This window comes from Triturus cristatus, chromosome 1_2 (assembly GCF_964204655.1).
Source record: "Triturus cristatus chromosome 1_2, aTriCri1.1, whole genome shotgun sequence".
In the NCBI taxonomy this organism is placed as follows: domain Eukaryota; kingdom Metazoa; phylum Chordata; class Amphibia; order Caudata; family Salamandridae; genus Triturus; species Triturus cristatus.
In genome coordinates this window covers 174,313,564-174,890,279 of record NC_140580.1, presented here as the reverse complement: position 1 = coordinate 174,890,279, position 576,716 = coordinate 174,313,564, and the positions used below count along the sequence as shown (strand labels likewise).

The window sequence follows — 576,716 nt, the reverse complement described above, 5'->3', positions numbered from 1 at the left end:
ATAAACTTAAATGGGCAAAGGGTGGATGCCCAGATCCCCCACAGAACAATGTTTCCCAGGAGCAGTGGGTGGAGTACTTTAAACCCCAGTATGCATTACCACCAGACGAAGTAGATAGTAGACCCTTAAATGACAAACCCTTCATTAAGTGGGTATTTACTCTGGGCGATGTGACTAGAGCACTAGATACAGTGACACCTGGTAGAGCCGCGGGGTCTGATTGTGTACCCGCTGATGTGTTTTTGAACAATAAATCGCTGTGGTGTAGTTACATACAAATAATCGCTAATACAGTCGCATGCGGTGCTCCAATCCCGCCCTCATGGAAGGGAGCGGAAATAATACCTGTCTACAAAAAGGGCGATAAATCGGTGTCAGGCAATTACAGGCCGATCAGCCTTATAGATTCCATTCAAAAGGTCGTAGGGCGGTTGATTCTGCAGAAAGTCCAGTTATGCATAGACGAACACCATATACTTACCCCTTTGCAGGCAGGGTTCCGCCCCCTTACAAGTACAATAGATCAGGTATTCCGTTTTGTGACAATTTATTGGAAGACTGTTTTATTGGGCAGGGGAGCATTATATGCAGTATTCGTAGACCTGAAGGCAGCGTTCGATACTGTGCCACGCTGTAAGTTGTGGCAGGTACTAGGTGAATTGGGCATGCCTTTGGAGCTGTTGTCCTTAATCGTCCGCTTACATGAGGACAACCACGCTTGGGTGCGGTGGGGAGCAAGGGGCGAGGTCACGGAGATCTTTCCCGTTGCCAGGGGAGTGAGGCAGGGCTGTGTGTTGGCACCCACCCTGTTCTCGCTCTTCGTCAACGGGGTGGCCGATTACCTGGCCCAGGTCCCCTCCGACGCCCCAGTATTATCAGGAGTTCATATTCCTGTCCTCATGTTTGCGGACGATACCCTATTAATCTCAAAGACACCCAGTGGTCTACAGAAAACTCTAGAGAGGTTTGAAGAGTTCTGTAGAATCCGTGGCCTAGAAATAAATACGGGGAAGACTAAATTCATGTCATTCAACGAACATAGATCATTCAGGGGCAAAATTGCATGAACAACGTTATGCTTGAGCAAGTTAATACCTTCACATATCTGGGCGTATCTTTACAGAAGGACATGGGCTGGAAATATCAACTCAATTTGATAACTCTTAAATTCAAACAACAGGTGGGGGTAACTTCTAGGGAAGTTTAAAACCTCTTGCACGAAGCCCGTTGCTCCGGTGTTAGAAATCTATGGGCTAAAGTTTTTGAGCTCTGTTCTTTATGGAGCAGAGCTATGGGGATTCGCAAATCTGAACCAACTGACTGTGGTAGAGAATTTATTTCTACGTAAAGTGGTTGGAGTCCCAGTGAGTACCCCAATGCACCCTCTTCGGTTGGATTTGGGTAGGAAGGCCGTAAATGATTTTGCAAAGCTACGACCACTATTATATTGGCGAAGACTTTGGTGCACGGAAGAACTAGAACATTACACCAACGGTCTCAAGGATGTAATGGTAGCCGACACCTTCCACAAAATCCCTTGGCTAAAAGAGATTAGATTGCTTCTTGAGAGGATGGGTCTGAGCAAACTGTGTAATGATCCCCAAAATGCAGTTTTCCCATAAAAAAAAAAACACTGAAGAATTTGTATTGGGATTGGGTAATGGCAGAGGCTTGTATGAGCAGATCCACAAGGCACCTAACAGGCCAATTTTTAGAATTTAAGCAAAGACCGGCACTAGAAAAATACTGGGATGTGATTATGAAACCCCACGATAGAAAATTATATTTCCAGCTGAGGGCTGGCACCCTCCCACTAAGGTCGTTTACAAGCAGTTGGGCTGGATCTTCAAAAGAAGAATGCCCATGGTGCCCAGACAACAAGGAATCTTTAAGTCATCTCCTGTTTTTCTGCCCTATCTATACTGGACCTCGAAGGGCATGGATTATCCCTATATGTAGATTACTGGGTTTCAGAAAGTACGAGGAAGCACTTAGAGTTCTTCGATCAGACACGTCCCCCCATATTGCTATAGCTTTGGCCAAGTTTTTAGGTTGGGCATGGTCCATTCGAGCCAAGGTGTTAAAACAACATCTACCCACATCCTAAGAGATAGCTGTTTTCAGCTGGGAATATTGGGGATGCGGAGGCATTTTATAGCATGTATTTTATATCATAGTATTGGTCTGAAGGTTTGTATCCAGACCTTTTTAAGTATCATTCGACAAATGTCTCTCATTTAATATCTTTTTACAAGTTTTATTATTATGTAAATAATTGTATTTATTGTCTAATTTTTTACTATATTCATACTGTAAAATTGGTGTAAGGTGTTTTTTACAAGCTTTTATGACAGAATTGTCGAATAAAGTTGAAACATGTAAAAGAAATCACGTTTACTGCCTTGTGCCAGCTGGACCCCCGGTATCACACCCCCACCCGCTCGACTCCTCTGTGAAGTTTCTCAGCACCGGCCCCGTGCCCCCGCCGCAGCGGAGCACGTACTCACGAGGCGGTGACTACAGGCAGCCTTCCCATCACATGAACGCAGCCGCAGAGCACACCGAAGAAGCCAAGACCTTCTCGCGACGCTATAAAATAAAATACTACTCATAGGACTAGTTAGCTTTAGAAGCCTATTCTAAAACAATGTGAATACTGCCCTATACTTGAGCCCTATAAATGCTGCCCTTTTCTAGAACATAGCAAATTCTAACCCGTTCTTGAGCAGGCTGGCCTTGAGTAGTATATGAACATGATAGGTAGGCAGTACCGGGATATCTTTTAAAAAATCCCATCTTTCTTTATACATTAATGAGTATAAATGATAGCAATACACGTCTCAGCCTGAGGCTCGGACCACTCCTGCCTCAGACAGACTCACTCACCTGTGGCCTGGCCTGCAGCTTCAGAGACAGGCACGAGCAGGCAGCAGAAGACAGCCCAAGGCTAGCCAGGCAGGGTCTAGTACTAGTAAGAATTAAATTATGCCCGGAGGCTGCACGGTGACGGTCCCTCAGTACAGTAGTCGCTGGCAGGGTCCTGGGATGGGATACCTCACGTCACACGCACTTTTAATTGCGCCGCGCAATGGGCATGACTGACAATGGCATTGTGCACAGGTCACCATAGCTGCCAAGGTTTCAGATTGCTATGAGTGACTTTTTCATATTTTCAGTGTAATTATGAGTGACATTCCCACAAATATGAGTGACACTTTTTCACAAGCAAAATCAGGGAATAAAGTGAAGTACTGGGTATTTTAAGCCCAGCGGTGCAGGGGAACACACCCTATGACTTCGGGGTTCTTCCTGTTTCAGACCTACAGAAACACAGAGTCTTCTGGGTGAAGTCAAAGATCAGTTTATTGGCTGCAGACCAATTACAGGCGTCCTAGAAGTACAACAGCGTGCATGTTCTCAGGAGACTGCTGAAAATCACAGAAACGGGCTTCTCCTTAAATACAGAATTTCCTGCCTCAGGCATACATTCTTAAGTTTACGATATGGCTATTACATATATACATTACAAACGAAAAGGCAGAGTAATGATGACCATCCCACATTCCAGTTAAACAAGCCCGTAATTATTTACCCAGCAAGGCTCAGATCCCACATCAGATATCGATAGGCCCCAATAAACATGAGCATCTCCTGTTTTGGGAAACAAGCAATAAAGCAGGAACAGTCAGGTGTGAAAGAGATTAGCTGGAGGCTTGTGTAGGATGAAAAGACTTTATGGTGTGTCAAGCCCTGATGCTAATCACAGGTGGCCAGAGGACGGGGAACTCGTGAGACCAGTTTGACCTGGGGCGGCGGAGCCAAGCTGCCCAGGTCACAGAAAAGTCAAATGAAGCCACATGTGCTCTGAAAGGCCCGTTTTCGCTTCATACTATATAGCCTATGTGAGGGCAACCATGAGATGGCCACCGATACAAAATGGAACCCACGCAGTGATGTAAAATAGCGTATACACAGTGCATTCATAGCTAAAACATTACAAAAAGCACTTGTACATACCGCATTAACCATTCGCGGTTCACTATTACCGAGATAGACAGGGGTAGGGCCCTGCCTCCTACGCGGTCCCAAATTCTAAAGTACGACAGACCCTCCTTTTGCCCTTACATAGGCAATAACTATGCTCATTTCAATCCGAGTCTAGGTCAATATTCACGAAGTCATGGAGATGTTGCTGTAGCATCATCCTATTACTTAGCTCGTCCCTCGATACAGGTTTCCTTATACATAATGTAGCACAGAGGCCACATATCGCAGGAGCACACTGTATGCACAGACAGAACAGGAAAAGGATGGCTAAGATCATTCCAATGACCATCAGAACTTTCCAACCCCAGGCAGATATCAGTTCCCAGAACCACCCCACCAGTGACCAATCTCCTTTATCCACGTGTATGGACTCAGATATTTTATGCAGTTTGGAGATGGCTTGATAAACTGTTGGAGCGTTGTCTGGTATGAAAATGCAACAACTGGATTGGATAACCTTACATACCCCACCACGGTCTGCAAGTATGACGTCTAGAACCATGCGGTTCTGCAAAGTCATGAGGCGATCCGCTTGGAGCTCAGCTGTCAAATTACCAAGGGCACCAGCCGTAACATTAACAGTGGATTCAACCACACGAGTCAGCTGTCTCAGGTTCCTACTATTAACCATAGGTCCCCAAAACGGCAGGAAACCCAAAAAGAAATCTCCCGCTTCCTGACCGGCAGTATCCTCTTTACTAATCACGCCTCTCACGACTCTGGTCTTGTGATAGTCGGAGGTGGCAGTAAATGTTGGCGGTAGCAGATTTGCAATATAACATGTGCCCGAGACATCAGGGGGCAACCATGTATATGCTCGGTCATTGCAGATAAAATATGTACCCTTGGCAGCCAAAAACGCAGGGGAAAACTGTGATGGGAAAGTGTACGTTTCAGTACAGTCACTTCTCCCCAATTGAGCTCTAGGATTCTGACCATTACCTTGAAAACAGAACCGACCTATGTGGGGTACGACCCAGATTGGGGATGAGATTTTCCGCTGTCTTTCACCTAGACTAATACTATACCCCGTCGCGTTCCACCCTACATAAGCTCTCAGCTCTTCTTTGGGAATGGATGAGTATGCATCGATATCTCTACTCATATCGGCAACTCCTTTCATTAAAGCTTTGTTATTGGTGCTAGGTCTGATGGAATGCGGTTGTCGCGGGGAGTATACTTCTAGTGCATAGAGAAACATAGTCTAGAATGCCCATGACGATCCATTGTAACTATACGGCAGCACCAGATAAGGAATACCCTTATTAATGGTATGTGGCATTAAACCACACACCCAGCAATTGGTTGTATTCATGACTAGCTGGTGCTGGTGCAGGAGCTGAATAAACGAGTTGTTTACAAATTCTGATCGTCTGGCTTGTTCGTGTTCAGGCAGAGGGTGAAAAGAGTGTGAGGAGATAGTAGGAGGAGGTATAGGCTGTACAGTGGGGGCAATGGGCTCTTGAGAGGAGAAGAATACAAATCCTACAGTAAATATTACCATACTACATAATGCAAACAGGCATAAAAATACAAAACGTTTGCTTTTCATTATTTTACACATTCTTGCTTTAAAGTTCATTTCCTCAGTGAGTCTCTCCATCTTACAAAACTCCATCCTCTAATCGTGCCGCTCGCGGCGGGTGAGTTTCTTCTGCTAAGGAGTACGCCTGTCAGTCCAGGAAACGCCCTAGACCAACCAGAACCGTTGACCTAACGTCTCCGGCCTGTACCCCAAAGTCTTGGCACCGCGACCCTGCGGCTGAACCCGGATGGTGGTTCGAAAAACAAAAATCAAGAAAGTCCTTCAGATGGGAGAGCTCTGGTTATCAAAAAATAAAAAGGTAAAAGAAAAAGAATATTTATTTGTCCATGGGCCTTGGCCTTAGATTGTAGTGGAGACGGCCAGGTACTGTTTGATCTTGAAACAAAAGTTCAGGCTCGGTAGTGTCCAATCGAATTGACGGAGGCACAGCTTCTTGCAAAATATCGTCACTTTCCTGCGCTGAAGCTGTGCCTTTTATGCGTGCATCACTGAACGGCACAAAACGAGGTACAGTGTTTGTTTCAGAGTCTGCGATACCCTCCTGGACCCACTGGTCATACGGCAGAGGCAAAGGGATCCTTTTGATGTGGGCGCCGTGGATCCAGTTTTTCTTCCCCTTCACTCGAACAGCTGATCTTGTTGACAACAGCACGAGGTGAGGGCCAATCCAGCAGGGCCCCTCATTGGTTTTCCGCTGAAAGTTTTTCACAAGGATCCACGTGCCTGGTTTGATAGGGTGTCCAGGAGCTTCAGAAGCCGGGGGAAGAGTATCGTGCACCTGTTGATGTAAAACATGTAATTTAGCCGTCAATTCATACAAGTAATCAAGCAGTACTGGATGTTCAATTTCGCTGAATTTCGTCGGTCTTGGCACACCCCATACATTGGCCGGGCGGCCAAAAACAACCTCATAAGGACTAAGTCCCACTCGTGAGTGCACAGTCATTCTGGTGGACAGGAGTGCTAGAGGCAGAGCGTCAGGCCATTTAAGACCTAAGCTCGCTTGGATTTTGGCCAGTTTAAGTTTTAGAGCGCCGTTGTAGCGCTCTACTAATCCAGCTGATTGGGGGTGATTTGCAGCGTGAAACTTCTGCCTTATACCTAGTCCCTCACACACATTCTTCATCACTTGGCCCACAAACTCACTTCCATTATCACTCCACACCATTCTTGGCATTCCAAACCTGGGGAAAAATTCTTTCACAAGGGCTTTAGCTGTGGATAGAGCAGTATTATCCTTTAGGGGATAGGCCTCAATCCATTTTGAAAAAGCGCAAACAACCACCAATACATATTTCAGGTTGTTGCACCTTTCCATGAGAATAAAATCTAGCTGCAAAACTTCAAATGGGTATGATGGAGGCGCAAAATGACCAGCTGGAGTTGGGGTTCCCCTACCAGGGTTGTACTTCAAGCATACCATACAATTCTTGACCACGTTCTCTGCACACTTAGGAATTCCAGCATTCTGCCATACTGGAGCTAACAACTTACAGATTCCTTTCGTACTGATATGTGCCATTCCATGTGCCATAGTAACCACTGGAAGCACATATGCATCAGGTAACAACCATCGCCTATGTTCTGACAAATCAACCCAACAACCATTCTCATCCAACTTACCCATACTTTCTCTCCACTTGCTTAACTCTTTCTCTGTGGCTTCAGCTTGAAGGGACTTTACACTCTCTATTGTGTTTTCACACATTCCAACATCACCAACCCATCTGGCAGGGCCTGCAACATACATTCGAGTCTTCACATCTTTTGCTGTTTCTTTCGCGACTTCATCAGCAAACGCATTACCACGACCAACATCATCAGTGACTTTCTTGTGCGCACTGCATTTCATAATCGCAACTTGCAACGGTAGGGTCAGTGACTCAAGGAGGTCATTCACCAACTTGCCATTCTGAATCTTAGCTCCATGCGAAGTCAGGAACCCACGTTCTTTCCACAATCGCCCAAAACTATGAGCCACGCCAAAGGCGTACTGGCTATCTGTGTATATATTCACTTTCATTCCTTCAGACAACACGCATGCTCTCGTAAGGGCAATCAATTCTGCTGCTTGAGCCGAATTCTGTGGCACACGCGCAGTTTCAACAATCGTGTGCAGAGTCGTAATAGCATATGCAGCAGTCGTATCACCATTCGGAAGCTTGAAACACGAACCATCCACCCATAAAGTACCATCACACTCAGTCAGGGGAGTATCTTTGAGATCTACTCTCCCTTTCGTCTCTTCTTCTGTTCTGAACAGACAATCATGTTGCTCAATCTCATCTAGGTCTGCTGGAATTGGTAATAGTGTAGCTGGGTTCAATGTGTTGCATCTCTTTATGTGTATATGATTTGCTAACAGTGTCAGCTCATAACCAGATAATCGCGCACTAGTTAAGTGTTGTGTCTTGGTCCTGTTTAACAATGTGTCCACAGCATGTGGAACCATAACAATCAATGTATTATCCATCACTAGTCCAGCAGACTGTCGAATAGACATAGCTGCGGCGGCTGTGACTCTCAGACAACTTGGCAACGCCCTCGCTACAGGGTCCAAGGTTGATGAAAAGTACGCGCATGGACGCGGTCTGTCGCCAAAAGGCTGTGTTAACACTGATAATGCGCAACCATCTTTCTCGTGAACATACAATGTAAAAGGCTTGCTGTAGTCAGGGGTACCCAACACAGGAGCTGAACACAATGCCTTACGCAATTCCAAAAAACTTTTCTGACACTCTTCAGACCATGGAATAGGATTCGGTGTGTCCTTGCATGTTAATGCTAACAAAGGTTTTGCCAACAAGGAAAAATTAGGAATCCAATGCCTACAGTATGAAGTAATGCCCAAGAAAGCACGCACTTCTCTCTGTGTTCTTGGCACACTCAACTGTGCAATGGCTTGAATTCGTTCTGGGGTCAGTTTCCTTCCCTCCTTCGATAAGAGATGACCTAAGTAGGTCATTTCTTGTCGACAATATTGCAGCTTTGAGAGAGACACTTTGTGATGGGAGGCAGACAAATGAAGCAACAATGACAAGGTAGCGTTTTTGCAAATCTTTTCAGTATCCGCGGCGATCAGTAAATCGTCGACGTACTGAATGAGGATAGCGCCATTAGGTAAAACAAGTGCATCAAGCTGCGCTTTTAAAGCCTGACTGTATATTGATGGACTCTCACAGTAGCCCTGGGGAGTGCGTTTAAAGCGGAAGCTGCGACCTCCTAAACTGAAGCCAAAAATGTCTCTGCTCTCCTCTGCAATTGGGATGCTAAAGAAAGCATTCTTTAAATCGATCACTGAGAACCATGCAGCGGAGGCTGGAATCATGGTTAACAAGGCAGTTATATCAGGGACAACTGGAAACTGTGGTACAACAATCTTATTAACCTCTCTAAGATCAATCACAAATCTGTAAACAGGTGGCTGTGAAGGGTCCGTTCGTTTTAAGACAGGTAAAACAGGACTATTGCAAACGTTGCCTCTTGTCTCTTCAATTACACCCTTTTTAATCAAATCACTGACAATTGCTAACAATGCTTTCTGACCTTCATTGGAGATCTTGTACTGGGGAATGCGTGGCAATCTGACATTGGCTTTTAAAGTGACCACATATGGTGGTATTTCCAAGAGACCCACATCATTGGGACCAGTAGCCCAAAGGACATCCGGAAGGGATGACAATTCAGGTGGCATTGCATTCTTAGACAAATACATTGGGGAAATCACTTTCTTACCTAATGTAAGTTGTACTCCTGAGGGAGAACAATATAGCGTTGCATGCAATCTTTTTAGCAAATCTAAGCCTAGCAAATTTTCACCACAACCTGTCGTTAGAATGAGGGGTGCTTTTAGCTCACAAGGTCCAACAGAAAGTGACATAGGACTAGAAATCGGGTTCCTAACTGGGGCGCCAGAAAAACCTACTGAGACATTCATTTCGCCAGACAAAGGCGCGCCAGGGAGTTTTGAATGCATGATTGAACTCTTTGCAGCACCAGTATCCAGCAGAAAGGGCTCCGTTACATTTGCTGTAGTTACTTTAACATAAGGTCCGCTCTGATCCACTGGCACTGAAACAACTCCCTCTCTCTGTCTACGGCTGTCCTAGTAATCATCATCTTCTACATTGTCATCTTCTGCATAATAATCATTATTGTAATACTGAGCTGTATTACCAGTCGCGTTGGCTTGCTGATCAAAGCGATTTATGGTATTTTGAGGCGGAAGAGGACGCGCGTTCTGGGTAATATTTCCACGCCCTCTACCCCTAGGAGCTTGCTGACCACCTCTACCCCTTGCGCCATACGCATTACTGTTACGCTGCATCAATTTAGGGCAACTATATTTAAAATGACCTTCCTCTTTGCAATATGAACATTGGTTGGGACCTACAGGAATTCGTGGTTGATAATACCCATTCATTTGCTGACTATTCTGAAACTGTTGGGGCTGCTGATAGATACCTTGTGTTTGCCTATAATTATTCTGTCCTCCACGTGGCGGATAGGCCTGCTGCAAGAGGACCTTTGTCTTTAGTTCTTTCGTTTTCTTATCTGTTCTATCCTTCTCATCTTTGTCTCTATTCTCATAATACTGTGCAGTAGCCAGTATTTGCGCTGAAGAGGAAACAGCCCAAGAACTTTCTGAATCTTTTAATTTTTTACTCGGGAAGTAGATTCTGCACAAATTTATCAACGAATAACCGTTGGCCACCTTCAGTACTCATGTCTTGACCACTGTGGTCGATAAACGTTTCTTCAAACCTGGTGAAGAAGTCAGACACTGTCTCATCTTTCTTCTGCTTGCATGCGGATAGTTTGTCCCAATTTACGCGCATCGCGGGCATTATAGTTTTCATGTAGGTAATAATTCGACCAGGGAGTTCTGCCACTAAAGGCTCAGGTTTTGCGCCACCAACTTGTCTAGCGTCTGCAGCAACGATATTAACCCATGTATCACCCAATTCTACAGCGTGATCTATATTACGAATGGATCCCCATAAAGGCTGTGGAACCACATTCCCAAACAGCATATCTATGTCGGCCAAATTCATGACACACGACTCTGCAGTTTGCGACAACTCCTTATAATAACCTGCAGGGTTTTTACGGGGATCAGGCAATGTCTGTTTAAGTGCTAACACCTCAGATCGCTTCCATGGAACATGTACCCAAAGACGCTGAAAATGTGCTAAGACAGGTGGATTAGCATTCGGATCAGCAGGTCTTCAAACTGGGGGAACCTCACGCATCGGATATTGGCGCGCTTTTACCTCCTTCCCCACATTGAAATCCTGGTAAAACAATGATTGCTGACAATCGCCATTTCTGAGGGACAGTAAATTCGCAACTGCTTTATCTACATTGGGGCCCACAATTACACCGGTTTCGAAATCAAATCGCACTCGACACAATTCCTGTGGGTTTGGGTTTGCACCCTTATCCTCCAATTCCTCACAGAGGAATTCACACATTTTATCAAAGACATACCTCTGTTTTGGGGCATCCCATTGGTGAAAAACGTTAACAACCGATTCCACATCATAGAGTGAAGGGAAACCAATCCACCTACGCGCCAAATGATCTAACACCTCTTTCTCTTCGGGACCAGGTAGCTGACTGCGCACTTGCTTACGCTGTAAACCAGGTGTCGCACTAGATGACCCAAAGAGAGGCGACATTAAACTAGTAACTACATTAGCCAGTCGTTGTCGTGCTGAAGGAGAAGTTGAGGCGAAAACAGGGGGATAGACAGAGGGAAGAAAAACAGATTCAGATACAGGTACCTGAGTAGTGTAAGAAGGAGCGCCAGGGGAAGCCGCTGGCGTGCTAGGCAAAGTCACAGGAAGCGCGGGGGTAACAGGTAGCAAAACTGGTGGCCCTTGAGAGGGCTGCACTACAGGGATAGGAGCCAGCTGAAGAGGAGCTGGCGCCTGTGGGAAGGCTTGCGGGATATTTACTGGAGGTTGCGCATTTACAAGCTGTGGAGGTGCTGTGGCATTTTGCGCATATGGGGGTGGCGAACTTAACAAATGGGACATTAGGGAATCTTTCTCATTCTCTTTTGTCTCATCTTGCACAAGGGGTGACAAAACAGGGTAACATTTATTAATCCCTAGTTTGCGCTGTCTATGTAACTGTTCCTTCATTTGTTCCTCCTCATTATCTTTAAATTGCACAGCTGCTTGCATCACTGACATACCTCTCTCTCTCTTATCCCTTTTCGCTAGCTTAATTTCCTTCTGTTTGGCTTCCTTTCGCCAGAGGCGGAAAGAATCAAACATCGCCGGCCGGGCTTTCTTTTTAAACAATTTAACTTCCAAATTATCTAAGATATCTGTATCGAAACTACCATTTTGGGGCCATTGTAGAACACCGTCCTTTCTGGTGTATCGGATCCATATTTCATTATATGCAATGGGGCCCACGCCATGTTTTACATAAAGCTCATAAGTTGGAGTACACTAGAACCAGGCATCTTCGCTCACTAGTCTAGTTTCAAACGTCAAAGGATTATCGAATACGATAGTCTCGTGAATACACGAGTCCTCTGGCTTTGGGACTTGCAAGCACCAAATCGAAATGATCCCGAAGGATACCAAATTCAAACTGGGAGACGCTCCACTTATACTTAACTGAATATTGATGATCGATGGCGTCACCAGAAGACTCTCTCGATTGTTTCGCTCTACCAAAATCGTCAAGGGTCCAAAACAGGGCGATTAATCAGGGCAGCAGTCCTTCGTAGCCGTCGGTATGCGGAGAACCTCGCAGAAAAGACTTTCGGACCACGTCGACATGCAGGGGTCGATGAAGTGGCGGCCTTCCTCCAGAATTTCCACACGAAGCTCCTCACGAACCTCTGGCTTGGACCGGTACCGCTGAAATCGCGCCGAGTTGGGCGCCAACTGAAGTACTGGGTATTTTAAGCCCAGCGGTGCAGGGGAACACACCCTATGACTTCGGGGTTCTTCCTGTTTCAGACCTACAGAAACACAGAGTCTTCTGGGTGAAGTCAAAGATCAGTTTATTGGCTGCAGACCAATTACAGGCGTCCTAGAAGTACAACAGCGTGTATGTTCTCAGGAGACTGCTGAAAATCACAGAAACGGGCTTCTCCTTAAATACAGAATTTCCTGCCTCAGGCATACATTCTTAAGTTACGATATGGCTATTACATATATACATTACAAACGAAAAGGCAGAGTCATGATGACCATCCCACATTCCAGTTAAACAAGCCCGTAATTATTTACCCAGCAAGGCTCAGATCCCACATCAGATATCGATAGGCCCCAATAAACATGAGCATCTCCTGTTTTGGGAAACAAGCAATAAAGCAGGAACAGTCAGGTGTGAAAGAGATTAGCTGGAGGCTTGTGTAGGATGAAAAGACTTTATGGTGTGTCAAGCCCTGATGCTAATCACAGGTGGCCAGAGGACGGGGAACTTGTGAGACCAGTTTGACCTGGGGCGGCGGAGCCAAGCTGCCCAGGTCACAGAAAAGTCAAATGAAGCCACATGTGCTCTGAAAGGCCCGTTTTCGCTTCATACTATATAGCCTATGTGAGGGCAACCATGAGATGGCCACCGATACAAAATGGAACCCACGCAGTGATGTAAAATAGCGTATACACAGTGCATTCATAGCTAAAACGTTACAAAAAGCACTTGTACATACCGCATTAACCATTCGCGGTTCACTATTACCGAGATAGACAGGGGTAGGGCCCTGCCTCCTACGCGGTCCCAAATTCTAAAGTACGACAAAAGACGAGGAAAACACAAATAGCAGAAATAACACCCATCTGAGCAATTAGAAACTCATAACTTAGCTGCTGCAAAGTACTAGAAATGGAAGGGCAATAACGTAGTGCCCTTCACGACTAGGCCGCCCTAACAGGATGTGTGAGGCTCCAACAAACTCTTACCCTGAAGCAAGTGGTCCACGGCCCAATCCAAACTCTTCCTTTTCATAGGTAAATACCAAATTACACCTCTCCAAAGAGACATCACTCTCTAACCAGTGGTTGCCCCTTTTGGCCTGGCTACTTACCTACTGATTGTAAACGTTGGATGCTACACCGCATGTGCCTCAATGCTGCGCAGGGCTTGACTCTTTGGCCCTGCTGGCATCGCACAGGTAGGCAGGTTCCAAGCCTCTGTCTCTGGACTGAGGGAGTGGCTCAGATGGTGCTGCAGTCAACGGTGAGCTGAGTCTGTTAAACTTGTCAGCTATGTCTTTTAAAGACAGGGGCAGGGCTCATCCCCAGACACAAGCCTGTGCCCCCACTGCCCTTCAAACACACTTGGAGGGCAGATGAGTTGTTAAACGTGGCCCTGCCCGAGCAGCAGAGATTTCTGCCTGGGGGCCATGGCTGCTGATCCAGGGAGCCAGTGGAGCCAAATTCACAGAAGATCTGGCAGAATACTCTCTTCTGCTTTTCAGTCTCAGGTAGCTCCTGCATTGACATTTAAGGTCACCTTTCCCTTAATGGCCATATGCCTAAGACCATTCAGAATCCTGGAATCAGGCCTGGTGTCAACTATTGTGCTTCCCGCCCGTGCACCCTGATGCGGTACATTTCAACATGAACAACTTCGTGCCCTCTCTCTTACTCTCCTTGTCTGGAAAGTGTACTTCCTATCACCATGCTGTTTATTCCAAGATTGAGTCAGTCACACACAACTCTACAAATTCCCCTCAGTTCTGAGTATTTCACACAACTTTTGCAATGCACATTAACTTTTACCTGCAGCACCCGCTGCAATTACAATACCGGGGTCATGTAGCTGCAAAGTAAGGAGTACTGAAGCCACTCTGTGTTATCAATTTGAATACTCTGTTCTCCCTTCCTGCACATATAACACAGACAGGTCACTGCCCTTACATGTAGGTGCTACTGCTTGCAACATCTAGCTTCTCTCACCTTAAGGGTTTGCAGAGGGATGCTGGTGTTAGGGGCCTATAGATGCACACGGACCGGCACAGAGCTCTGTGACAGCTTCAGTCAGGGGGAGCGAGGCAGCGACGGATCCAGGCCTCCACAGCAGTGGTTTTCGCCTCTCAGAGGCGAGCAAGGATTCCTTCAGACCACCGGATGGGCACCAGAAGAGGTTACAAGATCATGCACTCTGCCCCCACAGCACCTACCTCGATGGGATGAGGGGGTGCTGCTTTACACCGGATGGAGATTGGCCGCTGCGCCCCCTCCCAAAGATCTCCTACCACTGACTGACTCCTCCTTCTTCTGGGCTCACCCCGAGGCGTCCGCAGTTTATTGTGCTCACATCAGGGAGCCATATCCAAAAGAACACTGTGGCTTTACTAAAGCCACAGGAGCTCGTACCTCGATATCGGTGGAGAGACGTGAATTACCTGTAAAAGCAGTGACATTACAGAAAGCTGTGGAAAGAACATACTTGAGAGCCAGGCTGCAGTGCCACGACACCAGACCACTACTCCCGCTGCCATAATGAGCCAACATACTTGAAAGTCGTTGACTAACGGCTGCCACGGCAGAGTGCACCGGTGCAGGTATTCATTCGGGAGAAGAGGCTGCGAGGTGCGCGTGCACACACACACACACACACACACACACACACACACAGTGCAGCAGCTGAGTGAGCCAGGGCACCGTATTATTTAAAGTGTCTTGCAGCAAGCCACGCTATAAGTTACATAAAGCACATTTTACCTGCATCATAATTAACGCGCTCCATAGGCGCACTGTGATGGGAAATTACTGTTGAATAAAAGTACTTACATTGCGAGGTGAGCACTTACTTTTTGTCGGGCCAGCTCAGCCGCGACATCCAGGGGCAGCAACTTGACTCGAGACGCATATTAATCACCGGCCCCACCCTATTATGCCCCACCCTGAAGACCGCACAAACGCGGCCATAAACAGCAGAGCGCATGCTGTGCACCATTTAATTATGAAGAGCCTACGGGGCTCGAGCGTGCGCACCAACCATTTAAATTAATGTAGAGGCCACCTGGCCGTGGCGTGCGCAGCTGCGCGCACAATTTAATTTCTGGGGAGGCCGGGCGTGCGCAACTACGCACCATTTAAATCCTCAAAAACATGAGGCTTGCTGGCTGGCTCTGATGAGTAAGGGGGCCCCTAGAGCGTGGGGCCCCCCTTGCCCCGTGGGGGCTGCGGGGGCATGTGTTACGCCCCTGTGCAAATTACCATAAATTTGAACTTGATGGTAATTTGCAAAAACTTTGAAAAATGCACTAAAGTGCATTTTTCAAAATTCCATGTTACACACACACATGCCCTTGGGGCATGTTTATGCGCAACATCTGCACGCATGCATATTTCAGGGGTGCAACAGTGCATCCTTTTGGTACCCTTGCACCCTTGAAATTGCATGCGCAACTTGCGAGTACCTATTGGGTACTCGCAAATTGCGCATGCAATTCCAATTCATTCCTATGGGCCTGTAGGAATGAATGTGAAGCCATTCCTTAATTGTGACTCGCAATTTGCGAGTCGCAATTAAGGAATGTGTAGGAATCGCAATTTTTTTTGCAATTCCTACATGCATAGGCTTTTGCGATTCCATAATTGCGATTCCTTAATAATCGCAATTAAGGAATCGCAAAAGCCTACCTTGATGCATGCCCCATAGTGTTTTCTATGTGTCAGAACCATGCGGACACTGAAACACCCAAGCCTTGCAAGCATAAGAAATAAAATTTAGAAAGACCTTGAAACTTTTCCCCAATTGCTTCCAACTCTCTCATGGTATACTGAGCTAGAATGAAAGCCTTAGCCACATTAAAAGAGCTATTGTTATGGATATAGCCCTCAACATCTGAATTCAAAGTTCATTAGAATGTACGAATGTTAACCAGCAAGGCCGCCCTGGAACTAAACAGCTTGTCTATTTGTTAGAACCGCAATTTGTTGAGCTATCACAAAGCTGCCTCCATGCCCCGAGTTGGTCCATGTCAAAGAAAAAGACTTTGGTCACTTTTGGGAAGCCCTAGAAGTGTTCAAATGCATGTTAATCAAATGATTCAAATAATTATTGAAATGGTCATTGACATAGGACCCTACCAAGGCAGGTAAAAAAAGCAATCGTAATGCCTTTTAGCCACAACCTTTCCACTTAAATCATACTTGCACGGCTCAAGGAAGACGAGACTACTAACCAACCATCTAACCTGACCACAGATGCATCTTCTACAATTAAATCCAAAACTCTTTGTACCAAACGGCTCATCGGTCATTAAATATTCTGGACTAGAACACAATTCCCAAGACACATTATCATATTCATCATATGATGATGTGTCTTGGGAATTGTGTTCTAGTCAGAGTCTCGTCTTCAAGAATGACTCAAATCCCTAAACAGACACACATCCTAGGATGCCCACAATGCTGTAAAGCCACACTACGAAATGTTGTGCTATACAAATGCTTATAACATGACAAATACATGACAAAATAAAGTCAGTGATGTACAGGGGGTCAGCTCCTCTCCATATTGGACAGTGGAAGTTCCTCTTCTTCCAAGGATGGTGTCATCAACAGGACTTGCTTCAGAATCCTAAGTCCTGTTCCTGGCCAGGTGCAGCAGAGCTTCTTCGGAGCTTGATATGAATACAATATACTGACTGGGGAAGAGGGAAAGCATTGTTTATTACAATTAAGGGCCACTGGCTGGAAGCCAGAGTCTATAAAGTTGGGGTTCCAGCTTCAAAAATCAAAACTGTAAGCAACCAATGTAGACAGCATCATTCTGGACTTTCTTACTATGCTTTCATAAACCCAACTATTTAAGGAAATGCGGATTTGCAGTAGGACGGTGCAGACTCCCTGAGTGGGATTCTGGTAGAGAATATCATTGACAGAATGCCGAATGGTCTCAATAATGTGACCAAAATATCAGAAACCAGAATATTGGGGAGGTAAATGCACAAAGGAGGTATGGGTTTACTATTCGTAATTATACATCTATGTACCTTGAAGATCTATATATAACCAAGATATGCTAATGCCAAGTTAGGTAAAGAAAATCTAGACAAATTTATATTATAAGATATTTTGGTCCATGATATTCGTGTCATGATAGTGTAACCATATGAAATTCTGTTCGCAATATTCTTGACCCACACCCTTAGTGGGATGTATTTGGTATGCAGTCACCGACTGAACCCATGGGTAGAAGTCACACAGGGAAACAGCTTCTGAAGTGGGTCCCACAAACATCAAACACCTTGATCAGGTAAGCCACTTTCCACCTTTCTTTAAAAAAAATATTCTGGAAAGGTGATTACGATACAACCATATGTGATGAATTTATGGAGCTGGTCAAAGCAAGCAGGCCTGCCGGCAGCCCTTCTGACTCCTGTCCACCACAAACTTTCAAGACAATTCTTTTAACAACCTCTGCTGCCACTCCAGTAAGAAGAATCATCAACGATTCCTTAAATAGCGGAATATTTCCAGAACTAAAAAAATCAAACATACGCCCTTTACTGAAGAAAACAAACTTGGACCAGCTGAACCCTGACAACTACAGACCCATTACAAATGGACCTTTCCTGGTCAAACTGATAAAAAGAGCAGCGTTCGCCCAGATGTCACAATTCATTGAAGAGAATGACATACTCTAAGGATTCCGTCCGGGAAGAGGCACTGAATCTGCCCTCTTTGCCATCTGGGATGACCTGAAGAATACAGTTGACTGCAGCGGGGTTCCTGCGCTACTCCTCTTGGACCTCTCAGCTGCCTTTGACACGGTTAACCATGACACTCTGAAACAAAGACTCTATGAAGCCGGCATAGAGGTAAGTGCTCTAGACTGGATCGCGTCCTACCTTCGAAACAGAACTAAAGTCATCCATACCCCACCTTTCTCGTCCAAACCGTACTCCACAAAAGCAGGGGTCCCTCAAGGTTCTATCATCTCGCCCATGCTTTTCAACATCTACATGAAGTCATTACCGGTACTGATCAATCAATTTCACCTCACGTGCTATAACTATGCAGATGACAAGCAAATACTCCTTCAACTGGAATGCCCCAAAGACATTGAAAAATGCCCAATTGTCAGTTGTCTCAGAGCCGTGGATCAGTGGATGCCTTGGAGCAATCTCAAATTGAATGCTTCAAAAACGGAAATACTCAAGTGTGGCGATTGGAAACATTACAACCCGCTTGCCGCCTGGCCTGATGAACTAGGATCACCACCTAAATTATCGAAGGAAGTAAGAAACCTCAGAATAACCATGGACTCCAAGCTGTCAATGAATGCCCAAGTGGACAAACTAGAAAAATCAAGCTTTGTCACTATAAAAAGGCTGCGACGAATTTTCCCTCATTTGGGATTTCCACACAAGGTCCAAGCTACCATCTCCCTGTCCAAACTCGATTACGCCAATAGCCTCTACCACGGATCACCTTTAACGACCATGAAAAGACTACAACGTATTCAGAACTCGGCTGCCAGACTACTCTTCCATATCAAACCGCGAGACCACATCTCACCTGCCTTGAAAGCTCTGCATTGGTTACTGGTTGCCAGAAGATCCACGTTCAAACTACTTTGTATCACCCACAAAGCAATACATGGGATGAGACCGCTCTTCATCAGGGTTAAAATCACCAAGCACGTTCAACAAAGGAACCTACGCTCTAAAGGGGCATTTCACCTCGAAATCCCAGGATACAAGAAAAAAACCATGGGTGGCACATCTTTCTCTGTTCAAGCAGCCAAACTATGGAACTCTTTACCCCCAACACAAGATCCACCGACAACCACCTTATCTACATACAGAAAACGACTCAAGAGTTGGCTCTTCCCCACATAAGCACCATACGGAAACAGAAATTTACAGCATATTCCTCTGTATATAAGCATTTATTTTCACTATAGATATGTACCTATCTTTGTGTATTGCTTTGTATAAACATGTAGAATAATTATGTTGTTGTAAATAAATAAATACATAAAAAATCATCTATGGTCTACATGTACTTACTTTCATTGTGCATCTATGTACTTTCCATGCACTTGGATCTGTGTGTCTGTTACCTTTCTCCTGAAAAAGAATATCTAATGCACTACCCTATTTCTCATCCTGTACCTCTATCAATATCTTTAATCTATATATACTTACCTCCTTTATGCATCTAAATACTTTCAATGTACTTATGGATCTATATATTTATCACTTTCTTCTAATTTAGCATTTCAAATGCACTACCGTATTTCTAAGCCTATACTTCTCTTAATATATCCTCTGGCCCAACCTTCTGACTCATCTCAAACGTCTTTCTACTACTCTTTCCAATGCACTACCCTATCTCTCACCCTATACATCTATCAATATATCCTCTACATCCACTCTCTCATTTATCCCAAACCCCATACCACTACTATGATCCCAAAATAACCCTTTCTGGACTCTCTCCTACTCTACCCCTCCTTGCATCATCTGACACCTCTTTTTACTATACCGATCCCCCAAAACAAACCTTTATAAACTCTCCCCTCTGACTCTTCTCCTCAAAAACCCCTTTTTACTCATCCAAAAGCCTCCTCCTACTGCTTTGACCTAAAAAAAAAAACTTTTAAAAAAACTCACTCTTCTGTCCCTCCACTATCCTTTTCAATCAAAATAACAGACTAACATGTTGACTTCTCAATTTCCATATTCCACTATACTAATTCACCACTAATCCTTTATGGGTTCCAGAGTAGCGTGCTACTCGCCAATGAAGCGTTTCAACACCCCATCAGGGTTACCAGTACTATATAACGCAAACCTTTTTCCCTTTTCTACCCCTCCCCAACCCTTCTCAATCCAAATAACTGACTAATATATCCACCACTCAAATTACTTTCATGTTTCGCCATACTAATTCAACAGTAATCCTTATGGGTTCCTGAGTAGCATGCTACTCGCCAATAAAGCGCTTCAAAACCCCCTCAAGGGGTAGCAAGCGCTATATAAATACAAACCTCTTTCCCTCTTCTATCCCGCAACCTACCCTTCTTCTATCCAAATAACTGAATAACATATCCACCACTCAAATTACTTCATACTTCACTATACTAATTTTCAACACTAATTCTTTATGGGTTCCAGAGTAGCGTCCTATTCGCCAGAAAAGCGCTTCAACACCCATCAGGGGTAACAGGTGCTACATGAATGCAAACCTTTCTTCCCTTTCATCCCACTGCTACCCTTCTCACTCCAAATAACTGACTAATATCCACCAATCAAATTACTTTCATATTTAACCATACTAATTCAGCACTAATCCTTTATGGGTTTCCAGAGTAGCGTGCTTCAATATCCCATCAGGGGTAACAAGTCTATATAAATACAAACCTTTTTTTTCCCTCTTCTATCCTTCTGCTATCCTTCCGAATCCAAATAACTGACTAACCTATCCACCACTTAAAATGTACTTGCATGTTTCACTATACTAATTCAACACTAATCCTCTATGGGTCCCGGAGTTGCGTGCTACTCGCCGAAAAAGTGCTTCGACGCTTCGTCAGGGGTAGTAAGCTATATAATGCAATTACAATACAATACAATACAATCTGTCAGTATATGCACACAAAAATGCATTGCACATAAACTACAATCAGAAAAATAATGAAATCATTCAGCATTCGAGCTTCATGATCTTGTTCAGAAACATCCACGAAACCCAAAGCAAAAAAACCTCTGTCAGACCTCTCCATGCCCCACATACCTAGTCCCTTCTCTGAAGTGGCCATGACCAAAAAAAGAAAAGGAAAGAAATATAAACTCCACCCCTATCCTATAACATGGACCCTCTGCCCTCCTTCCCCACCTAAGGAACAATAATCTTTTCTAAAACCTTGTTACACTTACCAATAAAGGGGAAACATAGTTTACATGGCATGCGATACATCGCATGCCATTACAACGCGGTCGTTACAACGACCGCGCTGTTACATCGCTAACCATTACAACGCAAGTCGTTACAGCGACTTGCTGTAGGGGGCAAAAGGTGTTGGATTTAAAATCCAACACCTTCCCTATTGTTGCACAGACTGGAGTTGGAATAGTAAATTATACTATTCCAACATCCAGTGCCCCTTACAGTAAATCATTCTAATGACTTGCGTTGTAATGGTATGCGATGTAACAACGCGGTCGTTGTAACAACCGCTTTGTAATGGCATGCAATGTATCGCATGCGGTGTAATGTGGCCTATTCCCATTAAAGTGTCAGTGCATACCCTCTAACCACCTACCTCCTGCAGGCCCAGTGTCTCAAGTTCCTGTTGTATATGATTGCCGTTGACTAACGTTTCTCATTTTCGTAACCTACTCTTCAAAACTGGGGATAAGAGTAGACTTGCAGAAGGTGGTGAATAATGATCGCACAATTACCATTGCAATAAAAACTAAATTCCCAAACTGCTGTTTTCTTGGTGTGGGGAATCTACCAGACCCAGAAGAGCTATTCTCAATGAGGGGAGAACTATCTCTTGCTCTGTTCTTCTAACCGCTTGAAATATCCCTGCCCTAAAGGTCTGTAGGGAACTACAGGACCAGAACATGGGTAACCAGTCACCCTCCAGTCCACAGTTTGGACAATTCCTAGGGACTGATGGAAACATATTGTTCAAAGCCCGTGCCGGTAAGTATCACATCCAACTACTAAAAAACTCCATGCATTGGAAATTCACGACCCCAAAAACAAGTATGGCTAAAGTCGGAGTATTGCTCCCAGTGACGATCATCTAGACCTATCCCTACACACTGCTTCCGTTTAATTCTCATTTCTACTGTCAACTTCTCAGGGTTGAGACTAAGCTCCTGGTACCAAAAACCAGTGGAAAGATTCACTCTCTCCTCTCTGAACAAGTTCTTTACCACCTTCTTGGTGGAGTTGATATTGTCCCCAATAATATTTGGACATACATAAAGAAATGATACGGACTATGAAGTGCCTTGGGGTGGCTTAAGACTGGAACCCTCATAAAAATCACCTATCTTTGATATATTCAAATCTAACCACTTCAGTATTATCCCCTTGGTCAAACCAGGAGTCAGAGAACTGCAACAGCATAATAGTATTTCGGCATTAATAGTAGGTATGTCCTGCCTTGAAAAGATCTTCTGCCACTGAGCCCACATTTCTGTCAGCATCTCATATCTCACTTTTTTAAAGAGATTTGGGGATTGTCACACTAGGGGAGGGCTGACATACTACTCAACTGATACAGTGTCAAACTCAAAACTCAAAACGGAATTATCAAATCTATAAGTTGTTACTGACAGGCGGTGCTGCAAGACTGAGGATGCCGTATAATAATGCTCTTGTTTTTTGGAATTTTTAAAATATTCTGCTCAATCCGCGTGCGCTTTTGGTTCCTCCCAAAGATAGATACAATCTGATTCAGCTTGGTAAAAAAATAATCGCCCACTTAATAAGAAACGGCAAATAAGAACAACAAAAAACAGTGGGAGGCTCAACATGTTAATAAGATGGTTGATTACCTTCCTAAAAACTAGTTTATAACTATCCATGAAAACTCCCTCTACCTTTCTGAAAAGTATATCTCTAAATATCTGTTTGGGACAGCTCTGTAGTTTCATTTCAAAACAACTTCATGGGAGGCATTAAGAAGCGGACATTCGGTCTTGGCCTCATATATCTTATACGCCCCTACCCCACCAGAACCAAAAAAACATTTTTGTTTGCATTGGTGCCTTAATATTATCCAGCATTGGGCTTAAAAACAGCGCTACATCATCTGCATACAACTTTGTTTTGGAAACCCTCGGTAAGTGTGTTGAGCTATGTGTACTTTGGCACAGGAGCTGAACCAATGGTTCACAAAAAGTAAAAGGGAGGGGGTCACCCCTGTCAGGTCCCCCGTTCCAAAGCTAATAACCCTGCCTGTGAGTTGTTAATAATCAGCTGATCCTCAGCGCCCTAGTATAAGGCTTGGATTGACCTTGTGACCTGTGAAGGATCTCAAAACGTACCCATAAGTTGGAATAAACACTTTCAGCACACGAGGTCAAAGGCCTTTTTAGCATCTAGCAGCATAATAGCAGCTGGTATACCATATGCCAACAACAAGTCGATAAATTGGTCCATAAAATGAGTGTTCACCCTGTGATGCCCATGGACATTATGTAATCTTAAAGGGGTTTCTGGAGAGTGCCACCTTTAAGGTGATCTGTATTTACATTCCCCGGCAGTGGCCCCTTCTACACTGGTCAGCCATGATAGGGGACTTATACTAGCCCTGTAACACAGGATAATAATCATTCGGGGGTCTTCAACAATATTATGAATGACTATGACTGGCTGGGGCACACTGACTGGGAGAGGCCTGTCCATTTGGGTGACTGAGCTAGGACTTACTGATGCATGGAGAATATGGCACCCTGCATAGCAGGAATACACTTTCACTTCAACAGCTCACGGCTCGATGTCCATTATTGACTACCTATTTTTCCCAGAATACTATTTTTCCCATTATTGACTACCTATTTTTCCCAGAATACCACATTGTACACAATTGTCAAAACGTGATTGGATATCCCACGGGGATATCCAATCACGCTCAAGTTACACTGCACCTGGGTGCCCCGTCCTCCCCCCGAGCGGGACAGGCCCGTATGGCGTCTAAATACCTGGTCCCTCATGGATGAGTTATTCTCCTACCTGTCTGACGAACTCCAGGCATTTCTGACCACGTACAAAGGTACCGTGGAATCTCTGGGTGTGCTGTGGGGGGGCCTGCAAAATGTCCATTCGGGGACTCGCCTGCTCTTATGGTTGGGACCAAGAGCGCTAGCGACTTTCGAATATTGTAGAACTCGAGACTTCCCTATTGGCCCTGGAGCACTGTGCGCAGGGCCAGCAGACGGAAGACATGCAAAGTCACCTGCCGATGGCCCGGGCCACTTTGCACCAGATATGTCTAGATGAGGCCTGCAGTTGCTGGATGGCCTCTGCCCAGTGAGTGTATGAATGGGGAAACAAATCAGGCAAATTACTTTACTGGTCAGACACGGAAATTTAGGATAGTTCCCAGAGTTCAGAATGTGAACAGGGTGGTGCTGGAGACAGCTACAGTAATTGCCTCCTTCTTTCCTAACTTTTATGAGAACCTAATGCGGAACGTCCAAGTGAAGCCAATACTCCACTAGTAGATGATATCCCGCAACCCTGTCTGACTAGGGTGGACAGGGCCGACCTTGATCGACCACTCTCTCTTGAGGAGGTGGGGGAAGCACTGTCTGATCTCAACTTGGGCAGGACCCCGGGACCAGACGGCATTCCAAAGAAGTACTAACGTAAACTCCACTCTGAGCTACTCCCCCCTATCCTGGAAATGTTTGTGAGGATGGTCACTAGGGTATGCTTCCCATCAGAGAATGAATTAGATACACTAGTGGTCTTGCCCAAACCGGGCTGCCCTCCGGACCAGAGTGCATCGTACTGCCCGAACTCCCTCATTAATACGAAGGTCAGTATCTACACTAAAATACTGGCTAGCAGACTCTTGAGAGTGCTGTCCTACTAGGGCAACACAAACCAATGTGGTTTTATACCACATCTTAGCATGAAACATTCCATTCAGAGAGATCACCTGGCCCTGACCTGCATTCGTTTCTTAGGTTGGCAGTACTGCTCATTGACTTCGAGAAAGCATTTGACACCCTGCACTGCTCGTTTCTGGAAGAAACTCTTACCAAGATGGGTTCAGACCGCAGTTCTGAGCCTATGTTAAGGTGCTGTATGCAGCACCACAGGCCGAGGTGAGAATAAATGGAGTGGTTTCCCCCAGATTTCCCATCCAGAGGGGAACTCGGCAAGGCTCTCTCCTGTCCCTCCTCCTTTTCGCGCTAGCTATTGAGCCACTGGCAGCCTGGGTTTGTTGTGATGCGCAGTTGTGGGACTTAGACTAGGGAGTGGTGACGGAGGATAGGATTGCCTTGTATGCAGATGGCATCCTTCTGTTCCTCCTGCAGCCTGCTGAGATGGAGCCTCGGTTGATTCACATCTTAACCCCCTTTGGCTCTGTCTACGGACTGCGGGTGAATTGGGACAAAACCTCCTGGTTCCCCTGAGGAGGGGGAGGGATTCCCAGATGCCGCCTTAGCTTCCTGTACCTGCGGTTACATATATTGTGGGAGCAGAAGCTCACTTGGAGTCTGAATCTTCTCCCCTTGCTGCACAGGGCCCTGAAGGACTTGACTCAGTGGAGCACATTGCCCTTTAACTTCATGGGCAGGATTGCCCTGTTTAAGATGATGAAGTTCCCTTGGTTGCTTTATGCACTCCAAAATTTCCCCCTTCATATTCCGCGGACCTGGTTTAACACGCTCGCATCACTCGTGAGACAGGTTCTATGGGCTCCACCTGGGCTGCATTCAACAAATGTGCCTGGGCCACCTATGATGGGGACTTGCTATGGTGAACATCCATCTATATTATTAGGCGGCGCAACTCCTGATTGTCAATGATTGGCTACAAGGGGGTTGGAAGAAACCGTCGTACCAATGGAAAATATAACTAATTGGGCTGGAGAACATAACACATATTCTATATGGGTTGCCAATCCCAGCACACTTACCCGAACTGGCCAGGGTAGACTTCTGGGTTTGGAGGGTGACACTGCGCTGAACGGGCTGGGACCTCAGACTTACACTGGAGACACCCCTGTGGGTGAGCCGATGGCTGGAATGAGTGGTAAATTTCATGGGGTTCAGAGGATGGGACTGGGTTGGCATCTCGCATTGTGGCTATGTATAGGCCAAATACCATATGCGCTCCTTTCACATGCTGCAGACTGACTTCCACATGCACAATTCCCAGTTTCTCTGTTACCTACAGCTCAGACATGCCCTCACCAAATATCAGGATGCTCTTGGGGATGTCCTGGAGTATGGCCCACTTGAGGCCCGGTCGCTGATGGGTCTTTTGGGGAATGGAGGGATCTCACAAATCTACAGGGCCCTGGTAACACACTCACCTGTCCAGCTGGACGTCTTGAGGGGACAATAGAAGGAGCAGGTGGGTCTACTGGATGAAGTGGACTGTGCACCATGGCAATTTCTGCACAACTCCTCCTCATTCAATTTAAGTACCTACATCAGGGAGGTCCCGGGTGTGCCCATCACCTGCATGCCTATGCTGGTCGGAGCCCAGGACGGCCTTCTAGCATGTGGTATGGGGCTGCCTGGTTATAAGCAATACGGGGCATGTGTCCTCTCTGCACAGTCTAAGGTAGTGGGACAGCAAATTGAAACAAACCCTAGACTTGTACTACTGGACATCCTTGAGGACATGGGTGGACAGGATACTGGTGGGGATCGGGACGCTGTTGTCCAAAAGAGACATAGTCAAATACTAGAGGTCCTATATTGCACTCTCTGTGGCATCCTGGAGGAAAGGTATGGACTGGTGGACAAAGCTAGAGGAGGCAATTTATACTGCATGTGGATCCCCCGCAAGTATGAGAAAGATTGGGACAAATTATGGGCATACTATGATCTACAAGGACATGACAGTGTGGAGCAACAATAATCATGCAAGGTGTGGCGCATGGTAGTCTATTCGGGGAGGAGGGCCTACTGGAAAAGTTTTGAACCAAACTGCTTGCTGGCGAGAGGAATGTTTGCGGTGTTGAAAATCAATTTTAAAAAAAAGAGTGTTCACAAACAAACTCCGGCCTCTGATAAAACCTGTTTGGGCCTGGAAAATCAAAGCTGTGGCCATTACGTTGATCCGATTGGCTAAAATCTTAACAAGTAACAAGTTAAAGTCCAACCCACCCCCCCACACACACAATAACCTCCCCTGGTAAGGTGCAAAGAGACCATCTCATCCTTTGAATTTGACTGGCATCATCAATAACCGGGCCGTAATAAGATTTCAAATGAATTCTATGGGTCTCTAACTCTATCTGAAAAATAGTCCACTGCCCTGCCTGATCCTTATAAAAAAAGAAACAGTCACATTTATAGAGCGCAAACAGCTACCTCAAACAGAGGTGTCCCGGCGCTGTGCGGAAGTCAGGTGTGGAAACTGAAACCTAGGAGCAATCCTTGTCTAAAGAGCCAGGTCTTCAAGATCTTCCTGAACTCGGGTTCTGTTTCCACCATGGTAAGGAATTCCATAGCATGGCGGTCCTTACTGTGAAGAACTGTGAGAAGTTGGCCTGGTATATGATGTTCACTAGTTAAAGTGACCACCTTGTACCATGCCAAGCAACCCTTATGGTGTGGTTGTAAGTCAACCTTTTCGGACCAGCTGCCCTAGTGGTAGCGTAGGCTAAGCAGTCTTTGAGGCTAAACTCGTGAAACGTGTTAAGCAGGCTGTTTTACCAAATGTAACCCCCTTTTATACCAATGAAAGGACACCACACAGATATATATTGAAAATATATATGTATTTATTTCTCAAAGTATCCCCTAGACTCTTTATGAGCCCAGGAGCACAAATCGTTAAACAAGAATACGTTAGAATACACAGAAGTTGCACTTTATATGGATAGGCCCTGGTGGCCGCTCAAACCATATACTAAAATAGTGGTATAAGTACCACGAACAGAAAAGGGAAAAGGCCTAGGGCCTCTAGAATCGCTGGGCCTACAAGGAGCTAACTTTAGTTAGTGACCAGGAGGTCCACGGGTTGCGTGTGCAGAGCAAATAGTCACACGCGGGCTCCCATAGGTTTTCAATGGGTGCGTAAAAGTTACAAAGTTACTGCAAAAAGGATCTTCCGGATGGACTATGAACTCAGGATTGGAAACACAGACACTAGAGATGATTCTCTACACTTGGGCACCGGAGTGCCAGCTTTACCTCACCCACAGGAAGCGGGTGCATAGGTCTCGAAGTGCGTCGGGTTTCTTCTCTCTGTTCAATGGAGCCTGGAGACAAAGATGCTGCAGGCGGTCGGTCCAGAAGAGATGCGGTGGATACAAGAGTGGATCGGAGTTGTAGAAGACCTGTAAGCAGAGGGGACAGTGTTCACAGTCACTAGCCAGTGACCAGCGTGGCACCAGGTGGGTACCAGGCGATGTCGGGTGCAAACAGGAAGAAAGGTGCAGCTTGTCTCTGCAGCCACGTGGTCCCTGAAGGTCGACGACGTCCAGAAGTCAATTCACAAGCTGTCCCACGCAGGCTCTCGCTGTCGGCGGTGTCGGCGACTTGATCGAAGCAAACAAGCCTTGGCAAAAGCAATTGTTGTGGAAAACAAAATAAGCTGATGGTTCTGACCAGCAAGGTCAGAGGGACTGCTCCTTTGGAGGGGAGCAAGGGCCAGTCTGGAGCAACCAGACCAGCGGTGTAGTTCTTGAAGTTCATAGCCAAGATGGCCACTAGCCAGCGGGCCAGCAACCGGTTAAGCGCGTCGAGTGGCAAAATGCAGAAGGGCTCCACGCAGATCGTGGAGATGCTGGAGGGCTCACCTTTGGTGCAGATGCTGCTCGGGGGTTGGGCTTCTCAGATCCCAAAGCACAACTTGGAGGGAGCCTCGGTTGTTGCGCTTGCAGCTTGTCGTGGTCTTTTCAAGATGGCTGGCTCCACGTGTCTCGGTGCCTCAACGGGTCTCCTCTTTTCAGGGACTGTGGATCGGGCAGTGAGAGGTCTGGAGGTCCAAGTCTTGTTGGTCTCTGGGCTCGGGCTCCGGCGGGAGGCGGCGGCAAAGCAGACGTTGATTCGCTTGATGGTGCTTGCGTTAGCAAGGTGGTCACTCCCTGACCACAGGGGAGATTTCCTTCAGTCTTCTGTGCAGCAGAATGTCGAAGTTCCCGTCTTCTTCTTAGTTTCAAGTTGATTCCAGGATGTCTGAAGTCTTAGGACACAGCTCTACCTTTAAGTGGATTCTAGGGGCCGGACTACCTGCTAGGTCCCTCCCTATGGGTGGGACCAGGAAGGGGGGTGGTTACACCCCCAATCCTTTGTCCAGCTCGCCCCAGGTCCAGGGCTGGTGTGCCCCAGGACCGGTTTGAACTGGCATATGCACCGAGGCTCCTTGTGAGCCTCAGGCATGTCTGGTTCCTTTCAAGCCCTACCTGACCAATACACAAAATCCTGTCTGGGGTGGTGCTCGCACCTCCCCTGGCAGGAAACCCTTTGTCCACACCTCCCAAGCTGGAAGGACTCCCAGCAGCAGGAGGGCAGACTTGTGTCTGTGGTGGCAGCATCCATTTTGTGGAGCTGAGGCTATGTCTGATTTTACCCGGGTTTCAGGTACTGTACATGTCGTGTCCCTCTAGAAGGGTGGAATGCTAACCCCGTCGCCAGAATTGGCGAGGGGTTAGTATTCCAATTCGTATGACACCTTACTCGACATGTTTTGATAAAGCCAAACCAAAGATAGCATTTAACCGCGAGGTTCATAATGCACTTAAGAGTATATGGTATGACGATATCTGGAAACAGTAGAAGGAAGTGGTTCCGACCACTGCAGACAGGCTCAGCTCATGCCAGAGCACCATCTCACATGAAACCAAGCACTCTGCCTTCAGGATTGTTAAGGCCTGCCATAGGAGTGACTTATAGGTTAACATGTGTCCCATTTAAGGTTAGGTATAGGTATACTACACCTAAGTAAGAGGTGATTACACCAACTTACCCCAGCTGAGTGATCAGCCAGTTGTGTCAAATTGTTAGGCCAGGCCTGGGGTGGCATAATACATGCTGCAGCCCCTGGCAGGCCTTAGATACACCAATGCCCTGGGTACCTAGTGTACACTGGTACAGGGGCTCACAGGGTGATCCAATCAATTGGGTATGTACCTAGGGTACATGGAGTCCATTTTAAAGAGAGAACAGCCAGGCTGAGATCCTGAATGGCAGGATCTCAGGCCAACTAAGTCGAAAAACCAGCTAGACACTAGGCAAAAATTTGGGGGTAACCATAGTCAGATATCCACCTTCCTACAAGAACCTTCCTCCCATTCGGGCTTTAGCAAAGCGAGGTACACAAAGTTGATCCTTAATCAACTAATGGTATTTTGCCTGCAGATAATTTCTAACCAAAATAGCTAACCCCCTCTGTGTACATGTAGTGGAAGAGAAAAATTAACCCCAACCTCCAGCTACTTCAATTCCTGCTTCTCCTTCCCAGTTATCCAATGTGTTTCCTGCAATAAAATAATATCAAGACTAAAATGTTTCAGCCAAGCAATCATACTGGGTCTGTTTACCCTGTTTAAGATGGTGAGCATTAATGCTCACTAGTGCTAAATGTGTCATTGCTCAGGGTAAATAATCCAGCCTCTCTGGCATGACCCAGTCTGGACCATCAACGGCAGGGTTTGCACAATCGTCTCAGAGCCTCATGATCCATAACCTCATTATTCCTCAGCCCTTTTACCATTAAATCACCTTTACATTTTTTCATTTTCTTCCCCAGCCCCCCTATTTTATCCCCCTCCCCCCACGAGAGCCTGCCTGATAGGCCCTCCCGATCAGATTCCTCACAGTAAGGAGGCTTGGCAGTGCCTCTCATGCTGGGTCCTAGATGCACCATCCTTTGCTGCCATGGTGCTTGTTTCTAGCTGCACCAGAATTGCTGTGGAGGAGGCGGGATGGATTTCCAGAGATGCAGCAAGTTTGAGGAGGCAGTGAACATCAGGAATGTTTACCTGAGGGGTTCCTTGTAGTACCAGCAACTCTTCTCCATCCTTCCCTCCATCCATACTTGATAGACTTGGTGGATAGGCCGATGAGCTCTTCACTTCGTAAGATGATTTATGGTTGGAGCGAAGCTTCAGGAGCTGGTAAGCGCTTCATTACCCCTCTAGCCTGACGAAGGCGCTCTGGCTAGTTCTGTAAGGTGGCGAGCTTCTCTGCTAGAGGACTTCCCTAGTGAGTGTTGGAGTCTAGCTGGGAAGCAGATGCAGAGGAGATTGTCTGGAGCCTATGTGGACAGAAAAGGCTGGGAGGTTTAAAGAATCCTCAAGCATTGAGGCTGGGTCTACTCCCTTGACCCCCCTGACACCCTGCTCTTGGTTTTGAGGGTGGGGAGTCTTTTTGGAAGTTGAGGCACAGAACCATAATTGTATTTCTGTTTGCGAGTTTTCTCTAGCTCTGGGAAATAAGTAGAGACTCTACAACACCGCAAAAGGATGGTTGCAAAGTTTAATTCCAGGAGAGAGCAAATAGGATGATCCGTATCCAAGGTAGCAATGAGAACAAGCTGCAGGACTGATTTTGACCAGGATGCGAGAGGGAAAGGAAGAGGTCAGATGGAGCTACCAGTGGTTACACCAGGAATCTGGAGTTCTACCTCCCTTGGGAACATACTTGAATGGAAAAAGAGAAACCCAACCTCTTGTGCTCCAGAGAATGATATGGCCCTCTTATGCCACGATGGTTACTCCACACAACATTCGGGGACAAAGACAGAGAATCTGGAGTCTCAAGCAAGCCTGGCGGATAAGGGAATATTGCCCACTAGGGAGGAGAGCTCGGGAGCTTTAAGGAGCCCACAAGAGGAGGAAATAGGGGTACCCCCACTAGCGGTTCTGGCCGGTCAAGAGAAGAGGTCCGGTGGTCTAGTCCGCCCAAGTTCAATCAATAATGTGCTTGTTCCCCCTCATTACTACGGCTAAGAAGTGGGGCCGACTGGGGCCAATAGCTCCATCACCCAGCTGTTGAGGGGAACAATCTTTACAACGCAACTGTTACAACGCACTACACTTACAACGCATTTTTTACAACGCATAATCCATTACAACGCACTACACTTACAACGCATGACACTACAACGCATTTTTAAAAACTACCTTTACAACGCATTCCATTACAACGCCTACCATTACAACGCATAATATTACACTACACTATCCAACACTTACCCTACTGTTGCACCCCCTGGAGTTAGAATAGTAATTTTTACCCCTATACTATCCAACACTTACCCTACTGTTGCACCCCCTGGAGTTAGAATAGTAATTTTTACCCCTATACTATCCAACACTTACCCTACTGTTGCACCCCCTGGAGTTAGAATAGCAATTTTTACCCCTATACTATCCAACACTTACCCTACTGTTGCACCCCCTGGAGTTAGAATAGTAATTTTTACCCCTATACTATCCAACACTTACCCTACTGTTGCACCCCCTGGAGTTAGAATAGTAATTTTTACCCCTATACTATCCAACACTTACCCTACTGTTGCACCCCCTGGAGTTAGAATAGTAATTTTTACCCCTATACTATCCAACACTTACCCTACTGTTGCACCCCCTGGAGTTAGAATAGTAATTTTTACCCCTATACTATCCAACACTTACCCTACTGTTGCACCCCCTGGAGTTAGAATAGCAATTTTTACCCCTATACTATCCAACACTTACCCTACTGTTGCACCCCCTGGAGTTAGAATAGTAATTTTTACCCCTATACTATCCAACACTTACCCTACTGTTGCACCCCCTGGAGTTAGAATAGTAATTTTTACCCCTATACTATCCAACACTTACCCTACTGTTGCACCCCCTGGAGTTAGAATAGTAATTTTTACCCCTATACTATCCAACACTTACCCTACTGTTGCACCCCCTGGAGTTAGAATAGTAATTTTTACCCCTATACTATCCAACACTTACCCTACTGTTGCACCCCCTGGAGTTAGAATAGCAATTTTTACCCCTATACTATCCAACACTGTTGCACCCCCTGGAGTTAGAATAGTAATTTTTACCCCTACACTATCCAACACTTACCCTACTGTTGCACCCCCTGGAGTTAGAAAAGTAATTTTTACCCCTATACTATCTAATACTTACCTTAAATGCAATGTAATATTATGCGTTGTAATGGTATGCGTTGTAAAGGTAGTTTTTAGAAATGCGTTGTAGTGTCATGCGTTGTAAGTGTAGTGCGTTGTAATGGATTATGCGTTGTAAAAAATGCGTTGTAAGTGCATGCGTTGTAAAAGTGTGCGTTGTAACGTCATACATCCAGCTGTTGATATTAAGGCTAGAACCCACCCAGGGGGCCAGCTCAACTATGCACACTGTACTTTAAAGATCTCTAAGGACATTGGCCCACGCCGGGCACAAATTCCAATTTCAAATCAATTTCCCGTACTGGTAGAGACCACTGAAGTCATCGTGGAATCTGGCTCAGTAGAAGGGTTGGTCCGGACAAGAAAACAAATACAACTAAATGTCCTTCTGCTAGCGCTTTTTTATCCTGTGCTTTGCTGCTTGGCCTGGGGGCAAGGGTTTCCACTTACCTGCACTTAAAGTGTTGATGCACCGCCGTTTTGGCGGGTCCGGGTCCCGAGGGGGCATATCTCATCAACTTTGGCCGCCATTTTGGATTGGGGCTGTTGGCGCTTTTGCGGGCGCCATCTTAGAGCGTCTTGACGCTCGCTTCAGTCCAGGGGACGCCTATTTAAGGCGGACTCGTGGGGTTTGACGGCGGTCAGGCTCTGCAGTTACCTCTGTCACCTCTGTCCTAGCTTTTTAGCGCGTCGCTGTTTAGCGCTGCTTTTTAACTAAATGTCCTTCTGCTAGCGCTTTTTTATCCTGTGCTTTGCTGCTTGGCCTGGGGGCAAGGGTTTCCACTTACCTGCACTTAAAGTGTTGATGCACCGCCGTTTTGGCGGGTCCGGGTCCCGAGGGGGCATATCTCATCAACTTTGGCCGCCATTTTGGATTGGGGCTGTTGGCGCTTTTGCGGGCGCCATCTTAGAGCGTCTTGACGCTCGCTTCAGTCCAGGGGACGCCTATTTAAAGTCGTCCTCTCCGCGCAGCGGGAACGCGCAGCTGGGACGCCGTCGCGTGGCCGGAGTCGTGCCAGAGTCCTGCCCGTCTGCGCCCGTCCGCGCTAAGGACGCGCGGGACTCTGGCCAGGCCCTGCTGGTACGAGGAGCGGTTGGTTATTTCCAGCCATGTTGACATACTCTTGTGATACCCTGCGTGACCTGGGGCGCCGGACTGCTGGCTGTAGCTTACCCCTCCTACATCCATTGGACGGTCCCTATCATTGTGCTGGATGTCAGTGGTTTTTGGAGCAAGCTACCTCTATTGCCCCCACACGTCCGGTGGCAGCCGTTTGCTATACCTGCCCGGAGCATGTTCTCCGCATTTTTAGTTTTAATGCTAGGTCTCTGGTGTCACATTATCAGGCAGTATTTGACCTGTTGCAGGATGCAAGTCCGGACATCGTGGCTATCACCGAGACATGGCTGAAAGACGAGGACGCAGCCATTATTAATCTGGCATTCCCCCCTGACTATACAGTCCGTACCCTTAATCGATCTTCTAGGGGAGGGGGAATTGCCCTGGCTATTCGTTCTAGTCTTACTTGCTCCTGGACCGCACTGACCATTGCGGGATGTGAAAGTGCGCTGTTTAAGATTCTGGTCACTCCACACTTTTCACTCTCGGGGATGGTGGTCTATCGTCCCCCAGGGAGCGAGGCGGCGTTTCGCGCCGCTTTCCCGGATGTGGTCAGCTCCTTGGTGGTGGGGTGTCCCAATTTTTCGATTCTGGGGGACCTTAATCTCCATTTCGATAGACCTAACCTACCCGCGGTCAGTGGCATTCTCACGGATCTGGAGGCCTTACAGTTGTTGCAGCTTGTTCAGCAGCCCACCCACATCGGTGGCCACACGCTAGATCCCTTCTTCACTAATTTGCCTAATGCTTCTATCACTGCCGTCTCGCCCCTGGGTTGGACTGATCACTCTTTGGTCGCCATTAGTACCCCTTTGTCAGGTAGGACTGTCATCCCTCCTGCAAAGCTGATCGTAAGGCGGCACTGGGGCAAGTTACGGTTGGAAGATCTGCACCGTGTCCTCGCTGCAGAGCCATTAGATCCGTTTGTAACTGTTGATTCAGGTTACGATGGGTTCTGCGCGTGGATCTCCAAAGCACTAGATGCGCTCATTCCACTCACCGCCTGTAAGACCAGTGCCAGAGAATCTAGCCCATGGTACGATGGCGCCCTACGTGCGCTCAAGGGCAGTTGCAGGCGTGCAGAGAGGGCTTGGCGGAAGGCGTACGATTCGGGGAAAAAAGCTATCTATCTCGCCTCCGTCAAAGTATACCATCGGGCTGTGTGCCGTGCTCGGGCATTGTATTATACTGCCGAAGTCGGCAACAGCTCTAACCCCTCGAAAACTATTTTCAAATTGATGAAGGATCTTCTAGCTAAGCGCCCCGATGCCCCGACGACGGGCTCTACTGCTCATTGTGAGGCTCTCGCGGTGTTCTTTCAGGAAAAGGTCCAAAACATCTATATGACCTTTCCATCCACAGGACCCCCAGTTGAGTCTCCGATTTCCATCTGTGGAGACACAGCCCTGCACTCGCTTCCCCTGTTGACATTGGAAGGGTTTAACATCTTGGCAAAGCAGGTGAAATCTGGGTCCCCCGCCGACCCTCTCAGTTCGGCTCTCTTTAGAGATGAGTCGTTCGTGGGTCGGACCGTGATACACTCCCTGATTAACATCTCGTTGGAGTCGGGCACGGTCCCCCGTAGCTGGAAGCGGGCGATGGTTTCCCCCATCCTTAAGAAGCCCTCATTGGACCCAGACAAGCCTGAAAACTATCGGCCTATCTCTTTGCTTCCCTGGCCTACCAAAGTAATGGAGGCCCATGTCAACAAAGTTCTCTCGGCCCACCTCATCCAGTTTAACATCTTGGATCCCACCCAAAATGGCTTCCGTGCTGGTCACAGCACGGAGTCTGCCCTTCTCTCCATGGCTGAACACCTACGCACAGTGATGGATGTGGGGCAGACAGCGGCGCTCGTTTTATTAGATCTGAGCGCCGCGTTCGACACCGTGTCCCATCCTATCCTGTTGCATCGCCTGGAGGAGGTCGGGCTGGGTGGCTCTGCCCTCCAGTGGTTTCGCTCTTTCCTAAACGATCGTTTCTTTAGCGTTGCGCTGCCACCGTACCAGTCCCAGTTCCTTCCTCTGAGACAGGGGGTCCCGCAAGGCTCCTCGCTGAGCCCCACGCTCTTCAATCTGTATGTGAGACCGCTGGCTGAGATCGTCAAGCAATGGGACATGACTATGGTCTCGTATGCTGACGATACTCAGCTAGCGGTGACTATCAGCGGGGATGCGGATCGGGATGCCCCCAGGTTTCAGAGTGGACTCAGGGCGGTGGCAAGCTGGATGAAGAACAACTGTCTCCAGCTCAACGCGAAGAAAACCGAGATCATGATCGTTGGCAGGAAGGCGGAACTGTGGGGGGACAAGTGGTGGCCCATTGAACTGGGGCCGGCCCCTCTCCCGGTCACTGAACTTAGGAATCTGGGAGTGTGGATGGATCCCGCTCTCAGCTATGAGGTCCACTCGAAGAAAATCGCGGCCGGTTGTTTTGGCATCCTGCGGTCGCTGAGGCCCATTCTTAAGTTCTTTGACCGTGGTACCAGGCAGCTGATAGTCCAGGCCACGGTATTATCTCGCCTGGACTATGCCAGCTCGCTTTTGGTAGGGACCAATATGGCGGAGACTACCCGCCTTCAACGAGTGCAGAATGCTGCGGCTAGAGCCATTGTAGGCTTACCCCGAAGGAGCTCTGTCTCAGGTGTCTTGAGATCCTTGCATTGGCTCCCCATTAAATCACGCATCCAGTTTAAGGTGTTGTGTTTGGCGTTTAAGATCTTGAGGGGAGCAGGTCCGCCAATTCTTGCTGACCTCCTGTCGTGGTATGTTCCTCCCCGCGCTTTGAGATCGGGAGGCCAAGCGCTCGCGGTGGTCCCCCGATACAGGTTGTGTCGGGCTGGTGGTCGCTCTTTTAGGGTGAGGGCGGCTGAACTCTGGAATTCCCTCCCAGTGGACTTGCGGCTACTGACTGACCTCCTGGCCTTTCGCAAAGCTCTGAAAACGTTTCTTTTTTAAATAGATCTTTTATCTGTGTTGTGTTTCTGTTTTCTGTTGCACATTGCCTGCCATGCGCCAGGACGCCCCTTAGCTGGGGCAGCTGTGCGCAATACAAAAGTGCATAACATAACATAACATAACATAACATGGCATCCCGGCGGCCTCAGGATGAGGCAGTATGGATTCAGTGTACCCTGCTAATTCGGCCAGTTCACTTGCCTCACTTTCTTCCAGCCACTCCTCCAATCAAATGATCAAATGTATTTTGCAGAAACTTAGGAAAGTTAAGAAAAGCCAAATTGAGCAAGCACCTAATCTGGAGAAATTATCTGAAAGAGTGGTTGCCTTAGATGAGAAAATGACAATCTTCATAAATGGCCAGCAGGAGATGGAGAGTTGCCTGGTACTCCTGGAGGAACAATCAAAGGCCAATATGAGCAGAATAGATCAGCAAATGAAACCTCTGTCAAGAAAATGTGAAGATCTAGAGAACTGGTCCTTAAGGCCCAATATATGTATAGTCGGAGTTCCTGAAGGCTCTGTGTCAGCACAACCAGACATGGGGAAATGGTTGGCTCAGCTGTTAAGAAAGTCGATGGGAAAGGAAATTTCTGAGTTAACCACTCAGGAAAAGTGAATCATGAGGGTACAGCCTGTCCTGCAGGTACCCCCAAAGTGGATGGGAGGCTACTTACTATCATCACTTATTTCCAAGACTGTAGGAGCAACAAATCAATTCTGAGTTTTGCCAGATTGCCAAGACATATAACTTCTGACAGAGGGTTTCCTTTCTCTATTTTTCCAGACTTGGCATGGCAGAGAGATTTTAGAGCCCTACTCTCAGAATTTAGGACTTTAGCCTACAGGGCATACATGGCACAAATTTAAGGGTCAATTGGAGACTGAACTTTCCGCATTTTATTTTGGACCTAAATGAGGCAGGTTTCTTTATCCTTTACTGCACAGCCTCTCTGGCCATGAAGGGAGGCTAGGCCACGGTGTGAAGGGAACTGAGGGCTAGTATTGGGTGCTTATGCTGACACGAGATAGACCTTTCAGAGAGGATGTGGGGTTTTGCCCTGTTGCGTTTAATTATGAAAGTTGACACAGGACATGTGACATATGAATTTGACTATGACACACAAGAGCCAGGCACGTGTTACAGGAGTTGGAAACATTTGGAAAGTCTAATATATGTCATGTCATTATTTGTGCAATTATCTGTCAGGAGAGGGATGTTGAGGGGGTGAGTCAGGGTTTTTGCTCTATAAAAAGTATGTTTTTCTTTTCTATTCCCCAATTGGTGGAGGTGGCTGTGGGAGGGTGAATGCAGAGGGTGCCACCCATGTTTGGGTATAAATGCACAATCTTACCACATCCTACCTGATCTGGAAGCAGATCTGCCTAAATAGTAAAAGCCTTTAAAGTCAGTTTTTTTTTTTTAACTCCAATGGAGTGTGAGACTGAATGTACATTGCAGACATAAACAGGAGAAGGTGAACCTACTAAGAGGCTTTTCTGGAGTGCCGCTGGTGTGTGCTGCAAGGAAAGAGAAGTAGACATGGCCTTATCCTTCACAAGGAATCACCATGTTCTGCTGTATGCAATATGTCCACACCAAAGGCATCACTCTTCCACACAGAGACTCCATGTGCCCCACACATAAGCCATGTATCACAACTCCCCACTTATTTACAGGGGGTTCTGAGAGAGCCCACTCATAGGAGACGAGATTTGTTTTCCAGGGAGATTGTCAGTTGTCTCATTCAACCAGAGTACAGATACACAATGTGTTCGTTTCATTGTAGTCTCAGCTGCCAACATCCATCAGTCTCTTTAAAGCATATTTCAAGCTGACAGAAGCTACTTTTGAATACAGCTTGGTGGGAGGTCCACTCTTAGCCAGAACAGCTTTCTACTCTGCAGTTATAATGTCAAAAACAAAGGTGAACCTGCAGATTGTTGTGAACAATGGTGAAAAGAGGCAGGTCACCAAAAAGTGAGAAAGGACAGGGTGGCAGAGCTATCCATAACTTGAGCAAGGGGCTTTAGTCACCACCGATGACTGTAAAATGTTTTCTGCTCTACTCATCAAAAATGAGATCTTCTATTTTTCTCATTTCTATGATCTTATGCCCACCCCACTAAAGATATTTTAATCTTCTGACACAGACACACTCTTCTCTTCCCACTACTTGTAAGCTTGGAATACTATTTGTAACAGACTGCTCACAGCCCTTTCAAACAATCCCTTCTATCAACTTGACAATTTGTTGAGTAATTGCCTTAGGGTTAATGTACAACACTTCTGGGAGTAAACCACCACGAAAGAGAAGAGGCGCCTTTCCCTATAGGCAATGTTCCCTCACATGAGTGAGTGAGTGTTAGACCTGGCGTCTTTTGGTGTGGTTTCCCCTGTCTTTTTGCCTCTGACCTCTTGTTTGTGACTGTGTGCTGCTTTTCATTTGTGCTGGCATTAGGACTCTGGGCACTTTAGCACTGCTGACCAGTGCCTAAGTGCAAGTGCTCTATGTCTACAATGTAATGGTATTTGGTTTCTCTATGATTGGCATATTTGATTTACTAGTAAGTCTCTAGTACAGTGCACCAGGTGTGCCCAGGGCCTGTAAATGAAATGCTACTAGTGGGCCTGCAGCACTGATTGTGCCATCCACATGAGTAGCCCTGCAAACATATCTCAGGCCAGTCTCTGTGTGCAGTTGTAAACTGTCATTTCGACCTAGCAAGTGCACCCACTTGCAAGGTCTAAACCTTCCATTTTATTACATGTAAGGCACCCCTAAGAAAGGCCCTAGGTAGCTCCATGGGCAAAGTGCCGTGTATTTAAAATTAAGACATGTACTGGTGAGTTGTACATGTCCTTGGAGTGAAAACTGCAAAATGTGTTTTTCACTACAGTAAGGCCTATCTCTGCCATAGGTTAGCATTGGAACTGCCTTGTAGCATCTTACAAGTGTATCTTCCAATTGTGAGCTGATAGAAAATTTGAGTTTGGTGTCTCTACACTCACAATTTAAAAATACATCTTTTAAAAAAGGTGGTTTTCAAATTGCAAATCTGAACATGCCACTTTTAGAAAGTGTCTTTTCAAACAACAATGGGACCCAAGTAAAGTCAGCCAGGGACCTCGGGAATCAATTATTTTGTGCTACAATGGTCCCTAGGGAGGTAGGGATAGTAAGTAACAAATGAATACAGACCCAATCAGTGCTGTATTGGTTAACTTATCTAGCCGGACAGAGGTTCAATAATTAATTTATCAGCAAGTTTTTTGGATATAAACAAACACAAATACTGAAAAGTGGCTTGTGTCCCACTTTTTAGTATTTGTGTTTGTTTATATCCAAAAAACTTGCTGATAAATTAATTATTGAACCTCTGTCCGGCTGGATAAGTTAACCAATACAGCACTGATTGGGTCTGTATTCATTTGTTACTTCCTATCCCTCCCTTCTCTAGGGACCATTGTAGCTCCAAATACTTTTAGAAAGTGAGCATTTTCTTACTTTAACCATTCTGTGCCTCTGCCAGTCTCTGAATACATATCTGGGTGAGGGTGACAGTTGGGCTCTTGTGCATTCACTCTAGACAGTCACACATAGGGAGCTGAGGTGTTTCCTGATGGCCCATCACCAGGCAGATGGGCCTTCCTGAGCTGGAGTGGTAGGAGGAGTTGACACTAACACCTGCATAGGGCTTTGCCTGTCCTCACACAAATAAGTCTCCACCCCTTGTAGTGTGTCTGGATCAAGGGCAGGGTCTTGCACATTACAAATACTTTTTTACGTTTGCCTACTTCAAAGGCTGAAATTGATATAAGTACTGGACCTATGACACAATATACTCAAAACACTTCTGGATTGAGGACATTTTGCCAGGAAGATGAGCTGTGTTGCTGTCAGGCAGGACACATACTTTGCTGTTTGCTTTGCTGTGCTGCCCAGTTGCTTGCTGATTTTTCCTTGGAGTGAAAGGACATCACCTTTGCGTTCTACATCCTGCTTTCTAAGGTTTTCCAAGGACTTGAGTTGCGCTTGCCTCCTGTTGAAAGTATCAGGGCCATCAAAGACTTCATCGGTCAGCACCTGAGCTTCTATGTTGAGAGCCCTACTATGCCAAGTGGTGCTAAATCCAGTTCCCGGGCCCGTGGAAGTGAGTTCTGGTGCAACAAGAAGAAAAATCAGCACATCGGCTCCAAGCATTGTTCTGGACCAGCACATCATCATCAAAATTCAATGCATAGCTGCTGCCTCCACCAAAACACGGTCCCCACTAGATGCAATGACCATGGCTTACAATGCATGCCCTGACTTTTTGCTGCAGTGCCTCCAAAGAATCGCCAATGCGTGAGTCTCGAGCACCGCATCACCAAAGTCCGTGATGCACTGCTCCAACTCCAACGCAGGGCCTACTATGAAACTGTGGAATCAACACAGCATTGACGCATCGTCACTGCATGCCGATTTCATCTATGACATCAAACTGCAGTAAGCAACTGAGGTATCGCACTTGCAAACAACGCATTACCTCCCCTGTACCACGCATTGTCCCTGGACGTAGACAGCTCAACGACTCTGCACCACCTTAAAGAACCCATGCATCCCTTGCTACAAGCAATTTGTCACCTCCTCTGCGCAATGCGCTGGCCCTGAGCGTCACCGTGCCAACGACCTGCATAGCAGTAAGGAAACAACACATCAACTGCTTTTTCAAAGTCTCACCTCCCCTGCGCCACGTATCGTCTTTGATTTTTAACGCATCTAAGGAACTTTGTCCTGGTCAAGTGCAACCATCCATTTCTAAGAGCTATAACTTTATTTAATCTTGAAAATTCATATCTTGACTTTTGTATGTTGGAATTTTTGTTGTTTTAATTAGATAAATATTGGGTATTTTTCTAAACTGACATAGAGTCCTTTTGTAATGTTTTCCCTGTGGTACTGTGTGTGTGTACAAATACTTTACACATTGCTTCTGTGATAAGCCGGACTGCTCTTGCAAAGCTACAAAGGGGGTGAGCACAGGTTATTCTGCAGCTGTAACTTAATTGCCATGACTAGAGTGAGGGTCCCTACTTGGACAGGGTGAAAACCACTGCCAACTAGAGACCCCATTTCTAACATAATCTATGATTTACATCATAGTCTAAGGATTGGGGTCAAGAGGTGCAATAAATATGTATATATTCTCCAAGAGTGATTGCAGACGTATGCAGAGTTCCAGATGGCTGCAGTTGGACACAGTTATGTTATGCCCTTTAAATAGGTGTGTGACAAAAACCTTCCAGAGTATGCTACCAAGGCTATCTGCATATTTGTGATTATTTTCTGCTAATGCGAGACTCACACTAAGTTTATCCTGGACCCACTGACTGGGATAGAGGCACTATAAATTGCTGTTTATGCTAACACTTTATGTACTTATACTAGCCTTATACTTATATTACACCTGTACCCTGGATCAGGACATGAAAGTGTTCTTGTACAGGTCAGCGTCAGGCCAAGTCACAGTTAGAGGTATACCACACTTAAATGGGCAAACCAGGGCTTTCCAAAAATAACAAAATACATGGCGAATGTGAGTGCATCAACAAACATTCCTAAGGGTGAATTTGGAAGGTGAAGAACATTAGCTTCACCTTCACCTCCAGTTGTCAGATCCCCTGCTATAACTTGACATCTTAAAATCCTAATTTGCCCTAATGTAGCAGGCCTCTACCTGCATCCTCAGTGATAACATAAGCCTATCCTTTGGCATTCCACAAGACCTTTCACGTATCCACACTGTATAGTTAAAATATGTGATTTCAGTTAATATAATAGAGAATTCTTACATTCTGCTTCCTGTTGACCTTGACCCTCTCTGCACTGCAGGGTCACCCCAAAATGTTTTGCCTTCACCCCTCCTGTTTTCAGAATCTGTTTTTGTTGGATTTTAGGGCTCTGTGCACTTTACCACTGCTAGCCAGTGCTATAGGGCTTGTGCTTTTTCCTTTAAACATGGCAAATTGGCTTACACCCAATTGGCACATTTAATTTACTTTAATAAAGTAGTACTACGGTACTCAGGGCCTGTGTATTAAATTCTGCTAGTGGGCCTGTAGCACTTATTGTGCAGCACTTATTGTGCCACCCACTTAAGTAGCCCTATAAAACGTGTCTCAAACCTGCTATTGCAGCCTGTGTGCAGTTTTAAACTGCCATTTCAACTTGGCAAAATCAACAATTTGCTAGGCCTAAACCTTCCTTTTTAATACATATAAGTCACCCGTAAGGTAGGCACTAAACAGCCCATAGGGAAAAGTGTATTAAAAAAGTTAGACATGTACTTTTAAATTTAACATGTTCTGGTAGTGAAAAACTCACAAATTAGTTTTTTACTACTGCAAGGTCTCTCCCATAGGATAACATTGAGTTACCTTATTACATTTAATAAGCGATCACTTTTTATTCATACCAAGTAAAAATGTCATGTTTGAACTCCAAATATATGTAATTTAAAATCTTTTTTAATTGTAAAGTCAGATTTTAGATACCAATTTTGAAAATGCCTCTTTTAGAAAATTGACATTTTCCTCTCCCAAAATTTATGAGGCCGTCTAGGGGTTTCCAGCTTTCTGGGTCTATTAATTGCTTCCCCATCAGGAGTGCATATTTGGCCCAGACTGTGAATAATAGGGCACAACTGGTGCAGCTGGTTGAGGGAGGGCCCTGCAAGAATGGGAGGGGTAGAGCTGTTGACTGCCCCAATTACATTTCAAATTACCTGCCTCAGCACACTCACAAAGTACTTAAAACCAAGCTTTTGTCACCCCAGACATCTTTGGGCCTAGGCAGGGAAGAAGGAAATTCCAGAACCATCTGTGGGAGGAAAACTCCAGATGTTTCTTCCACTTCAAGGCTGGCACTGGGCATACATAGCGGACTCTTAGGCCCACTCTTCAGTACGCTCCTGGACCTACAGAAGAACGTACCTTGTACTCCAGAAAACTGCCCTGCTGCTTTGGTCCTGCCTTGTTTCTCAGAGGACTGGCTTACTGCTACCAGAGGACTGTCCGGCTGCTTGAGGCTTGCCTTGTTCTTCAGAAGACTGCCCTGCTGCTTGAGGTCTGCCTTTCTGCTTGAAGGGGAGAGGACCAACTCCTTGAACCCATACTCTAAGGGTCAATTGACTGACCTCTTGTTCTAACCTACAGGGACACAACAAGCTCCAGAGGGCTCTCTAAAACTGCCCAGCTGACCTGCTGCAACTGGCCATGCTTGGATCTGCAGCTGCACTTGCAGCTTTATCTGCCTGAGACCTGCTGGAGTGAGTTCCTTATCCCTACAGGATGCCTTCACAAGTTCTGGACCCTTGCCTAGCATCAGTGTGGCTCCTCCTATGAAATCTCGAGGTTTTGAACTCCACACACTCAGCTTTGAGAAGGTAACTTTTTCAGGAGGACTAACCTGGTCCCTGTATCTGGCGCACACTCCATCACAATCGACTTGAACTTTGTCCCAGTCTAGCATGACCAGATACCTACAATTTGCAATTTCTGCTTCTTGGTGCTATTTTTATTTAAACCTTTAAAATTGCATATTTCCGGTTCTACTGATTGTATTTTTGCTATTTTGGCCTAATTTTATTGATTACATTTTACGCTATGTTTCAAAAAAATTGTGTGGGATTTTTCTTGAGGTGTGTCTTCACTTTATTATTGTTTGTGTGCTGCATGAATACTTAACACAGTGCCTCTTAGTTAAGTCTAACTGCTTTTGTGCCAAGTTACCAGAGGGTTATGCACAGGTTAATTGAGTGACATCTTTGGTTCACCTTAGCAAGTGTTGTGGTTGTTGCTTGAGAAAGGTTTTAATCAAAAGCCCCAATTACTCACACTTCCCACTGCACGTAAGCAGTAATGAGTCAACTGCCAGGGGAAATGTAGGAGGATGACTTCAAAAACTTCAATCAGAAACTCTATACTTGGCTTTAAGTCCTGTTCACAAAATTGTTTGTGCAATATTGGGCTATTCCCTCAGAATAGGTGCAATTTTCTGTACCCAATAAATTCAGAATCCCAGGAAGTTGTATTTCATCAAGTGTGGCAACTAGCACCAAGCTCTCCAAGCTCTAGTAATCAGGGTCTTAGAATCATAAAACCTGAAAAATGGCTGATCTGAGAAAGGTGGCAAACCTAGTATCTATTCAAGACCAATGCTCTTCTTCTACCGCCATGAATACAGATGTGAAAGGGGCAGCTGCTGCGCAAGGTAAACAGGGGGAGAACCACCCATAGTGCCACCTAATTTGTAATGAATTTGCAATTAAACAGGGATCTGTGGAGGTGAGCAGGGGTCTGGACACTCTGGTGGGAAACAAGTCTACCTGCTTAGGCTGTCTTTTCCAGAGCAGGAGACCTGTCAATGGTGTCTAGCAGCAGCGGCTGGCACAGGTAAGTGTGGTGGGGCAGGGCAGGGCATGGCATGGCAGGGGGAAAGCCAACAGAAACGGAATAGGTCTTATTTATTTAATTATAGCTATTCCGTCATCCATTGACCTATTCCCTCCCACCCCGCTCCCACCCAACCTCACCCCCTCACCATGTTTACCTGTGCCGGCCGCCGCTGGTGTCTAGACTCACCCTCACACTTGCAGGATACGAAGCTAGCCTCTGACCACTGCAGGTGCTTATGTGCATTATGATAACATGAGTTCACTACAAATCTAAATCTGTATTGCAAGGTTCCTCAAAAACACTACACAGGTACAATTATAAAATCAACACAACAGAGTTTCCGCTTAACGGCCACCCAACAGAAGCTAAAAACAATTACCAATAATCACTGGGAAACCAGAATTTCTGCAGTTACATGCTCTAGATGCAACACTAAGTAGCAGAGGTTGGAGTCACAACTAATTGCATTAGAAGAAATTCTAATTTGTTTAATGCATGGTTAGATTCTGGGCTTTAAGTGGGATGGGTCCACCTGGGTCTGAGACCAGGCAGTAATTCAAAATGGATATTGGAACGGGTCACTATTGGGTCCATAATTCATGTCCTAAACATTAATGACAAAAATAGTGATCGATTTCTGAACAATGAACTTAAAAACACTCAACCATGTCAGTGATTTAGTTCCTGTTTATATTTCACATAATTTAGTTCATCTTCATTCCGTAAGAGTGTTAGCTATTTCCGAGATGTTTCTGTATTTTTTTGGTGTAACATATTACTGTTGTACAGTGCATACTTCAAACTGGGTCACCTCCAGGAGTTTTTAACTGCCATGATTGACAGATCTATAGTTCAGGCAGAAGGCCATTTCAGTTCCCCACAGTGCCTGGCAGCCGGTCAAAAAGGTGTACAGAATACATGGTCATCCAATCCTTGACTTCTCTGCAGAGTACAAACAGCAATGGTCATGCATTCCAAATGTGTGTAGGAGGTATACAGTTGTCAAAATATTGACAAGGTGAAAGTAAAAGAAAACGCAGTGGTTACAGATGAGTGGGAATCATAGCAAATGTGTTATCTTGTTCAATCTATACCCTTAAATACATAGGGCATGCCCATTTTAGAGACCTCCACCCACCTCTAGGTATATTGCAAAACATCCACAATCGAAAATTACTGGTTTAGAAATGATATAGTGCTTATTACTGCTGATGAGGCACCGAAACGCTTTCTGGACGAGTGGCAAGCTTCTCGTGTTGCCAGTGCTAGTTACTGATATACAGATTTAGGGTTATTCATGCTATTCTAGTTAAGAGGCTTGCAATTTAAATAGATTTCTTGGACATGTGTATAATTAGTGTAATTCCTATATGGTTGTTGATTGTGTGTACATACAGCTTAATCCTAGGGTCGACAACATTTTGACAAGTACCCTGGGCAAGTAACCCATACATGGCTACCAAGTATTAGCTACTAGCTACAACACGAGATAAGGATTGTTTATGATATTCCTGGGAATGGTCATTTCAGAGATTTCTCGTACAAGTTTGAACAGTTAATATTCTGCATATATTGAGTTATGTGTGCAGACTGCTAGACACGTTGCTATAAGAAAGTATATACATTGAAGCTGTTTTTATTGAGGTTATTATGCAGAACCATGCAAAATCCTAACACAATATCAAGTTACTTTACAGTACCACAATAGTGGATCTTCATTTTAAGAGATATAGTGATCACTTGATTGAACGTGTATGATACAGTGTAGTTAGAAGATTGAGGTTTGTACCCGACATGCAGTAGCCATGCTTGTGTATATTATGCAACAGTGATCTGATAATTCTTGAACAGAAAGGGGTGGGAGCACACTGCTGACCTCCCAGCACAGTTCGCCCCTTAGCATTATGGTAAATGCAGTTTGCAATGCACGCTTACTTGGTATTTTGCAGGAGTGTTCCACCAAAGTTGGTGCAGATTAGTGCTGTCATCTCTAGACACAAATGTTTCTGGATTTTATCTGTCATCAGTAGAGATCAAAAAACGATTTTCATCTGGGGTTGCTGAGCAGGTTCCCAAAATTCTTCCAGGTCTCAGTACCTCTCACAGGTGCACAGGTGCATCTCCACTAGCTCGTCAGCTCAGTGGCTCAAGGGAGCCTTTTTAAACAGGAAGGGGTGGTAGCACACTGCTGACCTCCCAGCTTTTAAAAGAAAAACTAAAGCCTGACACCGAAGTAAGTGTTATCATGCACTGCATTTATTTTTGATGCAGCAGGGCAAACTGAGTGCTGGGATGTGAGGCAGTGTGCGCCCACCCTCCTTCTGTTTGAAAAGGCTCCCTTGAGCTAATGAGCTGACGAGTTCTGGTTGAGTGGTACAGAGACCTGAGAAGACTTTGGGCAGCATTTCCAGCACCCCCAAAGAATGTGTTGCTCTCTACTGAAGAAGGACAACTATCCTGAAACAAGTGTCTAGAGATACACAGCACTGGCTGCACCAACAAGGGTGAAAAAGTAAAGCCTGACACCGAAGTAAGTGTTATCATGCACTGCATTTACTTTGATGCATCGGGCAAACTGAGTGCTGGGATGTGAGGCAGTGTGCGCCCACCCTCCTTCAGTGATCTGATAAGTCTTATTTAGTTTTAATTTTTTATTAGCGATTTATACCTCGTCATCATCTAGTTCCACAAGACACTACCACTAGTGATTACCACTAGTGATTCTTTTTACGCTTGACTTTTTGAGAGATTAGTAAAATGTCTCTAACTGGACATTCAGCGGGGAAAGAGCCATAATGTCACAATCTTTCTAACTTTTTAAAGTGATTCTCTGTGGCTCATGTCTTTGCCAGACATAAATTATTCAAACCTGTCCCTCTATATTTGTTGCTAGTAGAGAGGAAAAAAGAAGAGGAGGAAGCAGATCTTTTGGCAACTGAAGGCCAGTGGAGGGCCTTCAGTGCAGAATAGATGTAATTTTGAAGGTGCATGTGTAGAAATGGTCTTGCCACTGCATCTGAATTCCTTGGAGGCATCTCATAACTGAAAGTGACACTCCATGTATAAACTATTGGCATAGTCCAGCCATGACAATAGTAGGAAAAGTCCATCCAGAAAAATAGTAGCCTGGACTTGCTGAGGGAATCACAGATATAGGAAAATACAATGCAATATCCTTATGGTGTGGCAGAATGTTAATTTGGTTACTCGGGTCACCCAGCTTTTTACTTCTCTTGAGGTTGCTGGTGCCATTCCTAATCCTTCAGGCCAGGATGTCAGAGGGTCACAGGATTTCCAGTCTCCAAATTTTAGGATTTCGGTTTTGAGGTGTTGAATTTAAGGTGGTTTGTTAACCTCCAAAGACTTTCAGGCAGTTATGTAGTTTTCATGCTCCAGGCTTCTTTGGGTTCTCCATTTTAGGGACTAGCTCGGTGACATTTGATTAGATATAACATGAGAGTTGGTGAGTTCCAAGAGGAAACCGATGTAGCTGGTAAGAAGCAGTGGGAAATGATGCCGCATGGAGCTACTCCAGACACTAAAAGTGCAGGGAGCCATAGAAGCAGCAGAACGGATCAATTTTCTTTATTAATCGAGCTTTGTAATAAAGTAGAGCACCAACACAAAGCCATGTTTGTATAAAATTAAACAAGGGGATTAGACAACCTCTGCACAATTTAAATTGTGACTAAATATTTTTGTAAACTCATATGTCCTACCCATTTAATAAATAATGTTCAAGACCATTTGGTCATTGTATATTGTAATACACGTTTGTTTAATAAATCACGATTTAAAACAAACAAGCATAGGCAAAACCAATAGTTCTGACCTTGGCAACTGGTGTGATGGTTATTTCTTTTAAATGCAAACATATGCCACAAAATTAAAAGGAAAATATATAGCTATCTAAATGTTACCTTCATAGGATTCCAATAAAAATGTCAAAATTAAAAAACATTCACTGATGTGGATGTTTTACTGGTGATGAAGCATTTTAGTTGTCCCACGAATTTTATTATAAATGTAAAGGAGACCAGAATATATCACCACATAACGAAGTACTCAAGTTGCAGGTAGCTACCATGTTACAGTGTTACAGCCTCCCTTAAAAACTTCACAACAGAAACTTTTACAAGCATTCCCAAAGCCAACCGGTCTCGCCATAGAAGACTACTGGCTTTGTCAATTGTTTTAGGTATGCTGCAGCATCCCCGATGCTGTGTAGAATGGGTCAATAAGAAATAAAAGCCTATGATAGGACGGACCAGCTGCATCATTTTGTAGGCGCACATACTGCACATGCATTTGCCAACAAAATGACGTAGCCATTTAGTTGGAATAGCAAACAAAAAGAAAAAATGGGTGAAAACACTTTTTTAAGAGCATGGGAGCAAAATAGAGGGTACAAGAAGGGGAAGCAAGTTGGAGGGCATAGGCTGGGGGGGGCGTGGGAAGAAGCAGCAATGGTGACAGAGAATGAGAGAGTGTGTGAGCCTAGCAATACGAAGGGCCTGAGGCGCAACTAGAGCCAAATTTCGGGGGTGAGGGGGAGCTACAAAAAATGTTGTGGGGGCTTAATCTTCCAACAATGTGCAGAGTGGAGATGAAGGGGTGAAAAATCAACAAAGCCTCATTAACACGTAAATGGTCTTTTAAAAACGTGTAAAGTACTCTGGTGTGGCTGCGATAAGCTCCAAAACTGTGTGTGTGTGCCCGGGAAGCTGTCTCAGCCCGGGCTGACACGCATGACGGGGGGGCTGAAGCCCTTTGAGACCAATGGGCGTTGCACGCCTGCGCAGGGCATGGGGGACAGAAACAACATGGAGGGCCAGTGTGGATAGAAAAAACAGACGAGATGGTGAGACAGAATTGTGGAGCAGTGGGAACAAGCAGACGGGCAAGAAAGCAATGGTGGCGACACAAGAGTGAGCACATCGTGGAAGAGGGCAGGGAGAAGCACACGTGCGACAGTGAGCAACACGGAGTGCAGGACAAGAGAAGAACACGAAGGAGACAGCTGGGAAAAAAGGCGCTTGGAAAGATAGCAGTGAAAGTGTGGAAACCATCAAAAGGGATGGTAAAGAAGCTTTGCTTCATGGGATGGTCAAACACAAGACTGACAAGATGGGACACGAATAAGAAGCAGGCAAATGAGAGTAACAAGAAAGCCAACCAATTGTAAACAATGTGCGTGGCTCTATGTTCTTGGTGAGCCCACAATATGTCTTTCGCAATCGGACAGAAAATAAATTACCGTCTTAGTGGGCATCCTAGGTGCATACAAAATAACTAGCCGATATTTAATGTTGATACAGAAATTAAATGAAATAAATCATACTTTGACCCAGATTTAGTCACTGAAGAGAAAGAACTATTTTGGGTGGATGTGAACAATGCCTATAGACTTGGTGCAGTCACTCAAAATCAAGGGTGCCGATTGGTGAAGGGGGCTGACCCACTGCCCCATGCAGCATGCGGTGGTGGATGGAAGCAAAATGTGAATGACAACTGAACAGATCAATGGATGAAGCCCACCGACCCGAAGACCCTCTACGTATGTTTTTATTGTATGATTTTTGGGGGAACAACAATTGTCTGGCGAGAGAGTTGAAGCTTCTTCAAAGGACAGACATAACAAAAAATCTAACCACTGTCCACCCCGTCTAAGCACTCCACAGCTGATACTAGCCGTCAGGGCTAAAAGCAAACTGACCTCGATGTACAACAAAGTCAAGCAAAGCAGGATTGTGATTTACATTCTGCACAGTCTTCCCCAACATTCAGGGCCGGACTGCGTACCGGGCGTTTTTGCCATGCTGCCGAGCTGGGGGCTGATGTCACTGCGGTGGGGGCTAATTTCGTTGATGGAGACCAGTGTGTGCTTCGAAATAAACAAAGCAAAACGAATTTCGTTCATCACACGCAGGTCCCCATCAACGAAATCAGCCCCCAGCTCGGCAGCATGCCAAAACGCCCGGTAGGCAGTCCGGCCCTGCCAACATTTAGCAGAAATACCTACCATTATGAATGTTCGATGCCATGGCAAAACACATCTTCATTCTTGGACCCAATGGCCATCCTTTTAAAAATTCCAACAAGTGACACGCTTAAAAAACAGTTATGGGGAGGAGTAAACAACATTCTAATTGCCGCCTCCATAAACTTTATGCCACTACTAAATGACTGAAGGTGATCACTGTCCATCCACCATAATACTGCTTCATGGCAGGAGAGCAGGCCAAATCTGAGAAATAACAGATACAACCATACTCTTTGTTCCCTGTCTAAGATGTCCTAGTGTTTCTTTTTTACAATAATGGCAAAAGCCTAGTGGGGGGTTAGGTGCAGAGTTCCAGTCAAAGTGCTATTCACCGAAGGAAAAAAGGCCCAACTGCAATCTCATGAATCCGATTGTCGCTTCCATAGACAAGGATTCACACCCATAAATGTGGCTGTTAGTGGCCAAGCCAACAAGAGTGCAGGACTAGCCAATCTTGGCTCTTCCCTGGAAATAGTTGAAATTCTTCCACAAAGAATTTTGCTTTGATTTGTTTGGCTCAAATATCTTTGAAAGTCAGATAAGAAATGCAGCATGATGTTTTTTCCTGAACATTAAAGGTTATCAGGGCTCGGTTTCAAAACTCAGGCTGAGGGTGGTTGTGGGTATCAGAGTAAGAGTCCTGCGTGGAAGTGGCCGCTAAGCCCTTGAGGAGCATCATAGGATGCTAAGCAAGAAAACATATTACACTGCTTGGCCTCCCACAAGTGTCATTGCTTGACACGCCTGGGTCACACAGAGCGCGCTAAGAGTCGGAGGACAGAGATGTAAAGTTCCAAAGTAAGAGGTAGAGTAATGGGAGGACTGACTGACTGTGCTTGTCGTTTGCATGGAGTATGCTTCCCCTTGTGGGATTTGTAGTTCATCTCGTAAAACACGATTTCATGCTGATAAAACTCTTATTATTCTTTTTTGTATGTCTATGTTTTGGTTGTTCATTATAAAATTTCAATAAAATATTTTGAACACAAAACTATCATGTACTTGCATGCTCTGTTTGTGACATAATCTACTTCTGGTCTAAATATTTTGTGTAATAAGGTCTAATAGTCTTTGTAATAAACAAAAAAAATTCAAATACCGAGGTAATAGACTTTAAAAATATTAACGGATAACTTTTCTGGGTGCTGCTTTTATGTTAGAGCACTTAGGATAAGATGGAAGGGTAAGGAGTTTACTTGGACGGAAGGTGGATATATTCTTCTCGGCTTTAAGTGTATTTTCTGTGCGACTGCCGTGGTATAACTTATTACGGGAAAAGTAAAATTACAAAAATACAGATTTAAATTAGAGATACGTCAGTATTGCTAGGAATACTCGAGCGATTAGGATTCCGACAAAAGCGGAGTTATGCCAGCAGAGTGTAGCACAGGGCAAACAGTTTGCTACTCAACAGTTAAAGCCAGCTTTGGTTTTCTTCTCGGGCAAAATACTTTGGGCGGATGTCAGATTTTTCGCAGAGGAGTTCGTGCAGCATAGGACTGAAACTGCAACAAATCACCCAAAGTAAGAAGAATCCAAGCCGAGCACTGCTGAAAGAGGAGACAGAAGGTCCGGCGTCCTACTTACTGTTGGAATAAACAAGTTAGAGGGTTTACAGGCGGCACAGCGTGCCTCCCTGAAGGGCTGGGGCATGGGGGACACCCCAGAAATAAAACAATGGCGGTAGAACTCGAACGCTGAGAAGAGCAAACATGGCGCATTGATATGCAGGTGCCGCGGGGTTTTAACCATGTCACACAGCACGGTGGGAGAATACACTGTGGCGGTCAAATCTATTCACCAATACACAGCCTGAATTATCTTTCATCTGACAGCATGTGGGGTCCTGCTGTAAACAAGGTCAGCTCGGGGTTGAGATGGTTTTAGATGCCGACTCTGTTTACTGCTCACTTGAGGGTACCACATAGTGAAACTTGTACATTGAAAACCGTATCTACTGAAGAAAGTCTGCCAACATCAGGATGGGATGTAACACAAGCAGAGATGGGTGCTGGAGGAAAGGGGGGTGCGGTTTGGAAAACGGCTTCCCTCAAAAATATTAATTATTTATATAATTATATAGAATTATTTGTTTCTAGGGTTTGTGGCCCTCATTACAAATTCAGGGCTAACTTCCAAACCCTGTACCGATAGGTGCTTGCACAGGGAACAGAGTGGCAAGTTGTGTGATAATTATCACACCCTGACACAGTTGCATAGGGACCCCATCCCCTCGTCCCCCACCCCCACACTTAAACAGTTAAAGGAGGGTACTGCCACTGGGCCTCATGCTGCTGTCCTGTCAGTTTTACTCTGCGGCAGCTGCCCACTCGCAGGTGGGTCTTGGCGCACGCCGCACTCCGCACTCGGAGCACAGCACAGCACACAGTGGCCTCACGGCCTCGCATCTTCCCGCCGCTGTAGGAAGCAACGCACCCTACACCCTACCCAGGGCCGGACTGGGAACTGAAAGCAGCCCTGGCCAATTTTTCCAGACCAGCTCCTGTCCGGCGCGTTGCGAGCGAGCGCAGCGAGCGACCCCGATCACTGCTATGGGGGTTTGGAAAAAGACAGACCAAAATGGTGCATTTTACAGCACATTTTTCATTACATATTTAATTGTATCAACTTTCAAAAGCACAGTAAATAGTAGATGATGACCTTAAAGAGCACCAGGTTACATATGTGTACCCATAGACATTCTTTCAGAGAGCACCAAAAATAGACACGAGTAGTGAATCAGAGAGATGTAAAAGTGAGACCAGCCCCCATATGGTGTGTAGCAAGCAAGCGCAGTGAGCAACCACTAGTAGGTTAAAACATGGTTATTGTAAATACTTCAACGATGAGTAAGCCATGCATCTCAAAATAACAGATGGATGCTGGTCTGACTCATTTAGGAGGCAAATGCTTAATTACACTGAATCTAGAGAAGATGCTAGCAGCTACCAGGGCAGAGGAGAGAGCGGGGCACCAGGTGACTGCCATGAAAGCAGGATCAACATGTCGTGAGACAGCATCTGCTGCGAGAAGCACTCAGGATGGCTCACGACAGATGCATATATACAACCCCACAAGGAACAGTCATGTTATCGGTATGGTTTTCGGTTTCCCAATAAAGGAAAGGGCCCTACATGCCAAAACTGCAGAAAGGAAAATAATTTCAAATCCATCTGTCGGTCGCAAGAAAAAAAGGGAGAAGTCTGACCACAAACCATGGAGAGAACAGAAGGCTGGCACGAGGTGACACTGCCTCAGGTCGGAAGACACCATCAGGAAGCACCAAGTCAAATCCAAGTGGATTAGCAGATCACCCAGATCTACTTCTAGTGAGTCAATACCTGTATTCCTTCGAGCAAGAGTGAAGAATGAAGAATATGGTTACCTGCTGATGTCGTCTAAAGGTTACCCCCGGCACCTGCATGGTGTTAGTCAAGGGTAGGGGACTAGACGGTTGACATTATCGTGGACAGTGGGGCCTCAGTAAACTTAGTGGGGCAGCAAGAACTAACTTGTCTATTCCCTGAGCCATACATTCACACAACCAGGAGAAGGATTTACACATGAACAGGAGGTGATCCACTGAACTGCGCTAAAAGATTCAAGTCAGTCTTGCAATATCAAGGGTAAGAAACAAGTGCATATATCCACATCAAAGGACATCCGTCAGCATACAACAGCATGAGTCTAAACACCGCGGCGCACTTGGGAACAGCCAGTAGCCACCAGCCAGAAAAGAGGTCTGGCACATGAAGTCAGAGGGTGCACAAAATAAGTGCCCCATGGTTCAACAGTGAGTCAATGACCACCCCATACCTTTCCTCACCGATAGAGTATCCATCAACATGTCATTGGACCATTTACAATACAAGAACTGCATCCGCCACCAGCCCTCACACCTTCTGACTTGCGTGCGTACACATGGGCTACATCTTAGCCACTCTACAGTTGTGGGTCAGTCACAGCGACGACAGAACAAGACGAAGTCTGTGTAAATGACCATCCATGTGTTGAATGGCAAAGCATTGGGCGTTTGCCTTCTCAGCTTTGCAACAGCTCTGGACATTGAATTAATATCCATCAACTACCAGAGTACAGCCTCGTCCCACCATTGAGCCACTTGTGGAACCTGCAGGGATTTTCAGGGTTTCGTTATTAGCCTCTTTTCCAGCAATAAGGCTAAATCAGTAAAGCGTGTTACCACTTTAGAGCTCTTCAGCTGGGGATGTAGTGCTAAAATACAGAGTTCTGGTGTATTTCAACAATCAAAGCCAGTCAATTCCAACAATGCTGCAGAAACACCTTACTAATAGGTAGATAAGGAGGGACATGTCCTTAATGTATGCCTGAGGTCGGCATCGAAAGCATGACAACAGGGGCACGCAGAGGAGGCCGTGGGGAACATCTGGTTAATTCTATGCTGCGTTAGATATGCTCTATGTAATATTGAGAATTGGACAAATTACAATCTCGAATTGTGTGAGACATTACTTGGGATATTTCAATAAACAATTCCATTATTTATCCGATATCTTCTAAGTTAAATCAGTCTCACATTAGTTTTTTTAGGAAATGAGGGATGTCATGAGATGTGCCTGAAGTCTGCCATAGAGCCAGCGTATTAGGTGCTTGCCGTGTCCCATAGTATGTAGTGCTTGAAGCACCTCATGCGTTACGGGTTCCCTCCCATCCTGTGCCCAGTGCTGTCAAACATAACACAGGATCCTGGCGTGTGTTAAAAAAAAGTGTATCTGGCAACACAAAAAAACCAAACATCGGTATGCTACAGTGTGCCGTACACACAAACTGGGAACTCACTGTCAGTAACCCCTCCATTTCCTAAGTGCCCAGCCTACGTGTTATCAGGATGCCTGAAGACATGGCGTGACTGCATAGTGGGACATTTGGTGCATAAGGCACCATGGAAGCAGTATATCATTGCTTTCTTCCAATAGGTCAGGCCTATGCTCAGTAAAAGTGAACTTGTTTGGAGTAAGGCTGCACCCAGACACTAGTCTATGAAGTTGACCCCGGCAGATCAGTAATGCTCTGTAACCTATTTCTAGAAGATTATGCCCAGCCAACAACAAACAGGATAGCCATTCTAGTTGTCTGGCTAAACAATAGGCTTCAAAGTCAGTGGCCCACATGCTACCCTACCCCTCCTGTCCTTCAGCAGTTGTAGTTTAGTTACGCTTTCTCTAAGATGCAACTCACCCCTGCCAAGCTCCACCAGCAATATGCATAGTGTTTAACAATCGGAACACCCATGACCACCACTGCGCGCGAGTCGCGACACCCACTGCCCACCATGAATGATCAATTCATTGCCGACGAGGAGTGGACGGAAAAACTCACCTGCTGCTGGCGGCAGACAGGTTGGGGCACCGGGGCTGGCTAGAAATAATTAAATTATGGCCGCGCGGTCAGTCCTGCCCACGGTGCCTCTGCCTCTCTGTCTCAGTCGCAGGCAGTCACGCGCACTTTTAATTGCGCGAGGCCCAATGCGCATGCGGTCACCCATCAGCCCCACCCAAAGGCAGACGCGGCGGAGGAGGAGACAATGCATCTCTGCGCGCTGCGCATAGGCACCTCCTCCTCCTCCTGAATATTAAATCCACTGCCTGCCTGCACGGTCTGCACCGGGTCAATGCAGACAGTTGTGCTTTTTTCCCTGCAGGTTGCGCACACACTGCAGAGCAGCGGAGACACAGACAGAGAGGAGTAGCAGTCTCACTCTGTCAGAGACAGACAGTAAGTCTACTGTGACTCTCTCGTCACGGACCGAAAATCGGCCCCAGCCACAAAACCGGCCCCTGTCAGAAAACCGGCCCCTACCCCATCCAGCCTACTGGGGGATTGCCCGGTGCCCGGAATTGCCAGTCCGGCCCTGACCGTACCCTAAGCCTCACAGCTTGGCAGGCTTGGTCACAAGTGAAAACTAATGACCCCATTTATAAGCAGCCTCTTTTGTTTGTTATTTCTGATGAAGCTCAAATTACATTTCACCAGCCTGACGAGTCAGAACTAAAAGTTGGGGGTCTATGTGTTCCATTGTAGCAAGAGTGATGAAGGCAGGGAAATAGAAATGATGGAAACTGGGGGAGGTGAAATAGTGGTAAAGAGGGAGACGCAGACTGAGAGAGTGAGGAAGAGACAGAAAAAACACAAAAAGGATGTTGATGAGAAAAAAAGCAGGGAAAAATGAAAGCAGAAAAACTAGAAAACGGGAGAAGAAAATTGGAAAAACGCTAACAATCTCAGTGCAGGTCAGCCTCAGCACATTGGTAGTACATTTTGTCATTTGGATTATTTCATGGGCATCCTTTCAAAAAGATTTGAAAGAAATGTTGTTTTTTCGGGAAATTCGTAAAAATAAAAATCACACTGTTAAATGCACATTTTGGACTTTAAAAAAAAGATGTAAAACTTTTTAGGCGCAGAACACTCACTCCTGAAAACTTCTAAGGAGGGTCGGACTCCCTTGCTTTGTTTACTTGTGCAAAGTGTACATGGGTGAGCCACTGAAAGCTCGAGCGGTGCTCGAGCCAAATGCATGGCTCTTGATCAGCTTGAGGACCCCTTGGGCCCTTGAGCGCAGCTTTCATGTGGCTTCTGCCTGGCACTCACGCTATTCATGTGCCAAGTATTAAAGGCAAGGCAAAGCTGTAACCTTTGATGCAAAAATAGAGAGAGAAAGAGATACTCATCTAATGGCTGAATTGCACAACGTGGAACCAGAAAATGTAGGATTAATTCCAGCTTGACCAAACTGCATGATCCTGGGTACATATTTTATTTCACCAGCCATCCTTTATCTTCATTATCACATATCAGAGCACCTTCAGATATGGGAGGTCAGGATGTGCGCTAAACAAAAATCTCTTGAGTTTGATTTAATAGACTAGAATGTTTTCTCTATAATAAGAATATAGGCCACATATAGCATACACATAACAATAGACTTGCGTCTTAGTTCACTAACAGCATTGTCATCAGGGCGACGGGGGAAGGGTTATCAGGAATGTTTCTAATTTCATATTTAAAAATGTTTGACACATACCTTTCAATGCAGTGATGTAATCTGATGTATTAAATTGAAATACTTCTGCATGTTAAAGCAATATACTTTATTTTTTATTTTTAAGAGATTTTTATCATATTTTTGCAAGACGTTTGCACGATTAAGATGCTAAATGTTGTCATGGCCCGTCCACAGGCTCTTAGAGCCTGGAAAAGAGGCAAGACATGCAGAATTCGGTGTGATTCTGCAAGTTTTGCCTAAATGTCTAGCTGAAAACTTGAAATGGCAGGCCTTTCCAACACCTGGGGTAATGGTAAATACACCACCCTAGACCTCCCAACTTGAAACGAGTACCTACAACAGAGAAAAGAGCATCATTTTAGAAACAGTTCGAAAGCAGAGATGAACAGAAATGCAATTTGAATGTGATATTTTATCAATTGGAATTTTTTTGGGGAGTGATGGCTGGAACAGTAGGCTTTTTTGAGCTCACGGTTAGTGTGAAGCACCACAGAGAAAAGGTACCTGTGAAAGACACATACTCCTGCCTCGATTAATAAACAAGTGAACACAGCTCGAGCAGTGTATTGACATTAAAAAACTGAGAACCAGAGAACCCAGAAACATAAAGGAGCAGCATCACTTCCAACAAGCGCTGACACTGAGTGGGTGAACTCATAGCTATATTCTCAGAATGCAGAAATTATGTCTAGATTTATCACACTTGATAACTGTTTTGAATGCAAGTATATATGATTTCTGAATCATTAATATATAGCTACAATTTATGAATTCTGAGCCCTGAACTCTACAGTATATGTAATGTTTCGGCATCAAATCCAAAAGCGGTTTAGACAACTTTATAAAAAATATAGACAAATGGATAAAATATATTTTGCAATACCAATAACAAGCATCAAAATTGCATCTTTTTTCTATAGGTACTTTCCTCTAGGCACCCTAATACCAGTAAATGAAAATATCTAAAACGCCTGAACACTCTGGGGTAAACGCAGTACCTTTGCTCACAACCTATGCTGCCTGCTTCCTGACAGGCAATTCCTTGGTGGAAGTAGGTGGGAGACGTGCAACGAGTCCCTACTAGGGGTTGCTGACCCTATGCGAATGTTATGGGGAATAAGGGAGACTTAAGTCCCAAAAAGGCTTCTTCCCATTAGTATTGGCATGCATCAATCGGCAGACGACATGCACTTCCCTGCTACAAATCACAGGCAGAACCCAATAAGTGATCTGGAAAAGGACATTTGGCAAGAAGACCTTGAGTCAGCTCACACGTTTCATTATTGGTTCACCACTTATTGAGCAACCACTCATAGTATATGAACTACACTTCTGGGAATTATACCATTTATCAGGAAGGTATAAGAGTCCCCTGCCAAGGCTAGAGTGGAAGTAGGGATGGTAACTCATCAGTGCGTGTGTGTGAGTAGGAATCACAAGGGCTGCAAGAGTAGAGGACAGGATGAGTCTCTATCTGTGAGACACATGTTTGCTGAAGCTGACTTTCTGGAGAGCTGTGATCGTCTTGCATTTTTCCAATGCCGAACCAGGGGCGCTGTACATAAACTTACTGGAGTATGGCACAAAGCCAGCTTCAGAGTGGGGTTCTTGTTGAGAGAATTGACCCTAACCCAACGACAATCGAGGCCATTAGATATTTGTATGTAACAGTGGTCGAAGTGGGGGAAAAAAAGGAGGGGAACTGTGGACAGAGAATCAGAGGGAGGGATTAACTTGAGGATTGGATCAGTGGGCAGAGTTAGAGGTGTGGCCAGGATTAGCAAAACATCCCAATCTTTATTATTTGTTTGGCATTTCACTGACCAGTTACAGCTTATTATGTTATGTAATTCAACCAATGGATACACATGATTATTTAACGAATAATATGAGTTATTGACATTAAAATAAATTCACAAAGTGGGATATGTTTCTAATCACAGAATGTCCCAAAGATGCTTAAAAGTGGAAGCACAAGCCATTTGTTTCCGAGCCATGGATTTTCTGTCGTCAGCAATATACACAGAGACAATCAATTTTACGTCTGTAAATCACTGTATGGGAAATGTTACATAAGACAAAGGACTACAAGGTGTAAGAGTCACATGACAACCATATTAGTAGGCAGTATAGTTTAATAGTGATTGATCTGGAGAAACACAAACTCAGAATTTAAAACTTAATACCATGTTTGGGGGTTCACTTTAATAATCATTATTGATTTCTATCCAAATGAACATTTTTTGCAACATTAGGATAATCAAAGGCTTAGGGAAAAAACCCATAAAGCTCTTGTTTATACCTTGCAGTTTGTATGCAGCTCTAAGATGAAAATTAATAGCTCACTGTTCTTTGTTAGGATTTTAACTTATAAACTGCAAGTAGCAAAAGGATCTCACTGACAAAAGCAATAACCCACTGACCTATTTACAATATGTGCACTTTGTGATGGGCATGGTACATGTTCTTAGCAGCAGGCTCCGATCTCGCTCTAGGAAGACGTTTATTCACCGGAGTTATCATGACATTTTTATTATTGCCGAAAATTGCTGTAGGCGGGGAAGGAGGCAGCAAGTGCTTTTAAACCCATAATATACAACGCCCCCACTCAAAGTCAGCACCCGTTGCGGGCACACCGGTCGCACTGCCCTAGAGCCAGCTCTTCTCAGGAGTCCTGTGACCTCAGTGACAGAGTCACTGTTGCTCTAGGGTCAGCTACTTCATAGGCCTGCCTGCAAGACTGGAGGTGAACTTCAGCATAGATTGTGGTGGGCAAGCCTTCAAGGTGAACCTACACTTGCCCCTGCTAGGGTCCACCTGCTGGTGTTAAGACACCAAGGCTTTTCCGGATTTGCAAGGCCTTCTAAGGTCTAGCATGGGAATGTGCTCCCTCAGGAGAATGGTCTGGGGGACTGGTCATAAAGGCTGAACCTAGTTCCCCAGTTCTAAATTCGGCAGCTCTGCCCCAGTGCTACATCCGCTCCCTCACTGAACACCATACCGCCCCACTGAGAGAAATTCACACTGCCTTCAACTACAATCCAATTTGACCTGCTATAAACAACTGGATGCGACTCAATTCAAATTACGCACTAGGCAAGAGCAATATGCTGCCTAAAGGAAAAAGTAACAACATCCTGGAAAAAGCAAACACTCAGAGGAAATGAAAGATTAAATAAAGCATGTGAAACGTAAGCAGAAACAACATGATGAACTTAACGCTTTTACACTCACTATTCAGAAATCAGTGAGTGCTTCTGCCTGAAAACTACAGGGCCCAGAAAGGACCCATTTCAATGTCCACTGCTTATATGCTTACAAAACGTAAGCAGTATGGTTTAAAAAGACCACATTTGTGAACACAAAGCCACCCTACACATTTTTTTTTGCAATCCACCCATCAACCAGGTATTGCAGTACCTCCAGGTTTGGCACACTTCCCCACCGGGGAAAAAACAGCGCTTCACTGGCAAACTCAGTAAAGTGACGCTAATGTTTTTGGGTTTTGAATAAAACCGATCTGGTCACTTTAAGAACACTCCATCTTGCTTTATTTAGTTATTGATTTTTCATATTTTGAACCTTTTATTTCCGAGGCTGCACTTTGGAATAGAAAAATGGCTAAACGGCATTTCCAGCAAAAGTGGTTTTCTTTCTTGCATCCATTTCACAGGGGAACAAATGAACGACAGGAAGAAAGAGAGGGTGAGAACCATTTCTTGAGTCACGGTTTTCGGTATGTGAGGAAGAGTTAGACAGACAGAGAGGGAATTAGAGTAAGAAAGAGGGGGGGCAGCTGCCAGCAGCAGAGCAGAAGCGGACACCTTCCTTGACTTGTCTGGGCGGGAAGCAAGAGACGAGACCTTTTCCTTCTTTGCTCCCCGCGCGTCCCCGAACAGCCACAAATGCCGAGCCTTCTCTGCAGGTCTTGGATGTTTATTATGTCCAGGGACGCATGTTCAAAATAAAAAAGTAGGGGAACAGAATCTATAGAATTAAAGAAGTAGGGGCACGCCGTGCCCTGCCGTTCCCGCCCACTTCGACCACTGGTATGTAACATGACCTATCCTTGTAGCACATCTAACAAGAAAACTAGGAAGAGTGTTTATTCTTCTGCAAGTTATCACCAGCCATACCCGTATGTATGAGTACCACCAGAGGGGGAATCGTGCACTGGGGGGAGGGGCGCAGGGCTACTTCTGAAAGCCACAGTGGACTGTGTGTCACTAATAAAGATACATCTGCAGAAATTACCAATGAAGGCTACAGTGGTGGAGGTAGAAGTTTACACCTACTCTACACCTTTCAAGCACAAGCGAAGGAGATGACACAAAAGAAGCATAAACCTGAACTACAAGCCAAACATGTGGAGAGTTAATCCGGATGCAAAATACTTTTCTGCATGATAGGATTTCTACGGGGTGAATAAACCACGAGTACAAAATACTTCCATAGAGACTTCCTAGAGACACCTTTGTTTGGCCGAAAGAAGCTCTGTAAATGTTTAAGATTAAAAGAGTGCATAGGACACATACAAGAAATCAACTGTCTGGGTTCAGCGCTATCAAACCAGGGCCACAAACTGAAAAAAGACAGCTATGTCAGCTTAAAAGAAAACACAAATTTATAAAATACCATAATGTTCACATTCCTAGAGTTCCAGGAAAATGAAAAGGAAGTAGAGATCTATCAGGTCCTATTATGCTATTAAGAAGAGCCGATCCTCCATTAAGTTAAAATATAAACAAAGTTAACCAGCTCAACTGAAAGAGCTGTGCATCTAGTGAGCCTGGATCTGTGACCATCCTATAGATGCCAGGTCCTGAACTAAGCAGAGAGTGGACAAGGCTTAAAAAACAGTTAAGTGGTGAAAATTCACCACCAATGTCCGGGGGCGACTTCTCTCCAGAGGGTGGCTGACTGGGAACAGATCTGGATTGGTGCTGGCGAGCTGAACATACAGTTTACACGAGTAGAGGATGCCCACGTAAATGGGAGAAGGTATGGGGGACTGGCAGTAATGCCGGGGTCTGTAGATAGGGACACCAGGATATAGAAAAGAGAACGTAGTATAACTGTGTTAAGCTGATTTTGAATGGCAATAGTTGATGTGACCATTGTACTTCTGGCCTACTTATTCATGATATACTGTACAACATACCTTCAATGTACTGTTGATTGAGCACTGTGAAATAAAAAGAGTATTAAAAAACATGTTGGCTACAAGAAATTGTAAGAATGCAAGCAAATATAAATGGAATTAATAAAGGATGATTTATAACACTAAATCTGGATTTCTATGCACTGTCTGTCATTACGTGGACTGCTTTTATGGACTCACAAATCATCTTTTAAGAGTGTGCTTAGCAAAATTGTGTTATGGATCTTTTAAAGTAAGCAAAAAAGCTGCAAAGTGCATATGTAATGAAAGGTTTGTGTATAGAATTGACAGGCATGAAATGACAGCTAGTTTGCAAACACATTCTAACTGTATCAGAGTCAAGCCCATTTTAATTGAATACATTAAGGTTGTTTAACAGAAGTTGCCTGACACCAGAATGCACATGTAGATTTGAACATCAAAATGCCCTGCATGTAGCAGAGGTCCTGCAGATTTTGGTATATTCTTTTTGGCATCCCCACATCTACACAGTTTGTAACAAATATTAGTGCACAATAAGTAATAGACTTTGCAGCATGGAATGAATAATCGCACCCAAAGTGTGGTTGCCGAGGATTTTGGCTTGCACAAAGAAAGAAAAAATGATGTAGGAAAATTCCTAACATAGTGATGTTAGGACGTGGATTTGAATATAATTCAACCATACGATGTATAGAGTTGCAAAACCTAACAAAAGAAAGACAACTCAAGTTTAATGCTGAGTACAATTTAACAAACGTAGGAGCTATGCCTGAGTATAATGTATGGCCGTGATTATTGAAATCATTGAACCCGGAGGGAATGGGAATGGACATGGAGCATGGGGAGGGGTGAAGTGTCAGGAACAGGTTGGCCAGCGGGAGGAAAGGTGAAAAAGAAGATATGAAATTGAGATACAATAATAGGGTAACTAAACGAAAAGTATGTATTTTGTGGTATGATAGAATTAGATTGAAATGTAATGGCATTAATGGGAAAGCAAAGTGATCGATTATGAGAAAATATAAGTTTTTTGTTTTTAAATGTTTACTTTTGATTAACGTATATGTGATTGTGTTGATAAGAAAAGTGAAAATAATGTTTTAAAAATATAGTATTTTTCATGATTCACACATTCAGGATTGATCAAATATTATTTATAACGCTACCATTACATGTGTACATTTTAAATTTAATTTGCTGCGTTCAAAACAGCAACACAATGTGAACTATATAGATATGATACACCCAGCCACTTATACCTAGGAGATCATAGTGCAAAGAAAGGCAGCCACCCAACACTGCTCAGTCATGGCCACGTCACGCTAAGCAATCATTAATTCATTAGCAGAAACAGGACAGGTAGTATGTATGTATGTATGTATTAAGTTCTTATTAAGCGCTCCAATAGATATCCTAATAAGTGCTAATGCTCAAAGGTCACCATACAACGACCACCCCACGTTGTAAACTGTAGACAAAAGCCCACATGAAATATAGACTAAACAATTGGCAGCCCGAGCAGATAGCACGCAAATAGAAGCAGCAAATAAAGTCCAAATGTCAATCCTTGGTATGTCCTTCTTGTTTTATTCCAAGTTTATAAGGTATCTTTCCATGATATCCATCTTCCTAACAAAATACGTTCAAGCCACAGACCATGCCAACACGGGTTTCGTCCATACGGCTGTGAGCCATGGACTTCATCAGGGCAAGATAGCAAGTAATCATAAGCATCGAGATTCTGAAAATTGCGTCAAGCAGATTCCTTAATAGTCCTCTTTCTATACACGACAATAGGACTCTCTCCAAGACAGCTACAATGCCAGAATGAGGACTATTAAGGAATCTGCTTGACAGAGTTAAGGCAGACAGGGGGGCGGAGGACTTTATGTCCGTCACCCAGCCTTTACTCTACCTGCCAAATTTACAGATGTTTGCCGGTCTGCAGACATCTCTTTACTTTGGCAGAAGCAGTTATCATGGTGGTTACCTTCAATGCAGGAAAGGTTTGATGGACGGCTCCTTCAAACATGAAGGATGGCCATCAAATCTTTTCAAAGTTTTGTATTTTTCGAAAACAAACTCCCAAAGCAAGGGCTTGTTTTAGAAAAATAAAAAAATGAATGACGCCCCCCCCCACACACACACAGCATGGGAGCTTTCTCTAATGGTGTGGGAGTAATTTATTTTCTTTTTTTTTTTTACTGTCCTGTCGTAAATAAATTATTACGAGTTCAGAATTTCTAGATATTAATATGATTATGCATGAAGCAAGAGGATGAGTCCGTGGTATCAGGTTCAAAAGGGCTTTATTCAAATAAATAACTCGAGTTATAGGGAGAATAGTTCCATCACCACAAGGGATCAGGACCAGGATTCTCAAAAGGGTATTCTCAAACATTATTCACAGAGTAAAGTATATATATGTTTGTAATAATATACGTAAGCAAGAGTGCTTCAGGCGGAGCAAGAGAGAATGAGATAAGAGCATGTGGGTGTGTAAGTAGGCGTGAAGGTGGGCGTCCACTCGATGATAATAGGTAAGTGTCATAGGTGGGTGGATGCCTGGAGGGGGTTGCGTGATCAGCTGGAACTTTACTGGAACTTTGCCTTACATGTGCTCAACTCGAGCATGACGTATAACTGACGCGTGAAAGGGTTGCTATGCAACCGGGGAGTCTGGAGTCTGAAAATGAGGCCTTCAGTGTCAGGGCGACCAGCACATCTTGTATTATCTGGTATCTAAAGTTTGGAGCAGGGACTGATTCGTGACATAGGTTGCCCATCACCAAGGGCCAATGTGGCATTTATTTCTTCGTTTACTGCTGAAGTCTTGCACGGGGGCTATGGGCTTTTCACTGACGTGAGCTTTGTAATCACACAAAAAGAGACAGAAAGGCTAGGCTTTCTCCTTTGCAGATGGGTCATGTTTATCCCTCCTTCTCCAGGCAGGAATGTGGTTTCGGTAGGAGTAAGCAGATAACCGTGCTCAATACTGTCTCGGACAGGGCCCCTTTGGCTGAGGCCCAAGTGTGCAAGGCCAAGGATACGCAGCTACAGCTTTCAGAGCGTTCTGAGGCCTGAAACCTCTTTTCGGCTCTGGCTGGGCCACAATAATGGAAATGCGGGAAAACATGATGCAAAACGTGTAGGCCTCAGAGCAGATTTGTCGTTTCTCTCATGGGAGACTGGATTATGGCAGGCCACGTTATAGCATAAGCATCATGATAGACAGGCCATGGAGGGGAAATACATAGGTGACATGTATGCGCACATGAGTGTGGGGGAACACACGGGGACACATAGGCCTCATGATATTTTATTTTCCTCATTCCCTCCTTGTCCCCTAGTGGACCCTCATGTCATATCTATTCTCATTAGACAGTCAATCTGTTCTTGCAACATTATTTTACCATTTTCAATGCTTTGTAAATGGGGATGTGGGACACATGCAGTAGCGCACAGGCCGCAAATGGCCGGGCCGCACTGCAGACATAGGCAACAACTGAATATCATCAGTAGTATTAGTCCACAGACCGTCAACACTTTCCATCCCCATGCTGATATTATTTCCCAGAGCCAACTGGACCAAGTCCACGTGCCTGGGTCTTGGTGTATGCTTTGGGCAATCTTGTGGAGCCTTGTTATTGCTTTGAATACAGACGGTGCGTTATTAGGTATGAAAACGCAGCAGCTGGAACCGATGACCCTACAGGCCTCGCCCCTATCCGCTAGGATGACGTCAAGAACAAGACGATTCTGAAGAACGACCATTCTCATAGCAGACTGTTCCTGGGTCAAGTTCCCCAGGGCTGATGCAGTCTCATTAGCAACTGTTTCTAGAATCCTTGTTAGTCTGCGGATAAGTTTACTATTCTGGACGGGACCTATGAAGAAAAATAATCCTTTGTTGAAATCTGCATATTGCTCCCAAGCTGTTTCAGTCTGGTCAATGCCAGAGGCATCGAGCCCTCGTCTGTGTCTGATAACTGCTAGTTGGAGATTTTGATGATAGTCCGATGGGGCCAAGAAAACGGGTGGTAGGAGAAATTATATATAGCACGTCCCACCCCAGTCAAAGGGCAGTTGTACATAGGCTGTCTGGCCACAAATAAAGTAGGTGTGTCGTGATGCTCTGAAGTAAGACTTTCCTTTGTCTTTGAACACTAGTATAGTGTTACACTCGCTGTGCCCCAAATGTACAGAGCCTTCTTTTCTTACACACAAGTTCCCTTTTACTGGCAGGACTGTGATTGAGGATGGACCTAAATTGTGTATGGGCTTGACATTCAACACTATAAAGTCAAGGGTCGCATTTCCTTGCAGATACTCTTCATTTTCTAGATCGGTACCTTTCCTTTGGGGAAGACCTTCTTCATCTGGGAAACATGCTTTATTCATGACTTTGTTCAAGTTACCCCATACCCAGTCGCCCCTACACTCCTTGTCTTGACATTCTTTGGCATCACCGTTGATGGATGTCATTAAGGCAAACCATGCTCCGCAAGAACCATTATGGGAGAATGGAAAAGGGAAAAGAGGCAACACTCCCTTCACCTTCTGATACGGGGGAAGTCGGCCACAGACCCAGCAGTCTGTAGCATTGCTAGTCTGATGTGAATGGTGCAGCATCTGAATAAAAGTGTTGTTGCGTAAGGCAAGTCGATATGATAGCTCATGGGATGGCAGATCACTAAATGTGTGCTTTATGGTATCATTGGTAGAGTGTAAGAGTGAGGCAATAGGAGGAAAAATAGCATGTAGTATTAAGCTGATACATATCATCGTGATGCACAGAAGAAATAAAAATATCAGAGTCACTATACATCTACCACGTAATATTTTACAGTATTTGCTTTTCATCTTGCTCTTTTTCTCATCCGCGGTATCCAAGATCTTATGCAAGCCAGAATACATGTTCAACCGCTTCACCACCTAGTGGACTTAATTGATCAAACGGGTTCTGACTTGTTAGATCTAAGTTTGGTTTTGTACTCCTGCTGGGGAGTCTCCTCTAGTAAAGGGGGCTCAAAGTCTGAAGTCTTTATGTCTGTTTTAAACGAATCGTTATTTCCAAAATAGCGTTTACAATGATGAAGATGAACCCATCCTTTCCGTCCTTCGACTTTAACAGCGGTCCTCGTAGTTAATAATACCAATTTAGGCGTCTTCCACCTTGGCTCAAGAGGGCTCGTTCTGTCAAAGTTCCTTATGAGAACATAGTCCCCAGGAGCGAGGGAATGTTCCTTGACCTGGGAGTTGTCAGGGAAGGCGGCAGCAACCTGCGAACGACAAGAGAGTAGTGCAGACATCAAGGAAGCCAGGTAATCTGTCAGCATGTTACTATCAACATCAGTGATCTTTTTAGGCATTGGAGTGCCCCACATATTCGGTGGTCTACCAAAGACCACTTCATAGGGAGATAAGCCTGTTCTAGAATGGGCTACCATTCGCATGTAAAAGAGGGCAACCGGCAGGGCTACCATCCAATCCACACCTTTGTCTGCACAAATCTTTGCTATTTTTATCTTTAGGGTCTGATTATGTCTTTCTACAAGGCCTGCTGCCTCAGGATGTCGTACACAATGGAACTTCCAGGTATATCCTAACAGAAGGGACACTTGTTTCATGAGTTCAGAGGAGAAAGGCTGACCGTTGTCGGAATATACGACACGCGGTAATCCATAACGTGGGAAAAACTCTCGCACCAGTTGTCTGGCGGTAGTTACAGCAGTATAATCAGGGACTGGATAGGCCTCTGTCCATCTTGATAGGGAACATACTACTACTAGGACATATTTGTAACCTCTGCATCTGTCCATTGGATATAATCCATTTGAAGGACTTCAAAAGGATGGCCAGGTGGATGGAAACCACCTTGTTCCATTGGAATGCCTTGACCTGGATTGAATTGGCAACAGATCATACATGTTCTGACCTTTTGTTTCGCTGCTGCACGCAGGTGCTTGTTGAACCATATATTCTGTAAGTTGTCTAGCATTGCTCTCTCTCCTAAGTGTGCAGGACTATGTGCGGTATTTATGATCACTTGTACCATTGAATCAGGAAGAAACCATGTTTCTTTGCCCTTAGTCATCCAACCCTGATCAGTCAGTACCCCTTCTTGTTCCGACCATTTCTTTAATTCGTCTAGAGTAGCATGTGTCTGAATGTCTTGTACGTCCTTGGAAGGATCCCTAACTATCATGGCTTTGGACCTTAATGGTACCTGTGATTTCGTCATGTCTAGTGGGGTCTGAGCTGTCTGTTTAGCTGTTCGGTCTGCCAGATCATTGCCTTGAGAAATGGTATCTGTGGCTTTAGTATGTGCTTTGCATTTCAGGATAGCTATGGCTGTTGGTAAGTGTATCGCTGCTAGAAGGGCTTGAATAAGGGGGCCATGCTGTATCTTGGCCCCGTGAGAAGTCAAGAAACCTCTTTCCCTCCATAGGACGCCGAAGTCATGAACTACCCCATATGCGTATTGTGAGTCAGTGTAAATGTTTACTCTCAGGTGCTTAGCTCTTATGCACGCTTGGGTCAGAGCGATGAGCTCTGCTGCTTGTGCTGACAGTATGTCTATTCTTTTAGTCTCTATGATTTCAGTAGCAGTGGTCACTGCATATGCTGCCACTAATTCTCCCGCCCCCGTCCTCATACATGAGCCATCAACATATAGTGTTAGGTCAGGGTCTGGGAGTGCAACATCTGTCAAGTCTTGTCTTGGTTTTGTCACGGTATGTATTACTTCAACACAGTCATGTGGGGAAACGTTTTCTGTACTGGAGGGCAAAAGAGTAGCAGGATTCAGTATGTTGCATCGTCTGATCTCTATGTGTGGTTGAAATAACGTCAGCTCATAACCTGTCAGTCTCGCTACAGTCAGGTGTTGTGTTTGTGTTCGGTTCAAGAGAACCTCTACTGCGTGTGGTACTTGTACTGTCAGGGGGTGGCCCAGCACTATCGAGTCACTTTGTCTTATGGCTAAGGCTGTTGCTGCAACAGATTTTAGGCACGCAGACAAAGCCTGTGCTACTGGGTCCAATGTACTAGAAAAATAAGCACAGGGCTTGTGTTTTCCTGCATGATCTTGTGTTAGGACAGATAGTGCTGTTCCATCCCGCTCTGTCACAAAAAGCATAAAAGATTTGTTGTAATCAGGGATTGCTAAAACTGGTGCTTGACATAGAGCTCTTTTTAATTCTTCAAATGTCACAGTGTGTTCTTGTGTCCAAGGGAGGACTTTAGTAGAAGCTACCTCCTGTGTCGTTAACTGTATTAGGGGCTTGGCTATATGAGCATACTGGGGAATCCACTGCCTGCAATATGAAGTGAGGCCAATGAATGCACGTACCTCCTTTTGTGTCTTGGGCTGTGAAAGGCCAGAAATCAATTGAATACGTTCTGGTGTTAGTCGCCTACCCTCCTTGGATAGCAAGTGCCCAAGGTACGCCACTTGCTGTTCACAGAATTGTAACTTCGAAGGGGACACCTTGTGCCCCTTGTCAGCCAGGAAATGTAAAACAGTGAGTGATGCATTTTCACAGTCAGTTTCCGATCGTGCGGTAATGAGAATGTCATCTACATACTGTATCAGTGCTGTAGTGGTAGGCATATGAATACTGTCTAGTTGTCTTTTGAGCGCCTGACTGTAGATGCTAGGACTTTCCGTGAAGCCCTGTGGTGCTCTTGTGAATCTGAAGCTGCGGCCTTTTAAACTGAAACCGAAAAGATATTGGCTGTCCGGATGTATTGGGATACTGAAAAAGGCGTTCTTCAGATCGATAACTGTAAAGAACGTAGCCTTCGCCTCAATGGCAGTCAATAATGAAGAAATGTCCGGGACCACAGGGTACTGTGGCACCACACATTTGTTTAATTCTCGCAGGTCTACAACTAATCTATAGACAGGTGATGCATTGGAATCAGTTCTTTTAAGAATAGGAAGAACAGGTGAATTGCATATGTTTGACTCTGTCTCTATCACCACCCCTGGTGCAATGAGTTCATCGATAATTTTCAGCAACCCTACTTCAGCTTCAGGTGGAATTTTATATTGTCGAATCCGTGGCAGCACCACTCCTTCCTTGAGGGTGACCTGGTATGGTGTAATGTTCATGAAACCTACGTCAGTCGGGCCTTGTGCCCATAGGCGCTGTGGTACATTTTGGAGCCTGATGTCAATATCTTTCATAACAAAATGTCCCTTGAAATCACGTAAATACAGTCGCACTCCTTCTGGCGAACAACATATAACTGCTCCCAGTTCCTTTAATGTTTTTATGCCAAGTAAGTTTTCTGGACATGATTTAGTAAGCTGTAAGTCTGTTGTATGTATTAGTGGACCAACTCCTAAAGAGACTGGTTCTGAAACCTCATTGATAATAGGCTTTCCTGAAAAGCCCAGGGATATACTCTTTGAGCCCGAGAGGGGTGCCCCTGGAACCTGAGAATGACTGATGGTAGTTCTACTTGCCCCGGTGTCAATCAAAAACTTTTTATTCTTTCCTAGTAAACGTGCATGCACATAGGGACCCGCTTGGTCCACAGGAACTGGAATAAGGGGCAAGTCGAATTCCCTCTCTGGGCTTCTTCACGAATATGCTTGGTATTCTGGGTAGTTAGTCTGAGCGTGCTCATACATTTGTGCTGTGGCGTGGGCTGGTGCAGGTGCATGGACAGGCGGCGGCGGCGGTGGAAATGTATCTGATGTCTGATGTGTGTTATTTTCTTTGGGAGGATAAGATCGTGGCTTTGTTTTACCTATCGCTATATTGTGCTTCAGGACCGCACATTCATTTACGAAGTGGCCTGGCTTCTTGCAATAATTACAGGTCCCAGTATTTTGTTTCGTGCTATTCTTGTTCGTGTTTGTGCTTGCCGGTGTCGATTGGGCCACCAGCATCTTCATTTTTGTGTCTCTCATGCGTCTCTTATCCTGTTCGTGTTCCTCTCTAATTCTGTTCTGGTGGTATTGTAACATCTGTAACATTTGTGAAGGGCTGTTTGCTTGCCAAGTACTCTCAACCTTTAGTACCCTATACTTTACTTCTGGTAGGGAATTTTCTACTAGTTTGCTCACGAAAAGATGGGGATATGAATCACTACCGGGCTTAAGACCACTATTGATAGTGAAACATTTCTCGAACCTAGAGTAAAAATCGCTAGTGTCTTCGTCTGGTTTCTGTTTACAGGCCGAAATAGCATCCCAGTCTTCCTTCTTGGTAATTAGTAATCTGGGCAAAACTTGTACAAGGAGTTCAGGTAGGTCTTTAGCTCGGGGACCCAGACCAACCCCCGGGCCTCTTCCCACTTCCTCTCTTTCCAACAGATCCCAACTGAGCCTTTTCTCTCCCACCTCCCAGTCCTGTCCTTTCAGTTTCTCGTAAATACCAGCAGGCAATAGTACTTTTAATAACTTTAGAATGTCAGCATATGTATATTCTCCTAAGCGAAGAATGTCCTTTAGTTCTCGATGAAAACCCCCCGGGTCTTTATCATGGGATGGTAACATTTTCTTCATTTCCAGTATCTCTAATTTCGACAAGGGGGTGTAGACATACACCCGTTGCAGGTCATTGTTTGCATCCTTTACAGGATGAACCTCTCGTAGGGGGTTCAGCTTGTCGTACGACTGTTCCTTAATCTGGGGTGGAGCGGGAAGCAGGGATCTAGTCACGTATACTATATACTTATGTCGCTGATCCAGAATGACATTAATCAGTTCAGTACCCATGTTCATCCACCTGTCTAGTATTATGTTGTCCAGCAACTTATACAATAGACCAGGACCAGAATATTGACTCTCATATAACGTGATCAAATGTTGGACCATGTAAACACCAGCTATGCGCTGTTCGTTTGGTGGGAGGCTCAAGAACGTTTGGGCTACGATATCATTATTATATATATCATATTGGGATATCCACAGGGTGGCTGATCGTGCTAATTCATTTTCGGTCGGGGTGAGGGGCTGGTCGTTACCCAGCCATTTATTCACCGCTTTTTCGGTGATCTGGAACAAACTTTCAAGGGAATATCTTTCCTTTATGGCAGTTCCCTGTTTACGGTGATTGAGGCCCTTGGGCCTTTCGAATCGCCGGGCACGGCCCACATAATGTATTCTGTCTTTGTCCCCTGCTTCGTCATCAGATGATAACTCAGCTGTTTCGTTTGGGCTTCCTTCGTGTGATGCTATTATTGCCTTTCGGATTTTGGTCAACATGTTGTCTGTTTGGCCTGATTTATCATGCTGACCGGCATCTATGCGATCACTCCAACCAATATAACAACGGTCTACATCACCATCACCTTCGTCTTTTTCCCTGATCAGACAATTAATTAGGAAGCGAAGGATATAGTTCTTAATAATTACCTTTCTATTTTGTACGGCTTCTGCTATACACTCAGGACCTTCCCCTGTTCTTATGAATGTGTAAATTTTCTTTAGATGTTTATCCATATCTGGTAATTTTTCCAAATCTGCGACTGCTCGTCTAAGCCGTAATGAAAACACGAGCATTCTGCCCTTTCCTGGATCTGGGTCATATATACATTCGGAGATGTCTACTTTTACTGTCGGCCCCCCTCCTGATGTTGCCCCGGATCCTCCCTCCCCGCCGTCCTCGAGCTCCTGGAGCTGTTCTTGCGTTGGGGGTGCAGGGAAAATTCCGTCCACGTATGATGGTGGGGGTTCCTCTAGGTAGTTGTTAATGAACGTGTCGGATGCTGTTTGTTTTCTTTTTCGGGGTACTGACGGTGGCACCCTAACTAGTTTTTCTACTGGGGCCACTTTTGCTAATTCCTCTGAAAGGACGGGATAAATACCAGCAATGGCAGTATTTCTTTCTCTTTCAGCCTGCTCTCTTTTTATCCGCTCCCCTTCTTCCTGTAATTTTTCTTCTTTGGCTTTTTCGGACTCCTGTCTACTTCTCTCTGCTTTGTGGAACTCTTTCTCTGTTCTTCTATGTGATTCCTTGCGCCATAACTCAATGGCATCCTTCTGAGCAGGTCTAGATTTTCTCTTCCATATCTCTTCCTCTACCTTCATGATGCATTCCGCATCCCACGTTCCCGTAATGGGCCATTTATACTTTGTCTCTAAATCCTTCGTGTAATCCACCCAAAGTTCTAAAAACAACACGGCATCTAAACCATGCTTACAGTACATGAAATGTCCAGGTGTGTCTCTAGGCGGAATGTTAACTGGTTCCTCTAGTACACCTTTCCTGGTACCTATCTTACGCAGTTTTGAAAATAACGGCATGTTGGAATGTAACCGAAAACAAAAAATCACAATGAACAAAAAAAAAAAAAAAATCACAATGCAACAAACTTACACACAAACCTGACACATTCAAACCTAACTGAACCTAACTTAACACGATAACATTCATACAGTTATATCGGTGCACCTGAAAACTTGGCCTCTAAATCTTGAAACATTAATTCTTGAATGCATGCTCTTGAACATACCGGTCTCACAAGTGAGACACGTCTTTACCGTGTTCATTAAATGAACCCGTCATTATTGCAACCCCCATGAAAAACTCACCGGGAAGCAGAACTTGAACTTGAACTTGAAGGCCTCGGACACTTGACGCTGCGCAGGGAATGGCGTATCTTAGGTGGATCTCTAGAAACCTCGGACACAGCTCTCTCGCAGGTGGGCTCTGGGTTGGGACGATCCGCAATCCTCACCGCCTCGTATGGATGCCTGGTCGCAGTCCGTCTCCTTCGTCGGCCTGAGGGAGTTGGCGGGAAAACCCGCGTCGTGTACACTCGAAGTCCGTCACGGCTGTGGAAGGGGGCAAAACTGGACCTTCATCTCCGGCGCATGGGGAAGGAGATTAGTCCCTGTTCGGGCGCCATTATGTCGTAAATAAATTATTACGAGTTCAGAATTTCTAGATATTAATATGATTATGCATGAAGCAAGAGGCTGAGTCCGTGGTATCAGGTTCAAAAGGGCTTTATTCAAATAACTCGAGTTATAGGGAGAATAGTTCCATCACCACAAGGGATCAGGACCAGGATTCTCAAAAGGGTATTCTCAAACTTTATTCACAGAGTACAGTATATATATGTTTGTAATAATATACGTAAGCAAGAGTGCTTCAGGCGGAGCAAGAGAGAATGAGATAAGAGCATGTGGGTGTGTAAGTAGGCGTGAAGGTGGGCGTCCACTCGATGATAATAGGTAAGTGTCATAGGTGGGTGGATGCCTGGAGGGGGTTGCGTGATCAGCTGGAACTTTACTTACTTGTGCTCAACTCGAGCATGACGTATAACTGACGCGTGAAAGGGTTGCTATGCAACCGGGGAGTCTGGAGTCTGAAAATGAGGCCTTCAGTGTCAGGGCGACCAGCACATCTTGTATTATCTGGTATCTAAAGTCTGGAGCAGGGACTGATTCGTGACATAGGTTGCCCATCACCAAGGGCCAATGTGGCATTTATTTCTTCGTTTACTGCTGAAGTCTTGCACGGGGGCTATGGGCTTTTCACTGACGTGAGCTTTGTAATCACACAAAAAGAGACAGAAAGGCTAGGCTTTCTCCTTTGCAGATGGGTCATGTTTATCCCTCCTTCTCCAGGCAGGAATGTGGTTTCGGTAGGAGTAAGCAGATAACCGTGCTCAATACTGTCTCGGACAGGGCCCCTTTGGCTGAGGCCCAAGTGTGCAAGGCCAAGGATACGCAGCTACAGCTTTCAGAGCGTTCTGAGGCCTGAAACCTCTTTTCGGCTCTGGCTGGGCCACAATAATGGAAATGCGGGAAAACATGATGCAAAACGTGTAGGCCTCAGAGCAGATTTGTCGTTTCTCTCATGGGAGACTGGATTATGGCAGGCCACGTTATAGCATAAGCATCATGATAGACAGGCCATGGAGGGGAAATACATAGGTGACATGTATGTGCACATGAGTGTGGGGGAACACACGGGCACACATAGGCCTCATGATATTTTATTTTCCTCAGTCCCTTACTGTCAATATATAGTTGGCAGTGAAAGAGTAAAAAAAAAAACATCTGATGATCCACTCTAAATAGGACGGAATGTTGGATGGCTTACCTCCTACGGCATCAACTCCATCAGAGAAAAGGCTGTCCAATTCAAAATCACATGGGCAGACCTTGAGTTTGGCAGAAAAGGTACCTCGTTGCTGTTTCAATGGAACACCTCTCCACTAAACTCTAAACCAGTCCTGGAGGCCCACCAAATGCAAATCAGTACTGACAGTGCGCCTCACAGGAGCAGTCAATCCCGAATCTTGGTCATCTCACCCATTCTCTCTGCGGCCCTGCGCTTTTTAGGTCTCGCCTGCGAATGCAGCGCGTGCGCTGCATTCGCCTCGGCAAGATCTATTGTCGTTGCTTCTGTGTCTGGGGCCTGTGGAAGCGGGGTTGGTGTCCGCCCTGTCAGCATTAGACCCCGCCCACCCGGACTGGAGATTTCGCTCGCGCACGCTCTCGCACGGCGTCTCTAGTAAGGTATCACCTCCACCAGTGTTAACTCATAGCTAGGCGCGAGTGCATATATGTATTGTACTTACAATCCAGAAAGCCATCATCCATGTCTCGCAGCTGTGAACCTCGGTTTTAACAGCCATTCCTCTTTCACACTCCCACTCTGTTGCACACCTTGCAGCTGGAGATTTCACGTCATTTACTGCAGCAGCACTGCAGGTTTCCAAAGCACATGTTCTCATGCTGAATCAGTTATGGTCATTGTGCTATTCTTCACTTTTTACAACAATGAACCTCCTCGTGGGTATTTTACTCTGTTCAGAGTGCTTCGCAGTATTGTAGCAAAGCGAGTTTGCAGGGAGTTAAATATTCATACAGCATAACACTTTAGGCAAGTAACAGTGGCTGCTGCATAGCACCATTTCCCCTAGCGTTAAATCCGAGCTGCTAGAAGTGAAGAACTGAAGGCACACAGACAAACTACGGTGGCCTGTTTATTTAAAAAAAAAAATATGCAGAATTCACCAAGGGGATTAACCAATTATGTTTTTGTTAAATACACAAGGTTATCAAATTGGTCGAAACCGCAAGTAGAAAAAAAAAATATCAGGATGTTTTTCAATAACCTTACAAACTTTACATTTGCCTTTTCAATAACGTTACAAACTTTACATTTGCCGTTTCTAGGCGCTGTAAAAACACTGGTCGTTGTTATCCAATTTAGCAGGACTAATTACACAATGCCTGTTATTTCTGAAGCAACACAATGAAACCCTCTCGGAGGCCCACACACACCGTCATCCATTTTTACCGGCTGGAAAGCTGGCTAACCCAGCGCAAGTGTAGGAGCCAACACAAGGGCTTGCGCCACTTGCGCCAGCGCAACCATTTATCCACGCATGTCCTGCGCGTAAGCTCACCTCCCATGCTGCACGCGGTGCAGTCTTTAAGAAACAGTCACTGTTAATGGAAACGCCACAAAATCATTTAACGTAAAGTATGATTCACCTCTCTTCACCATTGTCAGGTCATGTGGAGTCGAGTGCCGCATAACGCGGCACTAAATTCAGTAAAATGGCACCCATAGAGTGCTTGAAGGCGGCCTGAAGGTCTGCTGGAAACGCCCGCAGCTGGTTCGATGAATGCAATTTCGAGTCCTTGCAGGACTAGGGACCCGGGCGACGCGATGAGTGGAATGAATATGAAAAATGTAGAAGTATTTATTTCTAGCTTGAGTAAAATGTTTGAGGGCAGGGAGCAGCAGTCTGAAGAAGCTCAACATGTGAGGGCTGGGAGGAGTAATATCTTTAATATCGGGTGAAAGAGATTATAGCATGGCAAGGCCCAAGAAACCCCTATTAATACATTTTAAAAAGCCCTCCTGATTTAATTTTGTGTGTTTTATTTACCTGTTCCATTTTGCTGAACTCCCTAACACTCTGTGCTTTTTCGCTCAGATAATTAAGCAGACCAAACAGGCATGACAAGTACTCCGTGAGCTAATACCGCAATAACCTAAATGCACAGGGATCCCGCCCTTGCACACAATTTTCCTTCCTACGCACAGCGGCAAGCCTGGCCTTCGCGCTTGCGTATCACCCACCCCTACGATATATATTTTTCACCCGTGCGTAATTTCACACCCATCAGTCTGAACACAGCCATAAGAAACAGAAACAGAGCCGGGGCGTTCCCTTTCGTGAATTCTTTCTCTTCTCCCATTGGTGATCTGTTGCCTTCTTGTGTTACTCAGTACTCAGGGCTCGAGTCGGGGTACCACGCGGGTGGACGGCGTCCCCCCACTTATTTTACTGGGAGCTCGATAACTGGAGCAAATGCAGCCACACATTCACTCTTTGGCCTGTCTGGGGCGAGATCGGAGGTCATTCAGAACGCTGCTCACGCGCTGGCTTCTTTGATGCAATCGCATCTAAGGGGTGAGCGAGGGGAGGCAATGAGTCTGATGGTGCAAGCCACCTTTCGTGACGTCAGCATCCCCCCACTTCTTTTTTTAGGATTTGTGCCTTGTCAGTACTACAACCTGCCTTGGGATAAGCCCGCCCCCCTGTTTAACCATGCATGACCTGTGCCGAGGAAACAAACAAGCATTTGCAATGCAATAGGTCTCGCAGTTACGCGAGTTTGAGCTATTGACATTGCAAATAACAATACCTTTTATTCTTGTTTTCGGTTTAAAAACATAAATAAAAGTCATTGTCATTTACAATGCCAATAGCTTATAGTATCGTCATTGGCATTCTTTTCCACCCCTCAAACATAATATACATTTCCCATAAATAAACACACAACGCAATTTTTTGTTTGGGTAAAGTTGCTGCAGGTTTATTACATACACCGTTATGTAATAGGTGGGTTATCTTATGGGCGATCCAAGGGCAGGCAACCAACTGGGCCACCTGCCCACCTGATGAGCCAGGCAGCACTGGGGCGAACCCCGCCTCTGCTGCCCTTACTAGTGATCCTCTTCGCGGATCACATGACCGTTGACACCTTCTTACTCATGCCCCTTTCAGGGCGGAGCGTCGCATAGCAAACCCCCGGTTGTTCAGGCCCACAACCGCCCAAAGGACTAGCGGGGCGCCGACACGGTTTCAAGGACCCTCTCATGAGGCTCCTCGGCTTTGGCTCTGGCACCCCCTATGGTGCCACGCAGAGGTACCCTTGGTACCGGCCTGCTTCCAGAGCGCCCTGTAACTCCGCCACAGCTCTGGAGGCGGCCACCGTCGCCGCCAGAGCCCCCCACCAAAACAGCTATAGTCTTAACCGCAACCTCTCCTGTCTAGAGCCTCCTGCAAATCTAGATGAAAGAGACCCAACCCTACTGGTTATAGATGTTCCGAAATACCTAGTAAGCCGCCTCCAGTTGGTGCAAAATGCGGCTGCCAGGGCTATCTTGATGGTTGGGCCTAGAACCCATCTGGCAAGTCACCTAAAAACTCTACACTGGCTACAAGTGAAAAACAGAATTAACTTTAAGGCGTTGGTATTAGCTTTCAAGGCCTTGCATGAAAGCGGGGCCCTGTATCTTAGAAAGAGAATCACTCCCTACTGTCCGGGTAGGACTTTAAGATCTTCGACCCAACATCTGTTAGCGGTGCCAAAATTTCTTCTAGTAAGGAAGGGAGGACCTTCCTTTCAGGTGATCGTAGGCAGATTATGGAATTCACTGCCTCCTTCCCTCAGACTTGAACATGAACTCCTTAGTTTTAGACGCCAACTTAAGACCTGGTTGTTCCATCAATAATTTCGCCGGGTAGGAATGGAAGCTTGCAGGATTTCTCTTCTCTCGAGGTACTTCCTTAGCGCCGGGACACTCTTTTTGAGTAGCCGCGCGCTATACAAATCCCCCATAACATAACATAACAGATGGCCCCATCTATATCCCAATAGCCCTTGACGTTAGCCTGGTTCAGCTAGTGTCTGATGAAACAAAAGGCCCTTTTGGCCTGTGAAGTTGTGCCAAGAACTATTCACCCTCATGCAGGAAAGTTCCACTGCATCACATGCCTCAGCCCCGTGCCAACTCTGGGCGGGATGAATGCAGACACAATGGCTCACATTGCCCCATCTATTTGCTGATCTCACCTAGCTGCCGTTCTTCTAGCACCGTGTGAGCCTGAACACCTGCATGCCCCATCTATGGGACAGCAGCCCACTTGCTAGGTGACCACTCCCCACCCGCCTGCCTACTTTGGCTACTATGGCGAGAAGGATTATACTTAACCTTTGAACGGTCCCTATGCTTGCTAAATCGTGACGCACAGGAGTGTTCATAACTAGAAGTGTGTGACAATGGGCAAGGGGCCCTCCTGCCCTTGCCATGTATCCCTTATTCCTTATGGGAATTTTGCTCGTTCAGTTCCGTCTGTGGTGGAACCCCCTAGGCATACAAGCTAGAGAATCTGTCTGATTTAAGCAGTACGCCCTTGACGTTGGTTTGGATCAGCTAGTGTCAGATGAAATAAAAAGTCCTATTGGCCTGTGAAGTATTCACCCCACGACAGTTTCAGACACCCTGGCTCACAATGCCCCACCTATTTGTTGATCACACTAGATGCCGCCCTTCTAGCACTGTGTGCGTCTGAACACGTGTCTCCCATCTCTAGGACAGCAGCTCACTAGTTAGGAGACCGCTCATACCCCGATTGCCTACTTCGGATACTAGGGCGAGAAGGATATACTTAACCTTGGCACAGTCCCTTGCTTGCTAAATCAAGGTGCACAGGAATGTCTATAACTAGTCGTATGAGACAATGAGCAAGGCTGCCCTCCAGCACCTGCCCTGCATCCCTTATTCCTTATGGGAATTTCGCCCGCTCAGCTCCCTCTGGTGAAGCCCCTAGGCATAACCACTTAGAGAATCTGTCTGATTCGATACAGGGCGCACTGTCTGTAATATGGTGCCTAACATTTGATGTGGAAGATGCCACACACCGCCTAGGTCATGGGAACCAGAAGGAGCACACAATTTTCACCCAGGCGTACCTCTAAATGGGACTGAGCAATACCAAAGGGGATGTTGGACCGGGCGTTTGACCAAATCAAACACTCACCCCCAGTCAACTGATCTGGGTTTAATCCATCATCCTTCTTAGCTCACTCCACCACCCCAGTTCAGACATGGCCATATGCAAATCAGTCTGACCCTGTGCCTCATGGGAGCAGTCCAGCCCGAACTGCCAAGCCATGTCTTCCCTGGACTGGAAACAAGCATCCTGGGACCTGTTTCGGGTTCATAACCCTCATCAGACAGGCTATCTTGAATCCAGTGGCAAAGTGAGCAAGGGACCCACGTCTTGGCATACCCTGCCTACTTAGGGCGAACAAAGCGATACCAAAGGGGATGTTGGACGGAGTGTTGACATAGCAAGCACTCACCCCCAGTCAACTGATCTGGGTTTAATCAATCATCATTCTTTAGCTCTCTCCGCCCCCCCCCCCAGGTTCAGACATGGCCATATGCAAATTAGTCTGACCCTGTGCCTCTTTTTGCATCTAAATGGGACTGGCTCCACCCAGCTGTACGCCAGAGACATACATATCTTAAACCTCTTTACTGTCTTTAGACACTTGGCACCCTTCTGGTTGCAGCTCTGTGTATTTGTGAAGCGCACATGCCCCCGGGGCACGATGTCGCTGAATGGCCAGTGTATGTTACCCACTCGCTGATACTTATCTATCGCTAACTGCCCTACTTGGATTGAAGGGTTGCTGGATGCTACCTAAGGACTGAAGACTTGATGCTCCAACCCCGTTTGACCCCAGAACCTGGGGACATCTACCTCAGTGCTTGACTATCAATGTGTTAGGGTCCCCAGTCCCAAAAGATGCCCCTTCTATTGTCTGGTTCTAGCCCGCAGAAGGATAACCTAGGGGGCAGACAAGTCTGTGGAAAGAGGGGAAAGTTATGTGCAAATACCTGCCCTTTCCTGAATATTGGGAATGCCCACTGGTCTATAATACCCAGTCGCCATTTGGCTCTAACACTGTGTTTACCAAACTTTTATGCACTGCAGCAAACTTGTTATATGACAACTACCACAACCCGCCTGCGGCCCTGGCCAAAGCGCGGGTGAATATGTCTTTAAATGAAGCGACCTGTAACCTGCCCCTGTTTGCAGAGAGCACATTTAGCTGCATTCCTGATGCACCACGCCACATGCTCCGCACAGCCCCCAGCATCGAGGTGTGGGCATACCCTGTGCTCCAAGAGGGGCCATTGGCAACCGAACTAGCTGCTCCTGTTACAGATTTGAAAGCGCGTCACCGTCCCCACATATTGGATGTAAACATTCGTAATTTGGACAAGTGTGTCTGTGCCCGACCTCAAAGGGGGCATGGAAGAACGGACTGCATCAATTAAAAGCCGTTCGAAACAGGTGCTCCCAATAATTTTTGCCCGGGGCGGCTGGTAGTACTACAGCCTGTGCTGTTGATTACAAGTAAATGCACTTTTGACCTCAAACCTTCAAAATGCCGTTTTTAAATGAGTCAGCGCCCCCCAAGCGTGCTGAAAAGGCCGTGCCTTGCCCTTGCCTGGTATTTTGCCGCTATGTCATTGCATCCCTATATTTAATACTAAAGGAATACTACACCTACAACAAATCCTTCTTTTGGCTTAGTCAATGCTTCTATTTGCATCAGATAAATAAGCCGCAATTCTAGCTCAGTTGCAAAGCCAACCAAGAGACCCCATCCATAGCTGCCAAGGTTTCAGTTTGCTATGAGTGACATTTTCCTCATTACAGTGCAACTATGAGTGACATTTAAAGGACTGTGACTGACACTTTCTTGCGAGCAAAATCAAACAATGAAGATGAGGGAGACATATCGATATCAGTAATTACACCCATTAGACCAACACGAAACTCTAAGCATCGAGACCGCCTTAAAAGTATTGCTTAGCCAGTGAGATGTGACTACGTCTCCATCCAGTAACGGCCCGTAATGTGATTGAACTTGCAACATAGTTGTTCTCGACCCCTTTTGTCTATATTGGGACAAAAGATGAACCATGATATTATCACTGATCAAGTCTGTGATGTCATATTCGCTACCTCTGGCATATTTCTCATAATTCACCATATATGACTGACACCGCACTCTCATCCTGTGCTTTGTGTGATCTTGGCCCACTTTGGTGTGAGCAGAGCCCCGTGAAGTATACTTGGCTTCTAGGCCGATAATGCACAAGTATTAGGTGAGAAAGATGAAACCATACTTGCCGAGCCCTGGCCAAAGCCGACAACCATTTTACCATTTGTCATCAGTAGCACATTCATCAAGAGACAATGAGAAGGGCCACATGCATAACTCCTGGTGGCCAAAGGACCTTGTTGGCCAAGCAGCGAAATTGTATTGTATTGTATTGTATTAGTATTTATAAAGCGCAGCTGCGACCCTACGGGTATCCAGGCGCTCTGACAGAACAGGATCACTTGTGCTGAGGGGGGGAAAGGTCAGGGGTCATCAGGCTGCTGGAAAGAGCCAGGTCTTAAGGCCCTTTCTGAATTCCATTAACAAATTCGTCTGTCTAAGCCCCTGTGGGAGCTCGTTCCACATCCGGGCTCCAGCCACACTGAAAGCCCTCCCGCCTAACCTTGAGCGTTTAAACCTAGGTTGTGTCAGCAAGCTAGCATTAGACGATCGCAGCTGCCTTGTGGGGGAATAGCGTATAAATCTTTCTTGGAGCGGGACCGGGCCCCTCCCATGAATTGCTTTATGAACTAAGCAGAGGGACTTAAAAAGAACCCTTTCTCTAACTGGCAGCCAGTGGAGTTCACGCAGCGCCTGAGTAGAGGAAGAGTCGTACTTGCGATTTAACGCCAGCTTTGCTGCAGCTGACTGAACTCTCTGTAGCCCCTGCATAATGTATTGGGGGGCTCCAAGATACAGGGAATTGCAATAATCCATTCTGCTTAACACCGTACTCCTTACAACCGTGCTTCGAGAGTCTTCGGGCATCAGTGGAAGAATTCGGCGTAAAAGCCGTAGTAACCCAAAGCATATGCTGGCTGTCTTATTAGCCTGCGAGTCCAACTGGAGATTGCTGTCAAATAAGAAACCGAGATTCCGTACCATGCTGACTGGAACCAGTGGAACCTCGTCCGGAACAAGCCTGAGGTCCACTGGTAGGTGTTGAATCTGCCTTATCGGCGCATAGTACAGCAGCTCGGTTTTATCTCCATTAAACTGCAGGCCATTTCTCAGTAGCCAGTCGAAGGTCAGCCTCATGCAACTATGGAATTGCTCAAGGGGAACTGTCTGTTTTCCTTCCAATGAGAAGACCAATTGTGTATCATCTGCATAGTTAATTAGCTCCACCCCGAACGCCTTGATGATTGGGAGCAGCGGCTGTAAATATATATTAAATAGGATGGGGCTAATGCTAGAGCCCTGCGGTACTCCAAAAGCCACTGGGGTTTTTTCTGAAGAGAAAGGTCCCAGAGTCACCATTTGATGTCTTCCCGCCAAATAGGAGCGGAGCCACTGTAGTGCCCGGCCCCTCACCCTAAACTCCTCCAGATGCTCCAACAAGATTGTATGACTCACTGTGTCGAATGCGGCTGACAAATCCAGGAGCACCAGGACTGCGGTGCTCCCGTTGTCAGCCCGCATTCGCATGTTATCCAGCATGGTGACCAGGGCTGACTCCGTTCCGTGACCGGGACGAAAGCCAAACTGGTCCTTGTCCAGCAGATGGTTTTCCTCTAAGTAGTCCAAGAGGGACCTGCTCACGACCTTTTCTAAGATTTTAATAGGAAAAGGAAGGAGAGAGATAGGCCGGAAATTAGCTGGAATAGTTGGATCCAAAGTTGGTTTTTTGATAAGGGGGGAGACCACTGCCTGTTTCCAACTCTCTGGAACCAGACCCACTTCCAGAGACTGGTTGCAAATCTGGCGCAGCCAGGGGAAGGTCAGGTGACCATAGAGCTTCCATGCCCTATGGGGCAGGGGGTCAAGAGGTGAACCAGAAGAGATACTGTGAGCCGTTGTAGCAAACGACACATCCGTGAAAGAGGGGAAAGTGGTCAGGGAACAGTGGCGGCTCGATCTCTCGTTGGCCATCTCCTTTTCTGACTCCTGACCAGCTACATCATTGTCCTTGAAAAGATCAATTATCTTAGCCACTTTATCCTTAAAGTGGGTAGCGATCTCATCACTCAGCTTTTGTGATGCTACTGCTTTATTCTCAAGGCAGCGCGGGGCCGAGATGGATCTAACAATTTTGAACAGTTCCTTAGCCCCATTTGAGGCTTGCACTATAGAGTCGGCATAAAAATTAGCTTTACGCTCCATAATGAGCTGCTTATACCTGCTCTGTGCTGATTTTAACGTCAGCTTGTCCATGTCCAGGTATCCCTTCCTCCATTTCCTTTCAGCCCGTCTACAGTGTTGTCTTAACGTTCTCAGGTCTTCATTGTACCAGGGAGCAGACGGTTTATTCCTAATTCTTATCTGTTTCATCGGGACTAGATGATCTAGGTCGGCAGTGATAAACTCACGGTAGGCGTTATAATTCGCCTCCACCGTATTGGAGGCCTGAAAAAGGCTAACTGTGGGAGGAGTTAGAAGGGCGCCCGTTCTAGCCAGTTTGGACCAGTTTCTGCCTTCCCGATACAATAGTGCGGTTTTAACTTGGGCTGAAGTATCAGCTAACAGTAAATTAAAATGAATAAAGTAATGGTCAGTCCAGATTTAAGGCTGGATGTTTAAAAGTTCAACCTCGGACTCATTTGCGAAGAGGAGATCAAGTATGTGACCTCCCCGATGAGTAGGGGAGGTGACTAATTGTTGAAGGCCAAGACTATTACAAGTATACATCAAGTCCCTTAACTGGTTCTTCATGCTGACATTCTCCCACCAGTTAAAATCGCCCAGAATAACCATTTTGGAGTGTGATAATGTCAGGTTGGTAATAGTGTTCAAAAGAGGCTGCAGTGGGGTATTGCTCCCAGGGGGGCGATAGCAGAACAGACCTGTTAGTAGATTGCCTCTGACTCCATGAAGCGAGAAGCCCATTACTTCAATTCCCTCCAACTCGTCCATCTGTAACAGGATGGGCCGAAGATCCTCCCTGTAGATTAATCCCACCCCACCTCCTTTGCCCCCCTTTCTGGGTTTATGTAAAATTTTGAAACCTCGGGGCAGGCAAGGCCAACCTCCACTACTGATTCTGCCCTGATCCAGGTTTCCGTAAGGAATAGTGCGTCAAGCTTCAGATCTTCAATCAGTAGTGCGATTTCTGTGTGGTGCTTGACTAAAGATCTACTATTAAGCAGCCCACAGTTGAGATTATTCAGCGCCTTCGTGCACCTTTCGCCTACACTCACTCCGAGGTGGGTGGCCTTTTTTGCCCACTTAGTCTGGGTAGTTACAACATTATTCGCCCTGCTACCTATCTCTAGTAGCTCTAGTAGCTGTGTTCTGGAATACGAATGGCGTACCTTAGTAACGTTATGTGAGTCATCAGTCGTCCTGTACTCGTCCGGGACGCAGACGGGCTTGCCTCTGGCGCACCAGCGGCGCGCCGGTGGCGCGCTAGCATTTGGCCTATTTTATAGCCTGTCCCCTTGTGGTCCTGGTGCCCCTATCAATATGGCGCCTGACTACAGCCTTCAAGCCTGCCCCAAGATGGCGCTGGCACAGCGTGAGGCGGAGGGGGTCCCGCTCGAACAGCAGGTGAGAGAGTTTAGATTATTATGGTGCGGGTATGCGGAGGGAAATCTTCGCTCAATGCAATAATACGAGACAGACTTCTCACGGTGCACGCCACCCAGGCGCCAAACAGGACAAGGTTTACACCGAACATCCCAACTCCAAAGGAAAGGCACCATAAACCCAACCCCCTGCGCAAGTCACTCACCAAGGAACAGCTGAAGGATCCACCCATGAAAAACACCCCCTGCATGAAGCTTGAGTGCCCCCTGAGAATTATGTAGGCTGAGGTTCGTCAGACACTGCGCTTGACCATGCCCTGTAACAGCCGGGTCCTTCCCAGACCCCATTGCTGGCACTGAGCAGGGGTGCACAATCCTACATATCCTCCACAACTGCCACTGCTCCACCGATGCAGCGAAAATAAGAAGGGGGGGAGCCCTGGCTATCCATGCCGCTCTTTGTAACCTGGATGATCCCCAGTACAAGGTACAGACTGATGACCAAGTGCTGCGCCAGCCAATAGACATGTAGTGAATTTACGCTAACTCATGCCCTACAAGGCGGCTCGGTGTGCCACCTCGCCTAAACCAAGACAAGGGTGGATCACCAAGTCCTTATCCTACAAACCCATCAGTCATCTGCCTGAGAGATGCTGTGTCGTCATGCTGGCATCCCTATCTGCCATCAAGTTCCTTACTTTGTTTTGGCTTTGTGAAACTTGTGCTCACGCCACACTTCAGGCATATGGAAATTGTGTCAAAACACTTGCCTACTACACCGCTGAGAGATCCCACACAGCCAAATAAACCTTCCATAAAGGGATACGGCCTGTCTTTGCACTCTGTGGTGAGAATGTACTGCAAAGACAAAGCGCAAATGCGGCCTTACGTTCACGTGTGTCCGTTAATCTAGTGCCACACCATCGCTGTGAAACTAATATGTGAAACTGATATGTTCTTTCTGTTGACAGGTGTTGGGCATCAGATAACTGTTACACAATGTGAGGTTGTTGTCCCATGTGGTGAACTGATAGTACAACTACTCTCCTATTATTGCACATGGGTTAAATTAGTACAAGTGCCTGGTAGGGTTTAAGTCAACACATCTGCCATACACCTGGCGCACCAGCTGCACACCCCCGTGAAGCACGTACATTTTAGGCGTTGTAATGCTGTGTGGCACAAAAGCCAAGCCGCAGATTCTGCAAGCAGCTGAGTGGGAGGCCCTCAGCAGGCAGGGCTGGAATGCCCTTAAAAATGCGAGTAATTCTAGGTTCCGCCCGAGATCAAGCCGGCGCCCGCAGAAATCCAGCAGGAATCCTGCTCCCCGTTTCAGATCTGGCATGAAATGCACTATGTCTAAATCGTCCCTACCAGATCTCCCTTTCTCTCTAATCCCAAGCATTAACATTTTTGAGGTGTTACTCCTGTGCGCACATGCTGCCCAAGGTAATAAAGCATGGCACATGACACCAGGTGTGTTGCAGATGGACCCATTCATATGGTTGGCACGGGGGGATTGGGTGCCCGAATGTAAAACGAAACAAGGGGCAGTGCCGCCCGGTGGCAGGAACACTCTCTGGAGGAAGACCGCAGCATCTGTTTGGGCACTTCCTGCCTGCATATAAAGCTCAAACCACCAACTAAGAACTAGCTGACCGCCATCTAGCCAGTTCCCGCTCAGAGCCCCCCCTATGCCTTGGAGCCCCAGAAACCCAGACCTTCCTTACACCACCAACGAAGATCTGGCCCAGCTGGCCTTTACTGCACCACCTAGCCCGCAGCGACGAGAAAACGAGCCGGCCAGCATAACCTTTGAAGAGTCACAAAAGATGCACTTTCAATATTCATGGAAGGTGAAAGGGTACTCAAATGTGTATTAGCGGAACTAGGGACCACTCGCAGCCCCACAGGCACAACAGAAAAACAGCAAATACCGCAAGCAGCTGAGTTAGGAAGAGCCTCAGGAGGCAGAGAAGGCCAGCCCCTTAACAGGATTTATGATCCAATTTCAGCTCTTTCATGCCCTCTTTGGCCCGGTTCTTGACAGTGCACAGGCACACTGGTCCGAATCCTACATGGGTTAGATCTAATAATAAGGAAGATACCCATTTCAATATTAGATTATACAGCAGCAGCTCACTAATATTATTGTCATTTTTGTTACCCCCCACCCATTTTTCGCTTGTGAGGTCCTGTATGATAACGAAACTTGTTTTATCGATGTTGCTGGTAACATATCTCTACAAAATTTCTTTAATAGACTCCCAGACATCACCTATAATATTAAATTAAAGGAAACACGGGAACACTCTGAATTCCCTCTCAAGGACCCATCCTAGACCGCAACTTCACTGTAGTGACTACAGCGCACGGCCCAAATACCTGAGAAATGTTCACCGGGAAAAGCACAAGACCAGCTGACTCTCTTTCACCACTACAATTTCCCCCAAGCAGCACCCAGCCAGAACCGAACTTGGAAGAAAAACCGGTGCCACCGGCACTTCAATGCCCCGTCCGGTACAACCAGCAAACTTCACCCACAGCTGGTATTTAAACCACGCCTCTGCACTGTCTTCCAACTTCACACCAAACAGTAAAGACTCCGTGACATGGAGCGGGAGGCCGCACACAGCCCAGCACGCGCCCGCCCCCCTCGGCCTCGTGAGTCCCGAGTAAACCTCCGCGTGGAAAATCCAACCCAGAGAGCAGCAGCAAGGAGATTCCCGCTGCACCACCCCATTCCACCATCCGCTACATATGAAATACTGGGAGCAATGGGCCCCACCGCGCACACCACAAGCACGGACACCCGACACCAGTGATGAACCATGGTGCACCGCGTCAATCTTTGCACCCACGTCAGATCTGAAATCGGTGAAAAATACCCCATCAGACGTAAAAGAGGCGCCTTCAGAGAAGTGTTACATTCAGCTAATATCGGTCGCAATGGACAATTACATCTGCATTTGGCTCCTTACGCCAGACAAGCATTTTTTTAAATGGTGAGGTTCACAGGACGTTTCACTCTGACCGCATGTTGAAGGGCAACTGTACAGACTAATCCAAATTGGAGATAAAACGAGTGCGCTGCACAGAAGTACACCAGCGGGGACCACTGCTGGTTATGATAGAAAGTAAGGTAAGCCAATAGGGGGCCTAAGGGCAGGCCGTCTAGGGGAGACTGGAGGCCTCGCAAACTACCAACTGTACCTTCATCCCCAGCTGACCCTGGGCAGGCCACTCAGGCATCCGACAAACACGTCGGGCCCTGGCCTGACGAGGCTGCGGGCCACTACAAACCCCTCGCCATCTGGGAAACCTGCCTCAATCAGGCGGCAGCCACCGCCGGCACCAACTCCCGCACATAGTTGTAAAAGGGAACCCTGGACACCCTCTGCCCTCAGTCCTCCAACTACAAGGAGGTTTGTCTGCCTGGGCAAAGGCCCGTCCCGGCACGCACCAACATTCGACGCCCTCCCGACGACGACCCCGTGAGGCTGGACAGCGTGTCCAGGCAGTCCGGGGTCTGTACGGGACAAACCTGTCCCCAGTCGATACCCAACAACACCTCACGAAGTGTTCGTCTGGCCCGCCTCATTTGCTATTTGCAGACTGATCTTCGGAGCACTGTCACACGGCCAATACCACTCTGTAACCGCTCCCTCCCAAGGTTTGCAAGAAGCTGAGCCTGACCAGGCCGCGGGCCCATGCTGCTTCCCCTGCACACAACACACCACCAGACCAGGGGGCTGGGGGACCTCACGAGTCCCAAACCCCTGCCCAGCACGACCCGGCTCAAACATGCTGTCGGGGCCAGAGCAGCATGGGAAATACTTGGATGGGGGGGCGACAATGCCCACACACTCACCGGACAAAACCGACGCCAGACCCAGATACGACAACGTCACCAGGACGAACCAAACGATGGCGTGTGCGGCGATCGAAAGAGGTCACCAAAATGGTGGAGGAGGGATATATACCCTCCCCCAAGTCCTGGGCGCCCAGGAAGTGTCGCCCCTTGTGCGCCGCAACCAGGCTGTAGATGGGGGGGCTCCAACCAGAGGCCCTTCCCCTGAAGGGGGCGGGAGGTTTTGAGTGCCCAGGCAACACTAGAGTGCTGACCTCTCTAGTGGCCCCCTGTGGGTGCCTCGGCCAGCAGCAAACTCGCATAACTGCGAGACCTATTGCATTGCAAATGATTGTTTAGTTGGGAGATGTGAGATTCACGTCCCCCAAATCTCACGGGCTAAGCTAAACCCCTGCTAAGAACTCTGTCGTAAAGTGAGCACGTGGGTCGCCATCGCCGAGCCAGAGAAAGGGAGAATTCCAGTTTTAAAGCAGAAAAGGACCGCGCCTGCTGCACTGTTTGTTGTCTATGAAAACGATTCTGTCTGGAGAATTAGAGCAAATAATAACGTGAAAATGTGCGAACCATTAGCAAGGATCTGCTGTCTGTGTTATTCCCACTACAAAGTCCGTCGTCTCCTCTACATAGAGAACGCCTCCTACTTCAGATCGTTCAATCTCTCTGTTGACAAACAACTGCACTGAAGGAGCAGTTTTGCTTTGCGTTGGCCATTGATGTCCGGGCTGGCACCGAGCGCGGGCCCTTTCTTCGCTAATTCCTATTTACCAGGCTTCAAAGAAAGGAAGCGCGAGGCCCTCCGGCTTTGAAGTGCGCACCGGGAAAGAGCCCTGCGTCCGCCATGCCGCCATTTCCGCAAAAAAGTTGGTCAGGCATATTCGTCGAATCTTATTTTTTTTTCTTTCGTGCCTCGCACGAGGGCACGGTCCGATGTCTTCATCTTCTGACTGGCAGACGGCTGTTGTAAAAGACTGCTAGGTCCCCGTCTATTCCCACTGCTCGATCTATACAATATTGTACAGGAAGTGGGCTTTTTTTTCAAGGATTTGCTTTAAGGAATCTGTACGATCTTTTTCAAAGACTTCGGCTACGAAGCAGACTCTGCTTGAGAAGTTACTCCAGGTTTACGTTGTCTTTTTCTTTGGATACTGTTTGTCATCTCTGACTTGCTTGCTTCAAGGGTATTCCTCGAGGCCAGGTCATCTCCCCACAAGCTGTTCCTAATTACACACAAGTTGGAATAACTCAGTAGTGAATGCTAAGTGGCTACGGAGTAACCAGCACCCACTTGAAGTTGAGCAACAGGAATTAGATGACACTTTATAGTATATAATTTCACAGGGCCGTGTCCCTTCCCTTCCAGCAATGGCTAATGTTCAATATCAACTAAGTGGAAGAGAACTCAGAGAAGTTGGAGGGATTTGAATCAGGGTTTGTCAAACTTTGCATTGGCATAACTCTTCTAGAATTAGTGTTCCAACTCTCTTGACTTCTAAACCACCGTTATCACCATTACTCTGTTGACTCAGGAGGGACAGGTTGTTCTGGCCTAAGTGGCAGTATCTTAGCTTCCTGACAATGCCAAACAGGTCAAGACCCACAGGTTTTCTAATATCTGATTATAGTGAAGCCAGATAGGTGCATAGGAAATGCAAGGGTATAGCAGCAATCTGTTCAGATAACACAAGCCCAAAGCAGTTTCTCTTTTTACTGTTTACATGTAAAAAAAACTCAGTTATTTAGTCTCTCCTGCACCAGGATTTGTTATCTAGGGACCGAAGATGCTGGAAGGGAGAGGCCGAATGTGAATGAATGTTATTTTGTGGTGCCTGTCACTCCAGGATCCCTTTCTGTGGGAGATGACTAGGGCTTCCAAGTCCCATTCTATACTGCCAGGTTGTTTTAGATCAAGCAGTGCTTTAGAAAGCTTGAGTTTCTGTCTAGAAAGCCCCCCTCTCAATGGTATTCACATAAATTGCTGCTACAAATGTGTAACCCATGATGGCCATCTCAAGTGGATCAAAGATCATCGATGGCACACGTCCATTCTTCACAAGGAGTGCGCCCATTTATTCCCAACGAGGAGCATGTGGCAGAGGTTTGTGCCCTGGCACTCTGTAGGTTCCATGTTCAAAATGTAATTTAGATAGGCTCAATTCAGGGCAGCAACTGAAATGTTGAGAGAGTACACAGAAAGCAGCTTTACCATACCTATTTAGTCACAAGAAGTTTCGTCCAGTTTCGCCCTTCCTAAAATCCACTCTCTAGCTGCTTTCTAGAAATGGCTGTAAATTACTTGTAAGGGATTGGCTGGCAGGGAATCAGATACAGCTTACTTGGCAAAATGTTTAATGGAATGTGTAGCCAACTGACTAATCGATCCAGATCAGTGATTTAAGCGCCCGATTCTGAGATCTGTTTGTAGCCTGAGAGTTGCATGTTTGAACCCAGCAGGTCTTACTCAGCTTTTCATCTTTCAAAGGTTCCTAAATGAGCATCGTTGTATTGGGTAAATCAGGGAGGTTCTGCGCCCATGTATGTGTGTGATAGAATTCACAAAGCAAGAGGGGAGAGGAGGCGGCCTAACGGCTAGGGCGGTCGACCTCGAATATGGGGAACCGGGTTTGAGTTTTATGGCAATGACGATGAACATCCTGTGATTCTGAGCAAATCTCCTAATCTCCCCGTGCCTAACAAAAATTATGAATGTGTCCTCATGTAACACAACTGGTGCTATGGAAAGCGCTCTGAGACCCGATACCGGGTCAAGTTCGCGCTATATAAAACTGCGTAAAAAAACAAAAGCATTTTCATTCAATTATTTTATTGGCGTTATGGAACATTATAGGAAACATAGAATCAATGTGGGCGAAGAAGAGAAGAAGTGAAGACCCCTTCCATTTAGAGTGGTCCCACCCTTAAAGTTCTGGGGTCGTTCGAAGATAGGGCAGGTAACAAGCCATGGCCAAGGATGTAACACTGACCCCTGCATCCTTTGCAGCACAAGAAGTGGGGCACACCCTTCAAGGTGCCCCATTCAGTTTAAATTCTACCGATAGATGTGATATGTGGGAATCTTGGGGCCCCTTCAACTATCGCTGGTAGGGCACCCACCTCACAGTCCCAAGATGCACTAAAATGCGATCCGTAGGGTCATCAGTTTTTTGATAATTAATTGAAAGAAGATATGCCAACGAATTATATGCTGTTGATAATACTTTTAATGATGATAACATTGCATATTGTACTTCTCCATTAATAGTGTGATGTATCTCATATCTCCATGAGATGACCATTAATACCAGTTGAATCCAATTATACCATCCAGTGGTTTCAAAGACCCAATGCATTTCGGGCCAAAAGACCCTTCATCGGAGGAAGTGAAATGATATATATTGAGTTATATATATGACAAGTTTGCTCGCAACGCATACTCGAGCCTCTAACTCACAGTAACTCCAAAATCTTGGCGTCCCCTCATCTACGTCTTCAAGAGGGGGACATCCTTTTGTGTTACACCACTGCTCATGACCACTAAGATGGAGGGTATGTTTCAAAATGGCTTCTGCGCCATGAGTGCTTTAAATAAGAAGTACTTTTTTAAATCAACAATAGTAAGGAATATAATGACTAATTCAGTCATGCTAAAGTTCTTCAAGGTTAGTGAAAACGTGGCATGGAACCAAAGTCTCTCAGTCGCCCCATCTCCCCCGCCCTGTGGCAAGTAATGATGCCTGGTTCTCTATAGCCTGGCATTGGGTGTGTCCTCGCATTCACCTACTGTATTCTCTGTTTTCATACTTCCTGAAAGTGCCACTTTTGTTTACGGAAGGACTGCAAGGCTCTCATCAGTGGAATCAAATTTAAAGCTGGTTTGGTTTTGAACGTGTGTTTTGTAGAGGTTGTTATTTTTCTCATTCCTCTTTTAGAACAGTGTTATTTCAACTTCAAACAGAAGCTTTATTGTTTAGTTTTCTTTCGTTATTGTTTTTTTTTTTGTTTTGGGGTGGGGAAGAGGAAAGCTGCTCATACAAAACTGCATAAAGACAGCTACGCCTCTGAGTGGTTGGGCAAAATCTGAAACTGAAAATCTGAATGAGACACGTGTTATGCTGAACGCAAGATACATGGGAACAAGCACAGGTTGGTGTTGCGTGGCATGAGCACAAAGCTTCTGGAGTCTCCATTTAGCAGGTGGAGCAGTTGTACTATTTCTTATGAATAAGGAGGGCTCTGTCTAAATTGGCACAGTGGATGAAAACAATGGGTTGGAGTGATGCCAAGAGTGATTTCCAGGTTTTAGACTATTTGCAAGCATTCCTCCCATCACCTTTTGTGCATTTGCTGTAACACCCTGGGTGGCATGGGTTACACCCCAAGGTAAGACCTTTACTTGCTGTGCCAAAGGACAAGACCAGCCAGGGGTTATTTGTGCTCCCCCCTAGATGGCCTTGACTGTCAACTCGGGATGGACTGTTCCCATGAGGAGTAGGGTCAGTAATGATCTGCCTAAGGAGACCTCTGCCTAGAGTGGCACAGTGGGTGAAAAGCAATAGGTTAGAATACTACCCAGAGCATTTGCCAAGAGTTAAGACTATTCACAAGTATTTTCTCACCACCTTTTATGTGTTCAAACTATCGCTCTTTCTATTTTGCTGATGTACAGGTTATGCAAAAAGAACAATTGATGGACAGAATGCAGAACAATGTCATACATTCACCCCAATACAGAGATCTGGGCCTAAATCCATAATTTTTTTGCTCACCATGCCATTCCAGTTTGGACCCAGCCATATGCAAATCAGTCTTGACCCTGCGCCCAATGGGAACAGTCCAGCCCGAACTGCAAGGTCAGGTCCTCCCTGGACTGGAAACAAGCATCCTAGGACCGGTTTGGGGCTTTCAGCCCTCATCAGCCAGGATAGCTTGACTCCAGTTGCATGGAGAGCACGGGACCCACGTCTGGGCATTCCTGTCCCACTCGGGGTGACAAATGCAAAAAGAACTATTGAATGCAGAACAATGTAATACATTCACCCCAGTACAGAGATCTGGGCCTAAATCCATCGTTTTATTGTCACCATGCCAATCCAGTTTGGACCCAGCCATATGCAAATCAGTCTTTACCCTGCGCCCAATGGGAACAGTCCAGCCTAAACTGCCAGGCCAGGTCCTCAGCGTAGCACTTTTCACCCTAAGTGGGATGGTTATGCCTTGACGTGGGTCCCTTGCTCACTGTGCCACGGGATTCAAGCTAGCCTGGCTGATGAAGGGTAATACCCAGAAACCGGTCCCAGGGTGCTTTTTTCCGGTCCAGGGAGGACCTGGCTTGGCAGTTCAGGCTGGACTGTTCCCATGAGGCACAGGGTCAAGACTGATTTGCATATGGCTGGGTCTAAACTGGGGTGGCATGGTGAGCAAAAGAACGATGGATTTAACCCAGATCTCTTGACTGGGGATGAATGTATGATTTATTCAGCATTCTGTCCATTATTTGTTTGCATAGCACGATGTACAGGTTATGTCCACGAGGCGGATAGCAGCCTCATGTGCAGAAGTTCAAGGTGTTCCCCTGTATGAGATGTGTAAAAACTGACACTGCCTCATCCTTGCCCACTTTTGTACTCCATTACAGACTGCACATGTCACCTGCTGTGATTTTTCTTGTTTTTCAAAGGCTGGTTATTTGCCTTATAAGTAATGACTGTGACAAGTGGAGATCCGTCAGCTGCCTTGCCACTATTTTCTCGATGGCAAGGGGCACTGTCAATTTACTGCCTTTCCCAAGCAGCCTTTACATTTACAGATTAACCGACATTTTTTTTCATGCAGCCGGCACCCCGGTGAGAAGGCTTGCTTCTTGTTTGTGTGTCTGCCCCTTCCTCAGGATCACAGCACAGGAGAACTGGGTTTTGAAGCACAAAGGCTAAAATTACGGACAAAAGTGATCCATTGAAATCTTCATCGCGGACAACAGACATAAGGGTTAATTCACGGACAGTCCGTGAAAATTACAATCGGTTGGTCACCCTAATGGGGAAGGCATAGAGCTGATTGAAGTGTAGCCCCGAATGTTGTAGGGCTTGAGCTTAAAACGCCCGGATGTTACCTTTAATGGTGACTCTTCTGTATGTCATTGATGAGGCCTGGCAGGCAAGGGCTTTTTCTTCACCTTGAACAATCCCTGTGATGGTCGGCACAGGTGCTTTCAAAATTGTGCGCTCAGCCATTATACAGATTGAGTGACTTGCCACTGAGGGCTGCCCAATTCCCGGAAAGGGTCAGTGTAATTTTACTTACTAGTAGACACTTTTAATTTTAAAAAAATAGGGTGGGAGGAGCTCCCACATCCATGATGGACAACTGCCCCTGCAACAGACATTGCCAAATTTTTTGAAGAGCCCAACACATGTACAGAGAAGATGGAAAATGTAGAAAGTAAAAAAAAACGGGACAAGCATCAATAGCTGGAGAGATATCTAGTCAACAACATCATATATCGGAAACCTTTTTCTGAATTGAGGAGAGATGGTAACAAGTCCAATACTGGGACAGGAAAGGGGTGGTCACAAGTGTTGCAGCAGGTGTGGTAGCAGTTATCATAATTCCTTAAATATGACAAGAAATGTGTGAAAAGCTGTCAATTTGCCAAGATGTGCAAGGAGAGGTGGACAGACGGCGCGCTACTTTGTGTTCAAAAGCAGAAGTCACGCAAGTGATGAGTGGAGGGATGATGAAGAGAAACAGGGAAGAAGATGCAAATCTAAGGTGACGTTTGTAATTAATGATACACAAGTGGATTTGATGGGAGATTCTCCATCAATGTTTAGCATCATAGTAGTACATTTATTGGAGAAAATGTGGGGGGAATTTGCTTTGGAGCCAAGGACCATAATCACAGTGGACATCAAGGTAGTATAATAGATGTGTTAGGTTACACGTGGGCAGACATAACCTTTGGGGTGAAGAGGATCATGGGTAAGGTGTATGAGGCAAAGTTGAGACCACCAATCTTGGGGTGGGTGTATTATTATGACCTGCATATCATAAACAACCCATAGGCTTAAGGCCAAAATATGGTAGTGGAGGACTTAAACATAGTCAAGGTTATAAGGGATGCCAAAGCAGGGTTTGGAGAGAGACTGGGGCTATTAAAGGGCTACGATGACAAAATATGGCAGAGAGATGGAGCAATGCCCACTTCACTTAAGGCCAGGATATTACCTATGGTAGTGAGACAAGAGAAGGAGATGGTTTGTGAGTGAGTGATAGAATGGTAGAATCTGCACTTGGGTCTAGCCTATAGTCATCAGACAGAAAAGAGATTTTGTATACATCTTCACAACTGAATCATAACATAGTGGATCACAGCTTTCCTCAACCTCATATAAGTGAGATGGGGCTGAAGTTAAAGGGGGGAAACGTCTTCAAATTATATCTACACAATGCTTACCGGGTTACTAAGTGGTGTCATGAATCAAAAGCTATGACTGCTTTTATAACCACAGAAGCAGTTTTCCAATCCATCAGGCTGCTTTTTGGTCTCCCTTCCGTAGCGAGTACATTCCAGCACATAATGTCAGATATCGTTCAACACCAAAGCTATGTAGTGTTCTTTCACAATAATATTCTTGATTTGGCACAACTTGGCTTTGAATCAAGTTTTAGATAGGTTGGGAAAATATGGATGACACTGTCCAAAGGTGGCCAAAGACTCACATGAGTTTCAGGTACATTTCTTTAATTCACTCTTTGCGTATTGGATATATCTTCATATCTATTAAGAACATAAACTTCATAACCAGAGTTCTCTCTCTCTATCTCTCTCACTCTCTAGATGGTGTATGAGGTTCTGGATATGTACATATATTTTCCTTTCCCTTGGCGTTAGGTTAAAATATCACAACGTGTCTCACTCTCTCCGTACCATAAGTCCTCTTGACAAAGTTGGGGCGCCTAGAAGGTAGAGAGAACAGGAGGAATCAATGGAGACCCTCTGACTTCCATCTCATCCAGTTCCCCTCTTGATCTAAATGGTAACTATTACTGCCAGTAATTTTCTTGATATCCCTCACTTGTCGGGAAGGTAGGTAGAAGAAAAAGTATCCCTCAATTGAGATGCTCTCACTCCCATCTCATCCCTCTGACTGGCCACTCTTTCCCATTATATACCATAGGGGGTGTGGTTGTCCCACCCTTTCTGTATTCCTTGGACAGGATAGGTGCCCAACCGTATACTCCTTCGCCAGTCTTGCCCTTTCTCTCCTGGATTGGCTAAGGAGTGCCTCTTTCCTACCTGGCCCCTTCCCTTTTAAAAACAAGCTTGTTCCGCCTCTGCCAGGAAATCCTCCATGGCATTCATGGGAAATCTTACACTGTCTGGTCTGGGTATGGGGCTCCCTCCCTGATCTGAAACTGCTACCACACCTGTAGCTGGAAGCTCCAGAGTGAACAGAGTAACACCAAACTCAGTTTTTGAGTCTTGTAGAGCAGGTAGCGAATTGCACCAATGTTTCTTCTAATGACATGCCCACAGTTTGTCACAGATGTGTATGCTGACATGTTCCTCCCTCCACTTTCTATTGGCCCCTTTTGACAGGGGGTCTGTTCTGGTGGTCTCAACAATGCCCCTTTACTGACACTCTGAGGGAAGAAATTTAAATTACTTGAAGATGAGGTGGAATCCTTGGGTAATCCTATCTCCATCAAAGACAGACGTAGTGAGAGCAATAAAAGAAGCTGATATACAGTGAGACAATGACCAATAAAAATGTGTGTGGGCTTAGTAAACATTATACAAAATTTATGAAAACATTTATGCAGACGACCTTTGATAGTGATATTATGCAAAGGAAGGTCGAGCGCACAAAGTGAAGTGTTTGGCAAAGTAAAGATGAAACACGGTGATGCTAAGATATTGACACAATATGACGTACAGAAAAAACACCTTTACCATGGGTGTGAGTGTCGAGGGAATTGGTGCCGTGATATCTCAAATGCATGGAGGTGTGAAGAAAACTTCTATGTCTCACTCTTTGATTGATGCTTGAGAAACAATTCTGTCTTTAAGAGGGAGGCATTTGAAGCTGCTATTTTAGAACATATGTGTGCAAAAATGATGTGAAATTATAAACGTATCATAAGCCCTTATTTAAGGAGTTACAGCATGGACATACCATGTATGTCTCAGCCAAGTTGGCTAGATTAGCCACTAGGCTGCAAGGGTAACAGTATAAGGTAAAATACATCTCAGGTTGGAGAAATAAATAGGCAGGTTGCCTTTCTCATCTGCAGCTGGCCCTACAAAAGGGAAGACAGATATTGTGGCTGAAGAGTTGCAAATGTGCAGAATGCCTTGGCAGATTGGGGGGGGGGTGATAATCATCGGGTAGTGGATGGCTGCAGATGAGGCAGTGCACAGCTGAGGGAGGTGAGAGATCTAATCAGAAAGGGGCAAAAGACAGTGGTGTGAGTGTTGGCGTAAAACCATTTTTTTGCACTGAGGGATTGTAACGCCCTGAACGTCTCAGGATCGTTTAACAGACACGACAATGAGGACGCAACCACTTGTGAAGGGTTAGTTCTTTTAATGAAGGCAAATAAAATACAAAGAACAAACAAAAGTTATAGTCACTGGAATCCTCCAGGCTAAGTACGTTACCAGCCCACAGCACGGATGGTCCTAACCGTCCTCTGCATATACGCCGATCCCGGCGTATGCCAACAGAGGGCAGAAATGAAATGGCCGACAATGCCAATCGGTAGGCTGTGAGGGGCACGAAGAGTGTTGGGGAGAATCGAGGAGTCAGGGAAACACCCAGCCGGGGTCTCTACCTGAAGGGAGCAGCCGCTCAACCTCTTCCTCAGACTGCACCGGGACGCGGAGTCACCTCCTGGTGATGCGTCACCGATACCCCAATCACAAGCAAGAAGACTGAACCGAGAGCAGCCGCTCGATCGATCCTGTGGACTTCCGAGTCTGTAACGCGGCAAACACCTCCTGGTGTGCGTTACAGCTGGCAGTCCCTGTGTCTCTGGTCGGGCTGGGAGTTACGACTCCAACCAGCAAAAGCGCCACTGCGCTTGGACTCAGCCGAGTCAAAAAGCGAAGCTCAATGGTTGACCGGTAGAGCTTCCGGGTCCTTCACAGGTGACGATGGGGCAAGACACGGCCCAGGGAGTAACGACTCGACCTACCTCCGTTCTTGCCTTACTGGAGCACCACTCCGGAACACTGCTCTTCACGAAGCAGGTACGTCGGTGTAAACACAATATCCGACAGCCTTGTACCTCCCGGTTCCTCCCTTTATAGGGCGTGTTTTCCTTGAGTTATGTAACAGCTCTCCTGTTTACATAAGGGCGTGTTTCCCTTGAGTTATGTAACAGCTCTCCTGTTTACATAAGGGCGTGTTTCCCTTGAGTTATGTAACAGCTCTCCTGTTTACATAAGGGCGTGTTTCCCTTGAGTTATGTAACAGCTCTCCTGTTTACATAACCTCTCAAGCGCTAAGCATCCTGGGAGATGTAGTCCGTTTTCGCTGGTTACCGTTTTCCTTCCCTCGTATGACAGGAATTCTTGACAGGGATAAACAGACTTTTGGAGGTCAGGTGGAATAATGCATGTAGAGACATTTATATCCTCAGAGAGTTTGCAGCACACTAGGGGTGCCATGTTTGATGACCGTGGATATATAATTACATTATTCGAAGGTTAAGGGAGTATAGGATATGCAAAAAAGGTGAAACAGCTGAAAATCAGTAAAGTTGAACCTGAGTATACAGAGGTGTTGAGAGTTTATTGGTGCTATGGTGAACCTGCCTGAAGCACTGGAGGATTTACATACCAGGTGGTTAAACGTTTGTCTGAGAAATAACTGTGGTGTTTACCATTGATTTACCAAAGCGGATATTTAGTTGAGAAGGTATGTTTCAGTGTTTAGTGACAAACTATGGCATCCAATTGCCTTCTAGAGAGATGAATAAACTTTTGGAATAGCCTGGGGGAGAGTCACTACATGGTAGCCCTCAAGACAATGTTACTGTGGAAAAAGCAAATTGCATTGTATTGAAGCATTTATATAGCGCTTATTACCCCTATGTTGGGCACTGTTGCGTTTGTCTACATGAGTAGCATGCTGGACCATGTAGGGAGACGGGTTGGAAGGATGTTGTTTTTGTTGTGATCCTATGTGGAAAGTGTTTTCATGTCGTGAGTGGTGACCACCGAGGTGCGGTTATCACGTTATGGATGGCATGGTGTAGCAGTGTGTTGGTTGATTAAGTGTAAGAGGCAGGCACCCAGTTTTATGGTGTCGAGCATGCTGGTAGCTGTAGCTTTGAACAGCTCTGCAAGTTCCTTGATGGTGTTTCATATGATATACTCTGCTTATCTGGTTACTGCACTAGATTGTCCAATCTGAGATTTTGTGTATAGGTGTGGTCCTGAGCTGGCATGGTTGAAGAGCGAGAGAGAAGTGGAGAGATCTGCTGGGATGAATTTGTTTTTTAATCATCATCCCCCATATCGGACTGTCTATATAAAGAGGTGATAAGATTTCATAGGTGCCAATTGTAGAAAGTTTTGCAACCACCAGCAGCACTGCAGCTGAACAACAGTTGTGACCAATGCTACTGGCATTGTGTGTTTTAAAATAATTACCCACAACATTTACAAAATGTCCCTTAATGAAGATGTGACCCACAGCCTCCTTTAAAAAGTCATTTTTAGCCATATCAGTTGTCACCAGTATTTATACCCAATAATCTTTAGAACAAACTATACCCAATATTCTTGAGAACAAATTATTTCTTAGAATTTACAAAATAAATCTTTTGAGTCCACCAATCTCCTTTCCCACCCCAAGTGTCTCTGCGGACGCTGACTGTGCTTCCAGCACCGAACACCCTTAACCCTTATTTTGATCTTGAAATGTTCACAGGTATGGAAAGAAGGCAACCTTGGCATCCCATCTTCCACCTTACCTTCATTTTCTGTTTCCTCTGCATGGTCAAGGGTGTGATGGAAAAGACTTAGAAAAGTAGGTTGGATGTGGGAAGGGCTTTAAAGGAAATGGTGTGATTACTCCATACTTGTGCTAATGAGGAGACAGGGCACGGGTCTTTTTTCAGAATGAGATGTAAAGAAGAGAGTAGTAAGCTAGTGCCATTTTGGATTAAGGTGTTGGAAGTAGAGTTGGTATTAAAATGTATGGAGGATTAGATGCTGCTGGAAAATGGAAAAGGAGTCGTGATTGGGTCAAGGTAAGGCATGGCCTTGTAGGTCTGGATTTGTCAAAATCCAGAAAGCCATACATAATGGGTGTCAAGGAAGAAGGGGAATTTATATGAAGCTTGAGAATGGACAGGAAAGGAAAAGAAGAGGAGTAGTGTTATAACAGAAGGATGGCGGGAGAGAGGATGTTGGAATGGAGCGAGAATCATGTAGTGGGTTGATGTTAATGATTGACAGTGGGTGCAGGAGGGTTTCAAGTACTATGAGTGGGGAAGGAAGTGAGATGTCTAAGGAGGGGGGGGAAATGGAAGGGATGGCAAGACCATGGCATGGGCTGGTGATGATGGAATAGCCAATTAATAAATTAGAAATGTATATGACATCATTTTGTAGTTGCAAACTTGCTGCATTTCCGCTTGCTGCTCCACTCACCACGCCCTCGCACAGAGACCACGCATCCGCCGCTGACGCACCGGAGGATGCTCCTTCTCCCACCTCGCCATCAAGTCTTGAAACACCCTTCCCCTCCACCACCGTATGTCACTGTCACTGACAGACTTCAGGAAGGTACTCAAGACCTGGCTCTTCAACTAATACCCGCAACACAGCGCCTAGATACCCTTATGGGTGATAAGCCGTGCTTTTACAAGTACTGTTTGACTGTTTGATTGATTGATTACCACAGTAGGTCTTAAATGTGCAAGACAAATAAAAGTGCACGTTTCTTTCTCTGTAAACTAGAAAAATATTATGAATTGTTCAACTGCCTGGCTTGCTGATCTGTTGTATCTTTCCATGACTAACAGATGTAAAATTAAGGATGAAGTCTGCAGCATGTTTTGGCAGAAGTGCAAAGGTTCTCATAATGTTATATTTTGTGATGCATCCTTCCAACATGAAGTACATACAGGAAAATGTTGTGCAAACAAATTAATTAATGCAGAATATTTTGGAGTTGTTATTTTCCGTCAAGTGGAAAGTTACATGAATGTAATGAAGGCTCTCACAGAAAATCATATTGTATTTGAAGTTACTAGTTTCCTGGTGGAAAGCAAGACCATTTTTTTTTATTTTTAAGTACCATTTAGTTTCTGTTGCTGAGAGAATGTTATGTATTAAATGTGTCACAAGTATTTTTAGTTCTATTTTCATGAATTGTTAATATAACATGACATTTCTATTTGTAAAGCGCACGTTCATCCAATGGTATCTTGGCGCTGAATAACGGATGTTTATTGTTACCCAACTCAATGGCACTCATTTTATTGACCTCAGAAGGGTGAAAGGCTGAGTGGACCTGCAGGATTTGAACCTGTGACCATGAGGTCAAACACAGGCCCCTACAGTGCGCGCATTAGTCCACTAAGTCACCAGACGTGAACATATTGTTCAAACCTTAATAAGAAGACAGAAATATTTGCAACCAGAATATTTTAGAATGTGCTTTTTGGAACACAAATTTTATTTACTTTGGTCTTGTCTTATGGAGCACTCTGTTCTTCAAGCTTTGATTTGACTGTTTGACTTGGCTTGCATATTGTTTCTTTACACATTTTATGTGTTGTGAGCATAATATGTTACTGACGGTTGGTACTATTTGCTAGTTGCATGATATTACTACTGTAATGTTAATTATACTTACTGAATACATGTAATAAATTGAACAGACCAAGTGAGCGCCTTTGATGGAATTCTTTGCAGCGGTACTTTTGGGTCTACTTTGCCTACTGCTGAGCTTCCATAAGGACACTTCCTGGTAGAATAGAAGTGTCCACAATGACAGGGTGAAAGCTACCAGATGCAAGAGTTCTGCCCAGAGAAGGGTAGGGAGACCACAGCCAGATGTGATGATCATGTGTGGTAATAGTGTGCATTATCCTTCTGTGCTCTTAGGCTGTGGTGTTACCTAAAGATGATTGTAGCTCGTGGACAATTTTACGGGCGTGTCCGGCAAATATTTGCAAGTTTTATGTTAACAGTTATTTGTATTATCATTACAAAGGGAAGAAAACGTGTTGTAGTGTGTATATCTTTATGGAATGGAGACATCTCAGTGGGTTCTAATGTATGTTGTAAACTGTTGGTGATGGGTCTGAAGTGAATGTGTCATCAGCTGTCTGGCTTGCAGGAGGGACACCTACCCAATGACAAGTTGTCGCAATAACATTGAAGTGGGTTAGGGTAGCTTTAGTCCAAGCACCTTGCAGGCAACACAGCACTTTCATTGTGGCAAACATCTCTCAAACATGAGAGGCTGTACATAAAACAATATTGAAGGTGTGGTGTCCTGTTGAAACCAGAATACAGAGACCAGAAGGTAGGCAAGAGAGTAGAGGGTGGGCTCATATGTATAACCTGAGGAACAGAAAAACAAAATAATTTCCTCAGAATCATAATCGCTGGTCAAGTGACCATGCCAGGATTAGAACCCAGGTCTCAGAAATTAAAGGCATACAACCAAAGCCTAGCCAAATATGCCCTGCTTTTCCACAGCAGGTTCTTCTGTTTCTTGTGCATTGTGTACTCTAGGCCCTTCTTTCTTAGAGCGACTGAAGCCTCATCCAAAACTTCAAAGTCCTCCACCTAATACGAGAATTCAGTAAAATGGCTCTGCCACAGGTTTACATCAAGCTCAGGGTTTTTCAGCTGTCATTAATTTATGTGTGTGTTAATGTAAATAACACATAGTGCTGCCTTACTGAAAAAGTACACGGACTCTACACTTTTTACTTAATATAGATTTAGCCATATCCAAAACTGATAAGCAAGGTTTTACATGAAAAGTAAACTCCCACCTGGTTGTAGCCATATCATTGACACCTTTTGTGATAATCATTTGTTATTTTGAGCTATGTGTCCTTCCAATAATGCACCAAAACCGAAGATGTGAATGCTGGTCTGATAAATCACCTGGAAATCCAAGCAGCTTTTGATACAGCATACTGTGCATTTTTATTAACATCCAGGAGGTCTTTGGGGCATAGCCCATGTTTGGTACTCCTCCTACTAGTAGGAAAGTTCCCAGCAAGTCAGGATGGAGAGGCAGCATCAGATACTCACCCGGGTCCGTATTACACAATGCAGCGCATTTTTCTTGTTAGCGCCGGACGCACCTTTCAAGAGGTGCCCCCGCTGCTATCAAGGAGAGTGCACCATATTACATTGGATGTGCTGCCCCCAGGGCAGCCACAAACTAAAGCTGCCCTGGGGGCAGTGCATTCAAGTGAAATACAGAGTGGCTGCTTCAAAACCGCTCTGTGTTTCACTGTGCAGGTGGAAAACTGTCTGCACTTTTAAGGAGGATTAGGCATCCCCTTGCAGACAGGTGCAGTGAGTGACTGTACCTGCCTGCAAGGAGATGTCTGTGGGGTCCTTAGGACCCCCTTCACCCCTTCAAGAGGGCTGCTATAAGGAGACACACTGACAGTAAGCCAGCTTTTGAGTGGCACACTTTCTGGGTGCATCCTTATGCCTTCTTTGCCTATGCACCCGCGTCTATAATACGGTGTGGGTGCAGAGGCAAAGGGATTCCCTTATTTGCATGGGGGCAAGCCCCGTGCAAAAGAGCGGACATCCCTTGGTGATAGGGCTGGTGCTATATGTTCACTAGTGCTATCTGTATTACAGAAAGGGCTGCACAAGCGTCTGAGGCCCTTTCTGTAATATCAAAGACCCCGGGGGCATGCAAAGCGGGTGCGCATGCCCGTTGCATCCCCCCGGGCACATTCCATAATACGCCCTGGTGCTCTTTTATGTACTTCATGGGTCCATTCAGTCTGCAGATACAGCTGTTTAGAGTCTTTGTGGGCTAGCAGGATATTTCTCTGCATCTCACTGGCATGCAACTCTATCTTGGCATGTCATCAACTAGAGATATCCAGCAATTGACCTACAGATATGAGGTTATTGGGCCTAGTATTGCCTCATGTTAAATCCCTCCAAAGACCCAAACTCACCTTATCTCTGGATGTTTTCTTATCAGCTGACAATGTAATCTTTCAGGGAGGATCTGATCCTATGTGGAAAGGTGAGTACATTATTCTTTATTTAAGTCTAAGGGGTAACCTTGAAATTCCAGGTCAAGTATCAAGTTTCCCTACTGTGGAAATTATGACCTCTTAGCCCGGCTACTCATTTACGCATGGTGGTCCAAGCCCTAGTCCTGGTCCAACAGAATTCTGGCAAGGCTATTTTGACTTGCTGTCTGTTGTAGTCTATGCATACTCATGTTTTCTGTGGGGAAAATGTAATGTGCCATATTGCTTTAGGGAGCGGAACCTTCATCGCGATGGAATGTTGTTCTCCGAAAATGTTAGGTTTCTCTCCCTGGCAGTTGCAATGTCAGGTTCCTCATTGCGTCTTGTTAACCTCAGCAATACATTTCCTGTTTTCATCACTGAAGCAGTAGTTTCTGTTTTTGGTGATGAAGACGACCTGAGTTGTCAGTCATTGATAGAGTTTTTTCAGAAGGGATAAGTTAGTGGTGCCAGTTTCTTTGTAACGAAGGATGATAGTTTTGCTTCATGGATATGGTGGCATGGCTGCTATGAAAAGAAAGGCAAGACTGGCTTTTTGATGACAACAGCTGGGTTGTGACTTGGAAAGATGCACGAGAGACTGCTTTGCATGCACATGATAAGTAACTCTCTGTGAGAAAATCCCCTAATATTTCAATTTCCAGACCAGCCATGGCAAAGGTTGTTGTTGACGTTTGTGGCCGGTTCAACCATGGTAATGAGAAAGGGAAGTTTGCGTTATTAGTCATGGGTGACCAGAAGTGAGATTGGTAGATAAGGTTATGTCCAATATTTTAATCTTTTTTCTCAGAGATGTGTTCATGAGGAAGGGTTTTCCCAAAAATATGGCCACTAACATTGGTCCTCAGCTTGGTTCTGGAAAATGAACTGAGGGTTTGAAGATGCATGATATATGCTTATTTATGTTTTCCTTGTGAGAAAATGCAGCCTTCCATATAGCTGTAAAGAATGGCACGTACATTGACATAGATTGTTGTTCCCTGAGAGTGATTATTTTCCTGGATTATGCACTGTTGAGGTTCCTCAATTCTAGTTGTCAACTTAAATATCTGCAATACGTTTCCTGTTTTTTAACAATGAAGCAGTGATTTGTTCATTTACTCTGATTCTTGCATTTAAACAAGGGAATAGTACAGTGTGTTTCTCGGTTTATGGAAAAGGTCATAATGGCCAAAATTATTATTCCAATGCAGACTCTGTAGTAGCTCCCCTTGCCACAAGACCTTACTTCAAGATTATTGCCTTGCATTCAAGAAAAGTCTCAGGGTATATGCCTATCTTGTCCAGAAATTCACTATTTCTGGATTTTATGTCAGGACACGGAGGATAACATTATTCAAATCTCCTTTTATTGCCCACTCACAGCAGCAAAATTAGAAAGAATTTAGAACTTTTAAAACATTCCAGTAAAATATATAGTCCATCAACATGCAGCCATCTTCCTTCTTTTGTTGCTGCTGCTCACAAGATAAGTACTGTTTATTTTACTTTAGATGTAGAGCTTTTGCTCAGTGGTTGTGTTTTACCAACACCCCCCTTACGGGGGCGCAAATGTATTCCTCTACATTTGCCCTATTGGAAACTTTTCCTGTGGCTTCATATCCGTGGTTTATTTTTGCTTTTTGTTCAGAGTTTTGTATTCTAAATTCTGTTACATACACCTCTATATCGGTAAACCCACTAACCTGGCGGCAAAAACCAACTGACTGTATCCTCCTTCGCCCTACTTCGGTGCAGGACACTCTTGTGACGTGCCTGCACCACTCGCACAGTTGTTCTCCCTAGAGAGCCGGGGAATAAAGAAGATATCTTAGCGGCTGGCGACACACAGAGCGTACGCATCGGCTGCCATTTTAGGTCTTTGGCCTATGAATAATGGCACACAATAGGAGCAGCCATTTTTAAATGCTGGGAACAAATGAATAACGGTCGCTGAGACCTTATGCAGTTGTAGTCCCTTCAGACACGTCATCTGTCTTTTAATGCACAGCTGCCCATTTTTTGACTCCTTCTCATCTGGTTAGTCAAGCTACCTTAATTTAACAGTTGCTTTACTGTCTTACCTAGTTAAGCCCTATTATCCCTAATATCTTAAATATTCTGATGTGACAAAATATCTTAAGAACAGCTAGATGACAGTATTGACGGGAAATTGGAGGATATGATGAATAGGACAATTGGGAAATTGAAGGGGTCGCTAGATTACACCATCAATAGGAAGTTAGAGGCATTCTCCTAAAAAGGAAAGGGTTTTAATCTTGGTGACCAGTCGGAATGGTCTGGATTGGTAGGTAAGACCCAAAGAAAAAGAGCTTCAGACGACAATACTACTAAGAAAGCAAAGAAAACAAAAATGACAGGGGAGGATTTGGCACTGGAGAGAGCTGGTGATGGAAACAGTGCTTCTGGCGTTACGGATGGGCAAGCAAAAGGACCAAATGTCCCTATATGTCTTGATAGCGATGAGGGTTTTGAACCTGAGGTTGACCTCTCTTATTCTCTGAATTTGACTCTGACCATGAGGACATCGAGGTCAGAGGAAAAGGGAATTCAGAAGAGGCATCCAAGGCGTTGAGATCAAAGATGGGCATTGTTGATCTGTTAGGGTAGGATATGTTCGATTCCCTTCTAACTAAACACTCCTTGTCCCCTAAATGGGGACCTTCACAGCATGTCACTGGGTACATTGCGTTCCGGTTAAGAAGGGAGATCCCCCAAGGAAGTAAGATCCCACCTCAAATCTGAGTGCCCCAAACAAAGTCACAATGACCCCAGAATCGGATTCTAAGGTGGTAGCTGTAGTGTTCTTATTGCAGAATGTTATGAGTCTTCTGGGGTTCCAGGTTCTACTCTGGACGGGCGGTTAGATTTTCAATGTACTGCCTGGAAGTGGTTGTCTAAGCTGTTCTCTCCCAGATTGAATAAACATACGTGGAGATCTCATTTGGCTTCTTCTCTACTTACTTCATATTGGCGACGAGGATGGGATACGAGGAGAGGACAGCGTAGTCAGTAGCATTTACTAACGAAGGGGCCAAAGCCCCCAGAAAAGGGCTTGACAGAGGCTTGAAGTCCTGCAAGATCACCTGCTAGACGTTATTTGCCTTTTGACCAAGATGTTCGAAATAGCAGAGGTTGTCTACTTCAGTGAACCTCTGGTTGATTTCAAAGAGTTGCGCCAGTGGTTCCAAAGAGCTGTCTGTATCCTGGGGAATACTAACACTTCCCTCTCTCATGAGAAGAGAAAATGCATCCTCCTTAAAATTGATCTGAAGTTGATTGAATTGGTGAACAAGGAAGCGGGCCCCTCCTCTCAAGGGTATCTCTTTGGAGATTAATTTATGTAGGGGTTTTCAGCTACATACAAAAATCACATAAAGATTTAAAGCGGTTATTCCAGGACAACGTTTTTGGTGGGGCTTGGAGAATGAGGGGTTGGTTCCTCGACAGAGGTCAGGGTTCATCCAGACCCTTCATGGGACGTGGCAACAGGATCACCCAGACGAGCTTTGGGTCCCACAAAGGCTTCTACCCCAAAAGGCAAAGGTTTCACTGCAGAGACAAAGAGGATGTTTCTCAGGTAAGAGTTTTGATAGACCCTTCAGACAGGTTGTGCCAGTTTTGTGGGAATTGGAGAATGGTTACTCAGGAGCAATGGGTCCGGGACACTCTGAGGGAATGCAAGTTGTAGTTTATAGACACTCTGGTTCAGGTGAAACTCCCTGGGAAATAAAATTCTCACTAGAAGACTCAACATTGGTTAGTCAAGAGGCAGAGGACCTGCTGGCAAAAAGGGGTATCCAGAAGACCTCAGTCTCTGGGGAAGGTTTGTCAGCAATATTTTCCAGATATAAAAGAAAGACAAAGGAAGGAGACCCGTGATAGATTTGAAGGAGCTAAACGAATGGGTGGCCTATCGCCACTTCAAAATGGAGGGGATTAACTTGTTAAGGGGCATCCTAAGGAAGGGGGACTGGCTAACAAGACCGGATCTCAAGGATGCATATTTGACTGTCCCGATTTGGCCTCCCCATCAGAGGTGCATCTGGTTTACCTGGAAGGACAAGCTTTGGGAATTTTGCAGTCTCCCCTTCAGCCCCTCCTCTGTACCCTGTTGCTTTAGCAAAGATCTTTGCCTTGTAGCGGCTTGGCACCTGACAAGGGGAGTGAGGTTAATATTTTACCTGGACAATATTCTAATAATGGGTCAATCCAGGGAGATAGTGTTGAAACACACCAAAATGACAATTCAGTTACTAGAGAAGTAAGGCTTTATAATAAATTAGAAGAAGTCTTGCTTAGTACCAGGCCAAAACATGCAGTTTATAGGTTTTATTGACACAGTTCAGGCAGAGCTGCGGATCCCAAAGGAAAGGTTTTTTAAAAACTATGCAAGGAATTGAGGAAAATGTTAGAAAAAGAGAAGATATCCCTGAGGGTTTTAGCAACAATTCTGGGCCTGTTATCTTCCATAATTAAGGCAATATTCCCAGGCCCCCTATACTACTGGGCCCTCCAAAGACTCAAAACCAGGTGCTTATGAAACCAATCAATCGTACTCACAAATGTTGTTCAGGAACGGAGAATGTTTCAGAAGTTCTAAATTCTTTCTATTGTTATGTCTGTGAGTGGGCAATAAAAGGAGATTTACATAATCTTAACCTCCGTGTCAATAATAAAATCCAGATTTTATGCCCACCGGGCTGTGAAGAATCTACATTTTCCAGGTCTACCAGAAGCCAGTCCATTTATTGGCTAGAAATTCCCTAATTCAAAGAGGCCAAAGAAGTAACCACTCTTCTTGTTTACATTTGATTTGACTATTTCTTTGATTTTGATAGAGCCTTAAAGCTTCCATGTTCCTTTTGGCATATCAAGAGTGATTTTTCTGGTTTAGGATTTTGCATTTTATGTCTACTTCACGTGATTAGGGTTTTTCTATTTTCTGTTACAATAGCTATACTTTTTCCATTGGGTATTATTATCATTTTATATATTAATAAACTCATAAAGACACCTAGGTTTTGAGCCCACCTCATTCTTTATAAGAACTGTAACAAAATAAAATAATCCAGAATGCTATCCCAACAAATTTCTCCACTTCTCTTTCCCCCCAACCATGTAGGCTCAGGACCACAACTATACACACGATATCAAATTGGACATCCCAGTGCATTTACCAGCTAAGCAGACTATAGCATATAAAATAACATAACAGCGCTGTTCAATGCTACCAACACACTGAAAAACATAAAAATACGTGGCTGTCACTCTCACTTCATTGCCCAACACACTGCTTTGCGTTTGCGCTGCATCCCATAACACGATAACCATACCTCGCAGGGCATCATGCATGACATAGAAACACTTCCCACACAGGGCCAAACAAAGACATTCTTCCAAACACACACCCTACATGGTGTAGCGTGCTACTCGTGTAGACAAGCGATTCTGTGCCACACATGGGGGGTGTATATAAATACAGCAAAACAATACAGTACAAATGCCTCTTGGGAACAATGCCAGATGGGATTCCAGATAGGACACTGGAGACGAGGGACCCATGTACACTTATAGCACAGTGCCTAAATGCATTGGTGGCAGAAAAATTTAAAGTAACTGCAGGTTTTGATGTGGAGCTAACACCCCCTTTCTTCATACTATGGTCAATAAAAAGAGTACTAATGAGCAAATAGGAGCACCTGGTATGTAGATTGCTGGGAAACAACATGACTGTGGCAACAAGAACTATTTACAAAATACAAATGCTCATATCAATAGCCTACATCTGTACACTGCTATTTTAAACTGCAGCTGACGAAGCCAAAGGAACACAAGACCTGTCCGGGCCAACACATGGTCTCTGTTTCGTGTTAGATCAAGAACAATCACAACACAAAGGGAAATACCTTTTAATTAGTGGCGAGTATTAATAGATATCCATAAATGAATACGCGCGTGCATGGGGACAGGCCTCGTCGCCAGATGGCCTGTGCAGATCTCACTCGTGGAACAGGTTTGCCCTTTGGGAAGGGCAGCGGCAGGCTGCTGGGAGAGGAGGAAATTTGCAAACGGATTAGGAAGGTTTTAGGCTGCAGAGAAAGGCAACAGGTGCTTGGGGCGGGGCTTTTGGACAATGTATGTGAACCGTATGGGATTCGAAAGATCACTTTTGCATCTTCCAGTGGAGGCGGTTCATCAAACGTTTGCAAGAGGCAAAACGTTTGTTGACATCTTATTGCATCAATAAGGCAAGGGAAAAACAACACAAGGATGTTCTAAAGCAGTTTTATAGCGAGCACGCTGAAGCAAAACGCACATTACATACTTAGTTATTTAAGGTTTTACGTTTATTTCGCCCAGGGCAGTTAAGGCACCAGGGCGCTGCACAGTTGTTACAACGAGCACAATCTATAGTCTTACACAAATACCGTGTGTACATACTTCTGATTGGTGCTGGGATAAGAATGCTCTGATCTCCATTTCGCCATTTGCAGAGCGCGCATTCCTTGGCCTCGCTCCAGTTCCCTTGGTCTTTGAAACAGCGTGATGAGCACTGGCAGAGAACGTAGAGCACCTTATCACCTCTTAGTAAGGTTTAAGGAGTGGATCGTCTTTCCAACAATGTGCTCTTCGCCCTCTGCATAGTGTCGAACTGCAGCTGTTGTTGCGGTTGTTTCTGCATTAGTTGTGTAAACACTAATCTGCAGTTCTGGTGAAGGGAGCCCCTGACATGGTTAGGATTAGGCCTCTTTTGGCAATGCTACTAGAATAATGCACTGTTTTCTTCAGTACTCAATCACAGGGCTAAACAAGCATTGGCAAAGCCAATAGGTCTCGCCTATGCAAGAGCTATTGGCTTTGCCAATGTGTTTTAGCAATGTTGTAGGCGAGAGTGGCTACTGTTCAGCATGGCTAAAAGTTGAGAGGGTAAAGGAGAGTGGCATGGAGTGGAGTGCCATAAAGTGGAGTAGAGTGTTATGGAATGGTATAGAGTGGCATGGAGTGGCATACAACAGGGTTGAGTGGGGTGGAGAGGAGAGGAGAAGAGAGGAGTGAAGTGGAGTGTCATGGATTAACGTAAAGTGTTGTGGAGTGGCATGGAGGGAGTAGTGTCATTGAGTGGAAGGGAATGGAGTTGAGTGGCATAGAGTGGAGCACAGTGTCAGAGTAAAGTAGAGTGTCGAAGAGTGGAGTGTCATAAAGTGTCACGGAGTGGTGTAGAGCAGAGTGGAAGGGCATAGAGGGTGGTGCATACAGTGGAGCAGAGTGTTGTAGAGTAGAGTGGTGCACAACAGAGCAGATTGCCATAGAGTGGAGTAGTTTGTGATAGAATAGAGTGGAGTAAAGTGACATGAAGTGGTATAGAGGGAGTTGCATAGAGCATTGTAAGGTGGAGTAGTGTTGTAGAATGGCAGTGGAGTAGAGTGTCAGTGGAGCAGAGTTAAGTGAAGTACAGCATCATAGAGTGGGGTAACATAGAGTGGAGTAGAGTGGCGTGAAGTACAGTGGTGCAGAGTAGATTGATGTAGTGTGCATTGGTTTTGAGTAAAGTGGTGTAGAGTGCATTGCCGTACTGTGCAGTGACGTAGAGTGCAGTGGCATAGAGTAGAGCGGTGTAGAGTAGATTGCAGTGGCAAAGAGGGCAATGGAGGAAGGTAGAGTGGAAAAAACAAATTATCCCTTGATTCACTCAATCAACAAGAACTCCCTATCAATAGTGGAATTCTTAATTCATATAAAATACATAGAAAAACTCAAATAAGATCTCACTCAAAATCCATGAAACACTCAAACATTGATACTACTATAACATGCAGTGCAAACAAGTCAATTTATTTCTTTAGTACATGTGAATATTATTAAAACACACATTTTATAAAAACACCTATAATAAAACACAATGCATCTTTTCAGCATAATTAAATACAATACAATTCATCAAATCAGGACATAACATAACATCTTATGACACTTGTACCACAGAGAACCCTCAAAAATAGGGAGGACGAACAATGATAGACAGTATGCTTTGTCTTTTAACTCAACAATTCACTGGGAATAATTTTCGCAAGATTAGCCTGGATACATATACTTTATTTTGTATCTACAGGTCCAACTTGTCCTCGGGATAATGTATAGAAATGCGTCATTATGTTCACTTTTCTTTGTGGTATATTTGATTGATATACCCTGTACAAAAAAGTGTATAAAGAAATATGTATTTAAAAACCTTAAAATAATTCTACTATACATGAAATTTACAATGACATTCTACTAACACAACTCATAATTCTATGATTTGTTTTATACATGCTCACATGTGTTACGGCTCAATTTAATCTCCTTATACGATATGCCCATGTTATTTAAATCAAATATATTTCTCCAATTATCTACACTGTATATCAACATTTCATAAGGATATTTACAGCTTGTCCCTTCAGAGCATCACATTACTCCTGCTTACAACCTTCAAAAAAGGAAACAGGGAAGCAGCTTTTTGCTAAAGCACTTCTTAAACTACCCCACATTTGTGTTCAGTTTCTGGGTCCCAAAAAACTCCACAGTCACTCACTGTATAACAAATACGGTATTACACTCACCCTGCTGCAAATAACCCATTTGTCTGGGGGGATATAGACCACTAATGGCACAATGTGCCTACAATGCTGTTCGCATATTTTCATCATCAAACTCAATTTGAGAGATACCTATATAGATCACTAAATTCATTTGTATGCCTCAAAGGCGTTCTCTTTATTCTCACCTGAATGAAAGGGAGTTGATATTTGCACTTATTCTTGTACTTCTTTTGCAGACTCGAAGAATGGTCTATTTACTGGACCCCCTGATAAATAGAGAGTATTTTTTATATTACTATTGCTGTACCAGAGGATCTCTGCCATATGATCTAACTAAACACACTGCAGTACATTTCCTCCTATGTATTTTATGTTGTACCTTCTTAAACGGACTTGAATAATCCCCGTTTTCCAACTGTCGTATATTCTTGAACGGTTCAATCCGGAACCCCAGATTTCTAATTTTGTGTCCAAGGGGTCCGCATACGAGGTCCAAGGTAGAGGGGCTTTTAGTACATACACCTCCTCACCTGCCGATGCGCTTACGTCATGCTCTAAAATAAAAAAACACCCCCATTATATTACACCCATGAATATATGTGCCAGGGAATTCATTTAAATAGGCTGTTCGTATGTCTATCCCATCTATTTCATAGGCTTTCTTTCTCACCTTATTAGCTCAGGGATTCCCCGTCCTGCTTCGTCCTTTTGGAAAATGTGAATGGGAGACTGCTACATTGTCCTCGTTTAAATACTGTCTCGCAGTCTCTTTTTGGTTCCTGCAGACCACATGGCCCGCATGCACTACTTGTGCTGATCTGCCACTCCTAACCCGAAAACAAACAACATGTGCTGATCTGCCACTCCTAACCCGGAAACTAACAACATGGTTTTCATGGGTCTTTAGCAGCAGCTTTTTTTATTTATATGAAATACAACTTTATTGATAGAGTGCAGTAGAGTGGCATAGAGTGGTGCAGAGTGGAGTGCAGTGGCGTAGAGTAAAGTGGTGCAGAGGAGCGTGGCATAGAGTTTAGTGGCACACAGTGCAGTGCTAAAGAGTAGAGTGTTGTAGAGTGCAGTGGTTGTAGAGTAGAGGGGTGAAGAATGTATTGGTGCAGAGTAAAGTGACAGAGTGGCAGAGAGAACAGTGTTGTAGAGTGACGTAGAGTGAAGGGGCATAGAGTACAGAGGTGCAGAGTAGAGTGGAGTGGTTCAGAGTAGAGTGCAGTGGCATAAGAGTGGAGTGGTGCAGAGTAAAGGTGTGTAGAGCGCATTGCCATAGAGTAGAGTGGTGCAGTGGTGTAGAGTGCAGTAGAGTGGAGTGGCGTAGAGTGCAGTAGAGTGGCATAGAGTGCAGTGGCATAAAATGCAGTGGCATAGAGTGGTGCAGAGCAGAGTGGTGCAGAGTAGAGTGGTGCAGAAAGCAGTGACGTAGAGTACAATGGTGCAGAGTAGAATAGAGTGTTGTAGAGTGCAGTGACATAGAGCGCAATGGTGTAGACTGAATGTTGTAGAGTATAGTGGCGTAAACTGCAGTGGTGCAAAGTAGTTGTCATAGGTACAGTGGCATTGGGTGCATTGGTTTTGAGTAAAGCAGTGTAGAGTGAATTTATGTAGACTGCAATGGTTTTCAGAAGAGTGGCATATCATAGAGTGCAGTGGCATAGAGTGGTGCAGCGTAGAGTGCAGTGGCATAAAGTAGAATGGCGCACAGTGGCATAGAGTGTGGTGGCTTGGAGTAGACTGTTTCAGAGTACAGTGAAGTGGAGTGGAGTGGTGCAGGGTAGAGTATAGTGCTGCAGGGTAGACTTCACTGGCATAGAGTAGTGGCATAGAGCACAGTGGCCTAGAGTAGAGTGGCGTAAAGTAGAGTGGGGCAACATTGTTTGCAGTGGTGTAGAGTGGAGTGGAGTAGTGTAAAGTGCAGCAGCATAGATTGTAGTGGCGCAGAGTAGATTGTTTCAGAGTAGAGTGAAGTGATTAGAGTGGAGTGGTGCAGGGTAGAGTGGAGTGGTATAGAATAGTGGCGTAGAGTGCAGTGCTGTGGCGTGGAGTGGTGTAGAGTGCAGTGGCAAATAGTGCAGTGGTGTATAGTAGAGACGGGTAGAGTGCACTGGCATAGATTAGAGTGATGCAGATTAGAGTAGAGAGGCGTATAGTGAAGGGGCGTAGAGTGCAGTGTCAGAGTGCAGTGGTGCACAGTAGATTAGAGTGGCGTAGAGTGCATCAGTGTAGAGTACAGGAGAGTGGCATAGATTGGGACAGAGTAGAGTGTAGTGGCATAGAGTAGAGTGGCACAGAGTAGAGTGGCACCGAGTAGAGTGGCGCAGAGGTCAGTGGCACAGATTTCATTGGCAGAGAGTGCAGTGCTGCAAAGTAAAGTGACGTAGAGTGCAATGGTGTCGAGTGCAGTGGCATAGAGTAGAGTATAGTGGCATACAGTGCAGTGGTGTAGAGTAGACTGGCACAGAGTGCAGTGGCATAGGGTGCATTGGTTTTGAGTAAAGTGGTGTTGAGTGCTTTGTCCTAGAGTGCAGTGGATTAGAGTGCATTGGAGTGGTGTGGTGTGCATGGTGTGGAGTAGCACAGAAAGCAATAGTGTGGCATAGCCTGCAGTGGCAGAGTAGAGTGTTTCAGAGTAAAGTGCAGTGGTATGGTGTAGAGCAGGGTTACTCATAGTACGGCCCGCGGGTCGCCAGCAGCCTGGCAAGCCTTCCTCGGTGGCCCGCGGACCTTACAGACATCCTACATGTGTTTTAAAAAAAAAAAAAATTAAATAGTGTTAGCAAACACTGCCAGTTGCAGCAGCCTGTACTCTGAGACTCTGCTCTGTGGGGGCCGGGGGATTCCAGTGATTGTCAAACTGGAGATGCAGGGAACTAAGAGGTGAAATACAACAAAGCTTTATTAACATGTAAATGGTCTTTTAAAGACCTGTGAAGTACTCGGGTGCGGCTGTGTGTGAGTGCTGGGAAGCTTTCTCAGGGCTGACACACACACGGGTGAGATGACAGAGGGTGACGGAGGGAGGGAGAGGGAGACAGAGGGAGAGGGAGGGAGAGGGAGGGAGAGAGACAGGGAGAGAGACAGGGAGAGATAGAGGGAGGGAGACAGAGAGAGAGAGACGGAGGGAGGGAGACAAAGGGAGGGAGACGGAGGGAGGGAGAGGGAGGGAGAGGGAGGGAGAGAGAGGGAGGGAGGGAGACGGAGGGAGGGAGACAGGGAGGGAGGGAGACGGAGGGAGACGGAGGGAGACAAAGGGAGACAAAGGGAGAGGGAGGGAGAGGGAGGGAGAGGGAGGGAGACGGAGGGAGAGGGAGGGAGACGGAGGGAGGGAGGGAGGGAGGGAGACAGGGAGGGAGGGAGACGGAGGGAGGCGGAGGGAGGGAGACGGAGGCAGGGAGAAGTACGGAGGGAGAGGGAGGGAGAGGGAGGGAGAGGGAGACAGAGGGAGAGAGACAGAGGGAGAGGGAGGGAGACAGGGAGAGAGACAGAGGGAGGGAGACAGAGGGAGGGAGAGAGACAGAGGGAGAGAGACAGAGGGAGATGGAGGGAGGGAGACGGAGGGAGGGAGAGGGAGGGAGGGAGACGGAGGGAGGGAGGGAGACGGAGGGAGACAGAGGGAGGGAGGGAGACAGAGGGAGGGAGACTGAGGAAGACGGAGGGAGGGAGATGGAGGGAGGGAGACGGAGGGAGGGAGATGGAGGGAGACAGAGGGAGGGAGGGAGGGAGGGAGACGGAGGGAGGGAGAGAGACGGAGGGAGACAGAGGGAGGGAGGGAGACGGAGGGAGGGAGGGAGAGGGAGGAAGGGAGACGGAGGGAGACGGAGGGAGACGGAGGGAGATGGAGGGAGATGGAGGGAGACAGAGGGAGGGAGGGAGATGGAGGGAGAGGGAGGGAGAGGGAGACAGAGGGAGGGAGACAGAGGGAGGGCGACAGAGGGAGGGCGACAGAGGGAGGGCGACAGCGGGAGGGCGACAGAGGGAGGGGGAGGGAGGGAGGGAGAGGGAGGGAGGGAGAGGGAAGGAGACAGAGGGAGGGAGGGAGACGGAGGGAGGGAGACAGAGGGAGGGAGGGAGACGGAGGGAGGGAGAGGGAGGGAGGGAGAGGGAGGGAGAGGGAGACAGAGGGAGGGAGACAGAGGGAGGGAGACAGAGAGAGGGAGACAGAGAGAGGGAGACAGAGAGGGAGACAGAGAGGGAGGGCGACAGAGGGAGGGTGACAGAGGGAGGGCAACAGAGGGAGGGCGACAGAGGGAGGGCGACAGAGGGAGGGCGACAGAGGGAGGGCGACAGAGGGAGGAGGGCGACAGAGGGAGGGAGACAGAGGGAGGGAGACAGAGGGAGGGAGACAGAGGGAGGGAGACAGAGGGAGGGAGACAGAGGGAGGGAGACAGAGGGGAGGGAGACAGCGGGAGGGAGACAGAGGGAAGGGAGACAGCGGGAGGGAGACAGAGGGAGGGCGACAGGGAGACAGAGGGAGGGCGACAGAGAGGGAGTCAGAGGGAGGAGGGCGACAGAGGGAGGAGGGCGACAGAGGGAGGGCAACAGAGGGAGGGCGACAGAGGGAGGAGGGCGACAGAGGGAGGAGGGCGACAGAGGGAGGAGGGCGACAGAGGGAGGGAGACAGAGGGAGGGAGACAGAGGGAGGGAGACAGAGGGAGGGAGACAGAGGGAGGATGACAGAGGGAGGGAGACAGAGGGAGGAGGGCGACAGAAGGAGGAGGGCGACAGAGGGAGGAGGGCGACAGAGGGAGGAGGGCGACAGAGGGAGGAGGGAGACAGCGGGAGGGAGACAGCGGGAGGGAGACAGAGGGAGGGAGACAGAGTGGGAGACAGAGGGAGAGAGACAGAGGGAGGGAGACAGAGGGAGGGCGACAGAGGGAGGGCGACAGAGGGAGGGCGACAGAGGGAGGGCGACAGAGGGAGGGCGACAGAGGGAGGGCGACAGAGGGAGGAGGGTGACGGAGGGAGGAGGGTGACAGAGGGAGGGCGACAGAGGGAGGGCGACGGAGGGAGAGAGACAGGGGGAGAGACAGGAGGGAGAGACAGGTAGAGGGCGACAGAGGGAGGGCGACAGAGGGAGGAGGGCGACAGAGGGAGGAGGGCGACAGAGGGAGGAGGGCGACAGAGGGAGGGAGACAGAGGGAGGGAGACAGAGGGAGGGAGACAGAGGGAGGGAGACAGAGGGAGGGAGACAGAGGGAGGGAGACAGAGGGAGGGAGACAGAGGGAGGGAGACAGAGGGAGGGCGACAGAGGGAGGAGGGCGACAGAGGGAAGAGGGCGACAGAGGAAGGAGGGTGACGGAGGGAGGAGGGCGACGGTGGGAGGAGGGTGATGGAGGAAGGGAGACGGAGGGAGGGAGATGGAGGGAGACAGAGGGAGGGAGGGAGGGAGGGAGACGGAGGGAGGGAGAGAGACGGAGGGAGACAGAGGGAGGGAGGGAGACGGAGGGAGGGAGGGAGAGGGAGGAAGGGAGACGGAGGGAGACGGAGGGAGACGGAGGGAGATGGAGGGAGATGGAGGGAGACAGAGGGAGGGAGGGAGACGGAGGGAGAGGGAGGGAGAGGGAGACAGAGGGAGGGAGACAGAGGGAGGGCGACAGAGGGAGGGCGACAGAGGGAGGGCGACAGAGGGAGGGGGAGGGAGGGAGGGAGAGGGAGGGAGGGAGAGGGAAGGAGACAGAGGGAGGGAGGGAGACGGAGGGAGGGAGACAGAGGGAGGGAGGGAGACGGAGGGAGGGAGAGGGAGGGAGGGAGAGGGAGGGAGAGGGAGACAGAGGGAGGGAGACAGAGGGAGGGAGACAGAGAGAGGGAGACAGAGAGAGGGAGACAGAGAGGGAGACAGAGAGGGAGGGCGACAGAGGGAGTGTGACAGAGGGAGGGCAACAGAGGGAGGGCGACAGAGGGAGGGCGACAGAGGGAGGGCGACAGAGGGAGGGCGACAGAGGGAGGGCGACAGAGGGAGGGCGACAGAGGGAGGAGGGCGACAGAGGGAGGAGGGCGACAGAGGGAGGGAGACAGAGGGAGGGAGACAGAGGGAGGGAGACAGAGGGAGGGAGACAGAGGGGAGGGAGACAGCGGGAGGGAGACAGAGGGAGGGCGACAGGGAGACAGAGGGAGGGCGACAGAGAGGGAGTCAGAGGGAGGGGGGCGACAGAGGGAGGAGGGCGACAGAGGGAGGGCAACAGAGGGAGGGCGACAGAGGGAGGAGGGCGACAGAGGGAGGAGGGCGACAGAGGGAGGGGACAGAGGGAGGGAGACAGAGGGAGGGAGACAGAGGGAGGGAGACAGAGGGAGGGAGACAGAGGGAGGATGACAGAGGGAGGGAGACAGAGGGAGGAGGGCGACAGAAGGAGGAGGGCGACAGAGGGAGGAGGGCGACAGAGGGAGGAGGGCGACAGAGGGAGGAGGGAGACAGCGGGAGGGAGACAGCGGGAGGGAGACAGAGGGAGGGAGACAGAGTGGGAGACAGAGGGAGAGAGACAGAGGGAGGGAGACAGAGGGAGGGCGACAGAGGGAGGGCGACAGAGGGAGGGCGACAGAGGGAGGGCGACAGAGGGAGGAGGGTGACGGAGGGAGGAGGGTGACGGAGGGAGGAGGGTGACAGAGGGAGGGCGACAGAGGGAGGGCGACGGAGGGAGAGAGACAGGGGGAGAGACAGGAGGGAGAGACAGGTAGAGGGCGACAGAGGGAGGGCGACAGAGGGAGGAGGGCGACAGAGGGAGGAGGGCGACAGAGGGAGGAGGGCGACAGAGGGAGGGAGACAGAGGGAGGGAGACAGAGGGAGGGAGACAGAGGGAGGGAGACAGAGGGAGGGAGACAGAGGGAGGGAGACAGAGGGAGGGCGACAGAGGGAGGAGGGCGACAGAGGGAAGAGGGCGACAGAGGAAGGAGGGTGACGGAGGGAGGAGGGCGACGGTGGGAGGAGGGTGACGGAGGGAGGGTGACGGAGGGAGGGCGACGGAGGGAGGGCGACGGAGGGAGAGAGACAGGGGGAGAGACGGGGAGAGACAGGGGGAGAGAGACAGGGGGAGAGAGAAAGGGGGAGAGAGACAGGGGGAGAGAGGGAGGCAGGGGGAGGGAGGGAGAGGGAGGGAGAGAGAGGGAGGGAGGGGGAGAGGGAGAGAGAGAGAGATCTGTGTATGCTGGGTCTGGTGGCTCAGTGGACGAAGGCGTCTGCTGCAGGGACCTGTGTTCAACCTCATGGTCATTTTTGCTTTAGCCCCGCCCCTCCCCCTCTGAACCCGCCCCCACTGGTGCGGCCCTCGGCCACAAACCACACTGTAAATTTGGCCCCAGAGAGAAAGTTTGTGAGTACCCATGGTGTAGAGTGTAGTAGAGTGCAGTGGTGCAGAGTAGATTTGAGTGGATTAGAGTGGATTGGTGTAAAGGGCAGTGACATACAGTTCAGTGGCTTAGAGTTCAGTAGCGTAGAGTTTAGTGGTGTAGAGTGGCATAAAGTAGAGTGTGAGAGAGTGCAGTGTGCAGAGTATACTGCTGTAGAGTGTAGTGGTGTATAGTAGAGTGGCGTGGAGTGCATTGACGCAGAGAGCAGTGGCACAGAGTAGAGTAGAGGGCCGTGCAGTGCAGGGGCGCAGAGTACAGTGGCATAGAGAGCAGTGGCATAGAGAGCAGTGGCATGGAGTAAAGTTGTGCAGAGTAAAATAGCATATCGTAGAGTGCAGTGAGGCAGAGCTGAACAAAGTGCCTTAAAGTAGAATAGAGTGGCATAGAGTATAGTGGTGTAGAGTAGTTTGGTTCAGAGTAGATTAGCGTAGAGCGCATTGGTTTTGAGTGAAGTGGTGTACAGTACATTGGCATAGAGTGCAGTGGCATAGAGTGCAGTGTTGCAGAGCATGGTGACATAGAGGGGAGTGCTGCAGAGTAGTGTAGAGTGCAGTGGCGAAGAGTGCAGTGGTGCATAGTAGAGTAGTGTGGGAAAGAGTACATTGGCATAGAGTAGCATGGCGTGGTGCAGAGTAGAGAGGCGTAGTGTAGAGTGGTGCAGAGTAGAGTGCAGTGGCGTGGAGTGGTGCAGAGGAGAAGGGAGTGCGGTAACGTGGAGTATGCCTGGTAAAGTAGCGTACTGCCATTACAAACAACACATCTTCAATGGAAATTACCATTACATTACAAGGTAAAGAACGTTACCTGAAACATTGTATGAACATCTGTTTAGAAAAGGCCCAGGCTAAAGAAACAATATTTAAATATGCCTAAGTCAACAACATGCAGTATTGAGTTAGAACCTTATTTAGGGTGGATTATGAACCCCACACATGCTACTGGCTCACACTTTTTAGGCTGAGTATGCTGCACTTTAAATTTGCTTTTCCTATGCCAGGAGCCTGGAAACAGGATTTACCACCATGTGGCTGTGACAACATTTCAATGCAATGCACTAGCCACTTTATCCTTATCTGCACCTTGCATTCAGGGCTGAAAAGTTATTTTTTGGTCCCAATATTGCATAAGTCAAATCTGAGACATCACAAGGAAGACTTAATATTAGGCCTGGGCCAAAATTTCGTTCCGTTCGCGGAAATTGCAATAATTTAGCATTTTCGCATTCCGCGGAAAGCGCGAAAATGTCAAAATTTCCGCATTCCGCAGCTTAGCGATAATTTGTTTCTTGCTCACGCTGTAAAATAATACATTCTCGCGTGCGCGCGATCGCCTTACCTGATTTCCCGCGTTCGCCGACAAGTTTTCCCGATCCGGTCGCATTCTCCACGAGATGTTGGATTGTGGGTAGCCATTTGCGCTGTCTCGCGACAGTTCACGCCCGCAGTAACGTCATGCGTCACACGATCACGTCTTTCTTCTCGCGATCATGCACCGCGAGACAAGTGAAAACAAGATGGCCGCGCCCGCGAGCAACCGCATGGGTAAGTTGGCGAGCCGCGACCACGCAGAAAACACAGCGAACGGGCGGGAAAAAAACTTCCGCATCTTCGCGATATTTCCGCGTGTTTGCGGAGATTTTTAACATTTTCGCGATAATTTGCAAAAGTGAATTTCGCAAATTCCGCCCACCCCTACTTAATTTAATATTCCTGCAGTCTCTAGGATCCCCGGAAATTTGTTATGTGTTACTAGATTTTATAAAATAAGCTTTTTGATATTAGGAGAAAAATATGAATCCCAATAAATACACATGTGCACCTTATGTTAAATGAATAAGCCCTTTTCTTTGCTAAAATTATATCTGTCTGGCCTCCTGGGCTAACAAAGAAAGCTTCGATTTTAACTCTCTTGTGGCAATTAGTTTTTTTTAACTGTACTTTGAGTTAATTAATCCATATTGTTACGTTGATATCGGTGTTGAATTTTAATGTATTATAATTTTATTGGCTTTGATGTGCTTTTATGGCTCCGGCCGAATAAAGACTTGTTTGACTGACTGACTGGCTGAAATGACTGTTACATTCTCACTCACATACAGTTTTACTGATAAAAGTATACAGCGCACAAATGATAATGTGTGGAAATGTATTGATTCGATCATCAGCACTGTTCATTTACAGATATTTAAATGTTGTTGTGTGCTAGAAAACAAACATGTGTAAGCCTTCCTCCAGCAGACACCACTAGCCAGCATGATTGTCACATAAATCCTCTCACTTTGAAGTCAAAGAAAGAAAAATAAACACCAAGCACCCTGGAAAACTAAACCTGACATTTCACCTCTGTCTTTGAATGCACAGCAAATGTGACACGATAAGAACAAGATTTAAAGGCCTGTTGACAGAAAACGAGTTTGTGAAGAATACAGTAAACAAGGTTTAGGCAACGGGAGAAATGAACTCGAGCTGGACAGTCTAAAACAAATAAAGCCAGCAAATAGAAAGTCAGAAAATGTGAGTTACAAAAACCACAAAGCCAATGGTAAGCAATGGGCAGAATGCATTCCTAGGTTAACTTTCTGAATGTCCCCAAGATATCTTTTGTGCTGTTAGGCCGTGACCTAAAAAGAGCCTACGCAAAGAGGGTTAAGTGATACTACTCAAGGAACTAAGGAAACAAGGAGTCTATTGGTCCATTAACTAAAGGTGAATCTGTACTAATAAGATGCAGAATGCAGTTACCCACTCTGTCTGAAGAAGTATAGAGTTGCATAGCACATGCTCACCTAAGAAACGTAAAAAAAATAAAAAAATTCAGAGGTAAGGGATATCGTTAAGATACATTTGAAATTAGTATAATGGAATATTGCAGGAGCATGGAATAACATGGATAGCTGGCATAGGAGGTTTTTTTGAAGGAGAAATAATATCATCATACAGATAGATGTAGAGTTCTTTGGCCATGCATCTTCCATTTCGTGGGAAAGGATATGATAAAATGATTTTGGCTACTTAGTAATTAAGAGGGAGGTGGAGAGGATTGATCTCTCCTACATTCTGCAGGGATCAGGAGTTTCTTGGATCTTGACGTTCCCATCTGAACAAGTGCGCTAAGAGGTGCACCATTAGAGGACAGTGGAGAGAAGCCCATGGGCTTTTCCCAAGTGTCGGTCAATGTTTGTAGAAGACTGTGTGAAAAGCTGAATAAAGGTTGAGCAGGACCAGTACAGAGTGGTTTTTACTGATGCGGGCAGCATCATCACTTACTTCAAGGGTGGTGGTGTAAATATTACAACGTGGTCTGTATATGGGAAGGTGTCCTTGCTGATGTCATCCTGTATTCAAGTTGCTAGTACTTTCTCGATGATTTTTCAGAGGACTTACTAGACAAAGCAATAAAGCATGAAGGGGCAGCATTTGAGAGAGTAAATTAAGAAGTGTGATAAGTTAGTGCAGCACTCCTGACATACAGGCTGGAAAGAAGAATTAAAAAGAGAATGAAGAAGTATTTGACAAATAGAGAAGAGCACGGTGTGCTCCAAAGTAAATGAATGTCTCTCCTTTATAGACATATTTAATGAAAACTGTATAGGAAATATAAAGGAAACTAACAGAAAATAAAAGAATTACTGAAATATTAGGATCTTCTTTTGCAAGTATTATGTAACAGTGTGTGCCCTGAATATCGACCCCAGAATATCGAGGGCACATAATATTGAGGGGACAAAATATTGCAATAAATAGCAACAGGTAAGTAAGCCTAGATTTTCTGTACCTATATCCACATATATGTACCAGTCCAATATACCCAAATCTAATCCACTCCATCTACTCCACTGCACTCCAATCTACCCCACTCCAATCTACCCTACCCTACCCCATCCCAATCTACCAGACACTACTCCAATCAGACCTACTCCCCAATCTACTCAACTCCACACCAATCTACCCTACTCCACTCTACCCCACTTCATCCTAATCTTGTTGTTGTTTTTGTTGTAAAGCTTTATTTCGATAAAGATGTCATGAAAGCGAACAAAATACATTTTTAAAATAGCTAAAAATACAATCACTCAATATCATAAGCAACATGTAAACAGACAGTGCAACATGATAATCTAATTAATCCTGGCCATGTTAAAACAATTATTGTATTCAAATATTTAAAACGTGAGTTCATCAGATAAAAACAAACAGTTAATATAGCAAATGGGGATATACAGTAGCAGCAGGTTAAAAAACCAAAAGCATTTTGTTTAAATTCCAAACCATCCAGATGTTGTTAATGTTTAGTATTATGCTCTGGCATTATAGGTTACCCTACAGTGATGTTAAAATTATACAATAAAGTGCTTGTGTATGGGTGAAGATTATTGACTGGGCCAAGCGGACTTGAGGGTATTGCACATATGTGTTGTGGCCTCAATTGAGTTGTTGCTGTTCTACTCTCGAGAGGACCTTCAACCTATTAAGCCACGCCTGGCCCAAAACCTTTGCTACACAACAGGCAAAGAGAGGTCTGGAATTTGACCTAAAGATACGTAGGGCTGTGTGGTAATCCTGTGTACCTATTTGCTGGCAAATCGATCTTATCCACTTTGCCCACGGATTTTTATAAGCCAGACAGGCAAACAATAAGTGTGCAACACTTTCTATCTGAGCGTTGCAGCATGGACAATCTCCTAAGATCTCATTACCAGAGTGCCACTTAGCAGTAACCTCATGAACAGGAAAATTTCCATACCTAAATTGTGTATACAACTTTCTGTCCCTCTGGACCTGAACTATATCAAGGAAGGGCTCAAGGTATCTAGTTTGTTTATGCATGAGAAACTCTTTTGTTAATCTTCCCACATTAGAATTGCTACTCTCCCGATAATCCACCCATTCCCAATAAAGTCGTTTGAGGTTGTCCCTCCCTAGGGGTTCCTGGCTGTCCCAAAAAGTTTGGAGGCCGATGGATGTTAGCATTTTTTTGACATTTGTGATCCATCCTATCTTGCCGCCAGTATCCAAGCAAGCTATTTCGGTAAAGGCTTCGGCGTAAGGGAGGAGCTCTGGGGTCTGTCTAATGCAGGCCCAGAATAGCAGTGGGCGCAATCTTGCTATATCTTCAATGGACTGCCTACCCATATCCAGCATTAGAAGGAGTAAGGGGAAAATTTTGGGGTAACATCACCAGGTCTCTAAAAAATGTGTGCTCAGTTCTATGGAGGTCTGTCGAATCCCCAGATTTCTGCTCCATAGGGAGCCGCACTACCTGCCTTGGCATCATAAATTTGAAGGGCGGGGGCTACCGGCCTGGTGTGTGAAATGCGATGTTCCTTTCCTATGACTACAGTCGCCCGTTTATGTCCCAGGAGCATCTTTGCTAGGTGAGGCTTCCACGACATTTTGTCTGAAAGTCTAACACCTAAGTAGTCAAAAGTATCGACCCTTTCCAAGGGTACTTCACCCAGCTGTGGGATGCCCCTGTATGACTTGTGACAATTAAAGGTCATAAACTTTGTTTTTGTACTATTTACAACCCCCGATTATCACAAAAAAGTTGGAATCTGTCAAGCAGACGCTGTAGCCCCACTGGTGTCTTAGACATCAGCAGGGTCAGCAAGGTTGGCACCTTGATTCCCCCCAAAATAGGTGAGTCTGAGGGAATCTCCAGAAGAAAGCTGACCAACCCGTTCACATATAGGTAAAATAGGGTCGGAGCTAGAACGCAGCCCTGTCGAACTCCTCCATTGACAGGGATACGTTCTGTAAGTTGTCCTTGCGGCCCCCATCTGACCTGTGCGTAGTTGCCCTCATGTAGTCGTATCAACAGATTGAGGATGAGGTGGGGAATGCCCAGCTCTCCAAGTGTCATCCACAGCTTAGATCTAGGGACCAGGTCAAAGGCAGTCTTCAGGTCGATAAACGCAAGGTAAAGACTTCCCTTGCCTATCACCACTACCTTCCAGTAGATAAGGAGGAGTCTAAACACCTGGTCCATCGTTCCAGTCTTGGATCTAAAACCGGCCTGTAACTGGGAGAGGATAGCTTCATTCTCGGTCCAAGCCTGTATCCTATGCAGAAGAACTCGACCGAAGTCCTTCTGCATAGCATCAATCAGGTTGATTGGTCTATAATTAGAGGGATCATCCCTGGAACCCTTCTTGTATATTGGTACCACCTCTGCAGCCTTCCACAACTCTGGTACAGGTGCGCCATTAGCTATTGCGTTTTCTAAAAGTAAGATATAACGTGCCCAGTTGGCTGGTTCAGCCATAAAAAGGTCATCTGGCAGGCCATTTGGATCCGCTGCTTTAGAGGGTACTACTTTGCTAATTGCAGCTTCTATCTCAGGCAGGTTAAAGCACTCGTTTTCTTCAAGGGTCTCGTGCAAACTATCTAGTTCCACAGACTGGGTGACCTCTGGTGCTAAATAAACCTGTCTAAAGTGGTCATACCACGCCTGTCCAGTGATGTGATTTACTGGTGAGCTTGCACCTGATCTGCTTCCCCAGGTAACCAACTTCCAGAACAAGTTAGAGTTTTTAGATGAGCAGGCATCTTTGAGATCCTAATCTACCCCACTCCAATCTTCTCTTCTTCACTTCTATCTATCCCACTCCACTTTACTCTACCCCACTCCAATCTACCCCACTCCAATATACCCCACTCCAATCTACTGCACTCCAAATTATGCCACTCCACTCCACTTTAATCTACTCCACTCTCCCAATCTCCCCAATTCAATCTACCCCATTCCCTCAGTCCAATCTACCCGACACCACTTCAATCTACCCGACACCACTCCAATCTACCCCACTCCACTCCAATCTACCCCAATCCACCACAATCCGGTCTTCCACAATCTACCCCACTCCAATCTACCTAAATATATCCCACTCCAATCTACCCCACTCTACCTCAATCTAGCCCAATTCAATCTACCCCACCCCCACCCCCACTCCAATCTACCCCAGTCTAATCTACCCCAAACTACTGCACTCCAATCTACTCCACTGCACTCCAATTTACCCTAATCGACCCTAGTAAACCTACTCCACCCCATCCTAATCTACCACACACCCCTCCAATCTACCCAACTCTCCGAATCTACCCCACTCCAAACTATCCCAATCTCCCTCTACTCCATTCCATTCTACTCTACGATAATCCACCAAATCTAATCCTTTCCAATCAGCTCCACTTCACTCCAGGCCAATCTACCCCCTCCAATCTACCCCACTCTTCCTCATTCTACCCCACTCCATCCCAATCTACCCCACTCCAATCTACCAAGATATTCTTCCCAACTCCCCCACTCTAATCTACCCAAATCCATCCCATTTAATTCTACCCCACTCTTCCCCCACTTCACTATATGCCAATCTACCCTACTTGACTCTACCCCAATCTACCCTACTCCACCCGCTCAAATCTACTTCAATACACCCCACTCAATTCTACCCCACTCTACTCCCACTCCACTCTACGCCAATCTACCCACTCCACTCTTCTACCCCAATCTACCCCATTCCACTCTACTCCAATCTACCGCACTCCACTCCATGCTGCTAATGTATAGCCATGCTGAACAGCAGCCACACTGGTGTACATATTGGCTAAAATACATTGCCAAAGCCAATAGCTCTCGCATAACCAAGAGCTATTGGCATTACCAATGCTTGTTCCATTGGTTACAGCCACAGCAACATAGCTCCTGTCGCAATGCCATCCTCTGTGCAACAATAACCAACAACCAGGCTTCAACCAGCACTCTCACCCCAACTTTCTATGCTTCTTCACATTCTCCAGGCTTCCACACACCTTCCACAGCACACCCACTCAGACTATACATACACAGACATGACAAGAAACTGCTTCACTTAGCACTTGGTACTGTTTCCAGATTTCTCATTATGCACCCAAGTCTTGGAATGTATTGCAATCAGACAGAATGCATTCACATGGCAATCACGCACCACAGCCTTACCCAACACTTACATTTTACAACAACACCAGCTTCCAAGTGCAAAGGATCTACTATCTACTCCAGCCCACCAACTGCACTATATTTACATTTACTAATTTATTTACTTATTTTGTAGGTATTTGGCTTGTCACACTTCAGTCACTTGGCAGCTCTAGCAAATTGTTGGAGTAGGAATCCTGCTGATGCCTCCCATCAAATGCTTTGGACAGTGAAGTTTATTGGTTGACAGGCCTTCTTGTGATAGTCTATGGTGGAGGCACGCAAGGTGTCCAACGCTATACTTATAGAGCCACAACCCCTTCTTGAAAAGGGGCAATGCCTTCTAGGTGTGACATAAAAGCATCTTTGAAGAAGCTTGTCTTAAGGCTTTTAGACCTGGTTGATTGCTTGGGTCTGGGCTCAAAGCTTTCCATAGTGGTGAACCCATAACCCCAACCGTTCCGCTCCTTCTTACTTCTGGTTGTAATCTGGTCTGTCTGGGTGAGCAGGTTCTGTTTGACGCACCAAAGGTTGGAACCGGGGGTGCAGTGTGGTGTCACCCCGGGTGATAGTTTCAACTTCTGGATTGTCACCCAGTCAGGTGTAGAGGGGGATATCACCCACATACAAGTGGAACTGCAGTTGGTGCTTACACATGGATGCACCAGTTATTTTGATGGTGATTTTAGTCCACGGGCTCATCATTCCCATTATCAAACTCTACACCCAGAGTAAAACCAGCCGCTAAGATTCACCTTTGTAGCACCCTCCTTTCTTGATCTGTCATCACTTAATAGCCCCGGGTCTCACAGTGAACAACTCATTGCTGGATTGCTGCAATGGCATCTACACCGGATTGCCCAAAAGGATCTTGCTAAACTCTGCAAAGACTTTCGTGGACTTTCCTCCTGCCGTCACGAGAAGCATGGTGCAACCCCTTCTAGAGGACAGCCTGTGGGTAATTTACTGAACACATTTCCAGCCCGGGTGACGACACAAAGTGCAGTTGAGAAATTAAACTTAAAAGGCCTGCTCCTGCAGTGAATTAGTCTGTTCTAAAGAGCACTCCTTGGGAGACAGGGGTGGGTGGTGGAAATATTTGAAACATAGTTTTATGTTAACGAAAGTTCATCTCTACATGTATGTATTTGGATAGTTTAAGCAATGCCAACATACTACCCCACAAGGTTGTTTGAGACGTACTGGAGACTGCAAGATTAGTAATCTGTGGGCAGAGGGGCAACATACTTAGGGGCATATTTACTTCGGCAGCGATTCCTTTCCAGTTAACAGCGCCACATACAGGCTCCCGCACTTCGGCAACAACTTATTTCAAACCACATCGTCGCATCGATATTTACAGACCGTTGGTTTTTTGCTGGTCTTCGGACCCATGGGTTGACCGCCTTTCCTTGATCCACACTTTATATCTTTGTTTTTTCCGGATGACATTGCTCATCGTGCCCTGAAGAGTCACAGTGTTTTAACTGTTGACGAAACACGTGTCGGCTGGAGCCTTATGTACTGATGAAAACTCATCTTTTGAATTAAAACAACATTTCTTCATTCTGTTGAATTTTGTTGTTCTTTCCGTGATCCAATTAACCGAATTGTCACGTGTGCACAGGATTTGTTCATAATTTTGTGGCATGGGCTCTTGCCCACACCTTACACAGGGGTTTTGGGTTTTCCCCTGACCTGTCGCACCGTAAAGCATTTGTTCTTTGTTCTTTCTACTTCATTTACTCATTTACCTGCTTGAGCGCCTTTTTATCCTGTTTCTTAAAACCCTCCCTGGTCTATACTACCCCACAAGGTTGTTTGAGACGTACTGGAGACTGCAAGATTAGTAATCTGTGGGCAGAGGGGCAACATAGTTAGGGGCATATTTACAAGACCTCAGCGCCAAACGAGCGTCACTTTTTTAACGTGGTGGCACAGCGCCTTTTTCCATATTTACAAGGTGGCGCTAAAGCCACTTTGTAAATATGCCCCTTTCCGCTGCAGCCCTCTGCGGCAAAGGGGTGTGCGATGGGTGTTGCTGTGGGCGTTCCACTGCAACACCCATTGCTTATGGACGCTGCAACAGATTTACAAGGCTGAAGCTGTGCCAAAAAAGTATGCCATGGAATACCAGGTGTTAGAATGGCGCAACAAGAAGAAATTATTAATTTCTCCTCGTTTTTTGCTCTTTCCATGTGTGCTGCATTCTGCAGCACACATAGAAGGTACACATCGCCATTATTGATTGTGTGCAGGAAGGGGACCCTTCCTGCACACAAACAATCGTCCCTACACTGCAGGCCCCCTTGCAACATAGCAGCAGGGTGCCTGCGCTATTGCTAGGATGCTTCTTTTGCTCCAGTGCTAGGGGAAACACAGGGGTGTACGGTATTCTTGTGAATATGGCGCATCCCTGCATTTTTATAACGCTTGCATGCGGTGCTGCCAAATTTGGCACAGCTGCACACTCCGACAATTTCTTGTGAATATGCCCCATAGACTGCAAAACACAGACTACAGAATTCTATGCTATCTACAAATATTTATCTTCAAAAATATTTACCTGCACCTAAAAGCCACTAGCAAATAGTCCCATGCTCTGCAATTTAATGGCTTACTTAATGGTTTCTAGATGGCAGCCCTTTAACCAAGTTGTTAACAGTTATTATATTGTAAATGTATATTTTATTGGTGTGTTTGCTTTTATCCTTCTTCCTATTTCTTTGGAACAATCCCCTCGTCGGCCTATCGCACTGGCCACATAAGACTGTTTTCAACGTTTGCTAATTTCATGGCGATCAGACATGGGTGGCTTTAACCCCTTCGCCGCGGCAGGAATTCCGCCGCGGCGCTGGGGGGGGTTTGGGGGCAGCGCGGTGGCGCTGTGCTCGTGACGGAACCGCTCCGTCACGAGCCACGGTTGAGCTGTGCTCATGACGGAGTGGTTCCGTCACGTCTCCGCCCACTGCGCTAATCGCCCGCACAGGCGGGGAATTAGCGCCGCGTGGGCGGAGCGGCGGCCAACGGCCGCAGCATGACGGAACCACTCCGTCATGAGCACAGCGCAACCGTGGCTCATGACGGAGTGGTTCCGTCATGAGCGGGGAAGGGGTCAATGTTACAGGCAATGTCATCATGTGGCACTGGCACCTTTTTCTCTCTTTTTTTTTTGATTGCACGCTTCTTTCTCCACGGGCGATTAAGCAATGTGGGGAGGAATGCAGGTCAGGTGATCACGAAGACGCTATGAGAGACGGCCTCTCGATGATAAGTTAGTGTTTTGTAACACATCGGAATACGATCTGCTATAACATGAGTAGTTAATCCACAACAGTACTGTTGCGCTAATGTAATATGTAATTGAAAACAATGTTTTTTTGACATTCTGTTATGTCATGTACCATGGGAAAATGGAAAAATATGAAAAGACCAATAAAGATATTTAAACAAAAAAAAAAGCCACTAGCAAGCACTTGCCTGAAAATATCTTAGGAGTGGAGCTACAATAATAAATTCATGAGTCCTAAAACATGTAAGAAATAGGTGGCGCTGGATGTATGAACTACATGTTGAAATTTTTGTGGCGAGATATTTATTTAAAAGTTGGATGTTTTACAGTCTATATTTTGGAGTCTATGTTTTTGCAAAAGTTGCTTTGCAGTTTTGGTTTTCACATGGAAGCACACATAATACTGTATTGTATTCTAGCTTTTGTATAGCGCTTACGATCCCTTTTGGGGGGTACTGCGGAGCTTACCCACACGAATAGTAAGCTACACCGTGTAGGGTGTGTGGTTGAGAGAGAGTGTTGTTTTTGTTTTGAGCCCATATGGAAAGCTTTGTCATGGGGTACGTTCTAACCACCAAGATATGGTTATTGCGTTAAAGGACGCAGTGCCTGATGGTGTGATGGGTTCGTGAGAGATACAGACGCACATTATAATTATAATAAGGGAGAGGATGTAGCCTAACGGCTAGAGCGGTCGATCTCAAATCTGAGGAACCGGGTTCGAGTCTCGACAATGATGTTCATCATCCTGTGATTCTGGGCAAACAACTTAATCTCCCCGTGCCTAATAAAAATAAATGTGTCCTTGCGTAAGCAGTTGTTGCTCATGTAAAGCGCTCTGATACCCAATACCTTTGGGTCAAGTTTGCGCTATATAAAACTCTGAAAAAATAAAAATAAATAAGGACTAACCAGCTTAGCCATGGGGCAGCGGGATGCTGTGTGTACGTACACCAAAAAGGGGGGTATTAAGAGAAGGCCTAGTAATGCGTAAAACGCTATGCAAAGGGCAGTAAAGTCGTCAAATGAGTATAAACATATCAAAATGGCAAGCATTGGAATTCGTGACATGAGCAGTAGCCATACACCAGTCTCTTTTAGTTACTTGTTTATTTTCTAAAGGCAGGGGCACTATCCGATTCTGCAAAAATACATCCCACGAAGGAGGAAAGATGTGGACGAGCAATCAAGGGAAACAACCTGAGCAGAATCTATAGTAACTTTAAACAAGCATTTACAATGCAATGGTCTCGGCATTGTTAAAGTTAGAGCAATTGGCATTGCTCATGACATTATTTTTCTTTCCATGACTTTTCTCCTCTCCTGTGTGTCCACCAAATGCTTTTATATAATGTTAAGAAAATTACCCTTTTGGCAAAAACAAAGTCCTTTAGAGAGTTCAATTTCTGTCAAGCACTGCAGATACCTTTATAAACAGATAACTTAATTGCTGATGATCAAATGTTATCCAAGTCCATGTCAAAAGACACCCTCTGTATGCTGCAAACAAGTTCTTGGTCTTAAAATCAAGTGTAGGAATAGAACCAATATTTGTGTGCTTCAGTACCACATTCATCCTTCATGAAAAGATAGGGAACTGGGGAGCAGATACATTCTTGTCATCTTAGGGGAATTATAAACTACCTATGCATCCTGCTGTCACTGCAACACTGTGGTAACTGCTCGAATATCACAGAAAGCATAAGTAGTCTACCAAACAGGAAACACTCTGGAATATTAATTAAAGACAGTGAATATTTGGGAACTTGCCAAAATATTCACTTATGGAGAATATCACCGACAATGTTATTTTTTCACCACCGTTTTCCTCTTACACTGCACTTGTCCAAAATCGACAAGTGCTACCACTGGATACTTAAAATAAATTAGTATGCTTCTGTTTCGAATAATAAACTCTGTCTAATAGACAATTAACAAATCTTGGCAAATACAAGCCCAACTCGAAAGCCATTCAACACACACTTATAAACTTCAGTTTACATGGTTACACTATAGCCATTCATTGAATAAATATGCTACAGATTGACATTTCTTCTGGCTATAGTTAAAGACGTGCATGTCAGTCTGTTGAACACCTCGCTAAGTGAACTGCATTGTTTAAATGCAACGTGTTTTAGAAAAGCACTTTAAAACGCAACGGTACGTTCAGTTTGAATCATCTCTAATGGAATGGTTGTCTTGTTTACTGCAAGTTTCATCAGCTTGAATAATGGTTGGAGGTTACCACATTTATTTACTACAGTAGTTTTACTGAAGGTATCGGAGAGTGCAACGAAGCATCGAAGAAATGCGGGCCTGAATCCGACAGACTATCGAATGAAGTTACAATTCATGGCTATGCCTGTTATTATTACAATATGGTGGCCACTGAACATCAGTATTTAATGTTCCATTTACCTAACCACGAGGACGGGATACTTGAACATCTAAAGGGAAGTCCTGTCCTAGCATTGAGGAGGCAGTTGTTGCCGAGCAGCCCCGAGCTGAAGGAGAAACATTCCAAAACAGCAGCGCCATCTTAAGAGCAGTTACCAAAGCAGGGGCGAGGGGCGCACCGCCGCCCTTGACGGTTTCCATGGCCCTCCTTACAGCGGCCCGGCGAATTGCTACGTGTGGTCACTGTTGTTATGCAAATAGCGCAATTGTAACCGATATTTAGCGGAGACAAATTCGAAGTATTTACTGGAACATATTTATTTGGTACAACAGTATGCATCAAACTCCACGTTCTATTATCGCAGAGCAAGAAATTCAGTGATATCACTACCAATAAATTCCGACTCAGATGTTATCGGGTGCAATAACTTTCACATCAATTACCGGATCACTGTAATAAGGACCACATGTAGGGTAACCTAAAGGAATATGATAGATGGAAGGATTCACGTGTTCTGCTGTCAGGCTATGAACCAAGCCCAGAAATCGGTGTATAGGGGAGATTTAGGCAAGAGGACTACGAACTTGAGGATGAGCGTACATCGAGAATGGAAAACAAGTCTTACGTCCTGCCGCCCTGAACACCACCGCCTTTCTCCGAGGTCAAGCAGAAATGCCTCGGAGAAACGCAGCGGCGTTTTCGGATTCGGGGGCGTGTTTTTCTTTCTCTCCTCTTGCCATTGGCTGGAATGTTTACATTCCAGGGGAGAGAAAGAAAGTTAAAAACACGCCCCCGAATCCGAAAAAGACGGGGCTTCTTTGGAGACACAAAGCTTTTCTCCAATGGCTGACCAGCATTTAAGAGGCCAGCCAATGGAGAAGAGGGAGAAGAGGGGCGGGTTCAAGCCCCACTTCTCAAATTCATTAAATCTCGCGAGCGAGACTGCGCAAGCGCAGCCTTCGCTAGCCGAGACCTAAAAAGCCCAGATCCCACCTACTCATGCTGGGCCAAAGGAAGTCAAACTTGTGAGCAGGGATTTAAGCCAAAGCGTCTTTCAGGCTCTCAAAGGTGGGTGAACATCAGCTGGGCACTCTAGATTTGCACAAGATGAGTTCAACAACAACTTGAACAGCGATCTTGTTGATAACAAGATGAAATATGGAATATTTTACGGGCAAGTTTTACATCTACTGTCGCTTGCCAGGAAGATGATAAAGGGTTTGCACCACACTGCTCTCTGAAGAGACCCAAAGGAAGGCAAGATGAGGGCAGATACTGTCTCATGCCCCAGAGGATACTGTGCTTAGATCAGGCTACACCAGTTTTATCTTCCTTAACCTCACAACAAGTCCAAATCTATTTTTCACCCAAGAAGTTCTTGCTGTGTCTTATGTAACAGAGCAAGGTCACTCGGAGATGTCACTAAAACCTGTAGTCCACTGCATGCATTTTAATTTGCCACTTCAAGGATTAAAGAAACTAAAGGCTGAATCCCAGCACCTGCTGTTTAAGCACCTTTAACCTTCACAGAGCATTGAGACCTGTACGTTTGTCTTCACTCTCTTGTTCTTGTTTGTAGAGACCAATCCATTCGCCCTGTAAAAATCAAACAGTTAATACCAGTGAGGCATGGTGCCAGCCACCCATGCACATGGGGGACAACATTTTATAAAGAGAGTACCACAGAAAGAGATTTTATAAATGTGGATGGAAAGTACTTGCCAAACACTGATAGTTTTAAAATGGGCACGGAGAGCAATGTTAATTAATTTCCAAGTGCCTTTGCGCTCCAAGTGCTGCGTTGTGTCAGCATGTTATGTAACTTTAGTGACATTTGTATAGCGCACAGTCTGTCATTAATTTGTCTGTACTGCACAACCAGCTATTTTTTTGTTTTTTTTGTTTAAACATTTTTTTATTGTTTTCTTACCAACATCCCAATACAATTCCCACAAGAGCACCAGCAACTCACCGGAGAGTAGTACATACGACATTTCAGCCAGTTATGCAGTGGGAAAGTTACACTTCCCGCGTGGGCTCCCCCCTCCCACTCCCTCCCGCGACCCATGTCAGTGTGCCCCCGTCTTCCTGTCCCCCCCTGGAAAGACCCCCCCCATTACCATGACGCATGTAAGGGTATTCAAACCTATCTCTATCAGCTCGGGCGTTCCCCCGGGTTCAGCCGTGTTGAAAGTGTCCACCCACCACCGTGACCCCCTTCCTACTCCCCGCTTATCGCTTCCTCCTGTCGGTCGGGTATGCTCCCCTCTCCTATGTTTTCTGACATCAGCCCCTGAAGTTCAACCATCAGTGACTCCCATGCACGGGCCGTCGCTAACGCCTTTTCGTCGTTCCCCCTATGTGCTAATTGCAAGCGAAGTGTGCCCTCCGCGCCTGCCCATTTCGCGAACGCTGTCCTCCACCTCAGAAAGCTAGGCCCCGCCCTTGACTTCCAGCGCATGGTGAGCTCCCTCTTGGCCATAATCAACCCTAAGTCACAGAACTTGCTAGGAACCCTCGTGCGGCGGGTGTGGGGGAACCAAAGCAACAGGCAGGCCCACATCTCAAATTCGATGTTGCGATCTGTCACTTGGTTCAGGCATTCCGTGACGTCTTCCCAGTAACTACCCAGCGCCGCGCAAGACCAAAACATATGCCGAAAATCAGCCCCATCTCCCACACACCGCGGGCACTGAGAATGCGTGCCCCCAAAATATTGCAATATCTTAACTGGCGTTAGGTATGCTCTGTGCAGTGTAAAGAACTGTACTAGCTGAAACCGGGCATTACGCGTACCCTTCCAGGCCCGCCGCACCAACGCAGGCCATGTCGTCTCGGGGATGGGCTTCCCAAGGTCCGCTTCCCATTTATCTTTCAACGTGACTAGGGGAAGCAAGCGCTCCGTCGACAGCCTTCTATATAGGCAGGTAATAGCCTTGGACGTACCCGCGGCCATAACCACATATTGGCAGCCCGCGGCGACTGGCGGCTCCGAGAGCCCCGCATTCCAGTGCTTCTGGAGGCCCGCTACGAGGGCAGCGTGAAGTAAATAATCTCCCCGTGGGAGCCCATAGGAGTCCTGCAGGTCCTGGAAGGGCAAAAGCACCCCCTCCCTGTATAAGTCGCCTACCACTTGTATGCCAAGATCCTCCCACGCGGCCAGTCCCAACCAATCACCCCCATGAGGGAGCGCCGTGCACATTCCAAGGGGGATCTCCGGGGCATAAGGGTGGACAATGGCTGCCCTCCTCTGACACCGGTTCCAGCACAACCTGAGGGTGAGTTCCTCAAGAGTGAGCTGGGCTAGGTCCATCCGCTGTTGGAGGACGATAAAAGCAAGCACATGGCGAGGAATTAACCTACCCTGCGGGCCCTCTGGGCCTCTATACTCCCGTGCCACCACCTGCGTGAGCCATTGCAATTGTGCTGCCAGATAATACCACTCGAAGTCCGGGACCGCCAGGCCCCCCTCCGCTCTTGGCCGCCGTAGTGTGGACAAAGCTACCCGCCACCTACCCGAGCCCCATATGAAGCCCGCGGACATCGCTCGAAGCCGCTCAAAAAACGATGCCGGTATCCATAGGGGCAATGGACGAAAAAAATACAGTAGGCGCGGCAGCGCCACCATCTTCAGCAGCGCTACTCGCCCAGCACTCGAAAGTGGGAGCGTGCTCCAGAAACCTATGCTGCCACTCAAGCCCCGGATTGCTCTACCCACGTTCCCTTCCAGCAAATCAAGCTGGGTATGATAGATATTGACTCCCAGATAACGCAGACAGCGGTCCTCCCATCGTATCACTCCCAGCGATCGGGGGGGCCTGTCCATTATGCGACAGCGGGAACAAGCATGCCTTGCCCCAGTTTACTTTGAGCCCCGACAGGCGACCAAAGGCATCCAACAAGGCGGTCGCTCCGTGCAGTGCGCCATCTGCGTCTGCCAAAAACATCAGCAGATCATCCGCATAAAGGGATATATAGTGGGCCTCCCCCCGGAGCCATAATCCAGCATATGAGCGCCCCAGTCGGGCTTGGGCCGCCAGTGGCTCAATGGCCAAGGCGAACAACAATGGGGACAGCGAACAGCCCTGTCTCGTCCCTCGTCGCACCCGTTAGGGAGCGGAGATGGTAGTTCCCGTCTTCACGCGGGCTGTGGAGTCAGTATATAGCAAGGTGGTCCAGCGCACAAAGCCCTCCCCTAGGCCAAACACTAGAATCTCCTCCGGCTTTCAACAGGGGCACCACCATCGCCTCTCGTGCGGAGGTGGGCAGGCGCCCAACTCTCCAGACTTCACTATAAAGGGCTTGCAGCTGCGGGGCCAGCAACTCCACATATGCCGCGTAAAACTCGACGGGCAGCCCGTCCGTACCTGGGGTCTTCCTACGAGCCATATGTTTAATCGCGGCGCGGATCTCGCCCAATGATATGGCGTCCCCTAAATCTTTCTCCTGCTCCGGGTCCAAGCGGGGCAGCCGAGCCGCCAATAAAAACTCATCCAACTCTCCAGGCGCATCCTGCATTGTGCTATCATACAGCTCCTCATAGTAACTGAGGAATTGCCTATTAATCTCTTTCTGGGAGTAGACCGGAGTCCCCCCTGCCACGGCCAAGGAAAGTATTGGGGTACCTCGGGCTGTCGGAGTCGCCAACCAGGCCAGGAGGGATCCCACCTTATCTCTCTCCGCATGCGCCCGGGTAAGGTATTCCTTATGATCAAAGCAGCGAAGCCTCTCCACTCGCGCGGCTACTCCCTCACGTGCCGTAACAACCGCAGCTAACATTTCCTCCCCTGCCTGATTCGCGCGTTCGGCCGTACGCAGTTGGGCCTCCGCTCCCTCTATGTCCCTTAGCAACGTCTTCCGAACCCCAGTGGTGGATGCTATGCATACCCCCCTAATGACCGCCTTAAACGCGTCCCATTCCAATGCCCTACTGGACGCTGTTCCTGTGTTAGCCGCAAAATACTGTTCTATGCAACCGCTGACCTCGGTCCAAAACACCTGATCCTCCAGCAGCATGGGGTTTAGACGCCAAGTAGGGATCACCTGCCGCTGCCTGGTCCATTGTAGCGTCACCAGGCAAGGGTTGTGGTCTGAAATAGTTTTCGCCAGATACTCGCTATGCCGCATCAATGCCTGAGCATCCGGAGAACACAATATACTATCCAACCGTACATGCAACTCATGCGGGGCGGAGTAGAAAGAATAATCCCTATCTGTTGGGTGGTGGGTCCGCCAAGTGTCCACCAACCCCCACGTGTCCTGCCAGGCCCGTCTACTGTTGGCCACCCTACGGACAACTGACTGAGCAAGGGGCGGGTGGGACCTATCCAAACCGACGCCAGTTACCGAATTGAAGTCACCACCCACAACAACACTGCACAACCAGCTATGTAGGTGCTTTTTAGGTCGAGCCTAGAGCAGCGCATGCGCTGCTTGTTAGGTCGAGCCTAGAGCAGCACATGCGCTGCTTGCTCGACTTTTAGTACGTGCTACCAGAGGCTTTTACTGGCCTCAAGCTTGCATGCATGTGCGCGTGAACGTGCACAGACCATCTGGCTTTTTGTAATTGCTCATTAAGCCTTACAGCGCATGAATCCCCTCCCCTACCCCCTCCCTTCTCCCACTCCCTCCTCATCAGCTTTATTCTCACTCCTCTCGCGCATCTGTCTCTTTCTTCTGCCTGTTCCTCTCTCTCGTCTCTTATCTTTTTCTCTCTTTCCTTTCACTTTCTCTTTGTGCTTGTTAGCTTCTGTAGTAAGGACTTCCCATTGCGAATTTGGTAACAATACTGTTTTGATGTGCTTTAAACATGTTATTTTTGCGTGTACTGTCAAATTGATAGACAAAGAATATAATGTGCATCTTCATCCAATAAATGCAAGGATTCAAAATAAATTGAATTTCTGAGGACAGATGAGCGAGTGAAGTTCTGAAAAACGAGACACTATTCCCAGGCAGTCTTGCTATAAAAGGTGCAGGAGCTAAACCCGAGCACTGTCATTACGGCAACAAAGTCCTCTTATCAGCCTAACTCTGCTTTGTGATTTGGAGCCTTCCCGGCTCTCTCTGGGCTGGCTTATTTGCTTTCCCAGCAGGACGCGACTTTCACACAGCAGCCTTTCCCAGCAGGACGGGCTCATTCCACAGAACACGTCCCCGCCCTTGAAGTCATCTCCCAGCGGCAGAATTTTTGCCATGGGACAGCAAGTGGCTAAAACTGTCCCCATTAACAAGTTTAACTTTCTGAGTCTAGTCTAATGAATATTAGGCAATTTACTTGTTGAAGCAGGGAGGGCAGGGTGACCGAGCAGTGGGGGGAACTTTGTGTAGGCCCTGCTGTTCTCTACTGAGGCAGCATTCTCAACTGAAGGATTTGGGGCTGGTAATTGGGGCCTCAGATAACAAGCATGTTTGCTCTCGTTTCTTTCTGGTAATGGAGTCCCTGTCTGGTGTGTAATGATCCTTGTTGGCAGTTCGAATGAGGCATCTGTAGGAAAACATTTGGCAAAGAATGTTGGCACCAACCAGCAAGCATTACCACGGTTATCTACTGTCTCGAGAAAATTTTGCTGAGGGCACCGCTCATATCAAAGGGGAAACAAGCATTGGCATAGCCAATAGCTCTCGCCTTTGGGACCTTATAAGTATTTAGTTATGCAGCACAATATCCTTACTGCAACAACATTAACTGTTGCATGGCTAAACACTTATAAGGTGCCAAAGGTGAGACCTATTGCTATTGGCTATGCCAATGCTTGTTCTAATAATTCTGAGGTTTCCGCGCAGATCTGGGTTTAATTGTTCTTTGATGTTGTTTTCAGTATTGTTTTCCTGCCTCTTTCTAGGTCGAGAGTTAAGGGGTTAGTGGCTCAACAGGGCTTGTACGATTTTATCAGTAGAGCGGTCACATTTTCACTGATTTTCTTTTAATTTAAGTAGCATTATAGTTGGGTGAAAATTTCAGTGACATTGTGAAGTTTTAAACGAAACAAAATACTGCGGTTTACCGGTTAATATTTCTTCAAGTAACTAGAACTCGTGCCCTAAGGTAATAATAACTTGCGCCCGCAATGTACAGTCTTGTCATCAATGCTGTCATTTCAGATGTTGCAGTCATGCTATCAATGATGTCTTGGATCATGTCATGAGTGGTGTAATATGTGGGGTAATTAGAAGTTCATGGCGAAGGTGCGAGTTATAGTTATCTTAGGGCACAGGTTTGTGCAACTTCAGATAAACATTTTCATCTTACTAGAATGTTACTTTAACCTTTGTTTTTTTCAGTGAATGTTCAAGGTTTTTTCAAATGTACAGTAAAGAAGGATATAATTACAACTCCTAACTACAATGTCACTAGAACTATTGATTTTTTCAAGGAATTTCTAGAGGGTTTTCTTAACATAAAGTAATATTTTATTACCATATGTAAGGACAGCTCAATGCAGTGGCTTGCGGCCAGGCCCTGCTTCCAACCCCCTGCATGGCCACAGGCATGAGCAGCTCGCAGGTAATCTCGTAGGGCCAGGACGCAACCATGCAGACTTACTGACTTTGTCAAAGAGTCAGAAAACCAAAATAAAAAAAAGTAAGCCTATTGGCTTTATCAAGGAGTGAGCTTATCCACATACATAACGCAGATCTAAAATCGTTCTCCAAAAATCACCAATATTTGTAATTCAATGTTTATTTCAGTAATTCATACAATAAGGTGTTTAATTATGGTGCATATTATAAAAATCGTTTATAAAGTCTTCATAAAAAAGCATGTCTGTGAGTCTTTCTTTTACCATAGGTTTTATTATTGCATTTTGTGAGTTAAAAAACGTTAAAAGAAAGAATCGGAGACGTAATAAAAAAATAAAAATAAAACCAAAATGTCTCGGAGTCTTTCTTTCAACATTTTTAACCCACAAAATTCAAACATAAAAACAAAACAACATGAGTGAATTACACTCCTGCTGAAGAAAATGGAGCTCCAGCTAGGAGTGCTTTAAAATCAAAATATGGTAAGCTTTCCTCGGGTCAAGGATTTAATGACCCAGGAGACTTACTGCATTTTTTAAATATTGCTTCTGAGTTGCTGCTCTCCCTGCAGCCCACAACAACATTACAAAAAGGCTTGGTTGTGCCCCTCCCTATTTTAGGGGGACCACCAAGCTTAAAAATATATATACACAAAAAAAGCTCTTGCAGGGCATTATGGGGCACTCCTTCAAGTAGCAGCTAAAAATAAAAGAGCGGCTCCTGAAGCTCATTTATTATTAATTGTTGTGTGCTGATGCCCATCCAGGACACTCCTTTTTTTTTTAATAAATATTGGGTTTGGGGGAATGTGGCCCCATCGTTGAGCCTTTACAGGCCCCACGGCCCGATCCCCCAGGGCCGTTTTATTTTTTGTATGGGCAGCTGCGCTACCCTCACCCTAACACTTTACAGGCCCTAGGGACCCCATCCCCTGGTGTTCATATTATTTTTAAAAGGAGAGGGGGACATATAGTCCCCTCCCATGGCCTTTACAGGCCCCCAGGCCATTTTCCTTTATTGAGGGGAGGTGGGAAAGCGGCCCCCTCCCCAAACCTTCACAGGTCCAGGAGACCCCATCCACTGGGGCTGTTTGCTTTTATTAAGGGGAGGGGGCGCGCAGCCAGTAGTTGCCACGGGGTTGCCCATCTCCCAGGGTTCTAGGTAGGTGTCCCGGTGCACACCCGGGGCAAACACAAAACACTATGTTGGGGACCGCAAGGTGAGAGGGTCATCCTGGGTGCATCAGAAGCTGCCATTGCTCCCGCCCAGTGGGAGCAGCTGTGTTTGCATGCTCCAGGTGGAAACAATCAGAGCTTTCCTGCCCACAAGTGTGTGGACAGGGAAACAAATGTCTGCTCCCACCCAGCAAGAAAATGTTTAAAGCTCCCACCAGGTGGGAGCATAAAAGTATTTTCTGCCAGCGCGCTCACAGACATAGAACAGTGTCCCGGGGGTGGGCTCCCTGGGACACAGGAAGGGAGCCGCCCCCAGGGGATGGGGCTACCAGGATTTTAAGGGGCTCTGGGAAGTAAGCTGTGTGCCCTCTCCCCTTTAAAAACTGAGCTGGACACCTGGAGATGGGGTCCCGGGTCGTGATCGGTTCAGGGAGGGGGGCGGCATGGACCCGTACACTTTATTCCAAACCCCAAGGGGTGGAGGCCCCTGGGGTCTTATCAGCTCACTGAAGGGGGCCGTGCATCCCCCTACCCTTTAATATTTAATCCGGGCCCTGGGAAGTGGAGTCCCCCGTAGATGTGATTGGCTCTGGGAGGGGGCCTCACCCCCTTCTCCTTTCTTAAAGATCGCTGGCCCAGTGGTATGGGTTCCCTAGGGCAGTAATCGGATCAGGGAGGAGGGCCCTCCATGCACACCACTCTCCCCAAATAATATATTGCATTGACCCCCATGCCTTGGCTCACCCCCTGAAGAAAATAAATGGCTGCCACCATTTTTTTTGTTTTTCTGAAATCAAACGAGAGTACCGCAGGAATGTTTATTTTTATTTTGGCCCAGTTGTCCCTCTTGGACTCCCGCCCCCAGAGGGCTAGGAGGCAGGGTATCCTTACCCTGCCCCCTTATATCATTTTTAAAAACATTTTCAGGAGAGGGTACTAGGCCCCAGAGCCCTGTAATGGCTGCCACAATATTTTTTTTCATGTTGCAGACAGCCAATCAGAGAGCTTGCTCCCACGGGCACCTTACTCATGGGGGAGAAGTGTGTCCCAAAGGAAAAAAAGCCCCGTCTGCCAATCAGAATTGCATTATATTGCAATTGCATTTACATAGCGCTTACTACTCCTGACGAGGCGTCAAGTCGCTTTTTCAACGAGTAGCACGCTACTTCGGAACCCATAAAGGATTAGTGGTGAATTAGTATAGTGGAATATGAAAGTAATTTGAGTGGTGGATATGTTAGTTATTTGGATTGAGAAGGATAGCGGAGGGATAGAAGAAGGAAAAAGTTTGCATTTATATAGTGCTTGCTACCCCTAATGAGGTGTTGAAGCACTTTGTCGGTCAGTAGCATCCTCCTCCGGAACCCATAAAGGATTAGTGGTGAATTAGTATAATGAAATATGAAATTAACTTGAGTGGTGGACATGTTAGTCTGTTATTTGGATTGAAAAGAATAGTGGAGTGATGTTTTGGAGCTCATAGCAGGAGGAGGCCTGGGATGAGTGAAAGGGTAAAAGGGAGGTGGAGGGGGAAGAGTCAGAGGGAAGGGTTTAGAAAGGCTTGTTTGGGCATCGGAATAGTAAAAGAGGTATGAGATGATGCAAGGAGAGGTAGAGCAGGGAAGAGTCTAGAAAAGGTTATTTTGGGGATCACAGTAGTGGTATGGGTTTTGGGATGAATGAGAGAGTGGAGGTAGAGGATATACTGATAGAGGTATAGAATGAGAAATAGGGTAGTGCATTGGAAAGAGTAGCAGAAAGAGGTTTTAGATGAGTCAGAGAGTTGAGGTAGAGGTACAGAATATATTGAGAGTGGTATAGGGTGAGAAATAGGATAGTGCATTGGATATGCTGAATTAGAAAAAAAGTAATACATACGTAGATCCATAAGTACTCAGAAGGTATATAGATGCATTAAGCAAGCAAGGTTTTATATGTACTGTAAAGATGCATTAAATAAACTCCGTCTTTCAAGTGTTGTTGTACTTTAAATACATTTTATTTGTGTATATATATTTATTTGTTTGTAATTCAATAGTGATGCAATTGTAGATAAATAGTTATGATAAAAGATTTACTTATTTATGAAGTCACATATATATGTTAAAAACATAGAATAATGTAACTATCAGCAATATGTAAATTTGTTAAGTAGAACAAACGAATATTTATGTATTTTAAAAACATAATTATTCTACATGTTTATTCAAAGTAATACACATATATAAGTACCTATCTACAGTACAAATAAATGCTTAAATATAGAGGGATAGGATGTATATATCTGTCTGCGTATAGTGGTTATGTGGGGAACAGCCAATTCTTGAGTAGTTTTCTGACAATAAGGTAGTTATCCATGGATCCTATGTTGGGGGGTAAAGAGTTCCACAGTTTGGCTGCTTGAACAGAGAAGGATGTGCCACCCATGGATTTTTTCTTGTATGTTGGGATTTAAAGGTGAGGTGCCACTCTAGAGCGGAGGTTCCTTTGTTGAATGTGTTTGGTCATTTTATTCCTGATGAAGCAGCTTGAACGTGGATCTTCTGGCAACCGGTAACCAATGCAGAACTTTCAAGGCAGGGGAGATGAGGTCTTGCAGTTCTATATGTAAGAGTAGTCTGGCAGCTGAGTTCAGATTCCGTTGTAGTCTTTCATGGTCGTTAAAGGTGATAGAAGCTATTGATGTAATAGAATTTGGACAGAGCAAGAGAGATGGTAGCCTGGACCTTGTGTGGATATCCCAAAAGGGGGAAGATTTGTCGTAGAGTTTTTATAGTAACAAAGCTTGATCTTGCTAATTTGTTCACTTGGGTATTGATTGATAGGTCAGAGTACATGGTCATTCGGAGGTTTCTTACTTCCTTCGATGCTTTAGATGGTGTTCCCAGATCATCAGGCCATGTGGCGAGGGGGTCATAATGTTTCCTATCGCCACATGTGAGTGTTTCTGTTTTTGAAACATTCAATTTAAGATGTCTCCAAGTCATCCATTGATCCACGGCTCTGAGACAACTGAAAATTGGTAAGTTTCCAATGTGTTTGGGGCATTGCAGTTGAAGGAGTATTTGCGTGTTATCTGCATAGTCATAGCACGAGAGGTGAAAATGATTGATCTAGTGCAGGCAATGACTTCATGTAGATGTTGAAAAGTGTGGGCGAGATTGATGCAGCGGACTTTACCAGCTCTAATCACACACATACACACAACTCTCATTTGGGGCCCATTTACATTCATTCCTTCAATTAGCTAGCAAATATCCGCAGGTCATCAATTTTGATTTACCTTAGAGACCTGTTACACCAGTTTCAGTACCATTCCCTGTGTCCTTAAGTAAATGTACTTTTGTAGATAGATCTAGTAGTAGATTAGAATATGGAGGAAATAATAACACTTTTAACCTTTATTTTAAAGAACCACAGACTCAAAGGAGTTTTAAAGATTTATCTAAATTAATAGTTTGTGAGTCAAGTCAGAATACACGTAGATACACCAAAATTCTCCATCAGGAAAAATAGCACAGTTAGCTTAGAATAAATTCACAGTAGTAAATTCTCGTGATGACAGTACCTGAGGAGAGAGAACAGAGAGCAAATACAGAGCATTACCCCACAGAACTATAATTACCTAGAATGGTGTGAGGACCTGGACATCAGAGTATCAAAGATTCAGGACAGGTTCAGGACCGGGAAGGTGACCTCTTCTAATGCAATGCCAGCGTTGCACCCCTCTCTGGTGCTACTCTCTCCGGGTCGGGCTCGTCCGGACCCCTTCCTAGATGTGCCTCCTCGGTTGTTCCGCGATTCTTCCCTAGTGTTAGATTCTTTAATCAGCTTGCAGCGATTCGGGCAGCATCTCAGCATAGCATCAGCATGTACGGCATCAAGTGTGTCTGACTAACTAAACTTACCTCTGTTATATCAATTCAAGTGTATGATCCACCCCCAAATGTTTCAATTCTATGTACACCCCTCAATTTGATTGGGCCACGCAGTGGGGTGAGGACATCACACCATACAAAGTGCAATAACTTTCTTTAGTTCTATTGTCTAATACCCCCCCCCTTAAACTTAATACCCACAAGCTTTATTCCAACAAGCATTTCATATGTGGATCAATAATTTTGAAGTACAATGTTTCGGCTTCTTCTTTTTGCAGGTTCAAGAGTTTAGCTTCCCATGTCCTTGTTGGGCACATGTTCTTGGCAGAAGTTCAATGACATCACTAGTCTCAGGACAAGGATTCAGTGTATAGTTGTTGCAAAGGAATGGGGACGTCAGTCACCCTCCAAGGCCCAAATTCGAACTATTAATAAAGTCAGAGAAAAACATGTTAGAGTACGAAATTAAATGAATTCACTGTATACCACTTACACTTCTACTCTAACCCCATTTACTTAAAATATCTTTTGCATTAATAGCTTAATAAAACTTTATAAACAACTGCAATGGACCGCACTCCGCTAGCTCCTCCTCCGGGTCGCCCCAAGGGAAGTTGGTACATGAAGTTCTTGAGTGGTTCACCCCAGTGGGTGCAAGTAAGTACTTGTTGAACTGATGATCTCTGATGGAGTTCTTGAGTGGTTCACCCCAGTGGGTGCAAGTAAGTACTTGTTGAACTGATGATCTCTAGACCCGATACATGTCCCGGGTTTTAAAATATCGCCCGAGACATGGCTCGGGTTTCGGGATAACTTCCCTCCTCAGTAGAGAAAATAGTTCGGGGTGGAAGAGAGGGCCGCCAAACAACCGTCAAGGGCCTCAGTGCCCGCACAGGCACGCAGGTGCGTCGTCCAGGAGCTCGTCAGCCCAAAGCTCGAAGGAGCCATCTTTATAAACAACTGCAATGGACCGCACTCCGCTAGCTCCTCCTCCGGGTCGCCCCAAGGGAAGTTGGTACATGAAGTTCTTGAGTGGTTCACCCCGGTGGGTGCAAGTAAGTACTTGTTGAACTGATGATCTCTGATGGAGTTCTTGAGTGGTTCACCCCAGTGGGTGCAAGTAAGTACTTGTTGAACTGATGATCTCTAGACCCGATACATGTCCCGGGTTTTAAAATATCGCCCGAGACATGGCTCGGGTTTCGGGATAACTTCCCTCCTCAGTAGAGAAAATAGTTCGGGGTGGAAGAGAGGGCCGCCAAACAACCGTCAAGGGCCTCAGTGCCCGCACAGGCACGCAGGTGCGTCGTCCAGGAGCTCGTCAGCCCAAAGCTCGAAGGAGCCATCTTTATAAACAACTGCAATGGACCGCACTCCGCTAGCTCCTCCTCCGGGTCGCCCCAAGGGAAGTTGGTACATGAAGTTCTTGAGTGGTTCACCCCAGTGGGTGCAAGTAAGTACTTGTTGAACTGATGATCTCTGATGGAGTTCTTGAGTGGTTCACCCCAGTGGGTGCAAGTAAGTACTTGTTGAACTGATGATCTCTAGACCCGATACATGTCCCGGGTTTTAAAATATCGCCCGAGACATGGCTCGGGTTTCGGGATAACTTCCCTCCTCAGTAGAGAAAATAGTTCGGGGTGGAAGAGAGGGCCGCCAAACAACCGTCAAGGGCCTCAGTGCCCGCACAGGCATGCAGGTGCGTCGTCCAGGAGCTCGTCAGCCCAAAGCTCGAAGGAGCCATCTTTATAAACAACTGCAATGGACCGCACTCCGCTAGCTCCTCCTCCGGGTCGCCCCAAGGGAAGTTGGTACATGAAGTTCTTGAGTGGTTCACCCCAGTGGGTGCAAGTAAGTACTTGTTGAACTGATGATCTCTGATGGAGTTCTTGAGTGGTTCACCCCAGTGGGTGCAAGTAAGTACTTGTTGAACTGATGATCTCTAGACCCGATACATGTCCCGGGTTTTAAAATATCGCCCGAGACATGGCTCGGGTTTCGGGATAACTTCCCTCCTCAGTAGAGAAAATAGTTCGGGGTGGAAGAGAGGGCCGCCAAACAACCGTCAAGGGCCTCAGTGCCCGCACAGGCACGCAGGTGCGTCGTCCAGGAGCTCGTCAGCCCAAAGCTCGAAGGAGCCATCTTTATAAACAACTGCAATGGACCGCACTCCGCTAGCTCCTCCTCCGGGTCGCCCCAAGGGAAGTTGGTACATGAAGTTCTTGAGTGGTTCACCCCAGTGGGTGCAAGTAAGTACTTGTTGAACTGATGATCTCTGATGGAGTTCTTGAGTGGTTCACCCCAGTGGGTGCAAGTAAGTACTTGTTGAACTGATGATCTCTAGACCAGATACATGTCCCGGGTTTTAAAATATCGCCCGAGACATGGCTCGGGTTTCGGGATAACTTCCCTCCTCAGTAGAGAAAATAGTTCGGGGTGGAAGAGAGGGCCGCCAAACAACCGTCAAGGGCCTCAGTGCCCGCACAGGCACGCAGGTGCGTCGTCCAGGAGCTCGTCAGCCCAAAGCTCGAAGGAGCCATCTTTATAAACAACTGCAATGGACCGCACTCCGCTAGCTCCTCCTCCGGGTCGCCCCAAGGGAAGTTGGTACATGAAGTTCTTGAGTGGTTCACCCCAGTGGGTGCAAGTAAGTACTTGTTGAACTGATGATCTCTGATGGAGTTCTTGAGTGGTTCACCCCAGTGGGTGCAAGTAAGTACTTGTTGAACTGATGATCTCTAGACCCGATACATGTCCCGGGTTTTAAAATATCGCCCGAGACATGGCTCGGGTTTCGGGATAACTTCCCTCCTCAGTAGAGAAAATAGTTCGGGGTGGAAGAGAGGGCCGCCAAACAACCGTCAAGGGCCTCAGTGCCCGCACAGGCACGCAGGTGCGTCGTCCAGGAGGTCGTCAGCCCAAAGCTCGAAGGAGCCATCTTTATAAACAACTGCAATGGACCGCACTCCGCTAGCTCCTCCTCCGGGTCGCCCCAAGGGAAGTTGGTACATGAAGTTCTTGAGTGGTTCACCCCAGTGGGTGCAAGTAAGTACTTGTTGAACTGATGATCTCTGATGGAGTTCTTGAGTGGTTCACCCCAGTGGGTGCAAGTAAGTACTTGTTGAACTGATGATCTCTAGACCCGATACATGTCCCGGGTTTTAAAATATCGCCCGAGACATGGCTCGGGTTTCGGGATAACTTCCCTCCTCAGTAGAGAAAATAGTTCGGGGTGGAAGAGAGGGCCGCCAAACAACCGTCAAGGGCCTCAGTGCCCGCACAGGCACGCAGGTGCGTCGTCCAGGAGCTCGTCAGCCCAAAGCTCGAAGGAGCCATCTTTATAAACAACTGCAATGGACCGCACTCCGCTAGCTCCTCCTCCGGGTCGCCCCAAGGGAAGTTGGTACATGAAGTTCTTGAGTGGTTCACCCCAGTGGGTGCAAGTAAGTACTTGTTGAACTGATGATCTCTGATGGAGTTCTTGAGTGGTTCACCCCAGTGGGTGCAAGTAAGTACTTGTTGAACTGATGATCTCTAGACCAGATACATGTCCCGGGTTTTAAAATATCGCCCGAGACATGGCTCGGGTTTTGGGATAACTTCCCTCCTCAGTAGAGAAAATAGTTCGGGGTGGAAGAGAGGGCCGCCAAACAACCGTCAAGGGCCTCAGTGCCCGCACAGGCACGCAGGTGCGTCGTCCAGGAGCTCGTCAGCCCAAAGCTCGAAGGAGCCATCTTTATAAACAACTGCAATGGACCGCACTCCGCTAGCTCCTCCTCCGGGTCACCCCAAGGGAAGTTGGTACATGAAGTTCTTGAGTGGTTCACCCCAGTGGGTGCAAGTAAGTACTTGTTGAACTGATGATCTCTGATGGAGTTCTTGAGTGGTTCACCCCAGTGGGTGCAAGTAAGTACTTGTTGAACTGATGATCTCTAGACCCGATACATGTCCCGGGTTTTAAAATATCGCCCGAGACATGGCTCGGGTTTCGGGATAACTTCCCTCCTCAGTAGAGAAAATAGTTCGGGGTGGAAGAGAGGGCCGCCAAACAACCGTCAAGGGCCTCAGTGCCCGCACAGGCACACAGGTGCGTCGTCCAGGAACTCGTCAGCCCAAAGCTCGAAGGAGCCATCTTTATAAACAATTGCAATGGACCGCACTCCGCTAGCTCCTCCTCCGGGTCGCCCCAAGGGAAGTTGGTACATGAAGTTCTTGAGTGGTTCACCCCAGTGGGTGCAAGTAAGTACTTGTTGAACTGATGATCTCTGATGGAGTTCTTGAGTGGTTCACCCCAGTGGGTGCAAGTAAGTACTTGTTGAACTGATGATCTCTAGACCCGATACATGTCCCGGGTTTTAAAATATCGCCCGAGACATGGCTCGGGTTTCGGGATAACTTCCCTCCTCAGTAGAGAAAATAGTTCGGGGTGGAAGAGAGGGCCGCCAAACAACCGTCAAGGGCCTCAGTGCCCGCACAGGCACGCAGGTGCGTCGTCCAGGAGCTCGTCAGCCCAAAGCTCGAAGGAGCCATCTTTATAAACAACTGCAATGGACCGCACTCCGCTAGCTCCTCCTCCGGGTCGCCCCAAGGGAAGTTGGTACATGAAGTTCTTGAGTGGTTCACCCCAGTGGGTGCAAGTAAGTACTTGTTGAACTGATGATCTCTGATGGAGTTCTTGAGTGGTTCACCCCAGTGGGTGCAAGTAAGTACTTGTTGAACTGATGATCTCTAGACCCGATACATGTCCTTTGGGGCAACTTGCTGGTGTGACGAGCAGTGTGCGACCAACCTTTGCTTAATTCATTACGGCTCCCTTGAGCCAACGGGCTAACGAGCCTTGGATCTGCACCTGCGCGCCATGAGAGGTACTTGACCTGTTTTAATTACATTTTGGCAGTCCACGCGGCACCCCTTTACACTGACCTGCTCCCTGCTGACGAGAGGCAACTACCTCGAAACACGTGTCCAGGGATGGCTAACGCAACACATACTGTTCTTTATACATCGTGGCATAGGCGTACCCGCTGTCGCCACTACATCTACCACAGTCCTTTGGGGCAACTTGCTGGTGTGACGAGCAGTGTGCGACCAACCTTTGCTTAATTCATTACGGCTCCCTTGAGCCAACGGGCTGACGAGCCTTGGATCTGCACCTGCGCGCCATGAGAGGTACTTGACCTGTTTTAATTACATTTTGGCAGTCCACGCGGCACCCCTTTACACTGACCTGCTCCCTGCTGACGAGAGGCAACTACCTCGAAACACGTGTCCAGGGATGGCTAACGCAACACATACTGTTCTTTATACATCGTGGCATAGGCGTACCCGCTGTCGCCACTACATCTACCACAGTCCTTTGGGGCAACTTGCTGGTGTGACGAGCAGTGCGCGACCAACCTTTGCTTAATTCATTATGGCTCCCTTGAGCCAACGGGCTGACGAGCCTTGGATCTGCACCTGCGCGCCATGAGAGGTACTTGACCTGTTTTAATTACATTTTGGCAGTCCACGCGGCACCCCTTTACACTGACCTGCTCCCTGCTGACGAGAGGCAACTACCTCGAAACACGTGTCCAGGGATGGCTAACGCAACACATACTGTTCTTTATACATCGTGGCATAGGCGTACCCGCTGTTGCCACTACATCTACCACAGTCCTTTGGGGCAACTTGCTGGTGTGACGAGCAGTGTGCGACCAACCTTTGCTTAATTCATTACGGCTCCCTTGAGCCAACGGGCTGACGAGCCTTGGATCTGCACCTGCGCGCCATGAGAGGTACTTGACCTGTTTTAATTATATTTTGGCAGTCCACGCGGCACCCCTTTACACTGACCTGCTCCCTGCTGACGAGAGGCAACTACCTCGAAACACGTGTCCAGGGATGGCTAACGCAACACATACTGTTCTTTATACATCGTGGCCTAGGCGTACCCGCTGTCGCCACTACATCTACCACAGTCCTTTGGGGCAACTTGCTGGTGTGACGAGCAGTGTGCGACCAACCTTTGCTTAGCTTAATAAAACTTGCACAGGTTAGTTTCAGCATGGCATGTGCGTTAATGTGGGAGTTTCGATCAGCCATGTTAAAAGCTATTGCACAGCTGCAAAGATTTCCCACCAAGCGACAGAAGCGTCATTACTACATAGATGCAATAGACGCATGCGCAGAAGAGTTCCCGCGTTTTCGGCGGCCATTTTAAGGACACTCGGGTTACTGGTTAGTACTGCACATAGAAAAGCTTCCCCTAGATACAGTATGTAAATTGTGGTGCAACATTAGTATCCACGAACATGTTGGTTACATTATTACATGTTATTCAAGAGGATTGCATACGAGCAAGTCTTTTATACGAAACCTTTCTCCATTAAAATGATAGAGCCTTGAGGGACCACCTGCTTTTGTGAAGTATGGTTTGGACGAGAAAGGGGGGAGTATGGACATTAGTTTTGTTGCGAAGGTCGGATGTGATTCAGTCTAGAGCAGTACCCTCTATGCCAGCCTTGTAATGTCTTTGTAGCAGAGTGTCATGGTCAACCATGTTGAGAGGTCCAAGAGAAGTAGCACAGCAACCCCTTTGCGGTCAACTGTGTTCTTCCGGTCATCCCAGATGGCAAGGAGGGCAGATTCTGTGCCTCTTCCTGGACGGAATCCCATTTGGAAGTCTGAAAGTATGGCTTTATCTTCAATGAATTGTGACATCTGGGCAAATGCTGCTCTTTCTCTCAGTTTGCCCAGGAAAGGTCCATTTGTAATTGGTCTGTAGATGTCAGGGTTCAGCGCAGCGGGTCCAAGTTTGTTTTCTTCAGTTATGGGTGTATGTATGACTTTTTGAGTTCTTCTGGAAATGTTCCGGTAGTTAAGGAATTGTTGATGATTCTGCTTACTGGAGTGGCAGCAGATGTTATTAGAAGAATAGTCTTGATGGTTTACGGTGGACACGGGTCAGAAGGGCTGCCAGCAGGCCTGCTTGCTTTGACCAGATCCATCAATTCATCGTGTGAAATTTGTTGGAAGGAACAGAGAGGCTAGGTTAGAGTATTCTTGGATTGTTGTTTTACAAAAAGGGTCAGCGCTGGTGCTTTGTCTTTGTTTTAAGTATGAGTCCAACATGTTTCCTTTGGCTGTGTAATGATTTGCTAGTTAGTCTGTGAAATCTTGAGTAACGGGATGTAGTCCTTCTAGGCAATTTGGTTTACAAAATTCATTGAGAATTTTATAGAAATCTTTATTTGCACATTTAGCATTTTGAATTCTGTCTGAATAGTATCTTTTCTTAGCTTTTTTGATAGCAGACTTGTATAATCTGTTAATTTTCTGTAGGTGAAGTTTGTCTTGATTGATGTTTGTTTTGATCAAGGCACATTGCAGCTTTCTAATTTGATGTTTTATCTCTTTTATCTCTGTATTTCTCCAAGGTGCTTTTGTTCTGTTTTGTGGTTTTTAGTGGTATCAGTATATCAAAAGCTTCCTGTAGCCACTCATATCGTTTTTAAAAAGAATTTCTTGTGTCTAGATCTGTACCGGATGTTAGTTGTGTTTCTAAATGTTCCAAATTGAGTTTGATCCACGTTCGATAGTTGGATGCATGTAAGGTGGTTTTAGGTGCGTCGTTTAGTGTTGTTTTATGTTGGAAAGCAAGCAAATGGTGGTCTGACCATGTGACTGGAGTCATTGTTTGAAAGGTAACTAGTTCTGTTTTTGCAAAAATGACATCTAGGATATGTCCAGCGATGTGTGTGGATTTGTGGACGATCTGATGCAGGTTCTGTGCGTCTAGGCCAGCGATTATTGCTTTCGTATGGGGCATATTGGGTTTATAGGATTGCAACTGGGGAAAAGGTTATCACAATATCTAATGGCAATGTCATCAGCTTTACTGATATGTAATGTTTGTCTGAAAACAACAGATTGGCCACCTCCATTTTTGCCTGTACGATTTTGGGCGATCATTTGATAGCCTAGAGCACGGTTACTCATAGTACGGCCCGCGGGCCGCCAGCGACCCGGCAAGCCTTCCTTGGCAGCCCGAGGACCTTGCAGACATCACCTGTGTTTAAAAAAAAAATTTTTTAATAGTGTTAGTAAACACTGCCGGGTGCAGCAGCCCGGACTCTGAGACTCTGCTCTGTGGGGGCCGGGGGATTCCAGTGATTGTCAAAGTGAAGATGCAGGGGCCTAAGAGGTGAAATACAACAAAGCTTTATTAACATGTAAATGGTCTTTTAAAGACCTGTGAAGTACTCGGGTGCGGCTGTGTGTGCACGCTGGGAAGCTGTCTCAGCCCGGGCTGAGGGCTGACACACACACGGGGTGAGATGACAGAGGGTGACGGAGGGAGACAGAGGCAGAGGGAGGGAGACAGAGGGTGACAGAGAGAGAGAGACAGAGAGGCGCAGTCTGGGGGAGACAGAGGGAGGGAGACAGAGGGAGAGGGAGGGAGGCAGAGGGAGGGAGAAGAAGGGAGACAGAGAGAGGGAGGCAGAGAGAAAGACAGAGAGAGGGAGGCAGAGAGGGAGACAGAGGGAGGGAGACGGAGGGTGACAGAGGAAGGGAGGGAGAGGGAGGGAGGGAGGGAGACGGAGGGAGACAGAGGGAGAGGGAGGGAGAGGGAGGGAGACAGAGGGAGACGGAGGGAGAGAGACAGAGGGAGAGGGAGGGAGACAGGGAGGGAGACGGAGGGTGACGGAGGGAGGGAGGGAGGGTGACAGAGGGAGGGAGAGGGAGACAGAGAGGGAGACAGAGGGAGAGAGACAGAGGGAGAGGGAGGGAGACAGAGGGAGGGAGAGAGACAGTGAGAGATAGAGGGAGGGAGACAGAGAGAGAGACGGAGGGAGGGAGACAGAGGGAGGGAGACGGAGGGAGGGAGACAGAGGGAGGGAGAGAGACAGTGAGAGATAGAGGGAGGGAGACAGAGAGAGAGACGGAGGGAGGGAGACAGAGGGAGGGAGACGGAGGGAGGGAGACAGAGGGAGGGAGACGGAGGGAGGGAGAGGGAGGGAGGGAGAGGGAGGGAGACAGAGGGAGGGAGGGAGGGAAAGAGACGGAGGGAGGGAGATGGAGGGAGGGAGACGGAGGGAGGGAGACAGTTAGAGACGGAGGGAGACGGAGGAAGAGGGAGGGAGACGGAGGGAGAGAGGGAGAGGGAGGGAGACAGGGAGGGAGACGGAGGGTGACAGGGAGGGAGGGAGAGGGAGACAGGGAGGGAGACAGAGGGAGAGAGACAGATGGTGAGGGAGGGAGACAGGGGGAGGGAGGGAGACAGAGAGAGAGACGGAGGGAGGGAGACGGAGGGAGGGAGAAGAGGGGAGATAGGGAGGGAGAGGGGGAGGGAGGGGGAGGGAGGGGGAGGGGGAGGGAAGGGGAGGGGGAGGGAGAAGGAGAGAGAGAGAGAGATGTGTGTATGCCGGGTCTGGTGGCTCAGTGGACGAAGGCATCTGCTGCAGGGACCTGTGTTCAACCTCATGGTCACAATTGTTTTTTGCTTTAGCCCCACCCCTCCCCCTCTGACCCCGCCCCCACCAGTGCGGCCTTGGCCACAAACCACACTGTAAATTTGGCCCCGAGAGAAAGTTTGTGAGTACCCAAGGCCTAGAGCATGGGTACTCACAAACTTTCGCTCGAAGGCCATAATTACGGTGCAGTTTGTGGCCGCACCAGTGGGGGTGGGGTTAGTTGTGGGCGGGGCTAGAGAAAAAATCAAAATCTTTTCCAAATCAATCAAAGCGGTACTGTAAACTTGTCACGACTATGACTGACACTTTCTCGCAAGCAAAAACAAGCAAAATGAAACCTATAAATATCAGAGGAATACATACGATTTAGTTTACAGTCCTGTTTAGCATCACAAACAGGCCTTTGCAGACTATTAAAACAGCAACAAATAGATTTTTTTCTTGTGGAAATGTGGCAGCTCTACTGACAGATGTGCTTAGTCCTGCACTTGCAAGTGTGCACCCACGCCAGCCCAGACCCAGGCGCGCAACGCCCATTAGGCTGAAAGGGCTTCAGCAACCCACTCCCCCCCTCCGCGTGTGTGGCAGCCCGGGCTGAGACAGTTTCCGGGCACACACCCAGCTGCACACAAGTACTTCACAGGTCTTTAAAAGACCATTTACGTGTTAATGAGGCTTTGTTGTTTTTCACCTCTTCCCAGCGCCCCGGCATCTCCACTCTAACTATCACTGGAATCGCCCGGCCCCCATAGAGCAGAGTCTCTTGGAGTCCGCGCTGCTGCAACCGGCAGTGTTTGCTGACACTCTTTAAAAAAAAAAAAAAAGGTACGATGTCTGCAAGGTCGCCGGGCCGCTGGCGGCCCGCGGGCCGTACTATGAGTACCCGTGGCCTAGAGGAACGGCTTCATGTAGGACTGGAGCCATATCATCTCCCAACCAGGATTCAGTTATGAAGAGTATGTCAGATTTTGTGTCAGTGAGAAGGTCATATACGTGATGTTTGTTTTTAGAGAGTGATCGAGCATTTATTAGTAGACAGTTTAGAGAATGTACTTTGGGGATAGTGTGATTTTGTTTTGAAGAAGAGTGAGCAGTATTTTGTGAGCTTGCAGCAGGTGAGTCCTTAGTGTTGGTATTATCTGTATGAGGATAGCAATTGTGTAGCTGTTCTGTATCGTGTTCCTCATCCAGCAGGCTAAGAAGGCATTCTTATGGGTCTGTCTGTGTAGGTGGTGGAGACGGTGGTTGAGAGTGAGTTGGTGAGCTGTGTTGTTTTTGTAGTGTAACCTTGTTGAGTAGTAGGCTTGGAGAAGCAAAGTTGTGAGGTGTGGCACGTTACTTATTTTGTTTTGGTTGGAAGGTGTTTGAATTAGGGGTGGTGGTGCAGCTGTAAGAGGCAATATGTGCGGTGCAGTGGGGTGTGAGTGTTGGGCGGTTGTGTTATTGTGGTAAAAAGAAGCGGAGGGTGTTGGTTGGTGAAATAATAGAAGGCTGAGTATAGGTTTGTTAGTGACAAAAAGGGGTCTTTTATGAGTAATTAGACTGGGATTGTGTGTATGGATGGGATGTATTTAAGTATGGTGTAGATTTGGGTAGTGTTAGTGATGAGTGGTTGGTTAGTGGCATAGGATAGAGTTGTGTAATGTTTGTAAATGATGACTGAAATGTGTGGTAGCTGAGATAGAAGGGTGTATAGGCTTGATTTCTGGAGTTTTGTAGTGGGTGCTGAGGCATTGAACTTTGACTTAGGTTAGCTTGTAGTGAATGAGGAGAGTATATGTGCTGGTGTATATGAAATTGAGCAGCGTTTCTGGCCCTAGTCCCGACCAATCTCAAAGAGGCAACTGCGCTTGTTCTCTCTGCCCTTAACCTCGACTCCCGGGTTGAGACGCCTTGAACCCTGGCCTTAAATAGCCCTAGTAATCAGGTGACCACTTCGGCCAATGTGAACCCTAGCCCTAACCCTAACCAATCACAACACTAGCCCTAAGCCCTAGGACCAATAGAAGGCAAGCCTCTTACAGCCAATCACAGCCCTAGTCCCAGCATCCAATCAAGCACAGAACCCTACGCCCTACGTCCAATAGACAGCCTAGCCCCAGCCCTAGTCCCATCCCTATTCCCAGCAGGCAATCATACAGGAAACCCTAAACCCTACGACCAATAGAAAGCCCAGCCCCAGGAACCAAGTCTGAAACCCCTAAACCTATCCACCAATCAGATCACTAGTCCTAAGCCCTACATCAATAGGATCACTGACCCAGGATCCAATCAGTACCCTCAAATACCTAACCAATTAGAACACAAACCCTAATCCAATAGAAACACCAGATGCAACCACCAATCAGCGCACACATTTAGCATCCAACAGCAGCCTACATGCGGTCCCTGCGACTGCAGGCAATGTTTGCTGGCCAGGGGGCTGGAAGCTACTTCAGAATCTCCTAGGAGACAGACAGGCTCAATCCACACTTTGTGGTTCTGCAGGTAAGGGCCTTACAAATTTTGCCCTCTAACAATACCGTTTGTACAAAACTTTACTCACTCTCCTAGCCAAAAAACGACTGTACAATCCCTACAAAACACAGCTTAAACAGCTAACAGCAGATTACTGCTGTCTCAGAGCACCCTCTGTTCAGTCTCTGATGTATAATATCTCTATTGCTAAGGAGGTGAGGGGGAGGTAATCTGGGTTCCCTCACTTGCTAACTCAAAATGGGAGCTGGGGATGGATTGCTTAACACACAGATCTGAGCACAGAGCAAGGGAGAAATTAGGAGGGCAAATCAGGTAGACACAGGCAATGTGAAAAAACAACGGATTTTGGACTGCAAAGCCCACAATTCAACAGGTAAAATGAAACAGTCATGGGCAAGTAAAAACCATACATTTCTAAACAAAACAAGTGAAAAATGTTACAATCACAGGGAAGTTAAAATGTCAGTTTTTAAACTGTAAAAACCACAAGCAAAGCAGGTGTAAATCATGCAACCACAGGTATAGGAAAATCACTTTTAAAATTTCAGGAAAGAGACAGCACTAGTCTGCATTCTTACCACCTCATGGTCCTTGGTTCACTGAAATCTTGGACACTATATATATATTCACTGAAATAACCAAAGGTTACAGGGACGTTATAGTTAGGAAATAGAATTTAAAAAAACCTTGGAAATTCTCTGAAAAAAACAAAGGTTACAGGGACATTATACTTAGACTCAGATTTCGCTCATACAAAACCAGTACATACAGTGTTTATATTTACCTGAGCTAACTATAACTTATGTCCCCACTATGCACTGCTTATGACCTCACATAGTACATCACTCATGACATGGTCTGTGACATCACTGATGATATCTCAAATGACATCAGTGACAATATCATCCACAGAACCACTCACACACCCACTCACACCCCAATACAACCTCTCGTATGCCCACTCACACACCATGTGCCGTTGGCGAGAGATGCGAGGACTTGGGTCGGAGATGCGACAAGAGATATGCTGCGCCGTCGGGTATGCGTTGGTTCTGAAGATGCAAGGGTGATGTGGACCTTCTGCGTCAGGCCCAATCCAAGCGACAGCAGCGATACATTTGTTCTGATTGAGGATGCGCCGCTCAGCCAAGGAAATGCGTCAGCTTGGCTAGAAGATGCGCTGTTCAGCAGAGAAGATGCATCAGTTCTGCTGCTAAGGGTACAGGGCTGGGGTGGCACCACTTGGCAGGGTAGACTCATGTAGTGTACCATGCCCACTGCAGATGTGCAGAGGAAGAACTGAGTGAGGGAAGCAGTTTGCTTATTCAACAATCTAACATCTGCCATTCGAAAGACACCTGTCTCAGTCATGAGCTCTTTATTCTTCAACTCTTTTCTCTGAGGTGGCCCACGCATTGAATATAAATTTGTGAAGTCGTTTGGAGGAAGCTTCCAGTTCTTCTTTGGTGGTAGAGTTCATGTTCCATAGAAATTACCAACTCCTAAGGTAAATTTGGTCACCAGGCCAAACCTCCAGTCTTATCCCACCAAAGACACTTGCACTTTGGCCCAATTTAGTGAAACTTAACTGTACTGACTCATCCCATCATCATACCTTCATATTAACCCCACTACAACGACCTACACACTACATTAGATGGCACTATATCATTTACCATTACATCACCATGTAATAATAGGTAAGTATATAATAAAAAAGGGATACATATTAGAATAGGAAAATGATGTACACATGCACGTGTGTGTGTGTGTGTTTAGGTATATATATAGATATATATATATATATATATATATATATATCCTTGCAATAAATATGTTGATTAAATTAAATGTATAAGTTAAATAAGTTATAATAGCAGTTAGGTTGTGGGTATTTATTGAAACTATAAATAAGGTGATAAGTGTAAGGCTAATGTCAATTTAAAATAAATAATTCAAAAATATTGAGGAGTTATGTTAAGGGATTTAAAACACAGTAAATAATTTAAAGCAGAAAGTTTACAAACATGTAAAATAAACATTTAAATAAAATGGGAAAACAAACACTATATGGAGCAAAATTGGTAAGGTTAAAAATCTACTAAAAACAGATAATTTAGGAATACTGTAAAAAACAGGTTTATGGTATTGAATAAAAACAGTTACAAAATAAGGTAAAAGAGCTAAGCTATAAAGGTAAAAATAAATTAAGTTATAGGAATAGACCAATGTAACGGTGGATGGTTTAATGGTACAATTGCTTTCCTGGACAATTTTGTGGTAGGTTAGTGTATGGGGTTTATATAATGCTATAGTGAGGGTCCTCGATTTAGAACAATGCAACTTCCAATCTTGGTTCAGATCCAACTGAAAAGATCCACAGTAACTATTAGTGCTTTTCTGACTAACTATAACCCCTTAGGCAGGACCACTGGTAATATGCGATTCTGTGGCCGCATTGTATTCTGCATAGTTATGGATGTGTTGCATGTGTCACATAATACATCATCAGCTGTATAAGTTGTAGATTTTGTTGAAAACTTTTGTTTCTGTTTGCAACCCCACCGTGCTCCCCACCCCTCCACCCCCTGCACCTATAACCCTATCCTGCCCCGATGCCCCTACCTTACTACCCTGGGGAACCCTCCCTTCTTTCCTGAGCATACGCTCTTGGTGCGAGACCCCCCTGACATTATACGTAGATAGGGAAAATACAAAAAAAGATTAATTTCCTGGACCCTTCAGTGATATGTCAACACTAGAAAATTATGGGTATAATAGAATGTTAACAGATATTACAAGGTAGTCTCTCCCTCTTTTTCACTTCTAATTTTCCCGATGAAGTTGTCAACTTCCTCAATCTGCTGCAGATTATACATTTGATTATTCCACATTATTCGTAGAAGGGCTGGGAATCTTAGTTGAACCTTAGCGCCAAGAGCATTTAAGGTTGTCATCCTTTTGCCTAACTCCCATTGTTTAGCGGCTGTAATATGGGAAATGTCAGACCTGATGATGTAGGAGAATGGTCTGGAGTACGAGCTGCACTTCACAGGGCCTGCTTTCAGCGCAAGAGATAGAATTTTCTCTTTTGATGTATATGTGAGAAAGTTCACCAAGATTTTCCTCGGTTTGGACCTTGTGGGATTCCTTCTGTAGAGATCACGATGAACTCGTTGAATATCAGAAGATAGATTTAGATCCGGAACATCCTTAAGGATTGTTCCTTTTAGGAGTGCAATCACAAACTCTTTTATATCACTTCCCTCCATGTCCTCCGGAATTCAAAAAAATATCCTCATTCTCAAAGAAACATGATTAATGTAGTACTAAGAAAGCAGTATATGAATTATCTGATTAAAAGTCTATTTAAAAGTCGGATTAAGGGGTAGATGCAATGAATAGATCTATTAAATTTATCTCATGGAATGTTAATGGCCTTAGATGTCCGCGAAGGCTTAGATTGGTAATGAAATATCTCGAACAAACAACAGCCCAGATTTTCCTCCTCCAGGAGTCTCATTTGAGCCTACTGGAGAGTAGGATCTTTTTTCGTAAATTCCATTGGGTCGAGTCATTCTACCCGTCTGAGCAAGTAGGCCATACCAAAGGGGTGGCTATCTTAATTAGAAAAGGTACTGGGGTGGGTTTTAAATCAATCTCCTCAGATCAGTCGGGCAGATGGATTACCGCACAGATTGAAATCGAGGGGAGAGAGTTATCTATAGCATCATTTTACGGACCAAATCTTGATGATCCAGCTTATATGTATAAACTACAGGCTAAGCTAACAGAAACCAACTCCCCAATTATTATAGGAGGTGATTTTAATGTTCTTCTTAACCCTAACAGAGATAGGTCCAATAATAGCCACTATGTTGGAAACCCCAATATTCGCCGTGGGATGATTAATATGATGCACGAGCTTGGTTTGGCCGATGTGTGGAGGGTAAAACATGGAGATAAGACAGGGTTTACCTTTCACAGTAAGAAATACGGTCATTCTTCAAGAATTGACTATCTCTTAGCTGATAGGTCTATCATGGAGAATATTCTTGATATCTCGACCCTCCCTTCCATTCTCTCCGACCACGCTCCTATATTCTTCTCTTTTTTATATTCAGGGGGAAGGAGAACCCCCAATCCTAGATGGACACTAAAACGGGCAATGCTCTCTAACACTGATATAATCAATACACTTAAAGCCTCCACAGTAGACTACTTCCGACTTAATCTAGGCTCCACCTCTCTGGAATTTGTTTGGGATGCTTTTAAAGCAAACTTACGAGGCCAACTCCATAGTTTGATCTGTTCAAAAAACAGAGAAGAATTATCAATCTTTAAAAGTTTGGAAGATCATATAAGTAAATTGGAAGCTGAAAGGTTAAATAACCCCCAGTACCCACAAGGAAAAATGATACAAGTTAATAAAGATCTTGAATATCTACAACAGGTCTATAGAGGAAAATTAGAGGCAAAAATCAAGGCACAGTGGTCTGTCCAAAATATGCAGCATTTTGAATATGGTGAAAAAGCGGGGGCTATTTTAGCCTGGAAAGCAAGGGCAGACCGAGCTAAAAATAACATCAATGAATTAATAATTGACGAGAGTGGAGAGAGTTCAGGAAAATGGGAGGACATGCAGAGATGTCTTGTATCCTTGTTTTCAGATCTATATAGAGAGGAGACTATACCAAACTCAGATAATATTCAAAAGTGGTTGCAACTTAAAGAATTACCTATCTTAACTGAAAGCAGCCGTCTTACTATAGATGCCCCTATAACAGAGCCAGAAGTAAAACTATATATTAGCAAGGTCAAGCGCAATAAAGCCGCTGGGACAGATGCCCTCCCGGGTGAAATATATAAAATATTACTGAACGAACTACTCTCGGGGATGTGCGGACTATTCAACTCAATATACTGCCCAAATGGTAGAGTCCCAAACTCATGGAAAGAGGCCACGATCGTGCTCGTCCTAAAACCCGGGAAAGATCCCCGAAAAGCAGACTCATATAGACCGATCTCCCTCCTTAATGCTGATTATAAGATCTTTATGAGTATTTTGGCAGGGAGATTGGTCAAGGTAATTCCATTCTTGATAAATGGGGACCAAAAAGGTTTCATCCCCGGCAGATATATTCAAGATCAGACTTTGCAGTTAATTGGTAGCATTGATCTAGCAATAGCAAGGTTGGAGCCCCTGGCTGTCGCTGCATTTGATGCAGCCAAAGCCTTTGATCGCGTCTGCTGGATCTTCCTATGGGAACTTCTGAAAATAATGGGCCTGGGCTTAACTTTTATCCACACCTTGTCCAACTGCTATCAGGGAGCCTCTGCTACAATCTTGGTAAATGGCCTGTTAACATCCAGCTTTGTAATAACTAGGGGTACAAGGCAGGGATGTCCTATTTCACCCCTGCTATTCGACCTGTATATAGAACCGCTGGCCCAGGCCATAAGACTAGACGAGGTAATTATCCCCTATACTGTTAATCTATATAGAAGTAAGATAGCCCTATATGCTGATGACCTGCTGGTTTATACCAGTAACCCAAATGAGGCCCTTCCTAGAGTAGATTTAATTATGGAGGAGTTTGGAGCTCTTTCAGGTTATCTCTCCAACTCCTCAAAAACGGAGGTGATGTGCTGGAACATCGAGAATTGGACAGGCCGTACCAGTAAGGAATTCAGATATCTCGGGGTTACTATAGTGGAAAGTATAGAAGATATCCCTAAGATTAACTTGAAAAAAGTGATAAATGAGATCGAACATCTATTTTTAAGATGGAAAAACCTGCCCTTAACCATCTATGGAAGGGTTAACCTGATAAAAATGGTAATTTTGCCAAAGATAACCTATCTATTCAGTACCATTCCCCTTGGTTTCTCAGATAGTGATATCAGTAAAATCCAAGGAAAAATTGGCAGTTTCATTTGGTCAAATAAATCATCAAGAATTTCCTGGAAGAAGTTAAGGCGGAAACTCTTGAAGGGAGGTTTGGCTCTTCCTGATCTTCTTTGGTATGCCCAATCGTTCCAATTCAAAAATTATCGGGCATTACTTACCTCTCCGGGTGATACTAGTTGGGGGATGATTTTGAAAGAAATGGCTATTCTTGAGGGAGGAGGAGGGGGCTTCCTATATAAGTTTGGGGCCCCAAGATATTTCAAAAAGGTACGGTTAAAGGTATTAAAAACAGCCTTAAATGGATGGTATAAGATCAGGAGATTGTGGGGGATTCGTTATTATTCAGAGTTTGCCCCTATTTGGGACTCCCCTGGGCTTCCTGCCTGTCTGAAAGATTGCTTGGCGAAACCTATAAAGGATGCTGGCCTTACGATCTGGTCTGATCTTATTTCCTCAGAAGGCGTTCATCCATGGGAGGTGTTAAAGGCCCGAATTGGCAGCTTATTTTCAAGATTCAAATATCTCCAATTGGTCTCCTGGTTTAATGCAGAGAAAGATCATATAGGCGGAAATTGGGAAATAGAGTCTCTTTTTCAAAATACAAATCTCATCAAAAAAGAGGCAGGCCATTGGTATAAATCACTGGTGGAAACCGATTTGGCCAAGTCTCCCCCACTGCAGTCGGTTTGGAACCTATCCGTATTGGACAGTGTGGCTGTAGAACTATATGAATCTTCTCTGCTTACATTGTATAAACTAATTAAACCTGTTTCATTAAAAAAGAACCATTTCTATGTTATCAACCGACTATATTACACCCCCAAGAAAATAGCCAAGTTCGCTCCATATGTATCTGCAAAATGCCCAAGGTGTGAATTTGCCCCGGCTGATGATCTACATATTTTTTTTGATTGTGGGAAATTAAGGTCCTTCTGGCAACAAGTGGAATATGCGCTTTATGCTATCTTTAAAGTTAAGATCATCCTGAACCTTCCGTTAGTAATTTTTGGCATTAGCAATGAACTGTCGGACTGGATGTCAGTAATGCAAAAAGGCCTGTTTATGTACTTAACACTTATTGCCAGAAGAGAGATATGTAGATTATGGAAAGATCCAGCACCCCCACTGTATGAAAAATGGCTGAGAGCCTCCTTTAGTGCTGCCCGATTAGATCTGGGACACTTGGATGGTATGGAAACCAGCATTTGGTCACCACTCTTAAGCTGGGGCAGAGACTTGAGATTGATTTAGTACACCCAGGTCTTATGATTACACCTAGCTTCAAAAGAAGTTGGCCTGGGCAGGCCTATAGCTAATGCAAAATGCAGACGCCAGTGGGAGTTCAGGATATTGGTTGGCTTACTGCTTGCAGGTGCTATATGGTGAGATGAGGACAAAAAAAAAAAAAAAAAAGAAAACTTTTGTTTCTGGCTCAAACAGATCACTAGTTACTAACAATGCATCTGTAAGAGCTGTTGCATAGTAGAAGGCCCTTTGGAAAGGTGATTGGTTACCTTTCAGTTGCTTATTGCTGCAAATGAGTGGTAACTGGTACTAGTGAGATGAAATCTTTACTCAGACAGTGTCAATATATGTAAACATGAGAAAATAAAGAAGTGATATGAAATAATGCCGATAATGCAGCTATATCTAGCAGAATGTAGAACCTTTTGTTGTATTTAGCCTGGAGGGAGTCTTCCTGCAACTGACTGCCAGTCTCTTTCATTCCGTTGTAGAATAGAATCACACCAACATCTTGTGTTTGCGATGTAACATAATACTATCACAAACGTGCCGCATTACGCAGCAAAATGTGTAAGGTCCGTTCAAAATACACTTTTCCTGTGTGCGAATTTTATTTGGTTAGTACATTTGTGTATTCTTTAAACTGTAATGCGTGTTTGCATTGCACTGCTCTAACACCCCACTCAATGCACTATGTGGAAACAAGGACACTTTATGGCGCCTTTGGCTCAAAAAGAGACTATTTTGTTTAGCTGGAAAGTCTCTGCATGCAAAGTATTTCAGACAAAAAAAAGTACAATAATATTACCAGATTAGTAGCCTACAAATGTAAGGATTTTAGAAAAGGCTTTTAAGTTCCTCTTCCACAAACAATTGCTTGGTTGAGGGCTAAAGTTGACATTCAATTGCATTGTTCTTCTGAGATGGGTTAGCTCTTCTAGTCTGCACCCTACAGGCTAGAGTACTTTAGCTCTGTATGGATCACTAAAAATGTTGTACTTTATTGTCTTTGGTATAGCGCAACACCTGCTACTGGAATGCCATTCGGTAGTCCGGGAAGTTTTTCTAAGCAGTTCTTGGAAACAACCTCATCAACTCCACTGAGAAGTCTGGTAATTATAAGAGTTCTAGCAGACACATCAATACCCACTATAGAATGAAAGGAGATAGAGTTCAGGTAAAGTAATCCAATGTAATTCCGCACCTTCCTTTCAATGCAACAACACAATACAGTACAATACAATATAGAAGGGGTTTTCTTTCACTCCCATCTATTCCAGCCCTTGTGGCTTCTGACTTGGAAACGTGGTAAAGGGCCTCTCATTACGCATTACAAAAGAAAGAGGTTGTCATTTCTCCATGCTGTAAGCTTGGTTGTAGACACTCATTGTGCCTAGGCATGCAACCCATGTATATAGGAGCTAGACCACTACATGGGGCACAGACGCAGTTTGTGGCACGCATGGCATGGTTCCGTGGTTATCCAGGAGGGTTCACCCATATCTTGTGATAGCAGCAGACCATTGGCAGCCTAGCCCCTACCAAGAACAAAGGTAGGGTGTAGCCGATCCACCCCAAGGGGCGGAACTCCTACGTAGCAGCAAGACATACCCCAAGGAATTGACCTCCAGCAGGTCAGAAATGGCTCCTGCTTTCTAATTGAGCTATAGATTCCACTGGAGCACACCCCTATGCCAGATGGACCACAGCAAGGGGCCTGCTGCAAATTCCAAGTGCGCTCTGCTGATTTCAGAACTGCCTGCTCCAGGTATGTTGAAGGCATACGCCCTTATTCAACTGGGCAATTAAAATCAGGAGGCCTCCACCCTGATATCCATGCACGCTCACTCTCATTTCTTATTAAGGGAGGAGCACTGCACGCCTCCTAAAGATGATTATATTGAGATTTTTGAGGAAGGAGTTTCACCCTTCTGAGCACCAGCTCACATGAGCAGGGAAAGCAAACAGTCACCATACAAGAGAAAGGCTGTGTGATCCTTTCCTTGATTAAAACCTGGGACCTGCACGTCTTATGAACGGTTCCAGTGCAGAGAACTATCCTATCAGCTCAAAAGGGACAGTGAAAATGGCAGTAAGAAGAATCAGGACTGTACCAACTAAACACAAGAGTATATTAAAAAAAGGTTTCAAGGCCCATCTCCTTTAAATTGAGTTCAGGGGATCATTATACTTTGGTTTTAAAGTCCTGGTCGTGATTTTTTCTTCAAAGAAATACAAAAGCGCATGAGGTGAGGAGAATCCCAACTAACTCCGCCGGATCATAGAGAAGGTGTAGCAATCCTAGGGGTTCGCAGCAGCAGGGCTGTTGGAAACTAATCTCATATCCACCCCTTTGCAATCCCAACTGTGACCTGTAACTCCTGTCTCCTCCTCGGCATAAACGTGGGGAAGACAAAAAAAGAATGGAATGAGCTAAAAAAAATATCTGAAGTTATTATAAGACACTCAAATGATATAGTTCTGATATGTGGGTCCTGCCACTAGATCCTCGCTTGTTTGTGCATCCTAATTAAGGTACATATTGCTCTTATGCTATATTGTACTGTGTCGTAATTGCATTGATTATAGCGCTTACTTTCCATGAAAAGGCACTGAAGTGCTTTATGCCAAGCACCATGCTGCTCTGGAACCCAATGTGCAGCAAATGCCTTCGGAAACTCTTTCTGGGCTATATGTTGCAGTCCTTAAGCTTTATTTTAATAAACCAAAGAAACATCTATACGTTCAAATTAGACAACAGGGATATTCAGCCTTAGTTTCTGTGAAGAGTAACTGAGAAATAAGAGATCCAGCGTAGTCATTCTTAATTTACATAGGGCCCATTGCTCTATTAAGAGAAATGATTAATGAAACCCCTAAGGAATAGCATGTTTGCAATTGCTATGTTGCATGAGACTCACTAGAGACAGACACTGGAACTACCAAATAAATGCGGGATAGGGAAAAGCAATGAGTAGGGATATTCCCTCACCAGATAGGGTCCCTATAATTTGGTGCCCGCAGGGAGAAAACTTTGTATTCCAAGGCCACTCCATGCACCAGTAGTTTCTCTATTGGAAGGCTGACTTTGGGACCAGTTGGAATTGCAACTGCCAGCCCCTCCTCGAATGTGCCTATTTGCCCCCGACAGCCAAAATCCCCAATGGCCCTCTTACCTAGAGACTGGATTTTTGTGTGTAAAACAACTAATTTTTGCGAACTAGACAAGCATCGTTCTGGTGTGCTGAGAAGCGCAGTTCGTGACCTCTTGACCTCAAACTCACTCGAGCTACAGATAAACTATGGGAGAGGGAGGACACATCGCACCACCCTGGTTACATTTGTAACATTCGGCCTGAACCGAGAGGCGCAGGTCTCTGGAAGCTTCTGAGGACGGGTATATTGGGCTCGTGGGATAACAGCCCACAGACTACAATGTTACTTTCAGACTAGTGCCTTCTGGAAAACACTTCACACTGCAGTTGCTTTTCAGTGCAGGAAACTTCAGACTTGTTTGTGCCGTGCTTTCTTTGCCCACCAGGAAGTAAAAATCTAATTTAAGTTTTTAGTTTATTGATTCACGTTACTGTGGTAAACTGCATTCAAGTTTAAAACTTAATACCACCTCCTGGAGTAATTATACTACTATGCCTACCCTTTGCACCCAATTGCAGTGCAATAGTATCTGAGGATCACCAGTGCTTCCTCATGGTGCCATATAATGCACAATAGATACTGCCCAGTCATTACTTACTGGCATGGCACCCAGTGAAAAAGAACTTTTATCATCGCTATGTAAGGCACAGGCTGGCACATGCCAGCACATGGACATTTATAAACTCCATAAAAGTACACAATTCGGCATCACCGATCCTGCCCCAAACCCTTGGGCAGAGGAAAGCTATAACTAAGCAGAAGAGGAGAAATGGAAGTAAATGGTGTATCTTAGATATGTACCTGTGAGAAGAACTCTGCCTCCTCACTACGCAACTCCAAACTGTATTGGACGAGATAGCAGGACACAGAACGGGAACATTATGATAAGACAAAACCCTGTGACTAAATGAACCGGGAATGTCTAGATAGGATCAGAGCACGAGACATCAGCAACAATCTACTTCTTATCATCACACCCCACATACTCCCGAAAAACACGCCACATCGGCCAAGGTGGAGCTATAATGCACAATATACTATGATGATGATTTATTTCCTCCAGACTATCATGGGTGATACTATTGACATATCGCAAACATCAGTGTTCAGCAGTTAAAGCATGTCTCAGATGCACTCAAACCCTATGCGGCATGCCATGTTAACATCCGCTGGACACAACTGCAGATATGACTTGCACACAAGGACAGCTGCAACACAAGTGAATTGCCCCTATCCAGGGGTAATTAGCACACAATTGGCAATTAAAAAGCCTCACAGAAGCCCCTGGGTTACTATCACTTTAAAATATCCATAAGCCTGAACATATGGTTGGTATGAAACTCACAACCAAACTTCAATGCATATTCAAAAGGTTTTGCGGGTTCATGATATGAAATAGCCATCATGAATGTCATCGGAGTTTCAGAATCAATGTCACAGCCCAGATCGAACTGTGTCCTATAATAGAGTCACACACAAGGATGCACCGCAACTTACTACTGCAACCGCTTGTGACTCCCAACTTCACTCCAATAGGTGAAGACATCAAAACCAAAGACGAAAATCTATCAGGGAATAGGCGCAGAAGCAATATCGCATAAAACAAGACATTGGAGCGTACACATTGTGAATCATGTCCTTACATCAGGACGATGTCCAAGTTACATCCATCCACTGGAGGCAGGTGACCTGATGTGGGCCTGCTTCATGTTTCACAACATAGCAGTCAATACTGATGACCTACCAGCCTTGAATGACCATGGACGCCCCCTACCAGGGCAAACACCACAGCTACACTAATATGGGGCGGTCAGGAGTAGCACATTCACTGCTAAGAAAGAAGAGCAACAGGAGTCTACGCGCTTTATTGCCTTCAATGTGTCCTATGGCAGTACATACATTACTGGGCACCCTCATGATTTGTATTGTTACTGCTACCGAAAGCAATGTCATTGCTGTGCCTCAGCCCACAAAACTCTGGCCTCCACAACCACCTCAGCGGACCCACTCAGACTCACTGCAGACTGCACGGGAAGGAAGCGGGGCTGATGCATCCTGCACGCCGTCCTCAGGCCCAGTGCTAAAGAGGCTTTCTCCAACTGTCTCAGAGGGAGATGCGACTGACCTCCAAAGAGACTGGCATGGACTGGTTTTCTCACAGCCACCATCCAAGTGACATGCCTCCCGAAGACCGGACTGTTGCTGACTCCTATCCCGTGCTCACACCGCTATGTTGCTGAAGCGTACTATCGCTCATTTCCTGCAGCACCCCCAGTGTATTGTTCTTCCCCTCAGTGTCATGCTGATTGCCCTGTTTATGATGTGCTTAACATTTATGCAATGGTGCATTCAGTAGCCTGAATTTTGTTCCCTGTTCACTAGTGTCGATCATGTAGAATATGTCACCGGTTTATAACTGTACTTTTCTGGCCCCCACAAACTAATGTCCCCTGCTTTTCCTGTTTGCCATCACTCTGTGTGCCCTCCCAATGTCCTGCTCAGCTTTAGCCTCCACTTGTGGAACATATCATCCAAGGCGCAGTAACTCCTACAAATGAGGCAGCAGCGTATTTGTCTAGTCCATGAAGAGTCCGCTCCACAGGTTTCACAGCCTGGAAATGAGACAGTAGCACGTACATTCCTCCCTTCATATGGACATCTGTGCCATCTTGCTGTCTAATACTACTTTCAGCCTGATTTTGTAGTCTTCTCCGAGTTGATTATTTCAGTGAACCTACTGGAGGTATCCAGTGGCGGCTTCTCCACTTTGGCAGAGGAGCGTCGCCCCAATGCTTTTAAGCAGGGCCAAGAAGAAACATAAAAAAATAATAACGTAAAGTTATTATCATTTTATACTTCGTGTCCTGCTGCTTTGCGGGCGGGTGGGCGGGGCTGCTTTGCTCTCGGAGCAGGAGCAGAATAGTTTGCCCACTCCTACGTGCGCAATGACTGTTTGGTCGGCCCCCTGGGGGCTCCCAAACCAGTCATGCGCACTTTCCCCGTTCTCCATGCAGGCTGCATTCCAGCCTGTATGGAGAACATGCCTACCCCTACAGCCCCGGTCTGAGCGCCATTTCATGGTGCTCAGACCAACCATGACGCTGCATTGCAGCATTGTGATTGGCTTAGGGGAGGGAGCCTGGCTGCTTGCTTCCTGCTCCTGGAGTCGAAAACAGGAAAGCAGGTTCAGAGACGCAGGACCTGGCCTCAAGGTACGTTATTCCCCCCCCCCCGTGTGACACCACCTGCGACCCCCCCCCCACAAACCCCTGCGCTCGACTCACCACCTGTGAGCCCTGCCGGCCGCCATTGGAGGTATCCCATATGTTTGCGTGTTGCTCCACTGGCACAAGGCTCTGCTAAATTGAGGATGCTCCCAGAGTTACCCCCAAAATAGTAGAAGGTGCTTACTGCTCTTGAGAGGTGGGCAAGCAAATAAATTACTTGTGTACATCAACAGAGGCCACTTTCGATCACCAATCAATGGAGGAAAATCGTATATTTTAGATATGTACTCAGGCAAATTGGCTATATGTATGGAACAAGGAAAAGGTGCCAGAATTCAAACCCTGTTGTAACCTATCTTCGGCTGTTGTTTTTGCCTTTCAGCAACTAGAAGAGCCATTCTAGCCGAGTCACCAGTATGAAATGGATTTTCAAAGGGGAGGAGCTCCACAAAAGCTTCTGGCAAGCTTTGACATTAATACGTCACATTGTAGCACTACACTGAGAAGAATTTCTTAAAAGGTGAGATTATTTTTAGGTTTAACTGTTTCTTTTGATTGAATGTTGGTCTTTTACACATTCCATCACCTACATCCTCGCAGCCAGCGAGATGAGGCACTTTGGAGTTAAACATAGGCCCTGACCACAAAACAAATGTATACGTATACCCCAACATTTCCTCACCCTCCCTCCCCTCACTCGGTGCGCCTATATTCAATGGCAATGCTCTTGCATGTGGTGGTTGTGAGATCAGCTCCTATATTGGTCAGTGACATTTGAGATATTGTTAGTTGTGTGTAGATGGAAGGCGGGCCATGTCCACAGATATAAGTTGTAACACTTTCAGATATTGGAGACATGTGAGTTCCCAAAATCTCTCGGGATAATATTTGTATGGTGGCTCTCAGGTCACCTCATAGGAGGTGGGAGTGTGTTGGGTTTGTCATTGCGATTTTTTCCACTGCCAGTGTTGCACAGAGGCGGGTTGACCGACTGAAAAGTGTGGGAGGCGGGTTGTCCAACTGAAAAGTGTGGGCAACATGGTTGTTCTCCATAATCTTAACACATCCTGGAGTGCTGCGACCTGGGTTACAGCTATCTGCAATCGCCTTATTGACTTTTGACATCCTGGAGGAGGTATGGCTTACTTAAAAGGACACTGCATGGTCTCTTGGGATCTGCATATCGAAGGCAACGTTTATCTGTTTGAGCACTTATTCTGAGTATTTGTGAAGCTTGAGGCGTTGCCAAAGGAGGTGCATTAGGGTATCTGGGGCTCTGCAGCCTCTCCAACAGTTGGCAGCTTTTGATGTGTTCCACCTTGCTACCTTTTCCTGGTTGTCTGGTTTCAATTTGTAGAAATTCACCACTAAATAGATATTTATTTGCCTCTCCTATTTCCTCAAATGTTAATGCTTTGCTTGGTATGGGTATTGCATGCTTGTGTTGTATCAGATGCTCAGCAGGTCATGTGCTGAGGCAGCAGTGACCTCTGCTGGGACACAGTGATTGCCATACACGCAGATAGTTTCCTTTTTCTTGTATAAGTGAAAATCTGCATGCATCTTCCCCTTAGCTAACCATGTGTCCGATGGCCCATCCGAGAATGCGCACCGAGATCAGGACCAAGTACGATCCTCTATTCTTGTCTGGGATTATAGCAGGTCATGGTCCCTCTCTCCAGGTCTCAGTTGTTCTGTCCCCTTGCCTTTTCTTTTCACTTCCTAATCTGTCCCCTTGGCAAGGAGTGGAGTCGGTTGTCCTTCAGAGTGACCAGGGGCTTGGTGCCCGCAGGGTACTAAACTTTGCTTTCTTTTCAAGGGACATCCTCCTGTGGAACTCTGTTGAGTGTTGCAGTAGTATCAGAACTTGACTGAGTGCATGCCCAACCAAGATCTGAGTTCGCTTTGCTCTTTGCATGGCCCTATTGACCGTCGCCATGAAGCTTTCAGCCATGCCGCGGGCTTGCGGACAGAGAAGAGGGATCTTCTGGGTGGTTTATTCCTAAGTACTCTATGAACTTAATTGATTTAAAATGTTATAGAGTTCACAAGTACCTAAAATGTGTCCTGGCAATAAACACAGCTGAGCACTACGAATAAACTACTGCAAAACACTTCTCCCTAAAATGGAGGCCCATTTTCAGTCCTCTGTGTGATTGGAATGATCCATGTTTTAAACATGTAATCTAGCACAGGGAACAAAATATACAAAAGGCTCCGAATTACCTCGGATTACTCATCCACCGTAATAGGTTTATTACCTCATTGTGCATGCCGTAAACGTACTTCACCGGTTCGCCATTAAGCACTGCTCGAATTTTAAACTTTAAAGACCTCAGGCTAATTCACAAGGCAGTGAATGGGACAGCACCCCTTTGACAAGCTGTGCTACTACTAAGAAAGTTCAAGAAGACCCAATCCCCCATCCAAACCAAAACATTCCTAAACCTACTGAAATACCAACACAGTGGCAGACAAAGTACAAGAGTCTACACATCGAATCTGCATTCACCCCACACCTCTGCCTGCACACTGCCTGTTGAAACAGCCAAAAGGCTCACTCTACTCCGTCTGCATATGTGACACCAAAATGCAGTTGGACATTTAGTGCACCCTCTGTACCTTTTCCTTATCGCCATGTGACCTTGGTGTCAAGAACAGTTTTTTCAGAACAATCTCAGGCCGTCTGCTTCTTCTTCTTAGGTATAATCTTTCTGCAGGACCGGCTTTTGGCATGGGTGAGCTGGGCCCAGGGCCGGGGTACCAATATTCAGAGGGGTGTATGGAGCTGTGGGCATTAAGGTCACAAAGACAGCAAAATCTGTCACTTGGATCCAGGGATTCACAATAAAGTGGTTTCACTCGTTCACACGTTGCTTTCTAACATGCAGCAGGTGTTGTTACCCCATCAGCCTGCTTTCTTGCCCTCCCATCTCCCTTTCACCCCCTGCTGCCATACACTATTAAGCCCCCCCCAACAAACAACTTGGCATCAGTGTGAGGAGCTAATCTGTGAGTGGTTCAAGTGAGTTGGAGGAGGTGCAGAGATGTATGCATTCAGAGGCCTGTCACAACACTGATGTAATCAGCCAGGGACTGACCTCCGAATACATCAAACATTGTCAAAACCAATAGGTCCCACCTGTGTGACAGCTATTGGCTTTGCCAATCTCTTTTAGCCATATTGTACAGCAGCATAGCTAAAAGTTAGCGCTGCGGTGAGGAGCAGTGTAGAGTTAGAGTGGCGTGGTGTTAGAGTACAGTGGCGTGGTGTAGAGTAGAGTAGCATAGAGTGGTGTGGTGTGGGTAAAAGTGGTGTTGGAAAGAGTGGCATGTGTAAAGTGGTGTAGAGGAGAGTGGCGTGGAGTGGTGTAGACAATAGTGGAGTAGAGAGGAGTGGTGCAGAGTAGGATAGTTGTAGATGTAAGTAAATAAAGCGTCAATAGAGACAGGGAAAGCAACAAAAATAAGAAGACGTATGCCTGTGTTAAAAGAAGTAGGTAATCACAATGCATGTCAGTGAATAAATAATACGGAAACTCATCAAAAAAATGTTGTATTGCAAAAAGACAAGGAAAAACACATGTACTTGGCACATGCTCTTGGGAGGAGCTAATACATGACAGGAAAGGAAGCCTACGGGAGCTAAGCTTACCAGCACCAGCGAGGTCCCCAAATTTCTTCCGGACCAGAGCACTATCTTGGCAAAGGCCGACTCTGCCTTGTTTTTGGGACAAGTGCTTTAAAGTAACCGGGCCCCAATATGAACGCTACACAAAAACAGTAGTCCAAAACATTAAAATACAGTCTGTGCTAGTGAATCTGGAGCTGAGTTTGTGTGCTTTAGGGAGGAATCATGAGACAGGCAGACTTATATAGCAAGTCTCCTAGAATTGCCGCAAGGTTTTATGTGTGTGCAAAAAATGTGTTGCTGCGTGAGGGAAACTTCTCAGGACACGCTATCACACTGTCAGGCTAAGAGCCATCTGCAAAGTCATCAGTTAGGAAATCGTGTGATTTCCCAACACACTGATGCCTCAGAGGTGAATCAGGAAATGTCGAGACTACCGTATACTCCAATGTTGACAGGAAGTAAAAAATGTATGTATCTTGGTGTAAACGACAGTGTAATATAGCTTCTTCTTTTTCTGAAATTACTCAAGATGCATGCAGTGATACTCTCAGTCTCCACCTCTAATACAATCCTGAATTTCCTAGACCTTGTGAAATCCCTGCTCCACCACACAGCAGTGTCAGAGTATTACAATCGGGTCATATGACTTGTAAAACGTGGACACGTGCTGCGCTTCACGTGCTCTCCTAAACTTCAAGTTGGACTCACAAATCAGCAAGTTTTTTTCTATTCAGAACATGTTATCAGCTAAAATTGCAGGGGACGTTGCTGAATTTCACGAGCCTCGTAAGCATGAACCGTGACCCAATTCCTGAAGCACAGCGCTTGTATCCTGTCCCGTGTGTAAGCAGCTGTGTGATTATTTGGCCTCGTAAGGACAAGAATATTGGCTGCTTAGCAATTATAGTTAGTGCAATACAAAACACATTGTAGGAGTAGAGTTCTAAAATAAGCATAAATACAGCGTTTTGTGATTGTATGAATGAATTATATTAATTTTCAATGTTAAGGCAACCACCCTTCTAAAAAATGATTTACTTAAAACAAAATAGAAATTAAATAAAAAAATAAATAAATTAAAAAAACTATATATATATATATATATATATATATATATATATATATATACACATATATATATATTCACTGAAAAAACCATAGGTTTCACACATGTTATAGTTAGTGGAAATTTTACTGATAAAAAACCAATGAAATTGCCCCGTTATAGTTAGCGCAGGCAACTATAACTCACGCGACCACAATCCTCTGCTGATGCTAATACTGTATTTAGACACTTATTTGCCCATGTCTTCTTCCATACATTTTTAGCTATACATATATTACAAATATTTTTTTTTCATAAAGACACATATGTCATCAGCAGAGGATTGCGGTCGCGTGAGTTATAGTTGCCTGCGCTAACTATAACGGGGCAATTTCATTGGTTTTTTATCAGTAAAATTTCCACTAACTATAACATGTGTGAAACCTATGGTTTTTTCAGTGAATTTGCAAGGTTTTTTAAATGCTAATTCCTAACTATAACGTGTGTGAAACCTATGGTTTTTTCAGTGAATTAGTACGGTTTTTTAAATGCTAAGTTTTTTTCCCTTATAATAAGCCCTGTACATTTGGTGGCCTACGGCCACCAAAAGCACAGGGGGTGGGGTAAGTGTGGATAGTGTTTTTTTCCATTGTAATAAGCCCAGCACATTTGGTGGCCTTCGGCCACCAAAAGCACAGGGGGTGGGGTAAGTGTGGATAGTGTTTTTTTTATTTTTATTTTTTTACCGTACGCTTACCGTAAGCGTACGGTAAGCGTACCCCGCGAAATTGCCGAAAAAAAAATAAAACCGTTTTTGCACTTGGGGGATGTTTGGGGACTCCCTCAACATGACTATGTGGGAGGGAGTTGTCAAAACAGCCCCTTTACATGTTTTTGGGCTTCCGATTTTAAAAATCTCTCTCAGTGCGAGAGACAAAATGGCGGCCGCCGCTTCCTGGTTTCGGCCGATTCGAATGTTTACTAAGATCTAAGAGCCAATCAGAATCGCGCTCGCGCACGCCACCGTACGCTTACCGTAAGCGTACGGTAAGCGTACCGTAAGCTGGCTCAGATATATATATTGATTTAAAGGCTATTTTCTCAGAATCTACTGAACAGATTTACACCAAACCTACAAAAGGCACTTCCTTGACCTAGGGACTACCTCTCTGCCAAATTTTGAGTAATTCTGTTCAGCCATTCGGGCTGTAGCTCGTTCTAAAGGTCCTATGGAAAAATGCATGGGAAAAACGCGTTTTGGGACCCCCCTTTTATCTCAGCCCCCGCTTGACGAATCCCCCCGAGACTTTCAGGGTAGGAGCGGAGCGTAGCGCCCCACCTATTTTGAGAAATTCGCGAGGATTCGTCAACCGGCGCCAAAGTTATTCAAAATAGAATGTTGAGGTTTTCCTATGGAAACGTGGTCCTAACTATAACTACCTACTGGCTATCGCCAGTAGGTAATATATATATATATATATATATATATATATATATATATATACGCGCTCACTCGAATTCGACTAAGGCATAGCAGTGCACATACAAGGATACCCGGCAGGTGCATTCTGGGGCCTGCAGTCAAAAGCATGAACTACAGGCACGTGACCACTTGGATTTTACAAATGCACTCACCTGTGATCAAGGCAGATATGCTGAAACGCGTAAGGAATTGGAGTGCGATGCATGCTGTAGCGCAGACGATAAATTAAAGTCAGCTCCTGCCATTTACCGAAGTTGGGCTCTTTATTGTTCTGTGATGAGTCTTCATATCGACAGGATTTCCATTCCTGTCTTAAGAGCCCGCCCTGCAGGGTCGGGGCCCCCAGTAAAATGGAACTGTTTGTGAATATTTGAAGGAGGGGGATGACCCGCTCTCCGCAATTCCAGCTAACAAAGGATTTCCGAAGCAATTTGGAACTGTGGGGGAGAAAGGGAGAGGAGGAATGCTTTCCTCTTACGACTTCGTGGCAAACAGCACAGTAACATTTAAAGGCGCTGCAGTTTTGAGGCATTTTGCAGAAAGAATTTTAAGTGCACCTTTTGAGAACCGAATATTTTTGTGACATTGGGACATTAACGCTATTCAGCAAACACGGATTTACCAGTGCACATACAAGGATACCCGGCAGGTGCATTCTGGGGCCTGCAGTCAAAAGCATGAACTACAGGCACGTGACCACTTGGATTTTACAAATGCACTCACCTGTGATCAAGGCAGATATGCTGAAACGCGTAAGGAATTGGAGTGCGATGCATGCTGTAGCGCAGACGATAAATTAAAGTCAGCTCCTGCCATTTACCGAAGTTGGGCTCTTTATTGTTCTGTGATGAGTCTTCATATCGACAGGATTTCCATTCCTGTCTTAAGAGCCCGCCCTGCAGGGTCGGGGCCCCCAGTAAAATGGAACTGTTTGTGAATATATATATATATATATACATATATATATTCATCCAAAACGCCCCAGCGGAGAGAAGCCACAACACTCAAAATAGTCCAAACTTGATTTATTTGGCAGTTTGCAGACCGGATTCAACAGGACATGCACAGCGCAGTGTCAGCCATACGCGTTTCAGGATTCATATTCCCTTCCTCAGTGGCTTGTGATGCGAGTGAAAAGAGCGGATTGCCTGCACTCTCTTTAAACCGGGAACCTGCCTCAGTGGGCGTGGCCAGTCACCTGGCCTTCTGGGTCCTGTAGTGCACGGCATATTGACTACAGTGAGTCCGTTCATTCAGTGCAAATAAAAAACAATGTCTGTTCCCAAGTGGGTCTGGGCATGTGTCTGCCAAATTACCAGTCTCTGCTTTGTGCTGCCAAACGGAACGGTGTTTCCTTCCAGAGCGCCAGCATGGATAGATGTTAGCGCAGGATCCGCTTCATATGCGGCGGGCCCCTCTCCTAAGCGGCTGGGCAACAACCGCTATTTAAATTCATCCAAAACGCCCCAGCGGAGAGAAGCCACAACACTCAAAATAGTCCAAACTTGATTTATTTGGCAGTTTGCAGACCGGATTCAACAGGACATGCACAGCGCAGTGTCAGCCATACGCGTTTCAGGATTCATATTCCCTTCCTCAGTGGCTTGTGATGCGAGTGAAAAGAACGGATTGCCTGCACTCTCTTTAAACCGGGAACCTGCCTCAGTGGGCGTGGCCAGTCACCTGGCCTTCTGGGTCCTGTAGTGCACGGCATATTGACTACAGTGAGTCCGTTCATTCAGTGCAAATAAAAAACAATGTCTGTTCCCAAGTGGGTCTGGGCATGTGTCTGCCAAATTACCAGTCTCTGCTTTGTGCTGCCAAACGGAACGGTGTTTCCTTCCAGAGCGCCAGCATGGATAGATGTTAGCGCAGGATCCGCTTCATATGCGGCGGGCCCCTCTCCTAAGCGGCTGGGCAACAACCGCTATTTAAATTCATCCAAAACGCCCCAGCGGAGAGAAGCCACAACACTCAAAATAGTCCAAACTTGATTTATTTGGCAGTTTGCAGACCGGATTCAACAGGACATGCACAGCGCACTGTCAGCCATACGCGTTTCAGGATTCATATTCCCTTCCTCAGTGGCTTGTGATGCGAGTGAAAAGAACGGATTGCCTGCACTCTCTTTAAACCGGGAACCTGCCTCAGTGGGCGTGGCCAGTCACCTGGCCTTCTGGGTCCTGTAGTGCACGGCATATTGACTACAGTGAGTCCGTTCATTCAGTGCAAATAAAAAACAATGTCTGTTCCCAAGTGGGTCTGGGCATGTGTCTGCCAAATTACCAGTCTCTGCTTTGTGCTGCCAAACGGAACGGTGTTTCCTTCCAGAGCGCCAGCATGGATAGATGTTAGCGCAGGATCCGCTTCATATGCGGCGGGCCCCTCTCCTAAGCGGCTGGGCAACAACCGCTATTTAAATTCATCCAAAACGCCCCAGCGGAGAGAAGCCACAACACTCAAAATAGTCCAAACTTGATTTATTTGGCAGTTTGCAGACCGGATTCAACAGGACATGCACAGCGCAGTGTCAGCCATACGCGTTTCAGGATTCATATTCCCTTCCTCAGTGGCTTGTGATGCGAGTGAAAAGAGCGGATTGCCTGCACTCTCTTTAAACCGGGAACCTGCCTCAGTGGGCGTGGCCAGTCACCTGGCCTTCTGGGTCCTGTAGTGCACGGCATATTGACTACAGTGAGTCCGTTCATTCAGTGCAAATAAAAAACAATGTCTGTTCCCAAGTGGGTCTGGGCATGTGTCTGCCAAATTACCAGTCTCTGCTTTGTGCTGCCAAACGGAACGGTGTTTCCTTCCAGAGCGCCAGCATGGATAGATGTTAGCGCAGGATCCGCTTCATATGCAATCCGTTCTTTTCACTCGCATCACAAGCCACTGAGGAAGGGAATATGAATCCTGAAACGCGTATGGCTGACACTGCGCTGTGCATGTCCTGTTGAATCCGGTCTGCAAACTGCCAAATAAATCAAGTTTGGACTATTTTGAGTGTTGTGGCTTCTCTCCGCTGGGGCGTTTTGGATGAATTTAAATAGCGGTTGTTGCCCAGCCGCTTAGGAGAGGGGCCCGCCGCATATGAAGCGGATCCTGCGCTAACATCTATCCATGCTGGCGCTCTGGAAGGAAACACCGTTCCGTTTGGCAGCACAAAGCAGAGACTGGTAATTTGGCAGACACATGCCCAGACCCACTTGGGAACAGACATTGTTTTTTATTTGCACTGAATGAACGGACTCACTGTAGTCAATATGCCGTGCACTACAGGACCCAGAAGGCCAGGTGACTGGCCACGCCCACTGAGGCAGGTTCCCGGTTTAAAGAGAGTGCAGGCAATCCGTTCTTTTCACTCGCATCACAAGCCACTGAGGAAGGGAATATGAATCCTGAAACGCGTATGGCTGACAGTGCGCTGTGCATGTCCTGTTGAATCCGGTCTGCAAACTGCCAAATAAATCAAGTTTGGACTATTTTGAGTGTTGTGGCTTCTCTCCGCTGGGGCGTTTTGGATGAATACATATATATATATATATATATATATATATATATATATATATATATACGCGCTCACTCGAATTCGACTAAGGCATAGCCGAAACGCGTCATGTTCTTCATACTTTCCGTGATTGCTATGAAATAAAGGATTTAAAGACTGCAGAGGTTCCCGTTGAGTGCTTTCCGAAGTCTGTAAAAGATGAGGAGTGAGCGCGTATGTGTAAACGCGAACGCACCTTCGCGTTAGAAACACCCGTCCAGAGAGTGCGCTGTCCTGAGGTGCAGTTGAAGCGACGATATATATATATATCAATATATATATACACATATATATATATATTTTTTTTTTAAAAACAATGTGCCCTGCAGCAATGACGCACTCCACAGCAGGTAAGTTCAAAGCTTATTTATTGCAAATGAAAGCAGCATTTCATCCCTCTTTAAATGCCAACGCGTTTCGAAGCTGTACGCTTCTTCCTCCTGGGCATGTCTGGCAATGCAGTAATATTGAAGCTGTCCCACGTGTGTTTAGTTGTTTTATAGACCTCAGGTGTGTCTGCCGTTTGCCTTATCCTCCTAACGCACCCTGGGACATGTAGTTTATTACCCATAGTGAGCTCCGCATACTTGCCACAAAATTAAATCCTTAGTGGTATAAGCCCTTCAGTGGGCCCCGGTGTGAAAATTCCTGCTTTCTCATTGTATTGCTCTGCTGCGCCATCGGACTCGGAATAGTTCCATATCCAGAGGTCCCATCTTTTCCTGGGCGGTGCAATCCTTCATGGCCGGAGCCGCCGTGATACTTTTTGAAAATAATGTGCCCTGCAGCAAGGACGCACTCCACAGCAGGTAAGTTCAAAGCTTATTTATTGAAAATGAAAGCAGCATTTCATCCCTCTTTAAATGCCAACGCGTTTCGAAGCTGTACGCTTCTTCCTCCTGGGCATGTCTGGCAATGCAGTAATATTGAAGCTGTCCCACGTGTGTTTAGTTGTTTTATAGACCTCAGGTGTGTCTGCCGTTTGCCTTATCCTCCTAACGCACCCTGGGACATGTAGTTTATTACCCATAGTCAGCTCCGCATACTTGCCACAAAATTAAATCCTTAGTGGTATAAGCCCTTCATTGGGCCCCGGTGTGAAAATTCCTGCTTTCTCATTGTATTGCTCTGTTGCGCCATCGGACTCGGAATAGTTCCATATCCAGAGGTCCCATCTTTTCCTGGGCGGTGCAATCCTTCACGGCCGGAGCCGCCGTGATATTTTTTGAAAACAATGTGCCCTGCAGCAAGGACGCACTCCACAGCAGGTAAGTTCAAAGCTTATTTATTGCAAATGAAAGCAGCATTTCATCCCTCTTTAAATGCCAACGCGTTGCCCAGGAGGAAGAAGCGTACAGCTTCGAAACGCGTTGGCATTTAAAGAGGGATGAAATGCTGCTTTCATTTGCAATAAATAAGCTTTGAACTTACCTGCTGTGGAGTGCGTCCTTGCTGCAGGGCACATTGTTTTCAAAAAGTATCACGGCGGCTCCGGCCGTGAAGGATTGCACCGCCCAGGAAAAGATGAGACCTCTGGATATGGAACTATTCCGAGTCCGATGGCGCAGCAGAGCAATACAATGAGAAAGCAGGAATTTTCACACCGGGGCCCACTGAAGGGCTTATACCACTAAGGATTTAATTTTGTGGCAAGTATGCGGAGCTCACTATGGGTAATAAACTACATGTCCCAGGGTGCGTTAGGAGGATAAGGCAAACGGCAGACACACCTGAGGTCTATAAAACAACTAAACACACGTGGGACAGCTTCAATATTACTGCATTGCCAGACATGCCCAGGAGGAAGAAGCGTACAGCTTCGAAACGCGTTGGCATTTAAAGAGGGATGAAATGCTGCTTTCATTTGCAATAAATAAGCTTTGAACTTACCTGCTGTGGAGTGCGTCCTTGCTGCAGGGCACATTGTTTTCAAAAAGTATCACGGCGGCTCCGGCCGTGAAGGATTGCACCGCCCAGGAAAAGATGAGACCTCTGGATATGGAACTATTCCGAGTCCGATGGCGCAGCAGAGCAATACAATGAGAAAGCAGGAATTTTCACACCGGGGCCCACTGAAGGGCTTATACCACTAAGGATTTAATTTTGTGGCAAGTATGCGGAGCTCACTATGGGTAATAAACTACATGTCCCAGGGTGCGTTAGGAGGATAAGGCAAACGGCAGACACACCTGAGGTCTATAAAACAACTAAACACACGTGGGACAGCTTCAATATTACTGCATTGCCAGACATGCCCAGGAGGAAGAAGCGTACAGCTTCGAAACGCGTTGGCATTTAAAGAGGGATGAAATGCTGCTTTCATTTGCAATAAATAAGCTTTGAACTTACCTGCTGTGGAGTGCGTCCTTGCTGCAGGGCACATTGTTTTCAAAATATATATATATATATATATATATATATATATATATATATATATATATATATATATATATACTTACTTTCTAAATGTCTAAGAAAAAATATAGGCATCTTTAACAGAGCAGAATAGCCACAATGCAGAGCTGTCAAGTTTTCCAAATGATAGCCCAGGAATTTTCTTTAAATTCTCAGACTTGTATTCCTGGTTTTATAAGGGATTCAACTGGGCTACAAATCCTGCAGGCAATAAAAAACCTTGGACTGGGTGAGCTACTCCGGCATGGAGTTGGGTAATTTGAGGCTTTGATAACGTGGCGCGCACTCCGCCACAACGGGGCACAGCCGAAAGTGCATCACCGCTGCTTGTAATCCAGGATTCTGGAGGGGATGGGTTGTCTGACTTTGCCCTTTCCAAAGCTGCGTAGTTTTCCAATCCACAGACCCATCAAGATTGCTCTTATGGTACCTTTATGGAACATTGTAATGCACTGCTCGCGAGAAGGATACCCCTTGGATAACCGTCCCTCAGCATAGGATGGGCGTGTGTACAGAGGAATAGTGGCCCTGTCTTTCCCTTTAAGACCGGTGCATTAGATCCAGGTTGCTTTGCTTCTTCTTTTGACCCCACACTAATGTTGAGACTGGAATGGCCCCTGCATGGTAAATGGGCATTTACCACTGCCGTGAGTTCCTGACTGCATGTGAAACTGGTATCGTGACTTTAATTTTGGCCCTGATGTAAAACTAATCTAGGATATGTACAGAGCCCTAGGCCTATTTCTGAAAATCTGAAGTCCAGCGACTGTTCAGTGACCAGGAGGGGCAAACCTAGCCTGCCCTCACATTATTTCATGTACTAATCTCCATTCATATAAAGAGGTGATGGGAGTTTACTGTGTTTTTGGATCTATAGTGTGACCAGACCCTTTTCCCTGTGTCAGTGAGGATGTATAAAGATCCACTCTGATGGGAAGCCTAGAACCTGGTGCTCACCTACTGTGTGCATATTGAGTGAGGGTATATGTGCAGTGCATGTGTAACACACATATTGTAGTAGGACTGTGTGTTGTGAAAGTATGATGCCTGGGGCCATTGCAATCCATTTTGGATGTTCCGAGTTTAGCATGGCACATGAGGAAGGTGAGGATAGCTCCCCAGGTAGTGGACATGTACTGCCTGCATTCCTCTGCCTGGAGAGAGGAGACCTAGACATGAACATGAGAAGGATCAAAGTCCGCAAATTGGACCCCCCTCCACTTGTTGAGTTTTCAATATAGGCTTAGGGCCAGGGAGAAAAACACGACAAAATACAAAAAGGTCCCCCTAGCCTAAATTACGTTTCACGTGGGAATAAATCCAATCATAAACAGATCCTGACCAATTCTGTGCATTTTTTTGAATTTTTTATTATTTGTTATATACATTGTTTATTAACAGGTTTATAGTCATTTTCATTGCAATTCTAAATATGTTTTATCATGCATAATTTAGAATACATTTTCATCTGTTTTTGAGCTATATACATTCATATGCCTAGTTTAAAACCAAATTTTCTTTAAAAAAAATCAACAAACACCCCTGTTAATCCTCCCATTTGACACTCTCGTCTGCCATCCCATTCATACAACCCACTCATCATTCAACAATCCGGAAAGACATCATCCCCCATATACCAACAGAGTCTAATCTTTTCTCTCCTTCTGGTGTAGTGACCCAGACTGGACACACCAACAGTCAACGCATGTTTCGGTGGTTCTATGTTTTTTCTACCACCTACTTCAGGACCATATTAAATTTAAATATATATTTACACAACACATCAGGAGGGCAATACGGGGAAATTCTCAAGTTTGTTTTGTCAGGTAAGAGCTTAATTATTCATATATTCCCAAGGAACAAAAATGAACTCAAAAATGAAGATTGTTTCAGTCACTTCTCATATGCCAAAGGGCCTTCTCATTTGTCAAATGGATAAACTTCACTTTGGTTTCCACTTGGATGCCCTGCAGCCAGAACGGGTTAATCTTCACTTTTGGTTTCCATTTTATTGTCTCTCAAACAGAATAAGCTTAATCCAAAAGGCAGGTATCCTTGCGCTGTGCAGCATTTTCCTTGTGTTATAGCATTGGTTTCCCCAAATGCGAAATTCATAATATGCGCTTGTGTGTCTATAATTTCTGAGATCTCTAAGATTGTAACTCCTTTACCTGCACTATCTTCCTTGCCAAAACAGCTGAACCATTTCACGAGAAGGATCAAAACAGAGTTCCTTATAGAAATTCTATAAGAGCATTGCTAGCAAAGGACTCTGAATAAGTCTTCCTGAGCACTGCCATTTAGTGGCTGGTAAGGGTGATGGGCGGGACTGCAGTTTTGGTTGTTCAAGGTGAGGAGGTTTCTAGGCAGGGCATACCCTTTTGTCTGTTTTTGATAACTCCTTCAGGATGACTGATGAGAGGCAGGTGCAGAGATCTCCACTTCTCTGTGTCTATTTTGGGTACTTCTGCTGTGAGAAACATCACTTTGCACAAAGGCTGTGTCTTGAGAGCAGCCTGAAAGTGACATTTGACAGAGGGCAACCTAAACGACTTTATGAATCAACACAGAGTGGATTCACATCCCATGTCTGGAAAATGTGTATATAGGTAGGATTCAAACTACTCCACATTGTTCCACTCCCAAGTTCTTCTTGACCAAGAAATGGAGTGTTCTGCAGAGTACTTAAAAAGCTGCTGTGTAACCACATCTGGTGTCTGCCATCCTGCCTGCTTAGGGAAGAAAGGAGCGTGCCTGGCACTGCAGGAAGGGAGACTGTCCAGGAGGAGAGGCCCAGAGTGTTCCTGGCTTGTGGATCACCCAGAGGAAGAACACACAGCGAGGCAAGAGTGACTTGTGCTGCACAAGGGCCTCCACAGTCTCTCTGGGAAGATGCCATTTGAAATGTATCACTAATGCAATGTCTTGCTGGAAGTCCACCAAGGCTTGAGATATTGATACTGCTAATGCGAAGTAGAGATAACAAAGATCATAACACTGCTGAATCAGGAAGTCAATATTGGCCTCCAGACTGCAACTGTCACAGAGACATCATCACAAAGAACACAGGTGGCAAGACATAACTGCTATGGCCAAGCACTGGTCTTCAGCCAGCCACAGAGGCAGCCGCTGCAAAAGATTGGTGTAACTGCGCAGACCTGCACAGAGAGTAGGCTTCATGAACCTTGACCCAGACAAGGCTGTCACTGATCCCATATAGAAAGGACCAAGGTTGAAGCATGTCTGGCCTCCTCTTTACAGCCTGAACTGCAATGCACAAAGAGCAGGTATGTTTGGGGCTTAGCCTGTACATGGGCACAGAGATTGAAGCACCCTGGCAAGATTGCCGTGACACTATAAAGTTTTTAACCAAGGACTGAAAAATACATTGAACTGAATTACCTTGCTAACAACTGAGACTGCTTTGAGTTATCTGCACCCGTGCCTACTCCTTGCATACTCCACATATAGTTGGAAACCGTAGAGACAGAAACTCAACCATAGCAAGATGAAGAGGTGCGCTAGGGAAAAGGGTGCATGTATAGCTTCACTGTTACATATAACGGATTACGACCCAACTAACAATGTGTTGTATAATATTTAGTTTTGATGTTTGATTACAGTACTTTGTTTTCCCACAAGGGATAACCACTGAGCTGGACATTACCTTATTGTGTCTGCTGGTTGGCTGTTGAGTTCTGAGCTCCTGCTCCGCCTCCCACCACACTACCTCCCTGAGAAGCCTGTGACTGGTTGTCTTTGCTACACTGGCAGAAACGCAGAAAGTGTTGCACTTTGCCCAGTTTGCAGAGCCATGGTAGGACTGACCCCAGGACGCCAGTGGCAAATTACATCAACCTCCAAGGTTGTAGCCAAGTAGCCTCTGTCTGCCCTGTGTCCCCCCTCCCACTCAACAAGCTGACAGTCATAGATTTAGTATTTTCGTTCTGCAGTCTGAGTTTAATCCTACATTGCTATTGCTAATACATGCCTGCCAAAACACCCACATAATGAACTAATTTAAAGACCCTATGGGGCTAAACTAGGACACCCTTCTCCAGGATCTTTCAAACACCTTGATTAGTCGTTAGCACCATAGTCCCCTGACATCCATACAAAGACTATAGCCTGTGGGTAAGACCCCGGAAGACATTTAAAAGGTCCTGTGGGGGGGGCATGGCCAAGATGGCGATGGAGCAACACCGAACCTAAGGAGCTCCGTGTGCCGTGGCCGGAAAAAGCATATTTACCGCTTGTTGGGGAACCCGGAGGCAGGGCAAGAGTCACGTAGACTCCGATGGCGGTTCCGCTCACGATCGGAGCCCCGGAGGCTCCCTGAGGTTGTGGAATTGGTGTGCCGTAGCAGGGGCCCGCGGGGACGCGGATCCCACGACGCAGAGACACCAGACACGGAGGAGCGCTGTGGGCAGTGCTGTGTCCTGGCTTCGACCCAGAGTGGTTAGACGCCGCTGAGGCGCAGCTCCCCCTGTCCCGATGCTGCCAACTCCGAAGGAGCGGCTCCAATCGCTGGTGCGGCGGTGTTCGCAGGACACTGCGCCAGATGGTGTGTCACCTGCTCAGCGTCACCGCCCGGCTGGAAGGACTTCGCGAGTCGGCCTGTGCGCTGCAACAGTAGAGTTTGGGGGCACCTTGGCCTCCCAAAGTGCAGCACAGTCAGCATACACTCTGGTGGAGGCCCGAACTTGGAGGAGAGGAGACGCCTCCGGCAAGAGAGCGGTTTCTGTACCCAGGGCAAGAGGTGAGCACGTAGGCTGCAGACCCCCCTCATCGCTCATTCCTCCACAGATAGCAGGGTCATACAGAGACCTCCCTCATCGCTCATTCCTTCACAGATAGCGGGGTCATACAAGCCGGCAGCTACCCTAGCGCATTACCCTCAGTGGGGGGGCTGCAGGCACCTACGGCTAGTTGGGACTCAAGGCCTCCCAAGCGCAGACCCAGCGGTGAACGGTGGAGATGGACCGTACTCGTAGCGCACTGGGGCTTGAGAGAGAATACGGGCCCAGTAGGCGCAGACACACAATGAATGGCGGAGATGCCCGCCTGAGGCGTGTGGAGGCATAGCACACGTGGTCGGCGCCGTTGCTTACGGAGCATCTGGCTCGAGGTGGGTGAGCGAGGCCTGGGGCCCAGCTCTGAAAGGGCAGGCTTGAAGGCTTGAGCCTGGGACTTGGTTGCTAGTCAGGACTGTCATGCCTTCTTCACCGGCTTACCACGCACTGCGGAGAGGACCCAGGCTCCAGTCGGGACAACAGTCAGCTTAAGGGCTAAGAGTTGACAGGAGACAAGAGAAGAGGGGCTTGTGGGGCACAGACATTGACAGGCATTTACCATAAGGAGGGAGCGGAGTTTAGCCCGGCCCTCGCACATTGCCCCCCGTCATAATCTGCCCCCGAGATGTCCTCTATCAGATCAAAGAGAGACTCCACAATCAAAGACATCCTACAAAAGTCCAGTTCTAAAAAGGCAGAATCGCACGTGCTGGAACGGCAGAACTCGGAGAGGGAGATGGAGTCCACGAATGACACGACAGCGGAACCCATAACAAGGGGCTTCTTGGAACAACTTTTTGGTGCTCTCAGAGAAGACTTTGCAGCCCTCAGCCTAGAGATGGCCTCAGATGTCAAGCAGCTCAAGGCGGACGTCCAGGAGATTGGTGATCAGCTTGACTCCCTTGAGCGAGTGGGAGATCGCAGAGACGAGGAGATCACAGAACAGACCCAGGAATTATTGGAGCTCAGAGATCGTAACAAAGAGCTGTATTTCTGCCTGGAAGACCTGGAGAATCGTTCCCGGAGATCGAACAAACACATCAAAAGAGTGCCATTGCAGGCAGACAGAGGGAAGCTGGAAGAGTGGGTGTTGCGCTTCTTCCAACATGTAGCCCTGTAACTCGGAGATGGGGAAATTATCCTCGATCGCACACATCGCGCTGGACGGCCGGCGTTGAGCCTGGGCCAACCACAAAATATCTTTACCTGTCTCCACTCATACAAATAAAAGGAACTCATTATGAATGCAACCAGAGACAAGGCAACCGTTAACTTTGAAGGTCTTTAGGTGGGAGTGTACCAGGACCTCTTGTCTCTCACACTCCAGCGACGAAGGGATCTGAGGCCAATCACTTCTGTCTTGAGGGAAAAAGGAATACGGTACCGGTGGGGCCACCCATTTAGCCTTTCCTTTACGTGGGAGAATGAACTGAGAGTATTGCAATCCCTGAGAGTGTGGGATAGGGTGCCATGCGGCCTTTCGACTCCTGTGTCTCCCCTGACCCCTTTTATAGGCAACCCGGAATTCCCCCCGGCACACATGGGGAATGGTTATCTCCATTGGCAAGAGGCCAATTGTAAGCGTATTGGTGATTTCTTCGACGAGAACGGGGTGATGGAGTTCACTAGCCTCACCAAAGGCTTTGGGATCCCTCAGAAGGCATACTGGCAATATTTGGCTCTACAGGTGACCCAGCCTCAAAAACTCCCCCATGCAGGTCGCACTTTAACAAAAAAGAAATTGTACATTACAAGAACGTCAGATAGACGGCTGCTGTCAGACATTTACTCCTTTTTAAACACTCCCAGGCAGCATGGTAAATCTCCTGCGCAACGTAGGTGAAAAGCGGAAATGGAGCGCAAGTTCTCGCCCAAGGAATGGCATGCTATTATACATAGAGCCAGAGCCTCCCCCTGCAGTACAGCAGGTAAAGAGATTTTTTTTTTAAATTGCACATTATTGGTATTACACACCGGCAAGGATCATCAAATGGAAACCGGGAGGGAATGGGCAATGCTGGCGTCAATGTGGCCAACCGGGCATGCTCACTCATTTTCTTTGGTCATGCCCAAAGATACAGGATTACTGGGAGGTAATTCTTCGAGAGACAGCTGGCATATACCACACTGATTTACCTAAACTCCCCTCATACATACTCCTAGGGCTCCCCAATGCCCTGATGTATCCTCTTAGACCTTGCTGTGGCAGAGCAATCAGTCTGGCTCTGGGAGCGCCCAAGCAGGCACTATTGGCTAGATGGGGCACAGCAGAGATACCCTCTTGCCTAGACTGGCTATACAAGCTATGGGAAACACTGGGGATGGAGAAGATTACAGTGGGCCTCACACGTTTCCTCCTCAAATTTGACAAAACATCGGCACCACTATAGAATTCTTGTCCACTGAATTCACAGAACTCACATGCCCAAGATACCTCAGAGTGCTCCGGCTCACTAAGCCCCCCCCCACCCCAAAAGACTAAGGATAGTAGCTAACCTTACCCACCCTGGTCACTCATGCGACACCTGCCTGGCCCACCACACACGCATGTAGGGAATAGACCCCTCTACTTTACCCCCCCTCTATTCGACTTCTTTCTTTCTATGCTTTTAAGGCTAGTTAATACGAATGATCCCAACTGGCCGGTGAATGTAGGTGGCGGCTATTGTAATGCTTGTCTTTTCAAAATAATAAAAGATTTAAACCACAAAAGGTTCTGTGGACATGTTCTGTCTCAAATCGTCAAGAAATCAAACCAGGTCTTTCTGAGGCCTAAGATCACCTCATCTCAGAGGTTCACCAGCTCCACCTGTGCTTAGCAATCAATTTTTGATGGCGAGGCATTTCTAAGGCCATAAATATCATGCTCTCCTGAATCTACCTAAGGAGGCCAGAAATACAACTTTACCCAACCATGACCTGTATCTGCATCTGCTATCCCTCTCATTCCACTGCCTCAAGAACCATACCTATTTGTGAAATATGGGCTGGCTCTTGTTGCTCAGGCGCTGTAACAGACTGTCATCCGTTCCTCCCTTATGGGCCTGCAACGACGCCCAAAAACACACCGGATTCCGATGCAAGTCTACAACTAAAAATCCCAACCAGTGCATGCCTTCTTAAGGCTTCTGTTGAGCTCTCATCAGCCACTATTTGCATCATAAAGTGCTTACCAAACCTCATTGGTTTCTGTTGCACCAGCTAACATCAATCCCTGTAATATCCAGATTACAACAATATCCTGATACTCGCCGTAACCACTGAGTCAGCCATCCACGTCTGATATTGCCAGGGCTGTTATAATTACAAGCGTATTTTCTTGGTTACCACTGCCATGGTATTTCAAACACGTCTATAAAGGGGCCCTATTGATGCTAGCACTTCATGTGCACACCTGAGCCTCTGTGACATGTAGCAGGTTTTTCAGAATCCTTAACGGCTTGACCTCTTTTACACAAGTGTAGAGCCCACTGGATGGAACACACTCAAGAGGACCATGAAAATGGTAAAAGAACTGCACCAGAATGTTGACGAGACAGGAATAATGAAATTTAGAGGTGGTTAGATTGAGGTGGTGGGTTATGGAAGTTAGGGAGCATCCATATCACATAAAGTAGGAGAGGGGTGAAAGGCCCATGTGCATTTTATAGTGTTTTACATGTTTTGTCGCAGTTGCCAAGAATCATATGGTCATTAGGGCAGATACTTTTTTAAGGCATAGGCAAAGTGGGCACTGGCCCAGGGGCCCAGCTTTTTCAGGAGCCCCCTGATACAGTCAGCTCTTTGGTGCAGAGTCTTGCCCTGGTAATTCTAAAACAGATTATTTTAAATACTGTTTTCCTTTTATTTATTTTTGTTGTGGATGATGTGTCAGAGTCCATTACAGATATTTTACAGAGAAATATTGTGTTTATGTTTCATGCAACATCCATTAAAAAAAACTTTCTTAAAGATCAAAACAGGATCTCACATATGAGAAATGGGAGGGTGTCACAGTGATTATTTGCAAAATGTTAATGAGCTGCTGCTGTTTAATATTACTGAAAACACACCTCACTATCCCTGGATATTGCATGTAAACTGATGTAGACTTTGGACTAGTGTGCCTGTGTACTGTCAGTGACCTGGTCAAATAGGGCATGAACGCGTTGAAATTGAATCTTAAATTCAAAGCTGTCCCGAACAGGGTCCCCCATAATCCCTAAAATGTCTCTTCATGAGGGAAGTGCAATGTTGCCACCATCCTCTGTGATCTCACCATCTGAGAACTCGGTTGTGCCAATCACTTTTGTCCATCCATCGAATACAACTCAGCTGGGGAATGCTTTTTAACATTTGCGGTGAGAAACGGTATTCCCTTCAAATCGCAAGGATTATTGGTGGGAAAGGCGCAACCCGATGTGTCAGCTCCATTCATTTACATTGGAAAGAGAAACGCATCTGGCTTAATGGTCAATTTTAGATTGCAATCATTTTTTTCGGTTGATGTGGAGTACAATCTCTAACCAATTCAATTATCTGTTTAGTATTTTTCATGTTCTTACTCAGGACAGATATTAGGAAAACAACCCGAATAGTGTAGTGGCCCATCACCCCAATGACACGGTTTTCCCATAGTTCTATGTACAGTTTTTAGATAAAGTAACATTTGTATTCTCTGGACATGTCAAAGCCAAGTAGGATATTCAATGCATGGTGAGCAGTAGCTATTGAAGTTACCCATGAGCACCAACACAGAGCCTGGCGGTGAGTGCAGCCACACAGGAACTCATGTTAGTAGCAGAAAATCTGTTGTAGTACTTGTGTGATGAGCTTACATCGGCTCACAGCATCAATACGCGGCTGATGGGTGCCTGGAGAGATGTTTAAGGCATGGGCAAAGTGGTCAATTGCCCAAGGACCCCCTGGGGAAAGTGACATTTCCCTCTATCTCACCACTCTTACTTTCTCTCTGTCTTTGACCAGTGCCATGTTAAGGATTTGTGGGGTCACTGTTTTTGTTTAACCGCGTTTCTGAAAGTGTGTTTCGCATCATGCCTGCTTGAAATCACAGAATGTGAGTAAAACAAATGTTAAGTTGTTACGAACATGGGCTCACAAAATATGTGCTGCCTGAGGTCCCAAAAATCGTTAATTTCACACTGGTGTTAGTAGGTTCCATGTAGCACCAGGGCGCACAGGACCCGCCCATGCAGGTGCACCTCTAGGATGGGGACTGCGACCAAGCCCGTGAGATGCTGGGCATCAGCAGTGGTGGTGGTCTATGCCATTGTCTTGGCAGAGTTAATTTGAAGTCGTCTGCATCACTGGAAAGCCAGCATTGATGTAGAAATCTCTGTTACCTGTCCGCCATTGTAATAGCTTACACAAGGAAATGCGCAGTGTTTGTGATTGGCATTAATTAAAAAAAATGGTAATAATAAAATCCCAGTAACTCAGTCAGCTACAGAAAGAGGGCAAGGTAGACTGCATGATAAGGCACACTGCAGAACCAAGCGTTAGTATGGAAAGGCGTCACCTCAAAGGGAGAGGAGGTTATTACATGCAAGGGATATAGCCACAATTAAAGGAAAGAAGCTTTGATCCAGTAATCCAACAGGTTAGGTCTTCCCTGTTAGGACGCCACCACCAACCAGCGCACAGCTGAATGTCTTAATCCTCAAAGTACAACCAAACACAGACCATGAAGACAAAAGCACATCACACAAAACACTGCAGCAAACAGAACGCCTTACACACGCCCTTAACACTAAAAACAGCTACACTAGAACAAACATGCAAAGCTCTCGGGTAAGGCCCTAAGAACCAGACGACACCTCCATCTCTCGGAAATAAATAAATAACTGCGCTGCGCTCCTCTCTGCTGTCAGTCTTGCCAGTGAACGGAAAAAAACGGACATGCACTGAACCACTCACTGTATGAGGACTCTGACCCCAGAAATGATGGGTAAGTATAAGACCCAGACACACAATGCAGCAAACTTGCCATGGGCCCTAATGCGAGTACGGAACATGGGCCCCGTGCCCTGGGCTAGCAGTAAAATACAATCAAACATATTTAGGCCTTTAACGGAAAAATTTGTTCTATTACATGATGTTACTGATCTCCCAAATCTCACAAACCATACAAGACGATTGATAGCTATTGCACTCACTGTAGGAAAAATTTGTATATTAAGACATTGGAGAACACCACAATGCCCTACATATGACGAATGGCTTATTGAAATGTATAAAATAGCATCATATGAAAAACTCATTTATAGATTGCAGGACAATGTTGCAACTTTCATCCAAATTTGGAACCCCTTTCTAGCTAATAAATGTTCTATTTCTGGTAATATTTCAGATTTTTCTTCTAGTTAAGAACTACAATAAGTGAATTACTTCTGTTTTCATTTCCTTATTAATTCATTACCATCATTATTTATATTCATGCTGTTGATGTTATCATTAGGCCTGTTGATGCTGTAGCCACGAACACTGTTATTTGAATTAGGACTTACTGTTCACCTATTTGAAATTGTTGAGTTAGTGGGAATATCTTGACTTGAAATAATATATTTGTATGATCTTATCGCTACTATCTTCCAACTATCTATAATACATGGTTTACTACATACTGTATACTATCTTTATCATTTTCTCCCTAGTCCACCTTTCCTATTTCTTCCTTTCCAGGTTTTATGAGTACCTCAACTATTGTATCTTTTGATATCTGTATTATCCTTTTTATATTTAAAAATCTGAGAAGGTAACATTTCATAGTAATTTATTGTGTGGCCATAATTTGATTTGTTTATACTCCCTTTTTTATGTATTGTTTATAAACTGACATGTACTTCTCAATAAACATATACCAAAAAAAAAAAAAAAAAACATATTTAGGGTGCCCCCTACACCTGCTGTACTACGGATAGCCCCATCCCGGCCCACGGCCTCATGTAGGTTTAGTCGAATCGTAGGGATAGAGATGAGCAAGTAATTTGTACCAGTTTTTAGGAATGAGTGGTTTTAAGTTCGCTTTGTTTCAAAGTAGAGCTGCTGTCGGCCAATACTCACAAATGCCAGGCAGCAAGAGTTGGTCTCTCTCTTTCCACTGCTGTGCGTTGTAACAAAAATAACATGAAAGTTTCCATCCATATGTTCCCTTTTACACATGGTCTCGCAATATCACACCCAGGAGCACATGTACAGATACAGCAAGCTGTAGAGTTGGGCGTTCTTATCTAAACGGCTGGTAAGTGTATTTAATGTATAATCATTGTTTAATATAATGTGAGGTACAATGTGTAATTAGAAAGCGTTACGAGAGATTCGGCAAATATTGCCCAGTTTTACTTGTTAAGTTGAGAAGTAGAATTCCTTTGCTATGTAGTCTCACGTCAATCCAGAGGGGTAGGTGGTGATGGGGACGCAGCCTACATGAACCTTAGAAATTAAAGGGGTCATCCAGTGTAAACAACAATAAGCTAACAATAAGCTCCAACCTTGTTCAACCTCTTGCTGGCTGATTGGACCATGAGACTGGACAACTGCAACTCCCGTGCCCCAAAACTGGGCAGCACGGTCCTTTCTAGTCTTCATTACGCAGATGACTTGGTGCTAAAAAGTTGCACCCCTGTCGGGCTGCATGCACAGCAGCGTAACGAAAGTTGAAGGGGCCCCCTGCAATGTACACAGAGGGGCCCCCGCTTGGAATTTAATCCAGAGATCTCAGGCCTGAGTACTGTGCTGAGGGGGCCCCTTGCAGGTCAGGCCCACCCCGCAGGGGCTGCAGTGGCCTGTGTTACACCCCTGACAGCAGCGTAACAAAAGTTGAAGGGGCCCCCTGCAAGGTACACAGAGGGGCCTATGCTCCGGATTTAATCCAGAGATCTCAGGCCTGAGTACTGTGCTGAGGGGGCCCCTTGCACCTTGGGGCCCCCCGCACCACAGGGGCTGCGGGGGCCTGTGTGGTGGGGGGGGCCTGTGTTACACCCCTGGGGCTGCAGCATTTGCTAGATTTCACACAAATGTACTCAACGGGAAACACTTAGACAATCAACCTAGATAAAACAAAAACAATGGGAATAAACCATGGGAAAAGAAGGAAACCTTCCTGACATCTGTGCACCCAGCCCCTGGTGATAGTAACAGAATACAAATATTTAGGTGTTGTCCTTGACAACAAGGGATCCTTCAATCCGCAGAAAGAATCCCTGAGAATGAAAGGCAATTCCTTGGCTCTAGCATTAAAATCAATATAAAGCAAGATGACCAGTCTCACTCTATCTCCATCACTTAAGGCCAAACAAGCAAAACCTCTACCAACAATAACATATGGAAGTGAGCCGCTCTACGGGAGGGACGCAATTACCTTAGACAGGATCACCACTGGATCCTACAGAACGATCTTTGGCCTCCCCAAATATAGCTCTCCCGCACATATAAGACTGGAATCCGGCCTCCTATGATAAACAAAGGCCGGAAGGGAGGCACACATCAAATGCTGGTATAAGATCAAGTGTGAGAACCGAATCCATTAAATTCGCACCGCTGGCTTGAGTTGACCAATTGAGCTAACCCCCCAGCCAGAGCCTACCTCTATTAGTCCTTAACACATCTAATCTTACAGGCCCTTTGGGAAACACCTGCAACCCATGCAAGTTTCAAAAGCCTAATCAATAAATCCATTAAACTGACCTCATTAATTGAGGACAAGTTGGCACTGGCAAGCAGGGATCGCGTCTGGTTTGTCCTGAACAACTATGTTGCAATAACCCCACAACCTTACTTTCACATGGGTTTCTCAAGGTCAGTGAAGGAGAAATTTCTGAGATGCCGCCTGGGCATTTTACCCCAGGCCCTACATCAAGTACCCCGGAAACGGAGCTTAACACAACCCCGCTGTTGCCTGTGCGGCTCGGCAGGAAAACCTGCCACACTTAACATGTACCTGCAATGAACTACTGGCGGGACACAGAACAATGCTACGGCCTCTCTTTAACCAGAGGTACCCGGACCTGCAGACAGGCGGTTCTGGCAGGTTTCGGTCAGGCGAATCTGCAACTAAACTGTCGCTTTGTAAGATACATAGACATAGTAGGAAATAAACTTGCTGCACTGGCAACACACAGTGAAAGCCCCAGCACTCTGGATGGCGACTCTTTGCTTTTATAAAGGCACTCCATGTTTGTATCTGAGCACGGTGAATGCTTCCTGGAGGAATACCACGTCTTAGACAAATGTCGAATGTTACATGATGCGACTTTTAAAACTTCTGTGAAATTGCCTAAAGGGATATTTTAATCACTTATAAAGTATCTATTACGAGTTTTTACAAATAAACCCCACACTTTTTACTCCTGTAAAATTGCTTCATGGGAAGTTTCTACTGCTTACAATGACTTTATGGCATTACACTTTTACACAGGAACCTTGCACTTTGCAGACTATACAGTATTTTAGAGCGGAGTCAGAAGCCATATGATGCCTTATTTTTAAACCTCTGTAATATCATCCTAAGAGATGCATCATTGCCCTATGACGTTTTTAATGTAATCTTTTGCATTTTTGTCTTGTTCATGCTTATTTTTGCAATATGTGTTCTTGATATTACTGATGGAAACAAAGATTTTATTAGGATCAAAATAAATCAACATACTTGATGGCACACAAATGAAATATTAGCTGAAACTGGATTGCCACACATTGCTTGTGTCATGTTTTAGTAGTATATTTGTGGCAGAGTGCTGCAAGATGCAGCACAAGCTCCATACTACAAACTTCCCACTCTCCTGCAGGACACATTTGCTCTACTTGATATTTGTTTGGTGCTTGTATTTGTCACAATCCTTAGGACTTCAGTGATGTAACATTGATGGCAGCACCCCCACTCTGAAAACTGTGTCAGCACCATTGGTGTGTATCAGAGGCATGTTCTACTGTGCCATGATGGCCCTTGCACATGCTCGTGGTCCTAAGGGCCACCTGCAGAACGAGGTGGTCTTGCGGGTACCACAGAGAGAGACCGCGGCTTTGCTGCGGTCTCCTCCTCCAAGGACAGGAGTAAACAACAGCAACAGGTGGCCCAGTGCTCAGCGGGGTCCACAGGCTCCACTCCCCAGGATGCCTATTGGACTTGGGGTGGCAGGGGCCTGCATGCTTTCATGGAGGCATACTGGTACTTTGCTTCCCACATATATGGGGGGCGTGCTTGTCAGGCTCCCAAACAGCCTACATTGATAAGACTTTTCAAAGACAGGCACCTATCTTGTTTTCACAGGTGTCTCCATTCTACTCTGTCTGTCCTGACTGAGTTACACACATACAAGAGTAAATAAGAAAGTGTAATTCCTTTGTGCACGATCTGATGTTAGAGATGGTCTAGCTAAAATATAAATATGTGAATGCATTTTGTACGCACTTGCAAAATGCAGTCTTCAACTCTTTTTTAGCACCAATATATATGAAAATTGATAATCATGGTTTTAAAAACTTTGAAATAGACACTGAAAAATACCTACTGTAATTCAATGGTGCAACACAAATAACAGTATCAAAGGAAAAAGTGAAAAGGTGCACAGCAGAGAAACAGGCAGTGGTACAGCATCCATTTTAGGACATCCTCATTCCTCATCCATCATCCCTACTACTCATCCATAACATGAATGCATTAGAGTGGCGTCCTCTTCACTCTTCACTCTTATACTAAAAGGTGCAGGTTTTCATGGATTTCAGGTCAGTTATGTACAAGAGTTTGACACTATCCATACAGTGGCCAGTGGTCATTACCGTTTCTAATAAGTTAACAATACCCCACGTTAGGTGCATGCTGTTTTCGGTGAATAGTTGCTGTAGACAGCCATCAGCTCTACAAGAACAGTCCAGAATTTAAGTAGTCATACAAGGGTAGGAAAAGCGATGGACGAGCTTTGGGGAGAGCAACACAAGGAGTGAGGGACGTGGGATGTGAGGGGTATGCACCAAACTTGAAAGAAGCATTGGTAAAGCCAACCAGTCTAGCATGCATTTCTTAGGTTCAGCTATAATATTTTAACAAATCGTACTACAGTGAAAAATAGCAAACATTGATAGCTTTCTTTATTCAATGTATTTATGATATAAAGAATTCAAAGTGTAATGATTCCATGTACGTTTGAGATGTAAAATAGTCCCTCTTGCATTGTAATGCAAGCACTCCTTAGGAGCAAGAATAAAGCACCAAACAGCTAATAGCGTATAGTAGTGTTAATAAGGAAAAAGTTGATGCTAATATGAAAAAAGATACATTCATTTATGAGAAGGAAATCGTGTCTTTTTTAACTAATTCACTCGTTGTGAACTCCACATTAACCCCGACTCGCAAATAAGTAGTCGGGCAGGCTCGGAGACCAAGGCCCGTGGGCAATGATTGATAGGTAACAGGTGGGGTGGCACAAAGCCGGCAGACAAACGCACTAACAAGAAACCCTAGATCAATCCCACAGAAAGGTGCAGCAACACTACCAATATTCCAGGGAGATTGGTATCAATAAAGCACACATTGCTGGAGGGGTATATGAGCTCCCAAAACAGTATAAGGTCAGATGCCACATGGGTTTAGGAACATATAGCCAATCAGGATACAGCACACGCAGTGATCACGTGCTCCCCATGCCGGACATCTGGACATGTTACCCACTGGCTACAATGTGCCCACCTGTACTCTCCATTAGACAATTAATTTATGACTCCAAAGACAGCAACTGATATTTCTTACCATACATGGATACCGGAAATTCTTTAATACCTAAGATGAACTGTATAAAAGGAGGCCGCTGACTGATTGCAAATTGAGACAGACCTCAGACCCTGCGCCAGTAACTTTTCTCCCGGCCACTCTGTTTAATTAAACAAACTGTTCCTGTCTTGTCAAACGCCTCTTGTTTTTTAAAGGTATTTCATGTTCAAGCATCAGTAGGAAAGAAGTACTCCTCTGGACAGAGCTGCAGCTGTGTGGACCAGGCGAGGCTGTGGAAGGCCAGGAGCCATTCACGAGCTGTCCCACGCCAGATGACGAGAGCTGAAGGGTCGGTGTACATCGGGAGCACCAACAAGCCTTGGCAAATGCAAACAACGTGGCACGCAAAAAAGGTGCACAGTTAGGACTAGCAAGGTCCAAGTGACTCACCACAAGCAGGGGAGTCGGAGTAGGTCCCGAGCAATCAGGGGTGCCCACTGGAGTCAAAGAAGACCCTCGAGAGGATCCACAGGCCGGAGGCACAGGAGTCACAAGAGGACCTCGAGCAACTCACCAAGGATGGAGGCCCATGGTGCAAGAGATGCAGTGAGGATGAAGATCTTGGTCGTAGGAGATGCTTGAGGCTGGAGCTTCTTGGAGCCCGAAGATCTCTGGTGAAGAGAGCCAACAAGCCTTGGCAAAGGCAAGTCGACGTGGTGCACACTGGTTTCATTCCTGTCGTTCCGACGAGGGATACTGGCCTCAAACTGGGTGAGAAGACAGTGCAGGCCTCGAGGGAGTTGTAGAACCACCACCTGTGTTGCTGAGCCTTTGGGAGTCAGTGGGAGACCCGGAGCAGCACAACTGTCAGCTTGGTTGCGATGCCTGCAGATGCAGGGAAGTGACTCCTTCACTTCAAGGGAGATTCCTTCAGGTGTCTTGGATATCCACAGGCCTTGGAAGGATCCTGTATGGAGCACATGCACAGACGTTGCAGAGGAAAAGCAGGACGCTGAGACCAGGAGCAGCAGGAGTTTTCCCAGTGGCAGTCTCGTGCCCAGAGCAAAGTCCAGCATAGTCCAGAGAGCACAGACGGTCAAAGATGAAGTGATGTCTTGATCTGAATCTTGTCCCACGAGGAATCTAGGGACCCACCAACAGGTAAGCCCTTAAGTACCCTAAGGAAAGGGTTTGGACGATTCAAGGGTCCCTCTCAGAGGAGGGGCTGGACAGTGGGGAGGATACTCCCAATCCTTTGTCCAGTTTCGCGCCAGAGTGGGAGTCAACGGCTCCCTTAACTGGAGTATGCAAGGAGGGCACCAAATGTGCCCTTGAAGCAGTCTCAGTGGCACTGGCAAGCACCCACACCCTGGCTTAATACACTAAATCCTGTCTGGGAGGTGGTCACACCTCCCTATGACAGGATATCTATTGTTCTGCCTTCCCCTGCTTGAGCTTGACTCAGCAGCAGGAGGGCAGAAACATGTCTCTGGTCGACAGCAGCCCTAGCTTGCTGTCCGGTTCTGGAAGACTGGTACAGGGAGCACTGAGGGCCTCCTGGAGGAGCTTTACAGTGCATAGAATCATACCTCCCACAGCATTTACGGTGTGGGGGTATGATACCTCCCACACCGTTTATGGTGTAGGGGTAGGATTCCTACATGTTTGATACCAAACACAATAGGGTTTGTTATAGCCAGTTTATAGATGGTCATCGCGTAATGAAGCATGGCACTCTATATGTCATAATGGCTGATGCACTTACAACCCAGGAGAATGGGCTCCGAAGGTTGTAGGGGTGTCCTGGTCATGCAGGGGCACCCTCGCACTTAGAACCGAGCACCTTGCCTTCAGGGTTGAAAGGCCTGTCTTAGGGGTGACTTATAGGTTTTAAGTGTAGTGACCTCAGATATAGGGAAACCTATATCTGTCATAAGTGGTGCTAGCACCAGCTCACACAGGCTGCAAAGGCAGGCCTGGAGTCACAATTTGATTGGTCTCTCATGGGTGGCATAATACATGCTTCAGCCCATGGGAGACCTCTGGTGTACCTATGCCCTGGGTACCTGGGTACCATAAACCGGGAACTTATAAGGTTACACCAGAAGCCAATCTGGGGGGTACCTAAGTACTTACCATAGCCAATTTAGGGGAGAAAGCACGGAGACTGGGGTCCTGATTAGCAGGATTCCAGTCAGACTAGTCAGAAACAGCATAACACCAGGCAAAAAGTGGGGGTAACCATAAAACAGATCCTACTTTCCTACATCAGGTGATTAACGTTTTGAAAAACAAGGTGCCACAGAAAGAAATTGATTGGTTGAAAATAGCATGAACTACTCAAGAGTTTAAAGAGCCTGTGCATGCATGCTAATTATGAGAGGTGTATGCAGGATTTTCGTCAGTATAGTTGTACCGAAAATCCCCAAAGAGGAAATCTCGTTAATTTTGTTTCTCAGTTTGTTCTTGGGTTTGTGCCCAGAGATTAGCTCACATTTAGCAGACTGTGATTTGTTGGCAGTCAAAACCTTTGGGTGAAATTTTGAGTTACACAAAGTATCAATCAATCAATCAATCATGGCATTTGTAAAGCGCACTACATACCCGCGAGGGTCTCAAGTATTGCTGTGATGATTTTAAAGCAAGACGGAAGAGAATCAAGGAAAAATTCATGTTGGCTCAAAGAATAGGCCTGATCTAGATCGAGGCGGACGGGTTACTCAGTCACAACGGTGACAGATAGTTGGCCTGCCGAAATATAAATCCCATAGGATTTAATGGAATTGATATTTCGACAGATGGGATATCCGTCACCATTGTGATGGAGTAACCCATACGCAGAGTTCTAAATCAGGCCCAAAGTTAGCACAGAAAGAATTTCAGAAGGGCACATATGTGACAAATTCAGGATATAACCCTGATGCAGTTATTGGAATGCAAGGAGTTGGATATCAAGGTGGTGGTAAGATGATGCAGAATAGGAATGGTGTCCCACAGGGTGGAGGGCGAGGGATGTTGGTTGACCTGAATTTAGGGATGGACATAGCCATGTTGAAAAAGACTACTCCATGTCATGATTATAACAAGTTATAACAAGGTGTACTATTGGAAATGAGAATGTAAGTCGGATCCAAATTGAATGCAAATTGATGGTCAAATGGCAAATATGAATTTGATGCTGATTCAAAATATTTAAATGCAAAGACCTCAGAACCCTAAAATGCCCTAAACCCCGTTAATACAGCACTGTATGAATAGCTTGAGGTTTAATGCAAACCGAACCCCGGAGTTCAGGAAAACCCCTTCACAAGTTCTGACAGTTTCCAACAGTTCTTGGTCTTCAACAGTTTTGGGGATCCAGCTTCTGACCAATCACAATGACGGTGCCTGAGAGGCGAGGAAGACTGCGCGCTTGACGTGGTCTTTGAGGTAGATTAGAGTGGCCCAAGTGCGGAGGGAAATGTGAATGGCCACCCGTGTCATTTCTTATTAACACAGGAGCTATGCGCTCTACTGTAAAGACTGTGGAGGTCCCAAACCTACTGTTTTTGAGAAAACAAGTCCAAGTTCTAGGCATTTCAAATAAGCTAACTGGAAATCCTGTTTCAGCTAATGTCCCTGTGACGATAGGTCCCTTTGAAGAGGGCCATCAGTTTGTAATATGTGATTCGAGTCCAGTCAATCTATTGTGCAGAGATCTTTTCTGCAAATTACATTGTGTGATCCATTATACATCACATGGTGTCGAGCTTAAGACACATGATGAGGATATAGACCTTAAATGAGCACACAAAGGCCAGCTGTTGAAAAATTTCCGGTTTTGACAAAAGAAGACTTGGAGGCATGGCTTGGATAGCACAGTAGATGGTGGCATAGAAGTGCAGATCCCGCCGTCGCGGCAATTATTGAGTGAGTTCCAACCTCGCAACAATGCAAGCGGAAAATCAGTGCACCAGGCTCGTGTGGCGGGAGGTCAGGGGCATCTTTTGCTGAAGGCGCCAACATGATCGGAGAACCCACAAATAACCTTTACCTTAAGTTTGCAAGCACCCATCACGACGGTCATGCCTGACCTCTCAAAATGGCGGCCGTTGTGGCGCTTCCCATGACATCCTGCAATTCCCGCTGAATACAAGTAAGACCTCCGATCCTCGGGCCCTTAACACAGGCAGCAATCCCCCGTATGCGTGGAAATCTCATCAGGTCCTATCTGCCCAGAATTTAAAAAGATAGAGCCTTCTGATCATCATCTTGCTCTGCCTGACCCCAGGATGGCTGCCGCCCATAAGGCTTGGAAGCCATAGAAACCACAGAATAGAGTTTCTGAAGGCATATGAAAATATGAGATCTGAATATATATGAAGATATGAATATATCAGATATTAATATATGAATATGATGTGAATATATCTGATATGAACTGTAACTGAATTTAGCTTAGAAGCTGTAGAAGTTTTTTAATTAAATATGAGTAATGCCAAGATGGCCGACAGGTGAGGAACTCCGGTCGGGAGCTCCCTGGCAAGGGATTGCCTTTTTGGCTCTTTCCCCTGGAATCTTATACCCCTCGGATCTTCTACACCCCTGCGGAACCATGGACTTTGGCCTTCTGAATTATACACATCCCTCAATTAATTTTTAATCGCTGATTTAATCAACTCCTGGAGAACATGATAATCTATCGATAGAGGAGCCCCAGCAACATGGCCAATGCCCGGAGGAGCTACCTAGATAGCTATAGAGGAGATTGGCTGAGGATCTCCCCCTCAGCCGTCACCTACCCTCTGGACTTTGGCACTGTTTCTCGTCTCCACGCTACGCCTCCTTTCTTCTCTCGCCGTCCGATGAACTTCAAAAATTCTGCATATAGCGGATCCTACTCAACACTGCCGATGCCCGGTTGAGCTGCCTAGGTAGCTACTGAGGAGATGGCGGGGGATCACCCCTCCGGCCGTCACCTAACTTCTGGACCAGAATCACTGTTGTCTGGCTTCCCGCTACGCAGGTACGAGAACAACGAAAATGCAGCAATGCGAATGCCGTGTCGTTGCTGCCCTGCACCACCAAGCTTGCTTTCCCTTTTTTTCTGAGTTGCGCGCCCTCCCTCATAGATAGATGTTTCCCATGCTCAGAAAGAAGGGATGGCATGTAAGATGAATAAACGTGAGAAGAAAATTATTGAGGTGCTGAAAGATAATACAAGGGAAAGAGAGAAGCTCTGGGTGAGTGGGGAAAAGGAAGAAATTAAGAGAGGCTGGGATACACTCAAAGTTGAGTTTAGATCAGCAACAGCAAGGAAACCGTTGTTGTATCAAAAGAAATTACATTAGAACTCCTCAGATGATGGGATGGAGTGAATGTGCCCAGAGATTTGAAGTTCTGGGAGAACAGGTGTATGGTGGAAGGATTCCAGTTATTCCTGGAGTCTATTATATCTGTAGGGAAATGATTTATTGTTAGTTTCCTGCAAATTGGGTAGGCAGCTGCTATCTAGCTTTGGTGTTTTCTAAGGTGTATTGTGGATAATATAGATGATAAGGGAGAGGTGCCTTATGGGAGAGCTAAGCACCGTGCCTCTCAGATAGTAGGTCACATGTTTGGAGCAAAGATTCCTCCTATAAGAGTAGTTTAGTTTTGAATGACCTGAACATTAGAAATCTGTTGACTTTCGTTATTTGTCTTGACAGCAACATAGCTGATGAATTGACTCCCTAAATACAGAATTGGTGTCCCTTTGAGCAATGGTTCTCCAGAATAGGATTGCTTTAGACATTTACTGGGAAAGTAGGGCAAAGTCTGTTGCATGCTATGCGTGCAACAGTGCAGAATGTACGTGCCTGACAAGAGCAAAGAAATTAATACGTTTGTAAATAACATTACAGAGTTTGAAAGGAATTGCAGGCAACAGGTGAGGAAATTGGAAAAAGCTTTTCTGCATTTGGTATATTTCTCGGTGGCATTCGCAGTGGACTATTGGGGACTATTTTGACCCACATATTAATTATTGTTATCTGAGCTATACGCTTGTTTTTGTGTATGAGATGGATTAGGATGATGTCTGGTAGGAGTAGATTTAAGTGGAAGGGAGGAGATCAGTGACAAAAAGAAATTGGAAAAAATGAAAGAGAGCTGAAGTGGAGTTTGAGGAGATGTAGTGTCATCTTTATGATGAGATAAAGGGTCTACAGGAAACCAGATGTAAACAGTAGAAGTCAACTGGCATTTGAAATACAGTAATGAAGGGGATTTGTGAATGGTATGTGTGAAGACTTTCTGAGTCAGAGAGTTGCTGCTTTTTTTTGCCTTACATATGTACTAATATAAATATATATATATATATATATATATATATATATTCACTGAAAAAACCATAGGTTTCACACATGTTATAGTTAGCTGGCCATTTCACTCGTAAAAAACCAATGAAATTCCACCGTTATAGTTAGTTCACCTAACTATAACTCGCGAAATCCACTGCTGATGACGTCACATATTACATCACTCATGACATGGTCAGTGACATCACTGATGACATCACTGATGACATCTCAAATGACATCACTGATGACATCATCTATTGACTGTGTGTTTCTGAACATTTTTAATATGTTTAATATATATAGGGAAAGGTATGTTGAAGAATGAGTGGATGTACAAGTTTGTGAATGGATGATTTTCTGGGTGCGTAACTGAGTCTATATGTGAGTCATTAAATGTATATTACTGCAGAGTAGTGACTGAACTTGTGAATGTCTGTATGTGTCTGTGTGTTGGTGTATAAGTGGCTGCATAGTTTTGTGAATAGGTATATGAATATTTATATGGGTTATGTATTTGTTATCTGAGTATGGGTGCCTGAGTGTATGAGTCGGAGAGGTGTGTGTGACTCTGTGCATAGATATATGAGTGGGTGATCCTATGGGTGCATGGTTTTAAGAGTGCAACTGTGACGGACTGTATGGTTGAGTGAGTGTATGTATGGGTGTGTTAGGGATTGAATGTGCATCTCAGTTGTAGATGTGACAGTAAGTACATATATGAAAGAAACACAGTGTATATGTGTGTAAGAGTATATAACTATCTATATCTGAGAGTGTGTGATAGCGGAACTGGCTGTATGAATGAGTGTGCGCTTGTACTAGAAATTGTGTAAGAGTGTCAAAATGTTTTATTATTTTTATAAGTAAGTAATCTTGAGTGTGTTTAACTGTATAGGTGAGTTAATTTGACTGTGCTTATTTATTTGCACAACTGACTAGGTGTGTCATTACCTAAATGCTTGATTGGTAGTGTGTGAGTGTCTATATATGTTTATAAATGCATATGATAGTCTTCAACGGAGTGACTGTAAGTATAAGTGACTGTACAGGTGAGTGAATTGAGGTGCATGTAGATCTAAGAGTCAGTGTGTAGGTATGTAGTTATTGGTATTGGAGTATCTATGGTTTTCAAATTGCCCGTCTGAAAGTTTGAGTTGGTGTTTCTAAATTATTTTAGGGTGGGAGAAGATGTACTATTTTATCACATATATGACGTCATCAGTGATGTCATCAGTGATGTCATTTGAGATGTCATCAGTGATGTCATCAGTGATGTCACTGACCATGTCATGAGTGATGTAATATGTGACGTCATCAGCAGTGGATTTCGGGCGCGCGAGTTATAGTTAGGTGAACTAACTATAACGGTGGAATTTCATTGGTTTTTTACGAGTGAAATGGCCAGCTAACTATAACATGTGTGAAACCTATGGTTTTTTCAGTGAATTTGCAAGGTTTTTTAAATGCTAATTCCTAACTATAACGTGTGTGAAACCTATGGTTTTTTCAGTGAATTTCAAAGGTTTTTTAAATGCTAATTTTAGAATTTTGTAATATATTTTTTATGTATTTCTTTTACAAAAATTTACCTATGTATACATTTATAGATTATCTGTATCCTTTAATTTGGTGTGGCTCATTTTTATTTCTATTTTTTTTACGTTTTTTTTTCGCCCTTCGTGGTCCTACTGTGACCCCTGACAATGGCTAGGGGGTCAAGAACTCCCTACTCTGCCCCCTATTCACGTTCTCCACCTTTCCTTTTCAGTGCGACAGACAAAATGGCGGCCGACACTTCCTGATTTCGACCGATTCGAATGTTTACTGACATCTGACAACCAATCAGAATTACGCTCGCGCACGGCAGGGTGCGCGCACAGGGCTTGCACAGTGCGCGCACGCTGCGCGCGTATAGATATTGATATGCTTTTAAATGCTATTTTCTCAGGAAATACTGAACAGATTTACACCAGTACTGCAAAAGGCACTTCCTTGACCTTATTGCTACCTCTCTGCCAAATTTCAAGTAATTCTGTTCAGCCATTCGGGCTGTAGCTGCGACTAAAGGTCCTATGGAAAAATACATGGGGAAAACGCGTTTTGGGACCCCCCCTTTTTCTCGGCCCCCACTTGACGAATCACCCCGAGACTTTCAGGGTAGGAGCTGAACGGAGCGCCCCATTTGTTTTGAATATTTCGCGAGGAATCGTCAACCGGCGCCAAAGTTATTCAAAATAGAATTTTGAGATTGCCTATGGAAACTCGGTCCTAACTATAACTATCTACTGGCGACCGCCAGTAGATTATATATATATATATATATATATATATATATATATATATATATATATATATATAACGTGAATTCCGCTGCATGGACACCTTCATTCCATAGATACAAACACAGACCCAGTTAGGTGCTTCAGGAGTCTTTATTTACCCGTCGCCTTTACGCGTTTCGGCACCGAGGAGCCTTGATCACATGACATGGTTACAAGGATTCGTGCAATATTTAAAGTGAACAGTGCCCACACTCAGGATATCACATGTTCATGGAAATAGACAACATTTCTGTATGAGTTCTGCATTTGTACTGGGCATTGTTGATGATACATCCAATTCTCAGTATTTAGGAATCAAACAGGTATTTTACCAGAATGAAATTGTTAAAACGCTGCTATTTTATAATATTGTAAAATAGTTCAAGCTGATCGAATTGATTCCTAAATACTGAGAATTGGATGGATCATCAACAATGCCCAGTACAAATGCAGAACGCATACAGAAATCCAATACAGAAGCGATTTATTTGGCTTCAACTGCTTCCATAAATTATAAAGCAAATAACCAGCAAAGTGCAAGGTGCATGTTAACCCACAGATCAGACCTAGTAGTTTCAGCCTTCACCTTCTATTGGGTCACAGATTTCAGTGCACAGAGTGCCATTTTAAAGGGACAGCTGTACCCTTTCCCACCACCAAATAAAACCTTCATATAGTATTTAAAGGGGGAAAAACACATTTCTAATTCTTACGGAATAAATTATATCATTATTGCAGTTTGTTACAGAAACAAACAAAAGGTCAAGAAAATCATTGTGTGGTACACAATTAAAGAACATAACTCACAAGTGTAAGGCTTTCAAAAAGACAGATTTTGTGCCAAGCAAAATACACAGCCATAATGTGCAATTGTTTTTTAGAGTGGTTGTATAATCTATAATTATCTAATAACATATTTCCAGGGAAGAATGGAACGGTGCTAACCGCATCCCTATAACTCTATTGCAACTGGAGCAATAGAACAGATGCGCGTACTAATGTTAAAATACACAGAAATATATTAAGTGCGAAGTGCTTTTCGTAACAAGTAGTAAACATTAAAATACACAGATAAGATGAAATATAAAGTGCAATGCGCTGTCCCTGTGAAGTACCAGGGATAAGAGGTGCTACACAAGGAAGCAAGCAACCTAGTATTCAGTTCCAGACAATTGCGGTATTAGATATAAGGTGCAAAGTGCTTTTTCTATCAAATATAGAAGTTAGAAAGTGCCATTTGTTGCTCCTATACCATCTCCTCTATTGCACTAATACTAGGATGCATACTGATTCCGAAATTCCATCCACAAACATCACATATAAAAGAATATATAAAAAAATTAATGAATAATGCTGTTCCTATAGAGTACCTAGATTGAAAACGTACTAAGTGCTGCTTCTATGTCACCTCCTCTATTGCACTAATGCTCGATCAAAAAAGGTTCCATTATTGCACTCTCACACATAAAGTGCCATTTTTTTCTGTAAAGTACAGAAATTGGAAGGTGACGGTGCCACTCCTACATCCACTCTTCTATCGCACTAATAATGTTAAAGTGCTGTATAACATTGTTGTCAAGTACCTGGGAAAGTGTCTTGTGATTGTCATTAAAAGGTAACAAGGTTTTTAAAATTCAATTTCATCCTCTTTAAGACATCATCATTAAGATCAAAAACACACTCTAAAACAGTTACGACAGCCTACTCCATAGCTCTTGATGATATTAATTATCCATTACAATATGAGTTAGAGCATCACAATACAATATAGAATCCCAAACCTCACCGGTGTAGTTCTGGAGACTAGGGAAAAGGGGAAAAAAGGGAAAGAGTGTCTGTTGGTACACGGTAATATTATAATGTAAAACACCATAAATACCTTTTGAGGGTGATATCACGGATATTAAGAACCAATCATAGGACATATTACAAGAAAGTATACAGTTCGGCATCTGCATTTAAGCCCCATGGAATTTCCGTTCCCAGTGTAATTATCCATTTCGATTCTCCTCGCTTCAGGGCTGCTTCTCTGTCTCCTCCCCTGACTTTGATCGAGATATGTTCGATGCCAGAAAAGAAAAGGTTATTTTCCAAGTTGCCATCATGATCCCTCCAAATGTGTTTAGCCATCACATATGTAAAGTCTTTGTTAACGATGGCCCTTATATGTTGGAGAATGCGCAACTTTAGTTTATTTACAGTACTGCCAACGTATTGTTTGCCGCATCCACATTCTAGAAGGTAAACTACATGGGTTATCTCGCAGGTTATCCTTTCCTTGATGTTTTTTTTATGCCTTGTATAGTTATTAAGTCTGTCCTGTTGCGGCCATAGCGGCATGCTTTACACTTAGGGCATTTGAAAAAACCATTGCACATTAACCAATTGCTTTTTTGTGAGTTTTTGTTGGTAAAATATCTCTGGGTTAACAAATTTCCCAAGGAAGGTACCTTTCTATATGTGATGTTCACATGTTCCGAAATATGATGTTTAAGTTCATGATCTTTCTTTAAAATGTTCCAATGATTGGTAATCACTTGTTTCACAGCTTTATTTGAACTATTGAAATCCGTGATAAATCTGGTTATTTCTTTGTTTGGTTCAATAGGTGTCATCATTTATTTAGGCAACAGCAGGTTTTCCCTCTTACGTTTAGTGGCTCTTTTTGAGTGCATCTTCTAGAACAGCTATTGCATATCCTCGTCTTCTAAATCTGTCTTGCATCCCGTCAATCTGTCTCTCATATTCATTCTCCTCGGAGCAATTCCTACGGGCTCTTAGGAATTCTCCATACGGGATGCTCCATGTCAGAGCTTTTGGGTGTGCACTGATGGCTGATAGAATGCCGTTACATGCCGTATCTTGCGGAATAAGGTGGTACATAGTTTTTCATCGTCATTGTAAATCCATATGTCTAGATAGTCAATCGAGCTCTTACTGTATGTATGAGTAAAGTATAGGTTTAGGGAGTTGTTTAATGATGCTAAGAACTCTTTCAAATCATTTTCCTCTTCTTCCCATATAAGGAAGAGGTCATTGATATAACGGACCCATAAGACCACCCTTTCCAAGTTCATGCTATTATTCTCTGACCACAGGCATTCTGACTCCCAAAAGCCCATTGTTAAATTGGCATGTTGGGGCGAATGAAGTACCCAGAGCAGTTACTTGCTTTTGACTATAAAATCTACCATCAAAGATAAAAAAAACATTTTTAGTTAGGCAAAAGGACATCAACTCCAGGAGTATTTTCATGCGGCTGAGTAAACTCAGGGACCGAGATCTCACAAAGTGCTCACATGCCATAAGTCCGACGTCGTCGTGGACTATCGAAGTATTAAGAGAGACCACATCCACTGTGGCCATGATGTACCCAGGTTTCCAAGGGGTATCATTAATGCGCTTCAGGAAATCCATGGAATCTTGTATGTAGGAAGGTAGATCGGTTACATATGGGAACAAAAAGATATATACAAATCTGGAAGCATCCTCTTAGAGAGAACCACAAGAACTGACAATGGGACGGCCTGGAGGGTTCTCTAGGCTTTAGTGCACTTTGGGCAATGTGTAAAGAGTAGGGACAATTGGAAGAATGACCTTGAGATATTATAGTTCATTCTCATCATATATATATATATATATATATATATATTCACTTAAAAAACCATAGGTTTCACACATGTTATAATTAGGTGGACATTTCACTTGTAAAAAACCAATGAAATTCCCCCGTTATAGTTAGTTCAGATAACTATAACTCGCGCGCCCACAATCCACTGCTGATGACGTCACATATTACATCACTCATGACATGGTCAGTGGCATCACTCATGACATCACTGATGACATCATCCTTGTGATAGAGTGGCGGTCGCGCGAGTTATAGTTATCTGAACTAACTATAACGGGGAAATTTCACTGGTTTTTTACGAGTGAAATGTCCACCTAACTATAACATGTGTGAAACCTATTGTTTTTTAAGTGAATTTGCAAGGTTTTTTAAATGCTAATTCCTAACTATAACGTGTGTGAAACCTATGGTTTTTTAAGTGAATTTGTACGGTTTTTTAAATGCTAAGTTATGTATGTATTATTATATATTTTTTTTTTAAGGTTTTTCACCGTGCGAGCACCATGCGCGCACGGTGCGCGCACCCCGCGATTTTTTTAAAAGAAAAAATAAAATGTTTTTTTCAGCCTTCGGGGACTTTCTGGGACCCCCTGACCAAGGCTAGGCGGTCAGGAACTCTACCCTGACCCCTTTTCACGTTCGCCACCTCTCTTTTTCACTGTCGCACCCAAAACAAACAAAATGGCGGACGACACTTCCTGATTTTGACCGATTAGAACGTTGACTGACATGTAACCACCAATCAGAATTACGCTCGCACACGTTAGGGTGCGCGCACGGTGCGCACCTATAGATATTTATGTACTTTTAACTGCAAATTTCTCAGGAAATACTGAACAGATTGACTCCATATATGCAAAAGGCACATGCCTGACCTGAGGACTACCTCTTTGCCAAATTTCAAGTAATTCTGTTCAGCCGTTCGGGCTGTACCTTCGACTAAAGGTCCTATGAGAAAATGCATGGGAAAAACGCGTTTTGGGACCCCCCTTTTCTCTCAGTCCCCGCTTGACGAATCACCCCGAGACTTTCAGGGTAGGAGCTGAGCGGAGCGCCCCATTAGTTTTGAAAAATGTGCGAGGTCTCGTCAACCCGCGCCAAAGTTATTCAAAATAGAATTTTCAGATTTCCTATGGAAACACGGTCCTAACTATAACTTTCTACTGGCGACCGCCAGTAGATAATATATATATATATATATATATATATATATATATATATATATATCATATTTAGAGTGTGGCTTTCATACTAGGTTTGACCATAATTAGTGATTCTCACCTAACAGTTAACCATAGTTAAAGTGAGTTCACGTTAAGTTAGCCATAGTTAATGTAGGCATCAGTTTAAACAACTCTTACTAACAACTTTATGTGTATTTTGGTGGTTGTGTTGTTGCCCTTGTTCTCTATTCCAGGAGCCGAGCTGCAGTAGCTTGATTCTAGTACATTGTTACATTTGTTTTAGTTTCTGTGAGAATTGTTTACCCTTCTGAGTTTCAATGAAAGCTAAATAATTTGTTTCTACACCTGTGCTTTGGACGGACCAGGCTGACGCGATGTACCATGTACCAAGGGAGATGTGTGGGGCAGCGGCCAGGGCAACTGACTCCGGAGCACGGGGCTCATGGTTCGATCCCTGGTGCCGGCGGCAGACCAGCCCAGCACCACGTGACTCTGAGCAATAGATTGCTTAATCTTCCTGACGGCCCCCAGCGCCTTGCAACCCTTAGGGGTGATTAATTAGCGCTTTACAAATACCGGTTTACTTACCAAACTTGCACTGCAACTCTTGAAGATCATTGATCTGTAAGCTTCTTTTGTGCGATGTCTAGGAAGAAAGGCAAAGCCACATTATTGGGAAATGCTGGATTCTGATTGGTCCCCGCTTGTTGGGAACCATGGGGAGGGCTCTATCTTGTTGGTAATTGTATGATTTCATTGTGCATTATTGAGCTTGTTAGATTTGGATATGCTTTCCCACTTGCCTTAAAGCAATGCCCCTTTCCATGCTCTTGAGACTTGCTACTGGTCTTTGCCCCTTCTCATCAGAGTTAAATTCCTGAGCAAATCCTTTCTCATTTACCCCATTGAACCTTCATTTAGTTCTGCCGTTTGAGGCTTTTCTTGCTGACACCTGCTGCTTAACTTCCCCCCCATCTCATTTGAACCCTCAGCTCAGCATTAGGGAATTTTCCCTCAAGGGAAACTAAATCTTATTTGATTTGTTTATTACAACCTTTAAAAGGCGTGCCTTTATATTTGCTATTTTTACCATGCTTTGGATTGTAACAAACAATACTTTCATAAAGGTAATTATTGATTTATGATTAATTTGAATAATTTGAATTTTAAACTTTGCTAATCTGCTAATAAACCTTCATGGTTTGCAAATCTGTTACTCTCGGTCATCTCTATTGGGCCTAATGCTTCAATGACTTACCGGTAATTGCATTACATTTTCACCCTAATTAATTACATATAGAGGCTGCTGTGCCTCCTGGGCACACACTTTATTTATTTATTAATTATTTATTTATTTATTTTATTTTTAATATTTATAAAGCGCAGCATATACCCTAGGGCGTCTTGGCGCTAAGAAACCAGTTACTTGTGGTGAGAAACGTGGGGATGGAAGAATCATTGATCGAACAGCCAAGTTTTTAGGAGCTTACGGAAGTGAAGGAGAGAGGGGCCCTGCCTGATGTTTAGGGGTAGAGTGTTCCAGAGCTTTGGGGCTGCCACCAGGAAGCGTCGATCACCCCAGGATACCGTCTTTGTACGAGGAATGACCAGTTGGCCGAGGGTGGCTGAACGTAACGTTCTGCTAGGTTTGTACAGTTGTAGCTGCTCTTTCAAAAAGTAAGGTCCTTGATTATTGAGCGCTTTGAACACGATACAAAGGGACTTGAAATGGATTCTGTTTCGAACGGTGAGCCAGTGGTAATCCTTTATGCTTCTTGATATTGATTCATATTTTGTTTTTCCTGAGAGCAGGCGTGCTGCTGCGTTCTGGATAGTTTGTAGTTTGGTTATTATTCTAGATTGAGCGTTAAGAAAGAGGCCATTGCAGTAATCCAGAGCGGAGAATACTAGGGAGGTGACCAGAGTTTTGATGGCAGACTCCGGGAGAAAAGGTAGAATTTTTCTGATCATCTTTAGTTTTAGATGTGCTGTGGAAACTGTTTTATTGGCGTGATCCATGAAGTGTAAACCTTCATCGAAAACGATACCGAGGTTCCTAACTTTGGCGGTTGGAGTGGGAGGGATACCGAAGGCAACTGGCCACCAACTTGATGGCCAGGCTGGGAGAAGAGGTCCAAATATGACCACCTCAGTTTTATCTGAGTTTAATTTGAGGCAATTAGTGGCCATCCATTCTCCTATGTCGATGAGTCCCTTCTTAAATTTTTCAGCCACTTGATCTCCGTCACCTTTGATTGCCAGTACCAACTGGGTATCATCGGCATAGGAGGTTAGGCTCATCCCGTGTGCTTTGATGGTTTTAGCAAGGTCCGACACATAAATATTAAAAAGTGTCGGACTAAGGGATGAGCCTTGAGGAACTCCGCAGGGAGATGAAAGTTGTGCCGATTGAAATGGGCCCAAGATGACAGCCTGCGTTCTTTTGGCTAGGAAGGAGGCAATTAGATTTTTAGCGGAGTGGCAGATTCCAAATCCCTCGACACGATCGACCAAAATTGTGTGGTCGACCGTGTCGAAGGCCGCTGATAAATCCAGCATTACCAGGATGGCTGTTCCCCCCTGATCCCGGATTACCCTGATATCATCGGCAGCCTTAATCAAGGCTGTCTCTGTCCCATGGTATTTCCGGAATCCAAATTGCGTGTCATCCAGGAGATGGTGTTTCTCAATAAATTCAGAGATCTGAATGTTCATGGCTTTTTCAATCACCTTAGCCACAAACGGGAGACTCGCAATGGGCCTGTAGTTTTTTAGCTCATTTTTATCCAGGGAAGGTTTTTTTAACAAGGGTTTTAATAGGGTATTTTTTAAGGGGTCTGGATAAGTGCTTGTAAGTAGAGTTGAATTACATACTTGGGTGAGTAGTGGAATGATGAGGTCCATTACCGGCAGAAGCACTGAGAGTGGACAAGGGTCCAGGGCCGATCCTGATTTAATGGTGGACACTATGATTTTGATTTGGTCCATTGTAACTGGTTGAAAACTGGGGAACGTGTTGGCTGGAGGTAAAATGAGGGAATTGACTGTCCTGGGGAGTGAGTTTGCCGAGAATGCCTGATAGATATCGTCAACTTTGGTAAAGATAAAAGAGGCTAAAGAGTCACATAAAGATTGTGACGGGGGGGGAGTGAGATCCGGGGAATTGCCTGACAGTGATTTTGTGATTTGGTACAATCGTCTACTGGAATTTTTGGATTTTTGGATTTGATCAGTGTAGTAGTCTTTTTTTGCCTTTGTAATCATGGCTTTGTAGAGTGCCAGAGATTCCTTATAGGTTGCTTTGCTTACTATATCGTAGGTTTTCCTCCATTGTCTCTCCTTATTCCGGTTGATTTGCTTTTGTGCCCTTAGTTCTTCGTTATACCAAGGGGCAGTGGGTTTAGATCTATTTTTAGATAATTCTTTAGTCGGGCTGATTGGTTCGTGGCCAAACCCAGCCAGGAGTGGAATTGAAATAGTGCTGAATTGGGGTCAGCAGATAGTACTGGGCAAGTATGATCCAGTTTTGACCTTAGATCGTCCAGATTGATGTTTTTCCAATCTTTGAAAGGCTTTTGAGGGATGGGAGTGGGTTTGTTATCGCAAGGAGTTTTAATGGTGATAATAGCAAAAATAGCATGATGGTCAGTCCATGGCAGAGGTAATATATTGGTTATTTGTAGGCCTTCTAAATTGGAAAATATGGGATCCAAGATGTGGCCGGCTAGGTGAGTGGGGGAAGTGACCCGTTGTTTTAACCCTAGTATTTCCAGATCGGAAGTTAGGGTGACCGTGTCAGTTAGATGGAATTGGTCCAAGTGAAAATTCAGGTCACCTAGGACCGTAAATGCACTTTCAGTGGCAACTGATTCCATGATTGTGTTGATGCTATTGAGAAAGGCTGTTTTTGTTCCAGGGGGACGATATATCAATATTCCTTTAAAATTAAACGAAGGTGATAACTTGATGGCAAACTGCATGGCTTCACAGGATATGGATGGGATAGGAATCGTTCTGACAGGATATGAGTCTCTGGCTATTATAGCTAGCCCACCCCCTCTTTGTCTAAATCTGTCCTGGCGGTATGGTTTGTAACCATCCGGTACTGCTATGGCTAAGTCTGGCTCTGAAGATTCATCGGTCCATGTCTCAGTGACAAACAGAACATCCAATTTAAAGTCAGTAATGAGGTCTTACCAACGTAAATGATATAAAAGACCCTCCCACCCTCACCACTTTCTGTTTTAGTTGTCTCAAGCCCCCACATAATACAGTTGGCCTGGTCCTAACAGGGCTGGAGGGAGGGCTTAATTAATTATGGTGAAAACATACTCGGAGTAATACAATTACCGGAAAGTAATTGAAGCATTAACTCCACGTAACGTTTTCCCCATAATTAATTACATATTGAGATATAGCAAGCAATAATATAGATCAGGACAACTAAATTCCCATGCAGAACCCAGTTTTATTTATTTGGAATCAAAAATCTCCTCTTGCCTCGTCCAAGAAAGCACTTTTGGACCTCAAAACCTCCTCTAAGTCGATTTCCTGCATTACCCTGTAAAACCTGACAAAGTGGAGAATGTAGCCCAAATTCAGCTCCTACTAAATTTAGTCAAGGACACTCCCTGTGACTCAGCAAGAGAAGTAGACATGGTTTTGATGTGTCTACCTTATACCCCTGCTGAACACGGTCCATGACTTTTTATATGCCAAAGCTATAAGGGATCAGACCAATCTACTCAGAGTCTGAATGGAAGGTATAGACCCGTTCCTGGCAGGGCCAAGATAATAAAACACGGCTTCAGAAACGCTATCCAGGATAATAAGAAGTGCATGTTGAACAGCCAAAGAATGTAAATCCACCTCTTAAAAAGTACCAGGATTAGTATGAAACAATGGGAGAATTAACCCTAATTAGCCCTGTTCTCTTTGGGAAACAGCATACATTTTGGGCACAAATGAAGGACCAGGCTGGAGAAGCACCCTGTCCTACAAAACCCAAAAGATGACTGCCTCACTGACAAGAAACACAGTTCCTCTAACATCCTCCCTACATTAATTACTACCAAGAACAATTTCAGGTTAAACAACCTGAATTCAACCTTCTACAAGGTTCAAAGAGAGAACGTCTCAAGACATCAAGGACCAAGAGAGATCCCAAAGAGGGGAAAACCAGTGAAGGCAGAGGTCTCAGGTTACAAAAGAAAAACCCTTATAACTACTTGAACTAGACCAGAGGTCTCCAAACATGGTAAACACCCAAAATATAGAATCCAAAATATCGAATGGTCATAATATCGATTCAAAAATATCAAGAGGACAGAATATAGAATAGACATAATATAGTTGGAAATAATATCGACCTATAGGTAAGTAATATCGAATGCCATTCTATCAAATGTCATTATGTAGAATGTCATTATATAGAATGTCATTATATCGAATTTTTTTAAATTGTATTATATGTTAGTATATGTGTTAAAAGTATATAATTTTTTTTAATGTACGTTACAATTTTTCTAAGATAATGAAATTTATGTTAATTAATTTTTGCGTATATTAGTTCCGTAGTGGGTTGTGGGTTTATAGGGGGAATAGGGTGGGAAGTAATTCAATTTGAATTTTAAAAAATAATAATGTATTAATTAATAATGTATTGTTTAATAATATTGGTAATTATTTTTTGCGTATATTAGTTCCGTAGCGGGTTGTGGGTTTATAGGGCAATAGGGTGGGAAGTAATTTAATGTAAATTTAAAAAAATAAAAAGAATTAATAATGTCATGGCCAATAATTAATATTGTTAATTACGTTAATTAATTTATTTTTAATATTTAAAAGGTGATTAATAAAAAATTATTAATTGACTTATAATAATGTAAATTGTGTAGATTTTTATTAATTAGTAAATAATTACAAATTAATTCATAATAATTAATGTATTACTATGTTTATTATGTTCATTTTTTTAGGAGTATGTTGAGTGTTTATAGGGGAGTATGGTGTGTATTCAATTCATTGAAAATACATTTTTTATTCATTTAATATTTAATCAAAGTTATTTCATACTGTTAGTTGTGTTAATTAATTTAGATATCATTGTTATTAATTTTATTGTTAATTGTGATTAGGTAATTAATTAAATGTTAATTAATTATGTTAATTAATTCATATTTTAGACTATTGGAGTTAAATTTTAGAGGGGAAATAGTGGGAGGTAAATTAAATTAAAATAATTATTTGATAATTAATGTTAATTAAATTGTAGGACTGGGTCTACTAAATTATTCCTCTACGCTATCCAACACTTTCCCTACTGTTCCACTCGCTGGAGTAGGAATAGTAATTTTTACCCGCCCGCTATCCAACACTTTCCCTACTGATCCACTACCTGGAGTGGGAATAGTAATTTTTCCACTCCCGCTATCCAACACTTTCCCAACTGTTCCACTCGCTGGAGTTGGAATAGTAATTTGTACCCACCCGCTATCCAACACTTTCCCTACTATGCCACACGCTGGAGTCGGAATAGTAATTTTTACCCACCCGCTATCCAACACTTTCCCTACTGTTCTACTCACTGGAGTGGGAATAGTAATTTTTCCACTACCGCTATCCAACACTTTCCCTACTGTTCCACTCATTGGAGTGGGAATAGTAATTTTTACACTCCCGCTATCCAACACTTTCCCTACTGTTCCACTCGCTGGAGTTGGAATACTAATTTTTACCCACCCGCTATCCAACACTTTTCCTACTGTTACACTCACTGGAGTGGGAATAGTCATTTGTACCCACCCGCTATCCAACAAATTCCCTACTTTTGCACTTGTTGGAGTGTGAATACTAATTTTATTCCCTTAGCTATGCAATGTTTTTAATTTTGTTATATTTAATGTAGTGTAAATTATTAATTAACATAAAAGATATTACTTTAATTATTTGAATTATTATATATTATTTATATTATTTATAATAGGTTTATTTTTATATATATATGTAAATATATTGTTAATGTTTTAAATATTTTATAATTAAGATTAATAATTATTTTATAATATTATTAAGTAAATATGAGTTAAAAAAAGATTTTTTTATATTACATTTATTATTTTTACATTTTAAGCTTTTTTTACATTATTTTAACTGTTTTATTTAATTGTGTTTATTATTTAATTACTTTTATATTATTTTTAATACATTTTAAAAATTCGATATTTTAGTTAACTATATTATAAACATCGATTTTTTGTTCTCGATATTTTAGTACTTACCTGTTTGTAGATAGGGACTCGATATTCTGTCCCTCGATATTTTGGCATCGATATTCTGGACAGTCGATATTCTGTCCCTCGATATTTAGTCACTGATCCCTCCAACCTTATCTGTGATAAGAGCTACTTGTGTTCAATGGAAATTCTCCTGAGCTGCTAGCATTAATAAAGATGTAATTGCAACCACATCAGAAAAGATCACATTAATAACCACCATTACTCAAACGTCAACTTTAAATATATTTAGGAAATCCAACAGTTTTTCGCCAAAGATCAGCTTATGAATTCTGAAAATACAGATATTCTATTTTAAAAAACATACTTTTTGAATTGGTACACTTATTTCAATTCAACCAAGCAAAAGCTTCTAATTTAGCTAACTGGGTTGCACACAGGACAGCTACTTAAAGGTAGCTGGAGAGCAACCAGCAGCTCACAAGCTACTTATTGGAGAAGCCTGAACCAGCCACAAAAAAATTAATCTAAAAATCCCAGTGGATGCCCACTGAGCTTGAACAGTAAAAACTTTCATCCATGGAAAAAAAAACAGCAGGAAATCTCACACCGAACTAGCTCAATTGACTGAGCCATCAAGCGTCTGGGCTCACACCATCCCTGGAATGAAGCACATCTTGCATAGGAAGATGGTGTGGACGCCTCCAAAAAAGCCTGAAGAGAGGAATCCACCCTCTCCAGCACCAGCCATGCCCTCTCATCTCAAGGCCACCAGCCTGAGGGTTTTCAAGGTCTTCGTAAGAAGACAGGGAAACATTAGGGGAGATGGACTACCAGACGAAAAACCTCCTTGCTAATCCACATTGTCCAGATGAGACGAATTCCTTTGCGCGCGCTGCATCGCAAAATGCGATGCAGCGCACACAACAAAATTCGTTTTATTAATTTAAATGTGTACTTACCTCCGTTCATCCATATTCCGGTGTTTACATATCCCCACCCTGCCCCTCTCCCGCCATGCCTCACCGCCCCACGGAACTCCCTCCACGGACCGCTACTGCTAATCACAAACCTTAGAAGTACTAGGAAGGAATGAGGTAAGGAGTACCCCCTCCAGCCAACGGTAAGAAGGGCATCCAGTGTCCAAGTCATTTCTTTCCCAACCCATGAACATTATAGGGGAAGCAAGGTAATCAATGCTGATGTGAACATATCCGCCCTTGGTGACCCCACCTATGAAAGAACCTGGTAATGTCCGCTTGCTCAGACAGAAATTTTGTGAAAAGGAATCTTCTTGTGCCACCTGTCTGCACACTCGATTTCCAATAAATATAAATCTATTTTAGATTTAAGATCTGGTCCAATGCACACAAGAAGCTCTGCTTTGAGATCCTTGACAGAGTTGGGGACTATGTCCGTCCCCCGGCCACGTTGGGAGTCCTTTTTGACTAGAACATTTTAGTCCACCAAATAATAAGTAAACACCAGTAGTTTCAGTTAGATTGCCTTCACTTCCCTGGAATTAAATGAACTCAATTGTTGGAACTTCGACCAGGTACCGTGGACCTTATCCAGGCTCACCCATTTTGTTGTACTGGTAGCTATGTCAGAATGAGAGGTGGCTGAACTCCTGTCCCAATGACTCATAATTACATACACCTAGAAAGCTGCTCTCTCATGTCTACTACCCTTAAAATTATTAGCGACCAGTCCAGAAAAATGGACTTTGATGATTCTTTCCTCTGTAGGAATCTCCAACCTTATGTTGGTTAGAGATTTTGCCCAAAGAATATCTCAGGAGTGGCTCGTATTGGGTAAAAGAGGCGGGCGTGGGAGGGACCATGGAGGGGGAACAGACGGGGGGACAAGAGATTAAAAAAAACAAAATTAAAATTACCTGCTGCCACACCGCATTGCGCTCATCCACTACTCTCTGCCGCTGCAGGCAGCCACAGGCTCACAGCCTGACCTGCGGCCAATCCTGAAGCAGCTCCCACATGACAGCAGCTTCAGGATTGGCCTGAGCGCCGATAATGCGCACTCCAGGACAGACTGGGAGTCTGTGCCTGCTCTCTCCAGCCCCAGCAATGCAGCGAGGGTTGGAGAGGGGTCACTGCATATGTGGTTTTCGGCCGGCCTGAGACCGCCAGCCAAAAACCACATGCACAGTGTAGGTAGAGCCCACCACTCTCCCTCCAATCTTATAACCCATGTCCCGCACCAAGCAAAATAAAAGATAAAAAAGCAGGTTTTAAACCCGTTTTATTTTTACATATTTTAAACTGCTGGTGGGGGAGGGGCGCTGCTTCTCTGCCATAGCGGAGGAGCCGCTACTGGAATATCTGGTCTTTGAGCTGGTATCTGATAAGACTTCATCAAGTTACCAGAAGTCCATGTGTTAGTACTGGGAGCACTCATGTGGTCTGCGTATCTGTGTTTTCCTGGAATGATGAAATTACTGGATAATCATTCCAGTAAGGTGGAATAATACTGTCCACCTTATGCAACATGTCCACCAGAGAAGATACAAACTTTATCACCTATGCTCTCTTGACTGAGTGAACAGCGACCCTCGCTGACCCATCTTCTCACAGTTCCACCTCCATATCCTTCAGTAGAACAAGATCCAAAGATTTTCCTGGGTGGCTGATGAGAGACTCAAAGTGCCTCACCAGAAAATGCGTTGTGTATGCATTAGGTTTCCATCCCCCAAGAACCAGTGCATGTCAGATTGATCTCCTCCTTCCAGTGTCTAAAGATCAGCTCCATGACTATTCTCATGAAGTGGCAACATCAGCCCACAAGGTGTGGCATGCTGCAAGAAGAGACACTCGCCTACAGACTACTGTTACAGCACATCAAAACTCAAATTAGTTTAGAACAGTAAAATATTGAGTCAGATCTCTCAAAAAAGAACTTCCCAAACAACAAAGTACTCTGATCCTCAAAAGCCGATTCTGGCGAAATACTCATCCTTGCTTTGGTGGCCTAGGATCTCGTCCCCGTGAGTCTTGGCTGCAAAACCGTTGCACCACCTCTTCCTCAATTGGGAAGGCTAATAAGCAGTCCTGTGCTCCGCAAAAGGCCTTATTGTCTATAGACCTTTTGAAAGATCAGAGCAAACGCCTGTTCTGGGTATTGATTATCCACACTCTTAACACAACCAAACGCCAAACGCACCTAGCGCAGTCAATGACCACTACCCTGGCGCCCAGGCGGTTTAAATAGCACCCTAAATTTATTTAATTTCAATCTGAACCTTAGAAGGCCTTGAAACACAGTACATATGCAGCAAACAGACAACAGCATAATATGAGGCATAATTGGAGACCATTAATCTATTAGAAGGGTCATAATTAGCTATCAGAGCATGTAGGCACTAACCTTTAACCCCTTAATCTCCAGAGTGAGAATGTTAGACCATTATCGGTGATCGTGGGAGCATAAAGGAACATCACCTCAACATCCAGCGCATCGGCTTCAAATCGGAAGATCTCAACGTGCAGCACATCGGTTTTACATCGGTGGAATTCCGGAAAGTGGCTGCTTTGAGAGATCGAAGGGAGTGAACTCTTCGTTTGCGGCCGTTTGATAAACCCCGGAGGACAAACCTTGTAAGGTTAAGGGGTGTGAGGAAGGGGCGGTGATCGGCGGATTCATGCGTTCCAGTGACAATGTGCTAACCGTCCTGCATGCGTTCCAGTGACGACGTGATACCGTCTTTCAGGAGTGCGCGCCAGTGACGTGAGGTAAGTCATCTGCGTTCCAGTGACGATGTGCTCCGTCCTACATGCGTTTCAGTGACGACGTGACAACCGTTCTTCAGGAGTGCGCGTCAGTGACATTTGCGCATGTCTGATGTGCGAATGCACTGTATGCACTAAAGGAAGGTTTTTGTCTCTCTTCGACGCATGCGCGAGGGGACGCTTCTAGTCTCTGTTCGCGTGTGTGCGTTACAACGAGGAGAATTTGTACAGGCTGGAGATCGTGTGGGGGAGATTCTTCCGTGTTACATATTCACCCGGAGCAACAATACAAGCCATTTTTGGATTGGAGGGTGAGCTAAATACTGTATTTTGCTGTGAGGAGACATCGCAGGGAGGATAAAGTTGACAGTCTTCAGGTTCCTCATATTTACATGCTGGTAGTGTTTTTTTAACGAATTTAAACAGAGACTGATGTCACTATACTAAGTTAATGGACTACAGTGAAATTTAAAACACTGAATTTATGTATTTTAGCTCACTGTGCACAGCAGTAAATATCTGTTAGAAGTGGTATAAGTTTTATAAGTAGTGGCAACAAGGTTATTTAGGTGAGGTGTGTTTTGTTTTATTTTTGTTTTTAGAAATCCTATTCAGTATTGCTTATGACAGATTGTGTTTAAAGTGTTAACTCTATTTTTGGATCAGAATGCAGAATGTTACGCAACCTCCATTTTTTTTGTCAAGTCCTGGTGAGCCAAGTATTAAATAGCAAAAGTGGAAGAAAATATTCGTGAATTATGCCAGTGTCTGTGGAACTAATCTAAGTGCAGAACGTAAGCACTCTCTCTTGTTGCATTGCTTAGGAGGAGAAGGTCAAGAGGTTCTGGAACATTTACCTGATCTTACTGTCGCAGAACAGAGAAATCTAAACGAATATGAGATTTGTATGGTACAATTAGACCGTCATTATCTTCCACGTTTAAGTACCATCATGGAAAGATACCATTTCGGACTGCGTGAACAAAGGAAAGATGAGTCAGTAGAGGAATTTCTTTCTGCTTTGAGAAAACTAGCATCCTCGTGCAAGTTTGGAGGTGCTACTGAAGAGAGGATAAGAGACCAGTTTGTTTTGAAATGTGCTCATGATAACATTAGGAAGGAACTTTGATTAAAAGATGAGCCGCCGTTAGATGAGGTTATTACAATTGCAAAACAAGTGGAACATATGATGAAATGTGAAGATGAGTTGAGTGTTGAGAAAAACAAACCCATTGCCAATAACACTAGTGTTGAAGAGGTGGTATGTCAAGTGGTAAAAAAAGATTTAGAGGTAAAAGAGAAAGATAGATCTACGCAGGGTAATGAGAATGTACAAGGGAGTTTTAGTAAGGCGACATGCTATAGGTGTGGGAGACTAGGTCATCTAGCTAATGCACCTTTTTGTCCTGCTCTAAAGGTAACGTGTAGTACGTGTGGGAGGAAAGGACACTTTGCAAAGTGTTGCAGAAGTAAAGTAAGGAAAGGGGATCAAGTAAAAGTTCAACCTCAGGTCAAAGTGGTAACTTTTCAAGTTGATGTTCTGGAAGCAGTTCATCCTTCTCACCCAGTTATCATTGAAGGCGTAGAATTAGAGTTCAAATTTGATTCTTGTTCTCACTTAACGATGATGAATGAAGATGTTTTCACAAAACATTTCAGCAGCTCTGTGAAGCTTTTCAAAAGTGATGTGTCTCCGCAAGGATACGGTGGGGCAACCATTAAAATGTTAGGATATTTTTTAGCAACAATAGAGTTGTGTGGACGAATGATTGCTGGAAAAGTGTATGTGGCTAAATCTGGGGACGCGCTTTTGGGTTGGCCTCATCAACGTCTTTTGGGGGTTACTCTAAATCCTAACATGGTTCCTCAGGTTCAAATACAACAGGTTGGTGATGGTGGTTCAATGTTTGCAGAACAATTTCCTGAGGTATTTGAAGACAAACTAGGTTGTCTCAAGGGATACAGACATTGCATCCGTTTAAAAAAAGGGGCGATTCCAGTTGTGGCCAGGTGTAGAAGAATACCTATTAATGAACAAATTGGTGTGAGAAAAGAGATTGAACGGTTGGTGGATTCAGGTGCCATTGTGCCAGTGGAAGCAACAGAGTGGTTGGCTCCCATCGTAGTAGCCAAGAAGGCTAGCGGAGAGCTTAGGCTTTGCATTGATTTGCGCTCTCTAAATAAGGAGGTGGTAGTAGATCATTTTCCGTTACCTAATATAGATGAGATGATTGGGACCTTGGAGGGTGCAAAGTTTTTTACCACACTGGATTTAGCATCAGCCTATCACCAGGTTGAACTGGATGAGTCCTCACAAGAATTAACGGCTTTTGTGACACCAATGGGCACCTATAAATTTTGTAGAATGCCTTTTGGTTTGGTCTCTGCGGCTGCAGTTTTTCAACGGATCATGAGTAGTATATTGAAAGGCATTGGAGGGGTCAGATGCTATCAAGATGATTTGTTGATTTATGGAAGATCTAAGTCGGAGCATTACTCGAGGGTGTGTGCTGTGTTAAAACGGTTGAAGGAATCAGGTTTGACGTTAAAGAGAGAGAAATGCAGGTTTGGTGTTGAGGAGGTGAACTATCTGGGACATTGCATCACTGGTCATGGTGTTTTCCCAAAGAAGGAGTTAGTGGATACGATTGTGAACTTGAATGAACCTACCAACAAGGAGGAACTTTTATCTTTTCTTGGAATGGTACAATTCTATAGTAAGTTTATTCCTGGTTACGCTGATAAGCCTCAGAGTTTGAGGAGACTTACGGCCAAGAGTGTCATTTTCAGTGGTCTGTAGAGTGTGGGAATGAGTTCTGTTCTTTAAAAAAAAGAGTTGATGAAAGCTCCTTCGCTGCAGGCATTTGTTCCGGGACAAGATACGTATATTTTCACTGGCACTAGTGGTTCAAAAGCATGAGGGTGCAGAGAAGTTAATTGCATGTGCTTCGAGGTGTTTGAGAGGTCCTGAGACAAATTATTCCGTAATTGAGAAAGAGTCATTGGCTATTTTTTGGGCTCTGAGAAAATTTAAGAATCTGATCTGGGGAACCAAGGTAAAGGTCTTATCGGATCATAAACCACTTAAAGAGGTGTTTTCAAAAAAGGGTTTGGATTCTATCTCCTCGAGAATTAGGAGGTGGATTATTGCTCTCCAGGAATTTGATTTTGAAGTTGACTATATTCCTGGGGTGGTCAACAAGTCTGCGGACTGTCTGTCTAGGCTAGTTGATCCAAATGGGTGTGTGTTCAATGATGATGACAGTAAAGAAGAGGATAGTTCAATGTTTGTGAAGTAACATCAAGTGCCATTAGTGAATCTGATTGGAAGGAGGAAGTGGAGAAAGATGGAGAAATAAAGAAGGTAATGGAAACATTGATATGCAATGGTCGGTTGGAGAAACCATGTGCTTTGGTTGGAGATGAACTCTCAGTTAATGAGGGTCTCCTCACTCGTGGTACCAGGCTTGTTCCTCCTGCAGGCATAAGAGGCAAACTTCTTGGGTTAGCTCATGCTGGACATCTTGGGATTGTTAAGACGAAAGAGTTTGTACGGCTACAATTTTGGTGGCCAGGTATGGATCTAGAAATTGGAAGGTTGGTTAGGGATTGTGTGGAATGTTGTGCGAGTGATAAAGTATTGAGAACTAGGCAAATTCCTATGGTATGTAGAAAATTACCAAAATACCCGTGGGATGAGATAGCTATTGACATTGTGGGCCCTTTGCAAGATGTGAGTGACACTCCTTATCTAATAGTCGTGTTAGAACTGTATTCTAGATGGGTCGAAGTGGGTGCGGTGAGAGAAATCTCAACGGGATGTGTCATCAAGTTTTTGGAAGGGATTTTTAAAAGGGAGAGTTTTCCCAATAGCATTCTTTCTGATATGGGGCCGCAATTCTGTTCTAGGGAGTTTGTAAGTTTCTTGAGTGATTGTGGGATTGTTCAAAAAAGGAGTGCAATCTATCATCCAGAAACAAATGGTGCTGTAGAACGTGTAAACAAAACTCTAAAGGAAAGCATACAACTTGCGAGGGTAAACAATCTGAACTGGAAGGAGGTTTTGCAGGAAAGAATAACTGCTTATCGCATGTCCCCGCATATGACTACTGGGAGATCACCTTTTGAACTTTTCAAAGGTAGGGCACCTAATTCTAAGTTATGTCCAGGGTGGATGAAATTAAACAAAGGTTTGGTTAAAAATCAAATTGGGTCCTGGAGAGAAAGGGAGCTAGATAAACAGGTTGAGAGGAAGGTGTATTTTGATAGGAAAAACTCTGTGCAGTTTAATGAGGTAAAAGTGGGTGATTTGGTGAAGGTTAAAGCTCCTGTTGGATGTCAACCTGGTTCTAAGTTTTCTAGGTGCAAGTTGATAGTCAAATTGTTAAAAAATGCTGTCAAGACTGATGATGGCCGGATATGGAACAAAAATCGTATTGTGGTAGTTAATCGCAATTTGTCTTCCTCCAAAGAGCAGGGAGTTCCCAACAATTCTTCTTGCTCTTTGTCGGATTCGTCTGGTTCCATCTCCAATAGGTCTCCTGAGGCATTTACATGTGTTAGAGAAAGGAGTCAGAGGGTGCGGAGACTCCCAGAATACATGAAAGATTATGTGTAATTTGTTTATTTTAGGATGACTTGTATGTTTACACATATTATAGTTGTTTTGTATTTAAACCGTTTAGTTCATAGTTATTTTATGTAACTAGATATATTTATGTGTTAGTATTATAAAGGGGGGAAGATGTGTGACATTGCATTGTCACTTTAAGGTTTGAGAACCATTTGGCAATAGTAATTCCAATTGGAATGTTAGTTGTGGGAGCGAGGAGAATTCTGATGTAGGCAGTTGGAGATGCGTGGAAGATGGCTGAGGTGATTAAACCTGACCTAAACCAAACTACGTGTGAAGAGGCATTCTTTTAGTGAAGTTAAGACTTTACACCCCATTAACTCTTTAATGCCCAATACATTAATCATGGATAAAGGTGTCACCTGGCTAATTTCCTACAGGCATGACTAGTATCTCAAAGTGTCTGCTGGTCCAAAAAGGAGAAAGTCACAGAATCGGTATTGTCCCCCCTTATTAGTACATATGTCAAACAGCAAATAGAAACATGCACTTGGAGGATGTGGCCTAATGGCTAGAGTGGTTGACCTTGAAGCTGTAGAACCAGTTTCGACTCTCGGCAGGGATGCTCAACCTACTGTGATTCTGGACAAATCACTTAATCTCCCCATGCCTAACAAAAAAAAGTGAATGTGTCAGTCTGTAATACAACTGGTGCTCATGTAAAGCGATCCGATACCTTCGGGTTGAATTTGCTCTACACAAAACAAAAAAGAAAAAAAATGTGTTTCAGAACCGCATAGAGTTGCCTTACGTCAACGGTAAACATCGCGTATATACCAAGTCTGTGGCCAATCCTCTGACTGATAATTTTAAATGCCGACAAACGTCACCATTTTTACATTTGCGTTAATCCCATTGGCAGGACTTGCACCCCTGTCCTGAAGGCAACGCTGAAACCAGAAGAAAGCACCTGCCCCACTTAGATATAGCTCTTAGCTGCTCGTTTGCCTTTTCTTTTGATTTGCATTTGTACTTCACCATGATTGCACAATAGCGCCGACAGCTCTCACCTGTTAATGGCTCGATGCAAATCCCCAACCCGTGCTGAACAAACAAAAAGGTGGAGGTGGTAAAACATATCAACTTGCACATTCAAAGTACAGGGTAAGTAAGTATTCAATACAAGTATCCTGTACTCACATGGATAAAAGAACACTAAGCCACCCAGCTAGGGTTGGAATATACATGAGAGAGAGCGACTCCTTCATATGTTAATAGTACATTGATAGGTCCAGAGCACTACACAGTTATTTCTTCATGGTCTGCCAGTGTAGCAAGTCCAAAACTTTATTGTTGACACATCCAAAGTTCAGTAACAATCAGGTTAGTGTCAAAAGATGAAACAGCCGACACGTGTTTCGTTGACGACTTTCTCACAGCGCGGGAACTGATACTCTAGATGACTGTGCCGTTACTGACATATATGTGATATGGGCCTACTATAGCCCTCAACACGACAGCCCGCCCTGTGATGTTTGAGGTGGTTTTGACTACCAAGCATAATTGACGCTCTTAATACAAGCGTGCACGGATTTAACAGTTGTACTTTGCCTCATCTATTCCACTCCTCTTACTTACAAAAATGTCTTTGGACAGATTTTTTTAAACATATTTTCTGGACTGTGAGCTGATTATGCATTTGTTTCGTCCTCTCCTTGTGGCTCCAAGGACTGTACGATTTTTACGCAGTACGCGCCTTGAACTCGGTCGCTTTTTCTAGTGATACCACTCAGTCTTGAGAAAGTCGTCCATGACGAAACAAGTGTCCGCTGTTTCATCTTTTGACACTAACCTGATTGTTACTGGACTTTGGATGTCTCGACGACAAAGTTTTGGACCTGTTGCCCATCCCATGGTGCTTCAGTCAGGCTTCATCTTCCTTAGAAGAAACTTCAAGATACACAGCCCCACACACCCCTTACATTGAGCTGGAAAGTTTTTTTCTAGAAGTTCTTAAAATATGCTTATCCTCTGATGTCAGGGTGGAGGAGCGTTTTCTTACGCTGCTACTAAAGAATGGAACGCTATTCCTCTCTACTTACGCATACATGCCAACCCTCCCGATTCAGCAGGAGACTACCTATTTCAAGGCTTGTCTCCCGCCTCCTGATTCCTGCATGCAGAAACTCAATACGGAATTTTGGAAAACTGCCAAAAATAAATTGTTGATGCCTATCACGTGCGCACCAATCTCCCCCTTCATGAATTATCTCCGACATCAAAGGTTAACACTTTGCGCTTAATTATTGGAGGGGAAGAGTAGAGCATGTGACAGGCTCCACTATTTTATTTTTGGTGGTTTTACATACTGCAAACAAAAACAGAGTTTAGAACTTTGTTTTTGTTTGCCAAAAATTAAATGCTGATGGACCCGATGTCAGGCAGATTGCCACTGCTTCAATACGTCAGTGAGGAAAATATATTCTTCTGACTATTTTTTTTTTTAATCTCCCACTTGACTCTTCTAAAATGTTGGCATGTATGTAACAGGTAAGGAAAAAATTGTATATATGCATTTCTGATATCCGATTCTGTAGCAGCACACTTGCAAGACCCATGCATTACAATTAGGGCCCCCGGTTTTATGGTATTTCTTTTTTAACATTTCCATCTGTATTTACACAAATTTATTTTTTACCCAACTTATTGGTATTTATTCATATTTCTTTTGTGTTTTGAGAGCAAATGGAGTTGTATAATGTAAAGATGAAAGCACCCGGAGCAGGTAAGTTCAGAAGTAATTTATTACAGGTAAGCCCTGACACCAAAAGGCGTCTGACAGTCTCAGGTAAAATCCTCAACTGTCCCTCCAACTGCCACCCTCGCCCAAGGTTCCAGTATAGAACGGAGAAATGTCATGGTACCTTGGGCGAGGGCGCGCGGCGGAGGGCAGCGCGAGGCGAGTCTCGAGGACAACAAGAGGTAAACACAACACATCTCCTCGTTTACAGAAAATATTGAAATGCAAGAGGGGTGGGGGGAGAAAAACAAGGCAGAGTAAGCAACTGTAATGACAATATGGGTACAGGAATGCCATAAGTGCAAGGAAAAACAAAACAAATTATAATTAATCACATACAAAATCTTGTAACTTTTTTGGAGGAATTATTTCTCTCCCATGCCTACTAATGGTAGGTTCCTTGACAATGGAAGCCCCAACATTGAGCTCATGAGGGAGGGAACCATCATGAGACATGTCTGAAATTCCAACTTGGGGAGTATCGTCAGCACTACAAGTGGTGGAGTCATGTGAAGTGCGTTGGGGAGTATCGTCAGCACTACAAGTTGTGGAGTCATGTGATGTGCGAACAATGGTCTCCCCAGCAGAACTATCAGTAGTGGGGTCAACTTTGGAAATGGCACCAGGGTCACGGAGACTGGAGAAATTCTCCTCCAATTTAGGGCCACCACTGGTGCCCTCCTCAGGATCGCTTAAGGGAGGAACTTCACTTCCTACAGGGGAATATCCCTGGTGGATGTCATCGTCAAGAATCCAAACATATCTAGAAGAGGTGTAAATACTCCACGTCCCTGGATCACAGTGCTGTGGAGGCAAGGTACCATCTCCCCGGCACAATGACAGAGATGACAAATGCCACACCTTTCCATCACTCAAGAGTGCGGAAATACAAAAGATTTCCTTGACCATAAGGAGTTGCGAGTAACGGCTAAATCCTTTTTTGATAAAGCCACTACTCTTGACTCTAACCCACTGTCCTACATGAATTTTGACATGTTTGCATGCATGTTTGGAGTTATAATGGTCTTTACTCCTTTTCTGAGCGTGTGAAATTTTGTCGTTAACAGTTTCCATAGACCAGTCAACTTTCTTTGGAGATGGCCATCCAATAGTCTTTGGTGATAGGTGTTCTGCCTCTTAATAACACAAAAGGACTAGAGCCAGTTGACTCACAGGGTGTTACACGGAAAGCCCACAAGTTGTGAGTCAATTCCTTCGTCCAAGAGAGATTGTTATGATTGGCCAATTGCACAATTCCTTTCACAACACGATTGAACCTTTCCACTGCACCATTACCAGCTGGGTGACACAGGGAGGTAGTCTTGTGGGAAATGCCATTGTCATTGACAAACTGCTTAAAATTGTCAGAAACGAACTGTGGACCGTTGTCGGGTTCAATACATTTGGGCAATCCTTCCCTCATGAATACACTTTTTAAGAATTTGATGATGACTTTGGCATCAGCAGGGTGTACAATTTCCACTTCTGGCCATTTTGAAAAAAGGGTCCACCAAGACGAGGAGATAAACTTGCTCACCATTTTCCCAAATGGGGCCAAAAATGTCAATTCCCAATCTAGTCCATGGCATGCATGGACTAGATAGTGGTTGAAGAGGTGGTCTCAATGTGCGCTGTGATTTATCAGGGTTTTCACAAGCATGACAGTTCCTCACCCTCCTCTCTATTTCTAGGTCCAACCCCGGCCACCAGTGTGAGTTTTTTTTTTTTTTTTTTTTTTTTTTGAAAACCTTTATTTCAAAATTCAGGACACAGCTATTCAGCCGACAGCCCGAAGGTTCGGCAGCATTGAGAGTTAGATACAGTGATGTGTCCCCAATACAGTTCAAAGAGTAATGCAAAGGTCCAATTTTAAATAAACACAGAAAAAACTCACAACAAACCCCAGCAAGGCAGAACATTGAAAGCCCATGGCGAAAGCCCCCAGGGGAGGCCGGACCCCACTCATCTACTAGTTACAAGACTGTGCACGGAGGAAGAAGGGGGACAGCAGAGGCCCAAAACGGTTCCTAAAGCCAAACTGTGCTGGAAAGTAGGTCAGGGGGAAAGCAGTTCCTCGGGAGGTTCCAGATCCGGGGCAAGACATATTCCCCCCCTGTATTGGTTCCACCGCCCCCAGATGGCGTGCCACTTCCGGGGGCGACCTCTAGAGCAGTAGACCGTCTTCTCCCTAAACATGCTCCAGTCCATGTTCTCCTTCCACGCGGTCAGTGTAGGGGGTCCCGAGGAGCCCCACAATCGCGCGATATCCCTTTTAGCTACCATGTTACCCAGAGTCACCCATTGGGTCTGCGCCTCATCGAGGTCAGTGGGCCCCCAGACGTTCAGGAGGCAACACCGCGCCTCCGGCTGTACCGCAGTGCCCGTCACCTCCCCCATAACTGCATGGACTCTCCTCCAGAACTCCACAATGACACCACATTCCCAAATGATGTGTAGGAAAGTACCCACCATACCACATCCCCTTCTGCACAGGCCGTCCTCCGAGAATCCCATGTGGACCAGCCTTGGCCCCGTCACATACACCCGGTGCAGTATTTTAAGCTGCACCAGCCTCAGACGCGACGGGATCGCAACCTCCTTAGGAGAAGAAACCGCTGACTGCCAGTCCTCATTATCCAACTCAAGGCCATCCCTAGTCCACTGTTCTCTCAGCCCCAAAAGCATATCTGCCCGGACGTTAATCAACTTCTTATATATGGGCGAGATCGTGCTCTCGGGCATATGACCATCAAGGACTCGGTCCTCAAGGGGAGAGGACTCCGGCACCTTCTCACCCTCCACGAGGACTGATCGGAGGGCGTGACGCAGCTGGATATACCTGAAATACTCTGAGGGCCCTAGCTCATACTCAGTCTGCAACTCCTCGAAGGACTTCACCCTCCCCTTATGCAGCACATCTCCCACCTTGGATATACCTATCAGGTCCCACTTATCAAAGCCCTTCGTATGCCAGAGTCTTCCCAATCTCTCCGATTCAAACAATGGGGTAGCGAGGGTGAGCCTATCCTTCCAGCCCAACGAATCAGTCGCCATCTTCCATACACGCACCGCCACACCTGTGGGCCCCGTGAGGGACGAGTCTAAGGACCGCGAATACAACGCCCTGTAGTAGTTGCCGCCACGAAGCAGCCACCTATCCAGGGCATACCCAGGGCTGAGGGCAGGGCCATAAAACCCATGGTTGATCGCGCTCAGCTGCGTGGCCCAATAGTACCGTCGGATGTCTGGGAGCGCAATGCCCCCATCGTACCATGGGAGCGTCAACTTTGAAATAGCTATTCGCGGCCGCCCATCCCACAGCAACGTCCGTTGGAGGCCTTCGACCTCCCGAAAGTATTTGGCCGGTACCCAGTCCAAGGTGTTCTGGAGGGCATAGAGGAAGCGGGGAAGAGACATCATTTTGAACAGGGCCGCACGCCCAACAAGGGAGAGCGGCAGCCTCCGCCAACCTTCAACATCTCGCCTCAAGCGCGCCAAGGGGGGGGAGCAGATTCCTCTCATAGCGCACAGCAGGATCCATGGATATAAAAATCCCCAAATACACGAAACCCTGCTGGGCAACCTGTATCGAACATGTTCTAGGGATCGGTGGGACCTCGCCACTAAGAACGTACAAGTACGATTTGCCCCAATTAATCACAAGCCCCGAGTTCCTACCGAACGATGCGAGTACGTCACAGACCACTATAAGTGACTTCTTAGGTGAGGCAAGATACAGTAGGATATCATCGGCATAAAGCGAAATACGGTCCTCGTGATCAGGCGACCACCGAAGGCCCCGTATATCCGGGTGCCAACGTATCCACGCAGCCAACGGTTCAAGGGCGAGGGCGAACAACAGAGGCGACAGGGGGCAACCCTGCCGAGTACCCCTACCAAGCTGAAACGGAGTAGATGCCCGACCATTCACCACAACATTCGCTAGTGGCCCCTCGTACAGCAACCGAACCCAACTCACAAAACTGCGACCGAAACCAAACTTGGCCAGCACGGCCCATAAGTATGCCCACTCCACCGTGTCAAAGGCCATCGTGGCATCAAGAGATGCCACAATAGCCGGTTCACGCAGCGTGCCCGCCCTGGCGATGACGCCATGAAGACGCCTAAGGTTTAATGCTGTGTTTCGGTGCGGGATGAAGCCAGATTGATCCGGGTGGACCAAATCGCCAAGCACCCTACTCAAACGGGTAGCCAGGAGTTTGGCCAGAATTTTCGGCTCAGCGTTGAGGAGTGAAATGGGCCGATAGGAGGCGCACCTATCTCGGGGTTTACCCTCTTTATGTATTACCACGATCGACGCCAGCCGCTGATCCAACGGAAGGATCCCATCCCCCGCGCCTCCAAAAACATGGCGCGCAGGTGAGGGGCGACCCTATCCGGGAACAGTTTATACAGGTCGATCGGCAGTCCATTCGGTCCAGAGGCCTTACCCGAGTTTAACGCGCGAATCGCCCCCGCCACCTCGTCAACCGTTATGTCACCATCCAAATCATCCCTATCTATGTCAGAGAGGCAGGGCAACTCGATATCACGGAGGAGCTCAGACGAGTCCTCGGGCGGCCTGTCCGACACAGAGGAATAAACCCTACGAAAATACTCCGCAAAACACTTCACAATCCCCTCAGGTTCCACAATCGCCTCTCCCCACTCCCCCGTCAACTCTGGCACCACTCTATTAACCCGTTCTTTCCTGTCCAACCACGCCAGGAGTTTCCCTGCCTTATCACCAACGTCATACAGGCGGCCCTGTTGTTCCCTACTGAGGGTCTTAGCGGCGTTCGTAACCAGGTCCCTATACTCCGCCTGCTTCAAGCAAAGCTCATGCAGTGAGGACTCTGTAACCTCCTCCTCCATAGCCCCCTCAAGGGCCGCGATCTCCTCCTCCACTTGCCGCACCTCACCATCCCTCCGATTCTTGGCAGCCACCACCAGGGAGAGGGCTTCCCCCCGAAGCACGGTCTTAAAGGCTTCCCACAGCGACACCGCCGAGTCCACGGTTCCCAGATTGTCCTTAAAGTAATTATCCACCTTCTTTACCAGGGCGCTGCGCATCTTGGGGTCTCGGAAATACCATGGGTTGATGGGGGCCACCCTCCCTCCTCCCCCCTCCCGACCTAGATCCAGCCGGATCCACACTGGCGAGTGGTCAGAGATACCGCGTGCCATGTGCCTCGTCTCGGATATCAACGAGGCATGTGCGGCCAGAGTGAGCAGGTAATCAATCCTGGAGAGGCTACCATGCGCCCCGGAGTGAAACGTGTATTGACTCTGTGTGGGGTGCCGGAGCCTCCAGCAGTCTATCAGACCAAACGTATCCAGGAAGTCTGGAAGCCATTTCTGAGCCCCCCCTGTGTCCCTGGGCGGGTATCTATCCAACAGTCCGGAGCCCACAGCGTTGAAATCCCCTCCCACTACCAGCATTCCCCCCGGAAGAGTCAGCAAAGCCCTGCCCAGTTCAGCAAGTGTGGAGGCCTGCAGGGCCGGCGGGACATAAACCGAAACCAAGACCAAAGTCCTTCCTTCCCACCGCCCCGCCACCGCCACAAACCTCCCCCTATCGTCAACAATGGTGGAGTCCACCTCAAAAGGCAACGATGCTCTAACAAGGATGCCCGCACCCCTGGACCCAGAAGAGAATCCTGAGTGTGCAATGAATTTATACCCCTTCCTATTCAAGGCATAGCACATATTACCTATGAGATGCGTCTCCTGCAGCAGGACAACATCTGGCATTGAGCGTTTCAAAAATTGCAAAACAATCCCCCTCTTGATGCGATCCCCCAAACCATTAACATTCCAGCTTATAACACTTAAGCCCCTACCCCCCATCCTCAAACGGAAAGAGGCCCACCCCACACCCGAGGAGCCACCATGGAATAGCCCTGAGGATAATCATCATGCCTTGCAGAAATAAACCCCCCAACAACAAACTCAAAATCCCCAAAACTCCCCCCACCCTGCACCCCTGCTGCAGCTTACAAAGCCCCCCCAACTTGCAGTGTGCCTGTCGCCCTACAAAAACAAAAAATCTACAAAAAGTACCCTAAGGGAGGAAAAGAGCACCCCTCGTCCTCCCGCAACCCTCCACAGTTACTGCACTCTGTTCGAATCTTCAAGTATGGTCAAATCAAGTCAGGCCGGCTCGGAGATCTCAGCCCTGTCCATCCCGGCCACTGTCTCCATGCTCGGCTGTGTCATCCCCCGTCCGTCGCCGGGGCAAAGCGTCCAGCCATTCGTCGGCCATAACAGGAGAGTCAAAAAAGAATGTCCGATCTTCATGCACCACCCGTAGTCTGGCAGGGAAAAGCATGGCATACTTCAGATCCAGTTCCCGAAGTCTCCGCTTCACCCCCAGGAAGCTCTGTCTCTGTCTCTGCACCTGCTGGGTGAAGTCCGGATAAAAATTCACCGACGCATTCTGGAAGGGGACTGGGCCCGTCACCCTCGAAGCTTGCAGGATAGCGTCCCGATCTCGAAAATAAAAGAGCCGGGCGACAATCGGCCGCGGTGGGGCACCCGCCTTAGGCCGCCCGCCCGTCACCCTATGGGCCCTCTCCACCGCAAAAATTTTTCCAAGGCCCTTAGGCTTCAGATGATTGAGGACCAAATCCTCCACAAGCAGGTCCGCCGAAGCCTCATCCGAGGACTCCGGGACCCCGATGACGCGCACATTGTTGCGCCTGGCCCGGCTCTCGAAGTCCTCCAGCCGGCGGGCGGCGAGGTCACTCTCGGCCCTCAGCTTCCGAACCTCGGTCTGCAGATCCGCAACATCATCAGTGAGGTTCCGTGGTCTTGTGGTCCAGGTTCTTAACGCGCTCGTTCGTCTTGCCCAGGTCCGAGCGGATCAGATTGACATCTACCAGGATGGCATCCACCTTATGCGCCAGGGCCTCGAACTGTTTCCCCATCGAGGTCTGCATCCCGTCGAGCGCGCCCATGACATCCTGTAGGGAGAGCTCCGGTGTCCCAGGCGAGTCCTCCTTCTGGGCATCCGACGCCTGGCTCGATCCACTCGGCGATGCTTTCAGGAGGGCGTAGCGGTCCATACTGTTGACTTGGGAATACGTTCCCCGCCTGGTGGACTTAGTCTTCAGCCGATCCCCTTCTGCTTTGCCCGACATAATGGACTCCGGGCAGTCCAGTGCAGTGAAGACTGTTCCCTCTCAGAGAGAGGGATAAGGAGTGAGCAGCCCGCCGAGCGTCCTTGGGGTAATAAAGCCACCCAGAGCTCTACAGTGTCCGGGCAGACAAAGGGAACGAAATCGAAAGTGAAAGTGCGAGGACCTCCGTCCGACAGTTCACACCTCGCCAGGCCGTTGTTGATCAACTAGGAGTCGGGCAGCCTGCCAACTCTAGCCCCTGGCATCCCCGGGAGTTAGGCCGCAATCTTCCGCCAGTCGTAAGTCCGGTTCCCGATGGGCGATCCGACCGCGGGTAGCATCAATCGCCTCCCTGACAACTCAGCAACACGGTGCCATGCATACCATCAGGATTAGAGACAGGATAGTCGACGGAGGGCGCGAGGGTCTCGGGAGCTCTAAGCTCACGCGGCCATCTTGGTCAAGCGCTAGGCTCCTCCCCCAGTGTGAGTTCTTAACTCTGCTTTTAGTTTTCCTGATACCAAGATGCCCTTCATGGCAGATATCAAGCAATTTGGATCGGAGAGAAGTGGGGGGTATGACTTTATAATTTCTGAGGATAAGGCCACCTTCTAACGATAATTCGTGCCTCAATTCCCAGAAAGTACGTAAATTGTGGGGTAAGTCTCTTTTGATGGGTCAGGCCTCAACAACATACTTTCCAACCTGGCACAAAGTAGTGTCTTTATCTTGTGCTGATAACCAATCATGCTGTGAGATACAAGAAATTTCGTCCAGAATGTTAGCAACACAGAAGGACTCCATGTCTCCAACGGAATCATTGGTGACAGGTAAGGGTAAACGACTTAAGCAGTCAGCTACAACATTCTTGGACCCAGGAACATATTGTACATTGTAATTATGATAGAACATTCTCACAGAAATTCGTGCAAGACGGGGAGAGGCACTATGTAGACCTTTAGTGGTAAGGACTTTCACCAGGGGTTTGTGGTCACTTCTCAGGGTAATGTTAAATCCCCATCTGTACTGTCTAAAGTGCTCTAAACCCCATGCACATGCCAAAGCCTCACACTCTATAATTGAGTATCTTTCCTCTGTGGGTGTGAGGCAAAGGCAACAGTCTTTCAATGCCTAAACTGTAAATCTGGCTCAAAACAGCCCCCAAACCCTTCCCGCTAGCATCAGTAGTAATGATGGAGTGTAGGGAGGGATTAAAACCTTACAAAGGTGGGGCTCTGCAAATGTCATCTTTTATGTTCCTAAAAGCTTTCTCACACTCATCAGACCAAAAGAATGTGCACCCTTGTTTAACAAGCTGTCTAAGAGGATAGGTTTTAGAAGAGAAGTCTTGAACAAATTTTGTGTAATATTCAGATAACCCAAAAAACGCTTTCACTTAGTCTTTATGTTTTGGGGAAGGAGCGTCTCTAATGGCTGACAATAATTCTCTTTTTTGGTTTGATGCCCTCACCACAAATTTCATGTCCTAAATAGGTGACACTGGTCTCAGCAAATTTACACTTCTGAATGTCAGCGGTAAGACCATACTTTTCCAAAGTTCTTAGAACTCTATTTAGATTATCATCATGCTCCTCCATGCTGACTCCCATGATCATAATGTCATCCTGAAAAATCAACAGGTTGGGTTCATCTTTAAATAGTATATGCATGAGTCACTGAAACTTAGCCGCAGTAGAGGCTAGTCCAAAAGGAACCTTTTTAAACCTAAAACACCCAAATGGTGTCACAAATGTAGTTAGGCTTCTGCTGTCAGGGTGTAACGCAACCTGATGGTATACTGCGGTCAGGTCGACAGTTGAAAACCATTTTATTCCATTTGTGCGAGATAACATCTCTCTGATTCTAGGCAAGAGGTATTGATCAATAAGGATATTTTTGTTAAGATCTCTGAGGTCTACACATAAACGGAGTTTGCCGTTGGATTTTTTAGCGCAAACTAAAGGTGCTACCCATTCTGCAGATTCCACGGGTTCAATAATACCATTCTTTTGTAGTTTAATGATTTCAGACTTAACTTCATCTCTGATAGAGAAAGGGAGGTTTCTGCATTTATGCAATTATGATGAAATCCTTTAAGCTTTCCTATTTTTCCAGAAAATACACTTTGACATTTTTTCTTGGTAATTTTCTTATATTCATCTTCCGATTGCAAAGACAAAACGGGATCCGGGCTGTTAGGATCGAGGAGTATACCCAGTTTACCTTGGTCCATCCACCCCATTACAGAAGGACCAATGGCAGAAACGTATAACTTGCTTACTGTTTGTCTGTCTTTGAACAGGAAAGGTAGTTCTCTGTAACCCAAAACACCAATTGGCTCTCCTGTGAAAGTTTTGGGCGAAATGTCAGGACTGGCAAGCTTGTGGCCTAAAACTGGAATTAATTTTTCTTCCCCGACACTTCCGTTAATAATCGTATAGGGTGACCCCGAATAGGCTTCAATTGAAATATCCACCCCACCAATATTCATATCTCAGATTGGTTTCTTACTTTTGCCCTTCACATTAAAAACGTCATCATCAACAAGGAGCACAAAAAGATTCATGTGTTCGTCATCAGAGGAGTCTAATTCATCACATTCATCAGGTACAATCACCTTTACGTTGGAGCTCTTTCTTTGCTTGCTATGACACTGTTTGGCAAAGTGACCAATAATTCCACATTTAGTACATTTCTGTTTGAGGGCAGAGCAATTTTTGTCGTTTGCCAAATGTAATCTGCTACCAGATCTAAAACATTTCCTGTTCCCAGTTAACATGACTTTAGATGAAGACTCCTTCCTTGTGTTTGACTCGTGAGAAGCTGTTTTAGCGGTGTTTCTAGAGTGTTTCACCTTGGCTACAATTGTTTGATCTTCCTCTGAATGTTGATGTTTTTCTTCAGAAAGGACGGCTTTGGTGCATCTTCCCGTTAGTTCTGTTCTTTTGACCATGTCAATGATTTCCTGGAGGGGAGCTTCACTCTTAGCCCACAGTTTTTCTTGAATCTCACGATTTGCAGATCACATTATTATCTGGTCACAAATGAATTCATCATGAAGTTCACCAAATCTACAGGACAATGCTAAGTTTTTAAGTGCAGAGACAAAATCTTCAATGGATTCTTCTGGATTCTGTTTGCGATGGACGAACTTGTATCTGTGGACTGATACGCAAACAGTAGGTTTGAAGTAATTTGTAAGATCCTCTATGGCATGAGCATAAACGTCGTTATCCCCTTCAGCTCTTATTTTTTTTATTAATGCGGTCTAAATTTTCATAGACTTTGCTCCTACGCAGTGCAGCAACATTTTCTTCTTCCTTTCTGGAGTTAGTTCTTCGCCTTCCTCTTCAAAAGTGGAGGTGTAATTTTCGAAGTACTCTCGCCAATCTTCCCATTTCAGAGACCAATCACCTGGCGCAGGAATGAAGGGTTGAGGTGGTGAAAGGTTCCAAATGTTGCCTGAAGCCATGAAGAGAATGGAAAGGACGAAAGGAAGAAAGAGAAAAAAAAAACAGAGAAGGAAGAAAGAAGAGAAGAAAATAAAAAATAATGAGATGAGGTGTATAAGTAGAATAAAGAGGAATTATGAAGATAGAGAAGAAAAGAAAAGTAGCGAACGTGCGCAGATGAGAGGAAGGTGGAATAAAGCAAAGCAAAATAATAAACAAGCGCAAAGAAACTGTAATAATTATTATAAAGATGCATGAAGTAGTGTGTGCATCACTCAAGAGTAGACTGTGGTTATGATAGTGCAGGAATACGAGGAAAACTTCACATCTTTAGTAATTAACATATAGTTGCACTATATAGATTGTTATAAGTTTTTCCTTCATCAAGAAAACCATACAATAATTATTGAGGGAAGAAACTACACAAGATTCCTGCTAAATAGCTTGAAGGTAGGCAGTGTGCGCATTAATTCCTTAAGTTCACTTCACAAATCAATTCAAGTGTGCGCATCACTGTGACACATTGCCGTAGTATGAAAGAACCAGCAGTTGAAGCACGTAAATCACGTGCAGAATACTCCTAAAATGGCCGCTGAGTTGAGAAGTGCGAGCCCCATTTTAAATAGCCGCTAATGCGTTCCAGTGACGCGGTGTGTGCGCAAATGCCGAAGGATCCCTGAGGAGAAGCGCTGTCGTGGCAATGAGGGAAACCGCCAGGAAATGGTGAAGGCAACGTCCCATCAGTAGCAGAGCGCAGAGCGAAACCTTCACGCACAGTAAAGAGACTAGTGACGCCTTCGAATTAAATTTTAAGTTCAAGCGGGAGAGCGCCACAAATTCAAATCAGCATGGATCTCACCGTGAATAATCATGAACTGGAGCGGCAACAGCGTGGCTAAACTTGACGCCCTCTTGAAGTTCCGCGAAAATCCGGACAAAATCAGAGGTGTGCAGGACACACTCCCACACGCAGGTCCGCAGTGGTGCCAGGGCGCAGGTAAGTTCAGAAGTAATTTATTACAGATAAGCCCTGACACCAAAAGGCGTCTGACAGTCTCAGGTAAAATCCTCAACTGTCCCTCCAACTGACACCCTCGCCCAAGGTTCTAGTATAGAACGGAGAAACGTCATGGTACCTTGGGCGAGGGCGCGCGGCGGAGGGCAGCGCGAGGAGAGTCTCGAGGACAACAAGAGGTAAACACAACATATAATGGTATATTCCCACATTTATTTAACGGATAAACTTGCACTTTTACTTTGATGCCTGTCACAATTAACAAGTTACAACAAACAAATGATGGACGGAATGCTGACAATGCAGACATTCTCCCCCAGTCAAGAGATCTGGGTTAAATCCATCGTTCTTTTGCCCACTACGCCACCCCAGTTTAGACATGGCCATATGCAAATCAGTCTTGACCCTGTGCCTCATGGGAACAGTCCAGCCCGAACTGCCAAACCATGTCTTCCCTGGACCGGAATCAAGCATCCTAGGACCGGTTTCTGGCTATCAGCCCTCATCAGCCAGGATAGCTTGACTCCAGTGGCGCAGTGAGCACGGGTTCCACGTCTGGGAATACCCATCCCACTTAGGGCGAAAAGCGTTACAACAAACAAATGATGGACGGAATGCTGACAATGCAGACATTCTCCCCCAGTCAAGAGATCTGGGTTAAATCCATCGTTCTTTTGCCCACTACGCCACCCCAGTTTAGACATGGCCATTTGCAAATCAGTCTTGACCCTGTGCCTCATGGGAACAGTCCAGCCCGAACTGCCAAACCATGTCTTCCCTGGACCGGAATCAAGCATCCTAGGACCGGTTTCTGGCTATCAGCCGTCATCAGCCAGGATAGCTTGACTCCAGTGGCGCAGTGAGCACGGGTCCCACGTCTGGGAATACCCATCCCACTTAGGGCGAAAAGCGTTACAACAAACAAGTTAGGCAGCCAAAAATAAAACTACACCCACAGGTAAATACTAGCATTATATACACATTTATACTTAGCTATGCCTGTAATTAAGGACATCTCATCCCATTTTTTACCTCCCCATGCGGTTTGTGTGTTCAGCTGTTGGCCTGGAATACATTAAGAACAGTATGGAGAGTCACTCACAAGAAGCACAATTTTCTGTATTTTTCAACATTTAAAAATAAATACAGACAGGAGGAACATTGTTTTCTGACTGTATTTAACTGTAAAAATCAGTAAAAACGGAAACTGGGAGCCTTAATTACAATAGACCCGATTCAGGCCGCAGTAGAAGTCAATGAGAGAAATACATTATCGCGATTTTTTTTTTTTAATCTCTGACTTTTCTCTTCTAAAATGTTGGCACGTCTATTACTAATAACACTCGTTGCATGCAAGTCGCGCTCAAATGTCACCAACGAGCACTCAGAGGACATTTTGAAAATAGAATTATGGAATTTGCCAGATATTGCATAATTTTTCTGCTAAACACCTACCAAAACTCCACTGAAAGCCTGGAAATAAAACGAAGTGGTTCTAGAGGGGCACCTCTACGGTTGCAATGAAGAGTTTGTCAAAATAAACTTCGGTGCAGGCGTTGCAGTAAAGCGCACAAATAAAATAGAGCTCCTCACTGCAACAAGTGCAGCGAGCTCATTTTCAGCTTTGGTGACCCCCGTGGCACCCACGCCTCACCTTTGCCTTGCAGCGTGTACAAGGGGCGGTTAAACGCGGGCTTGGGCGGCAACAGAGCTGGGCGTTCATTCTGTATGGGGGAACAGAGTAGTGGCACGAAGCGGCCGGCGCTAGGACTGGCCCGGACACCCTTTCACAGCCCAGACAGTCCTGTGTTTCATTCAGCTCCCTGACAACAACATACAGACGGAGCAGGAGTAGAAAGTCTGCTGCAGGCTGTCTGGGAGCCTGCCACCGCCTGCCACTCCACAGACGAGCACGAAACATGGGCAAGAGGGGCCGACCGAAGAAGGAGCTGGACTGCGAGGACGAGGAGTCCATGGACACGTTCCCGGAGCAGCAGCAGGAGATGCCTAGGAACCCTTTCTGTGACCTCTTGAACACCGACCCCATGAGCGCTGACCCCATGCAGGGCATCAACACTTTCCTGCAGAATGTGCAGGTCATCCTGGAGGCAGCCAGCTACCTGGAGAGGGTGGAGAAGGAGAACAAAAGTAAGTGCACTCTGCAGCCTGGGCGGATATATAGCATGTAATGCCCAAAAGTATATTTGCTGGTGATGCCACCATGCCGGGCTTGGTTAACAAAGGGTAAATCCCCAGTGTACTGTAGTTCGAGAGCTGGCAAGACTCAGCAAGGGGGGTATAGCGAGTGAGCACAAACACTGTAATGCCTGCGTTTTGTTAGAGAAACAACTTGATTGATATCTGCGCCGAGTGTATGTGCGTACTCAGAAATGCCAGGCTGATCAGAGAACAAAGCTCTCTCTGTGGCAACAAATGCAGATGAGGCTGAATATGATTGTACAGAAAGCCCACTTCTTGCGGCAGACTAGACTTATAACCACCGAGGCAGGGTGCCCCGCAATGGACAAACATTTTCAGAAACTAGGTCTGCGGATTTAGACTCCTTACATGACAACGTGCACGGCTGCGTGTGCACCACTCACAAAGAACGCATTGAGCTGTTTCAGTTGTTTGAGAAAGGGGCACCCAAAACAAAAGGGGTGAAGTAGTTTTCTCTTTTTTTTTAAAATGAAGGCGAGTAATTGTTTTTGATGGAACATAAAACAATAAAAATGCCAGTTCGAAAATAAGACTTGTGTGGGAGGGCAGGGTTCCAGGCAGGCAGTTGGGAATTACAGCATCTCCCTGACAAACACCAGCCAGACAAGGGAGGGACCCACCAACAGGGGACTTCATTTTCTGCAGCACAAAAAAAACATAAACCCAACCTTCTTCCCGCTGCACCGACTTGTTTTGTCCCAGTTTTCTGCTGACTGTACATGGGGAATCGTTTACAAGCTGCTGAGGGAGGAAAAAAAAGATCTCGGAGAAGCCGGCGAGGCAGCGATCATTTTCCTTTCCACCGGGGAACAAGAATTTGAACACTTACAATTAAGCTGATTTAAACACGCATTTCATTTATTTAATAAAAAAAAGTATAGCGCCAGCAGTACACAAATTACGTTTCACGCTGTATTAAAGGGAGAGTACAATTAACATCGAGACTTTTCAAATGAAAAAATACAAGTAAAATAGAATTAGGGGAAAACGATAGGAGGTTCCATGAGACTGCTGCTTCCCACCCCCTCTCCCCGCCTTCCCTGCACACACTGATCCCTGTCTCGTGTTAGCTAAAGCCTTTTAACTAATCTAGCGAAGTATTTTTAGAAAAAGATCCTGGCAGTTGTTTTTCAGAGCGAGGGCTCTCTATCTGTACAGGGAGGTTTTGCACAACAAATGTAGTTCTGTTTTTATACGTATATTATTTTATTTCCCTCTGACTCAGATATGAGCCGGTTACTCAAGGGTGCTTCCTTGTTCGGTAACCAGGGGTGCTGCTTCTGCATGTCGGTCACGTAGGCATGGAAGGAGTGTGCGTGTTGGCGAAGGGGGGAGGCACACATGGCAGTTGTAGCCACGGGGTCTTTGTGCCCAGACAGACCTGCCTTTATTGATGCCCCGGTTCATTGTATGCACTGGGCGGAGAGGGGAGGCTGCAGCGCGAGCCGGTGTATGGATAATCAACCTGCTACTCCCCAAGCAGTGCTTTCCCAGCCCTTGGTATTCCGGGGTCAACACAAGCCCCGTGGATTGTTTTACGCTTTCCGTGGCATAGCAGATAGTGCTGCGCGGGGCACGCCGCTGCAGGCCTTCCACTGCAAAATGGGTTTATTTATAACAGGGGACGCCACGTACTGCTCGTGTGTTTGCTGCAGTTTCTGTTTAAAATACACAAGGCTTGGCACTGTATGTTTAACGTTCCAAGGAGGCTTACACGGAGTGGACTTCTAATGCCCATGAGCCGTGCCTTTACGTGCCACGTTTAGCGGTGTGCTTTGAATAACGTGTAGATTACTGTCTGACGACCTGTGACTTGCTAGCGACCTAGACGTGCTGTTCTACAGTAGCACGTGCCAGATTAAGGAATTATGCTCTTAATATTTACAATGCACGCTTGGCAATTACCCTATTTTATACACAGTGCAATACTGTTTTTTGGCCTTTCTCCAAATGTGAGGAGAGGGAAAACAGAGAGAGATTAAATATTTATAGCCCATGATAACGCAGCATGGTTACCTGGGGGACACGGTACCTGAGAGTATTAGCAAGGGTGAAGTATCTGCAGGTAGTACCGAGGGCTTCAGGCTCGGAATGGAAATCAAAACTAGCAATGGTAAAAAAGGTGAAAGTAGCACATCACTGCAGGAGTCCGTGAATAGTACGAGTTATGGGGCGTTTTGTTTTTGGGCCATGGCGGCCCATCCTGCTCTGAATGCAACCCCCTAGGTTGCAGCCCACTAGGAAAATAGCAGGAGTGATAGAGAAAAGTCCATCCTGTTAGTAGCTAATTGAGACATTCATACTTTTGAGATGCATGTGAAGAAGAAGCAATAAACACTCGGGCCTATTTACGAAGTTGTCATGCAGTGCAGCCCAGCAAGTCACTTTGCTGCGCTGCATGACAGGAAATGGGCAATAATGCGCTGTATTTTGCAATTCGGTGATTCCTGCCTTTTCCCTGCACTGCTAAACTTTTGGCAGCCTAGTGTCAACGCAGGCACCCTTGTACCATGGTGTAAGGATGCCTGCATTGCATGTCGGATTGTTAAAAACAATCCAGAGAAGCAGTTTCCTCAATGTGTGCTGCAGAAGCAAAACACACAGAAAGAGGAAGTAATGAGGAAAAATAAAGACATTTCTCCTTGTTAGGCCTCTCTTGGGAAGGCGTACTTTTTGGCACATTACCAGGCCCACCAGTTTTGGTAATTCTGGGAATGAGTATAAAACCATGGGAGTTGCGTGGGAACACCCACGCAACACCCATGGAAAGGCTTATCAGGGCAGAGTAAGGCAATGCAGCAATTTGTGCTCCGTGCTGCTCTAGATTTATGTAGCCACTAAGGACCACGCAAAGTGTTCTTGAATGGATTAATAAACCGGACTTAAAGCTTGTCGCTCTACCACCACCTTGCATCATGCAAGAGGGACGCAAAACCACCTCGTATTTAAGCCCCTCAGTTCGAGGTGTCAAAACTCACATACATGGGGTACTCTGATCAATATCTGCGAGGAGTGAGAAAGCATTGGCTTACTACCAGGTACTAGTGCCAAGAGTAACTGAGAGAAAGAAACAAGGAGAAATAGGAGATGTGTGTTACCGTTTTTTTTGGACAGTACATGACAGATTAACCACTGCAAATGTAATCGAACAACCTGAATGCAACCAAGCAAGTCATGGACACCAGGTCAATATAGCCCAAACACCTGCATTCTAACAGATTTAATTGGAGCACCCACACCTGCATACTTAAAGATTGAATGGTAGCTCCCACACCAGATTTCCAAAAGATCTGATTAAACATGTAAATAGCAGATAACGTGGATGTCTTTCTTTACGCGCCACATTTCAATAATCATTGTAAGACGTATGTAACACCATGCTTTTGGGATACACACGGCATATTTATTTTACTTCAGTTGTATAGCAGTACAAGCAGGCAGAGAAGTGCTCTCGAATTGAAATCATTGTAATTGACAAATGTACAGTGTAATTAATGTACGTGTATTTTGACCCCTCGCCCATCCTTATGGTCCCTCATCACATCCTGGTTTCTGTAATAGGATTTCACAGAAACACAATGCAGTTCCGTGTAGAACCTTATGATTGAGATGCTGTGAAGGTTTTTCTTAAAGCCTCCAGCTTATCCTTGGAGCTAGCCACGAGCTACTTCCCAAATACCCAAAGCAAATTAATATGCCGCTTAGGGGCACTTGTTTATTATTTAATTTCACGTTTATCCTTATTTAGACAGTTGTCTTTTACTGAAAACAGAATAAAAAATGACACAATTTCAAGGAGAAACAAGAACAGTAAAACAAATATTTCAGCCACTAAAAACAAGAAAATCGTGTTGTTTGAGAAACTGCCGTGGGCATATGCAGGGCGAGCAGAATAACAGCTTTAGAAGTATCTGTGCAACAATTAATAAAAAGACCGAGATGCCGCTGGAGCAGGTGTAAATAATGACCAAATCATTAAAATAGGACTCATCATACTTTACATGGCCCTTCTTTACTCAAAGTCAACTACATACATCCAGAAATTTCAGACAAGGCCTTTACATTGAGGTTGCATAAAAGCAAAACATTCGGTAAGGGGGAAAGCCTTATCACCACCCAGAGAACTTCCTCTAAATTGGACTGAAATCTTGCTGGCAAAATACGCCCTATCTAAACGCACGTCCGGCCTATTTTCTCTGCACGGCCTATTTTCTCTGCACGTCGATGCGGCCATATTCCTGGTCAGGGATTTATTTTTGCAGTTAGTCACCTTTGCAAGGAATGAAAACTTGCGAATTGCACGTCACGCAGATCTCTGCAATGAGAACTTAACCCACTGAGATACTTTACCGACTTAAAGGCTTATCGCGCACGCTGTTATTTCACCCTTCAGCGTTTATACTACACGCACGTCTCAGCTGCCAATACTAATACAATCGTTAGTTGCCAATACTAATACATTTGATAGACGGATGTAATAAAGATTTTTACGCTGAATCGTGTAGCGGTAATGCGATGGAGCGAAGAAAAGGATTCTGGGTGAGCAGCTTGGCCTGGAAACATTACTCCTCAATGAGAAACGGGTGACCGTGCCCTTCTTTCCCGCGTCCCATCGTGGGTATCTGAGCCTGCGGCAGCTCGTCCTTGTGGTCCAGGGTGGGTACCAGCCGCAGCTCAGGTGCGCGCTCCTCTCTCCTCTCCCCGCCAGCTGCTGCAGCCCAGCCCCCATCTTTTCCTCCGCCTCGTCTGCCTGCTGAGGAAACACATGGCTTCCACATGGAGACAAACCCCGCGCTTCCCATTGGTCCTGTAAACTGAAGCACCTCCACACTTTTCGCCTATCAGAAGCCGCTCTCTGTACTGATGTCAGCCGTTGCTGAGCCTGGTGGCGCAGGGAGTTCATGGCCTGCTGGGAGTTGTAGTCGGGTGATGTCATCGCTTTGTTCTTAAAGCTGCAGGGTGCATACGAAGAATTACCTACTGTCTACCTCTCTGGATTCTCAAACCCACACCGTTATTATGCAGTTTTATGAAAAGCAAACTACTGGAGCGCTTTACATGAGCTTCAAAGTACATTAGCTAAGGTCGGTTTTTTTTAATGTCCGGGGAGGTTACGTGATTATGCCCAGAATCGCAGGATGATGAGCAGACGCCGGGACTCCTGTCTGGTTCTGTAGTTGCGACTCTCTTCCCCACAACGTTTTGCCTGCAATACGAATGCGCAGCGGTTGCTTACAGCTGCGAAGTTTAATTATACGCTTCATTTTATAAGCCTTTTTATGGTGTGTATATTGAATTGGGCTCAAAAAGAATGTTCAAAATGCAAGCAAGCCATTTATTAATCTGCATTTGCCATAATACAATGCATGATGGTGTATTTTTGGACAAAGAGAGGGCGGGGAAAAGCCTACGGTTTGGACCAAAAATGAGATGGACCTGAAATGAAATCACAAGTTACTTACTGCAGCATGCCTTTCAACAAAAAAACATAAAAACAAGACAATGGTAACAAAGCAAGCCAAGAGGCTCTTCACACATCAAAATAAGTGATAGTTTCAAATAAACGACAGTGAGCTGCTATTTCAAAACATATCCATATTTCCGGTTTCCTGTGATGATCCGTATGCTTTTGCTGCCTCTCATCCACTGGTACTCATGTATTAAAAAAACACCTGCCCTCTGATAGTTTCCTGTATGCATTTCTACGAATATCCCAAACTGCGCGTTTTTTTCACTTCTCTTGTTCTCTTTTGGTTATTATTTTTCTTGCGTTTACCTCGCTTTATAGCAGGCCTCCTATATGTTTTAAATGCAAAGGTCTCCTCAGAACAACCTTTCACTTAAACTCTCGACACACGGGAATAACTTACGCACAGCATCAAAATGATGTGAATCTCCTCTAAAAAATCCCAACAGTGGGAAATATTATTTCTTCAGCTCTTGGAGGATTTGGATATTGCTCTGCCCAAAACTCAAAGTTGCTGTACATAGGCCAACACTCACAATTATGGGCAACAGCCAATCCTTGCATTCACTTGTTTTTCTGAATACTCAAAAAAGGAACTGGAAAACAGTCTAACCAACCGCTGTACTGCAAGTACAACCTTCCTTGATATTTAAAAGACAAGGTATTTAGAGCGCTCTTCTCATGCACTACCATTCAATCTATTTATCTAGCAAATCAAATCACGGTTTTACTTATCTTGTTATCTGGAGAGTGGTCTGAAACACTCCTTTGTGTGTCAAGCCCCTTCTAATCCTTTAAATAAATAGTCCGCCTCAGTTGTGTTTGCAGCATAGTAACGCAGAAGGATAGCCCTCGCCCGCCCCTAGACCTAAAACACGTAGTGAGTGGGCTGTTTCGCAAAGAGTAATGTCCATGTAATGCTTCGAGGCCTGGCTAAAGCGATGCTTGCTTGATGCTGTACAAATAAAACAGTTAACAGGACTGTGCACTTGCCACACACCATCTTTAGAAATATACTAGACCCTGGGAAGATTTAGGTTTTATTTACATGCTTACAGTCTGGCTAAACGTCTTGTGTTGTAATAAATGTGTTAAAATAATTGAACTGGAGGACAACAAGCTTGCTTAAAGGGGGCTGAACAATATATATTAAAAACAAACCATTACTCTATTAAAATGTAGGGCTAGATGTCCGAAAGAGTTGTGCCAGCCTAAAGCAGGCGCAGTTTAAGGAGGCACATGTTGCACAGGCGCTAAGACAGTTTGGAATGCTCAAAGCAGGTTTGCGTTTGGTTATAGTTATAAACTGGAGTGCGCTACAGATTACAAACAAGCTTTAGGAGCCATGGTTTTCTGTTACCCACTGGGATGTAGCAGCATGAATGACATATTATTCCCCTCAAAATCATGGCAGTGGTGCTGGGAAGCCCAGCGAAAGCAGGATCCATTCATAAAGTGAAAGGGAACCCTGGCGGGAATACTGCTTCCACCTTATCCACACCGAGGTCAGGGATAGGTGGATAAGAAGTCGCTAAAGTCCTCCTTTATGTCTACTGCTGGCTTGAATAGGCTTCTCCCCAATCGAATAGCAAGGCGTTTTCAAATTCTGCCAGTAAAATTATGGATCCTCAGAAGTTATGTTTTGGAAAGAGTAATAAATTAGATAAATTGATCGAAACCAACCTTCAGGTGCTCCTTTCTATAGACATGGTACCCTTGTGGCATTGGAATGCAGTAGAATGTGTAATTTAGCCTGCAGTTTCCATCTTGCAGATACTTTGGTTGAACCGGTGTACTGGATCCTTAAACCAGAGTTTGTTCTTGGGCTGCTCTTGATCTTCTGGAGGTAGGAGCACGCTGGTTTCTACCAAGGCGATGTTTGTCAACTAAGGGAAAAAAAGAATGCGTCGATATTGTGCTCTTCTTATCAAGCAGCATGGTTCGAAGTTGTTGGATAGGTGTATGTTACTCAAGCAGAATAGAGTATAGTGTGCGTCTTGTACGTGATTTAACCAGCTCACAAGAATATAGCTGGTTTTCTTGAGTTGAGCTGCACGTCATTTTACATCTCTATGGTGAGATAGTGGATCAAGGAGGGGTTGACTCATCTATATGTAGGAATTCTCTGAACAAGGGCTCTTTATATGTACCGCCAATAAATAAACAACAAATACTATTCTGTTTTTCCTAGTCTGAGTGAGTGCTCGCAAAATCCAGTTTTGTTCCGCAGATACTTCGTACTGCAGGCCAACTGAAACCTGACAAAGTCTTTAAAGAACAGCATTCCAAGGCATCTTTTCAAAGAGCCAAGTGAGAAAGTTATTGTATGGACGATGCATGTGATTCTCCTGTAAAAGTATACAAGGCCAAGCTATCAGCAGAAAGACACACCAGCTGCATAGTGTTCTCAATGCAAAAGCGTTAAGGGTCTCAGGCTTGTTCCAGAAATTAGTTAACACTACATTCAGGACTTCGTCAAGCTTTCTCTTGGCCTCTTATAAGAGTACATTTTCATTACAGAGCCAGGCATTAGCAACTCCTCCCTCTAGAAGCATCTAACAAGTTACACTGGAGAGTTCTGTACCTCCGCAACTGAGCTGACCCTGTCATTATTGACATGTTGGAATCAAGTGTGAAGCCCCAAATGTTCAAAATCAAATTATATGTGGATGACCTAATGTTATTATTGGCACCGAGAGTTCAGTACAAGAGAGGGTGTTCGAGATCTTCCTGGCTTTTAACATTTTAGGGGGATGTAAAATTAATAAAGGCAAGACTGAGATTATTCTTTGTAACTGCCTAAGGGAGAAATTGTTGCTCGAGTTTAGGGCTTGTGCACATACCGGTCCAAAATGCTATTTGTGCGTTTTTGTACCAGAAGATTTAGGTGGGTTGTACAACATGAATAATAAGCCACTTCTGCATAAAGTAAAAGCTTTATTAAACAAGTGGATACTACTACCTCTTACGCCTTTGGGGCAGGTTGCTCTTAAAAAGATGGTAGTTCTCCTGTTATTTTACGTTTTGTTTGCCGTCAATCTCTGCATTTTGTACTTTTGATTACAAAAAAAAGCAGACTCTATGATTTTTATGGACTAGAGATAGCCCGAAAATATCCTTAGAATTTTTATACAGGAATGTGTACCAACGGGAGCTAGCCCTTCCTAACTTGAGATCATATTGTTTTGCTAATTTTGCACAGTTCGCTTTTAGATTTACAAAATCTTGTTCATTGTTTTACCATCTGCATAATGAACTTGTGGATAAAAGGACTTCAGAGAACTTCTTTGTGACCCCTTCCACTTGTCCAAATTTCCTAAAAAAGTTAGATATAAGATTCTCAAATGGTTTTTAAGAAGTAAAGCGCAATTAAAAAAATATATATGTAAATATAAAATGTAAATTTGATACTTGTATAGCGCACTACTCACCCGCAAGGGTCTCAAGGCGCTTGTACGAATACCGCTGTGGAACCCATCCTGGCTTTCCCTGTGAGGCGTCCACTCCTGGGCACCCCCAAGGTGGAGGCCAGGCATCCTTAGCGTTGTGGGGGCCGTTGTGGAGATTAAGCAAGCTATTGCCCAGAGTTGCAGAGTGGGACTCCATGATTGGAATAGGCACCGAGGCGAGAATTATCAGGTCCGTGGAATTTTTGAGCCCAAGACCCGCCGAGGCGGGGAATTGAACCCTGGTCCCGGGCTAGACCTCTGCATCAGGGTCTGCCGCTCTAATCATTGAGCCACATATATAATTTCCCGTACACAGATTCAGAGTCTATTATCAGCTATATTGATTGGGGGATTGGGACAATAATGGTTGTAGCCACTGCCAAAAGCTACTTGTTAAACAAGACAATATCAAAGTTTGTGATAAATGGAAAACTTGGGAGTAACTAGAAGCTTCCATTGTCAGCAAAAAGCTTGCTCCAGTGGTCGTATAGTGTAATTCATGGCCATTTGCAACATATGGATCCCAAACCTGGCTGAAAAGAGGGAGTTAACAGAACGTTCAATTAGTATTCATCAGAAGAAGGTGGTTGGGGACTGGTATAGATGTCTAATATTATGTGGATAAAGTGGGTATCTATAGCCGTATCACTGCTAAATGGGCTAAGAAGAAAGGGATATTTGGCATGTAATAAATTAACAGAATTTCAAAACACTGAGGAGCCCAAATTGTCGTAAAATGCAGTTTTTTTTCTAAATAGCTTATCTACCGGACTTTCCAATTTTGAAGTAAAATATACGAAGAACATTTGAACCAATGATTTAGATGTGATGCAATAGATACCGGAAGTTGGTTCCATGCAATCTGGCACTGTTCTAAACTAGGCAATTTGTGGAGCAGCATATTTCGATTTTTGGAAGATGACCTGCAGCTCGTGATTTGTCAGAACCCCTTACTCGGTATTTTGGGCTATTGCTGCATGCCATTGGTATTGAAGAGGGATCAGAAGGTAATATTTATCTCAATGCTAGTGGCCAGTCGATACTTTTACAAAATTGGGGGTCTAAAATTGTCCCATCCTTTGCAGACTGGTTTGGGAAAATGCTGAGTGTCGGGCAGAGAAAGGATGTATGCGGAGAGGGCCGAGCGATCTAAACTATTCTATGAGCTGTGGGGTCGCTTTATGGTCATTGATGAGAATAGTAGCATCCCAGGATTCAATCAGAAGGATAAAGTTCTTTTTTTCATTATTAGCTATGGATGCTATGTTTTTTCATGCCTTCATATTTGAATTTTACTATTTATTATCTGTTCCTACGTCATTTATACATTATTTGTTTCAGACTGTTCATTTGGTATGTTCTTTATTGCACCTCCGTTATAAAGAATAAAAAAAAAATTAAAAGAATCAAGTTTTAGGCTTATGGTGGAAATTGGACCGCAGAAGGTGACTTCCTCATTTGATATTGGGATCGGGGTGGTATTAGCACAGTCTGTAAGACAGTATGACGAGAAGCACTTCCTACCTGGAATGCAATGGACTAGAGACTTTTATTGCCATAGACAGATACTTCCATACCACTGGTGTCTCCTTTTTGCAGGAAAAATGAATGTGCTATAGTCTTTCAAAGACTTCAGTATCTCTCAGGCCAGCATAGTGGAAGTTGTCGGCTGGAGGCCATCTGGATCAGGTGGAACACCTTTTTTTGTTACACTAGCTAAACTTTGGAATACACAGCTAAAAACAATCGGTATGTACAGTCACTCACTTTTTGGGAAGCTGACTAAGACCCACAATCAGGTACCGAGATGCTTCTCTGGAGGCACGTCTGCGTTTAGGATGGCCAGGAGAGTTACAAGATAGATAACTGTGTACTAAGTACTTTAGGGGTACTTCCTAGTAGTTCTTTTTCTAGTATTTGTTCCAAAGGGAACCAAGGTTGGCATTCCTAGTTCGCTTATTGACCGCGGGAAATACCAGCTTTATCACTAAAATACCACTTGCAAACATACGAGAACTGCTGGGCACAACAGTTTTTCAAATGTACGTACCTCTTGATAGGGTTAATCAAAGAAGAGCGATCCTAGGAAGCCCGAGGAAGAGGGCTGAAGTCAATCAAAGTAGCCCGTAATTCCTGCTTAAACATAAAGCCTGTTTCTTTAAAATAAATGTAAACAGTCACCCCTTTCTTGTGTTTCCATGAGATGCTGGTTTGGTTAAAGTGGCTTCCTGTGACCTGTATGGTGGTCCGAGGCTACAACATACTGCTGATACGAGTTGTAGGAATGTATATGTATGTATGTGTGTGTATGTATATGTATATATATATATATATATATATATATATATATATATATATATATATATATATATATATATAGCAGAGAACACTGGGTAGTTCTCGAGTTTAGGTGGAGAGCAGCTCCTGTATAGAGCACCCTACAACACCAGCGGCACTCTAAATTTCCTCACCTCAAACATCTGCTTCTCTATCAAAGTTTTTAATCCTATGCTCAAAAACTTTGATAGAAAAGCAGACATTTGAGGTAAGCAAATTCAGAATGTCGCAGGTGTTGTAGGGCGCTCCATACAGGAGCTGCTCTCCTCCTAATGTACCCAGAGTTCTCTACTTCGTTTTGTATAATTTATGCGGCACTATGTATAGATATTTATATATATTTTTTTTTTTCAACTCAGCCCACTTAAATTGATGTGTTGTTGTGCCACTGGCATAGTTCACTGTGAACAAGTGGTGCATACAACGTAGCTCCCTTCAGTGCCTGGGACTACTCTGGCAATGTGTGCTTTTTGAGACAATAACAAATATTGTAACTTTTTATATATATATATATATATATATATATATATATATATATATTTTTTTTTTTAATTGACATGGGCCAGACAGGTCCGACAACGTTTTATAATACCATTACAAAAAAAAAAAACATTGACAAAGCCAGCAGGCTGGTTGCGCAGACCAGACCGATTTGCTTTGCTAGTGGTTGATGGGTTTCGGTTTTTTGTGTCGCTGGTAAACATAAGAGGGGAAGGGATATCAGTGGAGAATGGAATTACAGCCTCAGCGAAATGAGATTATATTTTGTATCTTCTAATGTTGCCAAATGAGTGTTCCATAGATGATTTCACGGCCAAAACACAACTTTGGCAGTCTCGCAGAATATGACATCACACCTTGTCTTTCAGTATTCTTTCTCAGGCGCAGGTTTCTAGAATCCTATTCAAACATATTAGTAACATTTTATTACTTGAAATAACTTGACTGACATTATTGCGAAACGTACAGAAAATATACGAGTTACCCTCTGCAGATCTGGCCGGCATGTTAACAGTATTATGACTAGGGTCGTGTTAACTTTTAAATTCACTGTTTAAAAAAAGCGACGCAGATGTGAATGGCACGTCTTTTTAATTGTTGTTACTCGGATTTCAGTGGCAAAATGTAAACCAATCAAGGTAAACAAGCATGTTCGTAGTCCCAGAATACTCAGCGACCTTCCCTGCCTATGTTATGTGTTTTCTACTCTCAAAACTGTCGTTTATTTTAGTCGTTGCTAGTGGCAGTAGTCACTCCAAAAGGTAGTGTTTGAATTCTGTAAAAGGTAGTGTTTAAACTCTTTTTTTTCAGCTGTCATCATATGATTATGTCACTTTTAAGCATCTGGTGCAGACATGTCAGAGACTGCCTCTTTGGTTGAGTGTAGTCACGCCCTTGGGTAATTGCCAGCTCTACGTTTTCCGAGGCTGTGCTTTGAACAGAGAAAAACAGCTGTGTGCTAGTTGTGTAGTTAATGAAGATGAAGTATTTCGGTCGTGATATGAAAGGATGTAGTACCAAGCATCCATGCTCATGTAATCGTCCGCAGAACCACCTTTGAGAGCGCTCAGTGCTCCCTACTAGCTGCCAGGATCAGGGAACTTTCCTCCCCCCACCCCATCCCGACACTAACTCCACTTACCACCATCTCCACACCACAAGTAGGAACCAGGGTACCGGTAACTCCCAGAAATCAGCTAGCATAGGATGTCGCAACAGGCTGGGTAACAAAGCGCCACGAAGGACCCACATGACTTCCAGGAAGATCCGATGGCATGGGCGTGGGTACCGTGACTCAGCCTACCCAAGGAGGCCTGTAGAACTCTGCAAGCCTGGACCCCATGCGGGAACATCCATCAGAAGAGAACACTCCGCAGATACAGGAGTCCAAGCATGCATAGTCATATTAGGAGGACACAGACAAGCAGGGGGAGCAAGGAGCCACGCACAAGGCTATCAGTTATAAAACACTGTCAGAGAAACAGGCAGACACAGGTTGGCCACCCAGTAAGCCAACTCCCCAGCAATAATCCTTCTCCTTACCCACTGAGACACCAAATAGCGCTAAGAGGTGGCGGCGCTAGCATAAGCATATGTACATAAAAATAATGTAACAAAACAAAGAGGTAAAGGACCACCTGCATCTATACAGGCAATAGTTACGGGCAACCCCCCTAATAACGAGGTGTCGCCGTTTGAATTGTAGCCATAGATGAGCAAAAGATAAGTATGTTGCATGCCACTAAGATTCAACTATTAGCGGGGATATATATATATATATATATATATATATATATATGCGCCATCAGAGGAGTGGGGGAAAGCAGGCAGGAAGGTTTAAACAAGCATTGGTATAGCCAATAGGTCTCGCCTTTGGGACCTTACAAGTGTTTAGCCATGCAACAGTTGCATAACTAAATACTTATAAGGTCCCAAAAGCGAGATCTATTGGCTATGACAAGCGGCCGTGCGGCCGCGAAAGCGATCAAACATCAAAGCGGCCGTGAAAGTAAATCGCGGTAAAGCGCGGCGCCCGCGCACATGCACTGTAGCTCTAGGCTGGCCTGGTATCACTTTTTGGAGCCCTCTCAATAAGTCTCGCCAGACCAGCGCGTGCGCTGGGTCAGGCGAGACCTAATAAAAAATGAAGCTGGGGAAGAGGCCGACATGCAGTATATAACAGCGATAGCATCAAGGGGGTGGGCAGAGAAGCACATGGGGGGAGCAACGCAGCGGCAGAGGGGTTTGGCAACAGCAGAAAAGCACAGACGGTAATGGGGGAGGGGGGCTGGAATTCAACGAGGGGAAAAGAGCATGGTGAAAGGAGCTTACAAACACACAAGCAGTCTCTTGGAATGCGCAAACAAGAAGAAAAAAGTAGTTCCCTTAAATTGAGCAGTGGAAGAATACTAGTCAGCAAAGCCAAAGAATAGTAAAGAAGGAGATATGCTCCAGGGGACAGACAAACAGAAGATTGACAAGGAAAGGCATCAAATAAGAAGCAAGCAAGCTAGAGCGACAATAAATCCATCAATCGTAAGCAAAAGGTTGGCTAAAAGCGCACTGTAAGTTCTGTTAGCCCACAATAGCTCTTTTCCAACTGGACAGCTTGCACTTTCTTATAGGCGAGACCTAAAAAGGAGGCGGTCGAACTGGAAGCAGCAAGTGTTAGTAAGGCTATGCAATATGGTGGGATGCCAGGGTGAGAATCTGCTCCCTCTCCAAGAATAAACTCTCATAACCAAGTTATGGATCAGAAAAAATCCTGCCCACGAGTCAGATAGTTCTGTGTAGCATTGTGCAATAGGTAGACCCTCCAACTGTCTGGTGATGTGCGGTATGTGCAAAGACTTTGCCTTCACCAAGAAAGGCTACAGGAAGACACATGTGCAGGTTGGTTCTTTTCAGACGGGCACATTTGAAATTCATTCACTCCATTTAAAGTGTGCACGTTTTGAGACTTTTCACTGGGATCGTTTTAGAATTATGTAAATCTGTTTAGGTACAGATTTGCCTCAGCCTGAGATTTGCCTACCAGTTAACCCTTCCGTTGCAGGTGGTATGCAGGCATGAACTGGCGTGGGAGCAAGGTGTTGCTCATGAAAGATTTTAGTCAGAAGGGCACATTTACTTGGGACTTCGCAAGATGAAATTCTTCTAAACATAACTTTGCCCTCACCTGTACCATCGGGAGATTTAGAAATAAATCCAAGCTGGAGCCACAAAAACAATATACAAATAGTTGAACTGAGAGGAAATGTGGATGAGTGAGAAAAATATGGTCCTCACCATGATTTGACATAATAAAGCCAGCTCCAAGGCAGTGCTAATTGTATCTCATTTTTTAAGTTGTTAAACAAAAAGTAGTTTTATACAGATTTTTCTTTTTAAAAACCAATACCTATGCTGTTTTTTCCCCAAAATGGTGTTTGCCTATGGTGGGATGTCATTGCTTAGGGCTACTGCCAACTTTACCGCAGCTACGGGAACGGTTAAGAGAAAAAATTACACCATCTTTGACGTCTAAGATAGCATACTTTTTTGTATATAATTTGGGTAGTTGTGGTAACGTTGTTGGCTTTATACAACGTTTTGTGTGTATTGGCCACATCCATTAGCGTGGTACCTCAATCTACTCTAGCCTTGGAACCACTGATCAGGGCTCCTAAGAGTGCAGGAAAATCCCTTAGTGTGCTCAGGGGACAGTCAGTAAGCAGTGATTACTTGGGATTACATGCCAATCTGTTCAGCTAAAACAGCAATCCAACTCTCACCAGGTGAAAGAGGCGTCCTAGAACTCAAAAGGTTATGAACAATATTTTCTACGTAAAATGGCTGATTTTTTTCTATTAAAAAATTCATAAGTGTAATTAGTGTGAATGAGCGGGCGAGTTCGAAGAAGCTACGATTAAATAATTGAATGAAAAATACTTTCAGAGACCATGATGTGCCACCGTATGAGCGGTTGTGGAACTGAATAGGAGTGCATATGTAGAATGTAGAAAAATAAACATTTTGTGTAAAAGCGTGTGGCAGAAAGACCATTTATTCAATGCTTTCTGAAGCACTAATGTTTGTGTTCCCATCCAAAGCTAGCTTGGGGAGCTAAAACTGCAGAATCTCAGCCTCAAATCCTGGATCTTTTGAAATGAGGGATTTAGTGGCGGCCTATCCAGTGGCATCACTAGGATTGGTGTCACCCGGTGCGGGTAACTCATGGTGTCACCCCCTCACGACTTACCTCATGGACCTCCTTCGCTCCGAGTCCGCCAGTGGACACAGCTGGCAAATAACGGGACCATACAGAATCCTTGGTAAAGTTTGTAAATGTAGGTCCTATATTTACAAACGCCATAGAAGAAAAATTGAATTCAACAAGGCCAGAGGTAAAAGACTGTAATAAGTTAAGAACTACATAGAAAATATGTTACTTTTTTATTTTTATTTTAACATTAAACTTTAAATTTTACTGTTACAGGAGATAAGGTTGTAACCGTTCTGTATTGGGTTTGCAGAATAGTATGCTATAGTAAAAATTACAATGTCACATTAAATCTCGACTAATCAGAACTTTCCTTTCCTGGCCTTTAAAGCTGCAAACTTGTTAATTACTTCATCGAAATCAACTCCTTTCGCCAAATCACTTTCAATTGATAATATTGCAAGATCAGAAAGCCTTGACTGTCCCACGGTAGATCGCAAATAGTTCTTTATAAACTTCAGCTTTGAAAAACTCCTCTCACATGAAGCCACAGACACACAGATCGTAAGAAATAATTGTAGGCTCACTGAGAGATATGGGAGAGATTCTAGGAAGTCCGATTCAGCTATGAATTTCAAAACATCAAATACTGACCAGTCTTTGGCTTCTTTGAGATCAATCTCTGCTGCCTTCAGGTGCCTTCTCAGCCTTGGTATTTCTAATAAAAGCTCTCCCTCGGATAACTCATCATAGAAAGTGGACAATTTTGGAATGGACACCAGTAACTCTTCTTCAGTGGCAGATATCAAACTCTTGGCTTGAACAGCCTCAAACATGGCTGCTACTTCCTTGATGGCTCTTGATCTGATCTGGAGTTCAGAATGGAAACGATCAATACACTCAAGCATCGCCCTCTTGATTTCTTCTTGCAGAGTTAGTCCATCATCTCTTGTCTTCTCATCTGTCATCCTCTTCTTGAAACTGGGTCTACCCTCTACTGAAATTCCATATTGGTCTGATTTTAAAAGCGCCTGTTCAATTGCCTGCTCCACTAGATGATCACGCTGCTCGTCGTACAGAAAAAGTCTTAGCGTCTCTAGCTTTGTCACCACCTTGTCAAGAGTTAAGCCCTTAGTCTGAAGGTACAGCTGTGTAAGATTAACTTCTTCAAGTACATCACACCAAAAATAGAGGTAGCACAGAAACGTGAAATTGCAGACAGCAGGCAAAAGGCCTCGGGCTGTACCTCTTGTGTCTAAATTTTCATCTGGATCACATAGAGCTTCAATTGCCGCCACACATTCATCGAATTTTTCTTTCACTGCCTTTACTGCAGCATGATGAGCACTCCAGCGTGTTGTTGATAGTCTTTTCACTGAGACTCCAGTGTGCTCCATTAAAACATCCCATCAGTGAGTAGAAGTAGCAAAGAAGGAAAACATTGTCTCAAGAGTTCCAAAAAAAGTCACACACAAAGCATTTTCAGCAAAAGAGTGTTGGCCGCACAAGTTAAGCGAATGGTCCACACATCCATTAAAAATAGCTTTCCTGTTCTTTCTTTTAAAAAGGGCTTGTACACCCCCATGCATTCCAGCCATAGTGGCAGCATTATCGTAACCTTGAGCGCGGCACATCATAAAGTCGAGTCCATCACTTTCCAGATTTTTAAGAATATCAGAACTGAGGTCAACAGCTTTTTTCCCCTTTAAAGGGAAAAATCCCAGAAACACTTCTCTTACTTCAACTTTCCTATTTTGGATTTTCACATATCTGATCACTTCGGACATTTGGTCAGTGTGTGATGTATCAGGTGTGCTATCGAACATGATCCCAAAATACCTGGCAGATTTTATATCCATGACAAGCTTCTCCTTCACATGATTTGCTAGGACATGTATAAACTCATTCTGAGTTTTTGGTGCAAGATAAGATACTGATGCTTTGAGTTTACATGTGCTTCGCTTTAATCTCATTAGGTGCTTGCTCTTTCAGCACTGGGTCATATTTAGAAAGCATCTCAACCATTTCAAGAAAGTTTCCTTTATTCAATGAAGATTCATCTTCCTTGTGGCCCCGGAATGCCAGATTCTGCTTGGCAAGAAACAATGTGATATTGAGCAACCTGTGCAAGATGTCTCTCCACTTTTTCTTCTCTATGTCCATCAAAGCAATACTTTCGGCGTCAATTGTTTTGTGCAGTCTAAGTCCTGCTGCCAATGTATTCCATTTTTCAAGGCAATGTAAGTGCTCTTCAGATGTCTCATGATTTTGCACTTTCGGGCTCAGTTTCCACCACATCTGAAACCCAGTCACAAATTTGGATGTCGTGTCTGTAGTATGATTAGCGGCATAGAGTCGGCAGCAAAAACAATATAATTTCTCACTGACGAGTGAGTAAACCATCCATGACCGCAACACTTTCTCACCATTTGGCATCACCTTGTAAAACCACTCTTTTGATAGCTGGTGAACATCTCCTTTTGCTTTTGGATCTTGCGTTGTCGCAATTCTGAAAGGGCCATCTTTGTTCTCGAAAGAAGCACTTCCTCTTTTGATGATTACAACCCGCAAATGATCTGGAACTGGTATATTCCAAAAAGAAGCATCATCTAAAATATTCAAATTTTCCCCTTTAACATCATTCATCATCTCATTTACAGTATCATGGTTAGAGTCACTTTCAGTACTCTTATCTGCTTCAAATTCATCCATTTGAATTTCCATTTCCTTTCCTTGTTTTTCTGCTTCATTTTCTTCTATTTCAACTCCTTCCTCTTCTGCAGAATGCATACTAGCATCAGGATCAGCGTTATCAATTGGTGGCCGAGGAACTGTGTCTTTTGATGAACCCTTACCCTGGCCATCATCTGGTCTCTTGACATATTGAAGCATGGATCCACGTAGTGTTGAGAGTGATTCATGTTTTACCTTCCTTTGCTGGCATCCACTTGGCCTCTTTGATGTATGTATTCCATGTGGCATGATTGATATAATATATCCTTGAACTATTATTATTAAAAAAACTGCGACTTTAAAAACACCAACAACAGCAAAGCGTGTTTTTAAGCACGTGTAGTGGGCATGGGCTGATGAAACGGCGGGTCCAGTCAAATGTAGGATGTCAGTGTCACCTCTAGTACAAGTGGTTCGTGCAAATGATTTGGGAGGTTTTCATCTTGGTCGTTTTGTGAGTCGCCCTGCGTCGCTGTTCATTTTTTTTGTTTTCATACTTGTCGCCTATTTTATCGATGGTAATAAGCCTGTAAAAGACAGAAGCCGGGATTGACTATCACTCGCTGAGCAAACATGCTCATTATTGCGTTTTCTTAATAAGCATCATTAACAAACATGTTAAATTATACAGTACAACGGTTTAACAATAAAGACAGGCACTGCAAATGAAAATATAGAATTCAGTAGAATAATTGTTTCTGCTTTATTAACCACAGTTGGGAATCATGGCATTATTGGAAGCCTCTTGTAATGTGGTCCTGCTGCATACCCTGTAGATTTTAGCAAAAATAAAATTCTGTCTTTAGGTGAAGCAAATCAAAAGTTAATAAAAACGTGTGAGAAGTGCTCCAGTGCAGTTTAAGGCCCTCCGTAGAGGTGGACTGGTCATCTTTCAGTCATACCCTATTATGACACATCACATAATAACGCACTGTTCGACATAAAAAAATTACAGAGAATGCCCATTGCACAGGAACAACGCGAATGACAGAGCGAGCGGCTGTTGTTTGAGGTGCTTTTGTGTTTTTTTGTACTTTTTTTAGCGCAAAATGCATTCTCACATTCGAAGCAGACACAAGTGTGAATTTCTTGCTAACAGTACAGTTTTGCATTTCGCATTATTATGCGCAATTTCACATAAATTTGCAGAATTTTCAATGTGCGGAAGCAGGACCAAATTTGGGGGGATAGCGAAGTCTATAATCATTGCTCCTGAGGAGGGGGCATCCCTGCTTGCCCCGAGGAGACGGCTTCCCCCTCATTTCAGTGCGTGCCTGGCGGTTTAACCAGATTTAACTGGTGGATGCGTTTCTGCCAGGCAGCTCTCCACCATGGTGGAGTCGTGTGACAATGACACCGTAGTTGAGCCTCCCACCCAGGCTTGGACATCGGGGGGCGGGGTGCTCCTGCAAGCTATTCCAAATAAAGGTCTCCGTTTAATAGCACATAAATGCCCAATTAAGAGCAGCCAAATATAGCCCCCCGCCCCCTTCCTGTACTCTGATGGGAGTGAGAGAAGTAAATGGTCTGAAAAATGATAGCGCCACAGATTGACCCCTTGTGTCGTCTTCACATTTCAAATTACAGATGGCTGCCAGGTCGTATGATAGTGAATTTTACAGCACATTTTTCATTACATATTCAAATTGTATCAACTTTCAAAGCACAGTAAATAGTAGATGATGACCTTAAAGAACATTAGGTTACCCATCCAGTCATATGTACCCATAGACATTCTTTCAGAGAGCACCAAAAATAAACACAAGTAGTGAATCAGAGAGAACAAAGTAAAAGCGAGACCAGCCCCCACATGGTGTGTAGCGAGCAAGCGCAGTGAGCAACCACTACTAGGGGGAGTTTGGGGGGGTTGAACTTCTCCCCCCAAGAACATTTGGGGGACAGAAAGGTCAAAACAAAGCATTTTTCAACACATTTTTCATTACATATTAGATTGTATTAACTTTTAAAGCATAGTAAATGATTACCTTATAGAGCACCAGGATACCCAGTCATAAATCACAGACATTCCCACAGAGAACACTAAAAAATGAAATGTCGAGCATGAAACATGAATTTAAATATAACCAATTTATTCTTCTACCACCCAAAGCTGTGTAGACAGTGAGCGCCCAGCCGTGCCTCTACAGACAGAGACCCCTGTGCCTGTTAACAACAGTGTGATAATGACTCATTAATCGGGTTGTACAGTGGGCTACCTGGTAGTCAACAGTTTATTGGAATTTATAATATCATAGGTATGGTACTTTGTACTGGTGTGGTGTTCCCACTATCCGGCAACACGATATCAGTGGTCGAAGTGGGGGAAAAAAAGTAGGGGAACTGTGGGCGGAGAATCAGAGGGCGCAAATAACCCAAGGATTGGATCAGTGGGCGGAGCCAGAGGTGTTGCCAGAATGCGCAAACATCCCAATTTTTTGTATTTGTTTGGTTTCACTGCCCAGTTTTATCAACCAATGGATACACATGATTATTTAAGGTTATAATGGGTTATTGACAGTAAAATGTATTCACAAAGTGGGATATACTTCTAATCACAGAATGTCCTCAAATACGATAAAAAGCAGAAGCCATTTGTCTTCGAGCCATGGAGTTTCTGTCATCAGCACTTCTCCCTTTTCCACAACAGCAGTTCAAACATGAATGGCTAAAAATCCTAGTTTGCAAATGTTTTCTAAATAATAATTGCTCTGCCATATTTGCTTCATAATGCACGATCGGCAGCATGATCTGACCATTTAAACTAATAAATTGTTTGTAGCTCAAACGTATCAAAAGTTAAGAAAAAATGTGATTTGTGTTGCTGCGGAGTATATGACAGTTAATAGCTCACTGTTCTATGTTAGGATTTTAACTTATAAACTGCAAGTAACAAAAGGATCTCTCTGACAAAAGCAGTAGCCCACTGGCCTATTTACATTATGTGCACTTTGTGATCTGCATGGTACATGTTCTTTGCAGCAGGTACATTAACCCTCTGAGCTACCTTTCCATGAGTCAAATCTTCCATTAGACATAATTCCGATCTCTCTCTACGAAGAACATTAATCACCAGAGTCATCATGACATTTTTATTGTTACCGAAAATTGGTGGAGGATAGGAAGGAGGCAGCAAGCGCTTTTAAAACCATAATATACTTGCAAAAATGATGCCTCCACCTAAAGTCAGCACCTGGTGCAGTCACACCGGTTGCACCGCACTAGAGCTGGCCCTTCTCAAGGGTCCTGTGATCTCAGTGACAGGGTCACTGTTGTTCTAGGGTGTGCTGCTTCATAGGCCTGCCCTCAAGACTGGAGGTGAACTTCAGTATGAATAGTGGTGGACAAGCCTTGAGAGTTAACCTACACTTGTCATGCTAGGGTCCACCTGCTGGTGCTACGACACCGGGGCTTCTAATGTCTTGCGAAGCCTTCTAAGGTCTAGCATGAGATACTGCTCTCTCAGGAGAGTGGTCCAGCGTACTGGTTATTAAGGCTGAACCTGGTTCCCCAGTTCCAAATTCAGTAGCTCTGGCCATAGTGCCACATCCTCTTCCCCACTGAACACCATACTGTCCCACTGAGAAAAACTGTGTTTGGGTGTGAATAAAATAAATCTGGCTGTTTGCTACCACTCTGTCTTACTTTATTTAGTTATTTATTTTTCATTTTTTTAAACTTGTATTCCCGATGCTGCACTTTGGAATTAAATGTCAGAAAAATACGACATTGATTTCCAGCAAAAGTGATTTTCTTTTTTGGATCCATTTCACAGGGGTGCAAATAAAAGAAAGGAGAGGAAAGAGTGGGAACCCCGTCTTGCAGCCACTGTTTTCAGTAAGAGTCAGAGAAGAACTGCCACGCTAGCAGGCCAGAGGCCTCAGCATGTACACAGAGCTGCTGTGCCTGAAAGTTGTCTCTTCGCAGGCCTCCCGAGTCCCGACAGCTCAAAAGATGGGCCCACTACTCGAAGACGACGTAATCAGTGATCAGAGAGGCAGGCCACCTCGCTACGCACTGCCTCCGCCCTGCACCTTGCTCAAGAAGTCACAAAAGTGAAAAGTCGACCCTCACAACAACACACAGCACAGGCAGCATAAGCATAACCGGTCCGCAGCGTCCGCTTGACCACCTGACTCATGACCATTAATTGCATTGCACAAGCAGCATAAACGCTTGCGCTTGATCAACACCCACCTATAACCATTAATCGCACAGGCAGCATAACCGCTTGACCACCACCCACCGCCACCTGACCCATGACCATTAATCAATTGGTGCCAGTCTGCCGGAGAAACTCACCTGCTGTGTTGGTCGCAGACAGGGGGGGCTACGTCGGTCGGCGGCTAGCCTTGGAATAAAATTAAATTATGGCGGCCCAGAAACGGGTGGTCAACCTCTGCTCCTCCTCGTCACTCGTGATGCCAGTCATGCACACTTTTAGGGCCCAATGCGCATGCGGGATTCGGAATGACATCAGCCGCCTGCACCCGGGCCTAGAGTCTCTAGTGACGCCACTGCCTAGAGAGGCGCGCAGACAGTGCGCACTGCGCACAGGCACCTCCTCCTCCTGAAAGGTTAGGCATGCTCTGCACTGCACACGCCGGCCCTGTTGGTGTCACCCCGTGTGAGGGTGTCACCCGGTGCGGTCCGCACCCCCATAGTGACACCGCTGGGCCTATCCAACCTGATTCTAGTCGGTATCCAAAAATGATCCTTGGATGTCAAAGACCATAGGCAAGAAATCACCCAAACAACATGCAGAATATCCTGATGGTCCTTTTTCTTACTAGGAGACAGCAGAGGGCGTATACATTGGAAGTGTCTGATTCAGATTTCGCCGCCATCCTTGGAGAGGGTTTGCATCCACACTTTGAAATCTCTAGAGTTTTTCCCACAAAAGACTTTCCAGTCAATTCGAGAATAAAAAGCAGTCTTGCAATCCAAACATTAGGATTTGGGAATGTTTGTAACACACACCCTATCATGTGTGGAGATGAGTATTTGAATAGTAATGATAATGTGGTTTAAGGGGCAAGTCATTTAGCAGAAATGAGGAGCCTTACTCCCAACTAAGTTGGCTATTCATTCCATCTTAGTATTCTCCCTGGCCTGGAAGGACAGGAAATGTGTTTTTGTATGTATTTTAAGTGGCTCCTGGACTGATACCGTTTTTCAGTGTTTTGTAAAAGTTTTGTTTCGTTCATTTTATGTGGGAATGTGCAATGTTGTGGTTTACTACTTACGTGTGGAGTTCCTCCTACATTTAGATCATCTGCTTCTGTGTAAGGCTGTGTTTCACTTGCTTGGTGAGTCATTGTCACCCTAGAGAGACCTACAAGTACTGTGATGGTAAAAAGTAAGGCGTGCCCCACATACGTTGGCTGATGTAAGCATGGATCAAGAATGTCTCTATCGTTATACCCTACATGGTCACACTTCTGGGAGGAGTAGTGTAGGCTTTTACCAGCACTGCCAAGGAGTCTGAGAAGGAAATAGAAACAAATATAGTGTTTCACTGAAAACAATGCATGAGAACAGAGTGCTATGCCTGTGGTGTGATTACCCGTTCCATTCGGCAAAGGGCTGACACTCTTCGCTCCTTTTCTCGATAATTGTGATCTGATATCACAGATCACATATTTGTTTGGTTAAATTTGTAAGAAAGGTTTCAAAATACCCCACTTTACCATCACATGAGAGTCCATGGAAATTGACCAAGCATGAAAATGCATTGACTTCCATGGAAATAGACATTTAATAAGGAACATAACGGAAAAACTCTACACAGTTTATTCTAGTGATCCATATTGTGGGCCACGCGCAGGACCGTTTCATTTTGCGAGTTCCTAATTGTGACTTTTTGTGACTCACAATTAGGAAGTCGCAAAATGCGATATACCAATGTGTCTCAGACACATTTAGCGATTCCTAATGGGGTTGCAATTGACCTACCCCATCAATATTCAAGAGGTATGTCGCAATTTATGATCTATTGGGCATCGCTAAACACACAGGGATGGTGGCCTGCTGAGGACAGCAAACCTCTGTGTTTGCTTTTGAATAAAGCAATGTTTTTTTTTTAATGCGCAGTCTGTTTTCCTTAAAGGAAAACGGGATGCGTTTCAAAAATAAAAATAAAACATTTCTGTTTCATTTTTTAAGAGTAGGCCCAGTGGTCTGTGGGACTACTGCCTGCTCTAAAAAAAAAATTCACAACCAGTCACAAAGGGGAATGGGTCCCCTGAACACCCCGTCCGGTTTGCGACTGAAGTAGGTGGTAAACTGCAAATGTTTGGCAACCGCATTCCGGTCGTTTAAACATTCATACATCCCCCTGCGACTCGTTATTAGGAAGTGACACCCTTGACATGCCCTTTCCTAATACCTACTCGCAAAACCTATTTTGCGAGTCAGGAATAGGTTACCGACTCGCAAAATAGGGTTAGTACATGTCAAAAGGCTATCTAGCAGTCGCAATAGGCCCGATTCTCCGCTTGTGAATGCTAAAAACCTTTTGTACATGTGGCCCCTATATCTTGAAAACTCGTGTAGATTTCAGAACAAGTGCTCTGGGAATTCAGTATCCACCACAGTATGAGAGAGACAGGCTGAATTGAGAGCAATGTAATAAAACAGCGGGGTAAACAATGGTGCAGGTGAAAGAAGAAAGGTGAAAATTGCTTCAGGGTTCTGAAGAATGTGCAAGATGGGGAGGAAGAGCCAGGCATGAAAGAGAAGCGGAAACACCTTAAGTACAGACAACGAAAGAGGCTTCCTGGTGCCAATGTTATAATACTTAAAATTATATTTTATTGCAATTCGCAGGCTCAAAAATGCGCAATATTTTAAAGATAAGTATACATTTGTAATTAAACCACTGTAGTCTCAGAGCCTTTATCAAGTGCATTTTGAAGGTGAAGTCACATTTCTCGATGTCCCTCAGCCAAGCGCTACAAACTGAGCGTCCTACAGCAAACTCGAAATAGATTTTCTAAAGGAATTATGTAAAACCGTGCTCAACTGGGAGCGAAAGGTCAGAACGTAGTGCCCCTAATGCCCCCTTGCTACTCCCACCCATCTGGTAAAGGTCTGCTGGCTGGCGATACACTAACAAGAGCATGAGACACAACACAGACGAATTACTTTGACCACCAAAGGGTTAAGGGTGAAATCCTAACAAAATGTTTAGTTTCATTTGTGATGCCTGGCCACACAACCCTCCTAAACAAATTCTTTTTTGACATCTAGTTGAAGGCACAAAAAAGCTCCATATCTCTTCTTCTTGCACTAATATTTTTATCGTAGACCTTATGTTTATTTATTTTAAACACACATTATATTGCAGGTGCATGGAAGGCTGTTCGTCAATGGTGGAGGCACATCAATGTCACAAAAAACCCACATTAAAAAATGGCGGTGGCTGTTCACAAGGAGAGGTGCCATGCTTTATTTACAGAAAATGGAACCTTCTCCGGCCTAATAATGGGTCACTCGAGTTCTTCTTCAAGAGAAAGACAATAGTTTGCTTCCCATTTCTGTCGAACGTATGCAACGCTTGGCAGTGCAATCACACACCAACCATAGGCATTTTTCAAAGTCTGCGGTTCACATAAACTAGATCCTTGGCCGTTGTGCCTGAAAGTCGAAGCTGTGCACGAGAAGAAAGAGCAGTGACCAGCCAGAGTCTTTCAAGGAAAACAAGAAAGAAAAACATATCCGACACTGTCCTTGTGCATATTTGACTGTGGGAGTGCATTTGCTTACGAAAGGAAAAAAAAGATCTGATGTGATAATTCATGATCTCTTAATTGGCTATTGCAGATCTACTTGCTTGCACTTCTGTGAAGCCTAGAAGTGGAAGTTAGCCTGGACCTGACCACTCAGTAAGGCTCGTCTTGGTGGCTCATTGGACACAACTGCAATAATTGGGAACTGGGGGTAAGGGGAGGTGACGAGCCTTGTGTCTTTGCATTTGGCATCCATCTCATGATAGAAGTGGGACAGGTCAGCACATGCATTGGGATGTATGCAACAGGTTAACTATTATTGTCGTGACAGAGGGCCGGCTGTTTCCTTTATTCTTCATTTGGGTTTGGTGGAGAGGCAGAAGCATGTGGGATGAGGTGAAAGCTACATCTTGTCATCCGCAAGATCACCCTTTAAGAAACGTGGACTATGATGCTCTCAATGTCGTTTCATTGGGTGGACTTCTTGAGGTGTGAGCATGTGCCTGGCATGGTGCTCCTCACTGCAGCCCGTAAGAGCCTCCAGAGGCCTCTACATGATTCAGAGAGCAGACTTTTTTCCCAACTGATAGTCTGCAACGTTAGGTAGAGAAACACTCAAGTCAATGTTTAAAGACCAGAGTCAAATAAACTCGCTTTGAGGTATCTGATTCAGCTTTTAAACTCGATTTGTTTTTAGAAAGGTATGATTGCTTTCCTTTGTTGCCTTCGTTTATTATTTTCTTGTTGGCAGTAGCTGTACACCATTTGGCTGGAAAGCTATTTTGTTCACTTCATTCCTTTACTTGCTCATACTCTGCAGAGTTTATTTTGTTAATAACACATTTCAGTTATAAATCTACTTGCATTGTCTCATTTCATGCCCCCCATTTCCTAAAAGTCGTTCTCATAGATCAGTTGGGCTAAGGCCGCTGTTCAGTGCTTGCCCTCTTAATGGCGTAACACATTTTCAGAGCGACATGACAACGGCGTTCCCAAAGCAAGGGTACAAAAGGCTACTAGACCATCTACTTCTAATAACTGCAGATTGCGGATACATACTTTTGGCCAAATCACAGTAGTCGTCGCTCCCTCCTGGTTTATGTTGGCCTCTTGAAACCCTTAACCTGTGCAGCCTAACAGAAATCGCAGTAAATGTCTTGCTTGTCAGTGGCAATGTCAGATGCCAACTTAGCTCTTTCATGTGGCCTGAGACACCCAATTTGGGTTTCTACAAGTCAAAATGTTTGTTTTAAAAATCTTACTACATTGGTGGCACTCACTTAAAATATATGAGTCACTCAAGGACTTTGATCTAAATGTTTTAGCACAGCAGATAGTTGGTTTCAGGAAACATCTGGCAACTCGATTTCAGATGTGATTAGATAACTTAAGAGGACGAATTGCCCTTGTGGCTTGGGATTGCTTTCTTCCTGTACCCTCAACCGTCTGGAACTGGCAAACTGAAATACTGTCAAATACTTCATTTTTGCCAGGTGCATTTTGACGCAGGCATTAGTCTTCTATGCGTCTAGCTACAATGGGGACTTCAATCACAAATGTACGGTTTTAATTGCAGAGAATATCTTGAATCTAGTTGGTTTTATGATGTGGGTGATGTTGAGAGGTCTATCAGTGGATGATGAATCTAGCTATCTGCCAACCGCAACCATGATATTCCTGAGCATCTTACATCTTCTTGGGTTTGCCAAGTTGATAAAGAAACCCATTCATACCGCTGTTAAGAGCTTGGATTTGATACAAGCCCCCCATGACGTTACAGATCGTCTTACCATCTTAGAGATGGGCTGGAACAGCCTTTCAGGAACTCCTGCCAGTGTTAAAATAAAGGCAGTCTCTGACCGTGGCTAAACTCTAAGAATATTAACCACAAGCGATTCCAAGACTACAGTCTAATGTGTTGGAGCCTTGTGGACAAGCACTACTTCTCCTCATCGCCTCCGATGGTCTCAGGTCTTCAGGGAACTTCATCCCAGGAATTCCTAAGCCACTTGTCTTACAAGTGGCTTAGGAATTCCTGGGATGAAGTCCCCCAGGTGCAATTCTTTACACACATTAATGCCCTACACAAATCCCCCTGGCCTTTGACACAACCAGTCACTTTGAAATCCAAGGTCAAATCAGATTAAAGGAAATATCAGAAAGACTATGATCTCATTAGACAATTCTATACCGAAAAATTGATCTTTGGCGGTCCCTAATTATGGAACTTAAACTGGTGGCCTTCAGAGATGGGATCCAATGCTCGACCCTCTGTCCTCGTTATATCAGCTCAAAACCTGGGGTCCTTTTAGATTTTAGCCTTACTTTCCAGTTGCATATAAACAACACTATTTCCACCAGCATTTTCTTTCTTAAAGTGCTGAAAAATTGTTTTACGTTTTTAGATTCTCATAATTGTAAAATAGTGGTCCAAGCAACTATCACAGTCTGCCTGGACTGATGTAACATTTTTTTTTTTGCTTGGACTGCCTAAATACTTTATCTAGCGCCTTCAAATCCTTTAGAACTCAGCTGCATGCTTGGTCCTGTCCTTCAAAAATGCTGTCATATTTATAGCCTCCCTCTACTGGTTGCTAGCAGTGGTGCAGCAGCACTCTTTTTAAAAAAACTCTGACATTAATTAGGCAAAAAGATACTTAAGAATATAGGGGCATATCAACAAAAAATAGCGATAAACATCGCTGGGCGGGTTTAGCGCGGATTAGCATAACGCCGGCTATCGCCGGATTTAATCGCCGAGATATCGCGTTATTTACAACACATATCTCCACGGCGATAGCGGTGAAATCCGCGCACATCGCTGGAAATCCGGCGGTACAACTGCTAATAGGGAGATGTGAATTCAGCGTTAGAATCCACCTCCCATAATATGTATAGCTAAGTCTGCTTTTTAGCAGACGTTAGCTACCGGCGTTATCTGCGGTTAGCGCAGATTCCAACATAGGTATTGCCAGCTTGTTGATAGGGAGTAGCGCTGTAACTCCTTGATTCCCGTGTTGCGTTAGTGGGAAACGCCCACTTTGCATCTCATTAGAGATGCAAAGCGAGGTGTAGGTAAAAAGGCTGCTAACATGCGCTAATGCATGTTAGCACTGCCTTGTAAATAGGGCGAAAACATTATCTCCGCTTTTTTGGCTTTTTAAGCCAAAAAAGCAGAGTTAAGACCCTTGATAATATGCCCCATAGTGCTTCTGCTGTATAGTACCTCTGTACTGGCCTTCAAAGCTCTCTGCGGCAACCTTTCATAGGTAACACAATTTGTTCACCATAACCTCTTGAAAAATGTTCAAACTTCTGACTGCAAGGTTGCTCACCTTTACATTCAGTTAGAATTTAAGTTGATTACAGAACTTCTACTAATTAAATTGATTCATAGCTTAAAGTCTTAGACGCCCCCTGATCTATGCCCGGTCCATGTTCTCTAACAAATAGCTGGTTCCGTCCAACTCCTTTTACCTATTGACAATCTCTCACTACTATAGCAGTTTGTAGTATTGCCTCTCTTACAGAAATATACTTTGGACTCTTCAGTCTTCGGCCAATATTGCTTCTATCCGGTGCCTCTGCATTGCTGGGGGTCAGCGGTGGCAACAAAGTTTGGGATTTTTTTTTTAAACAATAGTATTCTGAATGAAGTACAGATGTGATGTCTGCCGTCATAGAGGCACAGGGTCTGTTTGCTCTCTATGATTAGTGATCTGTGTTTGGTCGAGGAGGTAGGTGGTGTCCCTAATACGCATGCTGCCTGTGACACAACTGAGAACTCCATCTTGCATGACTGTCTACTGCACATTTGGCTGGCTAACACAGCCTCAACCTAATGTCAACCCTTCAGACAAACGGAAGTGAGGCAGCTTCCATTCCTCGATTCTCAACCTGAAGATTGTTGACCAGTGGCTTGTACCAGGAATGTTTATATCTTCTAGCCTGTTCAAAGTGTTAATTGGTCCTTGACCCTTTTCATGTGGTCCAGCGTGGTTTGTTCTTATATGTATGCCAACAACACCCAGATCCTCCTGAAGTTGGGTGTATAACTGGATGCACTGAAACAATGCATGAGGGATCTCCCCGAGTTGGTGAGGGGCTGCAAGCTGTAAGCAAATAAAACTAGCATGCTTGTCTGTAGGAAGAGAGCGAGGACCACTAGATTTCTGACTGCTGATTTGTGTTTGGCCACTGGAAACTGGTGTTTGACAGACAATGGGGCTTACAATGTGCTGCTTAGGATTTCAATTCGACCACAGTCTCTCTTTGGGCCCACCTACTACACAGATTAGCTGTGCTTGCTGTGGTCCCCATTTAAAGCATATATGCAACTGTGTGGGATTCCTGGTTGGAGCTGTGTGGTATGTGGTAAATGGATCTCCGCAGTAGGTATTTTCAACAACACATGCTCTGTTGTCCTTGACTGGGGAACCTCAAATGGGAAGAGTATGGCCATTTGAAATTAATTAAACAATAATTCATCCAACTAATAATAGGAAAAGGCTCAAATAAATCAAGAACAAAAAGCAATTTGAACGCTTACGAGTGCTATATCTTGTGAATAAAGTAGCACAGGAATCAGACTTGCGGACCGCTGAGCTTCGATTCACTCAAAACGATTGACTCTGCAGCCTAGCGATCGTTGTGGGTGAGTTTCAGGCTACGCACTGCTACTTTATTCACAAAGTCAAGGACAAAACAGCACAGTGACTAGAGGCAACCACTTGCCTGTGTTCTATGCTCTGGCCGAAATATCTACCACGGAAATCCACATGACTCCAACCAGGAATCCCAATCAGTTGCATACATGCTTTAATTGGGGACCACATCACATAGATTGGGCACCAAATCCCAGCCAGTCCCAAACCATCCGATGCGGCAGTTTCCCTCTGAAGCATCACATGCGTCAATGGCGCTCGGAAAATATCTCTTGGTTCATCCTATACATTGGGCAGGTGCATCCCAAACCTTCGTCCTGATGATGACCCTGGCTAAATTGTATGCTTATGGTCGAAACGCTAACTTGACACTATAATAGTGAACTGATTCTGGAGCATTTCACTCTTTGTCAGAGTGTATACCAACCATTCATTGCATCATAGATCAGTCACTATTTATGTACATAGATTGTAGAGCACCAACATATTTTACATTCACTTATTTTCACATACACCGAGTTGTTGCGCTGTTTGGAATCACCTTCTTACTTACAAATCGATTTAAGTATAAAACTGCAATGATTTTTCTCTATTTGATAAAAATGTAAACAAAACTGTCCAATTTAGAAATGGAACCAATCTCCTAATGGTCTAAATTACCCTCTCCAAGGAAGTAGAGGTTCACACTTCCCCCTTTAGTGACCACTGTTTTGCTTTATTACTAGATCTGGCCTCAGTGAAGTATGCTACCTTTGGCCTAATGGTGCGACTGGGGCACATTCAGCAGCGTTGGCATTTTGTGTGCTTTGCGTTCAGCATATCAGCCTCCAAGGGGTGATGAAGGTCTCTTAATTTCAGTTCCAACTGGGCCTAACACAAATGCCTCACTTAAAGGGTCATCAGCACTCCTTTTGTTCGAGTCTCTCCCTGAATGGGAACTAGTAGGAGCCTAACACCTTGATACCAGGAAACCAAGACTATCAGCTTTTGAGTTCACAAGTGCTCAAGAGACAAACTATGACTTAGGGACAGATTGTTTAATTTTCTAAACTTCACGTGTAAGTGATTATATATATATATATATATGCTGTATGAATGCCAAATACATCTGTCAATCTGAGTAATTACACTAATAACCATTTATACAACAAAGAGTCTTTATTACTATCCAAAGGTACATTTTAATAGAGCCTCAAAATAAAGAAAGAGTGAGGAAAAAACAGTAAGGTTTTACATGTATGCTTTGCAGTTTGTATGCAGCTCCTTAATGCCAGTACATAATTCACTAAGCTGTATTACAAAGATTGAAACATAAGATCTATGGTCCACGCCAGGATTTCTATAACAGAAGTAAAAACCCATTGAGCTATCTACATACAATACAAATCGCTGACACACCTGCTATGCACTGTGTTTTTTTTTAGCAAGTAAACTAACCATCTATGCTATTTTATTATGTGTCAAAGCTATGACTAGGCTGACTACAGATCTTTACATTATACCACAGAAGTTGCTGGGTACACAAAGAGGTCTGCCGCAGGTTCCTTACCCTCATATATAATTTTAAAATACAGCTTAGTTGTGACAAGTAACCCAGAAGAGATTCACTATTGCCAGTGTTGCTTATTTCTTTGTGGGAGACTTGTTTTGAAAAGAGTCAGTCCTTGAATGATCTCACAAAAATATCAAACCCCAAACAGTCATCAAGCAACGAAATGTTCTAGAATGCTAGTCATACAGTACCGGGTAAACATAACTTCACTGGGCGTCCCCTTTGAAATCTAGATGTATACGAGAACTGTCAGATTAATCTCCTCATTAGTCCACCCTCTCCTGGCTCTCCTCCCTTTCTGATGCTTGCCTTCAACCCCAGTGTGTGGGACCTCAGAGTATATGTTTCCACCACCTCAGACAGAAAACATGGAGGATGGGGGCTACACTTGTCCCAGTGTGTTCTGTATCCACCTGCTTTTAAAACAAAATAGCACTTATTAAAAAACAATAGATCACACCTTGAAATCTTTTCAGTACTCATTGCCACCATTTTCTCCGACTTAAAAGAATTCCCCAACGCCTAATGTTAAACCATGCATTGAGGATTGGCAGGGGTCAAGAGAGGGGCACAGTGCCACCCTTCTATTACTGACTACTATTTCTACATTGAACATATATTAGAGCTCCTTTTTTGAAGCAAAATTAAGGCAAGTGTGAAAAATGGTGATGCATTTTTACTTCACCTTTTCTTTTTATTTGAATGTGACAAATCACCTGGCGAAGAGGCCGACGTGGCGAGCACGGTGTTAGCTGCCCTGGGTGGGCCCTGTTATTTCCCTTGCTCTGTGTAAGGTGGAGATATAGTTGTAAATTGAGTTGCTGTCGTCATTGATATCCTTACAGCAGAGATTTGAACTGCCCAGACTATTGAGTGTGTCTGCCCTCTGTTCGGGACTTCTGTCTTTGGTTGTGCTTTCTCTTAGCCATTGCTCACTCAACACGGTGATATGTTGTAGTTTTGTACAAATAGTTGCATCAGTCATTTGTGCAACGTCAGAGGGAGGAGACATGACTCAAGTCTGCCAAGCTTGTTCATACACTTGTGCGTGCGATTCTCTTTTGTTTTGGCTTTGGGTTCGTCTTTGGTGCCCAGTTCAGTTTTTAGGTGTGTCGAAGTACTATGTATAACCTCGTGGATGTAAGCCACCTGAGGGTATGCGTGGGAGGTTTTCCTAAGTAGAAATAATTGTATTTGCTCACATGGAGTATCGGACCAGCCTATGTATGAATGCAGAAAACCACATCATGTTTTTTTTACCTGAATACATGACTTCTGGATTGGACTGGGTGTCCTCTCTGTATGGGATTGCTAAATTATCTAAATTGCATCATCAAAGTGTATATAATCCCTCATAAATAAATACCTACAAATAAATATAATTATTCCTTTTTAGTTAAAAAAAAAAACGTTCTTCTTTAAAAGCCATCTAAATCACTCTTCATGTGCTAAAACAGGACAGACTGTCCACAATACTTCCCTTGAGTTGCCTATGTTTTCACATTTTTTTTCTCTCTTTCTGTTGTTCTTTCATCTCCAATACTTCGAATCGCCCACTCCTTTACTTATGTCTTACACTTTTTCCTGGCCTCCTCTCGATCCATATTCAGTTCCCCTCCTCCTCTTTTCCATCCACTCCCTCAGGGTTGGCCGCGCTATGTAAGAAGGTGAAAATAATCAGTCAAGAGGGCGTTTAGCATTAAATGGGGTATATGTAAGGGCCTCCTCGCTCACTCTATTTCTCAATCTACCCTTAAAACATCATCCTACGCGGTCTTTCAGCATAACAATTACTTTCTCGTAATTTTCTCTACATTATTTGTCCCATCTCTCTTAAATATTGATTGAGAGTCCAGGACACTGGAGTTTTAAGTCTGGTCCATATTGTGTGATGTGGGGGAAACGGAAATCTTCCTAAACCTAAGTCGCATATCTGCTGAAATTAAGATCTCTTACAAATACAGTCAAATAAGGTATTGAACACTTGGAAACTACCTGGGACATTTACATTCATGGGTTCCTGTGCGCCCAGATCTCCACATTGGCATTCAGTGGATTACAATGGCAGCAGAAGGCATCACATGGCCTGAGGAGGCCATTATGCATAGATCCCAAACGGCATTATTTAGTTATCAGTGTAATAAGAATGCGAAAGCTCAGGCCCAGATCCAGGGGTTTGGGTGTGGGGAACAGTTAGATGGTATCACCAGTAATTTCTGTAAAAGTTAATGATCTAATTGTAACTGAGATTGTGCTGCTTGTGCAGCAAAAATACGAGCATGCGTCCTAATAAACACTGTGATACAAGATGGCTCCCTTTTTATGAATGAAAAAAATCAGTTTCAACAATCATTATGTTGACACTAAGCACAAAGTTTAGCGAACGACTATCAATGTGTCCACAGAGCACACCGGTCTGCTGTCAACCCAGAATTTGCTAGCAATTTCCATTAAAAAACGAACTTTTGATTACTTCTACTTCCCAAAAAGCCTTTAATAACCTGTCCTGGAGCATAGTGGATATTTGTGACTTGTGATATTTCGGTTTTCCATAAACATATGTGTTGGAGAGCTCCAGCCCACACGCTTTTAGGTCGAGCCTTAGCGCAGCGCGCATGCGCTGCACTAAGGATCCGGCCTCTTGGAGCTGACCAGCACTTCGCGCACGAGAGAGCAAGCTCGTGCTCCAAGTCCTGACATTCCATTGGCCTTTGTGTGCATCTTTGTAAAAAGACTGCATGCAATTGGCAAAAGGCGTCTTTTTGTCCCACCTTTTTGTCCCAATGTTGACGCCCACGGCCTAATGCTTGCGGTTACCTGCACGGGCGGCATCTGTTTTGAATTATCGTGCCCAGACATGGGCGCGATAATTGAAAACAGATGGGCTGCTCACTCTCGCGTGCGTGCCCACTTTTGTTTCCCTCTCGCTTGGCGCTCTGTGATCTTTTTCTGAAATCTGCACTGGGACAGCTGCTGAAAACCCGGGACTGTCCTGGCAAATCTGGGATGCCGGTCAACCTGCCCTAGGGCAAGCCCGGTCTGTGCGACTTAATTCCTTCGGGCATCTGGCCTTCCAGGGAGTGGAGGGGTGTCCAGCTGGAGCTCAGATGTACTCACAGCCCTGGCACACGGTGGTAAACAAGGAAACCCACGCACGATCCCGCTCAGTGACGACCGACCGCTTCTGGACCCAGAGAACAGGCCCCGCAGGGAGTGTGTGGTGACGGGAGCCTGGTGCCCTGGGCCGCTGCTGGAGAAGGGGAGCAGTTATGACAGTGAATGGTGCTGTGTGACAAGTATGAAGAGGCGGGAGCACACGGGGGTGGTGTGTGACAGATTGAAGTGCTGGAGAGTGGGGTGCTTACCCTGAGCCAGGGGTGCGAGAGGAGGGAGTTTAAGTGCACAGAATGCCAGGGTCATGGGATGCTCGGTGATGGTGCTGTGTGAAAGAGATCGGGGTGCTACAGGGCTGGGTGCTGTACGGCGGAGCGAGGGTGTTGTATTATGGCGCGATAGAGATAGCGAGGGGTCCCGAGTGGCAGCGCGGGGTGAACATGACGAGGGCTTGCATTCCTGCGCCCCTCCCTCCAGCCCTTGCACATCAGGCCATTCTCGGCTCCGTAGTTATTTGAAACATCCCTTTGGAAGAAGGGCTCTGGAAGGGCAGGGTCGTCCTCTGCCGCTGCCATGGCAACAGCATCAAACACTCCCATGTCAACAGGGGCCATCCGCGCAGAGCTGGAAACCTGGCCAAGGAACGGGATTCCTCCAGCACCGGCGTGTGGGAAAAGAGCAGCGTTTAATTAAAACTGGACAGGGCCATAACACAGGCCTCTGCAGCCCCTGTGGTGTGGGGTGCAGCATCTTGTGTTATGCCACTGGAACTGGAAGCTAGACTCTGCCTTCTGGTGTGGAGGGTTCTTCAGGCAAGAAGACTCAGCACGGCCGCACGTTTCAGCGGCGAGTGCTTCAACACACTGATGTACATTGAGAAATGACTGACAGCATGGTGAGGCTGCCATTGGCTGCCCAGGCGAGGGTACACTATATACACATTGAGGATGGGTATATAGGCCGGCTCTGCATACAGAGCGTATGTACACTCGTTAAAGCAGGGGTGGGTGGCTCCACAGTCCAGCTCGTGGTACTGTGGCGGTGGTACACAGACCAGTTTGTGGTACCGTGGCGGTGGTACAAAGACTGGAGCGGGTTCTTCAGGCAGCTGCAGTTTGCTGCCTAGTTCACAAGTCCGCTCTTTGAACACCCGCATGCGATGGGTATATAAACTGGCCGTGGACACAGAGTAGAGGGACACCGTTCTGGTGGCGAGTACACGCACTGGTGGGGAGTATGGATGCCTTACCACGGTATGCAGGTTGGTGCTTGGTTTTCATATGAGTTTATAAAGCGCAACAAATACCTGGATGTGTCTCGGCGCTAAAGAAGGGAGGACAGCGGGATATAAGATAAGATTACATTTTAGTAACAAGCATTTGCAATGCAATAGGTCTCGCATTTACGAGAGTTTGAGCTATTGACATTGCAAATAACAATGCCTTTTATTTTTGTTTTCGTTTTTAAAACATAAAGAAAAGGCATTGTCATTTACAATGCCAATAGCTTAAACTTGCGTAAATGCGAGACGACTGCATTGCAATGCTTGTTTTTTTGTGACAGACTTAGCCCATGCCCCTTCCTCAGATGCTTCATATTTAAAGAACTACTAAACAAAAATAAGAAACACAAGCCCTCTCTCCCCAATTACACTCTCACTGGGGACAGTTTTTCAATTTTTGGGGGTATCTGAGAGGAGATACCTATCCATGACAGCGGATTTTCTTGATTGGTTTTAATGCCCCTCCCACAAAATGACAAGCCTGGTCATGCTAGTAAACTGCTATCCATGCATCCCTTACCATCCAAATGCATCAAGATGTATGCACATTTAAGGGACAAAGAGTAAGAATACATCAAAATGGACAACCCTAGTGTCAACATGGTGACCAACTGTACTCGTAAGCGTGACTACCTCATTCTTTGTTATTACGAACAGCATTACTGGGCTTTTTTGGGACAACCTAACATCATAGGTGTTGTAGTCTTGGTTCACTTCCATAAAGCATATTAGATGAAGACAGACAGCAATGTCTTGCATGTTAAAAGATCACAGCAGCAAACACGGGGGCATAGCTTGGTCAGTGAGGTTGGGGGTGGGATTTCAGATTATCCAACACTAAAACAGGCATTAAATGTTAAAATACATTATACAACAAGGAGGGCGCATGAGAGGGACTTATGGGGCAGTGGAAAGTGAGAGTAATGTAGTTTGGTAGGATTATTACATTAGAGGAAACAAGATTTTGTAAGAATAACCAACATTTTTGAAGACTTTCAAAACAGAGAGAGGGAGTGTGGGTGTGCGTTTCTATCTGTGTATGTGTAAATATCTCTGGTGAAATCCAACATGCATCTCACCATACCCAACTGAAACCACTTGTACCCAACTATTTATCATAAAATATATTTATTATGAGGGTGTAACACCCCAAACACGCCACCTGAAGCTGCGCCCCTGAGCAAACACTGGCCATTGTATTATGTGTTGTTATGGCCTCCCTACTACTAATGATAACAGGGATCACAGGAAGATGTATGTAGAGGCTCTGACTGCGAGTTGTTTTCTATAGAAGGTGGCTTCTTTGGACACTCCAATAACGTCATTAGAGCGAATGGTTCACAGCGCACCTTAGTCTCAGGGGCGCCAGTGGCGTAACATAAGATCCTCCTTTACTGTGCATGGGCAGGAGCCCCAGTCTCAAGTGCTCCTTAATGGGTCCGGAGGAGGAGGGGGGGCCTCCATGCACTTTGCAGGGTAGCCCCCTCAAGTTTTGGTACGCCGGTGGCCAGTGCTCCTCCAAAACATAAAATAATACTTGAATCAATAAGAGGGACTTAAAATATCACACTCAACACTCATCTTAATTAGTATATGAGGTATAGTGTATGAGGAGTGGTATCAGTAGCAGTATAAGTCTTAAGAACACTATTATAGCCACTGAAATTATGCGATTGTACAGCGATTTTCGCACATTTGTAGATTTGCCACATAATCTATCATCTGCCGCATAGTCTGAAGATTTTAACAACAAAAATATTTGTTTCTAGCTCACGGGTTCACACGTTAGTTAAAACTCTGCGTCGTGTTGCTGTGCAGTGGAAGCTCCTTTGCAAAGGTTTTCTGGTCACCTTTCTGTAGCCTATTGCTATATTTGTGTGTTGGACTGGTACTGAGGTGCAACCAATGCCCAGACAGTGTTAACAAGTGTAAAAATGACAATATAATTAAGTAATACTATCACAAAAGGTGCCGTATAATTTGGCTCTTCTTGCAGCATAATTTACTCGACCCTGCCACATATTTTGATCCTCCCCTGCCGTATAATTGCAGTGGCGCTGATTATAGCAGGAGCCTGTGCGTATGACACACACAGCTTAAACACTACACCCCACCATGAAGCCACACTTCTTGCGATCAGTAGTATTACTGGATGAACACACCAGTCATCAACGACTGTTACCCCCAAGACTCCGTTTCGTTCGTTGCTCGCGCCGCATTCCGATCTTTGAAGCCTTAGAGTACCTTAAATTCTGCGTTCCAATTGTGCAGCGCTTCCTCGCTGTCGACTACCACGGCTTACACTTCCTACATGGGTTTCTCGCCAAGCTTCCTTATTGTTCAGTACCACCACGTCGTGTTTTTAAAAATAAACCGCATTACCCACAAAGCCTGTTTCTTCTGCTCCTCCTCCCCGAGCATCCGAAGCGCACTTTGGAACTACGTATCCCATACGCGCTCCTCTTTGCCTCATGAACTTCCGCATCGAAACCAAACTACACTTCCCGTGATACCAACTGTCTCCGCTCCTTCCGCTGCCCTTGGGTTCGCTGGTTTCGAAACTACATTACCCAGAAACCGTGGTCGTCCCTCTGCTGTCAGCTGCTGCCATGCTCCTCCTCTCTCTCCAGGCTCAGCAGCATCCAGAGGTAAACAAAACTGTGCAGCAGAGGGAGGCTGACAGCAGCAAGGCAGCAGCCAGCCCAGGCTTTGCGGACAGGCTTCCCATCCACCATTATTATTATTTATTATTATTTTTATCTTACTGGCGTTATAGACCTTCTTCTAAAGCGTATTTTGACGAGCCCTGATACCTTGCAAAGATAAGAGCAACAGCACTGAAATACGAGCACGATTCCGAAAGGGCCCTGCAAGGATCCCACAGCCAGACTCATCTCTTTATTTATTTCATTTTTTTAATCGGCTGCTTCGATATTTCCCCCGTGGAGGCGATAAGCAACGGTGCATTTTTTAATTTCAAATTTACTCGAAAAGGAACCAGTACGCTTATTTTTTTTTTAACTCGGTCGACCTTTTGAAGGATTATTTTTAAATAATTTTAAAACGATTTAAACATGGATGGTGTGCACATGATCAACATCCAGCGGTTGATAGCGGCTGCAGAGTATTTGGAGAGGAGAGATCGAGGTAAAGGACGCATGTTCCATGTGCATTTTATTGATATTCCGTGTGCATGCGTCGATTACACGTGTTATTGTTATACATGTTTATATTTTGTCGCCACGCTTTTTCTCATGTTTGAATATGACAGCGAGTCACGTAAATATTATTTTTGAGGAAGTGGGGAGATATAAACCTTCTACATTACTTTGACAGGTGTGTTTTTTTTAAATAATCGGTTAACACACGTGCACATTTTCTGATTTAGTAACAAGCTGTAAAGACGAACTGTTTGCTGATACTGTATGAAAATATACTCATGCAAAGATGTATGTCCCTGTTCGTTGGTTTAGATGGAGTCTTAGATAAAAGCCTTTTCGTTTAGAAAAACAATCACACTTTTGACTAGCTGTATTTTATAACCTCGGTAATGTTTAATAAACGCTTGCGTGGGAACGCAGTGGGTGGATTAAAATGGTATTTGTTTAGTTCCAGTCATATGTTTAGCTCTTGTTTCATCTAAATTGTTGACGAGAAAAAAACGAAATAATATCTTCAGCCCCAGATGGGAAAAAGTGAGCGTGGCGTTCGTCTTTTTACAGACGTGGTTCAATCATTACAAAAAGAAGGCCTCTCGTGCGATGGTCGTTTATAAAAATGTTCTGGAGGCGAGAGCAGCATTTGGGAGGGGGTTGGTGGGGGCATAGCACGTCCACCGTCTTCTGGTTTTTTCGAATTCAAACGGGTTCCGTGTAACTGTCGAAATGTGACGAGACCTGGGCACTGTAGACTGAGAGGAGGCTGCCCTGGCATCTCCCCTGCTCCTGCGTGAGGGGGTAAGCGGTGCTTGTCTCCCCTCTTTGACAGACCCCCGACCCCCGACCCCCACCCTCCTTCCGGTGCTGAGTGTTTGTGTCCTTTTCTTTAAGGTATTTTTCTTTATTATTATTTTATTCAGGTTTTTTTGTGTTTCTTTATTTTGTAGAATGTGAACACGGCTATGCCTCGACCTTCCCTTCCCTGCAGAGCCCCAACCCCCAGCACCAGAAACAGCGGAGGATGAGGAGCAAGAAATACAGCAGCACCAGCAGCAGCAGCAACAGCCCCAGCAATAACAACAGGTAATGCAGGCGCGGTGACGTCAGTGTTTATAGAGCGAGGGGAGCACGCTGCATCAGAGCCAAATAGAAATGTTAAAATGAATCGCCAGAATACATGCTGGTCGTGCAGGCACGGTGGCAGCAGCTGTATTAGAAGGAACAGCAATCTACCATTAATGTAAGGAATAGATGAAGGTCGTGCAGGCGCCGTGCATCAGTTTTTGGGGAACGCGGGGCGAGTGCTCCATTAGAACCCAGCAGGACTCTAACATTAACGTACAGACTAGATGCAGGTCGTGCAGGCATCGTTAGTTGGAGGGCGAGGGCCGCGTGCTACATTGGAAAGCAACAGAAATCTAACATTAATATTCAGAATACGCACTGGACTTCCAACCAGGGTGACGTCAGTGTTTATAGAGCGTGGAGAACACGCTGCATTAAAGCCAAACAACTCTGCCAGTACCGTCCAGAAGTAATGCATGTCGTGCAGGAACGCTGCTGTCAATATTTATACAGCAAGGGGAGCACAAAGCACTAGAACCACACAGAAATGCAACATTAAAATGGTAACAATCAGAATAAAGGCAGGTATGCCGACCCAGACACATCAGCTGCATTACCCCCAAACAGAAATCAAGAGCCATGTCTATAGAGCACGAAAAACACGTTGCATTAGAACCAACCAGAAATCTAATACGAATCTTCAGAATGCATAGGGGGGATGTGGGCACAATGACATCACCGATTGTTAAGTGAGGTGTAGCATGCAGGCTGTGTTAGAACCAGGCAGAAATCTACCATTGGCATGCCGAGTAAATGCAGGTCTTGCCACCATACTGACACCAGTGTTTGTATAGCGAGGGAGGCCACGCTGTATTAGAATAAAACAAAAGTACCAGTCATATTCAGAATACATGTAGGTGGTGCAGGCAGACTAACGTCACAGTTTGTAAGGGAACACGTTGCATTGTACCAATGAAAACCAGTTTAGAATAACTAGCTGCATGCCGTGCAGACTGGCTGACATGACTGTTTTTGTGTGCTGGGGGCACACAACTATATATCCAAATATAAATACAATATTAATATTTGGAATAAATGCAGGTCATGCACACATCAGTGCTAATAGAGAGAGAGGAGCGCCCTACGGGGCAACCAAACACAGATCTAACAGTAATGTTCATTGGAAGTGCACGTGGTGCAGGTACAGTGACATCATTGTTTATGGACTGATGGGAGCATGCAGAATTATTATCATATTAATATTAAGATGCAAGGACAGTGAAATCTGCCCTCCCAGAGCGGGGTGGGGGCATGCTGCATTTTTTACATTAGTGATTTGGAAGGGTTGCACAATATCAGTGATAAATACAGGTCATGCATGCATGCATGGTGACCACTGTAGGCACATTACATTATGACTACACATACATGTAATAATTAATATCTGGAAGAAATGCAGGAGAGGCATGAGTGGCAGAAGCATTCACAGGAGTGAGGAAAGCATGTTTCAATGAAGTCAAGCAGAAAGCCTTCACTCACGTCAGCATTACCAGCTGGTAATGAATGCATAGTGACATTATTGCGTACAGGAGCGAGGAGGGCGCCATGGCTGATATTCAGATTGAAATGCAAAATTAGTATTGAGAATAAATACAGGTAATGCAGACACGAGGCGGCTTGGGTGCATCAATGCTTACATGTGCCAGGTTATCATGTTGCATGATAAACATAAAGCCTGCACTCATATCCACCATACCAGCTGGAAGGTAAAGCCTGCATGGAGTGGCCGGTGTCTGCTGGGGTGTGGAGAGCCCATGTGTGATGTACATCAATGTCAAATGACAACACCAATCAGAGTTATCTGACATTAATATTCAGAATAAACACAGGTCATACTGGCGCTCAAAGAGGCATGGGTGTCATCCGCACTTATGGGGGCGCAGCAAGCACAGTGTATTGCCATTGAACAGAAAGCCTGCATTTTTTCAGCAATGCAGATAATGCATAATGCGCATGACAGCCTTGTTTTCCATGAGGAGAAAGAACCCAGGCATGAAGATCAGATAAAATTCTAATGTTAATGTGATCCATAAATACAGGCAGTGCATGCACAGTGACAGCAGCGCATGCACAAGTGCAGTTACTGCATAATAGTTGACAGATATCTAACTTTAATGCCATAGATAACTACAGGCGTCAGAGTGGTCTCAGCACGCTTATCACTATGAGAACATTCTTATTTTCAGCCAGAAATCCTGCATTGATCTATGCAATAACGGAAGGCATTCAATTCACAGTGGGCGAGATAAATGACATTGCGCAAGTGGGTCTACACTGTGTGATAATGAAACAGACAGTATGCAATGGCAAGTTATAAAATGGCAGCACATACCATAGTCCGTACAGAGAGCGCCAAGAGACCAAGTAAACAGCAAATGCCAATACCTACTGGCGTAACAAGCACTGCTTAGGCCTTCAGTGAGACAGGCAGAGACTAATGTTCAAACATGAAGTGAGATGTCACAGCACAGAATATTCAACAGAAATGTATGATTAATGTTGGAATTAACCGCATTCAAAAGCGTCTATCAGGAAGACACTGATCAATGCAGGAACAAGGTAACAACAGGCAAAAAATCTACATAATGAGCTGCAACAGCAGCAGGGAAAGCTGGGTGGGAGAAAGCTGGCATCATCAACCAGAAGAGCACCAGCTAATGCTGTCTCCGGGGCTAGTTGAGAAGGCACAGTAAAAGGCACAGTAGTGTACGTTGGAGCACAGGATGTGCAAGGTATACGTTTTATCCAAAATTTATATCAGGAGCAGCAAGAAGCAATCAATGCCAGTCACACAAGCAGAGTGGCACCATTGTACATGTGGCGCAAGCAGAAGCAGAGAATTGAAGAAAAATAACTCGCATGCACTTCTCTCTAGCAGCAGAATAGTAGATGCCAACAGTCAAATCCATCTGCTTGCCCGCCAAACTTGGACCCACACTCACCCCAACTGACCAAGCTAGGAGCCTAGACCTCATCCTGGACACCAGCATCACCATGAAGTCCCAGGTCAACGCCGTCACCTCCTCATGCTTCCACATCCTCTGCATGTTATGTAAAATCTTCAAGTGGCTCCCACTGGACACCAAAAATAGCATCACGCAGGACCTGATCACAAGCAGATTGGACTACGGCAAAGCAACCTACGCCGGCATCGCAACCCATCTTCACAGACTTCAAATCATCCAAAATGCCGCAGCCAGACTTGTCCTCGACCTCCAGCGCCAAACCCACACCACTTTACTCCTCAGAGAGCTCCACCGACTTCCCAACCAGAAGCGCTGCCAATTCAAACCTCTCACACACGCATGCAAGTCATTACACAACACAGGACCCGCATAGCTCAATCAGTGGCTTCACTTTCACCAACCCACCAGACAACTTCGCTCAGCTTCTCTTGCACACTCACCCTGCCTAAATAGAAGCAAAATAAGTTTAATCGTTCTCCTACTAAGCCACCAAATCCTGGAATAACCTCCCCCAAACATCAGGGCCTCCTCCTTACATTTTAATTTCCGCAAGAAGCTGAAGATCTGGCTTTTCAAATAGTCTTTTTGCAGGACCATCGAGACTGCCTGTACCCAGGCCTAGCCTCACCAAAGGCTTACATTCACCTACTCAACCCCTGGATACCCTCATGGGTGACAAGCAGCACTCTACAAATCCATTTTGCATTACGATAACTACACAGTTAACAGAGACAGTAACAACGAAAATGGAAAGCAGAAAGTTCACAGAATACCCCAGTGTTCAGATCAGACTTCTCACCAGTAAGATGGCCAACATATGAAACCTACAGACCCCAAACATGGAGTGCACCTCGTAGACACAGTGATCAGACTAGTGTTTGAAGAGGGCAGTGCCTCTTTGGCTTTCTGAAAGCCATACTTTTTTTTTCTACCACCTATTTTGAAAAGGTGAAACAGAGCAAGTGAGCAGTCCTGGGATATCCTATGGCCAGGATGCCCTGTGAAGGACAAAGGGCTGAGCCCTGCATGTGGGTTCGAAGCAAGCCAACTGCGCTTGGTTTCAGGGGAGTTTCAGTGCCTTATATTCAGCCATTATTTCCACCAGCAGTAATACAATTGATACAGGCCTTTGTGGCTGGATAATGGCGTGTATATAGACACCACTGGGACACAAGAAAGGCATGGACATAATTCACTGGTAGGTTTCTCCGACAACAAAACAGACCGCAAGAGCAGGTGAATCGTAGGGATTGTTGTCAGGCAAACAGCAGTGCGCACACAGGATCTAGAGGAGTTACAGAAAAGAACAATGCGTGATATGTAAATAAAGAGATTTCAAGCAGCAGCAATCCCACCAGGCCGCAGAGCTTATGAAAGGAGACAAAATGAGCAAACTAACGGCACACTGAAGGTTGAAGACACAAAACCAACAGGGCAGACACAAAACCAACAGGGCCGGATCAGACTGCAGGGCATACAGTGCTGCAGCAGCTGTGTCCTCAGCAAGACCAACACAGCAAGGACAAACAATACAGCTGGTGTACGTGTGGAATGGGAAGGGAAAACACAGGAACTCGCTTTTGTATCACATAAAAATATACCGAGAGCATTCTAGGAGAAGCATGGTTAGCACCAATGGCGAAGAGCACAGCCCAGGTGATAGTGTGCATGTGGCACAGACAGAAAACAAAAATTGCACGAAATGTCCAGGCCTCGAGGGGGTACGGCGAGAATTCTAGCATGGGCAACAGTATCGTGGGCAGCAAAAACAGATCCGGACATGGCGAAAGAGCTAAAGAAGACCCAGAGAGGAGAAAACACACAAGAGGGACACAGCACATTACATAGACTGGGCTAGCCAACTCGTAAAGGGCAGTAAGAGGGCATCGCCGACAGAAACGAGGAAATAAAGTGTACATGTGACACGGAGATGTGGGGTGGTACTGGAGCTGGCCTTCACACTGCACAGAACAAGTCATGGCTGAAAACCACTGATCTCTCTAGCAGCGGCTGTGCTGAATAGAAGCTAGGCCACCGCACATGTGACACTGGCAGCGGGGAGAACATACAGGAAGCGGCAGTTCAGGACATTCAAAAGTCTCCGTGTGGATGTGCGCCACACCAGGGTGGATGCTGACCACCTCTTCCGATGCCGTCAGATTGGGAGTTCAGAAATTCCTGCCTCTCGACTCTTTTTTTCATTCAGTGCAGCCAAACAGCAGCTCCACGGCACTGGTTTCTTGCAGGCAATTTGGAACATAAGAGCTCGGCATCTCAATTAATCATAATCCCCCCTCAGTTTTCACCCTTGACCCCCCTAACATCCAGCCCGCATATTTCTCTGTCCCTCCTCCACCTTTCACGGGGGAGGCCGGCCCGAGATCCTTCCATTATTCTTCTCATGGACTTCTGAATCCCACATGCCTGCTTATAAAAATGTTACTGATTTAACCAGAGCTTGTTGCCTCGCTGGCAAATTTTTCAATATTCCAACAGGCCGTTCCACCACAAATACTGCAGGGCTGGGGCAGTGTCAATACTGACTTGTGACTTACACTTTCTGCCTTTCAGAGGCTAGGGTCTGCTGGGAACTTCAGAGAATTCCCATGTACACCTATTTTGTATTTTTTCCTCTGTGTTTGCCTAGCAAATGCAGGCCACATTTCATAACCGTTGTACTTGCCATTTTGCAGCTAGTGAGGTATTTGAGCAACTATTTGTAAGCCCATTAGGCCAGCATCGAACCCCACATGGGTATCAGCCTGAGTTTCCATGTACTTTAAAAGCAAGATCTCATTTAAAAGCAACCATTTTTTGAATTTCCACCCATCTACCTCACTATAAAGCTGTGGTTTGTGGTTCGAAGAAAGAAAATAGAATTGTTGCAAGTAAGCGTTTATTAAAAAACACATAGCTGTCCTCTTCGACTTATGTTCCTGCATTTTTGAAGAGTTTTGTGTTGTGGTTTTGTGGAGGCGGGAGCACAAATTAACAGTCATCCTAATCGAGCAGGTTTAGCAGCTGAACCAGAAACTACCACTGGCACAGATATTGTGCAAATAAAAGGTGGAGCAGGTATTTTGATAGCAGCTGAGGCCGGGCGACGGCCTTAATGCACACTCCCTTTCCGGATATTACCTAGGCCTCCTACGTGTTTCTTAGAAGCCGTGCCGCGTGTGCACGTCACGTGGAGACTGTGACGTGCCAGTGCCTGGATGTGCTCGCGTGGATGTTGCCTTCTTGTGAAGGGGAGGAGGGATGTCGTAGAGAGCGTCTAACATGGCGTCACGACCACATCAGCCTTCACAGAGTACAGATTGAGAGACTGCTGACAGCACCGGGCCTCGTAGTTGCTCACTAAACTCATTCAGAATTTTTTGTCATCCACGTCAGGTTTCCAAATATGATTGTACAGACAGCTTGAAATACAGTTATTTGGCAAGCAAAAAAAAAAAAAGAACTTTGCCTGCGAACCCACGATTGACTTTATTTTGAATCGCAAACCGGCACTGTAATTCCCCATAATTTATGCTTGTTTCATGGTACACAAATAGAGCCTTCATCCTTAAGTAAAAGGCATTGATGTGAAAAGAGTACGCAGGCATGCTTTATTTATTATGCTGTGACGCTCGTGCCTGCTTTGTTTGCCAGGCCTAGAGTTTCACGGCCTGTAGCTTTTAAGTATTTTTGGCACATGTTTGCTAAGAAATTTGTTGTTTTCTTATCCTTTTGTAAATTTGACCCTAAGGTGCTGTATTTCCATTTCAGTCATTTTGCCAAAATTCGTGGCAATAATTTATTGTGCATTGTTTAAAGATGTCCATGAACATTGCTAGTAAAGATTGGAAGCATGCATGTATGGTAGAGAACAGTGTCTCCCGAATCCAGTTTGAAGGCGGGCTCGATTATTTTTCTGCGAAGTGCGTTATTAATAGTGTGACCTCCAAGCAGTTCACTTCGCAGAAGAATCGTCATTGTACAAGGAAGCGTTTTTTTTCCTTTCAAACTTGTTTTTAGCTTAGCACATCTACTCGCAGCTTCGTGATGAATACCCGTGAGGAGCAGCGGTGTAGGCTTTGTTGCACAATGCTACAAATATGTCCCAGTCTTAATGCAAGCAGCCCTCCCCGTCCTCGCTCACTCTTAAAACAAATAATTGTACCCACAGATGCAGTTTGTGTGTCACGTGACCAGCAGCCTTTCGTAGCAGAGTGTGGCAGGCCTTTAGACAAAGCTGAGGATTTCATAACAGGCTTGTGCTCTTGAAAGGCGGATAGGATCTGGGCAGTTAGTCACATCTCAGGGTGAATGGCGGGAGCCTCTCAAAGGCCGGTAGGCCCTCTGAAGGTCAGTAAGGTTGGGGCAACACCAGTCACACATCAGGCCGTCAAAAGACATTTTCTGAACCAAACTGGTGTCTTGAACCACAGTACGGTCTAGAACATAGGCCAGCTTCCTATGGGTTTAGCATATTCTTGATAAAGCGTTTGGCCTTGCTCTTGTCTGACATGGCTCTAATTGTTTTCTAAAATCTGCTGATCCCTTATTATTTATTGGCTTTTTTTGTTTTGTTTTATGCACAACATAACTTTATTTAATATGAAGCATAGCCTGTTCCCTGAGCTTGGAGTCATGTCACAATCTGAGATGCAGATAGCATTTAGCTGACAGTTTTTGAACATGTTCAACTGATAGGGCCCACTTTGTTTTAGTAGCCACAGTTGGACAGCATGGGGACCCCAGTACCTCTAACATCAAAATTATGAGATGGTTAAGGCTTATAGTGTAGAGACCGGCTTTACCACGCAGCCTCAACTTTAGTCTTTTAAGGAAACCCAACTAATAGGCTATGGCTTCTTGGTAGGAATGCCATAGACACCAGGACTCTTGCTCTATGTTTGGAAACAAAAATGAAAGCATAGCAAGTCATTACAACTCACCATTAATCAAGAGAGACACGAATGAAGGAAGAAAAATAGCCCCTTTGAATAAAACATTGCAGGCTATTGCTCCATTACATATACTTTTCTAAAACCAACTTGTGGTTTTTCCATCCAAAGCAAACCTGAAAAACAGATTCTTAAATCGCGTTTTCGTTGCTTCTTTTATGCTAAATTTATTTAGGGGATGCTGCGTGAATGATGCTGGGAAGATAGCTCAGTGAGTTGGGTTTGTTGCTGCTGGGAACTGTGAGTGAAGTGCAGGTTCTCAGACTGCAAAGTTGATACACTCTTCCGTCTTTCTTAGATTGATAAAACGAGTCCTATTTTCGATTGGGTGTTAGTAACTGTACATACAAATGCTCACCACGAAGCTCTATAGAAAAAATGTATTATAATTGCTTGAATTGACCACTCGTTCCTCAGCCATGTCAGTTGCTGGTGTTAGCTAAATACTGGGCTGAAACACCAATGGCTTCCACTCATAGTGCTCTTTGTCAGCATGTGGAATGTCTGCAATTGTGGTGGTATCTGTACAGAGTTGAAGTGGGCGTTTTAAATTAGAATAATATCTGTCAAAGGGAAGATAAATATGTAGCAACGTCATACGTTCTTACTTGGGTAAATTGGCTAAATATGACTTTAAATTTGTATTAGAAATGTAAGCTGGGTTTAAAGCCCTTTGACGTCAGTCTAATGTGTTTTGAATGAGTGCGCTGTGATTGAATAGCTGCAATGTAGCCCCATTTAATGTAAGCTTTTTGTCCTGACTTAGAAGACAATAGTATATTGCAGTCTAGGACTTGGTGTTTTAGTTTTCCCATTAATACAAGCCCCACAAACCAAAATACAGTTTACGCAGCATTCATGATGTGGTACCGGAAACCTTCTTCCACTGCTCAGGGTTTTAAGAGCAGAACAGTCTACAGTAGACCAGTCTTTTATCCTATTCCTCCTGCAGTATACATACGCCAGGTACAAAGGCAGTGATGTACCTGTTGCCTTCTTGTAGTTCAAAGCAGTCTTCGATTGGGTCTAAAGGAAGTATCTGTGAGAAGTTAAAGAGAGTGTTGATTGACATGATCCTTCTGCTTCTTGTCAGGAACCTCATTACAACTCCAGCCTACGGATTCAGACTGAGATATAAGGGGAGCTCTCAATCACCTTGACATCAATCTGAGAAGTCAGCACTTTACTGTCTGCATATAAGTACATGCTTGGTACCGTCCTGCAAGCTACATCACTTACCATCCATAGGGAGAGTCACACTTTTGTGCGCATATACCGTCCTGAAAGCTACACCACTTACCATCCGTACTGATAGTCACACTTTTGTTCACTCATATGTCCTGCAAGCTACATCACTTACCATCCATAGTGAGAGGTCACACTTCTGTCTGCACATACCGTCCTGAAAGCGACATCACTTAACATCCGTACGGATAGTCACACTTTCGTCCGTTCATACCGTCCTGCAAGCTAAATCCACTTACCACCCGTAGGGAGAGTTACATTTTCGTCCGCTCATACTGACCTACAAGCTACATCACTTACCATCCGTAGGGAGAGTCACACTTCAGTCTGCTCCTACCGTCCTGAAAGCGACATCACTTAACATCTGTACGGATAGTTGAAAACAGGAACCTAGGTTCAAAACAACCGAACACAATGTGTCTTCACAGTAATGGACACAATCTCAAGGTTTTAAGTATCAACTTAAAAAACGAAAATATTGATTTGTTGGGATAGAAAAGAAAAAGGTAAGAGCAAAATCTCTTCCTGGATAGTCAACGACTGGAGAAATTTCAGGTTTCAAATACTTACTTTGTGCTGAATGCAGTTTGTAAAGGTCCTAATCTGCAGCAATAGTGGTCCTAAATGTGTCTCTCACTTAAGAGAACACTGTGTTCGAACATCTGGGAGAAGAATTCTCTACCAAAGTTGGAGGCATTGCCTGCTACAGAGCCAAACTGGAGGCGAACTCCAGCAAAATCAACTAAAAAGGAGTTTGGAGCAGTGCTTCGGGAAGCAGACCCACACCTGCCAAACTCAACAGCATCCACACTACTAGAGGCCACCAGTGCTCACAGGAAACGGGAATCTTGGGCATGCCAAGCAGTTAGTGGATTGCCATGCATGAAAGAGAGCCATAGCCCTGCAACAAAACCCATTCAACATGTTTTGTAAAGAAGCCACAAAAAGCACATTAAAAAACCTCCAGCCCTTTCTCATTAATATCAGTCTTTCGAATCTCTGCACTAGCCAGGAAGTATTTCTCCTCCAAGCCAATACCATGGAGAAGCAATGGACACAAAGAAACATATAATATCACAGCCTTGGATTCCTTCACATGAAACCTCTGGGCTGCGCCGTCTAAACACTGGCAAGACCTGTTTAAGGCTATTTGTAAACCTCAGCCATACCTGACAGCACTAAATAACAATTAAGAATGATACATCTTCATGCCGGCCAGATTAACACCATACCGCATAAAAGCAACAACAAGAAAAAAAGAGAAATAGCATCCTTGGAATGTCGCACATTTACCTGTGATCCAAACTAAGGCAAAACCATGTTCCATTGGCCAGTGGCAACTGAGATGAGGAATTACACCAATAAGAAATCGCTACTGCATTGCAAGTCCAATGCCCCCTTACAAGTATGTGCTATTCCCCAGCCAGATCAAAGCACCAAGCAGTAGCCAAATTTATGAGTGATGGGTGAGAAGAGTATTTGAAATTTTAGACTCATTTATAAAAATTGTAAACCCTGTAAAGCCATCCAGGAGCATCTCAGTAGTAAACTTTGTAACATAAGCATGCAAAGCATGCCGACAAGCTAGGAATGTTGTAAAAAAAAATGCAAGGAGAGATTTAGAGTAAAATAACTAAATAAGTAACGTTTTCATACAACAAGAATGTCTGCAATCAGAAATGGATGACACTGGAAGAAAACCAGTGTACTCAAGGCCTGGAAGGAAACATGCACTACAAGGAATAAGGCAATTTGGCCCATCTACGGCCCCCGGCAGGCATTTTGGCTCCACATTTGTGCTATGTGCCCTTTCTGGCCTACTTCCCCGTGCACTACTCAATGCTCTCTTTTTGTCACATAATGAACCCATCTGACCTCATTTTTTTATCCATGTCTCATCTCAGTCAGTGAAGCGTGGGCATAGAGCTACACAACTAATTACGCATTAACCTCATGGCCAGGTCATGCTTCTCTACTCTAGGTTTTGAATTTGGGTTCTCTTTTCCAACACTGGTACTCACCCTCAATATTTCCTACCTCTTGTTTTGTCTTTTATTCACACATTACTCCTGCGCATTTCTTTTTCTCTCTGCTAAGGTCTTTTTTTTTGTTTTGGTTTGTTTTTTTGTGGAAAAGTCATGCAGCGTTTGAATGAACATCCTGACTGTGTGGGTGGAATGTGGGAGACAAAGGAAGTCCTGGTCGAGTTCAGGAGTCCAGCACAGGTCATAATCTGCAGCAAAAGCGTACATTTTGCTGCAAATTGAAGGGTTCAGATGAGATCGAAGGGCTAGCCTCACTGCTTCTAGTTGAATGTGAATCTCTGTGCGTGTTTGTATGGATCTTACAGAAACAACTACTTGCAACTGTAATCATTTAGGAACATGTTAAAATGTACTTGCCTATTTTATGGACATTGAGCTTCACAGTTGTTCCTGTGATTTGAAATTCTTGCTACTGCGAGAGCATTCAGGGGAAGGCATTTCGTATAAACTTCTGAGCTTCTATTTACTAAAAAGTGAGGACTCATATGGCATGGGACGCTTGGGAGTTGTGTGATCACATTGTTATGGGTGGCTTGCATTATTTGTCCTATGTTTGCAGATTCCTCGTGCAGCATCCAGACTCACATCTGCAGACACAGACTGGTTATTCTCTAGGGAGTAGACTACTACAAGCTACCTGGCGGTCTGACCACCTCACCAATCTGGGAATGCTCTTGCTTTCCTGAACGTCAAACCAAGTCAAGACAGTGCTAAGAGCCCAAGATATTTTGGAACATCGGTTGTTTAGGCCTTGCTGATTGGCTGATGGCTCCCAGTAACAGTGGGTGGCTTTTGCTATGCCTTCCTGGACAGTCATTGAGTTCTGGAAATATAAAAGAGCCATGGGGAACTGTGGAATGCCCCACTGCAGGGGAATTGAGAATAATTTACATTCAGATTGAGTCATGTGATACTGTACCAGCGCCTCTAAGGTTTGCTGTCGTTCCATCTTTCAGATCACAGACACAATGGTGAGTGGCACGGAATTGTACAGTCCACATCCAGATTTTAACCAGGAACCGTGCCAAGGCTAAAAAGTGCTGAGGAACTTGAGAAAAAAGAAGTGCTCTGCTTTTGAGCTCTCTCTCAATATTAAACCTTCGAAGCTTATATCACATGCAAAACTTAAATGTGATTGGATTCAACTTGCAAAATAAACAAAATATGTAGTGCTATTTGCATTACACTGTTCTTCTACATAAGCAAATGAGCATAGAATAACGTGTTGTTTGGGTATGCATTAATAATGATAATTTTAGGAAAGAAAAATGTAGTGGTACCCTAATTTCTCTCCTGGTTCTGTACCATTCACTATGCAGCTGATCGTTCTGCTTAGCTACGGCACCTCAGTACAGCCTCACTTAGTCCGTTTTTCAGAATTTGATCAGGGTGATACTTCATTGCTTAAAGGTACCACTTCCGCTAAACTGAGCTTGGAATTAACCAACAGTTTTCCATTTCGCTGTTTTCTCCCTCAAGCGTGTTATGGTCCTATCTGGCATACACTTATTTTAACCCCTTCCCCGCTCATGACGGAACCACTCCGTCATGAGCCACTGGTGCCGTGTGCTCATGACGGAGTGGTTCCGTCATGCTGCGGCCGTTGGCCGCCGCTCCGCCCACCCTGCGCTGATTCCCCGCCTGTGCGGGCGATTAGCACAGTGGGCGGAGTCATGCGGGAACCACTCCGTCATGAGCACAGCTCAACCGTGGCTCATGACGGAGTGGCTCCATCATGAGCACAGCGCCACCGCGCTGCCCCCAAACCCCCCCCCAGCGCTGCGGCGGAATTCCCGCCGCAGCCAAGGGGTTAACAGTAAAAGTTATTTTGTAAACCCTTGACTTAGAAAACACTCATGAAAGCAGGACATGTGGCCAGCGAGTGGAGAAGTGCCCCATCTTGGATTGGAGATTACATTTAGTGAGTTGTCATTTTAGACAACTATGTGGTATAAATTGTTCAGCACATGTTGACAAATCAACGACAATATTGATAATGCAAAATGTTATCTTCTGAAACTCCCTTGATCACAACATAGTGCGCCGAGGGCATAGGGAGAAAATATATATACAGGTAGCCGCCCCAAAGAAGCTAAAACAGAGGACCTTTTTACTGCATTGCAGGCACAAAGATGTAGCATATATACATGTTTTCACTCGTATTGGTAAACTGCTATATAGGTAAACTGCTATATGGTTCTGATAGATTTGGTAACTCTGTAATTACAATGTTACTTAACACATTTGGCTTACACGGTCCTTTTTGTGACATTTGACGTTTTTTGTCTAATGGCCTTGTTTTGCTCCAGACCCTCGCAATTCTTGCCCCCAGGAGCCCCACATGTCACGCACTTAAATAAAATAATGCAGCCACGGCGTCATATTGCACACTTAAATCTGTTTAAGTGCAGCGTTGACACACTGTGGTGCCTCGAGTAAGGTACACGGATGCTCTCTGTAACAGCTAATGAGAACGGAGAGTGAGAAGAAAGATTGAGGAGGCTAATAAATACAAAACAACAATAAATGTACAGTACGTATAAATGGGTCCAGAGATCGATGAGAAGCTGCAGTAGGGGAATAAACCAGTGTAATTTAAAAATCACAAGGTCAGAGTTGAAAATGAGGCCAGAGGGCAGTTGCTATGTGACACAGAGAGCCCTGTGTTCAGAAAGGCCTGTGTTTGATGGTTTAGAAGAACATGCTCCACAAAAGGGGAAGCTGTTGTGATGGTACTACATCTAATTATATGTATCTTAATGTATACATATCCTAATGAATGTGCATGCCTGTGTGTACACATGTTTGTGTGTGTGTTTATATGAATGCACTGCCAGTTATATTAAATAACATTTTGTACAAATGTAGTTTACTAATAAACGTGCATTTAAACATGTACTGCTTAATAGTAAAGATCAACTCCTGTGGTACCATAGACCATTCTAAATATTTCGAGGAATTACTATTTAATGCCTCACACAGGTTCTATGTTAATGATCCTTGTTGAGGAGGGGAAGGGAATTGTGACCTGGTCGAGGTTTCATCTATGTTGAATCGTGGCTCCTCTAGACATAAATTAATGGTGATATATAGTTTATTGCACTGAAGTTCTGCACACATGTGATGCATATACTTAATGTATGTGAATGAGGGTGTGTGTGTATATTTCAGAATTCCTACATATATATATTTTGTCAACAAATTTGTTGTTGTATTCTAAAATTTTTAGCAGCCATGTTATTTATTCATTCCTAAGTATATTCCAAATCCCTGTTTATACTTCCAAAGTCTTGAGTGTAACCTTTCAACAGAGTCCGAAGTTGACTCCTAAGTTCCTAATTGTATTTCTAAATTTCTGTGTGTTTTCGATGCATTTCACATTCCTAGGTGCATTTCCACATTACTGGTTATAGTTCCAGATCCTAACGTATAGTTCTCCGATGCATTCTTCACACTGTCCCAAATCTCTAGGTATTCTAGGTATATCATTTTGAAAGTCAGTGCAGAGAAAAAAACCACTTATTTACCAAGCCCTGCATCGCAGTGCACTTAAGAAGCTTCCTTGTTTGGTGATCTCAGCTTGGATTTTGACACACCAGTCACTGGATGGCCCCGTTAAGGATGCCCATGTGATGTCTCATCCAGCTAAGAAAGATGTTTCTCACCATTTTCTCGGGTAACTGCACCTCCTATGTTTTAAGTTCTGGCAATATAGGTAAAAATATTTTGGTGTCAGTGACCTAATGATTTTGACATTAACCCTTGTAAGCCGTGTTGCCTGAAATTCAATGACCAGTAGGTCCATTAATTTTGGTGACACTTAGTGACTTTGCAGTGTCTCTGCATTTGTTGCCTATATGTTGAAAATGAAAAACAAAAGTCTGGTTGCATTGGAGGATCCATGCACCTGCGGTATTTGGAAAGTAATATCTGTCCTGCCGGTTTTCTGGTTTGTGGATTATGGTGGCTTTTACATATTAACACTTTGCAGCAAGAGCGAACATGACCACACGTCTCCTCAATTTGTCTACCATATTTATGCACGAAGTACCATGCACCTTATTCACAAATACATTTTTTTCTAAAAGTAAAAAAAATCAGAAATCTACCGTCATCAGGGTTGACCTAGTATTGTAGAAATGTCCAACTTTTATGAGATTGACAAAAGTTTCACGGATTACTCCTGCGCTTCCGTCAAATGAAAGATTGCTGCCTTTTCAGACAATCCACTCAACGAAGCATGGTTGAAATGTTCATTTTCACCTGTAAATGTTAGCCTGTGGAGAAACCTTGTCTCAGAAATCCCTACGATACTGGAAGATGGTTCTCTTTCCATTCATGCCATGTATCCACAGTTACATGAACATTTCTTGGGAGTAACTTTACTATAGTTTCCTGGGTATGATTGGCCATGCAAATTGTGAACAACCAAAAACTTCTGAGTTTGTGGATGTTGGGTGCATTTTGCACTCCTCTGTCGGCCTTAACTGTGAACCTAAAATAGGGAAGGATCTGACATTTTTTCCACTTACCAAGGTTCGGTAAATCAGAACATGGACTTGAGAAATGAGAATGCTTTTTGTCCACATCCATGTAACAGCTGGGTACACAAAAAACGGACACATAGAGATCCCTTTGCACTAACTAACTAAGAGGATGTAGCCTTACGGCTAGAGGTGTCGACCTTGAAGCTGGGGATCTGGGTTCGAGTCTCGGCAGTGACGCTCAACATCCTGTGATTTAGGGCAAATCACTTAATCTCCCTGTGCCTAACAAAAATGAAAAAGTCCTCCTATAACGAAACTGGTGCTATGTAAAGCACTCTGATACCCGATGTCTCTGGTCTAGTTCGCACTATATAAAACTCTAAAAAAAAAAAAACTTATTTTGGGACTCGTAGTCTTTATTGGCTTCAGTGCGGCTAACATACCTTTGGGAAATTAATTTTAAAAGGAAAGACCACGCTGGTACATGGTGTCCTCTTGCCATGGAGCTATAGGGACATCCTACGTTAGTCTCTGAGTAATTGTTTGAAGAACAAGAAAATAAGCAACAATAAGCATTATTTGTTTAAGCAATCTGAGAAATGATCTTTCCCGAAGTCGTATGGACCAGGCTGCATTGAATTAGAGAATATAGCTTTTCAAAGGGACTGCCTTGGAAACTAAGCCATTCTCACGGGTAGTCAACCATTTTGAAATACAGTTTGGCTAGTGAAATGGAGCAGTGTGGTATTCAGGATTCTGAACTTTAATGTATCAATAATGTTATATCATTAGAGAATTTTCAAGTAAGGGGTTGGTTGCTTCTTAACGTGCCCCATTTTTCGAAGGGACAATTATTTGAACAAATATCTTTGGGTGATTTCAAATTACAGGGGCCCCTAAATCTGACACGTACAATTGAGCTGTTCTTGCCATTTAGCGTTTAACTCTTCATTTTGGCAAGATGTGGGCGGTACTGGCTTTCATCACTTAAGGTGTGTGCTACCAACCAGTTATAGAAATCTAGCGTGTTGAGCTGTCCATCTCAAGCAGCAGCCATGCACAGTTTTACAGATCCATGCTTCCTAATGGTGTACTTCTAAAGCTGTCCAGATAGCCCCTGCACCAACTATCCTCCTACGTCTGCCTGGACTAGCGCCAAGAAGCTGCTTTGGCAGCCTGTTGGCGCATTGTAGGCACCGTTAGCCCCTACTCTCTCACAAACAGGCTCTTTATATTTGGGGACCCTACTTCCCCATCTCATTTGTCTCCACGGTTCTGAGCGATTTCCCAAAGTCTTCCTTTTTTCGAGGTGAGACGTGTCGGCTCCATTTTCTTTCGCCCGCCTTCCTTCAGAATGAAAACGTTCTCTTTCAGGGAGGTTTTACTAATTCTGTTTACGGCAACAACCCGTTGGAAGGAAGCCATTTAGAATAAATTAGAACGTGCACGTAACAAAGCTGTTTTATCAACAAAGGTTCCCGCTGGAACACGTTAAAAGGCATACGTAATGACGCTGTATAATCAACACACGATTCTGATGGCTCCGTCGAAGTGAAGGAGCACGCTATTATGCTAGAATATATTTAGCGCTCATCAATGACTTGCACAGTGTTTTTATTGAATGGACACATTTTTGTATGCCATACAGAGTGATTTTAATACATTTTGATTTGCTTATGGAAACCCACACAAGCTTTTGTGCACATCGCAGGAATCTGCAGAGCCAGATGAATGCTGTAGGGTTTTAACTCAATTATTCAATATATTTGTCAAAATTGTGAAAGTACCAGATGACATGGATATTATTTTAAGCTGACAAAAGGCAGGTAGCAGCTTCAATTTGCAACCATTCAAAGGGATTTAATTAAAAACCAATGTATTTATATGTGATTTTATAAATATATACACATATGGATGGATGGATGGATGGATAGATAGATTGACAGATAGGTATTATCATAATTCACAGATGATCAGAAAAGCATTAGAACTAGATTTTATTATCGCCTATGGTTATATAGTAAAACAATAGTTATATGGTTATATAGTGAAACGATTCACAATGCAATCCACTGTAGTACAAGGGATACACAGAGGTGCCAGCGTTTTGTCAAGTTGTGATGAAAGTGATGAGGACATGCTTCCCTTCCTGTCCCACAGTAGAGTGTTAGTGTAAAAGTAAAAGTGGTTGTGAAACTGCCTTTATGTTCTGAATCACATTGCCTGTTAGATTTCTCCTTCCTGGCTCTTGCAGCGATGTGAGCTCATATTCTCTTTAGTTGCTCTAACAGATAGCTTGGTGGGCGTGTGGCCTCCACTTCTGCTTCGAAGGAGGCTCGCCCCAGCCTCTTCTCCTTTAAAGGTCTATAGCAGATACTTCCTGGTCTGTGCAGAGGAGCATTTACATAGTAGCCGGATACTTGGTCTGCAGCCGGATACCTTGTTTTCTACCTGGCTTAAATCATGATCATTTATTTTTTGGTTGGAAACAAACTTTCTGAACTGGACTTCAAAACATTTAAAGAAAAGTAAATATACAGAAAAAAACAATACTGGCCAATACAGAAAAAACACAAAAGTAACACGATCCCTGCAGAAAGTGAAATCCATACAGAAAAATAGCTCAAGTAGCACTTTAGAAACATAACACAGTGGGGTGGAGATCCATACTTCCTGGGTGATGCTGAGGATAAACCATCGCCCAGTGTTGGGTATGTTACCCCCTCAGACAGCAGTAAGAGAGGAAACTGCACTGTTGTTGTCTGTGAGGCGAACAGGACCACTGTTGTCTCAGAACTAATTGTGCTGGTGTTGTGGCTGAGGGAACAAAATCTTGCAATCTGAGAATTATATGCTCCATTGCTGACGGAAAGATATTTGGAGCACTGCTGTTTCAGGGTAACCACTGTTTGAGAGGTAACTGCATCACTGCTGTCTGAGGGATAACAGCGCTAACACTGTCTTAAATGTGTCTGCATCACTGCTGTCTGAGGGGTAACAGTGCTACCACTGCTTGAGAGGTGACTGCATCACTGCTATCTGAAGGCTGACTGCATCACTGCTGTCTGAGGGGTAACTGCATCACCGCTGTCTGAGGGGTAACAACTTCACTGCTATCTGTGGGGTAACAGCATCACTGCTGTCTAAACGGTATCTGCTCTGAGAGGTAGCTGCATTACTGCTCTCTGAGGGGTAACTGCTCTGATGGGTAACTGCATCACTGCTCTCTGAGGGGTAGTGGCGCTAACGCTGTCTTAGGGTTAACTGAATCACTGCTGTCTGAGGAGTAACTGCATCACTGCTGTCGTAGGGGTAACTGCATCACTGCTGTCTGAGGGGTAACTTCATCACTGCTGTCTGCGGGGGTAACTGCATCACTGCTGTCTGAGGGGTAACTGCATCACTGCTGTCTGAGAGGTGACTGCATCACTGCTGTCTGAGAGGTGAATGCATCACTGCTGTCTGAAGGGTAACTGCATCACTGCTGTCTGAGAGGGTAACTGCATCACTGCTGTTCGAGGGCTAATTGCATCACTGCTATCTGAGGGGTAACTGCATCACTGCTGTCTGAGGGGTAACTGCATCACTGCTGTCTGAGGGGTAACTGCATCACTGCTATCTGCGGGGTAACTGCATCATTGCTGTCTGAGGGGTAACTTCATCACTGCTATCTGCGGGGTAACTGCATCACTGCTGTCTGAGGGGTAACTGCATCACTGCTGTCTGAGGGGTAACTGCATCACTGCTGTCTGAGGGGTAGCTGCTCTGAGGGGTAACTGCATCACTGATCTCTGAGGGGTAACTGCTCTGAGGGGTAACTGCATCACTGCTCTCTGAGGGGTAGTGGCGCTAACGCTGTCTGAGGGGTAACTGAATCACTGCTGTCTGAGGTGTAACTGCATCACTGCTGTCTGAGGAGTAACTGCATCACTGCTGTCTGAGGTGTAGCTGCATCACTGCTGTTGTAGGGGTAACTTCATCACTGCTATCTGCGGGGTAACTGTATCACTGCTGTCTGAGGGGTAACTGCATCACTGCTGTCTGAGGGGTAACTGCATCCCTACTGTCTGAGAGGTGACTGCATCACTGCTGTCTGAGAGGTGAATGCATCACTGCTGTCTGAAGGGTACCTGCATCACTGCTGTCTGAGAGGTAACTGCATCACTGCTGTCTGAAAGGTGACTGCATCACTGCTGTCTGAGGTAACTGCATCACTGCTGTCTGAGGGGTAACTGCATCACTGCTGTCTGAGAAGTAACTGCATCACTGCAGTCTGAAGGGTAACTGCTCTAAGGGGTAACTGCGTCACTGCTGTCTGAGGGGTAACTGCTCATAGGGGTACCCGCATCACTGCTGTCTGAGGGGTAACTGCATCACTGCTCTCTGTGGGGTAGTGGCACTAACACTGTCTGAGGGGTGACTGCATCACTGCTGTCTGAGAGGTAACGGCGCTAACGCTGTCTGAGAGGTAACTTTGCCAATGCTGTAGGAGAGGTGCCACATCTACCAGAGCAGTAACTGCATCACTGCTGTCGGAGGGGTAACTGCATCACTGTTGTCTGAGGGATAACTGAATCACTGCTGTCTGAGGGGTAACTGCATCACTGCTTGCTGAGGGGTAACTGCATCACTGCTGTCTGAGGGGTAACTGCATCACTGCTGTCTGAGGGATAAGTGCATCACTGCTGTCTGAGGGTAACTGCTCTGAGGGGTAACTGCATCACTGCTGTCTGAAGGGTAACTGCTCTGAGGGGTAACTGCATCACTGCTGTCTGATGGGTAACTGCATCACTGCTGTCTGAGGGGTAACTTCATCACTGCTATCTTTGGGGTAACTGCATCACTGCTGTCTGAGAGGTGACTGCATCACTGCTGTCTGAGTTAACTGCATCACTGCTGTCTGAGGGGTAACTTCATCACTGCTGTCTGAGACGTAACTGCATCACTGCTGTCTGAAGGGTAACTGCTCTGAGGGGTAACTGCATCACTGCTCTCTGTGGGGTAGTGGCACTAACGCGGTCTGAGGGGTGACTGCATCACTGCTGTCTGAGAGGTAACTTTGCCACTGCAGTCGGAGAGCTGCCACATCTACCAGAGCAGTAACTGCATCACTGCTGTCTGAGGGGTAACTGCATCACTGTTGTCTGAGAGGTAACTACATCACTGCTGTCTGAGGCATAACTGCATCACTGCTGTCTGAGGGGTAACAGCATCACTGCTGTCTGAAGGGTAACTGCTCTGAGGGGTAACTGCATCACTGCTGTCTGAGGGGTAACTGCATCCCTACTGTCTGAGGGGGAACTGCATAACTGCTGTCTGAGGGGTAACTACTTCACTGCTATCTGCGGGGTAACAGCATCACTGCTGTCTGAAGGGTAACTGCTCTGAGGGGTAACTGCGTCACTGCTGTCTGAAGGGTAACTGCTCTGAGGGGTAACTGCATCATTGCTGTCTGAGGGGTAACTGCATCACTGCTGTCTGAGGGATAACTACTCCACTGCTATGTGCGGGGTAACTGCATCACTGTTGTCTGAAGGGTAACTGCTCTGAGGGGTAACTGCATCACTGCTGTCTGAGGGGTAACTGCATTACTGCTGTCTGAGGGGTAACTGCTCTGAGGGTGACTGCATCACTGCTGTCTGAGGGGTAACTGCATCACTGCTGTTGAGGGGTAACTGCATCACTGCTGTTGAGGGGTAACTGCATCACTGCTTTCTGAGGGGTAACTGCATCACTGCTCTCTGCGAGGTAGTGGCGCTAACGCTGTCTGAGGGGTAACTGCATCACTGCTCTCTGAGGGGTAACAGCGCTAACGCTGTCTGAAAGGTAACTTTGCCACTGCTGTCGCGGGGGGGGGGGGGCACATCTACCAGAGCAGTAACTGCATCACTGCTGTTTGAGTGATAACTGCACCTCTGATGCCTGAGAGGTAACTCAAACTCCATACTCCTCTACAACCGTTTCTCGTTTTAAATACGCAGGGGTACAACCATACACCTTTTTTCCTGTGGTCTGTCTCAAGAGTATCACTTATCTTGGCTGTCCCTTCAGTCTGAGCCGGAAACAAGTTTACTCTAATTTTGACAGAACATAATAAGTCTAGCTCGGCACATTGTGGCAGAAGATTGTCGGTGCCTGGCCTGTATTTGATCCTGGAATGCCTGCCGCCGAAAGGGTGGTAGGTTGAAGCATCCATGTCTTGACTTGACAAACATGTCATGACCTGGGGGGTTTATTTTGTTTGCAGGAGAGGAGATAGGAAATAAACGGTGCCCTGTTAAAAAATCACCTGCTGTTTTAATTTTGTTTCCCAGCAGTGAGCCCGACTGCGTCCTTTCAGCTGCGGGCATTCTCATTGGCTCATAAGGCAGGAATGTGACTTATTTTGTACCCATGGGCTTCACGCGGTCAGTGGCGGATCCAGCTTGGCACACAAGGCTAACAAGCGTGTCAAGCGGATTAAATGTAGAGGCGAACAAATTGGAATCCGAACATCACCAGTCTGGAGTCAATAAATGCTTGTGTGTATGTTTGTGACTGGGAGAAAAGGGGAAAATAGTTAGCAAAGGTACACTAACTGGCCAAACTGACTTTAGCTTTGGTGCAGTAGTAAGAGCCGAGTACTGTCTTGATTTGTTTTATTTCTTTGGGCACTGAAGGGGTTCAGGCACTAGAGTTATTGTTTTTAGGAGCCCCTCATTTTGGTGTGAATATTGAGTCCTGGATAGTGAGGGTCACTAAATCGTGGACAAAATATAGAGTGGATGAGTACATATACATGGTCTATACCTGACTCCACGTCAATTTACTTTGGCGATATAGATATTGTCATGGTACATAGATTTGGAGCTAAGAAGAGAAATCCCTAATTATGTTCTCAATAGTTTGTCCAGTATGTTCCTGTCCCCGATATTCATGAGTACAAACCCCCATTTTGTCGCAATCTATGGATAGGCCTCACCACTGAAGAATGGCAATGCTTCTCCCATTTCGGCCACAAAATATAGAATCGGCTCCCTTGGTGTCTTCACCCACGCTTTAAAAAACCCTCAAAACCTTAATCATCTCAAAAGGCCACCATGTTGAGTGATTCATCTCTTCCGCATGGTGTGATTGGAGAGTGGTAGCGTCAGGTCTGTCCCCCTGCTCCTTCTTTACAGTCTCTTCCTGTGAGCCGCTTGAGCAGAGCAGCATTCGTGGCCGGGCCCATGGAGTAGACATCTTTAGGACGAGGTGCCCCCTTTAAAAGACGTGGAAAGAGCAACCAGTAAGAAAGCGGGTTCTTTCCTCCTTAAGCAGGCAGTTAGAACAAAGTACACTGATATTTAACATCACAGGTGGTGGGGCAGGAAGTAGTGGTAGTGGGTTACATCAGAAACAACAAAGTAACTTTCTCCATCCAGAAATTTCTAACGTGACAAATGGAACACGTAAACATTCCTATATTTATTTTTTCTTAATGTGCAATTCCGCGCAATTCTCGTGCCCACAGAGCCCACTGAGCTATCCCGTTATCTATGCCCAGTAGACTCTGAGCATTGGACTGGACCCTGGCCCTGTGCCGAAGGACAAGCCCAGTGTTCTATGAGAAGAGAAGAGCTATCAAGCTCTTCTCATAGAACGCTGGGCTTGTCCTTTGGTTGTGACCTTGGCCATTAGACATTGCACTCTGCACTCAACACAACCGCATCCCTAGAGCCTGCTGAGGGATTCCTTTGGTCCTGGCGAGTGACTTCTGGCTGCATGGCACCTGCCGCTTAGCTTGCTCAGTATGGCCTTTGTCTTCGAACTTTGACCATCTCCAAGACCTTACAATTGATTCCTGTAGAATCTAGTCTGTGTTTAGACACAAGTCAACAGATGTGTAAAGGGGCAGTTACTTGTAGCTTCAATGATATCATACGTCAGTGGGCTGTAAATTCATCAATGTTACACTATTTGTCTTTAAAGGGTGCCCGTTCTGACTTTGGTATAGCTTCACAGCGGTTTTAGTTCTCCTGTGACTTTCAACATGGCTTCAGGTTAACAGTCGCGTTTCGGTGTCTCATTCAGCCTGTGATGATGGGTAAATAGGATTGTCTTATGATCATATTCTCGGTTAAGTAGCAATGTCTTCTTCTTTGCACTGTGGATGAAGGGCTTTCGGGATGAAGGGTTATGACCATGGGGCTTTGTCTATTGCTTTTTCATTTTGTTAATCGCTAGACATGACCACTGATGCAAGAAGTGTGTGACATTTCTAGTGGCGAGTGCTACTGGGTATTATGGATGATGATACCGCAGATCAAGGCCACGTTGAAGGTATATTAGAAGTTCTTTTCAATGTCTTCTGTTTGGTCTTAGCGTGTGTCAAATCACCTAGAGGTAGGCTGTTTTGAGCATGGTTATAACCAATAACATGTCATATCTGTCCTGTTGGGATGAATGTGAGGTGGTCTTCCTAATGTTTTCGTTGGACGTTCTGATGTTTTCCTGGTGTTTAGTGCCCCTGTGAGGCTCAGAATAACCATCTATATGGGATACCTGAAATGCGTTGGGTTAATGAGAAGCGTTGTGGGTAATGTGTTCCGTTCAACCTTTCTGTGGGTTATTTTTCGGTGGTTGGTCATTTTGAGAGGGGTCTACCACCTAATCTTGTCTGTGTTGGATGTCATTTACTCTGAAAACGTATGCATGAAAATATTTAGCCTTAAGACTTTTTAGAAACAGTGTGCAGATGGGATGCTGAAGAACCCTTGTCTTCCATGTAAAGAGTTTAGGCAGCACTCACTTTGTGAAGTAGCAGAGTTGCCTCGGCAGAAACCTGTGGAAATTGCCTCGCTTGAGGCCCTCAGCCTCGAGGTGCAGGTCTCTGTCCTCTCAGTAGACCAAGCAAAGATCCAGGAGCCTGCCACTTCACTTTAAAGGTGCTTTTATGTGGCCTACAAGCGGAAGTTGAAACATGTTTCTGCAACGCTGAACAGCAGCTTTTAATCGCGTCTAATGACACCATTCCATACTGACTTCTCCAGATGGGTTACATAGGATAATCCCTTCGGCAATCAGGAAGAATTGTAACTCGAAGCACGAAATATGAAGGGGATCAGTTGTGTCCACTAGCTGTATGATAGGGAGAATATGTACAGACTCCAATATTTTTGTCAATGCTGTTGTGAAAAAGTCCAGTGTTAGTTTGATGCTCATAATATGGAGGGCCCTTCCACCCCTCCCCCATGGCCATTCATTAGTGCCAGCATATGTCCTCACAATCTCTTGTAATCCAAGGAGAATTTGCTCTGTGCTGTGTTATATAGGAAATTGGGAGGAGGGGTGTTGATTGAATTCCTATTAAGTACATCAAGCCAGACACATGTCTAGCAATTAATTAATTGATTGCAGAAAAAATTAGTAACCCTTTTTTTCTCTTTTTTTCATTTAAAGGTCTACGCACAACGAGCTAGAAAAGAACCGGTAAGAACTTACCTAAATGTAGATTTCTCAATGTAACTCGCATTATTTGTGGCACTTGTCATCTTTCTTGCCATGGATTTCTTATGTATAATGATTCGTTCTGGAACGTAACCCAAAATAACTGATTGAACCATCATTAACCGAACCAATACTTTTATACACCAAAACACTAGGATGACCGACTTGAGGTACAGCTCTTGTGCGACTCTCCTCGCAAGGTGTTGCTAAGGTTTCAGGTCTCTGAGACACTTTGCTAGTATGTTTGCATCAGCTGAAGAACAGCAGTGCTTACGCTATTCGTAAGTCTGGCCACGGGCTTGGAGGTATAAATGAAGCACGCAAGACTGGGTGTTTCCATGGTGTGTTGCTTCACACAGTCCAATGGCAATTGTCTTGGGAAGCGATCGTTTATCTCTCGACAGCGTGTTGAAGGGTGATGCCATTGCGTGGTTGTTTTTGTGGTTTTTGTAGTCACGTAGTGCTGCGCTTTAACCCCTATGACTATGAAAACCAGAAGCGTATTTAAAAAGTCATAGATTTCCTGGAGTATATACACAACCAGATTTGTGGTTGGGTATTTTGCACGAAGTGTAAAATTCTGCAACCATAAATGTAACGCAAATGTTAATTTTCATATGTAACTTTTTGGGGGTTTTGGGGAAATTGATTTGCCCTTGGAGAAATCCCTTCTCTTACACCCCCACTTAACATGGGGTATTCCTTCTCCCATCCTGAAAACTCTCTCTTCCCCCTGACAGCAGAACGTTTCTAGAAAACTCTGTTCAAGGTGTATGTCAATACTCACAATACTATGAATTTCTAGGCTTTGCCTGCTAGTACAAGGTGGGGCTCACCCATAAATGCCCTACTTTTATCCCTGAATTAGCAAATGCAGCAGTTCCTTCCTATAGGTGACGTCCGCATTTGTAAGTTAACTTTCCGACCATAAAATTCCATCAATTCAAATTCTACATCTGAAGATTGAGATTTCGTCTTAAGAGAGTATGAACAAGCACATATACTTGTACGTACATGTACTAAGTAGGGCGCACATGCAGATGAATGCACACAAACGTATTTCTGCATGCACACAAACATACAGGTGTGCCTTCATACACATCTCCACCTTTTTCGGCCCTAGGTTTGGCTAGACTCACATCAGCTCAGCGCCAGGACACCCTCCCGGGTGACAGTGCGTTCTACACGTTACAACAAACAAATGATGGACGGAATGCTGACAATGCAGACATTCTCCCCCAGTCAAGAGATCTGGGTTAAATCCATCGTTCTTTTGCCCACTACGCCACCCCAGTTTAGACATGGCCATATGCAAATCAGTCTTGACCCTGTGCCTCATGGGAACAGTCCAGCCCGAACTGCCAAGCCATGTCTTCCCTGGACCGGAATCAAGCATCCTAGGACCGGTTTCTGGCTATCAGCCGTCATCAGCCAGGATAGCTTGACTCCAGTGGCGTAGTGAGCACGGGTCATATCATATGAACCCTTGTACCTATGCACACTCGTAGAAGTGTGTACATAGACACACAACGTGCAGAGCTGTGCTCAGACACAGACTCTCATACATAGAGAAGTTAATGCACACACGTGCAGATGCGCCCCCAAACCACACACTTGCCTGTTGAGTTGTACAAACAAGCGACTCGTTCAGGGTCACACAAACTGAGACACACACGTGCACTCTACCAGCACCACATATACGGGGGGATTGAGAGTGGGGGCGGGCGGGTGATGTGCAACAGACAAAGGGGGCGCACTAGAATATTGAACAGGCCCCCAGATGGTGAAGCCTGGGCAGAATTGTGTCACCATTGTCAGAAAGATGAACTAAATAGCCTTTCAACAAAGCCACGACGTGTTGGGGGAGGAGGGCTTGAACATTTCATCATTGTTGCTTAAGAGCTGATTTCACCACATCCCCAGAGCCGACGCACGTTTACGTGCTCGCTTTGTCACGTTAGGAACGTCACTGAGGCTAGAGATACCTTGCTTTATTCTGTGCTTTTAGGATTGCACATTTGGGGCGGCGGCGGTGTGTGTGTGTAATCCCACACCGGTTTAGTTTCGTCCACAGCCTCGCGTGCCTCGGGGTTGTAGGCTTCTGGATGGTTTGTCTTGTGATAGACAGTGTTCGGATAGTGTCTCGTTTCAATAATTGTGGTAAAAAAGAGCACCAAGGAATTGCGTTGTTTTACATTGTCGTTTCTATCCAATGTTTGGCTCTTCTAGGCGCTGTAATTAATAGGCATCGCTGGTAACCAATTCCATGGCGCTCGATTTCCCGACTTCAGGAGGATGGAAGGCCGTGCTGGCCTCCCTTGAATTCAAACACTTGCCCTACGACGCCCGCACACGTCAGCAGCACACCTTACCTCCCGGAGGCATGTGTGTGCAGGGCCCATGGCCTCCCTGCCGACACGGACCTCATTTGACACCGGGTTTCTTCCTGAATCCTTCCGCGCGCGTGCCTGGAATATATTCCCCATTCGTGGTAGATTACTGGGGCGACCTGGCTGCGGCTGGGCGAGGTCACTGGGGTGACGGATGAGTAACCGGCCTAATTTAAGCTTGAGGAAATCTTCAGGGCGGCTTCTCTCGGTGTGGTGTTTTGGGGGTGTGTGTGCCGGGGCTCGTACAGCGTGTGCCTCAATTTCACGTGAAACTCGGGCCTACGGCCGTGGATGCACGTGGATAAGTAGTATGAAACCCATGTTAGGACTCTTCTGCTCTGCCTTTCTTATTGAAATGAATTCACACCCGGGCTGCCCTTTACTATTTGGCGTCAGAATTCATGTTACTGTATCCCCCTTCCCTGCTCGGATCGTCCGTTGACATGACAGAGCCGATGCCAGGTACTTCAAACCCTTATGGGGCTCCATGTTTGAGGGTAGTTAAGCAGTTGCTGCCTCGGTGTGGCTTTTTGTGTCACATGTAGGCTGCTTTCAGCCCTTCTGGTTCTAAGCAGTCGCATTGCTGATCGTTTGAACGTTTAGTTGTTGCTAGTTTTAGGCTGTTGCACCGTTCATTAACATGTAGCAGATTTTGTTTTTTTCAATATAGATTGTTTCAAAAATCTAGTCAGCTGCCAACGGTGTCAGAAATGTGTGAGGTCACTTCCTGGACATTAATGGCAAGAGTATTTAATAGTATTTAATCGTCCTACCTCTTTGAATTGAGTCAGTTGTCAGCTATGTAGTGTATAGGCAGGCCTGGGGAATATTATGTGTCTTGGTCCAGCCTATCTCATAATTTCTAGACCAGAACATCTGACATCATGTTCGACTCTTACCAGTGAGGTCAGAAATATCAACTAGTTCTGCCCAATAGCCCTTCATGACCTGGTATTCTGCAATATGTGAACATCACAAACATGACGACTGTCTCAGCTGAGGGAATGTGATCAAGTGTGTGGCCCCACCTCCCACCAGTGATGTCACAGTTTTCCCTGGTGCCACCACACCCCTTGCAGTGGCCTGCAGTTGTCCTCAAGTGACATTACTTTGAGCCTACCAGCTTCCTGTCATTGTCTTGCAAAGCCTTCTGTTTAATTGTCTATAAGTCCCCGGTGTAACCTGAGCACAAAATCCAGACTAGGCATCCTGGGGATTGTGCGACCCCTACATTCGTCAGTGCCTGTAACCGTCTCCAAACGAAATATTTGGGCCCCAGAACTTATTGATTCAGTTTTTTCCCTTACATATTAACACCGATTGAGGATACCTCCCTTCCATTGCTCAAAATGGACTTTTCCATACAGGCATCACTTTCCTCTAAGGTTGCGCCATTGCACAGTGGGGTGGTTTTGCAGGACACCAGTTCATTCTGGCTCTTTCCGAGGTGCAAATGCCAGTGGTAACTTGTAATGCAACCTCCTGCGTAAACGAGGCTTTGCTCCCTTTATTAAGCTGCAAGGGCCTGTCTGTGGCGTGATGTTGACATTGAGAGCGACTACATGGCCACGTCTGGTTCGTCACGGGAAAGATAAAAGCCTCTACTAATTGCTTTCGCGCTGCAGGCTGCTAGTTTTGCCCCCCCCCCCCCCTAATATTAGAGATCACTGTTTTTGACTCCACGGGTGTTATCTGCATTATCACAAAACCTATTATTTTCAAAATTGTCCACTATTATGTGCCTAGTTCAAAGTTTTTTATTGTTTTCTTCTGCCAGGAGCCTGCCTGCGCCGCCTGTCTATTAACTGGCAGGCTTTTCGAGTTCTGGCACTAATAATAGGGGCAAGGGGAGCAGAGGCGGAAGGAAGCTTTGTCAGAACGAGGCACTCCGCCTACAAGTACGAATCCGTATTCAAAAGCAGGTCGAGTGGGTTAGGAGCGCGACAGCATGGCAAGTAGTGCAACTTCCAGTTAGGGAAGCCAAGCGACCCTTTTCTAAACTCCTCGGAACTCTCAGGAATCCGTAGCACAAGGCGCTTTGCATGTTCAACCTTTTCCATGAAACCGACGTCCATCTTGTACGCTATAACTTAGCCGCATGCTCCAGCTAGTCTGCAAGAGGTGGTGAATTTGAACCCTTTGTACAGTAACAAGTTCAAAGAGGCCTATTTGAATACGCTTTCCTATTTGATGCTATATCATTGGTCATTTCTGTAGCGCTGTCTCGTCCAGTTCTTTGGCCTGTTGGCGCTTTGGGAATGGCAGGACGCAGAATTAAAAGGTCGGTGACCATGGAGACACAGCAACAAGGACCTGTTTAGAATATTTGCGGGTCGATATCGGCCTGCAGATATTTCTGAAGCGACAATACGGTAAAGCTGCGAATCATGGCGGTGGGGGTGGCGCGGGGCTGCGTGAGCTGGGATTCCCAGGCCCCTTAGTGGCGGGGGCACAGAGCCTAATGTAGGTCATGTGCCGCCGCCAGAGCTGGCGGCTGCTCCGAGAGAGCCGAGGAAGGCCGCTGTCTGGCGCGCTGCCAGGGGGAGGCACGCTCAGCTCGGGTTGCACCCTTTGCTCCGTCCTCGGACTCGAAAGTTAGTGTATATTTGTGTGTTTTTAGCTAACGGGCTAAGTGCACCTCAGAGGTCTGAGACATGCCGCTTGTGTCCCTTCATTCTTTTTCTCTCGAGTTGCGCAGGGTGGGAGCTTTTGAATGTTTGCATACGCACGACATGGGGTGCACTAAGTGCATAGATTGTACTCCAGGCAACAACAATCTTTACTGTGTATAGCTTAAGGAAACGCCATTGCAACATATATAACTACATATAAAAGCCCAAATGACTCTAGAAAATACCTTGAAATAATAATATCCTGTTGTTAAAAGGCTAAGCTAAAAAATATTACAAAGCGGTAAAAAACATAGAGCAGGGCTGTTCATTTCAAAGCTTGCCAAATGTATGAAGCGACTGACGGGCTGAGCATTAGAAGGTCAGTTCTATAGCACAAGGCTAAGGACATTAAAAAAATCGGTATTTGTAAAGCTTGAACTAATCACCACTAAGGGTCTCAAAGCGCTGGGGTGGGGAGCATTTACAGCGGACAATGTTGAAAGATCTAAAAAGCAGCAGCCATCTTTTGCAAAGGGATTTGAGGCAGAAAATCATGAAGTGTAATATGGTATCTTTGCAGCCCAGTCTGGTATTCAGTTGTATGGCATTTAGACAGGTAGCGCCATATAGATAAAGTGCCAAGATCAAGTTGTAAATGGGGGTGCGCCTGAATTCTTGCTGAATAATATCCAGATATGGTTCACAAACTGTGTGTTCTAGGACAGATAGTTTGATGTCTTGGATTGATGAGTGCTAACATTTGCCTTACATGTTAGGCCATCATTTTTATTGTATCTACAGATGTGCTGATGTGGAGCCCTCCCAAAGTTTCTCCAGACCTGTCTCCTTTAAATTAGTTTTAACCCATTCGGTGCTCATGACGGAATGGTTCCGTCATGACCCACGGTTGAGCTGTGCTCATGACGGAACCATTCCGTCATGACCACGCCCGCGCAAGATTCCGTCAGCACAGCGGCGTAATCTGCGCAGCATCGAAGGGGTTAACATGCCGAAACCAAGGCACATTACAAGCTCCCGGAGAGGACACCACCTCTTCCAGCGCCTTACTCTAGACTACTCGAGACTTCTACCATCGCGTATCTGCCGGATAGCATTTTAAGACTGGTATACGCTGTGTATATTTTTTAAACTGCGCTGTATTGTATCGCGCTGCTGCTGCTTTTGCGGTTTTTACCATTTCACCTGCCATCTGTGGGGACAGTAAGTGGGGGCTTTAGATCAGGCTTACCTGCACCATAAATCGTACCCTCACCCGCACTTTGCGGGATCTAGTCAGTGGGGTCGGGGTGCTTCGTCCGCCATCTTGGGTAGGGCTGAAGCTTCGGACATTCGTAGCGCCATTTTGGTTGGGGCTAGAGGCTCTAGCAGCCGGAAGCCCGCGCGGCGTAATACTATTAATAGGTATGGGAAAGCAGGGCGCGCAGCGGATGCGCGCAGCGGTCGCGCCGTAGTTGCGCCGGAGGTGCGCCAGAGGTAAGCCCGTTTGCGCCCGTTCGCGTCCCGGGTGCGTCAGGGGCGCCTCTGGCCACTTACCTGGTCGATAACTATGAGGATGGTAACAACTCACCGTACCGTACGGTGGACGCTGCTCAACATCGATAATGTCCTTCATCGCGCAAAAATCTTTCCTGCGGCCTACTGAACGTTCGCTCTCTCGTGAAACATCATGCCGAGATAGCCCTGTTACTGGAATCCTTACATCTGGATATACTATTTGTAACGGAAACATGGACCACGGCGGACTGTGGGCTGGAACTCGGTTGGGCTTGCCCACCGGGCTATCTTATTAGACACGCGCCTCGAGCCTCTGGCAGGGGAGGTGGAGTAGGCTACATTTTTAAAGATTCGATCTCCCTGGTGGAATTAGCAGTAAGGGAAGTAGTAGGGTTTGAGCTCATGGGCTTCTCTATCATGTCCCAGAGTGGCTCCTTGATTACAGGGTTGTTATGTTATAGACCTCCCTCCTCGACCACAACCTCTCTTCAGTCATTGGTTGATCTAATCTATGATCTTTCAAATTCCCACGCTAAAATTCTAATATTGGGAGACTTTAACCTCTGGCCTTCCGGCCCTCAAGATCTGGCCTATAGAGAGCTCTGCCAATCGTGTGGTAATATTCAACTCACACAGTTGGTTTCATCAGCCACGCATGTTAAGGGACACATGCTAGATCTGATCTTCGCTGAAAAGGAGGTGGTTGTAGTGAAAGAGATCCTGGAGCAGGACTGGACAGATCATTCTTTGATTAATATGTCCATTGTTTTATCTGGGCCGTTAAAATCAACCAACATAAGTGGCTTTAAATTTAATCGTCAATGGGCTCGCCTTCTTAGAGAGCCAACTCGTCCTACTCTACTGCCTAGGGGTTTCCAGGTGGAGGATAGTGTAGATAAGAGCTATACTGCACTTTGTCAGCAAATTTCGACATCCCTAGACGAATTGGTCCCTCTGCGGAGGGTGAGGGAGAGATCCAGAGTGACTAACGCCTGGTTTAATGACGATCTCAGACAGCATAAGATCCGCTGTAAACAGGCTGAGCGTACTTGGAGGAGAGGATACAAGGAGTCGGATAGGGCAGCGTATAGAGTGGCCCTACAGGTATATAAGACTCAACTAAGAAGTGCTAAGGCAAAGTTCTTAGAAGATACCTTGGATAAGGCCACAAATAAATCGCAAACCCTATTCAAGCTGGTTAACAACTTATCTAATCCATCTTGTACAGCTCCAGCTATCCCGACCTCTCAAGATTTGTGTGACTCTCTGGCCGTTGCATTTGAGGAGAAAATTAGGACTATCCTGAATGGACTCTCAGTGCCCGGACAGTTGGTGTCACCGCTACCTCCTCCACTGGAATCCCTCTGCCACTCGGGGCCGCTCCGGGATAACAACAGGGTAGATACTTTTTGTCTGCCTTGTTTTCCCATTCCTTCATCGGAGGAATTTGGTGCATTGGCCAACGGAGTGTCTTCGGGCTCACCTTTGGATCCAATGCCTCATAAGATCTGGAAGGCATTTCAGGAGGAGCTGTTCCCTCCACTCTACTCCATCTGCTGTCAGTCACTGATGACGGCGACAGTTCCAGTTAGCTGGAAAGTGGCAATAGTAACTCCACTATTAAAGAAGGCTTCTTTAGATCCATCATGCCCAGCCAACTATAGGCCCATCTCGCTCCTACCTTTTGTAATAAAGGTCCTTGAGAGATGGGTCACAAGAGCCTTGTCCAACTATCTGGAATTAAACTCTTGCCTGGATACAGCTCAGTATGGCTTCAGACCGGCCCATGGTACTGAGACCGCATTGGTTACCGTGTTGGATGATCTACGAACGCGTGTCGACAGGGGCGGATCAGTTTTTCTGGTGCTGCTGGACATGTCGGCCGCGTTCGACACAGTTGACCATGCAGTTCTCCTGGAGCGTCTCCAAAGTGTGGGAGTAACCAATTTAGCCCTAAGTTGGTTAACGTCTTATCTCAGTGACAGACAGCAAGCTGTGGCTTTACCACCATTTCGATCAGCCACTCGACAGGTGAACCAGGGGGTCCCTCAAGGGTCAGCGATTAGTCCGATCCTGTTTAATTTATATCTTCGACCCCTTATAGAACTGATTAAGCCATTCGGCATATCAGTCATCAATTATGCCGATGACACTCAACTGATTTTTTCATTTGAGGGTAGTGAGTCGGTTTCGAAAGATACTTTTCATCGCTGTATGTCGGCCACAGCCGAATGGCTGCGAACTAACTCACTCCAGTTCAATGGGTCTAAAACGGAGGTTCTCCATTGCTCTCCTGATCGCCTCCCTCGTGCGCTGCCTGATGATTTCTGGCCACCTTCTATTCCGGGTTCTGTGGCAGGAGCTAAATCGGCTCGTAATTTAGGAGTGGTATTTGAACCTGACCTACAGCTGGATGGTTCAGTAAACAAGACCGCAGCGACCTGTATGGGCCTGCTTCGTGCTCTGCGCAAAATTTTGCCAATACTCCCCCTAGGTGTCAGAGCAGAGGTGGTGCGTAGTATTATACTCAGTAGATTAGACTAATGCAACGCACTGCTTCTAGGAGCTCCTAAAAAACTGATCCTTAAGTTGCAGAGGATCCAGAACATGGCTGCGAAACTGGCTTTATCGCGCCCACGCTCTGCTTCTTCTTCCACAGCTTTAGCTGATCTACATTGGTTGCCGATACAACAGAGGATCGCGTTCAAGGCGTTGTGTCTTGTATTTAGGGCGTTGCATGGACTCGGACCAATTCCACTCCAGGGCCTGTTTTCATGGTACCAAGCTGCCCGACCTCTGAGATCCTCATCGGCGTTTCTGGTGCGGATTCCAAGGATCACTAGAGCAAGGATAGGTGGCCGCGCTTTCAGCTATACGGCCGCCTCACTATGGAACTCCCTTCCTCTGGCGCTGAGGGGCAATCAAGATCTGCTCTCCTTTAAAAGGGACCTTAAGACCTATCTGTTCCCAAGGGCAATGTAAACACTCTTCTGATGGTTTAATAGGGTCTCAGCGCCAGGATACCCTTTGGGTGACAGATGCGCTTAATTAGAAATAAATACAATACATAAATACAATACTTCAGCATGAGTGTTTGTATATAGTCTCTTTTATATAGTCTTAGCCAGTACAGTATGGGACAAAGGGCATTTTCATCAGAAATGGAATTTAGGCCAAGCTCCAACCGAAGTGGGGTGCCTCGGTCTAAAGAGAGTAGGGATCTTAAAAAAATATTTTCAATTCTCAGACCCACCCCGGTATTTATGTGACCCCCTGATTCTGCACTATATACAGCAGGTGATATGGCTTTCCTCCCGGAGATTTGTAAGATAGAACTGATAACCATATATTTGGGCTTTGTGATGTTAATGCTTAAACATTTTTTCTCACAGTAGTTTGTCAGTCTGCCGATCAGTTGACACATTCCCTTCTTGGGCTTGGTTAGAATAGTTACCTCGCCTGCATACAGTAGGAGTGGGATCATCTCGTTACACACTTTGGGAATGTCTGAATTTAAGGATTTGAGATAGTTGTCAACATTGTACAAAACAGACTGCGACATAAGTGTACAAATCTACAACAGCATGAATTCCCTGTGTGTCAGTGATATGTTGGTGCTGTAGGAGGCAGAGGTGCATTCAGATCACAGACGCCTTCATTACCTGGCCTCACAGATGAGACAGACGATGAAAAGGTGCTAATTCGAGTTTATTTCCACAGGAGAGTGTTGCACCGCTCCCTACCCTTTACGGTCTATCAGTGTCCCTGTTCTTGCCGGAGTCTCTGCTCAGAGCGTTCCTTGCCTCGTCTCCTAGCTGCCTTTGTAGATACTCTGTCTGTCTAACCTGCCGCTCTTTCTGGAACCCTGCCCACCTGTTCACCGCTGCCCAGTCTGCCACATCAGTGCTGTCTATTTTCTTTAATGCACTGCAAATAAACAACCACATGTGTGCTGTCACTCTACCTGTATGTGATTGTTGTGCGGAGCCGTCACTGTGTTTCTCAAACTACGTGCAGTGCCCCTTCTCCCTCCCAGTGCTAAGTTAAGTTAAGAGAAAGGAGTGGAACACCTCGTAACAAAAATTGAACAAATTATGCAGGTATTTATGTTAATCAGTCCATATAATTTTGTGTCAACAGTTGTGTCCCTTTGGTATAATTATTTCCTGGAAAAAGGTTGTTCTAGTTTCGTGTCAGCTTTGTCCAGTCTTGAACCAGTACAGAAGCTGAGGGCTTTCATATGCTACTCAGCCTGTAGAGTACCACCGAGAAGCAGTATACGTGGTAATTTAGTGTCGAGAAACCCCTTGGGGTGAAAGTGTGCTTTACAAATACACTTTCTCTGATGCAGAGTCAACCTTTAGCTTCATGAAACCTGTCCAGACGTGGAGGACTTGGTGACATGGAGTCATCATGTAACACCAGTATGATCTCCCTCCTCCCTGTGTTTCTCACTCTAACCGAGAGAAGCACTGGATCGTATAAAATCACAAGGTGGCCAGTTTCACATACAAGTTGTAAATCTGTAGCCATGGATTTACATGTGCATGCAGGCGCACATGTACAGATGTGTGCTATTTGCAATAATAGACTGGAAAAACTGTGCCAAGAACAGATTTCCAGACATACTAGTGGGAATGTCAGGTGCTCAACTCTTGCTGCGGGCTCCTATTCTAGATGTGCAGATTTTTCTGTAGGGGAATAGGCCTGGCTGGAGTGAATCTCTGACCATTTTCAGGGTGGAAAGCGGCAAAGGGGAGTTTAGGTTCAAACGCACCTGTTTCTGGTCATTACCCAAACTTCCAAGGCAAACCGTGCCTTGGAACACCCCCTTTTCACCAGTTGGTGGGATTTAAAAGTGCAGATTACTCTACACCTATGTCAGAGCAGTTCTCACTTGCAAATAAGTGGGTTTACGAATGGTAGGAATCCCTTTGTGAACGTAACATTTATGATAGGATTTACTACCTTTGTGAATAGGGTAAAAAAAAATAGTTCATTATTTCATTCTGGTCCTTCCTAGTTGATGCTCCAAATAACTGAGGAGAGTTTAGAGAAGCTCTCCACCCAGGGATCAGAGTCGGTGGGTGTCCTTTCTTTCAGGGACTAACAGTGCCTTCCAACAAAAGACAACACTGAACCCTTGTGCAAGTGCCAAGCGTATATCATGTCCTGGAAGTGCTCTTCCAAGAAACAGTGTTGCGTTTGTAACCAGAAATGACCTTACCGTCTCTGCTGTTACCTAATTGTTGTTGGGAAACTGAAGAACAGGAAGGTAAAGAAGACTGCTTCAAGATTGCACTGTTTGTAAGTGGCAGCGTTGGGACTCCATCTTATAAGAGCCTTCTGGCTCCTGCCTCTTTCTACTCTTGTACCAAAAGAATACATACTGGCATCATACGCATCCATCAGTTACAACATGCCAGTGTTCAGTATGTTGAAGATACCCATCTTTTCATGGCCTACCTACCACCTCTACTGAACATGCCGAAGCATTACATGCGTGCGCACTGACTTCTCTGCATTTTCAGGCACACTGCTTGTCGACTCAACGGCACGGACCTAAAATAACTTTCTTCAAATATTCTAAGACCGAAGATCTAATGGTAATTTATCCTGTACTCGAAAATTTAGGCACAATTCCATGCCTCCCTGGAAGTACGGCTACTTCCAGGAGACACAGACACATGGGCAGAAGCAACAGTTAGAACACCTCCTTGGACTTCCGCCAAGCTTAAATGTCTAAAAAATTAAGAGGTGGGAGAGCATTCAACATCACCCTCCAAATTAAAAACCGTTATACTTTGCACGTTAATCTTGTGCTTTGGTTCGCCATTATTTAAAAAGGGCAGAATCTGAAAAAAGACCCTTGTAGTGCATTAAAAAACATACCCTTTCCTTGTTGAGTAGTAAAAGTGGGTTTCCTGGACAATTCTGAAGAGATGTGTCGAGTCTATCCCCCATTTTTTTCTTTATATATTGTTGCGTTTTTTTATAAGTGCATTCCACGAAAAGGAGTTGTTCTCTGAGACAGTTCCAATGGGGAACTAAGCACATTTTTAGTTCCCTGATCTTTTGCAGGACACCTGAAATCCTTGGATATGAATCCAGGACGCATGCCATGCATGAGGTGCGGTTGATATGTGCTGTGCCTTTGGCAGGGGTGGACGATGTTGGGAAGAGGAGGTGATTAGACAGGGAGGCTCACACTAATGGCTAACACATTCCAGAGTCCGGGCAAGATTCCATGTCTCTCTGGGCCCGGCTGCGCTGCCACTACTCCGACTCGACCAGCTCCTATTAACTAGTTAAAACTCGAGCACTGTCCCATCTCACACTACCAGCCAATGGCAGCAGCCTAAGACAGGCTGCAGCAGAGCGGAGAGATTGAGATTGCGTATCATGAGTTGACTGGCTACCTGGCTCACTGATATATTCTCAACATCTACAGGCGATTAAAGGGACAAACAGCTTATTTTCTTGTAGGTTATGATTTCAAGTTTTATAAATATCTGCTTTAAAGGCAATATCCTACTGTAGTGTGAATTTCCAAGACAGTGAGTGGCAGCCAGACGGATGAAAGCATGTTTTCACTTGTCCTCTCTTGGAAATGCATGAAGACAGAGTTCAAGACTAGGGGTGGGGTAGATATCTTGTATGTCTTTCACCTCCATGAGTATGAACTGTACGAAAATTGAATCCCAAGTCTACTGATAGGCATCGGTAGGCCCATCGTGCATGTATAGACATGTTACCGGCTCCCTTAGTGAATGCCATTAGGACTGTTACTCTCAAAATTCCAGTTCTTTCTTAGTGTGCTGTGTTTGAGCCAAGTACTCAGAAAATAATGCAATCTAAAGATAGTGAATTGGGCCCAATATTTTGCTAGGAGATTTTACAGCTGGGCTGCGTCCCAGCGAGTTGCAAAATGTCTCAATTGAGAGAAAAAATCAGACACTGCTGCCATTAAACTCATCAATAAAGTCAGGCCAATGACACTTTTATCTGAAAAAAATACATTTCTTCTCATGACTTGCGTAGTGTGTTACTAATGTAGGAAATTCAAACCACCTTCATAATCCAAAATAATAAATGACGGCGGTTCTGATCGCAAAAGGAAGGCCTGGGCTCTGTAGCTTACCAATGGATGTAGCAGTCCGAGGCAGAAGCACACATTGCAAAACATCCAGCAATGATTTTTGTTGCCTTCATGAGTCCTGTGCCACACACCCATGGCCAGTGTGCATCACAGCGGCTAGTACAATTAACGTTTGCATAATTCATACTAGGGTGACCTCTATTTTTGGAATCCTCACTCTGACCTGAATTCATGATGTAGGGTTTAATGAGGGACAGGCTGATAGTCAATATTGAGGATCTTTTAACGACTTCATGAGAGCAAATTGATATTTTGTGAGGCCTGAAAAGCATGTTTAGTGTGCGCAGTGGTACGCTCCAGAGGTGAATAGCTTCTGGGAGGCATAGAATTTGTATGCCAATAACTTTCAAAAACCTCAGAACGGCCTTGAAGAACAGCACTTTCAGCCTTATTCTAGAGCTGCTTCTGTTCTTTCACCTGCATTTGTGCACATTTTTAAGCAGAGTGACATATTTTCTAAACATCTCATAAGAGCGAAGGTTTTAATGGGTACAGCTTGGTCAAGCGCTTCAGCCAGAAACCCAGTTTTACGAAGACACTGAGTTAAGTGTGCAGCATTGATGATTCTTGGAAAAGGGCATTAAAGCCTCTGTACATGGAAAGCATTTTTTGGTTTAAGCAGAATGTTTTTAACGCTAGTACTGCTGCAAAATAAAGTGTTTTGTTCCATGCCAAGCCAACTTATATGGTCTCAGTCTATGAAGCCTGTGCACTGCTGGACAAATAAGGAAGTCACTGAAACGCAATTAAAAATCTGGGTAAAATCACCCACTGTCCCATGCTTCAGAAAAGATGCATTTCATATAATCTACAGAAACACAACTGGAAAACCAGTGCGGAAAAACCTCCTTGCAACCGGTTTGGATGTGTAGCGGAAGGGGATAGTTCACCATTAGAAGCTGTTTTCTTGCAATTTGCTTATATGAATTTCATAAGTGTATTTAAAGAATGATAAAAGCAAAGGGTCATGTGTACAAATTACTTATGACTCTATAGGCCAGGGGCTACTCGACTGTAGAAGGCCACATAAAAACAAATTGGTTGCAACTAAATGCAAACAAGTGGTCAAGAACTGCACAATGCTTTTCGTCGCCAGAGGTAATAAAAATACTCGTTTCTTGCTCCCTGAAAACCTAAAGTAATTTTGTTGATAAGCCCCCTTCAGTAGATACACAGGCTTTGGTACCTTATCCATTTTATAGTAAAAAATCATGTTGATAGCATTAGAACCTATTGAGCACAAGGTTAGACTATTGTAAACAAGCATTGGCGAAGGCAGTAGGTTTGGCTTGAATGTGCCAATGCATGTAAACACAGGCAATCATTCACAAATGATGTTTGTAGCGTTGCATCCCAGTCGCGGCTGGTATGTCTCGCTGGTGGGGAAGGGGGTCGTCTGGGGAGGTGGGAGTCGTGCGTGGGGGAGTCGCGCAGGGGGGTGGTAATTTAATTAATAATAATAAAAAATTAAACCTATCTTTTTGCCGGCCGGGTCCCGCGTCTTGAGGAAGCAGGCAGCCTCCCTCCTCTAAGCCAATCACAACGCTCCAGTGGAGCATTGTGATTGGTGGGCCGTCGACCAGGAAGGGGCTTACGGGGAGGCCATGTTCTCCATGTAGGCTGCATTGCAGCCTGCATGGAGAACTATAGAGTGCACATGACTGGTTTAGGCAGTCCCAGAGGGCTGACCAAACAGTCAGCGCCCTCAGCAGTGGGCACACCACTCCTCCCATGCCCTAGGCCAGACGTGCACCCCCCCCCCCACCCCCAACCAAACACTTCTGCTTTCTCGCAGTGCGAGATTCAGAAACATAAAATGGTAGTTATTACCATTTTATGCTTCTGCTTCTCGCACTGCGAGAAAGCAGTGGGGCGACGCTCCTCAGCCATAGCGGAGGAGCCACCCCTGTTGCATCTACAAATGCCGTTTATCACATTAAAGCCTGCCCTATTAGCTTTGCCGTTGCTGGGGGTAAACCAACAAGAAGGATTGTTTTCTGTATAGAATGCTTATAGGAGATAAGAATGCATAGAGAAGATAAAGAATTGAATGTGACATATAGCGTGATGATCGAGTACACTTCGTAGGTGAAAAAGGCCTTCATACAAGCCCGTGGAAGTATGGAGGAGGCATGCTACACCAAACAGCATGAGGTAAAAGGGTGGCATTCCTCTGGGTGGAGCCAAAGCCCACTTTATGTATATGTCATTGCACTGCTTACTAGTGCATGTATATTCAGACCTGTGGATCAGACCCTGGTAGACATCGCCAGAAGACTCACATGTGTGTCACAAAACAGTGTCAGATAATCATAACTAGTTCTGTGTGGTTTTAACAAATTAAAACTAGTGAAACGTTTGCGTCTGAAAACGCTGTATGCAAACATCTACTTGATGGTGGGTGTGTATGTTTTCCTTTGCTTGTGTTTGCTTCCTTTATTAGTTACCTGTTCTAGCTTATTGCTCCCCTTTGTTGCCCTTTAGGTATTGCCAGCTCCCCCACCCACCCTTTCAGTTAGTAAAATCTGGGCTTTCTTCTTCTCTTGCCCCACCACCCCCACATACTTGTGTTTTTGTGTGTTCGTTTGGGTAAACATTATTTTCTGGTCCCCAGCTCTCTGCTTGTGTTTCGTCTCTTTCTCTTACTACCTTTTCTACTCTTCATCTTTCACCTCCTCGTCTTCCTCCTAGCCCCTCACTGAGCCCGTCACCCCTCCTGGCCTCCCAAATTCCCCCTTTAAGTTCCCATTGACTAAGTCCCTTCCTCAGAGACACAAACGACGGGTGGTATTGACACAACAGCGAGTCGCACATTTATTCATTTAACTTAGCAGTTCTGAGTTGTGCAGAAAACATGTTGTTCTCATCCTGGTTTCTTTGGTCCACTCAGGAACACGATGAGCATTAATTTATCGCTTCACAGGGCGAAGTAACACTGAACTGTCAGCACCGCCTGTGTGCCAATCAGCAGTCACGAGCTGCAGTCGAGAGACCATGGCAACACGTAGATAGCACGAAGGGTTCAAACTTCAAATGCCCACAATTAAAATGGAAAATATAGTCGGTGCAGCAACCACCATCCTTTCCAGCTTACGTTTTTCAAGTGCCTGCTCTGCCTCTGTGCTAGCAACAAATGTGAAACGCCCGGCAACGTGGGCGCGTGCCCGGTAAGGTCTGGTCTTCATCACGAGGCCATGCCTTCGGCACCTCACGCTGAGCGCCTGGTGCCATGGCGCGCTGGGAGTCAGCGTTTTCAGAGGTCCCGGCGCCCTGCTGACACTCCGTAGAACGTGGCGTTCTGCGCTGCAGTCTGTGGCAGCGTGTTTGTTTGTATCCAAGAGGCGGTGAATGCTTCTACGGCATGTATGCAGTACTTCCAGGGTGGAACAAAGCCGGCAAAAACATGCGTATCATTTAATTGCGTGACAGACGCCATTTTACGCTGTCTAACGAGCCACGCGCCCACTCCCAGCTCGAGCCACTTTACAGGGCAGCCCGGACCCTTCTTTGGGGTAGAAACTGTGTTTAAGCCGACATGATGCATTCAAAGTGCAGAGATGTCACAGGTTACTGCAACATACTTTCTGGGAAGGTGATGTTTTAGCTTTAAGACCCTGTGAAAGGAGGAAGAGAGCATGCTGTTATAACCCCCACACATCAAACAAATGGAAAATTCGGCTCAGAATTAAGTCTAAAAAGTGCTAAACAGAGCAAATAAATACATTTAAAAAATGGTCCATCTCCATATTTTATTTGACCTTGCCTGCTTTTTGGTCATTATCGCATGAGAGCACCTGGTTCAGGATGTGCACTATACAAAAGTCTTTTGTGTTTGATTTAGTATACTCCTATAAGGTTGATCCCTGCCTAATTAACAACCTAAGACACATGACGACTGACCTGACTCTTGATACACTTTTTTCAATTTTGAAGCACCTTTATCATATCTTTAAATGATATTTGTTGCATGATTTGCATGCCAAACATTTCCATGGCTCGGCTCACGCATGGGCCCCTAGAGCCAAGCAGGACCCTTGGGTTGGTTTTGGCTTGGCTCTCCTCGTTAATTTGTTGGCCCACCAAACACTAATTCACCATAACCAAGCCAGGATAAGTTTCAATCTTAAGTGTTCTTCCTCTGATGGACAAGCAGACGGAGAAGTAGAAGTTTTCATTTTCCCAGAGATTAGAGAGGCAAGTCTTACTTCTTTCCCAAGAAAAACAGGAAGCAGGCTTCCTTTTATTGTACCCATTCTTCGTTAGGAATTATGGGTAATCCTGGAGTTCTTCAAACATTTGGGTGTTTTTACATACTGTTATATGGAAAGCCAGTTCATACTGCTGCAGAGCTCTCATTGTTTTGTCTCAAGCATGTTTCCTTAGTACACAAACAGGTAATGTAGCTAGACAAAAGTGGTCATCACTCAAATGCTGCCTTACTCTGTTGTATTTAACACCGTTCTCATTTAGAATAGACTCAAAATACATTGTCAAGTCACAAATTTGAGGAATTTCATCAATTTGGTAGTGTACAAAATGGAAAGTATGCATCTTTTGTGCTGTCTTCTTCAAAAAGAAGAGGCCTACTCACATTAAACGTCAGTTATAGGCCAAGTCTCGATCTCCATGCTGTGGCTGTCCTCTCTGACAGAATATGCCTCTCTAGTTGAGTTTCTAGATCCTAGTACTGTTTATAAGGTAGCTGAACTTCTGCTGCTCTTGGCAATCACAGCACAAACCTTGTTGTGCTGCTCAGTCACAGTAACATTGGCCGTAGCCTTATCACCCTCACCCGCAGTGCTGCACCCCTCTCAGCAGGCAGGGGAGGAGCTGTGTTAGCGTGAAATCCCGTTGATGCTCTGACTAGTGGAGAGGGGATGCAACTGTTATTGACAAACCTGTGCATGCACCTGAACTGGCAGATGCAATTATAACACCCAGCGTGTTTCTTTGTCGGTCTGAGGTTGTTCTGCCCAGGGAATCTTTTGTTGAGTCCTCTTCTCCATAAGAGGACTCACCAACCCGCCAAAAACAGCTCAGTGAAGGTGGAACCTGGGTACGAGAATCAGTGCAGTTATGATTTTCCATCACAACAGCTTTGAAAATTAGTATTCTCTTCAAGGATATAAACAGTGGGTTGCTTGTCTTCTTCTTCCTTGACCAGAAAGTCAACCTGTTGGCATTCTGTTACAAACAAGAGCCAGAGGACTTAGAAGTGGCAGACAAAGCAAGCAAGTCTGGCCTTAACTCAGACCAACCACTGTATGCATCCCTCCCACAATGTACACATATTAATAGTGTTTAGCTGCATATTTCCAAGAATACGGCTACTGGTGTTGATCAACTTTTACCTACGATTACACAGTTTCGTCATGTGGGGAATGAGCATTGATCCTAAGTTTTCTGGTTTTACGTTGTGCAATTTAGCCATTAGATGTGTATCTCTTTCTCGCTCCTATTTTGCATCACAGGTTAAAGCTTTTCCTTCAATCTTTGCACATGAAGAGCGTTGGTGGCAGCCAGAAGCCACATAAAGGTATGGCTCATTTTGGCCTCGAAGGTCCAAGATGACCATGAATCTTTCCCAAGATGAAGAAATATTTATGGTGGAAATTAGGAGCGATTTAGATTAGCAAAACGTGATGGGTCGTGACATTCAGCTTATTATTTGTTACTTATTTTCAAATAATTACATAAAGGTTCTTGGCATTTAGGGGGAGCAGCCTCCGCAAGATTGAAAAAAGATGACCTGGAAGTCTAGAACCATTTGGTAAACCTAAGCTGCTTCTCATAAATAGTTGATTTAGCTCTCGCCCGCAAGGGATACAAAGACATTTGTAAAGGTTTACCAATTTCGGTTTTGCTATGACACGCTTTTTGACTTTTTTGTAACAACAACAAAAATCAAGCATTTCTGTAAAATTAGTTCAGCCCCGCTTTATTACTGAGCCACACTTTCTCATCCCTCTCTGGTGATTCTGTCCGTGTTTTGCCCGGAGGAAAAGTGGATTTATGGAACAGTCTTGGTATGTGTTACATTTTTAATAGCAGATATGGGAGTTAATGCTTTAGTTTGATCTTTGGTCAAAGAATGGAAGCCATCCTACGAGCGCCAGTCTGAGTTTTTTTTAGTTTGTTTAATAATGTAAGGTGGTATTTATGTTTGACTGATTCTTTAAACAAATAGTATTTGTACAGAAAACACTTAAATTATGTCAAAATGTAAGTAGAATTCACAATAGTAAATACTATTCACCCAAGACCAGCTCTTAATTGTTTAACTTGAATAATGGAGAAACAACAAACAAAATGTAAGAAATATGCTTCCTAAAGAGGTAGGCCAGTCGGAACTGTGATGGATGCAGAGTAGGTAGAAACAAAAAGAGGCGAGCACAGGCAGTACAGGTTGTGCTCCCCAGTACCAGACAAAAGCGTGTCTGAGGGTAGGCTGGTAAGCAAGTGTGCACACCCAACAAACGTGTACACTTCCAAGGTAAAACATGGCCGGAGGTAGATCGAGGAGAGCAACACATGCTTCCCCTTTGCCAAAAGATGAAGTGGGCTTCCATAATGCTGCTGTCTGACAGGCAGGAGTGCTCTCCCAACACTGGAAAAAGGCCTAGCAGCTGTTAAAAAAATACGGGAACTGGAGCTAGCCGAGGAAAAATACTGCAAGACGGGAAAGTACTGTAGGGAAAGCTCGTAATTGACCCCTCAAATGAGCACCAACTTCTGAGTGCTAAGTTGTTCTCTGTTAGTGTCAGTTCGGTTTATACTTTTAACCAAGTTCGTTCCTTGGTGCTGGTTTAGAGAAGGCTTCTTTGCTGGGTAGAGGTGTTTCTGAGATGTCACAGGGATTGCAGAGAATGTCACCATTATTCTTTGGAGACGCGGCTATGAGTAGGGTCTGCCTGCCAGTGGATGAAGTCATGCTGGAACCTGTTCAAGAACTCTCTTTGAAACCTGTCACAATGTGGCAGACCAGCAGGAAGGCTGACAGGAGGTGGACAGGACTGCAGAGGGAATCTGTGCTTCCTTCTAACCATTTATAATCTATTGTACCACCGTTGCTACAGGTAAAATGGAAATTTCTGTTGTCTCATTTGCCCTTTTTGGCTGGCGGTTTAGATAAGCGGTTCAGTTAGGCAGGAAAGCTTACCCTGCAGGCACTCTAGCAGAGAATCACCAACACAGAACCAAATCTAACTCCAGTCATCACTTGTGAGGATTCATCTCCGCATGTTCATGTTCCACAGATAGCCTTAAACTGAGACCCGTCTGCAAAAGAGAAGTTCTGTTTCTATGGATGCAGACATCACATTCTAGAATCTCATCTAGAGTTTACACAGTGCATTTTGGTATCACCCGTTAATTTTAGACCTCCTTATTGATATTAAATGGCAGGGTAGCTCTGTGGCAACAGGGGAATTATCAGAGAAGCCACTTTCACAGGTTCCGGCACCTCAAAAAAATGTTAAAGGCCATGTTACTTGGTGAACTTCAAGTGAAAAACATTTTGGATCTATGAGCCACATTGACAGTCTCCTGGTTCCCATGTCTCTAGCATGCACTAGTGCCTCTCGAACAGTCGGTTAAGTTTTCTTTCTGTCTCGCCGGTTCTTGTCAATGCCACTTCTCACACAAACAATTTCCAGTGCTATGCTAGCATATTGTGGAACATCACTTATCTCCCGTCAGTAAATTTAAGTGACATAAAGCATCTTAAAAATAATGGAATAGAATTACTTAAAAATGCATTTATGTGTGATACTTGGGTGTAGAAACTTCTGAGAAACAATTTTAGTTCAGTTCCCTATGCCTGAAAATATTTTTCTCACCTGTTACCAAACCTCTGCCTCTATGGAGTGTCATTATGATTTTTTTCTCTTCATGATGCTTTCTCTTGAGCCAATCAATTTATATCTTTTAACACTATTGATGAAAAATATTTTACTGGATTTACTTCAACAAAGATGATCTGTGATTCTTAGAATTTCTGCTTTGATGTCGAAGGTGGTCCTCAAACAAAGGTGCATTTTTTACATTCATTCCAGTCCACTGTTTTTTCTCCGAATTATGTCTGCTAGTCCCTAAATCTTCGGGAGGAAAACTCAGTAAACTAAAAATTGGATAGATGTAGCAATTCTATCTAGAGAGACCAAAAACTTTTCTTTTACTTTTTTGCTTTGGATTGTGTGACATATAATGCTTTTTCAAAATAGGTAGTCTCGGATGGAAAGTCTACTAAATAGTTTTTGATGTAAGGTTCTAAGCTCAGGGTCAACTGCATTAGAGGCTCCACATAAACCACTGCATTCATCAAAGAATTTCCTTTGGTGGAAATTTGTAATTTTGTTTCCTGGGCTTCTGTGCACATAATTACTAGCCACTATTTTGGACACACGTGGGATAATTCTAGATTTAAATGAGCGCTGCCGCAGAGCCTAGTTTATTAGTTTTTTTTTTTAATTCAACCTATATAAGAAGTGTGTCTTTTAGGTTACTGCTTTGATGCTGGAGTCTTAAGGGCAAGCTATGTGTTGGGTGAAGTGAAGTCGATGGAGAAGTTGGGGTAATTTAGGAAGTGAATCTCTGAACCCCTTCTGTCCATCCCCTTTGTTGTTGGCATTTAACGAACACACAATGTAAGTGAATAGATTGGAAATTTGCAGGTGGTGAAAGTGGGGTTACCTAAAGGAAAATGAGGATTGGACATTTTTCTGCCACCATAACGTTCCAACTTAAAGTTTGTATGCATTTGGAAGTTTTCCTTAGATCTCCATAGGCAATACTTGGTTCATCAATTCATAATTAGATCTTTGCAATTGGTTACGATTCAGTAGAACCTCATGATCAAAGCTATATGTGTATGGAACTGTCAATCCCTTACAAAGCAGCAGTTTATTTTAGGCTTCTATTTGTTTTGGCACATCTGAGCATCTTGCTTTGGTATAAGTAGCACAACACATAATGCTACTTTTCTGTGTTTATACAAGAACAACGCAAATTGAGGAAAGTGTTTCAGCTTGGCTAAGTTTGATGATGGACTATACAGAAGTTACATATGTTAACGTAAGCAGCAGAAATACATATGTACATGCTGAACATATAAGCGAAGCAGAAATCCTGGCTGGATTAAATAATTTAATGTCACTGAGAATCAGGCTAGGGTGATTATGATCTGCTTTCGGGAGATCTGTGATCACTGCATCAATGTCAAGAACATTGTGGAGGTCAGTGTAAGAATTGGGATATCTTCTATTAGCAATGGTGTCAGTACTCTGACAGTGTACGTGGTCAACATACTGCAAGATATTCTGCCCATGTGTATTCCATGCCCATGTGGGCAGGTAACTCGGGGAGGGATTGAGAGAGACAGCCATGTGAAACAGAATGAGGGGGCCAGTGGGGGACGGAGGAGGAAGGTTGAAAGTGAACCTAGGAGGTTTACTTCAGTGTAATCTAGCGGGGCAAACATGACAGTCCAACAAGTAGAGCCAGGTATAAAATAAAAAAACAAGAGGGGTTTGCCTTCACTATGTGGGGACCTTACAAACAAAATGGAAGAGCGCGGAGAACAGGGACCAAGGAGAACAATTACAATGGAGTTCAATAGCTTAGTGTGAGAACCGCACAAATGGGGGTTCCTGCTCTACATTTAACCCAAACCCTTTTTAGACGTGAGGTGCCTGCAGTCTCCTCATGCTCAGACCACAGGAAGGCTGGTAGATGAAATTATTGAATATACAGTTTACGCAATGCCTATTTTTGTCGTCACCATGCCAGTGTGATTAGCTATCATTTTATTGTTAGGTACAAATGGTTTTAGGTTGAAAGCTCTGATCAATCAATTCCATGACGCATGTTTGAGTCATGTAAAATAGTTAACATTGGCGCAGTCATTCAATGCATTTAGGAACTATTTGGAAAACGCGACACGTTTTACTTACTTGGCATTAGATTACGCTTGAAATGATGTGGTAAATGTGGTGAAAGGCAAGAGAATACAGGGTCTGATCATTTCCTTTAAAGTGGCAGTATTGGTAGACTAGACCTACTAGTTGTTAAGCTTATCTGATGACAGCTGCATCCCCTCCAAGTGCAGTTAAAAAGGAAACGAATACTTGAAATGAGCTAACTTCCTATAGAGGCAGCAGTGTTTACACCTTCATGCATTCTCAGCGTTTGAGTGCTGGGTATGCTTGTGTTCCTCACTATCATACTTGGGATTCACGGACTGGCACGTCAATCATTTTAGACATGTTTGACACTACCAGAGCAGCTCTTTAAATAACATACATTAATGTCACTGCTTACAAGACTGGGACACGGGGACCCATGTACAATTCACTGCAGCCTCTAAATGTTTCCCTTGTTACTTAAGAATATTTTCACATACATTGCAAACATAAGGCAAATAATAATCCCGTCAGCAGAGCCATTAATTAAAAATATAGGGAAGCACAAGACCAAAAAAGGAACATATTGTTTAAACCCAGATAAAGAGGATTCAACTATGGAACAGGCTTTAGACATCTGTAACGATGATCACTGGGGCGAGCCTTTTCCATCTTCTCCACCTTTTTCCTGTATGAACACTGAGGCACTTCTGGACTTGCACTGCCAGCGCTCAGATAGTTGTGTTTTGACATTGTTCAATTCTAGAAGCTTTTCGGCACCTTGTTTCTTCTCGGAAACCTGATCCATTTAATCTTCCCTTGTTTCCTGGCAAAGTAAGATCCCAGTTCATCCCCACATTTCGGGAGTCTGCAGATTACGTTTTGCTGTATCTGGAGTGAGAAATTACTACATTCAGGCGAGTGCTTTTCAGTTTTAAAAACTCCTTGAAGTTAATGAGCTGTGGGCCTCGTGCAAAGTTTTTGTGTTGCCAAGCCCAAACTGACTTGATTGACTGTGATTGCCTTATGTTTCAAGGATTTCACACCTAAAAGTAAAACCTGATCCCTTCAATGCACTTGTTGTTTGAAGGAAAGTCATTTTGGACGAAGTCTGGTGCTTTCAAGATAATTAGTTTCTTCTGGTATTGCTTCTCGTGGTACAAGCTTAAGAAATAAGATTTTCTGAAATCTGGGAGCTGTATTGCGTACTCTGCCCCTCCTCCACCTTGCAGCAACAGGCTCAGAATCTCAGGCTGTCTGCTAGATACTTTGTAGCCTTGTGATAGGCACAAGAAGCCTGATTCGTAAAGGTTATTTCTGTAACTACAGTACAATATCCCACTGCATCTTAGATATACACCAGCTGTCTTGTACAGTATCTCTAAAGATGTACACAGAACCACATTTGGGGATGCCTGCTGCATCTTTGGACATTTTTGAGATGCAGTTGAGTACATTTTTGTGATTTCCGTTTACACACGAGGTTCCACAAACTGCTTTGACCATTGACGTATTAGTTTCAATAAGGGTCTTTGTGAAGGCAGCATTAGGCAGCTGGTGTAAAACTGAGATATGGAAAAACATCTCCAAGCTTGCTGTAGTGGATATGCTCGTATCAGTCTGCTCTTGTAACCTCCTTCCGTCGCATCCCGTTTTCATTCACCAGTGGATTAATGCACTCAACTCCTATTCAATAGAAGCTAGCAATATGGATCACCCAACAATGTTTGAGGAATGGGAGGTTAAAGCAGAACAAGGCCTCGGGAGACTTCAAATTATTTCTTTTTACGTGGTTCCGCTGTTAGACCATTAAAGGCCATTTTCATGAGGATGGAAAAAGTGCCTACTAATGTAGTATGCTCTCTACTCCTCAGACATTACCCAGGCTCTTAGCATCTGCATGAGCCCCTGTGGGCAAAACGTATTGAGTCGCTAGTGGTAGCACTCTACCAAGTAACGTCCATGCATCTATCTCTTTTTATTATTACTATATGTCTCTTTTGTAGCCTTCTCCAGTTTCTCACAATTTAGTCATTTTCGTGTCCATAGAAGTTTTAGCCCCAAAGGCATGAGGCATAGCTTTTTTTCTCGAAGCTGTTACAGATCGCCTTAACCTCACATTCTGAAAGGAACTTTCTTTAAGAAAAGAAGGTCACTAATTACTAGCTTATGGATGCAGAACCTTTCCACTTCTTTACTCCAAATCCCGACTAGGGCAAAAATGTTCTTGGTGCGCAACAACCTATTGACTATATTTTAAAAGCATAAAAGCAAGCAAATACTAAAATGTGATTTTGGATTTCGTACCACTGTAACATTTCAGTTTAGACAGCCATGTATTGCTTAGCTTTATTTAGCAACACTGTTTCTTGGACACCAGTCACTGATCTGGGAACATCAGTTAGCCTTACGGTGGGATAGTGTATATGGCTTTACAAGAAAACTGCACTGGATTAAGCCATTTTGTTTAAGCACATTCTGACCTCACAACGCAGTGCTGGGTTGATTGAAGCTTGTCTTCTCTGTTCCTTCTGTCCTTCTTTACTATGAATGTACTCTTTCTATTCATCCAATAAATATCTAGTCCTGCAACACCCTCTTACACCTATCAGCTTCTCACATACCACATCCAGTGCCAGTTACAGCCTACTGATTGACAGCACACAATTCAGCAGGCGCCTCCGCTACCTTTCATTCATTTGCACAGACAACTCCTTTGGAATGTGCTTCCTAGTCAGACCAGAGCTGCTTCATCTCTAGTTTTTCAAAAGCGCCGTCAGAACCTATCTCATAAGTCTTGAAAGCATGGACTATTAAGTATTCCTGTGCGCCTGATTTCATACCTTTGGTTAAAGACACAAGAAACAGCATCTCATGAACTAGCCATGTAAACGTGTGTTCTCTAAAATAGTTCGTAAGGCATGTTGCAGCGTCTCGACTCCTCAAAACTCACTATCCTTTATGGTTATCTCGTTGTTACCAGCTCCCGTTTTGTTATCTCAAGTATCTTCTTCATGTTACTTTGTTTAGCACTTTTGTGTGAAGAACTTCCAAATAAATGAAAATAACTACATAAATACACATTTGGAAGGAGAACAACTCCAGAGATAGTTGTGACACAATTGTGAATGGGGTAGTAGCAATAGCTGATATGGTTTTAGAATTTCAGTGGAGACGTAGTTACTTTTAGATTAATTCAGTACAAATATATTGATTTAAAACAATCAGTGTTGCTACTCTTGATTTAATGTTGATTTGATTTAAAACTCTCACTTTGGTCGCTGATTGTGTTTGGTTGTTCTCTGGCATGGAATCGTCAATAATTTTAATAAACAGTAAAATGCCCCCACACAACGGTAAGTTTTGATGATCCAGCATGTGTATGGAGATATAGTAGTGGTTATAATGTAGAATGATGATATCCCTAATAGAGAATTTTATTTTACTTTATTTATTTTGAAGGTTTTATATAGCATGAACAAGACCCTTGCGGGTATCAGAGTGCTTTACACTTGTTAGAGAACAGAGAAATATACAATCAACATAAATATAGTCGAGAAAGGAACATTATATGACTGAATCTCTGGGAGGGCGGGTTCGTCTTCATGATAGGACAGAAAGTCAGAAGACAGACTAATAAGTGATATGTGTCCTGAGAGAATACGACAGACCAGGTGGGCTCAGCGAGAAGAGTTCCAATAACCTAAGGCAAAAATGTATTCCTGAGTAGTAATTTAACTTCTTTCTTGAAGGATGCCGTTGAAGGATTCAGTCTGGTTTCGGGGGAGGGGGGGTTCCAAATTCTCTGGACAATGCCAGAGAAGGCTCAATTGTAGGTTTTCTTTTTAGAGAATCTGAGGTTTCAGCAGTCAAGTGCAGGAGCTTCTAGAAGATCAGAAGCCCCCAGAGAGTACAAGCTTCAAGATTTTCGTTTGGATATTAGCTCCTTTTGGTGGCTGTACTAATATGGGTCTGCATGTGTTACAGGCAAATAACTATTTTCTGTAACAAATCCTTTCTTAATATTCATAAATATGAGCATTTGTCTGTGCAAGAAGGGAGCCTAGAACCTGCAGATGAGTAGAGATATCATATAAATTTATTGAATGTAACGGCCGTAGCCCTGATAGAGAACTGGTGCTACAGGTAAGTAACAGTTTGTTCCTCGATGCATTAGTGGCTAGCTTTGCGCACTTCTCATTTCCACAGACCATTCATTGCCTTGATACTGAAAGACAGTAAATTCCCTATGTTGTTTCTGCATATCTGGTGGCTATGGTGTATCCACAGACTTAACAGATGACATTTGTTGTATAACAGTAATGTTTAAGCCTTCCACCTGTGATAACACTCTGCTGGGGTTTTGCTAAAAATTACAGCCCAGTTGCTTAGCAGGTACCTACAAATAAATCATCATCAAGTGGCCCATGTTTTATGGTCGAGATTAGCTATGCAAACACGATAAAGTTCAGATATATACCTCTGTTGCGCTGCATATCATGAGAAATGAGCAGGTAGGATAGGCGTACAGCTAGTCTGTCTGGCATGTTGCTTCTGACGATGCAGTGTTCTTCTGTCAAGCTGGTGTGTTCAGTTACACTCTTGACTCAATGCCTGGACTGTGCTTTAGCTTGGTAAAAAGAATTCAGAATAATTATTTTTAAGAAGTCGTGAAGCCTTCTGTGACTTTCCAGAATGGCTACAGGAAAACATGAATAAGTACAGAAAAAGGAATTTCGAATGTAAACCATTTTGCCCGTGTGCATGGTTCAGGTCCATTTCCACTGCACTTTATTCTTTTTTTCTACCAGGCAGCAGGACAGTTTACGATTTAGTGATACTGTTCCACTTCCAATGTGTCGAATATCTGGGGGTTCAGAGGGCTCGGCAGGATGCTGGAGCCGCACTCCTCTTGCAGCATGGATTGTGAGGGGTGGATTCGCCATGCCATGACAGTAGGAGATATGGCTCTTGTGCTTTACTCTACTTGCAGTGATTCCCTCTGAAGACCAGGACCACTGAAGAACAAGCTTCCAAATGACACAACAGTTAACTGTAGCCCTCCTCACCACCTTCAGAGCTCGGGAACTACACTCTAAGGTCAGCATGGGGCCAGCGACACCCTAGACTTCCTTTTATCGCTTGAAGAAATACTGGCTAAACTTTACCAGTGTGGGCACAGAGCTTCATCTGGTGGGTAGCACTTCAAGAATATAAACAGTACAACCCCTCTTCCAACACCCTGATCCTCCACTGCACTCCAGTATTTTGTGGACTAGACTTGAACTGTAATGCGTTTCCGATCAGGTCGTGGGATCAGAAATGTATTCACGTGATCCGCTTCATGATTTCACACCATTTTTCCATCAAGAAGCACCCTCCGTATGGCCAACACCATTGTTTCAGGCCCAGCTACTTGAGGATTCACAATGTAGACTTTAGGTGCACCATATTATAACAGCAGAACTCTGTTTCGTGTTCCTGCCTAAGCCCACTTCACCAAGTTCTTCGGAAGCGTGTCTGCTCCTGACAACGTTTACAAACAAAAATCTTCTTATGCTAGTCCCAGCACGTTGCTGTGCAGTGGAAATAAATTTTTTATGCAGCCGTCCCTTACAGCCTTACAGTGCATGGTACCACGAGATCCTGCATGAATTAATCTTGATCCCAATGTGCCCCCCTTAGCAGGTCCCACCAAGTTTTCAGTTCATCACTTTGTACAGGGCCTTGCATTATCCTCTGATGCACCTCTGTATAGCAATGCAACCAAACAACGCCTTATCCTGTGGAAATGAAATTGCTGCTAGTTGCATTAAAACAAGGGTACAATCCCCTGACTTGCAGCATCTCCCTAGCAGTACTTCTATCAGCTATGTCCTTGTTGTCAGATCGCTGCTATTTTGATTGGTAATACTGCAGGATTTTTTAGATGGTAAATGTTCTTCGTGGCTATATGGACCCCATTCCACCAGGCTTACTCTTACTATTTCTGTAATTAAATGTACCTTCCCAGCTTTCCTGGTGTATCCGGATCGTGTATGCTGCTTATATGAGTCTGTCCCATCGCCCTTTAGCAGCGACATTAAAGTATTACCAGACATATTAAATTGGGTTTACTTCTGCAGTCTGTCTGACCTCTTCAAAAACGTGCACAGACAGAATCACCCTATTTAAAATAACCAACAAAAACTCGACTTGTAGCATTCGCCCTCTTGCCCTTGGTACTTAGGAGGTGAAGCAAGGCAAGGTCATGGGGTGTGGGGTGGATAGAAGGACATCCTGGGTAAAGTGAATGGAGGAGCACTGAGGAAAGACTGAAAACAATCACTGTAAGTTCAACTGCCACTTTCTTAACATAAATGTTAAGTGATATCTCAAAAGAACTGCTCTTTCACAGCTGTCTGCAGCCTTTCACTTCTTTCTGCACAAAACTCTCTTTGGCTTTCAGCCTGCCCAATGGGTCAGATTTCTTCCTTGGCAAACTTTCCTTTAGGAAAAATAGGACATTGCTTGATGGGGCGATGCCTCTGATTGGCCAGACGTTCAGGAGCACTAAGATGTCTTCCAGGGCCAAGGGATAGTTTCCAAGTTTTGTTTGGACCCTGGAAGGTTTCTGCTGTTATAAGCATAGCGAGATTCAGTTTGAGACATAAGAATCAAACTACTGAGTGGACTTCGAATAAAATAAGACTTCACCTTTATAAAAACATGCTTATGCAAAAAAAATGTTTTTCACTGCTGGCACAGTAGCCTAGTGCCTCAGTGTGGTTCTACAATACAAACGTTATGTTGGAGAATCTATGATTCGCCGATACTGATCATTTGTAAAGCACACAAATGAAGTTATAGTAGTGGTTTATCCTTTTGTGAGTTCGACTGCAAGCCAGCGTCATCATCAGCAAAAAGAATTACCTGGTGACTACTTAATGCCAAAAGGCAAGGTACCAAAACACATCTCGGAAATTATTAATTTCTGATCAGCGATGATGAGGCTAGAAACAAAGAATGAGATAGAGGTATGTGGGACCTACATAGATCCAAGCAGGGGGAGACAAACATCTATGGCAGCAAGGGTGCTAACCAGTCGTCCGGAGCTTACTCCCGGGATATAATTTAGTGCACGTTTAGGGTAACTAAAACACACCCAAAGAAAGCAAAATCATATGGAGCAGCTTTAGCGCTAACTAGTCCAGCAACAACTAGTTTCTCCTAGCATACTATTTATTGTTTAACTTGGGTCTGGAATAAAAACAGACACACCCAAAGAAGAAGGAATCTGAACTCACATGGACTAGATTGAGAGCTAATAAGTCAAATATTAAACTGACCCAGATCCCTTAACATAAAATTGATTATAGGTTTGGAATAAATAAAGCACCGCCCTTGGGGTTCCTTCAGGTTAGACTTGTTAGCTGTAATTACTAATTAGCTTATAGGAATTAATAAAGAACGGGTTTGGGAGTCTACTACTTGTTTGTTATTGGTGTTGCCTTCTACAGTCACAAAACTAAGAAAAGATGAGCTTTAGGAATTTACCCATTTCCTTCAACTGCTTTAAAGATATCTCTGGCCGTTAAAATGCCATGTTATAAATTCTAGATAATTTAACCTTTTACGTGTAGCTTTTTGCATTACCTTTCATTTTAATTTATAGGAATCGTTCATACTCCTTTACAGGCTCCCTTGAATATTTCCAGAGTCTGTCTGAGACATCAGAGTTGAAGTAATGGCAGCGGAAGTGTGCCTGCTCCCAGTGTATCATGCAATGTTTATAGCTTGTGGCTACTACTCCTAACATTGTCCTGTGCACCATCAGCATGTCAGGAGCCATCATTGGAGGGCTAAGAAGCAAGATTGAATCCCGTTCTTTTCCGAATACTGACTGCCATCTTATCTTTGTGAGAGGCTAATCTTGCAGTTTGCAGCAAGCAAGCTATTTGCCCAAATGATTGGAAAGAGGACATCCTCCTTGAAATGAAAAACCTTCATTGTATACTAGGGGCAATGGCAGCTTACTGCATGCCGGTTTTAGCGTACTGCATGGTGTTGGTTCTCAAAGGCCGTTTTAGAGTGTTAGATGTTATCCACGAAGCAGTACCTATAACTCCAGTAGAGAAATCCAGGGCAATATTAATTAGTGTATGCGCGTCTAAAAGAAATGTTCTAAAGTTGTTTCTGGAATTGTAGGTGACAAAAACACAGAACTGATCTCCATCTCTGTTTGCTTGCATCCTCATTATGCACATGTGTTAATGCTGGTGCTGCTGACACACACAATTGAAGACAGAACAAGGTGTAGGCAATGAGTGAGTGGGATACGTAGGCCTGGTAGTCTATCTGTGCCATTGGCATCTTTGAAGACCATGATGCAACAGCGAAGACGGAGCTGATTACACCAAGGAAAGCTGGCACTGTCCCTAACAACCTGTAAAAAATAAACCTGTTAGCGAAGCACATTCTGGTGATTAAACAAAACAACATTTAGCTTTCAAAAGAAATACAGTTGCCACCGATATATCAATAGGAGAAGAAAGGTGCTCTCAATCTTGACCTATGTTTCTGTCCGTAAAGGCTTTTGAACTCTTTATAAGTTAAATGATGTCGATATTATTAACCCTGAAGCAGAACTTCCTAAATTTCAGTTCATTAAAGTAATGCTTACCGAAATATATGCAATTTTGTTGATGTCTGTAGGTCACTGCACCTCATCTGTAAGGTGTAAAACAGTTACAATGAAAACAGAGTGCCAGCATACAAGTACAAAAAACATGATTTTAATGTACCATTGTCGGTGTTTTTGCACTAATTTCATGCTTTAGCCTAGCTTAACATTGTTATCCCCCCAATCTGACTATTGCAAGTAACATTTTACACAAACATTTACTCTGTACCAAGTGACTTCTGGAGAGAAGGAAGGGGACATGCAAGGTGTGGTTTTCACCTCAGAAGGAAACAGGAAAAAAGTTAGCTCAGCCTCTCGTGTATTTTAGGCAACATGACCCTCTGAGGAAACCTGCAGTGATGACGTCCCACACTGTCACTATTCTTGGTGTAAAAAAGCAGCTTATGGGATTGTTGTATTTCGTTCTGGAGGTCATGCCGTGTTTTCACCAATCTGAGAGCAGTAGGGCCTGGTTGCTGAATAGATTGGCCTCCCGGGAAAGCTTCTACTTTCTCATCAGTCCGGTTGCCTCGAATGCCCATTGGCACTGGAGTGGAGTCAGTCGAATTGACTTGTCTGACGCTTCTTCAGCCCTATCAGTCTTTTGTAGATGTAGGTCTGCAGGGAAATGTAGCTACAGTCCAGAAAGCCTCTGTCCTGGTATCTTAAACCCAGTGTAATTTGTATCTTAGCAATAGCGATTATAATACCTCGTGTTGTACATGTTAATCATTCCCTGGTAGAAAAGTGGCCTAATGTTTTGAGTAATTGTGCATCTGTAAATAAGCAAAATGGGCATTGTTCGTGTCTTTGATGCACAGAGTTTTAATTCTACAAAGCCTTTGAAATTGGGGCACAGGATTTGATTCCTCCAAAGTTAATAACTTTGATATGGGAAAACTTGTGGCCAGTTGTGACCGTGAGATAGTAGGGGCAGTGGGTTTGTTTTATTGTTCTGAACATTCAATGGTCCTTGTTAATGTAGCATGGATGCACCAGTACTATTAATCATTTATAATGCGCACAACATAAACTGAAACAGCGAATTTTCGTTGAGGTAACAGGTGTTTGTATTATCCAGGTCAATTGTATTTATTTCTTTAAACTTTGAAGGATGAAACGTGTGTAGGCCCTGATTTGCTTACTATTCATACAGTGGCTAATCTTCCCTGTGGAAGTTAGGCCTCCAATAACGCTGAGGCTTGGGGCACAAAACTATCTTCCTCCCTTAGGGGAGAAAGGAGTGGTCTTGGAAGACCAGGTGAATGCTTCCAAGACTTCAGAAACTCAACCACAAATCTCAGTAGTGAGCTTTGGACACACCAAGCTAACATAGTGAGGCAGGAGGGGGACATTTTGGTTGAAAAACTCCCTCAAAACGCCTGTGCTAGAGCGTGTAAATATCTATATAGATGATAAAGAAAGAAATTGACCATGATATTATTCACCCTGTAGCCAGTCTGCTGATGGCGCAGTGGATTCCTGAATGACAGCTTGACTGAAGGGGGCTGAGAGGTAAAGATGGAAGTAGAATCAGCCAGTTCTTTGCTGACAAGGGCAGGGCACTGTGCCCTAAGTGCTGTGGGCAGATCACTGTGCGTCCCCTACCTTCTGCTTTTAGGGCATTGTTACATTTCTCCAGCTATTCCATTGTTTTACAGACTCTTTCATGAACCCCGTAAATTATTATGCACAAAAAAGCGCAGCCAATGTGTACATACGATAATAACAGATATGTACATACAATAATAACAAATATAAGTGGATGTGTGAATTCTCCATTGCACCTCTTTAGCCTTGTCTCAGCTTGAATGGCCAGCCACCATGAGGGGCGTCATGTCTTCTGGGCGCATTGCAGATGGTGACCAGAAGGCCCCATCGCACTTGTCTAAATTGTGCGTTACTGGGCAAATCACAGCGTCCTTTCATTATCTGCCAACTTGGGAATACTCGCAAGCATGTCAAGGCCAATGCTGTGCGCTTTACTTAAACTGGAATAATTATAATGTGCGTCAACGCTGCCCCATGCAATTCCGGTTTCTTTCTGGAAAAAAAATACTTCGTTTGTCATAATTCTTTTTCAGAGGTGCAATTAAGAGTCCTACTCCTTTGTTGTAGAGGAACATGAAACGCTCTCCAAAGAGCAGAGGGGGTGGATATTTGTGTACTTTTCCGCAAGAGCTCCCGCAGGGGCACAGCTTCTTCAAATGATGAAGAGGATGGCTCTGCAGGGAGCAGAGCTGGCGAGGAGGAGACCGCGGAAGTGCACAGTAGTGCAATACCCAGGCCGCTGCCTCCTCGTTGCGCACAGCGGAGTTTGTGATGGCGCACACACAACGGCTGCTTACCTGAGGCTCCTGTCGGGATGGGTACCGAAAGGAACACCTCGACGCATGGAAAGGAGTGGGGTTAGGATAAAAAGGGTCGGGGCGGCACCGAAAAGCCTCAGTGGCGTTACTAAACTCGATACATAGAGGAATTGTGGCTTCAGCATACACGACACCGAAGTGCGCTTGAATTCACGCAGTAACTCCGAAGACATGGCGGCAAGAGCACCTTCTAAGCTTTCAGTTGTGTGCTTTGAGGTTTTTTGTCCTTTAGTACTTATGAAAAAAGATGATAAATTAGTTTTTATATCTGAGGAGTATTGTAGCTGCCCTTTAACGGCCACAGTGCGAAGAGTGGCTGGTTATTTACTTAGGCGGGGTCACGATAGGAACACAGAAAACAATCCCACACCAACCTCAAGGATGCAGGTTTTAGTTGGATGGAATGGACATCTTATAAAATGTGTACTGCCAGTTTTAAAATATGACAGGCACTATTGGCAGTGAACCCATGATGTTGCATAGACACAAGGAGCCTACAACGTATAGTATTTAAAAGCCCACTCAGTGGAATGTTGCAAAAGCATATATAGGTTTGCATCGTTAAATAACGAAAAGGAGGGGTAATGTAATCTTTTCGTCTTTCCTGATCTCACATACTTGTGCATGTTTTGGGATCTCTTTTGTGTTTTTAGCATTTTGCTGTTTGTGGTGTCGTTGATAGCCTAGGCGTGTCTGCCTGTGCGCATTCCACATCCACCTGGTGAAAAAATACAGCCATCCACCCATATGGCGGGCTAAAAACCTCTGTATCTCGTTGCATTCCTGTTGACTTGCTGTCAAGCAACACATACCATTCAGGGTGGTGCTCTTGGTCGATATGGTTGTCAACTCTGGGCACATATTTTTATGGGAGTTCAGATGATAGTCCCCACTGTATTTAATGCGATTTCTGAACTGTTACCTTACCGTAGCTTCTGTGGACACACCAGCCTAATTAACGTGCCTGTACCTCTGTGTTGAAAACTTTTTTTATTGCATCCTGCCTCATATTTATTTTAAACCAAACTATTAAAGTACATTTTTCAAAACAAATCCTAGTGCCAAGGGCTAGAAAGCGGTTCGAATCGAGCAAAAAAACATTCACATGCAATAATGTATCCAATATCCTACTGCCCTTTATCCGAATGTTTTCTTCTGTACTGACTACGTAAACAGAATCTGTCAATATGCAAACTTCCCCTGAATGTTCCTCGGAGAAAAAACATTTTCAGTCAACTAAGAAAACTATGATTTTTCCCCAAAAATATTTTTTGATTCACAAAGCTTTTTTCCGTGAGTTGTTTTGTACTATTGACTTGGATGTGACTTACCTCCTTGAATACCCAAGTTGTTAATAACTAAAAAAAAATGCTTTGTGAATTGGACGGTTAATATTTAATTCTGGACAGTTTAAGCCCCTCCCAAATTATTTTTTGGGATTTGACCCCATGTCAGCTACCAGATCTTTAGCCCTACCCACAATCCGGTATTTGTATTACAGACAGGGCAGCGCAAGCAGGCCCTGGCCCAGGGCGTACACCTTTAGAGGGGCGCAGGAGCTGGGTGCGGTAGTCTTCTTCCAAGTGGCTCCAAAGAGACGTGCATTGAAACACTTTCTTGAGGCTGCTGGTGCTGTTTCTGCCTATAGCCTGCTGCTTCTCTTCTCACGACTCAATTTCTTGCCCCCTACCATTTGTTCAACTCACAGAAGGTTAAAGATGACGAATGCGAAGGGGAGCCACATTTGATTTCGCCGAGCATGCTTTCTTATCGAAGGCCAGCTCTGATTTACACCCCACAAAAGATAGTCCACACTAATGATGACCTTGATTGGCTGGCAACTTAGCGGCTTTCCTACTGCTTTGGCTTCTTCTGACGCATGAAACAGTCGTGCGCTCGAAAGTTAACGTATATTCACGTTCCCACAATGAAGGGACCGCGCTTTATTTTTATTGTCTGCCTCTATTTGAGTTAGCAGTTGCAATGTTTTGGGGGCATCGCAAGGGTTTTGCGCACTGTGGCAAAGCAAGCCTCGGCTGCACCTGCAGCAGGTGGCATGTTGAGCCAGCGAGCAGCGCAGAGGTCGCAGCAAAACATCTTGCATGATGTACTCGTTGCCATGTTGCCATTGTGGGCAGCTTTTCAGTATCCCTTTCGACCCACTGTTTTGGTATGCGCTGAGTGTTTCCCTAGGACGTTTAACGACACTAGTTTGGGAAAAAGAAAAAGCCAGGTGCCTTCTATTGGGGCAGACTAGAATGTCGAAAGTTCTGCAGACCACGTATTGCCCATAGCTCAGAAGGGAAGACTGCTGAATGGAGTAAATCAGTTGAGTGTTCCTGTCTGCTGATTTGAAGGAACACCGAGCACGCGGAAAACGCAGAGCTTTTGTATTCACTCCTTCGGCGGATAAAATACCCCCACCCTCAGGAATGCCGTACACATTTACCTATCTGAATAAACCAAAAGAAAGACCTTACAACCACCGCTGTCCCCCAAAGAATTCGCTGTGGCTCGGAGCATCGACGCGGCTGCCTAATATTTATAAACAGTGAAGCGCGCACGCTGCTGCCTCGGCCCGTGCGCGCGCCCTGCTCGCAGCGCAGGGCACGGCTGAAGGGCTCCGAGCGGTTACGTAATCCCAGCAGCGCGAGCCTACGTGCGCGGCCTGCAGGCTGCAGCTTGGTTTCTGTTTCTTATGTTTTTGTCGCTGGTACAGTGGCGGAGCGGAGCGTCTCTTAGGAGGGGCGAGGAGACTAGCGACAAACCCGTGCTTCTGAGGTCTGGTTGGGCATCGAGAGACGCCCAGACAGAATCAAATGTATGTGTAATTTGGGGAAATTTACAGTGCTGTCGAAAAGCAGGATGATTTCACACTGGAACAATAGTGCGTCACATGTTGGATTTGTTCTTGCGAAACGCCGTTTGGTAGTGTGGCGTGATAAGACTGCGGGGACTGTTGAGAAGCGTGGACAGCTTACAGTTTTCTAACGTCTGTGCATGACTACCTACTCCTGTCCATGTGTTTTTTTCTTTCGCATTCTGGGACCTGCAGTCCCTATTTTATAATGAAATAAAGAACATTATAAGTCGCAGAATGCAAGGAAAAAACCTGAACTAGAGCGGCTAGGCATGGGTGGGCACTGGGAAACGTGGAAGCTGTGGAAAGCAGCGATTGAGCCTGTCATATGGTATCTTTAGTAAGCCTGTTATTTTTTAGTGATGAAAATTGGGTATGAAGCGCAGGTAGTTATGTATGGCACTACAAAATGTTTACATAGCAGTTTCATCACCAAGGGAGGTGCTCGCTTTGCAAGTGCTCACCTGACTTGCGTTGGTCCCCCGGGAACCCTAGCAAAGAGGTGGTGACATGGCAGATGACCCGCCTCACTTGCTTTTACAGAGTCACCCGTGTCTACAATTCTATATGTTATGTATGACTCTTAGAGTACAAACAACGTAAATGACGTATTCTAAATCCGGTTATTCACTGTATTTGCCTTGTTTTCTCTGTTATAAATGCAGCCCAAGCTGTGCTTGGCTTATTCACTGTTGTGATGTGGCAGCAGCAGTGTTGGTATGTGATAAAGTCATTCCAAAGCTGCGCTAACAGAGCACTTTTAGAGCCTGTCAGCGCAGCGCTGGCTCTTTACTTCAACGAAGAGCAGATAGCAGATACACATATTTCTCCAGCTGTCATCCTCCAAAATAATAATGCTGGAAAAAAAAGTCCTGGTTTAAATTTGGGTGAGTGAAGTCTTATGTGGTTGAAGCCGCACAGTCCTTCAACCTCACAGTTGAATGGGGTGGATGTCATAAAGGGTATTGAGTCCTGGGTATCCTCTGTAAGTTTGTACTTACTCTCAGCATCTTTCAGTGTTGTCTTCTTCAAAGTTTTGTAGAAGTCTGGGGCTTGAACTGCAGGCTGTGGAGTTTACTGCCATGGATGCTAAAGTGGTATCCCTCAGGTCCCATTGAGTGTCAGATAAATGTCTCATGAGGTATTATTTTTTTCTGGCTTACATTCTTCCCTTCCGTTGATTTTTTTGAATAATGACATTCCTGGTGTTGGTAACAATTCCTCGGGCATAACGATGCCTTTGCTATCCAGCACGGTAAAGGGAGGGGAATGACAAGGCATCCATCCATACTTGCTTCTCGTGGTCACACGTTAGGTGTGACCATTGATTTTAGCGCTGTCCTTCAGTCTTTATCTGCTTAGGAGGAATAATGGAAGGCTATCCGTCAGTGTTAAATAAATGAACATGTTCACAAGTTGCACAGTTAAATGTGAGCACTGAACTTATTCTCTTGTGGACCCCCCATACCTTCAAATAGTGTCTGGTGCCAAGTATGTCCTTCAATTCACGTCTGTGTACTTGATCATAAGTAGATAAGCTTCAGCGTCTCAGTTGTGTTACAGAATATTAGTGTGCTAGTCACTGCCTATGTTAGAAATATTTTCACAGATATTTTGCTGGTGCAATGCTTTCTTTTGTCTTTGAATGTGACCTGAGTGGTAAGGTACTGCACCCCATATTCATACATATTCGTTAAGGTCTGGATGAGCTTTAGTTTGGCTGTAGATGACTGAATTTCTCACATTCCATGTCATTAACTGTACTCCTGTGTCCATAAAAGCTATAATTTAGTGGCCTTAAATGGTTACTTTGCATTGCAGATGTGAAATCACAAATATGTCCCAAGTCAGTATGGCTCAACTCTGATGTTTATTTAGCTATGAATGTACAAATTTCCCTTTATTATACTTTCAACTCTGCACGATTTGCCCGTGTTGTTCAGTTTGATAGGTGGTCAGTCTTACCTGGCAGGCAACCCACTGTAACCACACATGGGCTTGTATCACTTATTGCAGTGCTCAGTCCCTTTCTTTGTCTGTGGACTCACACACCACATCTGCCACATTTTGAGTGACAGACGTGTCTGCGAAGGCCATTTTGATATGCATTGTATTTGTGACTGACAGTTTGTGTGATCAACCTTGTTTCCACAACTAGCAAGTGAGGTATCTGGTTCTTTCTGTATGAACCATTGCTTATCTGCAACCCTGGATGACTTGTTCCTGCATCTATTCCTGAGGGTCAGTTGATATATACTTGCGGACAAGTTCCCTTGGTCCTTCATGAACTTTGTCTATTGCCTGCTTCTGCATGGCTCGTTGCAACGCAATCAGTTATAACTAGGCTTTGGAGTAGCCTTTGAGAGCTATCACAGCTGCCCTACAGCCCTGGTGCTACACATGGTAATGATTTGTGCGTGGGTATTCTCATCGTAAAAAAGGGCAGGAATAGGAATCACTTTGAACCACATCAGTTTCATTGGTTGTCAAGTACAATTGCCTTCACAAGCCCTTCACTAATGGCTGCCATAGTGGTGGCATGCAAGTTGGCGCTGCTTAGGGGTAGTAGGCTGGTGGATGCACGGAATTACCACTTCTTCATTCTGTTCCTTCTTTGTATTCAGTGCCCACTCCGCTATTCATTTCAGTGCATGTGTAGGGTTTGATCAACAAATACATCCGTGATCCACCTAAAATGAAGTGAACTATAATATAACTACTAGAGCCCATTATAAAAAACAATGGACACGGGCCTTTCAAAGGGCACACCCTTTTGGGAAATCAGTCTCACATAGGGCTGCTCGTATCGTAGCAATACATAATTGGCAAATTCAAGGGGGTGGGTAAGGTAAGAACTAGAAAGTTCCATATCAGTTTGAGAAAGGACGCACGAGTTTGGAAATAATATGCAAGTCAAATACTATTTGTGGTTTCTCAACAGAAAACAGTGTTTCCTTTGCGGTCCAAACGAGAAGACTTCTGTTTTATGAAGGTCCATTTACCTCCTTATAAAAACATGTTTTGTTGAGTGATCGGTTTTGCCGCCGATCTGCTTCTCAGATCATCAACGTGGACAAAGCAATGCGCTCGTGACTTCTGCAGAAATGCCGCGTTTGGTACTTCCTCTTCGTTATCATGTGTGCACAACGTGCTTTGTTTTACGGTAAAGAAGGTGAAATGAGAACAGAGACTAAGTCACCAGTTCCAGCAGCATTCTGTTTTTACAATTTCGTGACAGCTTTTTTCGCTGTGATTTTTCGCCAGTGAAGGCTGAGTGACTCAGCCTCCTGCTGTAAAGTTTCTGTTTTACTTTCTTATGAAGTTGTATGCACGATTTTGTCTTTAGACTGGTAGTTCTGTAACAGTAACTAGGAGGCATCCTTCTAAACCGGTGTGAGGCGGAAGCAAATGGTGTGTTTCCTGGCACATCGCGTTATGTCTCTGTGCTCCAGTTTACATTTTTCGCCTGGCTTTGGAGATTACAGGAAAAAAGATAACCGTCTCGTACTAATCAGAGCTAAATATATATATATATATATATATATATATATATATATATATATATATATATATATATATGTGTGTGTGTATGTATTATATATATATAATCAGTTGTGTCTATGCCTTTGAGAATGTTGCGTTGTGTGCACGTTTTGTTTGCCCTTACTTGGTTTCTGTTGTGCAGCTGTCTTCATGTAGCTCTCAAAATTGCTCGAAATGTCTGGCTGCTGTATAGTTTTACCGAGTTCAATATTGTTCCCTCTGCGTATTCTTAATTCGTGAACTTGTGTCTTCATTATCTGACAATCAAGGGCGAAGCTTTCATTGGTGCAGCAGGTGCAGGTCCAGAGATCTGAGGGGCCCACTGAATCCTAATTATTGATGTATTTTGCAATCCAATTTCCTTCCTTGCCCAAAGGCCCACGACACACTGGCTACATTACTTTTGTGAATGTATACACCAAAATACGTTATTGAAAAGATAGTGTGCGCACATTTTCAGCAAGGAAGTGAAGTGCTGGTGTCTCTTCCATGTGCCCAGGCTTCGATTTCTATCCATGACTCACATTAAGAGTTGGAGCTATACACAAATCAAAAGTAGTTGGCGGATACCTAGATATATGCTTTTTGGGGCTTGAGTTTCTGACAGCCACGTTTTGACCTAACGAGGGAATTTATCCTTCCACGTGCCAGTTTCATGTGTGGAAACAGCAGTGTTCCATTAATTCTTTTGGGAACTCTGTGAGAATGAAGTGATGAAGTTTAAATGGAAACGTCACTTGATGAATTGCCAAGCCAGGGAAGGGCCTTTAATAGTGTTGGAAGCTTTTTTTAAAAGGTGTGCCGGCCTATTAGCCATTCCTTAGTGAGAGCCTGGGATTCCTTAAGACTTTGTGGAGTAGTTTTGCATAAACAGGTGGAAACGCCCACAGCGCCTCCGCATTTCGTGTGATTCATACTTTATATTGTAAGTGGTGGAATGTAAACAAGCTGGCTGTCCTGGGTGCGAAGAAATGATAATAAAAGCAGACAGTTTCGGATTCATTTCAGAAGATTTATGGAAGGCCGTTTTTTCTTTCTTCTTGCTGAAAGGCCCCAATGTCCATTCATGTTTGATATGTGGTAGTAGATGACAACTTTCAGGCATGGCCTAGATCTTTGTGGCCAGTACAGAAAAACTGCAGTCCAACATCTTTGTGCAAGTTGTCATCTACTGTTCAAGCAAACATAAATAAATATTACCTTCAAATTAGGATGCACTTCGGAATTGGGAGTACTTACGGAACTGCCGTGGTAAGGCTATTCCACTGAGAGCATCTCCCTTGAGCATGGAGGATTGATTTAAAAATTCTTTAACAGGAAAAAGAAAAAATACCAGAAAAATATAGATTTTTAGTAATTCTGCTTATGTAAAATAATAGTATATACTGATAAACCATAGATTATCAATTCACTGTCTTTGTTGTGCCATTCTGATTGAAAATGTGCTTTTATCTAGCCCAACCTAAGTTGCGTCATTGAAATCATGTTAGCTCATTAGGCTCTTCTGTCCTCTGCCGTGAAAGTCCGATTTCCAAATTTGCCATTATTTGCCTTTCATACTGATAACAATGTGGGCCACTCGGGAGAAATGCAGATTTGTGCACTTTTTTTTTCAAAACAGTTTTAAAAAATGTTGCACAGCGTTTAAAACAAAATATTTGTGCATTTGTTTTGAAAGTGCAAAATTGCTGCAACCTGGAGATTCTGATGAGGGAACACATAAAGCAAAACCTTGTGATATCGATGACACACTAGAGACTTGTCAGAAAGCCATAATTTCATTTTGAGGAATTCGAATGAAATAACAGCCTTTTATGAAGTGTATAAAGGTGGCAAACAGAGTACTTGTTCTTGTACCACGATGTGCAATTGACTTGAAAGCCTAGGACAAAAAACAATATTTGTTTTCTTATGCCTTTCTGTAGCAGAGATGAAGTTAATAGGTGTGGTGTTTTGATTGTCTGCTAGGTACTCCTCGAAAGAACGAGCTGCAATGTAGACAGCACGCAGGGTTCGTACTCATTATTCAGGCTCCTTATTTAGGAAGGGCACATTAATTACTGAATGCTTTGTTGACTTGAACAGGTTTGTTTGTGACCGCCTTGTTAATCATAGTGGGTGGAAGAAGTTGTCTTTAATGGCAGGGTGGCTGGATGTAAGTATGGAGGATGAGTATTAATGGCCCTAATACTAAGAAGAGTTGGCGTTGTTGCTGGGAGAACGTGATAATACTTGAATGCAGTGGATCAATGTAGAGCAAGATAATTAGTATCCATGCTGATACTATGGTTTTGCTGAAGGTTTGTATTCAATGTAATATCCAGATTATAAACTGGCTATAGATCCGGAATTCTGTGTATACTGAGTAGTACAGATTAAATAATGTCATGTAGATAAGAATGCTGCTCGTTGTTTCAGAACTGTAAGCCAAACAAATACTAATTCCAGAAAATTCGAAACACATTTGCTGTTTTTTATGGCTTTGTTTGGGTTTACAAATGTTTTTTCTTCTGTATTAAGCCTCTCTCTTTACACCAGTAGCCTAGCTTGTATGTAAAGCCAAACCCTATCAAAAACCTAAACTGGTTATAAAAATTGAGGCGCGGTAGGTGCAAGACTCCTGCGTTCCAATTTCTTCACGACAGAAAATTCACTCAACCTAACCAATGAGAACTTATATTAAATAGCTTGGATGCCTTCAGATACTTCACCGAGCTGTTTTACATCGCTCCAAAAACAAAGGATCGGCTCTTCATAAGTCAGGTACATCTTCCAGATTCTTCTCCTCCAGAATACCTGACCCATCCCTGAGGTTTATCTTTCCAATAAACTCTGAAGACCTTTGTGTATCAGAAGGCTTGCTGTAAGAGATCGGTGTCCTAATTCTTCCTCTAGTTTCACATACAGGATTTGAGAAGCATGTTCAGTTATCAGAGTGCTTCACACTGCCTTCATGGTTTTCTTATGCCTCTGCACATGACAATTCAGTAAATAAAAAAGGCATATCACACCCCTGCTTCAACAAAAACATTTTTCTTTTCCAAACCACAAAAGTCCCAAAATTACTCAACCCACTAGTACTGGTAGAAGATGCACCCCAACCGAGAGGCAACACCTTTGTTAATAGTATTGATGAGATTACAATATAGCTGATACAAAAAAGTTTCAGTCTGCAATGGCCTACTTTGTTGCACGAGGCAGTGGTGTGTTTCGTTCAAGGTATGGGGGTGGATTCTATAAATTATTCACATATATTTTAATCTTGGTTCATGTGTAGTGGAGCCTGACTGAGTGCATGCAGTAGCCAATATGTATACTTCAGTTGGAGAAATGCAGAACACGTGTGTAAGAGCAGGAATAGTATGCAGGACTCTTAAGCTTCTTTGGGTAGAAGTTAAAAATGGGACCCTACATTCCACCTAGTTATTGGTTTTTTTAGCAGGCTTTTTGAAAGATATATGAGGCTTAGAACCCATCCAAACTATCTTTTACCTTGCTTCTTTCAACATCTCCCAGTCCCTCAATCATGCCTCTAACCTTGAGACCGCTTCCACTATCTCAGATTTGTAGACAAGTTGGGGGCCAACTTCAAAACGTATCTCAGACAGAAGTGCTTTGGAAAAGGTACTGGAAATGCAGGATTGTTTACTATGCAGTTGATCAGATATAGTTGAGGTACATCTTGCACTCCCCTCTTTAATATATAATTGGAGAATTTGGAGCTCTGTTGGTACGAATAGCATTTTCACCCATGGGTAAACGACGACACCCACTTATACATTATGGTATAATTGTGACAAATATCCAATGACTTGGTGGCTGTCTTAAGTGCCTTCCTTTCTTCTACGTGCCTCTCCGTCCTCTACACTGGATCTCTCTTTCTGCCTCCGATAATGTGACCCAAACCCTTGTTCTTTCTTAAGGTTCGTTATTTTATTGCTGCTGCTTTTTTGTAATTACATTTCTAGAAGAGTCTGAACAGCTTCTTTCATACTGAAACTAGTATGAAAATATAAATACTTGTTCATCACAAAATTATATTTAGGCAGTAGTGTTGATGGATGCAACATGCCCCTTGTTGGTCTCCTGGAAGTGTTTGTCGGATGTTAAATGTTTTCCCCCATCCGTCACCTGCTTGATCATGGGGACCAGATGTATGATGGATTTGCCCAGATTCCTTTATTTTCTTCCATTTCTCCACTTCCATGCTGAGGTTATTTTTATGACATGCTGCATTGCTTACTAAGGTGTTCCTGATTACTTCAAGGACTCATTGGTAATTTCTGGTGGCCTGTGCTTCCTTCTCAACAGTCCTAGCCTTAGATGTGAAATCTGTCTCGTCAAGAAATTCAGAATGCACTGTCAGGTTTTCTCAGCCTAAATCTAAAGACTGTGGAATTGTTTCCCTCCTAATTTGAATTCCATTTCTTTCTGCTTTTCTGTTTCGCTGGCAGTTCTACATTCAACCCCCTTGTCACCATTTCTAAACAAGTTTATAAAAATTCTAAAGTAGTGTGCAGGTGCTCAATCTATGTAGTGCCTGCCTAACTCTCAGTCACTGGTGTGCTCACCGTATGTGTCATAAGAACATTGTGTCCAAAGATGCTATAAAAACCTTACTAGTGATAAATTCGTGTTCAAGAAAAGTAAAGAAAGTAAAAAAGGTGTGATAGGACGACAGCGCCTCACGGAAGCAGCCCCAACGAGGTATGTGTAGACTGGTACTCGCCTACTACCTCCTGTTGTCATCATCGGTCGCTGCCGCCCAAACAGAAATAGTAAAGGTGGAACAGAAATGTGTAATATACTGCGCTCGAACCCTACGTGATAGTCCTAGTGACTCCTATCCTATCAAGCAACCTAGGTGTTGCAGTAGTGTGTACTAATCTACAAAAACAGGAAGTGTCGACCCAAATTTGGTGAGTTGAGCCTGATCAGGGCTCAAGTCACTCAGAAGTAAAACCGAGCAGCATAACACTAGCTTTGTGGTGCTTTTATTCTCAGCTGTGTCGCTTGCTCATTTAAAAACCGACATGTTTCGTTGCCGTATTACTTTACCGGCAACTTCATCAGGGCTTGGGTCGACTGGTCTCTCTGCAAACGCTAGTGTGTACCAGCGATATCTTTAAATCAGCGCCTCATCAGTCTGAGCCTCGGGTCGTCACTCGCCCTCGATCGAGGGCGAGTGACGACCCGAGGCTCAGACTGATGAGGCGCTGATTTAAAGATATCGCTGGTACACACTAGCGTTTGCAGAGAGACCAGTCGACCCAAGCCCTGATGAAGTTGCCGGTAAAGTAATACGGCAACGAAACATGTCGGTTTTTAAATGAGCAAGCGACACAGCTGAGAATAAAAGCACCACAAAGCTAGTGTTATGCTGCTCGGTTTTACTTCTGAGTGACTTGAGCCCTGATCAGGCTCAACTCACCAAATTTGGGTCGACACTTCCTGTTTTTGTAGATTAGTACACACTACTGCAACACCTAGGTTGCTTGATAGGATAGGAGTCACTAGGACTATCACGTAGGGTTCGAGCGCAGTATATTACACATTTCTGTTCCACCTTTACTATTTCTGTTTGGGCGGCAGCGACCGATGATGACAACAGGAGGTAGTAGGCGAGTACCAGTCTACACATACCTCGTTGGGGCTGCTTCCGTGAGGCGCTGTCGTCCTATCACACCTTTTTTACTTTCTTTACTTTTCTTGAACACGAATTTATCACTAGTAAGGTTTTTATAGCATCTTTGGACACAATGTTCTTATGACACATACGGTGAGCACACCAGTGACTGAGAGTTAGGCAGGCACTACATAGATTGAGCACCTGCACACTACTTTAGAATTTTTATAAACTTGTTCATAGGGTAGGTCTTGGTGTATTTCAGGATTTTGAGTGGGGGGCCACCTACCCTTTAAACCCCCTAGGCTCCCTTGTTGTGTAAACCATTTCTAAACAATCTGTTACTATTAAACCAGATTACCTGTACTTTGCAAAAGGTTAACAAATTGTTGTGTGTTTTGTTTGGTAGATGAGGAATGTTATAGTTATTTGTAAATGGAACGGAATTGACATGAGTAACCGCAAAAATCATTCAAGTAACTTGTAAGTAATGGGTTTGAGTAACCAGTAAATTTAAATTGAGTAACTAGAAGAATTAGCTTCAGTAACTAGAACTTTTAGCCTGAACCACTATAAGAATTAACTTGAGGAACTCTGAAATTGACTTGAGTAAGGAGAATTAACTTTAGTACTAGATAAACGGACGTCAAATAATCTGGTAAATTGATCTGAGTAATTAACAGAATGGAGATGAGTAAAGTAGTAAACTGCCTACTTGGCCTTGCTTTTGACAAATGAACGACCAAATAGTGGGTATGGACTGCATTTTATTCTTGAGAGAGATGTTGATAGCACCACAGGCCATGTATTTTGGCTAGGTAACAGTTACTGCTTGTTGAAAGAGGATTTGGTTGGAGTTGATGGTGTGGGGATGGAATATTTACATAAGAAGTGTCATGCCAATAAATCAATGCTGACAGTTCATCAAATAAACCCATGACGGAACAAGCCTTAATCCTCTTTGCTTTTCAGTGACAACATAATTGCATGCTGTTCCCGATTCCTGCACCTCGCCAGTCTCTAGAATATATATATATATATATATATATATATATATATATATATATATATATATATATATATATATATATATATATACATACATACACACACACACACACACACACACACACACACACATATATATATATACACACATATTAAACCTTTCTTAGATTGCTGTTCGATCCGGCAATTGTTTTATCGCCACTCTCAAGATGAAGAAGGGTAGATTGTGTTTGATGAGGTGATAGATTTCAGCAGTGGTTTTTTCTTCTTTAAATACATTCCATTATTTCACAGTAGAACGTGTCTAAGGTGCAAGTATTGGCAGCATTTTTTTTTTTTTACATTTGCGAATGACGCGTTTAATATAGCAAACTTTTGTACTGTCAGGAAGGAGGCTTTTTAGCTTTTGTACATCTGAGATTGTTGAAGATTTGAAATGGGTTTTAAAAATGGGCAGCAAAAATCAATGTTCTTCAGACGCCTGTCCAAAGGAAGCCCTGCGTCTCCTAACTTTAACCCTTTTGTTAATATAAGGTTGTAAGGGGGATTTGGGTAAGGCTCACTCATTGGTGTGTACTGTACTCCTCTGTCAGAAGATATAGCATCGTCTACAATGCATGATTTATATTTAGATCATTTATCAAGAATACATTTCCTGCAACGTTTGGACGAAAACAGTTGTGTATATTGTGTCTCCAACTAAATACACGTGGATGGCAGATAAAGACAGCAGGGCCTGGTATGCTGAGCACAAGCTAGCTGAACATTTAAAGTGTCTCCAAATTGCAATAGTCAGAATTGGTGTAAATTTGTTACCAGTGCCTACAAATACAGATATCTGGTTCAACCTCTAAATAAAAACAAGTTATTTATTATTATTTCACTGAAACTAATCAAACAATGAACGTTAAAACATATTCAGGGGCATCCTTTCCTGGTGTTTGCTACGTTTGTCTCGTTTCTTCTCTTGGCCTCCACATGGCCACAGTTGTCTTTGCTGACTTGTTTAATTGGCCAACTGGCAGACATTTAGAAGCGATTTAAGACATCATGGAAAATACTAGTAAGCCGAACTCGAGGTGGATATGTTATGTAAATAAGGCAACGGCCCTCTCTCACGCCTCCCTCAAGCTATTTGCCAAAAGCTGGACTCGTTTAAAGACTCTTCTTACTGTGTCTTTTTTGCCACGTTCATTACGATACTCGGCACATTATAGTTGTCCTAATTAGAAAGGGAATGTGAATGAGACTGGCATACACGCCAACATCGCAAACTTCAAACGAGGGGCCCCCTTTGGCCCAAGGGTGGGCTGTGTTCCAACTCTTTTCAAACAATTTAGTGAGAGATTTGTAAGCGTTATAAAACAACAAAGTACATTCAAAATTAGCATTTTTTCCAAACGAGTTCCTCTCCCTCCTAAGCAGGATAATTGGCAGAGGGGACATGTTTTAAAATAACAGACCTTTGAAGAAAACAAACGTCATATATTTGATATTTCAGTGTATACACGTTTTAATACAGAAGTCAGCAAAGGGCCTATGCACAGGTTTTGTGGAGCGGGATATAGAATAAAGCCAGTTTTATGGGACTTGAAAAGATAAGTAATTCGCTCTTTGTTCTGTGAACAGAATATGTCTTGAGCAACGGCCATTACATTCTGATTTAGTTGTGTCGAAGGGTAGGGCAGGCGGTGTCTGATGTTAGCAGGAGTCAAACGTAGCTATGGGGGCTCGGCAGACAAGCCTGGGCTTGCAGGGGGGACTGTGGGAGAGACCAGGGTTGTGTGTTACAGTTGGATCTGTTGCTGTTCTGAGCATGATTCCCTCGTAGTAAGGTTGTCTAACACGCTGTCACCTTTCTCTCTTTCAGCCGAGCGCACCTTCGCCTGTGTTTAGAACGTTTAAAAGCACTGATCCCTTTGGGCCCGGACTGCACCAGGCACACGACGCTTGGGCTGCTAAATAAAGCCAAAACACATATCAAGGTAAGCCCTGCGAACACTTCTTCTTTAGGAACAGTTCGCTGTGTCGTAATACATTTTCCGAAATATTTTGCTCCAGTAAAAATAATGTTAACATGTGGCATGCTTATTTTGGAATGCAAAAAGTTCTGTAGTTCACCTGGAAAAATGCCAAATAGAATTACTGCCAACATGCGACAGGAGAGAGGCAAACAGGGAGAACTAAGAACAATATGGAAGCTATGCGTAAATGTCAAATGTTGCACAATTGCCTTTTTTTTAACGAAAAGAGGAGGCAGGGATGGGTGTTATGGGCACAGAGGATAACCTCTCAGAAAATTGAGGAAAGAAAAATATAAACATTAGACTCGACTATGGACGTGATTTCAGGGAGGATGGTAGCGGAGAAGCATGATCATCTACTGTGCCTCTAGTGACCCAATCCACTACATCCAGAGGGTGGATAATGGTTACATTGCCACCTGTGTAAGCTTCTCTGGCTCCACTGTTCTCCCACCCAACATTGCCATGAAAAGGGGAGCGGATGGTCACAGGCTATGAGAGGTCCTCCCCTACAAAGCTCTTAGGCTGGATTGAGTAACTCATGTGGAGAAACCTTCACCGCCCTTGGGGGAAATTTCGAAATACGGTGGATTTTTCTTGTCTGGCTTAGCAATTTACTGGCTCACTCTTAATTAGTTAATAATGTTCAACGGAGCCCCCAAGAAAAACTCACTCATGTTGTTAGAGCTTCAAATTGGCCTGTAATGCCATCCCTTTTCAGCAGAGTTGGAGCACGTGTGCTGTGTCAATATGCATTGTGTTATTGTAGCAGTATTACCAACACTCTGCTTTGTGCATGCATGGAAATGGTGCGGAGGAGTGTTGAGCATGCTGCGGTTTTGTTTACCAAGCACTTTTTTAAGTGGGGGCTTGGAAGACAATACAATAACGGAAAATATAACATAGTTGTGCAGGGTAGGAGCCAATAAATAAGACTTCCAGTATTGTATGCTACTGTCATGATAAAGCGTCACAGTGTTTTTTAATGACTATTGGTTGGAATGTTGAACCAAGTGAGACAACTTTAGGGCTTGCGGGGTACATAAACTGAGAGGCAACATGTGGTCAAAAGATGTGTATTGTTCATCAAAAACCATTCACTGTTTAGAATAACTGTCACTGTGCGTGTTTAGGGTTTGCTGGGATAGCTCCATCTCCAGTTACCTGTAGTGATCTTTTCACTTGTTTGCTGCAGTTATATTGCTCACCAGACCTCGGAGTTCTGGCTCATGTGGTTTAATGTGAAACCTCTCATATGCAACCTACCTTTTCCCTAGAATCTCTTGTATATTGTGTTGGAAAGATATCTTAATGCCATTTTTGAGACTGCAGTGGGGGCCTGTGGAGTAACTTCAAGGCTTTTTCATGGTCTTATTTATTTATTTTCTACTTGATTTTGTGCTTGATTCAGTTTATGCCGTATACAATCTGTGGCAGTTATCTAGGTGGGCATTAATGAATGATCTGATCAGCTCTGTTTTCTGATTCCTTTAGAGCACCTTTAGTTGGTGGTAAGCTCCTTTGCTTGGTTACTGTGTTGAACAGAATGATGGAGGGTAGACGGGATTCAGAAATCAGGAGAAAGTTTTTAATTTTATGGAGGGCTTTGAGTGGGCTGGGTCTCACCGATGCTGAGCACCGGCAGTTTTTAGGTCTCGCCTAGCGTTGCTGCGCAGCTCGCTCAGCGAGATTTATTGTCATGGAGGACTTTGAGAGAAGGGTTTGAAGCCCCACCCCTTATTTCCATTGGCTTGCGTCACCGTTAATGGTAAACGGTGGGCTGCCATTGGAAATAAGCTTTCTTTGTTGCCTCCTTTTCACTTTTTTGTCCAGCCCACCCGGACTGGCTCGTCTGCTTTCCTTCTGTCGTGAAGGTATTTCTTATCTTTGTGGGAACCATATGTTTTCACTCATCCCCGTAAACACGGGGCTGAGTGAAAACAGATGGCGAGTGCTTGTTTTTTATGCAGATTTCTATAGCGCGAACTCTACCTGAAGGTATTGGAGTGCTTTACATGAGCTCCGGTTACGTTACACAAGGGCACATTCAGGCACAGGGAGATTATGTGATCAGGGCTGCTCAGGAGGAGCGCTTGAGGCAGGCTGGCACGGTGTTTTTTTTTTTTTAATTCAGATTTCTATAGCGCGAACTCTACCTGAAGGTATTGGAGCGCTTTACATGAGCTCCGGTTACGTTACACAAGGGCACATTCAGGCACGGGGAGATTATGTGATCGGCAGGCAGGGCTGCTCGGGAGGAGCGCTTGAGGCAGGCTGGCACGGTGTATTTTTTTAAAATGCAGATTTCTATAGCGCGAACTGTAGCTGAAGGTATTGGAGCGCTTTACATGAGCTCCGGTTGCGTTACACAAGGGCACATTCAGGCACGGGGAGATTATGTGATCGGCAGGCAGAGCTGCTCGGGAGGAGCGCTTGAGGCAGGCTGGCACGGTGTTTTTTTTTTAATGCAGATTTCTATAGCGCGAACTCTACCTGAAGGTATTGGAGCGCTTTACATGAGCTCCGGTTACGTTACACAAGGGCACATTCAGGCATGGGGTGATTATGTGATCGGCAGGCAGGGCTGCTCGGGAGGAGCGCTTGAGGCAGGCTGGCACGGTGTATTTTTTTAAAATGCAGATTTCTATAGCGCGAACTGTAGCTGAAGGTATTGGAGCGCTTTACATGAGCTCCGGTTGCGTTACACAAGGGCACATTCAGGCACGGGGAGATTATGTGATCGGCAGGCAGAGCTGCTCGGGAGGAGCGCTTGAGGCAGGCTGGCACGGTGTTTTTTTTTTTTTTATGCAGATTTCTATAGCGCGAACTATTGGAGCGCTTTACATGAGCTCCGATTACGTTACACAAGGGCACATTCAGGCATGGAGAGATTATGTGATCGGCAGGCAGGGTGCTCGGGAGGAGCGCTTGAGGCAGGCTGGCACGGTGTTTTTTGAATGCAGATTTCTATAGCGCGAACTCTAGCTGAAGGTATTGGAGCGCTTTACATGAGCTCCGGTTACATTACACAAGGCCACATTCAGGCACGGGGAGATTATGTGATCGGCAGGCAGGGCTGCTCAGAAGGAGCGCTTGAGGCAGGCTGGCACTGTATTTTTTTTTAATGTATGGCGCCACCCCTAACTCCTCTGGAGACCTCATCTCCAGACCTTCTTCGTGACAGTGGAATCCCCTCTAATTCTCAGACGTGAACAGCATGGGACTTGACTCAATTTGGGACCTTCATGCCACAGCTTTAGATCATCAGCGCACAACTTAGCCTCCCCAAGTTGATGCGCTTAAACTTTTTTTATTCATTGCTTCTCTTTTCGACCTCGTTGTTCGCGTCTCACGTTCCTGACTTATATTTGAAAACTAAGTTGTGTGTCCCGTACATCGTGTAGAATCTGCGTTCAGGACCTGGACACTGTAACCGTGACCAATAGGATCAAGCATTAAATATACAATAGGTCTTGCCTTTCATTCAGTTAAAGCCATTTGCTTTGCTATACAACACCATTAGCAAAGCAAATAGCTTTAACTTAATCAAAGGCGCGACCTATTGCATTTTCAATGCTTGTTTAAAGGAGGCCTCGAAACAGGTCTCTATCGGGCTCTGTTTTGTGCCCTGGCACAGGCGGTCCGCTTTTTTCCCGGACTGCAGTGACCGCAGGCACATCGATGTGCACATGCTCACACTGCTCACTTCTCTCTAGTTAAGAAGTTACGGCATGACGTCATGCCAGGTGAGCGTTGTAAGGGAAGGGAAATCCTTTAAAGAAAGTCATTTTCTCTCTGGATTTCCCTTCTCTTTTTGAAACTCAGGAGCAGCAATATGGTGGTGTCACCAGGGCTTTAAGTGGACGACTTTTCAATATTATACACAAGCCATAGTTGCTGCTTATTTATCCTATGCAACTAACAACCATTGATAAAGACAATAGTTCTGCCTTGTTGTAGGTTTGATGTTACTTGTTGTATCATATATATCTGGATGCAATGACAGAAACAGCAAAATACAAGTCGGGCAGCACACTATGCTAAGCACAGATTTTACCTTACATGATTTAAGCCACGCCCCTAAGTAAGGCTGCCACGCCCCTTTGAGAGACCCTCCAACCCCCTCCCCCCCCAGTTTTTTCATCCCACTTAAAGCCCTGATTTTATAAACCATTCTCAGGACCAGTCCTAGAAATTAATGCATTACCTGCAATTATCACTTCTATTTTAGTTTCATTGAAACCGAAGTATCTTTCCCACATCTAGGTCTGAAATGTTAGTGGTGGAGAGGTGTGGCTCACTGGTTAGAGGCGGCAGACCCGTAAGCAGAGGATGGCCCGGGACCAGGGTTCGATTCCTGACGCGGCAGGGTCGTGGACCAGGGTCAGCGGGCTCGATAATTCTCGCCTCGGTGCCTACTCCAGTCAGGGACCACACTCGGCAACTCTGGGCATTAGCTTGCCTCATCTTCACAACGGCCCCCCCAGACCGCCGGGGATGCTTGGTCACACCTTAGAGATACCCATTAGGGACCATCTCTCAGGGTGAGCCAGGACGGGTTCCCCAGTGGTCAAAGCGCAGAGATACTCCTCCGGGAGTTGATTCTAGCGCTATATAAACCCACAATTAAATTAATTAAATTAAGGGTTATTAAGTAGTCAGAGATGGGTCTCCTTATTGCCTGCATACATTGTAATAGAAGGTTATAAACGTTGTAAATGTTGAATAGCAGAGTCACGTGGTACTAAGACATAAAAAATCGTTGACAGGAACTGTTTCAGGTAACTTTTCAAGACCACTATTCCTGAGGCTTGCTGTCCCATGTATTGCAAATGCTTGTTTTTTAGTTTGTCTGTGTGATTAGAGAAGGGGCTTAACCATATGCAAATAATTATTGGCCAGTCCTAAAGGAACATCCTAGTCATAATTGCTAGACCACCACCCTTTTTCACACAGGCAGCCCTAGGTGTGTTTCAGTATTGGGTACCCTCACTGTATTAAATAAACTGCAGGAGTGAAAAAGTCCATTCTCATTTTTCCTGTAGTTGCAGTGGAATGAGTGTATCTATTCTACATTTCTGCTTACTTCCAACCAGTCCTTTAATCATAGCTGATGTATCTAACAATGGTACTACGCCAGAAGCACAGCAGTTCTTAAGCTATGCACCTATTATTTGGAGACAGGAAGATCACTGGTGGGGATATGCTTTAGGAGGAATCTAAAAATGTATCTCCTTAAGTGTTAGCAACAAGTATATGAGTACAGTGTAATCAGGTGGTATTTTATTTCAGAAACTTGAAGAAGTTGAGAGAAAAGGCCAACACCAGCTTGAGAACCTGGAAAGAGAGCAGAGGTTCTTGAAAAGAAGATTGGAGCAGCTCCAAGGCACTTCAGAGCTGGAGCGAATACGAATGGACAGCATAGGATCAACCATTTCTTCGGACCGCTCGGATTCTGAGCGAGGTGGGCATTCTAATAATAATAATAATAATACTATATATAATGAAAGAACTAATATATATTTACCTTCCAATTACTACTGCAGATGTTGCAGTTTCGTAGCAATTTTTATGTCTCTGTATGCTGTTTTTGTCATTTTCTGGGCCCCTTTATTTTTTAATTTGGAAAACGCAAAATAATGGTCCCTTCAAATTTATTTTCACTGATCAAATTTGATGAGGTGTCAGCCGAGACATTTTACGTAACAAAGGGACTTAAATGTATCACTTTATATTCTTTCAAATCAGCATTCGTTGATGCACCAACCAGTGCACTGTCCACGGTAGCTATCAGTGTTTTTGATATTTCACCTGTTTAGTCAGACCTCATTCTTGATATATTACAGTTTGCCTTTGATATTCATAATTAATACATGCAGTGGAATAGTGAGAGTGGGAAGTCACTCACATTCCTCAGAACAATGTTAATTTTTACCATTGTATGAATGCTTTGGAGTCTCAAAATGATCAGCTCATTCACAGGACTGCCAAAAAGAGGAGATATTGTGCGACACAGGGGGACGAGAGGAGAGTAGAGAGTGGTAAAAGGGCTGAACCATTCATATGATAGTATCATTATTTACCTTGGAGCTGGAAAGTGACACCTCTTTGACCTTATGCTACTAATGCACACTCACATGCTCCATGGTACCATAAGTTGGGTGTAGACCAATAACTAACAACACTCTCTGGCTTTGCAGTCAGTAGATAATGCTTCACTCTCTGGCTATTTCTTGCCAAACAGTTGGTTAGTGAACCTTCATACTCTTTTTGGCCATCCATGTTCAATACTTGATAGTCAGAATTACGTTTGACTAAAATAAATACTGTAACATACTTTGCAACTATATGCTTTAATGTATTGTTTCTTGTGAGACAAATTTAGAACACAATAAAATAAATGACTTCATCATTCTCGCTGATCTCTGACATCACTGTTCAAGCACAATCTAAAATAAAATCTGTCTCTCGATCTAGTTGAACTGAATGCTTTTATGATTCACTAATTAGGTACACCATAATTACGTCAATCCCAGGATCAGTTATATTTAGACAGTAATATGGAATGTCATAGTTAAAATTGGAACTATGAATGAGAAATGTTTTAAATATTGTCCTAGTTCACACTTAAGTTTCAAATAGAAGGTCACTGTTATGTACAACAACCTATGATAGGTTATTTCCCTAGAGGCATTTGTTTACGAATCTACACCTCTGTATTTGGTGATGGCCCAATTCCCTCCAAATAAATAGAGCCTCCCATAATGTACTAGTGCGCTGCCTCCAGATTGGAAGGTTGGCAGAACTCGGCGCAGGTGTCTGACCATAAACTGAAGAAAACAAAGTGACTCTCCACAACGTTGGCACACTAAAACACATAAAAGGGTTTTTTCGTGTTTGTGCAAGCCATCGCAGTTAAAAACAAATAGACTGGAACAAGCCCTTCCGCTAACCTTGGAGATACTACCTGTAAGATTCCTAATAAAAACTGTAAAAATATGCCATGCTAATTATGAGGAAATTAATGTGTTTAAGAAACTTCTCCTTGGTCTTCATTGACTATAAAAAATGAAATCTGTCACATTGCCTTGAGATTTCATATCTTCCATGTCTCTGTTTTTGTATACATTGGTGATGATACATCAGCACAGTTCTGTACAGGTTTGTGTGACAGGAAGGGAAGTCAGTGAGTATTTGTGAAGTCAGATGTAATAAATGTATCCACCATTGTCTAGCTATGGGCACCATCTTCTGTGGAGTCCTTGTGTCTAAGAAGACTAGGCTTGTAGGAATTTCTGACATTTCCTTTTTCCAGCATTAGTTGTAACTATCCTTCAAATCATATTAACCAAATTCCTTTCCCTTTTCTTGCAGAAGAGATTGAAGTGGATGTGGAAAGCACAGAATTCTCCCATGGAGAAGTGGACAGTATCAGCACAACCAGCATCAGTGACATTGATGATCACAGCAGCCTCCAGAGTATAGGGAGCGACGAAGGGTATTCCAGCGCAACCGTCAAGCTTTCCTTTACGTCATAGGAATACAGCAACACATCAGCACAGGACAAGCTATAAACTGGTGGCCAAACTCCCTCTTCGATCCAAAGCCTCTACAGGTTGGGGTTCAAGACGCAGTATCCCTTTTCAAAACCCGCTGTCTGAAAATGAATTCTTCTGTTCCACACAGGTCTGTGGTAGTGGCCCTTTGGTGCTGAGGGTTTTGTAAGCAAGTGCATCCTGTGAAGATGGATGCACTATAAAATACCCACTCAAGGGCATCAGGCTGAATGTTGATGAACTCACCTAATATTTATGTGAAATAGGATACTGGAGTTTCCAACCCTTTTGAGGGAATGCTATTTTTTCCATGGCCACCCATTTGGAAAATTGATAGAGGTGGGTTCCATCCTCTTTTAAGCCGCTGGCATTGTCGAAAAGAAATCTCAAGTGAAACAATCAGTCCTTTTATCTGGGCGACTAAAATATATCCGTAGATGCAGGCTGTTCATGCTTAGCCTTTGGGAAAAAAGGCAGACAAGCCGTGCTTTGAGAGTGAGCTTGTCGATCATGAAACACACCCAGTGGGACCACCATCCAGCTTAGATGTTTGTTGAACTTTGTTTTAGAACAAGTACTTTCACCTTTTACTAGTCCTAGAGTACCAAACCGTGTCCTGTTCTTGAAGTTTGTGCTGCACTGGAGCACAGGCCTGCGCTGACCACAGCTGTTGACAATTTTGGGACAAACGCAAAAAAGAGAAAGGCATCAGCATCAGTAACACAGAGAGGTGTGCAAGAATCCATGCCCGGTTCCCAAGTCATTACACCTGTTTTCTTCTTTAACGTTTTTTTCACGTGTGTGTTGAAGAACCAAAAAGTAGACATTCTTCATAATCCTGTACTTTGAAATTGACAGGCACATTAAAAAAAGGAAAGCATTCACCCTGGCTCGCTGCCATGCTGGATCTGGCGGTAAACGCAAAGACTTGAAACTGCTACCTTGCTCTATCATGCACAAACAAGTGAAGCTTGTAAGAGTTGGAACGGGTCACGTGATGTTGCAGCTCTCTGTAGATCCATTCCCATTTGAATACCCACGCCACCTGTTTTTTAAAGAGTTATCGCACTAGATTTAGTAACGTAGATCATTACGTACGTGTCACATCTTAATGTCAGTTTGGCCTGCACATCTCATTAGGGCACTTTGCATCGCATACACCATCCCACTGTGCAGGTGCTGGTGCTGTTGTTAAAAAATATTGTATGAAACGTTTATTATTTCTTTCATGATGACACTTCTAACTTGCACTCTGAGGTCTTGTTTTTCTTATATATATATTTTTTTTTAAATGCAACGATTTTTTTTTCTCCAATTAAAACTTCTTATATTGACCTCAACTATGGCATTGTTTGAAACTTTGTATACCTGAAATAATTTAACTACCCCCAATAACTAAAAATGCTTTATAAAATTCATAACTTATTGCTGACTTTAAATGGGTTGTTTAATTTCAGTCCTGTAGATTTATTTTGTTTTAGGTAGGGCTGGGCAAAAAAAGATTATTGAAAAAATATTGAAAAAAAAGACGAAATAAAGACAACCTTATTTAGCAACGCTGTTGGTTTGTGTTTTTCCACATTCATATAGCGCAAAGCACTACCCTCCATTTGGGAAGATCATTTAGCTTAACTTTTAATCATGTCTGCTTGTATTTTTTAAAACTCTTGCTTTGCTCATAATTTTTCGAGTTTTTAAGAGCTTCCTAGATTATTGTGCATAAAGTTGTTGATTTGTATCTCAAACATATCCACACATTTCAGCCAAATCAAGATTTATTGAAAAGTGATATATGCAAAAGGCTCATCCACTTAAGCGCTGCTGTTAGTTGTTTATATGTTGGCCGTTTGCACCAAAATCATTAAGGTGTATGATATTTGCCTCTTCTGTAATCACATTCGTACTATTCCCTACATAGATGGATGCCGATAATCTAATCATAGTCCAGGCACTCAGTGCTTTAAAATTATGTGATATATTTGTAATAAAAAGAAAAATGTACAAGCCTATGCCACAGACTCTTCGAAGAACCTTTGGAGAAGAATCGGTAGCACAGCCGAATAGTGGCGGCCGCCACAAACAAAAGGTGGTGAGGCGGGTGGAGGGAGCGCGGGAGGGAGAGTGCGGGGTCATGCAGGGGGGTATTAGAACTAATATATTTAATTTTTTAAAACGTACCTTCACTCCAGTATTGGAACTTTCATAGATTCAAATGCTTGAATCATTCCCCGTTGTCGAGATGGGAGCCCCCGGTATTATTAAAAGTAATGTCTTATTAGATATAGAACATAAGGACCTAGGCCTTAACATTTATGTAACATATCCCTCTCCTTTTGTAAAAAGGACTGAACTTAGAACCAGCCAATCAGCAGACACCACCCTGTAGAACAGAGGTCTTCAAACTGTGGGGCACGCCCCCCTGGAGGGGCGTGGATGTGTTCCCAGGGGGGCGCAAATGGGCCTGCAATTGCATGTAAATTAAGCTAGCCTGGAAGCAGGAAAAGCACGATTCCAGGCTGTCTTCATTTACATGAAGCAGTTACAGCGCATACAAAAAAAGTGAGGATGGTGTGGTGTTCATACAGTCGTTCATAGATGTCTGTTTCAATGGTGACGAGTTATTGTTGTTTTCTGTTTTAAGAAGAGGATTGTTTCATGTAAAATAGAGGCAAAGAAGACGCATTGCAGAGTTTTCATCTTACTTGAGGAGCGCCTCATTAATTAGGACATGCTTAGTATATGCCTGGAAAGCGTTAGTTGTTTTAGTGCAGCATTTTTAGATTGACTGCATGAGGCACTGTAAGGTAAACATCGAAAGCACTGGAATTACATGATGGAAGATTGATTTTCTCACAGGTTCTAGGATCAGTATTTAAAAATCTGATTGCACCCATATGAGAGTGATTTCTCCTCCTTTGTGCCTGCCCATAGATACAATCTTTAAACTGCGCTAAGGAATTGTTAATTTCTCTTTTAAGGGTTGGATTGTTCTGTATTTCAGTGGAGGAAGTGTGTGTGTTTTTTCTTCGAATTTTTCTTGCACCTTACTGTTGAAAGTTATGTATTCTAGTTCTGATTCATTGTGTGTGCAGGTGTTGGTGTGTATGAAAGAGAGCTATATATGTAGCAGGGTTATTTAAAATGTGTGCATGCTTATGCGTGTCTCAGAGAAAGCTATATAATTGTAAGTGTTATTTCCTGTGTGCGAGGGGAGGTGCATGTGTACGTGCATGCATGTATGTGTAAGAGAGTGCTGTATATGTAGAAGGTTCATTACAAATGTGTGTCTGGCTGTCAGACATTTTATTTAATCCTATCAATGGCAAGGACAGCCAAGAACTATCAAAGCTGTGAGTACCAGTGGCGTAACCAAGCCCCTGCAACCTGTTCGGTGCGGGGGCCCGAGCTTCGGTGTCCCCCTCCGGCACTTGGCAGGCCCCTGGCCTGAGAGCTCCGGACTGGGTCTGGAGCATGGGGGGCCCCCTGCTATGTAGTTTGCAGAGGGAACACCAAGTTTTGTTACGTCACTGGTGAGTACTGGTGCTTGCTGCGAGTACTGGTGTTAGCTGCGAGTACTGGTGTTAGCTGGGAGTACTGGTGTTGTCTTTCTGGGTGGGTATGGACAAGCAGCCAAGGTCTAGTTGAAAAGTGGCATAGAGCTGAGGCTAGATACAGTACAACAAAGTTAGCATAGTTGCAATAACGATGCGAATGTTCAGTCAGAAATGTGAGTTTTTCTGAATACATAGCACTTTAATGAAGTCTCCTAATGTCTAACTATATTTACAGTATAAATGGCTATTAAATGCCTACAAATCACACAAAACATAATACATCATGAGAATGTTACTGCAAGACCGTACATCAATATACAAAGGCAACACCTTTAAATGTTATAAATTGATTGTGTTCAATAACTGATCACAAACACCGAACACTTTGAAAACAAGAAAATGAAACATGATACTAATGGGTACTACTGAGGGGTATGGGGCAGGGGCAGCGAGTGTGAATTCAATGTCAAAGACAGCTAAAAAAAGAGAAAAATCTGCATTTTATTGTTTTTTGTTCACTTTTAGGTAACTGCATATAAAAACATGCACACACCAAAATTGAATAATAAATGTAGGTTAAACCAATCTAGGAAATATACTGTTTTATCTTATGAAATCTCAGTTGGCTAATGTGATCACTGCAGATGTCTTCGTGTGTGACCAGAGTCACAGAATTAAATCCTGATTGAGGCAGTGAGGAATAGTGACTTGTTTACAGTGCAACGAGGTCCCAAATTGTGACAGAAAGCACTGTGAATGCCATTATTTAAAATTTGTATTACACTATATAAAACAAGTACACCTTTTAGCAATAAGCATTCAGACTATATCTAGTGGAAATATTTTTATATGTGGCCCTTTAAAGAGTACACTCCTTTTAACGGACACATATATTACATCTCAAACAGAATAAATATTTTTCTGATGGATACATCTGCCAGTGGATTCCTCACCTTGTGAATATCCCCTGCGCCAGCATTCCACGGAACTTTTCTTTCCCAGCACTCCACGTCGACGTGGGCGACGTCACAATGCATCGGCTCCGCTCGCGACTCCGTATGACGTCACCGGAGCCATAAGAAGCCCACGTCGGCGTGATGACGTCAGTTCCCTTTTTTCCGCGCCGTCGACGCGCAACGGTTTTTTCCAGTGCTGTCTAGCTACTTTGTAGTTTAGCTGTGTTACTGTGTAAAATTCAGTATGTCTTCGACGAGGAAGTCGGGTTTTAAGCCTTGTAGGGAATGTGGAGGCCTGATGTACATGACTGATCCGCATCAGGACTGCTTATGGTGCCTTTCTTCAGACCACGATAAGGAAGAATGCGGGTGCTGTAGGAGCATGAATCCTAAAGCGCTGAAGGAGAGGAAGACTAAGCTCTTCATGAAGAAGATCGGTGAGGAGAAGAGAGGGAGAAAAAAAGAGAAGTCGAGGCGGGAGTCATCGACTTCGAGGTCGTCGAAGTCGAAGAAACACCACAAGAAGAGGAAGCATTCTTTTCGGCGTCGGTCCTCGAAGTCCAGGAAGTCGAGGTCGGCTTCGCCCCGTCGACGTCGGAGCAAGGACTTGTCACCTTCTCCTTCTAAGTCTCCGAAGTCTCCCTCGCCGAAGCGGGCTCCAGCTCGTTCCCCGACGCCGTCACCGGCTCCGTCTAAGGCTTCGACTCCGGGTCGAGTGGAGTCTGATGTTCCCTTGGATGAGCAAGAACAGGAAGAGGCTACTCCGGTGCCGGATGACTCTGCGGCTCCGGTGGATGATACTGCGGAGCCGACGCCGGTGACTCCACAAAGGGATACAGGGTCGGTCCCTTATCCCCAATTCCCGGCTCCAGGTACAGATTCATCAAACTTTCTGAATGCCATGAATGGTATTTTTAATAGGGCGGCCTTCCCATCCGGAGCACCAACTGGTCCCGTGGGTCCGATGGCGTATACGCTAGGGGTGCCGCAGCATTATGCTCAGGCCTCCTTTCTGTCCTTTATGCCGATGGCGCCTTCTTGGCAGTTTCCGGCGCCGTCTGGGGATCCGACACGACCTCGGATGGGCCATCAGTCTTCGGAACCTTCCTCGACGCCGAGGCCGACTCCATCGGTGCCGCGTCCGGCGCCGCTTACTCCACCTATGGCGCTGCCGACTCCGGTACCTCTGGCTCCACCGACGCAGCATACGACGTCGACGACGCCGGCTCCCCGGATCCGGTCGAGACGGGAGGCCCAAAGGGTATTGGAGGAAGGGAGATATCGAGCAGAGGTGGAAGAAGGTGAAGTCGACTCTTCTTCGGATGAGTTTGAGGGGATTGAAGAAGCAAGTGGGTTGGATACAACCCCAGAGTGGGAGCATACGTCTGCTAGATCTTCTCCGCCTCAGGAATTGGCGCCCTATCTTTACTTTACTTTTGATAGCTTTATTTCGGTCGATGACCATAAAAGCACAGATAAAATATATACATAGACATAAAATACATAAATAATCAGCATTTGGGATAAAAAGTTATTAAACAACAGTTATCAAAGTAGCAACAATAAACAGTAAACATGTTCAATCACTAAGAGGGACCCAACGCCTTTAGAATACGGTTGCGTGTATGCCAAACGTTGGTAAGCAATTTTGTTAACGCGAAGACAGTTGGGCCAGAGACATCAGATTTTAAAATCCTGTACATTGGTGCATATTCCCTGCAGCCCATATTCCTTATCAGCGGAAGGAGCCAGTATTTTCGTGCTGCCTTGTAGGCTGGGCAGAAGAAAGCCACATGCAAATCAGTTTCCTCCGTAGCATCACAAGCCGGACACTGCTTTGTGGTGGGAGCCGATGGCCATGTGCATGTAAAAGACCGGAAAGGCAGTGTGCCGTATCTCCATTGGAGAAACAGCTTCCGGGCCAGTACAGGGGAAATAGGATCCAGTACCTTCTCAAACCTATAGAAATCCTTGGTTTGCAGGAACACAGAGGATAAGGACCCCTGTGCCTGAGTGGCTTGGGTCCTGGCTATTTTGTGTTCGTAATATACGTTAGCCAGGGACTTTTTGGAGATATTTAGTGCGGCATTCGCTGGCTCAGTCCATAAATCGGGGAGCCCTATTTCCATGCAAGTGGCTTGGATGTTTTTAACCCAAGGGATATTGAGCACTTTTGGGTGGTTCAGAAGTTCGACCAGTTCCGCCCGATATTCTTCAAGATCATTGCTACTCCACAGCCTACGCCAGAATGCTATGGGTCTCAGGCTTATTTCATCAGCTAACGGTCGTAGGCCCAAATCAAGCCTCAGGGGGAGGAGCGGGGTGCTGGGCGGGAGTGCGGCTATCTGTCTGATAAACTTATTTTCCGTTAGGGACAGACTCCTGCAAGGCGTATGGCCCCATAGTTCCGCCCCATACATTATCGCTCCCCTGGCCTGGGCCTTATATATCTGAATTAGTGCCCCCAATGGACGGTATGATGAACCAGTCATCATCCGGGCAATACCCCCAGTGGTTTGCGTGAGTTTAAGGTTAGCCCTACTCTGGTGAGATCCCCAAGTCATGGTTTCGTTGAGAGTCACACCAAGATATTCGAAGGTGGCCACTCTCTCGAGCCGTACAGCTCCCAATTGCGGATTTAGCCGCAATTTTTGTCTCGGGTTCAAAACCATGAATTTGGTTTTTGCCGCATTAATTTCCAGCCCCCTGTCAGTACAGAAGGCCACAAAGGAGTCCAGAATCCTCTGTATACCCATAGGGGTTTTGGATAGCAGCAGGGTGTCGTCCGCAAACATAATTGCGGGCACCCTGCTGCCATTTAATTTCGGGGCGTCAGTATATTCAGTGGCATTCAGGTGGGCGATTACCCCGTTGACGAAGAGGCAAAACAGGGTCGGTGCCAACACACAACCCTGTCTTACCCCCTGGCCAACGGGGAATCTGTCGGTCAGTTCCCCCAACCTCCCGCACCTCACTCGGGCGTAATTATTATGATGCAGCCTCTGTAAGGTCAATAGGATGTCCGGGGGAAGACCCATCTCTGCCAGGACGCTCCAAAGTTTCCCCCTGGGCACCAGATCGAAGGCGGCCCGTAGGTCCACAAAAATTGTGTACAGACTACCGCCCTCGAATTTTGCAGCCCTCCAGTAGATCAGGTTCAATCTAAAAACCTGGTCCACTGTGGATACCCCCTTCCTAAATTCCACCTGGTAGGGACTAAGGGCACCCACCTCCTCCATCCAGTCCTGGAGCCTATTCAGCAACACCCTACCAAACAGTTTCTGTGCCACATCTATCAAGCTGATTGGTCTGTAGTTGGCTGGGAGGAGAGGCGAGCCCTTTTTAAAGATGGGGACCACCTCTGCCCCCAGCCAAGTACTAGGGATTTCCATGCGGTAAGGTAAGGGGCCCAAACAGTGGGCTCCTGTTTAAACATATCCCCTGGTAATCCATCCAGTCCCGGCGCCTTTCCAGAAGCCAGTCCTGAGATGGCAGCGGTGACCTCGCCCAGCGTTATAGGCTCCCCTGCATAGTCCGGCCAGCCCACCTCATCAGCAGCTGGAGATTCTCCCGGCTCAGAACTGTATAGGGTCTGGAAGTGAGCCTGCCACACCCCTGGGGCAATATTGGGCTCTAATGCCGATTGTAAGTTCCCCGACCCCCCGTTCACAATCCTCCAGAACAAACGTTGGTTTTGGATCGCTAGAGCCTTGGTGAGTTCTTCCCACTGGTTTTCCTCCCATTCTACCTTTGCGTGGGCAATGAGTTTCTTGTAAGCTTGCCTACTTTGTTTAATGCTGTCCCCCCTAGACCATCCTTGATTAGTCTAAGGAGTTCTGTTTTTGCCCTTCTGCAAGCTAGGTTATACCACAATGATTTGCCTTGTCGCCTCCCTTTTGATTTTCGTGAGCTGCAGTTGAAATGAGGTGCCGCAGCTTTTATGAGGTCCTCATGGGCCTTAAACAATTTGCCCTGGGAATCTTTATTGTTTGCCTCGGTGTCCTGGCACCCCACAGTTTCCAAGATGGGGGTTATCCCATCATAAAGCATGGGGAGTTTATTCTTGCTTGTAGCCAGGTGCTCCCACCTGATCCTTCTCCTGTTGTTGTCAAGGAGAAGCACAGGGTTGTTCCCTTCCGCGTTAGTCGCGAGAGGTTGGGGGCCAGGGTGAACAAGGTCAAGCTCAAGCGCGTTATGATCACTATCGGTCCTTTCCGTTACCCTGAAATCCTGGATTTTCGGCCACTTCACTATTTGGGCCAAGACATAATCCAGACGGGACTCTCTTCCCGGTCTGTTGTAGGTGGTTTTACTTGGTATGTCGGATTTCATTCGGCCATTACAAGCTCTGATTCCGAACTTAAGGGTGAGGGCTGTAATTTGTAGTGCTAGTGGGGTCCAAGCCTTCGGAGGTGGAGCTTCCACTAAGGGCACTGCCCATCTGGCCTCTTCTTCTGATGATAACCCGTCTAGAAGGCCAGGAAGTGGCTCAAAATGAGAATTAAAGTCCCCTCCCACTACATGTTATGTTATGTTATGTTATGTTAGTTACATTTTAATGCGCACAGCTGCTCCAGCGAAGGAGCGTCCTGGCGCAGGGAAAGGAAAACACAACACAACACTGGAACCAGTGACAAGAAGCAAACAAAATAGAAGCTGGAAATAATTAAAACAAGAGAGTTTTCAAAGCTCGGCGAAAAGACATTAGGTCGTTCGAAAGACGGATTTCCAAGGGGAGAGCGTTCCAGAGGGATGCGGCTTTCACGCGGAAAGAGCGACCCCCCCATCCGACTAAGTCTGTAACGGGGGACGACCACCAAGGACTGTCCGAGGGATCGTAACGAACGGGTAGGCACATAAGGAGAGATCAATGAATTAAGAATTCCGGGTGCCAACTCTCTCAGAATTTTAAAAACCAGACAGAGAGCCTTAAATTGAATACGCTTACATATCGGGAGCCAATGCAAGGACCGCAAGGTGTTAGAAGTAGGACAGGATCGAGGAAGACCAACCACCGCCCTAGCCGCCGCATTCTGAACTCGTTGTAGACGAAGAATCTCGGCTTGGTTTACTCCTAATAGGAGGGAACTGGCATAATCCAACCGCGAGATGATCATTGCTTGAATGACCAGCTGTCTTGTAGGGGCATCAAAGAAACGCAGCAGGGGTCTTAGCCCGCGTAGTACCCCAAAACAGCAGGCCGCCACTCTCTTTGTGTGAGTCACAAAGCTCAGCGTATGGTCAAGCCAGACTCCGAGATTCCTGAGTTCCAGAACAGGGACCGGCGCTGACCCCAGCTCTGAAGGCCACCATTCGTCCCCCCAGTGGTCCGCTTCCCTTCCAACGATCATCACCTCTGTTTTTGACGCGTTCAGTTGGAGACAGTTGTTATTCATCCAGCTGGCCACCTCTCTCAGTCCGCTTTGGAACCTGAGGGCATCCCGTTTGGCATCCCCGCTGATCGTAACCGCCAGCTGAGTGTCGTCAGCATAGGAGACCATGGTAAGGCCCCATTGCCTGACGACCTCAGCCAGCGGCTGCACGTACAGATTAAAAAGCGTGGGACTCAGCGAGGAGCCCTGCGGGACCCCCAGGTCCAAAGGATGGTACTTGGACTGAAAAGGCGGGGTGGCAACGCAGAAGGAGCGATCACTGAGGAAGGAGCGGCACCACTGCAGAGCTGAACCACAAATGCCAATGTCCTGCAGGCGGTGTAGCAAGATGCGATGGGAAACCGTGTCAAAGGCAGCGCTCAGATCTAATAAAATAAGCGCTGCCGTTTGACCTGCATCGAGCACACTACGCAAATGCTCAACCATTGCCAGAAGGGCCGTCTCAGTGCTGTGATCAGCACGAAACCCATTCTGCGTTGGATCCAGGACATTCACAAGGGTCATATGCTCCGTGAGGGCCCGATTTACATGGGCCTCCATGACCTTGGCCGGCCAAGGGAGCAGAGATATAGGGCGGTAGTTTTCAGGTCTCGATGGATCCAAAGATGGTTTTTTTAGGATCGGAGAAACCACCGCTTGCTTCCATTTGGCAGGGACCAGGCCAGAGGTTAGGGAAAGGTTAATCAGGGAGCACACTGCAGTGCGTCCCTGAAAAGCAGCGTCCCTGAAAAGAGCAGATCTTACCGGGTCTGCAGGCGATCCAGACTTGACTCGCAGGGCCCACATTGCGAACTCCTCATCGGAGATGGTAGGAAAGGAGTGCAGCGATGGACAGCTGCTAGAGCCGCTCCAGGGGATCACAGGAGACAATGTGCTAGGAAACGCCAGATAGATTTTCCTGACTTTATCCAAAAAGAAGGTGGCTAAGGCTTCACAGTGGGCGATGGAACTGTCCAACTGTGGGGGAACTCTCTTTGCCATTAAATCTTTTACGGTTTTAAAGATGGTTTTAGTCGGGTTAGGACTGTTTCTAAATTCGGCTGCGTAAAACGCCGCCCGGGCCCTGCATATAGCTCGATGGTAATGCTTAACTAGGGCCAGGTAGATGGATTTCTTGTCGGCATCGTACGACTTACGCCACACCCTTTCCGCCCGTCTGCAAGAGGACTTCAGTGCACGCAGCGCGCTGTCATACCAGGGGCTGGCCTGCCGGGGACTGGACTTGCTGGAGATGATAGGTACCAGGACGTCCAGCGCCCTGGTAATCCAGTTACAAAACCGGTCATAGCCCGCGGTGGCATTCAGCAAGGGACCTAATGGCTCAGTATCCATAATGCGGTGAAGATCCTCTAGCCTAAGTTAGAATGAATCACTCGGTAGGTCAGATATAAAGTTGGAGAGTTCATCTATGGTCGGTGATTCCTTAGCAATTCCCATTGGCCTAGAGTAAATGTTAATAAACACAAGTTTGGCTTGGTTGGGCCATAATAATGAAATCGCAAGGATATCTTCAGAGTTAACCGGCAACCGCATTGCCACACAGCCCAGATGAGATGCGACCCAAGTCGTAAGCCCTCCTGACGGACGGCCTTTGCCTTCCCACCTCGCTGGAATGAAGAATGACATGTAGCCTTGGTGACCATAGTCCTCTCTGGCCCAGGTTTCCTGGAACATACATATGTCTCCAGACTCAATATAATTTGCCCAGTCCGGGTCACCCAGTTTATTAGCCAATCCAGCAACATTCCAGCAAATCAGCCTCAGATGATCAGGAGTAATAGATGCCGTGCCAGGGGGGTTAGAGGAGATGGTTCCAGACTCTAATACAATCGGAAATTCTGGCGCATTACCAACAGTAGGGACCAAAGATTCGAAAAGTCCACTGGAGCCATTCTCCACAAGTGTTGGCTCATTCAATATTCCAGAGGCATTGGCAACATTGTGGACAGATAGATCATCCATGGACACTGGGTTGTTTGGTGGCCCAAGATTTTTACCAATAATCGGGGTGAGTGGCTTGGAAAGACTACAGGAGCCGCAATCTTGGGTCATTGGCGTGTGAGCGGAAAGTCAATCAACCCCATCCAAACCAGTCAAACAATTGAAGCGGTTGAAGTGAAAATAGGGTGCATCCTGCAATTGGATATTTGGACGTTGTACATAGTCCTTGTGTCTGCGTCTATGCTCCACCCTTATCCACTCATCCTGCGATGGAACATGGTACATGCGGATAGGGGGGAAAAAAAAGGATACTGGGAGGGTCTGAATAGTGGAATCCAGTGATCTATTTGTTCCTTCACAGATGTGCAAGACAGTGCCCGGATCCTTGAAGCTTACCAGGATGCAATCCCCTATTATTGTTTTTCTGGTCTTCCCTAGCCAAGGGACCCTTCTGACCATAATAATCTCATTGTTAAAACGAGATGGTAGGGGTCGGTTCAAATTTAGCCATTTAATGACCTTTTTCTTTAGGGATTGGTAGTCTTCATTTTCCCCTGATCTTAACTGGGGGGCACCAGCTAGGACCACCGTTAGACTATTAGCCTCTGGCGGCAGATCTGGTCTCCGTGGTCTTGGGGGTTGCTGGCCCGGGGTATTTAGAGGGGCGCTACCGGCTTCTTGATAGCCGCCGTTAATCCCTAACTGGAAACTTTGAGGGACAGAGTCTATAGTGAATTTTTACCTGAGACAGGAGAAATTCAAGATGCTGACCCTTGCGCAGGTTCTTCAAGCGTTGCAGCAAGGAGACTGGATGGTGTCGCTCGACTTGCAGGACGCGTACTTCCATGTCCCAATCCTGAAGTCGCACAGGAAGTATCTCCGTTTTACAGTTGGGTCGCAACACTACCAGTTTGCGGTTCTCCCGTTTGGTCTTACTACCGCACCTCGAGTCTTCACAAAGGTGATGGCAGTGGTGGCTGCTCATCTCAGGAGGTCGGGGATCCCGGTTTTCCCTTACCTGGACGACTGGCTTCTGAAGGCAGAGTCCCCAGAGATAGTGCAGCGTCATCTGCAGGTGACATCTCAGCTGTTATTCGACTTGGGTTTTTCGATCAATGTGCCCAAATCTCACCTGGTGCCCTCTCAACGCAACCTGTTTATAGGGGCAGTACTGGACACTACTTTGTGTCGAGCATTCCCTCCTCCTCAAAGGATTCTCGACATTCAGGAGATGGTCCCTTTATTCCACAGTGGAGCGGTTATTCCAGTTCTGAAGGTCCTCCGCCTGCTCGGTCTGTTTGCCTCCTGCATTCTGTTGGTCAACTACGCATGCTGGCACATGAGGGTGCTCCAGTGGTGCCTCCGCAAGCAGTGGTATCAGCACAACGGGGATCTCAGGGAGTCAATCAAGATCTCCAGAGAAGCTGCAGCGGATCTGTCTTGGTGGAGCGTAAAGGGCAATCTGTCACAAGGAAAGCCCTTCCATCTACCTCCATCGGTGGCCACAGTGATAACGGATGCATCAACCTTAGGGTGGGGTGCGCATCTGGAGGACCTGGAGATCAAGGGTCTGTGGTCTCCCGAGGACAGGTTGCTTCACATCAACCTTTTGGAATTGTGGGCGATTCGTTTGGCGCTCAAGGCCTTCCTCCCTTCCCTTCGCGGTCAGTCGATTCAAGTCCTGACAGACAACACGACCGCGATGTGGTATGTCAACAAGCAGGGAGGAGTAGGATCTCTTTGTCTATGCAGAGAGGCCTTACGTCTATGGTCCTGGGTTCAGGACCATCGGATTTGTCTGATGGCAAATCATCTGGCCGGGGGGGTTGAACGTGCGTGCGGACAGTCTCAGTCGGCAGTTCCCCGCCGACCACGAGTGGAGGCTCCATCCGGAGGTAGTTCTTCACGTCTTTCGGACGTGGGGGTCTCCTCGGGTGGACCTGTTTGCCACTTTCGAGAACGCGCACTTCCCGGCATTCTGCAGTCTCCAGGATCCGATGCAGGGGGCGTTGGGGGACGCGTTTCAGTTGAGTTGGGGTTCGCAGCTCCTTTACGCGTTTCCTCCCATACCCTTGATTCCTCGGGTTCTGAGGAAGATTCGCCTAGACCGGGCCCAAGTCATATTGATCGCCCCGGATTGGCCAAGAAGGTTGTGGTATACAGATCTTCTCCACCTCTCCTCGTGCCCTCCGCTCCGTCTCCCTCTGAGGGCAGACCTCCTCTCGCAGTCGGAGGGGCAGGTTCTACACCCCCACCTCCAGAGCTTACACCTTCATGCCTGGAGATTGAACGGGGCAACCTGAGTTCATTTTCTCTCCCGCCTGACGTGGTGGACTTTATTTTATCGGCCAGGCGACACTCCACCAAGTCCATTTACTCCTACAGGTGGTCTAAGTTTGTTAAATGGTGTGGAGAGAGATCCATTGACCCTTTAAAAGCCCATCTTTCTAATGTTCTCCAGTTTGCTCTTTCCTTGGCTCAGCAGGGCTGTGCTGTGGCCACGTTCAAGGGCTATCTTTCGGCCTTATCGGCTTTTCTATGCCTTCCAGATCAACCGTCACTTTTTAAATCTCCGGTTGTTCTGAGGTTTATTAAGGGCCTTACAAACATGTTTCCTCCCACTCCATTTGTAATGCCTCAGTGGGACCTTAATCTTGTTTTAACCTTTCTGATGGGGTCCCCATTTGAGCCTCTACATAGCTGTCCTTTGAGGCTGTTGTCCTTTAAGGTGGTTTTTCTTGTATCCATAACCTCGGCAAGGAGGGTGAGTGAGCTTCAAGCTCTTAGTTCTAAACCCCCGTTTTTAACCTTGCATGCTGAAAGGATTGTTCTCAGGACCAGGGCTGCTTTCCTGCCAAAAGTTGTCACTCCGTTTCATTTGGGGCAGTCCATTACTCTCCCTGTTTTCTATTCTCCTCCTCATCCTTCCAAAGAGGAGGAAAGGCTTCATCGCCTGGACCCAAAGAGAGCTGTAAGCTTTTACTTGGACAGAACGAAGGACTTTCGTCTGGACGATCAGCTCTTCGTGGGTCATGTTGGTCATTCCAAAGGAAGAGCGGTGCACAAGCACACGTTGTTGAGAGGGATTATCCTTGCCATCAAGATCTGCTACGCCCTGGCTGGTAAGACCCCTCCCGAGGGCATTAGAGCTCATTCAACTAGAGCTAAGTCATCTACATCTGCTTTGGCCCGGGGTGTTCCTGTGGCAGATATTTGTAAGGCCGCGACTTGGGCCTCCTCCATACCTTCGCAAAGCATTATTGCTTGGACTCAGAGATGAGGAGGGAGGGCCACTTCGCGCGCTCTGTCTTGCAAGACTTTCTGGTATAGGAAGGTGGACACCCTCCTCCGGGAGTGGGGACTACTGTGGGAATCTATTCACAAGGTGAGGAATCCACTGGCAGATGTATCCATCAGAAGAACAAGTTACTTACCTTCGGTAACGCTTTTTCTGGTGGATACAGTATCTGCCTGTGGATTCCTCACTGACCCACCCGCTTCCCCGTTGTCCACCTTTTTATACCATGAAAGAGGTCTTGTGGGAATGTTTTGATATTTTCTTGTACATTTGTAGGCAATGCTGGTTTGTTTAGCATTCCTTTTATTTGTATGCTGTGTATATATGTTGGTATACTGTATACTGTGTATACTTGGAGTTGTCGTTGGTTCACCTGTTCGCCTCGAAGGCACGGAAAAAATGGGTGGAACTGACGTTATCACGCCGACGTGGGCTTCTTATGGCTCCGGTGACGTCGTACGGAGTCGCGGAGCCGATGCATTGTGACGTCGCCCAAGTCGACGTGGAGTGCTGGGAAAGAAAAGTTCCGTGGAATGCTGGCGCAGGGGATATTCACAAGGTGAGGAATCCACAGGCAGATACTGTATCCACCAGAAAAAGCATTACCGAAGGTAAGTAACTTGTTCGTCACCACTAAGCTGAGTAACTTCATTCATTAAAAGCTACACTTGACTCCAAAGCAGACTTTATATGTGGTGGTTAACTGTTGCATGAATACATAATCAATAGGGGGGACTGAAGAGCTAATATTTATAGAGGTCCTGTACCCGTGCTCCTCAATGTACATATGCAAGACATTAAGGGTAAACAGTTCCTCTGTTATAGCATATATGGCATATACGTGGAAAGTGTCACTGCATGCCTAGAAATATCTGTCGCTGGAAGATCTGATATTCAGATCATAATGCCCTCACACACCTTTTTAGGGGTGTCATGCTTCATCATAGGGCGCCCCTCGTCGGACCGGCGCTGCAATGTCCAACGGGCCTGGTGGCTACTTTGGTGGAGTTCTTTTGATCTGTAGTCGCCGTATGTGAAGGGTGTTTATGGGCAGTCAGTGCTATGTGTGTAATAACGTGAGTGAGTGATTTTAAAATAGGCTCCAGGTCTATAGAAATTCTTTATTCAGTGCTAGAACTGGGTCTAAGTAAAAACAGTGATGCCAACAACAGGGCTTAAGGTACCTAGGTGGCAAGTGGAGTGTATCAGGTCGACATGTTTCGTGTCATAGAGGCTCCAAACTTGAGCGATACTTCTTCAGGACCTATGGTAGGTAATGACGAACCCCAGTGGAGAACGTCCATCGATATGAACCTCCAGAATCGGAGGACGTAATTGGATCACAAGGGAATCCCGATGAGGGACATCACCTAACCTTTCACCTTTATTCGGTGGGGAGTTATACAAAATGGAGGAAGGGGAGTCAGCCCAATATATTAAAAGGTAGCCAACGACTGGACGGAAGGCATAATCTTCTCGTTCCAAGTCTCCACGCTTCCTCCCATCCCAAAGAAAACAAAGCTTACTTTTGAGGAAGCATTTGAATACGATACTCTTTGACAGCAAGGACGCAAGGAGTAGATAACACCTTCCCAGCCTGCCCCTTCACCTACCCTCTCAAAAACTGAAAGCAGGCTTCAGTTTTTGCCTATTTGAAAGGGTATGATGAAGTAAGCCTCTGATAACTTTAAAGACCCAGTCAGGGACAGGGTAGTCACACCCCGCATAAAAAAAATACAAAGCTGAGCCAGAAGACCCTATTTACATTGGGGCACAGGTTCCACAATACTCTCAGGTAGTGCATACGGACAGGAAAAGGGTGTCTGCAGGAATTACCATGGATGCCCCACACCCAGACAAAGAAAGTAAGTACGCAGACGATGCAGGCAAATGAATTGTTGTAGGTGCAACAACCCATTGGCACATAACCAATTCTGAGGCGTTGATGTTACGTTACAACAGATTCCATTGGGAGTCCATGGACGGCATCTTCCTGAGTCCTACCTAGAAGCTTAGTGAAGAACTGGTGTCTGAAGGGAAAGTATTTTTAAATGCCAAAAGACTGTTCACTAGTTGCTGAAAACATGCCATCAGAGGGTATTAACACTAGCTATTGCTTAATAGACACACTCTGCTCCTAGTGTCAGGCTTCAAACCAGAGAAGCAACAGCACCTTTTCAACATTCTGTTCGGTGGGAGTATCTTCTTGGTCCCCAGGCGGACGAAATGTTAGAAAAAATTAAAAGGACACAGAAATTGCAAGGTCCATGGGGGTGCTATCAAGTACCACCTCGAGGGCCACTTTTCATAGGCCATACCCATGAGGCTCACTAACATCAAGCCAAATCTCACAAACACAAACCTATAAAAGACAACATCAGGCCTTCCTCGATCCCCAGAGCACCATTTGTAACTCAATGGAAAGTTACAAGGGATATAACAGTAGAGGCAGGGGCAAAAGGGGATCCCCTCCAGGTGTAAACCCAAATCACATAACACCAGTCGGGGCGAGTAAGTGATTTTTAATCAATACTGGATGGAAAACACCTCATTTTAGCGAGTGCTAGCAATAGTCCAAAAAGGCTATTGCCTAGAATTCCACACCACCTCACCCAACATACCACCAAGACTCAGAGTTTTCAGTCCACAACCTCTCTCCTTGGCAGAGGAGGAAGTTTAAGCTTGGCTCCAAAAGGGTAGTTCATCCTGTTGGTTCATTTCCATATGACCACCTTGAAGGACGTCATACCAAATGCTTCACCAAGGAAACTGCATTTGACATCGAGATTACTCAATTTCATATCCCTATCCGGCCAGCACATCACCAGTTCCTACGGTTTGTGTTAAGTGGTCAATACTACCAGTTCACAGTACTGCCCTTTGGGGTCATAACAGCCCCAAGAGTGATCATGAAATGTCTTGCTGTTGTCGACGTACATGTTTCCTTATCTAGAGACAACTGGCTGATCAAGAGTGTTAGCAAGCAAAAATGCCTAGCACACACTCAGAGAGCACTCAGTTTACTACACCAACTAGGGTTCCCAGTCAATGTAAAAAAGTCTCATCTACAACGTCAACCAATCCAACCAGTCCTAAAAGTTGTCATGGGGAAAGTTTACTCCAACGATCAGAGTGATGGCATTTCCACAGCTGCTGCCTCTGTTTCAGTCTGCTTGCTCAATGCCAATATGAACAGTATGAGACTACTTGAGATGATGCTGCACCATCTACAAAAATGCCTCACCAGTCAATAGTCAAAAGCAAGAGATAAGCTTGAAGATCTAGTGTTGAGAAAGGCCAGTATTCAGAGCTCTCCACATTGGTGGAACACCAACGACCTACTACTAAGCAGGCCAACTTAACTGTTCAAGGTACATAGAACTCTCTACAACAATCTCTTCCTCTAGCATCTGGCCATTTTGCTATTGGTCAAGGCCTTCTATCCAGTGATGGGGAACAAGATTGCCCTAATAAAGACCGACAACACGAGGGCAATGTACTACATATAAAAGCAAGGCGCACACATTTGCTTCTGTTGCCCAACTTAACACAACAGATTTGGAGATGGGCTATATATCACAACATACATCACCTAGCAGAACACTTTGAAGGAGTGGACAATAACTTGTGGACTTCTTAAGCAAGACACATCAACAAGTACACTAGTGGAATCTACAACCTCAAATCCTACAAAAGTACTTGAAGAAATGGGAAGTCCAAAAGTCAACCTTTTCGCCAATCACAAAAAAAGGAAAACACCCTATCTTTGCCTCCAGTTACTCACACCCACAATCCATAGGCAATAATACTCTATTCAGGGATATTTGCATACACTTTTCCAACCCTCCCACTGAACCCATATGTAGTCAGGAAGATGTGGCAATGCCTAATGCCAGTCATTCTAGAGTCCCCCAACACGAGCCAGGCAACCATGGTGATCAACCCTTCTAGAGATGTTCATCTCACCTCACCAGCAGCTTTTCCTCAGATTGGACCTTATCACACAACATAAAGGACTAATTGGACATCCCCACCCCATGAAGCCAAATCTTGCAATTTGACATCTGAGGTCTTATAATTTGTGTACTTACATTTTACAGATGACTGCATGGCAATCCTCAAGGAACGCAGGCCTACCACACAGACATGCTATGCTGCTAAATGTAAACACTTCAGCTATTACTGTGTTGCACATCACCTAAACCAGGTAATGGTGCAAAATATAAATTCCTATGCCCTACATGTACAAAAAGCAGGATTGGCCTATCTATCCATACCACCCAACCTGGCAGCAGTAGCGGCATTAAGGAAAACCACAATGTTCTTCTCTATTTACAATTCCAGTAACGAAATCATTTATGGAGGGTCTTAAAAGGATTCCCACCTGGAATACCTCCCCCACCTGAATGAAACTTAATACTCTCTTAAATATAGTACTTACATGGCTCATGGGGCCACCATTTAAACCTCTGTATGCAATTGATTTTCAATTTCTTTCACAGAAGGTAGCCTTTGTTGCCATCACATCTTTACAGCGAGTTAGTAAATTACGTGCACTCACTATTTAAGAGCCCTTTTTTCAAATACATAAAGATGGGGTGGTCCTGCAGACTAACCCACAGTTTTTACTCAAGCTGATACCTCCAGTTCTCTCTTAAATCATTCCATAGAGTTGCCAGTCTTCTTTCCAAAATCAGAATCGGTTGCGGAAAGGGCTTTACACATTGGACGTAAAAAGGCACTCGTACTGCAGTGAAAGGACAAGCCTTCTGAAAGACGAATCAATTGTTTGTGGCCTATGCAACACCACAGAGTCGAAAAGCAATTTACAAAGCACGGATTGCAAGATGGATGGTACAGGGTATTGAAACCTCACATGCAAAAGCTAGCAGAGGGCTCGCTGTACCTCCTAGAGCAAAAAGAACAAGTGACACGCTGCTCCAGTTTGGACCCAGCCATATGCAAATCAATCTTGACCATGCTCCTCATGGAAACAGACCAGCCTGAACTGCAAAGCCATGTCCACCCTGGGCCGGAAACAAGCATCCTGGACCTCTAGACCTAGAGCACACTACACCACAAGCATTGGCATAGCCAATAGGTCTCGCTTTTGGGACCTTATAAGTATTTAGTTATGCAGCACAATATCCTTGGTGCAACAACAACTGTTGCATGGCAAAACACTTATAAGGTTCCAAAGGCGAGACCTATTGGCTATGCCAATGCTTGTTGCTGTTTTTGTGGTCCTGCAATATATAGGGCTGTTATTTGTCACAGTTTACAGTTTGGATTAGATCATTGATGACACTATTGTTCATAAGATCACGATGTCTCCAGTGACAACTTCTTGCTGCCCAGGTCGTGCCGAGGGGTTCCTTTTCCGGTGGTTCTGCTGTCCTGATCGAGCCGAAGGTCCTGCTGCAGTTGTCTCCTCCCTTTGTGTGTGTGGTTGTGTGTGTGTGTGGTTGTGTGTGGTTGTGGGTGTGGTTGTGTGTGGTTGTGTGTGTGGTTGGTTGTTTGTGGTTGGTTGTGTGTGTGGTTGTGTGTGTGGTTGGGTGTGTGTGTGGTCGGGTGTGTGTGTGGTTGTGTGTGTGTGGTTGTGTGTGTGGTTGTGTGTGGTTATGTGTGTGGTTGTGTATGTGGTTGTGTGTGTGTGTGGTTGTGTGTGTGGTTGGTTGTATGTGGTTGGTTGTGTGTGGTTGTGTGTGTGGTTGTGTGTGTGTGGTTGTGTGTGTGGTTGTATGTGTGATTTTGTGTGTGGTTTTGTGTGTGGTTGTGTGTGAAGTTGTGTGTGATTGTGTGTGTAGTTGTGTGTGGTTGGTTGTGTGTGTGTGTGGTTGTGTGTGTGGTTGTTTGTGTGTGGGTTTTGCCAATGCTTGCTTTAAATTGCTTTGCACTACAGCCAGCATTTTATATATCGTTTGTCAACGTTGGAGTGCGAGACTCAAACCTACGGGCTTTGCCAATGCTTTTGTGGTAAGCTCTAGTTTGGGATCTAGAAAGCTACATCTGATAAAGTGTATAGCGCCTTTTCTAGCGATTATCTAGCAAAACCATGAAAAACTGCTGCGTGTTAGGCACCGGTAGATTTGGGATTTGTGGTTGCATTTTCTTTTTTTTTTTTTTTAATTTGTTTATTGGTTTTAATCAAAGCCATACATACATTATTGGACGACATACTTGAGACAGTTAACAACTCAAGGAAGAACCATTAGTACTTGAATTAAGTTATGCTCTTCCCTCACGACTCCCTTCCTTATTCATTTCCATTTCAACAGTAGGCGACACACAAAGGTTCCCTCGATACACATTCCAATGCGACCACATTTTATCCCATTTCTTTGGGCACCCCCGAGCCCCAAAGACTGCGGTCTCTGCCAGCATGCATCTATCCATCTCGTTAACCCACAAGGTGACACGTGGTGAGTGCTCTCCCCCCCAGCCCCGGGCCAGTTCCCGCTTAACCAACGTGTTGCGAAGTGCTGTTCGGTTTCCGTGAGATCCGTTGCCTCCCAGATGTTTAGCAGCCCCAATTTTGGAGTCAGTTCCAGGTCCTTCCCCAGGGATGTCTGCATGTGCTCCGTGGCTCCCTCCCAAAGTGCACATATTACTGGGCAACTCAACAACGTATGATAAAATGTGGCCTGCTGTCTACACCCCCGTATACACAAGTCGTCAGGTCTGGCTCCTATTTTCGCCAGGATTTTCCCTGTGATGTATGAGCGGTGCAGTATGCGAAGCTGAATCAGCCTGAAGTTTAGTGTAATGGCCGCCTCTCGAGAGGACATGAGAGCCGTTTGCCAATCTTCATCATCTATGGGGCTCAGATCGTCCTGCCATTTCTCTCTAAGCTTTGGAAATGCATCTGTCAAGTTTTTGCTTAGCTTTTTTGTAAGTTAGGGATATTGCCTTCGAGTTAAGAGGTCCATCTAGTAGGCGGTCTTCCAACTGCGACGCTTCTGGTATGTCTTTAAAAGACGGGAACGCCGCCGTCAGTGCGTGTCTTATTTGCAAATATCTATATATTTCTCCGTGCGCCATCTGGTAGCGCTTCCGGAGATCATCGAACGTGAGTAATGCTCCCTTCTGTACCAGGTCTTTCACCGTCGATATCCCGATCAGGTCCCATTTGTCGAACCCGGGCTGATAGCACAGCATGCCTAGCTTCTGGGAGAACCACAACGGTGTGGCCCGCGAGAGGATCCCAGCCCACCCGAGCCGCAAATTAACTAGGTGCCAAATTTCTAAAGTGTGTCGAGTAGGACCGAAGAATCTCCCCCTACCTTTTCTCTCGGTAGTGTACAAAGCCCCCAGATATCCGGCTCGATCTGTTTGGTATCGGTCAAGCAGGTACGCCGGGTCGTCGGGAGGGTGGTATACCCAGTGGTTGACAGCAACCAGTTGCGCAGCCCAGTAGTATCACTGTAAGTCCGGGAGTGCGATACCTCTGTCGTACCAACCCTTCGTCAGTTTTTTCAGCGCAATCCTAGAGGACTTTCCGTCCCATAGTAGTGTGCGAATCTCGCCTTCGACCGCTTTGAAATACACGTCCGGGACTCTGTGGGGGCAATTTTGTAGCATATAGAGGAACCGACGAAGGGCCAGCATCTTGGAAAGTGCAGCTCTCCCTAACAACGATAAGGGCAGCGACCGCCAATGCTGCACGTCGGCTCGTAGTCTGGCCAGAGGGGGGGCCAAGTTGGACCTATAAAAGCAATCTGGGTCAGGCGTCACGAAAATTCCCAAGTACCGAAACCCTTCAATCTCCACCTTTATGTTGCAGTCCGACGGGAGTCGAGGGATCTGGCCTCTCAACATATATAGTGTGGATTTATGCCAGTTAATGGCATATCCCGAATATTTACCGAAGCTTGTGAATATGGCAAGTACCGCAATGATCGATTTGTGTGGGGAAGCCAGATACAACAGCACAGGTCCTCCAGGCCTTCCGCCCATCGCAGCCCTCGCACCATTACGTCTCTTCGCAAGAGGCTCTAGTACGAGAGAGAATATTAGCGGAGACAGCAGGCATCCCTGCCTAGTACCCCGTCGCAGCAACACGAACGTCCGGGAGGTATAATTGTTCACTCTCACCTGTCCCATCACTCCAGTATAGAGAAGCCGTACCCAGGCCACGAATTTAGGGCCCAATCCCATCTTTTCAAGTACCGCAAACATATAGGGCCATTCAATAGAGTCAAATGCCATTGAGGCATCAAGAGAGAGCACTGCCACATCCTCTTCAATATACTCCCTGCGGGCCATCACGTTATGTAGGCGCCGGATATTGAGGGCAGTGTTTCTGCCTGGCATAAAGCCAGATTGGTCCGGGTGGACCAGCGATGCGATAACTGTCACCAGCCTATTCGCCAGGACTTTGGCTAGCACCTTCGTCTCTACATTGATCAGTGAGATCGGCCGGTACGAGCCACATTGGTCTGCCGGTTTACCTGGCTTGTGGATGGCCACTATGGTGGCTAATCGCTGGTCCGCCGGTAGACTACCTGTTTCCAGGCTTTTTGCATACATGGCATTCAGATGCGGTACAGTCAGGGAAGCAGTTGCTTTCAGAAACTCTATCGGGATTCCATTTGGACCCATTGCCTTTCTGGACTTGATCTGCCCCAGGGCTTTACGTATGTCCTCGTTCGAGAGATCCACCTCCAACGTCTCTCTATCTCCCTCAGAGAGCCTCGGCACATCACTATCCTGAAGGAGCAGATGCGAGTCTTCAGCTGTATAGTGCGTTGAGGGGGTGTATACTCTTTCAAAATACTCAGCAAATTGATCCGCTATTTCTCGCGGATGCGTTACCGCGTCCCCTCCCGGTGTCGTCAGCTTATGCACCCATCTATCTTCCTGCTCCCTTCGTTCCAACCATGCCAGTGTCCTGCCAGCCCTATCACCGATTTCGTAAAGTCTGTGTTGGGTGGCACGATGTTTAGCCACCATATGTTCCCTGGTTTTCATCCTGTATTCCTCCTGCTTCAGTAGAAGCCTTTGGCTCACCTCTGGGGAGGGATTCTGTACGTGTTCCGTCTCCATCGCTAGGAGGTCAGATTCCGTCTGGGCAATTAGTTCTCGTTTTTTGGCGACATAGTCAACTTTCAGGGACAGCGCTTTCCCCTTGAGAACTACCTTGTACGCTTCCCAGAGTGTTTGTGCGGAGGCTACCGAGCCCACGTTTTCGGTAAAGTAGTACTCTGTTTGTCTACGGAGTTCCTCTCTTATATCTGGTACCTGCAGAAGCCATGGGTTAAGAACTATGGTAGTGCGTGGTTGTCGTTCCCGGTGTGTGTATTCCAGCCAGACTGGGGAGTGATCTGATATACCTCTTGGTAAAACTTTATACTGGGCGAAGTCACCTGTCGGGGTCAGACGGGTTAAGAAATAATCTATACGTGAGAGGCTACCGTGAACATTCGAGAAGTATGTAAATAGCTTACCCAGTGGGTGGAGCGCCCGGCCTACATCCGTCAGCCCCATTGCCATCGCAAAATCAGCCATTAGGGTGTTGGCTTTCCCTTTGGGTTTCGGAGGTTGGCGATCAATCGTGTCATCCAATGTGGTGTTATAGTCTCCCCCCATGATCAGTGTGCCCTCTCTAAGTCCCACCAGTTTAATCCCCAGGTCCCCCAGCGCTACCCTGCCCAGCGCGGGCGGCAGATACACTGAGAGGATGTTTATATGTCTCCCATCCCATTGGGCCTCTGCCCCTGCTAACCGACCCCCAGCATCCGCCCATGTCCTGTGAACAATCAGGGGGTGCTTTTTTTGACTAATATGGCTGCTCCCCTGGAGCCTGTGGTGTAGTCCGAATGTACAATAAGTTTGTACCCCCACCTAGTGAGGGCCTTGGATTTGTGGTCTACCAGGTGTGTTTCTTGAGGCAGGACTATATCCGGCGAGTGTCTTTTTAGATACTGCTGCACAGTCCCTCTCTTGATTCTATCGCCAACCCCATTGACATTCCAGGTCATTACGGAGTGCATTCAGTCCCTATCCCCTTCCATAGCTTAGCATCACACAGTACACCCATCTCCGGATAACCACAAATCGGGAAGAAGCTTGATGCCCCCCACCAATCATTTGTCGCCCCACATGCAGCGTGAATATTTTACCTTTCAAAAGCGTAGTATAGCAGAGTTTACCAATAAAACCAACAAATAAACAACCCGCCCAATTTCCAGGTCCGCCAGCTTTCTGCCCTTCTCCCATGTTTCCGCCTGCTAGACAATTGGGTTTCAAACACCCTCGTTCCCCCCCACCCTCACCCCCCTCCCCCCTCCCTGCCCCCCTGCCCGTGGATTTAGAACTACCCACCCCCAAACATGGCAGAGTGCCTCTCTCCCTCCCCGGAATGCTAGTTGTGCACGGGGTGATCAGCGCCCCTCCCCGCCTGTTCATATCACAGTTAGCTAGTAATTCTGCCATCCACGATTCTTGCTACCGAGATTTGAGCAATTTCCAGTACTTGAAAACCAGTAGTTCTATAATCGCTCACTAAGACCTCTATGGTAAGTCTTACTTTACTGGGTTTAGCAACTTCTACCCCTGGTCCCCCCCCAACTCTGTCCTTTCCAGTCTGGCTTCAGCTCCCCTCCTGTGGGGCCGGTGATCAGCACCCTGACTCTTTCAACTGTCCGCTCTCCTGCAGGTCCCTCCTTGCTTCCTCCGCACGGGCGGACTTGTGTTGATGAGGCCCCCCAGAACGTGGTCTTCCCTGGCCTCCGACCGTACTCCAGCTGTCCATCCAGTCCCAGGCAGCCTCGGGCGAGTCAAAGAACCACGATTTGCCATCTGACTCCACCCTTAGCCGAGCAGGAAAAAGCATTGCATATTTTACCTCACGATCCCTCAGTTCTCTCTTTACCGCCTGAAAGCTTCGACGTTGCGCCTGGACCCTGGCCATGAAATCAGGATAAAAGGCCACCTCATAGTTCTCAATCTTCAACGGGGGGTTAGCTCTCGCGGTCTGCAGGATACTGTCTCTGTCGCGAAAGTTGAACACTCGCGCTATAAGGGGCCGTGGGGGTGCCCCCGGTTTTGGTCCGCCTCCCGGCACTCAGTGGGCCCTCTCAATGGAAAGGTAACTGGACAGAGTCTTGGGCCGTAAGTACTTCGTGATGAGGTCCTCCGCGTATAGGTCTGCCGCCGGCCCCTCCGTTTTTTCAGGAACCCCTAGGATGCGGATGTTATGTCGGCATGCCCGATCCTCGTAATCATCAAGCTGTTGTGCCATCCTTTCCTGCTTCTTCTGCATGTCGAGCATCTGTTGTTGGAGCTCCGTCGTGTCCGACTGCAAGGCACCAGTGACCACCTTAAGTTCCTTGACTTTTTCGTCCATCTTTCGGAGATCTGCCCTAATGAGAGAGACCTCCACCGTGACTGAGTCCACTGATGCGCGCACTCCGCCGATAGCTGCCATAACGTCATGTAGGGTGGGCTCCGGTTCCCGTGCGGCGGCCGTCGCCCCCCGGTCTGTCTCCCACTTCGGCTGACCATTAGCCTCCTCTGCCTTGGACCAGACATATTTGGCCAGCTGCTTCTGGGCATTTGCCCTTGGTGCTTTACCTCCCGAGGCCATGACTGCGGCCCCAGCAACTACCTCCTTGATTGAGAAATGGGGGGCAGCCCCGGGCAGATTGTGCGCGCACTGAGTCCGCAAGTTTCACCCCCTGGCTCGCCCTACAGTCCTCCCGGCACCTACACATAGACCATCCAGGATGAACTGTCAGATTCGGCGTATTCACCACCAGGGCAGTGCAGCAGCTTGCGCAGAGTTCTCCCTCGGAGGCACCTTCACCCCCCGACGAAGGCCACCTATGTCAGCGTTTATGTTTGTTGTTTTTTGGGAGGGGGGAGAGGACTATAGCTCTCTTTTACGTGTCCCGCTGCCATCGGGGCATGAGTGTCTTTTGGAGCCCACCCTATCTCCCCCGTCGCCGCAGGACCACTCGATCTAGCTGCGGCTCGGCCCCCGCTGGAGACACCAGTCGCCCTGCTTGACCAACAAAGTTCCTCCAGTGGGCCAGCAGGCGTCCGCCTTTTTCCTTCCACTCCCTTCTGTGCCTGTTCTCGGGGTGACCCCTCTTTTGTGTTTATTGATGGGGTCAGAGGCCCGCAGGTCTGCCGATCCCGGCCTCCCTACACCTCGTTGGCCCAGGCCTCCGCCGCCGACCCCAAGTAGGTCCAATGTGCCCAATCTGCAATTAGTATGCCCCAAGGGGGCGGCCGGCCATCCACCCCAGGATGTCTCTCTCCGTTCGGCGGGTTTGGCTCCCCAGCCGACGCTCTTCCCCTCTGGCACCAGCACGGGTAGTGGCGCAGGCCGCAGACCGGGGCCTCAATTTAGGCCGCTCCCGATTAGGACTCGGGCTTCTCTACTTCAGCGGGCCCCCAACTGGTCACTCCCCCGTCATGCCTCCAGCCATCCGCTGCACTTGCCTGGTGTCTCCGTCGAAGCCAGAGCCACGCCGCCGGGCCGCAGCAATCTCGGAGCCCCGGAGCCAGATCCTCGCCGGCGGCAAATCTCACCCGGGCCCACTGCCGATGGCCGCGCTGCAATTCAGCGTCATCCACAGGCCTCCCAGACGGCCCCACCGATCCTCATCCAGCGCCGGAGGCCCCCTTCAATCTCGCGCAGAGCCCCTCAGGGCCGACCAATTCACCGCTCCAGAGGCTGCCGCGCCACTCGCACCCCCCTCGGGGTCCGGAGCCGCCGCCCAGGCCGCAGCGCCGCCGGAGACAGCGGCAGCCCGTCCTCACTTCTTCTTGCGGAGGAGTCTTCCTGAGGGGGGGTCCAACCGGGACAGGGTCTAATTCATGGAAATTTTGCCGTGGATGGCACCAGATAAGGCAGCACAGGCTCCGGGGAAGCAGGAGCTGATTCAGGCGGCGGCCATTCACCACGGCTGCTAGCCGTGGTTGCATTTTCTGATATGCCTCTTCAAAGAACATTTATATCAAAGACAGAACCAGCCCCAAGCTGTGCGGCTACATTTATACTGGACTAACACTAATTCCGCACTATAATTTTGTAATTTTATTTTACAATGCTTGTAATAGGGTTCCCTAGTAGTGTGCTCAGTATACTAGCCCGTAATCGTATTGATTGTTTTCATTGGTGCCAATCTGCGATAATCCACGCAAAGTTTGTCTCTGGTTCGTTGTTTCCTCTATGCGCCTAGAAGTTCTTAAAATAATTCCTATCTGTACGAAGTTAGCTGCAGATCTATTTAATTTACTCAGAGCATAAAATACCCCAAACAGGATTTGTGAGGGCGGTGCACTACGGAAACAGCATCGAGTGACCCTGCCGAACGCCGTGCTGTGTATGGCACGCACTCTGACGTAAACTGTTTTCTTTTGCAGGATAAAGATGGCTGGACTCTGACCTTTGCCCTCCACCGATCTTGACGTTTGTGGAAATAACCAGGAAATAGACAGCGAGGGTCCCTTGCATTTTGCAAGATGAAGCTGCACTTTTTGTTGAAAAGAAGATCTTGGTGCAATGCATCAGGTCATTAAAAGCAATAGCAGGTAAATTCGAAACTGCAGGACGTCAGGATTATAATGTCGTTGCATAATGCACCTGTCAGAAAATGCTCTTTAAAGCTGCGTTGATTTATCCCGCATATGTTTTGGCTACCAATGCATCTTGCAGCCCTTCGAGGTACATATATATTGGTGATAACTGAACTGGGTCACTTGCAAATAACTCTATTTTCTGCGAGCCAGTAATTGCCTTTTCCCTGGGTATGCTGTCCAGAAGGCTGGCGCTGCCGGAATTGATGTGCAGCGGTAATTTGTGACCCGGAGCCTTAGCTCTGTACGTTTGCAGCCCTTTGAGCAAATCGACTATGCTCAGAACCCTGAAACAAAACGTTAATAACAAGGGTGCGCGGGAAAAATGCTACCGCCGGCAACAGCTTGCAGTGCATGTGCGCTATTGGTGCGCGCGCCGTATCTGCTCAAGCGTGTGCCCGCGCACATGCACTGCAAGCTGTGGCCGGCGGTAGCATTTTTTGAAGCCCTTACATAAAGTCTCTTTGATGTCCTTTCTTTATAGTTGGATACTTGGAATGGGTCAAATACCTTTACATTATGGAGAATTAGGAAAATATTTGTGGTTCGTGACTGGTTTTAAAGAGCCTAGTATTAGAGTGATTTAAGATAACTCAAGGATTGAAAGTTACGCAGAGGGTATGATGGAGTAAACAGCCTCTTTCGCAATGCAGCCATCAATCCCATATACCGTGATTATAGTTAGACAATAACGGCAATAAGACTCACTGGAGGTTCTCTGTTCCTCAAGGACATGCAGAAAACCCACTGTAGGAGAAGCCACCTTAGCCTAAAAAAGTTGACAGAACCATATAATTCTCCCACCGCGGACAGGGTAACAAGAATCTTCAATCCGGCACATTGCTATACCTTTATGTGGCCGACATGCTATCGTTAGAAGCTTCATGTCTATGGAAGACCGTTTCTGTCGTATAGCAGTGTGCCAACATCACTGCACCCGATATACCACGTGTTACAGCTGGTTTCTGGAACCTGCAGTGTTAGTTCTAGGAGCCACTGAGAAGCAGCGTGAAACAAAGTTCGGAAAATCTAAGTCCCAAGACTCGGTTTACAAAATGTTAAAGTGGATGAAATAAAACTGCAATAATGACTCTTCTGTGGGTCCCAGGCTTTACAAAGAATAGCACTCAACTGTTTGTAAAAACGTAAAAAACAAGCCCGGCTTCTAAAGAGGTCCAGACGCGAGCGCCCGCCGCGCGAAAGTGAAAGCAAATTTGTCATATGTTTACAATTACGGCGAGATGCGGCGGAGCGTGGCGCGCGCGCTTGGCGGGGGCGGGGGAGCGCATTCCAGGCTATGGAGCGGACCCTTTGAAGTATGATGCCAAGGCTGTGGCTACAGTGCACGCGCCAGTGGGCTGAAGCGCTTCCCCAAACGGATTGCATGGCGGCACGATGCACGTGATTGTGCGCGGGCTCGCCATGCAATCCACTTTTGGGAGCACTTTGAAATGCCCCTCTTACTAGAGTCTCGCATAGCGATTGCGTAAACGCAATAGCTAGGCGCGACCTAAAAAAGGGGCTACAGGTAGCATTCTCATAGCTGACATATGTAAAGAAACAACATGGTCAACACTGCACACCTCCACTAAGCATTGCTTTGTGGATATACTAGCCCAACAACAGGCTTTGGCTGGCCAAGCAGTGCCAAGAACCCTTTTTCATCTGTCTCAGCAACCAACTGGCCACTTCTGGGGGGATACTGCTTTTCAGTCAATGCAAAGCACGTGTAACTACTGCAACACATGCTATGAACGGATTATGTTACTTAGTAAGCGTCTGTTCATAGCGGGTAGTGCTCTAGATTCAGATGCATCCTTCATCTCCCCATAAGTGGGCATTGAGGGCATTTGTTTTTATCATTTACCAGCTACAGGGTGAGCACCAACAGAAGTAAATGGCCAAAGAAATAACTTGTCCGCTATGCATGAAGTCTTGGCTTAGTCTTCAAAGCCAAATGAGTCGCTTTGAACAATGGCAAGCCTGTGGTCTAAAGGACGTTTATGCAAATGAGTATATTTCAAGTGCATCAATTTCCTGCACCTGAACCATGTTCGAAAGATCGCTTCATTTATCATTCTTTAACTTCCAAGACCTTGAAATAGAGGGAAAGGGGAGATGTTGTCACACTGAGAGATGACGCCACTTGGGAAACAACATTCTCAAAAGTGGAACCTCATAATTACTCATAAACACTGAATTTCTGATGGATAATTCTAACCACAGATTCCTCACCTAGGCGTCATACTGAATCTGGAAGATTTTAAACAGAAATGCTCCTGCATCAGTAGCGCCACCCCTGCATGCCAGCGTCAGCTCTTTTCTTTCCATGCCTTTGTGCATGGATTCTGAGCTCATTCTCAACTTTTTCCTCATCAGTTGACAAGTTTATGCTTTCCAAAAATATTCTTTTAGTGTGCAAGGGAACTATGTCTTCTCCTAAACCTACAGGGTTTGAATCCTGAATGGACTGTCGAAGACAAATACCTGTGACAGATCTCCACAAGGTGTGTCTCTGGTGTCTGGATTCAGCACATGCCTCCAAGTCCGGTGAAGAGTGTGAATGTGAAGCAAAGCTGTACATTGCCGAACAGAAAAAAGAAGTCTCGGAAATCTTACTCGAAGTTGAAAGGGCGGCCTCTTTCCCACTCATGAGGCTGCTCCCGCGGCAAGTCCTCATTGTGGTACAGATCTTCCTATAAGTCAAAGAGAAGCACAACTTTGATTTGTCCCAGTCATGCCACTCTCAGTGGGAAAATTCGTAAGAATGTCAGGGCCCTTGTGGTCTCGCTCATGATCCCGCCAAGGAGAGGATTCCGTGACTGATCCTGACGCACCGCAAGTTTCTGGGTCCATCAGCAATGTTGCAACAGAATGAGGCGTTAAGCAAGGCTGCGTTGCAAATTTTTAGCTTTCATTCCAACTCCCTCTGACATGCTTCTTGGCCCCTGGCATCTGTGGAGGAGTCCAGTGAGTTTACCGCCAGCAGGCCCACCCTTGGCGACTCCTGCTGTTCATGAACGCACCTCAGGTGTGCCCCGACACCAGAGTAAACTTTCGAACAGCACCAAAATCCATATCAGTCCCCTTGGCATTGATGCCGAAACCAATTCCACCGGAGGAAGATACCGTTCTTATAGGCCTATCTGACTCCAAGCCAAATTCATCATGGCACTGACTGGCTTCATGTTTCAAAGCCGTACTAATGTATCCTGACCCACTCGACAGAATCATGCCTTTGCCTCGGAGCCGTACCCCATCGCTCTAACAACTTTTTGGTTTGGACTCTGATCAGAGCCAACCAGACTTTGTAGATGATGTGGGAGATAAAAGGGGTTATGTTCCCCGACAGGTGAGTCCTTCAGATCATTCAGCGAAGCTATATCTTGCCATTCCTTTTAGATCCACCAGACCGCCCTCCGACATCAGAGTATATTTTAGAAGGGCACCAGTCCATTTTGCTCCAAGAAGTGCAGACCTTTTTGGCCAAAGGAGCTGTAGAGAGGGTCCTGGCCATGGAAATAGGGACTGGCTATTACTCCTGCAAATTCCTCATGCCAAGGAAGCATGAAGGCCTTTGTCCCATCTTAGATCTCTGCTCTCTGAATGCTTTCTTGCTGAAGGACAATTTCAGGATGCCAACGCTAGTTTAGTTCCTTCTACCCTGCATCTAGGTCACTGGATGGTGGCTTTGTACCTGCAGGATGCCTACTTTCCTTTACCCATCTTGCAGTCCCACAGTTGCTACTTGCTGTTCAGTAGCATTTCCAATGTGCAGTACTCCCCTTCGGCCTCACCAGTGTCCCACGGGTGTTCACAAAATGGTGGCGTGGACATAGCACACTTTTGGAGGTCATGATTCCTTGTTAGTTAGTTGTAGACCACCTGCAGACAACGGTGAACCTCCTGTCATCATTGGGGCTCACTATCAATGTGCCAAAGTAATATCTGACTCTTTCTCAGAGTATCCCTTTATTTGGAGCCATCCAGGATATATGCAGTTTTGAGCCTTCCCTTCACCACAATGAATCCAGGAACTTTTGGCTATGAGCCTAATGTTTCAGCCTCAGTCCTGGGTTTCAGTGAGAGTGTCTCTAAAGCTTCTGACTCTTTGCATCCTGTATCCTGTTCATCGACGATGGCAGGTGGCATGTGGAGGCTCTGCACTGGAACCTGAAGTCTGAGGGGGTCAGCACCAAGAGAACCTGTCAAATTCCATTCAGGTTTCAGAGAAGACTGAAAAAAACTTGCAGTGGTGGCTCAACAGCAATTGGACAAGTGATAGGCCCCTCTCCCTGCCTCACCCTTAGTTAATGGTGGTGACAGATGGATCCCTACTGGGATGGGGAGCTCATCTGGGAGAGATGGATAACTGAAGACTCTGTTCTCTGGTGCAGACCCATCTCCACACCAACCCATTTGAGTGGCAGGTGATTCACCTGCTGCTAAAAGCCTTCCTACTGTCCATCAAAAGGAGGTTGGTTCAGGTTCTTATAGACAACCTCACCGCCGTATGGTACTGCAACTATCGGGGCAGGCTGGGATCCAGCGTCCTGTGCTAAGAGGCACTTCGTCTGCGGGCTGGTTGGAGCATCAGGGCATTTCCCTGGGCGTGTACCACCTAGCAGGATCTTTGAATGCCAGGGCCAACAAACTCAGCTGGTGGCTCCTGGTAGATCACACATGTTGGTTACACCCTGGGATGGTGCAGGGTACATTCCAGCAATACGGAGAAGCCTGGCTAGATCTGTTTGCCAAAGCTGAAAATGTGCAGGGTCAAAAGGTTTGTGTGCTGGAGTTTCCAAGAAGGCTCTCTCTCAGAGACTTATTAAGGATAGAGTTGAGCACATGATTCCCGCACGCCTTTCTGCCTCTGTCTCTACTGTCCCGAGTTCTGAAAAAAATTAAGAGCGACTGTGCCAAAGTCATCCTAGTGGCTCTAGATTGGGCAAGGAGAGTGTACTAACTGGAACTTGTGGGCATGAGCATCTGTCCTCTGATCAGGTTACCAATTTGGGAGAATTTCCTCTCACTGCAGCAGGGCAAGGTCCTGCACCCTGATCTGCGCAACCTGCATCTCAATGCGTGGAGATTGAACAGCGACAGTTGAATGCGTTTGATATTTTTCCTAAAGCTGTAGATGTCATTTTGGCTACCAAGTGTCCTACAATGTCTATCTATGTAGGATGCTGAGAAAGCTTTGTAGCTTGGTGTCGTGCCTCCCGCTGCACTGATACGTTACAGGCAGTCGCGGCAGGTAAGAGCGGTGGGGCCAGGTGAGGGGGGATTTTGAAAGATGACCAAGTGGGAAAATTAATTATTTATTTAATTTTCCCTCATGGTCGTCTCTTGAAATACCCCTCCCCCCACCACCGTACCGCTGTTATCTGCAGCGGCCGCGGCTGGTTAAAGGTTCTGTCAACGCTCTCTGCCTTTTCACTTTTATTGGACCAACCTCCCATATTCAAATCATTAGTTGTGATGAAGTTTCTAAAATGTTTGATTCATTTGTTTCTGCCAAAATCCTTTGAGATGCCCTAGTGGGGTCTTGATTTGGTTTCCACTTTCGTCATGTGCATGCTATTTGAACCAATTTGCAGCTGTCCACTATATTTTCTGATACTGAGGACTGTGATCCTGGTCACAATAACTTTGGCTTGCTGGCTGGTGAACCTCAAACTATCTCAGTTCATCGGCCTACACCACCTTTTCCCCAGATAAAGTGGTGTTGGAGACCAGGGCTGCCTTTTTACTAAAGGCAGTTATTGATTTTGTTTTTAGCAATCATTACTCTTCCAACCTACTTTGATTTGCCTCACCCCTCGAAGAGGCTCTCTGTGTGGCTCTCTGTGGCAAAGAAAGACAAGGCAGTGCAGAAAGGGTCTCTGTTGCCCTGGACAGTCCTCTGGATCAAGATCTACTACACACTGCCCAAGAAGCAGCCTCCAGAGTGAGTGACAGCCTAATCCACTAAGGGCTGCTACCTTGCTCTAGCATGCAGAGTGCCTGTCCTTGACATCCATCAGACTGCATCATGGGCGTCAGTACGCACTTTAAAAAACCACTACTGCTTTGGCAACCAGTTCCGAAAGGATGGACTTTGCGCCCATTTGGTCTTGCAGTATGTTTTGATCTGAGCCATTCCTCTGGCCAATAACTTTGGAAAGTATTGATTTTGTGTCTATTCGACAGGTGAGTAATCTGCAGTTAAAAGTATCCATCAGAAGAACAAGTTACCTGCAGTAATGCTCTTTCCAGTGGAAACTCTGTTTTAGTGCAGTATTCTCACTGCTGTCCTGCCTCCACATTCGGTGGGGTGATCTCTTTTTCCATCAAAAATGTACCAATTTAGGAAGCTGCACACTAGTGCATCTGGTTATAGCAGGGCTCCGCGTCTGAGGGTGCGGGCAGAGTCAAGAAAGAAGCTGACATTAATACGCAGGGATGGCGCTATATGTGGCTCCATTTTCACTTGCAGTGCTGAACAAAGTCAGTGTGGATCCACACTGCACCATCTACTGGTGCACTGGAGTATTGATGTTTGAAATCTTCCAGATCTAGTCTGATGGGTGGGGTTTTCTAAAAGTGAGGAATCTGCAGTTAGATATAGAATCCACCACAAAGAGCGTTACCGAATGTAAATAACAATGAAATCTCACAACACTTAGTCAACACAGTGAAAAAACTCTCTCCAATTATAAACATTTTGCTCCTGTGTCTAAGCAACAGTTCTGCATTGAAAGATCTTGACTGATAATCATAAACATAGAACATTCCTGCATACATGTCCCCACACATTGTTGTGAGCATTCTACATTTATGAACTCAGTGAGGAATCCTATGATGCATTTCCTTCAATATCGTAAGATCTTCACTAGTAGTCATAAACAGAATATTCCTGACAACGTGCGGGACACGTTGGCAGGAAAATACTATATTTAAGAGTTCAGTGAGGATTCCTAAGATGCAGAACTGGAATAACAAGTAAAATCTTCTTTGTGTTAATTTTTATCTTGAAATAACATATTTATAAGAAATAAATTAAACATTTGAAAAAATTAAAACTAGGTTAAAATACATGTAGCAGCTTTGTTGACCAAGATTCTCTTTCATTGCACCCTTGTAAAAGAGGTAAAATAAAAGTAAACATATGGGGTGACCATACCTCTGGTGAGTCATTTCACAGAATGCCTTCAAAGAAAAATGGCTTCAGAGGGTCAGACCACTGAAGCCATGCATCCATATCTATTCTTTCTTATAGCTATCACATTGGAGACAAAGCCCGTCTGACAACCATGGCACTGGGTGACCATGACACCAGATGACCTGCTCTGTGGATGATTTATTTTCTGAGAGGCATTGAAATGAAGATGGAAGTTACAATGGTCTCTTGTAGCCACAATACCTGATATAGAGTTTATTTAGTAATGTAGACAGAAAACATGACCTGAGAGAAGAACTGAACAAAGGAGTGTTGATGAGGCCACCTAGACTTAGGGATTTCAAAAAAGAAGCCTAGCATGTAGGTCACCAGTAAGGGCCACACAATCCAGACTTCAAGGAGGCAGAAAATCAGGATGTCCAAGGGGAACCTAATTCTTATAGGACTATGTTGCTATGAATGAGGTAATGACTGGAATGGGAATCATGTTCCGGTCAAAGCTTCTGTTGACGCATGGAGAGTCTGTGTGCAGCTCCAACTCCTTTGCTACTGAGCATCCCCTTGCAGCACGGAGACTTGTTAATTTCTGACTTCTCTAATGGAATCATTTAGGGTCTCATTTACAAGAAGCTTGTGCCGCCGGAGCATCACTTTTTATGATGCTCCAGTGGCGCAGACCTCTCAATCATATCTATGAGGTGATGCAAAGTCACCCTGAGCTGCTTTGCATGGCCTCATAGATATGGAGTTTCCTCACTCTACATCAATGCGGCGTTCCATGGGTGTTGTGGTGGGTTTTCCCATGCACCACCCATGGGTTTTGGCACATTCCCAGGTTTACAAGGATCTGTAAACCTGGGTATGTGTCAAATGTGTGCCTCCCCAGAGGAGGCGTAACAAGGAGAGATTATTTTATTTCTCCTCGTTTATTTCTCTTTCTATGTGTGCCACATACTACAGCACACATAGAAAGAGGAAAACGCCTCTAATTATTGTTTTTGCGCAGGAAGGTGTTGATTCCTGCACAAAAACTATTGTGCCACCAATGCTTAAAAATAGACCGTGGTTCTTGGGATTTTCTGTCAATATTGTGGAAAATGCAGTTCTGTGGCCCCTAACAACTTGGCTGAGAAGCACCTGATAGATTGGAGAAAGGGGTGACTCCTTCCTTGCAAGAAAGGTTAGTAAAAAGGACTGTTTTGTTTCTTCTTCAACGTTGGATCTTTCATAGATTCCACATTTGAATTATACCCTGTAGTCAGTTTTGGAATCTTCTGTAGTTAGGTTAAAAAGCAGTGACCTCATTCTGTCATCTAGATACTAGCAAAGAAAAAGGAGATGGTTTGATCTCAATTCCTCAGAGAGGCTTTCATAGCTTCAGACTTTATATCTCATGTCGGTGAGCGTGGAAATCCTAAGCAGCTCTGACCTGAAGGCTCATTTCAACATTTATGTCATATAACACATATATTTTCTCTGTTATTTTCTCGCCTGGGACTTTCTCTTTTCCCTCCAGCAGGTTAGAAACACATTGCTTATATTTGTTCCTTGTTTTTGGGGACTGGTCATGATATATCTTCCCTAACATGACTGAAATACATTCAAAACCGGAGAAATCACTCTTTAACATTGTCAAACCTGTATGATAAATAAATATATGCATATGACCGACATTTAGACTGTTTATTGCCTTCATCCTCAACATAAACCACAGAAATCTGAAATTAACAAAACCTTTTCATTGAAAAGGCTCGAAGATCGTGGTAGGAAACTTTGCTTTGCTTTAAAGATTTCAGGGATACGTTTGTAGTGAGCCTCTAGCTATTAAAAAGTAGAAGAGTTTGGTATTGATCCCAGCTTAGGAAAAGTAGGGTAAGTCATCCAGCTCTGAAGACATGCTTAGTGTAACTCCTTTATTCTCTGTGGCTGCTTCTCAGTCAAAGGCCATTTACTGCTCAGATGGTCGCCAGCACAATCTCTGGCCTTCCTAACAGTGACCAACATGTCTATTCATGAATCACCATTTGCACTATTATCAACGATCTCTACCGCAGCTTCAATCTTGCCAGCAGATGTTTTGGTTTCATGGAACTTTCATCAGCTCCATCAATTACTATATGAGGGACAAAGGTATCGATAACATCTTTGTCAACAAGAGGCTTAATAGGCCCATGCTTTCCTTACCTCGGAACCAATATCTACCATACCCCTGAGGACCTTTTAGAGGGAAATGTGGGCAGAGCGATTCGCAGACTTAAGGGTAGCCTAACGTTTTGGGGCACGTTGTCGCTCTCAGTGGCAGGTCGGGTGGCGCTCCTGAAGATGGTAGCGCTCCCCGGTTGTTATATTATTTTAGGACACTGCCGATTGGATTTGGTCGATCTTCAGGCAGCTCCGCTCAATGATCGGGGGATTTCTGTGGGGGAGCGGTAGGCGGCGGGTGGTGTTGGCCACAATGATGTGCCCGAGGGCTGATGTAGGACCGGATTTTGTGCTATACTATTTGGCAGCTCAATTGCACTGGCTTACCCAGGCAGTGGCTCGGGAGTTCAGGGGCCCAGATGGCCCAGAGGGACGGTGGATCCCGCGGCATATCCTGTCCTTTATCGTACTCCAGCAGCGGTTGCACCTTGGGACGCTATCACACGAGGAGCGAACGCTGCGGTTGTGTTGGAATCGGAGCCAGCGTAGAGCTGGAATTGCCCGTCCTTATGCTCCGGAGATACCTTTGAGTATGTGCACCGCCCTCCCGCATGGGGGGATTGGACCGAACTAGCCGAGTTGGAGATCATGGGGGTGCAAGTACTGGGAGATTTATATGAAGATGGTGCTCTCTTACCCTACCAGACACTGCAGGATAGGTATGGCCTTCCTAGGGGGGATTTCTTGTTACACTCGACCCTGGTATCGGCAATCCAACGGCATTGGAGGGAAGGCCTACTGGAGCCACAGACGTCTATGGCGTGCCTGAATGTAGTGATGGCGGCGGGGACCTTCAAAGCTATTACGTATCTATATAGGCGTATGATGGGTGAGGGAATGCAGCCGTTGAGGGAATTGCAAAGGATATGGGAGGTAGACCTAGGTAAGGAGATTCCTGAAAGGACATGGGCTCAACTAGTCAAGAGGGCATGGAAGAGTACCCGAAATGCCAGATTCCAGCTGGTTAATTTCTTTATATTACATAGAGCATATTTGACCCCGGGAAAGATTAATAAATATTTTAAAATAGATACTGCTCAATGCCCGCATTGTAAATTAGAGGGGGCGGAGTTTTACCATATGATGTGGGGATGCCCGCAATTGGGAACATACTGGAAGGAGGTAATTGACCTGCTCTGTGGCGTTACCGAAAGGCGGAAAGAGCCCGACATGAGCACGTGCTTGTTGCACTGGTTTCCACACACACCCAAGACGAAGGTCACGAGTACGTTTTTTGGCCTAGGCTTGTTGCTAGCTAAGAGGAACATTACAGCGCATTGGAAGTCTAAGTGTGGACCTAACAATGAGCGGTGGAAGGCAGAATTGATTAAGCGGGCAACGAGTGAAAGTATAGTTCGGCTTCAACATGCTAAGCGGTGGTCTAATAATGATAAGGTGTTGGAGACTGCAAGGGCATGGGAGGCTATGGTTACGTCCTTGCAGGGCCCTGAGGCAGATTCAGACGGGGACTCGATCTTGGACGACGGGGTTGCCGTGAATTGCAAGACAACTAGGCAAACCCCTAACATAACCTCATAGTGCAGCTATCGAGAGAGAACGATTAAAAGCTGAATGTTTTTCATGATGTTATTGGAATATGTAATACTGAGGAATTTGTTGTTCTATTTTTTATTGGCTGTAAGTAGATTGGACACACCAGTGGCAGGAAGTGGGGGGGAGGGTGGAAGGAGTGGGTTGGCTTCATTCTTTGTTGTTGTATCATTCAGTAAAACAGTGATGACTCGCCTAGACTATTAACAAGGAATGGTCATTTAGCTGATAGTTGTACACTATAGCAGAATGTGGCGGGCAGGAGATAGCCTAACGAAAATGTGCGTAAGAGTCTAATGATCGTAAGAGATAGGAGCAAAAGACACATGCTAAGAGGAGCGGTTGTTCTGCTGTAAACTGAATATTATTATTATTGTAATGTTTGCCAGATGTTCTATGAAAATTAATAAAAAATAACTTTAAAAAAAGAGTCTTAACAGGGCCATGCCTCCCCCGACATGGTGTCATCCCACAAATGTATTGTTCTTCTACAGCTACATTCATGAAAAAAAACGTCTTCAAGTCAATTGGCAAAGACAAATTTGAAGCGAGATGTTTCTGAAAAAGAAATCTCCGTATACAATAATTTCCAGCTGAAGGAAAAGCAGAGGCGGAAGAAACACATAAATGCTCTTGCATGAACTATTCACACTAGCAAGATCCTCCTCCATTTGAGGTCTAGAGCTGCATTTTTTCCACAGCCTCCTTTGCTCCAACTCTGGTACATTTCTTAGATTCACTCAAAACGCTTTCTACACAACATTTCCACAACCTACAATTCCAGGACCACATCCACAAGTCCTGGGTCCACCAGCATCGATCATGCTTCAAGTTCTCCATCCTATTCATGCAGCCTTACAGTCACTTAAGAGACATTGCCATCATTATCCACCTCTCAAGCTTGGGAGAAGAGATGGAGGGAGCATGGCAGCTGACTGACAAGCTGGACAGAAGAATTATTGGTGACATAGTACTCATATGCACAGACTACCTTAAAAGTCCATAGATGTGAGCGCCTAATGCCACAAGCAATCATTCTTAACTTATGAGCACACTTTTTACCCTTCCTGGCTTGAAATGCCCCTGTTAGTGAGTGGCTTGGTCAGGAGACTGGTTGGTTGGGAAAACACAGCTCAGCAGATTCATCGTGGTCACATATCTAAGCATCGGATCAACGTCTGAGTCTGTGACAAAGCTGTGAAATCAGTGTCGGGACCGGAATGCCCAAATTAGTTTCAGTTTTAGAATGTGAAGTAATACTGAGACCCACAGCTTAGCCTCTTGGCAAAATTCGATGTCTGCTGGCGCGAAGACGTGATGGGGCCGGATTCTTGCCTACCTGGTTATCTCCAAGAATCCTCTTAGGTCGCCAGGATCTTTTTATCTGCTAAATAGTGTAGAGGGGAGGAAATACAATTATCAAAACATAATCACCAAAATTAGATTTCATTTGAAAAGGACCACTGACTCCGAATCTAAAATTTATAAGATTTTATTACAACGAAAAATAGCTGAACATACAGACACCTCAGTACAAGGTGTAAGAGGTAAATGGACACTATTACAAAAGCAAGTCTACGGAGGATTCTCATCTGACTCAAGACAAAAAGAATCACTGACTCCAAAATCATCAAGAAAGCAATTGTTAAGCCAATATCCAAATTCGGAATCATTAGTCTAGAAAGAAAAAAAGTTAGTCTATCCCTACTCTAACTCTAGGTGACATGCCTACTTAACGGTTCCCTTCCCAGGCAAGGAGAATAAAGGTGTCAGGAGTGAAGACTCCCTAAGAAGTACATTCACTCAGTCAGAGCTCGTTCTAAGATGCTCTCTCTAGCTTCCCGTCTAAACCTCAACTGCCCAACCCACGGGGCACTGTCCCTAATACAAAACCCCAAAATCATAGCACGCCCTTCGGCACACCTCTTCAGCCAGGTCTTCTTCCAGTACTTTTCCTACAACTTTGTCTGGCGTCCAACGACGGTTAGCTTGACCTTGGGTCCCAGGCACCTTCTCCGTTGAAAGTATCATCCTCACATTCCAATGTACTCCCCTGTTGGCTTCTCGCAGCATCCTAACTCCTAAAACAAAGACCTAGTCTCACTAACGAGCTGAATGTCCTTGCACCTGCAACAGAAACATGGGAACGAAAAACATTTCACGTCTCCAAGATTTTACATCTCCCTGCAACCCAAAGCCTTTACCAAGGGAAATCATTTTCGGCCTACAACGTTTAGCTAACATAAGAAAATGAACAGGCCTTTCTCTTCATCCGTATATGCGATCAGGCCTTTACACTGTTAAACACACTGCTAAATCACACTCGAAGCATTAGTTCATTGTTCGCATATAAGTAAATAAGCAACCCACATATATAATTTTTACATGGCACACGTTTAACCTTATACATTGCATTGCACGAAAACTAATCATTATGCATTTACTAAATACATTCTTGATAGCTTGCAACGTTACTCTTCACAAAAGCATTATTACATTTCTAATCACCTCTATGTTAAATGATTACAGCAATACATTTCTATGGCACTTCTTAACATACATCGAATAATATGCGGGTGCTGACTAACGGTGAATATGATGCACCCCTACAAATTTCAGTATCACATGACGCTCTATCAGACGCATTGGAAGTGCTAACCAAAAGTAAAAGCGGAAGGGTCTAGTTTGAAAGTTACTGTAGCAAGCACTGATCACAGGTGGAGTGAGATTTAAATCGCCGAAGTCACAAAGGCCCAACATTTTAGAAAGGGGTAGTCACATAGCCTACAAATAGACCCTCTTCTCCAGTTAAGAAACTGTGTGATCATACAGTGAGAGTGAGCGCGAGGCCCAGCACCACTTTTTCAAGTATAATTTTACTGTCTAACACATGAAGCCCACAGAATGAAATTAAAGCTAAAAAGTTGAAGCAGCTGAAACTCAGAATGCACAACTCCTGGAGTTGTTAGTGCCAGGAGCATTATGGGAGCAAGTGGGAAAAAATATAAACAAATGTTTATTCTCATCTCACTAAGGGCCTGATTTGGACGGGGGTGAGACTGCCACTGACAGCCCGTCAGTGGTGGTCTCACCGTCATCCTAGGCAATATCCCCCTCGCCACATTAGGATGGTGGGCGGTGTGTTGGCGGTCCGAAAGACCGATCGCCTCGCATCCGATGGGCTCCTTGAGCCCGCCGGTGCTTTGGAGGGAATTGTATTCCCTACAATGGTGGCGTGCCTGCCAGGCACCGCTGTAGGGATTACAATGTCCCTTTCCGCCCGCCTTTTCATGGCGGGTAATCCGCCATGAAAAGGCAGGTGGAAATGGACTTTGGGGGCCTGTAGCGGACCCTCCTTCCCCCTCCAGACCTGGGACCTGGGGGGCAACTATGGAGCCCCCTTACATATCCCCTTTTTGTCCTGCTGCGTGTGCTGCAGCCAGCAGCACATGCCACAATACAAAATATAGGCATTGTGACCACCGTGGTGACGGTCGCATTGTAATGCCTATGTTGGGACTGCCGACAGACTGTCTGCCGGTCCCGTTTCCGATACGGTGGTGGGCAGACGTAAGTCTGCCCGCCATCGTATTCAGCCCCTAAGATTGGTATTCTTAAGAGCAGTCAAATATATAGAAGTTGGTTCAGTTGTATACAACGTACCATATATGACCAACTCCCTTTATATGGAATGTGAATGGATTACGATTGAAAACAAAACAAAGGCTAGCGTTGGCAGTACTTAAGTAGTTGTAAGGCACAAATATTGATTCTTCAAGAGACTTACTACACTAGTACACATTGCACACCTCTATTTAAAAACAAAAGGTGGATAGAAGACGCCATATGCACAGACCAGTCATACTGTTTCAAGGGCGTAGCAATTCTGATTAAGCAAACTCCTTGTTTGACATATTCAAATCAAGAACAGATAGTATTTATATGTGCAGGATACTGTGGACCAAATTTAGATGATCCCACTCCATCAGATACTTTAATCAATAATCTGCTAGATATTACAGCCCCAGTAATCATTAGTGTAGAGTTGAATAATGAATTAGACAGATGAACTACTGATCTCACCATCAACACCCCTAAAGTACCATGTTATTTATTGAGCGTCAGTCAGAATTAAGATCTATTTGGGGAGAGCAAGCAGGCTCCCAAATGGATTACAAAAAACATATGGTCATTACTACAGGTTCGATTTCTTTATTGTAGACAGAGCACTGTTATAATATGTCATAAATATTGGACATTTACCCACCCATGTCTCTGACCATGCCACAGTATGTCTGAGATGTTTCTGGTATAATAAAGATATAAAGTAGACGGTAAATTGTTATTTGAGCATGAAATAATATATGGGCTAATGCATGACTCAGAATAATTTTCTTAAATTCAACCTAAACACCATCAATTGAGACATAGTATAGGACTTGTATAAAGCTTACTTGAGAAGAATGATAGCTATATATCAAATTAAACTAAAAAGAAAGAACATGAGGAGAAAACGAAAGTAGAGAGGAAAATTAAAGAGATGAAGAATCAGTTTCAGCAACATAATATATCTGAAGCCCAGAGCCGTGCTCTATGAAAAATGCTAGAGGAGGCACACATGAAGTTCAGATTAAACTTTAAGGAGAACATTTGGAAAAAAGAGAAATACTATAGCACTTTGTATCTGGAAAGAAAACTGGAGCCCTTCTAGGTCGGAAAGTTGGATCAGACAGAAGTAGAAATAATATAATAGAAATATTTAATACAGAAGGAACACTCAACAAATAGAAACCACTTTTGTATTTTGATTTTTTTTCAGGAATTATATGAGTAGTAAAATATAGCCCTAGATCCTAGAAGGAAAAGAAACTGTCAGCAATAATGGAACTTACTCAGATTTAGAAGAAAAGACTGCCAAGCTGAACAACCCAGTTACAGAGGATAGGGCTTGCAATCTTAAATTTTAAAGCTAGTTGATATCCCAGCAACGGTATTCGAGAAATCATGGAGGTTATAATTCTTGTATGTAAAGATTTATTTCATGCCATTTTACTAGAAGGGGAGCCACACCTCAGGTCATGGTGTTAAGCATCTATTTCAATAAATCTAGATCCCAAATCTAAAAACCAACAAAGACCTGAAGAAGGGGGAAACCTATCAGCCGATAGCACTGCTTAATAATGATTAGAAAATATTTGCTGGAATAGTAACATCCAGATTAACAAGAGTGCTAACAAATTTAGTTATTGAGGACTTGAAAGGTAACATTCTGGGAAGACAAATATTTGAGTTTATCTCCTACATTTATGGAAATGAATGACTTGGCAGAAAAAAGAAACTGACCATGGCCAATAATAACATTAGATGCAGCCAAGGCCTCTCTCTGTGAAATATTGACACCGATGTGGATATGTGATAGTTTCACCCAAAAATTGCAAGCTATATATAAAACCCCAACTGCTGGAATTCTAGTGAATGGAACTTGACATAGGTCATTAAGATTTCTGGTGGTACTATACAAGGGGGCCATATGTCCCCATTAAATTGTGATCTATGTATGTAGGGAACCATTAGCACAGTACGTAAGAGCAGATACAGATATTGCTTATTTCAGCTATAGACTCTTTCAAAATAAAGTGGCACTATATTTAGATGACTTGATATTGTTTACCTCTCATCTAGCAAAACCCTCCCAAAACGTGTAAAAATAGTTTTGGGAAAATGTGGTTATGAAGTGAATGGAGCAAAGCCAGAGATAATAATAAGGAATATAGATGCAAGAGGCAGCTGTACCTGTAAAGATTTAAGGCATCTCGGAATAAGTATAACAAAAGATATTAGTATGATTCAATTGAAGAAGATAGTAAAAGAAATAGATAAGAACTTTTAAAAAGGGAGTAGTATTCCTTTTAAAGTATTTGGGTGTGTGTGCCTTATGAAAATGTCTGTATGCCGAAACTAACCTAGTCATTTAAATGTATACCCATGAAGTTAAACAAGCATGGAATTTCATGAATACAGTGTAAAATCGCCAGTTTTATATGGACCTCTATAGGTTTTTGGTTGTCTTACAAAAAATTAGGAAATACCTTAATAACAACGGATTCACGTGAAATTCTGTCCAGTTGTTGAGTTTTTGCAATTGAAAAATTGTAGACTCTTAATTGCCTATCCATGAAGCTCAAAACGTGGAGCGATACTGCAGGAGACATTGGTAAATATATGTGGAGATTTTTTTAATATAAACTTGCTTCACTAAAATATTTGTAACTACATTGAAATCACTACAGATGGCTGCAAATCGCTGGTATGAAGTCAGGAGGCTTCCAAAAATACACTACATAGTGCATTAGTCCCATTATAGTATTCCCTGGGAACACCTAAATTACTGCAAGATTATTGAAAGATCAGCTGAGTATTCCATTAAGAGAAGCAGGAGTAGAGAGATGCGGGGACAACAAATTGACAAATAAGATCTGCTAACCTGGGATCTACTGACGGATAGAATGGACGACACCCTATCAGGTTTTAAAGTTGTACAGTTGTTATTATGCTTTGCAGATAAAAAGAGAATTATAACCTGCCTCCATTCCTTCAGAAGCTACTGGAGGATCGGACAAAATCAAGTTAAGTCCATCCAGTAGGATGACCTTTGAGCCGCCATGGCTATTATTGATGTTTTATACGATGCTGTAAATAGTAGGGTAAATAGTAGTTTTCGACAAATGGAAAATGGAAAATAGAGTTGTCGTATGAAGATGTTGCTGTTTTAGAAGTGCGTTACTCCATCCAGAAGTGAAAGTTATGGTTCTAGAAATACCTTTCATGTCAATGTTGGTAAGGAACTTTAAGCTATTAAAACAGACGCAAAGGGGATTTACTAAATTTTAATGAAACGCAGATCAGCAACCAAAGTTGAAGAAGGAGAGAGCAGGACAGGGCCATATCCACTAAGACATGGTGCTGTTGATGTAATCCCAACACTGGACACAAACATGCTGCCTAGCCCCCCACGCACACACCGTTGCACCATGGTGAAAAGGTATCTGCCTGATGTCTACCATAGGTTTTTGTACTGGAAGGCTGCCTCTTCAGTACAAAGTACTATACAAAATGTTTTTATTTCCCCATACTTTTCGAACTTTGCATGTGTGCTGCACTTTAAAGTACACAAAGTTTTAAATTCTGTCTTTCCATAGTATTTTGTATTGAAGGTGTAGCCTTCGAGTACAAAACCTATGGTAGACATCAGGCAGGGAACTATGCACCTGTTAATCCTCATTGCTGTATCCCCACTCATCCCTTTCCTCCTTCGTCTCCCATACTTTCTATAAAATTCCAGTGCTTTGTACTTTGGTTGGCGCTTTATTTCACGTAAAGAAACACCTCAGCAATTTTTGAGCTATGATTTGAGATTAACTAGAGGTTGGATATCGAAATATTGTCTACAGAAAGATCATGCTACCAAAATATAATGGTCAAAATGTCGAAAGACAAAAATCAAGAAGGTAAATGCATACAGGTAAGTATAGATTTGCTACTCTTGACGCCACATCTACATACCTTGAAGATATATATACTATCAAGGTACATATAGCTAAGTAAAGCGAATCTTGCTGCCACAGGGCCCCATGGCCAGTCCTCACATATCCAGAAAAAAAGTGCTTAGTGGCATGAGACCTTTGGGTATAAGTGTGCCCTATACATCTTTCAACACAACATAATAAAAGGGGTATGATTTGTGGTCTATGTAGACACTTTATATATGTTCCTCAGTGTCACACCTGCAGAAAGTGCTACCTTGGTAGCCACGGATTTCATGAGGTGTGTCCTCACCTTTCCAATGATGGGTCTTTCTTCCAGGTTTATCTTCCGAGTGTTATAGAAGCTGACAACTCATGTGTCAAATCATGTTTTGCTAAAGCCTAACCTTTTATAAGTTTGTGCATATGATGCAAACAATTAGTGACCATCTTTTGTTTTGTCCAAGTGAAATTTGAGGCAACATTTCAGTTTCAGAGAGTGGAGCTTATTCTCCGCTGAAGTTGAAATATTTGTAAATAAAATAGGCAGAACAATTTTATTGGTTCATTTCAAAAGACGATGGCACTTTTGGATGAATATTGGATTTGTTGACAGAATTCATTTATTGGTTACAGAAAGAGCTTTCAGTTCTCCAAATTCTCGGCGCAGAAGTACTGTGACTAAAAGGGACACTTCGCTTTGTGTGAGATGCTGAGGCAGTGCTCAGTGGATGGTTAGAAAGGAGGCTTTTATTACAGTATATATAGTCTTTGATAAGTGCTTGAGAGAAAAGGGATTACAGCGTTTTTTTTTTTATGTTTGCCGGTGCAAAATGTGGAAGGTACAATAAAAATTGTCAGGTAGTAATGTCCAATCCTGCGTAGATCACATAGACAAAGTGTATTATTACAGACAGATCGAGGCAAGGGAGTTATAACACAACTGTGCTTGGCACTGACATGCAGAAACTCCAGCTGAAGACTAGAATAAAGCGGGAGGTGGATTGTAATGTTGTCTTTAGTGACAGACATTGGGACGACACTCTGGTACAAATACAATCTGCCACCAGCAATGTCAGGTTTCATTTGATACAGTTTAACTTCATATATGTAATGGGTAGGGCACTAGGCCCTCATGCAATACTAATGATCACACAGACTCATTGTGGTACAATATAGAACTGGCCAAGGGCACGCGCGCCCGGCCCCTTTTATTAGCAGGGTAACCTGACCGGTAACACCTGTGATGGGTAGATGTGGAGAGAGTGTGGAAGCCAGCCCTCAAGGATTGGCTGGTGGAAACACATAGTGGAGAAACACTAGACCGTGACCAGCCGGTCACGACAATATATAGGACGTATGTCACACTGCGATGCTCCACAATATAGTTCCCACAAAAGTCCGGATCTGTCCTAAATGCTGACAGACAAGTCCCAGATACAGACGTATTGGCGTCCCTTCCAGCACAAAAACAAATAGTCCCACAACGTAGACACCCTTGCACAAGGGTGCCTGTGTTGGGCGCATGGCAGCCAATTGAACGCCAGCGCAGGGAAAGAGGACAAGAATGCACCATATCTGATAGATGCAGCACATTCATGCCCTTTTCTTTTGCCATAGGGCAGCGCAGCAGGAACGCTTACAGCGAAGCCCCATGGCAAAATACGTTAGATGAGGCCCTCAGTATGCTCAGTCACAAATTCTCCAGTTACTTTGGTGTTGGGTTTCCCTCCAGTTTACTTGCAGCTGGTTTCTTGGTTTTTCTGATTCATTCCCTCAAATCCTGCTCCAATTCCTAGAATCATTGTTTCTTCAACTGAAGCCCTCCTCCATCTCCTGTGTCAGATGGATCCTCTCCTTATTTCCTCCAGTCTGAGGCTTGTGACTGCTGGGTTCCTAACCAACCCTCTACTTTGGATACCCTGTCTGTCGGCAGATGTTTTTATGCTCCATGGCTTTTTCCTCCAACCAATGACCCTGAAGGAGGCACCTTTTGCTTCCACATGAAATTCCTAAGGGTTTAGCAACAAGGCAGCTGCAGGAAGGAGTTGCCCTTACTTCTGGTAGCTCCAACAAGAGAAGAAAGTGCAACCCCTGCGTATAGTTATTGATATTTAGAACTCACAGTTGTTTGTCATCTGTCTGTTATCTTTCTTTTTATGGTTTTGAAGTGCTAGCTACTATAGAAGGTTTCAGTTCTGGTTTGGGTATCACTATGATTAGGAGAGTATTGTTTTTCACCTTTTTTGCTTCACCTTAAGTAGACTAGAGGTAGGCCAGAGCTTCTCTGGGATGCATGGTAAGGCCACACTGGCCCCAGGAAATTAAATTGGCCCCAATGAAATGATACTGGCACTCTGGAATAACATTGGCTATGCCTATCAAGTTCTGATATAGTTAGCAAGCTTACATATTTCCACCACAAGGGACCCTTTTGACTCATTCTCTCAGTAATCCCCTAAAGACATAGCTCTAGTGATTGAGATTACAGATCTTCAGAGGAAGGGAGCAGAAATGTCGATGAAGGAACAGCTCCAGGAATTCTATTAAATTCTATCCCTTATGCTGAAGTTATCTAGAGATTTCAGAGATATTTGAACCTCATGTCTAAATCAGTACACATTTATGAGAAAGACTTTTCTCCATTTTTTAGTGGTGAGACCAGTGCCATTCTTAACAAAAATAAATGTCAAGGAGGCTTTCTTTCACATTCCTGTGCATTTTTGCTCACAGAAATATCTAAAGTTTGCTGTCAATGGGATGTGCTGCCACTTTCTAATTATACTTTGTCCTGGAGTCGGTACCTTAATATTAACGAAGGTTTGTGGATCACCTGGAAGAAGTCAAAATGGAATTCTTCTCTATATCTAGAGATCAGCAGAGCATTGGTCAGCACCCCCCAGAGTGGTATGTAGGAAATGTGCTTGAGATAGAGACCCAAGCAGAGAAACTTAGCACTTGTGTGGTAGGCTGCATGGAACAATTTAGGTGAGTGTGCAAATGGAATCCTAGATACGGGTGAGTTTGGCCAAGGACTGTTGAGAGTAGAAGAGGTTGTTCGGTGTCAGAAGACCTTCCTTATAATGGACTGGGCATAGATTGGTTTGATTATGCCATAAAATATGAGTTTACGTTATAGGAAGAGTGTAAGGGCCTGATGTATCAAATATATTTACCCATAGTGTGTCTATGAGAAAATGTTTTAGTACATATAAATTTACTATTGGAATGGTATAGATTTTACTTCATAGCACAACAGAAGAATATCAAGAGAGGAGTACCCAGCAACATTAAGGTCATTAGCTAAATTGTGTGAACATATAAATTACGATCAGGATCAGGTTTTAAGAGATCAAATATTGATGAAGATTAGAAATAAAAAGTACAAGTTTGTTTGTGAGTTTGCTTAAATTGATCAATTATAGTAGATATCAGCATAGCAAATGTCACAGAGAACGTCAAGAGATTTGTTTGAGGAAAAATGGGCAGGACTAATGAAGGGAATGGTGTAGTTAAGAGACAGGATATACAAGATGATATGAATGGATGGGACAGGAAGCAGAATTTGCAACGTTACACGTGTCGTAGTTCTGCCCATGTGGGGAACTATAAGTGGTGCTGAACTAGAGACAAAGAGTGCACCAATTGCAGAAAGAAAGGTCATTTCAGGAGGGTTTGCAAAGGTACATCTTGAGGGAATGTGAATATAATAGGCAAGGCATAGAGTGAGAGGATGACGCTCCCAAATCTCCAAATAGTTCTTGATGTAGGTGGCCACAGTATCCAAAATAAAATACTGTCAACTATTAGTAGGAATGATGGTGAAGACATTTGCATGATGATAGACTCATGCACATGGTGCTCTAGGTAGATGGTGAAGAAATGTGCATGATGGTAAAGTCATGTGCACTGTGCTCCAAAGTAGCACAGTGGTTGTTTAAGATTTAGCATGTAGGGAGATTGAATCCCACAGAGAGTGGGAAGATGTTCGCAAGGGAAGCTTTACATTGCAGGCAAGTGTGGGTAAAGTATAGGGTGGCCACACTAAGAAGAATTAGGCTTCAGAACCCAAACTCACACTTAGCCTATTTTTTCTTTATTAAGTGCTCCTTATGAATTCTCCAATAGCTTGCTCATTGTTGGGATGAGTGCTGAGATACTATTATCACTAGGTTTATTGCCCAGTTATAACCCTGTTCACCCAATGTATTACTTGGCTCCTTTCATTCATTTTATTCCAGTTTCCATTGAGCACTGGCTAACAGAAATTACCCACTTTTGTACTGCTTGGCCTGCTGTAAGTACCCTTTTACTTTTTACCATTCTGAGTAATGACCATAATTTACTTATTCATTCACTTATGACCTATCCTATTTAATTATGGAATGAGTGCTCCTCCAAAATATATATATCCTAATGATGACCTCAATATCCGCATAGTGGTCAAAACACCATTGAATATAACACAATTAGACTCATATGACCACACTTGCCATTACATTTCTTTCAGTCTAGATTCTTGTATAGTTTACTCTGTATCCACACTTGCGACTATAGCACGTTTGCTCCACTGCTCAATCATCTCTTTTTGAGTGCTCCATTGTTATCAATGTATGAACAAAAACTTTCAGTAACTTTATCCTAATGAATGTATTGTCTACATCACCTTTAACCATGCTTATTTTTTCTCCATATGTGATAGGTGTCACTATTGTGGGTGATTCCTACATCCACTAAAATTGTTATCTATTGTCTAAAGTAAGTCCTAATGGAACCAATGGTTTTTGTATCTCTACAAAGAGAAGTTTTTGTTATTGTTCTTATAGACTATTTCTCGAAGTGGCTATAGAGAAGAATGGTGGTTAAGGTAAGTTTGCACACTATAATCAAGTTTTTTTAACTGATGTTACCTGAGAGTTCTGTGGTCATCCAATTGTTCTAAATTTTGTAATGCTGGCATGAAGGAGTATTTTGAACACAAGGGCATAGTTAACAAGCTGTTCTGTTTTTTCATCCAGAAGTGAATCAAGTGGAAAAGGTTTAACAAGGTAATTAACTATACTATTCAATTGACACATGGTAATGGTTTGACTTGGAGGAAGGATCTTCAAGCAATGTTGTTGTTGAGGCCTAAGTGTTCTACTGTATTTACCCTCATGAAAACGGTTAGGGTTTTCCCCTGATGGAAGGGGAGTGGAAAGGTAAGTTGGGGTGGTTGGGAGCCTAGCCCCCCAGATGTCATGCTTCCCTACAATAAACCTTCCACCCGAGGTTTGTCCTTGTGTAATAGCACTGGCAAATGCCCTGTACTTGGCTCCAAAGAATGTTGAATCGTATGGCCATCTTAAAAAAAGGTTCCCCACTAGCTTCAATCCAATGCAAACTTTTCTCTTTCCACGGTGTCTGACATCTTAATGGTTTGCAGAGTGGGTTGGGCGAGCTCTTTGAAAAAGAGTGCAGGAGATTGTGTGATAGTTAATTTGAAACGCCCTATCACAGTTCAGAAATAGTTTCTAGGTGCCCACCAACCTTGGAAGTGCAGGCATCTATTATCTTCCTCCCCAGGGCACTTTTCCTACGCAGTACCACTGTGAACTGTTCTTTGGCACCCAATATCCTTTCTAGAATGGATTCAATTGTTGCTGAAAAAAGAGCTAGTGCTCCCTTGATTATCTCTACAACCCATTGTTGCAATGTGGGTTCTTGCTTCCCTAAACTGGGTAACAGCAAAATTAATGCAGCTACTTCTACAGGACCGCCACTGCCTATCCTTGAATTGGCATTTGATTCCTCCACTAGGGCATCTTTAGTTGAATTTCCAGTGACTGGACTCGACTTGGTTGATTCTCCATTAGCTGAATCAGGGCCAGTAGATGCAGTTACTCTCCCCTCTTCATTGACAATGTTACCAATCACTACAGCTATCCTTATTTGGAATATTGCTGGAATAATTTCAAAACTAGGTGATCTGGAGTGGGGTCAATTTGTTGCTGGCCAAGGGATTTGTCTTTTTCAGGGGACGTGGGCTACTGAAAACATTCATAGAATTGGATTCAAGAGTTATTGCGTCCCCACTGTGAGGACCCCAACAGGATGATCATAGGGTGGTGTACTAGTCCGGTTGAATATTGAATTGTCTTTCCCTGTAGAATAGCTCCCACTTGTGTCTCCTGACATCAAAGTATTGCTTGTTACTCCAGCAAATGGAATATCCCTTTTGTTACTTAACATCTATAACAAGAGCTCTGGTAACCAGCAGGAATCTCAATCTATCCACTTCTTGGATGAGATATTAGCTCCTTATAGTGGGAACCATCACGTCATTGTGGCAGGTAACTTGAAGTTAACATATGAACCGATTGGTATCATACAGGACTTGGGCCATGATCAAACATGCTGTGGGGAATTCCCGAGTTAACATCCCCTATAAGGGATAATCTTTCCCGGGCTGCTCTTAAAATGGCAGCCTTATCCTTTACAGATGGTCTTTGAGCATGTAACAGCTGTTCACGCTCCGATGCGTCTCCCACCCCCACCTTTTGGAGAGGGCCATACACTAGCCAAATTGATTACATCATTATAGATATTAGGATGTGGAGCTTCATGTAGAATATGTTAATGGTAGAAAGGGAAGATAGTGACCATAACCCATTGATTTTAATTGTGACGCATCTACTGGCATGTGTTACAAAGACATCTACTCAGTGTTGGGGGTATGTATTGGAGGTGACTAACAATCGTAGAAATGTGAAGAGGGAAGCTGTTTGTTCCTCACCAATGGTGGTTTCAGACATCTATGCCAGTGTGGTTACCCACATGGCTATGATGCTTGACAGCTGGGGGAACAATGAGATAATCATGGTTGAGCACACTAATGTATTTCTTGGGTTTAAAGATTTGTTTGTTAAAAACTTCACGCAGGTCCCTTGGAATTGCAAATTCATTGGGTGTTTCTCGCCACAGTACAGGGAGGAAAATAACAATCTTGTTAAAGCATTTAAAAAAATGAGCCAGGACAAAAGTATGGAGCCGAGAATCCAATACAGGGCCTCAAAAAGATTAGCTAAGTCAAACTGCGAGAGTAGAAAATGGAATTAATTGTCAAAATCTTTGGTCAATAGGGACTCCGAGTCGTTTTGGTGAATAGTGAGCCAGGGCTCTGGGAATCTAGCCAAACCTGCTGGGACATCAATCCACCCAAACGAGTGGGTAGCTCATTTTCAGATCCTTTACTCCCTCCCGCTTGAACCTCACGGTGCATAATAGCAGTGTGAAACGAGTGGTTTGTACTTTCGAGTTGCCTTCCTCACCAGCTGCTTTTTCTCTCGCTTAGACTGCAGCTGCAGTCTACTCGCAGAAGTAGGGCATGGCTCCTGGACTTGATAGGATCACATCTGATCTTTTTAAATCCAACTTAAACATATGGGTGCCATACATCAAAGTTGACCCTCATACGATTGTGGCTGGTGTCACAATGCCTGCTACGTGGAAAGGGGCCGAGATTGCTCCAGTCTTTAAAAAAACAGACGTTCTGATATTCCAACTAACTATCCTCTTATCAGTCTCCTAGATAATCTGCAAAAGGATTTCTGCAAGCAGGTGCCATGGAAATTATTAGAATTGATTGATAACAATCAGATCCTTTCCGATCTCCAGGCCAGATTTGGATCTAAGACTGGCACAGTGGATCAAGTCTCCAGCTTCCTGATGGTTAAGTGGAAGACTGTAGATCTTGGTTTGGGGGAGGCCGTAGGGGGGGGGGCACTTTTTGCCATGTTCATTGACTTTCGAGCTGTTGTTTACTTGGTCCGTAGAAGGAAATTATGGGCGGTACTTCTTCAGCTGGGAATTCCCAGCAACTTCCTTGACCTCATTGTTCGTCTCCATGAGGGGAATTATACAAGGGTTCTTTGGGGCCCCAATGGCGAACTAACTATTAAGAAAGGTAGTCTAAACGGACTGTTGTGGACCTGGCGGCCGGCAGGGCCATTTTGGGACTTTCCTCATTGGGAGACAAGCAGGAGGAGGGGGGGCTTCGGCGGCTGGCGGAGCCGGGGCAAAGACCGGAGAGTGGGCCATGGTGGGTCGTGCTCCTCCCAAATGACTCCACGGGAGACGCCATCTAGAGATTGCTTTGGCCAACAGAAGGGGACCTTGTGCACCTGCTGCAGGACCGCGAGGCCCCGCTTGAACACTGCCCCACCGGGCCATGCCGCCAGTACAGGAGCAGGGGTAGCGTTGGGCAATGGACTGCAGGGTCTGGCCTGTCTGGGGCCTGGGTTCAACAGTTGAGGATGTTTCCTCATCTCTTTTCTTCGCATAGAGTTTTTTTTTTGCAGCCGGGGTAGGGGTGGGTGGTTTGCCATGACCCTCCGAGTTTTCTACACTTGGATGTTGTGTGGATCTGGGGTACTTTGGTTATTTCTATTTCTTTTTCTTCTTTCCATTTCTTCTCTCTATCTTTCTTTTTTCTTGACACGGAGGGCGGGGGATCTTCTAGGGGAGGGGGGGGGCGGTGGGCAGACCTTGGGCCTAGCTAATAATGGTAGCTTACATCCAAACCCACGATGGCTTTATCCATAGGGTGATGGTAAAGGGGGTTTTAAGGGGTCAGACCTGCACTTTCATTTCCATCTACGCGCCCAACACAGGTCAGGCGGGGTTCCTGTCCACTTTTTGCACGAAATTGGAACAGTTTGCGGAAGGCTCGGTCGTTTTGATGGGGGACTTTAATCTGGTCTGGCAGACGGAGCTGGATAGTTCGCATTCGCAGAGGGCGGATTTGGGTTCCTTTTCCACGGCTTCCAAGCAACGCTTCTCGGATCTGGGCCTTTGCGATGCGTGGCACACACTTCATCCTTCTACGAAGGATTACACCCATTTTTCACATGTCCATCAGTCGTATTCCTGTTTAGAATATATTTTTATCAATCACTTTTTGTCGGGGGCCCTACGAGATGCTCAGATCCTTCCCCTCTCCGTTTCTGACCATAGTATGGTCATGATCACACTTCATTGGGCTGGCCCCCGGGATCGCCAGCGCAAGTGGTACTTCCCCGCCTCCCTCACCAGGGACATAGTACTGCGCGCATCTCTACGGGAGGCTATAGACGAATACTTTGCCCTCAATGGCGCGGAGGAGACCTCGGAGCTGATACGGTGGGACGCCTTTAAGGCGGTGCTTAGGGGCAAGTGCATCGCACTTAACTCCGCGCTCAACCGGCAGAGAGCAGCGGAACGGGAACAACTGGAGGAGGAGCTGGTGGCGGCAGAGCAGACCCATAAGGCCAAGCCTTCTCGAATCACCTTGCGGCCCCTTACGGCTTTGCGGGGCAAACTGAAGTCTATATATGCCAACAGGGCCGAGCTTACTCTCTTGCACCTACGCCACACCTCGTATATCCAAGGGAACAAGATCGGGAGACACCTGGCCCGACAGCTCCGAGTTAAAAGGGACAAGGAATATATTGAGGGGATCCGAGATGCTGTGGATGTGGTCACTCACTCCGATGAGGGGAAGGCGGACTGTTTCCGCTCCTTCTACAGCGCGCTGTATACATCGGACTCTCTAGAGGGCCCAGTGCAGGAAGATTATCTGCAGGGGTTACCGCTCCCCCAGGTCGCCGCTTCTACCAACGCGGTTGTCTGCGCCCCCATCACGTTGGAGGAAGTCACCAAAGCCATAATGGCGCTTAAACTAAATAAAGCTCCCGGACCCGATGGCCTCACAGCCCTATTCTACCGCACTTTCGCGCCGGACCTGGCTCCACGTTTGCAGTCTCTTTTTAACGCCGTCATCACTCAAGGGGTGGTTTCCCCGTCCATGGCGGAGGCGGTTATCACGGTCCTCCCAAAACCGGGGAAACGCAAGGATCAATGTTCCTCCTATCGCCCAATCGCGTTGTTGAACTTGGGACGCTAAATTGTACTCCTCTATCCTGGCCGCTAGGCTCAATCCTCTTATGGCAGCGCTGATACATCCCGACCAATCGGGTTTTATTCCAGGGAGGCAAATGCATGACAACACGCAACGTATTGGACATCTAATAGAAAAAGCCTCTAGAAGACGCTTGCCAGCCCTCCTGGTTGGTCTTGATGCCGAAAAGGCGTTCAACCGGGTGGACTGGGGCTTCCTCTTCTCCACAATGCGACGGATGGGCTTTGCGGATGCCTTTATCGCAATGATTCAGGCCAACTATCGGATTCCTACGTCGCGTGTCCAGGTCAATGGGACCTGTTCGGCTCCGTTTACCCTCTCTAGGGGCACTAAACAGGGTTGCCCTTTATCCCCCCTATTATTTGCCCTGAGCATTGAGCCCCTGGCGATGGCCATTCGGCACAACACACAGATAACGGGTATTCCATTTGCGGGAGAGGACCACAAGATCTCCCTATTCGCTGATGACGTTCTCCTCTCCCTCACTCACCCTTCCACGTTGCTCCCGACTCTCCATGCAGAGTTACGGCGCTTTGAACGGGTGGCGGGTTTCAAGATTAACCTGGACAAGTCATACATCCTCAATCTTACGATACAGGGGGAGGAGCTCTCGCGCCTCCAACAGAGCACGACTTTCCGATGGGCGACTACGTCGCTCCAATATCTGGGAGTTCAGCTCACTCCGTCCATGGAAGATCTGTATAAGGCCAACTTCCCCCCCCTTCTTGCGCACATTAAGGCGGACTTAGCGCGCTGGAAGCCGTTGTTCATCTCCTGGCTGGGGCGTATTCATTCGCTTAAAATGTCAATATTGCCGAAACTGCTCCACTTGTTTCAAGCCCTTCCCATTGATGTCCCCCTCACCTTTTTCTCGACTATGCGCTCCCTCTGCTCTCGTTATATCTGGCAGGGGGGAAGAGCCAGTCCGTCATATTCCATGTTGCGGAGGCCTCGCTCTGCGGGCGGGGCGGGCCTCCCCGACTTCCACCTTTACTATAAGGCGGCGCAACTGCGCGTGTTGATAGAATGGTCGAAAAGAGAATCGGACAAACACTGGTTGCATATGGACAGATCGGTGGCGGGACGGACTATTTGGGATTTAGCGTGGCGCCCGAAACGAGATAGACCAGATAACGCGTACATTAGCACGCCCACCAGAACAACATTGCGGGTCTGGGACTCCCTGTCTCCGGACGACCGGTGGACCACTTTCCCTTCCCCTCACACCCCCATTCATCGGCTGGCGGCCTTTCCGCCAGCGTTCACTAGAGGGCCATTCGCAGCTTGGGAGGAGGGGGGCTGTTTAATGATCGGACATCTCTTTAGAGGGTCTCGGTTGATGACTTTCTCCGAATGTAGGAATGACTTTAGCCTTCCGCAAACTGAACACTATAGATTCCTCCAACTCCGGCACTGGCTTCAATCACCGGAGATTCAGGCAGCGGTCCACAGGCCCCAGACACCGTTTGAAAAATTCATTCGCACTACCACCACCATGAAGGGGGCAATTTCCTTTCTTTATGGCCACCTTCTGGCCACTGTGGTCTCCCCGTCCCCGCGATTTAAGGCTAAATGGGATGAGGTGATGCTTAGACCGATTGAGAAGCGGGAGTGGGAGGCCCTGTGGTCAGACATCTCCAAGCACAACCACTCGATAGAATTACGAGAAGCTCACATGAAAGTAATGGTGGATTGGTACCTATACCCAGCTAAACTGCGGCGTATTTTCCCAGGCACCTCTGACCGCTGCTGGAGGGGCTGTGGGCTGCTGGCTGCTGGGGGACTTTCAGCACATCTGGTGGACTTGTCCTACGATCCGCCCCTTCTGGGAAGAGATCCTGGCGCAAATTAAATCTATGCTGGGCTATCCGATCCCCACCTCCATGGCGCAGCGCTGTTGGGCCTTCGAGACCCCTCCCTGCGCTACCAAACCAGAGCGGATAAGGCCGTAATGTGGCTGTGCTTGGGGGCGGCGAAGGTAGCTATCGCCGCCAATTGGAAGAAGCAGGCGGCACCCATGGCCTCGATGTGGCATGCCCGCCTTTGGAGACTCCTTAGTTTAGAAAGAATGGCGGACATCTTCAGGGAGGACTATGCCGCATTTGAGCTCAAGTGGGGTCCACTGGTGACTTTCCTCTCTAGAGGTTTGCCGGCGGCCGTTTGTCCGCCCCAGATCAGGGGATTACGGCTGTTTCAACTGTAGTCGGCCGAGGCGGCTACGGGTGGCATCTCCTGATCATATATTTCGCAGTTGCAGGGTCACCTGGGTGAGACTCTGTCCTGTCTCTGCTCTGGATGGGCCTCTCCCCTCCCTCTCCCCGGCCCCGGGCCTTCGGGCTCCCTCCCTGAGTCCCTCCTCTGTCTCTCTCTCTCTTGCTTTTCCTTCTCTCTCCTTTTTCTCTCTTATGATTTATGGGGTGTGTGGGGTGGGGAGGGAGGGATTGTGGGGAGTTGGGGGTGTTTATAAAACGGATTTGCAGTTTCATGGCACAGTGTCATCAGGATGTTTGGACTTCGCCTTTTGAGTACCCGACCGGCACCGGACTGTTAGAGCCCGGTTGACGCCCACTGGAGTTCCCCAGGGCGTTGTTTCGGGGCTTGCTTCCCCTCCCTATTTCAGCTCTACTGTACCCCTCCATTAGCGTATGTTACTATTGGGGAAGTTTGCCTCTTCTGGGTATTGTTTAGGGTCGGTACTCTGTTATTGTCTACATCCTCACTTGCTGGTCTACTCAGTTATAATGCAAATGTCATGGTATGTTCTGTTTGTCATTCTCTTTGATGCTAATAAAAACAATTTTGATTAAAAAAAAAATTTAAAAAAAAAAAAAAAAAAAAAGAAAAGAAAGGTAGTCTAACAGGGTTGTGTTTTGGCCCAACACATTTTCTTTTATACATCAACAGCTACGTAGACTTTTAATAAACTGTCCAAATGATTCCCTGATTTAAGCAGGTCAGAAGGTTCTGGCCCTCTTTTTGTAGATGACACTCTTCTGCTTTCTAAGACTAGGGTTGATATGCAAACCCTTGTCAATATATTACAATTGTTTTGTGAGCTTAATGGCATTTAAATCAATGCACTTAAAATAAAGCAGATGACTTATTGTAAAGAGAACAGGGATTGAGGATAAATCATCAGGCTGCAGCCGTCCTTAGATTTGCCAAGAGGGTCTAATGGTATCCGGTTCACCCAATGGGGGAGAATAATGAGGCCAAAGGATGGAATGCAGCCTTGTATGGAGCAGAACAGTGGATCCCCTAGGTGTTAGTGAGAATAATTTCATAAGAGCTTGTGTGCAAGGGGAGAAATACTCCCTTGATTCTCCTTAGATTAGATCTCTAGCTCAAGTCTGTCTCAGAGCTCTCTAGATTGAGGCCTATTCTTTATTGGATCCGTAAATGGTCCAATGAGGACCTGCAACCATATAGAGATAGCCTTATCAACAATCTGAGTTTGCAAAGTACCCAAAAAATGAAGTAGTTGGTTTACATTAAAAAACCTCCTACATGACCTGGGGTTGGGTAACTACTGGAAAGAACCTTCCACCATTATGTCTTCTGAGGTAGTGTTTGCTAAAGTCAGCTTCTAGAGACAAGTTACCTCTCATAACGAATAATCTAGCCATACAGGTTGTTGCACTAGGTTCTTCCTCTTGCATATGAAAGCGCCCAAGGCAGGGTAATTTCTAGATTTCATCTGACCCGCGCCTGTCCACTCGCTCTTCCTGCAATTTAGGTACTGCTCTCTGCTGATTGCTGTACGTACCTCTAATTGGGTTTCTACATAGGAGAGGTCCTTACTGAGGAAACTGAAGATCAATTACTATTTTTCTATGTAAAATATTCTGCACCGTGAGCAAGGTGGATAGTGCCCATGTGCCATCTTTTGGGTCTTACAAACCATGATGATACCCTTAGGATCTGTAAATGTGACACAACGAGGGTAATAGCGATCGTAAACTCTAAATTCGTGTTTTCTGCATGGTTATTTACGCAAAAAGTGACTGCTGTTTCATTATGGGTAATCACTATTAAGCACTTGCTGGCGTATTTATTCCATTCTCTTACGTACCACCTTGGTCTGAACTGTTATAGAAGATGAGGAAGATTATACTGATTACGATATTTTATTGGTACTATGATAGGAATTTAAGAGGGATTTTTAGCACATTTATTTGGCTTTTTAAATATTTTTATGACTGATGTCCCTACTAATGAAATGTAATGTGTTTTGTATGTTGGCTTTTAACTATTTGTCATTGTACTTTTATGTTCAATCTGCAATAAACATTCAATGTTGTTGTTATATTGTACTACCACACACCCAGAAGTGGGTTGCATGTCATTCTAATTGCCGTGTGCTCACATGCCACGATCAACGTTATATCCATCATGGTTGAACAGACATAAAACTGCATGGATGACAGGCCTTAATGACACAAGCGATCGTATGGTGGAGGTCAAAAGTAGAACGAAGGGTCAGATGAGCAATGCCAGAGGCAAACTTACCAGGGTGAATATTTGTGTAGATCAATAAATTTGTTGGAAGAAACCATGTGATAGGGTTAAAGGGATGTCAGTATGGTCATCTTCCCAAGAGGCTTGCAGGTAGATAAGCAAGCTGGTCAGGTGAAGAGTTGAAACGTTTGAAATTTCAGGTCGAAAGGATTGTGGAATTTCAAGGCGAAAGGAAGAGGATAGTAGTTTTGGGTTTCTGGATGCTGAGACCACGTTAGAGGATGGAAACAGTGTAGAGCATTGGACAGAAGCATATGGTAGAATGTCATAGCAGAGACGTTTTAAGGCACAGTGGGCCTTAAAGGGCTCCCACTTTCCAAGGGGTCCTCGGAGAAAGAAAATGTTATCTCCTTCTAGCTCACCTCTGTATGTTTCTAGATCAGACCCTCTGTTCTCCTCTGTCTCCTTTGCCCAGTGTCATCTTAAGGAATTTTAGGGTTCTCAGAGACATATTTGAACTAATTTTGTACAAAACCCATTTTTGAAAGTTTGTCTGGCATGATGCAGGCTACAATTAACACAATAGTCTGTCATAAAATTCAAAGTTGTTAGAAACAGGTGTCCCAAAATCTTTTTGGCCCATGGCCCCAAAAATTCTTAAGACAACATTGTGTTATAGTGAGGGATGATGGCAGTGTCAATATTGGTATCTTGTGTCACATTTCATGCAGAAAACGTGTTCCCAGAGAAGATGAGAAGTATGTGCATTACATGTATGGTTGGTTTTGTGCAATACTGCAGTCTGTTAGCATATTGAAAGATGTTACTGTATATTTATAAGATTGTGCTATCTACCTATCCGCTGAAAAAAAGAAAAGTTAAAGTGACGTTATAGTTAGGTATGGTAATAAAACAACCTCAGATATTTACTGCGAAAAAACATGAAGGTTAAAGGGACGTTCTAGTTAGGTAAAAAATGTGTGTTTAAATGTAATATTTCAAACTACAAAAAACATTTAAATACATCAGTAATAGTTATTTCAAGCAACTATAACTCGCGCCCTTGACATGCAGAGTGTTGTCATCAATCATGTAATTACAGATGGCATCCATGATTTTATCAATTATGTCACAGAACATGTCAACAGTGATGAATTATATGGGGTCATTACCTGTGAATGGCAAGCGTGTGAGGTACAAAATTCCAGCATTTTCTCAAAAAGAAGACATCAATGGCACCCTGCTAGGTGTTTGCTAAGCCAAATTTATTCACACAGAAGGTGCCAGACTAATTCTTGCACTTAAATAAAGAAAAACAAGGAGAGGAGTAGAGAGGTACCACTCAGCGAGTGGTGGAGGTGGATACTTCCTCCCAGTCAATTGTACATAAACAAAGGGATCCACCCACGGGTACAAGAGATCACTCAATTACTCAATATGTATCCCACGGTCGTGGGGAATACACATTATTTGTTTAAATACCCCTCACACACCAAAAGGGCCCTTGGTGTCATGCTTCATCATAGGGGTCTTCCTGCCCCTCTACGGGACAGGGCGTGCTATGACCTACGTATACGCGGGAGTACTGTTGTTTGTGAGACAGCTATGTGTGATGCGGGGGTGTGAGAGGAAGGGTCAGGAGTGAATAAGGAGTGAATTAAAAAATACCTGGCTCTCAGGTCTAGGAAAATTTATTCTGCCGGTCGAGCTGGTATTATTAAAAGGTGGGGTAAGGAGGGTGTAAGCCTCAATGAGCTATATCTCCTAGTGGTGTCGACATGTTTCGAAGCTCCCCCATGCTTCTTCGTCAGGACCTTAAGGATCCCCTCCTGTCACTAACTGCGTTGTGTTTATAACAAAGATTGTGAGAAAAAAATAATAAATGATATGGAAAAGGAAGTAAATAGCCTCCACGGAATCAATGCCTTAATAGGTCTTACATCGTCCTATTAACTTGCTAACAGGAGGTAAATAACCTCATGAGCTCGTGAACCGAGTGGTGGGCGTGCCAAGTAGGCTACGACTCCAGGGATCAGTGTCCCGCCAGATCGACCACCCCGGTCAGCTCCGTTGATCACTATCACCTTGAGAAAGTCCTGAGACTGGTTTGAAACGCATTGATATCAATCTGTCACATCTATGTGATTACATTTGGTTTAGCACACATTGAGCGGAGTGTCTCTTCTTTTTGGGAAAGAACACACACATACACCTTTTGTTTTTCATTGAATTTCAATGTTTTAAATTTTTTTTAAAATAAAAATGTGTTTCAAATCGTAGAGTCCAGTGTCGCAAGTGGGGAGTTGTTATGTGGAGTGTTGTACAGTACAGTGAAGCAGAGTGTTGTAAAGTCTATTGTGATGAATTGTAGATTGGAATTGAGTAGAGCAGAGTGTAGTGGTGTATTGTACAGTGTACTAAAGTGTAGTGGTATGGTGTTTCATTTAGTGGAGGGAAGTATTGTAGACTGGACAGCAAGTGGTACAGTGGACTGCGTGTTGAACAGTAGAGTAGAGTTTTATAGACTGCCATTGAGTAAAGTTGAGTGTTTTAGACTGGAGTAGGGTGAAGTAGAGTGTCGTAGAGTACAGTGGAGGAGTGTCAGAGTGGAGTGCTCTGTCATATAATGGAGTGGTGTTAGAGAGAAATTAAGTGGCATGTCATTGAGTGTCAGAGTGTAGTACAGTGGCCTAGACTGGATGGGCATAGAGTAGAGTGTCATACAGTGTAGTAGAGTGGGGCTGCATACAGTGGAGTAGAGTGTTGGATAGTGGAGTAGGGTAGAGTGGGGAATGGTACAGTGGGATAAAGTGTAGCAGAGTGGAGTACAGTGGAGTACACTGGATGGGGCAGTGTAGAGTGGAGTTAAGTATCAAAGGGCGGAGTGGTGCGTCATAGACTATAGTGGCCTGGAGTGCAGTAGAGAGGGTGGTGTATTCTACAGTTGAGTAAAGTGTCATAAATTGGAGTACCGTGTTGTATAGTAAAGTGTAGTGGTGTGTCGTTCAGTATTGAAAACTGAGGTAGACCACAGTAGACTGGAAAACAGTCTATTTGAGTTTTGTAGAGGTGCGTGGTGTACAGTACAGTACAGTGTTTCATAGTGTGGTAGAGTGGATCAGCATACAGTGTTATAGAGTACAATGGAATAAAGTGGTGTAGAGTGGAGTGGCGTAGAGTGGAGGAGTAGAGTGCAGTACTGTTTCATAGAGTAGAATGGAGTAAAGTGGGGTGCAGTGGTATACAAAGAGTTGTGTACAGTGTTGTATAGTGGACTAGAGTATCATAGAGCCACACAGAGTGTTGTACAGTGGTAAACAGTATAGTATTGTGTTATACAGTGGAGTGTAGGGGTATAGACAGGAGTAAAGTTTTCAAGAGTGGCATAGAATGTTGTAGAGTGGAGCTGGATGGAGTACAGTAGTGTGTCAAACAGTGGAGCTGCACAGAGTGGATTATTGCCTAACAGCATAGAGTGAAGTAAAGTCTCGTACAGTGGAGTGGAGTAGAGTTGAGTGGAGTAGAGTTGAGTGTCGTAATGTAGTGTGGAGTACAACAGAGTGTATTGGTGTGTCATAGAGTAGAGTGGCGTGAAGTGTAGTGGCATAGTGTATGTAGTAAACTGTTATAAACTGGAGCGAGGGGTGCTGAGTCATATAGAAAAGTGTTCAGTAGTGGACTTGAGTGTAGTACAATGCAGTGTATGGGCATAAAGTGGTGTATAGAGTTGGACAGTGGAGGATACAGGGATAGAGTGGTGTAGAATGTTGTAGAATGCCATAAAGTGGGGTAGACTTTTATAGAGTGGAGCTATATAGAGTGGAGGAGTGTGTCATACAGTGGAGCTGAATGGAATAATGCACACTGTAGTAGCATAGAGTGGATTTCCTTAAAGTTGAGTAGCACACAGGTGGCATCTCATACAGTAGAGTGGAGTGTTGGACAGTATTGGAAACTACGTAGAGTGTCGTACAATAGAGTGTACGGGCATAGAGTTGAGTACAAATTTGGACAGTGGAGTTTATGGGGATAGAGTGGAGTAGTGTTTTGTATAGAGTGGAGTTATATAGAGCTGAAGAGAGCACACTGGTGTGGCATAGAGTGGAGTAATGTACAGTGGAGTGGCGTACAGTAAAGTGGTGTAGACTTGAGGGGCATATTAGGGGGAGCGTAATAGCAAACACTGGAGTGGCATGGAGTGGGGTAAAGTGAAATACCATAGAGTGGAAAAGATTGAAGTTGCGTACATATAAAGTAGCGTGGAGTGGCATACAGTGGAGTGACCTACAGTAGAAAAGCGAATAGTGAAATAACATACAGAGGAATAGCGAAGAGCGGAGTGGCAAACAGTGGAGAGGTGTAGACTGCAGTGGTGCACATTGGAGTGGGGTAGAGTGGAATACCGTATAATGGAGTGGTGTAGAGTGAACTGGCGTTACCTACCTATTACCACTTTCTTAAAGTAGTAATAGGTAGGGAAATGTATTTATATATTTAAACATATTTTTTAATAAGTTTAAAGCCATGTACCATGGTAGTTTCATGAAATTATGTGAAATTCAGTGAAAGTACTGCAGTGACAGAAATTACAAAGGGGCATATTTACAAGGAATTGGCGTACGGCAGCATCACAAATCATTTTACTGCACTGCCCTATGCCAATTCGAGAGGAAAGGAATGCATCGTATTTACAAGATACAGTGCATTCCTGTCCTTTCAGCCAGCACCGGTGCACATTTTGCAGCCATGCACCAACGCAGGCACCTGGAAAAACAATCTGTGTTGTTGGCATGATTGTTTTTGTGAATGAAGCGACACCTCCTGAACAAAAACAATCACAAGAGGCATTTTCCTCTTCCTATATGTGCTTCAGAATGCAGCACATGTGGAAAGAGGAAGAAACGAGGAGAAATGTAAACATGCTCTAGGGAGGGGCAAGGTTTTGGCGCTGCCCCAGGCTTACCTGATGTAGTATGTCTGGAGCAGCGTCAGATTCCATGGATGTTGAGTGGGAACACCCAGAGTATCGTGCCATATCATTGTGATGACATAGCGATGTAACCACCAAAAGAGATACCAAAAACCAAGAACTTAAAAGATTTATTTTCATACGTCAAGTGCAAAGCTTGCCACCACATTAAAAGTTTGAAAAGAGTTGGAAGTAGCCTATGGCAGAAAGAGTATTCTACAATTTGTGCCTTGTAAGACTCAGTTTGTCATTTAAATTTTAGTATGCCCCTGCAATAAAAAATGTGGGCAGCACTGTAAATGCAGTTAAAAAGAGGATACTTGAACACATGGGGGCGATCGATAACAACGATCTTCAGTACCCTATGGCAAGACATTTTAAAGAGTCACATTACAGTGACAAAACCAATCTTGCATATTATGCCATAGAACATGTGCCTCGTAACAGTAGGGGAAGTGATAGAACCACAATTTTGAGGATCAAAGAATATAGATATATTATAGATCTGGAAACAAAGGGTCCTGGTGTGCGGAACACAGAAGAACTCAAAGCGCATCTTGAGGAGAAATAAGGTTTTCTCTATGATCTATGACAGGTCTCTCTGCAGACACTTTGATATTTTGAACTTCTAGGAAAGTATTTTACACTCTACATTATGGATAAAGATTTGTTTCTATTTCTTTTTTTCTGGTATTTTTAGATTTTCACTATATTTTATTATTCTTTCACTGAGGAAGAGAAGGAAGTAAATCTCAAGTGAAATGTGGCAATGCAGTACTTTTTGCCCTAAGTGGGATGGGTATGCCCAGACGTTGGTGCCTTGCTCGCTGTGCCACTGAATTCAAGCTAGCCTGGCCGATGAGGGGTGTTACCCCGCAATCGGTCCCAGGATGCTTGTTTCCCCATTAACCAGTTTAAATTCCAAGCGCAGTGAGCCTCCTGAGGCACAGACATGTACCGACCATGATGGCACACAGTACTGTATGTCTGGCGGCATTGTGTGTATATATCAGACCCCTTGTGTTTTTATACACGTCTAGGGGTACCACGATCTGTATTCAGTTATTTGCAACTACCACCCCAAGTAGTCCTTCACACATTCTGTACTTGTAATTATCATGTTACAAGATGGCGCCTGCCGCCCCACTCACGAGAAATTATTTTCCAGTAGAACCCTCTTTTTGAGTGGCCACAGTCACCAGCCATCCGTTGATAATTTCAAGATATCGGGTCATTGCTCCCGAGTTTTAGACCCTTGCACTACTTTCATCTTGAAACAGTACATTTCAACAGGTTACAAGATGGCCACCCCTGTTACAGGAATGAGGGGCGGACCTACTCAGGTCAAGCTCACACGTGATACAGTCATGCAACAACTGACGACTGTATATTACACAGAAACAGCAGTCGTGGCTAACCTGACCAGCTTCATGGCAGGAATACCCAACTACTAAGGTGAGCGGTCCGCATGTACTTTGTAGCACGCAATGGTGGTAGAATTGTGGTTTTGAACCGCTGAATTTGCTAGTTTAGCTAATTTTGAACCGCTTGACCCTTTGAGTTCTCACTGGCTGATCGCATTTGCTTTGCAGGTCGCGATGGAAATTGTGGTGGTGCACCATGTAGCTTGCTAGCACAGCTCTTTGAACCGCTCGACCTTTTGAGTTCTCACTGGCGGTAGTAATTCAGTTTGAGTAACCGTAAGTTCTATGACCAGGGTTCTTCGTGGACAGCAGCATTGTATGGGTACAATGGCACAACCAGTAATTATGGCTCCCCCCCTTCCCCCGCACCCCCTTTTTTTGCCCCTAGTAATTAAGGAGTCACAGGCTTTCCCAGCAGAATTCTCTTGACTTGGCCATAATTGAAAATAATCAACATAGGTTGCATCGTATCAACCAGAAAGCTCCTTAAATTCCCTGGTAGCGGACAAGAACGTCCAGTGGGGTGAGTTTTGTCATAATATATAAGCGGTTTCCTTAATATGACTCACAAGTGCTTTCTGGTTTTTTTTTTAGGGAGATTAGCATACTCAGTCTATCCTTCCCCTGACAGGTATGCAGCTGGAAGTGGTTACACAGTTGGATATACCGAAGGATTTACGGAGGAAGACACATTGGTAAGTACATTTGTGTAACTTGTAAGAATATAGTAACAGCTATGCACATATAGGGTATGTGGATAGTAATGAGCCCTTTCACCACTTTTCAGATAATTACCCCCGGTAAAAGAAATGTTGTTTTGACAAGCTCCATCCGGGCTTGGAGAAGTAGTTTCATTCTTTTGAAAACCGAATCACCTAGGGTGAGCATCTGTAGTCACGCAACTAATAACCCCAGACCAACAAAGCCATTAAGTCTGGAAGAAAGATCTTTATTCAAGGAAGGTTCATAAAGAAAATCAAAAAGATAAGAATACTAAACAGTCGAAGCTTGGGGGTTCCGTTAGGTCTTCTGGCTCGTGTCTGCTCCAGTTGTTGGCTTCTTCTCCCTCTGGGAGTGTCCCACTTTCTCCCTGTTGTCTTGGCCCTCGGCAGAAAAAAGGCATTATATTAGTGTTTGTTTCTTTGTTATGCTTCCCGCCACCACACCCATGTGCTTTGGTAGGGGATGTGCTGTGTCCCTGTCTATGCGCAGTCACCTCACCACTTGGGGGCCAGGAGGGTCTTGGTCACTCGGGATCGTTCATCCCACCACTTCCCAAAGAAATAGCGGAAAATTGTCACTTGCCTGAAGCCACAACCCTCCCGGGCCGTGGCGGGGGTTGTCTTGGCCTTCTCAGCCTCTCCTGGGCTTTCAGCAACCGGCCCGTTGTCTTCCTTCGCTTCTGGGCGCTCTCTCTCCCAACCGGGTGTCAGGCATGCTTCTTCATCGCCACTGAAGCTCCTCTCCGCACCCTCTTCCTTCTGGTTGGTCGCTTGCGTCAGCTCCGCTGCGTTGCTGATTGGCCTGGAGTCAGGCGTCATCGCAACGCGTGTTCCGACAACTAGACTGCTCACTCCGGGAGTCAGTGGGGAGGAAGGTGCGGCCATTACGGGTTTCTCGCGTGCCCGCGGTGCCGGACCACAGCACACCAAAAGCATGGCCATTTACACAATTGAAATTACTTTCTCCACACCACACTAATAGAATTTTATCTCTTTCTGAATAGGCTGTCGCTAGTCCTGAAGAAGACCCTATTGATGTATGCATAAACATATACCTACAGGGTAGAAACGTCGACGTACAACCTTCTCATGCCCAGGCTCACTGTAGCAATGAATTTATACAAAATTTTGAAGCTAGAGCGAAAGACCTAGGAGGACAGAGAATCTATGGTATTGTTTTGTCTGTTGTTTGACTTTGAAAGGGCACTCATTTCACATTAAGTCACCACAGTCACCCACTGAATTGTCTGCATATTTGTTATTTTATTACCCCCCATTTTTCTTAAGACAGCCCTCATGACTTTCTGTATAACCGGTTTACAAAATTGATGCGAAGCATAGAAAATGAAAACATATTAATATATTGATCTATTTTTGATCAATATTTTTAGGTGTGGTACATTCATGAATGATTAATACAGTAGAACAGTGATTCTGAAGAAATGTTTTGGTTCTGATAAGCACCGTGGTGCTTACCGAACTAGGGTGACCAGATTCTCAAAACAAAAAACGGGGACAGGTCATAGACATAGAAGTAGGACTGCGGTTTGCAGTAACCATCGACATAAAGGTAGGACTATTTGACAGCTGCCATGGACATAGAAAAAGGACTATAATGACAGCTACCTCCACAGACCGAGATGAAGCATTACAGACGACAAATCAGAGGTCTTTTATTGGCTGTAACCATTAATTCCATTTAAACAGACTTTGCCTCAACATTTGCTATAGTTGGTGACCACAGCTTTAGTGCTGGCGGCGCCCAGTGCGACAGTGTTTGTTGGCGCCCCCCCAAGACCACCTCCACCACGGATTCTCTCACTAGCACCCTTTAACAGTGACCAAGTCTCCATAACCACACTCTCTCAGATGCATTGAATTAGTTATATAGCGCCACTCATACCAGTGTAGGGTGTCCGAGCACTTCGCATCACACACACATTACACAGAGACAATCAATCATGCATGTGTAATCAGTGTATAGGAAATGTTACATAAGCCAAAGGACTAAAAGTGTAGGGAGTCACATGTCATCCATTCTGGTAGGCAGTATAGTTTAAGAGTGCTTTGTGTGGAGAAGCACAAACGCAGAGTCGAAAAAGAAACAGCATAGTTGGGAGTTTTCTTTAATAATAAGAATCGATTTCTAGCCAAATTATCCCTATTTGCAACATTAATCAATGCTCTAATAATGTATACTTTGCAGTGTGTATGCAGTTCTAGGATGAAAGTTAATAGCTCACTGTTCTATATTCGGACTTTAAGTTATAAATTGCAAGTAACAAAAGGATATCTCTTTTGAAAGCAGTAATCTGCTGATCTGTTTACATCATACGCACTCTGTAATCTACTTGGTACAGGTTCTTTGCAGCAGGCATGTTAACCCTCTACACTAACTTCACCGAAGTCAAAACCTCAACTATACAAAATGCTGATCTCTCTCCAGGAAGATTATTAATCACACGAGTTATCTTGACATTTATGTGAGGCCTGGTAATTGCTGGGGGTAAAGAAACGCTGCAGCAGGTGCTTCAAAAGCATAATAAACTTTAAAACACGGCGCCCCCAGGAAGCCAGCACCCGGTGCGGTGGCACTCGCACCGCCCTAAAGCCGGCTCTGGACACGAAGTACAAACAGGTTACTGTTTCTAAACAAGGATATAAGCAGGTCCTGCAAGTAGGCTTTTACAAAATAAAGACATTCAAAGACGCACTGCCATCAGTAGCTGTTGGAGCAGGAGCGCTGCATTAACAAAACAAAGGTATCTCTGGAAGCACCCTAAGTGACCGGCATTCAGGTGTGAATGTATGCAGATTGCATCCTTTGACTTCTCGGCCTGGAGACAGAGGTCACATTCAAAGCGCTGAACCTCGCGCTGTGGAATGAAAGGAGCACTTCTCCCCACCCCCCATCCCATTCAAAGCCCGATTTCCCTTCCTGCTACAACGCTCACCTAAACGTCACGCTTTAATCAGTGCAAAGAGAGCATGCACGCGCATGCTCAAACAACCGAAACAAATGAAAAACCGGGACATTTGTATGTTTAACCCGGACACTGTTTAAAAACCCGGACATTTCATTGAATTGGAGAAAAGTGTCGGGACACGGGGACACTTCTCCAAAAACGGGGACCGTCCGGGGAAAACCGGGACGTCTGGTCACCCTATACCGAACGGAACCATTTGTAGCTTTTTGTTTCCGGTCCTTGGCAGTTCGGGCTGGACTGTTCCCATGAGGTACAGGGTCAAGACTAATTTGCATATGGCTGGGTCCAAACTGCGGTGAAGTTGTGAGCAAAAGAACAATGGATTTAACCCAGATCCTTTGACTGGGGAAGAATGTTTGATTCATTCAGCATTCCGTGGCGTGGGTCCCTTGCTCACTGTGCCACTGGATTCAAGCTAGCCTGACTGTGGATGGGTGTTACCCCAAAACCGGTCCGAGGATGCTTGTTTCTGGTCCAGGGAGGACGCGGCTTGGCAATTCGGGATAGACTGTTTACATGAGGTGCAGAATCAAGAATGATTTGCATATGGCTGGGTCCAAACTAGGGTGGCGTAGTGCGCAAAAGAATGATGGGTTTAACCCAGATCTCTTGACTGGGGGTGAATGTTTGATTCATTCAGCATTCTGTCCATCATTTGTTGCCGCAGCACGTTCCACTGCTGCGTCAGCTTCTGCATCCACGTCTAGGCAGTAATTCTTTGTGAACGCATGCCTTCTCCTCCACAGCAGACGTCTCTCAAAGGTATCCCAGCATTATGTTCCGCAGATAAAGACATGCCCATGGAGACAACAGTTGGCTTTGGTATGACAGAAAACAGTTCAGGCTAAGAGCCAATGTGCTATCCCGTTTGGACAGGGCTTGGCCTGTTTTGTGCATTGTTTTGTCTATATAAAATAGAAGACATCTACGCAAGTCTAGAGAATGTAGAGATCTTTCTGCTGGTGAAGATGGATTGGGAAAGAAGGATCAAAGAATGACAGGCTCATTCGAATGCAAGTCAGTAGGCACCTTAAGAATTAATTTAGGATTAGTTCTGAGTATCACTTTGTCCTTAGTGAACTGTGGAAATGGTTCTCTGATGGTAAATGCCTGAATATCCTTAACTCTACTAGTGGATGTCATAGCCAAGAGCAGTGCTGTCTTCCATGATACAAACGTTAAGTCCGCTCTTTGTATATATTCAAAATAAGATAACATCAGCTGACTGAGGACTGTATTAAGTTCCCATGGAACAGGAGGATGTCTAAGAGGTGGAAATGCTCTGAAAAGCCTTTTCATGAACTGTTTAATGATCCTTTGGAGAAACAGAGTAGACTTCAAACTGTCACTCCCTGGATAGACCCTGACTGAAGAATACTGGAGATCACTTTTGGCCAAACTTAACAATATGGCAGAATCTGAGATTGCTTTATTTGCTGTGTATGATGACCATTATCCCTGCACCAGACACAAATGCTTCCATGTAGCGTTGCAAGTCTTATTAGTTGCTGGAGCACACGCCTGCACCAGAATCTGTTTGCACTCTTGCAATAGGTCCAAATGGCCAAATTCAAGGTTGTCAGGTACCATGCTGTCAAGTTCAGCGACATGGGATCATGAGGGAGAATCTCCATGATGTCCGGACAACATCCTGGGATGCACCTTTAAAACCAATGGCTGGCCGTGCTGTCAACTGCAGCAACTTGTTGTACCAGTACTGGTGAGGCCATGCCAGAGAAATGAGAATCAGAGTGCAATGTCCTACCTTCATCTACCACACCCTGGCGATCAGTGGAAAATGAGGAAAGGTGTAGGGGAATATATTGGACAAATGATCGAAAGAGCATTGCTCATTGTTCTTGGATGGCAAAACCGGCTATCAAAGCAAGGGGAGTGGCAAACAGATTGATGGGGGGCAGGGGGGTGACCCCTCTGATTGAAAATGTAACCCACCTGTTACTGTTTAATTTACTACTCATGACAATCCATAATTTTCTGGCTGAGCACATCCGCCTGATCGTTCGGTCGTCCTGGAAGATGTTCCACAGCAATGTCTACTTTATGAGAAAAGGCCCAGTTCCACATCAGCTTAGCTTCTTCCAAAAGGAACGTAGACCGTGCATCTCCTAGCTTGGCTATGTAGAACATGGATATTGTGTTGTCTGTTCACATCAGGACCAGCTGACCTGCTAATCTCGGAAGGAGCGCTTGTAAACCAAGTCTTAAGGCTTAGTTCCAACACATTTATGTGGAGCTTCTTCTCGTCATCCGACCAAAGGCCTCCGATTGAAATTTCTTGCAGTTGGGCTCCCCATCCGTCCATAGATGCATCCGTAGTAATAACCTTTCTGTTATTGGCAGACAAGACAGACCTGCATTTAGGTTTTCTGGAATTCTCCACTAGGTAAAAGCTTGTTTCAAGCGCCTTGTGACGCAGCCCCTTCCATGAGCCTTCCACCTGTTTCCATTGGAAATCCAGCTCTTGCTGAACAGGTCTCATACGAAGCCTGCAGAACGGAATGAGAATTATACATGATGCATCATACCTATCAGGGACTTGTATTGCCTCACTTTGATTGCTTTCCAGCAAGTCTTTGACATTATTTGCAACTTTCCCATTCTTTCTGCTGATGGAAGGCTTTTCCCAACTGAGTGTCGAGTATTGCTCCCAGAAATTGGATCTTTGTTAGGGGTACCAACAAAGATTTCTCCATATTCAGACCTACAAGAGATTGATGCAAGCATTTGTGGAAGCTTTTTCTGTTTCTCTGGATTGCGGTTTGACTTACTAGTCGTCTAAGTATGGGAACACTTGGTGACCTCTCCTGAGAAAAGCAGAAACTGGAGTAAGACATTTGGTGAATATTCTTTTTGCTAATTTGAGGCCAAAAGGGAGCGCCCTGAACTGATAGTGCTTACCAGCTACTCAGAATCCATGGCACATCCTGCGTTTTTCCGATGAATGGGTATGTGGAAGTAAGCATCCCGATGGTAGAGGGAGGAAAAAAAATTCCCTTCCTGCATCATCAGGACAACTTCTTGCAGAGTAAGCATCCGAAATGATTGTATGGCCTGAAGGGACAATTTGTAACTCCCATTTGTCTGATGCTATATTCTTTCGTGCAGAAGGAAAAGTGGAAATTCTCCCCCTCAACTTTTGAGTACCAGATGGAAGATGGGGAAAGAGCTGTGAGTCAGTATCTCTCCTGATTATCATTGGTGCGTACTTGTAGGAACCGCTCTCCCTTCCTGCAGACCTCCCGTAAGTTTGCCTTTGGTGTCGATCAAAGGAGTATCCTAGATCAAATACAGGATGTCCTTGAAGATAAATGTGTCCTTAACCTCCATACTGGTTGAACCCTGCTCTGAAATTTTGTAATCTTCGTGAGCCATGAAAAGTAGATGTCCCAAATCTGCGATACTGCAACAGCCCTAACAGCTTTACCGTATCGGTGTCGAATTTAAGGCCTTGTAAAGCATCATCAACATCCTATCATAAGGCAAGATTTTAGATTGGACATCGGAACGGAAGGCTGTGGATTTTAACCAGCCTTGCTTCCTTAGTACTGCTCCTCCTGCCAACTGGCGAAAACCTGTATTTGAAGCATCCATCACCCCATCAATAATGATTAGGATAGCTCTCATAACTTCCCTCTTACCCACAGGAATAAGATCTCATAATGAAGCTACGTCATGCTACATCAGACGATCAGAATGAACTAAAATTGCTAGGGCATTGGCTGTCTTAATTGAGTTTGCTGTGGAATAGATGACAGCGTTATTAGGGGGTCTTGGTTCTTCTTTGAGCCGCTGAAGCAATTACTGATTCCGGTTTAGTATGACCAGTGAGGCAACCTGGAGCTGAATTCGGAGATTTGCATCACTTTTCCAGACAAGGTATTACAGTTGGAATGGTAACAAGGGTCTTCATTATTTCAGACTTTGACCATACATAATCAAGAATAGGTATAGATTTAACATATTTCTGAGGTCATGAAGAAAACATTGTTAATCTACAGAGGTCCTTGGCAGGTTAAATTTCTTAGCAGCTCTTCCATTCGATGAATGAAATTTAGAGAGATCATCTATATCATCGTGTGGGATTGGCTCATCATTTCCTCTTGGGACAATGAAATCTCGGCCATTATCATCCCTTCCATCACCATCTAGTGGTAGCTTACATTCCTCTTATATCAGAATAGGTAGAACCATTACAGTAAGCATCATCTGTGTCTTATCCATGGACCGATCCTCATGGCATTTGAGGAGGAAGAGGTACCAGGGATGGCTGCCTAAGAGGTGAAACTGGTAAAGGGGCAGGTTGAGTATGCGGTAGGGTGGGAAGAGCAGGTAACAAAATGGTTACTTACCAGTAGGAGTAGTTTCGCAGCTTGAAGAGTATTCTGGATTCACATCCTGTGCATTATTCCACCATCTAGTGTTTGGGTCCAGAATAGTCTTTGGTTTTTTTAATCTGTACAGGGCGTCGTCGACCGCCATTTGGGACTAGGTCCATCCCTTGTATGAAGTCAGACGGCACCCCGGAAGTTCCTGTGCGTGGTAGCCATCTTCAGATTCTTTTTTCCCCCTCTTTTCCTGTAAGAAATGTCTTAAATTCTGTTGTCTCTAGATGATAGTTTTTTGGTTTCAGTGCTATCCTGTCCCACCTGTTAGTATTCCTCCTTATAGGGGAGGTGGGGTCAGTCGCATGTGAATCCAGATAAGTCTTCAAACTGCAAAAGCTCTCCTATTGGTAACTATTTAGTTTTGCAGCGTGAATCCTTTTCTGGATTCACATGCTGTGAATTAGATTATGTAACGGTTTCCCCCTCTTTGGGGTAGTTGTTCTAGTAAGATGAGGTAGACTTTGCGAACAAGTGTTGAAGTACCTTTTGTCCTACTTGAGCTCCCATTTGTATATCCATGCAGTAATGTTTAGTGAATGTGTGTGGAGATGTCCATGTTGCTGCAGCACATGTTATCTATTGGCACATTGGCCATGAAGCTAGCATTGCTCCCTTTTTCCTTGTTGAATGTGCCTTTGGCCGTGTGTTTAGGGTTTGACCTGCTGAGGCATACCATATTTGGATTGCTTCTATAATCCAACGTGCAATTGTCCCTTTTGTCACGGCAGCTCCTTTTTTGGAGTTTGAGTAAGAGACAAATAATTCATTGATTTTACCGATTTGTTTTGTCGCTTGTAGATAGTACAATAAAGTCCTCCTTACGTCTACAGTATGGAGGCTTCTTTCTAGTTGCATTTGTGGCTCTTTGAAGAAAACTGCTAGCTGTATGATGTGGTTCAAATTGAATCTGCTTACTACCTGAGAAAGGAATTGAGGATTTGTCCGTAGGATATCTTTGTCCTTGTGGATCTGCATGATTGGTTACTCAATAGTTAAGACTTTAAGTTCACTTACTCTTCGTAAAGATGTTATGGCTATTAAAAAGGCAGTTTTTATGGTGATGTATTTAAGTTCTGCTTTGTGCATGGGCTCGAATGGCCCTGTTAGTTGTGTTAGGACTGTGTTTAAGCTCCACATTGGTGCTGGAGACTTTCTTGGGGGTGCAATTCCTTTTGACCCTTCAAGGAATCTTTTGATGACTGACGCGGTGACGAAGCTTTTACATGATTTCTCCCTGGTATAGGCTACAATTGCTGCCAGGCGCACATTGTGGCTTGAATAGTTGATGTTCCTGTCAAGCAGGTTTGCAGATATATGAGCACCTTTTCCTGCGTGGAAATGGAGCTCAGAGTATTGTTTTTTGTGCACCATATGGTGTACCGTTTCCATTTTGCTGCATAGCATTGTGTTGTGGTTTTTCTTGCCTCTTTTAGTATTTCCATTGTTCTTTGAAGTAAGTTCAAATGTCTGAACGCTTTTGTATTCAGGCGCCAGGCTGAGCGTCGCTGGTTTGGCCCCCTTGCATTGTGGAGGCCCTTGTCTGCCTTGAACTTGATCATTTGTCCCTTGGACAGTTCGAGTAGAATTGAGAACTAGGTTTGTCTTGCCCATTGAGGGGCTATGAGTATTAGATGTATTCCAGGTTGTCTGGCTTTTCCTAGGACTCCTTGTATTAGAGGGATTGGAGGAAAAGCGTATGCAAAGGTTCCTGACCAGTTTAGTGACCGGGCATTCTCTTTTGATAGATGGGGATTAAACTTGGAGGCAAAGGATTGGCATTTCTTGTTCAGAATAGGTCTATCTCTGGGGGTCCCCCAGAGGTTTAAGATTTGTTGCAGGGTCCTTTGTTTTATTTCCCACTCGTGCAAGCTTCTGTTCTGTCTGCTGAGTTGATCCGCTTCTGTGTTGTCCTTCCGCAGCAGGTGAATAGTCTGCAGGCTAATTTTCTTTTAATTGACCCATTTCCAAATTTCCTGCGCTAGTTTGCTAATGGCGAATGACTTCGTTCCTTCGTTTGTTGAGGTAAAACACAGTTGTGGGGTTGTCCATTTGAATTAATACCGTTTTCTTTACTATGTGGGCTTGGAATGCCTTTAGTGCCAGGCACACAGTCTTCATTTGTAGGAAGTTGATGTTGATGTGCTTTATGGAGTCTGCATCGTTCCACTGACCCCATACTCTCAGGTGTCCTGAATCTGCTCCCCAACCCTCGTGGGACATGTCTGTTGTGATGGTAACTGAGGGAGTTGGTGTTTTGAAAGATCTGCCTAGAGTTATGTTCTTGGATGCCCACCATTTTATCTTCCATCTTTTGTGTCACACCCATTAGATCTTCCCAGCTCCCTGTGGCATGTGACCAACTGCTGCAAAGCCACTCCTGCGGAGGGCACATGTGAAGACATGATTGAGTCATGATGCTATCATGCCCATACGTTTCATGACAGCCCTCACGGTCAGAGACGGACCCTTCTGATACAGGCAAGATTGTTGTTTGATAGCTTGTATTCTCTTTTGTGTCTGGTATGCCCGCGTAACCTTGGAGTTTAATCTTGCTCCTGAGGTTTGTTCTTGTGGAGGATTTTTTTTGTAGTTTTATTAAAAAACATAGCTTTTGAAGTGTTGATTACTTGATGGACATGTGCGTAACATGTTTGCTTTGAATTTTCCTTTATTAGCCAGTCTAGATAGGGACAGACGTGGGTCAGTCTCCTTAGGGATGCTGCTATTGCTGCTGGGCATTTTTTTAAGATTCTTGATGCTGATTTTCTCTCAAAAGGGAGGACTTTGAATTGGTAATGAGTGTTCTCGTGGAAGAACCTGAGGTATTTCTTGGGAGCTTGGTTCATGGGGATGTGTGGATAGGCATCTTTTTGATCTATTGTTGCCACGAAGTCCCCCTTTTGCAGCTGTGGGATTATATCCTGTAATGTCAACATCTTGAAATGCTACGTGCGAATGAACTTGTTTATGAACCTTGTAGGAGAGTAGGATCTTCTTCTTATGGTTACCCCCACTTTTTGCTGATGTTTCACGGTTTTTCGACTTTAGTCTAGTTGGGACCCTGCTATTCAGGGCCCCAGCCTAGCTGCTTCCTCTCTAAATTGATTACCAGTACTTTAGGTACACTCCAGATTGGATCCTTATAAGTCCCTAGTATATGGTATACTATGTACCCAGGGCATAGGTACCCCAGAGGCCTATCAGGGGCTGCAGCATGTATTAGGCCACCCCTGGGAAGCCATCCAAAATGACACAACAGGACTGCTGCAGCAGCCTGTGTAAGGTGGTGCATGCACTCCTTACCAAGATATATCACTGCACATACAAACCTATCAGTCATCCCTATGGCAGGCCTTACCAATCCAGAAGGCAGGGTGCTGGGTTTTATGTGAGAGGGTGCCCATGCATGAGCAGAGCCCCTCTGCAGCCTTTGGAACCTTTATTCCTGGGTTGTTTGTGATGCAGCCAAACAATATACTCAAGTGCATTATAACCAAACGGTAAATGCGAACTTTGGGATGGCTGCATGGAAACATGTCGTGTTTAGCCCCCACACCAGTAACTGGTGTGAGAGTATGATCCCACCCTTCTAGAGGGAGAGACATGACAGCACCGGTATACCCGGTACCAGCTAACAGAGCCCAGGCATCACAAAATGGATGCTGCCAGCCACAGACACAAGTCTGCCCTCCTGCTGCTGGACGAAACTCCGGCAGGGGAGGCCTGGACAATAGGTCTCCTGTCACAGGGAGGTGTGACCACCTCCCAGACAGGCTTTAGTGTATTGGGGCTGGGTGGGTGCACTCCAAGAGTGCTTTGAAGTCTTCACTGGGGGCACATTTGTTGTCCCTGTGCATATTCCAGCTCAAACCGGTTGCAGGGGCTACCAGCCCTTGCTCTGGCTCGAAACTGGACAAATGAAATGGGTGTAGCCACCCCTCTTTTCTCACCCTCCCATAGATGGTTCCCTAGATTTTGTCCCACCCTTTCCTTGGGTATAAGATAGGAACCCCTGGCTACAGGACTTTAGATTTACCTGGACGAAACTCTGACACATAATCCCGGCACTTCGACGATATACAAGGCGCTAGATGACTGAAGAATCACCTTTGGAGTAAAGAAGTTACTCCCCTGCAAGGCAGGCACCTAAGACGCATCTGACCAGTTTGCATCTCCAAAGCTCCCACCGGACTCTGAAGAATTTGTAACACAGGAGGTGGGTTCCCAGAGGCTGACCCGAGCTCCCAGCAAAGCTGAGACCCGTAGCCCTTGTAGGGACCGTGGAACCGGAACCCCTGGACACCGTGCATATGCTTCTCGTCGATCTTTGAGGCTGTGCTTTGGGCTACTTGTAGTCCACCCCCGAGCAGTGACTCCACCGAAGATTACTGGCCTACACTCACCGAGTGTCCCGTGGGCTGGTATTGTGTGATTCCTCTCAAGGTCCCTTCGCAATCCCTGTTCTGTCGACGGGTGGGTCCCTGTGAAGGCAACTAACTTTAATTGGGCTTACCTGGTTGCTCCAGATGTGCCCGGACTCTCCCTCGCTTGGGGAGTCCCCAGGACCTTGCTGGTCCGCACCAAAGCATTGTTTCTCTTCCTGCGTGGGTTGCTGTAGCCAAGGCTTCTTGTGTTCAAACTGAGCACTGACACCACAGCACTCAAAAACCTTCATGGGACAGCTCGAATCCAGCTCCTGCTTGTGGCTGCAGAGTCAAGCTTCACCTCTTCGCACCTGAAACACCAGACATCGGTGAGCATTCGTCTATCGTGCCCCTGGTCACTGGCAAGTGACCCAGACTCTGTCCCCTCTGCTTTCAGGTTCTTTCTGATCTTCGATCCATGCTTGGATCACACCGGACACTTTTCTTCTTCCCAGCAGCAGCACTTTGTAGCAGATCTCCATTGAAATCAACGACGATTCCCAACACCATTTGACACCTATGCACCTGGCTTCCCTGGGTAACTCGAGTGCTCCGGTGCTCCCGTGGGTGTTGTCCCTAGAACCCCCCCAAGTCTAAAGGGGCCTGAAGGCTGCTCTCCATAGCTACCACTAGGATAGCTCTCAATAAAGGTTATCTTAAACCTATTCATCAATAAGGGTTGTTTGGACTGGTACAAGGTGCCCACTATAACTAGTGGACAGCATATACCAGGCCAACTTCTCATAAACCTGATGTCTAAGATTAGTCTTAGTGTGAGATCTTGCTTTGGTACCAAGAAGTAGGAGTAGTTTCCTTTCTTGGTACCTTTTCTATTGCCTGTTTTTGCAGGAGTTTCTTTATTTCTAGTCTTAATTGTAGAATTTCTGATTTTAGGAACTTTTTCTTTTTTGATGGGTTTGTTAGTTCTATACAATATCCATGGCGTACCCAATTTAAAATCCAACTGTCTGTGATAATGTCTTTCCATTGTTGTAGGTGGTACACTATCCTGCCTCCCACTGGTGCTTCGTGTGGGTCTTTTGCTGTGGGCAAGTCGCTTTGAATTTGATCCTCTCCCTCTCAAGGGCTGTCCCCTGGCCTCTTCCTCGGTCTCAAAAGGGCTGCTTTGGCTGTTACCAGGCTTGGTACCCGGACTGCTGTTCGCTGCCTTGAATTTGTTGTTGTTGGCCTGTTGAGAAGACTCCTTTTTCTGTTGGTCTTCTTGTGTTAAAAATCTCTTTTGAAGGTGCCCCTATGTTGTAGGGCTCTTATAGCCCTGGCCATTTCATTGTCCTTTATTTATTGCAGCAATTACAATACTTCCTTTCTAAAGAGGGCGTCCCCTGTGAAAGGTCTGTTGAGGATTGAGGTTTTGACCGTTTGATTAAAGCCTGATATTTGTTGCCAGGCGAGACTTCGTAACGTTGTGCCCGTGCAGGTTTGTCTGCTGGCTGTATCGGTCGCATCTAGGGCCGATTTCAGGCAGGTGTTAAGCTACGTTCTTACCCTCTCATATGATGGATTTTGCTTTTTCTATCCTCCTCTGGGAGCTTGCTCATCAGTTCCTCAATGTTGTCCCATTGTTGGTGGCCATAAGTGTTAAGAGCAGCATTGGAGTTTGCAATGCGCCATTGTGTTGCGGCTTTTTTCTCCATTTTTCTGCCCACCATGTCCAATCTCTTGCTTTCTTTCTCTGAAGGTGGGCCAGTGAAAGAGTGGGCATTGCCCCTTTTTCTTGCTGTGGTGACAATGATGGAGTCTGGTACTGCGTTTTGCTGAATGTATTTAGGGTCCTTTGTTGGGGGTTTACATTTCTTTTCCACCCTTGCTGTTACCCCTTTAGCTGAGGCAGGCTCTTTGAAGGCCTCTTTTTCCAGGTTCAGGATGCTTGGTAGCATTGGGAGGTATTGTCTCCCCTTGCTGGAGGGTGCCAAAGTCTCTAGGAGGAAGCAGGAGTCTCCTTTTTCCTCTTCTAAGGAGACCCCGAAGGTATCAACTGCTCTCTTAATGAGGCTGTTGTATAAGACTGTCATTTGGTGGTGAAGCCTTCGAAGGATCGCAACAGACTTCTTCTGGGCTTTGTGTCGAGGTAGTTTCATTCTTCCTCAAAAGTCTCTTGAGGCTTCTTCCTCTTCTGGAGCATAGAGTTCTTCAACGTCTTCTCGCGGTTCAGGGGTTGCTGTCAAAGCGATGATTTCTTCCTCTGCGTTTTTTGGCATAGACATCGGGCTTCACGGGAATACGGAATCTCTTCAGTGCTTCATCGGACTCGTTTTTTCTTCGGAGGCCTCTCTTCTTTTTCACTACCTCAATGGACATTTCAGCATCCGAGGACAGGGAGATCCTCTTCAAGGGTATGGTGGTATCTGGTTTAAAAAGGTGAAGTCTTTCCCTTTGTGGCCTCTCGTTCGGTGTTTGCCCTAGTAGTTTTCGACAACCTTCCCTAGTCGATATCCCTGGGGTGGGATCCATGGGATTCTGATCACAGCTGACCCTCGATAGTCTTTCTTCAACGCTTGGGCTGCCTTGTTTTCATGGACCTTGGGTTCAGACGGTTGAGGGTTTCTTACCTGGTCAGTCCTCGTCTCGGTGTCCTTTGTTGCCTTCTTCGCGGTACGCCTCTTCTCGGCGTCCTCTTAGAGTATTTTGACACCAGAGCCCCCGTGCATAGATTCTGCTAAGCTTCCGCCTCATTGGCTGAAGTTTGGGTTCTTTCAAAAGAGGTGGATGTGTTACTAAACATGCTATGTTGTTTCAGGCCTAGGGCCATTTTACATTCTATACTTTGTTGTATATTTTTACTCTGAAAGCTGCTATTTTAGTGTACCAGGGATTCCAAGCCTGACAATGTGGAAATTATTCAAGCACGGGAATATATTAAAGTTTCAGTGTTGGAGAAGGAGGGGCTATAAAGATGTCTGCCCCGGCCAGTCTAAATATGGAAAGAGATGAATGTTTGGTTTGTGCTGATGTGCTACCACTGCTAGACATTTTGTGAATAATCTTGGTGCAGTGGTAATCCCAAAGTGAAGAACTGTGAATGATATTTTCCCTGAAACTGAAACCAGCTGTATTTTCTGTGCGTGGGATAAATAGGTATATAGAAGTAGGCATCCTTTAGCTCCAAGGCAGCAATGAAGTATTTTTGTAACAAAGGAATGATCTCTTGAAGTGTGAACTTCTGATATGATACAATGATTTAAAGGTATGATGGCATAATGACCAATCTTTTTGGGGGAATAAGGAAGAATAGTGAATAAACTCCTGTTCCCTAAAACTGTTTTTCAACTGTTTCTATTGCTCCTTTTTGTAATAGAGCTGTTATTTCTTGTTGCAGGAGAATCTGATGTTGACTGGACCGTTTGTGTTTGAGAGGTGGAATATTTGGAGGAGTTGTGATGAGCTCCAGACCATAACCATGTTGGATAATACTCAACACCCACTGATCTGCTGTAATTGATTTCAAAGTAGTGAGAAATTGTTGAGAAGGCCCTACAAGTATGAAGTGGTCTGGGGGAATGGTAAGGAAGTCACCTTGAATGGAATTGGCTCTACGAAATGAACCACAGTAGGTTTGTAGAGCCCCCAATAATTTTGCGACCTCTGTGACCTATATTTTCTCAAAGGCAGTATCCACTTGAGGTCCGAAAAGATGTTCCTTGTCAAAGGTAGATTTAATATAGCCTGTTGTACCTCAGGCCTAAATCCTGAAACACAAAGCCATGCATGTCTACTTAAGAGGATGCTGGTGTTAATAATTCTAGCAGCGGTGTCAGCTACATCTAATGCGCACTTAATATAAATATTAGTAATGAGTTTTCACTCATTAACAATTTCCTGGCCTCTTTTTATGTGCTCCTCTGGGAGGTGTTGGAGGAGCCCCACCACTAAGTCGCTGTGGGCCCAGTCGTATCTTGCTAATACAGCTTGACTGTTGGCTATACGCCAATGATTAGCTGCTTGTCAGCAACTTGTTTTCCAGAAGCATCAATTAGCTTAGATTCTTTTTCTGGATGTGGTGCGTCCCTGATGTTTGGGAGCTATCCCTCTTCTGTGCATTTGAGACTACTAAGGAGTTTGGGGTCAATTGACCTGTAATAAAGGTCTGATGGTGCTGCCTTGTACTTGGGTCAATGTGTGGTGTTATTATTCCAGCTTTGACAGGGTCTTTAAAAATTTCGCGCGCGATGTGTCATGCCTTTAAGTAATGGTAAATATTGTGGCACTCTGTGCATTAGACAGTCTCATAAAGGAAATCCTCTCCTATTGAATCCTTATGTAAGTGTACCTGGTGTAAAGTTGCTGCATGTGCTATTATATCCTGATATGCAGTGGCATCATCAGGTGGTGATGGTCTTGTAGGATATAGATCAGGGTCTATATACCCCTGTGGTTCAATGTCGTCATCATCATCCCAAGCATCCCCATGGCGAATGTTTAGGGTAATGTCCTGATCATCTTTTCCGATTGGTGATTGAGAAGACATATCACCTGCCTCAGATAAATGTGGTGAGTGAGGAGGTGGTGGTGAAGATGGTAGATGTGGTGTTTGTGGGGAAGGTGAAGATGAAATAGAGATATGCAATGGGCTAGTGGCAGCATTCTTCCTTTTTTTTTTTTTTAAAGGTTGAATAGGAAAATCCAAAGCTTCTTCAAAAATACAACTACTTTTTAGGTCTCGCCTGACCCAGCGCATGCGCTGGTCTGGCGAGACTTATTGAGAGGGCTCCAAAAAGTGCTACCAGGCCAGCCTAGATCTACAGTGCATGTGTGCGGGCGCGCGCGCCATGCTTTACCGCGATTACTTTCACTTTCGCGGCCGCTTTGATGTTTGATCGCGATCACTTTCACGGCCGCACAGCCGCTTGGCATAGTCAATAGGTCTCGCTTTTGGGACCTTATAAGTATTTAGTTATGCAACTGTTGCATGGCTAAACACTTATAAAGGCCCCAAAGGCGAGACCTATTGACTATGCCAATGCTTGTTTGAAGATTGTTGTTCTGCTGGTTGGAGTACTATTCTTTTAGTTCCAGGCTAAATCTGGAGTCTTGTTTTGGATAGAGCCGTTCTTAGTATTGCCGGAGGATCGGCTCAGGTGGGGATTACAGTCTGAAAAAGAAGCATTTTGGTGGCAGAATCTTTGGTTTATTTGGTGCTGTTTGGACTTTTTGATTTGAAGCTGTTTGGACTTTGTTTTGGTGCCGCAACCCAATATTGAGGGGTTGCAGGCTCAGGTGTGGAGAAGGTGGAGGCCCCTGCTGCAGACCAAATGTTTGGTGCCGAGCCAGAGGGTGGGGCTTCTGAAGCAGTTTTTCGGTGCGCCCCATGGCTTTTTGAAGTGGTTGAACGTGAGCAGTCTTTTCGGTTGAAGCCAATGCTTTGGGTTTAGGATCAGGGGTATTGATATTCACTGCACCTGTGCCGCTGAAGAGTTGTCCAATCATAATCAGATTGGGACTCTGAATCGGAAACATGGATTGGTAAGAGATTACTCCTGTGCCGCTGAAGCTTCTCCATCCTAATCTTGTTGTCGACCAAAGAGGTCTGGTACATCATCCGCTTGCTTGCGCTGCATTTCTTGCCTTCGAGCAAGTCAGTTTCAAAGAGTCTTTTTAGATCTAAAAGACATGCAGCCGTCACAGCTCGGCTCTCGATCGGGCAACAGGCACAGGTTGCAAATAGAGTGTTGGTCGGTAGGAGGATACTTGGAGTGACAATCCGGATAGAAAGGAGTGCGTTCCATTATCAAGTCACTCTCCGAAGGACATTGGAGTGTCGATCGTATGCCCAGCTGGGTGTGGGCCTTAAAACCCGCTGCCCAGAAGGGTGATTGCTCGGATGCAATAAACTAACCGATCGAAACAATATCGTTGAGTGGAGCTACTTAAAACCAAAGGGAGCCCGAAGTAGTCTCGAAACGGAGCGCAAGATATTACATCCAAACCAGTCAGCGAAAACAATCTGAAGATGAGTCGATGACCATGCGCAGTATTACTGAGAGGAGGGTGCACACAGAATTGTGACTCAAAGAAAACTTCTTTGAACAAAAACCACTTTTAATCATCCGAGCCCAATACTAGATGGTGGACATACCCATATGTATCTGTAGCGCACATGCCTCGAAGCAGTATTTCTCCTCTAGAGGTGGCAAATCAAGTGGGGGGGGGGGAAGTGGTGCTTCGGGTGGATCCGGGCGTGAATTTGGCAGAGGTAAGACTGGTGTCAGAACTACAGAGGCCGTCTCTACTGGTATTGGTAGAGGATGCGTCAATGTGCCCAGAGCCGGCAAAAAGTTGTGGCCCCAGTAGCAGGGCCTGGATAGGAGCCAGAGGCAAGAAAGGCTTAGAGGTTCCAGCTAGTGCGGATGGCGAACCCACCGCCGATATTCCAGGCACAAGGCTTCTCGGCTACTTGGGGCACGGGTGCAGACTAACAGGAGCCTGCAGAGATCCAAAGACCCAGAGCATGGCTGCATGGAGTTGTTCGAACTGATGTGGTGTGGCTTGAGTCCCCAGAAACACAATTATGCCAGAACCAGCTGAAGGATTGGCTCTAAAGTTGGCAGACTTCAGAAGCAGGATTGGGAAGGGTGATGCTGCCCCCATGCCTGATCAGGTAAATGAGAGCGGCTCAAGGCGCCGGAGTCCTGCTTCAATATCTTGTTTCTAAAGTTTACCTGATGGTTTAGAGCTAAAAAAAAGACCGGCTTCATAGACTCCGGGAACTAAACTGTGATCGAACCTTGGAAGCGGGGCATGACTTCGAATGGCCCCCAGCAGGAAGTCTTTTTATGCTTGGTAATGGAAAGTTTTGCCTTGCAATCTGTATGACCTTCCTGTTAATGGACATAAAGTCACTGTAGGCCTTCGGAGTCATGGCTCGACCCCAGGCTTACCTGATTGGGATCAGACATTTGTTTGTGACAGCTGATACAAGGCTTAAAACCAGTCACTTATGGGGGTGCCATCCCTTGTACACTGAAGAACATTTTAATGTAAAGTCTCTAAGCCGCAAAGAGAGCTCATAATCCGTGTCGGGAGTCACAAAGAAAGGAAGGTACTGACCTCACCATGCAGCACTGGCACCTGCAATCACTTCCAGAGAGGAATGGTGTGGGTGTGGAGTTGAACAGTGGCACCTTTATCTTGCAGAAGTACTGGTTAAAGTTTCCAGATCCAGGCGGACGCCTTGGTAATATTCAAAAGGTTAGGAATATGCAGCTAGGAATCTCCAGAAGAATTATTTCTTTCCTCGTGCTTGCATTGCAGTGAAGTCGATGGGTGAATTTTCTGCACGAGGCATAGTCACATGCAGTTATAATGCAGATTGCCTCTTCCATTTTTTTACAGCCCTTATTTATTTGTTTTTCATCTGTATGATTGGTTAGGGCCTGGATGTTCTATAAAACACTCCTCTAGCCATCAATTCTTGGCTCTAGTCCCAGGATGCCTGTTTCCGGTCTGGGGAACACCTGGCTTGGCAGTTAGGTCTGGACTGTTCCTATGAGACACAAGGTCAAGACTGATTTGCATATGGCTGGGTCTGAACTGGGGTGACGGAGTGAGCTAAAGAACAATGATGGATTCAACCCAGATCTGTGACTGGGGTTGAGTGTCTGAAAAGTTTCAGTGCGCTATCCATCACCTCCTTGTGTTTGCTTTGTTAGCCCCAAGTTGGCAGGGTAGGCCCAGAAATGGGTCCCTTGCTCACTTTGCCACTGGATGCAAGCTAGCCTGGCTGATGAGAGGTGTTACCCCAAAAGAGTCACAGGATGCTTGTTTCCGGTCTAGGAAAGACCTAGATTGGCAGTTCGATCTGGACTGTTCCCATGAGGCACAGGACCAAGACTGATTTGCATATGGCTGGGTCTGAACTGGGGTGGCAAAGTGAGCTAAATAACGATGATGGATTTAACCCAGATCTGTGACTGGAGGAAGTGTGTCTGAAAAGTTTCAGCGTTCCGTCCATCTCCTTGTGTTTGCTTTTCCAGTTTCCCCATCTACTCTGATATCCTGTTACTGGTATTAGCCCAGGGATCTCTGTGGCTGGTCAGCCTTTCGTGGAGGGCAACTGTCTGACGAACATTTATGAGAGAACGTTTTTGGCTAAGTTTTCTGAATGAGCTTAGATATACCTTAGATGCTTCGCTCAATTAGGGACTTTCACTTATTATAGGGATAGGTTTCAATCAAATTTTTAGTCTCTTTTACTTTGGACTTCAAAGTGGATTACTGCTTTAGTTCTAATATGTGTCACTTCATGTTTTTCCACTTCCCCTCTTGGGTATGTAAGAGTCTAGTATGGATCAGTTTTGCTTTTTTTAATTCAGCTAGTTGAGCTTCTGAACAATCTTTCGCACAGAGTTCTCTTTACTGTTCAGCAAGAATAAGACACTCAAGGATGTGATTTGGAATGTTCAAGCCATTATACCCAGTGAAAAACATGGACATTAGACCGTCAACACAAGCAGCCAACTGATGGTATTCCTGTGCAAAAGCTTCCTTAGAGAACATTTGAAAGGATGAGACAGGGAAGAATGTAAAAAACTATAGGGAAACAGTTAAACACAGTTAAATAAAATAGTGTAATGTAGTTCACTCCTCAATGTCAATAGACATTCTTCTTGAAGATTTAAATTTGGTACCAGATTGAGTTGGTCAAAAATGTCGCTTTGCATTAAGGATAACCTTAATCAAGCAGCTTGTAGAAAAAGAATTGAAGCTTGCGGATGTCTGGATTTGATCACAACCAAATAGCACAGAAAGCCCTCCACAGCCTACATGAACTATCGCCTGCATTTCCACAGACCTCCCAGGAACCTCTGCTCACCTTACCCAGATACCTCGCATATGCCGCTGCAGCTTCAGAGGACGCACCTTCTCCCATCTCGCTGACAAAGACTGGAACATCCTCCACCTCTGCACCCTACCCACTTCAGGAAGGGGTTCAAGGCCTGACTCTTCAACTGATACCTGCAACTAGAGACTGGATACACTCTTGGGTGACAAGCCACGCATTACAAGTATGACTCGCTTGATCCTGTATTGAATGGGGCATAATTCTTCTGTGTGTAGATCTGTAGTAAATAAAAGTGTTCAACACTAATTACTAGGGTTGTCTAATTGTCTAATCCGGTTTCTGTAATCATCCACAATCAGGTTTGTGTTGAAGTATTTTGTTAGGAGGTTGCAAAATGAAGGTCCAGTTGCTGAATACGAAGAAAGATGATGTTTTACGGCTGAATAAGTCTAAAGTTCAGGATAAAGGTGTTAGCAGTTCCTGAGGGCTACTATACAGAACATGCGGATGGCACTTGTTGCTTGGTGAAAAAATGGCTTTAGCCAAATCCTCACAATGAAGCTAAACTTTAAAACAAACTAAAATAGACCAGATCAACAAAGCCATCAATAAGAACTCAAACTTGAATCTGTACACTGCAAGGCAGAAGTACTGATTCCCAGGGAGAGATGTGGTTGAATGAAAAAAAGAGTACAGAAGAAAACCAGAAATTGAATAAATATAATTAAATGTTTGGGTGAGCGCACCTTATGTTAAGATTCATTGGTTCACAAGTTTTTACTATTAACTAAAGAACCAGAGTTTAAGAAAGCAAATCATTCTCATCCACCAAACATGGATGAAGACTATGGCAATAGAATCCCTGAGCAACAATAGTCTTAATAAAGACAAAACTCAAAATCCACATAGGGTTCCTGTTGAGTTTTAGGAAACCGTTCAATCTAAACTGTTGCAATACTAGACAAAAGTTTACATTGACAGTATGCAAACATGTTTCTTCAGGGATGAGCTTAAACAGTTAGACTGGTGGGCAAAGCAATATAAAAACACAACACATTACTCCAAGTATCAAACAGTTAACGTATATATGTTAATTTACAATAAAATTAAGGATTTAAAAAGGGCACTGATCATTATACATCATGAAGTGTAAGGCAGCGCAGGATAACAAGGTTGTAAACAGCTTATCATTACAAGATTGGTAGCTTTTCTACATAGTAAGAATTAAAAACATTGCAGGGTGGGAGTTTGTTTTCAGTGATCAGTCGAATGAATATTAGAGGCCTGTCAAGTTTAATCTTCTTTGGTTTTAGTGTTTTTAAAGACTGATTAAAAGGCTAAAGTTAAGACTATTTAGCTGTCCACGTTTTGAATTAGTTTGGGAACTAATGAGAAGAATGCCCCTTCTCCCTAGGGATACAGGTCCTTTGTACATTAGGTGAAAGTGCATATTTTAAAGCAAAAACAACGAATGGAGTGATTTGGGGTTAAACTGAATGTGATTACAATGAATTGGGTTACCAAATCTTATATAGGTAGTTAAGAATATTTATGTTAACATTCCAGATAGGTACTTTGATAACATTAATACAATTTTTATATTTTTTTATGACATCAGAGGAAATGTATACATATCTATGAAAAAGGGAGGTATTAGGCTCCTTAAAACCAAAACTATTGGAAAGCCACATTTTGGAACATCGATAAAAAAGGCCTGTTGGCAGGAAAGAGACCAGTGCCCCGGTATTAGTAGATCAGTACAACGCCAAGATATAAGAATGAACCAGATTTATAAATAACTTGTCAATCATGGAAACCTACAAAGTGAAATAGGATGAGAAATCTCCTTTATATGTAGGCAGAGTTATCGTTCATGGGGTGGTAGGGAGAATGCGAGTAGTGAAAATAGAGTGGAATAAATGTACGGTTTCTAACATAGCTGTTTTAAACAGGACTATATTTGTTTTGCTTGTATGGAAAGGTATTATGCATATATGATATATATCATGTGCATATACCCAATCAGAACCATAAAAGCTTTCAACAAAATATCTCAAAGTGGGCAACACAGTCCAGTAAGCAGCTACGTAGACTATGAAGAGAATACAAAAAAGTGACCGCACCTCAGTGGTCCTAAAACACAACATGGAAACACTTGTCAAACAGGATCAAAACAAAGACAATACACTTCCAAACACCCTACGTGCTGTAGCGAGATAGCAATGTAGGCAAGTGCTTCAACGCCCCATATAGGAGTAGTAGGCGCTACATAAATGTTACAATACAATGCATGTGAAATCATTTCGATATGCACTACATGTTGTACATGGCCATCCATAATGTGAGATGTTTGTGTGTTTGGAGAGGAACACTGCCGAATAACCTGCATGACAGAGGACATCTATACTCAACCAATGGGCATCCTTCTAGTTTCAATCCCGTTATTGCCCTGCTATTTTTTCCGAAGCTATTGGGACATGTGCAAAAAGTCATTTTCTACCCCCACCTCTCATACTCTCACCCACATCCACTACTATAAGACAAATGTTGGAATGGGGCAGTCTCTGGCCAAAAATCTGATTAGGTAAAGGAAAATACTGGCAATCAAACGGTTAGATGAAGATCAGTTGCTATGGAGAATTACTGCAATATCTGCTTCAAAGCACTTTTTGCTAAATACTGTACTGTGGTTTGATCATCAATGCAAATACAAGCACTATACAAAAATAAAAAGATAATTTACACTGTGCAATGCTTATTTTAATAATCTGTTTCTCAATAACATAAAATTGACGGAAATCTTTTGTTTCAATAGGCACCATTTATAATGTCTTACGGTTATGGTAACTCACCATATGTGCCATATTCCAATATTTTATTTCACTGCATTACAAAAAAATCCATCATACACATGGTCACCACGATGCTGCTGCAACCATTTATCGCCTGAATTGTACGAGGATCAGACCAGACATTGGCAACCTGCCCGTTTAATATTTTAAAACATTTTATTTAATAAAAATTAAACATAGAAAAACAAAGTCACACTGCGTCATAAAAATTACTCTGTGCCATTTAGTTGAAGAAGCCCCTTGTCTACATGAATGTCCACTTGACTTTTGGAAGAATGGAGTATGAGCTGGAATACAAGATGGGTTAAGGGCACTCCCACCAGTCAGTGCATCAACCAAATTAAAATAAATCCAGCTACAGGTACATAAAATAGTCAGTTCGTGACCAGTGCTAAACACTTCAATACTGAAAGTTCTAAATCACTTAATCATAAACAGACTTAATTTTTACAAAGAAAATTATCTACACTGTATGTACGTCAGCTAGGTTTTTTTCCAGCACAGTTTTGAAAATAGTATTTGAGAAACAAGAAACAAAAAAGCAAACAAACAAGGAAATAAAACAAAAGAATGTTTTGTCACACATGGTTTCCTAAATTAATACACAGACACTTTCTTCCCCAGTGGCCTAAATGGATACAACCACCTAATGCCAAACGATGGCAACAATTATTCTGTAGACAATGTAAGAAAAAGCATCAGGTGTTCTCATTTAGAGTTTACTAGATAGTTTCCAGGCATATTTAGGTCAGAGGACTAGCAATGCTGCAACGATTTTGTGCAGCTAGCTGTTAAGATTCGAATCAGACCACTCAGCATGATGTTAGCGATGACTGCAAAGCTTCAAGGTCCCGCGACTTGCCCTGGCATCTGTCATTAAGGGATCTGCAAATCTGGAGAGGAGAACAGAAAACATTTAAAACGTTCAGTAGGGTAAAACAATATTTTTAATTTATTGGACTGTTTGTGGTTTCCCATGAATGGGAATAACCCCCAAAAATTACTACGAATATTTAAAACAATTTTTGCTACAAATTCTTAAAAGTCTTTAATTTATGGATTCCTTCATATTGACTTTAAGTGCCACTACAATATAAAAGCCTCAGTAAAGAAATGTATTCATTTAAGTTCTCACATGATCTACCGCAAAATATTGCTACTTCAAGATAAAGTACCAGTACAATATTTGTATTACTGATAAAAGAAACAAGTTAAAAGGATGCTTAACTGGACTGTTCCAAAGACTAAACTTTCAGTTTTAGTAGTAGGTTTAGTCAAACTTTTAGCCTATTGGGTAAAAGCACATCCAATAGTTACAAAACCTGCTCTATATCTGGTTCACTGTTTCAATAGTCTTTGGGATCCACACTAACAAATCTAGTAAGTTGACGCTACAGCTGAACAGTTCCCGTTTAAAAATTAAAATCTCTTGAAACCTAAACAATCCACCACCCAAACAAACTACACAAATATGGTCAATGGCAGGATGAAGTTGTCAAGAGTCTTGGTATCGAGTTTGTTGAGCACTAGGAATTGGGTAGACTGTGGTGCAGTTGAACAGGTCTAGTTTTGAGGTGGCAATTACAGACCCCCAATTAAGCAGAACCTCCCATCTCCCTGTGGGGCACTATTGAACTTAACATGCTCCATAGACTTATTGGCCTGGATTTGTTTTTCATTGTGACATTAGCCATTGACTTCTTTACACAAACCGAAAGTTTGTGCAAAGCGGATGGCCTGAAATAGGAAAATTAAAAATGATTTTCTAGCCCATCTCCAAGCCCCACTATGTGACAGTGCAGCAGTCGGGACTAGCGACTACAAAATGCAATGTGGTGCTTGAGCATGAAAGGGCAAAGACAGGGAGGGGCATATACTCAAGGAGAGACGCATTAAGATATTCGCTGAGCTTCGTGACAAAATTGGACTGGCAACAAACAAACTCAGTTTCAGAAGATGGCAGAGGAATACATCTCTGGTTCTTATCTGGACACACACAGTGTATATCCTTACCTGAGGCCAACAAATATGGGCCATTTGCTCAGGAGAGTATTTATGCCAACTGAAGGTAGACAGGAAGTATGGAACAAGTGTGTCAAATCTCTTAAGTCACAGGAACATAGACCATTTTCCTCCTTTCCATACCACAAGCAGTAAATAAAATATTCAAAGATGCTAGAGGCATACACAGGAACTGGGACCTTATGGGCATCATCAACATGAGTCATATGGACTCCACATCTGGCTCAAAGTCATGCTTACTTTTAGTAAGAATTCTCAGAAACAATGTCTAAATTGAATCATGCACAGCATGTGAATCTAGAAAGTGTTCAGACTGCAAAACTTCACCTACAAAAACAGCGTAACCTTAACATTAAGCTCAAAAAGATTTACTTAATTGCACCCCAATTACTATGTGATAAGTCCTTACATTATATTTAGAGGTGTCTTGATACTGTGTCATGGGTTTGTCTGCAATGCCACATGTGCCAACTCCAACCTTGCCAGTTACACTCTCAGGGGAGGCAAATATACTTCTTTTAACCTGTAGAGAGAATACAAAAAATTAAAACAAACTGAGCGGTTTGGTGAAAATAGTACATGAATGGGTGATACAGAAGGGACTCCTTTTGGGGTCAGTGCTCCAGTACCTAGTTATTCCTGAAAGACAGACCGGGCCATCACATTACGCACCTCATCAAGATCACGTAGCTAAACGCAGACCACACAAGCTCTGATTTCAAATTCATCATGAGTTGACAAAGATGCACTTGTCAACGTATAAGTGAGCAGGGCAGATATAAGTTTTACAGCCAAGAATAATTACTAAATCGGACAGAAGACATTCTGGTACTATGCATACTGCTTCTAAAAGATACCGTTTAATAGCGCTCTGAAACTTTAGTGGTCCTTAAACTTAGTAATGCAGCACTAATTCCTTACATGTTTCCTATTAATCATACATTTTCTCTTCCAAACACTGAAGAAAATGAATTCACTTAATGGTGCACTGCATAGAAGGAACCGCAGTGGGGAAGAGAAAAATAAAAAAGGGTTGCAAGAGCCTTTTATTTTTCAATGATCAAACATGCATCATTGCCCAGCATCAAATAAAGGCAATAATAATGAAAGTAATAAAAGGTGTTGTACTGTAGGAAAGATTAGGGAAGGATTAATTAATCTTAAAATCACTCATCGAAAAACACAAACAGGGGACTGGAAAAGTTGTTTCTATAACTGTTCTTGATATTCCTCAAGCTACATAGGCAACCCATAAAATGTTAATGTATTTCCAATAACATATGCCAGTGGCCCTATTCAACTTTGTGTAGTAATTAGTGTAAGGGTTAACACAAAGAGTTTAATAGATACTCCAGGTTGTACAGTTGTTTTATTCTCTAAGAGGCTAAATATACTGAAGAAATTAAAACACACAATCTATGAATATCGTCTACTCTCCCTCTTCAGATGTCCTGAAAGCGGGATATCTAAAAGAAGAAATGAATTAAACTAAAGCAGACACTCTCCTGGGAGGTTTTTTTTTAAAAAAATAGAATTGTGAACTGTTGCCCGAAATCACAAAGAAATCTAGGTACCAGACTGGCAGTTATCAGAAGTGTGCTGTCCTAGCTGCAAGACTGAATTAATATTACTTTAATGGCTAGCTACACACACTGAGCTAGTTCCTTTTATACCGCCGAGTATGATTTCCTGGCCACCCTCATAATATCAAGTTTGTCATACAATAGATTTAGTGTTGGATCAGCCTGAAGGCTACAGCTTTATTTAAAAATTTAGTAAGCAACTCCCTTTTCTCAGCATCATTCAATAAGGATCTTAGTACAGCAGTAGCTAAGTCGCATTAAAATCAATGGCTTCTTATTGTCCACTTACATAACCACACGCTCTGAAAATTGTTAGAATGCCGCAAAATACCCCTAGTTACAAAATACCAATCCCAAGAGGGAATCATGAAGAATACATTTTTCTACCTTCTCCATGAGGAAAGAAATGCCCAGTCCAACGATTATCAATTTAGTCATATGTTGCACAAAATCCCTGTGATAAGTCTTCAACTACTGACTAGATATTACTGAAGTTTGACAATATTTTTTGGGGGAAAAAACTACAAAAATGCTAATGTTTTTTTCTTATACACCATCAAGTTCAAAACAAAAAAGTTTGTCCCCAAAATGGTAGATGTAGGTGGACCAACCCGTCAAAAAAAATGCTAAACAAAACTTTTTTTTTTTTTTTTAAGGAGGTACTAATTGCTTTTATGTATTAAATTTCAACAATCTTTGTACATGCCAGACTAGTAGATGCAACAAAAAAAAAAAAAAAAAAAAAAATTAGAAGTTGCTTTCCATTAAACAGCCCTAAACGGTCATTTGACAGTACATCTGCCAGAAATAGGAGCAGAGGTTTGGTGACTGAAAAGGAGACACTAGAAGAAATGTGATGAACCGTCTCAATTCCAGGAGTTCTAGGGCTTAAGATTGTCATTTCTGTGCCATAAGTAACAATATTAACGTTATGTTCATCAGAAGCTTTGGGTGTCACCTTGTGAACCACACAATTGCTCAGTTAATCGGACAACTAGATGTTATGGGTGAAGACCATTCCTAGAGTTACTATGACTGGCACAGTTGAGGACGCACACTGTCCTACTTAATGGTTTAACCGCTTGTCTGCCCGCCCTCCTATAATTTAGAGTTTAGAAACAAATAGCAAGTTTCATGGTCAATCGCCGCCATGTAAAACCTGGTGGTAAGGGGCAGTGAAAACAGCAAAAGAACCAGCTTGTCTGGGTAGATGGTATGGTACGGAGGCAGAGATGATAAAGCCTGTGGCTCACTAACCCTCATGGCAGATGTAATTGCCACTAGAAAAGCCTTTTTTTACAAGTAAGGATCCTGATAGGGCAGTTGTAGAACGTTAGGACTAAATTGAGGTCCTATTGAGGCATGAATAAAGAGTGTGTTGGAGACCTTTCAAAAACCTATGTATAATAGGGGACTTCAACATGGATGGCTGATCTGGAAACTGCAGAAATGCTCAATCTCCACACGTTAAGGTGAAGGGCTGCCAGATTTGGGTACAAAACCCTTTCCTGTTGCTGCAATTGAAGATCCTCCAGAAGAGGTAGTCTGATTGGAAGACCAGAGTTCATGCTCAACAGCTCGGGATACCAGACTCTCCGTGCCCAATCCAGAGCTACAAGAATGACATTTTCCCATGCCCATTGGTAACATTTTGAAAAGAAGCTGATCCAAGACCACGGAGAAGCTCAGGATCCCTGTATGAAGGCACAGAAAGAAAAGAACTGCCGTCCGTGCACATAGGTGGTGCTTACTGCCATCTTTTGGAATGCCAGAGAAATGCTATAAAAGTGCAGATTCAGTCGGACACCTGAGGAATATGTGGTTAGAAGTATCGATCAGAAACATTGTTTTAATGACTGCAGTAAGGATGCTGTGGGGTAGGTCTTAATTACACATCTTCCCTTTGACAATCAGACTTCACTGGCAAGACATTCCTAGGTCAATGACCATATGTTTAATCTCAGGCTGTCAAATGAGGCAAAGCACAATTCCAGTATATCAAGGGATCACCTCTTTAGAGCGATGAACACATTTACCCAATGAAACAAATGTCTTTCCAAACCAATGCTTTCCCTGTATGCAGAATCACAGGTGTGAAGAGGGATGATCTTAGTACAGGAGGGCACTCAAACACCTACGGCAGCCTTTCAGTTAATGGTTAACCTGTACGTGAAGTTTCAGGTGGTGGGCACTGGCGCAAATATTTGGGAACAAGTATTTATTTTTCACAAGGCTTGCTGCATCGCAGAAAAGAAAGGCAGAAAACGGTCAGTGTGACAGTAGGGCTGAAAAGGAACCTGCCAGAGATTTAAAGAAGCCAGACGTTTACAGGGCCGGACTGGGAAGTCAAAGCACCCCCAGCAAATTTTGTCAGACCAGCCTCTGTACAGTGCATAGCGAGTGCAGCCAGCAAGCCGGACCACTACAATGGGGGGTTGGTGGGGCAGGTTCTCCTCAAAAGAACTCTGGGAAAATTTGTCATATTTTCAATTATATTAGCTTTTAAAGCATAGTAAAGGATGACCTTACGGTGCACCAGGGTATGACAATATGTGTTGGGCTCAATGATTCCATATCACTCTCCAATAGTGCCTCATCTCTCCATTGCCCCTCTCTCGCATGTATTTTAATTAAGACCACCTCTCATACCAGCATAGGGTGTCAGAGCACTTTACATCACACTCACATACAGATACAATAAACCATACATGTGTAAATTGTGTAGAAAATGTTACATGAGGCAAAGGGGACTACAAGGTGTAGGATGCACATGCTATCAATACTGGTAAGCACTGTTTAGGAGTGCTGAAGCACAAAATCAGGATTCAGAACTTAACTGTGGTTAGGGTTGACGTTAATAAGAATTTATTTCTACCCAAACATACCTTTTTTTTTGCAACATCAGGATAATTAAAGACACTGGGAAAAAACACATTTCTAACCTGCACCATGCAGCTTGAATGCAGCTCTTTAAGGATAGTTCGGATTACGAATGCAACTTTTGAATGACACCGTAACAAAAGAATCTCTGTGGCAAAAGCAGTAACCACTGAGGTATGCACATAAAAGATTGTTCTGGATATGCATGGTAGACGTTCTTTGCAGCAGGCATATTAACCCTTTGCGCTACCTTCGAAAAATCATAACTACCACTAGACAAAACTCCCATCTTTCTCCAGCAGGTACATTAATCACCAGAGTTAACTTGCCACTTTTATTGATGCCCAAAAACAGCTGAATATACAAGGAACTTTGCAGTGCTTTTGAAAACTGTTGCAAAACTGGCCCCCACTTTCAAAACGAGCCCCACCATTCCAGCCTTCCCGGCCAGTCCAACCTTGGTAGTGTAGGCGGGGAAAGGGGGGGGGGGGGGGGGGGGGGGGGGGAAGAGGGGAAGAGAAAGAAGAGGCATGTGGTCAAATAATACTGATTAGCCTTGGGATTCTGCAACAATCTGCCTTTGCAGTTTTCCCCAAAATTAGGAACTCTGTAAATGTTTTCTCTTAACGTGAGAATAGAATTTACAGTGGCAGGCTGATAAAATGGTGCCAAATTAGAGCACAATAAGTATGGAAAAATATTTGTTTGTCAATGCTCACTGATCTGTGGGGGAACAAAGTATGTAGTAATCAAGTGGACAATAGCAGTCAATACATTTGCGTTTTACTAAGTATTGTGATTAGTTCCACTTCCAAGCTTCTAACAGATTCGAAGATTGTACAAACCTGGCCCTTTTTGTTCTTTGAATAGGCTTTATTGTTGAATTGTTGCCATTTTGATTTCTGAACTTCACGCTCCTGCTCGAGTTCTTTCATTCTCTGGGCTTTTTTTAACGCTTTCTTCTTTTTATATTCTCGTTGTTGTGCTATCATTTCTTTTCTGAAATTTCAAAGTAAAACCATCTGTTTAAATTTCTAATTTAAAAGACAAAGAATTAGGCATTGACTTACTGCTTTAAGTTTGACACTGTAAGGACATCTAAGGAGATTACAGTAGGGTCAGAAGCTGACCTACAGAAAGGCAACCACATCAGAGAACCATTCTTTTAGGTCACCAGTGTTCTCTACAACAGCACTGAGCTTCTTCAGAATCCCATGCATGTTAGAACAGAGTTCTAGGAAACAAAGTCAAGGTAGTGGGACTAAGTCTTCATAGAATGCACCATGACTTGAGGTGGTTAGTGGTGACCTTGTGATCACCAGTTCAATGTACACAGATGTCGCAAAATTATACTGTGCAAGGATATCTTACTTACTTGTAATTAGGGCTCCCAGATTTATGGTATTTATTTTTTGTCATTTCCGTCTGTATTTATCCATATTTATTTGTTGCCAATTTTATCTGGATTTATCCATATTTACAGCTGAAACTGCTATATTTCCACATTTATTTAACCAATAAATATGCAGTCATGCTTGAATGCCTGCCATGTTTCAGGGATATGATCACCCGCAGAAGATAAATAAATGCACTTATAGGAAAATACGCACATTTCGGTATCAGCCTTGTGCATATTTACTGCTGTTTAGGCCTCTTTACTAAAATTATTTTCTTTTTTAACCCCCTTGCCTATCAGTCCACACATTTATTGGCCTGGCTGTCATGGCAAAGTACATTTAGAATCACTCAAAAAGCACCCAAATATCTGTTTTTATCCACATTTAAAAATAAATACAGATGAGAAAATAAATGGTTTTCTGTCTGTATTTATCCGTAAAAACGGAAAACAGGGAGCCTTACTTGTAATACTAGTTCTTCATCGCAAGTATTCTCACTGAAGGAACAAATGTAGAAGAGTCCTGTATAAGTGCGGGGACCAGGAACGCTTCCTTTTGACATTCTTCTTGTAGGTATCCCCCTTACTGTTTAACAGCCTGTGAACGGCCAGCTTAAACGGATTTCTACTGCAGAAAACTACATCAATGTTTAATTATATTCACTGAAAAAACCAAAAGGTTAAAGTGAAGTTATACTTGGGTGAAAATGCAAGTCACAAAATAAGGGTTTAAAAACCCGACAAACCACCAAAATTCACCAATTAAAGTTTACTAATCCAACTAGAACTTGCATCCGATATGCACCGCGTATTACCTCACATATACTACACTCCTGTTTAGTGACATCACTGATGACACCTTAAATTACATCATCCAACAAGGGCAACAGTCTGCTATATTCTGAAATGTGTTTAGTAATGTACATCTAAAAAATTCTATACTTTTTCTACTGCTAATGAGTGGAAGCTTTTGCAACATGCTTGGCCACCTAATGAGGCTTCTGTGTAGATGGAGTGGACTCTCCGTGAACTTATGTACATAGTGCATGATGTACATACTAAGGGCAGGGCTATTTAAAAGGGTATGGATGTCTGGAGTGAACAGCTTCCCTGTGTAGAGCAGTGCACAAGGAACGGCTGTGTTTAGTATGGGCTTGTCCACCTACTGTACTGGTTTGTAGAATAGATGGATTAACACTCGTGTGGTTGATGTCAGTGATTTAATCGATGCGGTCATTGAGACTGGTAGGGTGATGTACTATGTGAGGTCATTAGCAGATCATGGCAGGAGAGCAAGTTATAGTGCGCACATTAAACTATAAATGATGAATTTCGGAGGTTTTCAGAGTTTAAAATAGGACGTTTTGATTGACAATTTCACCCAACTATAACTTGTCTTTAACCTGTGTTAAGTGTATACCTATTTTGGGTGGGGGGTTTAAGAAAGATCTTATTAACATTGCCAACCCCACAGGCGGCCAACCTCGAAGGCTGCGTGGTGTTGGCCGCAGATCCCACCAGAGTAAGAGAGCGAGTGGAGGGAAGCATGGGTAGGAAGGTCTGCCCTTGCCCCCACAGGGACATTGATGGGACCTGTGAGAGCTGTCAAAAGCTGGTGGGCTTTAGGATAAAAAAAAATTGTACTTTTGAGTCCAGAGGACAAAGGCCAGGAGGTCAGGGTACCTCTACTCTGCCCAATAATCTATGGTTTTATTTATCTTTTCAAGATACAGGGACATAGTCGGTTTGCTTTAATGGTGGCAGCAATAGTTTCTTCATGTTGTAGCCAGCCACAAATCAGATGTCTCGATACAGCGGGACTGCTGGAACGACTAATGGGGGGGGGAAAAAAGGTCCCCGCAGCCATCAGATCGGTCTATTTGCGGTCCTGCTGGACATCTGCGGTGCAAACCATCTATATCTTTTTTTAACCCTAATTTCCTGAAACCAGCTGATCAGATTTAACACCAAATCAAAAAGCACAGTTTAATTCTGTTCGGCTTTTTTTCCCCTGTATCATAGTCTAAAATTCCCTATGAAAAATATAGTGGGGAAAAAGCATTTTGGGACCTTCCCCTTTCTCAGCAATCACTTGACGGGTCACCCCGAAAGCTTCCCTTTCCAGTAAGGAGCTCAGATGGATGAACTGTTTGGAAAGTTTTCTTGAGATTTGTCAAACTGAGCTGGAGTTATTAGCAAATTAAAAACCTACTTCATATGGAAAGTCTGGCCTAATTATAACTACATAGTGATGAACACATACATATTTCCAATCAACATTGCAGTGTTTAGAGTAGAAATGTGCCATAGTGTTAAAAAAATAAAAAAAATAAAAACTGAAAACCTGCTCTAGAAGCAGAGAAAAATTAAGGGAAATGTGTCAATTCAAAAGTATAAGCTGGATACAGCATATACGGTATCTTTTAGAGGACCAGTAATTTCCATTACCCAGCATGCACTGTAGTGGTAATTTGCCTCACACCTCAATTTAAAAAAAAAAAAAAAAAAAAGGACAGTATGATGTCCCGAAGGTAGTAAAAAGTGGAGCCATTGACAACCGGGGAGTAGGGAGCATTGTTTAGGACTTCAGTGCATGCCTGTGATGCAGAACTAGGGTTAAAAGTAACATTTCATACTGCGCCGTAGGATTTTCACTGATCGTCAAACGCAGAAAAGAGTACTAAGCATATTCCACTTTGTAGTTGTCAATGTATGGAATAAAAATATATAGGCATGCCGAAAAATAAAGGATAATGTTACTTACCCAGTAAGCATCTGTTCTTGGCATGTAGAGCTGTAGATTCACATGCTTTGCAAACTCCTGCCATCTAGTGTTGGGTCTGGATGTTTGCAAGTTTTTGTTCGAAGAAGTCTTTCTAGTCACGAGGTAGGTGACTCCTCCTTTCGGTGACAGCGCGCATGGGCATCGACTCCATTGTTAGATTGTTTTCCCGCAGAGGGTGAGAATGGAGTTAGTATGTGTAGAATAGAGATGTCCATGCGTATGAATGTGAATTAAGAACTACAACAACTACAGGAGACCGGGCTGGTGGATGGGCGCATGTGAATCTACATGCCACGAACAGATGCTTACTGGGTAAGTAACATTATCCATTAGAGGCATGTGAGCTGTAGACCACATGCTTTGCATAGACTATATAGCAGTAAACTCCCAAAGCGGTGGCTAACCTGTAGTAATTGTAGTTGCTTGAAAGAGTTTTAAGTACTGCTTGGCCTACATTTGCCTGTTGTCTTGCTAACACATCTACACAATAGTGTTTGATGAATGTGTGCGGTGTAGACAATGTTGCTGCCATACAAATATCAGCAAAGGGAATATTTGCCAAGGCGGCCATAGTAGCCCCTAATTTGTGAGTAGAATGCGCTCTAGGGGGTACTCACAAAGTTATCTTTGCTTTAACATAACATGTTTGGATGCATTTTACAATCCATCTTGCAATACCAGACTTAGATATAGAATTACCCTGTGAGGTGGAGAAAAAGCAACAAATAGTTGCTTTGTTTTCCTAAATGCTTTGGATCTTTGTATGAAGTAAAGAAAGGCACGTCTAACATCAAGTGTGTGTAAAGCTCGTTCGGATCCAGAATCAGGTTGAGGAAAGAACACTGGTATCTCAACTGATTTATATGAAAAGCAGAAACTACTTTAGGGAGAAATTTAGGATTGGTACGAAGAAGCACTCTTTGTGAAGTTGAAAGAAAGGCTCTTGTATAGATAATGCCTGAAGTTCACCAACTCCCCTTAGTGAGGATATCGCTATGAGGAAAGCCACTTTCCATGATAGGAATTGTAACTGACATTTGTACATCGGTTCAAAAGGTGGACCCATTAGCCGTGTAAGGACTATGTTTAAGTTCCACTCTGGTGCAGGGGGAATTCTTGGTGGTAGCACCCTTTTTAATACTTCCATGAAGGCTTTCATCACTGGTACTTTGAACAGAGATAAGTGTTGTCTATTTTGCAAGTATGCAGCCACGGCTGCGAGATGTAAATGAATGGATGTGCAAGCTAGTCCACATTGCTGTAAATGCAACAGATAACAAATTACGTTCTGTACAGAAGCATCAAGTGGATTGATATTGTTGTTACAATAAACAACCTGTTTCAATTTCTCTGCATAACATGCTCTAGTAATAGGCTTTCTAGCCTCTTTGAAAATATTGATACAGTCTGGTGGCAGTTGTAAAGAACTAAACTATGACTTCAGGAACCAAATCGCTAGGTTGAGTTCTCTGGGATTAGGAGTTCTGATTTCTCCATGGCTACGAGTGAGGAGACAGGGTGCGAGATACAGCTTTTGATGTGGAACCACTGAGAGTTTTAAAAGGATGGTGTACCAAGGGTGACGAGCCCATGTGGGGGCTACTAAGATTAGTGTGAGGGACGTTTGTCGGAGATTCCGAACTAGTAATGAAATTAGTGGGTGAGGCGGAAAAGCATAAGCAAATATCCCTGACCAATTCGTCCATAGAGCATTGCCCTTGTATGCTGGGTGTAGGAACCTGGATGCGAAGCTTGGGCATTTTGCGTTGTGTACTGTGGAAAACAGATCTGTGGAACCCCCCATTTTTTAAATTGGGGAACAACAACTTGGGGGTCGTGTACTTGCTGTGTGTGTCTGCTGTGTGTGTCTGCTCAGCAGGTCTGCAATCTGCCTGTCTACTCCTAGCTTTGCGCAAGGCGCGACAGTTGGAGAGTGAGTCCGTCCCAGTTTCTGTAGGTAGTACATTGCTGTCATGTCTGTGCTAAGACAGTTTTGCCTACATGTTGGGTGAGAAAAGCTTTGAGTGCTAGGAACACTGCTAGAAGTTGCAGGTAGTTGATGTGGAGACGTTTAGGATTGTCCGACCACAGTCCCTGTACTGTGTAATGTTGAGGATTGGCACACCAGCCTGTTAACGATGTGTCTGTTGTCAGTATAGTCTGTGGAATCGGGTCTATGAAAGGCTGGGTTTTGAGGGTTCCACCACTGCAGAGAGCGATGAGTGCGGCTGTCTACCAACACTAGATTGGTTAATAGACCCAGTGACTGATTCCACTGACTTGCTAAACATTCTTGCAGAGGACGCATGTGAAGCCTAGCATGAGGTACAATTGCAATGCAAGATGCCATCCTTCCCAGTAGTTGCATAAAGACTCTGGCTGCTAATGATTGGTTGGGTTGGTATTTTAAGTGTGGCCTGAATATAGTGAATTCTGACTACGTTGGGAGTGGCTAGAGCTTGGAGTGTGTCGAGAGAAGCGCCCAGATAAGATTGCACTTGTGCCGAACACAGGTGAGACTTTTGTGCATTTATTGTTAAACTTAACTGGTGAAGTAGGTGCACTGTTGTCTGAGTGTGTAGAATACAGTTCTGGTAAGTGCCCGCTTTGACAAGCCAGTGGTCCAGGTAAGGGAAGACATGTATTCATGGTCTTCTGAGATGAGCAGCTACTACTGCGAGACATTTGGTGAACACTCTGGGGGCTGTGGTGAAGCCAAATGGAAGTACCTTGAACTGTTAAGGTCTGCCTGCTATCACAAACCAGAGGCATTTGCGTTGAGCGGGATGAATTGGAATACGAAAGTAGGCGTGCTTTAGATCTAGAGTAGACAAAGTTGCCCTGCTGCAAGAGAGGAAGTACTTGTTGAAGAGTTACCATGTGAAAGTGCTCTGACAATATGTGTTTAACTCGGAGATCTAGAATAGGTCTCAAGGAGCCGTCCTTTTTGGGAATGAGAAAGTAAAGGGAATAAACCCCTGACCCTTGGTACTGAAGTGGGGCTGGTTCTATAGTCCCTTTGAATAATAAAGATTACACTTCTTGTTGAAGCAAGTGCTGTGGTCTGGTGATGTTTTGTGAGATCAAGGAGGAATGTTTGAAGAATTGTTGATAAGCTCCAGGTAATAACCATGTTGGATAATTCCAAGCACCCATTTGTCTGTTATTGATTTCCAAATGGGGAGAAAGTCTTGAAGTCTTCCTCTGACAGGTGTGGAATAGTCTGAGGAAGTGTTGGGAAGTAACTGTTTACTTGAGGAAGGGGGCAGTGTGAAGGGTGTTATTTTTACCTCTACCCCTGGGACTGTTTCCCCTATAACCTCCTCTGAAAAATCCTCTTGTAAAAGAGGATTGGGAACTGCCTTTGTAGGAGGAGATGTTCTGGTCAGTGCTTGTGGACTTGGACCCTCTCCTATAAAAAGAGCGCCAAAAGGAACCTCTATTAGAGGGCTATTGAAGCGCTCCCATCGATTTTGCTGCGTTGGTGTCCTTTTTCATTTTTTTGAGCGCTAGTTCGACTTCAGGGCCAAAAAGATGCTTATCAAAGGGTATAGCAAGGACGGATTGTTGGACTTCAGGTTTGAACCCTGATATCCGCAACCATGCGTGTCGTCGTAGTAAGATGCTAGTATTTACTTCTCTAGCTGTGGTGTCAGTTGCATCTAGAGCGCATCTGATAGAGGCATTAGAAATTTGTTTGCCTTCCTGGACTAAATCTTGAGCCTTTGCCTTATGCTCCTCTGGGAGAAGCTGAATTAATCGTTTCATTTCATCTCAGTGGGCTCTATTGTATCTTGCGAATAAGCCCTGCCTATTAGCGATACACCATTGGTTAGCTGCTTGCGCAGCCACTGGTTTACCCGAAGCATCGATCAGCTTAAATTCTTTATCTGGGGGAGGGGCATTCCCAGATGCTTGAGAGTTAGCCCTCTTTCTAGCATTTGATACTACTAAAGAGTCAAGTGGTAACTGGCCCTTAATAAAAATAGGATCTGTGGGGGAACATTTATATTTTTTATCTACCTTAGAAGTAAGGATTCTGGCATGAACAGGATCTTTAAAAATGGTCTGTGTGCCTTTACATACCCTTGAAAATAGGCAGGGTACCACCGGACTTATGGGATAAGAGTGTGTCAAAGAGAACATTTTCCTCTAAAGACTTTATGTAGCTCCACCCCATGGTATTCTGCTGATCTAGCAATAAGCTGTTGGTAAGACAGATTGTCATCAGGTGGAAATGGCCTGGCAGGATAAAGATCTGGGTCTGTGTCCTGTGGAGGATCAGTTGTGTAGTCCATCCAAGGGTCTGGTAGTTGTGCATGGTCAGTGTCACCTGTGTGAAAATGAGGTAGAGGAGACTGACTTGGTGTCATCTGTAATGGATCAAGCTGCGGTGGTGGAGGAGGAGATGGAGTGTATGGAAAGGACTAGTGCCTCAACTTTTTTCTTCAGAGGAATTTTGCATGGGATTTTATCCTCAGAAAGCTTGTGCTTGGATGGTGTTTTAGCATGGATATGCCCTGTGTCAGGGTGAATATAACGCTTATTCTCTTTTGGATCCAGTTTAGGACTTACAGTGTATGTTTGGATCCGGTTGTGTTGTAGGCAAGTTTCTGCTTTTCAGCACCAAAGCTTTCAGAGGCGAGCCGGAATGTCCTTTCGGTGCAGAGTGTTTCAACTCAGAGGGATGTTTCTTAATTTTCGGTGTAGAAGGTTTCGGTTCGGAACCCATCATGGATTTTGAGCTGGAAGATTTCGGCTCGGAAGTGGGCTTTGGCTGACTCGGTCAGAGAGTTTCGGTGCCAAGCCATGAGGTGGAGTGTTGGGTACCTCTTCTTGGTCCCGAAGCCTTAGATTTTTTTAACGAGGGGAGGGGGGGGGAAGAGAAGAGGTGTTTTAGCATCTGGGTAGCAGAGCACCAGGGGCTCTGATCACGCAGAGGGTTAAATTCTTTTCCTGATGATATCTCGGGCCTGTTTTACACACTTTGGGGTCGTTTTGCTCCTAGTGGTAAGCCCTAGCCGCCTGGGCACATTCTTCAGGCCTCCAAGATGGTGAACTTTGCAGGAAGCCAGTTCCACTAGCTCCCTGCACCAGCCTGCCTGCTCTCTCCCCACTGGAGCTTCGCTCTTCCTTGGCACAGTAGTCCAGTTCTTTCCCAAACTAGTCCCTAAGGGGCATAAGGGGGATCAGCTTCCCCGGTCCAGGGTCAACGGTCGTCATAGTATGAAGTCTTATAGGCATCAGGGGGTTAATCCTTCCAGTTGCCCATGGCTGCCGCCTCCAGCGCCAGTATCCAGCAGAAAAAGTCAACCAAAAGGGAGCTCTTCCCCTTGTGCAAGATCTCTTAAGAGGGGCAGAAGGTTCTAGAAGCTAGACACCTCTGGCCTATCCTGGGGTACCACATCACCTCTCTGCCTCTGTCCAAACGCTTCTGCATAGCATGCTGGGACAATTCAAAATGGCATTACCCAGAAGTCACTAGTCACATCTCCTATGGTGGCCTCAGCCCTGCCCCTAGCGGACATCACTGCCAGGGCCTTTCCCACAATTTTCAAAGGGGATCTTCTGTGCTGGCTCTAGAGACCTGGGCTCCCTCCTTTGTACCAGGGACGGGCCAACCCAAGCACACTGCAGAGTGACAGCTAATTAACTGATGCAGATCCTTCATCCAAACACATTTCCTTCTCAGGAGCAACTGTTAATTGCTCCCTGTGTGGAGAGGCCTTTGTTCCTACTGCTGGAGAGAAATATAATTAACTTAGTACAGCAGGGTGACAAGAGGCCTGTGCTCTGACCCAGAGCTGAGCCAGAGAAATAGGACAACCCTGGATGACCTATAATTTGTAAAGATAGTGTCTTGGAACTCTCAGATTTGGGTTTGGCATTTGTTTTCCATCCCATTTCAGTACATCACTGGCCTCTGTAAGTCAAATGGAAGCAAAACTGCACTCTAAGGCAGTCTCCTTCATAGGTGTAAATGGAGTATCACTGCAGACAAGACAGTAATCAACACAGACTTTCCTGATTGGTGTTTACCAACATTATGAGGCATACCTCAGGGTCAATATCTAACCCTGTAGAGTCCCTGCTGCGCCAGGCTACCTATGCACAGTTACCTGGCTGCACAAGGCAGCTGTCTCACGCACAGCCCTTAAATGTGCACATTTGCAACTAGCCAAGTGCCCCTTACCCTTGCTGCGTTGCAGTGGCATTATCTTAGAAGGTGGACACTGGTGGTAAGCACGCACAGTCCATTTGAGTGTTTATCGTGGGTGAATCACCAGTATATACTCATCCACAGTAAAAGATCAAAAACCAGGTGATCAAAAAAGCTAAAGATATGGTAGTATTTGATGGACAGAACCCATCGCCTCACACCAATCCTGTTCAGAAGGCACCATAATTTACAAGGAGATTAATCGTCCATCTAATAGTTTTAGTTGTGTGAAAATACAACCTCAGAACTATTTATTAAATTTAGTGAATATAGAACTCTGCTGGAGATGAAGGATGGGGAAAATACAAAAATATCCATTTACATTAAGACTGCAGACCTTACAGAACTCAGCGGACAGACGCCTCCTCTACCTCCCCAAAGGGACCTCACACCCAAAGAAACTCCACTGGCTCCCGTCCCCAAGAGATGTCAATTCAAGATAATGACCCACACTACAAAGCCCCGAACAATCAAGGGCCATCATACACTAATAACCACCTGAGCTTCCACCAACCCTCCTGATACCTGCACTTTGCCTCCCTCTCCCACCCCCACATCTGCGGAAGCAATAGTGGAGGACGCTCCTTCTCATATCTCACAGCAAAGTACTAGAACGGCCTCCCTCTCCACCTCCGACCCCACCATATCATTAGGAACTCAAAAGGGGACTCAAGACCTGGCTGTTTAACTAAGTAAGCCCAAACTTCTTGGTTCCCAGCACCTGGATACTCTAGCAGGTGATTAGCGGCCCTTTATAAATCCGGTTTGATTTATCAACATTAAAGTCTGATATAATCTTGGGCAGTAAAGAAGGATTTGTTCTTAAAACTACCCTAATGTGATGAGTCGGGGGCTCAGTCGACAAAGCCTGTAGCTCACTCACTCTCCTTGCAAATGTAATTGCGAGGTGCACTTTAACTGAAAATAATAGGCATTAAGAATTTGCCAAATGCAGCAAATAAAGAAATATTGCATCTTCACGACATGAAAGGAGGACCATGACTTCAGGCAAGGCACCAAACAAATCTTTTTCCTTAAGAAATCTCATACACTCTGGAGGTAATTTCAAGTGTCCCTATTCTATGATCTCAAGAGCCATGCTGCCTAATTTAAGAATTGTATGTTGGGATGGAGGCTCTTTCGTTCCATTCTGAAAAGTAGATTGTGGTTGCATCGGAGTCTCTTGTGAGGTATGAGCGATAGGTGAAGTAGCTCTGAAAACCACATCTGTCTTGGCCACTCCAGCACTATTAAGATCTTGGTAGATGAAGACCACAAACTTGATAATCACGGACTGTAGCATTGGTATTGGAGGAAAAGTGCAATAAATCTGTTCAACTAAGTCATCAAACTAGCATTGTCCATTGATTGCGGGTCCCACATTCTTGATCTATATATAGACCTGACATTGTGTGTGGTAGCAAAAACTCCAGTCTTGAAAGATAGACTGCAAAATATAGTTTTCTACTTCTCATTCAAGGTCATCATAAAACTAATCTGCTAAGTAGGTCTGCATGGGGATTTTGGAGACGGGCAGATGTACTGCTTGAAGAGATAGTTTGCTCTACTGCAACCAATGCCATATTGCCAAAGCCTCTAACATTGTTCTCGATCCCGTTCCTCCCAGTTTGTTGAAAGAGTACATTGTGGTACCTTCCATCTGTATTATAACTCTGTTTATAGATAGCATTGGTTCTAAAACAATGACGGCAAGATTGACGGCCTCGAGCTCAATAACGTCAATGTGGTAAAGAGGCTGTTGCAGGGACAACCGACCCTGAATTGAGTGATTCTTTTTAGAGAAAAATCAGCAACTATGGTCAGAGTTGGAAGAGTCTGGTGCAACAGGATTCCTTTGAGATTTCTTGGTTGAGCTACCACAGAAAACGAGTGTTCAGTCTCTTGATTTAAGGAGATTCGGTCTTCCCCCATATCCATCTTGTGTTCATTGGTTTTCCAAGCATTGTTGTAGACGTCTCATATGGAGATGGGCATTGGGTACCCGAAAAATTCAAGATGCCATGGATCCTAGCAGGGAGGCGACTCATCTCACTGTTGGTCTTGTGGCATGTAATCACTTGTGACATTAAAGAAATACACTCTTTCCTCTAAAGGAGACACTTCTCCTTTTATTATATTCAGAGATGAGCCTAGATAGGTTAAGATTTGAACTGGAGATGTGGTTTATTTTTCCAGATTCACCCATAGCCCGAAGTGGTGTAGTCAAAGTCCTTTTGTCCTGGCATAGTATGTGAGCCTTCAGCCAGTTGTCCAAATATGGGTAGACCAATATCCCTTTTCTACGAACAAAGAAAAGTTGCCACCACTGCCAATAATTTTGAAAATATTCTTGGGGCTGCCTTGAGGCCAAAAGGCAGTTACTTGTACTGGTTATGGGTTTTGCAGACAAGGAAGGTGGGAAATGTCTCAAGTTTCACTGCAACTGTAATGTGGAAACAAGCACCCCATACATCCAGAGAGCACATCCAGTCTCCTTTTATCAGTTAAGTATAAATCTGAAACAGTGGTAATAATCCAAAGTTTTGCCACTTGATGCACTGTTGGCTTGTCTGAGGTCTAATATGGATTGGAATTATTGTTTAGAGACTTTCTTGGGCACCATAAAATATCTTGAATAGATACTTTTTTTCGTGATCAAGAAATTGTTTCTGGAGAAGCAACACAATTCAAATAGAGGGAGGAAGAGGAAAAACTGGGTTCAACCTCCTCAATATCGCCTTATCAATAGAAAAAAACGGGAACCCAGCAGGGAGAATTACAGAGACAGGAAAATGTGTTACTACAAAACATCTGAAAGAGTGGAAAGAAATCACAATGGACAGATGGGTCATAGTGGTTACAATATCCAATTCAAGTCTCCACTGCCCTTGATTCCAACAAAAAGGATACACCACTAACTACACCAGTTGCACCTGGAGATGTTGTTGCTGCTCCAGATCAATACAAAAAACAGGAACCCAGGTGGGAGAATTATAGAGACAGGAAAAGTTCTCCACCGGAAAAGGAAAGAAAAACGCTGTTTTTCTTCTAAAAAAATCCCTCACCCACCAGGGTTGCCCCTTGGTGGCATGCTTCATCATTGGGGTTCTTCCCGATCCGCAACGGACTGGGGCGTGCTGCGACCAAAACGAATACGCGGGAGAACTTAATGGTGTTATAAAATGATAAAGGTGATAGAGTAGGAGGGGAATGGAGGGAAGGTGTTAAGCTAGTTTAAAAGAACCCGACTAGCAGGTCTCTCTACTTTATTCCTGCCTCTAGTCGGTATGGTTTAAAATCAGGGGTTGGTATGGAAAACATAGGATATGAAGCTTAGCACCTTCCCTCCACTCCCCTCCTATACCATCGCCATTATCATTTTATAACACTATTAAGTGCTCCCGCGTATTCGTTTTAGTCACAGCACGCCCCTTATCTGCAGAGTATTGGCAACCCAATGATGAAGCATGCCACCAAGGGGCAACCCTGGTGGGTGAGGGTTTTTATAAGAAAACAACGTTTCTTTCCTTCCATGGAGAGCTTTTCCGGTCTCTATAATTCTCCCACCTGGGTTCCTGTTTTTTGTATTGATCTGGAGCAGCAACAACATTTCCAGGTGCAGCTGGTGTAGTTAGTGGTGTATCCTTTCTGTTGGAATCAAGGGCAGTGGAGACTTGAATTGGATATTGTAACCACTATGACCCATCTGTCCATTGTGATTTCTTTCCACTCTTTCAGATGTTTTGTAGTAAGACATTCTCCCACCAAAGTGGCGAACCGAGCAGAAGGAGTGTTGAGCTCATGGAGTGTTGTTCAGCGAGAAAGATTTACCCAGAGCGGAGTCTCTCCAAGACTGCGGACATCTGCCACAAACCGATACTGGGGTTGAAGCTATTGATGCTGATGTGACCATCGGAAATAGAGCCATCGAGGAGGCGGAACCCTCTATTGTGATATCTGGTGTCTCTGCTATGAAATTGGGAACAATAAAATCAGTTCTAATTTTCCAGGTCTACTGGTCTGAGAGTCTTCGACTCCTCATTTTTTCTCTCCATTCCCTCATCTGCAGGAGGATAGAGCCTGAAAATGGTACTATTAATTACTTTTTGTTGAGCACCAGGCTTCAGAGTAGTGAGACAAAGCCATGATGCACACCGCTGAGCAATGCCATGAGAAATGTGTTGTCGCCAGCTCCGTAGCATTAATGGCTGCACTTATGACTTCATTTGATACAAGCGGTCCTTCATTTAGAATCTCCAGGAGTCTAGTTTCTAACTTGCAATAGGATTCCCCAAGAGTCTATCACATCTACCAAAGTGCAGAGTCACTTGCTGTTTTTAGATGTGTAGCTGCAGAACCACATACTTACCAACCCACTGCATCCATCATTTTGCTCTCCCTTTCAGGAGGTTGGATTATGTTACTTACCCTGTAAGCATCTGTTCTTGGCATGTAGTGCTGTAGATTCACATGCTTCGTATACTCCTGCCATCTAGTGTTGGGTTCAGATGTGTGCACATTGTTTTTCGTTAAAGAAAATCTTGAGTCACAAGGTAAGGTGACTCCTCCTCTTGGAAATACTGTAAATGGGCATCAACTCCATTGTTAGATTGTTTTCCCGCAAGGGGGTGAGAACGGAGTAAAAGTAAGTATCAGTAAAGAGATGTCCATGCATATTAAAGTATAGTTAAGAACTGAAACGACCATAGGTGTCTGGAGAGGAGGTTGGGCCCATGTGAATCTACAGCACTACTGCCAAGAACAGACGCTTACAGGGTAAGTAACAATCCGTTCGAAGCATATGTGGCTGTAAATTCACATGCCTTGCATAGACTGTATAGCAGTGTCACCCGAGAGTGGTGGATGTTGCAGTTGTTTGAAAAAGTGTACGTAGTACCAGCTGTCCTACATTAGCTTGTTGGTATGCTAGAACATCAACACAATAGTGCTTAGTGAAAGTGCGAAGTGTAGACCATGTAGCTGCTTTACAAATGTCAGCTATGGGGATGCTGGCCAAGAAAGCCACAGATGCCCCTTTCTGTGAGTAGTTGTGTACCTGGGGGGTACAGCTAAAGTTAGTTTAGCTTTGATATAGCATGTCTGAATTCATTTACTGATCCATCTAGAAATGCTTGCTTTAGAAATGGGCTTTCCTTTATCGAGGAGGGGGCGGTGCAAAAGCAACAAAGTTGTTTTGCCAAAGTCTTTTGTTCCATCAATACAATGCATAAATGCTCTTTTGACATCTAGTGTATGCAGAGCTCTTTGTGATACAGTATCTGGTTGAGGGAAGCAAACGGGTAGTTCAACTGATTGGTTAATGTGGAAAGGAGGACACTATCTTTGGAAGGAATTTTGTGTTGGTACGAAGAACCACCCTATCCCTGTGTAGTTAAAAAAAAAAAAAAGGTTATTTTAAGTTAGTACCTGCAGCTCACCAACATCCCTCAGTGAAGTGATGGCAATTAAGAAAGCAACCTTCCAAAATAGAAATTGGAGGGGGAATTGTGTAAGTGTTCAAAGGGTGGACCCATAAGTCTTGTGAGAAAAATATTGAGATTCCAAGCGGGTGCAGGTGGGACCCTGGGCGGTGTTACTCTTAAGGCCTTCCATGAAAGCCTTAATAACTGCCACTTTGAACAAGAAGTGTTTCCGGTTTTGTAGATAGGCAGCCACTGCCCCAGGATGTAAACGTATGGAAGTGCAAGTAAGGACAGAGCGCTGTAAATGCAAAAGGTAACAACGTTTTGCACAGATACATTGAGTGGATCAATATTTTGGTTACGAAAGTAAAAAAACATTTTCAATTTGGCTGTATAACAAGCTTTAGTGGTAGGCTTACGTGCTTCCTTAAGAATGGTCATACATTCTGGTGGCAAATTGAGGTACTCAAATTCTAGAACTTCAGGAGCCAAATCGCAAGGTTTAGAGGTCTGATTTCACCATGGTTCTAAGTGAGAAAATCCGGGGAAAGTGAAACTTCTCGCGTGGAACTATGGAGTTCGAGTAGTGTGAAGAACCAAGGTTGTCAAGCCCATGTGAGAGCCACCAGAATGAGGATGAGACGTTTGCCTGAGCTTCCGAACCAGACAGGGAAGAAGAGGGAGATGCGGTAAAGTGTAGGTAAATATCGCTGTCCAGCTCATCCATAGCCCATTACCTTTGGATAGGAGGTGCGGGAACCAGGAGGCAATGTTTGAACATTTCGCATTCTCTGCGGTCTTCAAAGAGGTCTATTGCTGGAAAGCTTCACTTGGAGAAGTAGGTGAAGTGGACTAGGGGGTTGAGTTCCCACTCATGGACTTGTTGCCACAACCTGCTGAGGTCGGCAAATTTGTTGTCCTTACCCGGAAGATGTTCAGCTAACAGATGGATTTTGTAATGTATTGCCCATTGCGAAATGGTCAGAGAGGTGTGACAACTGTAGAGAGTGTCTCCCCGCCGCTTTTAGGTCTCGCCTAGCGACGCAGCGCATGCGCTGCTCGCCTTGGCGAGATCTATTTAGGGTTGTGCGTCCGAAGGGGGACAGGAGATGTGCACGCGTAGGGACAGAAGTAGTGCATGCGCACGGCATCTCTACCCTGGCGATCTCAGCTGCTCGTCTCAGACTATTTCAGCTGCGTTCGTTTTGTCGGCAGCATGGCTCGACCGTAAATTCATATGAGCGCCTTTTCTGCCATCTAGTGGCTCGGTGAAGAATGGTCACTGTAAAATTAAAAAATTAATTCTTCAACGTTGCCCGGGCGAATTCCAACGAAAGTCGCGCTTGCAGATTAGACACTCCCTGCTATCGAGCTAAAGACGGGTTAGCGGCGATGTTTACACTAAACGCTGTTTATGAGTGCAGTAAACTCTCAGGCCACCATGGCGGGATCATATAACCCAGAGCCCTGGTGTTAGCGCATCCTGAAACAGGCCCTGGGGTGGTTCGGCAACGCATGTCTTTGCAACAATACAACTCGTTAAAGAACAAGGGCTAGAGATGCTATTTACTTCTAATGCCCTGCTGTTGACAGACTGGCTGCTGTGATCACGCACCGAAACAGACCCTGTAGTGGCACTGCGCCATCGCGCGTCTCTCCTGGAGGCCCCGAGGCCACTCCAATAGGAGCCCGCCGAGCACTGCAACACATGGGCCAGAAGAAGCCTCTGAAAGAAGCCTGTGACTTCATGCTGCTAGATCAGTGCGTGCCTCACACAGCGCCTGGGAGCACTATATGTGGAAATTACATATCTGCACTATTTGGCATCCTTTGTTGACAAATGGACATTACTTTATAACCGGAACCAATACCATAGCTTAACTTCACTGTAGGCCCTATTAACTGGCCATTCGTAATGCGAACCTAGTATCCAAATGTTTTCATCAACGTTGCATCGTCTTGGTCGAATGTTAGTCTGTGACAACTTATTTTCACTCGACATTTTAGATATTACAAAGATGTCAACTAGGGATTCTTTACAGAAACAAGCATTTACAATGCAATTGGTGTTGCGTTTGCGAGATTTTGAGCTATTGGCATTGTAAATGGCAATGCTTTTTATTTGTGTGTTTAAAAAAGCTGCAATAAAAGACATTGTCATTTATAATACCAATAGCTCAAAATCTCGCAAATGCGAGACCTATTGCACTGCAAATGCTTGTTGTATATTGTACATGGCTTTCATATTGTCCGTCCAGACTAAGACAACCGTGCCTATGGGGTAAGGTAGAAATGCTTTCAGCGCTAGGTGAACATCTTGAAGCTCTAGGTAGTGGATATAGAGATTCTGGTGTTTGGTGCCCTCGAGACGCTGAACTGTTAGATTGTGTAGGTGAGCACCCCACCCTTGCCTGAGCCACTCTGGTAATGCATGATGCCATCATTCCCAAAAGACGCATGAACGTTTTTACTGTTAAGTACCGATTGGCCTGAAATTGTGGTAGCAGTGTTTGAAAATGTTGAATTCTGGCTACATTTGGACTGGCTCAACCTAATGGAGTGTTGAGCATAGCCCCTATATAGGGTTGCAGCTGAGAAAGTGGAAGATTGTACTTTTGGACATTGATAGTGAACCCCAATTGATTTAGGAGGTTTATGGTAATCTGAGTGTGTTTTCACGACACAGGTGTGTAGGGCTTTGATAAGCCAGTAGTCTAGATACAGGAAGACAGGAATGTTGTCCGTGTAGATGCACTGCTACGCATTTGGTGAACACTCTGGGTGTAGTAGTGACTCCGAATAGAAGGACATTGAATTGGTAATGTTTTCCTGCTATCACAAACCGGAGATTTTTGCGATGTGCTGGGTGAATGGGGATGTCCTTTAAGTCTACTGCTGATATGAAGTCGCCTTGACCTAGAAGTGGAAGCACCTATTGAAGTGCGACCATATGGAAGTGCTCAGATTGTATGTAGAGATTCAGAGGCAGTAGATCTAAAATGGGCCATAGGAAGCTTTCCATTTTGGGAATCAGAGTAGAGGGAATAGGCAATAAACCACCCCCCCCCCCCGACCCTTGATGATGTAGAGGAATTGGCTCTATAACTCCTTTGAGTAAGAGTGCGTGGCACTTCCTGCTGGAGCAGTTTTTAATTTTTTTTTTTATTAAAGTCAGGTCATAGTATAGACATAGAAACAGAAACAGAACATTTACTGCTGTTAGTTGGTACAACTTTTATTAATATACTGTACATCAACATTACATATAGTACAGGATGGATTGCATCCTTTAGTCCGAAATCTCTTCAGTCGGCAGCTCGGGTGGATCACAGATATAGCCCCTGTATTTGTTCCATGCTCCCCATACCTTCCCCCATTTTCGGGGACACCCTTGGCTGACATATGCCGCTTTTTCTGCAACCATGGCTGCATCCATGTCTCTGCACCAGTCATTGAGCGCTGGCGAGCATCCGGAGCCCCACAATCTAGCTATATTACACTTAGCAAACATCATTCCCAGAGTTGCCCAGTCTTGTGCTGGATGGGTAAGATTATTGGGTTCCCATATGTTTAATAGGCATCTTTTGGGTTCTGATACCACTGACACTTCTGCTTGCGATACAGTTCTCATCACTGCTACCCAGTATGGTACAATCGTCAGATACTGCCATATAGTGTGATAAAATGTACCCTCCTCCCCGCACTCCCGCAAACAGAACGGATGTGAAGCATGCCCTATTGTGTGCAAGGTTAATCTAGTGTAGTACGTTCGGTGTAGTATCTTGAGTTGTATTAGTCTTAATTGTGAGGTTATTGCTACTTCGCACAGGGATGAAAGTGCCATCTGCCAATCTGTCTCGTCGAGATCCCCCAGGTCCGAGAACCATTTGTCCCGCAGTGCTTGCATTGGGTCAGGTAAGTTATTAACTAGCTTACAGTAAGTGAGGGAGGTGGCCTTTTTGTACATATAGTCAGTCAGTAACCTGTCCTCTAGGGGAGAAGCCTCCGGCAACGTGGTGTTTGGTGGTATAACTGTCTGTAGAGCATGCCTGATCTGCATGTATCTGAATAGTTCAGAAGATGCAAGTTCGTATTGTTCCTGCAGACGTTCAAACGTGATCATCTCGCCCTTAATCCACAAGTCACCCACCGTAGAGATGCCTATTGCGTCCCATCTATGGAATCCCTTACTATTTCTGAGTCGTCAAAGCCTTTGTGTGTCCCAGAGTGGAGTGAGCTGTGTGATAACCCCCTGCCACCCCAGTTTTTTATGCGCCGAGTACCATATATTAACAGTATGTGCTGCTGGTCTAATTAGTGGATTAGACCTTTGTTATTTAGTGCCGCCATAATGCCCTCTTCTACCAACCCATATCTTTCCCTTTGAAATGCAGGGTCCGTTTGTGGGGCGTGCATCCATTGATTGATTATTTTTAACTGTGCTGCCCAGTAGTACAATTGTATGTTTGGGAGAGCTATGCCCTCCATCATACCAGCCTCTAACCAATTCATCCACCGCAATACGGGCTGGCTTGTTTCCCCATAGTAAACTGGAGACCTCTGCCGCTATTGCTTTAAAATAGCGAGGCGGTACTGGAAACGGGGTGTTTTCTAAGGCATATAAAAACCGTGGAAGTTCCATCATTTTAAAAAGCGTTGCTTTTCCAAGCAGTGTCAGTGGTAAAGTATTCCAGTGTACCGCATCTCGTTTTAGACGTTCCAGGGGTGGTGTGAGATTTTTTTTGGATGAATTACTCAGGTCTGGGTGTCACATATACTTAAAGCTTTCAGCTGTGATCTGTGGACTGCAATCTTTAGGGAGTTGCGGTGGTGGGCCACAGAGTATAAAGAGGACCGATTTGGACCAATTAATGGTGTAACCGGACTGTTGACCATAAATATAGAAATTTAAAAGCACCATAATGGAACGCCTGGGTGATGCAATGTATAGTAATAGGTCATCCGCATACAAGGAGACGCGGTCCTCCAAGCCCGCCACCCACTTAAGCCCTCGGATGGTCGGTTCCCATCTAATCCACGTCGCCAGCGGCTCCAACACAAGAGCAAACAGTAACGGAGATAGGGGACAGCCCTGGCGAGTTCCGCGCCTCAGTGGGAAGTCCTCCGATATGTGACCATTTGCTGTAACATGCACCAAAGGTTTTGAGTATAGCAGGTGTATCCATGCACAAAATTTAGGGCCGAAACCTAAATGTTTAAGGACCGCAAAGTGGAAGGGCCACTCCACCATATAAAAAACTCCATGCGGGCATCTAACGAGAGAATAACAGCTGGCTCTTGGATGTACGGTATACGGGCCATCACTCCATGCAGGCGCCTCAGGTTAAGAGCCGTGTTCCTACCAGGCATGAATCCTGACTGATCCAGGTGTATTAGGGACTTAAGGTGCAGGGTTAAGCTTGTCGCAAGATGTTTAGCTAGGATTTTGGCTTCAGCGTTAATTAAGGATATTGGGCGATATGAGGTGCGTTCCTCAGGAGGCTTACCCGGTTTGGGAATCGTCACTATGGTGGCCATTTGTTGGTCCCGTGGGAGTTCTCCAGTTTTTAAACTTTCGAGATGCATATTTAAGAGGTGAGGGAAAAGTATGCCAGCCATCTTTTTATATAGTCGGGGTTGTATATTCGTCCCTCAGAGCGTCAGTTTCCCAAAACTTAAAAAATTGTTAAATTGGGTAGAAGAGGCGTGGGGCACGAGGCTGCATCAAACATACCCTCAGCGGCAGCAGGATGCAGAGTGCCAACACAGCATCTGGCGCCCAATCCAAATCAATGGGGGATAACGGTCTCACACAAAGGCTGCAGGCTTGGACCAAGAAGATGGATGAAGGAAATCAGTGGCTGGGCCGTTAGGTTCAGATGTTGTGGGTCACCGGGTCACAGTTGGTCAGGCTCCTCAAGGCCTGGGAGTGCAGGGGTGTCCTTTGAGGTCAGAAAAGCCTTACCGAGCTAGTCGCGGTTAGGGGGTCCCTCGTTTTGAGGCTGCATGCGTCATCGCAGAGTCCAGGAGGGTCAGCCCACAAGCGACTCAGGATTGCTGGGGAATCTCGCTGGGATCGGTGGACCACTTGGACTTGAGCCAGAGAAGTAAGGTGCAGTGGTGGATCTGGAAGTGGAGTGTTGCGGTTCCACAGGTCAAGGAGGCCTTTCTTTTTGAGTTTCTTGTGGAACAGGGTAGCTGTTCTCTGGAGTTCTGGTCTTTGTTGAAGGCAGCAGTCCTTTCAAAGGTTTTTAGAGGTTGCTGAGCTGCAGGACGAGCTGTTGGTTTTCGCAGGATCTTTGAGGCTGCAGACAAGCTGGTATGGCTGGTGCCAAGTCAGTGGGTGTCTTCAGTCTTCATGTGCTGCACGGCTCTTATTCGTCAAAGGTGTGCCAATTGTGGAAACAAAGGTGCAGTTCTGGGAGAGAAGACAGGCACTGGGAACCTGGTTAGCAGGAAACCAGTGCACATTCAGTCAAAGAGCATCAGAATCAGGCAAAAAATGAGGGGGGGGGGGCAATAACCATGTATAAAGGGGCTCTCTCCTTCAATCAGGAGGTGGTGCGCCAGCTGTAGTTTGTGAGTTAGCATTTTAATTTGAGGCCAGCTTTCACCAGATTCACTAGTTGTTTCAAATGCCCCTAAACAGGCTGTCAGATGGTGCAGCCTTATATTTCTTATCTACTCAAAGGGAGATAATGAGAGCCCATGCAGAATCCTTAAAAATGTCATCTGCGTGGCGCATCATGCCGTTAAGCATTGGAAGAGATTTTTCACCAGTTAATGTCTCAAAAAAAAAAAAAAACTCTTCCATGGATTCTTCATGCAGTGTAACCCCATGGTATGCTGCTGCACTAGCAATAAGCTCTTGATATAATGAAGTATCAGGAGGTGATGGTTTGGTGGAGTATAGGTCTGAATCTGTATCCCCAGAAACGGGGGGGGGGGGGGGGGGGGGGGGGGAGGAGTGGGGCGTCAATGTCATAATCCTGCCAGGGATCTGGCGGTGGTGAGCAATGTGTCATCATCCCACCCCATCTGCATTTGGATATGTATGTGGAGTTCCCGGAGGTGAAATATTTAAGGGATTCTGTGGTGAATGCAGTACTGAAGGTAAAGCGGTAGTGGTTGTATGCGAGTAGGAGAAATAGGGTGCAGAGGACTGGTAGCCTTGTTCTTTTTCTTTATGGGCAGTGGAAAATCAATAGCTTCTTAAAAAGGTTTGCCGCTTGGTAGAAGGCACGGATATAGTCTTTGTAACAATGTGGCCAGTGTCTGGAAGGATATAGATCTGTTTTTGTTTGGGACTGAGTCTCTCCTGCAAGGTTTCCAAAATAGGGTATGGGAGTGTAGCGTGAGCAGATTTTGGTTCCTAGGGTTACGGAACCGAATCAGTTTTACTTTTCAGAACCACAGCGGTTGGAGCTAAAGAGGTGGAATCTCGGCGCGGGTCTGGAAGGCTTTATGTGTGCTTTCGGTGCAAAGCCCTGTGGTGGTGTAGCTGAAGCGAATTCTCTGGGCGGACCATGGCCAGAAGGCAGTGGTGGCCCAGAAGCCTTTTGCCTTGTGGAAACAGTTTTAATGTGGGTAGGTGAGGGGTTTCAGTACTCAAGCGGCAGATTGACTAGGAGATCGATTTGGAGTCGCACAGAGTCCGAAACTACAACCGAAAAGGTCACCTCTTCTTCTGCCACAGAAGCCTCAAGATATTTCTGTTCTTGTTCAACATCTTCCCGTCTGAAGATATCAGGTGTGTGGTTCAATGTCACATCTTTGCATTTCTCTGCGCCGTGCCAGACGGTCCCTAAGGGTCTTAAAAAAAAAATAAAAAAAAAAATCTAAAGACGACAGGCCTCACAATCTTCTCTGTTTTCAGGTGATACGCACATATTGGAGACCTTGTGAATGTCGGGCCGACAGTACTTATAAAGGCATTGAGGGCAGAATCGAAACGGAGTCCGTTCTATCAGCAGAGATTTATCGATGGAGTCAAATGAGAGTAAAGGGTAGCCTGAACACGCAATTGAAAAGCGCCAACCCGAAGAATCAGTCTTCTAAGCTTTGATAAGTGAGGAAGGGAAAACGCATTCGAAACAATGTTGATGATGGTAAAGAGGATTATGTATACCTACAGCCCTGAGTGCGTGCCTTCTTTGGTGGAGCAGGACTGTTTTGAGATATACATACACACACACACACTTTTCTTGGGACCCTGCACGGAGACAGACTATTCTACATTTAGGACTATACGATGTAGAAAGACTGCATTTGACTTCTTTAAAATGGTCATACAGGATGGGTACAGACTGCAACACAAAGTGCTCACCCGTGAATACTTGAATTACATAAACCTTCTGTGGAGGGTTCCTCCACTGATAAAAGAGGTTGTCCAGAACATACTAAGCTTCAATTTGGAAGCACTGTAGCTTTATCTGCTAATAGCATTTGTTAACTGAAGAGAGAACTGTACACAAACATCTAAATCCACTGATCCTAATCGAAAGATGGACCAGTATTGAAAAGGTGAGTGATCTGGTTGTGTCAGTTTAATGCGTCACAATTTTGTTGTATGCTCAGTCAGAACAGGGTTTCCATTAAAGAAAGAAGTGCCAGGCTGACTAAACTAAATTTCAAAACATGGAGAGTTACACGGATGGATGACCCAAGACCACAAACTAATACTTTAGGGTCCCTATTGGACCAAGGTAATGAAGCTAAGCATCCATGGGTTCCAGTTCTTCAAAAGCAACTATTCTATAATTGACTTAATCAGAGGTCGGAGTGTGTGATGGAAGGCTGCTTGTAAAGGACAAATGTCTAACTGAGGATCTTGAAACAGAAATGTAGGACTTGGAGATGCTAATGCTCATCACCTTCATGGTACCATTAAGGGTGTGAAGTAAATAGAGACTTAGTCTTTCTTGCCGATTCTATCCCCAGCTAACTTGATCACCATCTCCCTCAGATGCGGGTGCTGGTGATGAAAAGGACCTACAAGAAATCGGATTGCTCGCTTTGGATTTAGTGCAAGGTTTAGGCAGACATCAGTAACTTCTACATTTTTCTTACAGACCTTTGTATGGAGCCCTTTCTACTTTTTAGTTGAGCTTCAGGAATGAAGGAACAGGTCAAAAGGGAATCGAACATCTTTTAGGACTGTGATGATAGGTCAAACTATTTCTTTAATGCAAGTCTCCTTTTCCCCAGTTAAGCATGATTTAAAATAATGATCAATGCTTGTTTCTACTATGTAATTAACAGATGGTCAGCAAGGAGATACCAATAAAAGAGATTTACTTATAAATGGCTATTATATACAGTTGGTCTCGTGTCAAAATCGGACCTGGGAGTTTCGCCTTAATGTGCAACTTGGATGCACGATTTCTCATATCTAAAGGGGCTCTCAAGAATTCAAGAGAAGTTAGTCTTTCCGTCTAGAGAAATTGGAGCGCTGGGATATGGAGGCTACAGAACAAAAATCTTTCACAGTGAACAAAGGCTTAGGAGTATGTATCAAAGGCCAAACACCAGCACCTTGCTTTGGATGTTGAACGCAAGGAATCGAGAGAGGTACATTTTCAAATGGTAAAATGCGCTCACTTTTCTGTCTCAAGGTAACTAAATGAATCCGAACAATTAATAAAAAAGGGGAATACAATTACATAAACCACCTACTAGTACTGAAATTAAGAGTTCTAAGAATTCAAGAGAAGCGGCCATTTGGCTTCTGTGCCTTTTGCATAGAAAGAGTTTACTCTAACGAGCAGCTGCATAGGCTGTGCATAGGCCTTGTGACAAAGTTGGTTTCTGATCATTAAAAGTTACAGAAAATGAAATATAAACTTCAGAATTCAAAGAACCAATGTAATGGAGAGCATTTTTTCACGCAATTTAAACATACATTAAACAAAATGTTTATTGTACAGGTTATACTATATGAATTGACCTACGTTTACAGTTTTCATAACTATTTTCAGATTACTCACTTGGACATGGGTTTATTTCCACTTTCCTCCTTTGCCTTCCTTCCCTCTTCCACAGGCTTGAGGTTAAGAAGCGGTATGACCTCTGCATTGCCATAACCACTGAAGGTGATCGCTGCTGTCCCGTTCTCTTCATCAATTTCTTCGATCTCTGCTTCATACCACCTGTAAAGATATCACGGCTGTAAGCATGTGAGTAATGGTTTAAAACTCAGCCCTACAATAACTACACTATCATTTAGTATCCACATGCTGACTCAACGCGTTACTTCTAAACATTATCTGAAACAGATAAAAATGGCAAGACAGACAAGCTTAAAAACAGCTTGCTTAGTTTCCAGCTGCTTACTTAAAGTGACAGAACTAATAACCAGATAACATGATAAGTCCACAAATCCTCCACTCAAATGTGCATTAACTACCCACAAAAAACACCGATTGTAAATACATCAAATGTTCAGTTATTCATGGTAAACTCAGTTGCTTTTTGTTTAACACAAGCAGCTCCAAGTTGACATCTACTGTCAATATCTAAAAGGTTGAGAGTGAAAGTGCCGCCCATGAACTCCCATTTCAACGTTCAAACGCTTCTCCTCTGTAGCAAACCCACCAGTGTTTACTTGCACAAAATTGAAAACTTGATGGCACAGCCTGAACCTTTGCTTTCGTGGATTTGAGTATAAACCCATTTTACGACCGGAATTAATGAATTAGGAACATCCACAGCTTAAGTCTTGTAGCTATCTTAATAACGAATTTCACAAACTAGAGTTTGCTTCTCACCGTAATGCTATTTCAACACATTTTTTGTATTCCTTCAGTTCACTAATCAGGGTAACAGTGCCACCCTGTGGCTGCAACAGAATATGCACCAAAGAAACAAAAGATCTGCTAAAATTTGAGATTTACAGTCATCACAGACTAAATGAGTCTTTTTGTGGTCAATGAAGCTTACTAGCTGAAATTAGATCAAGACCATATCATCGCTAATGAGGCCACTTTTCACTATTTCAGTTCTTTAACAGTCGCGGTTGTAGGATGCACAGAAGAGGATTGTTATTTTATTCAGATCGCTGCTCATTTTTGTTATATTTTCTACAAAATATATATATATATATATATATATATATATATATATATATATATATACACATATACATACACACACACACACACATACACATACATACATATATATACACACAACCAACAATGGTTTATCTAGGTCTCTGTGACAAATCAGCCCCGTTCACCATCCTTCCATGGTGCCATTTCAAAGGGCTAAATGTATTATGTAAAATGAAGGAGAAAGAAGGTGCTTAGAAAAAGTTGACAGACAAGTTAGATGTGAAGTGTTTTATGGCAAATCTCGCAGATGTAAAGGCACTAATAGTATGGAAGTAAATGTATTTTTTAACAAGGCTCTTTTCTGCTTTAATACCAGAAACTCGGCATTTGGATGTCTTATTAGCGAAGACCACTCCATATGGGTACCAGGAAATAATGTGAAGGCCGTTTCTTTAGCAAAGGGATATATATGTCTGGCAAGAAATCCTCAAAGAGTCTCTCGCGGCACTATATCAGGCTAAGCAGTATCTTCAAACAATAGACACTGTTAGAGTGCAAATGACAAAGGACACGCCACACTGGAATTGGGGACTAAAATCGGACCCATGGAGGACCTAAACTATGGCCTGAAATGAAACTGAGAAGTGCAATGCAAACTCAAACATTAGCACGTGAAAAAAAAAACTATAATGTTGTGGAAAACTAACAGCACACAATACTTCTCCATTTAACATTGTTTTTCTATACGTTCAAAATGTTACATTCTCTTTTCTACTCCTACACCTGTATTTTTGGAATGTGCTTTTTATCAGGAAGGCATTCTTCCCACTACCTTAATTATGCCATTTTCCCATTCCAAGTACTACTTCAAGTGTGTAGTTGATTAAAACAGCTGCACCGGTAGATGACGCATCTACAACGTTTAAAACAAAGGAAAAGAATAAAAAGGAACGTCTCATACAATGTAACAGATGCCGAATTGCCCACATACAACTAAAAAAGATTAGGTTGAGTAGGGCATCAAACATTTTTTTAGAGAGAGAAAAATGCGATGTTATGAAATGTATGTGGTGTCCTCGCTTTTTATATGGGTTTCATTAACCTATATAAAAATAGCCATGACAATTCAATGTTTTTAATCCAAAATGATACTCCCAGCAATCATGAACACTTATTTTACTGAACAGTGACTGTTCTGTTTGTTAAAATAAAAGTGTTCTTGATATGCTGGAAATATAATTTTAGTTTAAAAACATTGTGGTGTCATCGATCTTTATATAGGTTATTGAAACCTATATAAAGAGCGATGACACCACAATGTTTTTAATCTAACATTATATTTCCAGCATATCAAGAACACTTATTTTAATGAGCATTGACTTATGTTAAATACTACTACTTTCTTTCTCTATAAATAGCAAATGTAGACTTCTTTTCAACTATAGGAGAGAGCATTTCAAAATTTGGCTGCTGCCACATGCAACGTCGATACCCATTTGAACTTTTAGTTTTAGGACGTGAAACGTGCATATGAATGGGTTCTCAATTGCTTGTAGGCGTACGGACTTTATATTTAGTCATTCAAAAATGTGGGGAGATCAACTCAAGAACTAAAGAGTGAGTTTGAACGCACATCCATGTGCTAAGTATAACTCGCCCCTATGCCCCGGAGATCCCATTGGGAATGTGTACGGCGTTCCCGCATGGGGGCGATTGGTCTGGGCTGGCCGCTTGGGAGGAGCTGGGCGTGCAGATGGTGGGTGACTTATTCAGAGAGGGGGTGCTGCTGCCCTTCCAGGAGTTGCAGGACTCCTACGGGCTTCCACGTGGGGACTTTTTACTCCACGCGGCCCTTGCAGCGAGCCTCCCGAGACATTGGAATATGGGGCTCTCGGAGCCACCGATCGCTGCCGGTTGCCAATATGTGGTGATGGCGGTGGGGACGTCCAAGGCCATTACTTGTCTCTACCGCAGACTATCGACGGAAGGCCTGCCGCCCCTGGCCGCCTTGAGGGGCAAGTGGGAATTGGACCTTGAGAAACCGATCCCCGAGACTACATGGACCACGCTGGTGCGGCGGGCCTGGAAGGGAACGCGCAATGCCCGGTTTCAGCTGGTTCAATTTTTTACGTTGCACAGGGCGTATTTGACGGCGGTTAAGATATTGCAATATTTTGGGGGTGCGCACTCTCTATGCCCGCGGTGCGGGGGAGAGGGTGCTGATTTTCGCCACATGTTTTGGTCCTGCGTCCAGTTGGGCGACTATTGGGCAGAGGTTATGGATTGCCTGAATCAGGTGACGGACCGCATTATTGCCCCGGAACTGGGGGCCTGCTTACTACTTTGGTTTCCCCACACCCGCCGGACGAAGGTTACTAGCAAGTTTTACGACTTAGGGTTGATTATGGCCAAGAGGGAACTGACAATGCACTGGAAGTCCAGAGCGGGGCCTAGCTTCATGCGGTGGAGGGCGGCGTTTGCGCGATGGGCGGGGGCAGAGGGTACGCTCCGGTTGCAATTAGCCCTTCGGAGGGATGACGAGAAGGCGCTGGCGACGGCCCGAGCGTGGGAGGCGCTGGTGGTGGAACTTCAGGGGCTGATGTCTGACACCGGGAGAGAGGGGGACACCTCTGACAGGCAGGAGGCGGCGTTGGAACGGGGAGTAGGAAGGGAGCAGTGGCGAGCACTGGAAGCAAGGCTGTGGCTAGGCATGTGGGAAAGCCTTGGTTCCCTAGAGGAGGTTGAGCGCCCATGCATCATTTATAGTAGGGGAGGGGCACATCAGGAGAGGGGAAGGCGGAGGGGGGCACACTGACATGGGGTGGGGGGCCCGCATGGGCAGGATGATTATTCTCCTGGATATTGGATGGCAACACTGTATGTACAGTATCCTCTTTGGAGGGGGGGGTAGCGGGGCTTGTATTGAGTTGATGCAATGAAAACAATTAAAAAAATGTTTCAAAAAAAAAAATCCATGTGCTAAGTATGAGATCGCTTGTGGCGGCAATTTGGACAGGTTTTACCAGGGAAAGGAGTTTCTTTGAGAGGTTTTTCCAATAATGTAACATGGCATACAAACGCATAGTCTCTTGGACTGAATGAATATAAAGATCCAGAGATGGAAAGACAAGTTGTAAGGCTTTCAGTTGGTAGTTTGTAATCCAGGATCTAAGGCCACCCTGACTGGAGAAAACAAACAGCCAAGTTTTGCATTCATAGTTGGGAACCTAGGGCACGATGTACTACGATTGGATTTGCAAAACGTAGTTGCAACTTGAGCTCCAACTTTTTGCGAATCCCATCTATTATTTTGCAAATGATTTATGTACTAATAAGTTGGTTGACAAAATACCAAATTGCAGTGTGCTGCTACTCGACCTACCTCACGAACATTAATGAGGTAGGTCACATACTAAGACCCAATAAGATTCACTGCCATCACAGGGTTGGTGGACTGCTATGGTCAGTAGACTAGCATGTGGATTGTTTTTAAATAAAGCAATCTTTTTTCCTCTTTAAATGCAGAGTGTATTCCATAAAAAAAGTTTTGACCAAAAACCCCCAAAAACCCAATGTTTTGCCTTCGAATTTCAGTCGCAAAACATTAAATCGATAAAATAAGTAATCACTATTTAGATGGGATACCCAAAATGTACCCCTTCCAAATAGGGATTCCAAACTGTTTCCTAAAACCATTTAGCAATTCGGTAATATTGCTGAATTACTAAATGGGTGTAGTATATTTGTAGAAAAAAAAAGTGTTGCAAACCCTGCTATTTACCGAATCACAACCTTTGCGACCAGATATTGGTGGGATTAAGCATCAAAAATCCATCCACCAGGGGACTGTGAGAGAATCCATTAAAGTAGAAAAAGATAGTTAAACAAATCGGGAGTCCTGAAGGCCATCGGAGGGCAGATGACCGTTCAAGCATGACATCCACAACTTGGAGATAGTATTTTCAAACCAAATGATGCAACAAAACTAATGACCTTAATCACAATGTACAAGCTCGCCACAATGGGAAAGGGGACCACCCAGACAAGACCCTTACAGGCCTGCTTTGGAAACTGCGTGCATCTACATACATGGTGGAATTACTTGACAAGGACTCCCATCACCAAGTCACCCTTGATGTGCTCCTACAAATGATGTCTACATTCTACTCTAAACTCTACGCAGCCACCCCGGTGCATGGTCAGGCAGGCTTAAAGTATCAAGACACAACCCCGCTATTATGGCTGGACAGGGCCCATCGAGAATACCTCGATTTGAACATCACCACAGAAGAAATTGTGCAGATTATCAAACCCCTACCAGGTGATAAAGTGCCTGGCCTAGATGGCCTGACCACTGCTTTCTACAAAGAACTTGCACATTTGCTGGCCCCTCACCTCCTGGTCATGTTCGAAGACTCCTTAGAGATATCATGTCTGCCTTCCTCACTCACGAGTCCATAATAGGAACACTACTTAAACCGGACAGGTCGGCCTCCCAGTGCCACTCCTACAGGCCGCCATCGTTGATAAACGTGGACAATCAGATTCTTGTGCAAATTCTAGGTCGCTCTACTTCTCATAACTGTCACACCATCTTTGAGGCTATACATCACCTTGACCCTCAGGTCTTCGCCGTAGCAGCCCTGCTTGACTCAACTAAAGTATTTGATTCCCTAGAATGGGCGCGTCTCTTCCCATTTCTTGAAGTTTGGGACTCCGCACAAATTATTTTCGATACATTCAACTCCTCTAAACCCCCCCCCTCTAACAGTGCACGTGCAACTTAATGGGATGATCTCTGATCCATTCCCAGTTACTTGTGGTACGCCGAAGGGCTTCCCGTTGTCATCAATCCTATTTGCGGTCGCAATGGAGCCTCCAGCAGCCAGACTCTGACAACACCATGTCAATAGGGGCATCAGCTTCACAACCAGGGGACTAGTGGTCACTATGTATGCAGATGACATCACACTTTAGATCTGCAACCAAAGAGAACTTGGCTCCTACAACACATGAGGTCAGCTTCAGCAGATTCTCCGGCATACAAATTAACTGGTCTAAATCTATGCTATTCACTCTCACTGATCGCATTCAACCCTTCCACACAGATTATCCCCTGAATTGGGTGGCCGACCCAGTTTGCTATGTAGGTGTATGGCTAAGTTGAGTTCCAGACAGAATTTGGAGAGTCAACTATGGCTGAGCTGTCACATGGCTAGAAGAAAGAATGCCAATATGGTCCAAACCGCCACTGTCACTCACCGGAAGGATAACATTTACAACAAGCATTGGCATAGCCAATAGGTCTCGCTTTTGGGACCTTATAAGTGTTTAGTTATCCAGCACAATATCCTTGGTGCAACAACATCAACTGCATGGCTAAACACTTATAAGGACCCAAAGGCGAGACCTATTGGCTATGCCAATGCTTGTTCTTATTTTTGCACCGGCAGGGACATTAAAATACCAGTCAGGTCGGTAATAAACGGCCAGGTTGTAACCCTAATCATGACAGAATTAGGCTGCAGAGGACTCCGCAACTTTATAGACCAAAACTGAGGAAAGATGGTCTGTGGTGTTTAGACATCTAAATCCCGATCGACAGCATCGTGTCTGTTCCAATACTGCGGTAAACGCATTCTCAGTGGTTCCCAATGGTGATGTGCAGCCTCCCCACAAGGCTTGCCACATGTATCTGGTGGCAGGAAGCCCCGTTGGCACGTACCCTCTTTCCCATCCTCTAAATGTTTCATCGAGTTCCGGTTGCCACCTGTCAATGTTCTGCCGCAGGAAATCTGCTGGATGGGAGAATAATACAGCTCCATTTGAAAAGCTTAATTTCCAAAAGCCTGCGTGCTACGTCACCCGGAGACTCACAGAACAAATGGAACACAATGGTTGCCCAAGCAATCATGTCAACGCCGTTTTTCATGAAGAGCTGGTCAGTGACGCGACAGGCGCTTTGCACGTACAAAGCATGAATGGGTGTAGGCCGTCCAGATCACGCATGCTCGCGCATATCCATGCACTCAATTCTAACCACACTCCGTGGTATGTAATACCTCCCAGAGAAATGTCAACAGGCTAATAATCATTACTCAATCTGACTGACTAAGTGATGTAGATAGATGTCAGAAGTTAGATGACAACATCCGAACCTTCAAAACAAAACTACTCTCCAGAATACCAAACCAATTATTCACGGCAGCCTTGGAAGCCAGCGCTCAGTGACGTCGCTCACGGGGCAGAACTAGGTCGGTGGCACATGCTGAAGTTGTAGCTAAGTGTGGATTCTTAGCCAACTCTGCCTTTGGCACGCACAAAACGTGAACTGCAATGGGGGTCATGGGGCCAACCAGGGCACCAGTCCTAAGCAAGCCACCCCTGACGCTGGGCCATGAAGAGCCGAAAAACCCCACCGCTTTATTACAAGCGTGCTGAGCTACAAATAAGAGCTGCCAAGGGAGGGGGTGACAAATGGTGATGACTTTTGCGGCCGCTTTGATGTTCAGTGGTCGCGCGGCTCACTGAGAACATCAAAGCGGCCGCGAAAGTGATCAGGCTGACAAATGGTGCGCGCGCCCGGCGCACATGCACTGTATTTGGAGGCCTGAAAAGCACTAGTTTGCACTTCCAAATCCCCAGTTTACTAAAGCTCTCGCCAGAGCAGTGCTAAAGCGCTGGCTCAGGCGAGACCTAAAAATGGTAAGTCGCCCAATATTTCTCTCGGTCTTCCTTAAGGTTCCTATTCCACTGACCGTCCACATGCTGCTGCGGGCGGCTAAGGTCTGCTCTTGTAAAACCAACCTGGGCTGGTGGACGACCTAGCATCTCCTTTTCAGGGCAGACTGGGGCACCAGACACGACACTATGGGCCTCATGTACGTAGCCGAATACCGGTCGGTAACGGCCGATTTTCGGTAATTATACCGTTACCGACCGGTATTTAGGCTTGTGACATGTAGGGGGCTCATTTCTGTATTCGGTAAATTACCGAATCGGTAATTTTACCGATTCGGTAAATTCCGAATACAGAAATGAGATGTAGGGGGGAGTGTGTGGGTGTTGTTTGGAGTCGGTATTTACCACCAACTAATAGTTGGTGGTAAATAATGAATGGATGTGTAAAAGCATTTTATAGCGCTTAGAAGTGTGCAATGTGGCAGACATACATGCCCTTAGGGCATGTATGTGTGCCACATGTGCACACATGGCCGAATCAGGGGTGCAACAGGGTGTCAATGTGACACCCTGCCACCCTTGCATGTGCTCCCCCATTACCGAATCGGTATTTACCGATTCGGTAATGAGGCATACCTTCCCATCAATGGGAAGGTATGCCTCATTACCGAATCGGTAAATACCGATTCGGTAATTACCAAATTTTTACGAATCGGTAATATTTACCGACTCATTACCTACATTGCATTTACCACTTCATAAATACCGAATCGGTATGATTCGGTATTTATGAAGTGGTAAATGCAAGCCCACCTACATGAGGCCCTATATGCTTTAGGTGTCCAAGCACAATTCCTACACTAATGGCTACTCCAGACACCATACCAGCCACACATTGCCATTGAAACAGACCGCTCAGCCCCATGGCCCCCGACTACTGCTCAACATGTCCCTTTTAAAGCACCACAAGCAGAGGTGGACACTGTAGAGTGCATGCTCTGAATCTGGACGTGGGATGAATTTAGGAGGCAAGCGGGATTAGCCGATCTCTAAGCACCCTCCAATCCCCTTGGTCACAACCCACTAATGCTGCCACTACAAGGTAAAGGTGCTAGAACGCAGGCATGTAACCACAACTTAACTACCTTCTCAGACCTTTATCCGCAAGACATTTCTAAAGTCCTTTGAAGCTACTGCCTCATCAACTCCTACCATCATAGACCTTTATACTATCAGGTTAGGGCAACCTGCTGTGCAATACACTAAATTTTCTGCCTAGTAGCTGGTGCTCCGGGCGCTAGAGCACACACACACCGCGCAAACGGATAACCCGCCTTTACAACACAATCCTCATCACTGATCACTGCCCGAGACCTCGTAAGGCCTGGGAGGCAGACATAGGTTCTGCAGTACCAGATGCACAGTGGTCTTTCTACTGTGGACAGATTGGGTTACTCTCCCTAAACTACAGACTGTGTCTAATACATTTTCAAGTCTTACACTGCCTCTACCGCACCTCAATGCAGCTTTTAAAAATGGATCCAGTCGCAAACTCCTTCTGCCTCCGGTGCGCTTCACCCCAAGCTTTTTATTCATCTAGCCTGGTGATGCCCCAAGGTGGCAAAATTCTGAGAGGTGATCTTCTCAACAATGCACAATCGCTGGTTAGTTGGGCCCATGTGTTCCCATGATTGGCCTTGCTGGGCTATGGCAAGGACATACCAGCTGAGGAATGCACACCAACTGCAATGCTCCTTCTTCTGGAAAAACTCAGAGTGGCAATGATTTGGGACAAATGCCAGCTTCAAAAAGATACTTGGCTGCGGGACGCAGCACACTTTCAAGAGCAACTCTCCAATTTCTGGGAACTGATGCCACAACGATTTTGCCCCAAAGACATATGGGAACCATTGCTTTCCCATTAACGCAATAAAGACCAGCCAATACCTTCACCATCTGAGACAACGCCCGGTGTCACCTCAGTTCCAAATACTACTAAATTAAGGTCCCTTTTTCTCCAAGAAGGGCTTCTACATCAATGAACCCCAAGAATTTTGATGTCGGCACATATCATTGGCTGTGATTAGAGGATACTACTTAAACACAATAACTCGCTGGCTCAAGGCTGTACACACTGATCAAATGATTCATTAGGCTATATGGGTCATGCAGATGGAAAAGTGGTGAATAAATGTTTCAATGTAACAATGATTCTTACCATTATCCACCCCTTTCCTTTTTTCTTCTTATTTACATCCTTCCCCCGAATCCTTTCGCCGCCCATCCTTTATTTTATTTTTAAAGTTGCAGCAGGAGTTGCATTTGTGTTTGTGTTTTTGTAGAAAATGCCAATACAAACAATTTTTAAAAAAAAGGAAAAAAGAAATAGTAGAAAAAGACAAGTTATGTTTATATTGTCCTTGTGACATGTAGGTCCAACCCCTCCAGCTCAAACCCTTTGGTTGCCAGTTTACAGTACCATTGAGGAAAGAACCAGCTAGTGATGCACACCCATATTGAAAGTACAAACAGTTCTATATCAAACCCTTGTCTTGGAACCAGTAATTAGACCAGCATTTTTCAAATTCCTTCAAAACTCATGGGTAGCGAGGGCCTACAGCTTCTTCAGCACCCCGCTATACTCCTAGCAAACACAACTAATACGCCATTGACTGAGTCTATATGACATTATTGTTGTTTCTGATGTGCGGTTTTTTCCAAAATGTTTTGGAACACTACTACCCCTCTGTGTTGTAAGTTTACAGTACCACATTATGGATCAGGGAAGTGCATTGTCTGCAGCTAAGGCAATATTTGTGTCCATATGTTCATGCTGTTCGAACTTGTACGTATGGTTCATTAATGCACAGCCTTTATTAATGGGATCAGCACTCCAAGGAAATGTTGTATACCCAGACTGCACTACTGACTGTGGTTGCGGTATAAAAATGTGTACACACATTTGCAAAGTTTAATATAAGCCTAGGTATAATGTTCCTAGAATACTCCCGGATTAGAAACAAATATTTACAGACGCTTGAAAGCAAGATGAGGATTCTAGGCTTTCAAAATAAAATGTTCACAAAAATATACTAGGAAAAAAAGTTTTGCACAACTACTGTGAAATTTTACGTTCCGTTTCTTTTAAGCATCATTTAGTAAAATGTGTTGATGCATGCTAGTATTTCCAAATAATTGTCATAATGGAAAAATAGGCGTAACCAGTTTCAACAAGATTATGGAAAACATGAACATTGGCAAATCCAATAGGTCTGACATTGGTGGTCAGCCTTTTGGATTTGTCAATGCATGTCTTTGCCACAGTAGTCCATGGACTGAACAAAACTTTGTGTGCCGATAGGCTTCTTGTTAAACAGCAGAATGCTATCACTGTAAAGCCAGCCAGCAGAGAGACTGAATTTTAATAAAAACAACGTCTTGGTTAATGCATGACCTAATTAGGGGCCCAATTCTTAAAGAAATTCACTAGAGTGCATCCTGGTATGTGTCCTTGCAGTAGTGCAGGTTTACAGCTTTCATGCATTCACAAGAATTTACAGAAGTAGGCCAGGAAGGAATATGCTACTTACCAGTATGCATCTGTTCTTGGCATGTAGAGCTGCAGATCTATACACTGTGCATAGATCGCCATCTGGTGTTGGGCCCGGATGTTTGCAGTTTGTTTTTCCTCTTGGAAAGTCTTTGGAAGTCACAAGTTCGGTGACTCCTCCTTTGGTTCGTATTGCGCATGGGCTTCGGTCCATCCTCGGATTGTTTTTCGCCAGCAGGGAAAGATGGAGCGTAGTAGTAACAGTAAAGAAACCCATGTGTATTGTATCTAAATAAGATAAGACTGGAACGGATACAGGTAGCCGGGGAGGCGTGTATAGATCTGCAGCTCTACATGCCAAGAACAGATGCATACTGGTAAGTAGCATATTCCGTTCGAGGCATATGAGCTGCAGATTATACACTGTGCATAGATTACATAGCAGTACCCAACCCTAGCGGCGACCACCGGCATCCGTTGCAGTCGTTTGAAACAGTGTTTTTAGTACAGCTTGGCCCACACTAGCTTGTTGCTTGGTTTGCACATCTACACAGTAATGTTTTGTGAAGGTGTGCGGTGTGGACCATGTCACTGCTTTGCAGATGTCATCCAGTGGTATGTTCCCTAGGAAAGCCATAGAAGCCCCTATCTTCCTTGTAGATTGGGCTTTAGGGGGAACCGATAGCGTTAGTTTTGCTTTGTGGTAGCAAATCTGTATGCATTTTACAATCCACCTAGCTATCCCTGATTTGGAAATAGGGTTGCCTTTGTGTGGTGGGGAGAAGGAAACAAATAGCCGTTTGGTTTTTCTGAAAGGTTGTGTTCTCTGGATGTAATAAAGTAAAGCCCTCTTAACATCCAGTGTGTAAGGCTCTTTCCGCAACTGTTTGGGGTTGCGAGAAAAAGACTGGTAATTCTACCGACTGGTTTAAATGGAATGGAGAAATGACTTTGGGTAGAAATTTGGGATTGGTGCGGAGTACAACCTTGTTGTGATGCATCTGAAGAAAAGGTTCCTGTATAGCGAGTGCCTGTATTTCACTAACTCTTCTGAGGGAAGTGATGGCCACTAGAAAAGCTGTTTTCCATGTGAGAAATTGCAGCTCACACTTATGTAATGGTTCGAAAGGGGGTCCCATTAACCGTGTTAGAACTATATTCAAGTTCCAAACAGGTGAGGGTGGCACTCTGGGTGGATTTACTCTTTTGAGGCCTTCCATAAAGGCCTTGATGGCAGGCACTTTGAAAAGTGAGAGGTGCTGCCTATTTTGTAAATAGGCAGCAATTGCAGCGAGGTGTAACCGAATGGAAGTATATGCTAGGTTACACCTTTGTAAATGGAGTAAATAACATATAATGTGCTGTATGGATACATTTAAAGGATTGATTGCGTTGTTGTGGCAGTAAACAACAAATCTTTTCCACTTTGCTGCATAGCACACCCTAGTAGTAGGGCGCCTAGCTTCCCTGATAATGTTCATGCAATCAGGGGGAAGGTTAAGGTATCCAAATTCTAGGACCTCAGGAGCCAGATCGCAAGGTTGAGTTGAGCTGGGTCCGGGTGCCTGATCTCTCCATGGTTCTGGGTTAGGAGGCATGGCGAGAGGCGTAGCTTTTGGTGTGGTACTACTGAGAGTTCCAGCAGTGTGGTGTACCACGGTTGTCTGGCCCATGTTGGAGCTACCAGGTTCAGAGTTAGGGAATGCTGCTGTAGCTTTCGCACCACTAATGGAATTAGTGGGAGAGATGGAAAAGCGTATGCAAATTTGTTTGACCAGTTCATCCATATCGCATTGCCTTCGGACAATGGGTGTGGATATCTGGCGGCGAAGCTTGGGCATTTATTGTTTTCGTGGGTGGCGAATAGGTCTATGTATGGATGCCCCCACTTCTGAAAGAACGGGTGAAGAACCTGTTGGTGAAGTTCCCACTCGTGGATCTGCTGTGTCTGTCTGCTCAGCAGATCTGCCACAGTGTTTTGTACTCCTGGGACGTGTTGGGCTAGGAGAAAAATGTTTTGTGGAATTGCCCATCTCCATATGCTCTGTGCTAACAGAGAGCTGTGGAGAGTGTGTGCCCCCCTGTTTTTGAATGTAGTACATGGCAGTCATGTTGTCTGTGCGAATGAGGACTGCCTTGTCTGAAATCTGTGCCTGGAAGGATTTTAGGGCGAGGAAGATCGCCAGTAACTGCAGATGGTTGATGTGGAGTTACTTCTGTTGCGGCGTCCACGTGCCCTGTGCTGTGAGATGTAACAGATGAGCTCCCCAGCCGGAGAGCGATGCATCTGCTGTTAGGATTATCTGTGGGACCGGGTCCAGGAACGGTCGACCTCTGGAAAGGTTTGTGGTGTTCCAACACTGCAGAGAGCGATGGGTGCGACTGTCTACCAACACCAGATCTGTCAGTTGTCCCTGGGCCTGGTTCCACTGGTGCGCCAAGCACTCTTGGAGTGGACGCATTTGGAGTCTTGCATGGGGCACTATAAAGATGCAAGAGGCCATCATCCCTATGAGCTGCATAAACACTCTTGCTGGGAGAGAGTGTTGACATAGGAATTTTTGACGCAGCGCTTGTATTTTTGCAATCCTGGAAGGATTGGGATAGGCTATGGCTCTTGAGGTGTCTATGGTGGCACCGAGATACTGTTGTGTGTGATGGTACCAGGTGGGATTTTTGATGGTTCACCGTGAAACCTAGCTGGTGAAGTAGTTGGACCGTAGCGGCGGTATGTTGCACACATTGTTGGTAGGACGTGGCTTTTATCAGCCAATCGTCCAGATAGGGGAAGACGTGAATGTGCTGTCTTCTGAGGTGTGCAGCCACTACTGCCAGGCACTTGGTGAAAACCCTTGGTGCTGTTACCCCGAACGGGAGCACCTTGAACTGGTAATGTTGTCCGTCTACCACAAACCTGAGGTACTTTCTGTGAGACTGGTGTACTGGGATGTGAAAGTACGCGTCTTTCAAGTCCAGAGTGGTGAGAAAATCGTTCTGGGAGAGAAGTGGAAGAACCTGTTGGAGGGTTACCATGTGAAAATGGTCTGAATGAATGTAGGTGTTTAGAGGTCTGAGATCTAACATGGGTCGTAGGGTCTCGTCTGTCTTTGGAATTAGAAAGTACAGGAAGTAGACCCCTAAATTTTGTTGATTTATGGGGACCTGCTCTATTGCTCCTTTTTGCAGGAGGGAGATCACCTAGTGTTAGTAGCGCAGTATGTTCTTGCGACATAGGGCGGTGCCTGGGTGGAATGTTGAGGGGTGTCGATGTTAATTCTAGGCAATACCCTGACTGAATAATTTGTGTCACCCATCTGTCTGAGGTGATTGTCTCCCAGACGTGAAGGAAATGTTGTAGTCTGCCTCCGACCGGAGTGGAATGGTCTGGAGGGAGCGGGGGAAAGTCATTGGGCACGAGGTGTGGCAGAGCGGGCGGTATTTGTTTTGCCTCTGCCCTTATTATTATTGCCTCTGTATCCGCCTCTTTGATAACCCTTCGTGAAGGTAGATTGAGGAGGGGATTTATAGGACGTGGATGCACTGTCCGAGGAGTAGCCTCTGCCCGTGCCCCGAAAAGAAGAACGGCGAAAGGAGTGCCTGGGAGTCTGTTTGTAGGGCTCCCATAGATTTCGCAGTGTCTGTATCTTTCTTCATTTTTTCGAGGGCGTCATCTACTTTAGGGCCAAATAGATTATCTTGGTCGAATGGGTGATTTAATATAGAGGCTTGAACCTCTGGTTTAAACCCTGAAACCCTGAGCCAGGCATGGCGACGGAGAAGGACACTGGTGTTTATAGCCCTGGAGGCTGTATCTGCCGCATCTAGAGCACATCGTATCGAGTTATTGGTTATTGTTTTTCCCTCTTGAATAAGTTCGTTAGCCCTAGTCTTGTACTTTTCAGGGAGATGGTGCATGATGGTCTCTAACTCATCATAATGCGCCCTGTCGTAACGGGCCAGCAGTGCTTGCTGATTGGCAATACGCCAGATATTGGCTGCTTGTGACGCAGTGCGCTTCCCTGACGCATCTAGGAGCTTGGATTCTTTGTCAGGTGGGGGCGCCTCGCCTGACGCCTGAGAATTTGAGCGCTTCCTAGCTGTAGATACCACTAGGGAGTCTAATGGTGCAGGGCCTTTAATGTAAGAAGGGTCTGTGGGGGCGGCTTTGTATTTTTTCTCTATCCGAGGGTTTAGGACCCTGGCCCTGACTGGGTCTTTAAAAACCTCAGGGGCATGTTTAATTACACCCTTTAACATAGGTAGAATGGCAGTGGACCTATGTGTATCGTCAAAGGTGTCTAGGAGAAAATCCTCCTCCACTGGGTCCGTATGTAACTCCACCCCGTGGTAGTGTGCCGCCCGTTGTAACAAATGGTGAAAACCCAAGGAATCTTCAGGAGGGGATGGCCTAGATGGATAAAGGTCACCCTGTGGGACATCTGGGATGTCCGGATTGTTATAATCATCCCATGGGTCTGGAGATCCAGTAGGGGTGGGATCTTGTGGCACATCTGCTGGATCATATTAAGGGTCCCCCAAATCGTCAGGGACAGGAGACAAGGTGGGGGAACGATGAGGTGGAGGGGGTGGAGAGGGTGGAGGAGGAGGAGGAGGAGGAGGAGGTGGGGAAGGCACCCTGAAAGGAGAGGTAGCAATGTCCTTTCTCTTTGGAGGTGGAGGTGGCTTGTCCAAGTGTCTCTTTTTTGAAGACAATGTCAAGTGTCCAGTCTTTGGATCCTTGGTGAGGGTTTTTTGCAAAGGATCCGGTGTGAAAAGCTCCTGTGACACTGGTTGTTCGGTCGGCGCCGAAGGTTTCGGGGCAGACGGCTTTTTAGGTTTGTCTAAGCCGTGCTTCCTTGGAACCTCCGTTTTTCTGGTCGGTGCCGAAGAAGGTCTGGGCACGGGAGTGTCGGTGCCGAGGGTCTTGTGACGTTTGGTCGGCGCCGGAGGGGCAGGTTTCGACCCCGAAGGCTTCGGTGTGGAGGTGGAGGCCGATTTTTTCTTCGGTGCCGAAGGGTGTTTCTCGGCACCGGTGGTCGGCTGGCTCGAGCCCGAGCTGCCGGAAGGCTTACTAGGCTTCTTTACCGGGCCCGAAGGTGGGGTATGAGAAGCAGTGTCCTTGGTCTTGCCTAGGCCCGGAGGCGAAGGTGTGACCGAAGCCTTTTTCGGTATCGGCGTGGGAGGGGGAATTGTACTCACGACCCGCTGCGCCGGGGTGATGTCCTCCACATCTGAGTCGTCGGCCTCGGAAGCTCTGACGAGGTAGTCGTCCTCCTGTTCGATGTCCTGCTGTCCCCGAAGATGTCGACTGGAGCGGAGGTCGAGGAGTGCGCCATGTTGCGTCTAGCCCGTCGATCTCGAATGGTCTTCTTTGAGCGAAAAGACCTGCAGGTGGGACAGTCTCGGGCCTCGTGTTCTGGGGAGAGGCAGAGGTTGCACACCTCATGGAGATCGGTGTGGGGAAACTTGGACCCACATTGAGGGCACTTCTTGAAGGGAGTTCTTTCCATCAGCCGAGACCGGAGCCGGAATAGGCCCAAAGGCCACCATTGACCACCGGAATCGAAGAAGTGCCGAAGAGAAGATGAGTAAGATGATTTATATCTTTGAAGAAGCTTGATGAGCGAGGATTTGTGCGTCGATCGGTGAACTGGGAAGTTCGGAACCGGAGCGCGAAGTATTACATCCGAGCCCGATGGCGGAAAAAAACAATCTGAGGATGGAGCCGAAGCCCATGCGCAATATGAACCAAATGAGGAGTCACCGAACTCGTGACTTCCAAAGACTTTCCAAGAGGAAAAACAAACTGCAAATATCCGGGCCCAACACCAGATGGCGATCTATGCACAGTGTATAATCTGCAGCTCATATGCCTCGAACATCATATTCTTAGAAAATATTGGTGGACAGCATTTTAGCACGAGTAAATATGCATGTATAGATTTGCTCATGTAAACAAATGCGAAAATCTGTAGATCGTCTGCAAGTACACTTTCCGTGCAACCAAGAAAACATTGCCATCCTCTCTCAGTATGGGATAAGGTTAGAGAAGAACTAGCAAAAAAACCCTAAACCATGCATGTCAGCAGATTTGCACAGACTCATAAGGGCATTCCAACCCTAGAAGGATTGCTTACTGCTAGTATTCAAATCCAAAACTCTTATATAATGAGATTGCTGCAATAATCCGTCGCTGCGCTATGCTGTGGCACCGAAGGGACAAGTGGTTTTTCTTTTTTTAATTATTATTTTACAGGACAAGCAGATTTATGAAGCAACTTGTCTCCTTGACAAGCAGATATTTTATAGGGAGGGGTGGAGACTAAATCCACAAGTGAGTCTTAAAGGAGTCCATAAAAACTAAACAAAAACAAACCTGATGGTCTTGAAGGATCTATATCAATGGGAGCATACACAAATTAAATCAGAGAAGCAATATTGCTGACCATTGGGAGAACTTTGTAAAACACATACGTCAGCCTTTATCCACACAAGTAGATCAAAATAAAGGAGAACTCCTGTGCATTCAAAAATAAAATTCAATTATTTATAACACCATCTTTTATACCAGTTGGGCATTTTCTGGTGTAATTTCAGAGAGGACCGGCTGTTGGAACTCCTACACCACCCACCTTCATTCTCAGATCAACCAATTTTGAGAGGATGAAAGATTCTGTGCTCCTATCTAATCTGAACGGAGTACGGTTTTAATGCTTTATATATTTTGAGTTCTCCCTTAATTAACTAAGCTGGGTGAACAAAAAGTGCTGGAGTAGAGAAGGGTAAGTTATGTATTTTATGTTGTGCATCCAGCAGATCAGTCGAGTACAACTAGGACGTTTTCAATGGCTGTGCATGACGGAGTGTCGCAAGATCAAATAAGTATCACAGCACTTCTGATCTAGTTTGAAATAAGGAATTCTTTCTGGATGTCTTTTGTATTTAGGAAGCTTGTCTGCAAACTTCTTCAGGCTGTTTCAGAGAGTACCATCATACTGATCAAACTAGTAGCCTTCCAGGAAACTACAAATATTATGTCCACTTGCACACACGCTATGGCGAGTCACCTATTGGGTTGAGCTATTGTTAGGATATCCTGATCCTTTCTGGCAAGTGAACTTGATCTGGAAAGGAATAGGCGTTCTGCTAATTCAGAAAGTGAATGTTGTCTGTTCAAGAGACGAGGGACTGAGGTAAAATGTCAGTCTGTATTTTTACTAATTGCGGCTTATCTTGACCTGAAAAATGGTGTTTACTTTTCTTCCACTTACTGTAGTTACAGGATTTTGTAAAGTGAGCTGTCTCACAATAATTGTGAAAGCAGTAGGATGTCAGGTTTTCTTTCCAATACACGTTTAAATAGCTTGTAAATAAATAGAACAGATTTCAAAATATATCAGGAAAGCACATTTGTTTTGAAACTCTGAAGTTTGATGCTATCAAAGACTTATAAAAGGACAAATCAGAAAACTACTTGGCGATGCTAAAATGCCAAATATTTGCAGAAACTCGATTTCCAAACATTATTGCTCGTACACTATATAGTTTTATCAGTAAAACCGCATGTCACCTGCAAATTGTGACTATTACAATGTAAAATGTACCGACTGCAAGTGACAGTGTGCTACAACTTCATGCTTCAGTTACATATTAATTAAAAGTTGTAGTTTTTAAACACGATTTGAAAAACCTTCTTGTCACTGCCCTGATGAGAATGCTGTTAATGAACTAAGGGGCAAGTCTGGGTCATTTGTATGCCATTTGTGGCTAGAATTTGTATTATATATGGATTAAAAGTTTAGTCTATTAAATCAAAGGTTTTTTTGTACAGTAGGCATGCTGAACAAACAGTTGAAGACGTTATATGTGATAAGGAAGGAAATGGCGGCTCAGTAAATTAAGATATTTGCCTAGGATCACAATCTGAAACCCATAAGGGTCAAGAGGATTATAGTTAGGTCGAGTAGATTATTTAAGTCACAAAACCTGTAGGTCTGGTATTATTTTTATGCTTTTTCAAGGCTTGATGTCTGATACCAACATTAATCACATGGTCCATAGTTGTCAGGACAGACCGGTTTCTTACATACAGCCAAAAGTATTAAAGTCTGCTGCTGGGGTTAGAGGGTGGAGTCAGAACAGGACTTTATCTCTTGAACTGTGGATTTTAAAATATATTTTATTAACCATCCAAGAAAGAGCAGATATTCAGTAACTACTGTTGGTTGAACAAACATCATTGGATGAAGTCAAAACATTGTTAGTGGCAAACGCAGCATGACATTGTACGGATTAAAAATGGTCCATAACATGGACTGTGAAGTAGAGGGGAATGGGAGAGAGACTAAATATGACTTATGACCTGTACTAGATCGCCTTGAGTCGGAGGACACTAAATACGTTAGATTCAGGTAACAGCAGATCAAATTGCCATGTTTTATTCCGTAAGGGCCTTTTCCACCCCATTGCATTGTGCTCATTACCACTAGAGCGCATGCATGTGTCTGGGACATATCTGCTGCCTATTTCTGCTGTTCTCTTGAAAAAGAAAACAAGCATTGGCATAGTCAATAGGTCTCGCCTTTGAGACCTTTTAAGTGTTTAGCCATGCAGCAGTTTTCCAACACTAGAACTACCACCCACATTGAAGTGCTTATGTACGGACATCTGGCCCTTCGCTGAGTGGAAGTGGATGTTCAGAACATCTTCAACAGAAACGCAAAACAGAGGGTATCTGTGGCCTTAGCACAGCAGCGCGTACTGCATGTAAATACAGCAAATAAATAAGAGCACACCCATCAGGAAAATGCATACAACTGGCAGTTTTGTGGTCTGTAATCCGAGCATCCTGATTTTAAAGGACACCCTTATGTCCAAAAAGAAATGACAAACCAAATATGTACGAGTATCATTATAAATGTATTTATTTATAATGTTTTATATAGCACAAACATAACCCTTGAGAGTATCGGAGCGCTTTACAGTGTTTAAAATTGTGATGGTGCAAATGTTAAAACTTGATGGGTACAGAGGTTAAAAGATGAAGGTTTGCAAAGCGGAGTATCCCTTTGAGGCAAGGCCGTAGAGCTGCTGGCTGTGAACAAACTGAACCCTAAATCTGCATTAAATTCATTGCCAAAAGTTGGCAATGAGCATTAATGCCTTCTGTCAGCATATCTGGCGCTCTGGTGGAGTCCGCTGCTCTGCTGGAACTTTCCAAAAACTCTAAAGTGATTGAAAACACAAATGGGGAAAAGCACTCACTGGCGAGGTCCACATGGCGAGAAATGTGCTGAAAAGTATTGACTAATGGACCCTATGGGAGAAGACCGACAATGGCCGGTTCGCTGAAGCCAAGAAAAGCAGCAGAATGAGGCAGATTCCCAGAAAGCAAAATACAGTTAATCAAATGCTGCTGATGAACATTTTTTTGTGGAGTTTCCCCGTGTTTGACATTACATATGGCATTTCAACTACTTTTTCCTCAAGCGATGCGACGGAGTTTCTTGCCATTGGCAGCTTAGATAACTTGCTATATAATTTAGATAAATGCGTGTTTTTCCATTGATGACTGACCAAGTTTGTTCAGTGGTGTCTCAGCCTTGCGGAAACGTCCCTTGTGTGCTATAAAGTTTTTTTAAAAATCGAGACTGACTGATTACTTTATACGTTCTGAGTAGTGATAGCTGCCTTCCACTTTGTGTGTCCCTCTGAATTTCAAAATGGGTCGTGAAGACAAGCTGCGCGTGTGTCCCAGCTGCAGCAGAAGAGCTCTCAGGTTTCAAACGGGGGCGAGACTCGCACAGCATTTCCCTTGCGGGAGCGAGCAGGGGCACCATCTGTTTTCAAGAGAATTACTAACAGATGGCGCCAATGCTCGCTCCCGCAAGGGAAACGCCAAACATTCTTTCGCTGCAATAGAAAGCAATGGAAAACGTGCACGCTTTTAGGCACAGTGCTGATCGATTGCTAAAGGTCCCCTCCTACGCAGCGCATGCGCGCTGCATAGGCGAGACCTAAAAATATCACTAAGCAAACAGTTCCTTTGCAATGTGGGACGGGTGTTATGTGGTCAGTGTAATACACGACAACACTTGCGCATAATTATAAATTTGTCACATAATTCATCATCTTCTGCACAATCTGCAAATTTCAGGAAATATGTTTGCAGCTCAAACACATCAAAGGCTACTAAAAGCACAACACATCTTGCCGCACTGTGAAAAGCCATGCTTAAAAGTTTGACCAGTGACATTTCTGTATTTGGGTGTCAAAAAGGCACTAATCATTTGCCCAGAAAGCATTACCATGTGTAAAAATGCCAAAGTAATGAGGTAATAAAACCACAAAATGTGCATTGCATTCCATTCCATAATTTGCCTTCTTACCACTTAGTCCCCCCCTGCTGCACGTTTTGGACATCCCTGACACAATTCCTTTGCACATCCCATTATCTCATCAGGTACCTCAAGAAGAACAAGGCACCAAAAGCACCACCTTTCGGAATAAGAATACACTGCTTCGAATAGTAGGTACAAGTCTTGTGAAAACAATATTTAAACCAAATGTAGGAACAGGAAATGTTCTAGGTGGGATAGCACCTTTTAGAATTGATAAATTCTAAAATTGGATAAGTGTACTGTTTGGAAGAGAAGCAACCCATGCCATTAAGTGAATGTGCTCAGATGCATGACCTTAAGCTGAATATTTTAGGAACAGTAAATATTGAATGTTTTATAGGTATTAATAGTTTTGGAAACTGCTGGCCTGTAACAGAAGTCACTTTGTATTGCTGCTGAAGTTATAAGAGGCAGTCATGACTCAGCACCAACCCACTTCCCAAGTAACACAGGATAGATACATGGTTTTGGTAAATCGGGGTCAAGTGCAGCCTTGATGTGAATGAGTCGTGATGAGGTAATCTGATTTTTCTTGCTCAATCCCACACTGCAGCTTGAAATATAGGCAAAAGTAGCGTCTGAAAGGTATTTCAAATGCTTGCCTTACCACGCTTTGAATTTGTTGTAAAGTAACTTGAATTTAGCATCTGTTCCACTGGAAACTTCTTTAGTTCTTTGAGAGAATGAGATCAGTTCTATTTATTTTTTTAAACGCAGCTTGGGTGCTTGACAATGCAGCCATGGCACTTCTGCAGTCTGTCTTGGAGCTTCTGCATAATCAACATTGTAGTTCTAGATTGTCAAACTGAAGCATAATGTGACGGACCATGATGATAGGTATAGTAATTAGACAGGCACTTTCATTTAGTCACCTAGAATGTCTCTGAACTTTGGCTGCATGCTTTTTTCCATAAAAATCTTACATTCCTAAGGCAACTTGGGAGATCCAAATTCAATCATTTCAGGTACTAACATCACTAATCGCTTATCTGGTCACTTGCTATTAACCAAAAGTCTTATTACCATCCTACTTGTCAGCGAAAGCAACATCTGTAAAAGGGCAACTAGTTTCAGAAATGCATGCATGTGCCGTTCCTGTGCAGGATAACCTCCTACTACTTTGGAATTCAGGGTCACACCTAGTACATTCTGAATATGGTATGGGTGAAAATGGGATCAGATTACATAGATCCAGAACCTAGAACGTGGTCAGCGGTATTGCTGTCTTTATCCTTGCCTAGAAATGATTATATCCAGATTGGATACAAATTAAAGGATTGACAGCACAACTGAATAGGACCCAACAAATAAAACATTTACTGAATAAACTCAGCAGACGTGATACCAAAGGCAAGAACAGGTAACAGATATTTGCCACTCACCACAACCAACACAAACACTGCCAATGTGTAGCATTCATCCATATGAGGAAGTATGCGTTCTTGAGGTAGAGTGTAGACATGCATTTGTTCTCTCCAATTGATAGCCTGACTTTCTTCCATGCAGTATTCTTAAAACAAAGTTCAAGTGGATCGGTTAGGAACATGGAGGTGTAAAGAGAGTCTTAGTATCCATTCGTTTTTGGTGTGAGCCGAGTTGCACTTAATATCCTCTGAGAAAGGCAACTGCTCAATGGCGCTCTTACTTTTTTTTTTTTAAACTTTGTTTATTGAAATTTTACGTCATGTCATTACATACATACAAAAGCAAAAAGAAAACCATAAGCAGAGGCAAGTGGCAGTGCAGAACTCAGGTCGCATTAGCATCCGATCCAGTGTGATCGCAGGGGCCAAGTGAACAGTCGTGTACAGTAGAATAGGAGTGTTGATCGCTTGTATACAGGGTAGGGACATCGGGCAAAAGGTCAAAACACATTATAATCACCTGGTAGAGGCGTGGGGGCCCCTCAGACAAAGTTCACCCACGCGCTGCACATCACCCATAGCGCAGTCTCAGCCCAAAAATCTCGTATAACGAGTACATACAAACAATCCTCGCTCCCTGGAATATCGTAGAGGAGAGACCCAAAGGGGCTGCCCAGAGAGGAAGGTGGAGGAAGAAGAAAAGAAAACACCGCATCCACCCCCATACATCCATAGCAGCTCACCGTCCCCCCTATGCAGGATGTACGTCATGGACGGCGGGATCTGGATCGGCAACGGTCAGGGGAGGGGCGTCTGCTGTCAGAGCCTCCGGATACTGCAGTAAGTAACTTTGTAATGGTCCCCAGATATCGGCAGGGCGGGACTGGGCAGGGAGCAATTCGGAGTATGTCAGTACCTGCTCCTGGCAGTAGACCAGGTCCTTGAGCCACTCCTTAAATTTTGGAGCCCGTCCCCGTCCCCACCGGCAAGCTATGCGCCGTTTCGCCAATAGGAGCGCCGTCGTAACAAATTTGTGACTCGCACGCGGAATAGGTTTGGTGTATCCCAGTAACGCCTGTACAGGATCAGGTGCGAAGGGCAGCTCTATCATTTGCGAAATGGCAGAACACACATGTGTCCAATAGCTCTGGATAGTGGGGCATGTCCAGGACAAATGCAAGAAGCCCGCCTGGGGGGCATGGCATCTCTCGCAATTATCCGAGTCCTGCAGCTGAAATCTGTACTTGGTGACCGGAGTGCAGTAGAGACGGTTCAAGAATTTAAAATGTATGATACGGTGTCTACTACTTGCTGAAATCTGTTCCGTCTGCAAACAACAGTATGTCCACCTGTCATCACCTAGCTCCAACTCCCGCTCCCACTCCCCACGTGCCCGGGAAACGTCGAGTGTAGCGTCAGAGCGGACTGCATGATACAGTATCGAGACCAAATGTGAGGGTGAGGTGGCCTGGAGGATCCTATGTAATGGAGCCATGGTGTCAGGCTCAGTCGGGAAAGTCGGCAATATGGCCTTCATGCCATGCCTCAGTCTAAGGTAGGTAAAGAGCTCCAGGGGGGTAGGCGTGTACCCTTCAAAGAAGCGTTCCCGGTCGCGAAAGGTCCCGCCGGAGAACAGATCTCCCCATCTATGGAGTCCCAGCTTGCGAATCAAATCTTGAAACAGTCTCTCTTGGAGAAGAGGAAGCTGCGGATGATAAGCAATTGGGAGAAGAGGGGAGTACAGGAACGGACTTCCCACTCGCCTCGACAGTTCCAGCCAAGCCCTCACCGTGCCCTGCAAGGCGTTATAGCTGGTAGTGGTATGTGGGAGCACACTGTGCAGTAGGCCAGGCAGGGGCAGGGGCAGGGGCGCCGCCAGCCAGTCCTCCGCAGCGAGCTGGGGCATAAAAGCGATCGGGTGGAACCAGTAGTACGCCTAGTGCGCTTGGGCGCAATGATAGTACAGTTCCAGATCCGGTATATCGAAGCCTCCGCGCGAATATGGAGAGGTCATCGTAGCCCACTTCAATCTAGGTCTCTTCCCCCCCCACACCAACCGTATCAATTCGGATCGCAAACGAGTGAAGAAGTGCCTGCTCGGGGGGAAGGGAATGTTCATAAACAAGTATAGAAGCCGGGGAAGCACCACCATCTTAATCAGGGCTGCGCGCCCAGCCATCGACAGAGGGAGCGCAATCCAGCGGTCGACACAAGAGGAAACATGCAGCAATGTCGTGCCATAGTTTAACCGCATGAGCTCCTCCCTATCTCGAGAGATCTTAATGCCTAGGTACTTGACTTCGGACTCACTCCATTCTATGGGATAGTCGAGCGAAAAGGTCTGTGAGCCATCAGTTAGATGGAAGATCTGGGACTTTGACCAGTTGATTCGTACGCCCGACATCTCCCCATATGTCAAGAATTCCCGGAGGAGTGGGTTCAGGTTATTTTGAGGGTCCCGCACATACAGAGTAATGTCATCTGCATACAGCGACAGCAATATCTGTCGCTGCTCACAGAACAGCGCTCTGTTTTGGTGGCGTTGTCGGAGCCGCGAGGCGAGAGGCTCAAGCGCCAGTGCAAATAAGAGTGGGGAAAGTGGGCACCCCTGCCTGGTCCCTCGGGCAATTCCGAAGGGTTCGGACATCCTGCCATTGATTAAGACCCTGGCACACGGACTGCCATTAAGAATAGCTATCCATCCCAGGAACACCAGAGGAAAACCCATGTGAGTCAGCACAGCCACCAGATAATCCCACTCCAAGGAGTCGAACGCTTTCGTAGCATCCAAAAAAAACGCCACCATCTGTAGGCTGGGATCCACATTCTGCAAGACTGCAAATAGCGTGCGCAAGTTGTGCGACGTCGCCCTTCCGGGTATAAAACCCGATTGGTCCGGGAGTACCAGTCCCTCCATGAGGAGCGTCAAACGATTAGCCAGAGTTTTAGCAAGGATCTTTGCATCACAGTTAAGGAGGGACAAGGGCCGATATGAGTCCGGGGAAGTTGCCGGTTTACCTGGCTTCAAGAGGGAGGTAATCAGTGCCTCTCTCATGGAAGGGGGAAGCTTCCCTAGCGTGTGGGCCTCGTCGAATACCTCTTTTAAAATTGGGGCAAGGATATCAATGTAGGATTTATCGGGAGACCATCAAGGCCCGGGGTCTTCCCCGAGGCCATCTGCATTATGGCCTCCCGAATTTCGTCAATCCCCAGAGGAGCCATTAAGAACCGGCGCTGTCTGTCAGAAAGCCACCCCAATGTAATTTCCCCCAAATATCGGTCCAGCTCCGGCGCGTGTGCATGAGTAGAGGAGTACAGTTCAGTGTAGTGGGCAACAAACGTTTGCATTATAGACTGGGTATCCCTGTGGAGTGCCCCCGAAGATCCTTGGATCTCAAGGACATGGTTGTTGAAACGGGGCGGACGTATTGCCCATGCCAGGAATTTACCCGGCCGTTCTCCCTCCCCGTACCTGCGAGCTTGAAAGTGTTTCCCCCTAAACCGAACCTTTCTATCCGCGGTGGCTTTATAGTCAGACAATAGGTCTCGGAACCTGGCCTGCGCCTCTGCATCAGTGGAAAACGTGGGGGCGGTCTCCAGGGCCTTAAAGTCGGCCTCCAGTTTACTAAGGCTGTTACGTAGGTCCCTGAGGACTCCCACCCCTTTCGAAATGCACAGCCCCCTGATGGTAGCCTTAAAGGCCTCCCAGACTACAGCAACACTGTCCACCGTTCCACCATTTCGCTGAAAGAAGCCCTCGGTCTCCTGTGCAATTTCCGATTGAAAGACCTCATCCAACAGGGCAGAAGGCTGCAATCTCCAGGACATCGGAGAGCCAGCAAGGTCAACCAGTTCCACACCCATCAGGACCGGGGCATGATCGGAGTACGTGCGCGCAAGGTGTTGTACCCAGCATATCGTGGGAGCGAGTCCCGGGGAGACCAAGAAATAGTCCAATCTTGCCCACGTGGCGTGTGCAGCCGACCAATGCGTGCCCTCCAAGGTCGCCGGGTGCCTAGAGCGCCATGCGTCCAGCAGATGACGCTCAGTAAGAAGGTCGCGAACATATGCCTGCGAGCGAGAGTAGTGTTGAGGGCCGGGATTTGCCCTATCTTTCGTGGGATCAATAGCTACATTAAAATCACCTCCCCACACTAAGTAAGTGGAGCCTATGCTCAAAATCTCCCCCCAGAGCGCCTGAAGGCATTTCGGATCATCAAAGTTGGGGCCATAGTAACACGCCAGAGTGAGCGTGTCCGCACCCATGCGTCCCCAGACAATACAATACCTGCCCTCCCTATCTGTCAGTCCGTTCACCCAGGTGAACAAAGGGGGTGTGTTTCTTAATGAGGATTGCAACTCCTCGTGAGTAAGTGGAGTAGGAGGAAAAGGAACGGTGTATAGCCCACCTGGATGCAAACAGCGATGGCCTGGATGGGTCCAGGTGAGTCTCTTGAAGGAAAGCCACGCTGATGTGATGTCTATCCAGATACGCCAGGATCTGTCTACGCTTTCTAGGGTCTCCCAAACCCCTCACATTCCAGGTCAGGAAATTAAGCTGCCCAGTAAAGTCCCTGCTTGCCCACGGATCACCCATGGGGATCAACAATTCTCAGATATAGTAACACAATGCCACCGCCGCCACTAAAATGATGCGAAACAGACGATGCAATCACCACAACATACCAATTAACACTAACAGACAAAAGAAAATTCCCCACTCCCCCCCCCCCCCCCCACCCCTCACCCACAGCAGCATCCCAATCATGCCATCTGGATAGTCCCCTTCCTCCCCACCCCAGAACCAAACCCTTCTATAGCCAGCGCCACAAGGGATTAACATTTAAACTGAAAGACAATGGGGTAATACCCTTTGGAGGTCAGTCTAGGTGGAGACACCGTGTCCCCTCGACCCATGGGAGTGCGCCCGGCCATGGACCGAGCCCCCTCCAGGGACAAAGAGCGCCCAGCGAAGTGAGATGTCCTGAGAGTCAGGTGCGCGTTAAATGGAGGTAGGGCTCTGGTTACATCCCCCCCACCCACAGCGCAGCCAGGCCTTCAAGTCCCCATAACATGGTCCATGGCAGCATACATCTGCATCCGCTTACCAACTGTCGAACATCTGCCCCGGAAGCGCCAGGTCGACGACCCAGCGCCGTCATACAGAGGCCGGCGAGGATGGGCTGTCCAGTTCGCGCCTCTTGACCCGATTCAGAAATTCCTCTGCTTGTTGGGGTTTAGTGCAGAAGATTTGTTTCCCCTGGTGGGTGATGCGTAAGCGAGCTGGGTAGAGTAGCGCATAGTCAATTTGAGCAGCCCGCAACTTTTGTTTGACCTGTACGAATTTCTTCCGCTCCTCCTGGACCACTGGAGTGAAGTCAGGAAATATGGTAAAGGCAATGCCGTCGTATGATAGGGTCTTCTTCTCCCTCGCCACTCGAAGTGCCGCATCCCGGTCCCGGAAGTTCAGCAAACGGGCGATGATAGGGCGGGGGGGGGGGGGGGGCCCGGCGGCGGCCTCGGAGCCAGTGATCTGTGTGCCCTCTCAACGATGAACTGCGGGGATAGGGAGTCAGCCCCCACCACCGCGCGCAGTTGACCCTCTACATAGTCCTCCATCTTGCATACGTGGGTCGACTCTGGTATGCCAAGTAGGCGAACATTATTCCTCCTACTACGCGCCTCCAATTCCTCATTCTTGGCCGCTATCACGTGAAGGACTTTGTCCATGCGCGCCACAGTGTCTGACAATTGTGATATGCGATCCTCGGAATCAGAGATACGCCGCTCCGCCTCCGAGATGCGTTCTCCATGACTGTCCACCTTGTGCACAAGCGAGTCCATACGTGACTGCATGGAGTCCATTTTATCCACTATGGTCGCCAGACTTTGCCGCATATCCAGCAGTATGGATTTGACGTCATCGCCCGCCTGGACTGTTCCCATGAGGCACAGGGTCAAGACTGATTTGCATATGGCCATGTCTAAACTGGGGTGGCGTAGTGGGCAAAAGAACGATGGATTTAACCCAGATCTCTTGACTGGGGGAGAATGTCTGCATTGTCAGCATTCCGTCCATCATTTGTTTGTTGTAACGTTTTTCGCCCTAAGTGGGATGGGTATTCCCAGACGTGGGACCCGTGCTCACTACGCCACTGGAGTCAAGCTATCCTGGCTGATGACGGCTGATAGCCAGAAACCGGTCCTAGGATGCTTGATTCCGGTCCAGGGAAGACATGGCTTGGCAGTTCGGGCTGGACTGTTCCCATGAGGCACAGGGTCAAGACTGATTTGCATATGGCCATGTCTAAACTGGGGTGGCGTAGTGGGCAAAAGAACGATGGATTTAACCCAGATCTCTTGACTGGGGGAGAATGTCTGCATTGTCAGCATTCCGTCCATCATTTGTTTGTTGTAACGTTTTTCGCCCTAAGTGGGATGGGTATTCCCAGACGTGGGACCCGTGCTCACTACGCCACTGGAGTCAAGCTATCCTGGCTGATGACGGCTGATAGCCAGAAACCGGTCCTAGGATGCTTGATTCCGGTCCAGGGAAGACATGGCTTGGCAGTTCGGGCTGGACTGTTCCCATGAGGCACAGGGTCAAGACTGATTTGCATATGGCCATGTCTAAACTGGGGTGGCGTAGTGGGCAAAAGAACGATGGATTTAACCCAGATCTCTTGACTGGGGGAGAATGTCTGCATTGTCAGCATTCCGTCCATCATTTGTTTGTTGTAACGGTCCCCCCGCACCGGCCTCCGGCTGGGACCTGGTGGTCTTTTTTGTCTCGAAGGTGAGGCGAGGCTGACGGCTGTCCGGCTTCCCCATGACGACCCCGGCAGGCAGACCACAGCAGGAGCAAGGATATGGCCGGAAAGACCGGATCGTAAGGTAGTCCACGAGGTGCAAGAGGGACCAAGGGGGAACGCAGCTCCGCAGGGGCAGAGGCGATCTACCAATCTGGGCGCAGGCACACCTCAACCCCTACGAGAGCGCCAGCCAATCCCCTCCACCAGCGGCGGATAAGCACGCCAGGGACAGGTCCCAGCGCCAGGAGCCGCTCTCGATCACCCGGGGCCGCCACACTCCTCCACAACAGGCCGCTCGCTACCAGGGCAGCAGGAGCGCCCTCTCTCCGGGCCACCAATCGCTACGAACCAGCCAGGGGGGGGCAGAGGGGCCCAAACTGGGTCCCCCAAGTACTCACAGCAGCCGTAGCCCTCCATCAAGGATCCAGTCTGAGGAAAGAGGCAGGCCCCGTCCTCCAGCGCCTCCAGGCCCACAGCGACCACCGCAGCTCCGCCGCAGCCTCAGTGCGATCCCAGGCGCAGGCCTCACAAAGCAGAAAGCGATGCAGGACAGGCCATAGGCCTCCGCCTCCAGCAAGCAAGTCCCCCGGGTCTCAAAAGCCTGCTGAATCCGCCGATCGTCGCACCACACCCAGTGGGTAAGGAGACAGGCCACAGCGGGGGTGGATGGGTCCCCACAGCGCGAGGCAGGTGAGGCAGCGCCGCGCCGCCGCAGTGTCTGGGGAAGGCCGGGGAGGTGACAGCCGCGGTCGTCGCGGCCGCCGGCAGCTCACCTCGTCAATATGCGTGCCCCCAGCAAGCTCTCGATGCAGCCGCCGCCGCGGCAGTAGGATCAGCACAGGGCGAGGGCACCAGTCGGGGCACACGAGGCCCACTGCGGCTGTAATGCAGGGCAGCCGCCCGCAGCTCAGGCGCCGGAGGCGAGGCCCTCCGTCCACGTGTGCAGCGCCGCTCCCGCGTAGCGGTAGTACCCCGGTCACGGCTCCAGACGAGTTCTCACGCCAGCCGGCGCGGTCAGCAGCAGCCTCTCGGTCTGGCCCCGCCGAGTCCCCCAGGGCAATGCAGAGCCTGGGCAGCAGCAGCGGTGTACGGGAATTCACCAGGGTCCGTTTTTACAGTGAATCGCGACGCTCAGGGAGGATTTATGTAGGATGTTGTCGCTGGGCTGCGGGAGCTTCACCCACAGGCAGCCATTCCGCTGTGCGCCACCTAGCGCCTCCATGGCGCTCTTACTTAATGACAAACTGACATTCTCCAACAGATGTGGCACATGGCCATAAAGTTTTCATAAGGAGTTGTGGTAGAAGCATGAATTCTCTGCATCTGGAACCCTTGGTGGTGGCTTGCACCCACTTGTCCGAGGAATGTCCTATTTGCTAGAGGAAAAGAAGATCACTCAATCTTCCTGCTACAAGTGTTGTCCTGTGGTAAATGGTGGTAGTTACGGTTTTCAGTGAAAGGATATAGACTATATGGGCATGTGGGTCTTTCCGGGAATGGTGCAGTCAAAGCCTTAAATTTTTCGTATGGCCTTTCCTTTATGCAACGTTACAGAGACTATTGTTCCCCAGTAGGTTCATTTCCACTATTACCCTCCTGTATACCAACCCTATAGCACGCATCCGGGTGAATGGCTCAATCTCTGAATCCTTCGATATCTTCCGGGGCACTGGACAAGGCTATGCCCAGTCACCCATTTTTATCATAATTGCTATAGATTCCATGGTCCGTCAACTTCCTACTATCCCCATGCATCGCAGTCTCAATTTTGAGCCCAGCCAATTGCTCCTATGTACTCAGAAGACATTCTGCTTTGCATTCATCATCCCTCAGACAATTTGGTTCCCTTGGTGCGGGAAATTGTCAGATTTGGTGGCCTTACCGTCCGGCACATAAATTGGGCAAAATCCAAGCTTTTTCCTTTTACGGATGCCACCCAACAGTTCTTCTGTGACTACCCCTGAAATGGTGCGACGAGACAACCAAATATTTGGGCATTACACAACATAGGGATGGGACCAAGTGGTTGGTTTTTTAACATTCCCATACAACTGACAAACTCATTCTTTCTCACGCTGCATAGTGTTCTGAAAATGATTTAGGCTGGTCGCCGGCCCGATTCAACACAAATATTTTTTTCATCATTTTGTTGTTGAAAATTGATACGTATATTTAATTTTTCATATTCCAAAAATTTAATACAGTGCATCTTATTTAAAATGATGATACAATTCAGAGTTTTAAAGTGAATGTGTGAGAAAGAGCAACACATTTTTTACAGCCGTAACCCAAACGGTCTAGACCGCCACCATAAAACGGGTCTGTTTAGCCGGACACTATACGCGGTACCAGCGTGTTCCCAGGCTAATGTGAATGGGACCACAAAGTAGACTGAAGATTCGGCACCGGCAAGCCGCCTTTTAGAAAACCGCACCTTAGTGGCAGAGAAAGGAGATCCCAACATCGGACAGTCGAGCATCAAAACATTTTAGGTAAGCCCATGTCCATGCAAAAGGAGTGATAAGCATTTCCACATGGTTACTACATAACCAGTGTCCATGCATAAGATATCAGTGCTGAAATTTATCGCGCTGCTGTTGAAAATCCGCAGCTTTGCTTTTAAGCATAGTATAGACACATTGCTTCATGCGCATCTTAACCAAGGCTTAGCTACCTTTTTAAACTTGGACATAGGATTTTAGGCCCCGAGTCGCCCATATAAACTTCTCCTTTAGACTTAGCCATTGGCACTAAATAGCTCCTCCTGATTTTTATCTGTAGATATTACTGCATTTCACCCATCTCGACTGGAGCTTCAGAAAACCATCGGTTTTGGTAAGAATTTGCAAGCTTTGCTTGACTTTTAAAACTCCAAGTACGTAACAAGTCACAATACCTTAAAAATATTTCATTTTATGGTTAGGTCTGCATACCAATCATATTACCCAAAGTACTTGGTCAGCCTCTTTTAAATTATACTTGCAAGCTCTAGCTACAAGGTAACAGTTTCCTTGTCATCTTATCATTCATCACTTGGGATATAAAGGTTTTTATACCTCCTTTCAAATTTATTCTTTCCTTTGCTTCTTCCTTTATGGGTTGATTTATAAATTGCATGTCGTATCTTTGGCACATAAAACACATAGGTATCCAATTGGATTTGAGAGTCAGATCTCTTTGGAGTATTTTGGAAAGCTATTTTCTACTTTTCTAACACGAAGGGTGAAATACAAAATGCATTTAATTGTCATGTTTCACTTGCTTTTATGGCGCACCATGGTTTTAATTGTATAGTTGAAAATTATTATATGAAGTAGGACCTGTATTTGGTAACCCAGATGCATGTGTGTATATTTTAAGAATTCACATCAAACATGGCTTCCTGATGAAGGCTCAAAACTGAAACGCGCGTAGGACACGACTGATCTTAGCCATGATTATATTGATTGTTTTTTTTCCAATTGAAACAGAGGCTACATTCCAATTGGTGAAACCTCATCCTGATTAAATTATTATATTTCCATATTAGGTGACAAGTTGAATTGTGTAATATCAATCATTATTGACTTGTAATGAAAAGATTGGACAAACGGGGGTTTGCCTCAAAATATAATACATGCTATGAATTTTTGTATGAAATCACATTGTCAGATAAATAGTGTATGAATGTGGAAGAGAGTGTGGATAGGATTTGGTTAAAACATAACACCAAGGGAATGAAATAAGATGCGCTGTATTCAATTTTTTGAATATGAAAAACTAAATATACGTATCAATTTTTAACAAAATGATGAAAGAAAAATATTTATTGTGTTGAATTAAAATAAAAACAATTTTGTAATGTATTAGCATCTGGTATATGGTCTATTGATGGAGAAATCTCCATGGTCCACTTAGTATCTAATTTCCTAAACGTTTTGTACTCAATTTCAATTTTCTCCCTGATTTAGGAATCATTTTCAGGGGTACCCTTTTTTGTTCACAACCTGGAGGAACCATGTTCAGATCCTAGGCAGCGATTATGTACTCCCCAGCGCGCCCCATTTCTCATAACCCATGGCGACCTTGGATGCTTCGAACACCTGTCCAACCTACATTGCAACGACACAAGCTCCACATGCTGGGGCATTTATTCCCAGATGGGCATGTGCGCTCCCATTCGGTAGCCACTAGAGTCACCAACTTTACCTATATGGATAACTTCATATTTAAGATGATTTTGTCCCTTTAACAAATTTCATAATGGACGCGGACAGATCTCATATGGTCACTAAGCTTTCCTGTGAATGCATAGCCATTAAACACACCCATGACAGCAAGGTTGGTTTGAAATGACCTGGGTCACCCTATCCAAGATAAAGACTGGTCCTACTGCTATGCGCAGATCAAACTGTTCTCGGCCAACCACCACCATAAATTACCTCAGTTCCATTTGCTACACAGATCTACACCACCCCTTTTGGCCTGGTCAACAGTGACCCTTCCAGGTCCTCTTTGTGCCCTAAAAGCAAGCTCCCACTGGCCGACTTCTGAACCTTAACATGGACCTGCCCCCTTATTGCCGCATTTTGAGCTGATGTGTTTAACACCCTCTCCCTTATGATCTTGGAAACTCTTGGCCCCTTCACCCATGTTGGCAACCCTGGGCTGTATTACCGACGTCCCGAAGAGTACTCATAGGTTCACCGTTATAGCCTTACTACCTGCGAAGAGGGAGGTACATTACGGTAGGGTAGCGCTAGCGGTCTTACAGTTTAATCTTGGATACAGAGCATAACATTGCGAACTGACCAGTGAAGTGTATGCTACACTGCAGCCCCCTCTCACTTCTAGGCCGAAGGGTATCTGACAGTCTAAGTGCTAATCTACGCTACCTGAAGACAGATGCTAAAAGCCTTGACCCTTCCACTGCATTCTCCTCTTATTCCACCAATCAGTATGTGATTATATAATGCGTGCTTTTTCCTATGTATTGCCCAGCCTGTTACTCCACTGCCCCAGTGTAATTACTGAAGTCAAGTGTATTAATCTGATTACACATATTGCATTTAACTTTGTATTGGTTTGCTGCTATGCATAATGCTCTTTGCAATCTTACTATGAGACTCATGATGTCCATGTTTTTTTCTTTTTCAACTTTGATGTAAAATGATCAAATAAAAAAAAAAAAAAAAAAAAAAAAAAACACGTAGCGAGCAGTCAATGAAATGTAAACACTGCTGAATTCACAGGCCTAGAAAGCAGCCCACAGTACCATAGCAAAGTAACCATGAAAAGGCAAAAAAACAACATATGAGACATCTCTATAAATGCCACACACACTAACTTTGTCAGAGAGCTAGATTCCTACATTCATTAGTAAGGAAGGAGGAAAAGGAATTAAAGTCATGAGACTTCACAGCATATAGGGTGGCTAGAGGATCTGCAGGTCCCAGGCATTTTATTTTTTAGGACAATCTCCATATTCCCAACTTTCAATGGAAAAAATGCCTCATTCAGGTGACGAAAATGGACCCAAGAGAAATGGGTGTATATAAAGAGTATGTGAGCAAGAATGGGGAGAAAGAAAGGATGTTCATCACACAAATTTAGAGGCAACAGTCTGAATTTGATGAACTCAAGACGACAGCTTTCAAGATACCACACGTGGACTGCATCAAACACGGATGAGGGATCACCATCATCCACAAAGAATCCACACTGCAGGATACCACCACCACCACATTCATGGAACACCTAAACTTCGAACTCAGAACAGACGGCAAAACCACCATCAGAAGTCCCTCTCGCCTATAGATCTCCAGGACCACGCAGCAGCTTCTGCGACGCCATCCCCAAGTTCGTCGCTCCTCAGGCAATCTACTCCAACCACTATGACTTCCTCGGAGATCTCAACTTTCAACTCTATGACATCAACACAGCCAACCTACTCAAAAGCATGAGCAACATCAGCCTTGTCCAGCTCGTTACCGACCCCACACACACTGGACATACGCTGGAACCCATCTTCACAGTCAGCAACAGAGTCAAGTACAGCTATGCCACCAAGCTCACCTGGACAGGCCACACAATCATTCACTTCAACACAGCAACCCCCAGCACTGCGATCAGACCGTCCAGCACCTTACATCGCAGTTGGAAGAATGTATCTTAAAGCCAATGGACCGACGCCCTTAACACCACCCACCCGGACACCACCACCTACCTTGAACAAGCATACAACAACTTCACCACCTGGATCTCTGACTGTGCCGACAGAATTGCCCCATCAAAGACTAGAGATCCTACAAATTACCAGCTCATACACCCCAAAATTGAGAATCCCGAAACGCAACTGTAAAGGAAATGTTGCAGCAGAAAGGAGACCACAGACTGGACCACCTTCAAGACAACGCTCAACCAGTACCACCAACTCTTGAAGGAAGCAAGAAGGAACGCCTTAGCTGACAACATCGAAGCCAGCGCCAACCACATCAAGGAACTCTTCAACATTATTAGGAAGTTCTCCAACCCAGCAGAAACAGAAAATGCCATCAACCCCACACAAGAACTCTTGACATCCGGGAGGACTTTTTCCATGAGAATATCTCCACCATCTACAAAAACTTCGAACCTCGACCGGACACAACCGACATCCTCAGCCTTCCCACTCCCATAACCACGACTCCTGAACACCGCCTGGGACCAGCTCACCATGCAGCACACACCCGACATCATGCTCTCGGTCCACTAGAGTGCAACCATGGACCCCCATCCCCACCACATGTCAGACTTTGGCAGCAAGATCATCAGCTCACAACCACCTGCAACACATCCATCACCCCAGCCACCTTCACAGATGAGTGGAAACACGCCAAAGTAAATCCCCTCCTCAAGAAACCTTCGGCCGACCCCAGCAACCCCAAAAACTACTGGCCCATCTCCCTTAGGTACTAAAAAAAGGACATCAACCGCCAGCTCATGGAATACTTTGAGAACAACTACCTGGATGTAACCCAATCTGGATTCCGCATGAACCACAGAACCGAAACCGCCCTGATCGAAGCCACTGATTACATCAGAACCCTGCTAGACCGAGAAGGAGTGGCTGCCATGATCCTCCTCGTCCTCTCAGCAGCCTTCAACACCGATAAAGAGGCTTCATCAGAATAGAACCTAAGACGATGCTCTCAAACAGATCGCATACTTTCTCACCAGAAGAACACAGAGAATCCACCAGCCACCTTTCACCTCGAAGCCCAAGAACATTTGCAGTGTCCCACAAGGCTCACTCAGCCCTACACTGTTAAACTCCATTGCAAACATAGGAACCACAGACTGAACTTTATCTCCCACACAGATTAACACCCAGCTCATCCTCTCTCATTCCGACGACCCACCAATCCCAATTGCCAACTTCCACCTGTGCATGACCAATGTCGCCGGCTGGATGCAAAACAACTGCATGAAGCTCAGACAAGAGCAAAGTACTGATTTTTGGGAACAACACGGACCAACCCCGGAACCTCAGCATCTTGGTCGGCAAACTTACCATGAAAAATCAGATCAACGCAGTCTTCTCTGCTTGCTTCCTCACTCTGCGCATGCTCCAAAAGATCTTGATCCCATCTCCGCAAGACGCACCATCTCAAGTCCTCACCACCAGCCGCCTGGACTACGGCAACACACATTACGCAGGAATCTCCATTCACCTCAAGAGACTACAGACCATACAGTACGCAGCGGCCAGACTCCTCCTCGATCTCCCCAGACATAACCCACATCACCCACCCCCCCACTTGAAAACTCCACTGGCTCTACGTCCACAAGAGATACCTATTCCAGATTGACCCACGCCTCCAAAACCCTACACAAAGTACCATCAACCACCAACTGAGGTTCCACCAAACTCCTTTGATCCACCTCTCCCTAGCCCAGATCCCTCGCATCCACCAAACCAACAGTGGAGGACGCTCCTTTTCCCACCTCAGTACGAAGTCCTGGAACAGCCTCTCCATCCATCTCCGGACGTCACCCTCTCTTCAGTTCAGTAGAGGACTAATGACCTGGCTATTCAACTGATGAACCAAGCAGGTTGGACCTCAGAGCCTGGATACCCTCATGGGTGATTAGTCACACGTTTTAAATACACCTTGATTGACTGACTGATTACGTACTGACAACTGCGAACATGCTACAGACCTAGGGAACCTCTTTCCCGTAGTCGTTCATTCCCATAATCAGAAGGACAACCTAAAACTGAAGAAAATGATCTTACCATTGGATTGAAAGTCATAACAACTGATAGGAATTGGTATTCTGCACTTACTGTCCATCTTCGCTCCAGACTGACATGCATCGATCACCAACTTGCCAAAAATTAGCAGGCAGATCAGTGGTAGAATGGTCTGAGCTTGCAAGGTTTTCAGATGGTTGTGTGGAAAGGAGATCTTTGGTTAATTCTATAACTTCCTGAAAAAAAGAAAAACATTTTAGGTGAGGTGAACTAACTTTTTAAAAAACATTAAGCAGAAGTGAGTCAAAAGTGCATCATGAGTCAAATGAGCTATACTCAGATTTTTTAAAGTGTTTAAATATAGACAAAATAAAGATCCACTGCAAGAAGCCCACCAACAATATAGGACAACTATGCTTTTTTTAATGATTGAAAATTAATCTATTTACACATTTTTGACTGGCTATACATTTAGTCAGTAGATAACTTTTTAGGCACTTTCTGTAACTAGGTAAGATTTAGGAAAGAGTAGACCATACCCAAGAAAGAAGAAATTAAAGACCAACTAACTGTGCAAGGGGGTATTGTACAATGAATCCATCAAATATGGATAAAAAGCTAAATTCTGCAGCTTTGCACTGAGTGGACAATTTCTAAGCAGCACTTTTCTTCGAACACAGTATTAGTAAGCTGAAGTATGTGCCATCACACATTTACCTGAGTGCAGAGAGCTCTAAAAATGCTTGCCCTCATAAAACCCTTACCAGAATCATAAAGCTATGTACAGCGAGATAGAACAGATTAAAGGCATACATTCATTTGGCACTAGCAATAGGTTTTGTCTAATACAGTACAGCTCCAGATTTTATTAGGTGTAGATCATCATTATTATATGGGTTAGTTAATATGCGGTCCTAGTATGCCAATTTCTTTATGGTCAGACCTAGGTGGCAAAATGGCCAATTGTACAGATTGTACACTGTACCATTTAGTACTTGCGAACACAGACACAATCTGCAGCATCTGCAAAGATCTTTAAAAGTTGTGGTACTGTCACAATTGTGTAGATGTAAATATGGGCAACAACTAATGGGATACAACTTACCTTGCATTCAAGGTAGTCCACCAGTGAACCGAAAGCTATTTTATTTTCATGTTACATTGTTAATGGATGCAGTAAGTAATGATAGCCTGAGGAGGCTTCAACGTGTGCATGATAAATAGCCTGTGAGCACAGTGCACCCACTATATACATTATTCCCAAGACAATCAGCCAAACAGCATACATTACATAAATAGCATGTATTATGTATGTAAATTCATAGAGGATTTAAGCAAACCAAGTCAACTTCAACAAATTTGTTGCTCAAGACACGTGTCAATATGCATGTGCAGAATACTGAGAACATAACATTTGAGCACTACATATGTATCCTGCTTTGTTCTTTACCACGAGGCTGGTATAGCTACCAGTTTCCCTCTTATCTGCTCTGCTACTGCCTTTTCCACTTATCCTTTGTATGCCAGCTGTCGCCCTTTGTTGCCTTCCCAGCTACTGCTTATTCTCTGTACTTGCTCCATCTCCCCTCCAGCACCCGTCACAGCTCATACTACTTTTTACAGTGTCCCTATGGAACAGCACAAGCTGAAGCAAATGGTGGGAAGGGAACTAAGTCCAGGCAGTGTATTTGTGGACTTCCTTCTACATGTAGGTAAAAGGTGTTGCTTCAGTTTCTCTCTCAAATCTCCTCCAAAAACTTGTCAAGCCTTCATTCTTTCACAGAGTCATGTAATTTCTCTCCCAAATAATCCCCAAGTCTAGTTAGACACGTCACACAATAGCCATGAAAAACATAAGCCGGTCAAAATGTGGCCTAACGGCTAGGGCGGTCAACCTCAAATCTGGGGAACCGGGTTGGAGTCTCAGGAATGACGCTCAACATCAGGACATCCTGCTATTCTGGGTAAATCACTTAATCTCCCAGTGCCTAACAAAAATGAATGTGTGCTTGTATAACAGCTGGTGATCATGTAAAGCGCTCCGATACCTCTGGGTCAAGTTTGCGTTATATATAAACTCCGGGGGGAGCGCAATGGGGAGATGGGAAAAAGAATACCAGGTCTAAATGAAGCATTCTTAAAGCTCCTGTGTGCCTTTGGGCTCCCACTCACCTATTGTGGAACAGGACAACTGAAGCAAAGCTATGGGAGAGGGAAAAAGGCAGGCAATACAACTAGCCCCACATAGCTTCCAGCAGGATACTAAAACGGTCTGCAGGCTTCCAGTTCATGGCTTTGTGCATGAGGCAATATTTTCCAGCAGTGTTAACCAATCCCATCCAGTATAGAACTCTAAAGGATCTGCACGCTCGAGGGTTAGGGAGTGGACGGTGTATAGAACTCCACTATTCAGAGGTCCAGCCCAACCTCAAAGGAGGGGCCAGACGTAACTAATTTCTGAAGTAGGTAACAGCATTAAAAAAAAAAAAAAAAAAAAAAAAGTAATGGAGTCTGCTCCAAAGCACAAAATGGATTGTGCTGCATGGAATCTCTCTCTACAACACTGTAATGTTAAGCCGGTTGGTCACAAAGAAATATGGCAGGTAGTATCCACAAAAATGAATCTTCGACCCACAGCATACTTCTTTCTTTGACAATTTGCGAACTGTAGCAGAGTGTCTCGCTGCACTACACCATTTTGCATTATTTGTCAATTGTCAGGCAGGTCCTCTTCACTGATCAAATGAAAACAAATAAAATGGAAGACCACTAAGAAAGGGATCAACAGGATACAGATGTAGGGCAGTTGCACAGCTATGCACTCTTGCAGAAACTTAATATGGCCACATGCGCCAATCGTTCATAGTTGATCAAACTAGCTAAATAGCATTGGGTGGTACAGTACCACAAGACAAAACGTGACAAGGAAGGTGCCGTATGACTGCAATTGCATGCCCCCTGTTGCCCTTCCAAAGGCCACTTGCCAATGGCAGTAAGCGAGACTGATTTGCAGTGCGCCATACCACCATAAAATACATTAAACAGAACATGCAACGTAGTATACACATTATTAAAAATTGTCTGTGCTTAGTAAGGTGCATATTAGGAAGAAAGTACCTGACGTACTTTTTTTTTTTTTTTTAAAGCTGTGCCCCACCATCTTCTGAATTTGGAAAGCTATGATGCCCACTCAAGCCCCCCTATTGATTGTACGTTTTGAGCATCCATGCGTTTTTCCGTCAGTGAGCCTACTATCATTGAGGTGTTTGTCAACACCAGAGCTGTGTGAAAAGGGGACCAGAAGTGTATCCTTTAGGAGGGTGGCAACTGTCCTTTCAATGTTTTGCGAGGACTGATTAGGGTTGATTCCTGTGCAGGGGGTACCAATTGTTTTACCTTTATTCCAGTGAAGAGACTGCTTACCACCTCTCTGTACCAAAGTTAAGTTATTCGGTATGCTGATGTGGAAATCTTGCAGATCTAGCCATTTTAGAAGCCTTAACCAGTAATAACCTAAACTGATTTAAGATCAGTGAGCCGAGAATGGGAATTATGTTGTTTTATTCAACAGTGACAATTTTCTTAACGTTAACATATGAAAATGGTTTACATGGTCAATAATAAAAAGTAGTAACAAGTCTACTTAATGGCTAAGAAGTATACAAATGCACTACTGAAGAACTTAATTGGTCATAAAGTGCTTAAGTAGCCTCTGATGAACTATTGTGGCAGTTTCATGCAAGAACCATCTCATAAGAAGAAAACTACATTTATCAGGAACATGCTGCTTAACTTGGAAATTAAATGTCATCTAACTAGAACAAAGTATGAAAAAAGCGATGTTCTCATAACAAAGAACTGCTTGGTCCATCTAAAAACGTCCTGCATTTTCACCAGTATAATTATTGGATACACATATGCCACACTTCATAATTAGCTGCTTCATTTCCTTGTTTGCATGAGCTGAAAAAATACATTACTGTTTTCCTGCTAAAAGTAACTTTTTCAATGTGGCCAGAGCATATTGCTTACCCAGTCTTCTGTACAGAGCCAGCTGCAAGATCTGCGTAACCTGTGGATCGCAGGATCAAATCCCAGGTAGGTCCATTCAGTCTTTCATCCTTCCAAGGTAGCTAAAAGGAGTACCAATTGTAATCGGGTAATAATATATTACAACTTGTTTGTAAAGCCCTTCAACATCCTCTCAAGGACAGAGGGCGCTGTAAGTGTTGCATTTTCTCAGAGATACGGAATAATCTAGATTTCCAATTTTGGATAGTCATAGTGAGCAGCCACTTGCACACTCATTAATAGATTAAGTTCTCTCAAGAAACCTGAATCTTACCTGCAACGTTGGTCTGTGAGCACCTCAAAGTATGTGAAAGGGTTTCAAGGAAATATGCTTAGTGGACAAATAGGAACAGAATTAAAGAATCAGTAGTAAATTTAAAAAATAATAAATAAAAAAAATTAAACTTAAATGCTAATCCAATAGACTTGGTCCTGGCTCTTCTCCTTCCACAGTGGGTTACTAACTACTACAGTCTATGGTGGGGTTGGAAACCACTCCAAACCATGTCACTTTGACACAACTGAAGAGGGGCACATTTAGGTGCGAGTCTTTTTCCATTCATGCCAATTCCTCCAAGCATCCCACCTAGTCGAAACACTTTTTGGCCAACATCGATCCTTTTGGTTGAAGTACAGCATATTCTAACACGAGTTGACGAAGTGAGCACTGGAATAATTGCGCTCCTTCCATCCCAAGTAAGTACAATGCCCTGGTGAAAACTGAAAGCCTCTGTTGATAAAAGACAAATCTTTGTGGTCCAAATGAAAAGACAGTTTGAGCTAAAAAAAATGATGCTCAAAAGATATTTGCAAGTGTCTGAGGTGGGAATGCATCCATGGTAAACTACCACCACATCATCTTGAACCCTGATTAATAAGCAGAAGTTTTAGAGGAAACCAGAAGTACCAGGATATACAACGGCAAAAGAAACAAACCATAACATGGCAAATAAATAACCATTTAACAAATGATAACCTGCTAAGAGCCAGACAGTCCAAGAACCAAAGAAAAAAAAAAAAGTGACCATTTGCACAGAAGTGTTAAACATTCACCTAATAGTAAGCAGATCACTGGATCACACACACACAGGACATTAAATGCAGAATTTTTAATAGTACCACCCACCAAAACAACCCCCTTAAGTGAATTTGAAGATTTCGAGCAGACTTCAGAGAGAAATACAGGGTTAGCCAGAAAGAGAAGTAGGGCAGGGTGCCACAATTGTCTACGCAATAAGAGAACTTGTCATTACAATTTCTCATGCTTGCGCTCAAGAGAATCGGTTTCCATGCTGCAATAAAGAAATCAAGAGGGAACATTGTTAATAGGGACCAATAACAAAGCTTCATCGCTCGCTTACAGAAATTACAGCTGGTTCCATTCTTGTCTACTAATGTGGTAAATAGAAGTTTAAAGATTTGTTGTGACTTGATGGTCAGCAAATGGCCTATGGCCACAGAAAGTTGATACCACAGGCCATGGCAAGGTTTGTAGATGTGAGCAACCAGAGACACTGACAAATCTGTTTCTGTAATTTAAGGTACGTGAAACAAAATTTCAGAAGCTCAAACTTCCATGTAAACAACTGATGTGTAACATGACTGGTGACTGCTGTTCTGTGACTCTCAAAGATCTACAGGCTTATCCCAGTTAATAGCTAGTGGCTGCATGAGTTATCATTCAGTCTATCCAAAGGGACCCTCCCATTATAAAAGGCAGCAGGACTTATGAGTTTTTGGAACTACAAAGCGGATGTAAATCTTTTACAGAGGTGAAACCGTCGGGTATAAAAAGGGCCAGTCTAACAAGAATCCATAAAGACTACCATCTAAATGCCAATCAATGTTGAGGAAGATGAGTGGTTCCATTCAGCCAATCGTTTACACATAGGGTAAAGATGTGCCACTTCAAGACCAGCTGGGCTTGAAACTATGAAAAGCAGGATTCTGCACTATTAAAAAAAGAATGAAGATAAAAGTAAGCATGTAACCTCCTACTGCAAAGCTGGAATGTTCTTAACTAGAAGACAGTAAGCATCTTGATCTACAGACATCAGTGAATCTCACATGTGAATTAATTACCTCCTACATCTGCTGAAGAGTCACCTCAAAAAATAATAAATATCCAACAGCCAAGTCTTCATTGGAAAAAAATACCTGCAGCAGATACCATTTTCACCCTCTGAGTTTTACCTCACTGTGGTGAAGGTTTGAAACTATAAAGACTAAGAGGTGTAAATGTTGAGAAGTTACCAAAATGTCTGCTATTTTATTTGTTGATGTACCATGGATTGGGTCTTAAATGCCCTAATAAAGGTAAACCTTGTAAGCATTCTCTTCGCCTACAGATGAATGAACAGCCAAACGTCACAAAAATGTAGACAGAGGCTTTTTTCTATTTATAAAAAAAACTCAGTTTTGCTGGCTTTGCAAGCCTCAAAAGACTATCAGTATTAATTACAAGGCCAAGAAATGACATAATAGACCACTGAAGTTCAAGATGGTTTTAGTAAACCTCCTAAAAAAAAAAAAGGAAAAAAGAACATTTGGAAAGCTAAGCATCTTAATGGAGACATGTAACAGGTAGGCAAGTAAACCAAAGGATGGAAACTGGATTTTGCACGTTAGGCCAATAATATCTGAACTTTCCAATGATCAGGGGGCACTAGAATATCACAATTGTTGTGTTTCCCTGATAATTATGGATTTCCAGTCCTTGACACAATCATCTATTAACTAAGTAACTTGCCTTTTCTTGCGGATAACTTAGACTCTACTGCCTAATTCAGTTTTCTATTACTAAATAATTCCAAGACTCTGAACAATGCTATAGGTTTAGCAATAGTGATTAGGTCAACTATATATTTGTTTCGCATACAGTTAACAAAACTCACTGCTGGCATAATTTACAACCTCAGAAGCAGCAAGACGACAGCTATCACACGTTTGTGAAATCTGACCACACCCTCCTTTTCAAGGACTACTAATCAACATTAGGAGGATGCTTCTCTCAATGGAGTGCTGAAAAGCAGTTCAAGGGACATTTTGGTTTTTAGACAAATTATGATGTCCTTCGCATAAATGAGAACATTTTCATGTTTTAGAATGAATAAGCACTAAAGGTTGGAAGACAACCTCCACACATTCGATATCAGCAAATATGATGCTCACAGTTCTGGGAAGCTTTTACCAAATCGCCATCCTTTTACAACTTTTTATATTAAAGCACAAGGGAAAGATGGAATAAGGAGAGTTGCTACTCAATATCCATATGAAGCAAATAGGACCAAAATGTATTGATTTTCTTGCAAGATTTGTATATAATTTGAACGAACCAAGAAGTACAAAGGCTGGGACACTCCACTGCCATAAATTTAGAGTCTGAAAATAATGAAGAGAATCCGGTTGGTATGTTGTTTAAACCCAAATTTATCAATGTAAAAAAAAAAAAAACTCTCAAATGACAAATGGCGCATACTAGACCCTTTTAACACACCAATTACCTACACTATTTGCTCGGAGAAAGGGACAAAAAACCATGTCAAACACATATGGACACACAGACTTGATAAGATTAAACCCACCTCAATGCACTGGGGACTGCCGGTAATAAAAAGTCATGAAAACCATGCCTAATTGCCAAATGTTGTGTAACTACAAACAAAACAGAATTTACAGTAAGCAACAGAGTAAATCAAACTACATTCTGTACACACACAGGCAATATGCAAGCATATTAGCTAGCATGGACTTAGGATACACAGTCTGCCAATGCACTGTTGGTAGCACATAGAAAAAGAAGCCCTTTTTTAATGCACAATTGTAGCTTAGCTTCCGTTAGCTAGAAGAGGTAGGAATGTGCACATTTAATAACAGAGGCATGGTTTGTCGCGAAGATTAACCAGAGAAAACTGTCAAAACTGTACTTGAATAGAATTTGTTGGTGGGATCAGTAACTAGAATGTTTGACAAACTACTCCACTTGTCTCCAGCTATACTTTGCTGAATGTTAGTGCATGGTTCCCCTTTTGTTATTCACCCCACCCCCCCATTTTTTTTTTTTTTAAATAAACAAGCATAGTCCCATTATACGGTATAATGGAAAATACCTAACTTTACAAGTCTATTATATATGTATGTTGACATATTTGCATAGGGAACTAATGTCACAGTATATAGGACAGATTGGGCTTGTGTATTGTGCAAGAAACCGATCATCAATGAGTAATATGAACCATATTTTTAACACTTATTTGGATCTGTGGTAACACACAAAACTTCACTTTGTGCCTTTGTTACAAGAACAGATACACTGCTAATTTGCTCAGATGCTACACAACAGCACTGCTTCAAAAATCTACTCTCTCCCTACAGTACCAACAATCGCCAGGCAAAGTAGCTAAAATGCTACAATGTTGAGGCGTTTTTGGGCCATGAGGAGGATAAAAACAAGGCGTCTCAGTCATAAAAAGGAGCCCGACACGTCTAGTTCAGTTATATCATGGAGGCTTTTGAGTGGACCAGCTGGACATGGATGCCCCGCCTAGGCTTTTTATGCAGCACAGAAGCAGTAAACAGACCTATTTGACTGAAGAATTGCAGTCTTAAGGGTAATGAGTTATGTTTATCACTTTTGCAGCTGCAATTCCCCTTATTTGCTGAGTGTGTGAGCTATTATTCTCCATTGTGTGGCTACATCAGAAAGAAAAATCCCCTGGACATAGCCTTGGTTTTTCTTTGGTCCGCTCAGATAGTATTGCAAATAAGGCTATGTATACAAATTATTTACTATGGTTTAGAAATGTTCTGTTTTTATGAAAATAAATATATCTCTATATATCTATATATATCTCTATATATATATATCTATCTATATCTATATATATATTCACAGAAAAAACCATAGGTTTCAGGCACGTTATAGTTAGGAATTAGCATTTAAAAAACCTCAGAAATTCACTGAAAAAACCATAGGTTTCAGGGGTGTTATAGTTAGCTGGACTTTTCACTTGTACAAAACCATTGAAATTCCCCCGTTATAGTTAGTTCAGCTAACTATAACTCGGGCGCCCACAATGCACTGCTGATGACGTCACATATTACATCACTCATGACATGGTCAGTGACATCACTCATGACATCACTGATGACATCTCAAATGACATCACTGATGACATCACTGATGACATTATCCAGTGAATGTGTGTTTTTCTGAAAATTAAATATGTTTTATATATGTATATCTCAAGGTCGATGGAAGAATAAATGGGTATATAAGTGTCTAAATGGATGATTTGTTTTTGAAAAATTGATTGTGTAACTGACTGATTAAGTGTATCATAGTGAATACATGGCTTAGTGAGTAATGTTTAAATATGTAAATATCTGTATCAGTCTCTCACTTTGTGTATAAGTGGCTGCATGGGTTGGTGAGTAGCTACATGGGTGTCTATATAGGTTATTAGTTGGTTTTTTGAGTATCAGTCTGAGTGTCTGCATGGTTCGGTGGGGGGTATTACGTAGTGCATAGGTGCATGAATGAGTGACTCACTGTTTGTATGTGTTGAACACAGCATGTGTGCAGGACTGTATGGGTGGATGAGTGTGTGTATGGGTGTGTTAGTGAGTGAATGACTGTCTCAGTAGTGTCTTTATGAGTAACTACATATGTTTTAAACTAGTATATGTGACTATTGGTGTATATATGTGAGTATATGTGAGAGTGAGAGATTGAAAGAGTTCCTGTATGAATAAGTATGTGTTTCTATAAGTGATTGTTTAAAAGACTAAGTATGTGTAAGTTTCCGTAGAAGTAAGTATGGTGGTGTGTGTATAACTGTATATGCAAGTAAATGTATGTTTGATTCTTTATTAGCATGAGTGACTATGTGTGTGAGTAACTCTATGGATGAGTGGCATTGTGTAACAGGATGTATAGGTGTATGAGTACATATGATGAGTGAGTACATGTATGAGTGACTGTATAGGACTGTTGGTGAATGAGTGGATGTGTATGTGGATCTTAGAATTACTGAAGAGGTTGTTGTAACTGGTATTGGTATGTCCATTGTTTTGAAAATTTTAGTCTCTATTTTTGAATGTGTGTATCAAAGGTTATATTAGGGTGAGAGGAGGTCTGCCACTCTATCACAAGGATGATGTCATCAGTGATGTCATCAGTGATGTCATTTGAGATGTCATCAGTGATGTCATGAGTGATGTCACTGACCATGTCATGAGTGATGTAATATGTGACGTCATCAGCAGTGCATTGTGGGCGCCCGAGTTATAGTTAGCTGAACTAACTATAACGGGGGAATTTCAATGGTTTTGTACAAGTGAAAAGTCCAGCTAACTATAACACCCCTGAAACCTATGGTTTTTTCAGTGAATTTCTGAGGTTTTTTAAATGCTAATTCCTAACTATAACGTGCCTGAAACCTATGGTTTTTTCTGTGAATTTCAAAGGTTTTTTAAATGCTAATTTCTAACTATGCCTACAGAGATAGGACATGTGAAGAAAGAAGAAAAATGCACAGAAAGAAACAAAAGAAGTGCAGAAAGAAGCAACAGAAGTCCTCAAATACGAAGATAAGTGCAGGAAGAAGGATAACGTGCAGAAAGAACAAAAAGAAGAGCAGAAAGAAGCCTTGTTGCAAAATCATCCTGTACCCTCAACTTTTTCAGACGGATACTGGTGGTAACTGAGCCTGACTAACCAGTCCTAGAGCCAGTGCTATGTTAAAAGACACTTAGAATACAGTGAAAACACCTACATACACTAGGGAACATTATGCGTTGGGGTCCCCCTGTGATTAGCATGACCTCCTCTGTAAGCCCCTAGTATATAAGAGGGCATGGGGATTAAAACTACCTCTTAAAACAGGCCACAGGGCGTTTTTGCACACGTTAACTCAGGCCCCGTCCCCTCCCTTCACCACTGTGTAAACACGCCCTGTGTCCGTTTTTAGTTGGGAGATTAAGTTCATTTGAATCCTGAGGGTCCCTGGGGTCCAACTAGCCCACTAGGTACCTCCAGTAAGTGCCACAGAGCTGCGTTGCAGAGAGGTGTAAAAAGTGGCACGGCCTGGACCACCTCTCTGCAATGCAGCTCAGTGGCGCTTACTGGAAGCACTTGGTGGGCTAGTTAGCCCCCAGGGGCCCTCAGTATTGAAGGGAAATTATATCCCCAATTTAAAACGTGCCATAGTGCGTGTTTGCACATGTCACCTCAGGCCCCGTCCCCTCCCTTCACCACTGTGTAAACGCGCCCTGTGGCTGTTCTAAGTTGAGAGATTAAGTCCCCTTGAATCCTAAGGGTCCCTAGGGTCAAACTATACCACTAGGTACCTCCAGTAAGCGCCACAGAGCCTATGTTATAAAGCACAGCGCTATGCCATACATATTACAATCTGGGATCCATATCTTTCTCACAGTGCATATGCAACCTTACACTCTCCAGCACATATTTTATATTACAACTTTAGAGACTAGTTAGGTTACACAACACTGCCCTGTGCATATTACACTCCAAGGCGCATATCGCATAGCACGCGCTAGTGCCTGTGCTATCTCGCGCACTCCAATGAATCTGTCATTGCGCACAATGTATTGCATATTATATTTCACGCCTGGTTCATCTTATATCACACTTTTTGGTGCATAGTTTATACCATACACTATATCTAGTTTTCATTTTCAATCGTGCTCTCAGGACTATGTTCTATATAACACTGTGTTCACCTACCCTTTTCACGGGCATTACATTTTGCGATAGGGGGTGGAGGGTCAGGGGGTGTTTCTGCCAAGTGAGCCCGGAGTCACAGTCACAAACGTCCTCTTCTTCCTGAATAAAAGTGAGATTATGCTGCATACTTGTTCATATTTTAAGTAGTTCGCACAGACACAATGTTTTAAAAACAATAAAGTTCCTAATACCCGCCTTCTCTGAACAGTTAGCTTGCTGCCCCATCCCCTTCCTCCCTATCCTCTGTTGTGTGAATCCATGGACTAGCCTCCTCCCTCCTGCCATGCATGGTCTGATGTGCTGCCACTGCCCTCAGTATGATGCACCAGTCCACTCCTCCTGCCCTCCATTGCCCAATTCTATGCCCCATCATTGACCTCCTGCTTAAACTCTGTGCTTAGCTTGCTGCCCCTATTCTCCTTCCCCCTGCCCTCCGATGTCTTTGTGCATGCCCCTGCTCCATCCTTTTTGCCCACCATGTCCCATGGACCTGCCACTCCTATCTACTCTGAGTGTTCTGTTGAGCTGCCACTCCCCTCCCACCTGCCTAGCATTGTCAGATGACTGTAACCTGTCCCTGTCACCTCCACCCTGCCTGTCCACATGCCATGCCCCTATCCTCTTCCTCCTGTCCTACATGGTCCATTGTACTGCCACATCCTTCTGCCCTCCCTGGTCTGTTGTGCTGCAGCTGCTCCTCCTGCCTGCCCCGTGTGGTCTGTTGTGAGGTCCCTTCCCCTGAACTTTCTTGTCTGTGCACAGGTCCTGACCCTCCCTTCTATCCTCCATCGTCCTTTGTGCATGCCCCTCCACCCTCTTTCTTGCCCATCATAGCCATTGTGCTGCCACTAACCCTCCCACTTGCCATGCATGGTCTTCTGTGCTGCCATGGCCCCTCCCACCTTCCCTGTGTGGTCAGTTAGCTGCCCCTGACCCCCTCCCACCTTCCCTCCATGGTCTGTGTGTATGCCATCACAGTCTCACTTTTGCTCTTCATGGTGTGTCTTGCTTCTAGTGCCCATCCTGCCTGACCTCCATGGCTATCTTGCTGCTCCTGCCCTGCCCCCTTGCCCCCAGCCCTACTCCCTCCCTCCTGGCTTGTCTGTTCCATTATAATGCCCCTGATCCGTCCCTCCTGCCCTTTATGGTCTGTTATGCTGCAGCTTTCTCTCCTGTCTGTCCATTATGGTCAGCTAGCTACCATTGCCTCTTGCCCCTCTGTTCTCTGTTGTCCATGTGCATAGTCCTGTCCCCTCCCTCTTGCTTTCTATGGATTGTTGTGCTGCACTCCCGTGTGGTGTATTGTGCTGCTGCAAACCCTGATGCCTGCCCTGCAGGGTCAGTTTGGTGCACCTCTCCATGTCCCTCCTGTCCTCTGTTATCCAAGTCCATGTCCCTATCCCATTTCCTTCCATGATCCAATGTACCATACTTGCGAACATTTTGAACTTGGTAAGAGGGAGATTTTGAAAAAAAACTGGGGTATTGATTTTCCCCTTTGAGTTACATTGAAAAAGAGGATATTGTAGACAGGAGACAGATCAAATAAAGCCCATTTGAGCTTAAAAACATTGGACGTTTCCTGGCTGAATCGGGTCTGTTGGCATGTATGGTTGTACTACCATTGCCTCTTCCTTCTGCCCACAATGGTCTATTACATTGCCACAGGCTTGAAGGAGGGTAGATTTTGTATCACAGGGGGCCCCTGGCCCGTTCTGTCCACACCTGAAGTATGAGACCCTTGTCCTTGCCCTGCCAGCTGCATTTGTAGGCCGTATTAAATTGACCAGCGGGTCCTGTGTTGCTATATAATTATCCTGAGACATCCTTACCACTCAGCCAGTATAAAAGCCCTGTGTAGGCCCTTCTGTTCAATATGTAGGCATCTTTGTTAAATTGACCATAGCTCTGCAATTTTAGTGTATAGCAGTCTGAAGGCAGGTCTGCGAGGCCTTCTGCTCCAAACCAGTAGCCCCCACCCTACCCGAGTGCTCCGTGCTCGGTATCAAAGTTCAACATCCCCCTGAAGCTGTCGACATACAGTAGGCTGCATCCTGGACTGGTACTTGCTTCCTGGGCAGGTTTCCCGCTTTTAAGGAAGTGGCAACCGCAGAGCGTCAGGTTAGGAGAACTGAGGAGATTTTATACATGAATATATTGAATTCCCGTACAATACCCATTATTTTCTGCTTGCTCTATGGAACTTACGATAAGCGATTGGCCTGAGAGACTGACCTTTTCACCCAGTCCATTGTCAGCATTAAGTGGGTAAATGACGAAATGTCTGGTAAAATCTGCAGACGAAGCTTTTGGGTAGCATACGTAGGTAGATGTAGCGTGCAAAGGAGCCCACAAAATGATATAAAAAGGGAGCACCCACAGATATCGACGGACTACCTCGCCGTCTGTATGTAGGTTAACAGGCAGTGCAGGTTTTCCCCAAGAGCTGGGAGCTCTTGTCTTCCTTTGCTTAAAATGTCTTGCTCTGCTTTGCTTGAAGTATCTTATTCTATTTTACCTATATGAAATGTCATGTTATGTTTAACCATTGTTCTCTTTACTTTAGCATTTAAAAGATTTTGTATTGTAATTGCAGGAATGCTTGCTCTAAGAGTAAACGTGAGTGTTCCTAGGTAACATTTTCCTTGGTGTAACTTGTTTCTCATGATGCATTTATAGATGTGTTTTCTCTCTCTCTCTGTCAGTACATTAATTGAGATACAGAGAATATCATGACAGCTGTATGATTATCTGGATTCTGTATTTTGTACTTTATGTCTCTATTCTGCGGTTTCTTTGAAGTTGCATCTTCTCATTAAACTGCCATTGTATTCTGCCTCCAATTCCATGTCTCATATGTCTGTTTTCTTCATTTTTGGAGCAAGCGTTCCTAGGCACCCCGGCTCAAATTAAGGTGCCCCTTTTGTCCCTGACTCACTCTCCTGCTCAGTTCTGTGGTGGCTCCCGGGGATCTGGGGACCGCCCCTAGCTTCCTTGACCCGTAATAGATCTTGCCTCCAACAGCCTCTCTTGCAAGTCCTGTATTGTTGGTTTGTTGCCCCTGCCCCCCTTTCCACTGCCCTCCATAGTCTGTTGTGCTTCCACGGCCCTTCCTGCCTGCTCAGTGTGGTTAAATTGTTGCCTTTGCACCCTCCTACCTGCCTTCAATTTTCAGAGTCCGTGCCCCTGGCCTCTGCCTCTCAACAGTATCCTAATGAACAACTAGATTGCTAACATTCTATATTTATCACAAAAGTGTGGAACGCCTGACATCATCTTGATGTAATCAAAACTGTAATACCTAGAGCATTTCCTTTAGAAATTACATATATGAGAGGGTCTTATTGGCATCAAAATTATGGTTAGTGCTCTAAAAGGCTAAAATAAGGACATATTTTCTGAGTTTTCAAATAGCGACAAAGCACTTTTAAATTATTTGTTATCTTTATGTTTTTTTATCCAGTTGACCACTTGATTAAATGTTGCACTTAGGGGAGATGATGTGGTGTTACTTCCAGAACTGCAGACTTTGCAACTGGGGAACCAGGTTGAAGTTTCTGCTTCAGCTCGACATTCTGTGATTCTGGTCAAATCACTTAGTTTCCCCATGTCTACAACCAAAATGAATGTGTTCTTGTGTGATGTAACCAATGCTCATGTAAAGCACTCCAATACCTGACAAGTCTGCACTATATAACACTGCAAAAACACAAAATAATAAGTGTTTTGCACACTTCTGTCATTGGGCTATATTTGGGCTACATCTGGGTGATTTTGGGCTACATTTGGGCTCTTTTGTCTCCGGTGGCCATCTTGGGAGATTTATTTGTTATGAAGTTTCCTAATTTCCTCATGTACTGCAGTCTCCTCAGTAGGAAATGCTTTCAGTTTTTTACTTTGATTCCATCATGAAGGTATTCAGATATGTCACACATTTGCCATAAATTCTGAATGTTAGCACTCTAGTTGCTCATTAGATCATTGTAGTAAAACTACTGCACCATGGAAGTCTGCTCCTGGTATTAAAAGTGCATGTTTCAGTCTGCATGTCAGAATTTTTTTAATGAAATAGAAGAGGATTTGAGAAGTCACTCAAAATGTGCCCTCATTTTCTTTCTTCAGCTTTAATCATAATTTCTATGGCAAAATGAACCTCCTCATTGTGTTCCTTTTTAAATTAAATGTTTTAAGTGTTACCAGTTTATTCCAATCAAGATGGCTTCAGGTGTGCCATACTTTTGTCATAATGAAGACAGTAAGCGCTCTAGTTGTTTTTAAGAACATTCTGGGACATTCTGTCATTGGGCTATACTTGGGCTACATCTGGGTGATATTTGGGCTACATTTGGGCTCTTTTGTCTCTGGTGGCCATCTTGGGAGACTTATTTGTTATGAAGTTTCCTAATTTCCTCATTTACTGCAGTCTCCTCAGTAGGAAATACTTTCAGTTTTTTACTTTGATTCCATCAAGAAGGCATTCAGATGTGTCACACATTTGCCATAAATTCAGAATGTTAGCATTCTTTTTGCTCATTAGATCACTGTAGTAAAGCTACTGCTCACCAGGGAAAACTGCTGCTGGTATTGAAAGTGCATGTTTCAGTCTGCATGTCAGAATTTTTTAATGAAATAGAAGAGGATTTGAGAAGTCACTCAAAATGTGCCCTATTTTTTCTTTCTGCAGCACTAATCATACTTTTTATTGAAAAATGAACCCCCTCATTTTGTTCCTTTTTAAATTAAATGTTTTAAGAGTTACCACTTTAATCCAAGCAAGATGGCTTCAGGTGTGCCATACGTTTATCATAAGTAGGACTGTTAGCGCTCTAGTAGTTCTTTGGAACACTCTGGGAAGCTGCAGTAGAACACAAAGGAATCAACTGACAGTCTCTGCCCTTGTTGGATGTACATGTTTTACTGAGAATGTCAGACTTCATTCTCACATGACTGAGAAAGATAATGTGAATTTACAGAAAATAAGCTCTCAGTTTAGCCTATAGATCACCTTCCAAACCTCTGTGGTAAAAGCATGAGAAAATATTTTTCTCTCAATCATGATATCCCAGCAGAAGGCTTTTTCACATGGTGAAATCACCTTAGAACATACCACAATTCCTAAAATGAGTATGGTACCATCAACAAATGATTTATAATGTAACTAAAGTCTTAAAACCTTCTATTAACTGCAATGCTTTTTAATGAGGTGCTATCATGTATATTGGTCCCAAGATGGCTGCCAACACTTCTTGGATGAAGTGCTGACAGCCAATCAGATCTCAGGATGAGATGTGTGGTTAGGCTCCGCCCACATATATATATGCTTTTAAATGCTATTTTCTCAGGATCTACTGAACAGATTTACACCAAACCTACAAAAGGCACTTCCCTGACCTAGGGACTACCTCTCTGCCAAATTTCTAGTAATTCTGTTCAGCCGTTCGGGCTGTAGCTCTGTCTAAAGGTCCTATGGAAAAATGCATGGGAAAAACGCGTTTTGGGACCCCCCTTTTATCTCAGCCCCCGCTTGACGAATCCCCCCGAGACTTTCAGGGTAGGAGCGGAGCGTAGCGCCCCACCTATTTTGAGAAATTCGCGAGGATTCATCGACCGGCGCCAAAGTTATTCAAAATAGAATGTTGCGGATTTCCTATGGAAACGTGGTCCTAACTATAACTATCTACTGGCGACCGCCAGTAGATAATATATCTATATATCTATCTATCTATATCTATCTATATCTATATCTATCTATATCTATCTCTATATATATATATATATGTTCACTGAAAAAAACCATAGGTTTCACACATGTTATAGTTAGCGGAAATTTTACTGATAAAAAACCAATGAAATTCCCCCGTTATAGTTAGTGCAGGAAACTATAACTCACGCGACCGCAATCCTCTGCTGATGCTAATACTGTATTTAGACACTTATTTGCCCATGTCTTCTTCCATAAATTTTTAGCTATACATACATTACAAATATTTTTTTTTCATAAAGACACATGTCATCAGCAGAAGATTGCGGTCGCGTGAGTTATAGTTTCCTGCACTAACTATAACGGGGGAATTTCATTGGTTTATCAGTAAAATTTCCGCTAACTATAACATGTGTGAAACCTATGGTTTTTTCAGTGAATTTGTACGGTTTTTTAAATGCCAAGTTACTTTACGCCATTCGTGGCGTGCACGCCCACTTAACGCAGTTAGTGCCGTGCACGCACGGTGGGCACGCGGTGCGCTACGCGCACCCACGTTACGCTAGATGGGCCATGTACGCACGATGCGCTTCGCGCACCGTGCGCACATTGAGGACATATTATGCGCTTCCTTGTGATAGGTAATCTGTTGAAATTTTTTTGGGAAATGCTGTGCTCTTATATGCCATGCACAAATGGTGGCCTTCGGACACCATTTGCACACGGGGTGGAGAGAGTGGGGTTTTTTTTTTTTAATAATTTTTTACCATACGCGTACGGTAAGCGAACGGTAAGCGTAATCGGCGAAATTTTCGAAAAATAAAAAAAATTACCGTTTTTTGCCTTGGGGGATCTTTGAAGACTCAACTAACATGGTTATGTGCATGGGCGCTGTCTAAACAGCCCCTTTATATGTTTTTGGCATTTGTTTATCAGCTCCCCCCTCAGAGTGCGAGAGAGAAAATGGCGGCCGCCGCTTCCTGGTTTCGACCGATTCGAATGTTTACTAAGATCTAAGGGCCAATCAGAATCGCGCTCGCGCACGCCACCGTACGCGTACGGTAAGCGTACCGTAAGCGCACCGTAAGCTGGCTCAGATATATATATTGATTTAAAGGCTATTTTCTCAGAATCTACTGAACAGATTTACACCAAACCTACAAAAGGCACTTCCTTGACCTGAGGACTACCTCTCTGCCAAATTTCAAGTAATTCTGTTCAGCCGTTCGGGCTGTAGCTGTGTCTAAAGGTCCTATGGAAAAATGCATGGGAAAAACGCGTTTTGGGACCCCCCCCTTTTATCTCAGCCCCCGCTTGACGAATCCCCCCCCGAGACTTTCAGGGTAGGAGCGGAGCGTAGCGCCCCACCTATTTTGAAAAATTCGCGAGGATTCGTATATATATATATATATATATATATACACACACACACACATATATACACTGAAAAAACCACAGGTTTCACACACGTTATAGTTAGGAATTAGCATTTTAAAAACCTTGCAAATTCACTTAAAAAACCATAGGTTTCACACATGTTATAGTTAGCTGGACATTTCACTCGTGAAAAACCAATGAAATTCCCCCCCGTTATAGTTAGTGCAGGCAACTATAACTCACGCGACCGCAATCCTCTGCTGATGATATTACATCACTGTATTTAGTCACTTATTCACCCATGTCTTCTTCCATTAATCTTTAGCTATACATATATTACAAATATTTATTTTTCAGAAAGACACGTCATCAACAGAGGATTGCGGTCGCGTGAGTTATAGTTGCCTGCACTAACTATAACGAGGGAATTTCATTGGTTTTTCACGAGTGAAATGTCCAGCTAACTATAACATGTGTGAAACCTATGGTTTTTTAAGTGAATTTGCAAGGTTTTTAAAATGCTAATTCCTAACTATAACGTGTGTGAAACCTGTGGTTTTTTCAGTGAATTTGTACGGTTTTTTGAAATGCTAAGTTATTAATATATATTTTTTTTAATTTTACCGTGCGTGCACCGTGCGCTTCGCACACCGCGCGCGCGCCCACTTTACGCAGTTCACCCCCTCAGAGTGCGAGAGACAAAATGGCGGCCGACACTTCCTGGTTTCGAGCGATTCGAATGTTTACTAAGATCTAACAACCAATCAGAATTGCGCTCGCGCACGGCAGGGTGCGCGCGCGTATAGATATATATATGCTTTTAAATGCTATTTTCTCAGGAAATACTGAACAGATTTACACCAGACCTGCAAAATGCACTTCTTTGACCTTATGGCTACCTCTCTGCCAAATTTCACGTAATTCTGTTCAGCCGTTCGGGCTGTAGCTGCGACTAAAGTCCCTATGGAAAAATCCATGGGGAAAACGCGTTTTGGGACCCCCCCCTTGCCAAACCCCCCCCCCCCCCCCCCGAGACTTTCAGGGAAGGAGCGGAGCGCCCCATTAGTTTTGAAAATTTCGCGAGGATTCGTCAACCGGCGCCAAAGTTATTCAAAATAGAACTTTGAGATTTCCTATGGAAACTCGGTCCTAACTATAACTATCTACTGGCGACTGCCAGTAGATAATTCTCTCACACACACACACACACACACACACACACACACACACACCTCTTGCGGTAGAGGTGGATGAGGTGTCTTTGACAAAAATAGAATTTTCAGTAAATGTTCCTTAGCCGTTGGTCCGAATGATGGCATACACAGCCCAACTGCTGAAACATCTACCATAATGCCATGGGATGCTAATCACCTTTCAAGGAGTGCGAGGGGAAATTGAAGAGGAAGAAGACCATAGTACTTGTGGCACTATACAAAAACACAGACGCAGGGATGTATGGGTCACTACAAATATCTGATACCCTACTGCATTTAGACTGGGTCACTGGCATGAAGGACAATGAGTGGATACAGGAATGGGCATCTTATGTCACCATTTGCAATGGCTTTCTGGCCTCTGTATAACTGATTGTTGTAAATCTAAGGAGGACCTCGAATACCTGCATTGCAGATATGCATGGTCCTTTGAGTGCACATTAATTTCATGATATGGTCAGGGCGAAAAGGAAACTTGTAAATGCAGGATTTCGTTTAAGGTTAGATTCTCCTGTGTTGGAGTGATTATGGAATAACTAACAGAGTTGTTCATTCTATTACTGTTCCTTAGCTTCAAAGGGTTACTAGTCTGCACTCCCTTCTACATTATACATTCAGAACCTCAGCTAGTATCAATTGGTTGCCCAGTACTTCAAATCCTTGCAACTCCATTACCTTTCCAAAACACACTTTCAAGTGTGTAAAGCCAAAATAATCCTTCTGAACAGGTGGTGTAGGGGGTCCCGCAATGGAGGTAACTGACACCAGTACTGGAGTGTTGCCAAACCAGACATCATGCAATGCAGAGTAAAATGAAAACCGTTTCCCAAGGAGCACAAGATTCAAATCAGCTGCAAATACAAGTCTGCTGTCCTTCCTATGATTTTTGATAGAAGAGTATCTCTCAGATACAGAAAAGATAGCAGCTCAAGCGACATAAGTGGAAAGATTTAGTGGTACATAGGTCAGGACAGGGCATTTGAGAAAGGGACCCTGGCAAGGAGAAGGAATGCTCTCACCAGTGATTGGCAAATCTTAAGGGAAGACAAGCATATAAATATTGCCACAAAAGTGTGATAAGAAGGGGACAACCATACACATTTGAAGAAGGGAACTATTGAACAAAGTACTGGAACTGAAAGGGCACCGATCTCTACTCTCTTAAACAAAGTCCTGTACTTGTACGCTTACTTTAAATAAAAAAATAAAAAGTGGCACTTTAGCCCACTTAGTGTAGGTTCATGCTCTTCGGATCAGAGACTTTAAAGCAAGAAAAATAAATAAATCACCAAAAACACTGATCTGAGTTGCTCTTTCCTGTCCAGGTTCAATCCGATTTATTTTACGGATTTATACAGCGCATAGCCCCAGCGCTACCCAAACCAAAGGACAGGTGCCAATAGAACTGCTCCAACCAACGCAAAAGGAATTACGCCGGGAAGAGCCAGGTCTTTAAAGCCTTTCGGAAAGTCAAATGATCTGGAGTCCTCTGATCGAGATGGGGAGGGAATTCCAAAGGTGGGCCGCCTGGACCATAAAAGATCGACCACTAGGCTCTTTGAAATCGGGGGGTACATACTAGTCCCGAGTTGGCAGAGCCAAGGGGGCGATTCAGGATGTACTGGACTAGCAGGTCCACTAGGATCGGAGGGCCTTGTGTCAGAATTTTGTTGGCTACACACAGGGACTTAAACTGGATTCTTTTAGCTATTGGTAGCCAATGAAGCTTAGGTAAAAGAATAGATACCGAGCAAAACTTGGGAAGTGCCAGCAGAGCACGTGCCGCTGCATTCTGAATTCTTTGGAGGCGTAAAATACAAGATTTATTGGCGCCTAGATAAAGGGAGTTGCCATAATCCAACCTGGATAAGATTGTGGCCAGGAGAATAGTTTGGCGGTTTTTTGGGTCAAAATATCCAAACAGAGGTTTCAACCCCCTCAGCAGTCCAAAACAGACCCCTGCAAGAACTTTAGATGGAGTATCAAAAGAAAGATCCCTATCTATCCAGAAGCCAAGATTCTTAACCGCCTCTTTAGGCAGTGAAGCTGGTTTGAGTTTATCCGGTCACCACTGTTCTGACCAGAGCACTATCTCTTGGCTGTCATCCTGTCTGCAATCGCTAACAGGTCCTCTTTAAATTTAAAGAGGTTGTTTTTACACTTTTTGGAAAAGGCAGACTAGCTGGGCGTCATCGGCATAAGATACCAATGACATCCCTCTACTTTTTGCAACCATTGCTAGGGGTTGAACATAGATGTTAAACAGCGCATATAGAGCCTCAACCTCTCCTTGTCTCTACACACACAAATCAGTTTCAAATTAACATGGGTTCTTGTGCAGGAACGTGCTCAAGACCAAATAAATTGTGTTGCTAGGAATTAAAAGGAAATGATGGGCAGAAATTTGGCAGTGGTGTGACAAAGTCATCGATTAGTAGAGAATGAAACAAATGATTCATCATCTTAAAGTGAAAGCACACTACAGATTAATGAAAAAGAAAAAAAATGTAAGCTGTCAGTTCTCACCTGCAAATCTTTCTTCAGCTTTAAAAGGTCATCGTTCTCTCCATTTGCAGACAATGCAGCTTCCACCTGCTGAAGCTGCGCTTTGTAGCTGGCTAACTGTTTGGCAAGTTCTTCTGCCATCTGATGAGCAAATGAAAAGTGTTAGAAAGAGTTTTAAAAACAACAAAAAAAGCGCACACACATTTCAAGTGAAACATCAAAAACAAAACCTGTACGGTTTGATCCATGTCCGTGTTTAAGTCTATAGATTTGACAATCTAGACATATACCTTTAAGTCGTCCCTTACAAATACTGCTAAACCAATAACTAAACTCAATCTGCACTATATTGTTATTTTAGTTATCTTGCGTCTGTCAAAAAACGGTTCCATTTATCACAAAATGGAAGTACCATTTCTTGCACTTATCGCCTCAAGAGGGGAAACACAGCACTGGTGAAAGACATTTCTTCTTAAGAAAATATATATTTTCACATGCCTTAGTAAGATACAGAAAACAAGTAGAGCCTCCCCCGCCCCCCCCCCCCCCCCAAATATTCAGGTTAGGCCCCACTAGCAGTCCGAGTCGCAGGAGTCCCACCCCATTCAGACTCAGGTACAAAAGTCAAATGTGTTCTAGTACTGAAGCACTATCTGGTAGACAAGTTCTCCTAGGGGCTTCCAGCACATTGCTCAGTATTCCCCGCACCAGCAGTGATCGTCCGACCAAACTTTTTGAGAGAATCTCTCCTGCGCCGCTCCTCTGATGCAACGGTAGGTCTCCTTTGGCCTTCTCCTTCGGGTGGGGGTGGGAATTGGAGAAAGGAGTTTGGAGGGATTGTCAACTTTCAGGTTCCAATCCTTAGTCAGCATTTGGCCCGCACACATCAACATGGCGACATTTCCCCACGATGATGGCATCCACCAGGCTGCACTCCCACTCTTCTTCCAGTGATCCCCCTCTGGCATAAGGGGGTCACACCACCTGCTCTTCAATGGGGCGATGGCTCGATAGGCAAAACAGCAGGTTCCTCTTCAAGGTTGCCCCCTTTGGCCTAATGGGTGGCCAACTCACACAGGCAATGTCCCAATCTTTGCTGTACTGGTCATGGCTCACTTCACAGCAGATCTCCTCTGGCATATTTGACACAATTCATGTTTGCAAATGACAGGAAGGGTCAGCACTAGGGATCCAGATATCATTGCATTTGGGGGCACTTAGGGCAGGACTATGCACAGAACTTTTCGTCCCAACACCACTCAACCCAACAAATGTGGTGCCTTCCAAACAACAAAGGGAAAGCCAAAGGGAAGTCTGGTAAGTCCCTCTTAAAAAGCTCCCAAAAAACAGAGTAATCCAGCTAATATGTCACAACCTTTTAAATTCCGGCCCTTGGGTTAACCACTAAAGTAATGGACAAAGTCTTCAGAAGCAGTACTGCAGGCCTCACAAAAAAAAGGAGTTGTCCTTACAAATTGGGACTAGGTGCACACCTTAAAAAGAACAGCCACTCCCAAGAACTACCGAATTTTCCTGGGATACTTCATACATGTAGAATGATAGAAAGGGAGCAAAAGAAAAGTCAGTTGCGATACCCTCTTCTACTACTAATCCCTATTTCATGTAGTTTCCCCATCTTTGGAATCTGCCTCAGAACCATGCTGAGCTCCCTTGGTGATCCAAATTTGCACCCTAACCATGCATGCCCCTTGTCATACGCCTCGTCTGCAATATGGTTCTGAGTGACAACTTTCAAGACCCTAATGCCACTTTGCTCTGTTGTCCCGGTAGTCTAGACTTCCTATGATCTGAAGAAAAAGGTAATGGTTCTTAAGGACCTTCTTGGTATTGGATTTGCTCTATTCTGAAGAAGTGTCAAGAATCGGTTCCCAAAACAATTGAAATTTTAATGGTTCCCCCCCCCCCCCCCCCCCATCCTCCACTCCAAAAAAAAGGACTAAGTCTAGATATTCAAAAATGATTTCATCGGAATACATGAAGGAAACAGCTGTGGCCAAAAACATTCTAAATTAATACAAATGATAATCAACGGCTGGAGTTAAAAGTATGAACAAATTTAAATTTGCCAACAATCTGCAAAAATTGTGCTGATGACATTTGGCCCCCTATGCTGGACGAAGCATAATCTTCCCTAGAAGGCCAATAATCAGTCACTCAAAAGCAGGATGAACAAACATCCAGAAGAAGTTAACATGCCAGACTATCAAAAACTGTAATACAGACAGGACAAGTCCCAATGTTAGCCACAGAGTGCAGTTAAGGTTTCTGTAAACAGAAGGCAACTGGGTGAAGTCATAGTCAAACCCTTTATTAAATCAAATACAAAATGATCATAAAAGTACAAGATAAAAAGCCTATTTTCAATATTCATTTTCAATTTAGGTAATAAAATTATTTTATCATTTTATCTATAATTTAAAAAAATTTAAACACAAGAATTTTCCAAAATATTAAACCGGCCATTACCCCATCATATAGTATACAATGATTATTAAGTGCTCAATCCGGTGACTAATGCTTTCACCCTTTTTTTGCCATGCAGGCCCATAGGAACGAAGCTAACGAAAAACAAGTTAGGGGGTCAGATAAACTTTAAAAAATATAATGCCACCCGGCATGGATTAAAATTCATTTTCGGTAATAGAGGTTTTAAGTAGTCATTCCTCTCCTTCTCATATAGCCTGCAAAATAAAACTAAATGCAAATCAGTTTGTTTTGACAGTTTGTCACATGGGCACAGAATTAGATCAGCATGATTATAGGTTTTATCGGGGTAAGCTAACATGAGTGGGATCATGTTCAAACGAAACCTCATCAGTATAAATCCGTGTTGTGCGTTTGTGACATCTGCCAAGTTAAAAAAAATGATCCTCTGTCACTGGAGGGTTTGAGCTAAAGGTTGCAACTGCGTGTTTCTGTCTATAGTGTTTCTTCCTCTCATACTCCACCCTCTTTAGAAACAGTTTTAATCTTTTCCTTTGAGACCTTTTTGCATTTAGATGGGTCCTTAAACAGTTGAGATAGGCCAATTTTATTCAAGAGTGTTTCTACATAGCCCAGCCATCTGGACCTCCTACAATTTTTCATTTATAAACAGTTCTTGGTTATTGTTTGAGTCAGGGGGATTGTGTCCCTTCGTCAGATTGAGTGCCACAGAACAATAGGGGCCAGTTGTATTGTGTCTGTTATATAGGGAAGTCCCAATTCTGAATGTAAAATATAGGTAGAGGCCGAAACGGAGAGGCCAACTAGGGATTTAAAAAACTTGTTTTCAATAATTTGAAGGGCACCAGTATCTACAGTGCCCCACACTCCAGCCCCATACGTTACTGCTGCCTTAACTTTGGCCTGGTATATGTTTATTTGTACGAGCGGTCTGTCACCCAATTTTTTTGCAAATGTTTTTAACGGCAGACAGTGTTCTTTCCATTATACCCCTTCTTCCTTCCACTAACCTTTTCCATGACAAGTCCTTATCAATGAGAACCCCCAGGTAAGGGAAGAAGTCCACCACCTCAATCTCCTTCTCTACATGGAGATAAGGTATTCTCTCCCTTTTTAGGTCTCGCCTGACCCAGCGCATGCGCTGGTGTGGCGAGACTTATTGAGAGGGCTCCATAAAGTGCTACCAGGCCAGCCTAGAGCTACAGTGCGCGGGCGCCGAGCTTTACCGCGATTACTTTCACGGCCGCTTTGCATAGCCAATAGGTCTCGCTTTTGGGACCTTATAAGTTTTTAGTTATGCAACTGTTGCATGGCTAAACACTTATAACGTCCCAAAGGCGAGACCTATTGGCTATGCCATTGCTTGTTCTTGCTCCCACTATAACTGCAAAGGACTTAGTGCGGTTTACCCTCAGGTCTAATGAGTCCATAAAAGATACATACCAGGATATGAGGTGTTGAAGGCCGCACCCCGTCCTGGCGATCAACACCGCATCATCTGCGTATGACAGAATAGGTAGAGTTGCGAATTAAATATTGGGACATCTCTTGTAGTCTTGGTGAGGGCCACTTCTACTCCATTTGTGTAGATAGAGAAGAGAAACGGAGCAAGGACGCAACCCTGCCTTACTCCTCTGGCAATCTTAAATAAACGAGTACAGTCTCCATTTTTTGTTTATCGGACCGAGGCCATAGCGTTGGATTACAGTTGTCTAATAAAAGTCAATATTGGTCAACCCCCATGATAGTCCACAGCTTTTCATGGACCACACAGTCGAATGCTGTTGACAGGTCCATGAAAGCCATGTATATTTTCTCCTCCTTTATCCTGGTATATTTTTCTATTATAAGTGCTAGGCTCAAGCACTGATCTTATACTGTTCATGACGTTCGTTAATAGGGGTGCCCATATTTCTGGTGTTCCCTGAAAAAAAATCTATTGGGACACCATTCGGTCTTGGAGCCTTACCTGAGCTGCATAACATCAAACTTTTTCTTACTTCCATGAGTGAGAAGGAGAGGGGAGCCTGTTGGCTTGGTCCCATATTAACAAGTGGGATTTGGGAGGTTGAGGCAAAGATGTTCTCAAAGTGGGTAACTCATGCTTCCTCATCTACATTATGTAATGTAGGATTGACAGGATTTTTAAAGTGTGGTGCACTTATCCTCCATAAATCACGGGGATTACTCTTTTTTGCTGCTTTATTAAGTTCCTCCCAAATTTCTTCTTTTATAGCCTTCTCTCTATTTCTCCTAGTGAGTTTATATGTGGCCCGCAGTTCCCCGGTTTCATCTGGGATTCTGGATCTGCTTTTCAGAGAGTGAATTAAGGCTCTCCTTGCTTTTGTACAGGGTAAATCAAACCAGCCCCTTTCGGGTCTCGTTTGTTTCTTTTGTACGTGTAAGAGCCTGTTTTACCTTCTCAAAGAGCTCACAGAAGGCCTTCACCATTTCTTCTCCTTCAGCCTCTGGATCAAGGCAGAGCTCTATATTGCTTAATGTAGTCGATATGATTTTTGCAGTCAATCAATAGTTGACTCTAGGTCATTTCTTTGGAAAGTTCCTGCCCTATTCCCCATTGATGGTTCTAGATAACCCGTCATTACCATATTTCTTACTGATAACATCCTATTCAAACCGTTGCCATATTCATTGTGTACAAAGTGATTTATAATATCACCCCCCAAATACTCTACTCCACATATAGCAACTATGATGTATTTGCAGGGATATATATTAAAATCTCCCACCCATGCAACATTAAAAACGTTGTTTCTGCTATTGCCTATGGCATGTTCTATAGCCTTATCGACCTCACCCACAATAGCATGTCTGTTTGGGCCAAACTCATTATTGTAGGTATTAATTAAAAGCCATCTACCTTCTTGGTGTATCTCCAGTGTAATAATATGGAAGTTTGCACTCAGGGAATCGAATTTTATTACCTTCCCTGGAAAATTGTTCGGGATCAAAGTCAGAATACCCCCCTTAGCACTTCCTGAAGATGAGGGTTTAGCTGGTGTTTGATAAGAATAATATTTGTTTACCTAAATTGGGTCAGTAGACCAAGTCTCCTGGAAGCATACAACATCATGTCCTTGGTATATTTTCAACCAATTCTCCTCGCTTAATTTTTGGGAAATACCCGCCACATTCCATGAGGCTATCTTGAGGAGCTTTTTAGTGGCCTCATTTTGTAGCTCGGTTAGATCAGGGGTTATTTCGGTAGAACAAACCAGCCGCGCCAGGTTCTCACAGTTAGTTTGAGAGATTTGCGAAGATCGGTGCAGTCAATCACACGCTTCCAGGTCAGATAATGGGGCAAATCGATTCAAGAGTTAAACTTTGCATCATAGAGGAATCCTCTGTGAACTTCCAAGGCTGGTTCTTTCTCGGATATAAATTGGTTATTTCTATAAACTGTTATCTGCCACTCCAAAGATCCAAACGGTAACACAATTTCAGGAGTTCTTTATGGTGACATTACCTAAATATTCCAAAATGTATTTAGGACAACAAATTCATTATTGAAATTGAAAACAGTCTCCTGCCATTTCCTTTCTAGCTGGTCCTACCCACGCTGCCCTTCTGGCCATAATCAGCTGGCTTGAAAGATTCCCGACTCTAACCCCCCCACCCCATTCAATTTATCTGTCAACCAGCGTAATGCTTTATGCATCAATTGTCTTGTGTAGTCCGGTTGACCCTCGTTCATCAAAGGTGTGTTCCCTAGGACCAATACCAAGGGTGCAGCTGCCGGGGGGAGATGTAAGGTCTGGGATTGATTCCGTAGTGGCCCGACATTCGCCATTTCCTTTCTTTGGGGATCTATTTGGTTACCTAGACCTAGGGTGAAATCAATAAATTTGCTGCGCATTATTTACCATTTTTAAAATTCTCCATCTCTGGCCCTTTTTGCAATTTTTGAAACAAATGAAACAGTCTTTTGGGGGGGGAATGCCAAAGATAAGGCGGAAGAATTTAGTAGAGCATTCAAACATTACACATGATCTCTGCATACAGTCAAAGTTAATTTAATTTCCAGCTACAATCTTATAACGTCTATAGAAACAGACCTGCCCCCACTACGAATATGATCTTAGAAATCCAGCTGAGTCTATGTAGAGTGAATGCAACCCTGTTCAGCTTGAAATATGGTTTGCCCGGTGATCCCTCCCAATTTCTTTCTTGAAAGGCCTTCTTCCTGTCATTGGAAGACCAACTCAGGTATCCATCAATGCCATGTTAACCGTTCATGTTCCACAGGAAGTCAAAAGAGGAATAATCAATCACCCATTCAGTAAACCAGATAGGGTACAGCTGAGCCTGGATAACACAAACGAAAGCGGCACAGTGAACCGAAAACCCTTCTGATGTGCGATATGGAGTGTACACGTTTGAATGCCAGGTCAACTCAGCCTTCTATTCTTTTGAGGACAGTAGACAGAGCACCATGAAATTGGGCAATAGTAAGAACAGATACGCCTTCAAATGGGAACTGCGCGGTGTGCTGCCGTATATGAAACCCTGGAAGTTATTCTGTGGGTGGAAGTCAAAGGGTACTAACAGGTTATTAGGACAACACATGGTGCAGCTTGTTCCTATAGTATACATATTTAGAAGTGGAGAGAAGGAAATATGGTATGTTCATAGATCTCTTGGACAAGTGCTGACTCGGGAATCAGAACCAGGGTCTTCAGCTGTTAAAGCCTGTTCTTCATTTGCCTGCTCCTGCTGGTGACTCCGGACTACGAGTCTCAGCTTTCTTGGGCCCTGCTGATGCCCATACCGCAACAACGCGCCTGGAGGCAATTAACGCTCACGGGCTCCCGCAGCGCAGGAAGCCCGTTCTTCATTTGCCTACTACTGCTGGGGACTCCGGACTACGAGTCCCAGCTTTTTTGGGCCCTGCTGACACCCACACCGCGCCTGGAGGCGCTTTATTAACGCTCACGGGCTCCTGCAGCGCATGTGTGCCCGGGCTGCGCCAAGGGCAGGCCCGTCTGCGCCCGTCCGCAGGCTGGGCAACCCCTCTAACGTGTGGAAGTCAACATGGGCAAGTGTAAATTACCCTGTTCAAATGATCTGTTAAAACCTAATGCTAAGATACCCCGTAACTGTGCCTCTATAATGTCTTATTTAACCAGAGCTGTAGGGGCTATCACCACAGAGATCCACAATGTAGAAGCTCAGTTGGGCATGGGGGATGAGAATGTGGTTGGTAATACTCTTCCTTTGGCAGCCCCACGTACTACAGGAACGGACATTGTTGCAGATACTACATTGGGGGTTTAGGACTACTCAAGCAAATTACACTATGCTGAACTCAGGCAAGGAAATGCAATTGGGGATTGGTGTTAACACGGCTGTGGACTCTCCAAGGTAATTATTTGTAGCACCTTTGAAGAAAAAGAGGAAGAAAGGAGCTAAGGGAGGGTCGAATAAAAAGGACTTGGTCTCTCAGGAGGGGCGTGGAAGTCACTTGAGTATTGAGGAGAGGCTGCCCTCTCATTCTGGAGTTACACCCACGGATATAATTCTAACCCATACTGACACTTTGAGACATTAAGAGTGGAACTAATTAATTGTATGAAATATGGGGTGGATGGAATTATGAAGAAGCTGTCATACCTTGAGAGAAAATGGGAGGGGGTGGCTTGCCTGAACACTACCTCGAAGGAGAAGGGCGGGAATGGAAAACACTGTAAATCATCCTGTATAAATAGTAATCCAAATGAAGACGGGGCGATTGCCTCCGAGGAAGAGTGCACTAGTACTTCTTGTCTTGAGCCTCAGAAGCCCGAGCCCCCTTTAGGAGCTAAATCAGATACCAATAAGTTGGTTAATGAAGGAGCTCATAGGAGAGCTGATGTTAGGCCTATGGTTGGATCGGCCAAGTCTGATGGGATCGCGAGCCAAGTAAGGCTTCATCTGCCCCCAGAGGCAACACCATTGTTAGCAGTGTTAACTGAGGTACCCCCTAAGGAGATTGTTAGTGAAACAAAGGGAAAGTTAATACGTAAACTCACATTTTGGTGTTGAACACACTCTGTGGAAGGTTTGAATGCATCATCTTATATTATAATGGCCAGATGGGTTGGCCATTGTCCTAAAAACAATGAGGGAGATTGCACTGTTAATTTTGACAGGAGAGATGTAAAGCATGGTGATAAAGGGGAAATCCAGGCATTTCCTCTGGGATTTTTTTTACCCACCTAAAATGGCTGAGAGGGCCAATCATTTAACACCACCCTCAAGGCCACAATGGAGAGAAAATAGGCAAAATTTGGGTATCAGCTCGAAGCCGAGTGGAAATCTCCCCCTGGTGAGTGGGATCCCCACAATTCCTTTAACCTCGGGCATGTCCTAAGAGATAGTCCAGTCGCAAGTGGGATGGAAATAGCAAATAGATCCGCACCATTGAGTCACCTACATGGCAATGATTGACTAACCAATGTTTTTCTTACTCAAAGGCAGGAAGAGGGCACACAAAGGGAGCCCATAAATAATTTGGCCCAAGGAAACAGGTTAAGTAGAGCAGGGTCAGTTAATATACTTAGCTGCAATATTGCAGGGATAAGAAATAAAATGGATGACGTTATCTGGAATAACTTTTTAAAGGAATATGATGTCATTGGGCTTCAAGAATGTTGGGAAGTGGACAATACTCTCTGGTTGGGCAGTAATACTACTTATTCTGAACCTGCAAGCCCTTCTATAGTGGGAAGACCCAAAGGGGGGTGAATAACACTGATTTCCCTAAAGGTTACAGGTAGTCATCGCAAATTGGATACAGGGTTAGTAAACTGTTTAGCTGTTGAAATTATGCCCACCAATTTAACTAAAGTTTTAATTGTAAATTTTTATAACTCATTTGACAGAATTTGTGTCACTGAATATTTGTCTACTCGAAAAACCTATTTGGAGGTCTTCAATCTTACAGAGAGAACGAGATAGTATACACATGCAATGTACAATACTGAGCTACATGACTTGCTTAATAGGGAGACTTGTTTCAAGATGTTGAAAGCTAGTCCTGAAATATAACTGTAATGTGCAAAATAACAGACGCATCTTCCAAAACACGAACAAGGTTGTTTAACAGATTTTATTTTTCAACAAAGAGTAACACACCTATACAAATCTTTCACTCGACTGAGGTTAAGGGAGAGAAAGAAAATCAAAAAGAGTCAACAGTCATCTAACTGGATTCTTCGCCCAGGGTGTGTCTGTCGAAAAGGTACTCTGCCATGCCATTCTGTGGTGCTCCCATCCTGCGCAGACTAGTTGCAAAATCAGCCAGTTCTTTAATTGACTTCACCTGCTCATCCAAATATTCACTTTCCAGGAAGTTTGCCAACTGTGGGTCATCCTGATCAATCGATAACTTGTGCAGTTCCAAAAGTGACTGGTTGACGTCCTTTTCCAGTTGCAAGGAAATCTCCATGGCATTCAGCCCACTCCCCCAGTCATCTTGGTCTGGCTTCTTAATGTCCTGCAAAAAGATCCGGCCACCTCTTTGGTTCTGCAGCTTCAACAGCTTTTGGGCATGTTCACGTTCCTCAAACGACTGCTTTAGAAAATACTTAGCAAAGTTCCTAAGTGCGATGTCATCGCGGTCAAAATGGTAAGACATTGATAAGTAGACGTAGGAGGCATACAGCTCTAGGTTGATCTGGCGGTTGACGGCAGCTTCACACTCCTGATGAAAGTTCTGTCTCACTTGGGAACTCATTTAGCAAACGATGTTTAGAAACTACTGTGTGGTTTCCCTGAAAGACTACAGGACCGTAGCTTTCCGTTTTGATGGTATAGGTAGATGTGAAGGAAAAACAGATCTGTAAAAGTGGAAGCAACCTTCACTATCTTTGATGACTTAACTTCTCCAAAATTGATGTAATCTTGAGGAAAGAGTGTTTCTGTAGGCGGATATTAATCACAAAAGCTGTTGACTTACAATTCGCCTGTTTCCTTCACAGGTTCTTTCTGCTGCTTTTTTTCATCTATCTAGAACATTTCATTGTGTGATGTCAGCACCCGTGTAAGCTGCGTAACCAAGTCCTCTATGACACCAAATTGATTGTCATGTCACACAGTTATGTAGTAAATAAATATATAAATAGAAGAAAACAAAGATGAAGAATTATTTAAATAATGGACACAAATGCCTGCATTATTATTAGATAAATAAAAAAACAAAGGAAGGAGAAGTCATAACCATACACTCCTAACAAGTGAAGGGGTGCTTAGAAAGGAAGTGCCATGCAAGCAGGTGACAACAGGGAAAAAAAACCTCAAAGACAGCATCTATGAAGCACACGTGGGGAAGATTTAAAAAAATTGTTTTGGAAAAATTCACAACTGAAAAAAAATAGTGTAAATAAGTTATTTATGATGCTGTTTTAATCTTTTTTGAAAGATTTATTTTAGAAAAGGGCGTTTATTTTATTTTTTTTAAATAAATTTGAACTCCGGCTTCAAATTTGAAACCAAAACAGAACAAACCTCTAGACAGGAACTGTTATAAATACGGATATCGGTCTTTCAGCTTAATGCATCAAGTACTCTCATTTGGGGTTAACTAGGCACTACAGAGTCTGGAATGTCAAGCACTTTATTAGGGCAAATTATTTGCAACAGGAATCGTGCACTTTGAACTGATCGTCTTATTAGAAGCCCCGTTTCGAAAATTGAGTTATTGAACTGGGCGGTATGTCTACTGAAAGAGAAGGCCCGGGAATTATTTTGTATTATCTGAATCAACTCAAGTGGCCCCCAACAAGCTGAAAGGAACAGGAAGGCAGGCACTATGATACTGGATTTTTATCAAGCATTAAGTGCTTGTTGTACTTGCTGCTCAGTCAGTGTGAATGTGGTGTGGAATGTTGGAGCGAGATTATGCTGTGTAATGTTGGATGAGTGAGGTTGGCAGTTTGTGTATGGGCCGAGCAGCAGGAAGGCTGCTCCTGGTAGGGCTCTCTGTACTTTTACTCCTGAACTTACCATCATAATAAATACTACCAAAGAAGCCCTGGAGACCGGATTCTAGTTTCATTTACAACATTTTGGCGACGATTTTTGAAAAGCACCTGCATGTGAGATCGGCATGGAAACTGAGACTTACCGAAACTTGATTTACTGCAATTTGAAGCCTGAAGTAACTTTCTAATGAAGAAGCTCCCCTTGAAACTAAGCGTGATGTGTGTAACAGCAAGCTGGCAGCCCTGAGCCCCACCAGTGACCTTAAGACCGGTAGGCCCCAAACCAGGGATGCCAGATCCTGCTGTGTGTTCCTGGACTTTTGGAGTGAACCTGTGAGGAGAGCTGCCGTGTTAGTAGAGGTTTGGCTCGTGGAGGAGCCCATAAAGATCAATCGGCACATGTTATGTGCATTGTTGGCGGACATTTACTTTTTACAGAATTGGTAGTGGTCAGGTGGATTGTGCTCTAGTGCGGCCATCTAAAGGGAAAGACTCAGAGGACCAGTGGCCTGGTATTTTAGTGCGGGGTTTGAATAAAGCTTACCTAGTCAAAATGCTTGCGAGGATGCGGAGTCTCGGTGTGGTGTCATGACGAGAGAGGCGCGTGGAGCTCCAGTGAGACAACCTGTGACATATCACCTAACAATCCACAAATGTGTGCTGCGCATGTGTGTTTGAGGCACGCTTGAGTGAGGGAAGCACGTGGATGGTAAAGTTTAATCTGGAGTGCGTGCAGTGCATTAACGTTTGGTGCACACTTATGCCGTGAGCCACATTGAGTGGTGAGGAGCCCTCACGTTGTGCAGCACGAATGTGCCTAAAGCCACCTGGCACGCTCCCAGCGTATGTGCTGCCATCTTTGCAACTGTGATATGTGTGCTTCAAAAAAATAATTATATATATATGTGTTTACTTCATGGTTGGGGTGCTTCGCTAAAATTGCTAACTTCATGGAAGGACTGTTTCACTCTATGCTTAAGCGTATTTAAATATTGTAAGAGGATTTTTAAGTTTTCGGGTGTTTCCAGATGAGTGCATGGATTAAGTCACTTTTTTGTGGTGTTAGTGAAATTAGCAGTCAGGATGTTTGGTCCTGAAAATGACTGTGTGAGTTGACATTTGGTGAAGTCGCTCAGTGTTACCACTGTGGTGCGGTTGACGGTGTAAGAAATTGAATCCCTCAGGGTTGGTGGTATGTGTGTGGGGGGTGGGGGGGGGTGGAGGCTTTTAGTTGCTAAGCCTCTCTTGTCTACCCCTATTTTTGGTGGGTGTGGGTTGATGGAGGCAGATCACCCTGTTGGTATGATGTGCGAGTTGACTTTTAGGTGCTAAGTCACGGTTCCTGCTTGTGCGCCGTCTTCTCTTGTTCCAGCGTGAGCCGCTTCTTCAAGAGCTTGTAAGCTATGCGGCGCTGCACATGCATGCCTTCAGCCTTGCCATAGTGATTCATCGAGGCAGGCGCGTCCATGTGCCCCAAGCTGCTCTGTGAGTGGTGGCTCACGACTCAGCAAGAAGTACTAGTGCTAAAACGTGTGGAAGTGTCATTATCAAAGCGACAAGTCTCAAGTAGGTTTTCTTTAACGTTGGATGTGCATTTTCAGGCAGCAGGGATCGCCTTCCTCGTTTTTGACAACCCATACTGCCTTCTTTTGTAGTAGTAACCACATTAGTGCAGGGGTAGGGTTGGAACTCACCCTGGGAACTCTGGTAAAACCCCAGACCCCGTTTGTTCTAGCCAAAGTTTATGCACCATATTTCAAGCTGAAGGGATATGGTTTTTTGACAGAAAATGTTAATACTTTGATGGGGTGCTTCACTGTAAATGTTGTAAACGTCGTGGAAGGGATGTCATTCTTTGCTTAAACCACTGTTGGTGCTGTGTTTTTGGAAGGTTACAGTCAGAATGTTTGTTCATTAGAATGACTTGTGTGTGAGTTGACCTTTAGGCATAAAGTCACTCAGAGTTGCTACTTGTGTGTGAATGTGGTAGGAATCACCCACTGTTGATATGGTGTTTGAGTTGACGTTTTGATGTTAAGTCACTCTGGGTTGCCACCTTGGAGTGGTTGTAGGGGTTGGCGAATCACTCTCCGTTGGTAATGTGCGTTAGAAGGCTTTTCGGTGGTAAGCCTCTCTGGCCTACCACTATTTTTGTGGGTATGGGTTGATTTGGGTAAGTCACCCTGTTGGTGTAGTGTGTGAGATGACTTTAGGTGTTAGGTCACTGGGTTACCACCCTGGTGTTGTGGGGTAAGTGGATCCCTCACTGTTGGTGTTCTGTGTGAGAAGGCTTTTAGGTGCTAAGCCTCTCTGATATCCCACAATTTTTGTGGGTGTGGCTTGATTTAGGCAGTTCACCCTTTTGGCACTGTGTTACAGTTGACTAGATAGGAGTCACTCATACCAGTCACGTTTTTATCCTGCCCAGTTTGTTGTTTTCATTATTGTGAGTACATGGGTGGGCTTTGTTTTCCATCATTTCATATCTTTTGTTAACATTCACGTAAATTGTTAGATTCTTTAGTGCTTGGTTTGCATTTTGGATGTTAATTTGCACACCCATTGTATGCGTTTTTTTGTTTTGATCTTAACTTGTATGCCCTTTAGCCATCTTCAGGTCTTTGCATGGTGTTCTTGTTCACCGTGAAGAAAGGAGATGTGTTGTATTTGCTGCTCAGCCAGTGTGAATGTGGTGTGGAATGTTGGAGCGAGATGATGCTGTGGAATGTTAGATGACTGAGGTTGGCAGTTGGTGAGCTGAGCAGCAGGATTGCTGCTCCTGGTGGAACTCCCTGTACTTTTACTCCTAAACGTACCATCATATTTAATACTATCTAAGATACCCTGGAGATCGGATACTTGCTTCATTTACAGTATTGCTCTTATGTGTCTCTTAGTCGGGTCATGCACTTTGTTAGGGTCGGTCATGTACAATAATGGGAATTCAGCATTTTTAATCCACAGTCTCAATAGATAGCCTTTTTAAATTGGGTTTATGAACCCAGGATTTATGCCTTTAAATAAAAAAAATTAAAAAGGCGCCTTGATAACTGGCATTTAGATTTTAAGAACTGGTGTCGGAAGGAAACGCACCATCATGTTAAGACCGTGCCTGGAGGGTTATAGGACTGTTTTGGGTACCTTTTGGAGGGAGGGTGCAGCATACCTGATGTATTGATTGCATCTAATCAGTTTTAAATACAATTTGAACGTGGATACATTTTAGACAATTAAATCAAGACAACCATCTCGAGTGTGCCCTCTATACAGAATTTAAGGTATGTTACTATTCAGGATAACTAAAACAATAATGTAAGGACAGCAAAGTAAGTGATATTTAAAGATATCCTTGAGATAGCTCATAATAAATACATAAATATTTACTTTCCAATCAGTGGGACATTCCATTTGGTGTCAAACTACCACAAAGGCTATCACAACAATAAAAGACAGATTCTACAAATGTCAATAAACTAAACTGTTTCAACATTTCAGAGACAACTAGAGTAGACAAAAAAATAGAAGTTACTTGTCCATTCTCATTAAAAGTAAAGTGTTGGTAGATCACAATTCTGAAATGCTATGGTCAACAAGTTGCTACTGGTTGATGTCCCGAAGCAGATTACAAGTTTTGCTTTTGTCCTGCTTGGTCATACACCCGAGACTGAAGATTTGGTTTAAAGGGAGAACGAAACAATTACGGGTAATTTTTGAAGACAGAGATTAGGATTGCAGAACGTTTTGTGTTGGACAAGTCGCGATGTTAAGAGAAATAAATCATCATATCCCTATAAAACGAACATTGAAAGAAACCGAGGAGTTTTCATATAGTGTAGTTGTGCTCTGGTTGGGACAAGATCCTGCACGGCTATGATAGCAGGAATATATTTAACAATAGAGTTAACAGAGTGAGGAAACGCCTATGGCTCCCCTTTTATTACGAAGGCTCCCTGCACAACCCACTGTGACACAGGAAGTCCCGTGACCGTCTAAGCTCCCGCAGTCGATGGTTTAATCGGCAGTTTGGTTCTCGCCATCGTTCATATTTCGCAAGCACCTACCGACCTTGTATCAAAGCCTGAACGCAGTAACCATTCGGAGGCCTGCCACAGGCACTGAGATGTCACCGTAATTTGGCGTATATCCAACAAAACCCTACCCGGTGATCATCCTCACCTCTGCGCAGAAGAAACCGCTGGGGTGTTCGGCCTCTGCTCAACGGCACCTTCTTCCTCTCCGAAACTGGCCTCAATCGGTAGCTTCGTCTCTAGTTCGTCGTTCCAGTACTTCTCGCGAGACTTCCATGGATCATGTGACACAAACAAATGTACTTCTGGGTAGACACCATGAACTTTAGTACGTCAGGCTGGTACGTCTAACCTGTGAGACAATGTTTCCCTAGGCCATTTTAGAGTCAGGCTAAATCATTACTCTAACAACAACCTTGTTTTGCCTGGCCTAGGCAGCAATGACAAAGGACGATTTGTCATGTTTGAGGTTGGCGTAAAAGTGACGCAGGGTTTACCGGAAAAGCTCATCTCGAAAGATTGTTGTTTTTCTTTTTTCCTATTTTCAATTTCTTCCGCGTTAAAGATCGTTTTTTTCGGAATACAGTCCATAAAACATACAAATAAAATAAAATAGCATGCGATAGACATTGGCAAATATATCAATTAAAAAAGTCAACCTTTAAATCGAATAGTACTGAGAAATTTATATTGCCGAATCAGCATAGTAGCTTATAGAAAAAGAATAAAAATATTTTAATCAGGTGAAGTGATGACAGACAATTGATGAAGAAAGATCCTTTATTGCTGAGGAGCAACCCCCGGTACATCCACCTTCATCAAAACTCAGTACTGGTCCAACGCAGTGGAACCATAAACACACTCAACCCATAACATTCTCACCCACAAGCTAGTGCTGGAGCAGAGTTTTCTGTTGAAAATTTATCGAGTTTTAAGCTTCAGTTTTGTTTATATGTTTGACTAAAATTATTGATTTATAATGACTAATTATTAGTTTTGTCCTGACTAATCAACATTACTAATGATAGAAAATACATGTGGGGATGCATATATGTCGCTTAATAATAATGTGCAGTTTTAATTAAATGAATGTTGCAAAGTTCTATTTGTTTAGAGCACAAAACGCTTTTGAAATAACCTGTACTAATGCTTTATTGTGTTGCAAAAGGCTAGATAATTACATACACATAAGGGTATTAGTGGGGATTAACACTGTTTAATCATTATGCTGTGGTAACGTTGCTTTGTGTCTCTTTTAATTAAGATGGTCTGTTTTGGCCTAAAACAAGATGGCTGCCATTTACAGCCTGCGCTCGAGTGAATGAATTTTGATGAAGAGACCTTGCTGAATATGGTCGAGAGTCACCTGACCACAGCCTTTGCCTGGTTAGAAAATCTTCCGTGAGGACAGCAGCTCTGGGAACGATTCCAGCTGGCCTTGGACAAGGATAAAGCACAATGAACATTGTCCAGTCTGTGGTGGCTTTGCTAAGATATCAAGGAAGAACATTTACGAAAGTAACATTTGCAAACTCGAGTTTCCTTCTTCCATCTTTTTATTTTTGTGATTTTTCCTGAGCGGAGGTTTTCTAAATGTAACCGAGAGACTTCCTTTCCTGCTCGCTCTGCTCAGCGGCTCAATGGATATCTAATTTTTGTTTGTTACTTTTGTTCGCAACATAACCTATAAGTATGTTAGACTAGAGAGGGTCCATGTTCGTTCGTTTATTCATTCTTTCCTGGTGATCATCGCGTTTGGATGTTACCCATGCTGAGGACGACAGCTCGAGAGACTTTACCGAGAGACCTGTCCTGACCCTTTAGCTAGAATAGGTAACTATGAGAATGACAAATCTGCTATTGATTGACTTTTCCATTTGAATTAATTTAGATAAACAAGCATTGTTTGAATTTCATTGTCGGGTGTTTATTCTTTGTCAATTATTGAGTTTCAGATGTATCTCTCATGTTTAAAATCATGACTCAAGGCAATATCATTCAGGTTGCATTGACCTCATTGTAGATGCAGATTGGTTCTCCTATATTCAGTGTGGATAGAGTAATAGTGTGAATTTAGTGTGATGGGCCCTAGCGTATGATGTATGTTTGTGCGTGTGACTGTAGAATTACTCTGTCCGCGGAAGCAGGGAGATTTTATATGCGCCGATCTGCAGCAGTTTCCTGGTAGCAGTATGATGGTTTGATTATTGTCTTGATCAGATTAGATTGCTTGTACATAGGCTTTTGATTCATTTATTATTGATTGATGTTGGTATATGTACTAATACTATATGTTGAAGTCGTCGTGTTGAGTTTTATGTAGTGCTTCTGGAATTTGGGAGCTGGTGACGGTTCCGTAGTAGGGCAGAGGGAAGTGTGTGCTGCTCTCGGGAAAAACTGGATTGTTGGAATTACCTGTACGTATGCAGGAAAAACGTGTGACAATTGAAGTTGCGCGTCACATTGTCTGGGTTCGGAATCAGTGACATCGTCGTGTGTTACTACTAGAAACATATTTCCGGTATAAAAGGAGTGTGTATGGTAGCGAAGGTTATTTGTGAAACTCTGGTCTTAAGTCCCAGGGATCCGTAAGGTTCACCGTTAAAGCTTATCGCGGG

General features: G+C 44.8%; 3 protein-coding genes, 1 long non-coding RNA gene and 1 pseudogene across 5 annotated transcripts; 1 reads left to right on the top strand and 4 right to left on the bottom strand.

The window, feature by feature from the left end:
- Positions 1 to 115,731: 115,731 nt before the first annotated feature.
- On the bottom strand, positions 115,732 to 257,140 carry LOC146867025 (uncharacterized). The gene is made up of 4 exons (XR_014961061.1): positions 256,938 to 257,140; positions 116,880 to 117,054; positions 116,686 to 116,766; positions 115,732 to 116,108 (listed from the first exon to the last, which is right to left on the bottom strand). It is a non-coding gene; the product is annotated as an uncharacterized LOC146867025 (long non-coding RNA).
- Positions 249,253 to 375,036, top strand: MXI1 (MAX interactor 1, dimerization protein). 2 transcript variants are annotated; one of them, XM_085603435.1, is made up of 6 exons: positions 249,253 to 249,715; positions 290,920 to 291,055; positions 316,210 to 316,239; positions 365,771 to 365,885; positions 371,217 to 371,388; positions 373,299 to 375,036. In XM_085603435.1, the coding sequence occupies exons 1-6, from the start codon at positions 249,487 to 249,489 to the stop codon at positions 373,460 to 373,462; spliced, it is 846 nt and encodes a 281-aa protein (XP_085459561.1). In that variant the 5' UTR covers positions 249,253 to 249,486; the 3' UTR covers positions 373,463 to 375,036. The 2 variants fall into 2 exon arrangements, with proteins under 2 accessions (XP_085459561.1, XP_085459562.1); XM_085603436.1 differs by lacking the exon at positions 249,253 to 249,715 and adding an exon at positions 289,431 to 289,961.
- Positions 265,959 to 289,161, bottom strand: LOC146867024 (zinc finger MYM-type protein 1-like). Its single transcript, XM_085603434.1, has 2 exons — positions 289,059 to 289,161; positions 265,959 to 269,002 (listed from the first exon to the last, which is right to left on the bottom strand). The coding sequence occupies exon 2, from the start codon at positions 267,137 to 267,139 to the stop codon at positions 266,105 to 266,107; it is 1,035 nt and encodes a 344-aa protein (XP_085459560.1). The 5' UTR covers positions 267,140 to 269,002; positions 289,059 to 289,161; the 3' UTR covers positions 265,959 to 266,104.
- Positions 375,037 to 465,512: 90,476 nt separating the features above from the next.
- Positions 465,513 to 574,404, bottom strand: SMNDC1 (survival motor neuron domain containing 1). Its single transcript, XM_085603433.1, has 7 exons — positions 574,247 to 574,404; positions 558,645 to 558,764; positions 536,102 to 536,244; positions 497,922 to 498,083; positions 472,957 to 473,110; positions 468,058 to 468,171; positions 465,513 to 466,519 (listed from the first exon to the last, which is right to left on the bottom strand). The coding sequence occupies exons 2-7, from the start codon at positions 558,762 to 558,764 to the stop codon at positions 466,439 to 466,441; spliced, it is 774 nt and encodes a 257-aa protein (XP_085459559.1). The 5' UTR covers positions 574,247 to 574,404; the 3' UTR covers positions 465,513 to 466,438.
- LOC146867022 (ferritin heavy chain, oocyte isoform pseudogene) lies at positions 568,291 to 568,877 on the bottom strand (annotated as a pseudogene).
- Positions 574,405 to 576,716: the final 2,312 nt, after the last annotated feature.

Excerpts from the sequence above, each read along its gene's own strand:
- MXI1 (XM_085603435.1), top strand. The coding sequence starts at position 249,487 with ATGGGCAAGAGGGGCCGACCGAAGAAGGAGCTGGACTGCGAGGACGAG. Across the intron at positions 291,056-316,209 it reads AGCCCCAGCAATAACAACAG|GTCTACGCACAACGAGCTAG; the intron begins GTAATGCAGGCG and ends TTTCATTTAAAG. Across the intron at positions 365,886-371,216 it reads AAGCCAAAACACATATCAAG|AAACTTGAAGAAGTTGAGAG; the intron begins GTAAGCCCTGCG and ends ATTTTATTTCAG.
- LOC146867024 (XM_085603434.1), bottom strand. The coding sequence starts at position 267,139 with ATGGAGCACACTGGAGTCTCAGTGAAAAGACTATCAACAACACGCTGG.
- SMNDC1 (XM_085603433.1), bottom strand. The coding sequence starts at position 558,764 with ATGGCAGAAGAACTTGCCAAACAGTTAGCCAGCTACAAAGCGCAGCTT. Across the intron at positions 473,111-497,921 it reads GGAAATAAACCCATGTCCAA|AAAAGAAATGATAGCACAAC; the intron begins GTGAGTAATCTG and ends TTGAAATTTCAG. Across the intron at positions 466,520-468,057 it reads AAGACACCTCTAAATATAAT|ATTTGCAGATCCCTTAATGA; the intron begins GTAAGGACTTAT and ends TCTCCTCTCCAG.